We start from the raw sequence: 576,716 nt of genomic DNA, 5'->3' as shown, positions 1-576,716 counted from the left end.
TGACCACAAGGCTCTAAATGTTAGGGATTCCTCTTACCTATGGAGCTAGAGTATGGTTAATCATGGAGACCTGAAGCCAATCTTGCAGGAGAGCTTGCGCAACTGCAGGCAGCAGCCCAATTATACCACATGTATAAGTCTCCCCCTTCACAAAGTTGATAAGGTTAGAAAGATTTTGTTAGTGTTTTTTGCCCAAAAATGAGGTCAAAGCTAAGAGAAATCAATGGTATGTCTGCGAGCAATGGATAAGTAAGTAAAATATCTGGTCTCATTCCACATTATATGTCTTTTTACCAGCAATATGAACTTCCTCCTACATACCTGAACACTGTTATAGAACCTCCTGGAACTTAATTTTATTTTTCTAAAGAAACGTTACCAGTTCCTAAAGACAGGAAGATTCTTTCAGAATGCCACTCCTGCCTATTTCTGTAGAATATACATTAGGCAAATAATTTATTGATAAGTCCCTGTTCTAAATTATTCAAGTGCTATTTTAAAAATGTTAGATAAAAATTCCATTTTCAGATATTCATTTCTCCAAGGAGCTTTAGAGGAAATTACTGAATTATATCAGTACACTGTGTTTTTCTACATGTTTTTCTGCATGTTTTTCCAGCCAGTCTCTCCATTAAATCAACTTGAACAGCCAACGAAATAATTCAATGAGATAGCAGAATTTTAATACTGGCTAATGAAACTAATTTCTTGATTCATCCATTTGCTTTTCTCAAGGGCATCCAAACAAACAAGCTTTCAGAAAAATTAATATGTTGGCTTCCTATTATTTAATCAACTCTGAGAGATTAGTAAAAAGCATTGCAGAAACAAAGTTCAGTTATACCTTTTAAATCCTACTGGGCAACCAGCCTGAATCCACTGTTTCTGGAACATCAAAAGAGCAATGGCCTAATTAAGATAAATATGAAATTTGGGGGCAAGTGCCATTTTACATGTTTACCTCTTTAGCACTGATTTGCTCTCAGCGAAGGTTTACACACTTGGTCTGCTCTCTTTCTTTGAATTGGCAAGGGTTTCTATCCCGTCTGTATACCATCTTTAAAAAGTGGTGAGTGCTACCAGTGTTATTTTGAATTTCATAGAGAAGGAAGCCTCAGATTCTCTCTACTCTGCAACAATCCCTCTTGATAAATATTAATCTTTATAATTTAAATTGTTATATGTTTATTGTTTATTTTAGAATCTTATTACCATTTAGAAAAGAGCATGGAATACTTACTAATAAAAGCTTAAAAATATGTAAACTATATATCCACTGTCATAATCATCATTCTCTCTGACCCCCCACCCCTTTCTCTCTCTCCCTTGCTAATATTATATAATCTCTGTCTCTATCTCTTATCTTTGCTGAATTCTAGATTACTAAAATTGCCTCTGTGGGGACACCACTAATAGCCTACCCAGATCCCCTGGAATCCCCCACAAGCCTTACCTACCAACTTCTCACTTCTCATTGTATGAACAAAACAAACTTTTTCTTTATTAAAGCCACTAAAAAAAAATCAGATTTTCTGTTCTTAGCAAATGAACACACTCATAATTGATACACAATTATGAAGGAGATGTGTTGGTACAGAAAACAACCTGTTAATTAATTTATTACCTTAACATTTTAATCTTTAAAGCACTTATATCAGGATAAAATAGTTTCCAATATTGATGATTCTTTTATCAAATTCTGAAACAAAGATACTTATCCGCGTTAACTATTCTTTTGTTGCAAGATTATCATTAGTGAGTATAAAATCTGACTTTTCAACCATAAAGGTATATTTTATTAACAAGATTCTTATCTCAATCTTCCTTTATTTCAATTCAGAAATAACACTGTTGCTTTAGGTATTTTTCCCTCAGTAATGGTTTTTGTTTTTTGTTTTTTGGTTTTTTTCGTTTGTTTGTTTGTTTGTTTGTTTTCTGAGACAGTCTTGCTCTGTCGCCAGACTGGAGGGCAGTGGCATGATCTCAGCTCACTGCAACTTCCAACTCCCTGGTTCAAGAGATTCTCCTGCCTCAGCCTCCCGAGTAGCTGGGATTACAGTCGCGTGCCACCACATCCAGATAATTATTGTATTTTTAGTAGAGATGGGGTTTCACCATGTTGGCCAGGATGGTCTCGATCTTTTGAGCTCGTGATTCCCCCACCTCGGCCTCCCAAAGTGCTGGGATTACTGGCGTAAGCCTACGCACCCGGCCAGTAATGGTATTTGTATAGATGTATCTGGTCAACTAGCTTTTCTAAATAATTAATGAACTCTAAAAGACATATTCATAGGTATTTTCTATTTATAATTTTACCAGGAATAGTAAAGGCAAATACCTGACATCCTCCAGCATACTTTCTCCCTCTGAGCAAGACATGACCTCAAATTTGTTCTTCTGAAAAAAAAAATTAAAATCTCTCTATTTCAGACACCTACTACCATCCCATCAAATTTGGCACACAACATGAAACCTATGTACAGCCTTGGCTTAGTGGTTTAGCAATTAGTTTAATAAATAGGATAATTAGGCTTCATTTTAGCCAGTTAGCAGATGATTTAAGCATAAAACTATTATTTCCCTTACTATATGTCAAGTAAAATAAGTAAAATAGAGCCCACTACAGCTGACAATGTCACTGAGTCCGCAATCTCACAGATCCAAATAGTCACCCAAAATATAACAACCACAAACAGAAAAAGCTTTATATAACATCCTTAATTTATGAGTTAAATTAAAGAAGTCTACCACTTATGTCTTTTGCTATAACAATTTCAAATAATGAACTTAAATGCAAATAATTTCACTTGACTCCATGATTACCATATATATGTGCGTGTGTATACATACACACACATAAATATGTGATCTTCATATCCAAATGTGTGTTATACGTATGCATTTTCAAGCTTTTGAAATGACTCAGAAGAAAGGAAGATAAAAGACCAAAATGTCTTTTTATCCACATTTAGAACCTGGCAACCAAAATATAAAACTGACCAATGCAGATGGATGTCGTGGAAAAAATATCAGCTTTGCAATCAGACGAAACTGGGTTTGAATCTTAAGTCATGAGCTTTACTTTATAGAGTTACCATGAGTTTTAAATAGAATCTTATTAGCTCATAAACAAAGAGCCAGACTATGATAGGCTCTCAGTAATGTTTTACCTTTTTCCTTCTATTAGAACTAGACTGTATACGTTTGTAGGGCTGGAATTATGCCCTACTCACCACTATAACCACAGACTCTACAGTACAAAATAAATGGTCACAGTTTATGGAACCAATGATCAACCGGTCATTTTAAAAGGGTAATAATGCTGTGCTTGGTGCTCAACAGTCATAAAAGAAAGATTTCCCTTTCAGCAGGCCTTGAATGCATGGCTCTTGTACACCTCTGAACTATGCCATGCAGAAGGAGACTAAATGAAAAAATTCATTCAGCATGACAGTGGCTAGGGCAAAGTTCAATGTCACAGTGGCAGCAACTTGCAATACTGCCTGCTCCCAGAATTCAGTTGATTGTCCGTCCATATAGTGAATTTCTGCCTGGAGTTAAATGAGTAGAAGTGCCTCCTCGGAATATACATATATATATATATATATATATATACATATATATATATATATATATATACACATACATAAATTATAGGAATGATCTAGTATACTTCTTCTTCACCATTTATTAATGAAAATGCAAAAGAGCGGATGCAAACTGACAGGCAGGTGTCTATGACTCATTGTGCTGGGCATGAAATAAAAGTAGAGCTGATGCAGATGCTATTACAATAAAATGAGGACATAGGAACCCTGATTTTTCTGGCCACTGAAGCAACCTCTTGAGAGAAGATGTTGTATTATTTGATTTGGATGCTAAGCACAATCTATCACAACCTACAAAATAGTAAGAAGATTCCATTCCTTCTGCAGCCTATTTTTGAGAGAGAAGGAAAAGGCATCTTAGTAATCATTTTTCCTTTGATCTGGGTCACTCTCATCATCTGCCTTCATACTATGTGTGCACATCTGTGTGTGTATGTGTGTAGTGTGAGAGTGTGTGTGTGTGTGTGTGTGTGTAATCCTAAATGCCACGCCATTGCAGCAACCTCCTCCACAGTCCTTGAGTGAAGGTTGGGGGGTGAAGGGGAAGCAGCTTCCCCTACCCTGCCTGGTCTCCTTTCAGAAGAGCTAGTGATACCTAATCAGCTTGCTAACTCTTTTCTCAATGTGAATATGAATGGCATTATTATTTATCGCCTTTAATATTTTTAGTGACTCATATCTGAAATTAGATCAATGGCCTGATCCATTTAACTCTAATAGGTTACTGGTGGCTGAGAACTGACAGAAGGCCATAACTTTGGCATCTTACAATGGCTGATGATCACTATTATGTAAGAGTCATGAAATAAATGATAAAATATGTTAAATTTTGTCTTAGAAGGAGGGAACATTTATAGATCATGTTGTAATTATAACAACCTTACAGAGAAAGAGGTTTTTTTTATGTATCAAGGAAAAAAAATCCTGGCAACTTGGGTAAATATTCTATATGGTTTCAAATATAGGCATATCTTGGAGATACTGCAGGTTAGGTTCCAGATCATCACAATAAAGCCAATGTCACAATAAAGGGAGTCACCTGAATTTTTTGGTTTCCCAGTGCATATAAAAGTTATATTTACTATTCTTTAGTCTGTTAAGTGTGCAATAGCATTGTGTCTAAAAATAATCATGTACAAACATTAATTAAAAATTACATTATTGCTTAAAAAGGCTGACACAGAGGCACAGAATGAGCATATGTTATTGGAAAAATGACACCAACAGACTTACTCGACACAGCATTCCCACAAACCTTCAGTCTGTAAAAAATGCAATATCTGCACAGTTCAATAAAGCAAAGCACAATAAAATGAGGTATGCCTATATTAGATTTGCAGGCATTTTCATTTCTGAAAGGATATTGGTTTAAATACCCCAAGCCCCTTTTGCTAAAAGCAACTGAAATTTGGGGGAAAAAAGTTTAAAATCTTTTAAAATATATTGTGAAGATGTCAGAAAAAGAAAAAGAATCCACCGAATCAAAGAAAATAAATAGGGAAATCTGGGGTACAAGCAAGCTCCCAGGTTCACTTGTGAATTCTGCAGAATCTCAGCGACCTTGGAGCTCTGGAGTTTAATGATGATTCAGGAGACAGGCAAAAGCAGGGACCCAAAAGGGCTCATCTTAGTAAGAAATAATACTACAACACAGATGAGAGAACGAGGATGCTAGTCTGTCTCGTCTCAACCCTACTAGACAGAAAAATAACTCTATCCTGAGAATTCATAGTAAGTCAGCCAGGTGTGGATCCAGAATTCCTGGGGTCTAAAGTTTCAGCAAGTTAGGAAAGGAGGCCTCATTAACAATAAGAATACAAGATTACAAATATGAGGTTTTAGACTAAGAAAATAAATCACAATGAAATATAAATGTCTAAAAGCTGATAAATATCACAAACATCAGAAAATCCAGAATAACATAGCATGTTTTATTAAATAATTACCTAAAACATCACTTTACTAGTATTTTTGTACTCTTCTTCGCTGCGAATTCCTTGACTACCTCTTCATATGCCAAGATGTTTGTCACATCAATTCTACTAAGAAGATAGAAAGATAATTTTATCTCTTTATTCCAGCATGTTTGATCAGAAACATTTTTTGTTTGTTTGTTTGGTTTGTTTGTTTGTTTGTTTGTTTGTTTTAGACAGGATCTGCACTACATCCAGGCTGGACTGCTGTGGTGCGATCATGGCTCACTGCAGCCTTATCTTTCCAGCCTCTAGCGATCCTCCCACCTCAGCCTCCTGAGTAGCTGGGACTACAGGTGCACACCACCCTACCTGGCTAATTTTTGTATTTTTTGTAGAGAAGAGGTTTTGCCATGTTGCCCAGATGAGTTTTGCCATGTTGGTTGCTCATTTAACTCCTGAGCTCAAGTGATCATCCCGCCTCAGCCTCTCAAAGTGCTGGGATCATAAGCATGAGCCACCACACCCGGCCCCAAAACAAAATTTTAAACAATATTTAAAATAGCTTCCTTCTGCTTCACAACTTATTATTGGTAACACAGAAATGTTTAAGATTATTGTCAAGTACGGCAAAACCTATATGGTTTCATTTTTGATCTAGAGGGCTTCAGGGAATTTTGTATTTTCTTGCACAGTGACCAGTCTTAAGCACTAAGCACTCTGAATTGATGATATTCATTAAGCAGTTTGTCATCTACGTCCTCATTATACTGACCTAGTATGCATTTTATGTTTTCATCTTCAATGTTAATATTACCTGTCAAAACAGCACAGACCTTAAATCTTTTTAATGTGTTCGTATGTCTCATCTCTTTTCATCAGCTGGATTATAAAACAATCCAAGATTCTATTCACTACTTCCATTTGAAATTTATCTCATCCTCTTAATGAAATACTGCTTTTGGTATGATAGATTCAAAACAAATTTGTTGTTAAACAATTTATTCTCGATGTCAGGGTAATTTCTTTTAATTTCATTAGTCATCTTTATTGTTTTTGTTTAGAATTCCTTTTTTTAATCTGAGTTACCTCTCAATATTTTAGGAAATAAATTTAAAGATGACAAAATATGTCTTCGTTTGTGCCAATGAAACTAAATGCTGAAGACTGAGTAACTTGTAAGCAACAGAAATTTATTTCTCACAGTTCTGCAGGCTGGGAAGTCTAAGGTCAAATTACCAGCAGGTTTGGTGTCTGGTGAGGGCTCTATCTCTGCTTCAAGATGTCATGTTGCTGTATCCTCTGGAGGAGAGGAATACTGTGTTCTCACATGGCAGAAGGGATGGAAAGGCAAGAAGGCAAACCTACTCCCTCAAGCCCCTGTATAAAGGCCCTCATCCCATCCACAAAGGCTCTGCCCTCATGATTAAATCACCTCCTAAAGGCTAAACCTCAATATTATCACATTGGTAATTAAGTTTTCACATACGAATTTTGGAAACATGTTCAGACCATAGCAATGTCTAGTAGAAGCCTATAATTAATTACCTGTTTTATGAAAGCATTCCAAAGTATCCTTCAAATTTTAGTAAAATTATTACATTCCCAATTCACTTCTTACTCAGATCCCCAGAAAGTCCAAAGTTGCTCCAATACTACCTAATATGAAGGGAGGTGTGACAGAAAGACATTGGAGCAACTGCGGTGACTGTCAATACCAAATGCTGTCAAGGACGTGGAGCAACTGGAACTCTCATATACCGATACTTGGTATGTACGTTGGTAGAGCCACTTTGGAAAATGCTGGACATTATCCACTAAAGTTGAATACGTATATACTCCAGGATCCAGTGTTTTATGTTTATCTATATGTACAAAATAAATGGTTACATGTGTATAATAAAAATGATTGAATAAATAAATATTGTACTTTTACAATATTGATAAAACATATGACCCTGTAAGCATGTTGCTAAGACTCCTCTAGGCCTTGGAAGAGGCCCTTGTAAGGAAGGAATCCCACAGGAGCCTATAGCTAAAGCTTCATTATTTACCCAGGAAATCTACTTTTCAGGCTAACCCTCATAAGCATCAAAAGCTGGAATTACTGCTACATGTGTAGTACAGAAAGCATGAAGGGCAAAATTTAATTTAAGGTAATCCTCAATTGGTAGGACCAGCCCCAGGAAACCGAAGAAAAAAAAAATAAAGCATTTTGAAGTCTCCTCTGGGGGAATTAACTTTTTATTCTTATCTCAAAATCTTTCCATCATGATTGAGGGTCTGATGAAGTCAAAGACATCAGAATGAGACATGCAAAACATTGAATATTGGAATTTTGGTGTCTGTAGTAGAAAATAAGTATATACTGAATACATTCAAAATCATTAAAGATAGGCAGGCAGAAAAGCATGGATGAGAAACAAGAGTCTATTTTTAAAAGCATACTTAAAAATGAATCAAATAAAACTAAAAAATTTAACTAAAAACTCAATACATGGGTTAAACAACAAATAAGGTGTGCATGAAGAAGTTATTAGTGACCTGGAAGAGAAACCTAAACAAATTTCAAAAGTGAACCAAAAAAGACTAAGAGAAGAAAAATATTAGAGGTTGCAAAGCACAAGGGCTATATTATGAAGACATAACAAATGTCAAATGAATTTTCTAGAAGAAGATTATAAACAGAATGTTGAAGAGGCACTGTTGAAGAGATTATGCCTGAGAAGTTTTCCAGGCTTATTAATAGGCAAAAATTCTCACATTCAGAAAGCCCAACGAATCTCAAACAGGATAAATAAAAAGATACATCTACACAGACACAGCATAGTTAAACTGTACAAAAGCAAAAAAAAAAAAAAAAGAAAAAGAAAAAGAAAAAAGAAAGATAAAAGAAAATATTTTAAAAGAAACCAGAGAAAAAGAATAGATTACCTAATAAAAAACAGTATATACACTGACGGCTAAGTTCTCAACAGCAATGGAAAGCAGAAAACAATGGAATTATATCTTCAGAATCCTACGAAAAATAACTATCAATCCAGAATTAAATGCCTCGAGAAATTACTTTTCAAAAATGGTAGTAAAACAAAAACACTGTTAAACAAATCAAAACAAAAGTGAGAAAATTTATTACTTACAACCAGTAGACCCTCACTAAAGTAAAATATCTAAATGATTTTGTTCGAGCACAAATAAAATTATTATTGCAATTATGCTAAAATGCAAGAAAGAATAAAAGAAATACATATCTATAAATATATGGATAAATCTAAACAAATAAGGCTATATGAAATAATAATTAGAACAATAACTATGTCTAATTTGTGGGGTAAAAACATAACAGAAATGAAATGGTTTCACACAATAACACTTAAGTTGGAAGGAGGTGGTCTAAAATGTTCTAAGGTCCCTCCTTGTGTGCTTCAGCAGGAGGCAAAAATATTGATTAACAATAGACTTAGTTAAGGTTACACATTCAGATGTAGGATAAACACTGAAAAATGGAAATATAGAGGGTATACATTTCAAAATAATAGGAGGATAAAATTTGAATAAAAAGTAAAGCATTCAAAAATAAAAGGAGAAAATAAAACAAAAAGTGAAACAAACAGAAAGCACAAAATAATATAACAGAAATAGAACCAAACACGAGTATTCACAATCATTGCAAATTGATTAAACACTCAACTAAATGATAAAAAATCATCAGACTGGACTAAAACACCAAATCCAGATATTTATTCTTGTTGGGAGACATATATAAGCTATAAAGCCATAGAAAAATTCAACATAAAAGGATAGAATTGGCATAAGGAAAACAATGACAGGCCGGGCGTGGTGGCTCATGCCTGTAATCCCAGCACTTTGGGAGGCCGAGGCGGACGGATCACGAGGTCAGGAAATCGAGACCATCCTGGCTAACACAGTGAAACCCCGTCTCTATTAAAAATACAAAAATTAGCCAGGCGTGGTGGTGCACGCCTGTAGTCCCAGCTACTCAGGAGGCTGAGGCAGGAGAATCGCTTGAACCCGGAAGGTGGAGCTTGCAGTGAGCCAAGATTGTGCCACTGAACTCCGGCCTGGGCGACAGAGCGAGACTTGTCTCAAAAAAAAAAAAAAAAAAAAAAAAAAAAAAGACAAATGGCAATAAAATGGTTCAGGGCAAATGAAATAAGTGCAATTATTTTGTAAGATAGAAAAATATTCTAAAGTTTTATTTACTTAATATATTTTCCTCAAAAGAGTTCCTTTAATGAAAATATTAGGAGAAATCAGAAAATGCAACCACCATGCTTGAATTGTTTAGCATAACTCTCTCTGTAATTGATAGACTAAAAAAATTATTGAGGATACAGATCTGAGATATCCAATAAAAATACATTATCTAATGTAAGGGTAAAATCTTGGCCGGGCGCAGTGCCTCACGCCTGTAATCCCAACACTGGGAGGTCGAGGCGGATCATGAGGTCAGGAAATTGAGACCATCCTGGCCAACATGGTGAAACCCTGTCTCTACTAAAAATACAAAATTACAAATTACAAAAATACAAAAATCAACTGGGCATGGTGGCGGGCGCCTGTAATGCCAGCTACTTGGGAGGCTGAGGCAGGAGAATCGCTTGAACCCGGGAGGCAGAAGTTGCAGTGAGCAGACATCGTGCCACTGCACTCTAGCCTGGCGACAGAGCAAGACTCAGTCTCAAAAAAAAAAAAAAAAAGGCAAAAACTTTTATACACATAAACACAGCACTACACAACTGAGGAATACATATTCTTATAAAGCACCACATAAAACATTTATAAAAATTGACCATGAGCTAAGCCATATAGAAGACTTCAACACATTTCAGAATATTGGTATCAAACATACTACACATGTGTCATTGAATTAAAAATCAAAACAAAACTAAGAGAAATCTCATTAGTTTTAAAACAAAACACATATATTTCTAAACAAAACAAGAGCCCTGGGACAAAATAAAAACAAAAACAAACAAAAAACAGTTGTGAATAAAAATTAGAATATATTTAGAGCTGAATAATGATGAAATATTTGCAGATTAAAACTTGTGCAACATAGCCAAAGTGGTAGAGGAAAATTTATAGCCTTATATGATTACTGATAAAGAGGAAAAAAGGCAAAGATAGTGTTAAAAATGGACTAAGAAGTTAGAATAAAAACGCAAAATAAACCCAATCGAGTAGTAAATAACAAAATGAAGAAAGAGAATCTCAAGTGACATTAGCAAAATGACTGACCACAGAAGTCTGGCACTCTTCTCTCCTACAAGACAGGATCAAGGCAAAGAACAAACATAAGATTTGGCTGGAGTGTCGAAGGGAGAGCTCTAGAGGGCAGCCGGGGAGTGGAGATGCGCCTGTGGTGATTGGGAGTACAAGGGGACAGTATGGAGGCACCCAGCCTCTGCAGCCCCGTGTCCCCTACCCAGATTGCATCTTCTAGGACAAGCCTACTTTCAAACCAGCCAAATCACTGTGTATCCTTCCATAAGCAGGAGACGCCTCTGAGCCTCCAGGCTGGCAGAGTGGCTACATACCAGCATTCAGGATCTAAAAAACAGTCTCCTGCAGACATGTTCATGGTCTGCCCAATGGCCCTGCACCTGCAATAATGGCCTGAGAAACAGTCTGCCCCCAACAGACATGCTCCGGAGCTGCCAAACAGCCTTGCACCTCTGTCCCAGACCTGAGAAAGAGCCCCATGGGCCTCCCCCAGGAAATGATGCTCCCAGCCAGACCGACATGCTATGTGCCCATATCCCAGGCCCAAGAAACAGCCTCATGAGCCACCGCTAGTGGGTATGCCCCCAGGTCAACAGAGCAGGCCTGTGCTTGCACTGTAGGCTTACGAAACAGCTCTATGGGTCACCCCCTGACAGAAATACCACCAGGCCTGCCAAGCAGCAGTGCAGCCATATCACAGGCCTGAGAAGCAGTCCTGTGGGCTGCACCTGGCAGACATACCCACAGGTCAGGTGAGCAGCTGTGCACCCATGTCCTGAGCCAGAGAAACAGCCCCGTCAGACTTCAGGGAGTCACCCCCAGCAGACACACACCCATGATCACATGCCTTAGGCCCAAGAAGCATTTGTTTGTCCCTAGCAAACACACCCCCCAGCCAACTAAGCAGCTGTATAGCTGTGCCCAGACCTTAGAAACAACCCTGCAGTTCACCCCTGGTTGGCACTCCCCTAGGCCAACCAAGAGTCTTGGCTTGAGAAACATCCCTCAGGCTGCCCCTGATGGCTATGTCTCCAGGCCAGCTAAACACCTGTATGCCCATATCCTAGGCCTAAGAAACAACACTGCAAGCTGCTCCTGGCAGGCACACCCCTAGGCTGCCTGAGTAACCATATGGCTGTGCTTGCGGCCAGAGTAACAGTCCCATGACCTGAACCCAAGTGAGACAGATCCAAAGGTGGCTGAACTGCTGTGTGCATGCACATACCCCCGACCTGAGAAACAGCCCAGCAAGCCTACCCCTGGTAAAGCCACACTACTGTTACCACAAACTCTCTCAACCTAGGCCACTGAGAAACTCACAAACACCACTAGTATGACTTACAGCTAAAGAAGCTACACAGAGACCACACTATTGCATCCACTAGAACCAAGGCCAATGCACTCCACCAAACCAACACCCCAAGACTCATTAATACAAATAAGTCTTTCTCTACTAATCCTACATAAATTGGAAGAGATGACTTTTCCACCAGATTCATAGAAATCAAAATAGTGACACATTAATCATGAAAAAGCAAGCACTCGTCACTTTCAAAGGAAAACAATAATTCCACAGTAACAGATTTCAATCATAAGAAAATATATGAAATGCCTGAAAAAGAATTCAGAATAATAACCTTGGGGAAACTCAGTAAGATATAAGATAATGCAGATAGACAATTCCATGAAATCAAGAAAACAATTTCTGATGAAAAATAGTAATTGAGAAATTCAACAAAGAAATAGATATCATAAAAAGGAACTAAACAGAAATCTTTCAGCTGAAGAATTCAATGAATAAAATAAAAAATAAAATCAGGAGCTTCAACAACAGATTAGACCAAGTAGAAGAATTAATTTCTAAAGTTGAAGACAGATCTTTTGAAATAACACAAGCAGGCAAAACATGAAAAGAGAACAAACAAGAATGAAGAAAGCCTACAGGATTTATGGGACACCAGTAAGCAAACAAATTTTTATAGTATGGGTGTTCCAGAAGGAGAAGAGAAGGGAAGAGGTGAGAAAAACATATTTAATGAAATTATAGCAGAAAACTTCCTGTCTTAGGAGATAAATGGACATCCAGGTCCAGGAAGCTTTAAAAATGACAAAGGTTTAGATTTGCCCCTCTGAGGCAAATTATAGTTAAATTGTCAAAAGTCAAAGAGAAAGAAAATGTTCTAAGAGCAGCAAAAGTGTCAAGTCACGTATAAGATACTTCCTATTCAACTAACAATTATTTCTCAGCAGAAGCCTTTCAGGCCAGGAGAGAATGAGATCATATATTTGAAGAACTGAAAGAAAAAAAAAACCATTAGCCAAGAATAGTATATACCCAGAAAAGCTATCATTCCAAAATGAAGGAGAAACAAATCTTTCACAGACAAGCAAAATCTGAGAAAATTCGTCACCACTAGGCTAGGCTTACAGCAAATGCGCAAGGCTTACATCTGGAAGTGAAAGGACAATAACCCTCATGACAACTACAAAACTATAAAACTCACTAATGGAGCCAATACACAAAGGAGAAGGCTAAAAAAAATCTAATCATCTCACTACAGCAAACCACCTAATCTAAAAATACACAATAAAAGAGGAAGTAAGGAAAAAAGGATAAATTTTAAAAGCCAGAAAACAACCAATAAAATTACAGGAATAAGTCTTTATCTATCAGTAATAACCTTGAATGTATATTGGCCAGGCACTGTGGCTTGCACTTGTAATCCCAGGATTTTGGGAGGCCAAGGCAGGTGGATCACCTGAGGTCAGAAGTTTGAGATCAGTCTGGGCAACATGGTGAAACCCTGTCTCTACTAAAAATACAAAAATTGGCTGGGTGTGGTGGCACACACCTGTAATCCTAGCTACTTGGGAGGCTGAGGCATGAGAATCACTTGAACCCAGGAGGTGGAGGTTGCAGTAAGCTGAGATCGCATCACTGCACTCCAGCCTGGGCGATGGAGACTGTCTCTCAAAAATTACAAATAAAAAGATATAGCCTAGCTAAATGGATTAAGAAAATACAAGACTCTACTACTGCTGCCCACAAGAAACTCACTTCACCTGTAAAGACACATAGAGATTGAAAGTGAAGGGATGGAGCAAAATATTCCACATGAACAGAAACCAAAAGTGAGCAGGAGTAGCTATACTTATATCAGACAAAACAGACTTAAAGTTAAAAACTGTAAAAAGAGACAAGGAAGGACATTATATAATAATTAAGGAATCAATTCAGCAAGATAATATAACAATTGTAAATATATATGTATCCAACACCAAAACATCCAGATGTATAAAGCAAATATTATTAGATCTAAAGGAAGAGATAGACATTAATAAAATAATAGCTGAGGACTTCAACACCCCACTCTCAGCATTGGACAGATCATCTAGACAGAAAATTAACAAATAAACATTGGCTTATTTGTAAACTGCACCATGGACCAAATGGACCTACCAGACATTTACAGAACATTTCACCCAACAGCTTCAGAATACGCATTCTTTTCATAAGCATATGAAATACTCTCTAGGATTGATCATATGCTAGGATATAAAACAAGTCTCAGCAAATTTTTAAAAATTGAAATCATGTCAAATATCATATCTGACCACATTGAAATAAAATTAAATATCAATAAAAAGAGAAATATTCAAAAACTGTACAAATACATGGAAATTAAACAGCATACTCCTGAACAACCAATGGGTGACACAATAAATTAGGGATGAAATTTAAAAATTCATGGAAACAAATAAAAATAGAAACACAACACTAAAATCTATGAGACACAGCAAAATGAAATTAAGAGACAAATATGTAGCAATAGATGCATACGTCACGAAACTAGAAAGATGTCAAATAAACAACCTAACAATGCATCTCAAGGGACTATAAAAGTAAGAACAAACCAAACCCCAAATTAGCAGAAGAAAAGAAATAATAATGGTCAGAGCAGAAATAAACCATACTGAGACTAATAAAATAATACAAGAGATAAAAGAAGATAAACAAAGCCAACAAAGCATTACCTAGGCTGAGAAAAAAAGAGAGACAATCCAAATAAATAAAATTATAAATAAAAGACAACAAAAATGATGTCGTAATGGATGCCACAGAAATACAAAGGATTACTACAGACTACTATAAAGAATTATATGCCAATAAATTTGAAAACCTAAGAGAAATGGATACATTTCTGGATACATACAACCTATCAAGATTGAACCACTGAGAAATAGAAAACTTGAACAGACCAATAACAAGTAACAAGATTGAATCAGTAATAAAAATCTTCTAACAAAGAAAAATCCAGGACCAGATGGCTTCACCACTGAATTCTACTGCATCTTTAAAGACAAATTAATAAAAATATTTCTCAAACTGTTTTAAAAAATAGAAGCATAGGGAATTCTTCCTAATTCATTATATAAGGCCAGCGTAATCCTGATACCCAAACCAGAAAAGTACACAACAAAGAAGACAACCACAAAATATCCCTGATGAATATATATGCAAAAATTCTCAATAAAATACTATCAAACTGAATCCAACAATACATCAAAAAGATAAGACACCATGATTCAATGAGATGTACTTTAGGAATGCTAAGATGGCCCAGCATAGGCAAATCAATAAACATCACACATCACATCTATGGAATGAAGGACAAAAAACATACGATCATCTCAATTGATGCAGAAAAAGCTTTTGATAAAATTCAGCTTCCCTTCATGATAAAAAAAACACTCCTAATAAATTAGGTATGGAAGGAAATTGCAGTTTAATAATGATAATATAACAAACCCACAACTCACATCTTATTGAACAGGGAAAAGCTGAAATCTTTTCCTCTAAGAACTGGAACAAGACAAGGATGTCCACTCTTACCACTCTCATTCAACATAGCACTGGACATTCTATCGGAGAAATTTGTCAAGAGAAAGAAATAAAGGCCATGCAAATTGGAATGGAGGAAGTCAAATTTTCCGTTTGCAAATGGCATGATCTTGGGAAAGGGCAGTCTCTTCAATAAATGGTTCTGGGGAAACTGGATGTCTGTATGCAGAAGAATGAAACTAGACTCCTATCTCCTACCCTACACAAAAATAGACTCACAATGGATTAAAGCTTTAAATGTAAGACCTCAAATGATAAAACTATGAGAAGAAAACATGGGAGAAATTCTTCAGGACATTAGTCTAGGAAAAGATTTTATAATTAAGGCCTGAAAATCACAGGTGACAAAAGCAAAAACGGAAAATGGGACTTCATTAAACTAAAAAGCTTCTGCAAAGCAAGGGAAACAATGACTGAGTGAAATAACAGTCTACAGAATGGGAGAAAATATTTGCAAACTACTCATCTGACAGGTGATTAATATCCAGAGTACACAAGGAACTCAAATATTTCAACATCAAAAAAACAAACAATCTGATTTATAAAGTGGGCAAATGATATGAACAAACATTTATCAAAAGAAGACATACTACTGGCCAACAGATATACACAAAAATGCCCAACATCACTAATCATCAGGGAAATGCAAATCAGAACCACAATAAGGTGTCTTCTTACCTGTTAGGATGGTTATTAACAAAAAGACAAAAAATAACAAATGCTGGGGAGGATTTGTTATTTTTCTTCCTGGAAGAAAGGGAATGCTTAAACACTGCTGGTGGGAATGTAAACTAGTAAAGCCACTGTAGATAAGAATATGAACTACAAAAAACTACAAATAAAACTATCATATGACCCAGTAATCATACTACTGGGAATTTATCCAAAGGAAAGGAAATCATTATACCAAAGAGACTTCTGCATCCCCATATTTACTGCAGCACTATTCACAATAGCCAAGATATGGAATCAACCTAGTGTCCAACAACAGGTGAATGGACAAAGAAAATATGGTATATATTCACAATGGAATACTCTTCAGCCATAAGAAAGAATGAAATCCTGTCATTTACAGCAACATAGGTGGAACTTGAGGACATTTTGTTAAGTAAAATAAGCCAAGAACAGATAAACACTGCATGTTCTCACTCATATGTGGAAGCTAAAAACAGTTGATCTTATAAACACAAAAAGTAGAACAGAGGATAGTAGAGGTTGAGAAGAGTAAGGGGATGGAAAGAATCAGGAGAGATTTGTTAAAAGATAAAAATTACAGCTAGATAAAAGGAATAAGTTCTAGTGTTATATGCCACTGTAGGATGATTATAAATAACAATAATACATAGTTTCAAATAGCTAGACAGAGGATATTGAATATTTCCCAAACAAAGAAATGATAAATGTTTGAGGTGATGGATAGGCTAGTTACTCGGATTTGATTACTATCCATTATATGTATTGAAACATAAAAAAATACAAATAATTTCAAAAAGTGATCTCACAACCCATTAATAACATACTAGATTATTTAATCAAATTGCTATTTGCTAATTGTCTATCGCTGCAAACTCAAATGCTGGAAAACTATTTTCAAAATTATTTCAGAAGCATTAAATTCCCAAATAAAATAATAAGAAATTACCAGGCCAATCTTCAGGAAAAACTGGAAGTGTATAGACATAAACCTGACATTTGGAACCTCTTTTGCCCTTAGGATTGCTCATTTTGAAGAGCCTCTTAGAGTTGGTTGCATGAATGTTGAAGACTAGCACTTGCACAGCATAAGAATCCTCATAAATCACTGCATGATTACGTGGAGAACAAAACTGTACCTAAGAAGTAACAGTAATATGGAAGTAAAACAGCCCTCACAAAGACTGCAGCCTGAGTCACTTGAGTGGCCCAGAAAATATCAAGCCCTGGAATTGGATTAAGTTTATCTCATGGTGCTAGTGCCTATAAGTGCCTGGCAAAAGTTACAAATCCTCTTAGAGGAGGACAACATCTTTCTTAGCCTAAAATTATAAATTACTTCCATAGATAGTTAATTATAATATCCAGCTCAAAATTATCTATATGAAGGCAAACTAAGAGATGAATGAAAACCAGAAACAAAAGACAATATAGGCAGACAGATAAGGATTTCAAACATTGGAACTATTAGACCCAGATTTTAAACCAGTTATGCTTAGTAAGGCTAAGAAGATAAAAGACAAATTTGGAAATTTTGATAGAGAACTGAGGACATGCAAATGCCAGAGAAATTCTGACAAATAACTAAATAGAAGTTCTAGCATTAAACAATATTTAATAAACCCGACTCAATAAATGTGTTTTATAGAAGTTGAGATAGAACTGAAGATAAAATTATTAAAATGGAATGTAGGTCAAAGAAATTATCCTGAATGGCCAGGTGTGGTGGCTCATGCCTGTAATCCCAGCACTTTCAGAGGCCAAGGTGGGAGGATCGCTTGAGCCCAGGAGTTCAAGACCAGTCTGGGAAACATGGTGAAACCCTGTCTCTACAAAATACAAAAAAGAAAAAATAGCTAGGCGTAGTGGTGTGTGTCTGTAATTCCAGCTACTTGGGAGGCTGAGGCACAAGAATCACTTGAACCTATGAGGCAGAGGTTGCAGTGGGCTGAGATCATGCCACTGCACTCCAACCTGGGAGACAGAGTGAGATCCTGTCTCAAAAAAAAAATATTCTGAATGAAGTATAGAGAAAAAAACTGATCAGAAATATGGAGGAGATGGTGAGCAACACTGAGGTTACAATAAAAAGGTAAACATTTAATTGGAGAGAGAAGAAAGCAAGAATGAGGCAGAAGCAATACTTGACAAGATAATGACTGAGAGCTTCTCAAAACTGATAAAACACACCAATACACTGATTCAAGAATACCAAGAAATCACAAGCAGGAAAATTTGAAAGAAAAATTCATACTTAGACACATCATATCAAAATGCCAGAAAGTTCAAAGACAAAGAGAAAAACCATAAAAGTAAGGCTAAGACCGACTTTACCTTCAAAAAGATAGCAGTTAGATTAACATCAACAATAGAAACTAGAAAATAGTAGGGTAACATTTTCAATGTGCCTCCTAAAAACCTGACAACCAAGAATATTAAACCCAGAAAAAAATGTCTTTCAAGATTAGTGGTAAAAATATTAAAATTCAGGCAAACAAAAACTAAGAGAATTTACTGCTAGCAGACCAACACTAAAAAAAATAGAGGTGGAAGAAAAAGTGAAAAAATAAACTGGAAAAACTACAAAAGAAACACTAAACCTAGAAGGCAGAAGGAAAAAAATGATCACAGGTTGAAAATTGAGAAGAGAGAGAAGACTGGAGAACAGACAAAATCGTGACTATATCAGTAATACTAAATATAATTTGACTATATTAACAGTCGAATGGGGCTATATAATAAAAAACATAGAATTAAACTCCATCTCAAAAAAAAAAGAATTAAAATACCCCAAAATTATAGCACATAAGTCAGGAGAAAAATATTGAATTAAAGTATTCTAAGCTCCTTTTGCTCACTGGAGCCAAGTTCTGTACAAGGAAAAAGTAACATAAAGTATTGATTAGTGAAGGATTTTATTTTCTAGAGTAACTACTCTAAAAAGAATTAAGAAAGTATTTAACTTTCAAACAAAGAAAAAAGTGTAAAAATAAAAACATGCTGATCCTAAAGAAAAGAAAAAGGCAAAAAAAAAAGAAAAGGTGTACACTGGAAAGGAGATAATAAAACAGTAGATAAAAATCCAAATATTTCACTAATTGCATTAAGTATAAATGAAATATAGACAAAGCTTCTCAAACTAGATTTACATATACATGTATAAATACACATAAAAACACATTATTTCATAAGACATAGATCTAAAAACGTAAGGATTCATGAGGGTTAAAGTAAAATAGTGATAAAAATAAATAATTTAAACACTAAACAAAGAAAGATTGTGTAGCTTTATCAATATCAGACAAAGTAAACTTTAAGGCAAAAAATAACATTATTTAGGATCAGGATGGTCTATTTCTAATGATTATTCACCAGAAAGGGATAAAGATTCTGCATTTGTATGTACCTAAACTCAACTTCAAATGTTTATATAAGTAATATCTGAGAGAAATACAATAAGGAATTAAATAACTCCACAAAGTGGGAGATTTTTAATTTTTTTGACACTTTTTCAAACATGTACCAAAAATATTGATAATCTAATCAAATAACTAATCAATATATATAGAATATTTCACTCAACAGCTGCAGAAACACTTTCTTTTCAAACACAAACAACATTTACAAAATTAATTATTTACTTGGACACAAAGCATGTATTGAGAAATTTCAAAGGGCTAATAACATGCAGAGTTTCCTAATCACAATTCATTTAAGCAGGAAATGAAAAGCTTCAGTCAATCAAGAAAGAGGAGAAATTTTTCATATGGTTATAAATGAAAGCTTAAAGCTATAAACCACACATGATTAAAGAAGTAATCAAAATGCAAATTAGAAAGTACTCTTAACTTAGTTTTAACAAAATGCTATATTTCAAAATTTACAGACTATCCTAAATCAGGTTTTCTCAATTTCAGCACAATTGATGTTTAGGAATAAATAATTCTTTGTGGTGGCTGGCTGTCCAGTGCACTGTAGGATGTTTAGCATCCCTGGTTTCACCTGCTGAAGGCCAATAAGCATTTTCTCCTAGTGTAACCACGAAAAATGTCTAGAGATACTGCCCAATGTCCCCAGGCAGGCAAAATCACCCCAGGTTGAGAACCACTGTTCCAAAGAAAAGGGAAAGAAAAAAAAAAAAAAAAAAGACTGAACCTTATGAGTGAAGCATACATCCATTTATCCACTTAAAGAAGTTTTAAAAAATAGCTTATTAAAAGTTACAAATGAAGGGAAAATAAAGTAATAAATATAAGCAGAAAGTTAAAAAATAGAAAATGAAATAAAGGGAATCAACAAAGCCAAAATTTTCTTTTTGGAAAGATTAATAAAATTTATACACCGGAGGCAAGACTAATCAAGAATAGCAAGGAAAACACAAATAGCCAATAACAATAATGAAAAATAATTATAGGGGATCCTTTAAACATTAAAAAGATTAAATGATATTAATAACTTTTATCTGAATAAAACTTTGAAAAATTAGATAAATGAAAAAATGTCTAGAAAACTACATTCAAAAGATGAAATAGAAACCCTGAGTAATCCTAAAACCATTAAAATAAATCTATAATTTGATACCCCTCCTCCACTCACACACACAACAACAAGTATAAAACAAACAAAATACCACTCCAGGCTCTGGATGTCTACACTGGAAAATGGTACCAAACGTCGAAGGGAAAAATAACATCGATTCTCTACTAGAAAGAGAGGGAATAATGATCACCAATTCATTTTATGAAAAAGCAAAATCTTGATACTGAAAACCAACACAGAGTAAGAAAAAAAATTACAAGCCAATCTCATATGTAACCATAAACACAAAACCTCTAGACTCAATATTATCTAACAGAATCCAGCAATATACGAAAAAGATAAAATATTATGAGCAAATTGAATTTATTACAGGAAGATAAGATTAATTTAGTATCAGAAAATCAACCACATAATTTACTACATTAACAGATGAAAAAAGAAATATATGACTATTTCAACTGATGTAGAAAAAAAGCATTTGATGAAAGTTAACATTATGTCAAATGTGTTTAACAATCTAATAGTGTAATGGAAAATCTTTAATATGGGGCAGGGGTGATGGCTCTTGCCTGTAATCCTACCCAGCACTTTGGGAAGCTGAGGTGGGTGGATCACCTGAGGTCAGGAGTTCCACACCAGCCTGGCCAACATGGTGAAAGCCTGTCTCTACTAAAAACCCAAAAATTAGCTGGGCGTGGTGGCAGTCACCTGTAATCCCAGCCACTCGGGAGGCTGAGGCACGAGAATCACTTGAACCCGGGAGGCAGAGGTTGCAATGAGCTGAGAGCATGCCACTGTACTCCAGCCTGGGTGACAGACCAAGACTCTGTCTCAGAAAACAAGAAATTCTTTAATATGATAAAAGGGAACTACTACTTCCCAAAAAATCCTATAGCCACATCATACTTAAAATTAAAACATTTAAACCTTTCCCTTTGAAATGGGTAACACAGCAAAGCTGACCTGCACTGTGACCTGTAGCTGTGACGCTGCACGGAAGAGCCCAAGCAAAGTCAAGAGGCAATAAAACCAAACAAAAGATCAAGAACTTGGAAAGAAGAAATAAAACTGACATCATTCGTTGATAATATAATTGTGTACACAGAATATGCAAAAGGATCTATGGACAAGTTATTAACATTATTAAGAGAGTTTAGCAAAGCTGCTGAATACCAAATTAATTACATAAAAATCAACTATGTTTATATTCCAGCAACAAACAGAAAATGAAAAATTTTAAACAATAGTTATATTAGCATTAAGCTTTGCAGTACATTTTAGTTTTCAATCTATTTACATGTACAATTTTGACAAAAATTAAAAAGAACAAATCAACCAAACTGTCACTCAAAAAAGACGGCGAATAATTTGTTGTTCTCACTGTTGTCATAAAAGTTTTCAAACATATCTTTTCTTAAACAAAAAAGAAATCCATCCAATATGGAGTGCTTACCTTCAAAAACTCTGCTAAACAATTTGTTTCATTTACTCTTGAAACAACAAAGTGGTAGAAACATTTATCCTCATGTGTAGATTAGGAAGTGTGACAGGGTGGGAGCCATGCCTGGAACTCAAGTCTTTCTGACTTCAAAGTGCACACTATTTTCATGATATTTACCTTTTTAAAAACTAGTCTACTTAATAATAGACAAATCCCATTTATGTAAATGTTCATGTTCACCCAAAATGTCCTTTTGATAACACTTTAATATGATACTTGCAACATATCAATATCATTTCACTATACTACTTTTTAAACTAAATTAGTAACACATTTTAATTAAAGAATTTGACAAGTTTATATACTATATTCAATGTAATAGCCAGGACATAAAAATTAATTCTGGTACTTGTAGTCATCAAACGAATATTTTCCCAAGTAATTATGGTGAACCTTTGTAGTTTTGTTTCTATTATGAACTTATTGAATTAAATATTTTCCAAAATTTTTTCATAATATTCTGCATATTAGGTTTGTGGAAGGAGGTGAGGATAGTTAAAAAGCTCTGTAAGTATGAATGAGAGCAGGTCATCATTATTCTGCCCTTTCTACAGACCTTCAAGTTTATTAATTAATTTCACAAATAACCTACTGCATATCACCTGTCTGTGAGACCCTCATTCATTCATTTATGTATTAATTCAATGAGAATATATTGTGTGCCAGTCACCAAACTATGTTCTGGGGATATAGTTGTGAGCAAAAGAGACAAGGCCCCTGTCTTCATTCCAGCAGGGCCTTGTGCCCATGCAGAAAAAGTTACCAAACCCAAATGTGGTAGGATTTCCAAAGCCATAGAGAACACTCTCTACAGTGCTTTCTGGATGTGTAACCACCTCTCTCAGCTAATAACCTAACTGCTCAATGAATGATGCTACAGAGACTATAATGTTTTCCAATTTACAGTGAAAATTGATAGCCAGAAAAATGAATAATGGCTCTATCTATTGATTCTTTGATTAATGAGTTAAATGTAAAGTGACTAAAAGAGAGTATCCTTAAGTCTTATCACAATGACTATTTTAGAGGCCAGACCTCTAATCCTCATCTTACTTGGGCAGGTTGCATAAGAGAAGCAGTGGTAGACTCATAAACAAAACAGAACTCATGTTTCTATTTCAAGCATTTGGTGTTAAATAACTGGAGAGTGTTAGTAAAAAGCATGTTTGATCTGTGCTCAAATACTGAATTCCAGTTAATATGTATCTTGAAGTACTTAGAGAGAAGTACACTGATGACTGCAACTTGGTTCGAAACACCTCAAAAATATGATATATTGATGAATGGCAAGAGGCATGGATATGTGATAAGGGACACATTGAAATATTAATTGCAGAATCGAGCTGGGATGTCTGGATGTTCACTGCGCAACTCTTTCAATTTCTGTGTATGTTTGAAAATCTTTATAACAGCATGTTGAGAAAACGTGAAGTACAACAATGTTAACCAAAAGAAAATGTTCTTAAATCATATATTACTACTTTTCTGGAAATAACATTTAATTTCATTAATTTTTAATTATACAAATATGCCCAAGTACATTCTTGTAAAAAGTATTCAAACATTAAAGATATAATCTTCCTTGACCAACACCCCAAATCCTAGACCACTCTCTAGAACTAAACTTTGTTTTGAAATATATGTTTTCTCCAGATGTATCTGTATATATGTTTCTGGAGAAATATATCAGTCTTTCCCTCCCTCAAGTAGACTACTGTTCTATTAAGATGGGTAGCATTGATGTCTCTTTCAGTTCTATACATAGTATCTAGAGTTGTATCTGATGGATAGTAGGTGCTTAAGAAATATATGTTAAATGAATAATTAGGAATAATGAATAATTAAATTAGCCTGAAAACAGACTAATTAAATCAATCATAAATTCCAACAAATAACAGGATAGCAACAGTATACTATAGACAACCAGTTTTTCTATGATCTCCAAATGCCCATTTGGAGCTGGTCTCCCCAGTCCAACTGGACAAAAAGGCAACGTATTTAATTGATAAAATAAACATTTTCTAAAGTTAAGTAGTCTTAGCAAAGTATAATTTAGTAATTTACTCATTCATGCATTCATGCAGTCAACAAGCATTTATCGACATCCTTTGTACAAGGCGCTATGCTTAAGCCTTCAGGTCACAACAGAGTTTTCCACTATAGTATTATCGACATCTTCAACCAGACAATTCTTTGTTGTGGGGACTGTTCTGTGAATTGCAGAATGTTTACTGCAATTCACTGGTCTCTATTCACTACATGCCAGTAGCACCTCCTCCCAGTTGTGACAATCAAAAATGTTTCTAGATATTGCCAAGTGTCCCTGGGGGGGACAGTATTACCCCCAGTTGAGAACTGCTAGGTCACAATAAGGTTGTGGTCTCTAACTTCATAGGAAGAGGCCTTAGGCTTCTCTAACTATAAGTACCTGAAGGCTACACCACCCTCCCTAGCCCCTATCTCTTAGGTGTTTAGAAACTTATATTTTTAGAAACATAAGCAGAAAAAAATATCATTACAGTACATTTCCAGACAATAAAGCTACTATCCCTTCCTTTTTCAAATGGCCTGTACCTCCGCAGGAGGAAATGCAGATGGTGTTGAAGAGGCTGGAAGAACAAGATTAGAAATCATCCTCAATCCATCAAAGATGAGTTTTGCTCTCCTCTGATGGAGAAAATTTCTTGACCCTCTCTATAGAGCTAAATAAAACAAGCATAAATTTAATCTTTATTAGGGCATTATGCTACATACTTAGGCTCCCTAAGTCAGGAGAATTCCCTGACGGTCACCTGAAAAACTGAAATCTAACTCTTCAAATGTAATTTTGTAAGCACGGTACTTAGTATAAGGATTGGTACATAGTAGGCACTCAATAAAAACTTGTTGAACGGATAGATGAACCATGCTTTGTAATAGTAATGTATACCAAACTGCTGCTATTGTCTACAGAAATGTGCTGGCCCTGCTCTGTGATCAAAGAGCAGATATACACATTTTTTTCTTTTCATTTGCAACACTACGAAATGCATTTTGCTTTTTTTCATTGGACATTAACCTTTACGTGATGGTTAACCAACCTTCAAACCAATTTAATGAAGATACATTTTAATGAATAATTTTTTTAAAATAAAGTTTTAAAAATCTACATGCCAAAACCAAAAGGTTCATAAGGAATAATTCAGTTTAATGATATTATAAGAAATATTTCAATTCTATTTTATATTGTTCCATATTTCTGCTGGATGTTAAAAGTAAATGTGATTCATTAAAACCTCTTTCATTCATTATGAAAATAGAGTAGGAACTTATATTCATTGTAAATGAACTCATTACGGGAGTAATTTGCAAACTATATTAAGTCCTAACTTTCTAAAGGAAACTACATATTTTATTCACATTGCAAGCTAATTATCATTTTAAAAGTCCTAAACCATATTCCTTATTTTACAAATTTTGCTTTGCACAAATCCCTCCAGTTAGTTATATCTTCTACATAACAAATTATAGCCTGTATATCTGCCCAGCAGAATTATAATTTAACCACTTACATAAAGCTTGAAATAAAGGTAAAAATACTCACTTAGTGTATTCTATATTTATATGTAATTTTCTTTCCCTCTCTGATTTGTGTATTCCTGCCTTGACCCTGAGAAACTGTAAAATCATCTTCTCTTTCTTTTCTATTTTTGTAGTATGTCATTTTTTAAACTCTAAAATGCAACACAGAATTTAAGCAGCATGATAAGAGCTTTAAACACACAGTTTAACCCTCTTTGGAGACATAAAATCTATCATCCAAAGCAGGTTTGATGTACTTCCTATGTTACAAGACTCATAATACTGTTTATTACTGAGAACAGCACAGTACAATTTAGTTTCCCTAGGGAAAGAAAAAGGGCCTATTTATTACTCGTAGAGATGTCCCATACAATAAAGTCAGTCATTCTTTAGCAAGCTCTAATTGAGAAGCCAGAAGATGTTATTTTTGGAGGATAATTTGCTAACAAAAGCAATCTCACCAGATTGCTTCGGGATGGCATCAACATGGACTGTCAATAACTTTAAGTGAGTGTCAAGAAGAACCAGAGGGACAGGCTCACTTCTGCTGCTTGATCCCTTACCTGATTCTAAACGCCTCCACGGAGACAGATGACCACTAGTCAGAATTCTTAAATGGAAAACTTTGGCCTTTTAAATTTTTTACGATGTAGTTTCACAAAGCATCCCAGTTTAAACAACTATAGCTATTTAATCTTATTCAGGAACATGATAAAATAAATATTTAATGCTGGTAAGATTAAAAAAACTTGGATGTTAGTGCAGCTCAGATTCTAAATTTAAATAATAAGAGTATAATATAGGGATTGTTTATAAAGATAACTAAAACCTTAACATTTGAGTTAAAGTGTTGATGATTTAATATATAAATGAATGTCTTGATAGAGAAAGAAGAATAGATGATGTCAGATATAATTGCCTTATGAAAACTTAGTTGACTGTGTCAGTTTAAAATTTTTATTTTTCTAGAAATGGCTAAGATGAGTACCAGTGTTATTTTCCTTGGCATATACCTAGAAATTATTGGTGAACTATTCAGATCACATTTAATTATATTTCATCCTTTATTTTCTTCACAGGCCTCTTAAAATTAAACCTACTAGGTAGGAATAGAGTAATGCTGTGGTTTGAATGTATCTCCCAAAAGTTCATGTGTTGGAAATTTAATCCCCAACACAACTGTGTTCGGAGGTGTGATCTAATTAGAGGTGATTGGGTCGTGAAGGCAGAGCCCTTATGAGTGAACTAATGTCATTATCATGACAGCAGGTTGGTTATTGAGAGAGTGGGTTGTCATAAAATGCGTCTAGTCCTCGGTGAATCTCTCTTTCTCATGGGTTTCACCCATCCCTCTTCTGCCCTTTCACCACGGGATGATCCCCTCCAGATGCCAGGGCCATAATCTTGGACTTCCCAGCCTCCAGAACTGCAAGCCAAATAAACTTCTGTTCTTTATATTACCCTGTCTATAGTATTCTGTTATAGCAGCAGAAAATGAACTAAGACAAGTAGGTAGTAACAAAGTGTTCAGGAAAGCTTGCTAGATATAGAAGACGGTAATGAGTCATGAGCATCAAGCAATCTAGGACTTTTGTTTGTTTTTCTTTTATAAGAACAAATAAAAAATGTAGTCAGTCTCAAGCCACAAAACTAGGTATGCAAAAATATATCTTAATTTTAGCTTGATTTCTTTAAATCAACTTGGTAGCATATGCAACCTTACCCTCTGGAAATGATATCCAACCTTAGCTATTCTAGGGTCCTTCCCGCCTCCTCAGCTAACCTCCACCAAACCCCACAGATTAGGCCAAGGTTTGGAGGTGTGTTAGAGTGCACAGAAGCATTGAAAAGGTCTTTAGTCATCACCAAACTGTTTTACGCAGGTTTCCTCGTAGATCCAAACTGTCCTGCTTCACACAGTCTCTATTCTGTTAGTACTCTGGGGGCACAGAAATATTTGCAGACACTGAGAACTCAGGGGTAAGGTTAGCACTCCTGGATGTATCCCATGACCATTACCTGCTTAGGTCTAGCTACATAGTAGGGTGATAGCCAATAGCATTTCCTCTAATTTGTTGCAAGTAACATTCATTTTTATAGTATCTGGCTGGGACATCACCAGTGGCCCCTGAAGAAAGCGAATAAAGGTAACTAATCTCCACAGATGGGCCCCACATGAACCATGACTCCTGGTATTCAGACTCTTGAGCAGTCCCGTTCTACATTGAATGTGACTGATCCTGTGATTTGAATCAACAAATTGTGGCAGAAGTGAGCTGTATCAGATCTGGGCTTATGCCTGAAGAGCTGGCAACTTCCAACACTGCAGTTCTGGGAGCCCTGAGCCTCACTGCAAAATGTCCAGACACCATACAGATGGATACTTGGGAGAGGAAAATACAGAAAGGGTGGCCTGGCCAGGCGCGGTGGCTCACGCCTGTAATCCCAACATTTTGGGAGGCAGAGGCAGACAAATCACTTGAGGTCAGCAGTTTGAGACCAGCCTGGACAACATGGTGAAACCCCGTCTCTGCAAAAAAAAAAAAAAAAAAAAAAAAAAAAAAATAGCGGGGTGTGGTGGCTCATGCCTGTAATCCCAGCTACTTTCAAGGCTGAGGCAGGAGAATCACTTAGTGAGAGTCTGTCTCTAAAAAAAAAAAGAGAGAGAGAGAAAGAAAAAGAGGCCTGAAACTACATGTGGAATGACACCCAGTCCTGGCCACCATCTGACTGCAGTTATCTGGGAGACTCCAATTGAGACCATCAAAAATAAACAAATGTTCATCTAAGCCCCAGTCAACCCACAAAATCCTGAGAAATAACAAAATAGTCATTTTAAACTCAAACTTTTGGAGTGGTTTGTTTTGTAGTAATAGATAACCAAACAAATAGAGAAAAGGTATCTGCCATCTTGTATTAAATACTTACTGGTTAACTAAGACTGCCTTTATCCATTCCTTACCCTCTAGCTTTCTCTGTTCTATTGTTGCTTACCCAACACTACTAGAGTCCGGGAAAGTACACCATACCGGCATGATGTGCATTCCCTGCTTATTTTCCCATTCTGGCTCTACCGAAACATGGGGGAGGAGGTGAAGCTGTTTGATAGCAGAGAACGGGCTCCCCACCAACACCACCTGGGTCTCCTCCCTCTCCCCAACAGGAGCTGATATGGGCTGTAGCTCTTACTCTCCTACTCAGCCCCTATGCACCTGCTATGCACACATGGTGGAGGCTTCCGCTAGGGAAGTTGCCAGAAGACACTGTCTGGCTGGGTCGCACTGGCTGATGTGCTCTTGCCCTCCTCACTTGCCCTGCCCCCTGTGGACACACACGTCTCCCCGCCAGGTTCAGGCACCCGACCAGTGACGCGGCCGCACCCTGAGCCCTGTGCCCAGGCTGAGTTAACAGCCTTGTTCCGGACAACTGCTGAGAAAGCAGCTTCAGTTGGATGAACCCACCTGCCTCCACCCTGAGGGCTGCAAGGCAATCGTGGAGAGAAATCCAAGACTTTCAAGACCCTTATTTTTATGTCTTCTGGGCGAGGGGTGAGAGGCATGGACAATGGTGAAATTCAGGGTCGGTCCATGCCTCACCCCCAAATTCCGGGCGGGAGGAGTCACCACAGGGGGACCCTGCTGAGGGTTGGGCTCCCAGCGCAGGGTCTGCCCTTCCTTGTCTCTACTCTCTTGCTGCCTCTCGAGCGCAGCCCTGCAAATACCTTCTCCTGGGGCGCCAGGAATCTTCCAGGAGGATTTGTTACCATCAGAGCCTTTTCCTACTGCCTCCAGCTTCAGCTGAACGCATGCTTGCTTTCCACTTGTTCTCAGCTGTACACTAACATCAGGGGAGAGATGTTAAAAAATAGCCACTCCTGATCATGGGCTTTCTTTTGTTATACAGGACATTACTGAAAAAATGTAGAAAATCTCAATAAGGTTTACAGATTACATAATGGTATTGTTAACTTCCTGATACTTAATTATTGTTCTGTGGTTGTGCATGAGAATTCCTCATATTTGGGAACTATCTGGGGATAAAAGAGCATCATATCTGCAACATACTCTCAAAGAGGTTCAGAGTAATTATATACAGAGAGAGAGAAACAGGAGAGAGAGAGAGAGAGAGAGAGAGAGAGATTTGGCTGAAGGGTGAATTCTTTATTCTAATGCAACTTTTCTGCAGGTCTGAAATTATATCAAAGTTAAAAAAAAATCTTTTAAATGACTCATGCCTGGGTTCCACCAAAACTATTTAACCAGATTCTGGGAGTAGGGCCTGGGCATCAGTATTTGTAGTTTCCAGTCGATTCTGATGAGCAGCCCAAATTGAGAAACAGTACACCAGATCTGCCAATGGAAGGACCCTGTGAGGGAAACTGAAGAGCAAGGCCAGGAGATGGAAGTGAGAGCCAGCTTGTTCAAGCTCAGAGTGTACAAGTGCAGGTGGATGTAAGAGAGTTGTCAAAGCTGATTTTCTACTAGCATCTCCTGGGTTTGCTCCAGAGATATAGGTGACAAATGAAAATTACTTGACAAATAATGTATCTTTTAAACAACCATAAGCAATGATGTTGGCAGTGATGCCTTGTTATTATGGTGAGTAAGAATCTATTGCCCTCACTCCCACTCCACCAAGCACAACTCATTAAATTATCAGCTCGATTCATTTTTCACCTATTGGGATTTCACTCCCTTGAGTAAGAGTTAACCATGTCTTACAGAAATTAAATGTTTTAAAGTTTTAATGATATGGACAACTTTTAGGAATTTTTTCCTCTAGTCTGTGTTTCCAAACTATATATTTTACATATGCAGTATATTTTTGAACATGAATTGAAAGGAAGAAATCTTAAAGCAGAAATTACATAAATATCTTCGAGTTGCTGCAAGATTCAGAAGTTGGCAATGAATTTATCTGAGACCAGAATGTACATCTCCTTCACAGGAAGGTTTAGATTTTTATCATACATCATTTCTATGGCCAACATTTACTCCACTGAGAACTTCTAACTGTTTACACAAATGTTTCCATACATCATTAACAGGGGAGCTGTTTGAGATTATCCTCTTGAATTGGGATGCAGTGGCTGCAAGTAACAGAAACCCCAAAGCAAGTGGGCCTGAGAAACATGTTCTCGCTCCATATAAAGTCCTGATTTGGGGCCAGCTCTGTGATCAGATGGCTCCGCGGTCAGCAGTTGCATCTAGAATTGGATCTTTCTGTGCTCCCATGATGCCTTCCTCAGTGAGGTAGCTTTGTGCACAAGCTGCTTACTTTACGGTCCCAAGATGGCCACTGAATCGCCAGGACTCACAATGAGGCCCAACACAATGAAGAGAAGGGAGAGAACATCTCTTCATTGCTTATGTAGGAGCAGTAAGCTGTTCTCAAAATCCACCCAGTAGAATTCCCTTTGTCTCATATTGGCTGCAATTGGGTCACATTCCCATTTCTTTTTTTTTTTTTTTTTTGAGACGGAGTCTCACCCTGTCACCCAGGCTGGAGTACAATGGTGCGATCTTGGCTCACTGCAACCTCTGCCTCCTGGGTTCATACTATTCTCCTGCCTCGGCCTCCTTAGCAGCTGGGATTGCAGGCACCCACCACCATGCCCAGCTAATTTTTGTATTTTTAGTAGAGACATGGTTTCACCATGTTGGAGAGGCTCGTCTCGAACTCCTGAACTGGTGATCCGCCCGCCTCGGCCTCCCACAGTGCTGGGATTACAGGCGTGAGCCACCGTGCCCAGCCCACATTCCCATTTCTAGTGTAAACATTGACAAGGGGAATGAGATTGCCATGTTTGGTGTTGTCTACTCGGGATCCACATCTTGGAGCTGGAAAATGGGTTTGCATTCCCTAAAGTCTTACTCCTCAAAATGTGCTTCATAGAGGTGCAGAACTGGCTCTACTGGGGAGCCTGTTAGACATGCAGATTATCAGGCTCCTCCCCAGACCTACTGAGTCAGAATTTGCATTTTAGCTAGCTCCCCAGGTGACTCTCATGCACATTGAAATTTAAGAAGGCCTGCCCTAAAAACAGGGCCAAATGGTGGAAAGTGGATACCTAAACAACATATAAACAGGTAAGTTTTGTAGAAGGAAAATTGGCTGAGGGAAAACAGTCACTAGTTAGTTCTGAACCACATCTGCCATGCTATTCCTTTATAAAAGCACCACTTCTAATTGAGTCTGAATGTCTAAGGTGTATGGACTTAATAAAATCTTGAGTCTTTTAGGTCAAAAGGCATTGTTGATTTTTTTTTCCTTAATATGGATGCCTTTAGTGTTTTTAAGAAGTATATTTTTAAAAATATATTTCACCCCTCCTGTCCAGTGCTTTAAAAATAATAACTTTGGGAAAGGAGAATGGAGGTGAATTCCTTGCTTTTGATCATCCGTGTTTCTTAAGAGTGCCATTCTCTTTTATCTGCACTGAAGCGAGTTGTAGTTCCAATAAAATTGTGGACTCTTGGGGGTATCAGTGACCCCTGCTTCTTCAGTCACAGACATAACATGACTTATTTTGAGGCCATTAGAATTCTGAGCTCATGGTGCACTGGCAAATGGGATCTCTGCTCATAGGCATTCTCCTTTTCCCCATCAGGTTCAAAGATAAAATCATTAAGATTTTCAAGAAAGCAGTAGCAGAGCGTTGAACCAAGCATGAGTTCTTTCTTGGAGGCTACTTCCTTCCTAATGGTTCTATCCAGGAAGTTGGGCTCAAGGACCTTCTATTTTATTACTTCCTGTTGCCACTATCCCAGTTCTAAAGGAATTGTTTATCTAGTTTTGAAAATGAAAGCAAATCTTTCCCCTTTAGTTTTTCCTAAACCTTGTGTCTATACCCAGAATTCTCTCCATTTCCCTAAAGGCTTAAACCATTTGCTCAGACCGACCAAGAAAGCACATGGGCTTTGTGTGTCCCTATCTCTGCCCCTATTTCTTGACTCTTTTCCAGGTTGGCCACTGTGGAGGAGCTTTCTGGGATCTTCCTTGTGTTTTCTGGCGCCTTACTTCCCCTGCTGGTTTTACCTGTTTGATAGATAATTGGTAAAGAACACCTAGCCTATCCTGGCTTTTTTTTCTAGAGTCTGGTTTTGACCATTTTGTTTCCAGTTGCAAAGTCACTACCCAGATCAGATTTCTTAGGACTAGAACAGCTTGATTAAGTCTTCCAGGTGTGGAGAGGCTCTGGAAATGTGCTCAGGCAGCTTTATTCTCAAGAACTAATGCATTATGGTTAAATAGGGCTGTATAGGTCAAAATAAATTGGCTCCATGGAAGAGTTAAAGATGCAATGAAAACTATGCCATTTATTCCTAATTTTGTAATAAAATATGACTGACACCAAATAAAATATGACTGACACCAAATTTCTCCTTCAACACACATTCTTTAAAAAAAACTCGATAAAATCATTCTTATTGAGAACAGATTTTGATGTTTCTTTTAGCTCCTTAAATAAATAACCAGATTTCTTTTAAACACAAATTATACGGATATAGTTAATTATATGTAAATGAAAATGTATTTAAAATATTTGATATTGCTGTGTAAGTAATTAGTCAGAAGCAATGTGAAAACCATATTGACTGAAAGTATTTTTATTTTAAAATTGTCTGCCTTGCAAAAGGAAACTGGCATAGACTACTGAAGGAATATTTCTCTCCTAAACACTTTATTGGACTGCCTGTGTACATAGAAAAAGCAGTCTCCCTATGTGAATATATGGGTGTTAAGGTAAATGGAGGGAACTTTAGAATCACTTACAATCATTTGTTTATAGTCATGGTTCATAGATGAAGGAAAAACAAATTCTGGCAAAGTAAAAACAAGTTTAATTGCCTTTCTCACCGTTATTATCTCATTAAAGTCAAGCGCTGAAAGCCTGACACTTCCAAGTAAGAGCAAATTACTTTGCATACATATCACTACCTGTTTCTTTATCAAAATTCAAGTGGGGAGCACTTGAGAAGAAAAAGAACATACGATTTTTAGGTCACAGGAATAAGGGTACAGAGAGAAGGTTGTGTATTGATAAAGGCTATTGCATTATGTCACTCCAGAGGGCACCATTTACACTGCATTCCACATCAGGCAACACAGTGACCCTGGCATTCATTTTCCCATTGTTTCTTAATGTTTCTTCTCATTTCCAAATTTGGAACAGAGGTTAGAAACATGGTGACTGCTTAGTTTTGGATCATCCCACTTCTCCTGGAAACCAAATAGAGCAACAAGGAGAACAAAAATAAAGTGATGAAATACATTTTTGGTGAAAGTAGGAGACAGAGAAAAATCCACAAACTCCAAATTATGTGTAAGTGTGGCCAAAAGAAACTGAGATCAGCAAGTCCTGTGCAGGAAGCTGTCACAGCGTACTGGGGTAGAACAGGGAATAGAGAGGAGGCCTTTTGGTATCAAATGTCAGAAATCAACAAATATCCCATTCTAAGGAAGACATATTTTAACAAATTAAATATAAGACAGTATAATTGCTGGAGAAGGTAGAGAAAGGCATGAAAATTTGGAGTAGAACCCAGAGAAGACAAATATCAAAAAGTGACACCTTAAAAAAATAAAAAGAAGAAGAAGAAGAAGAAAAAGAAAGAATGTTTTGGAAGACAGGGGCTATGTCTCCTGGTAGTAGCAGCCAGCGAAGGACCCTAAGGAGTTCAGGAATGGTGATAGAAGCATTCCAAAGTCCAGTCAGTTTCTTAGAGCCAAAGGAAGGCTGGCTACACAGCTTTATCAGCAAGAAACAATCCATCATGGTAGCAACAAAGGAAGAAAAAGCAGAAAAACCCTGGAAACTCATCTATTCCCACCGCCCACCTTGTACTCCACAGAGAGAGGAACTTCTGCAAATAACTAGTCCAGGACAATGCAAGTCATTCAAATTTGGTAACAGGAATAAAAATAAACTGATTTTCAGTTTTAGCTTTGACAAGTGAAGAGCTCAGGAGTCGTCACACCATCCTTATAACAAGCAAAGGCTGAACAAACTAAAAATCAATAACATATCTTAGATATATTAGAGAACTGAGGTTGCAAGGCAAGTCACCACCCTGAAATCTGGAGAGACAGGTGAATCTAGGTTGCTGGAGACTGAGTGTGGACTAACTTGAGAATGAGAATATCTTGGGGGCATGCCTTTTGGTAGGCTTTGCCTCCAGGAGTCATACCAACGTCTCACAGTGAAGATCCAAGAAGCCCCTCATGACTCTAGGAAGAGAAAGCAGAAAGAGTAATTATTGTGAAATATACCCAGAGTATTCTCCATAACAAAAGCCTATTCTCCAGGGGGAAAGAAACTGTAAGAGCTTTATCCCATCCAGTGGAAGGGCCTTCTCTGACTTCATCCTCCTCTAATCTGTCTCAACTAAAGGGTGGGGGTTAGGGAAGATAAACTAAAAAACATTTGAAGAGGTCATGGTCCAGGAACACAGGCTCTGAAAAAGAATAAAAATTAATCATAAGATTATAGAATGCTTTCCCTGTCCCATACCTTACCACTACAACAACAGGACTCTAGTAGAACGGTGAATTTAAACTATAAGAGCTGCAAGGTGCCCTCAGAGGAGGAGTTCTTAGGGAAGTTTGAAGACAATAAGAAGACAAAAACAATGACATCAGAGGAATTTGAAGCCTTTGGCAACTACAGCTACAAAAAACATGAAATATAGCCCAGTTCTTCGCCAAATTAACATAAAACTTTACACTAAAAGTTGATTTACTATTAACCAATTTATTATGTCTAGCTTTCAACAAAAAATTACAAGGTATGTTGAAAGGCAGAGAAAACAGTCCAAAGAGACAAAGTAAGCATCAGAACCAGACACAGATTATAGAATTATCAGATGGAGAATTTAAAATAAATATCATTAATATGTTAAGACCTCCAATGGAAAAAGTAGACAACACGCAAGAACAGATGAATAATATGAACAGATAGAGAGATGGAGACTCTAAGGAAGAGTCAAACAGAAATGCTAGAAATCAAAAGCACTATAACCAAAATAAAGAATGCTGAACATTTTTGATGGGTTCATCAGTAGATTAAACATGGCAAAAGAAACAATTAGTGAGCTTGAAACTAGGTCAATAGAAACTTCCCAAACTAAAATACAAAGAGAAAAAAGAGTGAGAAAAAAATAGAACAGAACATCTAAGAACTGTGGGACAGTTTTACAGGATGTATCATAAGTGTAATTGAAATACCAGAAGAAGAGAGAAGTAAGCAAAAAACAAACAAAAAGTGTTGAAATGAATAATAGATGAAAATTTTTGAAAATTAATGACAATCACTAAACCATAGATACAGGAAATGCAGAGAATGCCAGTCAGGATAAATATCAAAATGTCTGCACCCACATATATGTTATTCAAAATGCAGAAAACTAAAGACAAAGAAAAAGTCTAGAAAGAAGCCAAGGAAATAAAACACCTTACGTACTGGAGGGAAAAGTTAAGAATTATAGCAGGCTACTCATCAGATGCCATGGAATCAAGAAGAGAGTGAAAATTTTGATGTGCTGAAAGAAAAAAACCCACCAACATAGAATTCTATATCCAGAAAATTATTCTTCAAGAAGAGAAGAATAAAGACTTTGTCCGACAAATAAAAACTGAGAGAATTTATTGCCAGCAGACCTGCTCGAAAAGACAGGCTAAAAGAAGTACCTCACAGAGAAGAAAAATCAGATAGTTCTAACACTTAGATGCTCACATGAAAAGAAAAATCATCATAGAAGGAATATATAAAGGTAAATTGTAATCTGTTTTCCTTATTCTTAATTGATCTAATGGATAAATGTTTGCTCAAAGTAGTAACAGTAACAATGTATTCAGTGATTTTAGCATAAGGATAAGTGAAATGAATAACAATTTTATAAAAGATAGGAGGAAGAAATTGGGAACAGTTTGTTATGAGATACTTGTCCTACCCATGGAGTGGTATAGAGTTATCTGAATGTAGACTTGCATTAGTTGTAAATATATACTACAGCATCTAGGGCAATCATTATAAAAATTTTTAAACAAGTATAGTTAATATGCCAAGAAAGAATATAACATTAAATCACTTAAAATGTGCAATTCAAACCAGATAAGACAGAAGAAGATGAGGAGGAAGAAACAAAGAACAAGTGTAGAAAATAGTTACAAACATGGTTGCTATTAATCAAATTATATCAATAATAATTTTAAATGTGAATGGTCTAAATATATTAATTAAAACAGGTTGGAAGAGGGGATTAAAAATATCCAACTATATTTTGTCTACAGGAAACTCATTTTAAATATAAAGACTCAGAAGGTTAAAAGTAAAGGAACAGAAAAGGCTATGCCATGCTACACTAATCAAAAGAAAGCTGGAATAGCTATATTAATTTCAGGCAAAGCAGACTGCAGAACAAAAGAAATAATTATCAGAGATAAAGAGAAGTATTACACAATGATAAAAGCATCAATTCTCCAAAATGACATGACAATCAACAGTTTAAAGAAGAAAATAATATTATACTAACTAATGCAGAAAAAGTGTTGACAAAAATCCAACACACATTCATTTAAAAAATTTTCATCAAGCTAAGAATAGGGAAGCTTACTTAACTTTATAAGGAACATCTACCAAAAACTTACGGCTAATATCATAATTAAACATGAGAAACTGGATGGTTTCCCTCTATAACGGGAAATAGCAAGGGTGCCCTCTTTCACAAATTCTGTCCAACATTATACTGGAAATTCTAGCTAGTACAATTAGAAAAAAGGAAATAAAGAGATATGGATTGGGAAAGAAGAAACAAATCTGTCTTTATTTATACATGACATGAATGTCCATATAGAAAATTCACCCCTCAAAAAAAAAAATCAACAAAAAACTCCTGTAACTAGTAAGTGAGCACAGCAAGGTAACAGGATATAAGGTTAAAATCACTAATAGTGGTGGTATCCCCTTCATCATTTTTTATTATCTCTGTTTGATTCTTCTCTTTTTTATTGTTTATTAGTCTGGCTAGTGGTCTATTTTGTTAACTTTTTCAAAAAAAATTCCTCCTGGATTCATTGATTTTTTTGAAGGGTTTTTTTGTGTCTATTTCCTTCAGTTCTGCTCTGATCATGTTATTTCTTGTCTTCTGCTAGCTTTTGAATTTGTTTGCTGTTGCTTCTCTAGTTATTTTAATTGTGATGTTAGGGTGTCGATTTCAGATCTTCCTAGCTTTCTGATGTGGGCATGTAGTGCTATAAATTTCCCTCCTAACACTGCTTTAGCTGTGTCCCAGAGATTCTGGTATGTTGTCTCTTTGTTCTCATTGGATTCAAAGAACTTCTTTATTTCTGCCTTAATTTCATTATTTACCCAGGAGTCATTCAGGAGCATGTTGTTCAATGTCCACGTAGTTGTGTGGTTTTCAGCGAGTTTCTTAATCCTGAGTTCTAATTTGATTGCACTGTGGTCTGAAATACAAACAACCATCAGAGAATACTATAACCACCTCTACGCAAATAAACTAGAAAATCTAGAAGAAATGGATAAATTCCTGTACACATACACCCTCCCAAGACTAAACCAGAAAGAAGCTGCATCCATGAATAGACCAACAACAAGTTCTGAAATTGAGGCAGTAATTAATAGCCTACCAACCAAAAAAAGCCCAGGACCAGGTAGATTCACAGCCAAACTCTACTAGAGGTACAAAGAGGAGCTGGTACCATTCCTTCTGAAACTATTCCAAACAACAGAAAAAGAGGGACCCCTCCCTAACATATTTTATGAGGCCAGCATCATCCTGATACCAAAACCTGGCAGAGACACAACAAAAAAAGAAAATTTCAGGCCAATATCCTTGATGAACACCAATGCGAAAATAAATACTGGCAATCTGAATCCAGCAACACATCAAAAAGTTTATCCACTATGATCAAATTGGCTTCATCCCTGGGATGCAAGGCTGGTTCAACATATGCAAATCAATAAACATAATCCATCACATAAACAGAACCAATGACAAAAACCACATGATTATCTCAATAGATGCAGAAAAGGCCTTCAATAAAACTCAACATCCCTTCATGTTAAAAACTCTCAATAAACCAGTTATTGATGAAACACATCTCAAAATAATAAGAGTTATTTATGACAAACCCACAGCCAATATCATACTGAATGGGCAAAAGCTGGAAGAATTCCCTTTGAAAACCAGCACAAGACAAGAATGCCCTCTCTCAGCATTCCTATTCAATATAGTATTGGAAATTCTGGCCAGGGCAATCAGCCAAGAGAAATAAATAAAGGTATTCAAATAGGAAGAGAGGAAGTCAAAGTATCTCTGTTTGCAGATGACATGATTGTATATTTAGAAAACCCCACCATCTCAGCCCCAAAACTCCTTAAGCTGATACGCAACTTCAGCAAAGTCTCAGGATACAAAATCATTGTGCAAAAATCACAGGCATTCATATACACCAACAATAGACAAGCAGAGAGCTAAATTATGAGTGAACTCTCATTCACAATTGCTACAAAGAGAATAAAATACCTAGGAATACAATTTACAAGGGATGTGAAGGACCTCTTCAAGGAGAACTACAAAACACTGCTCAAGGAAATGAGAGGACACAAACAAGTGGAAAAACATTCCATGCTCATGGATAGGAAGAATCAATATTGTGAAAATGGCCATACTGCCCAAAGTAATTTATAGGTTCAGTGCTATTCCCATCAAGCTGACATTGACTTTCTTCACAGAATTAGAAAAAACTATTTTAAATTTCATATGGAACCAAAAAAGAGCCCGTATAGTCAAGACAATCATAAGCAAAAAGAACAAAGCTGGAGGCATCATGCTACCTGACTTCAAACTATACTACAAGGCTACAGTAACCAAAACAGCATGGTACTGGTATCAAAACAGGTATATAGAACAATGGAACAGAAAAGACCTCATAAATAATACCACACATCTACAACCATCTCATCTTTGACAAACCTGATAAAAACAAGCAATGGGGAAAGGATTCCCTATTTAATAAATGGTGCTGGTAAAACAGTCTAGCCATATGCAGACAACAGAAACTGGACCCCATCCTTACATCTTATTCAAAAATTAACTCAAGATGGATTAAAGACATAAATGTAAAACCCAAAACCATAAAAACCGTAGAAGAAAACCTAGGCAATACCATTCAGGACATAGGTATGGACAAAGACTTAATGACTAAAACACCAAAAGCAATGGCAACCAAAGCTAAAATTTACAAATGAGATCTAGTTAAATTAACGAGCTTCTGCACAGCAAAAGAAACTTTCATCAGAATGAACAGGCAACCTACAGAATGGGAGAAAATTTTTGCAATCTATCCATCTGACAAAGGTCTAATATCCAGAATCTACAAGAAACTTAAACAAATTTACTAGAAAAAAACAACCCCATCAAAAAGTGGGCAAAGGATATGAACATACATTTCTCAAAAGAAAACATTTATGCAGCCAACAAACATATGAAAAAAGCTCATCATCACTGATCATTAGAGAAATGCAAATCAAAACCACATGAGATACCATCTCACGCCAGTTAGAATGGCGATCATTAAAAAGTCAGGAAACAACAGATGCTGGTAAGGATGTGGAGAAATAGGAACGCTTTTACACTGTTGGTGGGAGTGTAATCAGTTCAACAATTGTGGAAGACAGTGTGGCAATTCCTCAAGGATCTAGAACCAGAAATGCCATTTGACCCAGCAATCCCATTACTGGGTATATACCCAAAGTATTATAAATCATTCTACTATAAAGACACATGCACACATATGTTTACTGAAGCACTATTTACAATAGCAAAGACTTGGAACCAACCCAAATGCCCATCAATGATAGACTGGATAAAGAAAATGTGACACATATACACCATGGAATGCTATACAGCCATAAAAAGAATGAGTTCATGTCCTTTGCAGGGACATGGATGAAACTGGAAGCCATCATTCTCAGCAAACTAACACAGGAACAGAAAACCAAACACCACATGTTCTCACTCATAAGTGGGAGTTGAACAATGAGAACATATGGGCACAGGGAGGGGAACATCACACATCAGGTCCTGTTGGGAGTTGTGGGGCAAGGGGAGGGAGAACATTAGAACAAATACCTAATGCATGTGGGGCTTAAAACCTTGATGACGGGTTGATAGGTGCAACAAACCGCAATGGCACATGTATACCTAAGTAACAAACCTGCACATTCTGCACATATATCCCAGAACTTTAAGTAAAATTCAAAAAAGAAAATACTAACAATATCAAAAAGTGCATTAATGTATCAAAAATGATAATATTGAAATCAATTGCTTTTCTATATACCAGCAATGAACAATTGGAATTTGCTATATATTTTTAAAAATACTATTTAAACTGGTGCTCCAAAATTAAACAATTAGATGGAAATCTAAAAAAAATATGCACAGAATTTATATGCTAAATAGTTGCAGTGGCTCATGCCGGTAATCCCAGCACTTTGAGAGGCTGAGGTAGGCTGATCACTTGAGCCCAGGGGTTCTAGACCAGCCTGGGCAACATGCAAATCCTGTCACTACAAAAATTAGCCAGGTTCGGTGGTGCATGCCTATAGTCCCAGCTACTCATGAAGCTGAGGTGGGAGGATGGCTTGAGCCTGGGAGGTAGAGGTTGCAGTGAGCCGAGCTCGCACCACTGCACTCTAGCCTTGGCAACAGAGTGAGATCCCAATAGATATATAAATAAATAAATAAATAAATAAATAAATAAATAAATGGAGAAATAATTTATGATCATAAATGGAAGATTCAATATTGTGAAAATATTAATTATTCTCAATTGGTTCTATAGTCAATGCAATCTCAATAAATATCCCAGCAAGATATTATGTAGGTACTGACAAACTGAATATAAAGTTTATGTGGAAATGCAAAAGACCTAGAACAGTGAAGATAATATTGAAGAACAAACTTTGTGAATTCTCACTACCTGACTTCAAGACTTACTACAAAGCTCTAGTAATCAAGCCATAGTAATCAGGAAAAATGTAGACATATACATCAAAGGAACAGAATAGAGAGTCTAGAAATAGGCTTATACAAGTATAGTAAACTGATATTTGACAAAGGAGCAAAAACAATTCAATGGAGAAAGGGTAGAGTTTTCAACAAATGCTGCTGAAACAATTAGATGTCTACATACAAAATAATGAACGTATACACAGATCTTACACCTTTCACAAAAATCGACCCAAAATGAATTAGGTCTAAATGTAAAATGCAAAACTGTGAAACATCTAGAAGTAAATATAGAAGAAAATTCAGGTAACTTTGGATTTCCCAGTTAGGCTTTAGGTAAAACACCAAAACATGATTCAAGAAAAAAAAGATAAGTCGGACTTTATTCTGCTCTGTGACAGACACTGTTAAAATAATGAAAAGACAAGCCACAAACCTGGAGAAAATATTTGCAAAATAAATATCTGATAAAGGACTTGTATCCAAAATATACAAAGAACTCTAAAAATCCAGCAATATGAAAACAATCACATTTTAAAATGGGCCAAAGATCTGAACAGATACCTCACCAAAGAAGATGTACAGATGGCAAAAAAAGCATATGAAAATACGTTCAATATCATTTATCATCAGGGAATTGCAAATTCAAACAACAAGATACTACTACATAACTATGCAAATAACTAAAAAAATTTTTGACCCTGACATTACCAATTGGTGGTGAGGACATGGAGCAGTTGGAATTCTCATTTATTCCTGTTGGGAAAAGAAAATCATACAACTACTTTGGAAAAAAGTTTGGCAGTTTCTTACAAGCTAAACATAGTTACCATATGATCTAGCAATCATGTTGACTTGAAAACATATGTCCACACAAAATCTGCACATGAATGTTTGTAGCAGCTTTATTCATAATCATGAAAAACTAGAAGCAACCATAACTACAATGGATTAAAAAATAGTGGTATGTCAGGCAGGAGTACTGGCTCCTGCCTGTGCTCCCAGCTACTTGGGAAGCTTAGGTGGGAGGATTACTGGAGCCTGGGAATTCAAGGCTGCAGTGAGCCATGATTGTGCCACTGCACTCCAGGCTGAGTGATAACAGCAAGACCCTGTCTCAATAATAATAATAATAATAATAATGGTACATCCACACAATGGAATATTATTCAGCAAAAACTAAAAATGTGTGATCAAGCCGCAAGCATGGCAAATCTTAAATGCAAATTGGTAAGTAAATAGAAGCCAGCTTGAAAAAGCTACATACTATATATTTCCAATCATAAGATAATTTGCAAAAGGCAAATTATAGGAATAGTAAAAACATTAATGATTGTCACGGATTCAGAAAGAAGTTGGGGAAGGTTAAATAAGTAAAGTGTAGGGAAATTTTTAGGGAAGCAAAACTATTCTTTGTGACACTATAATTGCAGATAAATAACATTAAGCATTGTCAAAATCCAAAGAACTTTACATTACCAAGACTAAGCCTTACTGTATTAAAAAATTTAAAAACTCATTTAGGATGGAATGTAGAATGTGACAATTATCTAACTGTATTAAAAATGTATGAAACAATCTTACTTAAGGGACTAAGGAAAAAAGTTACTGACCTAAGAAACTTGGGAAATGAAGGGAGTCTATAAGACTGAAGGCATATATATATATACTTTTATATATTTTCTATATAGTGTGTATATATAGTTTATATATAGTGTATATTATAATTTATATATAAACTATATGTAGTTTATATATATAAATTATATATTTATATATAAATCTTTTCCATCTTTATAATACATGTATATATTTATATATTTGTCTTTATATATATTTATAAAATATATTAAAACAAAAAATTGTTTACACATATAAACATATTAAAATATAGATATATAAATATATATAAGTACTGTACTCTAATAAGATTGTTTATCAACAATAGAGGTGATACTTATTAACAATTTTGATATTAGTATATACTATTATACAGAAGAATTAAGTAAATGGAGTAGTGGATAGTTGGCCCAGGTTTCTCAATATTGGAGCCAGAGGTTATGCATAAGAAAGGGGAGGGTGATCCATGTGGTAATGGTTGGTGTTGGAAACATTGATATGAAATGTATTCAGTTGAATACAGATACAATGGTTACCTGTAGAAGTATTTATAGATATGTGTATATATCCAAATTAGTATTCAAGCATATTGTTTTTGTTCTGTCATCTAAGAAGACCTAGAAGCAACAACACAGTAGTGACAAGCACACACAGTGCCTAGACTAACATGATTCTCCAGTGAAAGGAACCAGGGCTCCTTGAAGAAATGGAGGATTCCAGGGCTGAGGCAGGAAATATACAAGATAACCCTGGAGCAGCTTAATGTCAGAAAGTAAGAAAGTGCAAATAAATAAATAACCTGCAATGAAAGAAATATGTCAAAGGGACACAAGAGCCAACTGAAAGAGCTACCAATGGCCAAAGGTTGAACAACTTCAGCAACAAAATAAATAAAGTACTATTGGATTATAACCCAATAAATTAAATAAATAACCATGAGTTAATATTGGTATAAATGCTTAAATAAATAAATAAGAGAGAATGCTCACAGGCAGAAAAATTCTACATAATTTATATGTATATATACTCTGTCCTGAAAGAAGTAGCCATAACTCCTTACTCCTTAAGGATAACCTAGATATAGTAACTTCCTTCCAAAGAGTACAGTAGGGAAAAGGAGGGAAAAGTACAACTTTGCAGTAGAGAAACATGACAAACACTACCCCAGTCAGGATATCAGCAATGATAAGCCATGTTGACATCATGTTTTTTTTTTCTTTTTTTGAGATAACGTCTTGCTCTGTAGCCCAGGCTGGAGTGCAGTGGCGCGATCTTGGCTCACCCAAACTCTGCCCCCTGGGTTCAAGCAATTCTCCTGCCTCAGCCTCCAAAGTAGCCGAGATTACAGGTGCGCAGCACTGCACCCAGCTAATTTTTTATATTTTTAGTAGAGACAGGGTTTCACCATGTTGGCCAGGCTGGTGTTGAACTCCCAACCTCAGGTGATCCACTGGCCTCGGCCTCCTAAAGTACTAAGATTAGAAGCGTGAGCCACAACGCCCAGCCAAAAAAAAAAAAAAAAAATTCAATAAAACTTACCATGCAATTCAACAAATTTACAAAACACAATTCAATAAATGTATACATTGAAAAAGAACACTATAATGCAGATCAATTTAACCCAGAACAGTCAATGCTAAGCTATATACTGTTAGAATTATTAAAATTTAATACAAGGAAAGAATTCTTTGGGCATCGAGATGAGATCAATTCATTTATAAAGGAAAGAGAGTTAAGCTGGCATCAGACCTTTCCATTACAACATTTAATACCAGAGCATGTGGATCAACTACAAGATACCCATGAAAAGTATACGCAAGCCACGCATTTTGCAGCCCGCCAGACTGTCCTTCAAGAGTAAAGACTAGAAGCAAAGAGTTTTGGATATGAAAATTAGAGTGGTTGGGGAAGGCTGAGGGAGAGGAAGATGAGGGTAGAAGGGGTTACACCAACCTTTTTTTTACTAATATTATACTGGCAAAGGACTAACCCTAAAATGTCTTCAGAACTTCTAGATCATAGATTTTCAAATGAGACCTTACAAGAAGAAGTGATAAAAAGTTTCAGATAGCTCTAGCTTCTGCCATCTTGAGTAATAAAATATGATTTACTGCTCTGCACCCTGCCAAGGATTACTCAAGATACATAGACTCATGTTGACTTAGGATTGCTGCTAAAAATGAATTGACAGCAGTATGATTTCTGGATTTAAAAGAGGTCATAAACAGACTTTGATAAGTGATATTTTATGTAGTTTATGACCTACTTATCTAAAAGCAAAATATGTAACATAAAAACTAAGCCATCATAACAAGAACTTTAGCTTTTTAAATAATAAAACCTAACTATCAAACTTAATCTTTCAATAACCTTGCTAAAGTACAATGATACCAGAAGTGCTCATGACAGTGTTTTGGCAATAAAAAAATTTAGTTTCAAATGCCACTGATTAAGTTAATTTCATTTGCAGGTTCAAATCTTCTGATTCATGTTATCAAAAATGGAATTTTTTTCTTGCATAGTGATTTAACGTTGAAATAATCCTTAAAAAGAGAGTGTATCATCTTTGTCTAAGTTAAAGCTCAATAATTTTCTTGGCTATGTACCCCAATCTAATCTGGAAACTTGTTAGGTAATAATATCAAAAAGTGGCAATTTATTTAGCTATTAATGTTTAAGAAGAGGTCCATGGGGACTTCCTCTGTAATTTTTTTCTTTTTGCTCTGCATATCCACTTAGATGGATTACTTCTACTCATTGTACCTGGCAGTAAAAGATGAAATACATGTGTACCCTTCATTCTTACTGCTATTAACAAAGAGCTCCATGAAGTCATTTTTCTACTAGTTTGTAATTTTGGGGAGAGCGTAGGAATCATTATGGACCCTTTTGAGAATATGATACAAGTTATAGGCCCTCTTCCTGGAAAATTTTCCGTTTTACATACTCTTTGCATATCATTTCAGGAGAGTTGAGGACCCTGAAGCCCACATATAAAGCCCCTCAGAACGTGGACCCCAAGTTAAGCATTCTTTTTTTTTAAAGCATTCTTAATCTAACCGTTCATTAAAAGACACTCAGAAATTAGGTTTTTAATAATGGATTTTTAGCTCATCTCAGTCACACATTCTGGTAAGCCATATTCTTGAAAAATAATTCCTTAAAGTAAACCTAAATTACATAAAGTCTCTTATCTGTTCTCCTCTTATTATTTTATGGTAAAGATCCTCTTTGGAAATTCCCTTCTTAATTTGAAAACTTATATTGGGCTGCAACTGAACTCCTACTTTTGAGCCTTAATTGCTATAAGCTTTCTTTGAATCTTTGTTTTTCTAAATGGTATAATATATGTGAATTAGTAAATTATGATTATAATTATTTTTAGGCACTAATAATTTCAGTAATGCATATTTTCTAAATTTGAGAAATAAAACATTCTGTGTTGTCTTTAAATTTGGACATGATAATCCCACAGTGGTTACTCCTTTCTGTTCAAACAGGATTTGTAACTTGGCCAAATTCACATTATACTAAATGTGGATGGAACATTGCATAGTTTTGTAAAAAGTACTTAAGACCAGGGTTGATTTCTATCCAAACTATAAAAACAAAAAAAACTTATTCTAATGTCCAAATCACATAGATGACATGACCATATTTTTTGTAATACCTAAGTGAAATAGTAACATATTTATTAACTTATTTTTTAACCTTAGAAACTGGCCTTATCCATGTTAATCAAAAAGAGCAAAGAAATTATCTACCTATGATAGGAGATAGAAAGAAGGGAATTTTATTATATCAGATATTTTTATTCTAGGAAAGAAATTTTGGAAAATATATTAAAATATTGTGTTGGAGGAATAATGAGGAATGCTTTCCTAGTCAATTACTTACATAGGAAGGAGGCAAATTTTGTTTTTTCCAACACCTGTGACTTTATGCGATGAGTCAATACTACAGCTGAAATTCAACTTCTTAGAGCAGACAGAGGTCCTGGCAAAGACTGAACTTGCATGTACCAATCACGTCTGTAAATTACCTCAATCCTAATTACTGCAGTAAAAGGGCACCTTCTACATGTGATGACATTAAAATGGAAAAGGTTTATGTAAATCATGTGAAAAGTTAACCAAGCACGGACAACAGGTAGTTTTGTCAGCTCCATCTTGGGGCAAAAACTGGAGAAAAGATTGAAAGAAATTTCTGCAATAGACAAAGGATGTGATTATAAGGGGTAGGGTTGACATTTTACTTACAAATGGTTAAACTGGACCCAGATGTATGAGCTCTGGATATTGTGAAGACTTTTTTCTCCAACATTTTTTGTTGTAGTCAGTGCAAATAAATGACACAGTTTCAAACATATGTTTGTCTCACCTAGTTTGTCTCATGTTATCCCTGCAAGTAAGGCATGTTGGATGAGAAGCTCAAGGTCTTATTCTTGGGTTTTTTCAAAAATTGGTTAAGGATTATACTAGCCTGTGTCTTACTGACCTCTCCCTGCTCCCTCATCATCTTCCCAGAGAGTTGAGCCCAAGAGAGTGTAGGTGTAGGCCAGAAGATGAACTATCTATATTTACCATGTGTATTAGTCTGTTTTCATGCTGCCAATAAAAACATACCCAAGACTGGGCAATTTACAAAAGAAAGAGGTTTACTGGACTTATAGTTCTGCCTGACCAGGGAGGCTTCACAATTATGGTAGAAAGTGAAAGGCACATCTCACATGGCAGCAGACAAGGGAAGAGAGAGCTTGTGCAGGAAAACTCCCCCTTTTAAAGCCATCAGATCTCTTTTTATTTATTTATTTTTTTTTTTTGAGATGGAGTTTTATTCTTGTTGCCCAGGCTGGAGTGCAATGGCGCCATCTCAGCTCACAGCAACCTCCACCTCCCAGGTTCAAGTGATTCTCCTGTCTGAGCCCCCAAGTAGCTGAGATTACAGGCATTCGCCACCAGACCTGGCTAATTTTGTATTTTAATAGAGACAAGGTTTCTCCAAGTTGGTCAAGCTGGTCTTGAACTCCTGACCTCAGGTGATCTGCCTGCCTTGGCCTCCTGAAGTGCTGGGATTACAGGCATGAGCCACTGTGCCCGGACTAAAGCCATCAGGTCTCCTGAGACTTATTCACTATCATGAGAACAGCAAGGGAAAGGCTTGCCCCCATGGTAATTGAATAATTACTTCCCACTGTGTCCCCACCACAGCACGTGGGAATTAAAAATGAGATTTGGGTGGATACACAGCCAAAGGATATGATTCTACCCCTAGCCCCTCCCAAATCTCATGTCCTCACATTTCAAAACTAATCATGCCTTCCCAACAGTCCCCTAAAGTCTTAACTCATTTTGGCATTAACTCAAAAGCCCACAAAACATTTTTTCTTCCTAGACCTCCACCTCTGACATGCCCTGGAGACATTTTTCCCATTGACTTGGGGATTAACATTTGGCTCCTCATTTCTTATGCAAATTTCTGCAGCAGGCTTGAATTTCTCCTCAGAAAATGGGATTTTCTTTTTTATCATTGTCAGCCTAGAAATTTTCCAAACTTTTATACTCTGCTTCCCTTATAAAACCAAATGCCTTTGTTTCCATGCTGTTGATAAAGACATACCCAAGACTGGGGCAATTTACAAAAGAAAGAGGTTTATTGGACTTAGTTCCTCTGGTGAGGCCTCACAATCATGGCAGAAGGCAGCAGATGAGATAAGAGAGCTTGTGCAGGGAAACTCTCCATTTTAAAAACATCAGATCTCATGACCCTCATTCAGTATCACAAGAACAGCAGAGGAAAGACCTGCCCCCGTGGTAATTGAATAATTACCTCCCACTGGGTCCTTCCTACAACACATGGGAATTCAAGATGAAGTTTGTGTGGGGACACAGCCAAACCATATCACCTTGTTGTCTCAGTACTCCCTTTTGGCAATTCTGTGTATTCTAAAAGGTAATTTTTAATGGATTAAGTGGATGTTTAAGGCAAAAAAGCTTTTATGAGAATATTTTTAAAGTCACCTTACACATTTAATGTACACTGACTACTTTAAGCCAATCAACATTCATTTACAGGAGATAACATTTACAAAGTCGTTTTCACCAGAGTTCTGCCTAAGTACTTTGCAAGGGAATTTATCTATCAGCCTTAATCCTAATGGTAGATTTGTTGAAACAAGTCCTGAAATTAGTGGACTTGTTCTCCGATTATGGGTAAGATGATTGACATGAAGAATTAATGGTATAGCCCTCCATTGGTAAACCTACTATGCGCCAGAGATTGCACCAGATGCTGGGAATACAGTGGCATCCAAAGCGCTCTCCCTCTAGCAAGATGCAGTCTTCATGATCACCAAATAGCTATTTCTAAGTAGATTTTTAAAAATAGACCATTGGAATAGATTTTGCTGTGTTTATAATCAGTACTAATTGATGTAGCCAAATCAGATTTAACACTTGATTTTGGTGATGATTTCATCACAGGATACAAAACTTAGCTACCACTATGGACAAAATGACCATTGAAGATATGGATTTAAGAGATTTGTAAATGAATAAAATATCAAAGGGTGGGGCTTTTGGATATTTGTGTACTTAGAAGCCTCTAGCTTAGAAGCTTTGTGTCCAGGATGGTGATTTATACCACATACGTAATGCCCTTGTGCACAGGGGGTGAATTTGGGAATGTGATTAATTTTTATGTTGCCTTCAAAATACAAATTCTCAGAAATAGTGTTTGATAATTGCATTAAATGAAGATCCTGGGGTTGAAAACCACATGGAAGATAAGAATGATTAGTGAATTGTAATCATTTACATTTAAAGAATTCTGAATTAGTTAATGTATTATCTGCCCTGTGTCTAACTGCTACCAAGATCCTTATTTAAAAAGTATCCTGTTTTCCTAAAAAATAGTCTTCATCTCATTTACTTGAAACAAATGAGTTTTTGTTTTAATTTAAAAATGTGTTTCTCTTGTTTCCGGATATGACAGAGTAGGTAGAATCAGACCAACCCTCCCGCTGAGAACATCTGTAAAAACTTGTGTAAAATTCAAAAAAACAAAGAACAAACAATGAAGCTATTTGAAGGCACTGGAGGCAAAGCAAGTCAGCCACAGGGTTTTTAAAAACATAAGATTTACAACCTGATGTTTACAAAAGATATATTTAAAATAGGTAACAAAAATAAAAAATAAAAGGATAAAAACGGTTTTAAAAATTAACCAAGGGAAGGCTAAAATAGAAATCCTAATATATGGCAAATTTTAATTCAAGGTAAAAGATAGTATAAGGCATTAAAAAAAAATTATGTACTGGTAAAAGACCTAATAGAACAAGAATTTTAGCCACCCAAAATGCATCCTCTCCTAACAACACAACTTCAGAACATTTACAGAATTTTAGTCAGAAATATGTTTATCAATAATTATAGTTGAGGATTTTTACATACCCTGTCTAAGAAACTTGGAGATCAAACAGATGAAAAGTCTGCAGATGTTTGGAAATAAATTGAGCAACCTAATTAATAAATTTAAGGTATTAGATACATATGAAATCCTGAAACCAAGAAAGAGAAAACACATTCTTTTTGAGCACATTTGGGATATACACAAAAATTGACTGTACCTTAGGCCACAAGAATAACTTCAATAAATTCCATAGATTCTCTGTAATATTGACTACATTCTCTTATTATAATGCAATAAAATTAGAAATTATAATAAAAAACCAGATTTTAAAAATTCCTGTATGTGTAGAAACTAAATAATGTATTGCCAAAATGCTCTTGGACTAAAAAAGGAATAATGAAATGCTTTAAACTAAATGGCAATAAAACATTCTATATCCAAATTTATTTGACACAGCTAAAACAACACGGAGATTTATAGCTTTAGTACGTTGACCAGGAAACAAGAGAGGTTAAAAAACCACACACTAAAAATTCAACTTAGGAAGTTAGAAAAATAGCATCAAAGAAAACCCCAAAAAAATGAAAGAAAAACAGAGACAGAAAACAATGGAATAGGAATTACAGTGCTTAGTAAAACTGGTAAATATATCACCTTGGAAAAATCTTTCTACAGCGTATATAACCAAATACAAATTATAAATAAAAATAAGAGACCAGTCCTGATAGGATCAAAAATTACAAAGTATCCAGAAATAACAGAGCATACACAAAAACCCTAAGGGGGAATATTTAAAAACTGATAAAAAACATAGAAAATGATATAAATAAATGGGAATATATTCCATGTTATTCAACTGAGTGAGTTCATAATACAATGATGTCAATTAAAAATGATATGAATTCAATACACTCCAAATAAAATTTTTAAATTTTTTTAGGAATTTAATAAATTAAATTGTAAGTGAAAAAATAAAGGTGACAAATAGCTAAGTTAACTTAAAAAGAGAGAGTAAGCTTGTCCTACCAGATATTAAACATAAAAAGCCAACATTACAAAAACAGTATTCTATAGTCATGAGTCACTTAAGGATAGGGACGCTTTCTGAGAAATTTGTCATTGTGTTAACATCATAAAGCATACTTACACAAACCTAGATGGTATAACCCACTGCACACTTACAGGCTGTATGGTATAGCCTACTGCTCCTAGGCTAGAAACATATACAGCATGTTACTGTACTGAATATTATAATACAAGCAATTGTAACACAATGCTAAATATTTGTGTGTCTAAACATGTATAAACATAGAAAAGTTACAGTAAAAATACAGCATTGTAATCTTTTGAAACCACAGTTGTATGTGTGGGTTGCTGTTGACCAAAATGTCATGATGTGGTACGTGACTATATTGATTCAAGAACAGAGAAATTGAGCTTTAGAAAAAATGGAATGTTCAGGGGGGAAAAAAACTTATGTGTATAAGAAAACATTATTATTAAGATGAAATCACAAACCAATGTGAAAAGAACCCATTATCAGTGCAGAGAAAACTGGCTCATCTATGAGGAAAAGTAAAACTGAATAGCTGGCTAACATCTTATCAAGATAGACTCAGGATGGATTAAAAACCTAAGTGTGAAAGTTAAAACTAAAAAGGTAAAAGAAGATAATGCAGGGGAAAATTCTTGTGTCTGAAGTGTGATTAAGGGAAAGAACTTCATAATTAAAACCCTAAAAAATATGAATTATGGCAGCAAAAAGGAGGAATTGATTATATAAAAGTGCTGTTCAATTAAGTACATTAGGAACAAAGGTAACAGCCAGCTGACAGACTAAAAGAAAAAAAATCCAGGGGTCAATATCTAGAAAGTACAAATAATTCCTGTAAATTAACAAGAAAAAGACAGGGACCCTTCCAGCTACAAAATGAGTAACAGAACATTTATAATCAAGGAAACCTAAAAAGATGATTATCTCACTGTCGTTTCTGGTGGTAAGAAGTTGAAGGCAATCATCAAGGAATGGATACAAAAATGGGGTAAATGTATTGCCTGGAATTTTAAAATTCCAAAATCTTTTAGAAATTCTAGAGGCAGCCATTGGCAGAGAAGGCCAGGGGATGTGGAAAGGAGTAAATTACAGCTTTCTTTCAAAATTCTAAGAGTGGTTATTGTGAAGAGAAGAAATACATGATGTACTATGGTATGTTCCATTTAGATCACATTTAATAAATATATAATAATATTTAAGAAATTTTTGTGGATCATCTCCAGTGTGCCCAGTACTTGTGATATAAATATCTGTTGACTATCAGATTGCTGTTTGTGAAAGTTTTACGATTATAAGAAAAAAAGGATTCATAGAATTATTTGCTATTAAAGTGATTGTTTTACCTTACAAAGCTGAAAATATATCTTTTTAATTTACCGTTTTACTATTTCCCTTCAAAGATCTTTTTCTTTAAGGTTAACACGCTGATTTCTCGTACATGTAGTGGTATTTGTGCACAACTTTTGTAAAGTAAATCAAAGCTTTATAAGAATTTTGAGTTATTTCTTAAGCTGAATGGTTTTTTAATATTCATAATAATATTAATTTTAACATTAATATTTAAAATATATATAAATATATGCATGTAAGTATATACTATACACAGAATATATTACATTTTTAAGATAAATGTTTAACATATAAAACATTTAATAACATAATTGTGAAACTTATCTATCAAAACATTCAGTCAATGCAGAAATACTCCCTGACTGCCAGCCTTATTTAAAGCAGTGTATTAAAATTTTACAATATTTATTTGTTGTAAAAGTTACATATTGCTTGAAGGAAATGGGAGGTTTTGAAAATATATATGAATAGTCCCTTATTTCCTTAGCATATAAAACTATTTAATCATATATAGGCATATATGGTATATACACGTATATACATATATACATATATACATGTATATATATATAGTGTAGTATGATTTGTGATTTAATTTCAAATGAAGACAAAATTTTCATCTAGTTATAACTACACGTTTAAATATTCAAAAAGCACTGATTCATTTATTCATTCAGCAAATATTATTTTATTCAACATCTACTACATATCTGACTGCTATTGAAAAGCCTTAAACATAAATTATTTTACTCAAAAGGAAAAAATGTATTAATATTTTAACTGTTTAATATCAAGCCAGACTTCATGAACCTCAACCAAAGTATCTTTAATCTATCTCAAAAAAGAGGAAAGGATTTCCAATTTTGTACTCTAAATGTAAGATTTATATACAAAATATCTCTTCCTGGATATCTTTTCAAGAACACATGTGCATTATTTATTCCTTCGACTTCTTTGCAAGGGTGCTACCTTTGACTTTTCAAGCTGTGTACTGCACAGGTGCCACCTCTAACAGAGTGCCATTTATATCATTATAATTTTTCTTATTTTGAAAAGTTTTGGTTGTAATCGATCAATTTTGTATCATAATTTTTAAAGCTGACTGACAGATGGGAGTAAGCTCTTTTCTTCTAGCCAAATAAGTATATAATGTGAGTTTTCTGGCTGATGGAAATAAAGTGCTTTACTCTAACATGGTTGAAATGTATTGCTCATGAAAACTTAAAAGTAGAAACAATTTTAACAATTAAAACAGCTTGTTGATCTAACAACTCCTCAAGTAACCTGTGCCACTAAAATGTAGCTGCTGTTCTTCAATGTTGCGCTCAGTGTGTTGGCTAAGTTTGATATTTGGGATTGCTACTTATATATTCTAAACTCTACAACTACTTTAATTATGTCTTTAAATATTGTGTAATAACCAAATTCATTTACCTTTAAAGATATATAAATACATATTATATAAACATAATCACACTAATATTCTAGTCATTGTGTTTTAAATGGAAATTTCATTAGTATAAAAAATAATCACTGTTAAAATTGAGCAAGCTAAATGTTACAAATTCCAGACAAAATATTTTTTCTGTTGCAAAATTGAAAATTTTGTATAGAAAGTCAGGATCAAAAAACAGAAAATGACAAGGTATTAAGGTGAAAATTAAAAATAGACTTATATTATTAAATTTGAGGGAAAATAGCTAGAATATAAGAAAAGGATTTTAGAACTAATAACTTCTGTTACAAAATTTCTAATAATTTCTGCTTTCAGAGCTAGTAACTCACAGTTACATTATTAATGGAGCAAAGTATGAACTTATTTTCTAACATCATCTCAATCATAATATACTAATTTTAAAGAAAACTGGATGAGGAAAAAAAAGTCTCCATTAAAATCAATGTTTTTTCTGGTGACAGAGCTACATGGCAGAGTAATCCAAATATTAAACAACAGCTGGTCTCATTGAATGTTATCCACTCCAAGCATGAAACTTCTATTTTCCAAAAGATGAAATAGGTAATAAGGTTTTGAAATATTAAACACAAATTCTTCCAAATGGTAAAAATAAATCTACTTCTAGGAATTCCATATGGTGAACTTTGAGGGAATTTCTTTTTAAAAGTTATCTATTTTTCCCTTTGTTGCCTATGCTTTTGTGTCATATTTAAGAAATCATTGCCAAATTTAATAGCATGAAGCTTTTCCTCTAAGTTTTTTTCTAAGATTGTAATAGTTGTAGCTCTTATATTTAGGTCTTTGATCCATTTTGAATTAATTTTTTATATTGTGAAAGTTAAGATTCCCACTTCATTCTTTTGCATGAAGGTATTTAGTTTTCTCAGCACCATTTGTTGGAAAGACTGTTCTTTCCTGCATTGAATGGTCTTGGCACACTTGTCAAAAATCATTTGACCATATATGTGGGGTTTTATTTCTGGGCTTTTTACTCTATTGCATTGGTCTATGTTGTTCTTTATACCAGTACTATATGTTTTTATGAGACATCCAAATTTGTTCTTTTTCAAGATTGTTATGGCTATCTAGCATCTCTAGAAATGCCATATAAATTTTAAGATGAATTGCCTGTTTTTTCACACTCAATTTCTAGTAAAGGATCATCTGTAATATTACAGAAGCATGACAATGTTAATTTTCTTCAGTTAGCAGAAACTGTAAAAACTTCTGATTATTTTAAGTCAGAATATCAATTCAGAATACCAACAATGAAACCAAAATATTACAGTAATTGAGAATGTAAAATATATAACAAAATACATATAATTATAGCAGTGACTGAAATCTTTTAGAATAAGGTTAAGGAATTATAAATATTTCTAAATCATTCTCAACTTATGATATAAACAGTGTAAACCAGATAGCAATTATTAATAGATTTATGGTTTCTCTAAAATATAAATATTTCTTTTTGAGAACATTTTGGAGAATTTTTTTCATTGACATGACTACACAGACACACACACAGAAACGAAGATAATTTCCAAAGCAAAATCTAGACCAAAAAAAATGTGTGGGTCCAGGGATACAACAAAACCACAAATGTATATGGAAAACATAACAGCTTATAACAAAAATGCTTTAAAAAAAACCTATAGATAACTCTTTATTTCTTTTCTGCACATTTATTAAACTTAATAAATGAAAAATAAAGCAAAAACTTCGACACCACTCAATTTTTTATAGCTTCCAACAACTATGCAAAGATCTTTGGGCTTCAATGAATTATTGGAGTATATTAAATAAAATATTGATTTGAAACACGTTTATCAAGTATACATTTGCAACTGTTATCAAATACACTGTAGGAAAGCGGAGGTCATGCTATCCTATCATTAAAACTTCAGTTAGAGGCAGTGAGCCATGCTCTTTTACAAATTATCTATATTATTTTTAAAGTATAGACTGTGTAATACAAGGTCTAGGAGGTAATATGATTCATTTAGAACAATTCATTACAAATAATGTATTTTCTAAAGGATATATCATATATAATTGTATTATATATAATTATTTTCTAAAGGACTGTATTTAGAAACTGTAATCCTTTAGAAAATAATTATTTTAAAATGCATTTGCTTCTGACTAACTTGGCATAATGACAAAATATTATAAGCAAAATGATGCAAGAATAAAAATTCAGTGTACCTATCATCTTGAATACATCAAAGAGTTAAGAAATTATTCCAAGAAAAATAAAGCTATCTTTATAAAAATATACATGTATATATTATTGATCATGTGGTGGGTTCTAAGATGTACTGCCAAGATTCCCCTTTTGCTGGGAGGACAGACAGATAACCATTCTCAGCTGTCAGTCCCTTTCCTGAATTGCCTTTGTGAAAGAGACCCGCCTTGTCCAAGGACATAACTCCTTCCTGGGGCAGCCAGCAATCTAACTTCTAATCAGCATGGGGGTATAATGGACAGTTTCCCTTACCCCATCTCTGAACAACTACAATGAGCCATCCCAGCTCCAGGTCCAGCTTTGTCCTTGTTGAGACTATATTACAGCCCAGCTTTCCCTCTACCCAATCCTGATTCCTTCCCTTTCCTCACTTCCCTTTTCCTCCCAAAGGTGTCGATCTCAAGAGAGAGTTCACCAATACATTTCTTGCATGCTAATATGTATCTCAATTTTACTTCCTAGGGAATCCTACAGCATTCACTAAGCAGTCACCCCCGACATTGACCACAATGTCTCCAATATAGAAAATACTAGTGAATAAAGGTGAAAGGAAACTGATTTCTCCTGCAAATCTGATTATCAACCTATATATGACACAACAATATCATCTTAAAGAGAAGTTTAAGATATTGAAAGAATGACATGTTCTTTTTCGTGCTCCAGATCTGTGTCAATCTTTGTTCTGACACAAGCAAGATAAAGGTCACAGAAGTAGAAATACATTATTTGTAATGAATTGTTCTAAATGAATCACACTACCTCCTAGACCTTTTAGTCATTTAGTCATCACATATTTAATCAGCCCTTTATTAGGTATTCATTGCTGCATAATAAATAACCCCAAAATGTAGCAGCATAAAACAACAAACATCTATTATCACACAGTTCTGAGGATCAGGAGGCAAGAGCATCTTAGCTAGGTGAAATGCCCCTCCCCAGAGGTTGCAGAAAAACTGTTGCCTTGTGTTGGTCTGCAGTCATCTCAAAGTTCAACTTGGGCTGGAAAGTCCACCTCTCAGCTCACTCACACAGTTGTAGACAGGGCTTAGTTCCTTTCTGCTGTTGACCAAAGGCTTCAGTTCCTTTCCTCATGAGCCTCTTTACAGTGTTTCTCACCACATGGCAGCTAGCTTCCCCAAGAAGAGAGAGCACACCCAAGATGGAAATTGCAGTACTCTATTGTCTAATCTCAGAAGTAATGTACTATCACCTCCACAGCATTACACTGGTTACAAAACAGATCAATTCTGCTACATGTAGGAGGGGACTAACTAGAATGTGAACACCAGAGGTGGAAATAAGTGGGGTCATCTTGGAGGCTGGCTTCCCCAAGCACCTTCTATTGGCTAAGCAATGCACTAGTGACTAGGGGGAAAACAGACATGATCCTTTCATGAATCTTCTATTCTAAAAGCAAAACTGACATTAAACAATTATGTCTCTATTGCTACAAAACTTGTCATGATGCTATAGGCAGGTATAATAGGGAAATCACTGAAGGCTTCTCTGAGGAGGTGTCATGTCAACTAAGCCCTATGGGATGAATAGCAGTGATTGGGTGAAGAAGCTTGAAAGGCAATTTGTGAGATTTTGTTTTGAGGGAAGATGGTGTTGAAATAAGCCTCAAAATTGACAGAATATTGAAGAAAAGCTTATATGCTCTGCTTTAGAAAAATACAGGACTAGAAATAAACTTTTCCATTAAGAATGGAAGTCAGTTTCTGAAAAGCAAATAACTTGGTAGCACAATTTGGAAGACTGAGAGTTTAAGTATCAAAGCAGCCAAATGTCTGATATGACTAAATTTCTTAAGCTCCTGACACCCAAGGACAAGGCAAAAATTTTCCTAGTGCCAATAAACCTGTTAATTTAGATTCTTTTTACACACATTAAGGCCCTTAATGTAATAGTTGTTTAAAATGCTTGTGAAACATCATTTAGTTAATTACTTGAGTCATAAAACAACAGCTATTGTGAAAATTAATGATGGGTTAACAACGATAACAGTTGTTGTAAATGATTAACAAGTAAGCTTACTAAGCTTTTCCTAAACGTGTATTATACTCAAAGGCAATAAAAATACAATTTGGAAATGTGTCATTAAAAGAGCTAGCCTATAGTTCTATTTCTACTGTAGTAGAAATGTTTTAATAAGGTAATTTCTAAAACTCCTTTTCCATAAAACTAAGACTTGTAGATGCTGGGGAAAAAAGATGTGGAAAAAGCTCTTCCCTAATTTATTGTAGCAATTTACAGATCTTAGCAATTTTATATTAAATACACTCTGTTTGTTAAAATAGATGCCCGCCTGACCTCTCAACACAGTCTGCCTAGGACTTTTCCAGTTTTAGTACTTACAGCTCCATATCCTGGGGAGCCCCTGTCTCATTTCATCACTGATATGTTTTCAGCTTTTGATAAAATATGAGTTATCTCTCTTTTTCAGGTTAAAGTTCCATTTGAAGCTGTAGCCAATCATGTTCTCACCTGGTAGGAATAAGACTTTTTCAATAACTTACTAAACCTGCAGAAACAACTACAGTCTACTCTCCATTGCTGTGAAATTTAGCCTAAGCTTAAGCTGAGATTTTTCTCATAGCCTAAATATGATAAACTAGAACTTGAAAGGGTTCTCTTGGGGATGGACAGTATTGGGAAGGCATGAATAGTTATGTATGCACAGTGGTTACCCTTCAAGAGCCATGGCAGCCCCAGGGATCTCCTGCACCAGATAATTCAGCCCTAACTATTTTCTGACCTATGTGTCTTCACCAGTGATTTAAATTCCAGGGAGAGGAAATCTGATCAGCATATTTGAAACATGTGATCACCCCTGCAGTGATAGGGGTGGAGGACTGTGGAAGAAATCACATGGTATGTTTTGGGGTTGGAGGGAGATGCAAAACTGCTTGAACCAGAGGCTGATATCAAAATCACATGGAGTGGGGTAAATTTTTTTCAAGCTTCACATACCATGCCTACTTTCCATCCTTAGATTCTCACTGTAACGAAATATGAAAGAAGAGGAAGTATACCTTATAGGGAAAACTCTCCAAGTCAATCCTGGGTCCCTGACCTTAGTTGTGAACCACCATCTTAGAGTGAGAAAAACCCTCCTCTTTATTTCCTTTCTGGACTTGCTTGTTAATTTTTGTAGGAAAAGCAAAAGAGGAAAGACTTATTTGTACATTTCAAAAAAATACATAGACCATTCTCTACAAAACGCAGATGTTGAGAAAAAGAAAAGACAATATGCAGAGAGATTTTGAGGGGAGAAGACAAAAATTGAAGATGATCACAATGAATGGCATCAGTTTCACATCACATAAGAAATGATTCTTCAGTTGAGATGGAGATGTGATGAGGTGACTGGAGAAAATTTGTGAGACATACTTTTGGGTTTTCCACTGGGAGTAGTCATTAAACCATTGTCTAAGAATTACAAAGAATTAAGCAACTGAAGTTAGAAGTATGCATTTTAATAGGCTTAATTATCTGCAGAGACCTAGTGGTTAGTTGAAATTTAGGATTTACATTTGAAGTAATTTACTTTGTTTCTGATTACAAAATTAGTATGTGTAAACTGCAAGAAATTTATAAAATACAAATAAGAACAAGAAAAACAAAAAGTCTAATGCTAACAAACAACTGTCATTACCATTTTGTCATATATCCTTTCAGGATTTGTATGCATATGTGCAAATATTATTAAGATTTTAAATACATGTTTTTCTTTCAATATAACAATTACATGTCTATTGTCAAAGTATTAAGAAAGACAAAAACACATAGAATAAAATGGCACTCATAAACACTTTAATGTATTTCTGTATATGAATATTTATTTTTCTCTAATAAAAATAGGATCTTGGTGCACATTCTAACTGTTTTTTCACTTAAAGATACCATCCCACTTAACAAGATATCATCTAGTCCCTGTTCCAGTGGTTCTCATCCAGAGGCCATCTTCCTTCAGGAAACATTTGATAATATTTGAAGACATTTTTGGTTTACACAACTAGGGGCAAATGTACTACTGGCATCTAGTGGGTAGAAGATGGGGATTCTGGTAAACATTCCACAATGCACAAGAAAGTCTCCAACAACACAAAATAAGTATCCATTCAAAAGTCAATAGTGTCAAGGCTGACAAATCCTCTTGTGTTCCATAAAGTTTCCCTATCTTTGCAGGTATAAAAACAGGTAGAAATCCTTCCAGGATCCCTAAAATCCCAACTTATCCCACAAATACTGCCAAGAATGTCACCTTCTCCCAACCTAAGAACGAGAATTTGCAGGGATACTGATGGTCGAAAGCAGCAAAGACCCCAAAATATCATATCACATGCTTACTTAGCTGATTAGTGCCTGGATTCATGGAAGGACCAAAAGGTCTGTGACTTCTGAGATGTCCTCAAATGTAAATTTTGCATAGAAAAACACAGCTGATGCTAAAGCCTCTCTTTCATTGTTTCCTTCATGATTCGGCTTAGGATCTCACCCATTCTTTACTATTTGTACCACCGTGCATTCCATCAATTTTGGAGCCCAGATCAGGTTCAAAGACCAACCTCCTTGAATGCCCAGGGCATGCTAATAAGACTTGAGGTCCTAGAACACCTGGCCTGGTCCCTGTGCTGTCCTAATAGAAATAATTTTCTTTCAAATGTGTGCCAACCGTATTCTGCTTCTAAGACCCAAACTTTGCAAAGAACTACAAGTTTACTTTTCATTGCATCTTATGGATACTAGTTAGAGGTAAATTGACCTAGCTCTTTTTTTTTTTTTTTTTTTTAATGCAAGACTGTTTACTCATTTGAAACTATTTATTTCTGGCTGACCATAAGTTTGAGTTTTCATTTCATTCTACTCCTCATCAATTTTAAAGGCAGAATAGAATTCTATTATATGAGTAAACTATCAACGATCTCTCATTAAGTTGGTGCAGAAGTAGTTGCGATATATTCTATTTTTCACTATTATAAACAACATTTTGACAGGCATCCTTGTCCTTATATTTTTTTAATCATGTTTGATTGTTTCCTTAAGCTACATTTCTAAAGTGGAATTACTGATTCAAGAGACATGACTACTTTGAAGTACAGTTATAACATTTGAACCCACTAAACTTGTGTGAAAGTTTCTGCTTCCCCACATTCTCTCCTACTCGGAGTTTTGTCAGCTTTTAAAATCTTTCTAAATATATAAAGTGAAAAAAATATTTTATTTCTAGTGTGGACTGTGCATAATTTCAATGTTTATTACCATTGTACTTTTTTGTGAAGTTATTTTTTCTGATTTGGTGTTTCTTTTTTTTAATTTAAAAAGCTTCTTTGTCTTTTCTAGGCTTATGTATTACAAATGTTTTACCTAGGTTATTTTTAAACTTTATTTTATATTATGCTTTTCTACATAGAGGTTAAGGTTTTTTTCTAGCCAGATCCACCAATTTCGTACAGTTCCTAGCTTTTGTGATTAGACTGTTCTTACATCCCACCACCCCATTTCTCCCTTTGTTATTTGGAGAGGGGTGGTGTCCAGGATGGGGAGATATGAGGACTGAAGTATAGCTTTAAGTTATTATTTTGATTTGCCCGGGTTTGGTTTAGAATAATTTATGTTTTGCCTCATTGATTTTAAATGGGCCTTCGACAATATGTCTAACACTGTGCCAGCTAACATGTTATTATATAGTAGGCAAGTCTTTCTTCATGACTGTTTTTTTTTCAATATTTTATATATTTTGTTTTTCTCAAGTATATTTTGTATTTAAAAAAAAAATCCTCATTGGTTTCTCTTGAAAATAAGGTCAAATTTGAGTGGATTTAGTAGAAATTGACACCTTTACCGTACTGTGTTATCTTAATAAAAATATGGTACACTTCTAATGAAATATTATAGATGGTTATTAAGTTATTATAACTAAATATCTATTGTTTAAGCAGAAAAAGTAAACTGTGGTAGCAAAACACCCTCACCCATGTTAGATGTGCCTTCACCCTCCCCAGGCCTCACTCTTCTCTCCTCATACTCCAGCATCTCCAAGGATGCTCCAAGACAAAGAACTAGTGCACATTCATTTGCTGCAAGTTTTGCTCTCTGAGCAACCTGGGCTAAGACAATAAAAACCCAACAGGGAAATTGATAAAAGACTTTAAAACGTACTTCAGAGACACCTCAAATTACTAAGAAACCAATTAGCTACCAATAACTTAATAAATAAAAATATATACTAAGCCTCACTAATATATATTATCAGGAAAAATGCAACTAAAAACCGCCCTTAGATACTGTTATAAAGCTACAAGATGACAAACATCAACAAGTGTGGGGGAGAAGGTGGGAATTCTCTCTGCCAAAACTGTAAATTGATACAACCATTTGAAAAATAGTATAGTATTACTCAGAAATATTTAAAATGTCCCTATCCTATAATCCTACAACCCCACTGTGAGGTTTATATGTACAAAAATACATGTATGTGTACCATAGGAGATGCACTCGAAATGTTCACGGCAACATTATTTGCAAACTTTAAGTATTAGAAACCATCCATACGTTCATCAACAGTAGAACGGATAAGTAAATAACAAGGTATTCACACAATAAAATACCTCACAACAGTGAAAATGAATGAAGTGCAACCACATGCAACAATATGAACAAATTTCACTACCACAGTGTTTTGCAAAAGGAAAAACACAAAGGGATACATATAGTATATTTATGTAAAGTTTAAAAGCAGAAAAAACTGAACAATATTTTTAGGGATGCATATGTAGATGATAAACTATAAAGGAAAGCAAAATAATAGTTATCACAAAAGTTAGGAAAATGGTTACTTCTAAAAGGGGAGGAAGGGGAAACACCACCAGAGTCAGACATGCGGCTTGTAGATGGTAATATTCTTTGGTCTCATTACAACAATGGTAATATGTGTGTTCACTTCATTATAATCCTTTAAAAGTCATATACATTTTATATACTTTTCTGTATGTGTGCTACATTTCACAATTTTTACTGAGAAAATAAAAGTATCCAGCTCACCACATTCTTCCCCAAGCATCTCATCAGATGCTGGGCATCTGTTCCATCCTCCTCCTTCTTCACACACAGAGATAGGCCTTTCAATCTTATATAGAAGAAGCAACCACATCAAACATAATTAATGCATAATTATTTGAGTAGTGCCTGCATGATTTAAAGAAAGATAATGAGAAACAGCTCAAATGTCTAAAATAATATCTCCTTGGCTCATCCATTCTCCAGATTTGGGGCACATGAGATATTTTGAGTATATTGCTCCATCTCAGAGAGAAGGTTTTGAGGGCTCTTGACCCATGTCAGTCACCTTATTGCAGGTTCCTTCAAAGGCCTGAGCAGGATCTCTGGGAGTTCAAAGATCTCCCTACCCTAGAAGAAATGTTGGCATCTTAGACCTCTTTTGTCTGGTTAAATGTATCCATGGCTTCATCCAGACAGGATAAATCAAAGTATTTTTTCATGTCCAATATGCATGAATGAAAGCCATGTGTTATGTTAGTTGAGATTCTTAATTGTAAGCAACAGAAGTTGCCTCTGGTTTGTAAAGCAGAAAAGAAGTTTACGAAAATAATATTGTCCATTTCACAGAATCATTCGGAGAATGGAAATCCACATCCAAGCTCAGCTTCCAGGAACAATGTCCAAAACTCCACAGCAGAACTGACCTGGTGAGGAGAGAAAGACCACTGCTCTTGCCATCCATCAGTGTCACTCCTGGGACAAAGCTCAGGCTCACACCTGTGGCCACCCTAGAAGCTGGAGGCCTCTGCACGCCACCCTCCCATGGAGTCTATACGGCACTTCCTTCTCAAGTTGCTCACTCCCAAATTGAGGTGTCATAGTGAATGTGTCTGACTGGAGGAACTCAGGATGCTGCGGTTACAGCTACAAGGGAAACTGAGAATGAAGTTTCGGGGTTCTACCAATACACTGGGCAGCTAGAAATCAACAATATCTACTTCAGGTGGTTCATCTGTGCTCTTTTGCATATAAAACTTTCTGTGTGGTATAAATTATGGAATAACAAAAATCCAGTTACTGCCAATTTCTAACTACATGATTGATGATATTTTTAACTCTCCAAAAACAGCATGAAATCTCACCATCTGTTTTGCTCTTTTGTCCCTTGTGGGCAATAAATTTCACAAAGTCCCCATGATTCAGAGGAGACAGAGGTGGAGCCTTTTTCTGGATCTGCACGCATATTTTATATCCATTTTCCATATCTTTTGGAAGGGATTTGGGAACCAGAAATGTCTGATTCAACAATTTGGGGGAAGCAGCTGGCATACAAGAGCCTTGAGGAGGTGAAAATCCACCTTTACAGGTGACTCTAAAACCCTGAAGTCTCTAGGTGAGGATGGGTCGAGAATGGTCACAGGCTGGACTGGATGCCAAACTGTGATGGCTAGCGGCCATGCAGCTCCCTCACAAGCTGTTGTGTTTTGAAGCTATCTTGAAAGAATTTCTGGCACACTGGAGAGAGATTTAAGAGTGTGAAAGGCAGACTCCTTGTTTTCTATTCTGCTTGGTAATTTAATACATTTGCTTTCTACACTGAGACCTTCCATCTCAAAGGGTGGCATCTCTGCACACTTAAAATTGATGTTTACATAGGAATTCAAGGTACCTGGTGAGACTGAGAGGAAAAGTGGCAAGGGGAAGAGACAAAAAGCTGCTGGGATTCTTTTTTCCTTGCTTAAAATAATTTAAAGCAATTTTTTTATCTTATTATCTTTGCTATTGTTGCTATTACTATTTTTCCTTAGAGAACAGCTCAGAAGTTATCATCAATCCAAGTTTTTAAAATGGTTTTCAAAATAGGGCTTCAGATATGTGGGGAAAATTTGCCTTTTTTTCTGTTTTAATTTTCAAAGCACTTAAGGCAAAAGCATTGAGTTTCTGATCTCCTTACATTCTGTGGTGTCTCATTTATGGGGATGGTTGGATCAGGGCTTACATAGATAGTTGTGGGATGGATGAGGCCTCAGACTCCAGGCATGGCACCTGGGACTAATGAGATTAGAGAAAAACTGGATTCAATCAGGGAGAAAGGCTAATGGGGTTGGCATTTTGAGAGAATATATGGTGCCCTGCTGCTCATTTTCCTAAGAGAATCTTTCTGTCTTCTCTTTTCAGAATATTGGGATAAGATTTCAGTATTTATTGAAGTCACAGGGAAGTAGATCACCATGTTTAAGACATTGGTGCCCCCTCCTTATGTTTGTTTAATATATGTGGAATCCTTTAGGCTTCAGATAGAAAAGAAAAAATATGTCTGCCGAGGAGTTCATCTGCAAAACAGGAGTTGGGAGCAGGTCAGCAGCTTCTGCTCTGGAAACTTTTAAGAGAAGGCAGCTGTCAAATGAACCAATAAAATGATGAGTGGGACATAAAGAGATTCCAAAAATATATTCTATAATATATGGGAAGGTAATATATGATTAAGCCACCATCCCAATTCACTGAGAAAGGATGGATGTTATAGTTAACTCAGTTGGGTCAATGGCTTATCCATCTGGAAAAAATAAAAGTAGATCCCTTTCTAACACCTTATATAAACAGAAATGGGTGGATAAAAAGAAGCTAATATTTCTAGCATAAAAATATAAGAAGAAAGTATAGGTGACTATACACATAATTTAAGGGTAGGTGAGAAGTGTCTCTTTAGGTAACACAAAAAACCCAGACAGCACAGTAAAAAAAAGTTGACTAATGTACATCAAAATGAAAAACTATAGAGCAAAGATGCCATAAACAAACTAAAAGCAAATGTTAGACTGGAAGAAATTATTTGCCACCTTGTGGTCAATATCCATGATATATTAAAAGCTGCAACAGATTGATGATTAACATTCAAAAGTGAGCAAAAGATGAGCAATACAAATAGTGACTGAACATATGAAAATATGCTCCATCTCACTCTTGTTTGGGAAATTAAAACAACAGCAAGAGGCAATTTTTTTGTAAAGAAAAAAGAGCAAATTATAGGTTTTTAAACTACATTTATAGTATAATCTTGCTTTCTTAAGAAAGAAAAAGAGAAAAAAGAGGAAGAGAGAGAAAGGCCCTAGCTATGCATATGTATGTTTTGGAGGAGACATCCCAAAATGTTAAATTAATTGCCTCAAGGTCAGGGGGAGAAACGGAGATGAAAGAGCAGAACTTTAATTTTCTCTTCATTTATCTTTATAGTGTTTTACTTGTTTTAAAGAGGATGTATTACTTCTATGATTTTTTAAAAATCCAACAATAAAGCACTGTTTTAAAATTAAATGGGTGATTGATTATTGTGATGAATTAGGACAGATAAAGAGTCAAAGTTGACCCCCAGATTCTGGTTTGGCTTATTGGCTGAGATAAAGACATTTCCATTGCAATAAACAACTGTTCTTACATATAAATTCTTGTTCATTTATACAGAGGGTAAATATCAGTCTACAAACTAAGGTTCAAGAAATATTACTTCTTTCTTTCATCAAAATAATTTTGACCATGAATTCATCCATCACATGAGGCTGTTGGGACATTTTGTCTCCGTCGTGATTGGGCCCTGCCCCCATCCAAGGTCCCACCATGCCCTGAAAAATGACAAAGCTGCCACAACCATCAAGAAGCACGGGAGAGGAGGCCCGGACTTAGAGACAGCAGATGTGAGTGGCAGCAGTCTTACACCTTCCAAATGGTCTTGGGCATGTTGCTGCTACTCTTTGAGCCTCAGTTCCCTCATCTATGAAATAGGATTGATATTATTTGTTCTGCATGCCTCAGAGAGGTGTCATGGGATCGTAGCCCTTTAACATTAACCCGAATCCCTTCATGATACTGTCGAAGTGATTTTCCCTGAAGCTTATGGTGATCTTGCGCTTGGTTGAATGACTGCCAACTGAACTGTGTGAAGAAAGGCAGGTCTTTGAGAAGATAATGTGTTTACATTGAAGAGATGTTGGAGAAGCAGGCAGAGATGGAGGAGAGGGAAGATAATGGTGATCTGAAATTTAGATCTCAGAAAACCAAGTCATCAGAAGCCTCGACTGATCTAAGACCTCTTAACATCTTGCTCAGTGCTTCCTCCAACAGAACTGTTGCATGGAATGGTAGTTTGTTCTTTATAAAATAATTATAAATGAAATAATCTTGATTTCTGTTTTTCGCTTGTCACATAGAAATTCTTGTCGAATGACTAAAGACTTCATTTAAAATTTACTAGATAGCCCTTTAGAGAGATGTTTATCATCTAGATCCTTCTCCTAAAACTCTAAGAAAACAAGGAAATGATTTATGAAATGTTCAACGAATATCTATAATATCTATGCTTGTGTTTACAGCCACAATTCAGTGCCATTTCTCTGAGTAGGAGCACCTTGCACTTGAACAATATTTGAGCAGTGCCTCCTTTATTCTGTAGAGGCTATGTCACCGAAGGGTTAGATGTTGTTTAGGAAATATGAGCCCTAGTTTTATCCTAAGTTGGTCATCCATTAAACTGTGGACATTGGACCAGTGGCTCTCCCCAGGCCTTTATTTTCCCCTCACGGTAAATAAGGCAATTATACAATCTGGGATTTAGATGATAATTTTCTGCTTTAACATGATAATAGAAGGGGCCAGCTAGTGGATTTTGCTTTTAAATTGATTGTCTAGAGTTTGTTTCACTTTGTGTTTCTGGGGCAGCTTTTAATCTCTACATACCATGATTCAACTTCAATAATGACTGAAATGTTTCGTATGCGTTAGAGAATTCTTGCTTTGAATTTGAAATGAAACCAATTATACTAATAATTGACATTTACTGTTATTTTATTAGCTATAACTAATAATGAGACTAAGACAGGTTCTGTGCTATGTAGAACCGCTCATTGACTTGCTGTAACTTCACTACAAATTCACTCAACCAATATGACCCACCAGTAGAGGAATCAGCAAACTATGCCCCCGTGGGCCAAATCCAACATGCTGCTTGTTTTTGGAAATAAAGTTGTATTGGAACACAGCCACATGCATTTCTTCATGTGCTGCCTATAGCTGCTTTCATGCTACAACAGAACACTTGAGTAATTGCAACAGAGACGGTATAGCCCACAAAGCCTAAAATATTTACTATCTGGACCTTTACCAAAAAAAAATTTGCCAACCCTTGCACTAGTATATCTCTCCCCTTAATTGGAAGGCTTTGATCTATTGGAGAAGGTCTGTACTCCCTGAAATGACATTTGGGCCTCCCTTTCTTTCTTTCTTTCTCTTTCTTCCTTCCTTTTTTTTTTTTTTCTTTTTTGATGGAGTTTCACTCTTACTGCCCAGGCTGCAGTGCAGTGGTGTGATCTCAGCTCACTGCAACCTCCGCCTCCCGGGTTCGAGTGATTCTTCTTCCTCAGCCTCCCAAGTAGCTGAGATTACAGGTGTCCACCACCACACCTGGCTAATTTTTTGTATTTTTAGTAGAGATGAGGTTTCATCATGTTGGCCAGGCTGGCCTTGAACTCCTGACCTCAGATGATCCACCCGCCTCGGCCTCCCAAAGTGCTGGGATTACAGGTGTGAGCCACTGGGCCCAGCCTAGGGCCTCACTTTCTTAGCCAAGTGACTTTCCATTTTTTTTCTTCCCTGAAGCCTCTACTTCAATCAAGCTACCCTAGTCCCTTTTCTACTTCCTTCAGATGAAATATGCTCCTACCCATTTGACATACAGCTCACATCGTGGCCCTAATTCGTATACAGTAGTTTTCTTTATCCTTGCCTCTCAAAGCGTGGTCCATGAATCCCCAACATCATCACCTAGGAGCTTGGTAGAATTACAGACTCTCAGGCCCCAACCCAGACCAAATGAATCAGAATCTGAATTTTAACAGATCCTCAGGTAATTTGAAGCACTTCTCTAGAGCAGTTCTGTTCAATAGAACTTCCTGTGATAATGAAAATGTTATTTACTTAACAAGCTCCACTATGTTAGCCATTAACCATGCATGACTACTGAGCATTTGAAATGAAGCTAGTGAAACTGAGGAACTGAATTATTTTTTAATTGAATTTTAAGTTTAAATAGCCACATTTGGCTGGTGGCTACCATATTAAATAGTGCAGTTCCAGACTGTGCCTTCAGAAAAGGATCTCAGGTAGGACACTTATAGCTCACTCTCATAAGCCTCCAAAGTCACCTGGAGCATTCCAGTATCAGCCTGAGTCCTAAAGAGGGTCTGCCTTATGGAACACCCAGCAAGGTCTGTGGGAACTGTGTGCTATGTCTCGAGTGCCAAATGTATCCCCAAGAGGTATTGCAGGGACATTGGCTGTAAGTAGAAACTCAAGGCCAAATCCTCTCAAAGCACCCATTGGTCCCAGGTAGTAGTTGAGACACAAAGAGGATCAGATCTAAGGATCATTCCAGCAGGGTGGTGGGAAGAGGCAATAGCTCTATCAAGCTGGTACATCCCATTGAGGGAGCCAGTCCGCAAGGCAGTCTTGCAGACTCAGGCCTGACTGTTCCCTTACTGTAACTACATAGGTTTATGGACAAGGAGGTCCCGAGCACAAAGACCTTTAGAGGCCATCTTGTGTAATTTTTAAAAATAAATGATTAATGTTACTGAGGTCCTCAGAGAGTGAGGAATTTGTAGAAGGATATACAGGGAGTCAGTGACAAAGTGAGCTGTAAGCCTAGTTAATCTTTTCATAATGTCATGGATGCAGCACTTCCATCTCAAGACAGGGGAGGCAAAGACCATTCTGTGTAGTCTGGCTTAGAGCCTATGTCCTCACTGAGACTGGGACCCCCAAACCCAGTGCTCAGTGCCCCACACCCTATGTTTATGGTCTGGGAGCTGCTACTAAGGAAAGCTGAGGAATGCCCTGAGGGGCCTGACTGTTACCTCCTTCATCTCAGACTCAGTTTCCTAGAAGAGCTCTGCCTGTCATAAGCCCAGTATATTAGTTTCCTAGGGCTGCCATGAGTAATTGCCACAAACTTGTTGGCTTAAAATAATAGAAATGTATTTTCTCACAGTGCTGGAGGACAGAAGTCTAAAATCCAAGTGTCAGTAGGGCCACACTCCCTCCAGAGTTTCCAGGGATGAATCCTCCCTTGCTCCTTTCAGATTCTGGGGTCTCCTGGTGTTTCTTGGCTTGTGGCAGCATAACTCCAATATCTGTTTCCATCTTCATGTGGTCTTCTTTCCTGTGTCTTTTTGTGTCTTAGGGCCCATCCTAATCCAGAATGATCTTATCTTGAGATCCTTATTTTATTTACATCTGCAAATACCTTATTTCCAAATAAGATCCTTTCACCTGATACTGGGGTTCAGGACTTGAGCATGTCTTTTTGGGGCCACTATTCAGCCCACTATACCCAGTGCCTGGGATCCTTTCCAGAAAGCCTCAGTGCCTTCTCTTCTGTGAGTATTAGCCTCTTTCTCTCCTGGTATTGTCCTGCCTGTTCCCCAAACTCATTGCAGGGATGCTATCTACAAGCCTCTCTCTAGGGCAGCGAAGGGGGAACTGGCTGTAACAAACCCTTTGAATGATGACACATCCCAGTAGCTGTGTATGCTGCAGGCATGGAAATCTCTGGGGTGCTGCCTCTTTTCTCCTGGCCCTGCCTCCCAGACTTATTCTTTCTTCCATGGCAGAATGGCATGGTGAAATGACCCTTGCTTCCATTGCCCCACCAGCTTGGTCCCAGTCCTCAAGACCTCATTGAGCATACCCCTACACCCACCAGGAGAACACCTAAAGAATGCCTCATATTCACAAATATATTTGATGCCCCTCCCCAAGTGTCCTCCACCCACATTCTCTCCATTGAAATAGAATTCTTAGCCCCCTGGAGAAGGGGTAGGTCCCAGAGCCAGGTATGTTAAGTGTGATTGAGCCAGACTTAGACACATGATCTGGGGAAATATCCATGGTCTAGGTTAAGCCAATCAGACTCCTTTCAAGAGGATATTCACTAAGAAGCCTAGAGACTGGGCAGATAGAGTGGGCATGGGCACTCCAAGCTGGCTGTAAGTGCTTGTATGCTCTGAATTAGGGGCCACATTGGGTTGACAGACATGTTAGGCTGCATGCAAGCAAAGCAAGTCTGATTGTCATGGGGCAAATGTGCAGAGGACTGTAGAGATGAGACACCATTTGGCCTGAGAGCACCAGAGCAGGAGAGAGAGAAGGGAGAGATGCCTACTAACATCCCCATGTCCTCAAGGCCTGACTATACTTCTGTACTTTATTTCTGAATGTGTCCATTATTTTTCCGTGAATCCCCTTTAACTCAAACAAGCCTGAGTGAGTTTCCACTCTTTGCAACCGATAAACAACCCAAACCACTTCTGGTTTACAATCAGCTACCCTGTGAAGGCAAACCCAGTGAAAAAAGTATCTTACAAGAAACAGGCATTCAATACTTTGTTGTTGATAGAATGAACAAACCAAAAAGAATACAACCCCAGAGAGCAAACTGATCCGGGGCCAAGATTCTTTTCTGTTGTAATTTAACAAGTTACCGTCATGATTTATAAATTGATTGCTCATAAGTTTTGTCAGTACAAATTTTTCCTCCCCCCCCCCTCAAGAACCCGATCATTTGTGGATGAGTTAATAAAGTCGTGTTTCTGAATCTGAAACTTGACATGACGGCCACAACAATCACAAGGACTTGAGTAAGAGTCTTGGCGGCCCTACGCATTCTTACTACATCTGCTGCTGGCAGCTCTGCCGAAGAGAGCAAATGAAAATGGAGAGGAGGGGGAGGCAGTTGTACTTGATTTTAGATAAAACTGACCTACCTAAAGATCAGATTTAGATTTTTACATTTGGTCAATTACTGGTGTTTTGAGGGTACAATAGGGATAAGATGCCCATGATAATATTTTGCCTATTCAACAATATTCTTCTCTTATGTCCCCATACATAAACGAGGAGCAGAGATTCAAAGGCAATACCCAACAATGATAGTAACAAAATATACACATAACAGTTCATATTGGCCATTTTTTATGAAAGAGATTACGTGTCAGAGAAATATGATGTAAAAATCTTGCTTTCTGTAACATTAAAATATATGTGGAAAAAACTCTCTGAAATGTTATCTTTTTGTGCCTCATTTTTAAAGTTTGGCCAGCAGAATCGGGAGGGATGTGATACTTCATTGCCAGCTTTTTCCAAAGTAACATCATGTAATGAGGTAAGATTCATTAAGCTCTCTGTTGCGGCAAACCCGTAAAACTTCAGTGAATATGCTACAACACTTTTGCTCAAAAGCTTAAATACATTTTCTATTTTTAGCCTAAATAATTGAATTTTCTTTTTCCTTTCTCTCTCAATAGCACAGCTTTCCATGGAAATTGCCTGGTCTCACCAGAAGTTTTAAGAAATATGAACTCATGGGGAAAATCACAGATTTAAAAATCTAAAGACATTAGTTCAAATCTTAGCTTTAAGCTGAGTGTCAGTTTCTTGATAAGCAAAATTCTAATGGTATAGCCTACTTATTAATGTTATCAAGAGGACTGAATAAAAGAGCATTTATCTGTAGTTCTCAATCTTGAGCTCTCATTATAATCATCTGGCAACTGTTTAAAAAATGGGAATGTCTAGGCCTTCTTCTAGCCCAGTTGACCCAGACTCTGTGAGAGTGGAGACTTGGCATATATATATATATATATATATATATATATATATATATATATATATATATATATGGAGAGAGAGAGAGAGAGAGTGTGAGTCTTGTTCTGTCCCCCAGGCTGGAGTGCAGTGGCGCGATCCCAGCTCACTTCAACCTCCACCTCCCAGGTTCAAGTGATTCTCCTGTCTCAGCCTCCTGAGTAGCTTGGACTACAAGTGCCCACCACCATGCCCGGCTCATTTTTGTATTTTTAGTAGAGACGGGGTTTCACCATGTTGGCCAGGCTGGTCTCGAACTCCTGACCTGAGGTGATCTGACCACCTTGGCTTCCTAAAGTGCTGGGATTACAGGCATAAGCCACTGCCCCAGCTGGCATCAATATATATTTTAAAACACTTCAAGTTTTAGAACTTTTAACCACCCAGCCCAGGACAAGAGCAATTGCCTAGTTTTAAAACCTACTGTTAACCTGAGATTTTTAGGAGGAAAGCAATAAAGCAATGCGTGTGTAGGTGTGAGTGTGTGTGTGTATTAGGTGTTATCTCTTTACCTAATCTATAATATGCTAGGGCCTAGTCACAAATGAAGCTGTGAGTAGCTAATCTCATGTATGTGTTCTACTCCCAGGATTGTATCAAGAAGTAATTTCAATTGATACTGAATATAATTAATGATGTAATTTTCAGTTTTTCCCATTTAATTTCCCTAAAATTACATCAGGACTGGGACGTTGTGACCTAGTCCTGATCGAAAAACAATAGATAGAATGAAGCCTCTATGAATACTTCCCTCCCACTGAGATCATGGGGCATATTCCTTTTCTAAATGTAGGACCTTCTTAACACACCATGATGATCAATTTAAAGTCGCAAACATCTTGAGTATGGTAAATTTCTAATTTTGTAGACTATGCTGAAAATAGTTGGAACCTCTATGTTAGACATCAAATAAAAGTGTGATGCTGTTGTCCCTTTTCCCACAAAGTCTTTGGCATTTTATGAACCAGCAGATAAACTCATCATAGACTTGAGATGGGTATCTATGGGTATCTATGGGCTTTTAGTGTAGTAACTCGCAGCAAGAGCTTCAGCCTGAGTTTATGGTTTCTCTGAACCTTGGGAACCTCCACTTCTGCAAGTGGCCCCTAGTAAATAAATTACAAAAAGGGAAACTGAACTATGAGTTTTGATAAAGATTCTCTTCTTTTAATTACAGGAAAAAATTAAAATGGAATCAGTCTGCTAGACATCTCTACTCATCTCCAGTTACTTACTGACCACGCATTTAGAAGATGACGCTTTTGGGGCTTTTGTTTGTATTTTCTCTCTCTCATTTTTATCAAGCCAATAAAGCATAGGCTTAAAGCTCACCCATGTCCTGCACACCAGATGTGGTTCACAAAATGCTATTTTTTGGAATCTTGAACAATTTAAAATGAAATGCAAAAGCAAAAGTAAAGTTATTGCTAGCAGTGTACGTCCCCTAACAGTTCATCAGTGTAAATACTTATAGAACCATTTAATTCAAATAAAGAAACACTCAGGGTCATAAATCAATTTATTCTCACTACTCAAGGGAGATAAAAATGCCAGAGTTTGAATTCCCTAAAACAAATAGTTTTATAATTTCAGTTGCTAGGTTAAGACTGTTTTTATATAGTCTTTCATTATCACAAAGCACTTTGCAAATTACTTTACAGCTTTTCTATTGAATGGATTTGATTAAAGACTCACTGTAATGACAAACACCCCGTATTATTCTCACATTTATTTACTGAAGGTGTTACCAGCAAATTACCTAATCGAAACCCTTTTTTCTCTTTTAGCATTGCCCACGCCTTGACCTTTGTCCCAGTGTTTGTAAAAAAATTCCATTCTCATGAGTAGTACATTAATTGTGAAAGAAAGAAAGGAAGGAAGGAAGGGCAAAAGAAAGGAAGAAAGAAAAAAAGCTGAATTTTCTTGCTTTCGGCCTAAACTTATTGACACATCTGTAATATTGTCTATTCAATGGATTTCTTTTCTGAAAACATCTTTCTCCCTTGCATCTTTATCCATGTAACTTCTTCCTTTTTAGCCCCTTAGTGTTTAATACTACCTTCATCTTACATCCTTGGCTTTGGTTCCTGTTTTCCTAATTTTATTCAACATCTCCCATTTCTAAGTCCTTTTAGTTCCTTTATTTAACGATCAATAAGTGACATTATTAATGGATAGTCAAACATAAAGGAAGTTGAGTTGACAATGGCCTATCAGTCTTAGTGATATGTTCCTGAGTACATGTGGCCAAATTCTTGATATTAAAATATTTAATCCCACAAGAGCTTGCAGACATTTCTAAGACATAGGCCAACATTTATCTTATAAAATTACAGGGTGAAAAGCTCAATATTTTGAACATAGCAAAATGTGCCTCTACATGTCAGGCACCATGCCAAGGGTGTGGGGAGACAATAGTGTATAAGAAAACTTCAGACGCTAACAATTCATGAAGCTAACAACTAAGCGTAAGAGATGGGCTTTAATATATAATAACAAATTATTATTTAATTTACAGTTATTGGGAATGCTATGAAAGAGACAGGGTGATGTAAAAGTGTCTGATTGTCGGGCATGGCCTACTCTGGGAATCACGGAAAGTTGCTCTAACAAAACTGACATTCAGGCTAAGTCCTCAAGAATCAATACCTGTTGGCTAGGTAAAGAGAGGGAAGAGAAGTGTTCCCACTAAGACAATAGCATGCCCCAAGGTCCTGAAGCTGGATGGAGCTTAGTAAATAAGACAGACCATAAGAAAGTCAGTGTGGCTCAAATAAAGAAATCAAGGTAAAGAAAGCTCAAGATGAGAACTGAAGAGATAGGCAGTGGTCAAATCTGGTGGGCTCTAAGTGGGCAGCCAGTGAAGGATTTTAGTCAGGGAAATTACATGATAATATTTGCATTTTAAGAGCACGCTAGTTGCACTGGGGTGAATGGACTGGAAGAGGTGGGGACAGGACTAAAAGGAAGGAGACCAATTAGGATGTTGTTGGTTCAGGAGGGAGATGATGATGAATTGGACTAGGGTAGCAGCTGTGGAAACAGATAGAAGTAGAAGGATTTGGGATATATTTAGAAAATAGAATCACTAGAAGCAAATGTTTGATTCTACTGATTTTACTTCCTAAATATATCCCAAATCTATATTATATATAAACTCTAAATCTTTCCATTCATCTGTGTGCATATATGTGTTAGATCACGGAGTCAAGCAAGTAATCATTTCACTTTGCTCCAAGCTATGGCCACCAGCTCCAATATCAGCTCAGGACTTCCATCTTTGGAAGTCTGTTAGTCACTAGAGGACTGATGGATAGATCTAGACACTGGATGGAAAATGGCACCCAAAGCCATCATTAACAGTGGAAAAAAATAACTTGCAACATGTATTCTATTGACCATGCTGTTATTACATTTGCATAGATGGGACAGCCAATATACATGAATACAAATAAATATTCTTATCTAACATGGTTGAAAGTAAAGTACTCTATTTTATCAAATATGGGTTACCAGCTTTCCAAGCATGAGTAAATGACAAATTTTAGAACATAAGTGTTCCTTGGACTCAGGAGAACACAGCACTACCTAATACCACCTATTTCATAGAGACATTTTGTTACTTAAACAATATGTTCCATTAGAAACTATATTAAAGTTTCTGCCACATAGTGGATATAAAAGAAATGATAGCTAAGACTTTTATCCTGAGAATCATCATTGTGAATATTACTTATTGTGTTACAATTTTTCAAGCTGGCTGACAGTTTCAGTTGACTATGCTGAATAACCCAGCCTTTTCTACACGTATTTTTAACCCTGACTGTGGTATTTGGAGATGACTAACTTTGGAAAATTAAAAACGTGGCTATTCAAAGCTATGTGTGTGGTACATTATCATGAGTTCTGGTACATGCCTCACACCTTCCTGATGAATCCTCAAAATTCTGATTTCCATCTTTGCATTTTCAGGCAATGTCAAAGGTTACTAGACATTATCAATTTATGAAGGTCTGTATAATGCTAAAAAAAGTTTCCAACAGGAATTATGCTACTGAATATGTTCTCTTAAAAGATATAACAGGTCTGAACAAAGATTTTTCAGAACTGATTATTATATCTACTGCAAAGATATTCATATATCACAAGGTTGCTTGTAGAGTCAGGATGACAGCTGATGAGCATTTCAACCAAAAGATTAATAGAATACTAGAATAAACTGGTTATCTCATGTATTTTGTTTATGGAAATTAAAACAATAATCAAAACTTATAATGGGTATTTATATTTTGAAGTTTAGATGTTTGATGTCAGCTTCAAGTAGAAAAGTACATTTTCAAAATAGAAAAATGCAAAAAGATTTATGGATATGCTTTAAAACAAGCCTTCATTGTATCATTTCTTCATGGATTACTGTAAAACTGCCATTACCACATATTTTATTATATACAAATATATAATAGACTAACATATGCTATAATGGAATCCAATTTTTTTTAAGGGAGGAAAAAAGTAAACCTAAAGTGATTTTAACTAGAATACATAATTTTTTCATAAAATCATTGGCTAGGTGAGGATTACTCAATACAATTCTAAACTCGTTTTAAATATACACTATTTCCCTGAAGCAATAAACCCTCCTTGTCATGTTTTGCAAACACTCCTCTATCGTGACTCACTCAATCCCTGGCTACTCAAGCCTGTTTTCTCCCCACTGATTCAGAGCTCAATTCTAATTGCTTCTGGGAATCCAAACCCCATGTCCCATTCTCCTATGATTCTGGTTTAGTTTTATAGTGAGTGGCAATGAGTTATCAATCAGGTAAATGTGTTCCTTATGATGTGTCAGGCAACTAATATGTGACCCCCTCTTAGGTGGCATAATGCATTCCTCGCCTTTGGGAGAACCCTAATAAATGAAGTGGATGGAAACTTCAGACAATATGATAGGCCAGTGGTAGAAATACTTTTAGTTCACCTAAGTAGCTATAGAGTTCCAGAGAATATGTTGCCTTCTCTTCAAATCTGGATGAACCTTCACCACCTTCAGGCCTGAACTTCAGGCCCCACAAGCTCAACCTGAATATATCCTCTCTTATTGAGACTTCATATATTATCGTTATGAAGATAATCCCCAAATCTCTCTCTCTTTAAGTTTAACCTCCAGTATATTCCAGTCTCCAGTTTGCTTACTATCTACTGAATATTTCCACACAGGGTCCTGCTGGCATGTCAAATTCGACATATCTAAAACGGAACTCCTCTCTCTGTATTCAATCTCTCTATCTTAATTTTTTTGTTTTCTATTAATGGTATCTCATTTTTTCAGGTAGTTTAGGCTTAAGAGTCTATACGTACTGACTCCTCCCTTTTTTCCTTTTTCTCTTCCTTATACACTCAACTTCTAGGAGCCCTAATAGAAGTCAAACAGATAAAAGACAGCAACATACCTCCCTGTGAACTCTGGGCTGCTCAGTCTCTATGTGGAGTATAGAGATTCTATGTGGAGTATGTCTGATTCTAGCTACCCTCATTTCATAGAGCATATTGACAAATAGAAAGGTTTCTAGAAAATAGTGAATATTCAAAATTTGTATTAAGCAGAAACAGGATGGTTGTTATAGAATAGAGCAAACATACATTGTACTTTGTGAGATACTAAAGTTAGCTGTGAGAGCAATCGCCAAGAAACAAATTTTCAAATGAAATATTGAGAACCAGTTACAGGATATATGACCCTTCATCTAGATTAGGAATTCAAAAGAGCTAGCTTTTGTATAAGGAAAGAAAAATTGTGAAGAAACCTCTTCAGAGACAGTTGTACATTCCATTTCAATCCCCTCATTCCCAAGCCCAAGCCCAGTGTGTGTTCTTCAGTGTGGTGGGAGAGATGGATGCGCATCTTCTGCACCTGAAGGACAGAGGGACTGGGGCCTGATTCATCTCTTGGAAAGTTACAGAGCTCTATGGCTGCTCAGAAAAAAATGGCTGCCTAGGAAGCAGCAGCACTCATGTCAAAATGGAGATCAAAATCAGTGAAACCCAAGGACCAGAGGTGTTATCTGTGGAAACTGAATCTGAGGTTATATTGAAAAGTATTCTGACCAAGGGGGTGGCCTGCCAGAGTGAGGGTCCCCAGCAGTAAGGGGCAATGATGTATAACACTGTGGGCTGGAGTTGAAAGACAACTCACTGAAGGAGCAGCCTTTTCTGTATTAAAAGAATTATAGTGAGTGAACCCAAAAGGAACTCTCTAAATCCTTGTTACTCAAAGCATGGACCATAAGCTAGCACCATTTGCAGCAGCTGAGAGCTTATTCTAAATGCAGAATCTCAGACATCATCCCATATGTACTGATTCAGAATTTTCATTGTGATAAGATTTCCACATGATTAATGTGCACATTAAACTTTAAGACTTAGGAACTGGTTTGAGGTGGTATTAGTCAAGCAAGAACTTTCCTGTTCCCCCTTAACTTTTCTCTCTCCCCTGCTGAGATCTCTGTGTTTGCAAGCAGCAGTTATAGAGTTGGAAGATAAGCAAGGGAGAGCATGGAGAAGGCTGCCACGCTCTCATCCTCAAAGGCTGGAGGCAGGAGTGTGGAGAACAGGAAGATGACTTACTTCCAGTGAAAATGAAAAATCAATTAATATGTTTGATTGGGACACTTTAAATAACTGTATTATTTTGGTATTTACAATTTGAAGTGACTGTAGAATATCTTTTTCCCTGAGTTTGAGCAGAAATGGCTTGGGCATGGCACTGCAGGGGGCTGAAGGCCTCTGAGCAGACTTGAAAGGAAGTGGGAGCCAAAAGAGGAGATGCTCTTTGAAGACTGTCTGTGATCCTGGAGTTTCTGATTACCATTCCACACTGGTAACTCTTGTCTCCTCATATTTGGATGATTATTATATAGAAAAGCACCAAACACTGGCCAATTGGCAGACATTACTAAACATTTCTAAGAGATTTGGGTTGGCAGACTATAAAAATCTTCTGTGATTCAGGAAGGGGAACATTACACACCGGGGCCTGTCATGGAGTGGGGAGAGGTGGGGAGGAGGGGGGAGGGAAAGCATTAGGAGATATACCTAATGTAAATGACAAGTTAATGGGTGCAGCACACCAACATGGCGCATGTATACATATGTAACAAACCTGCACGTTGTGCACATGTACCCTAGAACTTACAGTATAATAAAAAATAAAAATAAAAAAATCTTCTGTGATTGCTAATGACTTCTAATCACAAAAGAGATGTACATTGGCATATAGAGCGATGCATTCCTTACTCCACTAAGACCTAAGTAGAGACAAAAAAATAATACCCCTCTGGCCCAGGATGTCATATTGTGACTTTCTCCTTCAGGTGAGAGATATGGTTTATACTGACTCTAAAGGTCTATTATCTTTGCTATAATCAAAGTGCCCTCAAGGACTATTCGAGATGATGGATTTGTCTTTCTCTATATTAGTGACCAAAACTATTACCAAGACTTCCTGACTTTTTATATATATGGCTCTTTACATTTTTATGTTTCTTCCCTTGATGTCATCTTATCAGCTATTAGATCTCACTTGCTTCCTACTCAGTCTGAATTTGCTGTTTCTAATCATCTGTGGGTTGCAGAAACATATGGCCAAGCTTGGGAGAACTGTGTACAAACAAAGTAAACAAGCTCTGAAGGTGATGTCCCTTCTTATAAATAGAGAATTTGGACTTTGTTCCATCTACTTGGCTGCTTAGGGGTCTTCTCCACTTACAATCTAGTTCTTGGGAATGTATCAGATGGGCAAGGTTGGTAGCCAAAGAAGTCCTTGTTATTGTCACAGCAAACCATAGCGAAGTGGTAGTTTAAGATGCTGTAAGCATCCTTGCCGGGCAGATAGTTTAACATACGAAACACACATCTCAGGGTACAAATTCAGATTTTATTACTAGTAGCTGGTAATCCAAAAGTGAGACTCTTAACCTCCAAAGCCTTACTGTTTTCATTTGTAAATGAGGTAATAATACATTTTGCAGGGTTCTAGAAACTAAATGAGCCAGTGGTTGTGGTGCACTTGGCTTGTGTATAACCCGGTCATTTTTTTGTTCCCTTTCCCCACCCAATCTTACCTTCTCTTCAACTCTTGGAACTGCAATGTATAAGGAATATAAATACACTGAAATACTTGAAGGAGGATATAACATCATGTCACATGAGCAGCAATTCAAAGACCTGGAGACATTTGCTCTGAATAAACAAAGACTCAGCAAATAACGATTGTCCTCAAAGGTTTGAAGGAGTGGCTGATGGCAGAAGGGTCAACTTGGATCAACATCTGATCACAAAAGGAATTCCTCCTCTTTATTTTTGGATTCTATTCTGAGCTGTCCATCCTCCTGCCATGACTTCATGCCAGATAGTCATTATCTGTCACCTGGGCCCCTGCAGCCACCTACATACTCAGCTTCCTGACTCTAATCCAGTCCATTTTCTACACGACATCCAAAATGACCTTTCAAAACACAACTCTGGCCATACCCTTCTGTTTAGGATTCTCCAGGCCCCCTTTGACAAAAGCCACACTCGCACAATAGGCCATTTGTGTCTATTATTCAGGCTTATTTCCCACCACTTCCGTGGGTCCACTCCTACCCGCTGCTCCCCTCACCTACATATACCTCTTGTTCAGCAAAATCAAACCATGAGAATTTCCTCAGAGATGCTTATCTGCCTCACTGTCTGTAGGCCTGTCTGCTTGGAACATCCTCCAACTTGCCCATGGGGTGAAATGCTTAAAACTGAGTCATCTTCTCTGGGAACCTTCCTATTCTGTCCTCTGCCCCACCTTCCACCCACAGGATTATTCACTCCCTCTGTCCTACTTCTGTATCTCTACTGTGAAGTGTATTATATTTACATATTTACCTATGAGTCTCTCCTTATTGACTGTGAGCTTCCTCACCACACACATTCTAACCATGTCTCCAGTACAGTGCCAGGAGTTCACCATGTAAAAGCCATAGCACTTAACAATCTGCAGCCCTGGCTGAGCTGCCAGGAGGATGCTCAGTGGAAGAGTAAACCATCCAGGTTCCTCTACCTTGAAGATTCACTATCTTCAGGTTATTATGGTACATTTTTAAGATACCTTAATTTATACTGAGTTCCTTTAATTTGGAAATGCCATTATAAAGAGGAAGTATTAGGCTGACTAGAGCTTCTCAAATTTAATGTCAAGAGTCACCTAGAAAGTCTTGTTAAAATGTAGCTTCTGATTCAGCAGATCTGGGTTGGGGCTTGAGATTCTGCATTTCTAACAAGCTCCCAGATGCTGCTGGTCCATAGACCATATGTTGAGTGGCAATGGTTTATAGATTATCAAATTCAGCTGAAGTTTGGGTGTTAGGTTTACAATGACATTGAAGCAGAAAATCTAAAAGTCAACATTTAAAAAACTTAAGCCAAAACAAAACTAACAAACCAGTTCAATTATACCAGTGATGGAGAAATGAAAACTACTTTTTAAAAATGAGATTTTAACATAACATTTCAGAAATCCATCTACTGAATAAAGCATAAAACTTAAGACATGTATATAATTTGTAAACTTTTTTAAAAGTACTTTAATTAATTAGAATAATTATTTTCAAAGAGTTGGCTGACTATATGAAGAGGTCGCAGTTCAAAGAGATTAAATGCAGAAAAAAGTTAGTTACTAAATTATAATTTTTAACTGTTAAAGCTTTCTATTTGACTGGAAAATAAGTTAAGCTAATTACTTGTTTTTAAAAAGAAACAGAACTGCTTCTCCTCCAGAGGTTTCTATGGTTTCATTTAATACGTTTGCTATTAATAAATAAATTAAAATAGGTTTTTGAAACACAATGGACACTAATTATGAGGAGAGAAACAAAGATTCAAATATATAGAAACTGAAATATTGCTTTATGTTCCTTGGGTCAATGACTCATAAACAGAAAATCTGTGCAGAATATTATTCATTCATGTTGCTGGTATTGAAATGATAAAGAAGCATTTCCAGATCTTGTGACTTAGAAAATTATTGGTGAGATATAAACAGTTAGAGAGCTATATGATAGGGAATGTGTAACTTATCAGGCTAGAAAAACAGTAGAGCTTATAAAGCCATTCAGAGGGCAAGAGTCCACAATCCTTTAGTCAGTCACATTTCTATTTAAAATGGATATAGGGACACGCTGCAATATCCAAAGACCAATACAAACATTTCATGGGCAAATGTCACATGCTGCCATCTCTCATCAGTAGCAAATGTGACATCCTTTATCAAAGATGTGTATTTTGCACATTGCTCTGCAAACTGAGAGTCTTAAGAAGATATTACTATTGTTCTGTTCTTACATAGATGAAGTGATCCCACACTCATTCTCTGCTCAGAAAGAATGTATTTGTTTACTCAACAGAGTCATGTATGTTTTCTCACAATGGTTTACTGACATCCATAAACATATTCACTATGGGATTCTAAAGTAAAGCCCCCCTCCTCCTGAAGCTGAGCTATACTCTATATGCCTATAATGAATCCTGTCTCAACAATGCCAAGTGTGATTCTGATCCAAGCTTCTGTCATCTTCTTTGGAAATCCTTCCAAACCCAGGGCCAGGAAACAATGATTATTTCTAAAGAGACTGAATTTACTTAATAACATCTTGACAGATGAAAAAAAGAGAGAGAATTTACATAGACCACACGAGATTTGAACTAAAGATATCAACAAAAACACATGATCACTAATTTTAGAAAAAAATAAAAAATAAAAACAAGAACATTTTTCTCCCAATAAGAATGCAAATTAATCTCTTTGGGTTTTTTTTTTTTTTCTATCATCTCAGTTAGGAAACTAGAACTTCTTTGCTCAAAGATTAGCCCCCAGAGGAAAAGTTCATCAAAATAATGAAAACATGAGCCCTGCTCCTTCCCCCTAAAGTGTTATGCTCACATATTGCCATATTTTTTCCATTAGAAAGTATGGGTGCCTTTCACTCTTTGTAAGCAATTTTTTTCTTTGTTTTCTTTTTTCCACTTTCTAGCAGAAGAGATTGGCATGAATCTTTGTCACTCCTAGGAATAAGCATCGGTGTAAAAGTTTATTAGCTTAAGTCACTACAGCCAGCTAATGAGGTCAATGCCATGAATTCAGTCCTGGGAGAGAGAAGGAAAACTTTGTTCCAAGCTTTATATAGTCTAAACTTTCTTGTCATATTTGCACACTCAAATCTGTGGTTTTCAAATGTATCTGTATGTAAGGATCACTTTGCCTTTCCTTTAAAGCTGCATCAAGTCAATTGTGAGTGACCTGTTGAATCTGCCTCTTTAATCACTGCCCCATGTCATGCTGATTCAGGTGGCCTGGAACCTTAATTCAGGAAACTCTTTAAACTCACTGGTCTGTCCAAAAGTCTGTGAGTTGGGGAATCAAATGACAGAAAGAGAATAAATGCAAGTCGGAGAAAAGCTATGGCCCACTGAACAAAGAGGTTAAAGAATGATCATCACGGAATAAAAATAACTTATAGGGCAAATCATGGGGAAAAATATCTCTTACTAATTTAGATCACAAAGTACGTACCTGCTCAGGAATGTATAATAAACTCTTCTTACCCAGTTCTTTGCCTTAAAGACTTTCCTAATAAGAGAATGCAGAGAGAGCTGTCAGTTTTGTTCAGAATTGCTGCAGTTGGTTTAAACTTTACACATCAACAGTTCCAGGAACTGTTGGACTAGAGATATAAATAGAAAGCAATAACAGAAGTAATATATCATAAGAGCTAAAGCAATGGTACTTTCAAACTTTTAAAACAATTTATTATCTTGGAGTAGGGAAAGAGAGGGTGGTGGGCATAGAATCAGAGGCTTGCTCTGCTTGCTTTTATCTTAGCTGCAACAATCATAGGAAATGTCTGGATTTCCGGATGTTCCTCAGAAACTCCAGTTTTAATGAATTGGGAAGAGTTGCATGCAGGAAGTCGATACGTACCTATCTTTTCCATCTGTTATTTTATCCATGAAGCTTCATTTTTTAGAACAAGAATTAGCAGTGGCTACCATTGCCATGAGTGGCAGCTTACAGGTAGGAGTGTAAGAGTTGGGTTAGAGGGGAGGGAGGGACTACAGGTGAAAATGGGGGTACAGGAGGGTCTGTAATGGGTACAAGCCAGAAGAGAGAAGAAGACAGTTGAGCACTTCATTTCTGTCTTAGGCCAAAGTTCTTCTGAGACTTGTTGCTCCATAGGTGACTTGGGGTAAGAGTTCAGGGAGAAAGATGATAAAGTGGGTGAAATTGGGCCTTTGATTAATGTCTTGGCATGGGTTTCCCCAAAACATATCCTGAGACAAGGATGTGGTACAAGAGGCTATTCAGCAGGTAACACCAGCAGGTGGAGAACTTAGGACCGTTGCCTTTGGGGAACTCTGATTAACTGTGTAGAACACACTTCAGTATTGTCCCAACTAAGGTGGGAGGCAGCTGGGTTATTCTCCACCAAGAGCATTATTATCTGGGTTATTCTCCACCTTCCTCAGTCCTGGTTAAGGTTGGCTTTCAGTTGTTACCTCCTAGGCATTTCTGCTCTGCCCCATGCATGGACTAGGTGAATCCCAGGAACCAGAGAAAACTCTTGGGGGAAAAGTCACAAGAGCTCACCAGTTGGGGTGCCCAGAAATGGGGAGCTGAGGGGATATGAGGGGGGCACCAACAGTACTGCTACCGGGGAAGACACAGGATGAACTGTGAGTCAAAGACTAGAGTAACCAGACAGGGTAGCTTAGTTTCATGAGAAAAATCAAATAATTTCTTTAGTTAAAAATAAATGCTCAACTTCATTTTGTTCCTACTTCAGAAATATATCTTCCATGGGCAATCTGCCTCCATGAAAAAAACCCTGTAGCAAGCTATATAACTTAAATGCAATATAGCATCACTTCACGTCATATCATATAATTCATTAACAGCTTTCATCGTAGGAAATGGGAACAATGTTATTCTGTTTTCTGCCCAATACGCTACCACCATCATTTTCAAAATTATGTTGGTGATAGTCATAATCTTATTATTCAATAACAAGTTTTAAAATATAGCTAAGGATGTCCTCTGGGTAGTTTCCTGGTGGAGAGGTATTGATTCCTCCCATAAGGATTGCCTAGTTACCATTTTTGTATTTTATTTCTTCCATAATTAGCTTTGTAATTGCAGTCCTGGGAAATAAAAACTTCAGCTTTTTCTTTCCTTCATTTCTCCCTTTCTTTCTTTTCTTCATTTCTGCCTTTCTGTCTTCCTTCTTTCTTCCTTCCATTTTCCTTCCTCCCTTTCCTTCTTTCCTTTTCTCACTTTGCTTGTTTATATTTGCTTTAAAAATTTTTTACAATTTGCTTTAAGTTAAAGGAGTCAGGGAGTGGGAAATCACTCTTGGGTTTCTTGGGGTTTCTGGTTTCAATAGGGGTTTGGAATGAGAATTATTCCAGGCTCCCAGCCCTTCCCATGGCTCCTTGCTGACTGTACCTGAGCTGCCAGACTGCTGTGGTATTCCACGTTTGCAGCAGATGCATGTGCACCGTGAGAAGAGAAAGGTTAGCTACTCTGCCCTTCTCTCTTGGTGACTGTCCAGAATTTTGTATAGACTCTAGAAGGGCTATTCCCTTGCTGCTGCAACCCTAATCCTGTGTTACCACACTACCTGCCAAGGCAGCTTTGGGGCTGAGACGGATAGGATGGGAGATAAGTCGAAGGAGACTGCTCAAATGACGCTAAGCCACACTTGAGAGTACCCCAGAGGGTGCACTGGAGGGAAGAAATCAGATATCAGATCCCCCCAGGTGGAAATTTCCCAATGCACTCCATTTACCACTAACTGCTTGGTTCAAATGAAAATTCCCAGAGACCCACAGGAGCCTGGTAGAAGGCTGTATCAGTTGGAAGGTTGGGTTTTAGAGAAACTGTTTACCATATCACTAAAGTCAAATCTTGGTAATCCTCATAACTCCCTGCAAATCCAGAAGGTTTACAAGCTCCTATGATATGATTACTCCAAGTTCCCACTGGCACCCAGATATAAAGCAGCTTCAATTAACCACAATGGGTAGAGATTTAGTCATTCTGCTTCATTTAACTTTTCTGGTTACAAAACCATTTTGTTTGAAGTCTTATTTAAATTTTCTTAAATCTTCTTACCTCACTAAAAAGTCTAAAGAGCAGACACATTTTATTCATTATTTGAGCCATTTTCGCATTTAAAATTGATCATTCCAAACATATTATTTTTCACTGTGTACTATTTTTGTTGCAATTAGAGAAGGCAGAATATTAGATTCTCAATAGACACTAAGGTCAGCTTGTTTTCTAATGTTTCTGTTCTTTCTTTACAACTCCAGGGATAATTAGGGGCTGTGGTTAGTATGGTCATGATGAGTTGAGGTTTAGCAGTGGTAAGTTTACCCTATGTTTATTTGCCCTTGCTTATAAATTTCTTTAGATGTGATTTTGAGAGTTTTTCCGTTTTGACTTGGTTCACCAGTGCAGTTATATTGCAAAGCAACATAGGGAAGGCACTCACTTGAATTCAATACAGCAAATGTCCCCTGAATGTCTGCGTGCCAGGCACCTGACTTCAATTGTTTTTCTATTTGCCCACATTACAGTGTTTAATCTCTTAGGAATCACTCAACCCATGTGTTTGGCGGGACCATCATTGTGATGTTCATGACTTGTCACTTTCTGTGTCTTTCATTTGCAGTTCTCATGAAAATCTCCTCAAGTCCACATATCACCCACACTTTCAGTTCTTTGCTAGTGGGATTATTATTTCCTTCTTTCAAATATCGCAGCATTTTGGATGCTCAGGGATAATGGTCAGCCCCAGAAGAACCTATACACTGGACACAGCCAAGCCTGGTGACACATGCCTCAAAGCAAGGCGATGTTTTGATCCCTTTTATAGCTTCTGCTGGTGCAAAAATTGGGGGCTGTACTGCGTGATATTGAATCACACTTTCTAAGTTTTTTCAAGAAACTGAGGAAAAGGCTTCTTTTTTCCCCATTTTTAAAAATACCAATGTTAAACCTGTGAGCAAGTATAACGTCTGGACAAAGCTTACCTAGGAAATTCACAGAGCATGACAGGTTTCCTTACTTTGCTGCACTATGATATAATTAATTTGAGAAGGGACATTTGGAGCATCTTAGAAGTCTGCTTTAGGAACAGTGATCATAATATAGTAATTCCATCTCTGTTCTAGGGAAAAGAAGAATAACCACATGGGCCATGTTGTAAAGCGTCTTTGCCCAAAAAGGGCTTTTTCAAGAATTTTCACAATGGTAAATTAGTCATTTGCAACTTGAAACACATTTCCCTCTAGAAGTTATGCATAAATAGCAGTGTTTTCAGGTAGGAATTTCTTGCCAGAATTTCATGGGAAACGATTTTCCAAATCCTAGATTCCAAGAAAAATTGAAAAATCAGGAAAATAGGGAAAAGAATTATAATTCTCCTGCAAGAATTAAACCTTACCAATCAACCTAGACACCTCATTGGTTCTAAGAAATGCATAAATATCAAATCAGAAGCAAGAGAAGTAAAAACTGACACAAAAGATTGAAGGTAAAAGTCAAGGTTTTCAGGCACCATAACAGGTTTACATAGGAGAGAAACAGCCAGTCTAATCAGTCACTCTCGCTCGCAGCTGCCGTGTCGTGTGTATTCATAGCCTATACGTATGGTATCCTTCACACAAATCCTGTGAGAGGCATTCCATCGATCAAGTTTGAGAAACAAAATATATCCTTAAGTGGGGAATTTAGACACGTAGTTTAGTATTGTGTTGTTAACTTACTAGAAGATGTAAATGTAACATTATTTGAATACTACCAAACAATGTTCACTACCATTTTCCAGTATTTAAATATTCACTGTAGGCTACAGTTCTTAGTAAATATTTTTCTAAACTTAATATTTTTTATTTATTAATCAAATATTTCTAGGTAGCCACAATCATGCATTTTAAGAATATGAAGACTGTTGGACATATTTTAAGAATAACATAATTTTGGAAATTCCCAAGAATTCCAATTTCTTTTTCTGAATTCCAAATATTAAAATGTGTCAGAACTTGGAAATACTAGCAATTTTCTTTCCAGGCATAGCAAACAGACATTTATAGTATTGCCTGCCCAGCACTCCTCCCTTCTCCTGGACCCATGTCCTTCTCCCCTCCCCCCCACACAGCCATAGTAAAAGCTGTCATGCTCTTTCCCCTGGCCACACACGATTGGTCCAAAGATGATCACTAATGAGTTCTCTGAATTTTTTCACATTGGAACTAGGAAAAATAGTCTACTTCCACCTAAAGACAGAAGCTACGAAATGTAAACAGTACGGAGAGACATAGATGAGCAGCATGGAGAGACATAGATGAGGAGCATAGAGAGAAAGAGAGGAGGATGTCCAAGTACCAAGTTCCCATTGTCTATGAATCCACCTGCCCCTCTGTCTTTCCCATGGGTTGGTTGTTCAACTTTGCCCTCAACAACTATCATGGTTTCCTCCTCTTTGCTTAAGTACTTCAGGCTGGGTTCTGATTTTTACAATTAAATGAACAATTGATTAATACATGGTGTTAACTTATTTAATAATAATGTAGTTAAAATATTTGACCTCTGATCATAAAAAATTATAACTAACAATAACAATCGTAATAATAAAAAGAAAGATGACTTTTAAATGGCAATGCTACTGCAGCCGTGATGCAGCAAGTAATCATCAGATATCAATATCTTGGGGTGAGTTAAATTATCAGAACTCCAGGCTAACAGGGCAAGCTACAGGTTCCCAAAGCACCCTACCTTTCTTTTCTTTTCTTTTCTTTTTTTTTAACACATTCATCTGTTTCCCTGTTTAAGTGGTTTGTCTCACTCACAGCCTTTAAGCTGTGTTAAGTGTAGGAGTCATGACTACCTTCTTCATCGCTATATCCTCAGTACCTAGCACAGAGTCAGACACATAGCAGTTGCTCTACAAAGATTTGTAGAATGGGAACTAAGAAACACATAAAAGTAGCAGCACTCTGGGTATGTGGATGAGGAAAGACTGAGAGCTGGACATTGGACTTGACCCCGGTACCTTGACTGGTAAGAGGAAGGAAGGTTTATGCACTGAACAAAACTAAGGAAAATTCCAGACAACAGGACAATATTGGCGGCCTGACATTAAAGGGCCATGGTCATGAAAGGAGAGAGGAGAGATACCATCGATCACAGAACCGTCTGGAATAGCCCCCAAAAGGATCCCAGCCATCACGCAGCTTCAACAAGATCCACCAGTGTCAGCCTCGGGGATCTGGAGTAGTTCTTCCCCAATCCCCAACTCCAACCCACCATATGCTGAATTGGACCGGCAATAAATGGAATTATGAAGGCTCAGCAAAAAATTCACCTTGGATTTATTTGAAAGCAGAAGCCACAAGAGGGCAGAATGAATGCTGAGGTTGGGGCTTGTTGCCTGTCCTGTCTCAGCTGCCTTCAGTGATGGGGTTGTGAGGGTAGACAAAAAGTTACTGGAATTTTAAATTGGGGGGTTTTAGCTCAAGTGAACTTTTTTTCAAATGCTAAAAATGAAGGACTATCTCAGACTGGAGAGTTTACAGAGTAGATAAATACTTTAGGCTGATTGAAGATGAAGGAAAACGGGTTTTAAGGCTGAGAACTAGAGAAAGGCCAGGTCTTTAGAGCTTAGTGAATGCAATTCCAAGGAGTTTGTAACTTTATCCCCTAGACCGCTACTACTCAAAGTGTGGTCCGTGGGCAAGCAGCGTTGTCATCACTTGTTCAAAATACAGAATCTGGAGCCCAGACCTATTGAGTCAGAATCTGCACTTTAACAAAATGCCCAGATTGTTTGAGCTCACATTAAACTTGGAGAGGCATGAGTCTAGACAATGGGGAGTCATTAGAATTTCATGTGGGAAGTGTCATGATAAATTTATGTTTTAGAAAGGGGATTGTAGAAGATTGAGTAGGGGACTGGCATTGAGCCACAGACCAGTTAGAAGGATATGACAGCTGTTTAGGCATGAAACGTTACAGACTCAAACATCAAAATGAGAATTTTTTTAAAAAAAGCAGAAGCAGCATATACAATTAAGATATATTTGAAAGATAGAATCAGTAGGACTTGATGGTATATTAATTAGATATCAGGTTTAAAGAGGAGAGAGGGGAGAAGTACAGTAGGTGTATAGATTGTTTGCCAGATAGGCCAATGTGGCAAATAATGATACAACTCTTTTTAAGATCAAGAATACAGAAAGAAAAACAAGCATAGAAATAAAGAACTATGATTTTAGCTTTTGACATATTGACATCTTAGGTATGCCTAGAAAGCAGGTGGAAACACTGGTGGGAAAACCTCACAGCATGACTGTGAAAATTAAATAAGGCACTGTAGCAAAAACACGTGGCAAATCATCAAACACTACAAATACATTAAATAGCATTTTAAACAACTTAGAGGTTTTTGGCCAGGAGTGACGGCTCACGCCTGTAATTCCAGCACATTGGGAGGCTGAGGCAGGTGGATCACTTGAGGCGAGGAGTTTAAAACCAGCCTTGGCAACACAAGACTCTGTCTCTATAAAAAATACAAAAAGTAACTGGGTGTGGTGGCACACACCAGCAGTGCTACTCGGGAGACTGAGGTGGGAGGAGCGATTGAGCCTGGGAGGTTGAGGTTGCAAGTGAGCTGTGATCACGCTGCTGCACTCCAGCCTTGGTGACACAGGGAGACTCTTCTTAAAAATAAAACTAAGATAAAATAAAAACAACCTATAGGCTTCTTTGCAGTATGCTTTCTTTTATATTATCATTTTGGTTAGGTAAGGAAGGATTAAGAGGCATCATTATTATCCTTGTAAACCCTAATTTGGAGTTCTAATAGCAGACATGAAGGTGAATATCCAGCAACAAGGACAGCAAGGAAGAAACCTAAAAGAAGAGGAATAATTTGCAAACAGTTTAGTGATGATTGAAAAAAGTAATATATACACAACCAGAAGTCACCAATAGTATGTAGTATAAACCTACATTATTAAATATGGTAGTAACTAGCCACACATGCCTACTGAGCACTTCAAATGTCACAAGCCAAACTGAGATGTGATGTAAGTGAAAAATACACACAGGAGTCCAAACACTTAGAAAAAAAAAGTGAAGTATTTCATTAATTTTTATATTGATTACATGATTAAATGATGGCATTTTGAGTATATTGAGTTAACTCAGATATATTATTAATGTGGATTTCATCTGTTGATTTTCATGTATATGGCTCATCTCTGTGCCTCATATGACATTTCTATATGACGGTGCTGGAATAGAGCATGACTACAAAACTGGCTGTTATTGAGTCTCCAGGATTCTTGCATCTCACTTTGGACACGTCTTCCCTTACATCATGTGCACTGACTCTCCAAAGGTTTCCCATTCCATCCTAACTCCTTTCTTTGCCCATTACTTCCCACCAGAAAGTAAAGTATAACTAATAGAAGGAGATGGTCTATGACTTGCCACATTCTCTTGGACAGATCTTCTGCTCTCTTCTAACAGCCTGTCTCTCAAATTTATCCATCACAATAAGTGATCTTTGAAATTGGGTTGGAAGGAAATCTCAAGATAATCTAATCCCATATCCTCCTTTTATGGATGAAAAAGCTGAAGGTCCAGAAATGCCAGGAAGTACACCTAAATGATATACTTCCGCTTGTACTTTCCCAACACTTTCTCCCCAGATAGACCTGGCTGTCCTGAAGCTGAGTTTTATCTTCATAGATGAATGTTTGTGGAAATATGTGGGAGGAGATATAATGCTGATTTGAACACTGCTTGGGAGATGATGGGAGGAGAGTTGAGAGGATGCATTTATGAATCCCCCATTTCATAAAATGAGTAGGAAGGCAGGTCATCTGGAGAGAGTCAGAGTGTGAGAGAAATTTAGAAAATTAGAAATTTAGAAAAAATCTGAGAAAAATGGACAGGGAGTCAACAAGAGATGAATACAAGGTTTGCCAAGCAGCGGAGAAGGCTTTGTCTCTGTGCGTCACAGTAGGTAGGTATTCAAATAGAATATGTTATAAAAAGAAACATGTAGGAACCACTCTGTCCTATCTCCCTCCTTTAGAAATAGTTGAATACTTAGGATACACATAATGGCTAGTAGCACTTACTTTAGTCATAGACTAGGAAGATATTTGACACTTCTGTGACACACCAGTTGTTTGACATCACCATCAGGCCATATTTCCTCTGGCTGGGAGAGATTTTCAAAATATAGAGTATATGAGTTTCCTAGTACTGCTGTAACAAAATACCACCAACTAGATGGCTTAAAACCATAGAAGTGTATTGTTTTCACAATTCTGGAGGCTAGAATTCTGAAATCAAGGGTTGGTGGGGCTATGTTCTCCCTGAAACGTGTAGAGGAGAATGCTTCCTTGCCTCTTGCTATCCTCCGGTGGTTTACTGGCAACCCTTGGCATTCCTTAGCTTGCAGCTACAAAACTTCAATTTCTGCCTCCATGATCACTTGATGTCCCCCTCTCTGTGTCTGCATCTCTGTGTTCTAATATCCTCTTCTTGTGAGGACGCCAGTCATACTGGATTAAGGGCCCACCGTCCTGCAGTAGGACCTCATCTAATTCATTACAACGTCAGCAACCCTATTTCCAAATAAAGTCACATTCTGCGGTTCAAGGGATCAGGACTTGAACACATCTCTTTGGGAGCCACAATTCAACCATAGCATAGAATATTCCTTCTCTATAGATGCATTACATTTGAATAAGACGTTTACCTAAGACTTTGGGTAAAAGTCCTAGATGAGATGGCATAGGTCCATTTCTCTCTGCTCCTCTCTGCCCAGTAAAATTATGAACCCTTGGAATAGCACAAGAGACAACCAAAGAAAAACTGCAAAAAGCATGAAGAAGAAGGTAAACTCGTTCGAGATCTAGAATTGGAGGAAAAACACAGCAGCAGGGTGTCTTACATTCCCCACCAAACAGAAAAAGGTGGCTCAGACCCAACATTTTCTGACTCTAAACAAGCAACAGAAGGCAGTCTAGGTAAGGTCATTCCTCCTATGGCTCGAACAGACCCTCTGACAACACCAGGTAAGCCTCTAGTCCCATTGTAAGAGCGGTTTGGTTGGGAGCCCCACTAACAATAAACTGGCCGGAGAAGTGTTCCCCTTTTCTGCTGTGCTTAGACTCCCCTCCCCCACCAAAAGATACTGAGGGGCCCAGCAGCATCAGCAAGAGGCATCTTACCACAACAAGCCTGGCCGAAGCTTCATTGCCTCCACAGGCCTGAGACTTCCCTCCACCAACCAGAAAAACAGGAGTGCCCATTAGGGGAGATCCTGCCACAACAAGCTCCTGGCCTGAGAAATGCTTTCTGTCTCCCACAGGCAGGCATGATCCTATCACTATGAGAGCGGGGAAACCTCTTTGTCCTCATGAGCCGGAGACTCCCTTCCCCCACCAAGAGACATCTGTGCCCCAGTGTGGAGAAACCTCTCCCACCCCTTAGGCAGCACCAGTAGGGATTAATAGAAGTTCCAGTGGCACCAGATAAACCCAAGCAGACCAAAATAACACCACAAAGACTTTAAAAATTAAACTGTCATTGGAACCACAGCCCACGATAGTATGCCAGGATCTGCAGGATAAAACTAAACAGAGTGACTTGCATGTTAAACTAAAAGATTTAAATAGGACCTAGAATCTCTTCACAAAATACACAAAATGTCCAGGATACAATAAAAATTACCTGTCATACCAAGAACCAAAAAAATTACAATTTGAATGAGAAAAGACTATCGACTGATGCTAATCCTGAGATAAATTGGATGTTGGAATTATCTGAGAAGGATTTTAAACCAGCTGTCATAAAATGTTTTTACAATCAAGTACAAATTTCCTTAAAATGAATGGAAAGAAAAGAAAACCCTAGAAAAGAAAGAGAAATTATTAAAAAGTATCAAGTGGAAATTACAGAACTAAAACAACAATAACAGAAATCAAGAAATCGCTTGATGGACTTCATAGAGTGGGACATGACAGAAAGTAGAATCAGCAAATTTGAAGACAGAAAAATAAAATGTATGTAATCTGACAATAGAGAAAAAATAGAGAAAAAAATGAACAGAACCTCAGGAATCTATGGGGCAGTAAGAAAAAATCCAACATTTAGATCATCAGAGTTATAGAAGGAGGAGAAAGAGAGTAAGACAAAAAGAAATATTCAAAGAAATAACAGCTTAAATTTTTCCAAATTTGGCAAAACACATAAACCTACAGGTCCTAGAAGCTGAGTCAATCCCAGACAGGACAAACTCAAAGAAATCCATGCCCAGACATATCATAATTAAACCTCTGAAAATTAAAATGAGACAATGGAAAAAAAAATCTTAAAAGTTATTGTTGCTGACGGACCTTATCCTTAAAGACTGAATAAGGGAAGTGCTTCAAGGAGAAATAAAATGGTAAAATAAAGAAACGTGGAGTCTCAGGAAGGAAGGAAAAAACGTAAAGAAGAGAAATATAGGTACATAAAATAGACTATCATTTTTCTCACGATTTTTATGAATTACATTTGATTATTCAAAGAAATCTATATACCATCTCATATTCAACACAGTATTTAGAAGTGAGGAAGGTAAAGGAAGCTAAAAGGAAGTTAGGTTTTCATATTCCACTAAGGTGGTAAAATGTTGAAACCAATAGACTGTGATAAGTCACATGTAATACTTAGTGTAATACTCAGGCAACCACTCTGAAAACTATACAAAGAGATACACTCAAAAACAGTGTAAACAAACCAAAATGGACCTCTAGAAGTATTCAAGTTAAACCACAGGAAGTCAAGAGAAAAGAACATGGGAATGGGAACCAAAGAAAACCAAAAAAGTAAATAAATACTATGGCAGATTTAATCAGTAAAAAATTAATAATTACCTGAAAAGTAAAGAATTTAAATACACCAATTACAAGGGACCCGAATACACATTTCTTCAAAAAAGAAATGCAAATGACCATCACATATATGAAAAAATGCCCAACACTATTAATCATTAGGAAAATGCTAATTAACACCAAAATGAGATATCACCTCACATTTGTCAAAATGGCTACTATCAAAAAGGCAAAAGATGACAAGTACTGGAGAGAATGTGGAGAAAAGGGAACACGTGCGTGCTGTTAAAGGGAATGTAAATTAACACAGCCATTATGAAAAACAATGTGGAGTTTGCTAAAAGAACTAAAATAAAATTACCACATAATCCAGCAATTCCACTTCTGGATATTTACCCCCAAATCTTGAAGTCAGTATATCAAAGAGGTATCTGCACTCCCATGTTCATTGCAGCATTCTTCACAATAGCCAAGTTATTGAATCAACCTAAGTGTCCTTCAGCATATGAATGGGTAAAGAAAATGTGGTGTATACACACAGTGGAATACTAGTCAGCCTTTAAAAAGAAAGAAATGTTGTCATTTGAAACAACATAGATGGAGGCCGGGCACGGTGGATCACACCTATAATCCCAACACTTTGGGGGGCCAAGGTGGGTGGATCACCTGAGGTCAGGAGTTTGAGACCAGCCTGGCTAACATGGCGAAACCCTGTCTCTACTAAAAATACAAAAATTAGACAGGAATGGTGGTACACACCTGTAGTCCCAGCTACTCGGGAGGCTGAGGCACGAGAATTGCTTGAACCCAGGAGGTGGAAGTTGCAGTGCGCCAAGATCGTGCCATTGCACTCCTGCCTGGGCAGCAGAGTGAGACTCCATCTTAAAAAAAAAAAGAAAAAGAAAAAGAAAAAAAAAAGAAACAATATGGATGGAATAGGAGAACATTATGCTAAGCAAATAAGCCATACACAGAAACACAAATGATGCATGTTCTCACTCATATGTAAAATTTAAAACAATTGAACTCAAAGAAGCAGAGAGTAGAATGGTGCCTATCAGAGGCTGGGGATTTTGGGTCATGGGGAAATGATGGTCAAAGTGTAAAAGACCCAAATTAGACAGGAAAAATACTTTTTTTGTTACTTTGAGATACATTGCACGGTGTGGTGAATATAGTAAATAATGTACATTTCAAAAATCACTAACAGTAAATTTCAAATGTTCTCACCACAAAAATTGGGAAATATATGAGGTGATGAATATGTTAATTAGCTTGACTTAATTATTCTACATTACATTCACAATATTCACTTTTTCCCCTTTATTTGAAAAGTTATACAAGTTAGGCCCCACACAGTGACTTACGCCTGTAATCTCAGCACTTTGGGAGGCCGAGGCGGGCGGATCACGAGGTCAGGAGATTGAGACCATCCTGGCTAACACAGTGAAACCCAGTCTCTATTAAAAATACAAAAAATTAGCCGGGCGTTGTGGCAGGTGCCTATTGTCCCAGCTACTGGGAGGCTGAGGCAGGAGAATGATGTGAACCCGGGAGGCAGAGCTTGCAGTGAGCCAAGGTCGCGCCACTGTACTCCAGCCTGGGCCACAGAGCGAGACTCTGTCAAAAAAAAAAAAAGTTATACAAATTATATTTTGTTATTTAACATTTACTACCTATATGGCCCATAAAAAATTTTTTATAATTAAGCTTTTAAATAACCCCTGAAGAAAATAACAATTACATTATAAGCTAAAAATTTTTATTTGATAAATAAGTGACAGCAATGTTAAAAAAAGAGAGAAATTGAGAGAGAGATTTAATAAGGGTTTCACATATATCTAGGAGCATCTCTAATCTTGTTTTAGAGAATTTAGGTCAAAATCCTTACCTAGACTCCACATAGAGCAAGAGTTGCAGAACACATGGATTAACACCCATTGCAGTCTGTGTAATGTCACCTGGAGGGCTTTCCATGTCTTAGTCAATAAGTGATCCCAATCTCCTTTTTCTTTTCCTGGCATAATTCATGATTGAGCACCATTTTCATGGCGAATTTAAATTAATGGGATACTAGTGATAGTTTTGCTTGTGAATATTGGTACTTAATCTGTTCTAGATGGCAAATAGTTTAATCTGTAATATCACCTTATGGGTTTTCTCTCTTTAAATTATATTAGCCTATTTAAATTAGCATATTAACCTAAAGGTGTAACTAAAAATATTCTAAGAATATAAACAAAATATATTCTGAGAAAAATGTATGGTCATTATTAATGAGAGTTAGCTTTCTTAAAATATCATTTATATTTATACGCACAATGAATGATATAGGATGAACCAGGAAATATTGACTTACTAGAAAGGCAGCACTCTACGCACAGTGAGTCGGTGATTCCCAAAACTACTGATGCCCTGTACTTCCCTACAGATTCTGATAAGCCCAGAGGCTGAGCCCTAAAACTGCTCTGGAGCCACTGAATAAGAATGTCTGAAAGAAAGATGAAGAATTTGCACTTTTAATTTTTTTCCTTCAGTTAGTTCTGATGCGCATAGTCTACACAAAATTCTGGGAATCAATATGTTAAGTCAGAGTCAGAAAACTCTTTTTCTGAAAAGGTCTGGATCGTTTATTTGTTTACACTTTGTGGTCCATATGATCTCTCTTTCAACTATTCAACTCTGCTTTTTTTTTTTTTTTTTTTTTTGAGGCAGAGTCGCGCTCTGTCGCCCAGGCTGGAGTGCAGTGGCGCGATCTCGGCTCACTGCAAGCTCCGCCTCCCGGGATCACGCCATTCTCCTGCCTTAGCCTCCCGAGTAGCTGGGACTACAGGCGCCCGCCACCACACCCTCCTAATTTTTTGTATTTTTAGTAGAGACGGGGTTTCACTGTGGTCTCAATCTCCTGACCTCGTGATCTGCCCGTCTCGGCCTCCCAAAGTGCTGGAATTACAAGCGTGAGCCACCGCGCCCGGCCTCAACTCTATTTTAGAATGAAAGCAGCCATAGACAATATGTAAATAAACAGTTGTGGCTGGGTTGCAATAAAACGACTTACAGACACTGAATTTGAATTTCATATAACTTTCACATGTCATTAAATATTTCTTTATTTGGCTGGGCTCAGTGGCTCACGCCTGTAATCCCAGCACTTTTGGAGGCCGAGGTGGGCGAATCACTTGAGGTCAGGAATTCAAGACCAGTCTGGCTAACATGGTAAAACCCCGTCTCTACTGAAAATACAAAAATTAGCGGGCCGTGGTGGCACATGCCTGTAATCCCAGCTACTTGGAAGGCTGAGGCAGGAGAACTGCTTGAACCTGGGAGGTGGAGGTTTCGGTGTGAGTCGAGATCGCACCACTGCACTCCAGCCTGGGCAATAGAGCTAGACTCCATTAAAAAAAAAAAAAAGAAAAGAAAAAAATATTTTTTTATTTGACTTTTTTCAACCATTCAGAAATATAATACTGTACTTGGCTCTCTGGCTGAACACAAATGGGCAGCAAGAGAAATTAATATCACAGCCTTAATTTGGTAAGCCCTTTATTAAATCATTAATCTTACTACTATTTCCATCATGGTTCATGATTATACAATTGACCCTGAACAACTTGAGGGTTTAGGAGCGATGACCCTCCATGCAGTTGAACATCTGTGTTTAACTTTTGGCTTCCCAAAAACTTATCTGCTAATAGCGTACTATTGACCAGAAGCCTTAGTGGCAACAAAAACAGCCAATTAACGCGCATTTTGCATGTTATATGTATTATACACTGTATTCTTACAATAAAGTAAGCTAGGAAAAAAATTGTTAAGAAAATCATAAGGAAGAGAAATATATTTTTCATTAAGTGGAAGTGAATCATCATTAAGGTCGTCATTGTTGAGTAGGCTGAGGACGAGGAGGAGGAGGAAAGTAGGATTGGTCTTCCTGTCCCAGGGGAAGCAGAGGTGGAAGAAAAGCTTAGTAAAAATGGATCACGCAGTTCAAACTCATGTTATTCAAAAGCCAACTGCAATTTATTTTATATTGTTTTAAATCTACTGGAAGAGCTCAGCATCAATTATTATATTTTTTCTTTTTGGAACTAATATTGTTTTAATAGCTCAAAATCGTATGTAACTTGAAAGTGAAAGGTGGAAAAATGAAATTAATCTGTCTACATAAGCATCATGGCATATCAAGTCATTATCTAAATTTATGGGTAACAAATAAATGGTGTTTTGTGCCTAAATTGATCAATTTGGGCATCATCAGTAATAATTTTTTTTAATTCTGTCCAGTTCTACATTATATGTGTATAGTTGTAATTACTACATGATGTATGATGGTTCATTTAATGTAACTTTAAATGATGTTGGTTTAATTTGAGTAGCTTTTTAATTAAAGTAAACCAACATTTGCTGCTTCATTGCCTAACAGAATAAATTAGGAGTGAGAGTAATGCATGAATATGAAAATTGTATAATCTAAAGTTGATGACTCAGGGTCCTTCTTCCATGTATTTTTTCTCCCAGTGAAGTAGAAAGGAGGCTTTTAATTGTTCTGTAGAACCACAGATTAGGATTTCTGCTGCCTCTCTCATTATGCTACTACAGTTTAAAATAAATTAGAAAGTATTCAACCTTGAAAGAAGGAGACAAGTCCCCAGGTGCTATCTAGTGTACACAGCTGAACAGTCTAGATAAATAAAAAATACATATAGTTAGGAGACTTATGACCAGTGAGGAGTTATCAGTTTTTTTATTATTATACTTTAAGTTCTAGGGTACATGTGCACAACGTGCAGGTTTGCTACATATGTATACATGTGACGTGTTGGTTTGCTGCACCCATTAACTCTTCATTTACATTAGGTATTTCTCCTAATGCTATCCCTCCACCATCCCCCCACCCCACTATAGGCCCCAACGTGTGATGTTCCCCACCCTGTGTCCATGTGTTCTCATTGTTCAGTTCCCACCTATGAGTGAGAACATGCGATGTTTGGTTTTCTGTCCTTAGAATAGAATGTCCTGCAATAGAATGATGGTTTCCAGCTTCATCCATGTCACTACAAAGGACACGATGATCCTTTTTTATGGCTGCATAGTAGTCCTTTTTTATGGCTGCATAGTATTCCATGGTGTATATGTGCCGCATTTTCTTAATCCAGTCAATCACTGATGGACATTTGGGTTGGTTCCAAGTCTTTGCCATTGTGAATAGTGCCGCAATAAACATACGTGTGTGTGTGTCTTTATAGAAGCATGATTTATAATCATTTGGGTATATACCCACTAATGGGATGGCTGGGTCAAATGGCATTTCTAGTTCTAGATCCTTGAGGAATCGCCACACTGTCTTCCACAATGGTTGAACTAATTTACACTCCTACCAACAGTGTAAAAGTGTTCCTATCTCTACACATCCTCTCCAGCACCTGTTGTTTCCTGACTTTTTAATGATTGCCATTCTAACTGGTGTGAGATGGTATCTCATTGTGGTTCCAATTTGCATTTCTCTGATGATCAGTGATGACGAGCATTTTTTCATGTGTCTGTTGGCTGCATAAATGTCTTCTTTTGAGAAGTGTCTGTTAATATCCCTTGCCCCTTTTTGATGGGGTTGTTTGATTTTTGATTGTAAATTTGTTTAAGTTCTTTGTAGATTCTGCATATTAGCCCTTTGTCAAATGGGTGGATTGCAAAGATTTTCTCCCAATCTGTAGGTTGCCTGTTCACTCTGATGGTAGTTTCTTATGATATACAGAAGCTCTTTATTTAATTAGATCCCATTTGTCTATTTTGGCTTTTGTTGCCATTGCTTTTGGTGTTTTGGACATGAAGTCCTTGTCCATGCCTATGTCCTCAATGGTATTGCCTAGGTTTTCTTCTAGGGTTTTTATGGTTTTAGGTCTAACATTTACGTCTTTAATCCATCTTGAATTAATTTTTGTATAAGGTCTAAGGAAGGGATCCAGTTTCAGCTTTCTACATATGGCTAGCCAGTTTTCCCAGCAGCATTTATTAAATAGGGAATCCTTTCCCCATTGCTTGTTTTTGTCAGGTTTGTCAAAGATCAAATGGTTGTGGATGTGTGGTGTTATTTCTGAAGTCTCTGTTCTGTTCCATTGGTCCATATCTCTGTTTTGGTACCAGTACCATGCTGTTTTGGTTACTGTAGCCTTGTAGTATAGTTTGAAGTCAGGTAGTGTGATGCCTCCAACTTTGTTCTTTTTGCTTAGGATTGTCTTGCTTAGGATTGTCTTTTTGCTTAGGATTGTCTTCTTTTTTGGTTCCATATGAACTTTAAAGTAATTTTTTCCAGTTCTGTGAAGAAAGTCATTGGTAGCTTGATGGGGATGGCATTGAATCTATAAATTACCTTGGGCAGTATGGCCATTTTCATGATATTGATTCTTCCTATCCATGAACATGGAATGTTCTTCCACTTGTTTGTGTCTTCTTTTATTTTGTTGAGCAGTGGTTTGGAGTGCTCCTTGAAGAGGTCCTTCACATCCCTTGTAAGTTGGATTCCTAGGTATTTTTTTCTCTTTGCAGCATTTTTGAATGGGAGTTCACTCATGATTTGGCTCTCTGTTTGTCTGTTATTGGTGTATAAGAATGCTTGTAATTTTTGTACATTGATTTTGTATCCTGAGACTTTGCTGAAGTTGCTTATCAGCTTAAGGAGATTTTGGACTGAGACAACAGGGTTTTCTAAATATACAATCATGTCAACTGCAAACAGGGAGAATTTGACTTCCTCTTTTCCTAATTGAATACCCTTTATTTCTTTATCTCACCTGATTGCCCTGGCCAGAACTTCCAACACTATGTTGAATAGGAGTGGTGAGAGAGGGCATCCCTGCCTTGTGCCGGTTTTCAAAGGGAAAGCTTCCAGTTTTTGCCCATTCAGTATGATACTGGCTGTGGGTTTGTCATAAATAGCTCTTATTATTTTGAGATACATTCCATCAGTACCTAGTTTACTGAGAGTTTTTAGCATGATGGGCTGTTGAATTTTGTCGAAAGCCTTTTCTGCAGCTATTGAGATAATCATGTGGTTTTCGTCTTTGGTTCTGTTTATCTGATGGATTACATTTATTGATTTGTGTATGTTGTACCAGCCTTGCACCCCAGGGATGAAGCCGACTTGATCTTGGTGGATAAGCTTTTTGATGTGCTGCTGGATTCGGTTTACCAGTATTTTATTGAGGATTTTCACATCGATGTTCATCAGGGATATTGGTCCAAAATTCTCTTTTTTTCTTGTGTCCCTGCCAGGCTTTGGTATCAGGATGATGCTGGCCTCATAATATGAGTTAGGGAGGATTCCCTCCTTTTCTATTGATTGGAATAGTTTCAGAAGGAATGGTACCAGCTCCTCTTATACCTCTGGTAGAATTCGGCTGTGAATCCATCTGGTCCTGGACTTTTTTTCGTTGGTAGGCTATTAATTATTGCCTCAATTTCAGAGCCCGTTATTGGTCTATTCAGCAATTCAACTTCTTCCTGGTTTAGTCTTGGGAGGGTGTATGTGTCCAGGAACTTATCCATTTCTTCTAGATTTTCTAGTTTGTGTAGAGGTGTTTATAGTATTATCTGATGGTAGTTTGTATTTCTGTGGGATCAGTGGTGATATCCCTTTATCATTTTTTATCGCGTCTATTTGATGCTTCTCTCTTTTCTTCTTTAGTAGTCTTGCTAGTGGTCTGTTAATTTTGTTGATCTTTTCAAAAAACCAGCTCCTGGATTCACTGATTTTTTGAAGGGTTTTTTTGTGTCTCTATCTCCTTCAGTTCTCTGATCTTAGTTATTCCTTGCCTTCTGCTAGCTTTTGAATGTATTTGCTCTTGCTTCTCTAGTTCTTTTAATTGTGATGTTAGGGTGTCGATTTTAGATCTTTCCTGCTTTCTCTTGTGGGCATTTAGTGCTATAAATTTCCCTCTACACACTGCTTTAAATGGGTGCCAGAGATTCTGGTATGTTGTGTCTTTGTTCTCATTGGTTTCAAAGAACATCTTTATTTCTGCCTTCATATCGTTATTTACCCAGTAGTCATTCAGGAGCAGGTTGTTCAGTTTTTATGTAGTTGTGTGGTTTCTTAATCCTGAGTTCTTATTTGGTTGCACTGTGTGAGTGAGTTTCTTAATCCTGAGTTCTAGTTTGATTGCACTGTGGTTTGAGAGACAGTTTGTTGTGATTTCTGTTCTTTTACATTTGCTGAGGAGTGCTTTACTTCCAACTACGTGGTCAGTTTTGGAATAAGTGCGATGTGGTGCTGAGAAGAATGTATATTCTGTTGATTTGGGGTGGACAGTTCTGTAGATGTCTATTAGTTCCGCTTGGTGCAGAGCTGAGTTGAAGTCCTGGATATCCTTGTTAACCTTACGTCTCGTTGATCTATCTAATATTGACAGTGGGGTGTTAAAATCTCCCATTACTATAATGCGGGTGTCTAAGTCTCCTTTTCAGGTCTCTCAGGACTTGCTTTATGAATGTGGGTGCTCCTGTATGGGGTGCATATATATTTAGGACAGTTACCTCTTCTTGTTGAATTGATCCCTTTACCATTATGTAATGGCCTTCTTTGCCTCTTTTGATCTTTGTTGGTTTAAAGTCTGTTTTATCAGAGACTAGGATTGCAACCCCTGCTTTTTTTTGGTTTCCATTTGCTTGGTAGATCTTCCTCCATCCCTTTATTTTGAGCCTATGTGTGTCTCTGCACGTGAGATGGGTCTCTTGAATATAGCACACTGATGGGTCTTGACTCTATCGAATTTGCCAGTCTGTGTCTTTTAATTGGGGCATTTAGCCTGTTTACATGTAAGGTTAATATTGTTATGTGTGAATTTGATCCTGTCATTATGATGTTAGCTGGTTATTTTGCCTGTTAGTTGATGCAGTTTCTTCCTAGCATCAATGGTCTTTACAATTTGGCATGTTTTTGCAGTGGCTGGTACCGATTGTTCCTTTCCATGTTTAGGGCTTCTTTCAGGAGCTCTTGTAAGGCAGGCCTGGTGGTGACAAAATCTCTCAGCATTTGCTTGTCTGTAAAGGATTTTATTTATCCTTCACTTATGAAGCTTAGTTTGGCTGGATATGAAATTCTGGGTTGAAAATTCTCTTCTTTAAAAATGTTGAATATTGGCCCCCCCTCTCTTCTGGCTTGTAGGGTTTCTGCTGAGAGATCCGCTGTTAGTCTGGTGGGCTTCCCTTTGTGGGTAACCTGACCTTTCTCTCTGGCTGCCCTTAGCATTTTTTCCTTCATTTCAACCTTGGTGAATCTGACAATTATGTGTCTTAGGGTTGCTTTTCTCGAGGAGTATCTTTGTGGTGTTCTCTGCATTTCCTGAATTTCAATGTTGGCCTGCCTTGCTAGGTTGGGGAGGTTCTCCTGGATAATATCCTGAAGAGTGTTTTCCAGCTTGGTTCCATTCTCCCCATCACTTTCAGGTACACCAATCAAATGTAGATTTGGTCTTTCACATAGTCCCATATTTCTTGGAGGCTTTGTTCATTTCTTTTTACTCTTTTTTCTCTAACTTCTCTTCTTGCTTCATTTCATTAATTTGATCTTCAATCATTGATACCCTTTCTTCCACTTAATCAAATCAGCTACTGAAGCTTGTGCATGCATCACGTAGTTCTCGTGCCATGGTTTTCAGCTCCATCAGGTCATTTAAGGTCTTCTCTACACTTTTTATTCTAGTTAGCCCTTCGTCTAATCTTTTTCAAGGTTTTTAGCTTCTTTGCGATGGGTTTCAACATCCTCCTTCAGCTTGGAGAACTTTGTTATTACCGACTTTCTGAAGCCTACTTCTGTCAACTCGTCAAAATCATTCTCCTTCCTGCTTTGTTGCGTTGCTGGTGAGGAGCTGCGATCCTTTGGAGGAGAAGGGGCCCTCTGGTTTTTAGAATTTTCAGCTATTCTGCTCTGGTTTCTCCCCATCTTTGTGGTTTTTTCTACCTTTGGTCTTTAATGATGGTGACCTACAGATGGGGTTTTGGTGTGGATGTCCTTTTTATTGATGTTGATGCTATTCTTTTCTGTTTGTTAGTTTTCCTTCTAACATTCAGGTCCCTCAGCTGCAGGTCTGTTGGAGTTCACTGGAGGTCCACTCCAGACCCTGTTTTTCTGGGTTTCATCAGTGGAGGCTGCAGAACAGGAAATATTGCTGCCTGATGCTTCTTCTGCAAGCTTTGTCTCAGAGGGACACCTGGCTATATGAGGTGTCAGTCAGCCCCTACTGGCAGTTGTCTCCAAGTTAGGCTACACAGGGGTCAGGGACCCACTTGAGGAGGCAATCTGTCCATTCTCAGAGCTCAAACACCGTGCTGGGAAAACCACTGCTCTCTTCAGAGCTGTCAGACAGGGACGTTTAAGTCTGCAGAAGTTTCTGCTCCTTTTGTTCAGCTATGTCTTGCCCGCAGAGATGGAGTCTACAGAGGCAGGCAGGCCTTGTTGAGCTGTGGTGGGCTCCCCGCGGTTCGAGCTTCCCAGCGGCTTTGTTTACCTACTCAATCCTCAGCAATGGCGGACGCCCCTTCCCCAGCCAAGTCTGCTGCCTTGCAGTTCAATCTCGGACTAGCAGTGAGCAAAGCTCCGTGGGCGTGGGGCACACTGAGCTAGTTGCAGGATACTATCTCCTGTTGTGGCATTTGCTAAGGCCATTGGAAAAGCGCAGTGTTTAGGTTGCAGTGTCCCGATTTTCCTGGTACAGTCTGTCACGCCTTCCCTTGGCTAGGAAAGGGAAATCCCCCGACCCCTTGGGCTTCCCGGTTGAGGCGATGCCCCGCCTGCTTCAGTTCACCCTCCGTGGGCTGCACCCACTGTCTGACCATTCCCAATGAGATAAACCAGGTACCTCAGTTGGAAATGCAGAAATCACCCGATTTCTGCATCGATCACCAAGTTATCTGTTTTTTTAACAGAATTTACATTATTGGATCTAAAAACTCATTCAGCAAGCACCTACTGAAAGCCTACTATGATTTACACTAGGCTATGATACTGAATAACATACTCAGGCCTGCCCTCATAGAGCCTCCGTTCTAGTGGAAAGAGCCAGGTAAGAAACAAGCACACAATTAAATATATAGTCTGTCTTATGGTGCAAATATTAGTAAGACAACAGGAGGAAGGAAATATGGTATGGGGATGGCTACTATTTTATATAGGGTAATCAAGAAATAGACTTTGGGGAGGTGACATTTGAGCATAAAGAATTAAATGAAGTGAGAGAGCAAGCCATGTAGCTATCAGGGGAAGACATTTCCCAAGTAGAGAGAACAGCAATTGCAAAGGCCTGATAATGGGACCATGGTTAGAATTTTCTAGGAATAGCAAGAAGGCCAATGAAGATGGAGAAGAGTAAGCTAGTTGGTATTCCATAAGGGCAGGTATTTTTTTCTGCTTTGTTTACTTCTGTACCCTCAGCCAGTGTCCAATATATAGTAAACACTAAACAAATATTTCCTGAATAAATGAATGCATGAGGACAGGGAGAAAGAAGAGGATGTAGGGCCTCATAAGTCACTGTAAGAACTTTGGATTTTACTGAGTAAAAAGAGTAGCCCAGGATTGCTGGGACATGTGGTAGTTCTGTTTTTAATGTCTTTAGAAACCTCCAGACTGTTTCCCTTAATGGCCGTACCAATCTACATTCCCACCAATAGTGTACTAGAGTTCCTTTTTCTCCATACTCTTGCCAACATTTATTATCTTTTGACTTTTTGATAGTAGCTATCCTAACAGGTGTGAGGTGATACCTCATAGTAGTTTTGATTTGCATTTCCCAGATGATTAATGATATTGAGCAATATCACATATTTCATATACCCATTGTCCATTTTTATGTCTTCCTTGGAGAAATGTCTATTCAGGTATTTTGTCCATTTTTAAATTGGGTTATTTTTCCTCTATTGAATTGTATGAGTTCTTTATACATTTTGGATGTTAACCCCTAACCAAGTATATGGTTTGCAAATAATTTTTTCTTAATCCATAGGCTGTTGTGTTATTTTGTTGTTTCCTTTGTTGTGCTTTTTAGTTTTATGCAATCCCATTTATTTGTTTTTGCCTTTGTGACCTGAACTTTTGGTGTGATAGTAAAAAAAAAAAAAAAAAAAAAAAAAAAAAAAAAAAAAAAATCATTGCCAAAGCCAATGTTCAAGAGTTTTCCCCTTTGTTTTATAGTTTCTGGTTTTATATTTAGGTATTTTATCCATTTTATATGAAGTTTGGGTATGATTTAAGGATCCAATTTCATTATTTTGCATGTTGAAATACAGTTTTTCCAGCACCATTTATTGAAGGGACTATTCTTTCCTCATTGTGTCCTCTTGGTACCCTTTTCAAAAATTAGTGGACTGTATATGTTTGGATTTATTTCTGGGCTCTCTACTCTGTTCTACTGGTCTATGTGTCTGTTTTTATGCCAGTACCATGCTGTTTTGACTACTATAGCTTTGTAATATAATTTTAAATCAGAACATGTGATGCCTTCAATTTTTTTTTCTCAGAATTGTTTTGGCTATTCGGGGTCTTTCATGGGTCCATACAATTTTAGGATTGTTTATTTTTATTTCTGTGAAGAATGCCATTAGGATTTTGAGATGGATTGCATTGAGTCTGTATATTGCTTTGGGTAATGTGAACATCTAAAAAATATTAATTCTTCCAATCCATGAACTCAGGGATATGTTTTCATTTGTGTTTTTTTTCCTAATTTCTTTCATCAATGTTTTATAGTTTTCAGTGTATACATGGTCCCCAACTTATAATGGTCTGACTTACAATTTTTCAACTTTACAGTGGTGCAAAACCATCAAAATTTCAACATAGTGTATAGCATTCAATGAGTTACATGAACTATTCAACACTTTATTATAAAACAAATTTTGTTTTAAATGATTTTGCCTAACTGTAAGCTAATGTAAGTGTTCTGAGTACATTTATGGTAGTCTATACTAAGTAATTATGTTCATTAGGTTAGGTTTATTAAATGCTTTACATTTTCAAATTTTGATGGGCTTATTAGAAGGTAATTTTATCATAAGGAGCATCTATATAGATTTTTCACTTCTTTGCTTAAATTTATTCCTAGGCATTTTTGGATGATATTGTAAGTGGGATTTTCTTGATTTATTTTTCACTTAGGTCATTATTTGTGAATGAGAATGCCACAGAAAGAAATTTAAAATAGAAATACCATACGACTCAGCAATCTCTCTTCTGAGATTATATCCAAAGGAAATGAAATCACCACTTGATAAAGATACCTGCACTCCCAAGTTCATTACAGCATTATTCACAAAAGCTAAAATATGAGAACAACCTAAGTATCTATAGATAGACATATGGATAAATAAACTGTAGTACCTGTATCAGTGGAATATTAATCAGCCCTAAAAAGAACAAGATCTTGTCATTGCCACAACGTGAATGAACCTAGAGGACATTACGCTAAGTGAAATAAGCCAGACACAGAAACAAAAATATTGCACGAATAACTCACCTATATGTAGAGTCTGTTAAAAAAATCAAATATACAGAGATCGAGAACAAACAATGGTTACCAGGGATGTGGGGAGGGCAGGAAATGAGGAGATGTAGGTCAGAGAATACAAAGTGGCAAATATGTATGATTAACAGGTCAGATCTAATATACAACATGAGAATTATAGGTAATAAAATTGTACTGTATGTGAGATTCATGCTAAATGAGTAGATTTTACCTGCTCTTGCCACGAAAACAAACAGAAGGGTAACTATGTGAGATGATGATTATGTCAATTTGCTTCACCATAGTAACTTTTCTGCCATGTATATGCATCCCATAACATCATGCTATATGCCTTATTTATACACAATAAAAATTATTTTTAAAAAACACAACCATTAAAGGGATCTGAGCAGAGAAGTGCCATGATTTGTCTTAGACTTTAATGGATCACTATATTTACAATAGATTAGATTTTAGGGAGAAAGGACTGAAGTAGAGAGAATAGGAAGAAGGTTGTTTCAACAATAAACTGCATCAAACAGTGAAATCAGCAGGTCCTGCACAATAATTATGTAAGATCCGAATTACAGTGACTTACAAAGCTGAAGGGATGGTATATATTAAGCATGGGTCAGACTAAGCTATATAGTAATAAAATGAGACAAGCTAAATATTCCAATTAGATCTTCACGGTGGTTGGGGTGCAGTTGATAACCTGATCCTCAGTTTTGCAAATTTAGAGGGTCTTTTGTCAATTCACACATGACAGGCTCTTGAAATAAACTCAAGTCAACCAAAGTCCCACAAGAAACACTATAGACATATCTCACAGAACAACTAGTACAGGTCATTGGCATGGACAGAGACTGATTAAGGACTGAGCTAACCAGGCAGTTTCCAAGGTGCCAATTTATAAGGGTTATGAAAATGTCACTGGAATTATATCAAATTGAAATAATTGTTTTTAACTAGACTCCTCCCAGAGAGACTAGTCCCTGAAGATAGCTCTCCAGTGAACAATGCCGGCAGCTGAAGAAAAATGTTCACAGTATTCATACTCACATGTATTCGTCTGCTCTCTCCTTGACTCTGGGCTGTACATGTGACTCATTTCTTACCAACAGAATGAGGTGGAGGTGACCCTGCATGGCTTCAGAGGTTAGGTCAGAAGGAGCCTTATAGCTTCCACTTTTTTTCTAAGAACATTCACTCTGAGAAAGCCATCGGCTATGTAAAAAGCCTACTACACTGCTGTAGAAACCATGTGGAGGGGCTCTGAAGCTGTATGGAGAAAGAGAAGGCCCGGACGAGCCTGGCCTTGCAGTCATTCTGTAAGGCAGCAGGCATATCCTGAATGCCCCAGACCAGATGAGTTACTAGCTGAATACCTCTGAGTGGCTAGTCAAAAATCTTCCTGCCAAATTCTGCCTAAATTCTGGACAACAAAATCATGAAAAAAATAAAATGATTTTTACGTTAAGCCACTAACTTTTGAGGCAGTTCACTATGCAACAATAGCTATTATAAAAAGAACAATAGTGTATGTGTTTTGAAGGAATAATTTAATAAACCACTTAGAGATAAGACTCCTATACGGCCCCATCATAGGCATAATCACTGAGCATCATTAAGCCAACTTCTAATGAACGAGGCTAGGTGCAGTTATATAACGGTAGAGGACGCATGTTTGGAACCAGACTTTTTAATTTCTTAGGGCAGTGGAGGAGAGGAAGCATTACCACCAGTGACCTTCCTCAGTCTTTCTCCCATAGCACAGGGTGTGAGTCTAACCTGGGATGCTGGCCACTGCTTCTCTTTTCCAGGAGACTCATTCAGAAAAAAAAGAAATCGTATGTCAGTATGTTGTTCTATGAATACTGTATTAATATATAGGGAACAGATATCTTTGTTGGAATTGTGTTTGAAGTAGAAACTAGATGTTTGAGGTGAACACTAGATTTGGGGTTTTTTGAACTTTTTTTTTTTTTTTTGAGATAAAGAATCTCAATCTGTCACCCAGGTTGGTGTGCAGTGGTGTGATCATAGCTCACTGCAGCCTAAAACTCCTGGCCTCAAGCCATCCTCCTGCCTCAGTCTTAGCCTCAAGAATCACTGAGACTACAGGTATGAGCCCCAGTGGACACTAGATGTTTAAAATTCCTGGAAAGACACAATCCCAACTTCATGTTATATAAACCTATACTGTATGGTCCTAATTGTCTTAGGATGGAAAAATATTTTTCCACAGCTATTGATTGCCATATTTCTAAAAGCTATATGTACATCCATTCTCAATATAGGACAAATAACACATTGCAATTTGGTCATCATTATCTAAGACTCCAAGTGCAGGCATTATTTTATGATTTTCTAAGTCTCCTCCAAGACCATCCCCAACAAAATAAGTCAGGTTTAGCTTTTTTCACTTATGGGATTCAGTGTACACTTATGGGATTCAGTGTATAAGTAGCTTATTAGTATGTAGTATGATTTGATTAGAAAATATATATATTCTAGAAGACATACAATCAGAAGAAAACTTCATTTGGTCTTTGGTGTAATTCCTAAGGACAATAACACTTAACAATATCCAACTTTAAAGGAATATTCATTTATGGTAAACACTATGCTAGATAAGTCAATAAATTTCACACGAAACCCATAAGGTAGATATTATAATTTACATTTTATATCTAATCATATTAGAAAGCTAAGGCTTAGAAAACTTAAATATTCACTCATGGTTAAGTAACAGTACCCAGCTCCTAAGTCTATGTTCTTATTGGTGATTATAAGAAGGCAAGACCTGGCTGTAAGAATTTATAAAGATAATCATTGGCCACTAAGAAGGTAACTTTTTTGGTTTAAAACTCTCTCAGTCACTTGAACCCGGGAGGCGGAGGTTGAAGTGAGCCAAGATCACGCCACTGCACTCCAGCCTGGCGACAGCGAGACTCCATCTCAAAACAAAACAAAACAAAACAAAACAAAACAAAACAAAACCCTGTCTCAAACTTCAGAATATAAGAGGTAGAACATATTTGTGTTGTTTATTATCAACACTGGAAAACTATGAAAATATTAATTTGTATTAGATTAAGATTACCACACACTTTATTATACAAAATTACAAAGAATTGCTATAGATCAAAAACACAAAAGAGTTTATCCCCAGGAAAGCATTTCACTGAACTTTTATACTCTTGGGATAAATATGAGAAAAAGGAACAGTAAAATCTTGAAAAGCATTAGAACCCATTTCAACATCACGTGTGATTCTGGCATGCTTCTCCATTTATTTCTCCTTTAGGGTTTTCACAGTATTGATGACATGCCCATGAAAAAGAGAAAAATAGTCATGATTGAAAATATGGATCTGATTTAAATGTTCATGAAAATTCCAATTTCAACACTCAATATTTGGTGGATTTGTGTGTGTGTGGCCAAAAGACATAAATTTCTTTAATGTGAAAACTGGTAAAGTTAGGTTTTTTCATTTAAAAGCATGTTGAGTTAGCCTCTTCGCTTTCCAACTCAAATATCTTTGAAGTTCCAGAGATCTTATAACAATGCTGAAAATTAATACAACTTATCTAAGGCCAGCATTAGGAATATATTTCTAACTATAAGGCTCATGGAACTAGTTGAAGAAAAACCATATGGCCCAATGATGCTTTGTCCTTAAATAAGACAGAATCCCTTATTTAAAAGAATGGAAAAAATAGAGTAGGAGACTTCATCCTTTTTCCATTTCCCCTCACAGATCTGGGGTAGTAACCAAAATGAGTGACATTCTCCTGCACAATTCTGCTTTTCTAGGATTCCAAAGGGATGCCTAGCATCTTTACAATCGTGTTGAAACTCTATCTGCCAGAACATAGTAGGATGTGGAGTAGGGAGGTGTTCAGAAGGGAAGAAAGTTGTGCTAGCCTGAAAGTGGTACCCTTTGCCTCTAGTCCCCAGAAACAAAGAGCCATAAGAGTAAAAGCTTGGCTGCTCATTATGGAGGTGGGGGAGGGTACCTTTTGTCATGTGTCTATCACTTTAGCCCTACAGAGAACCAGGCATGGGTGGCAAGAAAATCCTTGAATCATGCTCACAGATTGTATTTTCTTCTAGAGTCATTTCTTATTTTCAGAAAAAAAAGAAACTCACAATGAGAGGATTCTTTCCTAAAATTTGAATAAGATATAAGTTAGTCTATTAAAAATGCAGCTCTCTTTTCAAAACTTTTCTGTCCAGCTAGGAAAGTTCTTCAGCACCATTTTTGGCACTTGCATTTCTTTAAGCAGCATTGAAAGGGTGAAGAGCTGTGAAAGCAACCAAAAAAATAAAATTAAAAAAGTCCTTTGTAGAACATATTGCACCAACTGCTTCCAATCACTGGTTTCCAATTACTGTCAAACAAGAATTCTGTTGGATTTCTTTAGCTATTTTCCTCTTTATCTTGATTTTGAATTTTTAAAAATGAATAATTTAGAGAGAACTGAAATTGTCCTCTATAAATTTTATCATTCCTTCTTTGAATAGTTATGGTAAATGACTTGAAGGCATTCATAATACATGTTCTCACTTTCTGAACAAATTCCTTGAAAACAGTACAAAGAGTTATATGCCAACTTTCTAGAAGATGAGATTGTGAATTAAATCATTTCTATATGTGGGAAAATTATACAAATCTACCAATACTAATGGCATGTGTCACTTTTAGAATTAAGGTTTGACTGCTATCTTGATGTAAGTCCAAGCTCATAACCTCTACTGTCAAGAGTCTTCCACCAACTTAGTCGGGCCCCTCATCCACAAAGTTTTCCCTACCTATATCACTGGCAAATAAATAAGATGCTGTTATATTGACTGCCTGTTTTTTAAAAATGGAATGTAACAGAGTTAGATTGTTTACATTCAGGTTACTTTTCATAAAAGTTTCACTGTCTCTTTTTGGTAAGAGTCCATGCCACTTGGGTTATGAAATGGACAGAAAAGATCTGAGTCTCTAGTAAGTCTCCTTATTTCCTTAAGGGAATACTCTCAAGGGCCTTTTTTAGTGAAAACAAGTAAGTTGATGATTAATTTTTATAAGAACTAATGCATCAAAAGTCAGAGCCCCTCTTTTCATCACAAGTTTCATTTTCACTGCAGAGTTTGATTTGTATAAGAATAGTTTCTAGATAGAGCTGAAATCAAAAAATAAAATAAAATCTATGAAAGAAAAATCCAACTTTGCAAGCTACTCTTTATCATTAGGACAAAGGCTTCTGTCTGGGATTTTGCTCTTTGATGCTTCATCATCTTTCCTCTAAGGAGGGAAATAAGAATTCATTCCTGAGTGCACAGTATTCTGAGCAACTCCTCCCACTGACTATGTGAGTAACAGGGGAGAGAAAGAATTTAGGGTTATTTCCCATGTTACTAAAAATTTGAGGTTTTTTTTTCATGTATTCAATTATCCTATTAAACACTGAAAACTGGGAAGGAAATGTTTAGAGCAAGGTGTCTTCGTGAAGAGTGCAGCATTTGTTGACATTTTCAAGAAGCACGATGCCCTCAGTGTGAGGAACCACGCCCACAACACAGCCTTTCAAATGTAGCCCTATCTGTACAAGCAGCCTGACTATTTTTTAATCAATTTTATTATTCCTGAAAAACACTCATGTATTTTAGAAAATTATTTTCCACAATTGGATTTTAAATGTGTCTTCAAGAATACTGGTTTCAAGAAGCGACTGTTGAGGATTTCTCAGCACAAAAAATCAGCAAGAATAATTTTTTATCCACCTTAACAAATGTTTAAATAAGTATATAGGCTGGGTGCAGTGGCTCATGTCTGCAATCCCAGCACTTCAGGAGGCTGAGGGGGGTGGATTGCCTGAGGTCAGGAGTTCGAAACCAGCCTGGCCCACAGGACAAAAACCTGTCTCTACTAAAAATACAATTAAATAAATAAATAAATAAATAAATAAATAAGCTGGGCAAGCCCAGCTACTCAGGAGGCTGAGGCAGGAGAATCACTTGTACATGGGAGGCAGAGGTTGCAGTGAGCCAAGATCATGCCAATACACTCCAACCTGGGCAACAGGGCAAGACTATCTCAAAATAATAAAAATAAATAAATAAATAAGTATTTAAGTTCAGTATCATAGGCTCCTGTTGCTAAGAATTCATTCACAAGTTAGGATGTGTTCCCATCTGTTTTCTTCACTCCCTAGGTCATTTTGAGGCACCCAGGAGAAAAAGTTGAGTCTGTTAAGGACCTTAATGATTTCTGGTGGGTAGCAATTTTTAACATTATCATGTGTTTTTCAGTGATAGGAGTGTATAGCAAGGAAATTAAGCCAGAAATAGTGACTTCCACTCTAGAAGTTTGCTAGTGTAAAAGTGGGAGATAAATGAAGAACTCAAAGAAGTAAACATAGTCATAAAAACATATTATTTAAATTTGTTGGAGAAGCAAAATTTGGGCTTGATTCAGGTTTAGAGCAGGGTTCTTCTACCATGGAACTACTGACATTTGAGCTGGATAATTCTTCGTTAGGAGGACCTTCCCCATGCAGATGTTGAACAGCATCCCTGGTCCCCAACTAACAGAGGACAGTAGCACCTCCCCATACCAGCTGTGACAACCAAAAGTATCTGTAGACATTGCCAAATATTGTCTAAGAGGTAAAGTCACCTCCAATTGAGAACTACTGGCTTACAGAAAGAAAGATTTCCTTAAAGAAATAAGTGAGTTCAAGAAATTGACCTTGGAAAAAAGGTCAATGATGGGGCAGGATTGCAAAAAAGTAGATGGGATCAAAGGCACCTATGTGGGAACTTATTTTGGAGGGGAAAAAGGGGCAATTATAGAAGGGAAAGAATGGAAGCAGAGGTGAAGAGATTTTGAGAAAGACAAGAGGCAGGTTGACAAATTGCCTTATTTTAGAAAAGTACAGAGGGGACCCAAGTGGAAATTAGGAGTTGAAATTGGAAAATGTCAATAGCCCATGCTATAAGAGGGAAGTGAACAAAGTGTCAAATGAATCGTGGCTTTATGAGAACACTGAGGCTCTATGTACAGAAGAATTCAATCAGAAAGTTCATATGGCTTCCTTCTGGAATACTCAGCCAATCAAAATTACTATGTGACTTCCTCCAGGAGAATTCAGTCTCCAGAAGTGACAGCTGAAGGAACAGATTTTGGTGTTCACCAAAAGTTGGGAATCAGCAAAGCCCACAAGCTAGAAAGTCAAAGGAGAAATTATTTCTGTGATGCTATCAAGAACATTAATTATAATGATTTACAAAAAAAGTAGCAAGGCTCTGGTAGATGCTAGAGGATTTGGGAATAAGAGAGGGAAGGGATTTTTGGTTTGTTTGCTTTCCTAGGTCAACAAATCTTTATTAAAACCTGCAGTTACTAGGAGGAGGCCATGATGCTGGATGCACTTTCTTTTGGTTTTTTTTTTTTTTTGAGAAGGAGTCTCGCTCTGTCACCAGGCTGGAGTGCACTGGCCCGATCTCGGCTCACTGCAACCTCCGCCTTCCGGGTTCAAGTGATTCTCCTGCCTCAGCCTCCCGAGTAGCTGGAATTACAGGCAAGTGCCAGCACGCCCAGCTAACTTTTGTATTTTTCAGTGGATACAGGGTTTCACCATGTTGGCCAGGATGGTCTCAATCTTTTGACCTTGTGATCCACCCGCCTCAGCCTCCCAAAGTGCTGGGATTACAGGTGTGAGCCACCGCACCCAGCCAGGATGCACTTTCAAAGTCAATCTTCTCCACAATGTTCTTGGGCTTCATGCTTTCTTCTTGGCTACAGATGAAGATCTGCCCTGACTCATCGGTGCTTCAGCCATATTTTCTCATCCATATCTTCAGCTGGCTGGCTGTCAAATCCCCGAGCATCTCAGCCAGCAGCCAGCAGTAAATATGCCGGCTGAGTGATATCCATGACATGGGAGACAAATTTTCTAACAGCCTTCAAAGCCAGTTATACTTTCCAAAAGGGTCATGTTTTCATCCAGGGCTTGCCAGAAGGCCTGGAAGTGTCAAGTCTCCAGCAGATCTCCCAGGTACAAAATCTGTTGGATCAGCTGCTTTTCTTGATGCGCTTGGATGACCATGTGCTTGCACAGGGTGAAGCTGGTGTGGCATGGGTTGGTAAAGGCCTTCAGCGGGATCTGGGTGGTGACCGTGGTCTGAAAGAAGGCTGGGTTGAACTAGTACAGCTTCAGGACAGTCAAGCTGGCTTCTAGATCACAGGCATTCTCCTTGGCCTGTATCTCCACATAGCTCCCCAGGGAGGCCAGGTTCTCAGAATTATACCTGTGGATATTGTTGAGCAACTTGCCCACATTCACTCTCAACTACTAAAACATCACTATGACTATGGTCACCTTCCACAACCAGTGCTGGAACAGGGAAGTTTTTTAATGAGAGAGAACAGGTTTTGTAAGAGTGACAATGGAGAGATGAATGGAAGTAGTGGTTCAAGAGCAGAGTTTCAAACCCAGACGTCTTCACTTACCAGGTGCAATAAAGAGCCTAGAAAGGTTGTTGGAAAGTAAGGAAGGTGACAGAATTATAGATTTAACATATTGAAAAGGTAATAAACATGTATACTAAAATAACCAAAGAAAATGTTAAGAAAAGATGTATAGAAAAATACAAATGATGTTAATAAAAATAAGGCCCTTAAACTAAAAAAAAACTTTTAAACTTTTACAGTGTTAACTATGTTGACTTTTAAAAGAAAGAACTTTATAATCCATCATCTGTATCCAAAAATACTAAATCAAAATGTTCTATAAAGTGCCCACAAAACAAACTACTCAAACTTTAAATATGCTTAACAATTTTTCTTCAAATTTGGCTTCCTTTTCATTTCTCATTAGGAGCCGAAATCCTGCCAATGTTGAAATGTATAGTTTTACCTATTTTTAGTTAAATTAAAGTTTAAATACATTTTCATGATTTTTTTCTTTATGTTCCCATGTAAAAAGATCTTGGGCCACCTATTCAAGGTTCTCCTAAACAGGTTAGAATTTTCTTCAAACAAGAAAAAGTTAACCTCACTGCCCTTCTTTGGTTAATGGAAGAATTAATTTTTTACATATTTCTGATTCCTTTTATCATCAAGATGGTACAGTGTGGGGAAAATAGCATTTAAATTACTTCTATAAACTCATTTCTTTACATTTAAGTTAAATTACTTTGTCTTTTAACTACTTCTTATGCGGCATTTTAAGGCAAATTCAGGTAAGACATAGCTATATAGTAGAGGAAAGGGCAGACCTCTAAAACTAGGCAGGTAGGAAGGAGCTGGTATGTTATTTCTGTTTTAACCATGTCTATAAATGACCACTAAATCAGGATTTCTCACCCTGATAATTTCCAATTTTTACTTTCTACAGTTTATGCTACAAAAACAAAATCTATTGAATATGCTTTTTTAAGCTACACATTCTCCTCTCCTTATTCTGATTCTTTGTTTTACCTTTCTATCAATGTCACACCTTAAGACTCACCACGTTAATGATAAAGTCTTTTGGAGTATTTTCCATTTTCTCAATTTTTATAAATACCAATCAGTCACTAATGAGTTAGAAGTCATTGTGAATTAATTCAAACTATTGATATAGCCAAAGTATAGAAACAAAAGCAAATCATCTAAACTGACTCACAGCGTTTACTAAAGCTAAACAAATGCTTATAATGCAGAGATTTCACTTAAAGGTATATATTCATGATAAATGAGTATCTATGTCCACAAAAACCCATGTTCAAAACTGTTCATATCAGCATTATTCAGCATGTCTGAAAACTGGGAAGAATCTAAATGTTCCTTAATAGGAAAAAAGATAATGGAATATTGTGCTGAAATAAAAAGAACTAATTATAAACAAATTTAATAATGTGACTGGATACAAGGTAAATGCTTTTAAAAATCAATAGTACTTTCAAATAATAGCAATGAACAATCCTAAAATGAAAACTAAGAAAACAATCCCATTTGAAATAACAGCACAAGGAGTAAAAATACCAAGGTATAAATTTAACAAAAGAAATGCAAGGTATATATAGTGAAAACTATTAAACATTATTAAAGGAAATGAAATACAACCCAAATAAGTGGAAAGACAGCCCATATTCACAGATCAGAAGACTTAACATTGTTAAGAAGTAAATACTCCCAAAATTGATCTGCAGATTCAATGCAAACCCTGTTAAAGTTCTAGCTGCCCATTTTTGAAAACATTGACAGTTTGATGTTATCATTCATATGGAAGTAAGGGACCCAGAATAGCTAAAACTATCTCAAAAAAGAACAAAGTTGAAGAACGTGCATTTCTTGATTTCAAAACCTACTACAAAGCTATAGTAATCAAGACAATGTTGTACTGGCATTAAAAAAAAGATATAAAAATCAATGGAGTAGAATTGAGAAGTCAGAGATAAACCTTCATATTTTATGGTCAATTGATTTTCAATAAGGGTGCCATGATAATTCAATGGGAAAAAATTATCTTTCCAGTAATTGTTGTCTGTAAATTTTGTTATCTACATGCAAAAGAAGATTTGGACCTCTACTTCATGCCTTACACCAAAGCTAACTCAAAACAGATCATATACATAAATGTAATACCTAAAACTATAAGACTCCTAGAAGAAAATATCAGAGTAAATCTTTGTGATCTTGGTAAAGATTTAAATGAACATTTCTTCAAAGAAGCTATACAAATTGGCAATAATAAACACATGGAAGAATGCTCAACATCATTAGTCATTAGGGAACTATAAATCAAAATCCAATGAGCTATCACTTCATACCCACTAGCATGGCTATAGCCAAATAAGATGGACAATAGCTAGTATTGGTGAGGATTCGGAGAAGTTGAAGCCCTCGTAAATTGCTACTGTGAATGTACAATGGTGAAATCACTGTAGAAAACAGTTTGGCAGTTACTAAAAATGTTAAACATAGATAATGACCCATCAGTTGCACTTCTAGGTATACAGCCTACAAAATTAGAATATATTTCCACACAAAAGTTTCTGCAAGAATGTGCATAGCAACATAATTTATAATAGCCAAAAGGGAGAAATGACTCAAATGTCCATCAACTGATGACTGCATAAATAAAACATGATATATTCATAAAATGGAATATTATTCAGCAATAAAAAAGAATGAAATACTGATGCATGCTACAAAAAGGATAAACCTTCAAAGCATTATGCTAAGTGAAAGAAGCCAGTCACAAAGGACCACATATTATGATTCAATTTATGTGAAATATCCAGAACAGGCAAGTCCATATAGATACAGAAAGTAGGTTAGTGGTTACCTGGAGCTAGGGCATATTTGAAGGTCAGGGGGCATATAGGCAGGAATGGGGAGCCACTGCTAATTTGATAATTTGAGATTTATTTGGGGGTTTAAAAACCTTTAAAAATTATATTTTGGTGATAATTGCACAACTGAATATACTAGAAATTGCTGAACTGTGTACTTTATATGTGTGAATTTTATGGTATCTGAAATAGGTGTTAATAAAGCTGCTTTAAAAAAAAAAAAGAACCAGCTACTGAAACATACAGCATCATGATGATATGATAGCTGCCTTAAAGTTGTCTCAGAAGAAAATGCATATGAAAGTATTTGATAAGTTGCAAATATTAGTATATTTATTATAACTACATGGAGAATGCAAAATTCACATATTTTTCAAGTGACTATATTTGGGATTTTCTATTTTTTTTTTTTAAGATAGGGTCTCACTCTGCCATCCAGGCTGGAGTGCAGTGGTGCATTCATGGTTCACAGCAGCCTTGAATCCTCTCACCTCAGCCTGGCAAGTAGCTAGGACCACAGGCATGTGCCACCATGCCTGGCTAAATTTTTTAATTTTTATTTTGTAGAGATGAAGACTCCCTATTTTGCCCAGGCTGGTCTTGAACTCCTGGGCTCAAGCAATCCGCCTACCTCAGCCTCCCAAAGTGCTGGGATTACAAGCGTGAGCCACTGTGCCTGGCTTCAAATTTTTCTAATTTAGATATCTGGCATAATAACTCTTACAAAATTATGCTTTGTGCTAATGTAGTTGGACTACAGGAAGGATGTGGAAGAAATAGTCAAGTGGAACTGGTGGTTGTGTTTTTTGTAACAATATTTTTTGGTACATTTCCCAACAAAGATCTCCTTATGAAGATCCACAGGAGAACTTTCTGTATTTTTATATCACTAAATCTCTGGCGATCTTTTTAATTCATGGAAACTGATTATGTTTTCATTTTTAAGATGCCTGTGAAAAACACAGAAAAATGTGTCATCTTGGCAAGGAATAGGGCTTCAGGACATGCATGTTGTACACTGTGGTCACTCAGCTTTATTCTATTTTCCTACTCATATTCTCACTCTGAATCAGTTCTCAGACTGACTTTGACTTGTTTTGACACATTATATATCTTGAAAATCTGTTTTGAATCATCTTTAGAAAGAGATGCTATAATGAACAAACAATAGCAACAACAAAGCAACATAGTTAAATCATTATCCAATTTGCCACTCCTATCTACTACGGAAGTCAAGAACAAGAACACAGACAGCAATAACATAATAAGAAATACCCATATGTATAAACAGAGGGACCCTGTTCCATGGGAATCACTGAACGTGCTTTTGTGGTGCCCTTTATGCTCACTTTAATACCAGAAGTCTACTGACTAGAATAGAATCCTCAGAGGGACAGGGATTTGGGTCTATTTTGTTTACTTCTCCAATTCCAGCAGCAGGAACAGTGCCTACCTCAAGGTAAGTACTTAATTAAGATTTGTTGAAATAATTAGCACTGCATGTAAAATGTAGCTTTTACTTCCTCGGGGCCATGGCTACAATTATACCAAAATTCTTTCAAACTACCATGAAAATGTAAGGTATACATGAGTGGTATATAACAGGCAGAATTAAGTGAAAAGTACCTCACTGATATTGACCAAACCAGTTAATATTTTGGCTTTCTTACTGGAGTTGTTTTAAATAGAGGTAACAAAATTGTCTAGTCCAAAATGGAATTTTTCCATCTAAAACACTATTACTCTCAACTCTACAAATAAGATGCTTAATTATTTTTCCTTATGTAAGTGTAATGCATTACTATAAGAAAACATGTAACTTAATTTTCTATAAAATGTCATTCCTTTAAATCAGCCAGTGATCTTGATATTTCAATTTCTCATGAAATATCCATTTGGTATTTCATGAAAAAGATGGAAAGGAAGCTTTTTAAAAAGACATACAAGGATGGGAACACAGAGGAAGAGAGAATAGCAATAAACATACTGTAAGCTAGAAAGTGGGCAGATGAGCAAATACCAATTCAGCAAGCCTAAATCCTGAGTCAGCAACAGCAAACACTGAAAACCAAACGTGTTGCATGCCACAGAACTCTCAAAGGACTCAGAGATGAGCAGCAACAGGTGCTTTTGGAAGAGGGTGAAGGAATAGGGACTTAAAAGAAAAATGATTGGGTAAAAGCACTGTAAGAAGCAGTTACTTTCTCAAAACCTCTTTACTATCCCATGCTGCTCAGCAAAAGCTCTTCCTTCACCCTAGCAAAAGACTGTAAGTTTATTTTCTGGAGAGGGCAAATGGAAGGACTTTGTACAGGGAATTACAAGCATAGTTGAGAATATAATTTTTGAACCAAAAATGGGCATGAACTGAACATATGCTTACTGGATGCTGAAATTCCCCATCTTCAGGACACTGGGCAGCCAGACCTTTACCCTGCAGGGAGACAACTGGAAAACCCTTCTCAGAGGAATCTAACGAGCCCATGAGTAAATATATAAAATACTAACATTGGTTTGTCCCAACACACAACCTAGCTGACTATCCTAAACTGAAACTAAATGTCAACTGGCCCCACTCTCATACCAAGAGTTTATGGTTAGCTTTTAGTGTATAAGCAAGCAATTGATTTTTGTATATTTACTTTATAGTCTGTGACCTTCCTAAGTTAGCTCAACAATTGTGAATAGTGTTGTTTGTAGATTTGTTAGAATACTATACATAATCAATCATGTCATCTGTGACTAGATGTTAGAATACTCTACATAATCAATCATGTCATCTGCGACTAGACTTTATTTTCTTTCTTGCCTAATTGCAAAGGCTAGGTTCTTCAAAACTACATTAAACATAAGTAGTGAGAGTCTGCATCCTTGTTTTGTTCCTGACCTTAGAGAATAAGTACTCTATCTTTCAACATTAAATATGATGTTAGCTGTGTATTTTTCATATATGGACTTTTCCAGATTAAGGAAATTCCTTTTGTTTCTAATTTGATGAAATGTTTTATCATAAATGGATATTGAATTTTTTCAAACTCTTTTTACGTCTATTGAAATGATAATTGTTTCTCCTTTGTTAATATGGTGAATTAGTTGATTGATTCTTGAATGTTAAATCAGCTTTGCATTCCTAGAACTTATTTGCTAACATTTAATTAAGAATCTTTGGGTCTATGTTCATGAGCATTGATGTGTATGCATGTATATATACATTTATATCTTTTTTTAAGTGTATATTTTTAATGCTTCTGTCTGGCCTTGGTATCAGGGTGTTATTGATTTCATGAAATGAGTTGAATAGGGCTGTCATCCTCCACTTTCTGAAAGATTTTGTGTAAAATTGGTATTATTTCTTTTTTAAATGCTAAATAGATTTCACCAATTAAGCCACGTGGGCCTGTTTCCCAATTAGCTTTTTGGTCTTCCACTCTTAAATACAGACATATAGACATCCAAGGATTGACCCAATCTGAACATTAGAATCAACTGGTAAGCCATGAAGAAATGTGTCCCAATAGCAGAGGTCTGGGTTTACTTGCCTGTTGTGGCCTACACATCAGTATTTTTTTAAAGCTCCCTAGGTGATTCTGATCATGCCTAGTGCTAAAAACCTTCCCTATAACATGGAAGCTAGAGACAAAAACAATCAGAAAAGAGTAAACTAAAAAAAAAACAGAGACTGTGCAAGGAAATGACAACTCTAAAGAAGTTATTGCTGATATCATCAGAGACATGAGAGAAGATAGTGACACCATGAAAAAAAGAACAAGATGCCATAGCAAAGACCATCCAGAGACATCAAGAACTGCATGTATTGCTTTCAAAGATGTGATACCATGTAGAGCTTAGGTTTTAGACTCAGATGTTAAGCAGAATTGATTTCAAGTACTGGATCTCCACATTTTACTGACTTTGGGACCTTGAGCTAGTTACTTAAGTTCTTTGAGACTCTGTTTCCCTAGCTACAAAACAGCAATAGTGATAGTATCCACCTCTTGGGGTTGCTGTGAGTAATAAAAGGAATAATACTTATAAAGTAGTTGGGAGAGTGGTGGCACAATGAATTAATAATATGTAGTAGTCACTCTAGTTTAAACTTCTGTTGATTGTTACTTGTTATTTTGAGTCAAGTAGGACCAATGCCTTTGGCAGCACTAAATTAAATAAGCAATCTAACTAGTGAATTACCATCCAAATTTAAAAAGCAAACAATACATTAGTCCATGGAGAAGAGTAGAATGAGGGGAAAGTGTGTAAAATAAAGTTATTTTGATGAAGTGATTATTCATTTCTAAAACGTGCCCTCATTTACCAAAATTAGCTTCGAAGCTACTTGCTCATATTTCCTTGGTATTTGGCACAAGCTCAAATGTGCCACAGAACCCTGGACACTCAACAGCATCTGTGCAGCAAATCATAGAACAGACTAAAAGAGTGGCTCTATGAGATCACTCATTAAATATTTTCTTAAGCTTTAATCTAGTTTCATTTTCAGTATTCTCTCAGTGACATTTATAGTTTAGAATAAAATAAATAACAATTAAATGTACAATTCTCTACTTCTGCTGAAGATATTGTTCAGTCTTCTCAAAGCTAGAAGGAAGATGAAAAGAATGCCTGAAAGACACATTGTTTGGTCCACATCCTTAACAGATGTTAATTGGCATTTTCATTATCATGATCATTATGTTTCAGGTTAGGACTAGCTAATGATGAACTTGAAATTTCCCACATACAATGTGAGAATGTTAGTTAGCCTGGGATACTTCTATATTCCCTAACCTCAAAACATCCACTTAGAATAGCTAATTGAGATATGACATTTATTTATTTTCATATATGTATCTATATATGTATCTATTTTTGTTGATTATAGTGTTCATTAGTACTAAAGAATGCAGTTTGTGGACAGATCATTTGGTCTATCCACATTCATTACCTACAATGTTTTGCTTTATAGGCCAGCCAAAAATACGAACATAACTATTGTTCAAGAATTATTTAGAGTAAGAAAACAGGAAGATTCTTAAGTTTGACTTAAATGACAAAATGCCCTTCCCTGGGTATTTTTATCTCTTTGATTATTGGAGATGAGAATAACATCCTCTGAGTTAGGACCAAGTCCCATCAGTAACATGATCTCACTTACAATCTTCTTTGTCAAAAGAACATATATTGCCTTTTGTCACTCCTGGAGGCTGTTAGACAAGGTGAACATCAAAAAAGTTCCATAACCCTCAGAAAGAGCCTAAAAATTATGTTTCTTACTTTCAATAAGCTTCATTTGGAATTTTCGGACAAAAAATTAATAGCACTGAGATGTGTTCCAGAATCATCTTTTCTGGAAATTGGCAATAAAATAAAATATCATAATTCCTCAGTCTGCAAAATACTCACAGGAAATGGCCTTTTTCATGCCCTGTGAGCCTGGAAGAATATGTAAAACCTAGAACTTGTCTGTTCCAAACAGTCTCTACTGACAATCAATTAAAACCACCCCTCATAAAAAGATATAAAGTTTCAGTTAGTGTCATTTGCAGAAGGTAGCACCACTTAAGCAATAATATCTTTAAAATGGGAAAAAGTAATCAGTGAGGTTACACACCAGGCATCTGGGCAACTGCAGGCAATCTTCTTTATCTTTGTATTCTTGGGAGCATCTAGCCTAGTTAGAAAAAGAAGAAAATGACACCAGAAAAATAACAATCATTTTAACATTAGGTAAAGGGACTGAAACTATTTCTTTTTAGGGCTATTCAAATGAAAAATACATTCTCACACCAAGAACCTTAGTTTCAAGATTCCATTTCTACCTAGATGTCTCTTGAATGATGCTTAGATTCCTCTTTGTATAGAGGGGGATTGTTAACCTTTAGATGAAATAATCCTATTAATGCACCTCGTCAGATCTCTGTGGGCCAAACAGTTTCAGCCAGGGCTTCCAGAATATACATATGCCCACCAAGAATTGTCCAGAGTCTAAATCACCCAAAGAACTAGTATCCTATTGAGACTTTCATCCTGGAAAAGTTCAGAGGCCACTCTTTTTACTATATATTGGAAAATTAGGCTGAATGTGTACAAAAGTATATGAATATTTTTGTCTCTTCTGCTCCTATAGTGCTTTATTTATTTTTTCTGTACTTTCATTTTCTAAGACAATCTCTGAAAGAGATTTTACTGAGATTAATCCATAAGATGGCGGAACTGATGATCACAAAACACTGCCATATAGATTCCCTCCCAAGTAGAGAAAGAAGACCAAATTTACAATTAGAACAGTACCCTTTGCCTTGATTGCTTCTCTCACTGATGGCATTTTTCCTGAAAAACTGTTAAGTAGCCGACCTGACTGTTCACAATGTGGCTCCCGAATGTCCATCTTCTTCCAGTTGCCAAGAAGAAAAATCTTAGAAAATTCAGAAAGCATTTGTTGCTTTAAATACTGGTGGTTTTGTGAAGTAGATGTAATAATTATGTAAACTCATTCTTAATAAGTGGTTCGCTTAGATAATTATTTCCTGTTTTGCTCTACAAATAAATGGCAACTGAATTTCATGTGGGTATGATCAATAATGCAGCTTCCTTATTAAGTTAAATTGCATTCTAATTCCTCCACATTTGCCATTCATTGATACCACTGTGACTCACCAAAATGACAAATCGATTTCCAAAAATGTCCTTGTAGAGAGAGGAGCAAATATTTATTTTTAGAGAAGCCAGAAGGGCCACACTCTTGCAAAAAGAGGTCAGCTGGCCTGAAAAAGCGCCAACTTCAGTTGTATAATGAAAACTGACCCAGGCTCTGAAATCTCACTTGGAGGCTTCCAACAAGATTTCATCACTACTCGGACTATGGTATTTATATGGGATGGTCTAGTTTAATAAGCTGTTTCACCAGCTTCTTAACTTTCACTGCAAGTATTTCTCCAGAAGCCAAGCCCTCCAATCTCACTCCTTTTGTGGGTTTGAAGTATTAATTATTGTTTAGATTCTACAAAAACAAGTAGAATGAGCTGTAAGCTTCTATGTCTGTTGGTTCCTAAATTGCTTGGCCATAATTCTATTTTGTTATCGTTGTTTACTTCATTGTTGTTAACTCTACAGGAAGTTCAACATTTTAGGGAGTTGAAATAACCTATAGATCTTCCACAAGCCCTAATTCTTTAAAGGGCTAGTTGTCTCATCTTATAAAATATGCTACTAGTTCAGGTTTAAAATCAATAACAAAAGAGAAAAATGTATTAAGTCACATGCATGAACAAAATGTGGTTCAAATAATAATTTAAGTCAGTTTTAAAAAGTGACTTTTATGTCAAATTATTTTTGCCACTAATTTTTCTAAAGTTTTTATATCAAATATGTATTATTTTTATTTAAAAAATAGTAACAAGAAATAGTTATCATATTTTACCAACTGGAAAAGCCAAGGTCTTACTCTAAACTTCCACTGTTATAAATATATGGTTCTTATATGATTGTAATCATTGCGCACATGCCAGGTGATTGCTATTTATTACTTAGCAAAGAGTTTTCCATGTGTCTCTAATCTACACATATTTGTCAGATTTATAGGCCGTAAAATATTTTATTGATAGAACACAATTAACTAACTCACTTGCCAACATTTAGACATTTGTCCGGACTTTTAAAATATAAACATTATGATTAGGCACTGTATTAGCTTCCTAAGGTGCCATAAAGAAGTATCACAAACTAGGATGCCTTAAAATAACATAACTATATTCTCTCTCAGTTCTTGGAGAAGTCTAAAATCAAGGTGTTGGCAGGGCCATGCTCCCTCTGAATCCTTTGAGGGAGAATCCTCCTTTGCCTCTTCCAGCATCTGTAGCCTCACACATTCCTTGGTTTTTGACAGTATCACCCCAGTCTTCATCTCATATGGCCATCATCCCCCATGTCTCTTTGCTTTTTATAAGAACACCAATCATGATGTGTTAAAGTCCCACCTGACTCTAGTATGACTCCAACTTAACTAATTACATATGTAACAACCCAATTTCCAGATAAGTTCGCATTCTGAGGTTTCAGAAAGCACAAGAAATTTAGGGGGAAACTACCTAAACTTGTACATATACCCTGAACCATCATTTATAGATATGCTAACATTCTCAGTTTTCATGGGACAAGAAAATAAAATGCTCCACATTTTCAAAATGCATATTTCCAAAAATAAATATGTATTTTATTTGTCTTAGCTCTCCAATCTGTAATTTCTGTAAGAAAATGAATTCTGTTGTTCATATGGTTTTTAAAATCCCAATTCTCCCACAGACATAAAATGCAGCTACTATCCCCTTTATATTTAAAAGAATAAAAATATTTTATAGCAATCATAAATTCAGTTTTATGTCCTCTAATCAATGTTCCTTCTTCCCAGAGACAACAAATTTCCCCACAGATTCCTATCTATGACAGGAGTTTGTGATGGAATAAATAGCTTTCTATTCCTCAAAGCCTGCAAAGGGGATTCAACATCCCCAAAATAAGGGGAGCCTACATACAGGAAAAAGTACAATTTGTATCTCATCCTTCACCATCATCAACATTTAACAAATAGTTATTGAGATTCAGAAACCCCAATGTACTCTTGACAGGCAGTGGAATACTCTAAATGTAAAAATAAGTCATATGTCTCTTCAATGTAGAAAGAGTCTGAGAAGCCACGGTGTCAAAGAGCATCAGCTTTGCAAATTTCATATGAAAGAGAGGGGTCTTACACATATGTTTCCTTCAATCCTCTTTCTAAAAAAACAGTAGACGCTGAATACCATCACCCCTTCTACTTGATTCATCTTCCATCAGCACTTCACAATATGTATTCAAGGGTCCTAAAACAACACAGGACACTGTGAAGGGTAAGGAAGAGTGTGTGAGAGGAAAGGAAGAGTGCGTGAAAGTTGTCTGAATCAAAACGGAGTCACAAATGTTAAGAAAACTCTGACAAATAGAGCCAGTGAAGGCCACAAAGAGAAGGTCCTCATGCTTGTATGCCTGATAACAAAAACTATCATAAAGACTGCAAAGACTACAATCTTGCACAAAGGCCATTGCAACCTAACACAAAAAAGACTTCTACAAGAACATCTGTCCAGTAACTGCCTGTCCAACCTCAGACTGGCATCACCCTTGATATTGATCTTTGTAGCCAAGGCTAATTATTATTTTTAAAAATATGTAATCCTCCTCATTTTTTTCCTTTAGAAACCTTTGTCTTTTTTTAACTTCCAAGAATATGCACATAGTTTACTATACCCTGCATATTCCCACTGCAATGTTGTATTCCGAAATAAATATCTTTTCTTATAGAGAGCCTCTCTCTGTTATTTAGGTTGACAAGAGACACCATATTTATTCTGAAGATTGAGATCATTGGTAAAATTATTACAATTCGTTTTTGTGGCAAACTTTCTGGAATCTTAAAAGGTAAGTGCTCAGAGAGGACAATATAATGCATGGATTGATTTGACAGGAAGTAATCATGGAGGCATCGCTATTAATAGTCAGGTATCCTGAAATGATTGTTGGAGAGGCACACTTACTATCTTCAAAGGTCTTTAGAAAAAGATAAGTGCTTTTATGTAAGATGGTAGAGCTTATAAACTTTACATATTCTATACACTTACCAATCAATAACAGAAATTATTTCCAAATCTAAAGCTGAATATCACTTTCTAGTCATGTAACAACATTTTAGAGCTAGAACAGTGGGTCTCAACTTTGGTTACAGGTTTAAAAAATCCTGAATCTCAGGCCATCCTCTAGATGAACTAAATAATAATCTCTAGGGGTAGAGCCCAAACATCAGGACTTTTTAAAACTTTCCAATTGATTTCAATATGTAGTCAAGCTTAAAAAACCACTGAATTCCGTGATACTTTCCAGGTCAATAAAGGCATGAAATTTGGAGACCCACATACTGAGTTCACCTCTGTTCTCCAACTTGCTACCTATGCGATATCAAGCAAGTCCCTTAATGTCTCTGAGCCTTGTCTATAAAAAAATGTGAAAACTCTTTATTATTCGTTCTCTTACTCTCTAGTCCACAAACTACATTTTATAGATAATCTACAATATAGAAAGGTTAAGTGGCTCTTTGATAAAAAAAGAGGTTGACACTATTCATTAAACATTACTCAACCTCAAATCTAATTTTCATCTCTAACAAGTACATCTAACATATCTGTGAGTTGGAAAGAAATGTGGAAGTATATATTCAGAAATGTTAACACTGGTTATCACTGGTATAGGAATAATGGATCATTTTCTTCCCCTTTCTCCCTCTCTCCCTCCCTTCCTACTTTCTTTACTTCCCTCTGAAAGAAGGGATACAATCTAAGGATCAGGCTGCCCTGATTGCTCTAATTTCAAGCTGATGTATGAATGTCAGCCAGAAGTAAACAAGAAAACCCAGTTTTGTCACCCCCTAAAACCCCTCCATAAATCATTAGCTTGTCAGTAATCTGCCTCCACAGGTAAGACAATGTGGCTGTATTAGCAGAGAGACAAGTCTGCTCCATCTTCAGGTTCATGAACTCGCTCTACACCTTTTACATAGCTCAACTTCTTTCCCTCTGTCCTCTACTTCTCTGTGTGGCTTGAACACCTCCAGGGTTCTCCTTCAGACCATCCTCCAAGATGGAGTTGACAAGACCACATGAGGCTTCTTTCTCCTACTCACTTAATTTGCATGTGGTTATTTCATTGTAGTATCATGATCACAGTTCCCTTGCCCTTCTTGCTGCTGGTGCTGAGGCAGCCAAGATTGACACAAGTCCAAGTCAGTCAGTCTTAGGTCCTCTGCTCTTTGGTTGCCTCATAGTAGCTTTGCAGTTTCCCTCTTTTTATCTTAATTCTATTCCTTCACAAAGTCTTGGTTTTCTAATTTATCAACAATCAATATGCATTACTTGTGTAATTTGTTTAAGTGTTTTAAAATTTCATATCTAGAAGGTGACAGGATGCTTCTGTGACATTATTCACTTAGTTTACAAATATTTATTGCATATCCTCTATGGGCTGTGCAATATATGGACACCAAAAACCATAGTCCCAGACCTAATGGGTAAAACAAATGTTCAATAAACAAACACATAAATGAAAATGCAACTACTTATTATGGTAAGTAGTTGAGAGAGAATAGTGAGGTTGGGGCAAAACTTATCATGAGCAATAGAAAAGACTTCTTAGGAAGATAAAAATACTGGAATTCAGACCTTGTATATGAATATGAGCCTTAGCAAGGAAATGTTTTAGTCAGGAGAATGAAATGATGTAATTTGTACTTTCAAAAGATCACTTTAGTTTTTACATGGATTATGTTTTACTAACTGTTCAAACTGCTCAGTGTTGCAGTAATATGAAATGGACAGATATTTAAAAATCAAATTATTTTATTCAACAATATCTTGCCATTCCGTTAAACCAGAGGTCAGCAAATTGTGGTTGGGTTTGAACTGCCTGAGTCCACTTACATGCAGATTTTTTTTCAACCACACAAGGATCAAAAATACAGTATTCGGATCTGAAACCCATATATATGGAGGGCTGACTTTTTGTATCCACAGGTTCTGCAAGGCTGATTGTGGAACTTGAGTATGCTCAGATTTTGGTATAGATAGGGGTCCTAGAACCAATCCCCTGAGAATACTGAGGGACAAATATATAAACAGCAGACCAAACCTGGCCCACTGCCTGTTCTTTATAAATAAAACTTTACTGGAAAACAGCCATGTTTATGTATTGTAATGTCTACAGCTACTGTCATTCTGCAAGGGCAGGACTGAGTAGTTGTTACAGAGATCATACGACCCACAAAGCCAAAAATATTTACTATCTGGATCTTTACAGAAAGCATTTGCAAAAGCTTTTCCAGAGGCCCCAACACCAGATTTCTGCTTACATTTTGATTACGAGCTCAGGTCATGTGGCCAGCCCCAGATGCAAAGCTGGCTGGAAAAGTAAGTGCCAGACTTCTAGCCCTTATAGAAGAGGCTCATAAAGGGCTATTGAGTATTCTATTGAACGGTATCTCTCACAGGTATGAAAAATGGTGACTCTGTTCAAACCTTAACCTCTCTGACCCCCAATTTCTCTCCTGTAGAAAAGAAGGATAATGATATTTGCTTCTCATTGTTGCAAAGAGGATTAAATGTAATGAGGATATTAAATATGTTAATTACATTAACATCAAATTCCTGGCACTTAGTATGTTCAGTAACTGCATCTCTTCCTCTGAATGCCTTACAGTTCATCACTGTGCCTCTCTGCAACTTTAACTTGTCCTTGCTCATAGTAGGCACTCGTTCAGAAATGCAGAATAAAAGAACAAATGTTCGCCTTCTTCTACAGGACCAGGCCTCAGTTGTTGATGCACACTAACAGGTTTGATTGTTTAATTCTGCTTGGCTGATAAGTACAGAAGTATCTTCAAAAACAAAACTTTTGAAAGAAAATTTTGAACATAGCCCTCCTGGAGAAGAGTGAGTTAAGAGAAATTCCAGCCTTCTTTTCATTGGTGGTAAAAACAATGGCTGAGTAGGAAGAAAAGCCCGGGGACTTATATCAGATACAGACCACTCTCAGATAGACAGGGACCACCCATATACATTGCATCACCTACTCCCTTCCCAAATAAGCAGGCCATGCTTCCAAGACTTGGGTGGCCCCATTACCTGGGAGTCAGGGCAATGCCTCCATATATAGCCATGCGTTATATACAAGATGCCCGTTGAACACCAGCAATCCAGAAACAAGTGTACCCTTCTGACCAAAAAAAAAAAAAAAAAAAAAAAAAAAAGCCACAGATTCCAATACTCTGAAGAAAAGGAGGGAAGAGGGAGGGCTCAGTGATACAAGAGCTCCTGGAATCTATCTCTCAGGCATCTTTATTACTTTTGCCACTCAAAGCATGTTTCCGACAGTAAAGTGTGACACCAGAACACATCGGTTTACAAAACTGTCTTTGTAGTAAAAATATTAGTTGAGATCTGTACATTCTTGAGCTTTCATTGAGAAGCCTGGCTTTTCTCAAAATTTTGACAAATTGCTTATTATCAATGTTTGTACCTCAAATGAAGCTTATCTATATTCTATTAATCAAATGTCTTAAAAAATATCTAAATCTTTTTAGATATTTTTAGATATTTAGACAAGGTCTTCATTTAGGTCTTAGTGATGAAAAAGTATATGGTTTTAAAATATAAAAAACTCTCACAGGGAAGCATATAAGCCTAAAACTGAGTTTACTATTCATGTTTGCAAAGGGAAGATGAGTATGAGATTGCTAAACATCATTATTGAAAATACTTAATATTTTGATACACATATAATTTTTTCAATGTTTTCCAGTGAATGTGATTCCATTATTTTGAAATAAAAGAATGTTACAAGTATCCTATATGCTTCATGTCCCCGATTTCCTAGAAATAAGATAGTAGTACAAGCATAATGTGTTCACAATAATTATACAGGGCTATAGAATAACTTTATCTTTTTGGAAAAATAGCATCTGAAACTTACAAGTTTTACCTACAAGGTCACCTACAAAACATAAGTAGTATCCTTCAGAAAATATTTGTTGGTGTTTGTGAAGTTCTGAAAATACTGTAGGGCAGGATTGGCCTTTTCCCAATTGTCAAATCAAACCAAGGACTTCCAGGCCCTAAGCAAGGTCAGTGACCAAGGCAGCACTTCCCAGAGTGACATTCATGACAACTTCCAAAGGCAGGGCACTTTCCGCATGAGAGGCCAAGATAAAGCCTACCACTTTACAAGGAACTGGCTGGTGAACCTTGGCACAGTTGCTGGAGAACTTGGCTCTCCAAGAACAAAACAGCTGTGCCTCTTTTTGTTTTCCCTTCTCAATAAGGAGAGTAAAATCTCAACTTCAGGTTATGCGGATAATGTTCCATATATTTTGGAAGAGTTAATATAACTTTTCCATTGTACTGCTTAGAAGATAGAGGGAAACAGAAATAAAGGGTGCACCAGTAAATAGACTGCTTATAATCAGAATTCTACAAAGCCCAGAAATAACTGTTTCCCTGATATTTTGGACCAGTATGGGGACCTTTTTAGATCTTGAAGAAAAAAAAATGTGTTCCTGAGTTATTCTTGTCATCTTACTGATTCAGCTGGATCCAGTGTAAAAAATGAAATAAATTACTTTCTAATTGGCATTTAGGGTCGCCAAAAAAATCCACAGCAACAGAAAGCCAGTCTACTTTAGCCAAGAACGTAGGGTCTTCCCCTTGCTCTACAATTTTCCCCCTTTATAAAAATCCCTCCCTCCACCTAATGCTGCTTAAGTTACACTTACATCTCTTTTTCCCTTCACTTATTTTGAAAACCTCTCCCCCTCTCCCACCAACTCACTTACTGACTCATGGTTTGGTTCCACACTGTTCTCTTAATACTACTCTCTCAAAAGATGCCAATGATCTGGTAACCCTAGAAGATCTCCATGCAGCATTTCACCCTAAGGACCATCTCCTCTTTCTGGAAGTCCTCTTCTTTCCTGGCTCAAGTCAGTGTCGTCTCACTTTTCTCCCAGCATCTCTGATCATTTCCCCTTGGTGTTGGGACTTGGGCTCCTAGTCACATCTTTCTTAGGTTTATTTACTCACACATACCACATGTAACTATTGAATGGGATGTATGTGCTTGGCTCTGACCTTGGGTTCTAACTTCAGCTCCACTTTCTCTCTTATCTCTACAAGTTCTCCTTGTGTTATTTCATCCAGCCTCAAGGCTTTATTTATCAACCCTGCTCACTCTCTCCTTTTTTGGCCATTCCCTTAATATATATTTTTACCTTTTTTTTTCCTGGTCTTTTATAATATTTCCCTAAATCATCTTCCTGCTGCCAGTTTTACTATTAATAACTACTATTCATCCTATAAAAACTATGCCCCACCTCCCTCATTCTCTTTCTTTCCTTGCTTTATGTCTCTCATATTTACTACAAAATGTTTGTTTCAAAAATTGCCCAAATTTAGAAAACTACGGAGAAGAGAAAAATCGCAGGTAAGCTCATATGCGAAGTCAGCCATTTTACCTTTAGTGGGCTTTCTGCCAGAATTTTTTCAGATATAGGTTTTTTAAGAAGTGAGCTTTTTTAGCCTTCAAAGATCAGATAAGTCCAGTCTATTTAAACTGTTCCAAAACATAAAAGAAACCTTTCAATTACCTTTTTTGAAGATAGAAAAATATTGATAAGAAACCTGACATAGATATCTCACCAAAAAGAAACATTAGGTCAATGTCCCTTGCAGAAATTATGCAAAAATACTAAATATAGTATGAACAAATATAATAAAAATAAAATAAAAGTGGGGAAAAAGGGTAAGAATGATTCAATATTAAGAATTTTATTTGTTTAAAATAACACATTAAGCCAGGCACAGTTGTTCATACCTATAATTCCAGCTACTCAGGAAGCTGAGGTAGAATGATCACTTGAGGCTAGTTTATGGCTGCAGTGAGCTATGATCACAACAGTGCACTATAGCCTGGGCAAGAGAGTATGATCCGGTCTCTAAATAAATAAATAAAATAGCATATTAATAAGACAACAAATTCCAATGAGTGCTTTAAGTGATGTCAAATAAGACGTTTAATAAAATTGAACTCTAAGCAAAATAGAAGTGGATGATACTTTTTTGACACACTAATAGTCATCTCAGCATCATCATGTTTGATACAGAAAAATGAGGACACTTTCCTTTGATGTCAGGAAGAAGAAAAGAAATTCCAGTTTCCTATTGCTCACAAAGTACTAAACAATGCATTCAGACAAAGTATAACTTGTAGTCATTTGCAGAGGATATACCAGTATGCATAAAAAATTAAGGATCATCAACAGAAGAAAGAAACCTAGAAACAATGAGATTTTTTTCAGTCATTTGACATAATTTTCACAAACAATACTGAACTGTGCTTTCCTTTGGAGGGCCTGTCTATGGAATAGTGTTTGCTGGCCTTGCAAATGGAATTTGGATATTGTTTCTTCTTCTTTTTCTAAAAAAACCATTCAGTCTATTTGGACTGAAATTATCTGATCTTTAAAGTTTGAGAAATTTGCATGTTAAAAAACCAACAACAACCTTGAGCTGAAAAGATCCTGGCAGGAACCCATTAGTTACAAAATAATTATACAAAAATCAACAGCTTTTTTTTAATACGAATGATAACCTGGTAGACAATATAATGATTTAAAGGTACTATCTGTAATAGCAAAAATCTGTGAATACATTTCAAAAGTTCTATGTGTAGTACATAGAACTTTAAGCTTCTTATGAGGGCAATAAAAATGATGAATAACAGAAGATATATCTTGACATTGGACAGAAAATGCCAAAAAGGCAATCTCAAAAACTGAATCTCTAAATTTAATGAAAACCCAATCAAAACACTGAAAAGTTTGCAAATGAGAGGAGAAACCTGAAAGAAGCTGGATAATTCTGAAATTCCTTTGGAAAAAATGAATATGTGAAAAATAGCTAAGAGAAACTTGAAAAAAGAGAAGTAAAGAGAAAAGACAAGCACTATCAGCATTTTAAAAAGTTTAAAGTCACAATACCTAAAATAGTATTATACTGGTAGGAGAGTGAACAGACATAATAATGGAACTGAATCCAGAAACAGATCCAAATACGTGAAAGGACTTAGCCTATAATAAAGATGGCATTTTTAGCCAATGGAGCAAAGGTGGATTATGTAACAAAAGGTATTTTAAAATAGACTAGTACCTGGAAAATTTAGCAGGATTACTACTAAGTTTCTTTTAACAAAATTAATTCCAGACCAATAGAAGATGTAAATTTGTTAAGATGAAACTTCAAAATAACTAGAAGAAAACAAGTGAAAACTCAGAAATCAAACAAGCAAAGTTTGAACTATTTGATAAAATAATAAAACTTTATCATTTTTACAGGCAAAAATATAGTAAACAAAGTCAAATAACAATGAAAAGGTAAAAGTGTGTTTGTGTGTATAAATATAATACATTTGCCAAATTACTAATTTTAAATGTACATTTTGACAAACTGCCAATTTAATAGAAAAAAAATGGAATCATCGTTTTAATTTTTAGTTCTGCAATTATGAATGAAGTTAAGTTTTTTTCCATGTGTTTTTGGCCATCTATATTTTTGGCCTATTTTTATAATCTGCCCATTTTTATATTGTATATTTTTATTTCTGTGCGGAAGCTCTTTGAATCTTAACTACATGAACCATCGGTCTGCTATATGTGTTGCACCTATTTTTCCAATTTGTTGCTTGTCTTTCCGTACCAGTTCATAACATAACAGAAATTTAAATTTTATGTAGTTATATCTCTTTCTTTATGGATTCAAAATTTCATACCTTGCAAGAAGGCATTTTCCCTGTCCAAGTTAATAATACAAGAATAATATTACAACAACACGTAATACATGCGCAATATACTTATATGTCTTATAGGTGGGGACCTACATTTATTTTCTCTCCAAAGAGCCAAATATTCTTACACAAATTATTGAATAATCTGTCCTCTCCTCACTTATTTAAGGCAAATTTTTTATATATTAGATTGATACATATTCTTTGATCTGTATAGAACTTGTTATACTGCTGCCTGAAATTACCTGCTTTCATGCTAGTATCACAAACTTTATAAATTCTTGTTTTCTTTTCTTTTTTTGAGATGGAGTCTTGCTCTGTCACCCAGGCTGGAGTGCAGTGATGTGATCTCTGCTTGCTGCAACCTCTGCCTCCCAGGTTCATGCAATTCTCCTGCCTCAGCCTTCTGAGTAGCTGGGACTACAGGCATTTGCCACCATGCCTAGCTAATTTGTATCTTTTAGCAGAGACAGGGTTTTGCTATTTTGGCCAGGCTGGTCTCGATCTTCTGACCTCGTGATCCGCCCGCCTCGGCCTCCCAAAGTGCTGGGATTACAAGCGTGAGCCACCGCGCCCGGCCCAGACTTTTTTTAAAAAAACAAAAATGTTCGAATCAATTTGACAAGATTTTCCCAAATTCCATTGCAGTTCCCATTAGAATCTCATTGAATTTAAGATATTAGCTTGGAACAGACATTGTTCCAATATGGCTTTCCTATCTAGGAGTATGGTTTGCTTGTACATTTATTCAATTTTTTTTACATCTCTCTATAATGTTTTATATATTTTTTCAAAGAGTCTCTTGTACCTTTCTAGTTAAACTTGTTCTTAGATATTTGATACTTTCGTGGTCAATGTGAATGGGATAATTTTCACTTCACTTTCTAAGTATTTGATACAGATGCAGAAGGAAACCATTGATTTTGGATATTTAGTTTATGCCTCTTTAGTGAACTGTTTACTTGTTCTAATAAAGTATCCTACCACCATCTTGTACTTAAGTGTGTTACACAATTAACACTTCTCGTTGAAATATTTGTAACATCTCTGTCTTCCACAATGTCTAATTTGTCCTTATATTTGTAAAACACAGCAATGCTAAATAAACATTTATTAAATTAATGAGTGATAATTCCTGAATCTACATTCCAATCCTGTGCATGAACTACAGGTTGAATTTCCAACTGCTTGATGGACATTTTCACATTGGTTTTCCTCTGGCATCTCAAATTCAACAACTCTCACTAGAACTTTCAAGACGATCTTTTCTTCTCTTTTTCCTTCCTATCTCATATCCAGCTATCGAGTCCTAAAAATTCTACTTCTGCAATGTTTCATCTGTCAGAGCTATCCTTTCAAAGAGCAAGTTCTCCTCCCATTCAAAAAGACTCCGTAGTCAGTTCCCTACTGCCTTGACGATAAAATCTAAACTTAGCATAGTATTTGGGACTCTCCCCAGCCTGTGTTCTACCTACCTTTCCAGTTCAATCCATCTTAGCTCCAATTGCTTGTAAGGAGAGACGGAGGTACTTGTGATTTACTGGCGGAGTAGGTGCTCTCAGGAGAAGGCAATCCAGGAAAGTAGAATAAGGCAAGAAAATGAACTAAGCAAGGATGCAGTCTTGGCTGAAGTCCAGCTTCAGCCTAATTCCACAGAGGGCACCGGAGCATGAATTGCAACGCAGAGTTAATTCCATCTTGAGGCAAAGGGAGCTGCTCATTTATAACACCACAACAGTGTGTCACGGACCATGGGCTAAGGATGGGGGGAATTTAAGCTTTCTGTTGAGATGGCTCTCATTTCAGCTGAGGGCAGCGCTCTGAAAAAAAAAAGATACAGCTGTGATCTTATTAGCAGCCAACAGTCATTGCAGCTGGGGGAGAGGCACATGACCTACTAAAGTGGATTTGACCAGGGCAGCAATATTTCCTACCATCTCCAAATATATCTCACCTTGTTGCCCCCAACTCCAGTCATTCAATTTATTAGTCTGTTTTCACACTGCTGTAAAGAACCTCCTGAGACTATGTAATTTATAAACAAAAGAGGTTTAGTTGACTCACAGTTTCACATGGCTGGGGAGGCCTCGGGAAACTTACAATTGTGGTGGAAGGTGAAGGAGAAGCAAGCACCTTCTTCACAAGGTGGCAGGAGAGAGGGAAAGGGGAAGTGGCACTTTTAAACCATCAGATCTCCAGAAAATTCACTATCACGAGAACACCAAGGGGAAAACCGCCCCCATGATCCAATCACCTCCCACCAGGTCCCTCCCTTGATACGTGGGGATTACAATTTGAAACGGGATTTGGGTGGGGACACAGAGAAAAACCATATGATTCAAGAATACATGATATTTTCCAGATATGCTCAGTCCATCCATTATTTCATGCCTTTCCTGGAATAACCTTTCTACTCTGTCCAACTATCCAATAACCACTCAACTTTTGATACAGTCCAAACCTTTGTCTTTTGTGAAAGTTCTCTCTCTCCTCAAGTCAGAATTTGTTAACCCTGGGTTTCCCATGGGAGCTTGTTTGTTTGTACCTCTCTTGTAGCATTTATTTTTGTGTGCTTTCTCGTGTAGTTAAATGTTCACATGTTTTTTTCTCCTGGCTCAAGGTGGAACCCATTCATTTTATTCTGCCATTTGTAACAAATAATTAGAAGCATCTGCTTCCCCAAGTTTATAAATGACTTTGGTGTGAAAACAGTCTTAGTCATCTTTTTTTTTCTCATTCCCTTAGTACCTAGCACGAAAGCCAATAAATGTTTGTTGAATTGAGTTGAAAAAAAATACAAAAAAAAAGAAAAAACTTTTTTTTCTATCTGGCCCATCTGGCATGGAAATAAAAAGACTGATATCTCGTTTGCTGACTTCCTTTTTATTCTCTTCCTTTTCTCTCTTTTGTGATTCTACCAAACCTTCAGTATAAACATTTTATTCACTGTTTCTAGTTTTGTATATACTCATAAATATCATAATTCAATTGACTACTCTCTATTATAATTCAATCTTTTACATCTTTTAATAGTGATAATTGAGAAATCAAAGTTTTGTGTTCTGTTTTTAGTTTCATGATCAATTTCCTTTTTATGTTGAGATCACTTTATCTTTCAGAAAATATGTAGTCCACAAGTTTGTTTGAAAAACAATATCTTTTTCTTTTCTTTGAGACAAGATCTTGCTCCACCCAGACTGGGGTGCACTGGCACAAGCTTGGCTCACTGTAGCCTGGACCCCCTGGGCTCAAGTGATCCTCCCACACCAGCCTCCCGAGCAGCTGGGACTACTGGCATGTGCCACCATGCCCAGCTAATTTTTGTATTTTTTTGTACAGACAGGGTTTTGCCATGTTGCCCAGGCTGATCTCCAATGCCTGGGCTCAACTGATCCTTCCACCTCAGCCTCCCAAAGTGCTGGGATTACAGGCGTGAGCCACCGTGCCTGACAGAAAAATAGTATCTTTTCAAGGCCTTTTATTAGGCAGTGGACATTGGCTTTTCATATGGATACAAAACTTGAACCCTCAATTTAAAAAGTAGAATCATTTCTAAAATAAACAACTGATGCCATTATGTTCGATATACTCATTCTATAGACAGAGATGTGGAAATGTAGAGATTATGATCAAGTTTCACGCTTGCATAAAACCCTTTAATGGTTTTCCATGACCCATGACAAATGCAAACCTGGCAATAGGGCTTGCAAGGCCCTTAATGACTCGGCCTCTGCTTTACAGCACAATTGTTTCATACATAGGCAACTACTTATATTTGACAATCTCACCATGTGCTCTTAATGCTTCTCATTGGATCTTTAAACATATTGTTTCCAGGGGCCAGGCATGGTGGCTCAAGACTACTTAAAAAAAAAAAAAAAAAAAAAAAAAAAAGCTGGGTGTGGTGGCGTGTGCCTGTAGTCCTAGATACTCCGGGAAGCTGAGGTGGGAGGATCATTGCAGCTCAGAAAGTCAAGGCTGCAGTGAGCAGAGATCATACTACTGCACTGTAGCCTGGGCAACTGGAGTGAGAACTTGTCTCAAAAAAATTTTTTTAAAAGTTGTTTCCAGTATCTTAGAAAACATGCCAACACTCTCACACCCTATTCCATTGCCCAATTAGCTCCTAATCCTTCAGGTCTTAGACTAGATATGACTTTCTCAGATCAATCTTCCCAGATATCCCTAGATCATTTAGGTGTCCCTTCTTCTTTCATTGATGCGCCTATAGTACCCTCTCCTTATACTTATGCTGAATTATAATACCTGTTTCCTGATATGGAATTTAAACTTGTACCTCCCTCACTCAGCATTACCCAGCCTCCTAACTGTATTCTATTGTTTTCTCAGAGCATTTATCACTTTCTAATACACTATAGAATTTACCCAGTGTTCATTCCTGGCTGTGATATCTGGTATCAAATTGACACTGGTATCAAATTACCATTACTGGTATCAAATTAATGCTACTCACATATATACCTATAAAACTGAAAAAAAATATATGAAACAAATATTTTCAGATATTGGACAACAGGTAACAGAGTTATGGTCACTGAAAGAAGGGAAATTTCTAGATAAGCCCCACAGTAGTCCTGGCTTTCTGTCTGGAGGTGCTTTCTAAACCACAGGTGGGTAGAGCCCAAGCAGAACATGGTGGTCTTGCCGAACCGAGGAAAGAGAGATTAGACTTCAGGGGTGCTGAAGTGACTGACAGAGTACCAGAGCAGAAAATGCTGCAAAAGAAGAAACTCCCCAAAAGTTCCCAGGGATTCCCATTAGTCATTAGCTGAATACTAAGGCATGCATGTGAGGACAATACTCCACAAAGTCTGGAAGAAAACAAGTGCCAGAGAACGATGAGCTGAAGAGAGATTCTAGAGAGGCTCAAGGCCAGGAGTCACTGGGGTTCTGACAAACCAGTGCCTTGTGGGAAAATAGCAAGCCGACTATTATACAGGCAGATAGGGTTTCAGAAGGAGGGGACAGAACAAAATTTTTTTGAAGAAATAGTGGCTGGAATTTTTCCAATTTTGAGGGAAAAAACACTACCAACCAAAAAGCTCAATTAACTATAAGCAGCATTTTTAAAATAAGAAAAAAAAGATTACATATAGATACTTCATAATCTAATTTTAAAACCATGGCAAAGAGAAAAATTTTAAAGAAGCTGGAAAAAAATAGACACATTACATATTAATACATACAGGGCAGCAGCGGTGAGAATTACCACTGACTTTTCACCTGAAACAGTGCAAGTCAGAATGCAATGCTATGATATCTATAATGTGCCGAAAGGAAAAAGCTGTCACCCGGGAATTATATATTTAGTAAAAATATCCTTTAAAAATGAAGGCAAACTAAAAATATTTCAAGATGAGCAGATGCCTAGAGAATTTACCACCACCATCAGATTTTTCTCTACAAGAAATGTTAAAAGAGTATCTTCAGGCTTTAAGAAAATGATATGGGTGGAAACTTAAATCTACATAAGGGAATGAAGAGCATTGGAAATGGGAAATGTGTGAATAACTGTAAAAGCAGGGTGAGGAGGGGTCCCTACAAGGGGAGGGCCTACCATATGAAATCAGAGCCTAAGACGAGTGAGGAAGACATTCACTCAAGAAAAGAGAGAAATGACTGATTCTAGGACTGGGCCAGAGAAAATAATAGACAAACCTAGAACTTTTGTTGTACCAGAGAACAAGGAAGTACGCAAAGAAAGATGAGGACATGTGAAAAAACTCAGAAGCCAGCTGGAGGGCCAGCAGAATAAATTCAAGCAACAAAATGAAGAATAATGTCATTGATTATAACCTATTGGCTAAAACTGGAAACCATGAGTCCATATTGATAAAATAAATGAATAAATTCAAGGTTAATGCAGAACTGAATATTTGCTAACTTCCAAAGCATATCCCTATAAAACACTTACTAATTGTGAAGGACAAAAAAGTAACTTTACAGTTGAGAAGCCTGACAGACACCACCTTAATCAAGTGGTCAATGTGAACATCATCAGTAATAGGTCAAATTGAACTTGTGTGCCACCTGATGTCTACAACAAGAAGGACACAACATCACCTCTGGGATATTCTTGCCAAAGATGTGTAATCTTAACCATATGAGTTCAGAAAACAAGTTAGGAAAAAATTGAACAATTCTATGAAATTACTACTTCTAATCTTCAAAAGCATCAAGGTTGTGGAAATCAAGTAAAGACTGAAGAACTGAAAGGGATACTAAGATGGGCCCTTTTCTTTATATAAAGGAGATTATTGAGACAACTGACAAAATTTGACTGAGGTTTGAAGACTGGGTAGCAGTAATAAATCAATGTTAATTTCCCGATTTCAATGGTGATATTGTGAGTATGTAGGGGAGTGTCCTGGTTTGTAAGACATGTGCACCAGAAAACACAGTGGGACTAAACACTCCAATCAAAAGGCAGAGATTGTCAGACCAGGCAAAAAAGCAAGATCCAGCTACATCCTATTTACCAGAAGCACACTTTAAACACATGTAACTACATTTATATATCTATATTTATGTAAAAATTATAAATATATATTTGAAGAATTCTTCAAATACCGTGTTCATTGTTCGTCTTCTCCTAGCAGAATGTAACTCCTAAAAAGACGAGAATGTTTTAATGTTCTTCTATCTTTCTGAAGCTCCTCAGAACCTAGAACAGATATTGACACATAGTAAATGCTTGTGTGTGTGTGTGTGTGTGTGTGTGTGTGTGTGTGTGTAGAGAGAGAGAGAGACAGACAGACAGACAGACAGACAGAGACAAAGAGAGAGAGGGAGACAGATTAACTCTTCCTCTTAAACTGTAAGCTCGTGAAGGATGTGTTTCCTGCACCGTTGTTTCTCAGTGGCTTGGCAAATAGAAGCCCTCAATAAATGCTGGGGGATGGATAAAAGCATTAAGTTACTTGGCTTGCCATTATAAATGAGGCTAAATTCACATGAAATTTCTTGCTGTTATTTTAAAAGAAATTAAAACAAATAAAAAACTAAATCAAACTTAAGCCATAATTTATTAAAAAATTGTTTAGCTGCTTAACCATTTTAACATACATTTACTAAGTCATCTATTATCTGCTCCCTCCTCTATTTTAAAAAACTATAAATGGAAACATTTTACCAGGGTTTTTATTTCCACTGGAGTAGATATCCCAGGTATTGATTACCAGATGATCACGATAATGGCCATGAAACTTCATTACCACTAAAAACGCTGGGCCTAGCAAAATCTCGCTTACAGGGGTTTTCGGTTTCTTATAAGATATACTGATATCATGAATTAAAATATCTTCTTAAGTATACCCTGCCCTGATTTCATTCTTGCCCATATTTCCATGCATGAAAAAAAGAATTCACTTTCCTATTGTAAGCCATACAGATTAAATCTATTTCACTTTTTCCATAGAAATTGAGTTATTTTTATAAACTAAAATGGGAAGAAATCTGAATTTAAAAAAAAAGTTTGACTAGCTCTTTTGTGACTACAAGACTAATATTTGGTTCAAAAATACCCAATCAATGCTCATAATTATCATCCTTTCTTTCTTAAAACATTAACATTACATTGTAGAGATGAACTTTTTTTAACTTTTTAAATTAGCTTATTACACACATATGGAAAAATATACAAATCTTAAGCTTACAGCTCAGTGAATTATCACAAATGAACACACCAGTATAACCAGGACCTAGGTTAAGAAATCGAACATTATCATCACCCTAAAAGCCCACTTATTTACTTCCCCCAACCACTCTGCCTGTCTTCCTCCCTAGAGATATTCCTTCTCCTGACCTCTAACATGCTAGATAAATAAATTTTTGCCTGCCTTTTAATTGTATGTCATATACAGTGTGTACATGTTTTGTATCTTGCTGCTTTCACTGAATGTTATGTTTTTATAGAGATTAACTTTTCATCTTAAATTTAAATCATTATTGGATTTTGTGTGATAAAATATAATCAAACATTACCCTTGAATTCATTCTCCTTATAAACAATGTAAATTCTAGCAAAATATAATTTTACCAAATGTTATAAAGTCACTAAAATAGCTAGATGTTGAGAGCAACAGTTGCTAAACCAGATTTTTATTGAACGTAATAAAAGCATTCAAACTAGTACTCAGCTAAGTGATCTGCAATACATTGAGAGAATTTATTTCCCTTTGAAAACCATTCTATCCAAAAATTACTGTAGAGATAGCAAATGATATTTCTTTTCAAGGCTCTGTATATTTCATTGCTCTTTGGTGTTAGATTTGAATTGGGTTATTTGTAGAGAGAACTATGCATCTGTGTAACACTCAAGTAACATATACACTCTATTGGTTCTTCCCTGTGATTAGGCTGTCACTGATACTATAGAGTTTTACAGATTACAGGTTTTGCCTAAAGCTACAGTCAGCTCTCTTACCCAGTAATTGGATAGACAGATTTGGCTCAGCTCAGCAAGTCTGTACTTCTGTATGCAAAAGAGCCCTGAATTGAAATACAGCAGCCTTGCCAGGTCAGGATAAACAGAACTCCGTGAGGAAGTTTAGAAAATCGCCTTCAAAGAACACTTTTCATCCTATTTCTATGCCTTTGTTAACTAACTTTCATAGCTTATGGATATACATATACATATACATATATATATGTATATGTATAATTAAGCATTAAAAATGATCATCCAAATTTTGACTTTGTTTAAAAGAATTTCTAAATTTTAAAATGTTGGCTTAATTAAAAGTGAATGTTTTCTGACTTTCTGTGTTCAGGTACATACAAACCTTGAAGCTTTTCAGACTCTAATTTTTGTTTGTTTATTTTCAGGACATAACATTGCTATAAAAATAAACAAATTACATGAGCACCATGAGCTGCTATTTACTTTCAAAAACTCCAAAATCCAAAGTTAGTTTGCTTATAACACACTATCTCCATAATAAAACTTAAATCTGGAGCATTTTAAGTAATAAATTTATGTATAGTGTGGGTGAGCTTATGATACCACGAAACCTTTACTTTTTCACTTCATAAATGTGCTGCTGTATTGGCCCACATATAAAACTCTTTCAGGCCACCTTAATTTTCAAAGGAGAGGAAAATTGCAAGTTGCAAAAATAAACTCTGTCACATAAAACTTTCCATTTCTAGCCCCCAGAGCAATTGAAGGAGTGAAAATGTGCCCTGATACCCCTTCCTTCCTTTTGCTTTAGGTGGTTCCAGCTAGAGTTACTGATACTGAAATTTAAATACAATTGCTACCTTAGCATGCCGGCCAGTCTGTTAGAAGTTGCGTTCTGTTACTCTGCTGGCCCCAAAAAGGGGCTAGTGTCTCTCACAGTCAAGCATTGTTAAATACAGAAAGCTTTTGAAAATGGAGATTTTTAAAACAGATTTAAGGTGATTTAATCACCTCCCTCCTCCAATTCTTTCAGCCTCTCTCCTCTCAGCATCTCCAAAGGGAGGTTTGGCAAAGGAGGAAGAAATAACAGTTCTTTGGTTCTTTGCAAAAGAGGGAAAGATACTTGTGAGGTATTGTCTCTGCTTCCCTGTCCAGGCCAATTCTCTAGCTTAGAAAAGAATTCTGACCCCTCAGACAAAGAGCATTTTAAGTATGAGTTCTGACTCTCCATTTGCTGTTCAGCTTTGTGCAAGTTTTTTTTAACCTTGCCAAACTTCTGTTTTACCATCTGTAAAATGGGAGTGATATTTCTTACTTTATAGGGTTGCTGTGAGGATTAAGTGGGGAAAAAATGTATGTGAAGTCTTTAGCACATAATAAGCACTAATAAATATTTGCTATTGTGACTACAGCATTTGGGACACCAAGATGATGTGGCTCAGGCTGCTGGCTGTGCACTGAGGCTCCGTTCCCTTCTCTTCCTTGTCATACAGTTAGGTTGTATACCCCAGGCTTTCTCACGGGGAGGTAAGGCCACAAGGCTGAGTTCTAGCCAAGAGAAGGTGAACAAAAATTATGTGTGCCACTTTTAGCTCAAAGCTTTCAAGCAGATGCTTCCTTGACCCTACTTTCCCTCTTCTACCTAGATGCAAAAGATTACGTCAAAGGGATAGTGGAGCCACAGATAAGAAAAGCCAGGGTCCTAGAGTAACAACATGAAGGAGAATAGCCACCACTACACCCCAACCAAGAAAAACTATCATTGACTATTCTTTGTGCCATTATTTATCTTGGGGTCTATTTGTTACACAGCTACCTTGCCTAATTGAAACAGCTGGTAAGGAGACAGAATTCACATTTAAAATACTGTTGGTCTGGTAGGGCAGCAGTTCTCACTGTAAAACAAATGAGAAATGTTCAATTGCTTGAAAGTCTAGCTTAGCCTTGCTCTTTCACATCTCCATTTAGTTTCTGTCTTGAGCTGAATTTTCTTTTACCAATACTGTTCACTCTGCACAGCTCCCACATATATGTGTAACCCTTCTGTCTCCTGGACCTAACTTTTGTTAACACAGCCAAAAGAGGGTGTGATTTGGGATCGGGGGGCGGGGAGGGTAGGAGTGCTTTATTTAAATCCCAAAGGAAAATGAAAGCAAAATAGGAGTATAGATTTCTAATTTTAAGAACCCTAATAAAAGTGCTTATGCATTTTACTGAGCATGAAAGCCCTGTAAACACAGAATTTGGATTCTTTCCTGTTTGGTTCCTGGTCGTGAGTGGCAGGTGCCATCATGTTTCATTCTGCCTGAGAGCAGTCTACCTAAATATATAGCTCTGCTCAAAGAGAAGTACTTGTAGGGAATATACTTCAATACACTTCACAGTTCAATCCTCCCGCTCCTCACTGGTCTGGGCACCCAGGACTTATCTCCACTTTGGAGGGTAAACCTAGTTTAGAGTTCATGTGTGAATCATTGGTGATTAAATGCCTTGAGCCCCAATAAAGGATGTGGCCCTTCCCAGCTTCGATAATAAGCTTTACCCACTTTCTGAGGTGTTCTATGACTCAGACCACATTCCTAAGTCAGAGATTGTTAACACTACAAATGTACAGTATCAGTAAGGTTATGTCCCATGAGTAAATACATCTAGCTAAGGGCATTGCTAAAAATAGCCCCATAATATAGGTGAGGAACAACTAATCAAGCTTTACCTAAAACATGTAGGAATCCACAAAGGGGCCCACTCTTCTTTTCCAGCTCCTTTATCCAAATTTCAGGTGTTGTTGGCCATTAAACAAAAACTGTCAATGGGGAATTGTTCAGTTTGACTACTGGTTAATTCATAACCTAGAGTATCAACAATTTAGCAACCACAGATTTTAAGTGAAGTGAAGGAACCCAAAGTGCATAGTATTTCTGCACAGTGTTACCAATGGCAATGCTAAACCGGGGTTGCTTTATCAGTATAAAACACTTTGGAACAAAAACAACAGCAAAATCTGAGTTTCATTACCCAAGGTAAATCATCCCTTACTCTTTAGTCTTTTAGAAGATAGTTAAGACTTCCCAAATATATATATGGTAGATTCAAACCACTCCTAAGCACATGATTTCAAGGTAGGAGAGGGGGCTCAGTAAGCTATGAACAGAAAGCACAGATTTGAAGGCAGTTTTTGATACATTAAGTTACTGCCCAAGACCAATCTGAAAGCAGACTTAGGCTTTAGCACATTCCTAGCAATGACAAACTAAGATTACAACTTTGCTAAAAAGGGTCGTTTTTAAATGTTCTATTAACATACAGAAATGAAAACCCTGAAATTTCATAACCAACAATATGTAGGAAGCCATTATCTGAAGTGTAAGCAACTGCATAGTGCTATTTTAATTATGCATTGCAGGGAAACTGTGATTGTGTCTTCGCCAGTATTTTATTAGAATGTCAATTCAATTGAATTACATCCCATGGGAAAGATTAGCATGGATTTTAGTATGGATGTGTGAAAGTGTTGCTGTGCCCAGGCCAACTTTTAAAAGTTGTGTGCTAATGAGAGTGAAAATGGAAAGAGAAGTGTGAGTTTCTCTGGTCCAAGAAATCCTGCAGCCATTCTTTCCTCCATTCCACTGTAATCCTCACTACATTTGCAAATGGTACAAACTGAACACAAAGCCTGCCAGACATCAACACTGCACTTTGAGCATTATGAGAGGATCAAAGGGATTTAGGATGAGGAAATGTATGTTCAGACATCTATTCCTCAGCTTAAAACAGGCAGGGCATTAAATATTGAACCATAGAGCGAATGGAAATTTATTTGAATCAAATTTTTAAATCTCACCCACCCTCCCCCCCCCACACACAAAGGAACTTCAGGATCTGCGGTCACCTATGATAACATCCACATTTTACTAAAGAAACAGAGTCAGGAAAATAGGGTCACTTGACTAGCAAATTAGTGGCAGAGCAAATTTGCTAAGGTCAGTTCACTACCCTTCTTTTTATATTGCTATTACTATAGTTTCTGGACAGTGCTTCAACACTTCCCATTTTGTCTTTTATTGACTTTTTGTAAAAAACTTATAATTAAGGGGAAATTCTGAGTATATGATACACGTGTTTCTTTGACCAAGTAAAAATAGGACCAAGTAAAGGAAATGGGTAAAAATCGAAGAGATGCAGTATTGGCGAAATCTTTATTTTCCCCCCCCCAGGGCAAGCAATGTTTATGGATTGCTAGTCTTGGAACATGACTGCGAGCTGCTGCTTCTGTGGCCCCCCACTTTCTGCAGTTTCCTTCCTTTTTAGTCCTTGGTGTTTCCAGAAGTTATCACCACCTGCCCAGATGAAAATTAAAATCACTTCAGGACACTCAAAATAGGATGTCTTCCTCTGTGAAATGATCGAGAAATTCAACGGCCATTTGGTGATGCCGTCACAATTAAATCTCACAGCAGAACCCACTATCCTTTTGGACAATCTGACCTTTGTACTATCCTCTCACTCAGACCCCAGGAAAGGGGAGGATTTACCAGCCCTGTGGGTGGGGGTGGAACCTGGGATGTGCTGCTGTTACGGACCCTGGGCTCAGCAACCTACCCTCCACTTCCCTTCCCCCCACGCCTCCGCCCAACACACACGCACACACAGTCCAGCCTCCCACCGGACACCTAACCTCAGTCCCCCCTGCAGCGCCAGGAGGAATAAGTCAGGAGGTAAGAGCCCGCCCACCGTGGAGCCTGTAAGGCTCTGGTCGCCCCCTCCAGCGCTGGGCAGTGCAAAGGTCTGGTGACTGCGGGGGTCTTGGGGACAGGAGCCGCTAGCCAGCCGGGCCGGGCACGCCACTGGTGAGGTTAGGCCTATTGAAAATATCAAATCGCCTGCGCCAGGATAGACGCCACACATGCATTCAATGTCAAGGGCATTGGAGCAAAACTTGGAGACGCAGGACTCGGAGTGTCTCTTCCCTCAGTGCCGGGTCTGAGCTCGCGGGGGAATCTCCTACTCTCTTCCCGACCAGGCGCGGGCCTCGTGGGGCCCCCACTCTGTCGACCTCGGTCTCACCCGCTCCTCGCCCGCCCGCTCAAGGTCCCCCGGGCCCGCCGCCTGCGGCCCGCCCTTCCTCCGCCGCCGGGTCACTCCGGGACAGGCGCCCTACCCCCGCTCTCCCCGCGGCGGGAGCCCAAGGCTCCAGCGGCTGCGGCGGCGGAGCCCCGTGCCAGTGCCGGGCTTTGAACTCCCGCGCGACACTGGGACCCATCCCCAACCCCCAACCCTCGCGTCCCGGCTCCGGGCTCCCGGCGACCGGCGGCCGCGACCACGGTGGACCCGGGGCTCGGTGAAGCCCCTGGCTGTGCCCCGGGTGGCCGAGTAAAGGGCGCCACGGTGAGGAGACGGACGGCCGGCGCCCACGGCTTGGAGGGGCTGCCTTAGGCTGCAGGACTGAGACTCGAGCTGCTCGCTCGGGCTTTACACCTTCGGTGTTTCTTGCTCTGAAGCTCCCTGAGCCCGGCCCTGGCTCTACGAGCCGGCTGAGAGCGCTGGGCGGCCCCTTCCGGGTCTCGGGACTCGAGTCCCCTCCGCTGCGCGTTAGGCAGCCCGGTGAGCGCTCGCTGGCCTGGCAGTGCGTCGGAAGAACAGGGCGGGTGGGGCCGCGCACATCTCTGCAAGAGTGAGCTCCTAACTCTGGGGCTCCAAGCTCCCAGCAAGTCTTATTTAATGGAAATGTTACTGAGACTGGCTACACTGTCCTGGGGAAAACCCCATGCAATTGTTGTAATGTATATTTCATTGCAGTATCAAAGGTGCCTGGTGCACAGCTAGATGCTTGTTCACGAACTTCACACACCTGTTTAACTAGCAGTCACACCAAGCAACAGAACATGACCTGCACTCTCAATGCCCCCTCAGCTCTTTCCACCAATCGGGGCAATCCCTACCCTGCCTTCCAACACCAGGACTAGTTTTGCCTGTTTTTGTACTTTATGTAAATAGAATCATAGAGAATGTGCTCTTTTGTGTCTGGTTTGTTTTCACTCAATAGCATGTTAGTGAGATTCATCCATGCTTTTGCCTATGGTTGAAGATGGTTGTTTCTCATTGCTGTACACAGTATTTCTTTGTATGAATATACTACAATTAGCTTATTCATTCTATTTTAATGAAGATATAGGTAGCTTCCAGTTTTGTGGTTGTTACAAAAAATGCTACTGTGAACATTCTGGTACATGCCTTTTGGTGGGCATTTTTGCATTTCTGTGGATAAATGACTAGGAATGGAATTGCTGAATCTTAAGAAGGCATTTGCTCAGCTTTGGTAGACATGGCCAACAGGTTTCCAAACGACTGCACCTGCTTACCACTTATCAACAATGTATTCGAATCCAGTGACTCCAAGACCAAGTATTGATTGAGGACCTACTGTGTAGCTGGGAAAGAGCAGGGAGCAGGACACACTGAGCCCCTACCCTCAGGAGTTCCAACAGGAGACAGACTATACACACCTCAGCAAACACCCAGACAAACTACTGCCTAGTGGAGGTAAATGCTGGGAAAATAGTAGAATTGGGCCATGAGATGGAGAAGGGCACTTAAAATGGGCTGGTTGGAAAAGGCTTCTGTGAAGGGACAACTGAGTCTAGACCTCAAAGACAAGAAGGAACTCTGGATAAAGACAGGGCATAGGCAGGAAGTCACCCCAATCTCTCCTGCCTTTTTTTGCCTCCGGGTTTATCAGACTCCTCAGACTTGGGCAAAACCAAGTTGCGGTTTCCAAGGTCTTCAAGTTCACTGTGCTGCTGCTACTTGGGAGGGGGTAGGGGGAGGAAAATCCCAGGAAGCCTCTGGCCAGAGCACCCACCTCTCCCAGCCTCTGAACTCCCAGACACTTCTTTCCCAATATCTCCACCTTCTGTTGTATGGTTAGTGCCCGTTATGCTTTATGCCCGCACTCCACATTTTGCCAAGTACTTTACCACTTGAACCAATACTTCTCACTTCTAGTTATTGGTGAGGTAGCCTGGTGTTAGATACACGGTGAGTCCCTACGAAGGAAACAGACAACATGAAAACATTAACATGCCCAAGGCCAAAAGGCGAGTCAGCAAAAGATCAAAGGAGGCTCCGGACAGTCCATACCACCCTCTAGGCACTGTGCTGAGGACTTTTATACAGTGTCCCTTTCATTGCCACAGCAAACCCGCAAAGTGGGCATCATTATCTCCATTTAACACCTAAGGAAACTAAGACAAGGGAGATTACCCAACAAACCTGAAGTCACATAGTTAACAGTCGGGGAAGTCCAGACGCAAACCCAGAATTGTCTCACTTTGAAACCCGGTCTCAGGTCAGGTTTCCTAGAAGCAGAACCTGTGACCAAGATTCATGCTGAGGCGATTTTCGTCAGGAGTGCTTTTAGGAGAAGAGTAAGGGGAGCAGAATTGGGCAGGCGAGAAGGTGAGCAAGACTGTCATCCCTACTGGAGACTGGCTTTAGTCTGTCCCACTAGGAACATGAACTACATCACAGAGTTAGTTTCACTTTGAAGCAAAGGGGGAGGCTTTTGTAGCTATTGTCATGCAGCCCTGGCAGTTCTCCAGAGAAGGGAACATCTTCGAGTCCTTAGCAACCAACACACCACAGAAGGCGAGGGAAGTACCAGATCAGTGAAGGGGCTCCAGCGGGAACCAACAGCACCCGCTGTGCCCAGTCTCAGCTTGTCTTTGCCCCAGGTTCCCTTGGGATACCCAGGATGCCCAGATCACTCCCTGCTCCAATCACTGCAGTCTTCCCACCTATCTGGGTTCGTGAACTTCTCCTACACCAGGGGTTCTGTAGGAAGGGTTTGTTAAAACTCAGATTGCTGGGCCCCACCCCCGGAATTTACAATTTAATAGGGCTGAGTGGGATCTGATGATTTTCATTTCCAACAACCAGGTGATACCTTGCTGCTTGTCTGGGGTGCACTCTTTGAGATCCACTGTTCTGCAGCATCATTTTAGGGCATTACACCTCTGACATCTAAGCCAGACTAATCTGTCAATGATCCCTTATTTTAACTAGGTTATCTGGACAATATGCTTCCCCAAATAGTTACTCTTCTGGTGGTAATATGAGACTCGGTGGCAGATAACTTGGATACGAAAGTCTTCATGGCACCCTCTTGGTGATGCCAGTGATTCAATCCAACCAAAAAGAAAACTGGGAACTCTAAGCGTTAAAGGAAAGGCTTGAGGCAAAATACTGAATTAGCCGAAATTTCACCATCACGTCCTGAGACTCTTATTCTACCTTATGTGTCTCCTTTTTCTAGATTCCACTCTTGGGCCCAGAACATTTTATGCTGAAACTGTCTCATACCTGTTCACAAGTGATTTGAGCCCATCTCCTCCAAATGGACATTAAAATCAGCCAAGGTGCAAATATTTACAGCATGAGAATCAGCAAATTCTAAAAAACAGGAATCTTTATTTCCAGAGAGCTAGTTACTAAACTTTTACCACGTACCACTGCATCACCAGATCCTTAAAAGCCGTTTGAAAAAAGATTAACAAACTCACACCAATGTATAGTTGACAATAAAATTTAATACTTCTGTGTGCCAAGCACATACCTATTATGTGCCAGCACTATGCTGAGTGCTTTCTCATGTTTTTCTTTTATTTTCACAATAACCTACTGAGGTGTTTTTATCCTAAGAGAAAAATGAGACTCTCAGAAGTTACCTGACTTTCCCAAGTTCACACAACCAGTTATTGAGGCTACACCAGCTTTCCAAGCCACATTGACTAATGCCAAAAATCTAGGTTCTTTCTACTGCTGCATTCCTACTTACTTGTAGTTTGAGAGACTAAGGAGACTAAGTCTTAAACCAAAGAAATGATTTTTTTTAATGCAGCAGTTCACAAATGCTTCGGTCTCAAGACCCTTTCATACTCTCAAAAAGTATTGAAGACCCCAAAGAGCTTTGATTCTGAGGATTATAAATAGGATATATAAATAGCATCAATAAATAGGATATTATAAATAGCAGCAATAGTATTAGAATGGAAAATGAGTAATGTTTAAAATATTTTTACTAATCATTTAAAAGTAGCAATGATAAATCCTTATGTGTTAATGTAAAGAACATGTTTTTTAAAAAACAACTATATTTTCCAAAATAAGAAACTATTTAGTGAACAAAAGGCATTATTTTACATTTTTGCAAAAGGTTTAAATGTCATTTCTTGCTAATAGAACATCACAGACTGGGTAACTTTAAAAGAAAATAAATTTATTTCGCTCATAGTTCTAGAGGCTGGGAAGTCCAGGATCAAGGGGCTGTATCTGTAGGGCCTTCTTGCTACATCGTAACATGACCGAAGGACAAGGAAGCACGTGAGGCAGAGAGAAAAATGGAAACCAAACTTCATCCTTTTACCAGGAGCCCACTCCTGAGATAAATATCCAACTCCTGCAATAAGGGTATTAATCTACTACTTAAAGGCCCCATGTCCCAATTAATTTATCCAATTAAATTTCAACATGATTTTTGGAGTGAGCATTCAAACCATAGCGTTTAGTTTAATAGTACAGCTGGAGTCCCGTAACTGCTTCTGCATTCAATCTGCTGTAGTATGTTGTTTGAGTTGAAGTATGTGAAGAAAATATGACCATATCCAGCTTGGAAAGGCAGGATCTCATGGACCCCCAGAAATGGTCTTGTAATCACTTTGATGACTGCTGATCTAATTATTAGATGTCAGGCTCAGGACAGTGATGGGAAGACAGTAGGCTTCAAACTTTAGTCCATCCAATCTTAGGAGTTAAGATTATTTAGAATTTGACTAAGCTAATGAGCTAAATGGCTATTTTATAAGGTAAACATAAGAGTTCTCACTCTCTCTCTCTCTCCTCCCTTTCTCTCTTTCCTCCTCTCTTTCTGTCTTTTAAAACCCAGTCACTGCCCACCGATTTTCCAAATCCCAACAATGGCATTTGCAATACCATTTATTCATTCAGCAAATGTTTATTAAGCATCTAATATGTATCAGACACCATACTAGACACTAAGGATATAAAAGTATGTAAAACATCCATAATGACTGCCTCTTTGGGGCTTACAGTTTACTGGGAGAGACAGGCTATGACACATACAGAAATGTGCAGTGCTATAAGAAGATAGTGAGAGATTTTCTGCAGGAGGAAGTCTTTCCTGAGGAAGTGCTAAGGGGAGGCCTGAGGATTCCTAGAAGTGAATTCAGAAGAGGTGGGAAGGAAATGGGGAGCTCATATGGTAAGACTAAAAATGATGAGAAATAAGACCCATAGCCTATGTCAAGGATTTGGCTCCTAAAAAAAACAAAAATCAAGTTTTTAGTGGAAAAGGATGTGATGTGATGAGACCATTTAGAAGGCTTTTGAGTAGCCTAGGCAACACAAGGTCTAGAGAAGCTTCAGCTCACATGGGTGGAGGGAGATTAAGACAAGTGCACAGATTTGAGAGATGTCAGAAGGTAAAACTGATAGACATCAATGCTGAGTTGGATATGGGGAAGGAGAAGGTATCAGGGATACCTCCCAGATTGCTTCAAACATCTATTGAACACCCACTATGTGTCAGTCACTGCACAAGGATCTGCTGTCACAGCCAAATAGGAAATGGAATTAGATTTGACTAGAAGTAATAGAAAAATAAAAACTATTCATTTCTTAAATGAAATAGGCCTTTCTTTTTTTTATCTTCTCTCATTTAAAAGTCTATAAGCCCAAGTTCCAGGATCCTCCTTCATGAAATTTAGGATCCTCTGACTTTGTTGCTCCCCAAGGCTGGACCTCCATTCCCAAGTCCCCCCAAGATGGTTTCTCCAGGTCTGGCCATTGTACAAATGTTCAGCCATCATGAAGAGGAGGGTGAAAAATAAAGGACAAAGCATAAAGGAACTTCCCAGATGCAACCACACAACACTTCTTTATATGTCCATTGCTCAGAATTTATCCGGTAGCACCAAAGATGCTGAAGGGATGCTAGGGAGCACAGACTTCATTCTGGGGAGCCATATGTCCAGCTAGAAATTTTACTGCCAAGGAAGAAGAGGAAAAATATAATGAGGGACAATATAGTTTTCACAAACACAGAATTAGACACAGGTGCTCCACTTTCGAGGGCTTACAGCAGTCTGAGGTCAATGGTTTCCATCTTGTGCATCTCAGTTTTCTTCAACTGTCAAACAAGAGTTCCTACTAGGTAACTTCTGTAATTTCTTCCCACTCTAGAGTACTGTGAATCTCTACACATCCATGAGGGATTGTATAACTGTTCATTTTTCAAAAGTGCTGATTGTATTTGATTTGTTATAAATGAATACATTTTGCTGAAGACCAATTTTCCTGCAATGATTCTTTTTGCTAAAGTTGGCTTAACTGGAATCAGTAGAAAGTGATGCTTTTGCTGACTCTTTGTGCATCTGATGCCTTTGTTTTGTGAAAAATCAAATATTAATATAATGGAAAAACGTAAACTTTTTATAGTTATTTGAATTAACCGTGTGGTCTGAACAATGTTAGAAAGAAGTATCACTTCTTTTCAGAAAACATAAAAAACAAACACTTCTTCAATAAAAAACAAATAATCCTCAATTACAACATGTTTAATGGTAAACAAAAAAATAAGGAATTATTTAACTTATTATTCCCTTCTCCCTAAATCTATCTGATTTGAAACGGTTGGAGTAAAGGACAGATCACCTGTTTTGGTTTCGTTTCTCTGTTTGTTGTGATACTGTTATTGTCAGTGTTGTTTCAGTTAACTCCAGATTTAGATTGAATTTCCCCAAGGTGCTGGAGAAAGAAGATAACCCATAACAGTATTGGTTACCCACAGGAAAAGAACTTGGATTTATAATTTGCTAGGATTAGACCACAAAGTAGATAATTTATAATTCAGTTTGTCCAATCCTGACTTTTGTCACTAGACTCTTCTTAAATCTAGCTAGCCTTACACACACAAAATGGCCACATAACATTGACTCTGATTCCAATTTTTTATTGAATTAATTTAATTAGTATTAAGGCATGGTGATAGTTCTCATTTCATTTTGTATGCAAAACTTTCCTGATTTGATTTGATGCAATTGAATACTTTAAGGGACTATAGTCATAGGATTCTGTTTTCCATAAATGAGTAATTAATTTTGTTCAAAATATCTTAAATATTACTAAGCATATTAAAAGAAGGCATTGAATATATAAACTTTATTAAAGCACTGCTTAAATCATGAAACATATTTCTTGTTAAATTAATTTAAATAACAAATTTAGTAAACAAGTTTATTTAGAGGTATTTTCTCCTCCAATATAGTGACTCAAAAACTAGCAAGAAAATATATTTTAAAATTACCTTTCCTTATTGTTTTCAAGCTAAAATTCATGCACAAAGGTTTTAGTGTGTATATATGTGTCTGTATATGTAAATAAACATCTATTTTCCTGTGTGAAGTTATTGCCCTGCAAGAAAACATGATTTATATCAATTTGGATGACTTGAAATATCTTTTATGAGATAATTAAAATATAAACTGTTCCTAAACTGTTAACCTTCCGGTAGCTTCATAAATGTAGCAGCTGATGACATACCATAAAGTACAATTTGTCAACTTTTAAGATATGAGCTAAGCTTGCTTGTTCAGATTTGGGCATAGATAAGAAACTTGACTCAGTCTAGTTTTATAGTTGCCCAGAGATTTAAATAAGAAGAGATGATTGTCTATCACAGCTCATAATAATGCACTTAAATTTAGAGCTCCAAATACCCCCACTCCCCAGTCGGCATGCTTCTCGAGGCCTTCGGACTGAAAAACTGCAGCTGTGTTTATGTGGTAATTTAGAATCCCTATTACATATGCAAGCAACTGGGTTCCATGGCTCAATCACAATTCATTCATTTTGCTTTTTTTGTACCAAAGAAATAAAATCAGAGAACTCTATAGCATTATGGCCAGCCCCGAAAAATCACAAAAATCAGGAGTTTGAAAATGATAGCCCCACAAAACCCACAAATCGTTTCCATTTGCCATTAAAGTTCACAACAGAAATTCCAGATATATGTAGTTAAGGTGTGTTATTCAGTTCAGCAAACATTTAGTAAGACAAGAAAACATGTAGCTATAGTAGAATAAATTAAAACATGAATAAGGAAATGCCTTTACTTTGAGGATATTGAAGCCTAAAAGAAGATATTTAGAATCAAGCACCACGTGTCTGTTTGTGAGCATGAGAGAGAGAGAGAGTTTGTGTGTGTGTGTGTGTGTGTGTGTGTGTGTGTGCATGCTTTATGGAGAACACCAATAAATGAACTGAGTTTGTTCCCAGATATGAATAAAATTCTTGAATACTTTTCTTTGGGAATGTTACAAATCTGTGCAGTCATATTATTTATGATTCACATAGCAAAGATTTTTAAAGTGTTTGTTTATTGTCTAGATCCACAGTGACCCTAGCAAAAGTATCTGTAGTTCATCTTGTTAACATATACTAGCCAGAGTCTGAAAAGTTATGTAGAAATTGGCTTTTGTGCAAATGGAAGACTATTTTCATGATGCTTAATAGCTAACTCAAATTCAAATTTTAAAGTCATATTCTAATTCAGGTGTTTTTTTATAGATCTGGGCTTTTCTGATATTGTTTTTACTTATTGAATGTGTGTGTCTATAGTGTGAGGGGGAAGTACCAGCATCTTATAAGGAAAATCATTTTACTCTAGAACATTCAACACTTTTTAAAGGTGCTATAGAGAAGCGGAACTTTTATAATCATTTTGGAACATAACATAGACTCCTTCTAATTTACTCGTGGGTTGCATTTCAGATGTTAAGTTGATTGGTATGCAAAAGTTGCTACTGGAAATAACCTCTTACATGTTAAGTTTTCAAGAAAGCACACAAAAGCAATTCATTAATCTAAGATATGGCTCTGTCATAACTGTTCCTAACTACGTTTTTTTCCCTCTAACTTTTGAGCACTCCTGAAGTGGGGAATCAACAGCCCTCTTGTCTTTTCAACTCAGTAGGCAAGGACTTTACAACATCAAAGTCACAATGATTGCTAAACCAGGGCTCCTGAGGTGATGGGAAAGGGGCTGGGAAGGACAGCTGAAGGGCAGGACAACTGAGCTATAAGGGATGAGATGATGGGATGGAAGGCAAGGGGCCTTTTGCTTTCTTTTCTAAGCAGTTATGGAAAAGAACTGCTATTACTGAGATTGATAAATGGAAAATAAACATCAAGCAGTATGACTTCATCTTTTTTTGTTTTTTTTTTTTTTTTTTTTTTTTTTTTAGACAGGGTGTCACTCTGTCGCCCAGGCTGGAGTGCAGTGACATGATCTGGGATCACTGCAACCTCCGTCTCCTGGGTTCAAGCGATTCTCCCCCCTCAGCCTCCCGAGTAGCTGGGACTACAGGCATGCACCACTCTGCTAATTTTTGTACTTTTTGGTAGAGATGGGGTTTCACCATGTTGGTCAGGCTGGTCTCAAACTCCTGACCTCAGGTGATCTGCCTACCTCAGCCTCCCAAAGTACTGGGATTACAGGCATGAGCCACTGCGCCTGGCCTGGCTACATCTTATAAACATTTTGCTCTCGAAACAATTAGATAGACATATGATTGATTGATTCATTGATTGAGATGCATGATAGGAGCTTTGAAAGTGATGAGAAAAGTTAAAGATACACATGCAGGCCAGTAGATACAGGCCGATTTCAAAGTCAAATTACATGAGTTCTAAACCCTGATTCACCACTTGGAAGTTGCACGACTTACAGCAAGTATTTAAATCTGTCTGGGCCTTGGTTTCCCTATCAGAAAAAAAAAGAGATAATAATAGAACTGTACTGAATTCATAGGATGTGGTAACAGAGTAAATGAGATAATCCATATAAAGTAATTAGCACAATGTCCAGAACATAGGAAGTGCTCAATAACAGCCAACAGCAGCAGCAATAACATTATTTTTATGGAACATAGTTGAAAGCTGCAGGGATATAGAAAAAAAACATATTCAGTGGGAGGGTAACTAGATTTGTGACCTTGAATGGGTCATTCAATTTCCTGGGATCTCATCTTCCTCAGGATATGTCTAGATAAGCCAGTGCTTCTCAAATGTCAATATGTGTGCGATCACCTGAGGATCTTGTTAAAATGAAGATTCTGATTCAGCAGGTCTGGGGTGGGACCTGAGATTCTGCACTGCTAACATGTACCAGAATGAGGTTGGTACTTATGGTCTGGGTACTACACATTGAGTAGTAAAGATCCAGATGGTATCCAGTGAGTGTCTCTTTCAGCTTCAATCCAGTTTATAATTAAGACACTGGCCCATTTTTGTATATAAAGAAAGAATGGGGCCGGGCGCGGTGGCTCACGCCTGTAATCCCAGCACTTTGGGAGGCCGAGGCGGGCGGATCACGAGGTCAGGAGATCGAGACCATCCCGGCTAAAACGGTGAAACCCCGTCTCTACTAAAAATACAAAAAATTAGCCGGGCGTAGTGGCGGGCGCCTGTAGTCCCAGCTACCTGGGAGGCTGAGGCAGGAGAATGGTGTGAACCCGGGAGGCGGAGCTTGCAGTGAGCCGAGATGGTGCCACTGCACTCCATCCAGCCTGGGCGACAGAGCGAGACACCGTCTCACAAAAAAAAAAAAAAAAAAAAGAAAGAAAGAATGAAAAATTCAGGTTCACTTTTGAGAAAAATTAATCTCATATTAACATGGGAATTTTGTCTCTAGAGCCCCAAGAGATTGGAAGAGAAGGTCAGGACTCATCTGAAGGGTCAGATAATTGGCTGCTGAGAAGGTGGACAATGGGGGATGATTCCTGATGAGGTCCTCAGGACAGAGGCATTTTAAGTTGGGAAAGTTTTTTTTTTTTCTTGATTCTAGAAGGCAGCATGGCATCGTAGTGAAGAATGAGGGTGTGCGTACGTGTGTGAGGGGTGGAGGGGCGTGTGTATGTAATCAACTATACCTGGACGGTTATCTCAACTCTGCAACGTAATGGCTGACCTTGGGCAAATTTCTTAATTTTTGTCAATTTCATTATCTCATCTATAAAATGGGAATAGCAGTACTTTGTTGGACTCTACTGACAAGTGATATAGGGCCTAAAGTACTTAGCACAAGGCTTACATGCACAGGTAAGTGGCCAGATAATGTTGTCTATTAAAATTATCATCATCGTCATCACCATTAACATTACATTAGGAATGCTCGAAGGCTAACCATTATAATCTTAATTCTATTTTAGCTTTGACAACAGTGGTTCTCAAACTCCAGTGTGCCCCAGAATCAACTGGATGGTTTATTAACACTGATTGCTGGGCCTCATCCTCAGAGATACTGATTCTGTAAGTAGATCTTCGGTGGGGTCTAAGAGTCTGCATTTTTAACAGGCTCTCAGGTGATATGACGCTGCTGGTCTGGGGACCACATTTTGAGAACCAACAATCTACAGAATTACTTCCTATAACTGGCATGATTATTAAGTGATGATGAATCTTTGGTAAGTAAATTTTCCACACAAGTGAAGGTTGCCTCAGATGCGACACTTTCATTTTAATTCCTTTTTGATGAAAACTTTTCTAAAATGTATCATTTTTATTCTTATATATGTGAACAAGGGGCTCTTAAATACCACTTAGCTTTTCTTTTGACTGAAGTTATCAAATAATTCCTCTTGGTTTCAGAAGGGATAAATAAGCATGGTCTTTTGACTTATGAACTTATTAACCTGAGCAGTATTTCCGGACTGTGTTCCTGAAGGGACAGTCATAGATCCTGAGAAGAGATAGTAGTGAAACTTACAAGTCAGCACGAGTTCCCTGAGAATAAGTAGGTAAAGCTAACTTTATTTCTTTTATTGTTATGACTACTAGATTGGTAAATTGGAGAAATGATATAGGCATAGATATTGGACTAGCCAGGCTTACCAGGCAATACCAAAATGTGTTGAGTTGATTAATGGATGGGTGCCAACCTGGGTAGATATTGCTTGTAGAGTGCCAGAGAGTTCTGTCTTTGGCTTTGTCTAATTCTTTCTCAGTTATTTGGATGAGCCAGAACATAACCCATTCCCATTCCTCAGGGGTATGAAAACATAGACAAGACCACTTGACAGACAATAAAGAAAGGGTGTGAAGGACAGCCAGAGGAGACTTTGAGGGCCCAAACAATCCAGAACTCTGATTCTCTGATAGTTATGATCACTTGATTACCTGTTATGATACTGTAGTGTAATAGCCAAAATAGGTATGTGACTGCCTTAGAGTTTGTGGTCTTTGCTGCCAGGATGACAGCAAATTAACCTTAATTTTCAAGAACACATCTCTTGCTGCTCAATCAAATTTTATCCTTTCTCGTATGTCTTCTTTCAACCTGCTCTTAGATTGCTCTTTCAGCTCTACAAGGGTCTGTGAAACCAGATAACTAGACTTGACAAGAAATATAAATGCAACAAGAGTAAGCAGACCAATGGAGAACATAAGGGACCACTTGTTTGGAGTTTGGCTCTAGAGTCTCAGAGAGTGTTTTCTCTTACATTTATGTTCCAAAGGAATGAAACGATTCAATCTTTGGCCTCCTGAGCTTTCATATGTTGGTATAAGAGACTCAACTATCTTCTACTCAATTATCATTCACATTTCAGAGAAAATTGTATTTATTTTATTGAATGATGACTTACCAAAAGGTTGCTACAAATTAATAGAAGATGAAATACATAATGCTGTATATTCTGCTCGAATATATTCATTGTTCAATTAAATATGGTTGCAAGCACAATATTAAGACAACTGCCTTGTATTCATGTATATACACATACCCTATAAGCCCTGCTTTCTCATTTGCTATTGCCAAGGTGATAGCTGTTAATGACAGATGGGAAAATGTTTTAAATAGAAAGGAATTTGGAGGAAACTAAAATAAATCTCACTTTACTTCATTATTCCACATCTTCTTTCCCTGAGTGGCAACATATTAATGAGGACCCTCTTAACAATACATGAGTTTTATTTGATAGGCTGTCTGATTTGCGCTTATTTCCCATAGGCAATGGGTGTGTGTAGTCAAGTCCAGGTTAGGGTCAGACAGGTTTTTCATTTATCTTTTCTAATGACCTGTAAATGTTCCACTGACTTGGGCTTTTATTTCGGAAGTAAACATTTTGCTAACTAGTCATGGGTCATGTAGGCACATTAACAACTCCCTGCTAATTTATCATCATTGCGTAGCTAACCTCCAGTAGGTAAACTAGGTCCTTTTTGCTCTCATGATTTTATGATGTTGGCAGTGGTAGTAAGTATGCATTACTTTGTCTCATCCCCAACCTGAGAAAATGAACCTTTTTACAGTCCTTTCAATCTGATCACACTATTTTAAGTGCTGATGTATTCTGAAAAGATGAATTGTTTTATGTTGCAATGTTTCCACTGAGTAATAGAGTATCATGTGGGTGAGGGAGGAAGAAGTATAGAGTTACAAATTTAAATACACTGGCTCTCTATTCAGAGACTTCCATATAAGGGAGCAAGGTGATACTATAAAATATTCAGATGTATTCTAGGGGTACTGTGTGTTTCCTAGATTATCAGTTTCCTTTGCTACATTTCTGGGGACTAACTGCCAACATAAGAATTGTAGATGATTCATAATTAGTAAATGTGCTTTTTTTTTCTTTGCAGCAATATTTGTAAAAATAACCTTATTTTTGGTACATTTATTTCTGTCTATTGGGCAATTTGTGAGAAATATATTACTTGAAATGTCATGCTTCAGAATTTTTTTCTTTTCATCTATTTTGAGGAAAACATTAAGGTTCTGATTTGAATTGTTTTAGGATAGAAATGTATTAAGTAACATATGTTATTAATAAGCTCCATGTTTTTCTCTATTCTCTATAAGGTGCTAAAACATGCCAGACAGCAGATTCTTAATCTAGAAAATTATTTAAGCAGCAGCAACAAAATTCAAATTTTCTGACAGCGGAAGGTAGAACAGAAAGTTCTCAACTGGGGATGATTCTGGCCCCTGGGGACATTTGTGGAGACATTTTTGGTTGCCTCAACCTGAGGGGGTCAGGGGAAGTGTGTTCTACTGGTATCTAGTGGGTCGAGACCAGGGGTGCTGCTCAACTTCCTGCAGTGCAAAACACAGTGCTCACAATAAGGAATTACCCAGCCCAGAATGTCAATAGTGCTAAGACTGAGAAACCTGGGCCTACAACTGTTTTCAATACAAATACAAATGAAAATGAGGGAGGCAGTCTGAACTTTACACACTGGATCAAGATCCTTTTCAAAGGTGGAAATAAAGCAACCCTAAAGGAGGAACTCCACCTAGGGTACAAGAAGAGAGGAAACGTTTTGTTCCTTTGTGTTCCGCATGTCATTAGGAAGTACACATGGGTGGACTATTACATTACAGTGAATCATGACCATGTGTTCATTCTAAACATTGTTGTATTTGTTATTCCTAACTTTAATAAACTGTAAAATCTGAATGTGGCATCACCAAACACCATGAAATGTGTTCTCCCCTTTTCCAATAGTGCATCAACTAATGGTTAAATGTGATCTTTAACTTGACAGAGTCTATGCAATCCTTCCACATTTTATTCGGCTTAGAGATCACAGCCTCTAGAACAGAATGATAATTTAAAGCAGATGTTCTTCTAAACTATGTTTCACTCAAATCCAGCAATATGATAAAGGGAAAAAATGGGGAAACATTGATGGGGCTTCAGGATAAAGGGTTTTATATTTTTCACAATGATTTGAATGTTAGTTCTCTTCTTTTTCAGGCCACATTCTGGTGTATTCTCTCATGATTTAATTACATGTTACCTGTTGCTTTAGTCTATCCTTTCTGATTTACTCCCAGTTTCTATTTCATTTATATAAGTGTGTGTATGTGTGTGTGTTTGTGTGTGTATTTATATATGTGTGTATGTATAATGTATATGTATACACATGTGTATATATACACATTATATATAATGTATATGTATACATGTGTGTATATATACACATTATATATAATGTATATGTATACACGTGTGTATATATACACATTATATATAATGTATATGTATACATGTGTGTATATATACACATTATATATAATGTATAATCATATATTAATCATTAATATATATCACATATATGGACAATATATAAATGATATATTGTTAATATATATACCAAATATATAATAATATATTCTATTCATACCTTGACTCCTAACTGAAATGTTACTTTCTCAGAGAGGCCTTCCATGACTATTTCATGTAAATTAAATACCTTCATACATTACCTTATCTATCACATTCTTTTTTCCTCCATTTATATATATATATATATATATATATATATATATATATATTATATATGTACATATGTATCTTTATATGTCTCTTGATATACTTTTTTTTTTAGACAGAGTCTCACTCTGTCGCCCAGGCTGTCTTGATATACATTTAGTTGTATTTCTATCTCATTTGACTCAAAGGCCCACAAAGGAAGAGATAATTTTGCTTTCTTTACCATGACATTTTCAGACCCTGGCATCTGACACTTTGCCCTCAATAAACGTTGTGTGGGTGAGATAAAAGCTACCCGCTCAAGGTGTATTGACTGTCAACTGTACTGAGATTATCAAAACATGTGTCCTTTCCTTTTCTGTGATAAGGTGACTACACCCTGCACAATTGTTCTATGCACATATGCACTGTATAATTTGGCCGCAGTCTATTTTTCCCTATGTTTGTGACATCAAATGAAGGTAAGCCCCAATCTGTCAGTATGTGACATCATTTTTCCAAGACCACTTCACAACTCCACATACACAGAGGCCTTTGCTCTTAGCTTTTTGTACCAATCTCTGAAGCACTATGGCTAATCTTGAGACAGAAAAATTCCTGGTATAGTGATGAATCCCTTAAGCTGAGCAAAGAACCAGCGACAGTCGAGAACCCCCTTGAAGATGTTACTCAATTCCAAGAGAGGAATAAAAGGGGCCTATGGTTGCTCTCATTTAAACTTCTCAAGCCAGATGTTTGGCTTCTGCCTCTAAACATATCCTAGCAACATGACGTTGCAGATCTTTCCCTGAAGAGGTGGAGCCTATCTTTCCTTCTCTTGAAGCTGGACATTCTACATGTGGCTTGCTTCAGCCAATAGAACTTTAGTAAATGTGACATAAGCAGAGACTTGAATAGTACATTTTCTTTAGAGCTCACTCTCTTGCTGATATTTGGGCCCTGAGGCCACTGTGTGAAGAATCCCTGACTACTCTGCTGGAAGATAAAAGACAATGAGGAAAAAAGCTGATCTATTCCAGCTGAGGGCCCCCAAGGCTGACCGGTCTGCCAACTACCAGACATGTAAGTGAGATGACCATAGATTTTCCAATCTCAAATTAATGAACTGTCTAGCTCACTTACAGATTCATGAAAAACAAGTGATTTCCATTTTAAGCTACTAATTTTTGGAGTGGTTTTGTTATGCAGCAAAAGCTAACTGGTAACAGTCACAGATAGCATATTACTGCCTGTTTTCTCAAGGAGGCAAGTCAAATGTCTATAAATTGTGTGAGTTCAGCAGTGTCTGTGGAACTCACTAGTTTCCTAAGGATGTTTAAGGTATAAAAAGGGACTTTCTGATCCAAAGCTTGGGAATCACTGCATTCTAAAGCATTTTCAACTTAGAGATTTGCAAAACAAATTAGCAAATTAAAGATAATAAGAATCCACAAAGTAAATAAACACACACACACACACACACACACACACACACACATACAAAACTGCTGAAAATATGTTAAAGCCCCATCTTTCCCAAACTACCAACTCAAGGTGTATTGACTCTCAACTGTACTGAGATTATCAAAGCATGTGTCCTTCCCTTTTCTGTGATAAGATGACTACACCCTGCACAATTGTTCTATGCACATATACACTGTATAATTTGGCCACAGTCTGTTTTTCCCTATGTTTGTGACATCAAATGAAGGTAAGCCCCAACTTGTCAGTATGTGACATCATTTTTCCATGATGTCATGACCTCTTGGCATCATGCTCTTAACATTATAGTCATTGCTGAAACCCTACTCTGAATATAATGGTAAATGGTCTGTACAAGAACTTGGAGATTTGGGTCCTGGCCCTAAGTGTAGCATTTGCAAACTGCAGGACCTTTAACAAATCTAACTTGGTAAAATTTGATAAAATGAAAAATAGAATTTCTGCCCTGAAAGCCTTCTAGGTCATCTGTTCCTGTCACCTAGATAGAAATTTAGATGCTGCATCGATACTCATGTTCTGCATTATATTTTGTTTCTGATGGGCTGTATCAATGCTGCAGTGGCAAATCATTAATTCAGCTCAAAATCCTTTTTGAGGGCCACCATTATGCCAGGTACTATTTTGAAGAGTGTTAGGGATACCTTAATGAACAAGTCTTTATCCTCTAATATAGTCTTTAATATAGTGACTCTACATACCCTCTCATAATTAAGCTCCAATACAGAGCTTGTATTCCAGCAGTAGAGCTGGACAATAAATCTGAGAAGAAACAAATAGCTAATATAATGTCAGCTGGTAATAAGGACTGTGTAGTAAAACAGAGTAAAGGGCTAAAGTAGTGGTTCTTAAACTTCAGCTTGCATCAGAATCACATGGAAGATTTGTTAAAATCCAGATTTCTAGGCCCCATCCCCCAAGGTTTCTGATTCAGTGTTCTTAAGTAGGGAATTAGAATTTTCATTTCAAACAAATTCCCAGGTGATGCTGATACTGCTAGAGGGAGGACCATGTTTGGATAACCAGTGGGCTAAAGAATGATAAGAGGTTGTTCTATTGGATAAAATGGTAAGGTAAGGCCTCTCTGATCATCAGAGACCTCACTGAAGTGAGGGAGAAGCCACGTGAGAACCTGGGAAGACAGCTACAGTAGAGAGCACAGTGTGTGCAAAGGTCCTGAGGCAGAATTGAACTTGTGCTGGAGGAATAGCAAGGACTGGTTTTCTTAATACCCATTGCTATGTTAGCGAGCCATAGTCCTTGTCACCCATTACAGCATGAATTATGAGTGACTATCTTTCATGAGTTATGGCTTATAGCACCTACTAGGGTCCAGGGTCCAGCTTTCAGCTGAATTATTTTCCTGACTCACATTTAGAAACAGTTTTTTTTTCTTTTTTCTTAAAAGGGAACTTTGAGAATTAAGGAATTTGGGTTAAGTTAGTGGCCAAAACTCATAAGAGGAAACTGCTCATCTGTCACATTTCACTTGTTGAGGTCTACTGGTTTCGATTCTGACACCAAAACTGGTGTAACTTAAATTCACAGTCTTGCTTCTGGTTTGTAGGAGGATCTGTGATTTTTCAGGTTAAGACACATTATTTCAATGTCGCTCCTTTTGTATTTGTGGGTTTTCCCAGATAAAAATGGATTATGTTTTTTAGAATGTCTACATTTGGGAGATGTTTTTCACATTCTTTACCTCATTAGATCTTCATAATATAATTTCCTCATGCAGGAAAGACAGAAACTATCTACCCATACTACAGATGAGAAAACAGACTCAGAGAAATGAACACTCAGCAAACATTTCTTTTTGTTTCTCTTCACGTGGTCTTTCTTTGGATAGGCAACCTGATTTTCCCAAGCTCTTGCAAGTATGTGGTAAATCATGGAGCAGGGGATTGGAGACAAGCTCATAATCTTCCCATCACTGCCTCTCTTGAGGAAATTTGGTCTCAGGTCTCTGCCTGTCTCTTAGGTGCACTTTATTTTTGCCATCAATCATAAAACTGCATGGCTTTACTCAGAAAGAAGTAAAGGAAAAGAAACTTTGTGAGAAGAAAAGGAAAACTAATTTTTACTGATCACCCAAGATCCAGGCAATTTGCTGAACATTTTAAAACTATGATTTTAGTTAATCTCCTTAGCAAGGGGGAATCTCTTCATTTTATAGGTTAAAAAAAAAAAAAGCTGGGGCACAAGGAAGTTAGCTAATGGATCTTACGGCAATAATGTGACTGACTCAACATCAATTCTCACTGCCTGTGTTTCCTCTAACCTCAGCAGCCACAGAGCCTTTTTTCAGATACCACATTGAGGCCTAGAGGAAGAATCCAGGAGGAGGCATACAAATGATAAGAGTGAGACACTTCCTGGCAGGGACATGTTCATGTCAATCAATCCAACAGTGTGAATCAATATCATTTCTTTTATGGTCATAGATAAAGGGGTTAAAGAAAAGTAAGCTAGAGAAAATGTCCATCATCACCTTCAGAAATCTCAAATGTCTTTATATGAAGGATCATACTTTATTATGTATGATATTTCAAATTTCATGAATGGGTATAAGAATGAGTAGGAATCATTGAAAGAAATACCAGCAAAGAACATTTTATGACCTGAATTTACAGATCCTCTGGCCATTAATTAAAGCAAAAGTGATGGTCAACCTTTTGCTTTAAATTAAATTAATTTTGATTTAAATTAATTAAAGCAAAAGTGATGGTAAATTCAAGCTGTGGTTTATCCAAACTAATGAATAAAATCATCCTGTCATTTGACTTACCTGCCTAATAAAAAATGCATTAAAATCATCAGAAAAACAAAAAAGCTGCTTTTCTGCCTTCCCAAAAGAAGCTGCCTTTAGGAATGGAACTTAAATCCATACATTCCCAAGTGTCTTCATTTAGCTAATAATGAACACAAAAATATTGTTAAGAAGGAATAGGGAGCACTCCAGAAAATAAAGATCTTTATCTGATCATTAATGGGGGTAGAATTGCACTGACTTTTAGAATGTAAGAGCTGAGACAGATTTTAGGCATTACTTGGTCCTTGCATTTATGCATGTGTACAGGAGAACCAGGGAAGAAATGACAAAGGCAAGGGCACACAATTATGAGCATGGCTCAAATCAGATTGGCTCCAAATCCAACATTTGGAAATCTCTAGATGACTCTACAATAGTTTCTCCTGTATTGGAAGAAAAAAATATTCCTGGCATTCTCGAAGCTGGATGTTAGAGAAGGGCATTCAAACTTAAGAGATTAGTAGCGGTTAGGAAATGCTACAGGGAAAATATTCACTAAAAGTTCTCTCTAAGAACTGAGTTATTTCCTCCAAAAAAACACTGTTAAGGGCTTGAACTCATGGACGGGCAAAAGAGTCTGTCTCCAGAGACATTATTTCTGCAAGTCTGAATTCAGCCATGTGTTTGGGTTTGTGCTCAATCCTTGCCAAAGATAGGAGTGCTCCTTCTCTTTCAAAGAATTTGCATCCTGTTCAATAAGTAAGCACCACAACGTGAAAGATTTTTATTTTCTCGCCCACTCTTCTCTCTCGACAGCCTAGAATTGTCTGCCCAGGTAGTAGGCAGTTGTATTGTTACAAATATTTGTAAATATTTATTGAATAATTGATTTAGGAAAAAAGTATCTTTCAAGATAAAAATTTTGCCTTTGCCATTTTTGTGTTTTCAAATACCATAAATTATATTTTTCCAAAATAATAATGATGGATCACATTAATGAGCCACCTACTGTGTGCCAGGCACCGTGTGTAGCATTATCCATCTATTACCACAGATTCCTCATACCATCCCTATCAGGTAGGTACAATGGTTTTCTTCATTTCTACAGTTGTGGAAACTGAGGCTTAGAGAAGCTAAGTAACATGCTCAAATCACATGATTAGAAAGGACGCAAACCTGGAACTCAAATTATTGTTATTCATTATCTGGCATGAACTACATTGCAGGGTTTTGTTCTAAATCTGCATAATGAAAACTCAATCCTTTCTTGTACTAGCTGTAGATTTGTTTGCCTCAAATGTATCATTTATAGAAGTTCAAAATATGTTCTACAGTTGTGTTTGTAGGAGCTATGACTAGCATTTTACGCAATACTTTGTAAACAGGATAAGGCAAGTTTATTTGTGAAAGAGAGCTATAATATATGAAAATAGGAGGTGTCACTAAGACCCATCTTGCCCTCAAATTGAGAATTTCATTTAAAATAACTGACAAAGGCAAGCAAATCTGAAGTTATGACTGTCACTTCAGATATGACTCATTCAGGGATTTTAAGGATCTGAAAATAGCCCATAATCATAGCATTTTATTATATGTGTTGTTATATCTAGATATATTAAAGTTTATTCCATGAAAATGAGTAAGATTTACCTCATTCCCTTCCTTTAAAAAAGGATATTTTCCCCAAATATTTAACAATTACATTTCCATTTTTGATGCATATAAGCATAACTCAAAAAGGAAGGACACTGAATTGGCATGTTTTGGGAAGATGTGTCTTGAACCACTAGATTTCTTTTGTGATTGACAAAGAATTTAACAATATACTGTACTTCTGTGCACTCACAGTGAACATAGGTTATTACAGTCCAATTAGCAATTACTCAGCATGTCTTAAACCTATCTTTCAAACAGCTGAAAAGTAAGATTTAATCTGGAAATGTTTTGGTATTCTTACCTTCCTTTCAGCCATTCACCTTTTTCTTGATATACTTTAATTTATCAGCATCTTCATTTTTACATAGGCTTTAATATGTAGCTTAGTTCATAAAAATGATTTGCAGCTGCAGGCAGAGCTTGTAATTGCTACATAAGGCAACGGTAGTTTTGAATATTGATCATTTTGAGCTTTAATAGAATAACTCAGATAAATATATGACCATCAATTTCACTCCTATGCATATGCCCAGGAGATATGAGTGCGTGTACCACAAAAATAATTGTTCAAGAATGTTCATAGCTGCTTCATTTGTCATAGTCCCAAATTGGAAACAACCCAAATGTCCATCAATTGGAGAATGAATAAACAAATTGTGGCATATTCATATAACGTAATGTCAAACAGAAATTTTAAGAGAACAACTTTCTAATCCACACAATAATGTGGATTCACCTCAAAAACATTGAGTGAAAGAAACCAGACACAAGAGAAAACACACTGTATGATTCCATTTATATGAAGTATTTTCTATGTTGTTCTGGGAGGTGATTATACAGGGGCATGAACATGTAAAAATTCATTGAACTGAACATTTAGGTTTTATCTATTTTACTGTACTAAATTACACATCAACTTAAAAAATTATCACTCTGAACATTTATAGCCCAACATTTTGCTTTGAGCCTATATTCATATTAATGCATTTAGGTCTACTTTATTCTTTTACCTGTATTTATTTAAGGAAAAGATTATTTATGCTGTGATAGAGTTTGGCCCGGCTGACAGGTGTGTTAAGGGAGCACCAATTACTGCAACAAATCAACACTTGCCTTTCAGTGACTTAACACAAAAGAAGTTGATTACTTTTCTCGGTAATAGTTCAACATGAGTGCTCTAGTTCTCCTCCACATGGTGGTAAAAGACTCTTCCAGATTGTGGCTTACTAGTTCCCGCCCAGGGCCTCAGAATCTTCTACCTGTAGTTGGAAAACAAGGTAAGAGAATGTGATTAGGGAGTTTTCTAGCCAATGACATAACATGTTTTCTTTAGGGCTCTTCTGATCGTCCCGGTGCACAGTAGTTCCTTAAATGAAGGGCTAGAGAGATGTCTCATGACTGCCAGAACATGCTCACCTTTTCCAGCCTCATGTGCCTATCCAATAACTCCTTGTGTTGCATGCAGGTAGCATGATGAGCTGGTTAAGAGTATACCCTCTGTCACCCAGTACCCAGGCCTGAGCTTGAGCAGATTATTTGATCTTCCTAATTTTTAACATCTGGAAAATGAAGTACATAATAATACTGTTTCACAGGGTCCTCTGGCAAACTTTAAAAGATGTATGAAATATTTAGGACAGTACGTAAAACATAATACATGTCTAATACATGTTAGCTATGTTATGTACTCCTTGCTATAACCAGCCATGCCAGCATGTCTACTGCATCTCCAACATGCCCTATGCTTCTACCACAATAAAGGATCAAGTTTTTTCCCCATGGCCAGCTTCATGGGCATGTGATCTGGACAGCTGCATACAACCCATGCTGGGAAGGGCTTGGTGCTTGAGGCCTGGCACTTCATTTAATGCTCTGTTGTCACCGTAATGAAATTCCTAATAATTTTATCTTTGAACTTTTGTTTTGTAAATGAAGGCTGATGGGACAATGGAGCATGTGCATGAACAGAGGAAATACAGATAACATGCATAGCTGCTGCCATTCTTTACTTGTTCCACTCACACATAGCATTCTTGTTGCCCCATAAGCACAGAATCCCTGTGGGCACACAATGTGTGGGAGTTCTGCAAAACTCAAATTGAGTATGAGGTAAGCATGTCACATCAATGACTAAGTGAGGACACTGACAACCCCAAAATGGGGTTTGCCACGCTTTCCATTCCAACCAAAGCCTGATTTGAATGCAAAAAGAAGGTAACAACCAAGGAAACTTTCTCTGTCTTTTCTTATGTTAATACTTCTCTGTAACCACTTAGTTTGAAAATGATGACATAGAAGGAAAGAGAAAGATAAGGCAACCTATAGTTCCTTTTCCTTTCTGGTCTCCTTTATTCAAAAGTAAGCCAAAGGCAGAGTGTTGGTAAAAACGGGCATATATCAAGATATGAAATAAAAAAGTTAGTTTTGTGCTGTGAATTAGAGTGTACTTGAATTAGATAATTTTGACCCTGTCATCTTCCCCAAGAAGCTGTCTTTCCTGAAGGGTTGGAGTTCTTACCCAGCTGCTATGGACCAGAATCACTGGAGCCCTCATAGAAAAAATAAGTTCCAAGAACTAACAATGAACAGACAGAAGCAGAATCTCCAGGGCTAGGTCAGGTGGCTGCACAGCCAGCTTGAGAAGTAGCTGAATAAGCAAAACAATACCAGGGGTTCCAGTCCCAATACTCCCTGGCAAAATGTGGTCCATCTTTGATGGATTGGTTCAAGTGCCACCATTTTCCATGAAATCTTCCCTGATTTTTCCCTCCCCTCACGCCCACGTCTCTAACTCCCTGACCCCAAATCCTTCACTATATATTAATTATCTTTGACATCTAGGACATTCTAACTTGAACTTTGCTTCTCTGAAAAGACTCTGGTAACACTGAGGGCATAGCAGGGCAGGGACTAGGTTTAGGCAAGTGAGGCACTCATCCCTGGTGTGAAATTTAAGGGGATGCCAAAAAAGAAAAAAAAAAAAGCCTCAGTAAATCAGGAGAAATATTTTAATGCACTATTTTAAAAATCAAAATTAATGCAACAATTATTCATGATGAACAATACATCAAAATTTTAAATAAAGGCAGGCTCAGACCCTGCACTTGTATCACTGGCCTCACTCACTTCTGCCCAATCCGAGCCCTATGAGGTTCTGTTTCATTCATTTTCTTACACCAGTAGTTGCTAAATAAATAAATATATGAATGAATTGCTTTCTTGAACTGAGTCATCAGCTTAAAGGTATAGATCCTGGTAATGAGGATGTCTATGGTGAAATATGGGAATGGGTCCTGGAAACAGCCTTGGTGTGCCCTCTCAAGTCAGCTGGAACACATGACCACATAATCTAAAGTTTGAATAAATGTTCTTCCTTCAATCAAGTCATCATGACATTCTCCTCCATTGTCCTACCTTGTGTAAAACCAGAAAAATAAATGACATGATCTCTTGGTAACCCTTCTTTACCATCATCATGCAGCCTGTAGGACAGCCCTCAGAGGTCCTGTTCAAAATGGAACCCTAGTAGTTCACGTTATCATTAACATTGCAGTAAAACTGCCCTCCCCCATTGTTGTAGAACATTGTTACTACCACAGTCTCATGGATTGTTTGAATAATGCCACGCCCTTTATTTATTTCATGCTTTAATTGGCTCATTTCTGAATTTTCTGGGCAAAATGAGATCAGAAAGACAAAGCCCTTGAACAAAGAGAAGCAACAGTTTTTGTTACATTTCATTTTGTCCTCTGTATGTCTCCTTCTTAAATAATTTAGCTCCAAGTTATACTCAGGAAGAGAAAAAAATTAAAAGTTCCAGTAGGCCGAGAAGCCCATGATCCACCGTGTTGAAGGAAGATTTGCTTCACCTCACCACCCCCCAACCCCCTCCCGCCCCCCCGCGGTAATACTAAGCTGTTCACACGCTGTGAAGAAGACCCGAAGACTAGGTTGTCAACTGTTGGGGCCTACCTGCGCCAGACTTCTTCCTCAGTGGCCAGCTTTCTCACCCCCCGTTAGCCACCAGGGGGCCGCCTGCTTGGAACAAGTGGTGTAGACGCCACAGCTTTTCTCCAAACCAACCAAAACATTCCGGGGCAGCTTTGGAGCAAAGCCCAGGAACTTCCCTGCAAAGGAGAACAGCTCTCCAACTACAGAAGCCTGCAAGTCCTATGGTGCAGACTTATTAAGAGTAGAGAAGAAAGCACGGACTTCTCACCGAGGACCAAAGGGAAATGGGGTCTCTGGGGCCTGCAACTTTCTTAAAAGTGCATCAGTGAAACCCTGCTTATCCAGCGGGGTGGTTGTTAATGCTGTCAGCAGGGGTGGGGGGCCTCTCACCCCTTTCCCTGGGACGCTCAGAAGAAGCGAGAATAAAACATACATGTCACTGGCTGGAAATCTAGAGAACCTTCCAATAAATAACCTATACATTGTCAGGCAGCTGAGGATCCATATCGTCATAACTCTATTATACTGCGTGTTACACGAATAGATGTGAATATTAAATTATGATGTCGGAATTATTTTAATACTGTCTATAAGAAATTAATTGTACTCTGTTGTCAAAGTAGTTTTGTTGCAACTATAGTTCCTTATTGACTACCTTTTAGCTGAGTGAGGACTCGGTATTTCCCAAGTATCCTTCTAGCTCAGAAAGCAAGTCTCTTCCTGGTCTCCAGGACTTAAGGTCGGGGGCATTTGAGAGACCTATATTTGCCCGGGAAAGATCTCTTGAAGAGTATACATTATTTTTGTCTTCCTGGTTTTATCTATACATTTCCAGGGCAAAGACAAATTAATAGGGCGGCCGTTCTGGGACCTGAGGAGTGTCTCAGCCCTGTACGCGCCTCTCCCACGATATGCATAATGGCGGTGGGGGCGGGGGTGTCCTCCTTAAGGGCAACCCAGGCACGTCCCAAACTTCCATTCGTGGGGTGGCCGTGGTGGTTAAGAGAGCTGCCAGATGGTCGGACCAGCGGAGGCCCCAAGAAGAGCCAGAGCGCCCTGTATTCCCGACACGCGCCACAAGTGGTTTAGGAGCGGAGGGAGGAGCGCTGCGGCACGGGTCGGGCCGGTCGGGCCGGGCAAAGAAGGCCGAGACGTGCTCCTGGAAGACTCGCCCTCCGGTCCCGGTGTCACTCGTTCCCCATTCTTTCCTCTTCTCCAACTAGAGTAATGACGCCCAAACCCGCACCTATGCGCGCAGGCAATCGGGTGGGTGGACGCGCGGCCACCAAACCCACAGCACCGTCACCAACCCTGGGAGGGCACGGCCGGGATTAGGAGGAGGGGGAGCGCCCACACCTGGGGAGGCAGGTGCGGAGGCGGCCGGCCCGGGGACCTCGAGTGCGTAGGACTCGGGGTCGGGGTCGGGGTCGGCAAGCCGGGCGCTGTGAGCGCGTCGGAGCGCTGGCCCGGAGCCTGGCAGGGGGCGTCTGTACCGGCTGGGCAGCCCGGGGCGGTGGCGATGGCTGGCGGCGGCGGCGGGGTGTGCGCCAGGAGGCCATTTCCTCGCTGCGCCCCTGGCGGAGCCGGGTTTGCCTGCTCTTGGCCGCCGCCGCCACCGCCGCGCAAGTCGGACAGCCGTGAGGGCTGGAGGGGAAACCAGGTCACCGGTTCGCAGACGCGGCGCGGAGCAGGCGCCCCGGGCCCGGAGTAAGACAGCGCCCGGGAAGCGGGCCGGGGCGGGCCGGGCACGCGGGGGACCCGGAGAGGCGGGGACTCTGGTGCCCCAGCCGCAGTAGCTTCCTACGCCTATAAAAGTGGAGAGACCGGGGAGGTGCGGCGCGGCCCTGGCTGCGGCCGCCTCTCTTCGCCCAAGGAGTTGACATTTTGCAGGACTCGCGCGACGCCCAGTCGCCGGCGCTCCCCGGGACCCCGCCGCCGGGAGGAGGGGGCGGAGGAGGGTGGAGACTGCGGGGCTTGGCCAAGGAAGGCGCACATCCTCGGGCGGGCGGCCGTGACGCGGCGGGGATTAACTTTGCATGAATAATGTGAGTGCGCTTGGAAAAGAGACCTCCTGCTCCGCGGGCTCGGGGCAAGAGCCCGCAGGCTACCTTCCCCGGGCAGGGGCGCTCAACCCAACCGGCTCCAGGGCACTGGTAATTTGGCTAGAGGACCGCGCGGAGGCAGCGGGGTGAGAGGAGGAGGGGGCGACAGTTCCAACTGTCCACAGGGTGGGCGGGATGGTGACGGAGCGTCGCAAGAACCCGGAGGGGTGCGGGCGGCTAAGCCGAGCGCGCGCGGGCGGGCAGGCGGGTGAGCGTGGGTGGTGGGGGTGTCATCAGCCTGATTACCTGCCTCCGCGGGGCTTCTGCGCCCCGGATCTGGGAGGAGGTGCCCTCTCGTGTTCGGGCACCGCGCGGCGGCAGGCTGGGAGCTACGGAGTGGACAGTGGTGGAACAGGGTGGCCGGGCTCTGTTCCAATCGCAGCGGCTCTGTTCCTCAAACCCCAAGCCCAGCTGTTGACATGTTCCTTGTGAAATGGAGTTTGGCATCCTCAGCGCCGAACCCAGTGGAAGTTTCCATGATGAGGAAGTTGTGTGACATGGGGGTTCGGAAAAGGTTGGCAGGCCAGGGGGGAGGGTTAAAGGGACTGTGGGTCTCCCATCCCCCCTTTTTCGCCTGCCCCGGAACTCCCGGGCTTGGAAAGGAGAATTATCCTGGATGTTGGCGTGCGCCGTGGCCGGTGCCTGGCGACTGGGCTTCTCTCCGCCTCCTGGGGGCTTGGCGGGGATTTCGCTAGCCTCCTGGGTCGCGCTCCTTCGCTTTGCTTCTCTTGGCGCAGCATCTTCCTCTGGGTCTCCTCGAGTTGGTTGTGATACCAATTGTGCCAACTGTGTGACCTCCACCCCCTCGGAGAAGGACTCATTTGGGGGAATTTTCATTCTTAGTGGATTTTGCCCTTCTTAGCGGCAGTTGTCACTTTGGGGGAGGATTTCCCAATGACCATTGTGGGATTATTATTAGTGTTAATTCTTAAGCCTTCTTATTTATTTTAAGGAGGGGGAGGGAGAAAATGAGATGAATTTTTTTTAAATGTACAAGTTTCCCCAAATGGAAAATTTTAAAAGAAGGATCTAGAAACATAACAATTCATAAAGTGAGTCAAAGAAAGGAAAGAGTTTGCATGAACAGCCAAGTTCAGATTCTCCATTCTCCTTTGTCCACATAAATTTAGAATTTTTGAAGATTCAAACACTGTGTAATCAGTAAATATATTTGAAATACCTTCTTCCTCAGCACATTATTGGTCTTGGGTACTAGTGAGATTCAGTTTTAAAGACCTGTGTGGAAGTTCAAGAAATTAAGCATTCCTTGCACAGTGTATTAATATCAAGCACAGCAGTTTATATAATGATAAATGTATTAGGTAATGTAGACCTGTTGGGCAATCTTCACATTATTTGGCTTTAGTTTAGTATGCTTATTTAAATTGTAAGAATGTATAGCATGCAATGCACTGCAAAGAAATAAAAATTGCATTTTAACGTGTTCATGATTCATTCTGAATATTCAGTGACTGACCTGCTCCCCAATTCACTTCTGCTTAATTCTTTCTAATTCCGAAATCAGTCAGAGGCTAGGAAACAATGAAAAACGTGTTTCAGTGCAAAGTATTTTAAGCAGTTGATGTTTTTAGGATGTTTTCATGCCAGGTGGCTAAGTGTTTTAATTGAGTCAAACAGAAATCCAGTACCAAGTGATTTGTTTGGAGTGTTTTATACAAAGACATTGGTGAACGATCATTTATAATTTGAGCATGTTAAAGAAATACTAACAGAATCTATTTTTACCTGATCTCAGAGGTTTATTATATATTGGAAGTGAGACCATCTGCTAGTAAATACAGTTTGGCTTTATTTTATAGCCAGTGAAAAATAAATAATACTGAGTATAGCTACAGAACTGGTTTTTTAAAGTGAAATAATTCCTGTTGGCATTACAATGCAAAGGTATACTTTTATTGACATTGGAATATTGTTACATAAAGCAACTGACATTATGTAGAGGAATGAATATTCCATGTATCTCCTTTCAGTTTCTTTGTAGTAAATTCTGCCATAATTAGAGATGAATTAAGACAACTTTTTAATCCATTATCTTTGGGAAAGGTGATTTCTTAAAATCGCCTTAAAAGCAGAGAAAGCTGTGGATTCCTTTCCTCTCCTGGGGTTTTTGCAGTTGTTTAAAGCATGAGTTGTGTGGAGCCACAAATGGTATTGCATGTTTCTTTTTTTAGTAAGCCCATCTTTTTGATGGAAATCAGAGTAAAGGTGATTGGTTTCTTCGCCCTGGTCTTCTCATTCTAGTGTAAGATTACGTGTCACCTTCTTAGAAAGCCCTTCCCTGACCACTTGAGCAAAGGCGGTCCCTCATTCCTTTTCAGACCCATCACACTGGTTTTTCTCTTTGTTTGTTTGTTTTGTTCTTCTTTTTCTTTCCTTTATTGTATTTGCAATCTGAATTGTTCATTTCAATTGATGCTTGTTGATCGCCTGTATCCTTGCCTAGAATATCGAATCCATGAGCACAGGACTCTTGACTGCCTCACTCACTCTTATTTTCCAGCATCTAGAACAATACTTGGCACACAGTAGGTGCTGGATAACTCTTTGGTGAATAAATTAATGATTGTGTCCAAATATTATGTTCTCAAAAATACCTGACTACACATCCTAAGTGGGTGCCAGTTGGGCATGCCAAGATCTATTCTGTGTGTGCATGTGTATGTGTGTGTTGCACACATTCCATGCTTATATGGTTCACTCTTTATTTTTCTCTCTCTCTCTTTCTTTTCGAAATAAAAGCTGGTCTTCCATTCTGTGTAGTGACAATGCAAAGAGCTATTTCTGCGAGTTCCTCCTAAGGGCATTTGCCTTGAATACATGGAAATCCTCAGCAGCAGAATTTTTCTGACATGTTACCTTGATCCCTGGAAGACATTGACCTTCAACTCCCTGAATTTCAGCAGAATCTTTATGAGTTCCAGAAGCATTGCCAGTGCTAAGAGTGAAATTCCAGGGACTAGACTTCACTGGGTGATGGCAGTGTCTTCTCACTCAGCAGGTCCTGGCAGTGCCTCTGGCAATGGCAGCCCTAAGTGGACCAACCAGTGCATGGTGGTACAATTTGGGCTGCAAAAGTGGTGGTTGGTGAGGGGGCAAAATGTAATGGTCAGGATCCAACACAAGATAGAAATAAATAGGTCTTGGTGATAGCTTTGAAAATAACCTGATGGTTATCATATGTTATTAGTTAAGTCAGCCAGCCTCTTTTTGCCCTCTTTTGCCGCTTCATAAAAGTATTCTGAACCAAATGATGGTGGGAAATATTGCATTATTTGAGTTTTCAAGTGACCAGAGCATAATATCAAAGGAGTCATCTTCAAATTAGTTATTCATGGAAACTCTTGCCAATTGAGAGCAAAAGGAAATTATAATTGAAGATTATGGTGATTTGTTTTTGTGTCTAGAGTATTGACTTTCATAAGTGTGCTGAGTAAATGCATAGTAAAAATTTCACAAAATCAGACTGTTAAAAATGGGAGGGGAAGAAAGATCAAAATCTTGTAGAGGAGGGAAGATAATTAAACTACAATCCTAAGTGCTTACTGCTTTAGAGTATTTAATTTGGCTCTGAGCTTCTTAGTAGTAGCCAAGTTAACAGAAAAAAAGGGGGTCTGGAGGTGGCATGCATTAAACTTGTAAGGATGACACATGTAGAGTGCCTGCCATGGTGCTTGCCAACTAGTATATACTCGTATGAAATATCAAATTATATCATGGATAATACTTGAACTTCAATTCTACATAAAGTGAAGTGAGGTTCTTTATATGATCTTGTCTTGTTACCAACTCTGGAATGGAAAAAAATTGCAGAAGACATAATAATGAAAAGTAACCCAGTATGTTTATTGTTGGGGGCCTGAGCTACTATGGCCTATCAGTGGAGATTCTGGTGATGAATCCCAATGCAGAAATAAAGCTCAGGAAACCTAGAGGAATGAGTGGTTACCACACTCTGTAAGCTAATTTTCCCAAATATCTAGTGTGTCAGCCAACTTTTGATTAGAGCAATTTGAGAGGACAGGACAACGAGGTACTTGAAAATGACCCTATGGCCATAAACACCCCTGAATATGTGGCCCCTGATGCTTTGGGCTTTAGTCTATATAGCTCTTATCACCCTGCAGGGCAGTTTGTTTCCATTTCTGTTCCCACCTCTAAGTTGTGATGAGGCACGATGTGTGGGTTTATTCATCTTTGACTCCCCATAGCCTAGCAAAGAGCTTGGTACATGGGCACAGGTGAAACACTGTTGGAAGAATGAATGGAAGGGTAGAAAAGGCAGTGCTTCTCTTTCCCTTCTGGGTTGGTATTAAGTGTCATATTTGGACTTGGATTTGTCCAGAGTGAACGTTTGCTGCCTGCATTGCATCATATGTCCAGATCACAGCTGTCTGTTTTGCTTGAAGGGCTTGTTCTAGTGTCAAAGCTGGTTGAGCAATGGATGGCAAGTTAACTCCTTGTTTTATTTAAAGTCATTCTGATTCTTTGATTTGATTCCTCATTCAGTCTACAAATATTTATGTATCTACTATGTACCTGGCTCTGCTAGCCATTTTTCAGTTCAGCATGCAGCCCAGTGACCTATGAGACAACATATTAATACAAAAGGATTCTGAAATTGTCTCCATTGTGATGAGATGAGTATACCTGTTGGAGTCTCTCATATGGCCCCTAAAAATAGTTATTTTATATCTGAGGAGGTGATTGTTTGTGATTTCTATAGCCCATGTATATTAATGTAAATTCCAGTGAGATTCACTCAAGAATCTCTTGTATCCAAGTAGTAGGGGAGTTGAATATATTTAGACCGGTGAGCTTCTGATTTAAAATGTTCATTCTCCAATTTAAGTTCCCAAACTTGTTAGTCAATTTTGGCATTTAAACAAGTGGGGGGGAGTATCCAAATCACTGAGTCACAAGTAATATATTTCCATATCTTCCTCTCAGGAACCTGGCCAACTGACAGCTAGAATAGTGATCTATGCTCAATGCTAATGTTGTTTGGTCCCTACTGTCCTAATTTCAAAGGACTTTGAAGTCTTTATATACTGTCAGCTCTTGTGCAGTGCTATTTTTATTGAGTTGAGAAACTGAGTTCTGCTGTGAACTTCAGGATCTTTTCCAAATAGCAAATCAGGGGAGTCTGGAATTAGGACCTAGGAACCTTGACTGTCCTGAGAACCATATTGTAGCTTTTCCATCATGACAGTCAGTCCTAACAATCTGATATACTCCCTGGAAAGTGTTTCTGATAGATGTAGATGTGCTTGATAACAGGGCTCATCTCCCTTGCTCAGACACATTAAATTTGCACAGAAGGCAGATCTACCTGTAGCAACCCAGAATACTTGCATTTGAGGCTTTTGCAAGAAGATAATCTGTGATAATCTTGTACTGTCTGCTGGTCAGTGCTTACCAGAAATTAAATGATATTGGTATAGTGGTTTAAATCTTTTTTTTTTCTTATTTTTTTTTTGCGACAGAGTCTTGCTCTGTTGCCAGGCTGGAGTACAGTGGTGCAACCTCGGCTCACTGCAACCTCCACCTCCTAGGTTCAAGGGATTCTTGTGCCTTAGCCGTAATTACAGGCACATGCCACCACACCCAGCTAATTTTTGTAATTTTAGTAGGGACAGGGTTTCACCATGTTGGCCAGGATGGTCTCGATCTCCTGACCTCGTGATCTGCCCACCTCAGCCTCCCAAAGTTCTGGGATTACAGGCATGAACCACCACTGAAATCATTCAGTTGATTTTATTGATTGACCAACATCCATCGATATGTTTAAAATTATTCTAAGAAGCAATATTTTTTATTTAAAAAATCTTTTATGGCAAAATAATTTAAAGGAACTTAACGAAAACCCTCTGTGATATCATCTTACCACTTTATGTGCTAAAAGCAAACAGTTGTTTGCTATTTGTCAGACAGTGCCTTCTGTCTATTAAAGCTATTTTTCCAGTTACTACTCATTCATTTAAGGCAGTGAAGGATCTTGAAGTATATTCTTTTAGCAGTTAAGATATATTGAATTGTATTGAATAGCTTATTTTATTCTAGTTATTTGAAAATTACTGAACAATGGACAATGTGCAAATCATTGACATCTGTCTCAGATCTGCTGAGACAATCGTGATTTAGAGATTAAAAAAAAAAAAAGAAGGCAAATTCATGGTCCAACTCATCACAGTGAAGAAACTTGTGGCTTACATATCTCAACTTACGTTTGTCTTGCTGATCTGCATGTTTTATCCAATTTTTATTTTTCCTAATCCTATTTTAACAAATACTATCTATAGTTTATTTCATATCATATGCACACATGCACAAACACCTCAATACATACATGTCTCTGTGTTCTAAGAGTGGACTGCAGACGAGGCATACACAATTAGGAAAGGATTGGTCTGGACTGAATTGCTCATTCAACTTCCTACTTCCCAAAGAGGGTCTTCAGGGAGTCATGGCTTCTCTTCTGTGATCAAGAATTTAGGCATTTATAAGAAAGTCATGAGTGACAAGTTTATTAAAACAAAAGTGTGGACAAAGGAATGTAGACTGAAAGCAGGCATATCTTCTTTATTAGGGAATATACTTACTTGACTCCTGGAGGCTCAGGAATGTTTGTGATGAGGAATGTTGACAAGATAGTCATGGTGTTAGTAGCATAATATATGATCCTGACATTCAGGAACCTGTTGAGTATTGTAACTCTTGTGACATGTTGTTCCTTGGTTCTCAAGATGGTTCAGATGTACTTCTTCCCTTTGCCATTTGTTTCTCTTGGGATTCTGTTTTTTCTGATTTCATCAATGTCTACACAAAGCAGGTGCTCAGAAAATAATGATTGATGATAGCAATCATAATGTTTCTTGGGCTTGGTCATCTTTTTGCACATTTCTGTCTTATAGTCATAAATGTCTTAACAACTGGCATGTCCATACTTGCAGAATCTGTCTCTGTGACAAGTGTGTGTCATGTTCTCACATACAGTGGAAAAGGCACTGCTTGTCTCTGGCTTCTGCTGTGATTCCCATGCTCAGCTTTTAAATCACAGTGAGAAATGCTACAGTCACCCTGATGTCCCAAGCCACAAACCCTGTCATTGTTTTCAGTCCCTTCTACTTGCTCCTGAATATGTTGACAGATCCTCTTCTTATATTATTACTTTTTGCTTCTTTTACTGCTGTATTTGTTTATTTTACTCTAGGCTCAATTATGTTTGGGAAATCTTGAGTTTAACAACTTGTAAAAGTTTCCAGAGCCTATTTTTATACTAGCATGCATTATAAATGTCCAAGAAAGGGGAGAGCAGGTAGCAAAATTCATTTGATCACCATTTTATTTGTGTGTGTGTGTGTGTGTGTGTGTGCTTGTGTGTCTAAAACCTTAAGTGGCAAAAGTTCAGCACAATAGGTTGTGAGGAACAGTTCACTATATCACACTTTTTAAAAATCAGGCTCATATGTTTTAACCTTTTAATACAGTTCATAAAAAGTGACAAATGACCAGTATCTAGCACCACAACAGAACCTTTTTGCTTTTTCACACACACACACACACAAACCCCTAGCAACTTGTATACAACACTGGCTAATGCTGCCTGTTGTTGAAGTGTTTTGCAAGAATGCAAAAGTCCTGCTAAATTTCTGTCCCTTTGAAAACATTATAATCATAATCTTTCCTTGACTTTCTTTCTGCTGTTTAGGTGTATTAATTTATATAAGCTGGAGAATGGTTTATTTCTGCTGTATTTCTGTTTACTTTTAAAATTTTACCTAGGCTTCACTGCAATTTCTGCTATACTTCTAACATCTGGAGATCTAGAATAAAGTACCTATATCTGAATTGTAGCTGCAACAGGGAATAGAATAAGGTTGTTTAGTCTTGTGTTATTTTTCTTTAAAAAAAAAGGAACCAAGGGAACCTTACACAGAAAATATTTTTTGAAACAAGTTAAGTTATGACCTATGTAGATGATAAACCTATACATTTGTCCTGTAATGTAGCAGTTATAAGGGATTTGAAAAGCATCTCATCTCCTTGAGGACTTGTGAGAAAAAGATCCTAGGCATCTGGCTTATTAATCTATCTCCCACTCTATGGGTTCATAAACATAAGGTATTGCTAAAGTGAAGCCATGCACTAGAATGTGGTGCACATGCATTCATGTATCATTGATTAAGAATATGTGTTTCAATTTATCTTTATTGAAGTTGCCACAAAAATCAAGCCTTATAATAAGTAATTTTTTTCTTCTGGAGTCTGTCCGTTGGTCACAAATGCATGGGACATCTGCCAAGTGCCAGACACGATGGTAAGTGCCAAGACACCATGGTAGAGCATTTAAAAATTCTTGTCGTATGGATGAGATGCTCGGAATCTTCTGGGGCAATCTACAGGAGGTGATTTAGTGTAGAGTAGTGTTTCTCAGCAGAGGTACTATTTGAGTTTTGAGCCTGGTAATTCCTCTACGCTATGGCATTTGCGGCCAGATAATCCTTTGCTGTGGAGGGCTGTCGTATATATTACAGGATGTTTAGCAGCATTGCTGGCTTCTACCCACTAGATGCCAATAGCTCCCCCAACCCTCCAGTTGTGACCATCAAAAATGTCTCCAGATATTATCAGGTGTCTACTGGGAGGCAAAACTGCTCCTATTGAGAACAGCTGGTGTAGACGTTTGGAACTGGGGCCGTGGAGTGGGAAATGTGTGGATTTGTATGCTGGTTTCACCTGGCTTCATTGCATGTGTTCAGTTTCCTCATCTATCATATGTGGAGATTAAATGAAATAATATAGTGCTTGAGTCACAGTCAAGTATTTCTAAATATTAGCTATTTATAGTAGTGGTAGCATTAATACTTTAGCAGACAATTAAAATATTTGTAAGTCCAATGACATAGTTAAGTACAATGTACATTGTGGGAACCCATAGGGGTGGGAGGGTTCTAGGCAGAAATAAATATGATATGCCTATGAAGTGAAAGTAAAAGTATGAAGCATTTGGGAAATTGTAAGGAGCCCAGCCTGACTCATGTGCAAAGGACTATAAATGAGGCCATTGGAGCAGGCAGGAGCCAGATGGCGAGGACCTTCCTGGGCACAATAAGGAAGATTGACTTTGTCTTGATAGCTTGAAGAGACTTAAGAATGTTCAGCAAATCAGATTTTTATTTTAAAAGAGTTCTTTGGGATAGGTCTTGAGTGAGAGACTGGAGGTGATGAGCCCAGTTAGAGACTCTTAGAATAGTCCACTGAGAGATGATGCCTGCTGGAGCTGAGGCAGTTATACATTGCTGTGATGTCTTTGGGAACAGATTTCACTTTCTCCGAGATGTGGCAAAATTTTTCTAATTTAATTCCAATAATGAATATTTTTAGCAAGCTAGCTCTACATTTGGGGGAATTTCAAGTTTAATTTGAAAGCAGATTACATGATAGATTCTCTTTAAAATGTTTTCAAGTGAAGCTTAATTTAAAGACCATCTCACAGCCTATTCATAGTTGAATATTACTTCAAGGGTTTCTCTGCCATTGTATGTACATGCCTATAGCTCCTCTGTCTGACAGGAACGTGTTTCTATATGATTACATTGAAATAGCATTGACATTGTCGTGTTGAGTTTCATTATTTAGTGTGAAGCATTTCAGTATTTAATGTTAAGTGATTTTCTAACTGATGGGGATTTTATTTCTTTAATGATCCAGATTAGAAATGGATGAAGATAATGAATGAATGAATGAATGCAGGAATGGGTGGCATTATGGAAATATCACCTAATTAAGAATAAAAATATTCTGGACAAGTCTCTTGGCTGATCTGAGCTTTAATTTTTAGTCATAAAATGATACTTGTAGGTATATTAGATAATTCCAAAGTTATCTTTAGCCCAGGGGTTGGCAAACATTATCTATAACAGGCTATATCATAAATATTTTAAGCTTTTCAGGACACACAGTCTCTGTTGAAACTCTCAAGTCTGCCATTGTAGTACAAAAACAGACATACACAATATGTGAACAAATGGTGTGGCTGTGTGCCAATAAAATTTTGTTTACAAAACAGGCGATGAGCTATAGTTTATTAACCCCTGGTAGCCCAACACTGTCTAATAGAAATAGAACGTGAGCCATATATGTAGTTTAAATTCTTCTAGTAGCCACATTATAGACAAGTGAAAAGCAACCAGTAAGGTTAAGTTCAATACTATATTTTATTTTACCTAATATATTTAGAATATTATTAACATGTAATCAATATAAAAATATTAAGAATATATTTTACTTTCTAAAGAGCTTTTGATATCTGGTGTGTATTTTACACTTGCAGCACATCTTAATAGCCACTTATGGCTAGTAGCTACTGTAATTTGATGACAGGACTCTAGAGTTAAAACTCTGGGATTCTATCAAATTCCATGAAAAAGTAAATTATATCATTAATTCAAGTGATTGAGACATTTTCTTTTTCTTGCCAGATATATTGGTTAGTAAAACACCATCTGCACTCAAAAATAAAATAAAAAATGCACAGTAGCTCAAACAAATGGAAGTTTATTTTTCACTCATGTGAGTTGAAAATTGCTGTTCCTGATTGATTGATGGCTCTGTTCCACAGTGATTCAGGGGTTCCTCTGGTCTTGGGCTCCTCCATCTTCAGGACATGGCTCTGAGGTCATGGGCTCATTGCATCAGACCGCTGAAAGGGGAACCAGAAAGTGAAGAGTATGCTGGCTTCTTAACCACCTTGGCTTGGAAGAAACACATAATCACTTTGCTCACATTCCCTTGGTGAGAACAAATCGCATGTCCCCTACCTAAATAAAGCGGGATGGGATGGGAAATATAGCTCCTACTGGGAAGCTGCTTTTCAGCAATGTGTCTGTACTGTGGAAAGGGGAGCAAGAATTTGGTGAGCAGTGAATTGTCTTTGCTACACTATGCTACTATTTTTTAATTCAATGAGGTAACTAAGTTCTACTTTTTGTGCCATACCACCCTCCTATCTGACCTAATTCTGTTTCCTTACTTCCTTCTCACCCTTATGGGGTCATCTTTAACCTTGCTAGACCTGGTTTTACCTTTTTGTCTTTGACCATCATTTTTATTTCCTTGATAAATCTGTGTAGTTCATAGTATGCAAAGAGTGTTGGGAACTTGCTGATGAATCCTCATATCATTATCAGCACATTATTAACATGTTTTTTTTTTTTTAAAGAGAACTAAAATTTAAAATAGAGATGTCAGAAAGCAAAGGCCAGACCTGATTCTTGGTATGTTGACAGAGGTACTGAACCCATTTTTCGTGGAATAATTTTATAACAGTTTTAGATTATTTAAATAAATGACTTTACATAATATCTTGACTTAAAAATACCAATTTTCCTAATATTTAACCTAGTAATTACTCTATAATTTCTTACTATAATGGGACACACACTTTTCTAATCCAAAAGAATATTTGCTTGTTTTCTTCCCAAATTATAAGTGTGTTTTATTAAATACTCAGCCAGGTCTATAGAAATGAAAGAAATATAAGGGACATGAATAATAAAAGTGAGGTAAGTAAAAAGAACAAAGAAAATCTTTTCTTCTAACTATGCATATTTTACCTTTTTGAAAACATTATTATTTTATTATTAAATATTTTAAGAAGTAAGACACAAAGGACAGACACATGCATTTTAGATTATTAAGAAATAAGACTAACCAATGATAAGAAGTATCATGCAGAGAACATATAAAAGAAAAATAAACAGTATGTGTCTTTCTATTTGACTGAATAAGGCTGTCTTCTACTTCACAAGCCTATTTCTGAGTTTAAATATTTTTTATAAGGGAAACTTGCAATATTAAGAAGTTAATTCTGATAATGTCGCTCAGGTACAGAATCTAGCCAACTATTAATATTCCATAATAGGTGAGAAATAATGCTGTCAATCCCCAGTGTATTTGTGGTCTGTGATTAAGGTCTCTAGGACTCAGCATATCGCACAGCAGTGGGCTCCAATTATGTCCTATTTTAATGCCCTGTCACGGAGCAGGGAAGAGAAACCCCCTTCTCTTATTGGTTGAGTGTATTGTGAGAGGGTGGAAGCTGGGGGTCCTGTGTCCTGGATTGGTTGGGAGCTAGGACATTGGAGAGAGAGAGAGAGAGAGAGAGAGAGAGAGAGAGGGAGACAGAAAGAAAGAAAGAAAGAACGAATGAATGAATGAATGAATGAATGAATCAGGAAGTGGTGTTGAAGGGAAGGGTAGGTATCTATGCTTGCATTGAAAGGCAGACTGAGTTGGATGCCTGGCTTTGCCACCTTCCAGCTATGGTCTCTGGCAAGTTTAATCTCTTTGAACTTCAATCACTCTATCTGTGCAAGGGAAAGAATGTTGGTATTTACTTCACAGCACTGTGGAAGAAATTACATGAGATAATGGCTATAAACTGCTTAGCCAGGACATAGTACCTGGTGAGTGCTCAATACATGGAAAACAATTTTATTACTATTTCATTATTACGGAAGTAGTAAAATTAATTTTGTTGAGTAAACTTGTACCTTGGATGTATGGAGCATGATTGTCCAAAAGGCAGGAAATCAAAGAGAGAGACCCAGAAGTCAGACTCCAAATTTACTCGATCATTTTGCATAAGTTATTCTTTAGTTAGTTTTAAATTGTTACTGTCTGTTTATTGATAACAATCTCTGTTTTATAGATGACCTAGTATTTTTCAGCCTCAAAGATGTGTGTTCTGTGGTCAGTTGTCCAAGTTAATGATCCCTCAGGGTTTGCAAAAGGTAATAATAATAGGCACTCACTTACCTGCTCAGGATTCCAGCCTGCTCAGGATTCCCTTGTTCTGGATTTTTTTTTTTTTTTTTTATGGTCCATATTCAAACTTTTGTCCCTTGGAGTCCAATGCATATTTTCCCCCACTTATGTTTCAGTCTGACTTCCCAATATCCTTTATTCAAGGAACTCCTGAAATCCTGCCCTGATTAATTAGAATTGAGATTAAAATCCTCTCTGGTTCTGCCCCACTGAAACATGCCACTCCAATGACACTTTCCCTCACCCCTTTGTCCACAGGTAGTATTACATGTCTAGTCACTTGCTATATATCTATATTTCTTCACTATTCAGTGTCCACACCCCTTATTTGTCAATGAGATATTTCTTTGCTAGATTTTAAGTTCTAAGAGGGCAAGGACTGTGTGTTAAACAAGTTCAGTGCAGGTTAGAAGGCAAGCCCAGCAGGTACGTGCTGAGTAATACTTTCCTGATGTTTTGACCAACCACATGCAAGCTCTTTTCATATAATTAGGATGAATCTAATTTTAAAATGAGCAACCGCGTGTCCTCAGATGAACCAGAATATACACTTACAAGGCCCTGCTGTCCTGCATTATAAATAAGGGAATAGGTTGTCCTGCAGAAAAGCTCTGCTGTTTTCTTTTTCCGTAAAAAAAAAAAAAAAAAAAAAAAAAAAACAGAAAGAAACGCATCCACACATATAAAAACTGAGATAGACGATCTTCTCAATTCCTCAACTAAGTTGGGAAGAATCATGGCCCCAAAGTGGATGTTCTCTGCAAAGATGAAACCTAGCAAAAATCCACAATCTGATGATTTGTAAGGAAACTTGCTTAAGAATGGCTTACGGCAAAAAGACCCAGAGCTTGGCAGCCTGATTCTTCAACTTGTATGGCAGCAATAACTTCCTTAGGTGACAGGTTCAAATTTCTGCAGGGATGATATTGTGAGACTGTTCAGAAAGTGTCAAGCTCCATCGCTTTTTAAATTTTCTTTTCACTGATAGGAGGAACTCACTGGACACAGAGCTCCTGTGGCAGCTTTCACAATGCCTGGCTTTCTTTGGCCTTTTATTTCTTAAGATTTTTAGCATCTCAGAATTCCATTACATGGAGGATGAGTGATTGGACATTGCCCTGAAGGGATTTTATTATACAATTCATTTCTCTTCATTGTCTGGCAGTGTTTTGAAATAACTGTTTCATTTTGGCTCTTTTGTGGTTTTAAATCCCCACCAGCAATTCATTCAAGTTTCATTTGAACCATGGCAGTTGTCACTCTTCCTCTTTGCCTCTTAGAATTATAGTAAGAGTCCCTTCTTGGAGCCAAGTGTTGTTACTCATTAGAGTTCTTGTACAAGTTTGACTTTAGGGACATTGGCCCTAATAAGGAGTATGTTTGTGCTCCAGAGTCATTTGATCCCTGCCATCCTTGAGCAAAATATGTGGTTTTGCTTCTGTCAATGGGAGAGAATGAAATGTTCCTGAAGTTGTATTTCTAATGGTCTGAAGGAAGTGGGTCCTCTGAGGATTCTGTGCCTGGGACTTTGGGGATGGAAAAATTGGCCAATCTCTAGTAATCCTGAGGCCCCTCCTAAGGGAAGGGATACTGTGGACCCAGAGAGCTCTTACATCAGAGGAACCTGAGGATCATGTGCTTTCCAGTGCAATATTCTTTCAAAAGACTGACCATCAGTTTGGGCTCCCCAGAAGCAAACTCTGAGATGAAAATTCAAGTGCAAGTGATTTTTAGGGGGGAGGTAAAGAAAGTACCAGTAGGAAATTGGGGAAGAGCCAGGAAGGGACAGCAGCCAGTAAAGTGGGCATTATCAAATCAGTTAAGCATTGTGGGCACCTGGAGCTTAGTCACACTGGGGGACTCTTATACAGCATGGAATGCTTGTCTTGTGGTTGACCCATCCTAGAGGCAAGGGAGTAGGTATTTATTCACCAAAATCTGTCAGGCATTTGTTGGGGACTGCCTTCAGAGGCAAATGATTCCCTGTCATTTCAGGACTATCACTTGGGCAGCCAAGAGTAATCCTCCAGGCAAAGGAATGCAGGTGTTGGCAGTCAGAAGACAAGGTGGTGGGCGCTGAAGTGGTGCCATGGGAGTATAGTCGAGGCACCAGCAGCATCTACCAGCAGGGCAGCCTGTAACCCCGACTTCCACCTGAGGATTGTTGGCCTCATTTGGACTTTTGCATGGTTCTCATGAGGGGCAAACTGCGTTTAGCTGGAACACTAAGCTGACCACACCAGCATTTGATTTGGGATCTACTAAAGAGGGATCCCTTGAACCAGGAGTCACAGCCAGATCTCCCACTGCCTTCCTCAGCCCCATCATCTTCCTCCCATACTGTCTTCATTCTCTAAGACCTTACTTTCCACCTGAGACAGCCTACTGGTCATGGTGAGTGCATGCTCTCTCTCCTAATAGCTTGTTCTTGTCTCTACCATGCCCCCGTGTTCCCCTGGAGCAAGGTTTCTCAGCCTCAGACTTGTTGACATTTTAGAGCACATAATTTGTTGGGGTCGGAGGGGCTGCCCTGTGCAATATAGGATATTTTAGGAATTTTTGTTTGTTTATTTGTTTGTCTGTTTTTGAGACGGAGTCTCGCTCTGTCCCCCAGACTGGAGTGCGGTGGCGCAATCTCAGCTCACTGCTAGCCCCGCCTCCCAGGTTCACGCCATTCTCCTGCCTCAGCCTCCCGAGTAGCTGGGACTACAGGCGCCCACCACCACGCCAGGCAAATTTTTTTTTTGTATTTTTAATAGAGACGGGGTTTCACCGTGTTAGCCAGGATGGTCTCGATCTCCTGACCTCGTGATCCTCCCACCTTGGCCTCCCAAAGTGCTGGGATTACAGGCGTTAACCCCCGCGCCCGGCCGCATTATAGGATATTTAGCAGCATCTCTGGCTTCTAGTTACTGGATCTCATTAGCACTGCTCCCCCTATCCCCTGCCACAGTTATGACAATCAAAAATTTCTCTAGACATTGCCTAGTATCCTCTTGGGGGCAAAATCATCCCTGTTGGAAACCACTGTTTAGACTTTAGTTCTACCTCTTAATCTCTCCCCACCCCCTAAGCTTTTCATCAGTTATAGCTGCTTTTTCATCATGATGATCTTCGCCCTCATGGGGTAGGGGGAGATGTTTCCAAATCCGGAAAATTGGAACATTTTCTCCGGTTGATTCTGACACACCTCCTGCTCCGTGGGCCAATATTCTACTCCACCCAGAAATTACGAATCATTGTCCTACACTTGTACTCTGTCTCTCACTGCCTCTTCCTATCCTTCTCCCCTCTCTTCCTCTATCTCTTTTTTCTTTTCCTTCCTTTTTTCCCCATCTGCATTGTAAACAATTGTAATTTGGAGAATTCCACTTTTCACTTCTGCCTCCTTTTTAAAGGTTTCTGCTCAGTACAATAAAGTGAATATGTTATGGCAAATTAGCTAATAAAGTATATAGTAAGATGTAACATGTTATTTTTAAAATTACGTTCATCCATTCATTCTTTTGTTATCAAATATTTATTCAGCACCAAATATGTGCCAGAGGTATGCTTGGGTACAGTAGTGAACAACATATTCCCTGCCCCTCCAGATACTTACAAAAAATGATGACATAAAAGATAGCTTCCTCAAAACTAAAAATATTTTTATTTTATCAATATATGCATACTCCAAAATCTGGAGACTGAAAGTACAAAAACCCAGTATTGTACCAGAAACAGTTACAATGACTGGCTCAACATTTCCTAGTTTGGTAATTCTAACTATATCGTTTAGAATTATGAAATGATGCTTTGAATGATAGGATTTACTTCTTCACATTAAGACATATTTTTAGGAACATAGACCATTTTGACAAGTGAATTTCACAGTTTAAGTTCCTTAAATAAAATGTTAATACATATTCCACACTCTTTGTTTGGATCCTCTTTTGCTGGTTTTCTGTAACCAGTTTCTGCTTTGCCTGATCTAGTAGCTGTCCACATATTCAGGTAATCTATTCCTAAGTAGCTTTCAAGCAGTCAGAAACAGGATTGCATTGCTTGTACTTTTTTGGGCGGGTGTAGGTTATGGAGAAAGGAAATTGGATAAAGATCACAGAGAAGAAGATTATGATGGTGCCGGTGTCACTGAGAGATCTACTGACCCGATGTTGCCTTCTTTTGCTGCCTTGTGTGTGCTGTACGTATCCTGCGTTAGGACCCTTGCTTTGGCAGCGTTAGCTACAAAGTAGTGGAATGTCCCATGCAGTTATTTCTGTATTTCTGTTAGGTCTGTTCCTCTCAATCTCCTCAGACTGACTTCCATATCCTCGTTTCTCAAGAGTGTGGTGCCCCCAGACCAGCAGTATACACATCACCAAGAGCTGATTAGAAATACAGAATCTAGAGCTCCAGCCCAGACCTGCTGAACCCGGGATCTGCATTTAAACAAGGTCCCCAGGGGATTCATTTGCATTGGAGTTTGGATTCACTCTGGAGTTTGAGAAGCACTTTTGTTCTCTTCCTACTTTTCTACTTCTAATGAAGTTTAAAAAGTGCAGAAAACAAACTATAAAAGGATTAATGTAGTAACCCTGCTGTGTATTGACTAACCCATTATACTTAGTTTATTGTTTTACAGACTTACCTGCCAACACATTAGTGGGCCTTGAATTAACATAATAAGTCACGATCAACAAAAGTTTTAAGTAAACAGACTAAAATAGAAAAGTATTAGAGTATATCAAATGTATTTGAAACATTTGTTTCATCCAAAAAATGTGAAACCACACACACACACACACACACACACACACACACCCCTTTATATGTATGTCCTGGATCATGATTGCAAAATGGAATTCTGACTGGGGTTACAGTAAAAAAAAAAAAAAAAAATCTTGAAAACCACTACCATAAATACCCAATGTCTCTTTTTATATATTGGCCAGTGTTCAAATGCAAGCATTTGATGATGTTTGTCCACATGATTGAGATAATGAGATCATTTTCTTCAGTTGAGATTCCTGAATGAGATGTCCAAATAGCAAATAGGAACGTTAAAATTGTCTCAAATGCAAGGCAATAACAATAAGAATTTTAATTTTTTTCTTAATTTTAGAAAACCATACTCTATCAGATAATTTCTCAAAATCCCAAAAACCATACCTTTAATGAAACACTCATCTTAATTCAAGAGAAAAACAACAAATGTAGGCTGCCCAAAGGACATTCATTAACTTGAAGGGAATAATACCTTTGAATCCAAAAGAAATTCGCCAGGTTATGGGAGACACAGGATGTTCCCAAATTGGTAGTGCGGTTCCGTAAATGATACAAACTTGCAACTAATTTTTTGGAATTTTAATCATTTACATTTCTTCAACACTCATTTAGCTTTGCAGATTTAAAAAGTAAATTTTTCATTTTAATTTTTTTGTTTCAGTTCCTCTGATTGAAGATGGCAACCATTGAAACAATACCTTAAAAATTTAAAAGATTATACAAAATTAACAAACCTAAATGAGTACTTAAATTTAGATAGTAAAACTTTTGTGTTAATTTGTACATTTGTAGCAGTAATCCCTCTGAAGCTATGAACACCCTGTAGAGGGAAAGAAAACCAAGTTGCTCTTCAGGTGTGATCTGGGTGAAGCCAAGCCTCAGAGAACCCTTGGAGAGTCAGATTTCACCACTGTGGGAAAGAACCAGTCCATGGGGTGAAACCAAGGTGGTTTGTGCAGCAGGGTGCTAATGCCAGGCTGAGACACAATTCCAGGGAAGTACTTTCGATCTTGCAGGCAGAATCTGTGCCAGACAATGAGTTGTCTCTGAAAGTGCCTTTTCCCCACCAAAGAGCAGCAGCTGGGTGGACCTAGCAGCTTCTTCTGAGCTTCCCAACTGTGCCCTCAGGCTCTTTCCTGATCTTCAGGGCCTCAGATTTTCCTGAAATGATTGTTTACTTGAGAGATTCCTTAGAAAGACCTGAGTGAGCTATTTAAAGCAGTATTATATTAAACATGATTTTACATATGCTTTTAAGGAACTGTAAACATGTTTTCTTTATTAGCTTTTGTAATCAGGATGTCTGTTATATAGAATCTTTACTTTATTAGACATTTTTAAACAGTTGATGGTGTTCATATTCTTTAAGGATGATGTGTTTTGGGGGAAATTTTAAAATAATTTGCTTGATAGTGAAGATGAGATACCTGGTGTTCTCGCCTAGGCATAAGTGTTACAGTGTGTGGTTTTGCTCATTTTTAAAAAACTGTCATGTTTAATTGTTCCAGAACTAGTCACTAGTAGTGTCATCTTCTTGCTAGTGCATGGCCTTTCAGATTTTATATCTATCTATATCTATCTATCTATATATATGTTGACATATATGATTTTCAAATTACACACATATATACACACATACACAAATTATACAAATATACAGAAAAACAATTCTAACATTGTATATATATTAAGTATGTGTAATTTGAAAATTAGTATAAGAAAGTATATTGAAGATATTGCAAATGGTAGCACTTGTAACAACTTCTTACATTTATTTATTTCTAAATAAGTAAATTATAGTTCTTCAATATTGTGTTTGATCATTGCAATTTTCATAAATTATTTTTATTCTACAAAATAAAATATTAACTTAAATAATATCAAATTATAGCTATTCGTATTTGTTGTAATATATTTTTAGCAATTTTTTGCTCACTTGAAAAAAATCCTTACATCATATTTCAGACTCTCACTTTTTGTTGCATGATGGTTACAGTTGTAGAAAGTAGCCCTGTTGCCTTCAAGACTAATTAGAACATGAAGAATTTTGAGGCCCAAGCCAAATAGAACATTTTGTTTTTAGAACATGAGGTATAGAATGCCACGTATTAGTGTGGTAGTTTTCCTTTGTGATTTATGATACACGTAATGTTCTTTCAATTAAAAAGTGCAGTTCATCATATTAAGTCATTATCCTACCTACAGCGTATTGGACAAATTTCATATATACTTTTCAATTAGTAAGAAAAGCAAGTATTGCAGCAGTCACCTATCTGATACAGGTCCTTACAGTTGAATCAGCTCTGCCCATCTGTAAATTATGTTTGAGGCTTGAACTTTTCCCTGTACTTCCAGTTCCATTATTACCTACGTATAGCACATATGGTCTGCAGCAGTCTTCTGAGCCATTGAAAAATTGAGGATTTGTTTTTAAATGAACTATCAAAGAATCCTTCCTGGAAGGATTGTGTATTTGAGTTGCTGTAGCTGTATTTTGTTTGATTTTGTTTTCCTTACATAGGAAACCTGAACCAGAACAGTAGCCATTGATTCTACAAATTCTGGTAGACTATCACAAAGCCTAGGATGGCAAATAGTTTTATGCCAACTCCAGTAGATTTTGGTGACTGTTAGGGCTGATGTGTTTGGAAGTATTACAAGGCCAGATCTCTGAGGTTAGCAGTAAAAAATACTGTGATTGATTAGTGATGTCTGCTATGGAGGAAGTATAAGAGTATGATGGGCCAAATGCCATGCATTTTCTTACCCTGTGCCCATACCAAAGGAAGACTAAATTTTGAGGATAGTATCCTATTGAATTGCCTTTGGCTTTATGCTTCATGCTTTTGAAGGAGTACTGTACTTGCTCTGAAGATATGTTAATGTTATTTTTAACAGTTAACCAGGAAAATTGTTTGTAAATAAAAGAGACTACAAAAGAGTGTTTGTTTCTTGATTGGCAGGTTTAGTGTAATACCACATAAAACAAAGCATACAACGAACTTTTTTTAAATTATACTTTAAGTTCTGAGATACATGTGCAGAACATGCAGGTTTGTTACATAGGTATACACGTGGCATGGTGGTTTGCTGCACCCATCAACCCGTCATCTACATTAGGTATTTCTTCTAATGCTATCCCTCCCCTAGCCCTTCATCCCCCAACACCCAACAGGCCACAGTGTATGATGTTCCCCTCCCTGTGTCCATGTGTTCTCTTTGTTCCCACTTATGAGTTCCCACTCCAACTTATGAGTGAGAACATGTGGTGTTTGGTTTTCTGTTCCTGTGATAGTTTGCTGATAATGATGGTTTCCAGCTTCATCTATGTCCCTGCAAAGGACATGAACTCATCCTTTTTTATGGCTCCATAGTATATGTGGTGTATATGTGCCACATTTTCTTTATCCAATCTATCATTAATGGGCATTTGGGTTGGTTCCAAGTCTTTGCTGTTGCGAATAGTGCTGCAATAAACATATGTGTGCATGTGTCTTTACAGTAGAATGATTTATAATCCTTTGGGTATATACCCAGTAATGGGATTGCTGGGTCAAATGGTATTTCTGGTTCTAGATCCTTGAGGAATCACCACACTGTCTTCCACAATGGTTGAACTAATTTACACTCCCACCAACAGTGTAAAAGCATTCCTATTTCTCCACATCCTCTACAGCATCTGTTGTTTCTTGACTTTTTAATGATCACCATTCTAACTGGTGTGAGATGGTATCTCATTTATGTGGCCAACAAGCATATGAAAAAAAGCTCATCATCACTGGTCATTAGAGAAATACAATGAACTTTTTAATTGTCTCTTTTGGTTTTCTGAGTCCTGAGACTACGAATAAATGCATCACTAATCGTATTTTAAAAATTGATATGCCAAAATGGTTGAAACTTTTAGAAGAACATGCTAGGTTCTCAGAATAAAATTATAAACAATATTTTCTATTACATGTTAAAATGCTGAAGTTTCTATTACATGTTTATTTGTGAAATTTATCATTTGCCTTATTGTCTACTCTGTTTCTTAATTATAATACTCATCCTCTCAGAAAGCTTTGGCCAGTCCATTTACATGAAGAACGGGAAGGAAGTAGATTGTATATAAGAGCATAGGACAGATGGTGAGTCACAGATAAGCTCATCTTGAGTCTCCTAAGATAGGAAGATAAAAGAATGTATAAATTTGTAAATATTAAGAATTTATAAAAATTTATAATTTATAAATAAAAGGGCACAAGAGTGCAAATTTGCTGCTTGAAGGTCTCCCGAGCCTGTGTTTCTTATTTCACCAAGAAGAATTGAATCTTCTGTCAGTCAATTTGATTGGACTCCCTTGAAACCTGTCTGTGAGAGAAGGTCTGAATAGTGTTCCCTTCCATTATTACTCAACTGTCTGCCAAATCTGGAAGCTCACAATTACTTACCTTACAGTAAGTGACTATCAGGTCCTCAGGAATTAGGGATGTGAAGAAAGAAACCTTTTATACAGTTGCTGTTGGCATTCTTTCCACACAGAGATGAATCACCTTCTTTAACAAGTCCAGGACTTGACTTTTCCAAGATTGGCAGAGAGAGTAGGAGGAGATAATTGGCTTTGTGTAAAAGCCCCTTGCACAGTTGACATTCCTTTTTAGGGGTCAGTAGTCTCCAGGACAAAAGGAATTGTGGCCAGATGAGTCTTCACGCCTTAGGGGATTCTTGCAGAAGTTACTGAGGGCTGGATTCCTATAGATGTTTCAAGATGTTGCCATTCAGGTAGCTGGGATATGTGTTGTTTTGTCCATCAGTAATTGAGTTTAGTACTCTCTGGAATGAAGAGTAGATTAAGAGGGTCTCAAAGATCCTCAACATTTTTATTTGTCCTGGCATGTATAGACACAGTAGTATTGATATAACATAGCAGGCAAAGTATGAACCTTGGTGGACAGACTGGACTATAAATATGGGTGTCCCTACTAGCTAGGTGATAAGATCTGAGAAAAAATTGCTTAATTTTTCTGAGATTCAATTTCTAATTCTGTAAAAATGTTTTTAAGGAAAATGTCCTACTCTGTAGGACTATGAAGACTAAAAATACCTGAAAGAGAAAAGAAACTCTTCTTAGCAGAGGTATGCCTTTGGTCTGAAGGTTTTGAGGGTCTGCCTGGCTTCCAGGCCATATTCTTCTGGTTGTGGGGACAGGAAAGAGTAGGCAAAGGGAGGAACAAAGGGAAGCCTCAGAAGAATATCCATAGCTTCCCTACTCATAAGGATTGTTTCTGGCTTTTATTTTTAGAACAAAGTAAGTCTTCCGTGGTGTAATCTTGGATAAAATGGAGATATGCAGGCTGATAGTATTTAGGAAATTTCACAAGTTGAACAACCATATGCATGAGATGTTTTTGTGGATTAGCAGCAGACTAGAGAGGGTTGATCTGCCAAAGCCCTCTGGCTCTCTGCCTCAGTCCTCTCTGTGGATGTTGTAAGGGACACCATGAAGATATGGATGACATGCTTACCAAATGTTCAAGGGCCACAAAGCTGGGAAGGAGAGCCAAAATGCTCCACTACAGAGTGTGGATTTAGAGAGATCTTGAGGGACTGGAATGGTGGGTCCAAATCAAGAAGGCCTGAAAAAGGATTTAAAACCACAACATTGCATTAGATATATGTTGGAGGCCCAAATTCTAAAAGACTATCAATTATTAATTTAGTATGCACTGATAAGCATGTAGATGCCTTAACCCCTATTGCAGATTTAAGCTCCATCAAAATAATGGTTCTCAAACTTGAGCGGCGTTATAATCACCTGGAGAGCTTGTTAACATACAGATTGCTGCATCACATCCCCAGAGTTTCTGATTCAGTCAGTCTAGGGTGGAACTGGAGAATTTACATGTCACACAATTTCCCAGACGATGCTGATGCTCCTGGAAACTTCTGCTTTCTACAAACCACTGCATTAGAAGAACAATTCTACTCAAATCTGGGAGGTAATATTTTTATTGTAATCTGCTGAAGTATTGTAGCAATGTTGGGTCCCACTCTTTCAGTCAGAACAAAATCCAGAAGGATGTAGAAAATTCAGGCAACCAGTTAATATTAAGGACCACTGAGGAAAGAGGAATATATGGAGAAGAGAAAAACTTCAGAGATGTGTGGCAGCCTTCAAACACTTGATAGATTGACATGTTGAAGTGTCTTAGTTAAAAGTCTTGGCCGGGTGTGATGGCTCATGCCTGTAATCCCAGCACTTTGGGAGGCCAAGGCAGGCTGATCACTTGAGGTCAGGAGTTCGAGACCAGCCTGGCCAACATGGTGAAACCCCCTCTCTACTAAAAATACAAAAATTAGCCGGGCATGGTGGCAAGTGCCTGTAATCCCAGCTACTGGGGAGGCTGAGGCAGGAGAATTGCTTGAACCTGAGAGGCAGGGGTTGCAGTGAGCCGAGATCGCACCATTGCACTCCAGCCTGGGAGAAGAAGTGACACTCTGTCTCAAAAAAAAGTCTCTACATTGGAGCCAGATAAACCTGGCTTTGATTCACAGTTCTGCCATCCTTTTATATATCCAACAAACATTTCTATGGGGCTTATTAAGTACCAGGCACCGTTCCAAGTACTTTACGTATGTTAACCTATTTAATCCTCGTAACAGCCTTAGAAAGTAGATTTAGAGAGGTTGAGCAACTTTCCTAAGGTCACATAGCTAGTACATGGTGGAACTGGGATTTGAATCCAGGCAGTCACGTGAAGTGTAAGTTCTTAAATACTCCATCATACTACCTGTCCACTATTGGCTCCTCTCCAGTTGTTGACTGTGAGTCCTTAATAACATCCTTAATGTTTCTGTGACTCAGTCCCTTCATCTTCAAAATAGTGACAATTTGTTTCTCATAAATTGTTCAGAATAGTCAAAGAGAGTATTCGTAATGTGCCTATCTAGCGTCTGGTGTTTAGAGTTCTGTGATATTCAAGCAAAGCTAGGAGCAGTGGGTAAAGTTAGTGTGAGTCACATGACTCAAGGGTAACAAAACCTATCAGTGATGGGATCCAGCAAGGTGCCAGGGCTTCAGCTTTGGGAGTATTTCTTGGATTCTAAATGACCCTCTAGAAGAACAGTCATGGATAGCACCTAGAGGAGGAAGCTGGACTAACTAACCTTCTGACTTTAAAATTCTACACTATGGAAGACATTGACTTCATTCATTTGAAGTGTCAGTCTTCATCAGATTGTTCCATTGTTTCCCTTTGCTCACTTGAAACTTTATGCAGATTCTAAAAGATTATGCCTGTCACAGTTAAAGCAGGTATAAAAATAAGTTACCCAAACGGTTTTCCATTCTTTACTCGTACCTCACTCTTTACCACGCGCTCATAGTTTGTTGCTCTTCAACACTTTTCTCTAAATAAGTTAATAAAATGTATTCTTCTATACAGTAGCTATTTCTTGCCTGGTTTTCTTACACCTCATTGTAGTGTAGCTTGATTTTTGCATGTATCTAACACCATTGTGTTTTAAAGCAGTAATAATCATTTTCATAGATATTTCATTATACTCTTCAGAAGTAGGTTGAATGCTTCCCCTGATTTACATATTTCAAGTAATGAGAACATCTGAGACATAGGAAGACATCTGAGGGGAAAAGCTTGTCTAGGGTTCCCTGGTTTGTTGGGGAGTTGCACAGTCAGGGATAGGGCTAATGGTGATGCTAAAGGCATCAGTGGAGTTTACCGAGGTGTTTTCCCAGCTCCTGGGTGGCTCCTGTGCATATGAGCAACTCCCTTAATGGGGCTGCCTTAAGAATTAATTAATAACTCATGAACGTATTGAGCTCATTATGTGCTAGAAATTGTGCTATGAGCCCAGAAATCCAAGACGGATCCAGCTGGTTCTGGAGTGAAATAGATGTTTTGATAGGCAATTAAAGAGGCAGGGAATACCTGTTATGATGGAGGGAACCCCTGTTTTCTATGACACATTTAAATTGGGGTGTCTACTGAGGAGATCAGGGAAAACATTCCAGCGGAGGTGATGCTTAATTTGTTTTGAAGAATTAGTAGTAGTCAGCTTGGCAAAGCCATGGGGATGTGTCTGTGTGTTTGTGCGTGTGTCACTGGAGTTTGGACCTCAGATATATAGGCATACCTCATTTTATTGAACCCTGCTTTACCCTGATTTAATAAATTAAGATCTATGTGCCTCATAGATATTAATTTATTTTTTTACAAACTGAAAGTTTGTGGCAACTATGTGACTGAAAGTTTGTGGCAACTATGCGTCAAGCAGATTTATTGGCACCATTTTTCTAATAGCATATGCTCACTTATCTGTGTCGTATTTTGGTAATTCTCACAACATTTAAAATGTTTAAATTCTTATTGTATCTGTTATGGTGATCCATGATCAGTGATCTTTGATGTTACTGTTGTCATTGTTTTGGGGCAGTACAAACGACACCCATACAAGATGGCCAACCTAATCAATAAATGTGTGTGTCTAACTGCTGCACTGACTCAGTGATCCTCCATCTGTCTCCCTCTTCTCAAACCTCCTTACTCCCTGAGAAACAGCAATGTAGAAATTAGGCCAGTTAGTAACCCTACAATAGCCTCTAAGTGTTCAAGTGAAAAGAAGAGTTACCCGTTTTTTAAGCTTTAAATCAAAAGCTGGAAATGATTACACTTAATGAGGAAGGCATGTCAAAAGCTGAAATAGGTCAAAAGCTAGGCCTCCTGTGCCAAACAGCCAAATTGTACATGCAAAGGAAAAGTTCTTGAAGAAAATTAAAACTGGTACTCTAATGAACACATGAATGATAAGAAAGTGAAACAGCCTCATTTCTAATGTGGAAAAAGTTTTAATGTTCTGGGTAGAAGATCAAACCAGCCGCAACATTCCCTTAAGCCAAAGCCTAATCTACAGCAAAGCCCTAACTTTCTTAATTCCATGAAGGCTGAGAGAGGTAAGAAAGCTGCAGAAGAAAAATGTGAAGTTTGCAGAGGTTGGTTCCTGAGGTTTTAGGAAAGATGCTGTCTCCATAACATAAAAGTACAAGATGAAGCACCAGTGCCTATGTGGAAACTGCAGCAAATTATCCAGAAGATGTAGCTAAGATAATTGATGAAAATAGCTACACCAAACAACAGATTCGCAATGTAGAAAAAACAGCCTTCTGTTGGAAGAAGAGGCCAATCTAGGACTTTCATAGCTAGAGAGGAGAAGTGAATGCCTGGTTCAAATCTTCAAAGGACAGACTGGCCCTTTTGTTAGAGGTTAATGCAGCAGATGACTATGTTGAAGTCAATGCTCATTTGCCATTATGAATACCTGAGGGCCCTTAAGAACTATGCTAAATCTACTCTGCCTAGGCTATATGAATGGAACAACAAAGCCTGGATGACAGCCTAGTTTGCTGAATATTTTAAGCTCACTGTTGAGACCTACTACTCAGAAAAAACACATTCCTTTCAAAATATGACTCCTCACTGACAATGCATCTAGTCACCTAAGAGCTGTGATGAAGATTCACAAAGAGATTAATTTTGTTTCATGTCTGCTAACACAACATTCATTCTGAAGCCTATGGATCAAAGAGTAATTTTGACTCTTTTTGTCTTATTATCTAAGAAATACATTTCTTAAGGCTATAGCTGCATAGATAGAGATTCCTCTGATTGATCTGTGTAAAGTAAATTGAAAACATTCTGGAAATGGTTTACCATTCTACATGCCAATAAGGATATTCGTGATTCCTGGGAGGAGGTCAAAATATCAACATTAACAGGAGTTTGGAAGAAGTTGATTCTGACCCTCACAAATGACTTCGAGAACTTTAGAGGAAGAAGTAACTGCAGATGCTATGGAAGTAGCAAGAGAACCAGAATTAGAAGTGGAGCCTGAATATGTGACTGAATTGCTGCAATCTCATAATAAAACTTCTATGGTTAAGGAGTTGCTTCTTATGGATGAGCAAAGAAAGAGGTGTCACTTGAAATGTAATCTACTTCTGGTGAAGATGCTGTGAATATTGTTGAAGTGACAACAAAGGATTTAGAATATTCCATAAACTTAGTTGATATAGCAGTGGCAAGGTTTTAGAGAATTGACTCCAATTCTGAAAGGAGTTCCACTGTGGGCAAAATTCTATCAAACAGCATCATACACTACAGAGAAACATTTCATGAAAGAAAGAGTTAATTGATGCAGCAAACTTCATTATTGTCTCATTTTAAGAAATTGCCACAGCAACCCCAACCTTCAGCAACCATCACCCTGATCAGTTAGCAGCCAGCAACATCAAGACAAGACGCTTCACCTGCAAAAAGATTATGACTCACTAAAGGCTCAGATAATCATTAGCATTTTTTCACAATAAAATATTTTACATTAAGGTATATACATTATTTTTAGACATAATTCTATTGCACACTTAATAGACTACACTATAGTATAAACACAAGTTTTATATGCCCTGGGAAGCAAAATTCATGTGACTCACTTTATTGCAATATCCACGACTGCAGTGGTCTAAATTCATACCTGCAGTATCTCCAAAGTGTGCCTGTAGTTGAGATTGGAGGGTACTCTAAACAAGAATTAGATAAATGTGTGCATACTGAACACGGAGCCAGCAGAACTCTTCCCCACTGGGTTTCCGGAACCCTACCATCCAAGCCTTCACTCTCCAGGTGGTAGTTTGAAAATAAGTCTTCTAAGGGAAATTTGAGTAGCCCAAGTGATAGAAACTAAGGATGATGAGTTGAGGGTACCCTCAATTCTGCCCAACCATATCAATCTACAAGTAAAAGATAAAATTGAGAAAAATCTCCCAGAAAGAATGAAAAAAATGGAGATGGTAAATAAGAGGAAAAAAAACAATAAAACCCAAGATAATCAAATGACTAGTTTTGGCAGCAGTACATCTTAATAAGAGAAATATCAGGAAGGGAGAACAGAAAAAAAAATAGAAAGAAGGAAGTCATTTACAAACTAATTCAGAAGGCTGCACATGTATGTTGGGCACAGAGGAAAACCAGCTGATTGCTTATTCTCCATACTGGGGAGTAAATAGATAATGCCTAAAACTGAAATATCACATAATACAGTCATGCTATTATGGACATGGAGGTAAAGACTCCCTTCTCATAAATAAAGAGCTTAGAGTGATTATCTCTAGGAAGGAAGAAATGGAAGGGGGAGATGGGAGAGTAGTTCTTCATAACAAATTTATAAAATTATTTGACATTTTAAGCCACGTGAAAGTATAAATTTAATAAAAATAAGGACCAAAGCCAATTTTTAAAGTCTGTTTAAAGAGCAGACTAGATATAAATGTGGGAAAAAAATCTCTTGAACTTGAAGATAGTGCTGATGAAATCAACTAGCATACAGCCAGGACTTAGAGGTTCAGATTAAAGGAAAATTCTAGGCCGGGTGCGCTGACTCAAGTATGTAATACCAGCACTTTGGGAGGCCAAGGTGTGCAGATCACTTGAGGTCAGGGGTTCAAGACCAGCCTGGCCAACATGGTGAAACCCCATCTCTACTAAACATACAAAAATTAAGCCTGTCATGGTGGTGCATGCCTGTAATTCCAGATACTTGGGAGACTGAGGAGGGAGAATCACTTGAACCCAGGAGTTGGAGGTTGCAGTGAGCCGAGATAATGCCACTGCACTCTAATCTAGGCAACGGAGGGAGACTCAGTCTCAAAAAATAATTCTAAACCCCAGGCAGATTCCCACTTCACCTCATCCTGATGAGAATAAAACCAATCAAATGTAATGGGGTTGGAGTAGAGATAACGTTACTTGCAAAGAAATCAATTAAATAGCCAGCTAACTTTTCATTAGCAACAATAGACGCTAGATACCAGCAGAATGTGTTTTTCAGAATCCTGAGCAAAATCATCGACCCAAAATCCCATACTAGCTAAAATATAATTCAAAACTAAGGATGAATTAAAAATTGATTTAGATAAAGAAGACTGAGCTAACTAACCACTCACAGACCCTTGCTGAAATAACTACTGCAGAATATATTTGAATGAGAAGAGAATTGAACCAAGAAAGAAGGTGTAGGTTGCAGGAAAAAAAAAATAGTGAGTGAAGAATTTTGTAAACATAATGGGAAATCTAAATAAGTACTGTTTGTAAAATAACAACAGTGACATTAATAGTAACTATTTTTTGTGGGTATTTGTTAAAAAAATACAGAACTTAACTACTATAACAGCATGGAGCAAGAGGGAACTGTAAGTAATAACTTCCACAGTCTCTATTATTTTATAGAATGATAAAAAAAGATTTTCTTTAGATTTTGGTTGGTTTACAAATTTAGAAATAATCTCTACAGAAATAAAATGTTTGACTCCAAACCTGTAGAGGAGAATAAATTCAATAATCAATTCAATAGAGATCAGGAAAGAAACAAATACAAAAAAAGTGTGATCAACAGAAAACAATAACAACAAATAAGACAACTGAAATGAGTCCAAATATATATTTAATCACATTAAAAGTAAATGAACTAAATTCTTCAGCTTAAAAAGAAAGACCTCCAGATTGCATAAAACCCGTAATCCAGGTATATGCTGTCTACAAGCATCAGACCTAAAAATAGTAACTCAAAAAGTTTGAAAGTAATTAGATGGAAATAGCTACATTGGAAAAATACTAATTAAAATAGAGCTAAAATGGCAATATTCATATTAGACAAAATAAAATATTAAGTCAAGATCTTAGAAAGACTGTCATCACCATTGATTATTTGGGCTAAAGTTTAATGACATAGATTTATTTTTATCTGTGCATTTGTGTTGTAATGTGCCATATTAACCAAACTAATGCAACCATTTATTTTTCTTTTTTTTTTTTCTTTTTTTTTTTGAGACGGAGTCTCACTGTCGCCCAGGTTGGAGTGCAGTGGCGCGATCTCGGCTCACTGCAGGCTCCGCCTCCCGGGTTCACGCCATTCTCCTGCCTCAGCCTTTTGAGTAGCTGGGACTACAGGTGCCTGCCACCTCGCCCGGCTAATTTTTTGTATTTTTAGTAGAGATGGGGTTTCACCGTGTTAGCCAGGATGGTTTCGATCTCCTGACCTCGTGATCCGCCCACCTCGGCCTCCCAAAGTGCTGGGATTACAGGCGTGAGCCACCGCGCCCAGCCGCAACCATTTCTTAAGAGTGTTCTTACTGCATTTTCAAAGTGTCGATAACTCTTACAAAGGGGATAGCATTTAACAGATTACTGCTTCAGTGTCATCAGTGGTGGCACTGTGATGTAAATTAATAGTTCTGCACTCATGGGTGTTCATTAATACTTACAGAATAGTTGGCAATGCTTGCTGACAGACTGCTCTCAAGTCTGCCTTTCTAATTTCTGGGAAATAGTTTGTCTACCATGAGACTCTAAGTCCAAATCAAGTATACTTTTGAAGCAATTTCTAATCACAGTGAAAATTCCCCAAGCAGCATATTTTATTTTAAACTTGCTTTATGTAGCAGCAACATATTTACCTGTGCCTTTGAAAAATATAGTATCGGGGAGTCTTTGAAAGATTATTATCAAATGTAGGCTGGACGGGGTGGCTCATGCCTGTAATCCCAGCACTTTGTGGAGGCTGAGGTGAGCCCAAGAGTTCAAGAGCTGCCTGGGCAACACAGGAAGACCCTGTCTCTACAAAATAATAGTAATAATAACAATAAAAAAAATTAGCCGCACATGTGCCTGTAGTCCCAGCTACTTGGCAGGCTGAGGTGGAAGGATGGCTTGAGCCTAGGAGGTCGAGGTTGTAGTGAGCTATGATCACACCACTGCATTCCAGCCTGGGCTACAGGATGAGACTCTGTCTCAAAATAAAAAGATTGTTATCAAATTTAGAAATGAGATGGTGTGAAGAGAAAAGCCGTTCCCCGTTCCTTTCAACACTTTTTCTAGTAACAAAGTTACATAGAAATCTTAATCCCTTAACACTCCATTAAGGTTTCAGATATTTCTTCCTTCTCCCTTAACTAGCCCTGGCTAGAGGAAACAATACTGTCTTACTAATCAGGGCAAATCAAGCTCTTTGTCAATAGCAGAGCCCAAATAGATACTGTGGAATGAGTTTCCCCTCTGTCCAGGAGGGAAGCCAAGTTGTGTGACCCTATAGCAGTGACAGGAGGGGGGTTACAGGGAGTGGGTGGAAAATTGTTCTTGCTCATGCATAGAAGCAGATCAGCCTTTGGGTACTAGTTCCTCTCAGCTGGGTGCCTTGCCCAGATGAGGGTGAGCTTGGTAGCCTGAGAAACTGGGTATTTTTCCCAGGCTTCTGGGTGACTGCTGCCATCTTTCAATGCCATTTGAAAAGCACCTCGAGGAAACTCCTCAGTGGCATCTGAAGAGCCCACTGGCTCCAAGGGGAAGAATCTGGGCAGGAACAAAGGAAGAATTTTCTCCCCTCTGTATGTTGCAAGGACAATGCAAAGTAGGGTTTTATGCATTCATTTTATACACAGAGCCAAATGGTAGCAGTTTAAAACATGTTTTGTTCTGTTTTGATTTGGAGCTCCAAGTAAATTGATTTCTTTACTATGTATTACCACAGAACAAATTTAATCACATAGATAATTTTCTAATATGTAATAGTTTAGAACAGGGCTATGACCTCGGCAATACGTTACTCCTGAAATGCCGTGAGTAATAGAACCAACTTAATTTGAAGGACTACTTGTCTGAATTTTCTTAAAAACTCATCTTCTTCTCATAGCAAGAGACATGCAATTCTAGAATGTAAGACTGGAGAGATACATAGAGATCATTTAGTCAAACCTTCTTAATTCTAAGGAATAATATCTGGCCCAAAAGAAAGGAGGTAACTTGTCCAAGCCTATCCCTTAAAGGTGCCTGTGTCTTGGGCTCAAGCCCAAGTCCTTGCCATCTGGGGCCCTTTTTGGGATAACATGCTGCTGAAAAGTTTTTTTTTTTTAGCCATTATGTTCTAATGCTTTTTATTATTTTTCTGATGACAAAAGTAATGAATGCTCATTTTAGAAACTCACCTATTGTCTTGTCACCCACCGTTGAAATGTTGGTGTATTTCCTTCTAGGCAGTTTTCTGTGCTCATCATTGTACAGAAACAGGATGAGGCTTTATATAATTTTGTGGACATCTTTTTTCACTAAATGTATCATGAACATTATTCCATGTCATTGAATATTATTCTTTAAAATTATTTTTAATAGGTGCATGGCAATCTGTGCTAAAGATGTGCCGTAATACCTAATAAGTCTCATTGATGACCATTTGGGAAGACACCAGATTTTTAACGCTAAGATGTTGTCTTGAACATAGCTGACAATAAATTTATGCTTATTTTTGCATGCTGTATGACATGCCCCCTTAGTATAGACATCATAGTCATTTTATAATTTAGGAAATTCTTAGAAGACCAGAGAATATTTAAAACCCTCAATTATTTCATTTCACTAGATTAGTTGGCTTATAGTTAATGCAAATAAAATCAGATCACTTTTAAAGAACAAATCTGTTAAGCTTTGACTTGGTCAACGATGGATTAATCATTAAGTTAATTAGCCACATCTCTATTTTATTAGCCAGCTGCAAGAAGAGTTAGAATAATCTGCCTTAACTTGGCAGATAAGTCCTCTGCCTTCACAATGTTTTTTATAATGCTAATAAAGCAAGTAATACTAACAGTACTAAGAGTAGCAGCTACTGTTTATTGAGAGTATACAGTATACCAGCTATGTACCAACATCTTGATAAACATTACGCTTAATTCTCACAACATCCCACTGAAGTAGGTGCTACTTTTATCTCCACTTTATAAAGGGAGGAAACCTACCTCAGAGAAGTTAAGTAACTTGCTTGCGGTGGCACAGTGAGTAAATGGCAAACTACAGACTTGACCCCAGGCCTGCCTCACTTCAAAACCCAAGACTGTAGCCAACCTCTCCAAAGTGATGCTGATGAATTCTTTTTTCTTAGTGACTCATATTCCATTATTAGCAGTGGTTCTTGACCTTTTAGGGATTGCAGAACCATTTAAGAGTCTGTACTGTTGCCTAGAAAATGGTGTGCATAAAACATGTATACAGTTTTGAATTAAATTTTAGAGATACATAGCCTCTAGCCTGCAAACCCCTACAATTGACCAGTGAGGCTCTTATACTTCTGGGGGGCTTTACAACTTTCCAGGCTTTTGGAATCTTCTGCTAAAATGCAAATCTTCTGCTAAAATACAAATAACCCTGTAAGAGTTAGATGAAGTTACATAACCTTATGAGAGAACACATGAAGTGCTTATCAACTAAAATTGTGACGTTTTGTCTGGAGCAGAATCTTAGTAAATAGAAACTAAGATTCCTGGAAGCACTTCTTACAAATTTTACCTTTTCCCCATCTTTTCTATGACCAGGCAGTTCTGGATGAATCCTCTAAAAGTTTTAGTACCTGACACTCAGTCATAACTACAGCATAACTCTGGAGCTACAATCTCATAGACAAATAATTCTCAAGATAGCCAATCATTACTTAGTGAATTATAAAGTTAAGCTTTATGTTCTCTTCCCTTTAATTACAGTAGATTAAAGGAATGAAAGAAAATTGTTTAAATATTAGTCTGTACAAACATGTTAAGGAAATACAAAGAAATCTGGTTCAAAAATAATAATCATGAATATTACAAACCCAACACAGTGGTTTGAATGTATCCTGTCACTTTTCCCATTGCTGATAAAGATAATTGAGGGTAAACTTTTTCAGTGCAATTTGTCTGATCATCTCTGAACTCTGTGATGTTCCTGATGATGTTTGCTTTATAATTTAAACCCATAGATTCATTTACCCAGTATGGTATGAAACAAGAAAAAAAATAATAACCTTCTCGTATTTTTAGAAAGATACATCTCGGATAGATAAGCCTGTCACTTTAACCTTTCCATTTTGGTGTTTAAAGACAGAGTTCACCAGATAATACATTCTCAAAAGCCATTTAGAAAATGTGCTAAATAAAATGTCCTTAATGAGCATAGAATAATAATCTTTTAGAGGAAGTGGAAGCAAAGAAAAGAGGACAGCAGGTAAAACATTAGGCACTGCCTAACCCATATGGTTTCAAGTGATTTCTTAAAATTGAATGGCTAAAATTTAACTGCTCTGTTTACCAAAATGTCTTGTGAATATATTAATAAGAGCGTGATATTATGCCCCCAAAATACAAACAAATACATTTTCAAATAAAAATATTTATAAGTACCTATATAAAAACTAAACCTTTGTAGATTCTGGATATTAGAACTTAAAGAAATTTACAATAAAAAAACCATCAAAAAGTAGGCAAAGGATCTGAACAGACACTTCTCAAAAGAAGACATTTATGCAGCCAACAAACATGAAAAAAAGCTCATCATCACTGGTCATCCAAGAAATGCAAATCAAAACCCCAATGAGATACCATCTCACGCCAGCTAGAATGACGATCATTAAAAAGTCAGGAAACAACAGATGCTAGAGAGGATGTGGAGAAAGAGGAACGCTTTCACACTGTTGGTGGGGGTGTAAATTAGTTCAACCATTGTGGAAGACGGTGTGGTGATTCCTCAGGGATCTAGAGCTAGAAATACCATTTGACCCAGCAATCCCATTACTGGGTATATACCCAAAGGATTATAAATCATTCTACTGTAAAGACACATGCACAGGTATGTTCATTGCAGCACTACTCGCAATAGCAAAGACTTGGAACCAACCGAAATGTCCATCAATGATAGAGTGGATAAAGAAAATGTGGCACATATACACCATGGAATACTATGCAGTCATAAAAAGGATGAGTTCATGTCCTTTGCAGGGACATGGATGAAGCTGGAAACCATCATTCTCAGCAAGCTATCACAAACTATCGTAGGAACAGAAAACCAAACACCACATGTTCTCACTTATAAATGGGAGTTGAACAAGAACACATGGACACAGGGAAGGGAACTCACACACCCGGGCCTGTTGGGGGGTGGGGGCCTAAGGAAGGGATAACATTAGGAGAAATACCTAATGTAGGTGACAGGTTGATGGGTGCAGCAAACGACCATGGCATGTGCATACCTATGTAACAAAACTGCACGTTCTGCACATGTACCGCAGAACTTAAAGTATAATAAATAAATATATAAATATTTATAAATAAATAATAAATACATAAATATCAGAAAGTAAAAGAGGAAAAAACTGAACCTTGAATTTTTTTCTTTTAGAATATTTATAATATTTAACGTATTTGAAGGTGAAGGCCATCCTACATGGACATCTGAAGCTTTAGCTAAGTATTATCTTTTCTGTAATGTGACTATTGGTTTGCAGTTCGGTTCTTCTTTTCGAATAGTATGAGATTAATTTTCTCAGTACTTAAATCACTCCTCAGTTAAGTTGGATGTTCATGGAGGAACATTCTTTCCTTCAGGTTGCTGATACATTTGCTGCACTGTAGGGGAGGGAGTGGGTATCTGAGTTAGTCAGTTTTACCATTTATAAAATGTTTGGTGGAGGAAATTGAAACTAATTGCTAAATTGTTAGTAACCAGTGCATTAACTAGGACCCTACTGAGTGGACTGAAAGAATCGAAAATGTTTAACTGGTTGAGAGGCAATGATGTTGCAAATGGGGTATTCTTCAAAGCTCCTTCTTTTTTTAAATCTTCAAAGGCAATTATTCTGAATGTAAACTACAGACCAAATTGCAGTCTTCTGTAAGCATTTCAGAGATTACCTCAAATATTTTTTGATTAAAAAACTCTTCCGTGGTCTTTTGTGCTTCAGAACTACCCAGTACAACAGGGTCTTCAGCCTGCTCAGGATCTCTAAAGAGAGCTAGCACACAGTCAGCCAACTTTGGCTGCTTCAACTCCTAGGAACAAGAAATGATGCTGAGATAATTTGTCTGGCAGGTATTATCAGCCCACAATGACTGCTGTCATTTAGCCTCAAAATGTTTATTTTTCCTTTTACAATGCTGTATTTCTTTAGAACCTTCCTATTCCGAGTGTGGACCCTAGGCCAGCCCCATAGACTTCCCCTGGGGACTTGTCAGAAATGCATAATTTTAGGCCCCACCCCAGACCTGTTGGACCAGAATCTTCATTTAACAAGATGCCCAGGTGATTCATTCATGTTTGAGAAGCTCTGCTTTAAATCACTAAAGCAGTTACTGAGTAATTACTACCATCATGACTCTGAAGAGCTCCTATAGCCTTCAAATGCGCCTAACTCTACTCTAAAGGCAAATGTCCTCACTGGGAAATCTGATCTGCTGTTTCAGAGAAGTGCAGGGCTACACAGTGTCTTACACTCCTATCTATTGATGTTTCTTGGTTTTGCCTGGTAATCTGCTGCTTAAATGGATTATTTGATGACATATTGATATTAAAACAGTCCTATTTTTAGAAAAAATAAAAATAGGAAAGATGAAAGCACTCTGAGAAAACACTTGCACAGATACCAAACGTATAATATTTTCAGCAATGTTCTTTAAACCTGTGGTTTCTGTTCGCATGTCACTAGTTTGTTGCCTTTTAAGACAATGTCAGAAAAATCCAGATTTTTGGTCAGCTGATGAAAATAGTTTAAAAAGTAGGTATGTGTGCTGTATTTTCTTATTTAGGAAGACATTAGATTCTGAGGTCAGAGTCAGACTAGAAGACATATATTTTCTCATTCATCTTTTATGCATCTATACCTGCTAATCAAATGCCAAGTGTTCATTTTAATGGCCAGAATGTTAGGAAGGATGGCCTAGATCAGAAGGGTCTCATGGACAAAATGCCTTTAGGGATCAAGAGGATAAAAGAATTTAGCCAGCCTGGCCAGGAAAAGGTGAAGGGTGAGTATAGCTTGCCTAAACAGGACAGCTACCCCTCAGTATTGTCCTGTGGTAATACAGGCTTAGTTAGGGTGACTATATTGTCTTGTTTTAAGAAGAAAAAATAGAAATCTTCATTTTTGTGTGAAATCTTAAGGTTTTTAACTATTGGCAATTAAATCAAGTTTCTGTGAATTAATAATTTCTTCCTCCCTCTCTTTTTTCTTCCCTTCTAAATATTGTGTAGTCCAATAAAGCTTAATTAGGAACACAATTAGGAGAGGTTTGCCAATTGATGACACCAAAAAGCCCCAAACCTTACAATTTACACTAGTTTTATTCTCTTTTCCCCTAAACTTTTTCTAGAATGAAAAAATCAGAAATTAGATAGAATCACAGTTCACCACCTTTGCCTCTTTACTCTCTACCTAAGTTAGATGCTAACTAATGGTACAATGAAACTCTGAAAGAGAATTATTAGTAAGTTTATCTTATATAATAAGACAGTGTATAAGATATTGTATACTATCTTATATTATCAGATAAGCATAAGATAATACTTATCATTCAGTAAGCAGTTTGTTTACTATCTTATACAAGATAATTAATACTTATCTTTATATTTTAATTTAATATTTTTAATTAAACTAATATTTTAAATTTTAATTTAATGTTTTAATTAATATTTTTAATATTTAATACAAGATAATACTTACCTTGTATAAGATAGTATACAAACTGGTTACTGAATGATAGGAAGATGGTTAAACATATTTATTACTATCATTCACTATCATGTAGAAAACTCTATTTCATAGTCCCATATAGTAGAGAGGAACCTGGTTGCCTTTTCAAGAATTTCTATCAGGTGACAACCAAAACAGATTGAATGAATGCATTTTTATAAGCTTCATAAACATTTTTAACTTTTTTTTTTTTTTTAGACAGGGTCTCACACTGTCATCCAGACTGGATTACAGTGTTGCTATCATGGCTCACTGCAGCCTCCACCTCCTGGGGTCAAGCAATCCTCCTGCCTCAGCCTCCCTAGTAGCTGGGATTACAGGTGTGTGACAGAACACCCAGTTAATTTTTAAAAAATTTTTTTTCTTAGAGATTAGGCCTCACTATGTTGCCCAGGCTGGTCTCAAACTCTTGACCTCAAGCAATACTCCTGCCTTGGCCTCCCAAAGTGCTGGGATAATAGGCATGAGCCATCATGCCTGGCCGAACTTATTTTTAAATTCTTTGGGAATCTAAAAGGACTATGTGCTTTCTTTTTTACTGGATTATGTGAGAAGATAATAGTTTGCAGAGAAATTCAGTGAAGCAGCTGATAAAATGCTTTAAAAATATATTTCAGAGAATTGAGCAATAACAGTGATGTCAAAATAGTAGCCCCACCTTCTCCAGCCCACCTAAACCAACACTGAGCATGGACACATGCATTTCTTGTCATCAGCCAGACGAAATGGAGTAGCAAAAATCCATCCTATATGTCATTGAGTCTTATAATACAGTTCTCTTTTCTCTGCCTATTAATAAAAGACCCCACTGAATGAAGCCGGAATTCTTTTAGGCAATTTAAACTTTCTGAAATAGAGGAAAGTTGGAAAGGGGCGGTAGTCAAGGAATATAGAAGTAAAAAATATTTTTGAGGTCAAATGCTTATCTGAACAGATTGTCTAGTCTGATTATTTTTAAAAGTATTATGTTGATACCAGTGTTTTAATTTGAATCAAAAGTAATGATTTAACCAAAGTTGTGCTTCCATTATTAACTCAGAAACACTAAGAAACGAAATCACTTTTTCACTTCTTATTTCCCACTGATGCTGACAAAAGAAAACCTGAGATAATCAAAGACCCACAACTAAGTAAGACCTCTCAGGATCTCAAAGCCAAGTGTTTTACAGAGAAGAGAAGATAGAAAAGGCATATTATCTAGGAGTGGAAAAGAATTTTATGCTGAAAATGTTGAAGAGAGAATTCAAAATCAAATTCAACATTCCACCTAGGAGGCTTCCATCTCTGCTTAGGAGCTGAGTAATGGAGGTGATTGGTGTAAGTGTTCAGTACCTATGAAGACCTAACTCTTGAGGGAGAGACTCCAATGTAAACTTCCTACTCAATACTGCCTTAAAAAAAAAAAAAAAAAAAAAAAAAAAAAGTAAGTCCTTATTCCCAAAGTGACTAATACAAACCAAGCACTCGGTCAAGGGCTACTGAGGGAATGACTGCAATAAAAAGCAATCTCTGTGTAGACTTCATCCTTGTCAATTGTTAGCGACTTTGGTCAAGAAGATATTTTGGAAAATACCATTCACTACTCTACATTTTCTATGGTGCTGTTGAAAAATAAAAAATAAAGCTTTGATCTGGAAAGCTCTGATTCTCATTCTCATTATCTTTGTGATCGTGGAAAGGATGTTTATTCTTTCCGAGTATGTTTTCTTTCCTCTAAAATCAGAGACTACATTATCTCTTATATCTTGTCCCATGCTAAAATTCTATACATCTTATTCTAAGATTTCAACAATATCTATAGAAAAAGACAAAAAGACTAGGAATTATGAGAAGAGAGAGAGATTATAAATTCTATATGAGGAAGTTTCATCTAAAACTTATCTTCTCCTATCAAAAGCAAGTTGTAGATACTCTTAGTTAAGCCACACCTGCCTTGTAAATGCCAAACAGGTCCATTTTAAAGTGTAGTAAAAACTACATTCCATTCTATTTTTAAACAGCTTTATTGAGAATCCACATGCTATGCAATTTACCCACTTAAAGTGCACACAATTGAGTGATTTTTAGTATATTCTCAGTTTGCAGCTATCACCACTATTAATTTTAGATCATTTTTGTCACTCCCCTCAAAAACCTCACACTCATTAACACTTGCTCCTCATTCCCTCCTCCAGCTCTGGGCAACAACTAATCTACTTTCTGTCTGTATGAATTATGAATTTTCCTATTCTGGACATCTCATGTATATGGAATAATACAATATGTTTGACTTTTTGTGACTGATTTCTTTCACTAAGCATAATGTTTTCAAAGGTTATCCATGTCATACCATGTATCGATAAAATTCATTTCTTTATATTGCTTAATAATATTCCAGATCCTTTGCCTGTTTTTAAATTATCTTGCCTTTTTACTATTGAGTTTTTTGTATATTCAAGATACAAGTTTCTTATCAGAGATATGATTTGCAAAATTTTTATTTCGTTTTATATTTCCTCCTGGAATGCATTTTTTTATTGCCATGAAAGTAGAGAGCGGGTGCTAAGATAAAATAATACAGAGGTTATTTTAGTTTGGGGAAAGGGGTCAAGAAAGTACCCTGAGACACATTGAGGATTTGATGAAGCTGTCTTGAGGGCTAGGAGAACACTGCAGGCAGAGGGAGCAGCATGTGCAAAGGCCATGAGACAGGAATGAATTTGCTGGGTTTAAAGATGAGCAGGAAGGCCAGTGGAATAGAAAGATGGTAAGGTAGAGAAGGGTAGGAGACAAAGTCTGGGAAGAGGGAAGGGGCCGGTTTACATACACCTTAGAGACCACATTAAGGAGTTTGAATTTCATTCAGAAAGTAGTTGAGTGGTTTTGTGGATTTTAGCAGCGGAAATGGCGTGATCCAATATAAACTTTAAGATGATCCTGCTAGCTGTTTCATGAAGATTGATGTGTGAAAATGAGGTAGAAACAGAACCAAGACGACCACTTGGGAGACCTTTGCTGTTGCTAGAGTGAGCAATGACTAAAATCAGTGAGCTTGAACTAAAATGAGACAGTGGAAAACGAGTAAGGTGAATGGATTGGGGATTATCTTGGATAGAGTGTCATGGCTAAAAGTGTGTGTTCTGAAGCCAGAATGACTGGGTTATAGTACTAACTTCCTCTCTTACTAGCTGTATGACCTTGGGCAAATTAATTTTCCTATGCCACCGTTAAATGAAAATAATCATAGGAGCCATGATGTGAAGTTGTTATGAAAATCGAATGAGTTAATAATGCTGTATATGCATCACAAGAGTACCTGGCACATAGTGAATGCTTTAATAACTGTTGCTGCTATTAATTGTTTTGACTACTGAAATAGACAAGAGTTGGTGATGGTTTGGATGGAGAAGAGGAGGGAAGTTTCAAAGACAACTGACAGGTATCCGGCTTGTGTACAAGACACTTGGTGGTGCCAGTGCCTGAGATGGAGGAAACTGGGGAGAATAAGGGTTTGAGAGGAAGGTCAAGAATCTTATTTTGGAGTTGTTTGTTTGGATGGATGTGAGATATCTGAGTGGAGAGATGTCGGGCTTCAAGTAGCATCCTGGGCCAGAGATAGAGCTGGTATTCAAATTCGAACTGAAATATACTGGAGAAATTTGCAAAACAGCACTTAAAAATAATTTAACCTTGTCCTGGACCAGCCAACAGGATGCCAGAACAATTTAACAAGACCAGTTTTCTTGGGAGAGGTTGCAGATATAGCAAAAAGAGTGTGGACATTGTCATCAAGCAGACCATCTTTTGAACTTTACCCCTCCATTTACTATTTGAGTGATCATAAATAGTTACAGGTGGGTTAGCAAGGAGGGGTCATGGACAGCCCCCACGTTTCTGCTTGAGCACCAGGTGGTTTATAGCGCCGGTTCCTGGGTTGGAGGAAAGTGGAAGGAAGCATGTTTCTCGGAGCCTCATCTTTCTCAGCAGAAGATTAGTAGGCCTTCCTCATAGGTGAGGACCAAAGGAATGTACATCTGGCACATACTACATGCTCAGTAATGATTTTCTTGGATGACTTGGACACTTCTCCCCTTCTCAACCCTGCTGTAAGCATCTCCACCAGCCTGCTTAAATCTACCCCCATTTTTATGTGAAAATGTTGGATGGGAACCATGAGGTGACAGACCAGGGCTAGGACTAGGGTGAGGGAAGTTAGGCACGCACCTTGGGCACCAAACGGAAGGGGGTGCCAAAAATCCAGGCAATCACAACAAATATTATTTTAATGCACTACTTTTAAAAATCAAAAGTAATGCACAAATACCCATGGTAAAATAAATATTAATGTTTAAATAAAGACAGAATCAGTATTAACTGATTTCTCCTTTCACCTCAAGATCTGTCATTTGGTGCAGTACTGGGAAAATGTGAAAGCTTACTCCCCAGCCCCCAAGACTCTTTCTCATTTCTCCCATAGTTGTTAGCTAAGGGCTAGTCCTCAGCCTCGGGCAATCTAGTCATCTCTAAATGCTAAAGACTTCAGAATGTATTCTAACACCTGTGATACTGGGCATACTTGAGGTTGGGGCTTAGGCCCCTACCAGCCCAGCCCCCAGTGCTTTTTTATCTGTTGCAACATAGAAGTTGAAGCAAGGTTCCCTAGTTCACCCCACGTCAGTAAACCAGGCCCTTTGACCCCTGGAAATGTTGAGCAAACACAAAGTAAAATAACCCAATGCTCTATTAAAGGCTGAGGTTTAAAGGTCAGCTTTGTGCTTATTGGCTGCAAGTCTGATTCACTCCCTAAATGACTATCAGGGAGATTTGTGCTTGCAACATGGACTGAGGAGATGAGCCTTTCCATTCAGAGTGGGGAGCTATTTGCTTTATAAGGAGCTGTCCTCACCAAAAGGAAAGCAGCAGGTCAGGAGCAGGTGAAAGAGAATAGAGGTCCCTGAACCAGGAATGCTTCCTTCTGATTTTGACTCTGACTTTTGAAAGCTAAAGGTACATGTAGGCCGGGCGTGGTGGCTCACGCCTGTAATCCCAGAACTTTGGGAGGCTGAGGCGGGTGGATCACGAGGTCAGGAATGTAAGACCAGCTTGGCTAACATAGTGAAACCCCATCTCTACTAAAAATACAAAAAAAATTAGCTAGGCATGGTGGCAGGCACCTGTAGTCCCAGCTACTCGGGAGGCTGAGGCAGGAGAATCGCTTGAATCTGGGAGACAGAGGTTGCAGTGAGCTGAGATCGCGCCACTGCACTCCAGCCTGGGTGACACAGCGAGACTCTGTCTCAAAAAAAAAAAAAAAAAAAAAAGTACATGTAGTGGCTTGTAGCTTTCAGCTGTTTCCCAGGAAAATCAGAAAATCTTCAACTGAAATATTTGGTAATTTAGACGTCATTAGTAAGTGGATAATAAATAATTAAGGTTAGACTTGTCATAGCTCATATGTATCACAAGGAAATATTTATGGAGTTTTGAGCCTGTGGGTCACTTTTCCTATAACAAAACCTGGGTGTGGGAAACCAAATTTTTAAAAGTTATATTATTTACATATTTTTATTTCAATTTGAAGAAAAATTTGTCTAATTTTTAGAATGTTTTCCTGCAAATATAACAGACTTCATAATGCACATTTATGAAGGATTCTGAAACAATAGCAAGGAAGGAGAAAGAGCTGCATGGATTAATCCTGAGCTGCTGCAGCACACTGACTGCATGTCAGTGGCACTTTAAGATTGCAACATTTTGTTTGGTGACCTTCACACCAGTTGACTGTATGCACCTTAATCTCTCTCTCAAAAAAAAGCTGAGCCTACTATAGATTGGCATCTTTTTCTTTTTAACCCCAGTTTTTCATTTACCTACACTGGTTTACCTACACCTGGTTTAATTTGTACAGCAGAATGAAGTTCTTTATTACAAAGCTCAGAAACTCGTCTTTGAGTTTTTAGGAACAGTAAGTACAAAGGTTGTCATGAATTGAGACTGAAAGACCTCATAGATAAATTGGGTAGTACATTTTTAAAGTAAAGAATAAATAACACTTCAGAAAAATGTAGAATACGTTCATAAATGCACAAATGGAGATAAAATGTCACTTTTTGTAATGAGGTTTCTTTCAGACTTTGACACTCGTAAGTAAATGTTCAGAGGAAATAAACGTCAGGGCATATCAGCTTTTGTGAGGGTTGCCAATGTGTAAATGTGAGGTCTACTGTAAATCGTGCTGTCCATTTACCTGCCTCTCTGCAGGAATTTCTTTTTGAGTGTGTAGTCCTTATTTCCCAAGAATAAATACAAAGACTTTTCAGACTATGAATACATATCACATGGTCTCTAAGGTACAGTTGTACATTATACCTGTGGAAGTTTTCTTTCTTAAATAATTAAACGAGATTTTTAATTGTATAAAATAAGAATCTTAAATATTAAGTTATGATGCTTTCTTTAAGAGTGTCTAGTTTCCTTCCTTCTCTCTCCCTTCTTCCCTCTGTTTACTTCCCGGCTAACTCCCCTCCTTTCTTCCTTCTCCCCTTCCTCCTTCTTCCCTCCTTTCCTTCCTTCCTCATTAATTCTTAAAATGTTCATTTGAATGCTTAGATGCTAGATTGTCTCATTTCTGCCTCTATGATTATTGCTTATAAATCAAAGCAGTAAGTCCCACTAAAAACTTAAGAGCCAAGTTAGTATCTTCTTTTTTAGCGTCCTATTATTCACTCAAACTTAATCTTCTTTTTTTCCCATTATTACAAGTTATTACTAAAACTAGCACAGAAAAGCTTTTCACTATATCGCCTCCTTTGAATTAAGATAGTCTCACATATATAGTATTTAGGGAAAAGATAAGGCTAATATTCTTTGGACCGGCTTCCCTATTTTGAAAAAATCTTCCCTCATATCCCTAAACCATACAGACAAGCATTATGCAGAAAACCATTAACATGACTTTCAGTTTTCAAGAGAGAAAGTCAAAAATTCCACAGAAAATTAGAGCTGTTGGACTAAATGTTGGTCTATTAATAAGCAGGAAGAACAATTTAGCTGTTTTCCCTGCTGAGTTAATATATAGTACTGCTGTCTTTCCTGCAGCGGTATTCTCCAGCTGGGTTACTTGGTTCTGGGAATTTCCTCTCAAAATGCCCATTTCTGTCAACCAGCCATCAGACCTGCCTGAGGATAGTTGATATGACAGTGGTGTGACATATTGAATATTAATATGAAAGTGACCTTCCCTGCTGTCAGAAATGGGTCATATATATGTGAAATCCATGAAAATAGATGAGAACAGATTTAAAATAAGGAACACTCCTTATATTGGTATACAGTGTTCACCATGCTTGTACTGAAATATGGCTGTAAGTAGCTTGCCTTCAAGAATTTTTAATAATCATTTCTGAAGAACTGATTTTCCCTTTCATACTTTGTCTTTCATTGGCCAACTTTAAATCACCCTCTAACTAGCCACATGGCTGCCCATCACTCCCTCTGTCAAATTCAGAATTCTGCCTTTGCCTTCAAACTCAAGCCATTCCTGCTTTGACTTCCTTCTGTCTTACATCTGTCCTTGACCTTATTTTGGCTGTTTTGTTTGCCATTCTCTAAATTCGCATCTTTCTGGCCTGCTTTTGCATGGGCTTCTCTGTCATTTATTTTTAACTAGTGGCATAGAGTCCTTCCCTGTCATCTGCTGGCTTGTGTTCTTACTCTCCAAAGCCAGTGGCAGGGGTTTTCTTTCTCAGAAAAGGCATTTCTCTGTTTAAATATTAGTTTTCATACCCAGAACTTGCTGACTCTTGAACATTTAATGTACATTTAGCCAAACAACCTGAATCTGTTATAAATGTGCAAAGACCAAGTTTTATATTTTTATATGTTTTGTAATAACCTCATGACAGGTACTTAATGGGTTGTGTTTATGTTCAGAGAATGAACTTTTAGGTTGTCAAGATGGGAGGTATACAAGTCTTTTTAATAAAGACCCCTAGCTAAAGGCTGCTTCTCTAGCCGATGGAACAAACCAGGACAAGGCCTGCTTATCTGTGTATTGTAGCTTTCCTAATTGATAGCAAGTGCCTCTGAAAAAATGTTTACATAGTTATCTAAAGTAATCATTAATTACCAACATTGTACATTTCATTCTGGTTAACCTCTTTTGGTATCATTACTTTTCTCAGAGTTGAGCAGTAATCATTTTTACAATGGAGACTTTTAAAAGATTTTTTAAAAATAGCATTTTGATCCCTGAATTGCGTTTCTATGTGATTATGCTGATTTTTTCATATATGCGAGTCTTTTTTAAAGTTAAGTTATACTTACATCCTTAATGATAAATCGCCAGTGAAAACCAAGAGAACTCAAGAGAGTCTGACCATTTCTGTACTTGGAATGTGTCAGGGGTCAGTGCTCTGCAAATGGCACATGTGGAAAGAAGGATTCATAATTCAGTTGTCACCCAACTGTATCATAAGAGTTTGAACTATAAAGAAATAAGTAGTTGCTTCTTGCTGACCAACAAGATCGCTACAGGTTTCAAAGAAAGAAAGAATTCGTCATCAAGGGCAGGAAGGTACTTCATAAATAATTACCAAATGAAGTGGTCGTGATGACTAGCGCTCTCTTTCCTTGAAACCTGTAGCAATCTTGGTGGTCAGCAAGAGGCAACTACTTTTCTCTTTATAGTTCAAACTCCTCCGATACCATTTGGGTGATCACTAAATTATGAAACCTTCATTCCCCATCTCCTCCCATTTGCAGAGCACTGACCCCTGACACATTTTATGGACCAAAATGGTCAGGCTTTCTCGAGTTCTCTTGGCTTTCATTGGGGATTTATTATCTAATGTCTACTCACCCCTTCCCCTCCAGGACTCAGATCATAGAGTTTTGCTATATAGTACTTTAAATTTCCATTAAGCTTGAAATCATTCATTTCAAAGAAGAGGGTCATGGTGCCCCTGATTATATACAGGATAAATAGAAATAAAGATATCCCTGTGTCATCATGAAAATGAACAGCTGGCAATTGAACTTATTAATATATTAACAGGACACGATGAAACAAAGGTATTCCCTCTGAGATCAAACCCTCCCATTACTGCAAAGAAGGGTGTAGCATGAGAAAGTTCTCTCCTAGGTTCACTGCAGGTTCACTTAGACCTGTTTGACTTGTTGAGATTATTTTAAGCTCAGGAGTTAATTTTTTTAAATGGCTAAGCCTAGTTCATCATTACAGAGTACAAAATATTCAATCATACTTAAGGGTTGTTGGGGTTTTCTCATGGTAATGCATTATAATTGATAACATTCATTAATTGCTTCGAATTTCTTCCTAATTAAATTTTAAAAATAAATGCATAACTGCTCTTTGAAATTTGATTGATTTGACTTAAAAACTAATTGGAAAGGGGAATCTGTGCCTCCTAATTTTATAATTAAAATATATGTTGCTAAATAGTTTTCATCTACTTCTATTTTTTAATTCCTTCATTTCTTATAAAAATGGAGGCTATATTTGCATAACTGTGTCCCCGGTAATGATGGGAGACTGGGAAGTTGCAAAAAATACTTTGCAAGGACAACAACTATCTTGACTCTTCTGCCTATTTCCTTGTAAAGATCTCTGTGATTATTTGGGCCCACCCAAATATTGCAGGATAAGCTCCCTGTCTCAAGATCCTTACCTCAATCACATGTGTAAGTATTGCTATAGGAAGTAACTTATTCACAAGTTTCAGGATAAAGCTATGGACATCTCTGAGGACCATGATTCAGCCGCCCACTCTCACATTATATTTCCCAGAACCATAGAGAGCACCCCACAAAGATTTGCTGAATATTGTTGAGTGATCAAATGATATGGTTTCAATAAAGCTCCATGAATTATACTTGTGAAGAACAAATAGACTTCTGATGTCACTGTCACAGTAGGCATTGCAGGAATTTTCAAAAGTATATTTCTTTCTTTCTTTTTTTTTTTTTTTTGAGAAAGATCTTTCCAATGTAGATAGTGTATGGAATGACAATTTAGCAGCAGCAGAATGCACTTTTGCAGAAACACACAAACACACATAACTCCTTTGACAATAACCCAGCATACTGACCTCTCTCCAAACCTGCTTTCTTTTTTGTTGTGGCCAGACTTTGAGTGGAAGGAAAGGAGATTGGCAGAGGTGAGCAGGAAGAGGCCAGAGCTGAAGGAGGAGAGAAGAAATTAGCCAGGTTTGATAGAGAGATGGCTTCTGGGACAATTCTTTTCAGAGGCCAAGGTGGCTGATGAGCCACTTGCTCCACTCATTTCCCTGTGAGATCATGGAGTAAAATTAGAGGAACATAAAAGGCGAAGGCTTCCTTACATCCTTAGAAGGTCATGACCAGTGTGTCCAGCTTCTGATTTCTCATGACAGTATTGTTTTTATTCTTTAATAAATTTTATTCTGATATTCAGTGTATAAAATAAAAATTGCCTACCTTAGTATTCAGAGATAGCTGCTGTAACATTTTGGCATATTTTCTTCCAGTTTTTTTCTCTGCATATATGGTTACATCACAGAATCACAATTATGGTCTGGACAAAGTTTTATATCTTACTTATGTTCACTTGACTAGGAAAATTTTCTCATGACATTAAATATTTTTCAAAACATGATTATTCAATGACTGTATAATATTGCACTTTTGGATGTACGTCTATGGTTGAATGTTTATGCTTCTGCCTAGAATGAATGATACGGCCTTGAATAGTTTTGCATTACATCTTTTTTCACCTTCTTAATTGTTTCTATTGGACAGTTCCTAGGAGAGGCAATCAAAGGGCATGGACGTTTTTATGATTCTTCATCGATGTGGCCAAAGATATTAATTTACACACCTACTCTCTGTGTCGTGACTATTTCTCCTCACATTCAACAGCATTAAGCATTAGTTTTTTAAAAAAAATTTTAAAAATTTTGAATGCTTATTGGATAATTATAAGGATTTTTGGTAACTTGTTGATCTGTGTTCTTTGCCCATTTATCCATTGAGATGTTAATATTTTGCTTATGAACTACCTTTGCGTGTTATGTCTCTGGAAATTATTTTTCCAGTTTGGTGTTTGCCTTTTGAGTATTCTGCTCTCTGATATATAAATGTGTTTCACCTTTGCTACTCCAGTCAAATCTACTATTACTCTCTGACACATTTCACTACCTTTATGTTTAGAAATTATTTTGCTAGGCTCAATAGCTGATAAATAACCACCTGTATTTTACATAATCCTTTATTATTTTATTTTAAAATTTAACATAACATTTATCTGTCTTTATTTTAACATATAGTATGAGATAGCAACATACATTTTAAATTATTCAAATAGTTAATTCAATGCCATTTATTAAATAAGTGCTCTTTTCTTCACTGACTTTTTGATTAAATCTATCTTTTAATTGGTATATACATTTCTGTATCTGGGCTCTCTATTTCTGTAACCATCTATTAATTATTGTAGCAGAACCATATTATAGTTTATATATCCCATTATAATTTGTATTATAGCCTGTTTCTGACATGGTGGCCCCTAACTCTTTCATTTTTCTGTATTTTAAATTTATTTTAGCAGTTATTGTCTCAGCATTCTTTAAGGTGAGTATTGGAATTAATTTTCAAATTTAAAAAATCTTGGACCGGGCACGGTGCCTCATGCCTGTAATCCCAGCACTTTGGGACGCTGAGGAAGGTGGATCACTTGAGGTCAGGAGTTCAAGCCGGCCTGACCAACATGGTGAAACCCCATCTCCACTAAAAATACAAAATTAGCCAGGCATGGTGGCACACGCCTGTATCCAGCTACTTGAGAGGCTCGAACCCGGAAGGCACAAGGTTGCAGTGAGCCGAGATCATGCCATTGCACTCTGGCCTGGGCAACAAGAGCGAAACTCCATCTCAAAAAACAAAACAAAACTTGTTGTACTTTGTATAGAATTATGTGCAAATTATGAATTATTTTGGAAAAGTTTGCATCTTCACAATTTTCAATAATTTCAAAATATCTCTTTTTCAAGTCTTATGTGATATGACAAAAAAATCATTTATTTGTAGAGGTCCTGCATTCTTTTTAAGGTTATTCCTAGGTATTAGATACTTTTTATTTAATTATTTTTGAGATTATTTAAGATACTGTTTTCTAATTGGTGGTTACTGTTATATGAAAGCTATTGCTTTTAGTATTTTGTCTTTTGATTCTGTTTGTTAATGATAATTATTTTTCACTTAGTTCTCCTGAGTTTTATTTATAAACAATTATATTATAATCAAAAAATGATTCTATCATCTTTCCAAATAATGTATCTCTTCTTTGTTGATTATGTCCTATAACATTAGCCAGAATTTCCACAGCAAAGTTCAAAATACTCACTGGCATTCTACTCTTATCTTGTTTCTGATTTTAACAGCTATTTATTTGATGATAGATTTTTTTCTAACCATGTTAAAGAAATTTTTTTGCATTCCTAATATGCTGAGAATTTTTAAAATTAAAAAAATGGGTTTTGGAATACTATAAAATGCCTTTTGGATGATTTTGGTAAATTATCATCCATGAGGAGAATATAATATGGAAGCCAGAGTATGGGATTTATGGCCAGACAGAGCTGGAGTCAAATTATACCTCCTCCTCTTAGAATTGTGTAACATTAAGCAATTTATTTATTCCCTTCGAATTTCAGTCTCTTACTCTGTAATATGAAGATAATCATGTAAATATCTTGTGAGGATATTATGAGTATCCAGTAAGAATTATTTATAATGTGTTTAACACCAGACTTGATATGGAGTATCATAGTTTCTTTTGAATTATTGCATAAGTTTTGCCTTTGATCTATTAAAATGGTGCACTATAATTACAGATTTCCTAATATTTAATCATCTTTTTATTCTTGGACCAAAGCCTACTTGGCCCTGATGAAATGTTTTCTTAACTTACTGCTGTATTCCATATTTGTTTGAGATTATTGTATCAATTTTCCTAATGATTTGGTCTTTAGTTGAATTTTTATGCTATCTTATTAGTTTTGATATCAAAATTATGTAAACTTTATGTAATGATTAGAAAGATTTTATCATTTTCTGTGTTCTGCACCTATGGAAATTATATTTTCATGGGCAATTTTTTTTTCTCTGAAATTCTCTGTATCGGGATTATTTTTTGAACCAGATAATACTTTTATAACTTTTAAAGATTTTTGCTGTTGTTGTTTCTATTTGTTGTTGTCAGATTGTTTTCTCTAATCAATTCATCTATTCAGTGTTTCTACTTCTATTTGTGGCAATTTTGGTAATTCATATTATACCTAAAAATTGTCCTTCTGTCAGTATCGTTTGTTTGTTTGAGATGGAATCTCACTCTGTTGCCAGGCTGGAGTGCTGGTGTGATCTCGGCTCATTGCAATCTCTGCCTCCCAGGTTCAAGCAATTCTCCTGCCTCAGCCTCCCAAATAGCTGGGGTTACAGGCACATGACACCACACCCAGCTAATTTTTGTATTTTTAGTACAGACGGAGTTTCACCATTGTTGGCCAGGATGGTCTCGATCTCCTGACCTAGTGATCCACCCGCCTCGGCCTCCCAGAATGCTGGGATTATAGACGTGAGCCACCGTGCCCAGCACCTTACTTCTGTGACATGATCTTGTAGTTATTATTCCTTAGTTTTCTGTTTTTGTTTTTGTTTTTTTTTTTTTTTTGAGACGGAGTTTCACTCTTGTTGCCCAGGCTGGAGTACAATGGCACGATCTCGGCTCACCGCAACCTCTGCCTCCCAGGTTCAAGCAATTCTCCTGCGTCAGCCTCCCGAGTAGCTGGGATTACAGGCATGCGCCACTACACCTGGCTACTTTTGTATTTTTTAGTAGAGAAGGGTTTCTCCATGTTGGTCAGGCTGGTCTCGAGCTCCCGACCTCAGGTGATCTGCCCGCCTTGGCCTCCCAAAGTGCTGGGATTACAGGCGTGAGCCACTGCGCCTGGCTAGACCTTAGTTTTAAAATATTTTTGACCCTGCCACCTCAAAAGTAGTAATTGTTAATCAGCAATCACATATTGAGTGCCTCAAGGGTCACCCTTACAAGAGTAGTAAGTGCCTATTTTTTTCCAAGACTGCGAACTGTTGCAGAATATTCTACCTGGATTCATATCCCAGCTCCACCACTAACAACCTGTGTAAACTCCAACAAGTTACTTGAATTTTCTGTGCCGTGGTTTCCTCATCCGATTGTGAGGATATGAAGCTCTGAGATCAGTGCCTTGCCTGGCATATAATAAGTAGCTTATAGATAGTATTATTATTACATTTAAAAATAAACACTGTGGTTGCTCTTGAGGATACAAGGTATAGACACAGTTGTGAATGGAAAACTCAAAGACAAATTGAACACTGAAGCACTTTTTACTTGTAATGTTTGGAGGGCTTTCCAGCCTTTAGAAGCACAGGAGTCCCTGAAAAAAGGATACTACAGGTATTTAAAGAAAAAAAAAATTTAGCCCACAAAGTTACAGTTAATCTGTTCAGAATCCTCATTGGTGAAAAAGTGGCAGTTCTCACATGCTTATCCTACCTGGGTGGATCCTCACGTATCTGCAGATATCTGTATTCCAAAGTCAGAGATAAAGATTTTTTTCTTGGGGGAGCCAGCAACTTACAGGGAAGGGGCTCAAGTCTTTTAAAAATGTTTTTGGATGGGGAGACTAGAGTGAGATAGGGTTTTCTGTTTTGGAAGGAGTCTCTAATGATGCAAAAATATTTTTGTTTCATCTGTCATTGGTATGTGAAGGGCACACTTAATCACAAGGGCAACAGGGCAAGGTGTAGTCTTGCTTTCTCACAGTGGTCGTGTAGGCAAGCGGGATGGGTAAACTATAAACAGAATCAACTGTATATATGGATTATGCTATGTTTTACATTTATTGCCTCGGTTCATTCAATAATACTCTCTCCAAGTGCCATGCTTCCTAGAATACTTTCTTAACCACTATTACTTATAACATTTTCTTGTACCTCCCCAAAGGGAGAAGCATCTGTTAATGTGCCTCCATTGCTTTCAGAATAATATTCAAACTACATAGCAGGGCACAAAAGACCTCTCCAGGTCCCTCCTCTACCACAGTTCCTCACTATGCCTCAGCCACGTTAAGTCCTTGTGACAGGTGGAATTCTGGGATGGCTCCAAAGATTCCTACCCAATCGTGTACACACTGTCTCTAATCTCCTCTCTTTGCTTGGCCTGGACCTGTGAATATGATAATCACGCCCTTGACTGCTTTACTTAGTATAGGACTCCATTTTAGCAGAATGAAGAGTGTTTCCCCTACTGGCCTTGAGGAGCAAATTGCCATACAGTGGAAAAAGCCACATGGCATAGAATGGTAGGTGGCCTTTAGGAACTGAGAACAGCCCTCAGCTTGCAGCCAGCCAGCAAAAGTAGGGATCTTTTTCCTGCAATTGCAAAGAACTGAACTCCACCAACAACCAGTGAGGTTAGGAGACCCCAAGCCATAGCTGAGTTTGCAGCTTCAGCTAACACCTTGATTTCAGCCTGGTGAGATCCTGAACAAAGGGCTGAACTAACTTGAGCCTGGACTCCTGACCCATGGAAACTGTGAAATAACTTTTGGTCTTTTAAGCTGTTAATTTGGTAGGAATTTGTCATGCAGCAATAGATAACTAATTTAGTCATTTAGTCTCTTGCATTCTCTTATCTCAGATCACCTGTTTCCCTCAGTACAATTTGTATTCCATGTGTCCCTATCCAGAGCTCAGTCATCATCCCTTTCACCCCCTCAGACTTGTCAACTTACTCTACATGGGAAAAAAATCATCTTTTTATTCTGAAATTATATTCTATATACCTAGAATATACCTAGAATGACCTCTGAGTCATTCTGACCTTTGTCTCCTTGGATTATTTTTATTTGTAAAACTGCTCCTGGTTTTATATTCTGTTTTTATATTCTAATAAATGCATGTGACTACAAATATTTTATAATTTATTTTGTATTCTTCACAACTTAGTATATCAAAATACATATCTGAAGAAATGTATTGATCATAACATTGAGGCTGCGTCTTGAAAAAGGCATGAATCAAACTGTGTGCATGCTAGAATGGCTCCTGTGTGGGGCTGGTCTCTAATGGTGGGCTATGAGGATCCACTCTTAGCCCCATCAAGGTACTGTTTTCTATCAATGATTTTGATGAGGGTATAGATAGTATATGTGTCAACATTATGATTGACATGAAACCTGGAAGCATGGCACATACTTTGAGTAACAGAATTACTACCTGGAGAGACCATTTCAAATTGGAATGATGGAACAAGGTTAAGTTTTAATTGAACAAGTATGAAAGCCTATACTTAAGTTTAAAAAAATCAATCTAGAAACTAAAGTTGGGGTGAGACAGACAGCACATGCGAATATATATAGATTTGTTATTTACGACTTAGTTTAAATCAGTGGCATAATGGATCATATAGTAGAGTTTATTTAAATCATGAAGTTAATTTTAGACTGCATTAATTGAACTGCTGTGTCCCAAACAAAAAGGATAATCCTCCTTTGATCTATGTGGGTCACATGACTCCTGGGTAGTTCTGGGCACCTCCTTAAATGGGGTCATGGACAAACTGGAATTTCTTCATTGGGTAGGGACCAGATGGGCAAACAGATTTGCAATCATGTCCTACATGGTGGAACAATCTGAACTGTGGCTCTTTCACCTGTAGAAGAGAAGGTATTTAATATCTAAAAATTAGACCTATTTTTCATCACTTTGGTGAATGGAAATGATAAGGAAATAGAGTTTTACTTTATTAAAGTTACCAACATGTAGTTAATAGCAAAATAGAGTGGGTTGCCTTTGGGAGTTATTGACCCCATTCTCCTTGAGATGTACAAATAGAAATTTGGATGGAGGAAAACAGAATTGTGAAGTCTTTTGCGTGTGTTGTCACAAGGAGGTAGTGATTGACTGAAAGGCATCAACATATATAGAGACTCTAAAGTTTCATTAAGTGTAAAGAATATAGAAACATATGGATATGGTTTTGTAAAGTAGGGGATAATACAACAGATCCCAGACAGAGGATCCCATGCCATAGTTCTCGTGAGAGGGCGTCCGGCTCTAAATTAGACCACCTACCTGGAGTTCAGCTCCTGTAGGTGTGAGAAGAAGCCTATAGTAGATGCTGTTAGTGCCCCACCCAGGCCCCCTTAACAGGGCTAGTCCCCTTGCCCTCCAGCTGCTGCAGTTGTTGGCTGTCATATCCTCTTATCTGCACCACCCTCTGGAGGATTGCCCTTGACAATGACATCTACCTCATCCAGACAATGACATCTACCTCATCTACCTCATGCGTGGGAGGTTACAGCCTCCATGCCACAGGACAGCCCTTGACCAGTTACCACCTGATGCTGAGGTACAACAGCTCAGGCCCCTTGCCTCTGTGCAGAATGACCTCTGAGTGATTTACACCCCAGAGCTCCCTGTGGGATCAGACTAGACTTCTAAAACCACATCTTTGTCTTTTCCCCTGCCCTCCCTTGCTTCCCTTACTCCCTCATGTGTTTCCATTAAGAGCCTGATTTGCCTAGGAATTGTTCTCTCAGGCTTTGCTTGTGGGGATCCTTACCTAAGACACTGCCTTTTCCTTGTTTAGGGGGACTTCTGATCTCTGTCCTTCTACTGCTGTACTTCTGTCCTTCTACCTGACAGGGGCTTCTACCTTCTCATCTACTCTCTTACCGAGGGCCAGTAACTGGATAAGAGGGTAGAGGGCCAAGATACCACTCCTTTATAACTAAGTAAAGAAGTAATTTTGCCAGGAGCATCCCCCAGCAGGCTTCAGTTTTCTGTTCTGTCTAAGGATGTCTCCAGCAACACTGGAACAGATGCCCCCTGAGGGCCCTCCCCACTCCAACATCAATGATCCCGTGGATCTCATAATGCCATTTTATTCTTTAAAGAAAGAATGCATGTGCACACACACACACACACACACACACACACACCTTTTTGTTCTCTCTGACAATGGCATTACTACATGACTCTTATGGAGATAAAAAGATAGGCGTCATCTCATATCTAGCAACAGTGTTCTAGGGGCTTTTCAGGTTAGAAAAACATGAAGATCAGTTGGTGTCCATCTCTTTTTCTCTTTTTAACTGCTCTATGTTTCTGCTTCTTTATTCTTCTCTCTAGATGTCTTTCTTGTAATGGGCACCTGGCTGACCCATATAAGGTGGCATGTGGGAATGCAGGTGGAGAAGCTTGGTGTGGAGGATGACGGCCTGGTTTGGGAGCCTAGATCAATGTGCTTCATTCTGGACTCTGGAATGAAGCCGGGTAGCCATGTAACCTTCCATTCATTTCACCTTTCTTAATCTCAATTGTATGTATAAAGTGAAATAATAATAAAATAAAAAAAAAAATTGTGCCTGCCCCACCTAACTGTCAGTCTCATGAAGACCAAATGAGATAGTGCATCTGAAGGCATATTAGGAAAGTATAAAGCCCTTGAAAAACATGAGAGATTACTCAGCTAAGATATTAAGATGCCGTCCTGCTTGTGAAGAGCTTGCAAAATAGTAGGAGAGCTGAGACATAAACACAAATAAAAATTATTTAAGGTGGGGGATGATCTGTGTCATCAGGGAGGTATAGAGTTGTATAGGAGTTCAGAGAAGGGAAAACCCATTTCCTGCTGGGTAAATTTAGTTTTTGAGCCCAAAAGTGTGTTCATTTTCTTCCCTGTATCTCCTTTCTGGCTTGTCATACATAGACAGGAGGATCCTTGAATAAATCCAGAAAAGTAACAAAGATCTGTTACCCACCTTTTTTTCCAGCAAACTTTTTTGTTAATATATAATAGTTGTGCATATTTTTGTACATGTGGTCTTTTGATACGTGTGTACAGTGTGTAATGATTAAATCAGGGTGATTAGTATATCCATTGCTACAGACATTTTTTCTTTGGGTTGGAAACATTCCAGTTCTCTTCTAGCTATTTTGAAATGTACAGTCAATTGTTAACTATAGTCTCCTTACTGTACTTTCGAGTGCTAGACTTTATTCCTTCCATCTAACTGTATTTTTGTACCCATTAACCAACTTCTCTTCATCTTCCCCCTACCCTTCTCAGCCTCTGGGAACCACCAATCTGCTGTCTTCCTCCATGAGATACACTTTTGTAACTCCCACATATGAGTGAGAACATGCAATATTTGTCTTTCTATGGGTGGGTTATTTCACTTAACGCAATGACCTCCAATTCTGTTCCATATTGCTGCAAATGAGAGGATTTCATGTTTTTGGCTGAATAATATTTCATTATATATATATATACATTTCGTTATATATATACATTTCATTATATATAATATAATAATATTTCATTATATGTATGTATATATATATACACACACACATTTTTATGATATATATATGATATATATATACACATTTTTATGATAATGGAGAAAAGTGCCAGGTCCATGCACATTTGATTGATGCAGGGACTGGATGATCTCTTTTGCGTCAACCCTCTGCAATGAGACTTAAGGGTTTCCATTTCCTAAAGTGGATTTTACTACATTGGCCAGACCTGAGAACTGGGATGTTTCTATCTGCACCTAATTCTGTCAGCATTGATTAGCTGATTCTTTGATCATCATGTGAAGAGATTCACATTATTATATATCACACAGAAGAAGAGAACCTTTCCTGGTAAATGAGAAGTGCTCAGAGCATTTCGAAGAAGCTTGGCCCAGGTGGTTAGATGTACGTGATCTTCCAGGCCACCCCACCGGGGAATAACGTGTGCTCTATGCATAGAAATGCATTCCTCAGAATCTATGTTCAAGGGCAGTGCAAGAATGTGAAATGTAGAATGTGTTCTGGTAACTTGAATTATTTTCGACGGTCAGGCTCAGAGGAAAGCTAAAAAGCACTCATTGCTCTTGTTAAACTTCCCATTTACTCAAGCAGATACACTTTTTCGAACTTGAGAAAGAGAAGTGTGTGTGCATTTGTGTGTGTGTGTGTGCATACTATCTATATATTTTAAGAAACCTGAACTTTGAGTTCTGACTCCGTCTTTCATGATCAAGTCGTGCATCGAGGCGTGTCTTGTTTACTGCTGTGCGTTTGTAAACTGGGTCATCCTTTTCTGAGACTATGAGGAATGTAGAGTGGTGTATGTAGTTCTTATGTTCCCTTACAGTGCTGGGCTTTCCTCTCTGTAACTCAGTCTCTTGCCAGTATTCCTTCTTCTGTTATTTTTTTTTTTCTTTTCCTTAGAAAGGCAGTATCTCTTTGGATCTCCCTTAGGTATTCCCTACCATGAGAAAAGCACAGCTTCCTGCACTTGCCCCCAGATATATACTATACATTGTTATACCAGTGTTATTTCTTTCCTCTCTTTTTCCTTAAACAGAAATTTTATTGTTTTCTGACTCACCCTGAGGTCTCAGTACGTAAGTGTCATTTTTAATTCTCTCCCAATCCCCACTTTCTCCCACGACTGCTCTGAAGGGCACATTTAATGATTATTGTGTGTATAAGCATTTATGTACTTTTTTGCTTTCTCTAGTCACTTAAGCGGCAATTAATTTCTACTTCAGTGAAAGAGAATGAATTATACTGAGGCCTAATCATCTATTCTTTCTAAACAGTTTGGAAGGGCCGCGGAGGGGGAGGCCAACGTTGCATCTGCATGTGTGCATATTGCTGCGTGCTTTGGTTTCATTCCTGGGCCCACATTACTCATTGTTTCCTATCTTGCCTTTTCAATACTTTGGGGACTGATTTGGTTTTAAGTTGTTGAGTGGGGGTGGCTAGAGCCAGGCTCTGCCTTCTGGCATTGTGGGAATATGGGAAAGCTTCCATTCCCTTTGGTTTCATGTAGCAAATATACCCATACTTTGTACAAGGCACGTGTCAAATGTCGTGAGAGGTATCTCATCAAGTTAGGGAGAGGGGAAGTGTTCACCTCCACATGGGGATGCTCAGGGCCCTGGGGGGTTTGGATGTGGCTCTGTGGTGCCCATTTCTGTCCTTTACCTACCGGACCATATTGCCACATTTGGCACAGCAGCTGATCTGCACCTCCATGTCCATCTTTCCGCATCTGCTTTCTCTGACATCATCCTTTTTAATCTCCTGTGTCCCTCTGCCTACGCATTTCCTGTCTGCTTCCTTGCCTTACTTTGCCCAAGTGGTTCTTTTCTCTAGGGTTCTGATTTTCTCTTTGCCTTCTATCTACCCGCTCAGTTTAGTGTCTGTGGTCCCAACCTTTGTTCTGTCTTCCTCCATCCTTGTTTTTCATGGCATGGCCAGTGATGCTGCCATACACCTAATCAGCCAAGCTGGAAGCCTCCAGGTCCTTATAGACCTTGTCTCTCCAACAACCACTTGGTTTTCAATGAAGGCAGCTCCAGTTCAACACCTCCCTCTTTTCACTCTGACAGCCCCTCTCCCAGACCTCAATTATTGCCACATACTGGATACCTCTACCAGATTTTACCTATTTTCTTAAAAAATCCAATCTGAACATGCCCCATTCCTCATGATAGTTGTCTCTTTAATTGCTGAATGCTACACAGTAAAATTCCGATGACCAGTATGGCAAGCACAGACTGATAGCAGCTGACCTTAGCATCATCTTCAATTAGTGTCTATTTCCTCCCCATGACATGCCAAACACAGTAACTTCTTCTTTTAGAGGAAGCCTCTCTGCATTTGCACTCATCATTCTTTTTCCCCAAAATGTCCTTCTTGTTTTCTCCAGCTAGTAAAGATGTCCTCTTCTTTCAAGACCCTCTTGTGAAGGAAGTTTTGAGGGTTGCTTCATATTGAAGTAGCACTTTCTCTGTATGTCAACTGAGTGCTGTCTGAGTCTCTATCACAACATCCCACCCTATGCTGAGTTCAAATCAGTAGGAATGTTTGCATTTAAAGAATAATTTATGGATGGCAAAGCCTTTTCACAGTCATTCTCTCCATGGTGAGTTGGAGAAAGTGGAGATATGAAAGAGAGCTTGTGCTCAACATTACTTTGGTGTCTGTTCTATTCTGGTCATGTTTGATTCCTATGTACTGTTATCTACACCTTTAGCAACAAGGAAAGTGTGTCAAACGTTCTGCCACTTAGGAGGATAAGAGCCTTGGCAGAACACTTAGTGAGGATGGCCAGTCAACCCTGTTCTTGAAAGCAACTGCCTTGAATTAAAAACAGAAGGCTCCAAGGCAAATCTATATGGACCCTTAAAGCGAGGATTTTTTGCCAAGAACATCATTTGTAAAACACCGAATATATTTTTTAAACATAAATTTAAGCTGAGAACTGCTAGTCCTCTCTTCATCTTCCTTTTTTTAAAGCATGGAATTAGGACTGCCTGGTTAATCAGTGCCCAAAGTAAAGATAACCTAGGAGCAGTTGGCACTAGAGAATTCAGACACTAGCTACAAGATAAACCATCAGAGAGGAACAAGAGGGTGGACTTAGAAAGCATTTATTGGACTACCTAAGTAAGCACATAATCTTTGCATTTTAGAGCTGGAACAATCAAGCCTCTAATTATAGCTGAGGGATAGAGGCCTAGAGAAGTCGAGCAGCTGTCAGGACCCTCAGCGTTATGGCTGTGAATTCCTTACTCCCATCCAGGGTCTTTTCCCCATGTCATTAATGTACATGGAGTATCAAAACACCTTATGAGGGAAATAACTGAGGGCAGTCACTGAATTGCGAGGCTGAATCTTCATTTTGAGAAAATAAGGTCGATGATAATAGTAATAGAAGCCAAGAACTTTTTACTGGTTTATTTCATTTGATCCCCACAAAACCCCTATGAGATGGTGAATTCATTTCCTGTTGCTGCTGTAACAAATTACCACTAGCTTAGTTGCTTAAAACAACACAAATGTATTATTTTACAGTTCTGGAGGTCAGACGTCAGAAATGAGTTTCACAGAGCTGAAGTCAAAGGGTCTGCAGAACTAATTCCTCATGGAGGCTCTGAGAGAAGGATCCATTTCCTTGCCTTTTTCAGCTTCTAGTGGCCACACATCTCCTTGATTTTTTGGCTTCTCCCTCCATTTTAGAAAGTGCGTCACTCTAATCTATGCTTCCATCATCACATAATCTCCTTTGCCTCTGACCCCTCCTGCATCCTTTTTATAAGGAATTTTATGACCATACTGGGCCACCAGATAATCCAGCATAATCTTCTCATCAGAAAATCCTTAACTACATTTGCAAAGTCCCTTTGCAAGATAACATATTCACAGGTTCCAGGGATTAGGACTTGAACAGATTTGGGAGGTCATTATTTAACCCACTACAGATAGGTATTGTTATTATTCCCATTTTACAGCTGAAGAAACTGTGGCTTTGAGAGATTAAGTAAATTCCACAGAGTTAGGTAGTTATTGAGAAGCAGAGTCATTCATTCTTTATCTGTGGAACTGAGTTAGTAGAAATAAAAAATAAATGATATAACTGAATTCAAGATAAACATTATATCATTAGATATTTTTAGACCAAAAATATACTAAGCCTGCGGTCTGAATTATAAAATATAAACCATTATAGGAAAAATGGAAATTCTAAACATTCTTAAAGGGTAACATTCTCTCATAGCTCTAGGAAATTGTTGGACTGTAATAGGCCACCACCCAGAATCAGTCATCCAACTAGCTGTTGTGAGCTGATATTTTAATTTTCAAACCTTAAATCAGCCTCAGTACATTTCTATCCATTGGCAGTGGGGAGCCACTCTATATGCAGTATAAAGCTAAAATTTTAAAAAAATTTCACAGCATTTCTTTTTAATTTCTGAAGTTAGCTATCACAGTTCTCCTAATCTCTTCTCTCAGTTGAATATCTCAAATTCAAGTTCACTTAGCCATTCGTGTGAAGTGGATTTTCAACACCCCAGTGTCTACATTAACTTTCCCTGGAAGCTCTTTATTTTTTCAAATACTTCTCATAAAATATATTTCCAAGAATTGAACATGCTATTGCAGATATAGCTTTAGTGCTGAATATGGTGAGAGGTTCCCCTCTCTTAACTAGAAGGTGTATGTACCTCTGTAACCTTGCCCTACTGATATAGAATTAATGGAAAATTAGACAGACTAGCCCATTTCCAGAAAGAATCCAATTTTAAGCTGTATGTTGACTCATAACCCATTTGAAATACAGAGAAAGAAGCAAAATATTTCTTTACACCTTAGGTTGCCTGCCAGTTCCTACATAGCTTTGGTGGGGTTAAGGAGGCCTGCCTTCCTTGGTCTCTCTCTTTTTCTTTTCTTTCCTTAACTTGTTTTATGTATGAATAAATGTACATCTTATAACGTATATGTAGGCTATGAAGCTTGGTAATGGAATAAATCCCCCATGAAGCCAACACTCATTTTAGGAAGTAGAATATTACCAATAATGTTGATATTAAATATGTAGTATTCCTCCCTGATCCTATCTCCTGCCTCCCTATTATCAATTTTCTGTTTATCATTTGGATGAGTTTTAGCTGTACTACATATGTGCGTATATCTTCCTAAACAATATATTCTAAAATTTGGCTTGTCTGTGGGTTTTATAAAAATGGTAGCATGTCATATATATGTTCCTACAACTTGCTTTTCTCATTCATATTTGTATTTCTAAGATGTATTCATCCAGAATATAAAGCTAGAATTTTTCCATTTTCCACTGCTGTATAATACTCTGCTAGGCAATATATCACTTTGTTCTGTGTAGTCTGTGTAGACTTTTGGGTTATTTCCTCTTTGCAGAGTTTACTGCCAGTGATTTGCTATTACAAATAAAGCTACTGTGAATTTCCTTCCATGTGTCTTTGGTTCATGTTGAGTTAAGTTTTTCTAGCAGTAGAATTGCTGGATCAGAGGGTAAATATGTTCTTTATTAGGTAACTCAAATGTATTTTTCAAAATGGTTGAACTGGTCAACACTCCCTCCAAGAAGTGGTGCATTAGGCTTCTTTTTGCTCCACATCCTTGCTAACATTTGGTAATGTCAGGCTTTTAAATTTTGTCCATCTAAAATGTACCTTACTGTGATCTGAAAAAGCATGTTTTGATTTCTAATGAGGTTCGACATCTTTTCCTATCTGTCTTTACCATTGATGCTTCCTTTTTTTGGTTAAATACTGTTCATGTCTTCACCCACTTCTCTTTTGATTCATAGTAATTATAAATGTGTGTGTGTGTGTGTGTGTGTGTGTGTGTGTGTGTGTAGAGAGAGAGAGAGAGAGACTGATCCTTTGTCATTTTTAGGTGTTGCAAAGTTCTCCCAATTTTTGGCTTACTATTTCACTTTATGGAATTTTTTTAAATGAACATATGTTATTTTCATTGGCAGTCTTATAAACTTTATTTGACAGCCAGTGGTTAGATCTCACCCACACTGACTGTAGAATTTTAAGGTGATGACTGGTACGCAGGTAACCAGTGCATGAGTTTGTTTGGTGAATCTTCATTCTGACTGCATTTTCTGGACAACTGCACATGGTTACAGTATGGAACATTCTTTATTCCTTTGGCTCAGACAGTTTTGTTGAGCCTGGCATCAATGCACACATCTGGAGTACTTTCTCCTTTATGGCAAATTTCTTTGAGTGCTCAAGGGGCACACTTCTTAAAGCCCACTCCCTGGATGCCCTTGTAAATGTTGATGATGTATTCTTGGGTCACCACCTTGTTAAAGGCAAAATAGCTCTTCTTCTCACCATTATTGTTTGTGGGAGTCATTCTTCTAGGACTTAATTTTAATGTAGTCAAATTTGTCAATTTCTTCTTTTATGGTTAGTAATTTTTCAACTTTTCTTAAGAAATTCTCTTCTTTCTAGTCTATATTTTCTTTCTTTCTTTTAGTACTTAAATGTCTTTTTTAAAGATTTCACTGAAGTAAATATATACACATATAACTCACTATCTTTAGCATTTTAGGTATAGAGTTCAGTGGTAATAAATTTATATTCTTTAAAAATGTTGTCTTTACGTTTAAGCATATATTTCATCTGGAATGGATTCTTGTGTTATATGGCATGAGGTAGGGATCTGATTCCATTTTTCTCATATGAAAAACAATTGTGCTAGCATAACTTACTGAGCAGTCTATGAGTTCCCCTTTGATCTTCAATGCAAAGCCTCTCATAAATGAAGCTTTCACATATGAAGCTGCTTTTGGTCTATGTCATGGAACACTTTGTCTATTTCTATTTCCATACCTCATGCTTGATTTACTTTCTCTCTTTTGTTTTCTATTCTTTAGACTTCCTCTAAGGATCCTGGATATTTCATTTCATACTTTGCTTATGTCCCAGGTCAGCCAGTTCCTGAGGATCATCCTGATAAACTCCACAATGGGTCACTAACAGGGCCACTTCTTGCTCATGGTAATTTCTCCTTATAGCACTTGCTAGTACATGATATAGTCCTCATCATCACCAGGATGACAGTGAATAATGGGAGTGAAGAGGACAAACATGTTCTGTTACTCTTTCTCTAAGATCCTACTGACAATTTTTTTTTCAACTTTGCCACCATACCACTCTGTCAACTTAAATTTTTTATTTTAAACTGCTGTCATCCTGTCTCCCCAAACCCTGCATCCTGTAATTTCTAACTAAGTTTTGGATATTCAGTGCAGTACTTTATAGTTTCTTCTGTAAATTTCATCTGAGTCCGGGCACAGTGGCTCATGCCTGTAATCCCAGCACAGCACTTTGGAAGGCCGAGGCAGGAGGATCACTTTGAGGCCAGGAGTTTAAGATCAGCCTGGGCAACATAGTAAGGCCCTGTCTCTACAAAAATAATTACACAAATAAATTCCATCTGATTTGTTTTTGCCCATTTGTTCAGATTCATTTTGAAACATGATTATGTCAACTATCTACAACCATTCAATTGTGATGATAATTCTCTCGTCTTCACCCAAATCAATAAATTTTTTGACAGGACAGAGCTCAATGGGAGATTTCTACATACCATTTCCTCAAGTGACATTGATTAATTAATTAACTATTGTCCAATTCATTCATTCATTCTTTGTCATTCATGCCATATTCTACAGTCTTACCCTGAGGATATCTTGTAAGACTTTGTCAAATACCTTGCTGAAATAGGGATATGATGCAACCTTGCATATATGCATATAACTTACATATAATATATGTTATATTACATATATATATCAAGGTGAATATATTTAATATATTGATATATATGTATATGTAATATAACATATAGTATATATGTCAAATACCACATATCATATATCACATATTTATGTCTCCTCCCCAACTCTGTGCTACCTCTTCTTGAATACCTCATAATTTTCTTTTAATAGTACTCATAAACCATGTATTAAAATGTAACTTATAGAATTAGGGGTTTTATGGCTATTTTATGGGATATTGTTTTCCAAACCTACGTTTCTCCCCTCACTGCCCCAGCTCCTTCTTTTGATAATCAAGAAAAAATTTAATTTTCTTATATATCAAAACAATTATTTATTGCTTGTTTGTTTTTTCCCATTATTTCTGAAGATCCAATGCATCTGAGCCTAGAGACTTAAACATATATATGTGCTTACTTTTTTTTTTTTTTGGCTTACCTTCAATCTTCTTATTTTTTCAGTTTCCTACTAAAATGAACCATTTAAGGTATCTTTTTTGCAGTTTGGAGAGTATTCTTCTTGATGAAAATTACAAAAGAAACAAGGAGAGACATTGTTTCTCTTCCTCTTTGTCTAATGCTAACATTGCACCATCTGGCTCAAGCTGTGGGTCTAGCCTTTCCTGTTCTTCTTGCCTCGAACATAACCAAAAACGCATTTTGATAAGCTCAGCATTTTCTCTGCAGCTTTAGCTCATCTTTTGCTCCTGCTTTATTGATGTTATCCTGATATCTGATCATGATGCTGACAAACAAATTGGGCTAGGAAGAGTTTTAAAAACTTGCCACCACCTGGTGAAACTGAACCTTAAACAAACAGCAACACTGCTGGTAACACTGGCAAGTTCCACTGAGCGCTTATTCCCAAAAGGCAAATGGGGGCTAAGAGACAGGCTTGATCACTTGCAATGGAAATACATATGAGCTCTGTGCACAATGTTGCTATCATACAGCAAAGAACATTCTTTAGCCAATCTCTGTAGGATGGCTCTGAAATAGCATCTGTGCCTGAGAATAGCAACACTGTCCAATGTGTCAATGTTCAGTGCTTAGCTTAATGCCAGGCACATAGTAGGTACTCAATAATATTTTGTTTATTGACAGCAGGAGGACAATGCATGTTGTAGGAGAGGAAAAAGATTAATTCCTTCCAGTCACATGAAGACTGAAGCTTAGTATATGGATTTAATTTTTCATATTATCTTTGGACTGATTTGATATATTTTACTTTAAAGACTTACCACTTTGATCCACAGGGAACCATTAGTGGTGAAAACATGGAATATGCTTCTTGGAAAATGCATTGCTTCAACAGATTAAAGGCACATAAGCTGGAGCAAGTATGCAAACCTTCCTAGTTTGAACTAAAAAGAAAAGAAACAAAGGAAGGAATTAATGGAAATTTTCAAATCTAAGTCTCTTCTGATATTTCAAGGAAAACCTCAGGAAGTGAATCAAGAAAGAATAAGACTAACCAAATCTTCTTGGTTAAAGATACTGTGATACTATGATTCAAGTTCAAACATCCAAGAAAGGAATCTACTATTTTCTTTTTAACATTAGTTATTAAAACTGTCTTAATACTCTCTATTAGCTTACAGGAAAGTTAAAATATGAGTCAATATATGATGTACTACAGGGTTTTACAGAAATAAAGTTATTTAACAACTATCTCAATATTGTGTGTAATAATCTCTAAATTTGCTCAAGTAGTTTTGGAAATAGTCATGGCATAAATGATAGGTTAATTTATCAATTTTCTGCTTATTTGTATGGATTCTATATCTCACTATTCATATTTGCTAAGCATCCATTCAAATTAAGACCCTTTTTTGGTTATAAAAAGCACACAATCATATGAGCTACGTTAACTGGTTACTAGCTGGAAGGGAGAGGTTTACCTCAGTCACAGATCCAACTTCAGTGCAGGGTTTGCTATTTTTAATCACAGAACTTAGAAGCTTAATTCAGTTAAAAAGAGAGGAAGTTGTCAAGGGAGGGTTGCTAAAAGTTCATGCTAAATTTGCTTAGAACCAGATTGTGTTCATTAATATTTATACATCTATGGTTGGGAAGGGGTGATTGTGCTTCTTTAAAAACACTGGGTATTCATTTTCCATGTATGGCACAGCCTTCTGATTAGGGAAGGTGGGTTTTCATTGTACAATCAATGGAGATACAGATGGAAACCATCTGGCGCCTCATCCCCTTTTTGTCAAAAACCTTGTCTTGTCTCTCACATGTCAATGATGAATGGAAGGATTTCAAACTCTAGCTGAACAATGCAGTTTGAATCCCTCAGCTAGCCAAGGGGTTTTTGGCAAGCATCGATGAGCTTAATATTTTAAAGAAACCAGCAATCATTTTAATTCATTAGTTGAAGCCTGTTGTTCTAGACAGTGTTTTTGATTTGTATTTTGGGCACTGGCTTTGTTTTTGATTCACAAGCGTATTCCATATGGGTATATTTTCTTTTATACAGTGTAAATCATGGGGATAAAAGTGGGAGTTTCATCTGATAAAATGACCAAAATGCTGAGAGATTCTTTTAATTATCTTTTGCATTAATTATGATTCATATTAAGTGTTAAGACCAAAAATTTTCTTGTGAGCTAGTACAGAGCATGAATCAGAGAACACAGAATTTAGTTAACCCAGCTATAGACAATTAATCTAAAAATCAATTCAGTGTTCTGCTTTGTGAGAGGAAACGACATAAACCTGTCTTAGAGCATCTCGGGTACACTATTTTTATGGCTTGTCTGCTGAAGGTGGGTTTCTAGGATGGAAGCAAAAAAATCGATTCACATGGCTAGCTTTGCAGTCATTATTCAGCTAACAAAAGCCAGATTGGTTTTCCTGCCCTTCACATTTAATAAAATGAGGTGAATCACCAAAAAAGCAAGTTGATGCTGGAGCCTTATTCAGAAACTCATTTCCAGAGTATGTCCTGGGTTTGGTAGAGATTCAACCCAATTTTATATAACTACCAATATTGTGGTGGCCCCTATAGCAGTTATAGTCCCTACCAGTGACATTTGTGAGGGACTGTGGTTAAGAAAGGACATAACATAAAGTTATTTTATTTAATTATAATGATTACTGTGCTTATTACCTGCCAGCTACTCTTCTAAATGCCAGATAGATTATCGATAGGTAGCTATATGGATGACAGGTGAACAGGTATCATGGATAGATAGACACATAGATAGATAGGTAGGTAAATAGGTTTTACTTATTTAATCCTTACAACCACCCTGATAGGTAAGTTATATTATTTTCATCATTATACAGGTAAAGAAAGTAAGGACCAGAGGGATTAAGAACTTTGCCAAGACAATAGCTATTAAATGGTAGAGTGGGAATTCAAATCCAGAAAGGCTCTGAAATCTGTGTGCTTAACTCTTACACTTATCGTTTCTCATAGTCATCATATGAGGTAGAGGTTATTTTTGTTATTTCTGTTTGAAAGATGAGGAAACCAAAGCACTGAGAGGTTAAATTACTTGCCCCAGTCTAGGTTGTCCAACTGGTAGCCTGTAGAGCCAGGACTTGGGCTTTCTGTGTCTCATTCTCTTTGCACAATGGAAAATTTAGAATAATCCCCCATAGGCACCACAAGATCTCTAATAATCAGAGAAGGACTAAATTTTGTTCAGCATAGCTCAGGCCTAGGAAAGGAAAATGGATACTGATTGTTGCCAGATTTGCAATAGTGTAATCCAACCAAATTATTTATAGTTCTTATTAATAATAAATTGAAATTAACTCATTCTGATATTACTCAATTGAGTATTTATGATATTTTTCTTACCTCCAATTGTTGGTAAAAGTAATCCTTAATATATAAGGAGCATTTACAATTCAATAGGAAAAAAAGGTGCGTACTCACATTTTTTTAAAAATGGACAAATAATGAGAATAAAGAAATACAAATAGGCATTAAACAAAAACACAATGGCAAAAAGATTTAACTTCATTAAAGAAAAACCCTATGAAGTCATCCTTGTATTAAATTGACAAAGATTAAACAAACTAGTAATATATAGCAAGAACTGTGGTACAAAAGAATTGGCATTCTCATCCCTTGCTAAGGGTGCAGTTTTTTTTAAGGACAATTTGTCAACGTGCATCACTAGCCACTGTATGCTTTGATCCAGCAATACCACATCTTGAAAACTGATCCCAAGAATGGCATCATGGATGTAAACAATTTTAAAATAATTAATAGGAACATTATTTATAAAATCAAAAATTATAATCAACTGATAAAGGATGGATTAAATAAATTATGGCATATTTATATAATGGAATATAAGTCTACACCAAAAATATGATATGTTGATATGTACAAATATTATATTAAATAGTAGCATGTAAAAGATGCAGTGTGTGAAATAGAAGATTAAGAAGTTTATTTAACAGTATGCAAAATTTGATCTTTTCTTGTAAAAACCAAATTTATATCAAATGTTAATAACATTGCAAAGTAGGAGTTTTTTATTCTTTCTGCTTTTCTAATTAAAACACAATAAAAGTGAATTAAAGAATCAGAAATAAAACAATGCATTTACTTTTTTGAAGTTTTGCTACTAGGCTTTTACAATTTTTTAAAAAACAAGATACCTTGACAAGGAGAGAGAGAAGAATTCTAGGCTGTGAAAATTTATGTAGATATTGAGGAACAGTGAAGGTACATGGAGTCAGCCCTTATAATTCTTATCATGTAGCACAGTACTTCTCAAACTGTAGCCTGTGGCAGGATCACCTGGAGGCTGGGCCCCACCCCCTACCCTAGACTTTCTGATTCAGTAGGTCTGGGTGGAACCAAAGAATTTTCATTTCCAGTAAGTTCTCCAGATATTGCCAATGCTGCTTACTAAGGAACCCCACTTTGAGAACCACTGCCATAGAAACTTACCATGGCTTTGCCATTTGCCTCGGTTATAAAACTATTGATGCTTGGAATTCAATCCTAGGGATTATTTCAAAGCCCACACTCTTTCAACAATGTTTTCGGTCTTAGCTAGGTATTAGAATCCTATGGAGTATTTTTTTAAAATCCTGTTGCCTGATGTCCGCCCCAGAACAATTAACTGAAACCTCTGGAAGGTGGGCGGAGGGTGGGTAGACGGGCGGGAATGAAAGGATTCCAAATGCTTCTAGCAGCCAATCATGGTTGAAAACTTTTGTCCACCAAAACCCTTTCAAGCTACTATTCTAATATTTATTTCAGAAATTAAAAAGCTGTACTAATTTCAGAAATTAAAAAACTGAAGTCCTCTTCTTAAGTTAACTGAACTATAAATGCTTTGATGATTCTCAGTAACCAAGCAGATAGTTTAGTAAAATGATTCTCCATTGACATGCTTAATATGTCCCTGGAAAGCACGTTTATAAAAATTTCTCTATTTAAATATCTTGTCTTCTGCTGGGTTGGAACAGAGAATTTTCCTCTGAGAACCTTTTGTGGTGAAATAAGTAAAGGTTTTCAGTAGATCATATATACCTTGGTATTCATTTTTTCTTTTAGAAAGAAACCAAATTCAATAAATAGATGGCCATAAAAAGTACTGATTAACATAATTACCCATAATCATGTTACACCAGATATAGTACACAGACAATTGTATAGTACTATTGCTGTCCTTGGAATTGCTCAGGACTAACCTGATATTCATGTCTGCTTCACATATAAGGCATTAGTCTGACACATAAATGAACAGTGGCGCTCAACATCACATGTATGTCAAGAATGAGTGTTGAAGGGCATTGAATAAGTTGCCACCTTCTGAACAAGTTGTGTTTCAAATTTGCATTGTAGATTAATTCTTGGGAATGCAGAGTTTACTTGTCTATGGAAATAATAGTTGTGCTTTCCACTTTAAAAAAAAAAAATCTCAGTGCTGGGAGACTGGGAGCCAGGAGAAACTGACAGCAGAGTAGGGTTTTCTCACCAATTCTCCCTTTCTTTACCTCAGAAGTGTTCTCTCATCCTTCCCCATCTACTTCAGTTATCTATTGTTATATAACAAACCATCCCAAAACTTAGTGGCTTCAGATAATGATGATTTATTACTTCTTACAATTCTATGGGTCAGGACTTCAGGTAGGATTGGCCAGGCAGGTTTTGCTTCATTGGTCATTGATTGGGGGTCACCGACTCAGGCTTATTCTGCTGGTGGCTGGGCTGTGATAGAAGCCCCAAGAAGGACTTACTTAGTTATATGGTGAGCTGGTGCTTCTCATGTGGCCCACTGCGTAGCTAGTTTTGGCTTTCTCACAGCTTGGTGGTTTTAGGTTAGTCAGCCCTTTACACAGAAGCTGGCTTCAAAAAGGAAACTTCCAGTCCTCTCTCAAGCCTGGGGATAAGAAGTCCCAAGATCCAGAACATCACTTCCTCCACATTCTGTTGGTCAAAGTTACATGGCTACCCTAGATTTAAAAGGGAGGAGAAATAGACCCCTCTTTTCAAGAGGGGGTGGCATGTGCATATAGGGAAGGAAAAAATTGATGGTGGCCATCTTTGGAGATTATTTTCTATGTCACCCCTTCATTGTTGGATTCTGGAGGAGGTTGATGTAAGGCCTGAACTTTCCAGAGTAGAACCACCAATATGGTCATGTCCCCACAAGTAAGTTCAGCAGAGGCCAGGGAGGTGAAGAATCTTCAGCAGCAGCTGAAAAAAGTGAATGCACATTCGCCACGCACATCTGTCTTTTAGCTCCCATTTTGCCAGAAATGGAAATCTAAGCTTTCATCTGAGGAGGAAATTGAGGAGAGTGGCTGTATCAGGATTAGACTTAGCTGGGAATATCAGAAATCCAAAATAAAGGGAAGTAAAAGGGAGTTTATTTTCCTCATGTAAAGTTCAGAGGCAGGCAGTGCAGGGCTGACATGGCTTTTTCCACTCACCTCCACCTCCAAAACAGGGTTGGAAAATGACAACTCTCCCATAATTATTGCACCAATGAAATACATGTCCCAAGTCCAGATGACCACAATTCCTTCTTAGTGGGTCTTTTACTCTGGGAGATTATCCATCCAGGATACTAAGTTTCTCAAATGACCACTTTTAATGGAAACTGTGATAACATAGCACAGGCTTTGTGAACAATTAGATAGAATCTCAAACTTTAACATTTTTCCCAAGCTCCTCAAGCCTATTTAAATGTAAAATGAGTTATTTACTACTTTGTCCAATTTCCCTTTGTTTTTGAAAACTACATGAAATTATTTGTATAGTCATTGTTGGTTGAAGTAGTAAAGCAATTATGCACAGGAATAGATGAGACAGACACATAAATGCTACTTTAACCACATTCTTGTTGATGGGGAAAAAGGAACACTAGACTAGGAATCAGATTAGCATGCGCCTTGGAGCAAATCACTAAATGTCTTGGAAACTTCATCTCTTCACCTGTAAAATGGAGATGATAACGTAATCTGCAGACAGGGTGCTTTAGAGGAAGGGATCATTAAATGAGATGATGATGCAAATATATTAGAAAACAAATTGCCACTACAAGCTACAGATATTTTACTTCCATTAATTTCATTAATAGCATCATCATCATTTTATGTTGTAATAAAGGCAATTCACTATGCTTAGTTCTGAAGTGTCCATGCATTAAAATAATCAATGATGGAGATTCTGTCCATTTTGCATGCTTTTCTCTCTGGGCATGGGTGCCTTGGCAGGGTCCTGGGTGGCACGTCCTGTGGAAACTGTCATACATACAACCTATTGGATTAGTAAAGCCTGAAGACTTGGGAGATGTATAAGGGAAAGAAAGACAAGAAAGACACTATAATGACAGCCAACACATAAGTCCTCAGTGCTAGGGCCCTGGGTTAGTACTTTTTCCTGCTTTAATCTCTTTTCACCTACACCAGAGCCCTATGAAGAAAGTGTTATTATTAGACTCCTACAAGCCTTAAAGAGGTTTTTTTTTTTTAATGTGACTTTTATTTTAGGTTCAGGGGTACATGTGCAGGTTTATTACATAGGTAAACTTCTGCCACGGGGGTTTGTTGTAAAGATTATTTCATCACCCAGGTAGTAAGCCTAGTACCCATTAGTTATTTTTCCTGATCCTCTCCATCCTCCCACCCTACACCCTCCAATAGGCCCACTGTCTATTGTTCCCCTCTATGTGTCCACATGCTCTCATCATTTAGCTCCCACTTATAAGTCAGACATCAAGTATTTGATTTTCCATTCCTGCCTTAGTTTGCTAAGGATAATAGCCTCCAGCTCCATCCATCTTCCTGCAAAAGATATGACCTCATTCTTTTTTATGGCTGCATAGTATTCCATGGTGTATATGTACCACGTTTTCTTTTTCCAGTCTATGATTGATGGGCATTTAGGTTGATTTCATGTCTTTGCTATTGTGAATAGTGCTGCAATGAACATACATGTGCATGTGTCTTTATGACAGAATGATTTATATTCCTTCTGGTATATACCTAGTGATAGAATTGCTGAGTTGAGTGGTATTTCTGTTTTTAGGTCTTTGGGAAATCACCACAATTTCTTCCACAATGGTTGTAGTAATTTACATTCCCACCGACAGTGCATGTGTTCCTTTTACTCTGCAACCTTGCCAGCATCAGTTATTTTTTGACTTTTTAATAATAGCCATTCTGACAGGTGTGAGATGGTGTCTCATTGTGGTTTCGTTTTGAATTTCTCTAATGATCAGTGATGTTGAGCTTTTTTTCATATGCTTGTTGGCCATATGTATGTCTCCTTTTGAAAAATGTCTGTTCATGTCCTTTGCTCACTTTTTAAAGAGGTTTCTGAGGTGTGGAAGTTTCATAGAAAGTAGAATAGCTGAGGTTGAATCTAACACACTTCTCACCCTGTGCTGCTACTTCAAGTGCTCACCATGAACTTCAGCACTGACTAAACAAAGCCACAGAGAAGATTAGAGAGCATTCATTCCAGAGATAATCCCACCGCCAGGGCTGGACTACGTGGACATGTGTCCTGGGTAGTTCTTCAAAAGGGCCCCATGCTGAGTTGACTGCTCTGCTGGTTCCATCTTGAAGTCCTTAATTGCTTCTGAGCAAATGGCCCCATATTTTTGTTTTTCACTGGACCTCACAAATATTGCTGGTCCTGGGAGACACTGAGGTAACATGTGTAAGAGAAAAAGAAAGAAGGAGCTAACATTTGCTAAGCACTATGACATGCCAGGCATAAATTTATGTCATTTTTATACCCATTAACTAATTTCACTTCTAGGAAAACTCTGCAAGATAAATAAGTTCATCGCTTTATAGATAAACAGGTTCTCAGAGAGGCCAAGTAACTTGCATCGGTTACACAGCTGGGAAGAGGTGGAGCCTCGATTCAGGGCCTTCAGTGCTCTTATTCTTTTAACCCCTCCAGACTGTGCCATGGTTGAGATAATAAATACCTACTCTTCCTGGGGGTATTATAATGAGGCAATTTTCTACCTCTGCAGAAATACATTAAATATTATTAAAGGCATATAGTTTACAATAATGTAGAGTTGCTGTCTGCAAAACTTATTTCTGGTTGAGACAGACCTAATGAAAGATTCTCAAAGATAGAAGATGTGATATATAAATATGACCAAGTTATTTCAGAATTACTGGACAAAGGACTATGCAATGTTATTTTTATAAGCTAATTGCAGATTGCATCAAGGTTCTTAAATCTCTGCAGAGCAATGAACTCGGAGTCCAGAGAACTGAATTCTATTTTTAACTTTAGATAACCTTGGCTAAGTCATTTGGCTTCTCTGAGTCTCAAATAGGAATCAAAAGGGGAAGATCCAAAGCCATAGTAAAAAGGTTTTTATCATAAATGAACCCTAAATAGAATTTTTTAATGCCCAGGGCAGGAAGCCTAGATTGGCTTTCCATCTGGAGAGAGGTCCTTAAGTAAGAGGAAGGATAGGAATGAGAATAGAGGAGGGATCTTTTATCTCAATACCCTGAAAGTTCTTTGCTTGGCCAATTTTCTCACCTGTCCATGGGCCTTTAGCTGTCTGCCTCCAGTAGCTAGGGTCGCTGACCTGGGATAGCATTGAGCCTGCCACCAAGCTGCAGAGATAGTACAGGGTACTCAGTGAGAAGGGAGGAAAGGAGAAAGCTCTAAATTTTGCCAATATTCCCAATATTTCTCAATTTCTTTTGCTTTCTTTTTATCTCGATGCCCTATGGGCAAAGACCCAGTGGCCATGTCCTAGCTATTGCTCTAAGATTGATTAGGAGTGGTTTCACAGTCATGGGTCTATGCTGAGCTGACAAGAATGCCCATGATTTATTAGTGATGTCTGTCATGGGCACTGCAGGTATGGGGGGTGATAGATGTGCCTCATATCTCGTCTATTAGATATTCACCATTCCTAGATTAAGGTAGTCTTTCCAGAAATATTTGTGGGATGACTGAACAGCCATTACTGTAAGTGTTAAATTTGTTGTACCTATGAGGAAAAAAATGTAGTCCCAAAAGTTAGCTAAGAAGTTTCCAGCTAATTGAGGGCATTGCCCTATGTACATGAAAAACATTTATATTTCTGTTGATTTCTTAGCATGTGGATCACAGAATATTTGTATTAGAATTACATAATAAGCTCTGTTAAACTACAGATTCCTGGGCCTCACCCTACTTATTTACAACATCTTTGGAGGGTAAGGCCTAGGAATCTGCATTTTCACAAATGTCCTTAGTGATTGGGGATGAAGGTGTGCATGTGAAGTGGGAGAACCATTGCTTTATAAGACTGGGTAAGAAAAATTATATTTTTTAAATCGGCAATATTTTCATTTACCATATCATAATCTAAACTAGGAATGAGCACCAGTTTTCAAATGGTGTTGGAATTCAGTAGGGGTTTGTAAAATACAAATAGTTTGATTAAATAAATTCTTCAGTGTTAAGTGGGGGTGGAGGTCTACATAAACAAAACTTGGGACCTAGATAAACCAAGCTTAAGGACAAAAAAAAAAAGTCTTTTAAAAGTCTTATGGTCATAGCTTATTCAACCAAGTAACACTAGGCAAGGTTACAGAAATACAGGTTTTTTTTTTTTTAATCCCTATACCCTTGACATGTGAATGTGCACATGAATGTGCAAACCATGAAAGGGGAACAGGGTTGCAGACTGCTATAACAAGAGCTGAAAGGTTGAAAGGTAGAATCGACTTTAAGCAAGGGTCATCTTCTGGGAGATAATTAAACAACACTAAGTTGATATGGGAGGAGGAGGGAAGGAAAAAAGATTATGAGAAGTATTTAGAAGGCCTTAGAAGAGGTACTCCAACTCAAACAAATAGTCACATGAGAGAAGGACAGTATTGTTGAAAGCACATAGGCTTTTGGCCTGGCAACCTGGGTTTGAATGTGACTCTGCCACTTGACTAGTCCTCTGACTGATTACAGGTAATGACTGAATTACTTAATTCCTCTAAATCCCCGTTTCCTCATTTGTGAATCTGGATAAGGATAGAACTTACTCAACCAGTGGCACAAGTGGTGATGAGAATTAAGAAGGAAAACAAATATAAAGTGCTGGCATGCGACAAGCTCTCAATGACATTTGTGGGAGAGAAGTCAAAGCTAGAATGACTTTCTCTTTTGAAGTATAGCTAATCAATATAGTTATTCCAATGTGGAATCATTTTCTTATGAGAGCGTGTGCGAAGTTCACCAAGGCTCAGTTGCTTATACCTGAGGAATGCCTTATTAACCCTAGACTTACTAATACGCTAACATTATATCAGTGATGATGAGATATCATTAGAGAAGGCACATTCCAAGGTCATCATACATCAATCGTCCTAAAAGGTCCTTGATAAAGAAATAACTAAATCCCTAGTGACATATCTTGCAAACACAGTAGTTGGAAACTGTTTCCTAAGTTTCTTATCTTCAATGATATTTTAAAATTAAGAAGTCAAAGACTTAAGTACTGTTTGTGGGAGTTCTGGAATTAGAAGCCCAGACAGGAACAGTGTATTGTGGCACTGACAGCCTGGCCTTTCTTATTTATTTTACATTATTAGCGTGTTCTCTCAAGCCTACTTGCATAAATACACAATTATATGTATTTAATGAATTCACTCTTAAACAGCTGTAGAAAATGTGCTTTACTAATAGGGGGGCATCCAGTCAGATAAAGCAGTCATAACGCGTTGCGCGTGTGTGTGTGTGTGTGTGTGTGTGTGTGTGTGTGTGTGTGTGTTGGTTTAAAATTTCATGAGTCAATGGAGGATAAATATGCATAAATGAAATATATATTTAAAAGCTGCCTTTTGAGCCTGTAAAAGCTACTTTTCTTTCTGACACAAAAGAAATATCTGCTTTCTTATATAAAGAGAATTATTGGACAAATTGAGTCCATGTTCACAAACATTAACGTCTAAAGCAAAGCAGTTAGAAATAAACTCTATCTAGTCTATTGAGTCTCAAAATTCAGCCCATTATCCAACTGGGGAGCTTTTTACAGTGCAGATTCCTGGGCTCACCTTAGGAGATTGATTCTGTGAGTCTGGAGCAGGGCCTAGAAATCTGCATTTTTAGCAGCCCAAAGTGACTCTGATCCAAGTGCTCTAAGTATCAGAATTTCAGAAACTGCATTTTATCCCTTCTAGCCTGAAAGGTTCATTCAGGGATAGAACGAGGTTAATAGGTTGCTCGATTAATACAGAATTGGAGCAGAGGAATAGACTGTTCTGAAGGGAGAATCCTATATGAAACCAAAAGCAGCACCTATTAAACAACTGGATTAGTCTTTTATAAATAGAGCGCTTTATGCATTGGACAGACTCCAAGGAAAGCAAACAGATTCTTGCCCTTGTTCCTCCTTTTTAATCCCCTTTACTGTTCATTAGTACTTCATCCTACAAGTACAGTTCCTGAAAAGCAGCTCCCAGTGAAGTTTAGGAGTCACTTGGAGCCCTTGAAGATATCTTCATCCCATCAGCGAGCCATTTACACATATTGCCCTGGAGAACGCTTCTACTGGCTACTGTATTCTATTCTGTGTGCCTTCCTGATAGCGGATACTGGCTACTCTGGATTCAAGTATCTCTTCTTCTAAACTTGTATCCCTGTGTCTTTTGTTGTATCTACTCCTTACAGGTCCTTGACTCCATATGAAAGCACTTAGGGGAAAAAAAATTAAAAGTACGTTTATATAAGGCAGTATTATTAACATACTTTTTATTTGCCTCAAGGTCATTGACGTGAAATTTCACAATTGCACTCTTGAATATACAACATAATTATATTATGTAACAACTCTTCTGAAATAGTTTGGATTTCAAATTTCCATTCCATGAGCACCATGAATACATATTCATACTTGTTGGATCATGAGTCTAGATTAGTGGTTCAGAAACTAAAGTCATTAAGCATTAACTGGGTCCGTCATACAAAATCCAATAGAGTTCACTTATTAAGTATCAACTGAGTCTGTCTGGATCTGTATCAACTCAGTAAGTTCACTAAGTTAGGATACTAGCCATTCAGTATTTCCATAGCAAAAAGGCACAAGATACTTGAATAATGTTTGAACTCTATAATTCTACTACCATTGTTCCAGACTGCTGGAATCCCTTAATTTGAAATAAATAATTATTTTTATGGTTCTTTGAGAATGGCAGTCCTTTAATACCTTATAGTTTGGATTTCTTGAAATATTTTTTTTCTCAACTACATGTGCCGTTGAATTCATTAAAAAATTGTTCAGTAACAGTCCTTAACAAAAGTAGCTTCTGTGGTGTTGACAACCATGCCTTTTCCTTTGAAATAAAAACAAGTATTTATCCAAAACTAGGCAGAAACAGTTAACTTGATTAGAGAGCACTAAATTTATTGTAGAGTCAATCCTGCAAAATCAAAAGGGGATAGATTCCTTATGGACTCTTGCCTGATAAGATTTTTACCCTGTTTGCAAGCTAACAAATTAGCTTATCTCATTTCATAAATGATGGCAGAAAGAATGATATTCTTGGATCAGATATGAAGGAGAGTTTGTTAGTCACAGCAATAGCAGTAGCTGGAGTATCAGCATTTTCCTATGCCTGTTCCCTGAGTCCCAATTCCCACAAGGTAATGCACAGAGATCCAGGGAACACCTGTACATGCAGCAAGTTGCATTACTGGAAGGGACCCTGAGCTTACCAAACCTGAATCTTTTATAATGGGATGTTTAAGTATGCCTTGCCTTTGATGCAGCAAGAGACTGTCTCTACCCTTCAAGTTTCTTCAGTATACATTTTTGGAAAGCTACTCTGGAACAAAGGCAGTCAGAACCTCTATTCACAAGATGTGCAGAAACTTGAAAGACCGGTGGAAACTTGCCCACCAAAAATGCCATGGAAAATACTGTGTTTTTGAACACATTAACTTGAGCCTTTTAGAGATGAGTTTCAGCTAATGCCGTTTCATTTTAGACATTTTATTTATTAGAAAATAGACAGATTTTCTAGGAAATCACTTTTTCTACCAGAATGGGTACCATTTGTTAAGGTTACTAATAATACAGTATTCATGCAAATATTTGTTTTTCTTTATTTTCCTCCTAATATAATGCATCTCTCTCCAGAATACAGCTGAAGAGATGTTTTATATTTTACCCCTTTAAGTGATCATTTAGTATAGGAATTACGTGGCTGTTGCAGATTTCGGTATTCTAAAAGACAAAATTCAAAACTGAATTCTCTGGGAACATTGAAGCATATCCTGAAGCGGCAATATTTTTGTTTGTATATTTTTAAAAATATCTTGTAATTTGGCTATGTCCGGATGGCTAAGGAAAATATTTTACTTAACTTTTTTTTTGGCCTGAATTATCACACAAGTGTTTAAGCATATTTTCCCTTGATTGTATTGTAGAGCTTTTAACACATAGATATGTTCTGTTTATTTAACATGCCTGGAAGGACTCAGGAAGGAGAACCAATAAATACGTTCTTACCATTAACTTTGGGCTTCTGCCGAATTGACTTTGTCAAGTAAATTTGACATGCTTAACACTGGGAGTGATTATTTACCATCTTCTGAATTAATATAAAGAATTCACAGTCAGATTTTTGTTCTTGCAAACAGACTTTTCTCTTTAAAAAGATGTGTTTTCATGGCTGCATATTATGTTTCAGTTATGCAATGTCTTTCCTGAATTCCCTCTTTGCACCAGTGCCATTGCTATTAGGGTGAAGTTGATGGAATGCACTGTTTCCATTTGCTTATACAAGTGAATTGCTACTCTCTATATATCTATTTGAAACATAACTGAAAATGCAAATATACTATGGAGGTCCAATTTTTAAAATATGGAGTCACGCTCAATTAACAGTAACAAACTTGTGTGATCTTTATCTTTCCTGTTTTGTAGAATTAATAGGTAATTGGTTTTCTGTCCTTGCGATAGTTTGCTCAGAATGATGGTTTCCAGCTTCATCCATCCTTCATACAAAGGATATGAACTCATCCTTTTTTATGGCTGCATACTATTCCATGGGGTATGTTCTCACTCATAGGTGGGAATTGAACAACGAGAACACTTGGACACAGGGTGGGGAACATCACACACTGGGGCCTGTCGTGGGGTCGGGGATGGGGGAGGGATAGCATTAGGAGGTATACCTAATGTAAATGATGAGTTAATGGGTGCAGCACACCAACATGGCACATGTATACATATGTAACAAACCTGCACGTTGTGTACACGTACCCTAGAACTTAAAGTATCATAAAAAAAATCAGAGATGAAAAAGAAAAAAAAAGTTAATAGGTCAATGTTTTTAATTTCAATTGTGAATATTAAGACTGTTATTGAGTGGCATTTGGATTTCTTTATTTTTCTAAATATATGTGGCAAATGCTGCTGCCAATACTTAAATATAAACATATTCTCCCTTTTTTTAATCCCCAAAGAATTTACCATATAGAATTCTTTGAAGAGGATTAGAATGTGGACATATTTTTGGGGAGACCACCCTTCAGCCCACTACACCTATCCTGAGCAACTTTTTAACCTCATATTGTAACACAAGAATGTTTTCATTTTATTAAAATTCTTTGCAAATATCTTTTCAAATGGTCCTTAACATTTGCTGGATGCATCACAATGATCACTTCAACTATTGTTGAACATAAGAAATTGACTATTTAAAATAATATTGCAGTAAACATTTTTGTGTATAAAGCTGTTCTTCCATATTTTGAGATTGTTTCCTCCTTAATTTTTAGAAGTGAGTTCAGTGGGCCAGAGGGTTGTACCAACTTACAATCCACCTATAATGTAAGAAAGCCTCTTTAACTGCTCCTTTGTATTTAAAGTTTTTTTTGGTAAATTGATAAGTGGAAAATGGTATATTATTTAAATTTGTATTTCCTAGAGCATTAATACAATTAGATTTTTTTCTCACATATTTTAAATGGAATATTATTCATTTTTAAAATTTTCTGTGTCCTCTGACCAATTATCTATTGGCTAATGCTTTTTAAAAATATCTTAATAATCTTGTATGAACTTTAAATTGTAAAAATAGTGACTTTTAAATTTGTGCCGTAAATGTTTTTCTGAGTTGGTGGTTTGCTCTTGAATTTGATAATTTGTGATAATTTGATAATTTGGAGTTTGGACAAATGTAAATATCCCTTTTCATTTATGTTGGGATGCTTTACTGAGGTTTTCCTTTGTATTTCTCCCACTTGACACAGTAGGAGAATATGAGAAAATCTTCCTATATTTGGAGAGCCAGTGCATTTAATTTTCTCCTAGCTTTGTTTGGTAACTCTTTAATCCATCTGTACTTTTATTTTGATACATGAAGAGAAGTGAGATAACTTTTTCCAAACTTTTCCCAAGCTCCTAAACAGTTATCTCAAAATCATTATTATTGAGTAATCCATCTCTTTACTGTTGATTTGTGATGACTTCTTTGTAATTTTTTAAAGCTTCTCATATAAACTGGGGTTTATTTGGAAGACATGTATTTTATCACATCTATCTATTTTTGGCCAATATGAGAGACTAAAATTATTGAAATTTTAAGCTATGTTTTAATATATAAGCAAATCAGGTCATGAAGTTCTCATTTGTCTCTAAATCAGATAAGACTTTTGTTTAAATAAAATGCTGTCATCCATGTTATAAAAGCAAATTAGCTAGCATATGGATTATCTTGCCAATAATTAATATCAGCCTTTATTGCTATAAATTAGCACTAATATTTTTTAATAACTCATAATGGAGTACTCTGTACATGTCATGTTTATATCTTTCCCTCTCCTGCACCTATCCTATCTCCAAATTCATTGCTAAATAATATACTGTATTTAGAAACGTCCTGAAAACTTGATTTGACACAAACTCTTTCAGGGTGCTGATTTCTTTCTCCCTCAGCCACAGTAATGACCCGATGCTACTCAGCTGATCAGATCCCTGCATTCTGATTTGGTTATTTAGATCAGGGTTTCTCAACCTTGGCACTGTTGATATATGGGGTTAAATAATTCTCTGTTGTATCCTACACATTGTAGGATGCTTAGTAACATCCCCCACTAGTTTCCAGTAGCACCATCCTCTTTCTCCATCCCCATCCCCACCCCTAGTGTGACAACCAAAAAATGTTCCCAGGTATTGCCAAATGTCTCTTGTGGGACAAAACTGTCCCCACTGAGAGTTATTGATTCAGATAAAAGTAGTCAGGCAGCATGTAGCGTAATAAATTTAACTTTTATTCATTTATTATTATTATTTATAATATTAGTAATACAATCAGGGTAGATCTCGAGCCTTCCAATTAATTGCACAATGGTCCACTATCATTGGGCTCACAAAAATTAACCCCAGGGCATTCTGCTTTGCCATGTGATTTAAATATGACCATAGTAAGAACAGTGACATTATGATTGCTCAAAGTAAAACATCTCAGAGATCTCTTTTGGCTCACCTGTCCCTACTTAACCTATGTTGATGGTAAATTTGAAAAGTTGTCGATTTGATAACCATATTGGTACATGCAAATGAATTATGCCCTGAATTTTAATCTAATATTTTTTGATATTGAGAAAATGGCCCAAATTTTAAGACCGTCATTCTATGAATCATCTTGCCTTTGACTTTAGCATATAACCATGGCTGTCTGAGCCAGTTAGCTCAGAGGGGTTTTACAAGATGATAATGAGGCCAATGTTGCAGTTTCAATTAGCTTCACAGAAGAAAAAGCCAGCTTCACAGCAGCAGACTGCACTGCTAACCCCAGCCACCACACTCAGCCAATGGTCAAAAGAAAGAGGAGAACAGAGAATGTTGCCGACTCAGCACTCCCAGGACCATTTAGCCTGGACAAGTAAAGGTCATATCTCTTTGATGATGATGAACCATCCGCATTATATTCCTACACCAATTCACTGCAGAAACACATAATGAAGAGTACTCTCTAAATCAGAGCTCCCTTTATAGCCAACATAGATCATTCAGGCAAAGACTTTTTTGTTAAAAATTTTGTTGTGAATTAACAAATAGGATAGCTGCAGTTTTAGAAGGTATTTAAATAACTTTTACTTTGCTTTTGAATTTGCAGTATTAACCATGCATTTGAAGTAAGTACATTTTGTCCACTCATGAAATTATTTCCTAATAGTTCACTTAAAGGAATGGGTCAAATGAGCATAAATTTGCCTGCCATTATGTAAATATAATGGCTCATCAGGTAATTTTCTTCATTGAAATGGGAAGACTTGTATAAGTGTTGAAATGGAGACTGAATTTTACTTGCATTTAAAATTTGTTTTTTATTGTCAAAGGGGTATTTACAGGGATCCCTGGGACAAATTTTCCTAATATTAATGTATGTGTTATACAAAATGTAGCCACCTTGGAAATACGGCTCTCTGCATCTATTTTTTATTCCAAAGATTGTACTCAATTCTGCTTTTGGAATATTTGCATTTTTGCTGCTGACCTACTGCATGGAATTCAATGGAGACCCATGAAACTAGGCCAATTTGGTTTATAGTCTCAATTTCAGAATGAAGACACATTTGCTTCTTTCTATTTACCCCTGGTCTTTGAATTTTGATCATACTCATCCAATCCCAAGCCACATTTTCCCAGTAGGGAGCTTCTGGAGGTTAATATTATTTTTCTAATGATTTTCCTTTCTCACTGCTTTCTAAATTTTTCTTCTGGCTTATCAAGAAAGGCATAGGAATTTTACCAGCAGTGTTGGTAGTATATTCTGGTAATGAATAGATATTCAGTTTCAGGCTCTTCTATTCAAAATGTATTCATCAAAATGCAATCAACTTTCATAGCCTATGGAGAAAATAGCTTTTAGAAATTGGCATTTACCTCACCTCATCAAAGGTCTGCTTAACACATTGAAATAATCTGAATGAATAGCAATAGGTAAACCAGACAGATTGAGCCTTGAATGCAGGAATGTCTACAGATATTTCCATGGACTGTTTCTTACCCAGTGAGTTCAGGAACATATGGAATCCTGGCTTTCAGGGGTATTTTTTACATTATTTTCTACAGTTGTAGCTGCATGGGTACCACATTTTCCCAACTGCTTGTTTGTTAGTATTGTGTTCAGAATCTCTTGTTTCAAAATGCATGATGTTCTCCTCTTTTTAAAAATCCTAATATTTTTCAAGTGTTTCTGTGTGTCAGGCACTGTGCTAAGCACTTTCATGGATTAGTTCATTTAATTCATTTAATTTTACAGTGGCCATATGGCATACACTAGCTACTGTAATTCTCCTTGTACAGCTAAGGAAACTGAGGGGTAGAAGTTAGTCAGAGGCCCAGGATAATACAGCTGATACTAACACATGACAGAGCCAGAATGTGACTTAGTTCTGTATGAATCCAGAGCCCATATTCTTAACTGCTATGCTATATTGCCTCCCAGAAGTCATTATCACAAAGGGTTTGCATTATTTTTTATTTCCAATAATAACATAATTTTATTTGTTCATCATACTTGATTTAAAACAAATAAAAATGATACCCAAATATCTTTCATATCAACCAAACCAAGACTCCTATAGAGTGGAGCCTGTCTGTGCAAATTTAACTTACAGTGGGGCCTTTATCTTTAGTTTTCATGCGTTTAAATCTGTAGTCAGGGATTGGTTCATGTTTTGAGTCATCGTATTTCACTCCCTATGACATTTCGGGTACCTAAAACATGTTCACTGATGTTTTGAAGAATGGAATTTCCACCACTTCCTTTAGAAGACTATAAATAAAAAATGATAGAAAGTGTCAAACTGTAATTACATTGAGGGTTTTAGTAACCTCATAAACCATAAGAATGAAATACCAAAAAAATTTTTTTCAACTGCCACCATCAAAATCTCATTTGCTGATTCCATTTTTGCAGCATTGATGGAAGTAATCCAGTTAGGCTGACATTTTTATAGAGTATAGTTTAATGTTCAAATAAGCCCTGTGTTATTTCACCATTTTTATTTTTTTATGGAAAGGATTTTTTTTCTTCTGTAATGATTTGAACTGTGTTATAAAGTAAATGAAAATGTGTCTTGTTGGTTGGATTGTGACTCCAGCAGACACATTTTAGTTGATGTAAAGGTCTTTGCCATAATCACAGTTGATGTTTACAAATACACACCTCCTTTAATTTTTAATGCTGATTGTATTTCTTAATGCATCTAATCACAGAAAATCTGTCAAAAAGGAAAGCTTTGGTCTCAAACATATGCTTGGGTTTCTGTTAGCAGGAAACAAATGTCCAAATATGATTGCATACCAGCTCACACACATGCTCATGCACGTGCTCACACTTGTACTCAAGTATGGATCCAAGTGTGAACCTGGTGACATAGTGGCACTTAGAGCCAAATACTAAACATATGTCGAAATTTGGTGTGATCACAACAGCAGAATGGTACAATATTGTTTCATTCATTCTGATGCAGGAAGAGAAGCCAAATGACAGCAAATCATGAAACAAATGTTACTCCCTTCTCAGAGCGTTATGTCTGAATAATTGAGTGAAAAATAAGACCAATTTGTTTCAGTCTGATTTTCTTGTCATTGGTAAATTGATGGATATATTTCTATTCACTTCTAAGAGAAAATAAGCTGACAAACCTTTAATGGTTGAGACATGTTAGATAAAACTGCTGGTATTTGATGGTTTCTGCCCTATAGATCAAAATATGTCTATCATTCATCAAAAAATAGTATTAGCAAATTCAGTTGTTCAATCTGACAGAATGTTTATTGTATTCATTTTCTCCTTTTAATATTTATTTCTAGCTGTACTTTTTAAAAGATGGCATACTTTTTAATCATATGAAAAGGCATAACTTTAAAGATGGACCTCATTCATACGAATAACTTGTTTATGAGTCAAATATTTTCGATATATTTTATCCATGAATTCCCTCATGAGTGCTCAAGATAGAGCAGTTGATCGTCACTAGCAAATTTCACCAAAGATGAGAATTACAATTATTTCTGTATCCTTTGGTACCTTGGCTAATAGACAAGAGTAAAGAGAAAAGTAAATGGTGGCCAAATGATAACTCCTCTAAGAAATCCTCCTATACCATGCTAGGAAGTTACAAAGAGACAAAATGGCACATCAGTTCATAGAATGAAAATGCCTTTGAGATTATCCAACGCAACAGTTCTCAATGACCCAGTAAGAGGGTCTAGATTCATATGAATAGGTTGCCATGAGCAGCAAGGTCTCTTGTATGCAATTTGTTTCTAATGTTCAAAGTACTGAAATCAGCTAATTATTTCATTCTTTTACAAATTAAAATGGATTTGAAATTATCCTTTTAAAAATGTCACACTAACTCACTAGAATTGCAAATCATAAAGAAGTGCAGTGTCAGCTGGTAGGTCTGGTATTATATACACATCCCCTGAAAATATGTTTGGGAATGAATCGCGCATGAAAATATATGGGTGATATTTCTTACCGGAAAAAAAAATGTTTGCAATCTGTGGATCTAGGCACCTCCCACAACCTTTCCCAGGATCAGCAGCAATTGCGGAATTCATAAACAGAAAGTTGACATGTACATGGAATCAGCAAAGGGTCGTATTCCTGAGGGACATTTCTCCAGGGCATGGTGGGGCCTGGAGAAATGCCTATGCCATCGCTAGAGGACACGTTTTTCATAACTGGATGCTTCTAGCTCTTGAGCTCTGTGTTTTCTTCTTGTGGACAGTGCCCAATACCCACTGCCAAAGTTTGTTTTCTCAGTTCAGTTTATCTAAAGTGGCCATGCCCCAGAAGTTGACCTTTTCTTTCTTTGGATGTGCTAATATCATGGATTAAGCTCCATAATTGGTCTTGGTCCAGTGGCTATTCCCATAGACCTAGAAGTGTTAACTTAATTAGCTCAATTGCAGGAGAACCTTATTCTTTTACATATTCACCTGTTATGTAGATGGTTGGATGGCACTTCACTGTTGCCCCACTTACCAAGAAATTAAAATCTAAATCTGATTCCAATTGTTTTGTTGCTGTTTTCAACTGCATGATTGTGATGTCTCTCTCTATTATTTAGTGGAGTACATTTATACCAAATCTCATTTTTAATCTTATTTTATGTATCTCACTTTGTTATTTATAATTTGCCTAAGTATATCATCTTAACAGCTCTAAACTATTCTAGGGATAGAAAAACATGTGACTATCTCAATTTCTTTTTTTTTTTAAGAGTACAAGCAAACCTAACAAAGATGATACCAAACCCTTATAAATCAAACTCACAAGTTAAAAAAATTCCAAGTAAAATTCTGGCAAATTTAGTCTTGCAGACATTATAAACAATAACAAACCATGACCACAAGAGCGGATTCTTAAAAATGCAAGAAATTTTTACTACTAGAGAAATCTGCTGTTACAATAGATGCTATCAATAGGTTAAATGAGAAAATTTCTATCATTTTTATAGGTGACCAAAGTACTTGATTTAATATAATTGCTGATAAAAACTCTTAATGTAACAAACATAGAAGGTTAATTAGTTTTAAAAGATTCTTTTTTAAAAGATTAAATATCCACTTAATTATAAAATTCTCTATATATTTCAAAATGAGAAATAAGAAGGAATATAAATTAATGATAATTTTTCTCAAAAGTCTAGCAAATATAATGACAAGGAAAAAAGGTCATGTGATTAGGGAAGTGAAACAAATCTCCATTTGTCTGTACTGAAAATTTAAAAGAATCAACTGAAAAAAGCTATTAAAACTGTCAAGCATTTAATATAGTATCTACTTAAAAATCAAAGTGTACTTGTTAGTCATAATCAATTAGAAAATAAACAAAAAACACATATCACATTAGCAACTCTAAAATAGAAAATAACTAGGACTAAATATAAAAAGAAATTTATAAGACCACTTTAAAATATATATAAAATAATTTGGAAGATGACATTTAATAAGAAAATATTCTATACTAATTGACAGAAAGAATCAATATTTTAGAAATATAAATCTCCCCAAAGTAATCCAACAATTTAATGCAACTGAAATAAAAATTACTGGGCGATTCGTTCAGTAATGTGACAAAATACTTTAAAAATTCATGTGGAAGAAAAAAAAGCAAAATAGTCAATGAATTATTAAAGTAATCAATGTTCCAAAAAGGTTAAGAATAATTATATCAAAAGAAAAGACTTGATCAAGTTGCTACATAATATACAAAGCTGTATACAATGAAAAAAACTGTAAACAAAATTAAATGGCTACAAATGCAATGGGAAAACATCTACAAGACATAATTTTTAAATATATAAAGTAGTATTACAAATATGTAGTAAAGACACTGGATTCCTATGAATCCAATAGACCAAAGGCCCACAAACTTTTTCTGTAAAGGGCAAATAGTTAATACTTTTGATTTTGCAGGTGCCACAGTCTATTTTGCTACTACTAAACTCTGTCCTTGTAATTCAAAAGCGGCCATAGACAGTCTGTAAACAAACAGTCATGACTGTGTTACAGTAAAACTTTATTTGTGAAAATAGGAAGTGGTCCAAATTTGGCCCACAGAATATAGCGTGCCAACGCCTGCAATAGACCTGTGACATGTTTGCTGCCTATATTCCAGATACACTTAAAAGCAAGCATGCTCAACATGAGGCTTGTTGAGAAACAGGATGCTCAACAAATATATGCTGAATGAACAAGTGAATAAATAAAAGAAAACAACCCACGAAAACAGAAACTAAAGTCACCAGTAAACATATAAAATTGTTCAAACTCACACAGTGAAAGAGGCAAATTAAAATCATGATAAAACATTTGGTTACTCTTGGATTCACAAGGTCTGCTTGTTTTTTCTTTAATGATCATTCTTAGGTTTGGTAAGGTTATAGACTAATGCATAGCCTCATATGCTGCTGGTAGGCTTTTTTACTTTTATTTTAGTTATATACATAAATAAGAAATTAATTAATTAGAAAATAATATAAGGAGATCTGTCTAGCCCTGGATTGGCAGTCCTCAAATTATTTGATCTTATTCTTAAAAATTGTTGAGAACTCCAAAGAAATTGTGTTTATTAATGTTTCTAATGTTTCTTTACCACATTAGAAATTACAAGAGAAACATTTAAAATATTTGTTAATTCATTTAAAGTAGTAATAATAAATTCTTTATATGTTGCCATAAATAACATTTTTCATGACAATAGTTAAATTTTTGCAAAGGAAAAATAACAAAAACAAAAAATGATTGAGAAGAGCAGCATTGTTTACAATTTTGCATGTCTGGCCTAATAGAAGTCAACTGAATTCTCATATCTATTCTCATTTTGCTTTCATTCTATTGTGGTATGCTTTTTTGTTGAAGTATGTGAAGAAAATTAATCCGCAAACAGTTATGGCATTGTAAAAAGGAAGAGTATTTTATTAGCCTTTTATGATAAGTGTGAAAATTCTGCTTTGATACTACACCAAAACTCAACAAGTTGTAGATTCTTCAAGGACAGTTGCAATATGGAGTTTGAAACCCTATCACTGAACTTTTTGTACCCTGTTACATTAAAATCCATTTGTTTATCTTGCACTTTCAATGGATCTTTTACTCATGCATGATTTTGTAATACCATGCATTGATTTAAAAATATTGGTTCACTGAGTTATGCAGATCTTCCAGATGTAGACACATTTCATTATATAGTACAATATTCAGGATTCTATTTATTACATCTCCACAGATCTGAGTAAAGTCTTTAACTATGGGAATCTATCAAGCCCACGATGGTATATATGAATTTTCCAAAATTCTAATTTTCATTTGAAAGCTTGAATTTTATCATTGGCGACAAATACTTTCAGTTGTTTTTGTTGAAGTGACAGACTCTTTATTCACTTTTGAGAAAAAGTGAAACACCCAAGTCTGAAAATCAAAGTTTGTTTCTCAGTGACTCTTTCAAGAAAAACTAAATTATGTTATATGAAGAAAGCAGGTAGTTCAGCTTACAGTTAATCAGTCACACAAGTGCTTTTCCTCAAGACAACCCTCAAACTTCTATCTGCAACAGCAGTGCCATATGTATACTTGCCCTTTCGTCACTTGGAAAATTTTGTGCTTAATGGTTGAGATTTAATTAAAATAATTTTTACTGTTTAATCAAGGACATTTTTAAGTGGAACTGGCTTATTTTGTTTTTCTGCAATTGTATGGTGCGAGACATATAATGACTACGTGTTCAGGTGCTGCCGCTACCTTGATTCGTGCCACAGATTTACTCCTTACTGCTTTTACCAACAGTGCAAATGTCAACACAGTGAAAAAGTAATGCCTTAGTAGTATTATGAAAATAATTTTGGCCTCACAGATATCCTACAAGAGGCTTGGAGTCCCCCAGAATTTCTCGGATACATTGAGAACTGTGTCCTAGATTTGAGAAATGTTAACGTTTTATCTTATTTGCTCCAAAATTGTTTGTTAATAAAATTAATATTATGGATCCAGCTAAAACTCCTACATCTCTTCCCTAGTCTCCTTTTGCAGAGATTAACCGTTATGTTGAAGTAAGAGTATTCTTTCTGTACATGATTTTGTACTTCCCCTATGTATGTAAAGATCCACAACAGTATATTTTTATTTTGTTTTGAAAAAATTTTACATAAATGATTCCATTCTGTATGTATGCTTTTACCAAGATTTTTTCACTCAATGTTATGACATTCTGTTTTTCAGAGATCTATGTTGTTATGTATAGATCTAGCTCATATATTTTTCTTGCTGTGTGACAAATGTATGAATTTATTGCTGTGTGACAAATATATGAATTCCTGGATTAACGAATATTTAGATTGTTTCCAAATTTTTACTATTTTAAATATTTCTTTAAATAAGGTCACTCTAGGTGATCAATTGTTCTATCTATATTGTCAAGTTGTCTCCAACATGGCTTTATCAATTTACAGCATGGTGTGGTTCTAACCTGGTACTGTCTTTCTGGAGATAATTTGGCAGTGCGTATCAAATACTTCATAAAAAGGCGGAGTTGACATTTCTGGGTCAAAAATTATAAGAGTTGACCATAATGGTCATTTGGCCATCATTATTTATAAAACTGAGAACCTGGATAACAGCTTCTAGATGTTTAATGATAGGTAATTAGTTAAATAAATGGTAGTATCTTTTAGTTGATGATAATGTAGTCATTGTATATCCTAATTGTGTTTAATTGATACATTTTATATTTTATCAAAATGAGTGATAGGAAATTTTAATTTTCTTCTTTGTGTTTTTTATTTTCTACTTTTGTTATTGAGGAAATATGTTGTTACCAAAAAAAAAAAAAAAAGGAAGAAAGAAGGGTTGGTGAATATTTTGAAACCTCATCCCAAATTAAGTGTCAAATCAGACCAAAAAAGTAGAACAGCAGTTCCCAAATTTGACAGTGCACAGATGCATTAGAGAGCTTGTGGCAACCCCTCAAGGTGTTGATTTGGTCAGATTGGGGATCAATGACACCCTGAAATGCATAAACCTCACATATTAAGAAATACTAATTTAGAAACTAATTTGATCTGATATGCCTACATTGATGAACCATAAGGAGTCTTGTAATTTTCAATATTCTGCAGGCAAAAGAATCAAACAGTGGCTGGGGAAAAGTTCTACTGGTGCCTCTCCTTGTGTCGGCCAAAGCTGAGGGCAGGAGCCTCTGTAACATCCTGATGGTGGGGTTGGGGGCAGAGCTCTGTTTTCTAAAAACCTGTCCCAGACTTTACTTTCTTCTCCTTGGCTTAATCTGCCTCAGACTTTGCTTTCTTTTCCTTGGCTTTGGCAGCCTGCCCTGTAGCAGACAAGGTAAAGCCTGCAGGTGGTAGCTCAGGTGTTCATCCTCAGTTCTCTCCCAGCCCTCTTTCTTCTCTAACACCTGGGCCACTTCCTCTATTGAGCAGAGCTTCTCAAATTTGTGCATCAGAATCTTTGGGTGAGCTTTTTTAAACACATATTTATCCCCCTACCCTAGAGCGTCTTATTCTGTAGGTCTGACAAGGAGCCAGAAATCTGCATCTAAAATAAACTCCCAAGTGTTAGGGAAACTGCTGGTCCAGGGACCACACTGAAGTAGCGCAAATCAGACTCACTGTGGAGAGCCAGCCTGGGACACAAGGGGGTTGAGTCATAAAATGTTATTCACTGCAATTTAGAAATGCAGTAAGAACACTAAACTTAAAACTATATCCTCATTAGGAGGCTAGGCAGAGTTATTGATAGACGTGGAAGCAGTAGCAGTAACAGCATTGCTAGTAGTAGTGGTAATCCTTAGAAAGCAATAATAATAAAAGACCTAGTGATAATAGTAAAATCAATAACGAAATAAAATAAATAACTAGGGAGTATTTTTCCTCCCATGTTTTGACAAAGCTCTTGAACATGAGATAATCTTTTGAATGCAAAAAAAGTCTCTTTAAATGGATATATTACATTTTCAGTGAAAGCAAGGTCTTTAAAAACATGCCAGACCTTATGATCCAGAAAAAGCTGTTTCTTTTCCTCCTGCAGGGTATTATTTATCTTTGGCTAATAGCTTTAGCCCAGCCATTTTTATAGCCTCACATGTTATCAAAAGTGTTTTTATTGCTTAATCTAACTACTCCCTTTCTCAACCTAGTGCATTAATCGTGCCTTTAGAGGCCAGGTGTAAACTGAAGTCTATATAAAAGGGATGGACTTTTTTTTTAAAAGCTCGTTTGTGTTTTCCTCTTTGTGTTAAATTATGAATGTGATAATTGGTGGTTAATGAGATGTAAGTACTGTAGTCTCAGACACTTTGGGTTATTCATGTCTCTGCACCATTTTCATCTGGCCCTCATTTTCCAAACACCAGACCTGTAATTATGCCAAAAATCTATCCAAGCCAGATAATATTTTGTTTTTTCTTATTACTACTTACAGAGCATGAAGTTGTGGAAAGTGTTGGACTTGCAAAGCTAATTTTAGTCCCCCAGTGAAAGTTCTGAGGGGCAACTCAATAAGGTAAAATTAAAGGTATATGAATCACGGATTTCAGAGTTTACAGAGACATTTAGTAAGCATCTGATCTAGCCATTTAGCTTTAGGATCAACCCCATTTTGCTGGTGAATTAGCCATGGCTTACAACAATGAAATATATATAGACCTACGATTCAACCTGGAGATCTGTCTGGCCCTACAGCTAGTAGCACTGTGCCTCGTTTGAAGGAGTTGGACGCCTGTCTTTTGCCTTCCTGCAAGGTGTTTTTTTCATTGCATCATGCTATTGCCAGTCTACCTTGAACTCTTTTTGAGTGTTTTTCATAAGCTTTTGCTGTTTCATTTATGTTTAATTTGTGTGGTATCATTCAATGACTGTGTCCTTGCAACAGATATTTTGATGTACTAAATTTGTACACATACCTGAGTTGGGAAAGGAGATGCATTTTGTTTTGCATAAAAAAAATCTAGGTCTCATGTTTACATTTAAAATATCAGGCTTTGTTTCCACTAAAGTGGTAATCTTTCTAAAAATGTCCCTCACATTGAAGGACATCCAAAAGGCAGTAACTCATTAGAACCTTGGGTTCAGATTACAAATGTGTTTGGCTAGCTCAGTATTGAAGTTCAAATTATCTTGGAATTATTTTAAATATTTGTACAGGAACACTGATTAGTTTACTAACGTGTTGCCTATCCACTAATAACCACCTTGGCCTATGGTCATTAACTCCTAGGGCTCAAGCAAACTCTCAGCAAAGAGAATTTGCTTCAGTGTTTGAAGCCGTCATTTGGTGTCTTCACCCCAGGACTTGGAAGTGTTGACTCAGAAAAGGAATTTGAAAACAGTTTTTATAACTGCATTTTATTCTTTGAGCAGAAGAGTTGAGAGAAAAAAGTTCTGGTGAGGTAACGTCCTCCCCTACCTTCTTCCCCTCCTTTTTTGGTAGTTAATATTTTCTGATTATTTACATTCAACTGGAGACCAAGAATGTGGTATAAGGAAAAGAATGTCAGTGTAGAGTCAGCACACCTGGGATATGGTTCTGGCTCTGTATTCAATGCGTGACCTTAGACAAGTCATTTAATTTCTCTGGGTGTTTGTTTCTATAAATGAGAAAGTGACATAGGTCATTCTTAAGCTGTTTTTCAGCCAGAAGAGTCTGTAAATATGTAAATTTTTCCAAGAGAAGCTAAACTAGCTAGAAGATCGTATGAGGGTTACACAGACCCGTGCCTTCCTTATTTGTTACCTTTTGACAGGGCCAGCTTCAAGGACTGCAACCTGCACAGTCACACAGGGCCTCAAGCTCAGAGGGGCTCTGTACTTGGTTTAATGCAGTGCTGTCACCATCTTACAATTCTCATTATTCCTAAACAGGGCCCTGAATTTTCATTTTGCTCTGGGCCAGATAAATCATATAGCTAGTGCTGCCTTTTGGTAATACATTTTTTCCCAGTTCATCTGTTGGTTGAAAAGAAAAAAGGAATTATAACCTCAAATTGGTCACTTTTGTCACCATTATGCCCTTCAGGTAGACTGAGGGAGGCATAATTTTGACACAATTATATATGTGGACTTTTGGGGTCATTTTCTTTTTTTTTTTTTAATTATACTTTATGTTCTAGGGTACATGTGCACAACGTGCAGGTTTGTTATATATGTATACATGTGCCATGTTGGTGTGCTGCACCCATTAACTCATCATTTACATGAGGTATATCTCCTAATGCTATCCCTCCCCACTCCCCCCACCCCACAACAGGCCCCGGTGTGTGATGTTCCCCTTCCTGTGTCCAAGTGTTCTCATTGTTCAATTCCCACCTATGAGTGAGAACATACGGTGTTTGGTTTTTTGTCCTTGCGATAGTTTGCTGAGAATGATGGTATCCAGCTTCATCCATCTCCCTACAAAGGACATGAACTCATCATTTTTTATGGCTGCATAGTATTCCATGGTGTATATGTGCCACATTTTCTTAATCCAGTCTATCATTGTTGGACATTTGGGTTGGTTCCAAGTCTTTGCTATTGTGAATAGTGCCGCAATAAACTTACGTGTGCATGTGTCTTTACAGCAGCATGATTTATAATCCTTTGGGTATATACCCAGTAATGGGATGGCTGGGTCAAATGGTATTTCTAGTTCTAGATCCCTGAGGAATCGCCACACTGACTTCCACAATGGTTGAACTAGTTTACAGTCCCACCAACAGTGTAAAAGTCTTCCTTTTTCTCCACATCCTCTCCAGCACCTGTTGTTTCCTGACTTTTTAATGATCGCCATTCTAACTGGTGTGAGATGGTATCTCATTGTGGTTTTGATTTGCATTTCTTTGATGGCCAGTGATGATGAGCATTTTTTCATGTGTCTGTTGGCTGCATAAGTGTCTTCCTTTGAAAAGTGTCTGTTCATATCCTTCGCCCACTTGTTGATGGGGTTGTTTTTTTCTTGTAAATTTGTTTGAGTTCTTTGTAGATTCTGGATATTAGCCCTTTGTCAGATGAGTAGATTGCAAAAGTTTTCTCCCATTCTGTAGGTTGCCTGTTCACTCTGATGGTACTTTCTTTTGCTGTGCAGCAGTTCTTTAGTTTAATTAGATCTTTTGGGGTCATTTTCAATGACCTAGGTTTCTGATTGCCCACATTTTCCCTCTTCTATGCTTCTTTGCCCCACCTCAATCCATTTTTTTAAAAAATGAGAGTTAATTACTGGTATTTACCAAGTATTTTCAGTCTGTCTATTCAACATCATTATGTCCATTGATACATAAGCAGTTATAGTATAAGATAGAAGATACTTTTGGCTTTGAATTATTGTTTTGTTGTATATTTTTACTTTCTTGCAGAGGCTACAATTACAATAGCTTGACAACTAGAGAGAATTCTTCGGTCTGACGCCACCAGTAGAGGGATTTCTCTCTATGTGTTATGTGGGCTGTTTCCCTCAGCAGCTGGTTTGTTCTGACCAGATGAGCTCCACTTCCCTCTTTGAGAAGGCCGAGGTGGGTGGATCACAAGGTCAGGAGTTTGAAACCAGCCTGACCAACATAGTGAAACCCCGTCTCTACTAAAAATACAAAAAAATTAGCCAGGTGTGGTGGCAGGTGCCTGTAATCTCAACTACTTGGGAGGCTGAGGCAGGAGAATCGCTTGAACCCAGGAGGCAGATAGCACCACTGCACTCCAGCCTGGGCGACAGTGTGACACTCTATCTCAGAAAAAAAAAAAAAAAAGACTTGCTAAAGGTGCTAAGATGTGCATTCATGCAGGGGCCAGCTTGATTGTCTATGTTAATGCTAATAAAAATTACTCTGTGACTGCAAGGAACATATGGCTTCTTGGCTTACACAATATTGTGTGCTAAAGGATGAAAGAGCAAAAGACGGAAAAAACGTTTTTTAGGTATGTGCTGATGGATGATGGAGTTTTATGTTATGAGTCTGGTTTCAGAAACTTGGAGCAAATCTCTAAGCAACTATATGGCCAAGTTACATATCACATCAATGGCAATAATTTGTTTTGATGGGCCCCTCTGGGGTGTCTATTTCAAACTAATCTTCAAAATTTTTCTCTTGCAAACCCAGTGTTTGTAATCTTCCAAGATGCTCTTTTTGCCCTCAGTTCATAATGTTTTATTCCACTTGTTTAAAAATTCATCAGAGCTGACTTTTTATTATATTAACAACATCTGAATGTTTTAAAATATTTTGTCTTTTTATGTCACTAAACTGAATTTAAATGATAATATCTATGCTGAGTTCTAATTGTTTCCCTGGGTCCTGACTTTTAGACTGGGGAGCATACTGTTTTCATTTCTTAAGTCACATAAACTGGTATTTGAATTTCCAATTGTGCTTAAGAATAGCAAAAAAAGAACTGGTAAATTTTTTAAAAGAATGCAGTTGGTCATTCAACATTTTTATATCTGGTATTGATAGCCAGGAAAGCACTAGACACAGCTTCCACTTTCGTTGTATCCAATGCATTGCATTTTCCCAGCATTAAATTTATAGTTGTGAAACTTTGGGATTTTAAACGAAAAGAACCAAAGTGAAACTCCTCAAGTAATTAGATAAATGCTTTGGTTCTGTGCATTTTATTTCAAAACACCTTTTTGAACACTGCTTTACAAAGATTTCAAAGAAAGAGCCATGGAAGCCTAAACACACAGGTTACTTGTGAAAACAGAGGAAATCGGAGGCCCTAGTTTAGAGCGCTCACCCAGTGGTGCATAGTTTCTTTCCAGGAAAGGAGGTGCAGTGTCTTCTCACAAGTGTTGGTCTCTACTATAGAGTGGCCCTGCAGGTGACAATTAGCATCACAGTGAAAACTGGCAAGAGTTGGAGGCAACACCTCACTTCAAAGATGTCATCTATTGAAACACTAGGCAGAAACACCCACAGAGTGAAGTGAATACTGTGGCATTTTACCCCTTGAAAGGAACTCAGTGTTTTCACCGTTGGCCAAACGTTGTAATCACCTGCACAAAGAAAAAATGTCTGGGTTCTACCCACAGAGATTCTGATATAACTGGTCTAGGGTATGGCCCAGGCATTGGGATTTGAGAAATGCCCCAGATGATTTTAAGGGGCAGCCGTAGCTGAGAACTAAGGTCTATAGTGAGGTATGTGGGTGTGTGTATATATAGAAAAAATATATATATGCCTATATATATATATATGCCTTGTGGAGATACAATTCACATACCATACTATTCACTCATTAAAAGTGTACATTCAATGGTTTTTAGTGTATTCACAGAATTGTGTCACCATCACCACAATCAATTTTACATTTTCATCACCTCAAAAAGAAATCCACTAGCAGTCAGTCCCCATTTCTCCCACTCTACCTCTAGGCAACTACTTATCTACTTTCTGTCTGTATACAGTTGCCCATTCTGGATATTCCATATAAACGGAACCATATAATTCTACATTTTGTTTACCCATTCACCAGTTGGTGGATATTTGAGTTGCTCTAACTTTTTGGCTATTATGAATAATACTGCTATAAACATTCATGTACAAGTTTTTTTGTGGGCATACATTTTCATTTATCTTGGATATATATCTAGGAGTATAATTGCTGGATCATATGGTAGCTTTATGTTTAACTATTGGAGAAACTGCCAGACTGTTTTCCAAAGTGGTTGCGCCATTTGCATTCCCTTCACCAGCATATAAGGGTTCCAATTTCTCTACATCCTTGCCAACACTTGTTTTTATCTTGTTTTGATGATAGCCATTCTAGTGGGTGTGAAATGGTATATCGCTGTAGTTTTGATTTGCGTGTACTGCAAATCAAGTTGAACGTCTTTTTATGTGCTTTTTGCCCACTTGTTTATCATCTTTGGAGAAACTTCTAATTTAGATCCTTTGCCTATTTTCCAATTGGATTATTCGTTTTATCATTATTGAGTTATAATAGTCCTTTACGTATTTTAGATACAGATTTCTTATAAGATATATGATTTTCAAATATATTCTTCTCTTCTGTGGGTTGTCTTTTCACTTTCTTGAAGGCCTTCACTGAAGCACAAAAGTTTTAATTTTGAAGAAGTCAAATTTTATATTTTCTTTGTTGCTTGTGCTTCTGGTGTCATATCTAAAAAAAGCTTTGCATAACCCAAGGTCATGAAATTTTTCTCCTGTATTTTCTTCTAGGAGTTTTATAGTTTTAGCCCTTACATTTAGGTTTATAATCCATTTTGAGTTAATTTTTCCATATGACATGAGGAAGGGTTCCAGCTTCATTCTTCTGCATGTGGATATTCTAGAGTGAGTTTTTAAAATAGCCTCCTCATCAATGTGACAAACTTCATGGGGCATGGCTCATGAGGCATCTATGCCAATAATAAATTTCCAGAGAGTTCCAGCTTCCTTCTGCTCTCTGCCAGAGTGTCTATACACTGGTATAAAGTCTAAACACACACTTGGAGCTACCAACAAACACATTTACATAGTCTCTATTTAGTAAGCTGAGGTTTCTCTGCTTGCAGGGGGACACTTAGGAATTAAGTGAAGCGTGATATCAGGCATTAAAGGTTTTCAAAGGAATTGTTCTTCCTTTATTGCACGAATCCACACAAATACATTTAAACTACAGTGTGTGACCTGTGAGTCAGGAAGTGCCTTGCTGAATGCTGTGGTGCTATTTGATGATGTTTCATTGCTTTCTGCTCCTGCCTGTTTGAGTGAGGAAAGACCCTTCCTGAAATTTTTGAGTCAGAAGTTACTTCTAGGAAGGTTATGACATTTTCTTCTCTGAAACTGCTTAAAAGCAGACGAAGCATCCCTCCAAAAAGTCCAAAGTAGAGATGTATGATCCATACCCAATGTTCTGTGCTGCTGTAGGGAGGTGGCAGGTAGGATTAGAAACAGTTCCCCAGGAAGTAGGGAAACCCTCATCAGCCAGGCCACCAGATGGAGAGCCCAAGTCAAGGAATAAGTCAAGTTCTTTCCTCTCTTTAGCTCTAAAAGTACTGGCTCTCACTCAGGTAGATTTGTCTTTCACAAATGGCCTCTGTACTTCTCTAATGTCCTTCTGCACTCCTGGCTTAAGAGGGGCACATTAATATATACTCTAAGAGACTATGTTGAAACTTCTCTCACATCCCATAAAGGCTCTGGGCAAATACTCTTTTACCTCAAGAAACAAGCAAGGAAAATAGGCACAGAATTTTATAGATCTGAGTTCAAATCCTGGCCCCACCACACAACCTCGATTATTTTCAGTGAATTGTTTAACTTCTTTGAGCCTTATCTTCCCTTTCTATGATATAGAAATAAAAATATCTATTGAAGATCATTGTGGGATTAACTGAGAAAAACAAATGTAAAATTCCTGGACCAAGTTGGGAGCTCAATATATTTTATTCCTCCCTCCCTTTCAATACCAAAGGAGATATGGTGGACCCCCAGTTTCAAACCTCATTTTTTCAGTCTTGAATTCAAAGATTTTAAAAGGCCATTAGCAAAAATGGACATTGGATTTACCACTGGACACATCAGATCCATCTCCTACATTATTCTGTTCCTTAAGTGGTTGTAAAGTCTTCATTCTTTGGCAGAGGATAGGACCTCACCTTTTGGGGTCTTCCTGCCACCTTAAGTAAAACATTGCTACTGTCCATGACTTTGCTGATACGTCAGCATTTCAGTGAAGTACCCAGCTGTTTAAAACAGCAGGTATTTATTTTCTTTACTGTGAATATGCAAGGATGAAATGTAGCTGCCTGTTTTTGGAAACGCTTTCTTGGTCTATGTCATTTGGTTAGGTTAAGCAATGGAATGTATTGTGACCTTGGTCTGTGCCCTGACCTCTCCCAGGTGCCCCTAGAACTTGTTTATGCAGATATTTATGGGCCAAGAAGCTGAACCTAAGCCCAAACTCCCCTCAGCTACTTTTCTGTGAAAGGTTAATTGTTCAGCAGGAGTATTTATGTGACTGGAAAAAGGCTTTGAGCAAGACGAGTGTGTAAAACTCTGTTCAGCAGAAGTTACTGCAAGGAGTGATGGGATCTGGCATGGTTCTTTGAGTGATAGTGGGTATTCAGTCGTCTTAAGGACTTCCATTGCCATGATATAAAAATAACTGATCTTCTCTTTCATGGGCCTCCCTGAAATGTTCTGCAGATTATGATGTAAAATAACAAGCAAGGCAGGGAAGGACTTCCTTCCAAGGACAATGTATAGATTCAATTAGTGACATCTGTGTTATTTGTATTTGTATGGAACTAAGTCCAGTTGTTTTCCACAGAAAAAAACTCAGAAGTCTGCTTGATGATGTGTCAAAAATTGGGAACAACACATTTGAAAACTACAAACAAGTAAGCATGAAAAAGGGAAATTAATTCAATAGCATTTATTTTTATTAGGTCACATTATTATATATGTCCTTTTAAAAAACTTTCTGGGTATAAATAGAGATAATAAAAAGTAGAATAAAGTACTTATTCCCCATATCAAAAGAGGAGAATAGAGGTACATATAAATTCCAAGCAGTATATGTTCTAAATCTATGAAAATCCTTTCAGGAATTTGGCCTGGTATATATAAATCTAAACATATAAGTACAAATGTTACTCATATAACTATAACTATGTAAAGACTAAAATACTTGATTTTGAAATGCAGTCAGTTATAGCCTAAGACATTTAAATACACTCCCCGTTTCTGCTGAGGTCAACACATCCCCTTGAGAAGTGTAGGACTTGGCTTTATCATGGGAGAAAAGAATCCATGAAGAGTAATTTGAGGATGACTTACAGTTGAATATAACTTTAAATTTTTTAGGTGAAGTCCATAGTTTTACTTAAGTTGGTTAAGGGGTGCAAAAATACAGTTATATAGAAGGAATAAGTCCTAGTGTTTGATAGAATAGCAGGGAAATTATAGTTAACAATAGCTTATTGTATATTTTTAAATAGGTAGAAGAGTTGTAATGTACCCATCACAAAGAAAATATAAACCTTTGAGGTGATGGATATCTCAATTACCCCAACTTGATTATTACACATTGTCTACAGGTATCAAAATATCACATATACCCCAAAAATATGTATCAACATCAATAGAAAAACAGAATTCTCGATAAAACCTAGAATTTTCATCTGGGAAAAAAATAGCCAAACCCTCAGTAAATTAAACCATAATAAAATGTTAAATATTTTCCCCAGACTTGGAAGTAATATAATGGTGGTTTCCAGTTTAAACAAAACCTTATGTGTAGTTGTAAGATTCAATAAAAAGATGCACATAAAAGTGCTTTGGAAATGGCAAAATTCTCAGCGGGGTCGCCACCATGAGGGCAGTAGAACACAGAAGAAAGTAGCGTTGCTTTGGAGCCAGATTGTGAGCATGCCAATTTCAGCATGGCTGCCCTGTGCGAATTATGTAGCCTCTCTGTGTGCCAGGATCCACATCTCTAAGATGTGAACCATAATAATTCCCATTACCGCTACGAAGAGTAAGTCAGTTAGTACATGTAGAATTCTGAGGACAGTTTCTGGCACATGGAAAGTGCTCAAGCAATAATGGTGATGATGATGACAATGATGGGGCAGTTGTATTTGGGGGAAAAGGAGAGGACAGAGGAAGTATTCGATTTTGAAAATGGAGGACGGACCAGCTGACCCAATAAGCTTAAAGAGGAGTAAACAGAATAATAGAAATTAATTAGGTTTGGAATTTAAATGGAAATGAATGCCCTGTTTATACGTATATTCTAAACTGAGATAAGTGTCTTTCTTGGTACTGGCAGAAATATTATTAGCAACATTTACCATTGTTTAAAAATAAAATATTTTGAACAATCATTACACATATACTATGGAGCCATGAAGATTCTAGTTTCAAAACTAAGTTTAACAAGGAATAACTGTCTCCAGATTTAATAGCAAGTATCATAAAGATTATGAGATGATGATGTAGGAGAGTAAACGTTTTCATTGCCACAAATGTGGGATGACAGCATGATTCAAGACTGGTAGATAAAACAAGGTGACTCTAAGGAGAAAGAGACAACTCTCCACAAGACCTTTTCTGTAGCTGAATTATAATTATTCTTTTATGCTTTTGACCATATTTTACCACCCATGTTCTAAAACAGTGGCTAAATGTTCCATACTGAGAAACCAGAACCACCTGGGTCTTACCTTCTTGTGGCCATGATGCACATCCCTGAGCAGCCATATTGCTCTCCAAAGAAGTTTCCCAAGACCAACCTGCTTCCCCTGCTCACCTGTCCCAAGGGCACCACTGCTCCTTCTGCCAGACTGCACAGTGCACCTGCACTCTGCCTGTGATGCAGGCTGGGAGAAATGGACCCTGAAAAGATTCAGCTTTGCTTTTTCACCAGCTGAGGGAAATTGTCTGCAGGGCTGCCTTAGATCTGCCAAAATCATCCCAGCAATACCTGGCAAAAGCCCAAGATGTGAGTTATTCATACTAAAAATGGAGAATTGGGGCCAATATTCTACCTATGAGTTTTTAATTCCAAGAATTTAAAAATAATATTATATATATATATATATTTTTTTTTTTTTTACAAAGTAAAGATTGGGAAGCAGCTGGGCATCAGGCTGAGAGGCTGGCTAAAAAGAAAACAGCTGTGTTGGTCTTAAGTCTGAGCTGACTACAATAACTCTTGATTTCTTTGAACCTTGAACCTGAGGATTCAAGGCCATAAAGCAAAGCTACCAAGTGTTGACTTATCTGATTCCTTGTGAGACATACAGAGTAGAGTTGGTTGTTAAGCCATCTTTAAATGGAAAGTGTTACAGAAATGCTTATAATAATAAAAGGCTAATTATAGCATTTTCCCAAGTTGTGGGATTACTATAATGGGAATGATGGCACATGCAAGACCTAACACATTTATCAAAGAGCTGGCGGGATGTCTACAAAAGTAAATATTATATATGCTGATATGTCATGTGCTGATCAACATAGTAAGTCTAGCTGGACAGCTGCTTTAGTTTAAGATAAGCAAAGCAAGCATAGGAGTGTTCGAAAACCACTTATGCTCCGGTGAATATACCTAAAGTGTGTTTCAGCTGGAGAGTGGGGATTGGGAGAGGGCTCATGCCTCTTTATATCTTCACAGTACCTTATAATTATAAAGTGCCTAGCATTCTGCCTAGCACCTAGTAGCTGATCAATGAATCATTGCCTTTTTCCCCCTTCCTCTGGCATGTTGTCATCAGTGGGAGATGGCTTATGGGTAGGGGTATGGGGAGCTTTGAGTACCAAGAGCACATGGTCTAAAGCAGTGGGTTTGCTATACAAATATAGCCTTGAGACATCTCTGGTTCCTCCTTCCTAGCAGATTGTCCCCTCTGTCACACCTACGAAGACATTTTTATACTGTCATTGGCTACCTTTTATTCAGTGAGTGCTCCACAAATACCTGTTGATTCAACTGCATCTCTTGTGGACATTTATGGCACTTCAAGACTGTGGTTGCCTTTAGTGACTGCCACTGAACAGATTCCTGCTTGTTGAGTATTGCTTATTGCTGAAGCTATTTTTATAAGCACTGCCAAAAGCCTTTAATCCTCTGTCAGTTGAGTGTATCTTTTGGGTTGTTTTTGTTGTTACAGCTAACCTTTTGGCAGAGAATGGGGCAGACAAAAAAAAAGGGGGGGAATTGAGATAGGAAGCAGTTTGTAGAAAGATCCTTGGAAAAACCCTTTCCCCCAAATTACATTTTGCATTCCATTAGAGAACAACAGATTAAAAACAAAGCACAAATCTCGCTGAGAACCTGAAAGGCAAGTTTCAGCATGAGTGAATTTTTAACAGCCTTGAAGGAGGGGGTTAAAATGAAATTCTGACAACCTTAACTACATTTCTTTCTTAAAGCGTTGCTATAATAATAAAAGGTGAAATGTCAGCAGTCACATATTATTCTGTCTAACAATAGTTTATAATTTTTACTCTGTGGGAGCACTTGCCCTTTTATAGTCTCAACTCTTGCGTTTTGACTGACTGCCCAAGGACAGCAATTACTTAAGCCATTTACCTACACACCGGCAGCACAGCCAAGACCTGCTCTGCATTGCTAAGTTCTCCAGGGATTTGCTCTTGGGGACTTCAGTCAGTAAAGGAATTCTATGATATGAGCTACTTACTACCCCTGGGGTTTCAACCACTCCAAAAATCTGTATTCATCCCTACACCTTGAAAACACACTGCTGGCTATGCTTTCTGCGAAGGAGAGATCAGCTTCTTTCTGTGCGTCAGGAAAACATCTTCAAACATCCAAATAGTCACACAGTCTCCTTCAGAATATTGCAGAAGAATAGATACTACTCAGTTATCACAAAGTAGAGATGGGAGTTTTCTATTAAAATTTTATTCACTTAGCAAGCATGATTAGAACAGCTGCTATGTCCACCAACCTAGAGCATCTGCTAGGGTAGAGCTACCAAGATTACTACTACACAGAACCAGCCCACAGAGAGTACATTTTGTGGGAAAAGTCAGATGAGAGATATAAATTGTTGAGGGAAGCAGTAGGCTAATCAAGGAAGTAGCCTGCCTTGAGGTTAGGGATGGGAATCCTGGCATCAGTCATGAACCATCAGCTCAAATGCCCTCAGGGTTGGGCAGGTAAGGAAATAAATGAAGGGTGCCAGTAGGGACTGTCACACAGTGTAGCCAGTGAGAGCCATCAAGATGGAACACTATCCCTCAACTACAGCTGTTCAGTGCCATGAGCAAATACCAGCCCATTCTTGCCAGAGCTTTGGCTTTTTGAAAATTATTTTTTAATGTTGGCAACTAGTTCACAGTGTTTTACCCCCATGAATTCCACACAAAACAGTTCTAGGGACCAACCTTTGGGTTATGATGTGTGCTGTCTTAAAATTCCATTCTATATGCTTTATCTCAGGCTGTTACAGGTTAGGCGCTCTAGAAAGCAGATTCTGAGACAGTGTAGTAAGCAGGAGGTTTACTCAGATAGCTGTCTGTGGTAGGAATGGGAAGGAAGCAGGTGTGGAGTGTGGATAGAGGGAGAAGTTGGACTGTGATGGAGTCTCAGTAAATGTCTCTGCTAACATTTAAAGAGCAGTGAAACTTGGTAGCCCTTCAGAGTTGTTCCAAGTTGGGTGACGGGGCTGGGCCTTTATACCTTGGCATGAACCAATCACTGGACGTGGGTTGCTTGGGAAGGGGAATGACTTTGGGTAAGGAGGCTCTCTTCAGCCAAAGGAATATGCATCAGAGTCAGCCACCCTCTCAGTAGCTGGGAAATCAGTTATATCTTACTGAAGGAGATCTGGGTGGTGCGTGACAATACCCATCATAGCTGTAGATAGGTTTTTCTGCATGGACTGTGTTGCCCCTGAACACAAGGATGAGGTTGCAATCAACATTGAACTGACCTGACAATCATGCCCTAGAGAAGAGAGATGATCTCACATTGTTTCTCCTGGTCCCATCCTGTCTCTGGGCCTGTCTCTTTCCCTACTTTTGCTGGCCTGTATGTCTCCCACAGAAGCTAGTGGAACAGGATTCCTAAACCCCCTGAGGAATTCCTAACCCCTTGACCCAACCTCAGAGCTATATTGGTGTGGCCTACAATCCATATTTGGAGCATTTCTAAGGATACAGTTTCAACCTAAGCAGACAGAGTTGTAATGGAATGTAATGATGCACTCATTTTTGCAACATGTGCTTTTTGATAGCCTACTGCATGCCAGGCACCAAGCTACTCACTTTGAACAAAAGAGGTTTCCTGCGTGCAAGAAGTTTGGTATTTAGTTGGTAATGCAGATGAATAAGCAGACAATTTCAGGGTGGTAGGTGTTCTCACAGGGGTGATCAGAAGTGTTGTTTTGGGAGGCTACTTTGATTAAAAATCTGTAGTTAGAAACAATTATAATACTCTTTGTGAACAACAGCTCACCAAAGTAATGCCAACTGGGCTGGAGAGGGTCAGGTTATAATGTGTTAAGGGAGTAGACTCTGAAAGGTTTAGTGAATATTGGTGTACATAAATGGGGAAGTGAGGACTTTAATCTACTGTCCAGGTTGCAGGCCTAAATGATTGTAGATTTGGAAGACATGAATGAATGATGGCATAACTGAGGGGAAAAAAATGCAAAGCACTGGGTAGACAACCATCACTGCTGATGATTAAGATGTGGTTTTGTGCCAACAACTGTTTATGGAATATATTCCTCCCTGTGAAGTAAGGCAGCCATAAATAACTATCATATGTGTCACAGTTTGACAATTATTATATGTAGAGCCATGGAGAGCATGCTGGAGAGAGGATAAGAGAAGAAAGGTATTAATTCCAATTGATGTGGCAGAAAAATCTTGAGGTGGATAATAATGATGATGACTTGAAGGTCCATAACAATAATAGCTAATATGAATGCCTAATAAGTACAAAGGGCTGTGTTAAGTGCTTTCTGTGCTTTAACTCATTTAGTTCTCTCCACAACCCTGCAATATAGAGGCTGTTATCTTCCTCTTTGTATAGATATGAAGAAACTGAGGCTTTCTGTTCAGGTTTAAGCACCTTGCTTAAGATTTGATGACAAGAAAATGGTAGCCCTTGGATTTGAACCAGGTTGCCTGAAGCCAAATTCTGGTGTCTTATCACAAAATTATACTGTTTCTCACTTGAAATCGATGTTGAAATATGCATGGGAGAGGAGAGCATTCAAACTGAAGGGAACTGTTTTTGCCAAGGTATGATGATGTTTTGAGTTTGAGGAAATATGGGAGATATGACTAAAACGTAAGGTAGAGAGGTGAAAAGCATGGTGTGAAGGTTAACTTTGGAAAGTTAGACCGTAGTTTCCTTGCAGATGGCCTTAAATACCAAGCTAAGGGGTTGGGGTTTTTATTCCTTGTGAAATGGGGAGCCATAGAAGGTTGTAAGCAAACAAGTGGTAATATCTGTATTTTGAAACAGCAACTCTGGCTGTGAAGGGTAGACAGGTAAATAGAGGGACTAGAGGTGGTTGGGCAGAGAGGAGCAGGCCCCTAAATATTGGGGAGGCACTTTGCAAGCAGGGTAAGAACAGGGCAAGTAGAAAGAAATAGAAGACAATTTGATTGTTGCCTTGGCTCGGGTTTTTGTCTGTGATATTGAGAATGCAAGATGAAGGTAAAGATGTCATGTAGAGAGAGCAGGAGCTCAGATTCAGACTGTGGAAATGGAGGCGTGGGCCTCAGGAGGCTCTGTCTAGAAGAGACTCTGGAACCTCCTCCTTGGAAGTTTAGGTGGATGCTGGATTTGGCTGGATTCGAGTTGAGGTTATTGAAGAAACACTATGTAGGCTGACAAGTATGAAAGTACACATTTAAATAGAGGATAAAGGAAGTAATTTTTAAGAAAGTCATATTGTACATCCTGTCATTTCACATGAAGTAACCTGCCACTGTGGCTATGGTCTGTGAAATGAAGTATGTGAACTTTCAGTTTAGGGTAGGAGTTGATATTTAAGATTGGGCAAAATGTTCCAGGAAAAGGGCAGGATTCATGCGTGATGATTTATCTGGAAATTTTCTAGAAGCTCTATAGGCCAGTTCCATTTGGGAACACAGACCTGCCTTCCCATTGATGGTAATGAACTCAGGTAGTTCCAGTTGTCTCAGTCATTTGTTGGCTTCTGGGTTTATGCTTTTATTTGTTAAGCCATCATCTGATATTATTTAGTTCTTAGTTGCTAGAGTGAGTGTGCATTACTACCTGTACTCTAATGATAATGTAATTGTAGGATCCATGTTTACAATATGTAGTCCAAACTCTCAAGGATTTAAAGGCAGATTATGCTGGGTGGAAAAGGAGGGAGCAATTCCCCAACACTTAGAGAGTGTGACAACACATCCAGCTGCTCCTTGCTCCTTCAGCATGCACAAATGCCGTGCGTGTGTGTGTGTGTGTGTGTGTGTGTATGTGTGTGTGAATTGCAGTGTAGTTGATTTTCTCTGGCAATGCTTTAATAATTTTGGTGCTCCTTTAAATATTAGTGGAGGTTGGAAAGAAATTTCTGTTATAAAAATTTTCAAAGTAGTTTATTCTCCCAAGTAGCAGGCTGATGGCCAGTTGTCTGTATTTGATCATTAATAAAATTGAGCATTTCAAATGACATTCTCATTCTCCTGCTGCTATTAATGGGGCCCCATCTTTAGGACATCTGCAAAACATTATTTGTAATGGAATTCTTATTATATCATAAAATTTTATTAGACCTTAGAAATGACAATCAGATTGCATTGTTTTTCTTATTAAAAATACTTTCTTCAATGCAGAGTTCCCTAACCTTCTTTCTCAGAAAACCATTATACTTTTACTTAAATTTTGTTTTAATTGAAGTAGTATATTCATGCAGTGCACAAGTCATCAATCTGTGGCTCAATGACTTTTCCCATGGGTGTGTACCTGTGGAGCCATAAGCCAGATAAAATTTAGAGCATTTCCAAAACCCAGGAGGCTACCTCCTTTATGCCTCTTCACAGTCAATATCTCTTTCCAAATGTAACCCCTATTCTGACATAGGTCAGGGGTGCATGGATTTTAAGTACAATGTTTCCATATCAATAAATTCTGAAATGTATTTATTGGAGTGTGCTACAGTACTAAGAAGTAATCTTGACTTTTTTCCAGAGGTCCCTTGTATAAGAACTCTTCCTATTCAAGTGACTAATCCTTGGACTTTTGCAATTAGAAGTGGCACATTCTAATTAAACTAATGGTAAATTATACTAAGGGTGGAAATTATACTGAGGGTGAATGATTTTATGGATGTCTGTCCTCTAAAGGTGGTCATAGATTTTCACACAATCAAATCCCTACCAAATTTTATCCTCCTTTCACCATTGCTCCACCCCCAAGTGTTCTGCTAGATGTTATCTGAATGAGATTTCTTTGCTGTGAATGATTTCTTATAACACTTCATGGCTCATCTTCGTCTCCAGAAGTTCTTAAAGTTGTAACAGTATCCTACACATAAGAATGCAGAATTTGATAAATGGTTAGATAAGATCGTCTCCCTTATATAACAATTTAGAGAACTTGAAAACAATACCAAAAGGCCTAGTTTTCCTTTTAATGTACAGGGCTCATTCTGCAGAGGTATTCTGTGGTTGTATTCTAAATCCAGACTTGCCCTGTTTAGAAACCAAAATTAGAAGTCTGAGGCCCATTTCTTCAACCAAATCTGATGAGTAAAAGGATATACAGTAGCCATGTATAAAGGTGGAAAGACCTGGTATGGCCCATATTGCTGCTGTGTTAATTCTCCAAACTAAAAAGGTAACCAAAAGATACTAGCCGGTAAGTTAAGTAGAAATCGAGACCAAGAAAGATCCCTTAAGTTATTAATTTCAAGAATTCTTTCCTAATTGCTGAGAATTTACCATCTTGAATTGTTGGTAGGAGCTAGTAGTTCCATCAAGAAAAGGTGCTTTAAGGCAAATTAGGTTAGAGCTTCCTTTGTTCATTAATCAAAATCAAGAGAATCTGTTTCCTACACATTGTTCCTTTCTGTGAAAAGACTTTGACAACGTGACTGAATTTCCTAGGGAAATTTTCTAACACCTTTAATGAGAAAAAAGATGTCTTTGCATGAGTATACAAACACGCAGAAGAATGCTTATTAGAAGATCTATTTATACTTGAAATAGAACTGAATTGAGTTGTCAAGAAAAGAGAATTGTGTTAGTATGCAGGTCCCTCAGAGACATGATTATAGTCCTAGTGACAGGATATGAAGATACTACTAATTACCTTTGTAGACTGAAGACATTTTTAAGATATACTTGATTTCGTGTCATCAACAAGAAAGTAGTAGTTTTGTTATATGAATTATTTTTTAATTATTCAGTGTACCTACTATTAATAAATGTGCAAATAAATACACATATTTAAAATAAAGAGCAAGTATCTGCCCACCCCCATTTCTTCCCTCAGCCCCAATCCCTAGATATTAATAATGGCTAATGTTTTCTTCCAGATATTTTTAATACAGCTAAAGAATGGATGGATATATGGATGGATGAATGGATGAGGGATGGACAAACAGGTAAATAGTTAGATAAATGGGGAAAGAGACATTGAAATGTTTGTTTGTTTGTTTGTTTGTTTGTCTTCTGAGCCGGGTACTTTGTTGAAGATTCAATATTAAGCAAAAACACATATTACCAACTTTCCTAGAGCTTATAGTCTGGCAAAAGGAAATAGATATTAATCGCAAACAAGTAAATGTATAATTATAAATTAAGTACAACATAAAAGAGTACGTGAGTTTCTCTGAGGAAGGGATGATTGTGCTGAAATCTGAAGGAAGAATGGAAGACTGAGTTAGACTAGAGGGGAATGTTCCGGATAGAGGCAAGAAAGTATGCAGAAGACCCTGTGCCAGCAGGACCATAGCTCATTCAAGGAACTGAGGGTGCCTGGAATGGTTAGAGTGTAGACTGGATAGAAGGGGAGAAGTGCTGTGCTGGAATTCAGGTGGGAGGCTGTTGCAGAAGTGAAAGGGGAAAAATGAAGGCAGTTTGGACTAGCGTGAAAGTAGCTTGGACTAGCATGTGTTTGGAGAAAAATGGGTGAATTTCAGTCTTTTGGAAAATGAAGCACACATTATTTAGTAATGATTGGAAAGAGATGATAAGGATATAGATGGCTTCTCTCTGTTTTTCTGTTTCTTAATCTATGTGGATTTTTTCTACACTTTTTCTGACCTTACATTTTTCCTCTTAATAGTATATTTTGAAGATTCCCTCCCCCTTTCAATAATGCCTTTTTTAATGAGCTCCTTGTGTTTCATGGTACAAATGTGCTATAATCCTTTTAACCAAATTTGAGATTGCTTGGTTTCCTATTCCATCGATAACTTTAACATAGTTGTTAATGTTTACCAGTCTTGTTCATAATCTTTATCCATTCGTTTAATGATATTTTTCCTTATTTGTAAAATATTTATTTATTAAGAATATTAATCCTTTGACTAGCAAAAGAAGAAAAAATATACAGTCACCTGCATAGATGCATTAGATACCAAAAAGGCATTTAACAAAATTTACCAACTTTATTTTATTTTTTTTCCTAATGACGCTTTGTATTTAGAATTTATCAGTTCTCCAAAAGTGGTGTTTTGGTCTTAATTTTGTATCTGAAGGTCCAAACTCACTCTTTTCTAGTCATTCTATTATCTGTTCATCTTATCTTTGGCTTTATTCTTTCATCACATTCATTCTTTGTAATGTCTTTTATGATTCAAAGTGGATATTTTTCTGTTTCTCCACTGGTTTTTTTTTCTAGAAGGTATTTTTTTATCAGTATTTGCTTGATACTTTTCTCCTTTCCTTGTATTCTTTCCTCTTTCCTATATGCTTTGAAAAATCTTTACATAGTTGCTATGTCATTTATTTTTTTCTTTCTCATATTTAATGTGGAAAGTGTTAGCTAGACCATCTATTTTTCTAAAGATTGTATCTGTAAATCATACTTGACTTTTATAGCTTCTTCCCCGAGACCTTTTTGTTTTCTCTGAGAACTGAACTTCGTGGGTTGGGTAGCACCAGGACTTTTCTTTTGCTTGAGAGTAGGGAAGAGGACTCAACTGAGATTATGGCTAGTTATAGTTGGTTAATTTGGGTTCTATTCTTTGTTCTGCAATTTTATTTAACATTTTATACCGGGATCTATGTTTTTTAAAGACAAGGTCATATTTCAGTCTTACCAGTGGAAACTCTTGGATTCAAATTATTCTATAAGTTGGAGAGAGTTTTGAAACATTTGCTTTTGATAAAGACAGTAAGTTCTATGTAACTTACTTCTCCTGGTATAGCTTCACCTTCCAAGGAGTTATTCTCACCTTAGGTGGGTCAATGTGGTGGTAGTGAGCCAGGACTTCTACTCCAAAAAGCTTATTCTCTAACTGCCTACTGACCCCTCAGAGTCCTGCCCTCTGGATTGCAGGGCATTTGGAAGATTGTCCCCAAATTTGTTCAACTCTCCTAGAAGTGCTTTTCTCTCCTGGAACTGCTTTGGAGCTAGAAGTTAGTGTTGGTCTTTGGGTCTTTGTATTGTCATATCTCCCGTTCCTTGGCCACAATCTTTCAAATATGGTTTTACCAGAGTGTATCTCTTCCTTTGTTTGAATGTTGTTGGTATATTTTGTCTAATGTTTGACATTTTTATTCATTTTACTAAATTTAGAAATGGTAATTTTTTTTTTTTTTTTTTTGAGGCAGAGTCTCACTCTGTCACCAGGCTGGAATGCAGTGACGTGATCTCGGCCCACTGCAACCTCCGCCTCCCAAGTTCAAGCAATTCTCCTGCCTCAGCCTCCACAGTAGCTGGGACTACAGGTGCATACCACCACACCCAGCTAATTTTTGTATTTTTAGTAGAAACGGGGTTTCACCATGTTGTCCAGGATGGTCTCGATCTCTTGACCTCATGATCCACCTGCCTCGGCTTTCCAAAGTGTTGGGATTACAGGCGTGAGCCACCGTGCCCAGCCAGCAAAGGAAATTTTGACCGTGTGACCTTGGCAATATCTTTTAGCCTTTTGGATTCAGTCTTCTTATCTGTAAAACTGGAAGAAGTAATTGCTACCTTCTGTTTTTCAGGATCAAGTCAGATAATGTATTAGAAAGTGCTTTGTGTACTGTACAGTTCTTTCTAGGTATAAGTGGTTCTTATTCTTATTTGTCTAGATGAGATACACAGAGACAAAAGTAAAGAATAGAATGATATATTCTGAGCACTAAAATAGTAGAATATGTGTTCATAGGGCAGTATGGTTAAGCATTTAGGGCTGTTGTGAAAAGTGAATGGACTTGAAAGGGATAGGAATTCTCTGGTGGAGAGGAGGGGGAAGGGTACAATCAAAGAAGTAGTAAATGGAGTATACCTGGTATGTTTAAGGAACGCTGAGTATCACAATTAATTGAAATGGCAGGGTCATGGAAAAGAGTCACAGAAGAAAAACTGAGAGGGTTAAGGAGGCACCAAATTATAAAGGCCTGACTGAGAAATCTGGAAGTTATTCTGAATGCAGTATAAAGCCTGGATTTGATTTTAACAAAAACCTTAGCAGGAAGCTTACACTTTATGTTTAAGGATGTGGCAGTAGTATGCAGGAAAAATGAAGAGAGGGAGAAAGAGGATGATGGGGTTGCATAAGTAGGTAAACATACATCTAGTGTGCCAGGACAATCAAGTTTAAACCTGTTGTTCCAGAACAATTATTAATAGTGGCCTATTTCCTTCTTAATGCTGCTCATAGTAAAATGATGACAATATTTATAAGAACATCATAAGAACATTGACCAGGGCCAAGGCAATGGGCATATAAAGGAAGGAACCAATGCCAGAATACCAAAAAGGAAGAATGTGTAAAGTTACTACATGAGGAGAGGAGGGAGGAATGAAGAAGGGAGAGTAAGAGGTAGGTCCCAATTTTTCTGCCAGATAGATTGCAATAGTGGTGGTAACAATGATTTTTGAAAGGGGATAAGGGGGGAACCTGGAAGTAACAGGGTTTAAAGAGAACAAGAATTAGTTTGCTGTGAACTGTTGAGTTGTAGTAGTGAGGATCTAAGTTGATTTGTCACTTGTAGAGTTGTAGATGAAGCTTAGGTGTCACGCATCACTTTTATAAAACATTCATTGACTATGCTCAGCTCTATGGGGCTGAGTAGGGATCTCAAATCTACTTGCCGAGTCACCTTTCTCAATTTTAGGGACTTGTTACAGAATCCTCATGCTGAATAGGGACTTCCCTTATAGTCCCTTCCACTCCTAAAAGGGGGAAAGTGGCTCAGACAACACGAATAATAAACAAACACCCAAACACATTCTATTATAGCTCAAAAACTTTTCTACTTTGAGCAGACTTAGGAGTTTCTCTTGGCTTGAGACATGGGTCCTTTTCCATGTCAGACAATGTTCGTCTCAAGATTTTGTACCCTTGACTCTCCCTTATGGGAGCTCAACAGCTAACAAATAGCAGTTGACCTTTCCTATCTCTCAGTCTGTGGCTTCCTGTGACCTAATTGGAAACCTTTGCTTGATATGTTGTGAGAAATATAAATTATAAATTACTATATATAGTTATAACATTTAGGGTACAGTTATACAAATTTGTGCTTATAGGAATGTAGAAATGAGCACATAAATGCATCTATGAATATGTATATGTACATAGAATTTATATATTTACATATATGCATCGAAGGCGGTTTAGTGCTTAAATGCACAGTCTTTGAAATTAGGCAGGGCTGTGCGACTCTCATCTAATAAAGTGGGAAAAATATGAATAACTTCCTCATTGAGTTGCTATAAGGGTTAAATGAGATGATGATTATAAAATGCTTTCAAATGGTGCTGGCATTTTTTTAAAAACTGGAAAAGTATGTACCTAATTGTTAAGACAGTTATATTTGAGTTGCTGGATTTTGGAATATTTTGTTTTCTTTATGCTTATATATATTTCTAGATTTCTCCCTAATATTCTTTATCAAAAGATACATGAGAATAAAATTGATAGAGTAAAATTTTTATTAATAAAGTTAGTTTCCTAGAATAGTATTTATGAATAGAAAATAATTCATACATGTTTATTAATGAGCTTTTTAGTTGGAAATTCTCAGTTCATATATTTCCTGTCTGTGGCATCTCCCATGTGTCTCCCTGAAGCCTTTCTCAACTGCTCCCCTTCTAAAGAGGAAAGGCTCAATGGCCTATATACACCCAACCTTGAGCACCGTCATGGCAGGAAACAGATAACAGTGTTTTTATAGGTCACTAGGATTTATCTTTATTCATATTTCCATTTCTCACTTCTAAGAACTAGCCTTTCCATGATCACCGTGATCACAAGGCTAAGAGATAGGTAACATAGTCTCTTTGCAAATACAGTAGGAATATCCCACTGAGCATGTTTTCATTAAGACAAATCAGTAAATACCATTAGATTTAAAGGATTAGATTTATTAGCGTTTCTGGTGATCCTAACAAGTGCAGAGATGATGAGCAAATATAATTTTACTACATTTATCCAAATACCTGCACAAACAATCTTTTCTTATTTTTATTTGTCATATCAATCTTAAATAATCATGAGTAATTTTACACATTAGAAAGTGGGAACTGGAAAAGTGTGATTTTTTTTCTAAACCTTTAAGAGACAGCTGGGCTGAGAGAAAACAATAATGCCCCTGCCTGATTCAGTTTCTGCCTCACTCACAGTGAATTTCTCAGGAGCCCAAATTACTGGAGGATAAAATTGGTCTAATTCAACCTTGCAAACAAAAGGAGAAAAATTGGTCAAAGAATCAGCAAATTGGGACATTGAGAGGCTATATGAGCTTTTTCTTTAAGCTTTGCCACTGGATTCCTGTATCTCTCATTTTACACCTTTTCTTTGTTGCCTTGAATAAGTCACTTTTGTAAATTACCATTAAACCTGTTATCTAGCTGACTGTGGAAAGTCCCTTATTTCATAGACTCATGGAATTTTGCCACTAGAAAGAGCCCTAGAAGGTCTCTCTTCTCAGTGTACAGGGAGGAGGAGGGAAGGTAAGAGATTGGCCCAAGACACAGCTTTTTAACAAGGAGCCAGGACTATCAATTTTCAGCTATCAAATGTTGACTCTCTCACTAGAAAGTTACATTGTGGGTCACAGTGTAGCATGTGTGCTAACTTGAGCATCTAAGGCTCTATCAGAACTATTGTTGTTAATAATCCAGAACTAAAACACTTCTGAATTTCACCATATCAGGTTTGCAAAATCCTTTTGACAGAGCTAAATCCAAGGGCACAAATGAAATCACCACAGCCACATCTCTATTTCCCCATCCCTAGAACAGACTCACTTCCTGTAGCACACATAATGCCATCAGCCCCTCACCCTTACATCACTTAGCTTGAATGACAACATTTTTATAGACCTATGCCAAAGAGGACAGTCACTGGCCCAACTTGGGTCATGTGCCCCTCCCTGTGTCCAAGAAATAGGACATCCTATTTCCTTTGGTCACTTGGCCACTAGTAAGAATGGGCCCTGGCTGAACCAAATGGAATGTGCTCCCTGGGGGACAGAAAGATTCTCTTGCTATGAATTTGTGTTCTTAAAAGTAGGAGACAGGGAGGCCGAGGCAGGAGGATCACTTGAGCCCAGGAGATCAAAACCAGCCTGGGCAACAAAGTAAGACCCATCTCTACAAAAATTAAAATAAAAAATAAATTAGCAAAGTGTGGTGGTGTACACCTATGGTCCCAGCTACCTGGGAGGCTGAGGGGAGAGGATTGCTTGAGTCTAGGAGGCCAAAGCTACAGTGAGCCGCCATCATGCCACTGCACTGTAGCCTAAGTGACAGAGTGAGACCCTGTCTCAAAAAGAAAAAAAAGTATGAGACAGATATTTTGGGCAGGCAGAAACAGCAGCTATTCACTTTAGATGTCAGCCAGATCACATATGTAGTAATTTTTTATTTTATGGTGGACACTGTAGTGTAACAATGTTAAAACTTTAGATGTCATTGTCTTCCTTTAAAGAGTAATGAGTTTTGTTCTGGCAGGCATTTAATTTTCTGGCAGATCAGCTGGAAATAGTGGAGGCCTGGTTTTAGATTCTCTTAGGGCAAATCTAGAGTGATCTTTATTTTAGGATTAGAGTAGTCCTTCTAAGGCATTGCCTTTTTTTGGAGTCTCAGCTGAATCTTGAGAGTGTTCAGCAACGTCTCTTTTCCTTGGCTGGTTGGAACTCCAACATCTGACCTTTTGTAGCCCTCAAACACCCTTTTCTGCTCACAGAATAGCTGTTTGGGGTAGGTCTCACATATGATTTTCTTAATATTTGTCTAAAGGCTCAAGAAACCCCCTATACATGTTTCTAGAGTTCTTTTCTTGTGCAGCTTCCTCTCTAATACTTTGCTCCACAAATTCCTACCATATCTGCCACCCAAAAATCAGGTCTCAGTTTTCTTCACCCAGCTGCTCTCTGGGTTCCACTTCCCCAGGTTGCAATTTGAAAAGTGCCCCAAGGCAAAAAGCCAAGGTAAACATAAAGCTTATCTCCTGTGTCTTCCTCCTCTCAAGGATCACAGCCGTGGACTGTTGTCTAGTGCCTAAAATTGTGGCTTCAAATATTTGTGTCCATGTTTATAGTTGTTTACGTCCCTTTCTCCATTATAGACACACTTAAAACCTTTTTTTTCAATATACTGCAACTGAAGCACACATAAATTTGATCACTCGCCAAGCTTGGCTCTATCTACAAAGCTACTTCATATTTACAGAAAGTTTTCTCAAATACTGAGGACAAGTTTTGGCCTCTAGAGGAGTTATAGGAGCTGATAACTTAATCTGGGGGTAAATCCTTTGTGAGAAATGAATAATTCAATCCTTTCCTAATTTGTCTATATTTCTGTAAATTATCTCCTTATTTTCTTTTAAATTGGGATATGGTCATCTGTTGAAACAATTTTGTAGAAGTAGGAAAAGAAAAAGACTTGGGATCAGAAGATCTGGATTCAAAAAAGAAAAGAAAAGAAAAGAAAATCAAATTCCAGCAGACCTCAATGTCCCTGGGCTTGAGGTTGCCTGTCTGTAAAGTGAGGTAAAAATAGCAACTTTTCAGGGCTGTGATGATGTTGAGAATATATTCCACTCTTGTTATTTTCTATCAGTAGTAGTCTGGGGGGGTCTAAGAAAATTTAGCTTTAAAGGACATTTTAGCATATTCCTTGAGTTAGTTTTTCTTTTATTCTGTATATCAATATAATTAGTAATATTTATTAATATTATATGTCTAACTAATATATTAATATTATATGTCTAACTATAATATATTAATATTATATGTCTAACTATAATATATTAATATTATATGTCTAACTATAATATATTAATATTATATGTCTAACTATAATATATTAATATTATATGTCTAACTATAATATATTAATATTATATGTCTAAATATAATATATTAATATTATATGTCTAAATATAATAATATATGTCTAAATATAATATATTAATATTATATTTCTAAACATTATATTAATAAAATGTTTGAACATGAAGTGTTTTGTTACAACAAAGCAGCCAAATCCAAAACTGTAATTTAAAAGATAGTGTATGCTGCTTTAAAACATGGCTCTTAGCACTTGGCTTTCTGTATAGAAGTTTGCATTCCATTTCTCTCTCTCTTTTTTTAAATCGTCAGTCATAAAACCTGAGCTTTTATAAAAGGAAAGTAACAGAATGAAAAAAAACTGTGCCAAAGAATTAGTGTATTTGAGTTTTGTGTCTCTAGTGTTTAACAGTTTTATAATCCAGGTTTATAACTTGTTGAGAACAATAGACTATTTTAAGCACATTTGCTTTGCTAAAGATTAACTTTTTACATGCCTGGTAAGTATGGTGAAATTTAAGCTTTGAGAGTAATAGAGAGGAATATTTTCCATCTCTGCCTGCATTTTTTAGTAAGGATTTTTCAGTAAGGCACTAACAGCTATTCTCAATGTGTTGCATTTATTAGCAACCAACATGATTCAAGCATTTTCTCTTAGTACACATCATCTTAAAAGACAGTGAAATGGGGAGGCCTTGATAAGCCCAAAACTAAATTTTAGCCTCACTTTATATCTTCATCAAAATCTAGAAAAATGCAAAATATTTAATAATCCTTATCCTAATAGATATTAGTTTTCCAACCTTGATTCCACAAATGCTTTAATTCATAGTCATTTTATATGGTTTGAATATTTTAAAGATATTTAATTGCATTTTAAATAATAGTATCAGCCCTGAAGTCTATTTATGTTAACAAGAAGTTATGTAACATTTTAGTCGTCTTTAAAACAACATTGTAAATACACGTACATAAGCAAACATATAGCTAAATGTTTTATACATAAATACAAACATTTAAATACTTTAAACCATAACAGTAATAGACAATATATATGTATTCTCTTCCTATGTATTTTTGCATTGTAGCTTCAGGATGAATATTTGTCTAAAAATATGTTCTTGAGTATAAGTCTGTCTTTATATGCTTATAATGTTGTCTCTGACAATATTTAGTACTTAATATTGGTTCTGAGTGGAGCCTACATTAATATAGCATAGTACAAACTAAATCTACACCACTTGGCTCAGTACATTCCCTGTACGTCTCTTTTCTACTGAAAATAATTGAATTATTTTGGCTACTTAAGACATTTTTCTTTGTTTTGATGAAAGAAAAATATCAGCTGAATTAAATTTAATGGAGTTTAATTCAGCAATGGACGATTCGTGAATTGGGCAGCCCCCAGAATCACACCAGATTCACAGAGACTCCAGCACAGCCATGTAGTGAAAGAAGATTTATAAACCAAAAAAAAAGGGAAATGATGTACAGAAATTGGAAGCGAGGTACAGAATGGCTGGATTGGTGATAGCTTAGCGTTTGCCTTATTTGAACACAGTTTGAACACTCAGCAGTGTATGAATGGTTGCAGTATGGCCACTGGTATTGGCCAAGACTTAGCGATTGTTACAGGCTCATACTCCTAAGTTAGGTTTTCAATCTGACTATTAAGCTAGGTTACAGTTCATCCACAAGGACTCAAGTATAGAAGTACGGAATCCTTCTCAGGCCATATTTAGTTGGCTTTAACAGTTTTTTCAGCCTTTCATGTGGAATGCAGTATGAAGTGGCTGCATATTTGTAGGTCTGAAAACCTGGTGCTTATTGTTATTCCCAGCCGCTTCATCTATTTTCATAGAGGGCTCATCGAGGTCTGTGTGGCCTATGATAGTGTCATGCCAGCAAGTGTGGGAAGAGTAGTTACCTTTGTGAACTTGTTCAGGCAGCCAGAAGTCATGGCTGGCCTCCAAGATGTCAGCTGAGGACCTGGAGTGTCTGCATGTTTGGGAAGTCATATGATAGAAAAATCTACATGGTACTGAAATACCCAGTGCCTTTCAGAAAGGATCAGACTGGGGTTAAAGGGCCTGCGTTGACTTCAGTTTGCATACACGTTCTTTATTTTCAGTGTGTTTGCACATACATTATCTCTCCAGATCGTGAGAAAAGAGCAGCCAGAGGCTCCTTCAGTTTATGAGAGCCAGTAACTCTCACCAAAGAGCTTTGTTTGAAAATTAACAATCTAGACTTTGGTCTTTGTTGGGGTTTTCTAACTTTTTTTTTAAGTTGTAGAACCCTCTTTCCAAATGAAATCTTAATCTGACTCCCAGTATGTAAAACAGTGGAATACAAAGGGTTTTAATTCACATTTGCTGGGGGACTCCAGAGTCTTGCCCACTTAGGCTGATCTCTTTCTATGTTGCTAGGCCCCTCGGCCCCTTGAGGCTCCATGGAGCATAGTCTAAAAACCACGACAAAAACAGGCTTTGTGGAATGTCTGTTGGCCCACAACATTCTCTCTTTTGATATTCTATATTGCTTCTCATAGGTGTTCTGAACTCTGCCACATTTTTCAGAAGTCTTTGTTTTTTATGGTGATAGACTAAGCATCCTGGTGCAGTAGGGAAGCATTCCAGTCTTGACTCCAGCTCTATGTACTGTGTGACATTGAGCATGTCATTTAATTTCCTGAGACATTGGACTCTCCTGTCTGTAAAATGGGGATGGTTAGAGAAGCATGGAAAAACCTGGAGACCTTTGGCTAGAAGATATTATGTGAATGGGATTGACTGAAATGAGCTGTTGATCTCCGACTCATCCCTATGTAAAGGAACAGCCCTGGATTACTTCAGGGCCACCTTCTCTAGTACACTTGATTGTAACCAGAGTAGGATGATCAAAACTTGAGCATGTCAATGGATGCAGAAGAAATGTCTCTGACTGATTTTCTTATAAGGGAACTCCATATTGTGCATGCTTATACACGTAAGGCATCCTCTCCAGGACATGGTGATAGATATGTGTTTAAATTAACATCATAAATACTTAATTTCATGGCATATAAAGAACACTGGGGTAGGGGTCGAAGGATAAGAGAGCCAGTTTTGTACATCTCATCCTAACTCTGCATGTGGTAACATCATGTTGGTAGCTTGAAATTAGCTGTGGTAGAATTACTATCACCTGAAAATCAGCAAATACTATAAATTGGGGTTTTGGGAGGGGGAGCACACCATTGTAGAATGATTTGAATTATACACCCAGTACTCCTACTCCTAAATATTTTAAGCCTCAGTGTTCTCATGTATTAAATATGGAAGACAATACCTGCTCCATCTGTCTCACAGATTTGTCATGGAAGTCCAAATATGTGTGAAGGTACCAAAGCAAAACAGATGCCACTGGAAGTGGCAGCATTATGATTTCCGGTGTTATTGGGGGCATAGAGAAAGAACAAGAGGAGCAAGCATGAACTGACCCTGTTTTCCCTCAAGAAACAGAATAAGTGCCACTCACGTCTTATAAACACAAAATTGTATATACTTTTGAAGAATCATAAATATCAAATGTAGGTTGAACTACCTTGAAACATATTTAGAACCATTCTTTAAAATGGAACTATAGACTAATATAAGAAAATGCCTTCAACGCCTCCAAGGGTTGGGACCACTGAATGTAGCAATACATTGAGCACCAGCTTCCAAAGTGTCCTGCTTCCAGCCCTGGAGATGCTTCTGCTAGTATTCTATGACAACACACATGAGGAGCTGAAACTGCATTTCTCCTTAGTGAAGGGGCTAGAAGCTAGACAGTCTTTGACATTATGGCCAACACTCATCCACACTAGGATGTGGGTGGAACGGTAACCATGAGTAATTCTGACACTGCCGGCATTTCTACAGAGGCTTTTAGATGAAATCTAAAGGAAACTTCCCAAATAATATGGTTTACAGGTAAATTATTATTATTAATAAGATAATACATAAAATCTCCATCAAGTATACTTCAAGGAATGTGATATTCTTTACCTGAAGACATGGTAGGAATCATGTCTGAAACATAATGTTATGTTTAATAGTTGTATTTTCAATTATAACCTTTCTCTTTTATGTGGACCTATGCTCTGGATGATGTTACCTAGGTTCTAGAATTCTTGGGTAAAAATATCTTCATAAGTATTGCAAAGGACAAACCTATACCTTTTTGGGAGGAGTGCTTTAATCTTAAGCTAAGTTTGTCAGTTTGGATGTCTGCCTAATGTAGATAGGTGTTCTAACCACTCTATTGCTCAGAAATATACTATACAGGTTAAGAGAATGGATTTAGGAATCAGAACTGTCTTGGAGATCCAGCTCTGTTGCCTGCTGGTTTCCTGACTTGGTGCAAGTTTCTTATTCTCCTCAAACCTCTGTTTCTTCATCCATAAAATGGGGTAAATAATAGTTTCCCTTTTCTACAGCTCTTTTGAAAATTACCTGCAAACAGAGCTTAATTAATGTTAGGCTATTAACCTCTTTAAAGAATGAGTCAAAGGGTGATTTGGCCTAAATTCAAATGACGACTTCAGTTGGGATCTTGACCAGCAATGCCATTGTAGTGAAGCTGGAGCCAGAGTAGCCAAAGCTAAAATCAAACAGTCTCCTAGCTTGGGGAGCCCTTGTGCCCATCTGAATTTGTCAGAAGTAAAGCCAGCATTGATAAGTGAGTAGTGATATAGTGCCCGAAGTGTGGCATTGTGCCTGGTGTGATCCCCCAGCATTCCCTATCATTATCCATTTTGGTTTAGAAGACTGTCCCCAGACTAGTGAGGGTCACTACTAGAGAATGTTCTGAAATAGTGGAGCATTGATCCTCCCAGGAAGTCACTCCATAGATGATTATCTCCTTGGAGTGCTGTATTTGATACTGAGGAACATTCTCCTCTTGCTTCTTTGTGCACACTCATGTGCACACCTCATACACACTCATGTGCACACCTCACACACGTCCTGCCATGATCATCTTGACACAATACCACAGTAAAGCCAGTGACAGAGGGGCACAAAGGGGACCCCACGGTGCTATGAAGTAAGGGAGTATGCCAGAAAGAAAAGCCATCCACGTATTTTTTTCAAAATAAAGATTTCAGGGCAGTGACATACCATGGGCAGGATGGTGAGAATGGTCTGTCCAAGGCACTGCAGACAATAAAGGGGACAAGTTATCTGAAAATAATTTTACAACAATGATAAAATGGACAAAAATGTCAGCTGACTTTTTATTATTATAATGCCCCGTTCTAAGCAGTCTCAGTCGTAAAATATCCCCCTAAAAAATGTGTTGTGTTGATTTAAGTTCTAAACAACTGCTGCAGTTACTGTTGAGTTTTAGTAACATATATTTCATCTCCAAACTAGCATCTTTTAATACTTATCTTTTAATAAACACAAATTTACATGAAAGTCAATTTGGAGGACTCCTAGTTATGTAGTCAGCTCTAAAACATGGGATTTGGCTCCACACATTAGTTTCCAGAGTTAGTTCCTAAAACTTTGGAATGATGTTCAGTACTTTTGGTACAGGTTGTGTCTTTAACCCTTGGGCTACTAGGTATTGGGCATTTAAATAGATTCAAAATAAATGATTATAGCCAATGATTGTGCAGTCAAAGAAATACATCTTCAGTTGTTTCAGTTTTGTCATACTGTGTGACAACCTAGAATATTCATTTGTGTTTTAAATTTGGAACAGTGAAACAGAGTGTGCACTGGTGGTGAAATGTTTTTGATTGTTGTTGAAAAAGTTTTGTTCAAGAGAGGAGAGGAGTGTTAAAAAATAGCCCAGCATAGGGGTAAAATACTGCTGCAGTGTGATATTTAGACCAATGGATAGACTTCTATCGTATGCCGTCTTACAATTTAAGTTGTTTATATTATTTTCTACTCATGTTTTCTTTCTATAATCATTCCCAAAATGTAGAATTCCTTGTTGTGAAGGCAATGTGTGCAATAATACATGCTTTACAGTCAATATAGACATGAGTTCAAACCTCAGCTCTGCAACTCACAAGCTGAGAGCCTGGGATGTGTTGTTAAATCTTAATTTTCTGTTTTGCAAAACGAGAGTCAAACCTCCCAGCAGAGTTGTGATAACTGAATTCAACGTAGCATGAAAAGTGTGTGCCATATGTTTCATATAGTAGATATGATGTTAGTTTCCCCCTCTGTCTCCACCTTTTTACTTCTCTTTCCAGCATTGGCATTTATTTATGTCTTCCAATGCAAACATATAAGATGTCTTTATAGAATTATGGTGAGTTCTCAGGAGGCTGAGGAGGGAGGATTGCTTGAGGCCAGGAGTTTGAGACCAGCCTGGGCAACATAGTGAGACCTCATCTCAAAAAAATTAAATAATAAATAATTTTAAAAGAATTACAGTGAGTTGAAAGTAATTTCTACATATTTACAACTCATCTGTGCAACAAGTAATATATGATCACTGTTTATAACCTGATCTCTCCCCTCCGAACCTTCATAGACTCCACTTAAATGCAAGGGTTTAATGAGAAAATTTCTGAGCTCTGGTCCTGGTCTACAATGCTGAGTAAATCTTGCCTAGATGGATGACATCATTATAACATATTCAAAGTGGGAAGAGGAAGTGCTTGGACATTGGAAGTTTTGGTGTACATAAATTTCCTATTCTTTCTGGCTATTGCCAGGGAAATAGAATCATCAAGGTAAGCATCAGCAGTGTGTTGATTCATGGCCTTCATTGGCTTCTGTGGTAAAGGACACACGTACTTAGAGGAAAGGAAATGCAACATAACTAGGCAAAAACAGACCATTTTATTCTGCGGTTATTTCAACTGATGCTAGTTGTCGCACCCAAAAGAGCATTTTCAACATTTCTTCAACCTTTCCATCTCCTCTTTCTATGAAGTTTTAGCTTCGTGTCTAGTCTTCTTTGCTTTGTATCTAACATTAATTTTCTAGTGCCTTATGTCTTATTAGTGGTAGACTAATGTCTTATTAATGGTACATTGTATTAGACAGGATAAAGAAGAATCTTCTCCTCCTGTTCATTTGTGCACACTCTTGTGCACACTGTACACACATCCTGCCATGGTCATCTTGTCACAATACCGCAGTAAAGTCAGGGGGCACAAAGAGGACCCCAGGGTGCTGTGAAGTAATAGAGTATGCCAGACAGAAAAGTCATCCGTGTATTTTTTTTCAAAATAAAGATGTCAGGGCAGTGGCATACCAAGGGCAGAATATAATTCTTTTAGTTACCTTACAGGAGTTGTATAAGGATTAAATTGGATAAGATAAGGGGAAAGAGTTTATAAATCATAAAATAATTACATATGTTAAGTAGCATTGTTATCTTGTATGTGGGATTAGTGAACTATGACCCATAGACCAACTCTGGCTCTCCAACTGTTTTTGTGCTAACCTGGGAGCTATTCTAGTCCCTTTAAGGATTTGGGCTTAAAGTAAATCTTGTGTTTATCTCTCCCTCCTTGTATTGAGCCCCAGGCTTAGGCTTCTCATCACAATGTTAGTTCAACATTTGTCCCCATGGCAATCACAGTTTATGCATTTCTCACCACTTACTCTTTGTGTTTTAGTTCAGTGTACCCTTTAGAGATGTCCTGCAAGCCCGGCAGTACTGTAAACATTTCTTGTTGTAATCTACTTGTATTGCTGTGAGAAGTGCCTTAGAGTATCCAGCCTAACTGACAAGAAAGGAAATTTTCAAAGCATGTTACAACAGTGCATGTAGCAACAAAGCATGTTACAACAGTGCATGTAACATGCTTTGAAAATTTCCATTTTTGAAAACAGGAACTCAAGCAACTTTTCTACTATCAGTTCTAGATGGCATAGAAGGACTTGAACCTGGTCAAACTGAGCCCAGAACCCAAAGGCTAGCTTACTAGACTGTGCAGTAACCCAGTATATCAAGCCTGAATGTTGGTATGTATCCATTGAGGAAATAAGCCTAAGGAATTGTTATTTCATGTCGCTGCTAATCCCAGTGTGGTTGATAAAGACCACAGGGTTTGCTACCCTGTCTGTAATTTCTAAACCAAAGAGGTTTGATACATAAAAGGGTTTTTACCATCCCTTACTCTAAATTGACTGAATGTTTAACCACCAGTCTGACTTTGAAGGCTTCCCCGATCTCTTGCCATGTACAAATGCTCAATCCCTCTTCAGTGTATTCGTTGACCTCTGTCCCTACTTCTAATTGCTGTGAAACATCTCCACGTCCTGCTTCCAGCCTATGCTGAAAGTTCTTTGAAGGTAGTAACTCTGACCATTTGTATACCAGATCAGTCCCTGCCATCCAGCTAGTGTTTAGCACACATTTGTTGAAGGAATTATGAATGTGTCATTAGTTTTTCAAATGTTGATTAGCATTATTTGAAAGTGAGAGGCTGTGGTACAGTCACAGAAAAAAAAATTGATTTGAAATCAGAAAACCTGATGAACAGCAGTACAAATAACTTGACTTCTAGGAATGGTGTGGTGGCTCACACCTGTAATCTCAGCACTTTGGGAGGCCGAAGTGGGTGGGTGGATCAAAAGGTCAGGAGATCAAGACCATCCTAGCCAACATGGTGAAACTTCATCTCTACTAAAAATACAAAAATTAACCTGGTGTGGTGGCATGTGCCTGTAATCCCAGCTTCTCGGGAGGCTGAGGCAGGAGAATTGCTTGAACCCGGGAGGCTGAGGCTGCAGTGAGCCGAGATGGTGCCACTGTACTCCAGCCTGGTGACAGAGAGAGACTCCTTCTCAAAAAAAAAAAAAAAAAAGTGAGAGGCTGTGCTATAGTCACAGAAAAAAAATGGATTTGAAATCAGAAAACCTGATGAATAGCAGTTCAGATAACTTGACTTCCGGATCCTTAAAATGATCAGAGTACACGTGCTTCCAGGAAGTAGAGAGACTGATAGGTTGATGGGCAAAGACATGAGTGAAGAGAGCAATCAGCAGCCGTTAGGCCTTGGTCCCTCACTCCCGCCATCGCTACCACCTGGTCATGACTGCCTGGAAGCATGGGGGTAACGATGAAGTAGAAGAGGACTTCTGGCTAGGATTCACCCCTTTCTAGTCTAAGATTGGCAATTCTCTCCATGTTCCCAGAAGGCAAGATGGCTACAATTAGTATAAGTAGAGAATGCTTGTTATATAGGAATAGTGTCTGATTCAACGATGGTTGATAGCTATAAGTACCATAGACATATGTGTATACTCTACTGCCAAAAACTGGAACTGGGTAGGGTAGTATTGTCAGACATAATTTGCTTTTTAATTTGGAAAAGGTAATAATGCATTTCAATATGCAAATAATATGTACCTAACCTAACTGGTTAATATTGGACATAGCCAAGTAAACAATTCTGACCTTCAAAATGCACAGGATTTTAGCCAATAAATTTAGTTGAAGTCAAAATACGCCCGATTAGAATATCTTATTTCCTCCTCTTAAGTTTTCCAAATGTGATAGAAGTTACTTGAATTTTCTTTTACATTGCTTTGACAATAGATTGAAATTATTGGTGGGAGAAATAGAAACTCTAAATGAATTAGTATTCCTCATGAGCTTCTAGAAGCCATTATAAAATAAGTAGTCAATAGGGAAGGAAATATAAGGCATAAGAATTATAAGGTATACTGTTTGATGAGACTTCCATAAAGTAATTGTACCATGCAGTTTTCAAACTTTTAAAGTTCAAACTCTTAAAAATAAAATTAAGGTTTCTAAGAAAATCAAATTAATTTTTTCCAGCTGATAAAGATTATCCATATGGCAATTGACTGCTGCTGTTTGCAGTTATCATATTTCTTTGTGATTCCCAAAGTGACAATCCAGTTTACAATAATAAGCTGGTAATGGATTTGCTCTTTACAAAGTATCTTATCTATGGCCCAAGTTTCTAAAGATTGAACTGCCCGGGGACCTTATAAAGCAGCCATGTTACTAAAGTTGTTTAAGCAGTTCCAGTCTGTTGAAAAGCTTTAGTTTATTTGTTTTTATAAAGTCCAGTGACACGAAGTTGGCTGGAGATTCTGTGGCATGAATCATTTCCTCCCTGCAGTCTGTCAGCTTGCAAACATGGGCAGAGGGAGTGCCTGTTCTGCCCTCTGCCTGTTCCTGCACACTCCCAAGCTTTTGCAAGTTGGTAGGGGGGTAAACTTGATGCAGTGACTCTTTGCTGGATTAGTGTACTCTTTCAAGTAACTGTTGGTGAATAAGGCAGGAAATTATGTTCCTGGATAAGAAATGACCAGGCTAATAATACATGTGGCAGGTAAATGATTTTTCTTATAAACACAGGGTTTAGAAATATGTTTTTGAATTAAGCAGTTTACCTGTAATATACAAGGTATACAAAATCCACTTCTGGCATATTCTGTATATATTTGGAAGTAACATATAAGTGCATAAGATTTTTGAAAATGGGCATTCTGATATGAAAAAGCTAGGTATTTACACATAGATATGTACATGTCTATGAGCTAAAATCTTATTGAAAATTATGTAATTTGATTTTTGGTATTTCTCTAAAGCAAAACTAAGTTTTCTAACATTTAAAATATCCTCATTAGGAGAAGTTTTCAAAACCTATTGTTCTCAGTTGTTTGTCCGAAAAACGTTACCTGTAGAGGCTGCTTTCTTTTATTTGTTTATTTTTATCCCTGTAATTTTTCACATGAGTACCCCCAAGAGCCCTTTCCCTAGAGAACAGTGTAAATCACACCAAATTATTATGTCTTGTTTGTACATGGATGATGAAGCAGAAAGATTTTGGGCTTTGGAATTAGAATGAAGTTTGAATTCTGATTTGTTTACTACCTACGTGACACAGAACAAGTTATTCAATCTTTTCAGATCTCAGTTTTCTCATCTGTAAAATGGGGATGACAACACCTACTTCATAGTTTTACTGTAAGAATTGGAATTCATTTGTGGAAAGTTATTTTTATATTATAGATCCTTACTATTAGCTATTATTACTAAAAATATAAAGTGCCTGACATATAGTAGACATTTAGAAAATGTGATTTTCTTCCATACTTCAACCACTGCATGACTTCACTCAGGTTGGCATAATCAAGTTATCATTCCATTAATATATCAAATGACTGAGGATACTGATAAGAACTCTTGATTATAGCTGATCTCTGTTTACATTTTGCTCATGCTCCTCTGATGCCATTTCCAAAGCTACCCCCTATCTCCTGGTTCATTTTTTACCACCATATGCTTTTCCATATTGGTTTGCCGTGTAGCCTTAAATGAATAAACATTTATATTAAGAGTGGCAAGGCCTTTATAACTGAACCCAGTATGTACTTTGTTTCATTAAGACTTAGGTAGAATTCTAATGTTTGCAGTTCAAGACAGTCATTTTGGATATGTGGATTGAACCTTGTATTACTTCTCAGACTCCATCCATCCTTAGTAATAAAGTGCATAATTTGGGACTCATATAAGAAATGGAAAATAATCACAAACTGTTTAAGTGTTTTTATGTATATTAGAGAAAGAATACTGCCACATTTTTCTAATTTCTTTGTTCCAAGCATAGAATTTTAGATTTTGCCACGAGCCGAATACACAGACATGACTTTTTTTTGGAAATTATGAAGTGTATTACTTGAAATTAATGAGCTTAAAATGTCAAGTCACTAGTATATTTCTTGTCTTTAAATTGTATGAAGGACATAAGAAACTCTTGTCTGTCAAACTCATCACAGAGTTGCCAAAAGATGTTTCCTGCTTATATATCTTTTCTTCAGACAACCTTCAAAAAGTGTTTGAAAAATTTTTTTTGATCTAGAGAAAATATTTTAATCTTCTATCCCTTGAGCTTCACGTTTTGGTTTAGCCAAACACCATACAAATGAATGTGTTGTGGACTAAGCACTTTGACCCACTGAAAGCTCCAGCTCCAGTGGATTGCTTAATATTTACCAAGTTCCCCTGAGGCTTTAGGCACAATTAGCTAGCTCAGGCACCCTGTGTTTGGCATGAGTTGAATTCTATCTGATTTATTCTTGGATGAGAGAGTATTTGAAACATTAAAAACAGAGTTAATGAGCTTTCTGCAGAAGCCTTTAAGAGTCCTGGGGACATGTTTGCAGTGGTAATTTCCTACAGTGTCTTTGGACTCTTAAATTCCTGCAGTTGGCTCTCATTGGATGAAATGTCTTAGGCGATTTAAGATCTAAATTGGCCTTTGACTTATTTACCCCCAAGGAAATACAGTTTGCTAAGCCTTGATTTATTTCCCATGATCATAATACTTCAGAAGATCCATCTCCTCTACAAATGATCATCCAAAAAATGGTATCAACTGCTCTAAAAATTAAGAATTACCCTAACCACAGGAAATAAAAATAGTCAATTTTGGAGTTTTCCCTTCATTTTCCCATCAGCTCCCAGTAATTGTCCTAGTCCCAGCTGCACCCAATATAGGTCCACTTCTAGATTCCAGTTGTCACATGTATCATTTTCTAAGTAAGGCCCGAAGTGTTAAAATAACAAGGCAGGTCACAAATGTTATTATACATGTCTTGATGTCCTTGGCTTACATCCCTCTAACAATTTCTCATTTGTGATCTTGGGCAAATATAATGTCTCTAAACTTCATACCCAATACTTGTTAAAGCAGGATAATTATAGCACCTATCTCTTATGGTTGTTGTGAGGATTAAATTCATTAATTTATTCATTCTAAAAATGTTTATCAAGTGCCAGATAAGTGCCTGGCCTTGCCTTAGGCACTGGAGACACTATAATCAACAAAACAGAATAAAATCTCTGCCTTCATGAAGCTTACAGTCCAGTGGATGAGAGTCCATTTAAAAAATCAATAAGTACAGTGTTGGATATTAGAAGGTGATAAGTGCTATGGAGAGAAAAAAGAAGAAGGGGAATGTAGGAATGGGGAAATGCAATTTTAAACAGCTTGGTATGAGAAACCCTCACTGAGAAGGTGACAGGAATGATGCTTGTGCATATCTAGGGGAAGAGCATCTCTTATGAAGGGGGCAGCTAGTGCAGAGGCTTCATGTTGGAGAAATAGAAGGTTCATTAGGCCAGATGGAATGGATTAAGAGAGGGGAAGAGGAGTAGGAGGTGGAGTCAGAGAGATAATGAGTAGGGAAGGGGGTGGATAGTTGGTAGACATACAGCTTTGCAGACTGTGAAAGGGACTTCGCCTGTGGCACTCAGTAAAATGGGAGCCACTGAAGGGTTTTGAGGAGGTGAAAGCAAGATCTGACATCTCTTTTAAAAGAATCAGTGTGGCTATTGTTTTGAGAATAAATGAGATATAATACGTAAGGTGTTTAGCACAGTGCTTGGCCCATTGTAAGCATTCGGTAATTGATAACTGCTATTATTATTGGTGGTAAAAGTAACATCATCAATATTACTAGTGGTATTTATTTTGATATTGATACTGACTCTCTTTTATTCTTGCTTTATGAAATGAAAGCAAGGATATGGGCAAGTAGTATTGGGTGTTGGGCCTGCTATCATCTGCCCATAAGTTAAATCGGCAGAAGGTGCTGATGCCAGCAAATTCAACATGTGGTATATTTCACTCAACACATCATTGGCTGCATGACGTAAGCCCCCAGTGCCTTTACCACCCAGCTTCACATCATTAGAGACCCTCACTGTTTATTAGCTCTGGCAAACAAATCCATACATAAGGAGCCACTAGTGGTGAAGAAACCAGATGGGAAAATTTCTTCTGGCCATATTTCTCTTTCATACCTTTATTTCTTGTTCTAGTTTTTCTTCTTGGGTCTCCTTTCTTTGGTTTTCCTTAATCACTGAGTGGTGCTCAGGCAGTGGGTAGAATTCATAACAATAGTACCCTGCTCTTATAGACTATCTTTCTTCCCAGAATTTCCAAATGCCTCCTGCCCCCTCTTTTTGGGACACATCCTCTTGTTCTGTTGGCATATTTAGGCATTGCATAGAACAAAATGAGGCACAGATTATTCATTCTCCAAGACTTCACAATCTCTATTTTGGGCTGTGTATTATGTATATCGACAGAAACAATATGGTGACTCTTTTTTAAGCTAGATGGTTATGCAATGATGATGGTGTGTTTTTCCAAAGCAGCAGTAGTGGTGGCATTTATAATAATTCAGACTTAGAGTTATGAATTTCCAAGTGCATAACCATAAATATATTGAGTATCCCATATCCCTTTACAAGTGTATGCTCATGCATGTGCAGGCACACATGACCAGCAGATGTGGTTTATTTTGTTCACACAGTTTTTTCAAAAACCTGAATTTGTTGTCAACAGTTATTATAAAAATCTGGGTTTTAAGGATCTTCTTCAAAAATCAGGACACTTAGCATTCCTCTGCCCAAATTTCTCCATAGCAACCATCAGCTGGAGCTGTAGGAGCCAACCCAGTGGTTTTCAACCTTGGCTGCATAATAGAATCACGTGAGGTGGTTTTTCAAAAATACTGATGTTCGAGCCCCACCACAGACCAATTAAGCACCATTTTCAACAACAGCAATAGCAGCAAATGTTTAGTGAGTGCATATTTTGTGCAAGAAACCGCCACTCTGTAAAGAGAGCTGATATATAAAATATATTCATGTTGGGGACATATGATGTGTATAAAAATGATAAACAACTATACCGGATATAGAATATGCTTAGTACCAAGTGAACTATATAAAACAATGGTTCTTAAATTTTGCTGCATGATAGAACTACCTGGGGAGCTATGAAAACTTCTGATGCCCAGGTTGCACCCCAGATCAGTTAAATTGGAATTGGGAGGAAGAAAAGGTGCTCAGGCATTAGCATTTTTAAAAAGTTGTTCATGAACAATTATGTATCGGTAAAAAGCAGTTCTCCATGGGATTCCAGTGTGCAGGAATGTTTGAGAAGCAGGATAGAGAGCAGGGCTTCAAAAACTTTAATGTTAATATGCATCGCCTGCGTATTAAATGCAGCTTTTTACAGAAGGTCTGGGAATGAACCTGAGGTTCTGCATTTCTAACAAGCTCCTAGGTGATGCTGATGCTGCTGGTCTACTGAACACATCTGGACACAAGGGTGTAGTGAATAGACTTTGCTACATTTTCGCTCTGTGAACCTTAGTAGCTAATTTCAATGGGCAGCAGTGTTCTTGGCTTAAAAATCAGCATAACAATTCCCACCCTTGGAGTGCTGTTAGGGTTAAATGCAATAATAAACATGTGTAAAGCACCTGGCACAGCAGATAATCAATAAATGTTGCTACTATCACTGGAATTTAGAAAAGAAAGGCATAATCTAGGAAGGCATGAAGGGGATTACTGGAGCACATCTTTAGGGGTCTTTGAAATAAGGCCTTGGATTAATAGAAAGAATAGCCAGCTCTGGTGTTCTTTGTAATGAGTGGTTGAGTTTCACAGTTAATCTTCAAAATATGTACTTTTAGTTTTAATTTGCTTTCTGCCTTTATGCAAAACTGCTGCCAAATAACAAGTTTTTTTAAACGGACAAATTTGAGTTCACTTTCTCTGCTCCTGCCACCCTCTGGTGGAGGCACCAGCAAGCTGTAAAGTGGCCAGAAGTGGGTAGCAGAAAGAATGGACAGATAAAGCCAAAGTCATGCTGAGGGCCATGGCTGTCCCCACGCACATGGGCAAAGAATACAACTCAACTGAAAATGTGTTTTTAAAAATAAAATACTTATAGTTTTGAATCATGGCAATGTTTCCAGTGACAGAAGTGAGGGAAGTAGAAAAAAGATTGTAGAAAAGTCTAGAGTTGTTAAACTAATGAGAAAATTGTCTAGTTTTCTACTATTAGAAGGAATGGTGGTTTTTAAACATGGTCACAAATTCTTTGGCATTCTCTCATCAAGAGATAAAGGTCTATATCCCCTCCCCTTGAATTTGGGCAGGCTTGTGACTTCACTGACTGAGAGAATACAGCAGAAGAGACACTAAGTGACTTCTGAGGCTAGACCATTAAAGGCCATGCAGCCTCCTCCCTGTTCACTGGAACACCTGCTTTTGGAGCCTCAGTCACCATCTAAAAATTCCAACTACCCTGAAGCTGCCATGCTGGAGAGGCCACATCTGGGAACTCTGGGAGATAATCCCAGCTCAGCTAAGCCTTCCTGTCATCCTTGCCCAGGTGTCATGCAAGTGGGTGAAGCCATCTTGTACTTCCATACCAGCCCAGCCACCAACTGAACTTCACTGAGTATCCTTAATTAACACCATGTGAAGGCAGAAGAACCATCCAACGAAGCCCTGCTTGAATTCTGGACCCACAAAATCATCAGACGTGATAAAAGTGGTTGCTGTTTTAAGCCACTAAATTTTGGGGTGGCATGGTGTTGCTTCACAGCAATAGATAACTGGAACAGAAGGTTTTGTTTTAGTTTTAGTATAAGAGTCACATTCATTCTTCCCATTGAGGAAAATTACATTTTATTTGTGTATATCAAGGAAGTCGTGAGAGCATAAAGAACATTCAGGACTCAAGAGAGCTAAGTTCTTTTATTGATGTCATTTATTCCTAAATTAATCTATATTATAATCTGACCTCAGTAAAATATTAAGGGAATGTTTTGACAGTGGATTGACTGGTTCAGTGGTTTCTGATGTTCTTATGGAAAAATAACCATGCGAGAATTGACAGGAAAACATCAGTGTAAAGGAGACAAAGAGGAGAGCCCAGTCTTACACAAATGTTAAAATACACTATAAATCAAGGGGAATTACAACAAATTCATACCAACACAGAAGTAGGCAGACAAATGAACAAAATATAATAGGGACTGGAAAGTATAGTGTAAATATTTATGAGAATTTGGTATATGATAAAGATGACATTCAGAATAATGAGAAAAGGATGCATTATTCTTTAATTAATGTTGGGTCAATGGGCTATTTGGGAAAAATAACAAAGCTGAATACACAGCTACTACTTATGCCAAAATAAATTCCAAATGAATCAAAGACTCCAACATAAAAACAAACCATTAAAGTACCAGACAAGTTTTTAAAAATAACTCTGGAGTGCCTAAGGCCTTTCTAAGCAAGACACAAAACCCAAAAGCTACAAAATAAAGGACAGTTATGTTATGTTTGGCTATATAACATTTATTTATGGCAAAAATATAATGCCATCAACAAAGTCAGATAAATACACTGGAAAGTATATTGGTAACACAAATGACAAGGGCTCATTTAATTACTATATACAGCACTCTTATGAATTAGTAAGAAAAACAATATCTAATAGTAAAGTGTGCAAAGCATTTATTAATTTATTCATCAAATATTTATTAAACATCTACCAGGAACCAGTCACTGTTCTCTGGGCTAAGGATATAGTAGTGAATAAAACGAAGTTCCTAATTCCATGGAGCTTCCATTCTAGTCAACAGACATAAATGACAAAAAATAAACAATCAAGTACTATTTCAGGCAGTGATAAATCTGCAAGGGAAACTAATGCAAGGCAAGGAAGTAAAGAATGATAGGGGAGTGGTTGCTAAAGACAAAGTTTTCAGAAAAACAAAATGACGGAAGTGTATGAAAAGACGCACATTGTTAAAATACATACATTCCACCAGTACAGCGTAGTTTATAATCTCAAAGAACAGCGTACAACCTAAAAGTCTGTCACTAGGGGAATGCTTTAATTATAAATGGAATAAGAACAACGGAATACTGTGTAACCCCCTCAGAAGTGGACAATAAATTTGAGTATATTGATATGAAAAGAGTTCAAATTAAGGGCCAAACAAAATGAGAAAGATAGATAACATTATAATATGAATACTCTTCTATGAAAAAAAGAATACATAGGTATATATGTATGTGTATGCCAGGAACATTTCTGGGAAGATAAATAAGGTTTTAATGAGGGTCACAAACTCTATGGAGACTCATTTTTCATGATATGCTCTTTTGAACTTTTTAAATTTTTTTAACCACATAATGTTTTATTTCTATTCAAATGGTAAGAGTTTTTTGGTGTTTTTTTGTTTGTTTGTTTTTTGTTTTTTTTTTTTTTTTTTTTTTTTTTTTGGGAGAGACAAGGATTCCAGTCCTGGCACAAGATTAAGACTGAGAAAGTCACTTTACCTTTCTGCTTGACTCCTTGCTTTTCCCAATTGTGAAAAGAGGAATTTGAATGAAATTATCTTTAGACATCCCTTGAAGCTCTGAGATTTTGAGCCTAAAATATTGGTGTTCATTTTGGGGGACAAAAAAAAACATAAAACCAACAAAACTGAGTCAAGGATACCACCTCATTTTATTTCAATCTTCAGGTCAGGTGCCTCACCATAAATAAGAGCCTTTACATTTTTAGTTAAATTATTGGCCATAGGTCACCGAGAATCATGGCTAGGTGCTGAAAATTTTTAAGTCTAAGTCTGTATATATTGCCAAAGAATAATTTATTCTAAGTCTTTACCTTCCTATAACCCATCTCCCCTGAAGAAAGTTCTCATGACTGGCAATCAGAGACCATCTTTGGTGTAAGGGAGTCTGACAGGAGGGTGGGAGAAGGAAAGCCTCGGTTCCTTTGTGTACGTTCCTTCTTTTCTGCATATTCAGGGGGCCTCTCTGATATGGCCAGGGAGGAATCCCAGTGTATAGAAAATGGTTTTCACCATCATGTCTGACTTGGCCCTACTAGTGACTTTTTTGGTACCAACAATTGAGGTGCTGCTGTAACAAATACCTGAAAGCATGGAAGTGGCTTTGGAACTGAGTAAGGGGTAGAGGCTGGAAGAGTTTTGAGGTGTATGCTAGAATTATAGACTTTAAGGGCAGTTCTAGTGGGGTCTTAGCAAAGCCAGGAATAGAATGGGATCATATTAGCAAAGACACTGCCAGTTGGAACTAAAGGAGACAGACAAAACAGGACAGAATGAAAGAAGCCTGTTGGATTTCTTAGACTTGACTGGCCTGGACCATAGAACTATTTGGCTGTGAGCATGTACTATTCTTAAGAAAAGGGGAGAAGAGCCTGCAAAGACAATTCAGAGATCATCAGGGCCACCATCTCAGTTTCAACAGGCCAGACAGCCTTCCACTAAAGTCTTGGGTCTAGGACTGTCCGGTGGAACCTTTGAGGCGGTTCAGGACCACCTGGAGTTTTGGGGGCTGGACCACCACCACACCAGTGGACCAGAAGGGCAGAGCATCAAACCAAAGAGGATTATTCTCAATCCTAAAGTCTGATTAAATTTGTCTTGCTAGATTTGGACTTGCTCAAGATCCTTCACCCTCTCCTTTTTTCCTAGTTCTGTTTGGAATGGGAATGTCTATGCTGTGTCTTTCTCACCATTGAATTTTGGAAGCACATAATTTGTCTGGTTTCACAGGTTCACAGCTGGAGAAGAATTCTGCCTCAGGATGAATCATACCTCAAGTCTCACTCATATCTGATTTAGATGATATTTAGATGAGACTCTGGACTTTAGAGTTGTTGCCAGAATGAGTTAAGACTTGGGGAACCATTGGAATAGAATGAAGGTATTTTTCATATAGCTAATTTGTAGGAGTTTCCATGATAAGCCAGACTCTGATATACAAGTGCTAAGATTATAGAAACTCCTCCAGACCCACAGATGACCCTGCCATGTGTTTTTACTAATATACGTATACCTTGTGTACACCCTTTCTGCCTTCAGGTGAATGCACTGAGCCTCACTGCCCATTTGGCGTGACCTCACTGGCATCTCTCTGGTATAGCCAGGAAGGAATTACAGTGTAGAAAAATTGTGGTTTTTTATACTACTAAGTCTCTGTCAGCCACCTTACTGTCTTTTATGCCCTCATTCCTAAGTGTTTCGTTGTGTATTTCCTAAGAACAAGCACAGCCTCTTACATAACTACAGGCTGGTTATCAAACCCAGGAAATTCAACATTGATACATACTATTATTGAATTGACATCCTCTGTTCAAATTTTGTCCATTGTCCAATCATGTCTTTGGTAACAATTCTTTTTCCCAATTAGGATCCATTCCAGGATATCATGCTGCATTTGGTCGTCATGTCTCATTAGGCTCCTTTATTATACAGAAACATTTCCTCAGCCTTTCTTTGTGTTTCCTGACCTTGGTATTTTTGGAGGATACAAGCCAATTATTTTGTAGAATGTCTCCAGTGTGTATTTCTAATATTTCCTCAAAGATATGTTCAGGTGATGTGCCTTTGGAAGGAAACACCACATTAATGATCTCATGTCCTTCTCAGTGCATCATATCAGGAAGCACATGATGCCACTTTACTCCATTATTGAGGATGTTAGTTTTAATCACTTGGTTAAGGTGCTGTCTGTTGGGTTTTCTCATTGGAAAGTTACTATTTTCTTCTTTGTAATTAATATATGTTATGTGAAATTAAATACCTTGAGACCATACAAATGTCTTTTCCTCCTTAAATTTTCACCTCTAGTTTTAATATCCATTCTGCCTTGAGGAAGAGTTTTCCCTTCTCCTCTGTTTGTTTGTTTGTTTACTCATGTGTTTATTTATCTGTATCAATGTGGATTTATGGAGAAATCCACTTTTTTATCTTGAGCCTTCTGTGAGCTCCTCATTGGAGGATGGATGGAAAGGAAAGTCTTCACAGCCTTGGGGGATTCAAAATCTTGTTTCCAAACCAAGTTCTTTTAATTAACTTAGAAGTTTGCTCTTCACTTTTACTCATGAGTTGACACAGTAATCCTTTATTTGAGAGTGGAAATCCAGACAGAGCCGAAACTCATCCCCTCCTACCCTTCCATTCGGATTTCCTTCTCCTTCCTCCAGTGTGTACTCTCAGTAGCCCAAGTGTCAGTTCCAAATTCAGTAGCCAATGTCTTAGCCTAAGATTGGCAGACACTCTAAGATGTTGAAAAAGTTTGCTTTCCCAATATAGACAAGAAAACCCAATGGTGAGATCCTAGTCACTCATTATGCTTTGTGTGTTCTTCCAAAGTAAACATATTTCTGTCCAATTTGTGATAGCATTTGAAGTTCCTTTAACTTTTTTTTAACTTTTATCTTAAGTTCAAGGGTACAAGTTCAGATTTGTTACATAGGTAAATTTGTGTGATGGGGGTTTGTTGTATAGATTATTTCATCACCCAGGTATTAAGCCTACTACTCATTAGTTATTTTTTCTGATCCTCTCCCTCCTCCTATCCTCCACCCAAAAGGCCCTAGTGTGTGTTGCTCCCCTTTATGTGTCCATGTATTTTCATCATTTAGCTCCTACTTATAAGTGAGAACACGCAGTGTTTGGCTTTCTGTTCCTGTGTTAGTTTACCAAGGATAATGGCCTCACTGTTCACAATAGCAAAGACATGGAACCAACCTAAATGTCCATCAGTGATAGACTGGATAAAGAAAATGTGGCACATATACCCCATGGAATACTATGCAACCTTTAAAATTCTTAATAGAAGCATTTAATTGAAATCAGGGCACAAGACTACCATATTGTAAATGATGTACTTAGTATCCTCCTAAGATTTTTTTAATTTTAGCAATGCTTAGCAAGAGATTGAGATGACTTGCCCTCATCTTAGTGTTTAAAATTTGCTATGCATATGTGCTTTATTAAATATTGCATTATTTAGATTAAGAGATAAAAAACAAACCTATTTTTTAAAATTAAGGGGCTTATTAATACAAAGTTTTATAGGAGTTTTCTTTCCTTTGTTTGCTTTGTTTTGTTTTTATCATATGGAATCGCCTAATATATAAAGTCAGAGAAATAAATGATAAAACAGATTAACCTGCCTTTTTCCTTCCTGCACCTGGCAATGCAACACTGAGCCTTTGGTGATATCCACACTGACCTGCACAGTTCAGGAAAGTGACAAAGTAACTAGAAACCACATGAAAAATGAAGACACTTTATTTGACTTGTATGCTTCTGTGCTTGCTAATTCACAGTGAATTGTCTATGGTCCTAGCTTGAATACACAGCCTCATTTCTTTGTGCGACCTTCATTTCCTTGTCAAATGTCTATAGAGATTTGTCTATTGCTCAGTTTTGCCTGTAGCCAGCTGGGTGACATGAGTTGCTGTAGAACTGTGAAACTCTACACCAAGCAATTCATGGCTGTGTGACATTTACACTGACTGTGTGTAGGCTATCTAAACCTTTAGCGTTACTTATGGACTACAGTTTTAAACTATTCTACACATCCCACATGAAAAAAATATACAAGACAAAGAGTGTTTCTGACAAGAGGTTTTTTTTTTGTAAGTTGGTTTTTCTTTATGCAAATATACTTGGGGGGTAAGAATCCATGTTTCACTTTTACTCTGCATGTGATTCACTCTTGTGTTCAGTCTGCCTGCTCTCCTTGTTGAATTGCAATTTAACCCCTGAAGTTGTCATTAAAGAGAAAATCGACAAAATTTTATCCAGATATTTGTCAATCAATGAATGAAAAAACTAGAGTTTATAAAGAAATATAGTATTACATTTTTAAAAATAGCTTTATTTATCAAGCAATCAAAGCAATCTATACCTAAAGTGGGAATTTGAAAAACAAGGAAAAGAATAAAAAAGAAATTGAATATTCATTCTTAATTTCACTAGCCAGTGTTTATAGCTCTTCTTAATATTTTGGAGTGTTTCTTCCAAGTCTTTTTCTATGGATATGTAGTATATGTGTATGCTTAAAATATGGTTGAATTCATATTTTGTGTGTATAGTTTTTCATCCTGCTGTTTACATTTAATATTTTGTTGTGATGAATTCTTGCATTGTGCGTTTGTAGGTTTGAGTTTGAATGGCTGCGCAAAGACCTTTTAAAACCAACCACCCCGGTTTGAAATTTGCAGGCTGCTTCTGATTTCATACTGCTAAAACAAATGTTCCTGTAGACATCTGTGAAGGCAAATCTTAGACTGCATTTTTGGCTTCTGGTCCATTAAGCCCTGTTACATTCCTTGTCATTTTTGACCCTTTCTAGCTAAAGCAATGACCAGTCACGTTCACCTCTCTTCTCTAGCTCACAGCCCTATCCTCATAGGGACAGCATTACTGAACTGGACCATGGTGCTTGGCCTAAAACATGTTTTCGTTTCTTTGGTTGTTGAAGATAAGCCAGAATGGCAGCTTGCCCAAAAGTGATCCAAGAACTTTTGTATGGAAGTTTTGTTTAATAGTACTAACAGGAATGTTTTTAAAATAAAAGTTTTATTAAGGTTAAATTTGTTCCTGTGTTAGAAAGATAAGGTTTATTCTCACATGCCTGAACTAGTTCCTTCCAACATGTTTGCTAGCTTTTCTGTTGACACAAAATGTCAATGGCCTGAGAAAGACTTTACACCCTCAAAAGAGAGATAAAGGAAACTCAAGACCATGAGCTTCTTTATCACAGTGATACACATAGATGCTCACACCATTCTTCATTGTCAGTTGCAGAACCCTTTGTTCCTCTTCCAAAAAGTGTCTTTGTGTTTCTCAGAATGAGCTGGCTCACTCTCTCCCATCTGTCGGAAATGCAAGAGAACTTCATGGAAAGCAAGAGTATATAGGGTTCCCTGTAAGGTTAGAGGTGAGCTCCAGGCACTTAGTCCCGGTCACCATCTGCTCTCATGTGTCTAGCACTACAGACATTGTTACAGAGGTGGGACAGGAAGTGTCTGTCCTACAGGTGTTAAGCTTCTCATTCCCAGCACCTTGGGTGCCTTGGGATGACCTTTTCTCTCCTGTCTCTGCTCTGACTGATTTACTGTGTGACTTTGAGAGTGTGTTTTAAGGACTTGTTCTGGAAAAGATTAAGACAATTTCTAAAGATGCATACACTATAAGAAGTTGACCTAAATAAGAACAAAAGGTGAGAAGGCAAAGGAAAACAAGGCTAACAACAAATTGGAGTTTAGGCCAAATTAACAAAATGCATACCACTGTTCATTCAATAACATTTTATTGAATGCCTAATATGTACCATTGTCTAGAAGACAATGTTTTTCAAACTTCGTTGCAACACATTAATGGCCTGGGAAACCATCTTAGTAAGTGCCCATCATTTTGAAAGGATTAGGATGTGAAGGCAAGAACAGAATATCGGAGGGCATTGCACAAAGTAAGGGTATTATATCCTTTACGTAACTTTCAGATTTATGTGTGTGTTTGTGCATTAGGTCATGATATAAAATTTCTCTCTGTGGCCATGGCAAAGAAAGTTTTAAAACTACTGATCTAAGGGTATACACAAATTTAGGGCTGAGTTTTTTAGAAGCCAATGGGAAGAGAAAAAACTGATTTCTTGCATGATTTGGGGTGCTGATCTACAACTATACACAAGAAAAAAATTTCTGCTATTCTTCACCAAGAAAAAAAAATGAATAACATACTAAGCAGCGTATTTACAGAAAATCCTGAAAACTTAATGCTGTTTCTTTTAGCCTCCTCTTTTATACCATTTCATATAGATACTACATGCAGGGTGACAGCACCATGTTATGTCTGAAATTTTCCCTGATGTAAGCTGTAGGTCCCATCACTGTTCCCTGCCACATGTTTGTATTCTTATGAATGCTAAGTAGAAAAAAAAGTATTGATATTTCTTAAAGAAATTACCTTAAATAAACCTTTTTATTAAAATGAAACATACACACAGAGATGTACACAAATCATTAGCATACAGCTTAACAAATTTTCACAAAACAAATCCACCTATATGATCACCATTTAGATCATGAAATGCAATACTGACAAGAAGCAAAAACTCTCTTCACACCGGCTTTCAGCCTGTCCCCAAAGGAGAGACTGAACTCCCTGGAGTTCTAAAACCAGAGTTTAATTTTGCTTAGTTTTGAACTGTATATAATGGCCTAATATAGAATATACTTTCTTGTGTCTGGCATATTTTGCTCAATATTATGTTTGGAAGACTCTATCATTTCTGACTTGAATTGCACTGTATTACAAGTTTTAATCTGTTCTACTATTGATGAACATTTTAATTGTTTTCAGCTTTTCATTATTATGCAAAGAGCAGCTATGGACATTTTTGTACAGGTCTTTTGGTGACCACGTGTACACATTTCTGTTAGGTTTGGGAGTGAAGTTGCTGGTTAATAATATATGTGTATTCAGCTTTAGGAGATATTATAGAACTGTCAAAATGATTATACTTCACCAACAGTGTATGAGAATTCCAGTTTCTTCACATCTTCTCCAATACTAGGTATTGGCAGTATTTTTAATTTTAGCCATTCTGGTGGACGTGTATAGATATCTCATTGTGTTTTAAATTCACACTCTCCTGATAAATAATGAGGTCGAGCACTTTTTATATGTTGGTTTGCATTTGAGTATCTTCTTGTGTGAGAATATCCAAGTCTTTTGGCCATTTTATACTGGGTTATCTTTTTCTTAATGATTTATTGGAGTTCAATATATATTCTGAATATGATTCCTTTGTAAGTCATCTGTAATGCAATTATTGTTTCCCACTTTTCACTCTCATAATGGTGTCTTTTGGTGAACAGAAGTTCCTAATTTTAATATAATCTAATTTCTTACCTTTTCCTTTATTACCTCCTTTTAACATTTATTGTTTACTTATTTCTTTTTTCCTCTATTGTTAATGCTGTTTGTGTCCTGTTTAAGAAAACTTTGTTTACCCCCAAATCATGAATATATTCCCATATGTTATCTTTCTGAGGATTTCGTGTTTCACCTTTTACATTTTTACCAGCAACCCACCTGGGATTGATTTTCCTGTATCATGTGAAGTGAGGTACAAAAATATTTTTTACAATATGGGTATCCAGTTAACCTACCACCATTTATTCAGGACAATGCCCTTTCTCACCACAATGCAGTGTCACCTTTAATGATTAATGATGGTATATGTGTTTCTGTTTTTGTACTCTCTTTGGAGCTCTTGTGATCTATTTGTCTATCCTGTGTCAATAGCATACTGTTTTAATTAATGTAGATTTATAATCCTGTAACTGGTAGTGTTAAGTCCTCTAATATTCTTCTCCTTCAATTTTGCCTTGATTATTCTTGGCTCATTGCTATTTCACATATATCTTAGAATTAGTTTACTAATTTCCACCAGAAAAAAAAACCCAAGACTTATGAGATTTTGATAGGGATTACTGTATATTGAATCTATATACTAATTTAGGGAGAATTGACATTTTACAATATTGAGGCGCCCAATCTATGATCATGTATTGATCTCTTCTGCTTTTTCTCAGTAAAGTTTTGTAGTTTCCCATTTAGAAGTCTTGGATATCTTTTAAAAATGGATTTTAAAGTATTTGATATTTTTATGCCAATATAAATGGTATAATTTACTGAATTTTATTTTCTAAATGTTTGTCGTTGGTATATAGAATTCCAATTGACTTTTATATGTTGATCTTATATCCAGTGGTGTGGCTTTATTAACTTATTAGTTTTAATAATTTATCTGGAGGATATTTTGGTTTTCCTCATACACCATTATGATTTCAAAGAATAACCACAGTTTTATCTCTTCCTTTTTCAGTCTTTTTTTTCCTCATTGCAAAGCCTGCAATTTCTAGTATAATGTTTTATAGAGGTGGTTATAGAAATTATCCTTGAATTATTCTTAGTCTTAGGGGAAACTTTCAATATTCATCATTAGCATGTTTGTTATACAGTTTCATCAAATTGAGAGCGTTTTCTTCCAATCCCAGTGTGTTGTAAATTGGAGAGTAAATCCCCCTTGTGAGGTCTTTAAGGATCACTTCAGTAAGGCCATGGAAATACTATGAGAGGCATATGCAATTAAATGATCTGTTATGCTTGCAGGTCCTAGAAAGGAAAGCACAGCACATCGTGCAGAAGGCCGCATGGGAAAAGGGCCAGGTGAGCGGGCTCACTAAGTAACTGGGGAGCGAAGAGAGTGAGGACCTACAAACTGTGCCTCTTTAGTGGGTCAGGAAGGCATATACAAGGAAAAGGCATGAGGGGATTTCATTGGTGTGTTTGAATGTCACTAGGTGACATTCAGGGGAAGGAAAGAAGGGGGACTTGTGGCAGGGACCAGCCTTATTACACTAGTACAACCTGGTCACTGGGGCAGGGCGTGTTCACAATCTATTGTAGGGCTGTTCAGGCATTTTCAAAATTTGCCATACACCTAGTTTGCTGAGTGTTTTATCATGAATAGATCAATGCATCCGTTTAAAGGACCAGATGCTTTTCATTTTTCTGTCAATAGAGTGCTTTACATTGATAGCTAATATTAAACCAACCTTATATTTTTAAAAGAAAACCCTCTTGCGTTAACGTGTTATCCTTTTAAAATTATCTCAGGATTCGGTCTGCTAACACTTTGTTTACTTTTTCTTCCAAATTCATAAAAAATACTAGTTGATAATTTTCTTTTCTTATAATACCCTTATACTGTTACGGGATCAAGACTATGCTGGCCTCATAAAATGAGTTTCATCAAATGAGATGAGACATGATCCCACTTCTTCTATAACCTGAATGAACTATGTAAAATTGGTGTGGTTTTTCCTTTAAGTATTTAGTAGAACTCACTCTCCAGCAGTTTAGGCCCAGAGAATACTGTGTGAGTAGATTTGTAGGTACAAATTCAGTTTCTTTAATGAGTATAGTACCATTCACATTTTTATTATTTTTTCCTGTTTGAGTAAGGTTTTTTTTTAAGCAATGTGTCCATTTCATTGACATTTTCAAATATTGCCATGAAGTGTTCATGTATCCCCTTATCTTTTTATTGTCTGTAGGATTTATAGTGATTTCTTTTTTTTATTCTTTAAAAAGAAATTTTTTAAAAATTTTAAAGGTTTTTTTCTTTAAAAAGAAAAAGAAAAATTCTTTATTCTTTTTTTATTATTTATTATTTTTATGTAATTTTTCCTTTCTCTTCTTTTATCTTAATAAATCTGGCTATAGGTTTATGATTTTATTAGTATTTTCAAAGAACCAGTTTTTGGCTTGATTGATTTTCTCTGTTACAGTAACTCTGTTCTCTGTATTACTAATTTCTGACCTTTGTTATTTTCTCCTTTCCACTTTTGTTGACCCTAATATGGTATTATTTTTAGGGCTTCTTGAAATGGATACTTAAATCATTGACTGTCTTATTAGATCCTTGGCTGTCATTTTTTCTGATACATGCATTTAAGTATAGAAATTTCCCTCCACTCACACCTTTAGCTGCATCTCACACACTTGAGATGGCATGTTTTCTTCTATTTCAGTTAATAATATTGTCTAATTTCCATTGTGCTTAATCTTTGACCCATGGGTTAATTAGAAGGGTACTGCTTAATTTCCAAATATTTGTGTAATTTTTAGTTATTTTATTATTGATTTCTGTTTAATTATGCTGTGGTCAGTAAACATCTTATGTTTGATTTTTGATCTTTGAAATTTATTCAGACTCATTTATTATCAACACATAAATTTTGGTAAATGTTCAATGTGTATTCTGTAATTGTTGGCTGTAATGTTATAAATCAATTAGGTCAAATGTGTTCATCACCTTATCCTTATCTACGTTCTTACTCATTTTTAATAGCCTGTTCTACCAGTTACTGAGAGAGGTGTATTAAACCCTCCCACATTAATTGTGGATTTTCTTATCTCTTTTTCTAGTTCTAGCAATGTTGGCTTTATATATTTTGAGGCTTAATAACTAGGTACATTCAGATTTAGCGCTCATATCTTTCTATTGGATTCTTTTACTATTATGAAATGTCTTTTTTATCTCTAGTAATATCCCTTGTCATTAAGTTTACAGTATCTGATATTAACATAATTTACATGTAATTTTTTCAATCCTTTTTTTCTTTGAAATTGTGTGTCCTAATATCAAAAGTGTCTCAGTTAAGCAGCATTTAACTGGGATTTAAAAAATAATATAGTATATGTAGATTTTGTGAACTGTTTTTCTGCATTTTATGCAATTACTGATATATCTGGGTTATAATCCATCATATTACTCTTTGACATTTTATTTGCCCCAGTTATTTACTGTTCCTTTTCCTCTCCTTTGTTACCATATTTTGAATTAATGAAATATTTCACCTCTACTGGCTTGTTAGTCATTTATTCTTTTACTCTTCTTTTAGTGGTTACCCTAGGAATTACAAAGTGAATCATTAATTTATTAGTATATAATATAAGTTGTGACTTTGACTACTTTCCAGAAAATGCAAGGGACTTAATTTTACTTACCACTCCTCCCTTTTGTATTATTGTCTCACATTTCAATTCTAGTTATGTTTTAAATCCCACAAGATATAACAATTATTGTTTTAAGTAGTTAATATTCATTTAGATTTACTGCGTATTTACCATTTCTGTTGTTCATCATTCCTTCCTGTGTTTCCAAGCTCCCATCTGGGATATTTCTCCTTCTACTGGAAGTATACTTCTTTAAATATTCTTTTAGTTTTGGTCTGCTTTATTAACTTTATTTAATTTTAATTAAATAAAGCAAACTTTATTAGCTTTATTAAAGTCTCATTGACATAAAATAAATTGTGTTTAAAATATACAATTTGATAAATTATGACATATGTATACGCTGTTAAAGCATCCCCACAATCAATACAATGAACCAATCCAACACTCCTCAAAAGTGTCCCAGTTTGACACTTTAAATGTGGAGCATAACTCTAGGGGCACTTAGAACCATCCCTTCTTTTCCTGGGTTTTTGTATTGAGTTCAGCATAGAACTAGACCAATATCTGCCAATTCCCTGGGCCAGCATAATAATAAAAACAACACTTACAGCATGCTTTCTTGAGCCAGGCACTCTTCTAAGCACTTTATACATTTTTAATATTGAACTTACTAATTTAATCCTCATCACGTCTCTATAAATTAAGTATTGTTATTGTCCTATTACGGAACTTGAGGCACAGAGTAGTTTGCTGCACTCTGCATGCCTAAAGTGTCTATTTGTTTTTATTATTATGTTGTTTCAGTTCTAATTGTGTCCACTCAATCAAAAGAACCATTATAAAGCTTGTTCTTGTATATAACCTTGACTGACAGCCTCAATCCCCAGATTCTGCTATTGCTCCTTCATGGATAGTGGTTTCCCTGCCATGCTTTGTTTGGCGATCCTCTAGGAATGATTCTCTGAAGTGGTGAATGCCATCCTTGTTTAAAGGGGTAGGAGGGACAATAATCTAATTCTACCTAAGAGAGAAGACAGTAAACTGATGCTGTGTTTCCATTGCTGTTGGAAAAAGGACAGTAAATGACAGCAAAATTGAATAGCTTGATAGTTGCACCGTATAAATTACCCAGCGGAAGAGATGTGTTGAGAGGGAAAGTGAGGATTTGATCTCTGCCTTTCAGTTTTCAGTCATTGTCAACCACAAACTACAAAAATTGGCTCAGCAAACCTTGGCTTCATCCAGGATACTAGGGAGCAAGCCAAGAGATTTTTTTTTTCCCCTGCTAAGTTGCTCAGGATTGGTCTTTTGTGGATATGTTTACATTGGTGAATAAAGTCAGAGTACTTTAGTCATTTTGCTTCAGTAGTGTTTTTCATACTGTGGTTGGGCTATATTAGTGGGTAATGAAATCAATTTAGCAGATTATTACTAACTTTTTAAAAAATGAAATAGTACATAAAATAGAACAAAATAGGGTAGAGTTAAATGGAATAGAAGGTATCCAAGTGTATCACAGGAGTAAGAATATTATTTTGTGGAACTTTTGTTTCGGAGATATATATATATATATCCCTACATATTTGTGTATATGTGTGTTACAGGTTAAAACATTATTTTTTATTGTGGATCATGGTCAAATAATTACTGCTGGGAATTTAGTACATTAGAGGATTTTTTTTACAATTTTGTGAGAATATTTTTCTATATAGATAGTTTTCCAAATGTTATTTGTTTCTGTTTGAACAGGTCATACGTCAGAATTTGATGTTCAGGGGAGCAGGGAAAGTCTTCATGCTGATGTAGAGAGTAGTAATTTTCTTGTTGATCAACTACAAGTAGAAAACAAATTTGGCTTATCTGAATCTGTCTTTATTGTGGTTCTATGTTGAAATTACATGTCTTTTCAAATGTCAGATAGAAAACATCCCAAGGAAATAAAATCACCATAGTGACATTCAAATGCCAACCCAAAAGTCACCATCCTTTAAAACACAGGTGGCTTTTGGCAATACTATACACCTACTTGCCAGTGATTGGAGTTCAGAATTTACCAAACAATATAGTTGCTCATAGTTGATTGTGATGACATGTGCTGTTTTTAAAACTTTACTATGATAATTGTATAATAGAGTAAGTTTTCATGTAAATACAGTTTTCCCTCCTAATTCAGCTTAGTTAAAATCTGTGTCAATTGCTTTGAATTAACATTAAATGGATTCATGAACTTGGGTAAGACCTAGTTAGTAATCCAACTGTATGTGATTAAATTTCCCACATGTGGGAAATAAATATATATATATATAAATAATATATAATATATAAATAAATAATATATAATATATAAATAAATATATATATATCAGTATGTAATACATTCTGCCAAATATACCCATTCACTGGTACTAGATCTTTACGAAACTAAAGAACAGTCAATACAATAAATATTAATAAAAATACTAGCTCTAGAAAATGCCTTACAGCAGAGATGGCATGTAAGTTTCTTCTTAAACTGGTTGGCAATGCCTGTCTGGGTGCTATTTGAGAAGGATTTGGAGATTGTGGTTGGATTCAGTAGTAAAGAAAGATTGCAATTGATTAGTCATCTCTGTGGTGAACATGGGAGATGGGCAGTGATGATATATATGCTTTATGTTTATCTTAGAACTTTCTAGTTTAGTAAATTGTTATGGTATCTTGGAAACAGGAGTTGCTTTGTCTATTTTATAGAAGGAAGAAAAAGAATAACAGATGGATGTTGCCCATAGTTAAGCCTTTCAGTACTCTTGCGCTTGTTTCGTTTCTGTTCAGGTTCAGCTAGATTATTTGTTTAGTCCATGCCTCATAAATGTTTCCATTTTCTCCTTTTTTATTTCCATTGCCACTGTTATGTTTTTGACCCTCATTAAAGAAATTATGATAGAAGCTTTCTAGATGACTTCCTTGCTTCTGGTGCTTAAACAGTTTTGATGGGGTCAGAGGTCATAGACTCCACTGAAATCCATGCAACAGCTATGCACCATCTCTCAGGAAATTGAATGCTCGAACAAACTTCTACAAATTACTTAAGGAGGGTTGTGAATTCCCTGAGGTCTACACTTAAATTAATAACCCCTAGTCTGGTTTGCCATTCTCTAATTGATCCTTCACATTTCTATCAGGCTAATATTCCTAATGCACAACAGGTATTATATTATCCTTTGCTCAGAGCCATTAAATTTCCCATTGCCTTTAGAACAAAAGTCCAATCTGCTTGGATTAGAACCAAGTCTTTCAAGCTGTAGCACTGTTTCTGCCTTTGCAGCCTCATCACCCATTCTCTACCTCTGTTTCCCTCTCCCAAACACACAACCTTCTAAGCCAAACCAGAATACTTGCTATTCCCTCGGTATTTCCTGCACTTCGCTCCTATAGTTGCTGCAGCCTGGGCATTCTTTCCCTCATTTCCACCTAGTTGGGCCCTTTCTAACCTTCAGGCCCTGTATCTTTTCTGATTCTCTTATTTTTAAGGATGTCACAAAAGCACTGAGCAACACCTTGTATGGTACCTTGCACAGCATGACTGTGTATTCACCTGCTTGCCCACAGATCCTCTCCATGCCCTGCCTCTGTATTACTGAGGGGCTGCCTCCTGAGGTATGTGCCTCCTCTGGGTTCAGCCATTGGAAGGCCTTGGAGGAAGATCGGAGGACTGAAGGAAGGGAGAAGCCAGGGTATTTCTTCTCCACTCTCTCTGCCTCAGACAGTATCTCTGACAACAGTTGTGTCTCCTCTGTGGCTTCAGTTCCTGCTGGAGTGGCCAGTTAAAGCTTTCAGTTTCTGCTGAATGACCCCCACCCCAGGGCTCCAATATCAACACCTCCATTCTCATCTCGATAGCTTAGGGGTTTCCTGCTGGATGCCTCATTCTCCCCTGTTCGACTTCACATCTTTTCCTTCACTTACGTAATCAATCCCCTGCATTATTCTCTTTCTGTTTAAATACTTAAACCAGTTTATGTTTTCCTGGATAACCCTGATTGATACAGCTGGTGTTTGATGGATATTTGCTGAATTTTTTAAACCATTTTCTATGTAGGCATCTCTCTCTTTTTTTTTTTTTTTTTGAGCGCAACAGGGATAAGCCCTCTATCAGTTATCTAGTGCATAATGACATTATTTGGAATTACCAGGGATAGTAACAAATTACCACAAAACATAGTTTGAAATGATTAGCATTCAGTAGCTCATGAGTATGAGAGTTGGCTGGGTGATTCTGCCAGTCTTGGGTGGGCTCACTCATGCATTTGTGGTCAGCTGTATGTCAGCTAGGTGACTCTGCTCATCTTCCTTGGGCTGTCTTATATGGATGGGACTTGGCTGGTCTAGGCTGACCTGGGGTGGCCTTGGTGGAGACAACTGATGTGAGTCAACTCTGCTATGTGTTTCTCATCCATAACAAGCTGTCTAAGGCATATTCTCATGGCAATCACAGGAGAGCAAGAGAAAATACTTAAATGTAGCAAGAACTTTTTCAGACTTCTATATGCAGCATATCTGATAACATTCCATTGACCAAAGCAAGTCACATGGCCAAAAACACAATCAAAAAGCACAGGAGAATAGACTTAACCTCTTCAGTGAGAGGAACTACAAAGTTACATGATAAAAGGGTAGATGCAGGGAGGGGTAAAGTATTGTGCCTATTGTTAACAATACTGTATTTTGTACTTAAAAATTTGTTATAATCTGGGCATGGTGGCTCATGCTTATAATCCCAGCACTCTGGGAGGCTGAGGCAGGCAGATCGCTTGAGCTCAGGAGTTCGAGACCAGCCTGGGCAACATGCATGGCAAAACCCCATCTCTACAAAAATATAAAAATTAGCTGAGTGTGGTGGTACACGCCTGTCATCCCACCTACTCAGGATGCTGAGGCAGGAGAATCGCTTGAGCCAGGAAGTGGAAGTGTCAGTGAGCCAAGATTGTACCACTGCACTCCAGCCTGTGTGACAAAGTGAGACCCTGTCTCAAAAAAAAAAAAAAAAAAGGTAATCTCATGTTAATTGTTTTACCACAGAAAGGAAAGGAAACGAAAGGAAAGGAAAGGAATAAGGAAGGGAGGGAGGGAAGGAGGGAAAAATTAGAAAAAAAAAAATAGATATTGACAAAACTCCCAAAAGCAAAGCCAAAAGAAAAAGAATTTGTTTCTCTAGAAGATATAATGTGATGGCTTGTCAATAAAAAAATGTCCACCAACGTAGCAGAAAACCATGGGCAAATCATTGAAAGGAACGCAGGAAGGAAGGAAAAAAAGAAGGAAGGAAACAGGGAGGAAAATTCACACAATAAGAAATACAAATAATGTTTAAACGTATCAGAAGATTTACAGCTTTACCTACCCAAGATATATGTGAATTCTAACTAGGATTCCATTTATCTGCTATCAAATAGATAAATATAATGTTTAATAACATATTAGCAAAGATATGGAGAAACAGGACTTTCAGACGTAGACATAAATTGAAACAACCTCTATAGAATCTAATTTGGAAATACAATCACAATGTAAAATGTGCATTCCCATTGAATGGCCAATTCTATTGAGATTTGTTCCATATTTTAACTTGTATGTGTGAGAACTGGCACTTACACAGTGTTATGCTTTGTAGTCCTATTTGGATAGCAGAAGAAAAGACTTCACTGGCCTTCAATAAGTGTGATATTATGGGATACTATTTAACTGTCAAAATAAAACTTTAAAAGAATGAATAAGCACTTTACAAAAAAAAAAAGGCCACTAATACAATGCAATCAATCTAGCTCAGGCTTCATATGATTTAGTGAAAAACCAGAGATGAGAGAGAGAGAGAGAGAGAGAAAAGAAGGTGGAAGAGGAGGAGGAAGAGGAGGAGGAGCAAGAGGAGGAGGAAGAGGCGGAGAAGGAGGAGAAGGAGAAGGAGGAGGAATTAATTTTGCTCTAATATTAACCCCTTTAAAATTGAATTCACTTAAATTTAACCCTTTAAATGCTTTGCAACAAAATATGCATTATGTATTTGCTAGTTTGTTCTGTGCAATTTCATTCATACAAAGTTACTGTCAAAAAACAGGCCAGTAAAGAGCCATTTATAAATAACATATTAGTAAACCAAGTTAAAGGGACTTTATTTATCCTTTAACCTTCAATTTGCATTAATTGGGAGCAGTCATGGGAAATAGTGCCAACCTCACCTCAGGTCAGATGGCTTAACAAAATGAACTGTTTCATGCCCAGAAATAACTATATTCCAAATATAAATATGAATCAGTTACAAAACAGATTCCTTTGAAACTACAAAATAACCACACTGTTAATATATTTGTGCTCCAATTAAAAATGTGCAAAGAACACACATTCTGAGCTAAAGCTGTCCCAGGGAGTGATTCTCATTTTTGCTTTGAGTCTTGTGTAAACAAAACTAGGCAGTCTCCTTTGAGCCATGAAGAAATTCACAGCCCCTGTTTCCTAAAGAGAAGAACTGAAAATGGGTATGTTTAAGTTGGAAGGGTTTGGGGCTTGAACTTGTTGCTTTAAATTTCCTTCATCACTGGGAAATCACTTTCAATTTGTCTACTTGAAGAACTCTAATTTGGTTTGTTCTCGGTTGGAGGCACAGCATGAAAAAGATGCCGCATGTTTGTATTATAGCAAAAGTTGGAAACCACCTCAGTGACAGTGTTTCATTTTCTTCTTTGCAGTTTTATCTTTAAAACCTAAATCTGTTCTCAATCATTTAGAACAAGGCCCATGACATCAGACTGCCTGGGTGCGATTCTTGGCTGGCCTCTTCTGCACTGTTTGACTTTGGGCAAAATGCTTAACTCTTCTCCTCTCCTTTCTTCATCTGGAAAACGGGGTCATTTATAATACTTACCTCATACGGTCATTGTGAGGATTACCTTATGTGAAATTAGACAAAATAATTAGAACAACCCAGTCCATAATGTGTGTTTAATAAATGCTGTGTATACAAACTTATTAATTATATGAGAATTTTTAGGTTTTTCACAGAGTCAAGTTCAGATATATTGCTCAAAGCCTAAATCAAAATTACACTCTCAAAAAAAAATATTGAGGTCCAATTTTTGCATCCAAAATATCTATATATATATAGTTTTGTATTTATATATTAATGTCAGGGGTAATGGTGTATATGTATACATAATTGCCATAAAGTCATAACAACTGCTACAAACACAAGCCTTCCTGGCTTTGTTAATGTAGTCTTTGAGAATCCTCTTTGAATAAGCTTCTTAATTGCCTTGGTCTTCAGCCGCACATTATCAGAGTTTCTGACTGTCAGCCAAATGGTGAGGTGAAGTTAAAGGTTTTGGACTTGAAGGTTTATGAAATGGGCGGTGCAGAGAGATATTGAAGAAAATAAATAAATACAACTCCAAAGTCTACCTTAATGTTGTTTTAAAAGGAAAGAAAATTAGTAATAAGCAAGTCAATTTTAATAAATACATTTTTCCTTTTAACATACTGAGTGTCCACTGCATGGAGTCATAGGGTGGAAGAACCACTGCAGAAACAAGACAGGGCAGCTTCTTCAGAAGCCCAGAGTCAAGAGCAGAGAAAATGTGCTTATGCTCACATACATATGCACACCCACACATAACCAACAATCGCTTTAATGATATAACAAGGGCTTTTATGTAGCCATAAACGTTGGATATTGGGTGAAAAGCCAACAACTGAGTATGTATTTACTCAATGTGGCAGTTAAAGGGAATGAGCTGGTATAGATTAGCGTGGTTCAAGCCCACATCCATCATATTGAGTCAAAAGTGTAGAACAAAAGATACACAAACAGAGATTCATATCATATAGGTAAATTAAAAATACACAAACATTGTTCATTGCCTTCGATATGCATTTATGTATGTGAATGTTAAAAAGGAAAAATAGTGGTCTTGAAAGATACAAACCAACTCACATTCTGGGCTTGGTGTGGGGTTGTCAAGGAGATTATACCTATGCTCCAATTTTTCTAATTTAAAAAAAGGCATTCTTCATGTTATTTTAAAATATACCCTTTTTTAAATTAAAAAAAATTAGAGCACAGGTGACAAAATGTTTATATTTGGGGTAGTGGGAACCCAGATGTTTTCCCTGCTAACCTCTGTTTTTCTAAAATTTCTACGTTATTTACAACAACAACAAAAATTGTAGGACTGCAGTTAGTTGAAAAGCGGCTTGTCACTTGCCATGCAGGCAGCCACTCGGCGACATCCTCTGCGGCATGGCAGGTGTCGTGGTCTGTTTGGCTGCCTTTCTCATCTTGTTTGTACCTGGGAGAAGTGTTCACCATATGATTGCATTTAGCACAATCTAGACAGCTCCATGGCTTCATGCTTACATTCATACCCTGATGAGGAACCCATCGCTTCCCCACAGGTTCATATGGCAGTGCCCCACCCGACAGCTCAATTGCAGCTCTTATATGTTGAGACCTATTCCAGGAACCATCCACTGAGATAAAGCAGGATTCCCTTTAACGCACAGTGGCTAAACAGTTTGAGGTTCACATTTGCCTTTTATTCATCTTCCCAGACTGCCAATCCAAAGCTCTTGGGTCTTGTTCCTAAAACTCCACAGAAATGTACATCTCTGAGATTCACAAAAGTTGTCCCATGCCTGTAATGTGTTCTTACAGTCCTTGTGTTAGAGTCCCTTTCCCTGAAACCATCTCCCCTTTAGAATAAGATTTTATCTAAGTCTATTTGCATCTATTCAAAATCAGAGATAGCTCTGAAACCAGACCCTATTTAAACATAGAAATAAGAACAGTTGTAGATTAATCGAATGTTGGGAAACTTTAAAACAACAAATTATATTTATCTTCTGTGTTTCCTTTTTTCCAGATCTGCGATTTCCTTCTGGTTGGCTGTCCTGCGTGGGTGCCAAGTTCCACACATGATTTAATGAATAAGAAGGTCAGATGTCAGCTTGACTATTTGCAGACTTGTGATCTTTGCTATTAATTGTCCCTTTTTAGCATTATTGGAATTATCTCCTAATGTGTAGTGTTGCTGCTGTTGTTATTTAATGTAGTTTTGAACTCTATAGGTATTCCGAAAAAATATAAAGCATTAAATGAACTAAAAACATAACAGAAAAGCAATGATACTGATTCACTCGAGAAAAGAAGAGTAACAGGGCAGTGAGAGAAAAGAGCCCATTTTCACTTGTTATGCCAGAAAATTGTGCTCAGTGAAGATCCAACAATCCTTTCCCATGTGTCTTTTCCTTGAGTGCTAAAAAGGCAGGCGGATCATGAGGTCAGGAGATCGAGACCATCCTGGCTAACATGGTGAAACCCTGTCTCTACTAAAAAATACAAAAAATTAGCCAGGCGTGGTGGTGGGCGCCTGTAGTCCCAGCTACTCAGGAGGCTGAGGCAGGAGAATGGTGTGAACCCAGGAGGCGGAGCTTGCAGTGAGCAGAGATCACGCCACTGCACTCCAGCCTGGGCGACAGAGTGAGACTCCATCTCAAAAAAAAAAAAAAAAAGCATGAGAATTAGATAACCCATTGGTTCCAGCGAGTCAGATAGGGTACAAGCACCTGTGCAGTAAAGATCCACTTGACTAGCAAGTCTTCTGAATTTGCCTTTCAGTCCTGAGGTATGTGGTCATATCAAGCAACCATTCAGATCACTGGGTTATAATTTAGGATCCAGTTTGTTTTCATTATTATAACAACACAGTTTCAGTTTATCTCTGCATATAAGGTTGTGTCAGAACTTTCCTTTCTGTGTTTATTATTTTTAGCAGTTTAAAAACTATGGAAAAATGGCTTTTTGGTAATAAGGTGACATTCAGGCTTGGTCAGGATCTGGCAGAGTCTATAGAAATGCTCACTGGCTGCGGGAGCCAGGCCTTTTGAATGCTGTCTTTGTGCCTCCTCTTGCCCATGGCCTCTGGCCTATTGTCGAGGCGCCTGGGTTGGGGTGGTGCTATCTGATTGTAACCAGTGCTAGTATTACAGCACTCAGTGCCCAGGCCCTCCCTTGGGGCCCCCTGTCTGGCTGCCTCTGTCTCCCAGCCCTCCCTAGAGAGGACCAGCCATAGTTCTCATATCAAAAAACACTATTTGTAATTTATAGAATGTTCAAGAAAAAGAGATCACTAAGAATCTTCAAGACCTATGGTTCTCTAAGTGTTTTTCATCTTTACAAATAGCCCTCTCCTTTTCCCATTGGAAATCTTCCAGTGGCCCCCAATTTGTAAAGCATGGAAAAGGACAGCTGTTCTGTTTAAAGATGAGAAGGCTCCTGCAACCCCAGTCCCCAGCCTCTTCTTCATCCCACCTCAATCAAGGTGACCTCAGAGGTCTTCCATTCCCACCAGGAAACTGGGGGCACCTCCCAATACTTGCACACTCTTTTTACAAGGCATTCTCCTCAATTTACAGATAAGGAAACTAAGAAGAGATTTCTATAAATGCTGAAAACCTGAGGCATTAGACACAAAAGAATGAACACTGTATTAATTCATTTTATGTAGTTCTAGAAAAGGAATAACTAATCTGTGGTGGTAAGAATCAAAATAGTGATTACCTTGGGGAGAAGAGAGGATTGGCTGGCAAGGGGCATGAGGGAATTTTCTAGAGTGATGGAAATGTTTATAGAACCGTGGGCTACCTGGCATCTGTTAAAACTCACCTGTGCATTTTACTTTATATAAATTGTACTTCCATTAAAAATAAAAACAAAGAGGAAAATAAAGAAAACATAAATTCGGCATTTAGTGAATGAAAATACTGTAGCCAAATATTTGAGTTTGATCAATGTCCTTAAAGCTATGTGGGCTGTTTATTGGATCCAGTCTAAAGTCATTACGCAGAGTTTCTGAAGATTGAAAATCATGCTGTTCTAATATTTTTTGTTCAATAATCACCAAATCCAGAAGGAAAAAACTCTCAAGGAATTCCAAGCAATGAAACCTGTAACGTGGCTAAGATGTGAGACCTGGGAGTTCTGGGAGTAGAGATTCAGAGGACAATATTTGATTCCGCTGACCACAGAGGCCAAGAATCATTGCCCTCCCAGTGTGTAGCTCCCAGGAGGTTTAGAGAGGCACCATATTCCAGATGGGGTCCTCTGAGCTTTTAGGGCTCTGAGAAGCCCCTTAAAAGTCTGTGCTGGGAGGAGTGCTGGTGGGGAGAGACCATCTGGGTCACCACCCAACATGCAGCTGGACTTTTATCTGTTTAGGTATTGGGCTTCTCTATCCATTTCCATGTATATAAAGAATTCCGTAAGTGAGAAACACGTGACAAACGTTACACATGTTGTATACCCATTCTGGTGTATATTATTTCCTTAATAAGCCAGGTGACATGGAATTCTACGCTTTTAACTATGCTGGACTTTGCCTCCTAAGATTGTACAGAAAGACATGGTCCAGGTCTGGCACATTCAGGATGGTTCTGCAGGGTCACACTGATCTGAACTCACCCTAAGAGTTATGGATAGTCTTAGCTTCAGCCACTCCCCCAAAAGAAATGTCCCTCCTGAGCCCCTTTCCAGAATTTCGATGCAATCAGGAATACTGTGAAAGAGAGGAAAGATGAAAATAAGCTTGGGGCCCTCTGGAGGCGCTGAGCATGTAATTGGTTGTTGTTGGCTCTCCATCCAAGACCATATTGCTCATTGCCTGGGGAAATGAGATGCCATAGTGAGGCCCCATCCTGCGGGGATCCCAAAGATGCCTTTCTTTAATTTGGGATTTTATGTTGTTCAGTAATCTCTACTTCACTGATATAAACCTCATTTTTGTCATGCATTACTTTAACATGTGCTTTTAAAAATATTCATCAAATTCAAATTCTTCATAATTTTTTTTAATCCTTTGCTCCTACTCATCTGACTGCTTTTTAAATGCCCTATAAAATGCAGACTTCTCATATATCTTAGCAGAGTGGAACTTCTGGTGACTGAGGTTGAAAGGCCTTCAGTGGTACCTGTCAAACAGGCTACTTGTGAATTCAGTCTTTTTGCTTTCAACGGGCAAGAACTATGAAATAATGGGCCCTGTACCTGTGTTATTGCAGTAGGGCATTTTGACCGTCTAAAAAGCACTTTCCTTGCCCTGAAATTCTTTGAAACAACTTCATTTGAATTTTGTTATTGTATATTTTAAAAGTCAGGTAGTAAAGTGGAAGGTAATTATTGCGGCAGAAATACAGCTAAGGACATAGGCCAGGACAGATGGGACCCAGGGGCCAATTCTGCGTTTTAGAGCCTGATGAGCGAAATGGGACTGGGATGAGCAAGGAAAAGGTTTTTGAAAAAGGAAATGATGACGGCGTTAGGAAACGGCAAGAAGAGTCATGTGGAGCTGGAGAAGGAAGGATTTAAAGATGCTCAAATGTTCCAGCCTTTGAGGCTGTATTATTTTTCTTCAGAAAGGACAAAATGTCTACTATTTGAGTGATTTCCCAACAAAGGACCAAAGCCTATTTCACTCACAACACAGATCCACATTAACACAAATTTAGTTCACTATTGAAGCTATGGTAAAACTGAATCATACGTGAAAAAGAACACTTTAAATAAGCAGGACATTTTTTTAACCCACACATACTGTGCTTTGCCTGCACATGCACACAAATTTCCTGATCAAACCAAATTTAATTTAGCAAGAGATTTTTCTCCAACCAGTTTAGTTTAATGTGCATGAGAGCAGACATGAAATTACACAATGTAAGAGTTTGAGCAGAATTTACTTTTTTGCAATTCCATTTGAAAGGACCTATTTCAAGTCATTAAGAGTCAATTTAACCAAATGGAAAATAACAAGATATAAATCATATGTTTCTCCATTCCGGGGACTTTGGGCAACTGATCCTGCTAGCGCCAAAGTTCTTGAAATTTATTTCTTTCTTTTCTCTCTCTTGCTTTTCTTCTTCCTTGGTCAAGTGGCTAATGTAACATGTGTGTAGTCAGATTCCAGTTATTCATGAGAATGGGAGGGTAAAATGTCAATTGTTAAAGCCCAATTTATTGACATTTTTCCACTTTTTTTTAAACAGTATGCATTTTCATCCACCAAACTGCTTGTAAGAGCTGTTCACAAGTTAGAAAATATATCCGGGTTTCAGGTTTTTTTGTTTCTTTGTTTGTTTGTTTGTTTTTGTTTTTGTTTTGAGATGGAATCTCGCTCTGTCACCCAGGCTGGAGTGCAGTGCCATGATCTCCGCTCACTGCAAACTCCGCCTCCCGGTTCACGCCATTCTCCTGCCTCAGCCTCCTGAGTAACTGGGACTATAGGCACCCGCCACCACGCCCGGCTAATTTTTTGTATTTTTAGTAGAGATGGCTAATTTTTTGTATTTTTAGTAGAGATGGGGTTTCACCATGTTAGCCAGGATGGTCTCGATCTCCTGACCTCGTGATCCGCCCGCCTCGGCCTCCCAAAGTGCTGAGATTACAGGCGTGAGCCACTGCGCCCAGCCCGTGTTTGAGTTTTATCTCCTTTTCCTTTCCCCAAATGTTTCCCTATTGGTGCTGTTGAGCTATTAACGATTTAAAAGCAGGTTGAAAGAAAAATAACAAACACCCCAATGTGTATATTATTTTTATTCTCTGTTTGTAGACAAAGAAACTTAGGGTAAAATGGTTAGGAGCAGTGCCTAAAGAATTCACTGTCACAGTGGCAGGGCTGGGCTTTAACTCAGATGGGTCTATCTGCAAGCCCCTGTTCTTTGGAAGAGAAGCAATAGATCAAAGTATACCAACATAATACATTGGCCAAATTGGAGAAATAGCTAAATTTGTGAAGAGATCAAAGTATTATTTTGGGGCTGCCCATAGTGAAAACCATTAAAAACAGTGACTTAAACAGACAAAGGTTTATTTTTTTCTCCAAAGCAGGGGTCGTGGTTCTATCGTCAGCAGGGACTCAGATACCTTCTATGACTCTGCATTGCTATTCTTAGCATATGGCTTTATCCTCAAGATTTCCTCTTGGTTCAAGGTAACTGCTGGGGTGCTAGCCTTCATGTATAAATTCTAGACAACAGCAACAATGGGGGAGGGGTAGAAAAAGGCACCCATTACTAGCTGTGTTTTTCCTCTTTAGGGGGTCTTACCAGAATGCCCATCAAGCAACTTCTATCTACAATCTCATCTACCGACTCGTAGTTGCAAAGGAAGTGGGAAAATGTGGCTGGGTACCTTGCCACCCGGAATGAAAGTGGGATTTCGTTGTGAGGGAACATTGCGGAGACACCTAGCAGACTTGGTCACAATTAGGCAGCTACTGGAGGCCCTTCAAGTACGGAGAGGAATGGTCAAGGTGGGGCTTTCAAGGGACTGATCTTGTAGCCAAGTGTATGATGGATAAAAAGGGGAACGATGAAAGGGGGTTTTGAGTACTGTAGTTTGTGGTTATAAGCTCGGTATTAGTGACATGGTATCAGGGATAGGAGAAAATAGATGCATGTGATCAAATTTGTAGAGTAAATTGACCAAGGAGAATGTGTTTATTCATTAGCTGCCATCCAAAACTGTGAACTATGTTTAAACATACACACACACACACACACACCATACACGGAGGTGTGTGTATGTATATAAACACACTATATATGTGTATGTATATTCATACACACATGCATACATAAAACAAAAACAACAATGTAAAACTTTTCTAGGGCTCCATACCACCAATAGCAATGATTTCACACTTTGGTATCCCTAAGAATCACCTGGAAAAAGAGGCTAAATTACAGGCTTTGAAAGAGAATGTGAGAAGGAGAAATTGTAAAGATGACTAGGAAGTCATCATAAGAAGCCAGTTGTAAAGATGAGTAGGAAGTCATCATAAGAAGCCAAGCTGGAGAAAGTAGGAAAGTCAGGACGGGGAGAAAATAGTTGTTAAGTTTTGTTCTCCCTTTTTCCCTTTCTTATTCCCTCCTTCCCTGCTCTCTCCCCTTCTTTTTTTCTTTCTTTTTGTCTTTAATTTTTTAATTTTAGGAGGAGTAGACTTATGAGTTTGGTAATCATATTTTCATAAACGTATAGGCTCCCAAATAAGAAAGAAATTAACGCTCAAGTCATCATCACTCCCTTTTTTTAAGCCATAAGACAGCAGGTAATGCCATTTTTCAGAAGACAAAATCAAGACTCATCTATGGTGTTGACAGTTGGAGCCAGCTCTTTCGGAACTCCTTATATCCAAAAAAAGATCATAGCTCTTTTGGAACTCTTTATATCCATGGTGCACGATACACTGGCAGGTGCACACATCCCTTGTGTGTGTAATCTACACAAAAATGACAAAGTTTGTCAGTACAACTTTCTTGGTACTATGTGTTTGACACCCTTAGCTTCAAGGCAAAACCTACTTTTTATTTTAGCTTTTACAGTCAGCAACAGTTAAATAAGTATAACTTGGTTTTCTTATTTTAACCCCCTCTGATTGCATTTTGTAAAGCTCATGTGAGCTCTATTTTTTCCCACCAAATGCTGGAGAGGGGCAGGTTTGGTTGGCACTGGCTGCTGGCTACTCCAGGTGTCTTCCCATGCAGCTTGCTGGGGCAAGTGTTGTGATTTCTGTTCTGACATCCTGGACAAAGTCTCTCATTAATAAGTAGATGCCTACACACTTACGTAGTAAAAGTATAAAAGCATGCATGGGAAAAACACACACCAACTGTAAAACAGTGGTTAGCTTGGTGAGAGATGAGAGAGAGAGATGGGTTGGTAGTGTTTTGCTGTTTTATTTCTTTTAGGGTGATGGATCAAATACCCGCAGATCTGAATGGTGGGTACATGGGTGTCTGTAATATTGTTTTATATACCTTGAATGTCTGAACTGCCTTATAACTTAAACTTTTTAAAAAATTAAGTAAATGACTTCCTTACAGGCAAAGTGATTTGAACCCTTGAAATGAAATCTTTTTTTTTTTATTTGAGACGGAGTCTCGCTCTGTCGCCCAGGCCGGACTGCGGACTGCAGTGGCGCAATCTCGGCTCACTGCAAGCTCCGCTTCCCGGGTTCACGCCATTCTCCTGCCTCAGCCTCCCGAGTAGCTGGGACTACAGGCGCCCGCCACCGCGCCCGGCTAATTTTTTTTGTATTTTTAGTAGAGACGGGGTTTCACCTTGTTAGCCAGGATGGTCTCGATCTCCTGACCTCATGATCCACCCGCCTCGGCCTCCCAAAGTGCTGGGATTACAGGCGTGAGCCACCGCGCCTGGCCGAAATGAAATCTTTACTTTTAGTTTTGAGCAGTCTAAGACGGTGTTTCTCAAAGTAAAGCATGCATTAGAATCATCTAGATGGTTTGTTAAAACAGTGTCTTAGGTTCCATTGCCAGAGTCTCTGATTCAGTAGGTCTGGAGTGGGGCCTGAGAATCTGCACTTTAACAAGTTCCCCAGTGATGCATGTTGCTTATTCAGAGACTACACTTTGAGAATCACTGGTCTGAAGGAATTTTTCATCAAGACAACTAGAGTTTTGTTGATTGCTCACTTTTTCTTTCATTAAACAAATGTCTGTTATATAAATGTGTCTATTCTAGCACTTGAACTGGGCCAATTATTGTGCATGGATGTATAAAGATGATCTGTCTGTGGTGGAAAGGATACATGACTGTTCAATACAGTTGTGCAGTTTGGTCACTGTGTAAATGGTGCCCACTGGAGTACTACAGCTTAGCCAGATGTGGCAGTCAAAAGAATTACCAAAGAAACAAAGCAATGTGTGCACAACAGTGTAATACATGTTATGATATAAATATGCATGATGTTCTTTGAGAGATCAATAGAACAATGAAACCCAAAAATGAATTGGGGGCATGGAGTCAGGCAAGGCTTCCTGGAAGATAGGATACCTCAGATGAGTCTACACAGGTGAAGAGAAGTTGTCTGGCCAACAGTAAATGTATAGGAGGACAGGCAGGGGAAGTAGAATATGCAAAGACATGAAATGTAATTTGTAAGAAGATGGTAATAGATGGAGTTTAAGAATTCAGGCTGGACCAGGTGCAGTGGCTTATGCCTGTAGTCTCAGAACTTTGGGAGGCCAAGGTGGGAGGATCTTTTGGGGCCAGGAGTTTGAGACCACCCTAGGCAACATAGCAAGACCCCATCTCTACAAAATCAAAAAATTAGAGGGGCATGGTGGTGCATGCCTGTAGTCCCAGCTACATGGGAGGCTGAGGTGGAAGGATACCTTGAGCCCAAGAGTTGGAGGCTGCAGTGAGCCATGATCATGGCACTGCACTCCAGCCTGGGTGACAGAGGGAGACCCTGTCTCAAAAAGAAAAAAAAAAGAAGAAACATTCATGCTGGCAGGACAGGAAAGTTGACCATCAAGAGTCAGATCATGAAAGTCTAAGGCGTTTGGATATTAATCTGATAGCAGTAGGGAACCATTTTAAAATTGTAAACAAAGTAATTGTTTGATCCAGTTTTATATTTTAGAAAGAGTTCTATAGGGCAAGGAAGACAGGTAGGTTGGAGGTAAGATTGGCCACAGTGGACCAGGCCAAGTAAGCAGCTATTCATTAGCCTAAGTATAAAATGGTGAGGGCTGCGCTAGGGCAGTTCCAGTGTGAATAGAGAAGATGGATGTATTCAAGAAACATTACAGTAGAATTGACGAAACATGGGGATTGATAGAATGTGGGAAGCAAGAGAGAAGCCATCAAGGATGAGTCCTGGGTTTGTGTCTTAAGCAGTGGGTGTAAGTAGGTGACATTCACTGAACTAGGGAAGACAAGGGGAAGAGATCTAAGGGCCGGAATAGGGACTGGAGAAGGTGAGTTTGGGTTTGGACATTTGGAGTTTGAGGTATTTATGGAACATTTATGTGGAGGCGTCAAATGCTCATGGATATTTCCTGGGCTGCAGACTTCAGTTTGGATAATATCTAGATATTAATCACTTGTATTTATATATTATTATAAATATTGCTGCAGTAAATATACTTATATATACATTTTGTCTTAACTTCTGATTATTTCCGTAAGAAGTGTTTCTAAAATAAAGGCTATTGATAAATATAGGAAAATTATTTTACAAGACGTTGTGTCATTTTATGCTTCCATTAGCATTGTAGAAGAATGTCTGCCTCCCTATGGCCTCGCCAACATTATTTAATCTTAACAAACTAGAAACCCCAATAGTGAGGCTGCTTTAATGTGTACTTTACTGATTATTTGTAAGGTTGGACATTTTTCACTTTTTGTTGAACTTCATTAAAGGATTATTTGTTGATGTCATGCACCCATTTCCTATAGGGTATTGATTTTTTTTAATGATTTTTAAGAACTCTTTTTTTCTTTATTAAGGATATTATCTCTTTGTCCATCTCATGCATTGCCAATGTGTTGTTCTACTTTCTTGTTTACCTTTGTTCTAGCAGTAGAATACTCTCAGATGTCCCACCAATATGCCTGTTGGGCTCACTCCCTCGCCTATTGCAAAGTCTTAATTTGAATTTTATCCTCTCATTGAGGTCCATTCTATTTGCTACTTCAAATCCCCAACAAGGACAGCTCTTGACAGTTCTGATCCCATAGCATCTTTCACCTTTTCACATAAAATATAGTTTATTTATTTTGTTGTTAGTTTCCATCCACTAAAATGTAAGCTCCTTGAGAATAAGGACACAGGAACCTTTGTCTGTTTTATTTACAGATATATCCCAAGTACCTAGAATTGTGCCTGGCACATAGTAGGTGCTTAGTATCTATTGGTTAAGTGAATATTAATTGCTTTTATATGGTCATTTATTGTCCTAGGGTTTCAACTTTTAATCCATATAAATGTATCCTTTAGGATCTGATTGGAATATCTGATTTATTCCATTGTCTACTGATGAATGATTTAAACACTTACCATTAGGATTTCCCAATACTCTTACAGCAACTCTTTGATTGAATTAGAAACAAAATTCAAATTTCTTAATTCCTAAATACATCAATTAGAAGTGAGAGAATGAGGGTGGCGGTGGGGGGGGTCCCTGAGCATTTACTTGGATGAACAAAATAGTTCATCAAAAAATGTTCATCTCTCTCACAAAATCGTCTAATTACCGATTTTATTCTAAACACAAGTTTTTGTAATTGTTCATTCCTATGTTATGCTGACTTATTTTATGAACACTCTCAATGGCAACCATATAAGAAGTCCACACTAAAGAATGGACAGCTTTGACAGGGAGCAGTGGCTCACGCCTGTAATCCCATCACTTTGGGAAGCTGAGGCGGGCGGATCATGAGGTCAGGAGTTTGAGACTAGCCTGGCCAATATGGTGAAACCCTGACTCTACTACAAATACAAAAATTAGCTGGGCATGGTGGCACGCACCTGTAGTCCCAGCTACACAGGAGGCTGAGGCAGAAGAATCACTTGAACCCAGGAGGTAGAGGTTGAAGTGGCCCAAGATTGCGCCACTGCACTCTAGCCTGGGTGACAGAGCAAAACTCCATCTCAAAAAAAAAAAAAAAAAAAAAAAAAAGACAAGACTGGACAGCTTCTAGTGAAGAAACCATACCAAGGCCAAACAATTTCTGGTTTGGGAGTTTGCTTAATAACAGAGGGAACAACTATTTACTAGCTCCCTTTGGGAAAACACGTTGTCAAATAAATATTTACTAAGCTTTTCTCTATGCAAAACACCATGCTATGCCAGTGGGAGGTATAAAAAGTACAGCCAATTCCCTTAAGAAAGTTGTAACTGGCCGGGAACGGTGACTCATGCCTGTAATCCCAGCACTTTGGGAGGCCGAGGCAGGTGGATCACCTGAGGTCAGGAGTTCAAGACCAGCCTGGCCAACATAGTGAAACCCCATCTCTACTACAAATATGAAAATTAGCCAGGCATGGTGGTGGGCACCTGTAATCCCAGCTACTTGGGAGGCTGAGGCAAGAGAATTGCTTGAACCTGGGAGGCGGAGGTTGCAGTGAGCCGAGACTGTGCCATTGCACTTCAGCCTGGGCAACAGAATGGGACTTCATCTCGAAAAATAAAATAAAAAGAAAGTTGTAACTAACCGTGGTGGTGGAGGTGGGGAGAAATCAGGATACATATTCACAAAAAGGTGAACAATCATTCTAGTTATTTATTATTTATATTTTGGCAACTACAGATGAATGGGGCAGATATCACATATTCAAGATATTAAGAAGAGCAAAAGATGATGGTGGATTGCAGTGATCTATGAATCCTTGACTGAGGGCATTAGAATTTGTATCAAGCCTAGAAGAATAAGTGGAATTTGACTTTAATTAAAGAGGAGAAAGGGAGAGGGAGGGAAGGAGGGCTATCAGTCCTAAAACCTATTTTCAACACTTAGCAGGTTTTGTTCTCTTGTTGTTGTTTTCATTATTGAAGGCAATTTGGTATCATTTCTGGACTGTTGCTATATTATGATTTATTACATGTTGGAAAATTTTTTCTACCTCAAACATTTGGCACACTAACATACCTTTGAAATTGAAGTTAATCAATGAAGAAAAACAGGCAGGGATTGTTATATTTAGACTGATCATCAAAGACAACAGCAAGTGTTCTCCTTGCTTTTTTTAGACAGAGTCTCTCACTCTGTCGCCCAGGCTGGAGTGCAGTGGCATAATCTCAATTCACTGCAACCTCTGCCTCCTGGGTTCAAGTGATTCTCCTGCCTCAGTCTCCTGAGTAGCTGAGATTACAGGCAGGCACCACCACACCCAGCTAATTTTTGTATTTTTAATAGGGATGGGGTTTTGCCCTGTTGGCCAGGCTGATCTCGAACTCCTGACCTTAGGTGATCCATCCGCCTCAGCCTCCCAAAGTGCTGGGACTACAGGCATAAACCACTGCACCCGGCCTCTCCTTGCTCTTTTAAAACCATTTGCAATTAATTGAGAGTGAACCAATTACTTTCTTTCAGTGCTGTTTTTCTTCCTTTGAGAGGAAGCATTTAATATGACAGGCATCATGCCAGCCATTAGTTATCAATGTTAACAGGGTCTGAGGCAGCAATGATGAACTACCTACCAATCTAGGGACCACCATGTAGTAATAAGCTTAACCTTTCTCCCCCAGCAAATCTTTCATGAGAATGATTAATAAATAATAATTTCATCTGATAGACTATGTGTTTGACTTCTTTCTCTTCTGCTGCTTCTTCTTATTGTCTGTAAAATTATAAAAGACAGACAGCCAAAAGCAAGAAGCAAGAATTTAATACACAGTCTGAAGAGATAGACCCTGACTACATAAGAGCCTGCTGAAATTATCGATTTTATTCATTTTATTTTGATGTTCCCATTTAATCCAAAATCCTATCATACATATTTTATAATTCTCATGTAATCTTAAATAGTATAATACATATTTTTCAGCAAGTAGATACAGCATTGAATCTGCTCATTGTAAGAGCATTTACCTACTTGATTTTCTGGAAATCAGGAATAAGAAACAAAGATTTGAGCATATCCCATTTAGCAACCAACAGATTACATGGACCTTTAGTGTTCTCATTTAAGCTTGGCCTTGGTTCATTTACATCTTGGATCTGTGGACTACAATTATAGCCATGTTACTAAATGATTTATGTTTTTATTTAATATGTTGTTAATGAAAAGTAACTGATTTCTCCATTAAAATTCAAAGAGAGTAGAAGTTGAAGGTAAAAAGTTGATATGTATGCAGTTTTCTGTATGTATATTATATTTCACAATAAAAAAGAGGTTAGAGCAAAAAAAGTAACTGGATGTAACAGGATGGGCAAATGACATCTAGTAACAACTAGCAACACAATTTCTCAAGGAAAGGAGCTGTTTATTTGGAAAAAAATGCCTTGGTCAGTGTGCTTGGAAGTAAAAAGATAAATTTCCAAAGGATCTGGGTGACAGTGGAACTGTTCTGCTGTAGACAAGGGGAGGTTTTGGCCATTACTCTAAAGAAGAGAAGGAGAAAGATAGAATGAATGGATGGATGGAAATGAATGAATGAGCAAACTGGACAAAGCACCACAGAGAAGACAGGAGGCTATAAAGTTAACAAAGTGACTTCTTTCTATGACCTCTCAGGTCCTCAATAAAGAAACTGAGATGTGCGGTGTGTGATCCTAGTAGATCTGCTGTAGAAATGACCTACCTGTGACTCAGTTGAAACTGAGATGAAGCGTGGGGTGAGACTGAGGCAGGTCAAGTGCCCACAGGGGTGGTATCCAAGGTGGCTGGGGAGATTGTAGAAAACTTTCATATTGGGTGTTCAGACCAAGGTGGAAGCTGGAAGAGGAGGTCTTTTATTAACAGATGTAGCACATTATGGTGGTTTATAACAGTACTGCTTATGGTTTAATCCTTGACTACACATAATCATTTCAAACATTTGAAATTCAAAGAGAAACCTAACATTTCAAACATTTGAAAGAACTATTAGATAGTAAGTTTGGTCCACTGATTGCTTTATTTCAAGATACTGAAATGATTTGGGGATTGACTCCCATACTTAATTTCTAAATCCTCCTATTTAGATAAATTTCTACAACTGGTATTATGACTTCTGGAGTATTCTAGTGGAGGTCCTGGGGAGAATCTTCATCTGCTTATGCCAACTATTGGTGTTTCTGATCTCACAGGATTATAGAACAATGAACATGGAAAGTTTCTTAGAGATGATCCTTTGCTGCTCAAAGCATGGTTTGTGGCTAGAAGCATTGGCCCCACCAGGGAGCTGGTTAGGAATGCAGAATCTCAGGACTCACTCCAGATCTAATGAATCAGAATCTGTACTTTAACAAGATCCCAGGTGATTTTTATGCACAGTAAAATTGGAGAAGGCTGAGTCAACAAGTCAACATGCAAGTGGAGCTCTTGCACTCCACATAGCTAGATGTATTGTATGATGGTTGTTCCTCCCTAAGAATGCTATTTGAAAACAAACAGAGCCATTAACAGCTCCTGTCTTGCTTGGCTTGGGGAGCAGTTGCCATTTTAAAGGGCAGAAATGCTGCTCCCAGAAAGTAAAGAGACAACAGGATCCAAAAAAAAAAAAACCAAAAACCGTGCGTAGGAATGGTGGTTGCCTGGGGCCTGACTTAGTTAGAACAAGTCATCTCATTGAAGAAAACATGATGGTAACATTATCTGTGGGCCACTTAAAGCTCAACGGAATGACATCACTTTATGGAAACCCTAAACACCAATAGGCCTTCTGCTATAGATTTTTGAGGAACAGAATGGGAGTGAATGGGAAACAAGTGGGCATGAATGTAATGCTCATAAGAAAAATGCTCTTATGGCCAAATTCACTCATGAGCTCTGTATCTGTACCGATCTGGGACTGATACATTTATTAGCACCCAAATCGTGTTTGTGTTACAAAAGGTGGCAGGATATTAGGTAGGAGAGATGGAGCTAATCTTTTCTGTGAAAGATTAGATGATTAGATGCAGGACCATGCAATAAAATGAACATGGGACTATTCTCATATATTGATCAGCCATAGAAAATACAAGCTTCTGTAACAAGAAATGACTTCCAGTAGAAGGATCTAGATGAACCATTGCCTTGATAATAACAATGGAAAAGAAAACAATTCACAGTAATATTCCTTTGCACCTGAGCAACTATACATTGAAGGAATCAGCTTTCAGTTCAGAAAGGAAATGCTGAAGAGAGATTGTGATGCCCCAAGATGTGCAGACCCAGAGATGAAAGCTTCTGTCCAGGCAAAGAAAGGAGTTTCAGGAGTTCCTCTAAAAGACTTAGACATTTTAATTATCCTAGTGAGGGGCCATCAGACAGAGATGGGAGGTGGGCCTGGCCCAAAGCAAATACAATAAACTCTTTGTTATTTGGTGGATATAGATTATATTAACCAAAGAAAATGATACTTAAATCATTTACCTACTTTTCCCAGGAACTTTAAAACCGTTACTGTTTTCTACCTTCATTTGAATCTATGGAAACTGTAGTTTTAATTTGAAAGAATAGAACAGTTTAAGCTTCTACTACTGGTTTATTTTCCTGGCTAAGTGATTAAGGGGACAAAGTGAAGTGTATACCTGTATAATTGTTTCTCTCCAAATCAATATTTTGTAAAAATTCATTTTTTTCTCAAAATTTATCTTGTTTCTTACATTATAAATATGCCTTAAAATATATTCATAATTCTAATTTCTCTTGGACTTCAGAGATTATCTTATTTTTCTTGGCCTTATACTATAACCCAGTACTGTCCACTAAATATATAAAGTAAGCCACAAATCCAACTCACATCTGTAATTTTAAATTTCCTAGTAACCACATTAAAAAAAAAGGTGAAATTTATTTTAATACTGCATTTTCTAACTCAATATGTAAAATAGTATTCCAACAAGTAACCAGCAGAAAAATATTAATGAGATATTCTACATTCTATTTTTCATGGTGTCTTCAAAATCTAGTGTGTATCTTATACTTATAGCACATCTCATTTGAACTAGGCAAGTATGAAGTGCCTAGCAGCTATGTGTGGTTAGTGACTAGTGGCTACAGTGTTGAACATCACAGCATAGATTCTAGGACAATCATTCCTAACATTTTGGATTCACGGTTCTTTAGGGGAACCTTATGAAAACTGTGGACCTTCCTCCCAGAAAAAAAAAAATTATATTAGCATACAATCCCCCATAAATTTTCAAGGAATTTATGAAACCTTAGAAGCCCGTCTTAGACCCTCCTGAGGTAAAAATCATCCCAAACTGCCATAATTTCATCCCCAGTCTCACATTTTTTTATAGTTGACCTTTTGGATTTACATAAATTATTTTAAAAGGAATCTATGTTATTTCTATAAATGAAAAATGTATCATTTATTAAAAGCAAAAGATAACTGTAAAAAAAATTAGTACTATTCTTTCAAAAATTCATAAACCTACCCCCTAAACTTATCTTTCATATCACTCTTCGGGATACACTGCCTAGGGATGTGGAAACCAGATGAAGAGACCCTGCTTTTGGGCCTCCTCTGAATGGATGCAGGAATGAAGTGGAGTCTGCAGGGATGTGCTATTAGGTCATTATAGTAACACAACTGGTTATGTTATTTAAGCCTACACATTGAGATGGAGACTGGGGGTGTAAAACTGGGCAAAGTCACTCACTTTGATAAGGTTCATGGACTTTAGAATAAATAATTCTAAAGAAATACTTTTCTTCTGCTGATTTTTCTTCCCTGGCTCTGTTTGCCAGAAGATACACCTGAAACTCTGTCCTCTTGGGGGAAAGGGTTGGTAAGAGAAAGAGACCTGGGTAGTGGCTTAGATGAGCTCTGCTCCAGGCCTTAAAGAGATGGCTCTTTCTGTCATCTTCTTTGCTAGCTTCCTCCTTTCACAGTCTAATTGGTGAGACCCAATGGACAGAGGAGAAAGGAAATAAGTGCCTGGCTGCTTGACCTTCCTGCCACATAGGCCTCAAGTCCAAGATTGCAAATGCAAATGCCAGCAAGGGTTGGGTGGGTAAGTTCAATGAGTCACTTCTTGAGGGACTGGAAATTTGGACCTTTGAGCAAAGTCCTCCCCCTTTTTTTGTCAAATGTTGACTAATTTGTTATTAATATTATGTTTAACATTAGATATTTACACTTGATATTTAATACTAGAAACACCAACCAGAAGACTGACTGTAGATTCTAATTCAGGGTGGATTAGGCCATCAGGATGCCAATTAAATCTTCTGCCAAAACATCAGTGCTGGTTCTCAACTCAGAAACATGTTCATACATTTTGTTGGTGTCACAGTGATGGGAGGGCTGGGATGCTACTGGCCTTTAGGACATTCAGAACAAGGACAGTCCTGCACCCAAACATTTGTCCTGCCCTGAATGCCATAATGTCCTTGTTGAGAAACACTGAAAGAGTAAAAGAAATTCTGCAGCTCCTCACGTGATAATCCGGTTCAACTCTTATTAGGAGCCAAAACCCTGTTTGGTAAAGAGCAGACAATACATTTTTCTGGAGCATCTCTTTCCTTTCGATTGGACAGGCATAGCAGACACAGCAGGCTTCAAGTATTTGAGATTTCTGATCATCTTAGGGTAATCTCACATTTCTGCAAAGTTTTTCTTTATTTTCTCTCTTCTGGTTTTAGTATGCTTACACTCTTCGGAGGGTTTTAGCATTATTCTTTTATGAAGTGACTTTCAAAAAGTGGCACCCGAAGCAATGACTTGACTGAAAGTATATGACTGAGAAGGGCCTCTGTTGCTAGACTCCCATAATAGAGAGCGTAGCTGGGATGTCCACTCATCCCCAAAAGGGAGTCATGCTACAGGTGTGACCTCCAGAGCAGTGGATGTCTTTGCCCTCGGTTGTTTGAATACACTGAGTTTGCCATAATGCTGTGTTCCGCAACCATGCCAGTTCCACTGGAACATGTGTCAGCTTTTATTCGGTGCTGATCTTTTTCCCTGAACAAGCAAGGGTGTATATGACCCATTCTCTGAATTTTATATGAGTGATGGGGTGTTTTGTCCCTTCTACTCGTCTAGGGGATCTGTCCATTGAGTTTATGAAGAAAAACTTTTTAGTGTGCTATAACATGCACATGCTAAAGCATATAAAGCTCCATTTTTTTATGTAGTTGTATACCCATGTAACTACCACTTGGAAGAACATACAAAACATTTCCAGCAACACTGAAGTTTGCCCATGCCCCTCTCTGTCACTGCCTGCCCCATACCAGGATTACCACTTTTCTGAATTTCATCACCGTTGATAAATGTTTTTATCTGTTCTTGAACTTCTTTTACATATTACATAATACATATTCTTTTGTATTTGACATTTTTTGCTCAACATAACATTTGTAAGATTCATACCTGTTGTTACATATGTCAGTATTTTATTCTTTTTTATTGCAGAGTAGTATTGAGTACATGGATATACCACAGTATGTTTATTCATTTTCTTGTGTAACAGAAAACTGGATTGTTTCCAGTTTGGGACTGTCTTTTGGTGGACATATCCATTTCTCTTGGATATAAACCTAGGGGAAGATTTGCTAGGCTATAGGGTAGATATATGTTTAACTTTATTAAAAACTTTCAAACAGCTTTGCAAAGTGGTTATAGAAATTTACAGTGCCCCCAACAGTGTAAGAGAGTTCAGTTGCTCCATATCTTCTACAATACTTGATAATGTTAGTCTTTTTAAATTTTAGTCATTATAATGGGTATGTAATAGTCTCTCATTGTGGCTTTAATATGCCTACTCCTTTGCATTTTCACCTAAAATGGGTGAGTCATAAACGTTGAATGTCATGTAGAAGTTTTTAAATTCTTGGTTCAGGCTACTGCATGTGCAATGGTTTTTGAGGAATTCCTAACCCTTTTAAGGAATCCTAACTATTTCTCTTTCTAGAGAGAAGTGATGTGTAATTGTACAATCATCTCAGCCTAGTCAGATGTGAAAATTCCTCACCCACATCCCTAGTGTGGTATCCCCATGGCATGGCCTTGATAAACAATGCACAGGGGAGGACCCAACATTGCTACCATAGGCATTTGGCAATGAATTTGCCTCTCCATACACAGGGAATCCTGTCTGTTCAATAATATCCAGTGAGCATTTATTGGGCACATACTTTGTTCCAGGCACTGTGCTGGGCATTGAGAAAGCAACAGGGAAATAGACACAGTCCCCCTCTTTTTTGAAAGACTCACTGTCTAGTGAGGGAGTGAGAAAGTGAACATACTAATTGTCATGCAATGTGATAAATGCTTTGCAAAATGTGTATGTATTTTCAGGGGGCTTGGAGGCTCATAGCAAAGGTCCTTGAAGAGAGCAAGAAAAAGTCTTCCCAGGAAAAGTGGACACCTGAGTGAGTGTTACAACGAGAAGGGGGGCATCCCAGGCAAGGCAGCTACCAAGCACAGGTGTGAAGGTGAGCTTCTGCGCAGGTTTCTCGAAGGTTGTTGGCACAGCTGGAGCATAAGGCACATGCAGGAGGCACTTGCAAAAGATACAGCCAGGATGTGTACAGGGCTGATCATGAAGGATGTACTTAAGTGAAATATATTTTGCAGAATTTCAACCCAGAGACTCTCCCTTTTGATTTACCTGCAAACAAAAAGAATCATACTTCCCTTTGACTGTCTCTGAACTCTGAATTTTCGCTTCTACTCACTTTTTGAAGCCAAATTGCATGAAATTAGGCCCCTTCCTTCCTTCCTTCCTTTCTTTTCATTCGTTCATTCTTTTTTGAGACAAGGTAGAGTACAGTGGTGCCATCATAGCTCACTGCAGACCCGACTTCCTGAGGGTCAGGTGATCCTCCCGACTCAGTCTCCCAGGTAGCTGGGACTCCAGTCACACACCACCATACCTGGCTAATTTTTTGCATTTTTAGTAGAGATGAGGTTTTGCCATGTTTCCCAGGCTATTCTTGAACTCCTGGGCTTAAGCAATCTGCCCACCTTGGACTCTCAAAATGCTGGGATTACAGGCATGAGCCACTGAACCTGGCTGAAGTTAGACTTCTTTCCATCTCTTTTTGTGAATATAGACATATTTTCTATTTAACAGTTTAGAACCAATGTGAATTTTCCCATATATGGTAGTCTAAGAATTGAATTGTAGTTTCTTAACTAGGTTTTTGTTTTGTTTTGTTGTGTTGTGTTGTGTTTTGTATGCCTTCCAGACCCAACACCCTAGCCAGTGCAATGGCTCTGAGTGTGGCATAAGCCCACTTTTAGTTTTCTTATGGGATTGAGTAATGTTCTTGGTGTTAGCATCTCTCTTTTTATTGGAGGAGTAAGGCAGACACTTACATTTCTAATAAAAGATCTGCTCGTTGAAATCAAGCGAGTCCTGATGGTGTTGGGAACCTTCTGCCGTGAGCACAACAGAGGCAGCCATGGGGTATCAGAATTACCTCCATTATATTTAACAAACACTCAGGTAGCATGCACCTCTTTCGATTTTCCATGCAGTATTCCATCTATGTAGCAACTTGTTTACTTCTCACAAGCACCCTAGAGTTGGAAAGTTTCCACATATGGGGAAACTGAGGCACCAAGATATTAAATAACCTGCTCAAGTCACAGGTGGAATTTGAACCCACAAACTCATACTTACAGACCCCATACTATGCGGCTTCTTTTTACTTATAAAATATACAGGATAAACTCAAAGGAACAAAGTTCATTCAGCAAACCTTTGTTGAGCAACTGCCTGGTGGGTGAGTCAGTGACACCTTTGCCCCAGAAACTCTTAACCGATTTGGGGAGACAGATAGTAATAAATGTTTGTAATGCAATGTTAACCTGAGGAGGAAAGTCACTAACTTTGCCTGAGGAAGTTAGGGAAGGGCTTCTGCCTGAAATACGGGCTCAGCCTTTCACGAAAAGGAGTGAACAGACAGGGCAGTTCTGAGTTGTGATAAGGCATAGCTTGTTTGGGAGGTGTCAAGTGTTCTGGGGGGTGGAGGATGTTTTAAGGTGTGCTGTGGAGACTGAAGTTAGGAATAGGACTGGTGGAAGGTGGTACTTGGGGCTGGGAGCGGGGGTCTTGTATGTGAAGCTGAGAAGTAGGACTTTAGCTTGTACCTGGTGGGAAGTAATTGAGGGTTGTTAAGTAGAGGAGAGACTTGATAAACCACCCTCTGGAGAGATCTGGTTTGGATAACATTGCAATAATTCAAGAGAGGATGAAAATTTGCAGTGTAGGTTGTGTAGACTCTAGGGGCATCAGGTGAGTTGACAATTAAATGTAGAGTCTGAACTGTAGCATGTGGTGGGGGAGGAGGAACAAGGGTGAGAGCAAGAGGGCGAGAAGGAAGAAAAAAGGGGGAGAGGGTGAGCACAATGTCTTCTGAAAGGAAAAAAGGAAGGAAGGAACCGAGGGAGAAGGGAAAAGAGAAAAAAGGAAGGAAAGGATGGAAAGAGGAGAGAAAAGAATATACCAGTATATTTAAAAAATATATTATGATGAAATGTTACTGGCATGATAGTCCTATGATTCAGGCTTTTAGAAGTATGTGCTCAGCCAAATTTTGTTTTGGTGGTTGACCAGCAGTTATTTTCATGACTCTGTAGTAGCCCATTGAGATTGCTTCTATCTAAAGACACTTTGTCAGGTTTATGTAAGACTTCATTTAGGGGGCATTGCCTTGGCATGCAGACAGCTTCCAGGCCTTACACACCAGCAGAAACATGTTCTCTAAAGAGTGCAATAAAGCATTTTCAATTCATAGCTGGGCACCTCAGGAGCAAACAAGAGCTGTCACATGGAGCACTTTCAAAATAATGCTTTTCTAACAAAAAAGAAAAAAAACAGAAACATACGGAGATATTTGAAATTCATCCTCACAATTGTCAAGCCTGAATCATAATGGCTTTGAACCCAAGGAAACTTTAAACATATGAGGATCATAAAACCTTACTTTAAGCCAAATTATCGCTGCTCTCTGTGCCAGTTATAAGCAGCATAATTAGTGGAGTGAACTACTTCTCCCTGCAATTATTATTATCAGGCTGGTGTAAGTATATGGGAGTTGAGAGGAGAGTAAAGTTCTAATCGTAACAGGGTATGTAGATGTGGATAAGGTAGCATGTCAGGTGTTAGCTGTCCAGGCAGCCTCCCAGTGCCATAGGAGTCTCATTTCACTAGGGGTTTAGGTTACCACAAGCTTTGCTCATCTTCCTGCTGCAATACTGGCTCCTATAGAAGGCCGGGAGGCACAGTGCAGAATCCTGAGCCAGAGAGAGCAGCCTGGAGTAGTGAGCTGTTTGCCTGGGTGCGTTATGTGGCAAAATCCACACAGCCATGACGCCAGCCAAGCGTCAGTCACCACAGGCATCTAAGGTGCATTTCAAGAACATATAATTGGGATAGCTTAGCCACGTAAGTGCAGGACGTGGCTTTGGGTCCCAGGTGGTTTATTTGTTTAGAATGCCTTCATTCTATCTGACTTGGAAGTAGAGAATGAGAAGCTCATGCTGAGGATGTAGCGATGTCGGCAGGTCCTAAAAGCCCAGAGGACAGCAGGGTAAGTGTCAAACCACCCCCGTGATGCTCTGTGTGTGAACACTGAAGGAGATTGTGTTGCAATTAATGTGTGGGTCAAGACGTGTCCATCAGGGCATGGGCTTCCAATGGACAACTTCTCTTAAAATTCTAATGTATCCTTCCTAAGGGTGGGATTACAGAAACGTACTTGTCCAGTAATTCTCATGTGTCCTGAATTGGAATTAAAAGACAAAGAAAATATAATTCCTAAATTTCAAGCTTTTCCGTCGGGGGCAGGGAGAGGAAGGAGGGTAATACATCGATATAGATTATAATCCTGTGTTTTTTAAACTTCAAAAATGTTAAGGAGAATTGTAAAAGGAAATTAAATTACCTTCCTATTCTGAAATAAGACCCTGCAGGAATATATGAATAAAAAATGTGTAATCCATTCCTAGTGCCATCCTTTGAGAGACATTTAGTTTCCTCGAGTACCATACTTGAGGGGACACCTGGAATATGTTCCAAAGAATGGCTCTGTAGAGGCTGAAGGTTTGGGGTGTTCCATGTTACAAAGAAAGGCTGAAAGAATTGGGAATGTGCGATCTGGAGAAGAAAAGACTGCAGGAGTGATTACAGCTATTTTTAAGCATGAGAAGGACTGAAGCACAGAGCAAGGAAGACACTTGTCCTGTATTTCCCTCAGGAAAAGAGTTTTATCCTTTGGGAAAGAGGGATAACAGATCCCTTTGGCAGTTTGATGTTATTTAAAAAAAAGACCTCTCCTCAGAAAATACATTTATTATAAATGCAAAATTGCCACATAATAGCAGGGATCTCACAGGACCCTGTAAAATACATTTAAAGATCTCTTGTTTTAGATGGTAGGACCAACAGTGAATAAAAATTTCAGGATTTGGCTTGATTTAAGGAAGAATTTACAAATAGTTTGGTTATTGCTGCAATGGAACTAGGCTTTTCCTAAGGTGATTCCCTTCCTCATCCCTACAGTCTGAATGAATAATTGTGTAGAAAAAATACCTTGAGCTTTAGATTCACCAGGACCTGGATTTGGATGCAGACCTGCTTCTTCTAGCTGTGTGTCTTCAGACAAATCATTAAACCCTGCCAAATATCTGTGAAATGGAGATAAAAATCTATCATTAGGTGATTGGGCTAGTTAAATGACAGCAGGTGTATAAAACGCCTATCTCAGTACTACAGTAGATTATGAACAAAAATATACTTTTCTTAGTACTTCTCAAAGGTCATGAATCGAAAAGAAGAACAAGAAAAAGCCTAATTCCTGCCTCTGCATAAGTTCTTCATGATTATGTTCCCTTTTTACTGTTAAGAATATTATAGACAGCATTCTAGCTTTGTGTGGGAAGCTACAATAAATGTCTAATTCCAAATTTGCATCAGATTTATATTTCTGAAAAACTTTAAAAATGAACTGAAAGGTGATATTATGGTATCTTAAAGTTGTTTTTTTTTTTAAAAAAAGCCTTTGAACCAAACTGTGAATGAACAGTGTAGAAAAGGAAATGTACTTGAAATATTTCAAAGTGTTTTCAGTGAGGAGAAACTTATCCTCAATTTCTATTTAGTACAAGAGGAAATGAGGTTGCATTTTAAGGTAATACTTAATAATGGGGAAGAAAAGTAACTATATATCAAGTGAAAAGGGATAACACTAAATAACAATAGAGCATATAATAGACATTAAATGCCTTTCTTTAAGAAGTAGAGAGAAACATATTTTTCAATGGCTTTTGGTAATGGGCTTTTTAAAATGTTCAATTGAGATATGAACTGGAGGATGTGAACATTTAGTCCCGTGGGTGGCAGGATATTCTTAGCAGCTTCAAGGATGTTTGCTGCATGGGAATTGTCTTTAATTCCCCAAGCAGCAAATTTGATGGAGCACTACATCCAAGGCATTTCTGGATGTGAAAGGGGTCCCTCACCTTCAAGGAATGTGCGCCAGGTTGAGGAGTTCAGCACATACTCCTGAAAAGATGAGTGGTGCAGACAATGATTTCCCGAGTGGTTGAGAGGAAAGAGAGAAGGTTGGAGACTGGACCTGATGACAGCTTTCATGGAGGAAGTGAGGACTGAGCTGAGCCTTGAAAATTGGGAGTTGCTGTCTTCCCATCTCAGTAAATGGCGGCACCATTCACCCAGGTATTTAATCCCAAAACCTAGAAATCATACTTGCTTCCTCTTTCCCTCACCCCCAAATCCAAACTCTCAGCAACTCCTACCTATTCTGCCTCCAAAATAGATCCTGAGTCTGCACACTCCCACCATCTCCATTTCTGTCCTGCTGGGTCAAGCCACCATCCTCCCTTTGAAATGTTTCAATGATCTATTAACTGGTCTTTCTCTTTGGTCTTTTGGATCATCCTCCAACCCATTTTCCACAAAGAAGCCAGAGTGATGAAGTCACCACTGTGATTTAAACTCTTTAAAGGTTTTCCATTAGACTAAAAATAAAATATTCGCTCTTCCACATGGCCTACCAGGCCCTGTGTGATGTGGCCCAGACTCACAGATCTCACCCCCTCTTCTTCTCCCCCTCACTCACCATGGCTGAGCCACGCTGGCTTCCTATGATTCTTTGATCTAGGTAGATGTACAATAGAGAAAAAAAGAATGTGAAAATTATTGAAGGATATAGAAGGAGATCAGTTCTCAAAATTAGCAGGAGAGCTCGGTTTTATGTAATGATTCTGCCACACAAATGTGGGCGTATACGTAGGAAGCATGGTTTGATTTCAAGGACCTCTGGGAAGGAACCTTTTGTATCTCAAAACTTAGCTCTTTCACCAGCTTCATTAAATTATTTTCCAGGACAATATACTTCATAAATTCCCACCTATGAGGAAGTACAGTTAGTATTTACTCTGTGCCAGGTACAGTGCTAGGTACAAGAGCTATGATGATGAAAAAAATAAAAAGAAAATAGACATGAGGACTTTACTTTCTTGCTGCTTTTCAGACTACTGGGGACCCAGACAATTACCACAGAAGATAATTACAATGAGGAGTTTTACAAGGTGCCGTGAGAACACCCCCCACATGGGTGGGGCACCTAACTCTGACTTGAGAGGTCAGGAAAACTTCCCAAAGGAAGGACATTTAACTGAGAATTGAAATAGTGGGAAGTAGGGCAGAAGGCAAGGGCAAGCATTCAAGTTTTCTTGGCAGGGGAAACAGCACATGCAAAAACACAGTGTTAAGGAAAAACATGACACTTTCATGGAACCCAGAAAAGTTCAGGATGGTTGCAACACAGTGGCAAGATGGAGGAAGTGGAGAGAAGAGGAGCAAGGTATGAGAAGTAATTGGTGGCCTGTGCGTACAAAGCCTTATAAGCCATTGCAAGGTCTTTGGACCTACTACTAGTAAATGAGAGGTTTTAAGCAGTGAGATTACATACGTGTTGTAGACAGCTCAGTCTGGATAGAGTATGAAGAGGGGCTAAAATTGGCAGGCCATTTGCAAGGCTGTTCTATAATCCAGGTGAGAAATAATGTTGGTATGAACCAACATTGAAAGAGCAAGGATGAAGAGTCCAGAAGAGAGATTTAAAAGGGGGAATTCACAACATTTGGAGATTAACTGGATGACATAGGGGTGGAAATGAAAAGAACAATAAGAATGATTCCTAAGTTTCCACCTCCCAGGGGACCATTTGCTAAGATACGGACTCAGGTGTAAAAAAGGGGCTTAGGGAAAGATAGGGAGATGTCACATCTGCTAGTGAAATGCCTTTCTTTTTTCTAATCTAAGATCAGGTTTTCTTTGTAGCATGGGCTCTGGAAATTCTGAAAATAGATGGTTGGAAGAGTCTATGAAAGATGGAGAGGAGAGACGAGAGGGCATCATAGAGAACCATTGAAGCCCTCCTAATTTTGCTTAAGCCCTGGCCAAGATGTCAAGCAAGTTCTTCTTTCATTAATACACAGTATTTAAAAGAAATATTGCATCTTCTAGTTAACTGCAAAGCCTTTCCAACTCCATTTTTCTGTCCTGCTTGGGATTTACATTTTCCTCAGTCAGAATTCTATCTACTTTGGACAAAGTAATTGTGGCCCCTTGAGGAATAAAAGTGTTTCCTCATTCCAGCTGGCTTCCCATCCCTCTTCAGCCATACACAGATCCTCATTTACATTTTGGGTGAGTAAGTGTCTAGGCTGTGTGGTGTTTTATAAGCTTAATGGACTTGTGAATGTGGGAGAGACAGACACAGAGAAAGATGACCATAGATATCTGCTTGAGACACCACCCAATTAATGTCTGTGACATCATCCCACTTTAGTTGAAGGCTTCTGAAATAAGTAGCTCTTGTTTTACCTATTACTTAAACTCTTGTTAAACAATGTCCTGCCATGAGAAAGAGAGTTCCTTTTCGGGCAGGATTTTTGAACAGCAGCACTATTGACATTTTGGACCAGATAATTATTTGTGGTGGGGAATGTCCTGTGCATTGTAGGGTATTTAACAGCATCTCTGGCCTCTACCCACTAGATGCCAATAGAGAAACCCCATACCCAATGGTGACAATCACCATGTTTGCAGACATTGCCAAATGTCTACTGAGAGATGAAATTTCCCCTAGTTGAGAATCGTTGCTTTAGAGCAGTGAGTCCCAAAATGTGGTGCTCAAATCAGGAGCATCAGCATCACCTAAAAACTTGTTAGAACTGCAAATTCTATGACCCCAACCCGGACCTACTGAGAAAGAAGCTCTAGGGATGGGGCCCAGCAATCTATGTTTAAGGAACCCTCTAGATTATTCTGATGCACACTGAAGTTTGAGAATCACTGCTGTAGAGCAAATGAGTGGTCACTGAAGTTCTGGAAGAAGTAGTTGTTTATGTAAAGAAAGATTTTGAATTAAAGGGAAGTCTTCTCTCTTCTGTTTTCCTTTCCTTTTTAAGAAATGAAATCAAAGTACATCATTTTATTTTTAAAAAGCAAAGGTTATTGGTAAATCGTTTCCTATCATGGGAAATTCTTATAGATAGAAAACAATATATAAGTCACATGAAAAGTTCATTATTCTGAACAGAATTCCTTTTTCCCAAGTTCACAAAGATTAAACAGTAAGTAGTAGCATGATTGAATATCACATTGACAAAGAGAGATTTTAAATAAGCACACAGAGAAACATTTTGCAAGTAGAATTGAATTGTGACATGGAGCTTCCAATGTGATATATGGCTCCCATTTAGGGTAGCAAGCCCACTCGCCTGCCCCCGTACTCAGTAGCTTTGGGGAAGCAAAGCCAGATGTCTGCGCAAAACAATCCTTTTCTCTATGTTCTTCCTTAACTTTCTTTTCCACTTGTTTGTTCACTTACCCCTTTTCTACCCAACACAGCACTGAATAGGGGAATGGAGTTTTTTAATTTATTTAATCAGTGGTATACATCCTACGTATTTTACAAGTTTATATCAAAGTTCTATTTTTCAAGTGTATTTTCAAATTCTGTGCATTGCTGAACAATTTAGTAATGTCAGTGTCTTCCTTGAAATGCTTAATGGATCCCTGAACATTAAATTAGATTCCAAAAATACTTTTATCAAAAAAGGAAATGATGCTCCAACTTAAATAATTATTTTTAGTTAAAAGCATAACAAAATAAGGAAGATGAACTTAGTAAGACATTATTAATTATTCATTTTTATGTATTGATTTGTTCAAAAGATATTTACTGAATATCAACTGTGTACCAGAAATAAGACAAATACAGTAGAATTTTATTACCTCATGGAGCTTACATTTTTTCTGTAGGCTGAAGGGAAGGAGTGGGGAGAACAGACAGAAAACAACTCAATAGTTCAAATTTTGGATTGCACCCTGTTAGTGGGTTATGAGATCAAGTTAATGGGATACAAACAGCTTTTGTGATTGTTCCTTTAATTAGCAAACTCAAAGAGAGTAAAGAAACAAAACTTTATTCCGCTAACACTTCTTAAGCGTGTTGTTTTGTCAAACTATTGTTGCAGTTATGTGTGTGTGTGTGCATGAATCAATGTAAAACATTTCTGATTATCAACTTATAAAGTTTGAAAAATATTGGAATTTTAAATCATAATACATATACAAAAAGGCCAAGGAGGTAAGGTAGAAAATAACAAAAATGTGAAGTACAAGGAGGTAGAACCCACTTTCGCTGTGTGGTCAGAGATGGCCTCTCTGATGAAGCAGTATTCCAGCTAGACCTGGCCAAAAAACGGGAGCCAGAGGAAAGGGTAGGGAAGAGCTTTCCAGACAAAGGGAGCACCAAGGGCAGAGGTTCTGTTTGGGGCCTGAGTAGCATGGGTATGGCAGTTTAAATGGCAAAGAAAATAAACAGTTTACTTCTTTCCTTCCCAGGAAGAAAGATTCTAGAACTTTTGGTTGATAGAGGCACAAAAACAAAAGGGGAACATGCACCTATTCCATAAATGAAGAAGAGTTTCACTTCAAAGACCTAGAAAATTTCCAATTCAAATAATTATAGAAAGAAAACATATTCAATTAAAATTGAGCAAATATTCATTGAGTTTATACCATGGGCAAAGTGTTAACTATGGTGTATTTAAAGAAGAACACAAATTTGAAAATGTAAGTATAGAGTTCTAAGTACACATCTACACAAAAGACCAAAGATTGCAATCTACCTCTTAATAAAACAATTTTCCATTCTCCCGTTTAACAAGGCAGTTTTTCACATGCCTCAAATTTACTTTTCTCTATTTGTTTTTATAACAAAGATTTCATTCATTCCAGAATGATTTCTGCCTATTTAGCTACCTACTCTACTTTATATTTCAAAACAGAGGGATGTTCTGTATCCACCAGTGATTTTACATAGTAGGACCTCAAACAAGGCTTGGCAAAGACACTTAAAACCTTCGTAACACCCTAACCTTGTATTGTTAAGCCTCCCTAATTCTTTCATAGAATTCCAAATTTTAAAGCCTGCACTTTGGTAGTAGTTATGCCTGTTTCTAACCATTATTGTTATTGATAATATCATTATTTTAATACACTCTATCTCCCTTAGTAAGTTCAACTGCCTAGAGCTTCTTTTGTTTTAATTTTTATTTTTTTCTTTTCCTCCAACTTTTATTTTAAGTTCCAGGCTACATGTACAGGATGTGCAGGTTTGTACATAGGTAAACATGTGCCATGGTGGTTCTTATTTTATAGTCCTACCTAATATCCCTTCCCCAACCTTTCTGACAACTTACAGCCTGCCCTTCTTCAAAACTCAACCTCTCACTTTCTTTGCCGGATGGGCAAAATTCACAGAGGCTGCAGCGATGGCAACAAAAGCTATTTCAGTGGTTGCCCATATAGACTCATAGTCTTAACTTGACCACAGTGAACTATGGAAACAGGCCATTAGCTAATGGCCTGAAACTCCTGGAGGCAACCTTTTATACTTCAGCTCAAGGCAACTGGAACCTGGCAGAAATCTTTGAGTATGGACAGAGCAAAGTCACAGGGAAATTCTTGAAGGACCCTTTAAGCAAATGGTTTGGAACAGCAATTTGCAGTCATATCAATAGTATACTAACTATTCATATTCTTTCCAGCAGTAATTTTGGGATCTTCTGGAACACTTCTGAAAATATTTCCTAAAAAAAACCATCCAGAATTCAGAAATAAATTTTGGCACAGAAAGTTATTTGTGGCATTATTTGTATTTGGAAATCAGCCAAATATCTTTCAATAGGAGAATGTTAAATATTTAATGTTATATCTACATGGTGAACTATATAAAGTCATTGAAAGTGCTGTTTATGAAGAGGTTATAGCGTGGGAAAATGGTTCGGTTATGATGTTAGGTGGAAAAAAATAAGAAGGGAATTTATTTAGAATTTCAACTATATAAAAAACAGATGCATAAAAAACTAAAGGAAATAAGAATTGAGAGATCTGAATAGTTGCATTACTAGTGATTTTTTAATACTTTTCTGTAGTTTAAATTTTTTCTCCAAAGAGCATGTGTTCCTTTTATGTTCTAAACAAATAAACTTTAGCTCAGACTTTACCATGTTATTTCTCTTCAGTAAATTTAAAACTAATTCATGGTTTCAGATAGTGTTCAGCATACACATGGCACTGTGTAGGATATCAAAATTTGCTTGCCAACATCAGTGAGTATATACTTGTTTAGTTTAATTAAAAATTATTGCCAAGTAAGAAAGTAACATTAATATTTTATTATAATTTATTATTATATTTATAAAAACAGCCAAGAACTCTCATATGATTCATTTTTTTATTTTGAGAAAAAAAGAATGATCTGTAATTGTGGTTTGCTTTTAAAATATGACTTTTTTTAGAACCAGATATGATAGACTAATTAATTGGCTCCTAATAAATAGTGTGCCTACCTAAGTGATTATTAAACTCTATCAGTTAATTGTAGGAAAGTAAAGAGACAACTGTTTACATCCAGATAGATTTTAGCTCTCTTGAGAAGTTTCATCAAACTCCAACCGTACGTGGTTACAGGGTTGTGTATCACATTCTGCAAGGTACAGTAATGTGCCAATTCAAAGACTTTGAGCAATGGGCTGGAGGCAGAGGGTGTAAGCCTAACACTTTGTTTCTTGACCCAGTAGCCAAAGTATGCTATGCCTTAGAAAAAAAAAACCTGAGATCAGCTGTTCTGATCACCTTGCAAATTTTGTGATGCAGCCACCACCATTCCTAGAGTCGATTTTAGCCAGATACATGCAGGAAAATACAAAGAATATTTATGCTATTTTTCTTTGGGATAATTTTTCCCTTGTTCCCCAGCCCATTTATAATTCCTGCTTTCAGGGAATCTATATTTATGACAACCCAATCATCTTGGCCTGTGCACTGCATCTCACTGTGAGGAACCAGAGCCCTCTGTGGAAGGCAGCTTTATAGAGGAGACCACACTGTTGACAGATTCCTGCCTCCTCCCTGTGGGTGGTCTGAAGCAAGGAAATCTGAGCTTTCCAGCGCAGGCCTGGCATGTGCCAGGAAATTTAGATTCGGGGGAGCTGCTATCTATTACAGTTATGAACCTTCTGAAAACCAGAATTGCAGGTAACCAGTATTCCTTCTGCATGCCAAAGCAAACCCCGGGCCCTTAATCTTCAAATGACTGGACTATTAATATTAAAATGGTTTCTATTATATAGCCTGGGTAAAGATTTGTTAGTTTCTGAGGTAAAGCAACAACAACAACAACAAAAATTGAAGGACTTTTACTTTGAAACATGTCTAAATTAGCAAGAGGAGGAAGTATGTTTGTTATCTATTGGAAGAAACACTTTTAGAAGCCCATTGGGGGAGGAGATAGACTCAGATTTCTTGGGAGTCAGCCCAGTCTTGGAAAAAAAGTTCTAAGAAGTTTAGTAGGAGATGCCAAGGCACGATTAGAGGAAGGTAAACCTGATTTTGAATGCTGCATAGAACTAGGTATTCTTGGTAAAGTTCCTGAAATTTTCTGAACCTTTCTGTCCTCATCTAAAAAACTGAGCTAATAATAATACTTTTTGTGGTAGATACAGAGGGAAATGAGATAAGAATGGATGTGAAATGCCTGAAATTTGTGGTGTGAAGCTCACATAACTCTTTACCTCATTATTAAAATATATTAAAATGCTTCCAACCCATTATAACCAGTTTGCTTTTACAATGAAAATATAATTTTTCTCATTTGGTAATGAGAATGCAGTATGCAAATGGCCATGTCTAAATTAGTTTTGGATCAATTACCACTTATGATTTCTACCACTATATAAGCAGCTGCTAACATTAATACTGTAATTGTAATCCCCCTTGACCTTACCCTACACATGCAACTTCTATTGCTAGAGGAAGTCCCAACCCTAGGGTGTTGGTGCTACATCCACCACCCCTACCCAACCTGTAGCCTTTTGTATATAAAATGTAGGCCAGCTACCTCTACAGCAATGGTTTTCACACTTTAGCATGCACTTGAATCATCTTAGAGTCCTGGATGCCCAACCCCAGAGTTTCTGATTCAGTAGGTCTCAGGGGAGGACAGATAATCTGCCTTTCTAACAAGGTCCCATATGATGCTGATGCTGATGTTGCTGATCCAGGAAACATACTGTGAGAACCACTGATCTATATAATTCATAAAATAAACTCAGGAGGTTTTCGTCTTTTTCAATGGGCTAGACTAGTTTAAATAGCATTGGAATTATCTGTTCTTTAAGAGTTAAATGGAACCCAGCTGTGAAATTATGTAATCCTGATACTTCTTCCCCCCATTTAAATGATAGACTTTTAATCACCATTTCTGTCTCTTCTTATTACATTTTAGTGCTTCCTCTTGGGTCAGTTAATTTCTGTTTTGCTAAGAAATCATCCATTTTTTCTAGGTTTCACATCTATTACAATGGGGCTAGTTCTAGTACTTTCTTAATAATCATTTTCATTTTTGTGTGCATGTTTTTCTCTATTTGCTCAATCCTAGTATTTCCCCCTCTTCTTCCTTTAATCATATTAATAAGATGGTTATATATTTTATAAAAGAACCAGCTTTTGAATGTATTTGTTCTTTCTACTATTTTTGTTTTCCACTATATTTCAGCATCTATCTTTATTAATTCCTTCTTCATACTTTATTTAGGTTTACATTTTTGTTCTTCATGAAACTTACTAAGGTTAGTACTATGTTAACGTCTTAGTTCTTCAGTAATGAAGCTATTATAGCTATAAGCCACACATTTTTCCTCTGAGTATAGCTTTAGCTGTGTTTCATAACTTTGGATGGAACATATTCTCTTTTTTATTAATACTAGATAGCTTATGATTTTAATTTTGCTTTTCTCATGAATCTTACAGCTATTATAAAGGATGTTTCTTATTTTTCAAGTAGATAAGATTTACTAGCTATTGCTTTATTTAAAATCAATTTTATTTGCTTACGATCTAAGATTATATCCTATCAAAATATCTACTTTTAAAAAAAGGTGTTCATTTTAACCTTGTGATTTATATTTTATTAATATTCCATGGACAATCAGAAATCTATTTTATTAACTCATATGATGTGAGTTCTGTGTACAAATCTATTAGATTGAGTGTGTAGAATATGTCGTTCAAATATTTATGTCCTTTCTTGTATTTGGGCTCCTTGATCACTTCCAAAAGTTTCAAAATCATTTCCCAAAGCTAATATAATCTTTATTCTAAAATCTGACCAAGAAAATACAGACTAAAAAAAAATATGAGCTAATTTCACATATACACATAAGGGCAAACTTTGGAATAAAATATTACCAAGTACATTCCAAAGCCATCTCAAAAGAAAGAATACTCTATGATCAAGAAAAATTTATTCCTGGAATTAAACATCGTTAAAAATTAGGAAATCTATCGAAATATTTGTCCAATCAATAAATTAAAGGAGGAAAAAGATTATAAAAGTACATGTAGGAAATGCATCTGTAAAATTCAGCAGCCATTTTTAAAAAACTTAGTCGGTGTATCCTTCTGTTTCACTTAAACATGATAAAGACTATCCACCAAAAACTAACAAGTAACAGAATTCTAATGGCAAAACTCTCAGGCTCCTTGTAGTAAAATTAGACGTAAGAGAATGTATCAATTATCTCTTGTCCCAGTAATGTTGCATAACTATCAAACTTCAGTGACAAGTGATAATTAACATGTGTAGCTCACAGTGGGAATCAGGGGATCTCAGCTGGGCCTGCTTGCACGTCTGTGGTCAGCTATAGATCATCTCAGCAGCTCTGCGATGATAATCGGGCATGCTCACGTGTCTGGTGTCTGGGGCTGGCTAGCTGTGGGCTGATTGAGGATGGCCTCTACTAGAACATTGGAAAAACTCCACAACATATTCTCTTCCTGCAGCAGGCTAGCCCAGGTAGCGGCCGAGAAGCAAGAGCAAGTCTAGTGTGAGAAGCACTTTTCAGGCATCATGTTTGCTGACCACCCTTTGGCCCAAACACTCACCTCACTAAGCCTAGACTCAAAATATGAGGGCACTGCAAAGATTCACAGCAAAGATTCATGGCACAGGGCCTAGACACAGGGAGGAGTCTCTGTATTTGTTTTTTCTTTGTATTTGTTTTATCAAGTGAAAAACAAATAAGGATCTCTGCTTCCATCAACATTATTCATCTTTGTTTCAGGGGTCCCTGTGATTTTAGTTGGCCAAGATGTAACTGGCATAATGAATACAACCAAATGAGAAATATTACCTTTTTTGTTGATGATGTGATTGTATACCTGTAAGAGTGGAAGGACTCCAGTAAAAAACTGGAGTGCAACAATCAGTAAGAATATTTGACAAGGCTGTTGGACTAAAAAATAAATGTAGAAAAATCAGTAAGTCTTCTTTATAGCCATTCGTTCAACAAATATTTATTAAACACTCACTGAATAATAAGCATTCATCTGGTCCCTAGTACAGTCGTGAACAAAAGAAAAAAATCATTTTCTGCATAGGGCTTATATATTAGTTGGGGGTAATGGAAAATAAATGAGTAGGTAAGCCAGATGGTGGCAAGTGCTATGGGGAAAAATACAAAGCCAGAGAAGAAGTATAGTAAATGCTTAGCCGATGGACTGGATGGCAGGCAGTGGTGTGTTGTTTTCTATGAGGTGATTAGGGAGGGCTTCACTTACAATAAGTTGGCATTTGAGCAGAAACTTGAGGTTTGTGACAAATTCTGCTGTGCAGACAACTGTGACAAGCACATTCCAGTTCAGGAAGAGTGAACAGCAAGTTCAAAGGCCTTGAGACACGGTTGTATGTGGTATACTTTATTTACAAGAATTATCAATTACAAATGGAGATGGAATTTTCACCATAACAACATAAATTTTAAAAGACTTAATAAGATACAACAAGAAATGATTATTTAGAGGACATAAAACAAAATCTATAAAAACCCAGGGAAACTATTTAAAAAACAAAACAAGAACAGAGGCTAACTTGTCTTTTACCAGGTACTTGAATGTGTAGAAGTGACTATATCAAAACAACTGGATATTGGCAAAGGAGTAAACAAATTGATCAGTACAACAGAATGGAGGGTACATCTAGAACGGTTGTTGCCCTACTTGCTAATACATTCAAAAGTAAATGATAGGTGGATAATGGTACACATTAATTTAAATTAAGCAGCAAACATGTATTGATTTGCTATTGCTGCCATAACAAATTATCACCAACCTAGCGGCTTAGCCAACACCAAGTTAGGGCCTTGCAGTCTGTAGGGAAGAAGTCTGATACAGGCTTCACAAGGGCTTAGGTTTCAGCCTGGAGCCTCTGAGGGAGAATCAACTTTCTTGCCATTCTCAGAGGTCAGCCATACTCCTTGGCTTCCTTCCTCCATCTTCAAAGTCAACAATGTTGCATCTCTCCAACCCTTCTTCCATAGTGACATCTGCCGCTCAAGGATTCAGGTGACTAGATTGGGCCTACCTGGATAATCCAGAATAATATCCCCATCTCAAAATCTGTACCCTTAATCACATCTGCAAAGTCCCTTTTGCCATGTAAGATAGCATTTTTACAGGATTCGGCAATAAAGTCATGGACTTTTTGGGGAACCATCTTTGTGCCTACCACAAACATTTTAGAGAAAATTTGGGAGAATAATTTTATACCCCAAGTGTCAGGGAAATGTTTATAATCAATACAGAGCTAATTAATAAGGGATAGATAAAAAGATAAGCATACTGTACCATGTAATTTTTTAATTGCATGACCAAACATATCATAAACAAACTAAAAAATACAGGCTAGATAGGTGTCTTACAACATGTGGCAAAGTGTTAATGTCTGCTTTGCCACAGCATTCATAAGAATCAGTAGGGAAAATGGGGAAAAGATATAAGTAGTTAACTCACAGAAAAGCACATTCAAATGATCATTAAAACCACATGAAAATACGCTCAACCTCAGAAGTTTTCAGACAAACACAAAAGTTTATGGTAACAATGAGTATATTTAGTTTCCTAGGGCTGCAGTAACAAATTACATGAGCTTGGTGGTTTAAAACAACAGGAATATATGCTCACAGTTCTGGGGAGAAGAAGTTTGAAATCAAGGTGTTGACAGGGCCACACTCCCTCTGAAGGCTCTAGGAGTGAATCCCTCCCTATCTCTTCCAGAGTCTGGTGGCTCCTGGTGTTCCTTGATTTATGAATGTGTAATTCCAGTCTCTGCCTCCATCTTTACCTGGCCCTCACCGCTTCTCCCTGTGTCTCCCCTCTGTGTGTCTCTTATAAGGACACTTGTCATTCAATTTAGGGCCAGCCAGATAAGCCAGGATAATTTCATGTAGAGATCCTTAATTATATCTGCAAAGACTCCCTTTCCAAATTAGGTCATATTCATAGTTTTGGGGGATTACCACATGGACATATGTTTTGGGGGTCCACCATTCAGTCACTACAATGAGATACCCCTCCCATCAAATTAGTAAAATTTTAACTTTTTTCATTGACATATACAAGCTTGTAATATATTCCAAATACAAATCTACCAAATATATGTATTACAGATTTAAAAAATAATTAGCAAATATTTCAAAGGAGCGATAATATCCACCACTGCAGTTAGATGAAGAGATGGGGGGAGTCTAATACATTCCTGTGGTCTTTGAACTTTTGAAAAGCAATCTGGCAAACTCTATTAATAAAAAACACAGGGAGATATCATATATGACCCAGCTTTTGGAAGCTAGCCCATAAAAATAAAAGCATTGATATGCAAGATTCTGTGTACAGGAATTTTATTGCATCATTGTTGTAGGGAGGGAAAGAAGAATCTGGAAACCAAGCGAATGCCCAGAAATTGGGGAATAGTTGGGAAATAAATGTGGTGCACGTGTATCATGGATATTATATACTGTATGCATAGAGATTCGAGAACTACATGGATGGATGAGTATTAGGTTTTATCATGGCCAGAGTGGTTGGTAGATCATGCAAGAATCCATGTTTGAGGGTTTAAGTGAAAAAAATTCCTTTCTTTTGAGTCGCAACACCTGGAATAGTGTATCAACTTTGTCCTTAATTCCTGGTGTAACTGAGCAAAGTCACGTGTAACCAGCCACCCTGGGTCTCTGGTTGCTCAGCCTCAGGTGAGGAGGTGGCACTGCCTGTGAGTATATGCTAAATTCCAGGAGTAGCAAAGTGTTCTGCCCTCCCTCAGGCATAGGGAAAATATTGTTTTGTGTTGGCTGGACAGATCTAGAGATGTAATCGGTGGCTTTTGAAGAGTCATTGCTGAGTAAGTGAGAAAAATTTTATGCCATTTAGTCTAGGAATTGAGAGTCAGTGTTGGGATGTGCAACTCAAAGCTGTCCTGCTCCTCTTTCCTGTAATTCCCCTGGAGTATTTTCAGCAATAGGAACACACTGAAAAAGTACACTGCTTCCTCCTCCAGAGAAAACCACATGCATTTAAAGGTATAAACTCTGGTATGTTTGCTAAAAAAAAAAAAATAAATAAATAAATAAATAAAAAAGCATACTTCCCCAGAAGCCTCAAGGCTTCCTGGAATTTCTGTTAAGAATTCAGATGTACTGATGATAAATTTCTAAATACCACAATTTCAGCCAATTCTGTTAACAAATAGGAAAAAAAAAGAAAGTTTTTATGACCACAGAAACTGTTTTAAAAAATTGTGGGGGAAATGCAGTTACACTTGGTAATCTGTGAAAAACAGAGATCAGATAGAGTTCTTGATCTTTTCAAATTTTTTGCATATTGTATAGGATACAGCATCGGGTCTGTACCAACTACAGGACACTTACAAATAAGTTATTCACATTAAATTTCTTGAAAAGCATCCAAAGATCAAGTTACTCATTCTCCTTCCCCCAGGCAAGGCTGGAGAACTACACAGCCCAGGCTCTTTAAGGTCTTTCTTATTTTTAAAGAACTCTTAGTTATAATGCATGATTCTTAGTTTCCTCTACATTTTTATTTTATTCTACAGTGAACCTGAATTACTTTTCTTTTTTTTTTTTTTTTTTTTTTTTATGAGACTGAGTCTCACTCGGTCGCCCAGGCTGGAGTGCAGTGGCACTATCTCGGCTCACTGCAAGATCAGCCTCCCGGGTTCACGCCATTCTCCTGCCTCAGCCTCCCGAGTAGCTGGGACTACAGGCGCCCGCCACCACGCCCAGCTAATTTTTTTGTATTTTTAGTAGAGACGGGGTTTCACTGTGTTAGCCAGGATGGTCTCGATCTCCTGACCTCGTGATCCGCCCGCCTGGGCCTCCCAAAGTGCTGGGATTACAGGCATGAGCCACCGCGCCCGGCCTGAATTACTTTTCTAAGCAGAAAAAAAAATATTAACTTAAAAAACTTATCTATGTGATTTGAGAACTATAGTTCATAAAGTATTTTGGAATGAATTTTTAAAAAACAATCAAATGAGTCACAATCCATAATCATGTCTAGAGACCCTTTTTCATGCTGATTTCTTACAGGAGGTTACAAAGGTGAGAGACGGTGTGCATGCAGCAATGGAGGGAAAGGCCTTCCATGTAAGAGGAACATGAGGCCAAATCTTGGCAATTCACTTCCTCCCTAAGGCTCTATTTTTCCATCTGTTAAGTAGAGATGACGATAATTCTTATCTGTACAGAGTTGTTACAAGGCTTAGGGTAAAAAGTATTTGAAAATTGTACCCAGTAACTAACAATCTATGAAAATCAGAGACGGTATTTCTTCCTGGCCTCGTTTTCTTCTTCCTTGTTTAAAATAATCATAAACAAATGCAATACAAGATGTGTTAGGCCATTTGTCCTCAAAATACTATTGGCCTCTTAATTATATCTGAATAATTATTTGCATGAAATTAAGTCAACTTTACTGCAATTGTACCGAATTGGAACAAATAAAACTTCAGGTGGGAGAAATGTTAGAATCAGGTTTGTGGTTCCCATGGGGCGTGGATAGTACCTAGAAGGGAGGGATTGTAGGGGACTGGTAAGCTTCAGATTTTTGATCTGGGTGCCAGTGACACAATTTGTGATCCTTTCTCAAGGCACTCACTTTCAATCTCTGCATGTGTCTATTTTTAAGTATGTGACACTTTAATAAAAAGTTGAAACCAAAATAAATAAATAAATATCCTCTATGTAGTCTTTAACGGACCTATTTTCATTTTCTCACATTTCATATGCACAACATTAAAGAAGAAATAGAAATTCGATGCTTTAGAACAAGGTTTTCAACTAAGGGCTGGAATCAAACTGACCTAAGAGTTTATTAGAAAGTAACATGAAAATCTGCCCCCCAGAGATGGTGATTGAGTAGATCTGGGGTGGGGCCTAGAAATATGTATTTTTTAAATTCAAAAGTTAGGAGCCACTGCTCTGAAGTCTAAAGCACGGGCCCTTACACGTGCTACAAGTTGGAATCACCTGAGGCATTTAAAATGCATTATGGGCTGGGTCCAAACCCACAGCTTCTGATTTAATTGGTCTGGGATGTGTGACCCGAGCATCCAGGTTTTTTAAAGCTCCCAGGTGATTATAATGTGCAGCATCAAGTGTGGAACAGCTCTCTAAAACAGAGGGAAGGAGTTTGGAAGTCTGTTGTAGCTACTTAACAGCAGGCGAGAACAGTGAGGGAACCTCACATCATTTAACTGCCTCAAGACGAAGCCGCCAGCATCCCACCATTTCCCTGGCCTGTGGATGCCACGTAAGGCAAGTGCTTACTATATGTTTCTGTAATGAGTATGCATTTGTTTATAGGGCCTTCATAACTCGTCTGGGTCATCACCATCTTTTTAGCCTGTAAATTTCTAAATGGCAGGGGCAAGGACAGGAGAACTGCTTTGTAAAAGCAACTAAGTGCTACAATGAAATAGATGATCACAATAATGCAGAAATTCCTTTCTGCAGCTCGCCAGAGAGGCAAACTCCAGCATTTTATATTTCATCTGCCCCCAGTGACTTCACTGTAGGAAGAGGAAATGCAGAAAAACAAACGTCTTGAAGACTGAAAGCCTGTTATTCAAAGAGGTTAGCAGTAGACTGTTGGAAGTAAGGTATGTATTCCAAGATTCAGTCTGTGTGGTGATAAGAAATGGTTGTTTTGATGGAAAAATTTATGCTTCCTATTACTCACTCATCACTTACACTTCTTATTAATTCATTGTCTCCTTTCTAACCCATGGATACTACCTGGCATTCAGTGCCTTCAAAAGATGTCTTCCCTCAGATATGCCTTGTGATTTCTCATACTATACGGGTAGAGTTAAATGGGGTTAGAAGTACTAGGGCCACTCATTGTTTATGAAGGAAGTGAAAGTTGCTCCTTGAAATCAACAAAGATTCAGAACCCAAAGTTTGAATCATTTTACCTATTTGAGAAATCACCTTGCTAAAGGGCTCTTCGGCAGGAAGTCACAAAATCAGTACTCAGTTCTTGCTGAGTTCCCTGAAACTCAAACCTAAAGTGTGTGGATAGCCCTATTTAACTGACATCCCTTAAGGAGCCATGCTCCTCTGCCAGGAACATCCTCCCCCTCCTTGGTGCTGGAGTTAACTCCTGATCACCCTCCACAGGATACCTCCTTTATGCTCTCCCGGCTCACCAGAAAGGAGGACAGGGCTTGCTCTGTTCTCTGTACTCTTACAGCACTTTTGTTCCTGTACTGGTCATAGGATGTGTCACAGTGTGTTATAAATATTTATCTTCTGGTCAGGCTCTTCTGTTAGACCTAGGCTTTTATTACTGGAGGGAAACTTACTCATATTCTCAGCCTCTGAACTCAGTCCTGTGCCTTGGCACATAGTAGGGGTCACACCACGTAATTGCAGTAGACGGTGTTTGCAAAAGAATTGCCCGTCCTAACAATGTGGCCATATTTATTAGCAGGAGCTTTGGGAAGTCAAGCTTCTAACCGAAGCCGACATTATCCTAAAATAGGAAGCCACATCAACGCTGCCTTTTGACTCAATAAATGTCAGATCTTATTCCATCCAAATAACTCTTGACTCTCCAACTGAGCTCTAATGGAAGATCAAAGAGCCTCTGAGAGCTGGTCCTTTTCTCCATTTCAAGAAGTGGGTTAATGCTTATAGTTAATTCTAAGCTCTTGACTCTAGGCTGGAATGGCAATAAAGGCATATCTGACCTTTAATTCTAAGTAAAATAAAAAGACTGGAGAGTTGTTACAGAGGCAAATGTAGGAAAGAGAAAACTAAGTGGAAATTTGGGGTAGGAGGAGCAAATAATCTTTAGATCAGAAGGACCTAGATCACCTATCTGTGCTGTCCATTACTGCAGCCACTAGCCAAAGGTGGTTAAATGTAAATTAATAAAATTAAATAAAATTAAATGGTTGGTAGCCACACAGGGCTAATGGCTCCCATATTGGAAAGTGCAGATGTAGAGCATTGACATTATCACAGAAAGTTCTATTGGACAGTGCTTGATAAATTCCATCGCTTTACAGATAGGGAACCTGACAGCTGGAGAAGTTCAGTGACTGACCCAAGGATTCATACATAGTTGGCCTAGACCTGAGACCCAAGCCTCAGGAACCCCAAGCTGGCCTCATTAACACTCTGTGATACGGGGTTTTCCTAAGCCAAAGAAAATGAAGAGGGCTAACAAGTTTCAATTGAATTCAAAAGTGCAGAGTAGCCATTAAGTAGTGTTATACAGGCAAACTTACTGAAATAAAATTTGCAAGCAAAAAACTCCTGGCACAATAATTGTCTTAAGTGGAAAACTTAACTTCTGAACAAAAACTTGTCTTTGTACTTAAGTCAAAACACTAAGTTATGTCACAGTAAAAAGTACCATTCAATCACTCAATTTAATGTCAGGTGAAGCAGTTGCATACTAATCAATAACCTCAGATGCACACATTTGTGCCTATTTAAATGCCTGCCCTAGTAATCCTATACTGTATTATTGTGTAGTAAAATAGTCCCCAAAGAAAAATGTACCTTCTTGCATCTTCGAAGTATACATGCATGTGGTTAGGGCTATCACTTACCATCTTTAGATATTAATTACTTGGCTTTTCCAAATGTTGTGAAATGTTTTTTCATATTTCTATCTTGAGCTAGTTTCGATAATACAATGCTGTGCCTATGTTTGACCTCCTATAAAGAATATCAGCCCCCGTTATATATTTAAATCTGGTTTCCAGGTGGTGAGTTTTCAGACCTAGGACAGCATTTAAAATATAATTGTGTGAGGAATTTGAGTTGGTATCATAGTTACAGGGACATTTTTGGACATAGTATTTCAGAAAGCTAACATGGATTTTATTGAATTCACAGGTGATTTCTTACATTTCAGTGAAGACATCTCTATCCTGTTTGTTTTAGCACCTTGGATGATTGTGCTGAGAGCCAGTGTATTATTAGAAAGCAGCATGCTGCTAGCATTAAGGGAAAGTTTCCTTGCTAGTCCCTAGAGTCAAACAAATAAGATTTGTGTCATTTGACTTGAAATACAGAATTCTAGACCCAAAATGACTTAATGGAGTTCCTTCACAAAGCAGGAACTCCAAGGTAGTGGGTTTAATTTAGTTAATTGGGTGGCATGACAGGTCATCAAGGTGCCCTCCATCTTGTTGCCCTACTATTGTCTCCGTGTTGCCTTTTGTTCCCAGGCTGTCCGCTCAGAGTCACCTCTCTAGGCAGCATATGTTCACACAGCCACATCCAAAGACCAAAAGAGAAGCAGTGTCTTGTCACATGTGTCTTCATTACAGGAAGGAAAATATCTCTTCCAGAAACCCTCCTCATACTACCTCTAGCAAACTGCCTCTTACATCTAATTGCCCAGAATTGGGTCATGGGCTCATACCTTAGCATTAAGGGAGGTTGGGTGAGTCAGTTACTCAATAATGTGTAACAAATCACTCTAAAACTTAGTGGCTTTAAACAACTATTTTTTACCTCTCATGATTCTTCAGTCTGGGCTGGGCTCAGCAATGTGGTATTTCTGCTTCACATGGCATCTGCTGGAGCTACAACATCCAGGATGTCCTGGGGGTTGGCCAGGCATCTAACTTTCTTCACGTGGTCTCTCCGTTTAGCTAGCTTGGGCTTCCTCACAGCATGGCTGCCTCAGGATGGTCTGACTGTTTACATGGTAGCTGGTTTCCAAAAGAGTATAAAAGTGGAAACTACAAAACCTCTTAAAACATAGTCTCAAGCCACACAGTGTCACTTATGCACTCTGTTGATCAAAGCAAGCCGCAGGGTCAGCTCAATTGAGAAGGAGTCCACTTCTCTTGATGAAAGGAATGGCAAAGTCACATTGCCAGAGACATGCAGGGTGGCAGTGATTATTGCAGCCATTTGTGGAAACAATCTACCACACTGGAAATCCAAGTACCAGGCATTTTCAGACTCTGAAGGAAAACAAGATGGTTGGTAAGAAAGAGTCTGAGTAGGGTGGGTAATTAACAGTGAGTCTAAACTAAACTTGATGCTGCAGCCGCCACAATGGCATCTGCTTTGCCGCACTGATCACAACCTGGACACAGCCTATTTTAGTTAAGCCTCCCTACCCTAGATGGCCTTTGGGAATGTAATCAGGCCATGCTCAGGAAATTATACCCTATACCCAAATTCCATTTGAATGAACTGAATTCATCTGGCCTCATTTTATTGAAAGTTTTAGTTGGTAAAAGAATAGATTACTGTACCTTTGTAACAGAATAAAAATGTTCATGGGACAGATAAACACTACATTCAGCATTATGGCAAAATGATACAATTTGATTAATTGAGGTAGCATGTCCTTGGATTTTGCAATATTGTCTTCTTTTCTTTTTTGCATGTTTGACATAGTATATAATTTTAAATAAAATGACAGATTACCATAATGAGCTAGAGTTTTCTTAGTAAGAAGGGGAAAGGCATTTCTAGTTGATTTTCATTCCTTTCTCTATGATTTTCATTTCTTTCTCTTGCTAGGGGCACAGCCTAGGAAGGGAGAACTCTGCAGTATGATTGAATGATACTGGGATGGGTGACTCCACATTCTAGGGAAAGCTCAATAGCTTAATGATCAACACGTCTCAACATTCTCAAATTCATTCAGGTATCAGAGCTTGTAGAAGTCGTGATACCCTTTCAGACCACCCCAAAATGATGATGGCCAGGAACTTTTAAAAGTAACATGCCTAATTTTGGGTAAAACCAGCTTATATTTTATACTTGATTCTGGGACAGACCAGTGAGTGGTAGCAGGTGCAAAAAATTATGAGCAACAAACAAAAACTTTGCAGCTGAGAAATTCTATCAAATGCTATTTTTAGAAAATTGATAAAATTGACTAAATTTTAAATAAATTAAACTTTTTTAACTTTAGCCAAAGTTCTGTTTTTTTTCATTGAAATGCCTCAGTGTAGTTTATGGGACCCCAATGTTTTGTATAGTCCAAGATTCCCTTGCCATAGATCAGTGAGAGGGCCCAGGAGCCGAGGGATCTGGTCCAAACATGCAGCTAAAATCCCTTGGTTATAGCATTCTATTATTGTTATTGATTTTCTTAACTCTAACATTTAATTATCCTGTTAGAACTGTAGTTGAAATGAGACCACTGACTTCTTTACTCGACAAGATTTATTGAGAGTCCACTATTTGCCAGGCACAGTGCTGAGAACCAGGAAGTCATTAATGAGGACAAGATGGTTCCTGACCCCCAGCAGGAAGCTTAACGTCGAGCCAGGGAGAAGGGCTTGAAACAAGGTGATGCACACAGTGGAGAGGACAGGGAGCTTAGAGGACGGCACCAGCACAGCACACTTTGGGGTCAGCACCTACATCTCAGTTCAGAGCCTTGCCACCATCTAAAAATATAAATATTAGAATTGGATGTGTCCCTGATGCTTCTGGGGACTGAAAGACTTAATTTTTACAGCTACTATGGCCCTGGAGCACTTAAAAAAGCATTTTAGTAAAAGCAATCCATGTTTATGGTAAAAATAGTAATAACATTGAGCAGTTCAGAAGGATATAAAATGAAATGTAGAAGGCCCCCTCCCTATCTTCCAGCCCTACTCCCTGTAGGTGACCACTAGTTGCATTTTTTCATTTTCTTGTATACCTTACCAGAAATATTGCAGACATAGTACAAACATGTGCACACACATTGTATGTAACACAGATTAAATTTTTTCCTTAAATAATAAAATTTGGCACCTTTTCATACCTCTCTATATAACTTTCACTTTATGTTACTCTTTTTTCTCAACAGCCACATATTAGTCCATTGAATGATTAGATGTACCAAAATTTATTTACTGAGTCTTCTGTTAATGGACATTTAAGTTATTTCCAGAATGTTGCAATTTCATAAAACCTACAATGAACATATATATATACATATATATTTACATAAATGACTATGTCTGCAGGATAAATTCCAAGATGTAGAATCACAGTGTCAAAAGGCATGTACATTTGGAATTTTGTCAGATATTGCCAAAATGTTGGACTAATTTGCAGTCTTGTTGACAATGTGCAAAAGAGCCCCAGTTATATTTTGCAAGAAATGTAGAGTCAGCCCTCCATATCCATGGATTCTGCATCCATGGATTCAACCAACTATGGATTGAAAATATTTGGAAAAAAAATGCATCCATACTAAACATGTATAAACCTTTTTTCTTATTGTTATTTGCTAAACAATACAGTATAACAACTCTTTACATAGCATTTACATTGCATTATGTATCATAAGTAATCTAGAGATTATTTAAAGCATATGGGAGAATGTCTGTAGGTTTTATGCAAATATTACACCCTTTTGTATAAGGGACTTGAGCATCTCTGGTGTCCAAGGGAGGTCCTAGAACCAGTCCTCCACAGATGCCAAGGGACAATGGACAATAACTCATGTGCGCACAGAAACACTGATGAAGCTTTGAAAGCAAAGAGGAGTTTGCACTTTATATTTAAATATGTCTAGGCAGAGCCCTGTGTCATTTGCTAATAAAAGGAAGTGGCAGGACTCAATATTCAAAAGGCCTCCCATTTTCTGTGTCTTTCTTCTAAAGTCTTTAAACTGCTGCATCATAGGAATTTAGTTTACTAAATCCAAATTACAAATTTCAAGTACAACTTGGCTTCTAATCTCCTATTGTGAGAGGAAGGCTGTAACAGGAACCTATTTTGTGGATCTCTCTTTTGGGTAACGCTCTCAGGTGGTAAGGTGTGGAAAGGTACATTAAGGAAAATGGGAGGGCAGTTGGAGGGGATCAATTAGTGTTTTTTGCTTAATTAAGCACAGTCCTCTGTAGTCCCAAAGCCTGGGCTCTGTTGATCTGCCTGAACCACTTCTCTTTGGTACGGAAATTCATGAGAACAGGACATCTTACTTGAGTAACAGATGCCACCTCCCTATAGTCAAGTTAGTCAAGAAAATTCCAAGAATTATTTTAAGGTATTTTATTTCATGCCTGGCAGAGCATAGAAAAATATTAGCTTCTAGGGCTAGACGACTGCTTTGGGGTTTCCAAGAAAAAGGTTTCAAGGTTAGTCATTACTATGCAATTCTGCTGCTGTGACTGATTTTAATGCCATCCCAGGATCAACAATTGCTAGAAAAATCAGGCTTCTTGTCAGAAAAATACATTTCTTCCCCTAATATCTAATTAATTAAGGTATTTTAACCACTTGATTGTGCATCGTGTCTCTTGGAGGAGAAACTGAATTGAGTTGTCAGAGAATCAAAACTTTAATGACCAAAGTCCTTTGAATATAACTAGGGAGGAACTTTGATTCATAATCATTTTGTTTCAAAATGCTGAGTATAGTTTTTGAAGTTTACAGTGAACATGCCCAGGATATGATGCTCACTGGAGAGAACATTTTGTTTATAAGATGTCTCCCGTGTTAATTCAGACATTTCAGATAGGCCCAAAGAGGGTCTCGGCCTGGTGCCTCTCCGTTGTTTGCAGAACATGGCAGGCAGACACTCCAAATGTATGGCCCAAGAGAGAGACAGGCCTTGCATTTAATTAAAGTAACCCAGTAAACTTCCTGAAAGATTTATCCCCCCAACCCCACCCCTTCATATCTCAAAAGAAACGTAACTAAGCACCAAATATTTTTCTTTCTGCTAGTGTTTTGAGGTTTTTCTTGGCTCATTTTTTGCAGCTCAGACACTATGGAAAACTTTATTGCCTTGCAAACATGTCTCTGGGTGGCTGAGGAAACAGGGAAAGCACAACCTAATTCATTTCTTTTCTATAGGAAATAATGCCCAGAAGAGTAAATGTTGTCTGCCACAGTTAAAAATCAGAAGAGAGGAGCTAGGCATTGACTTTAAAAGTAAGGAGGTTTTTCATGAAAGACACTGGAGGCCTTTGCTGGGGATGGGGGAATCTATAAGTAAAGGTGAAGAGATTTTAGGTTTGTCACCATGATAGGGAACATCCCAATACTCTGAGGTATACATATAGATATAATGAATTTTTAGTCATGTCAGTAAGTAGGGAGATTGACTTCAGCCTCAAGGTATTTAAAAATATGTTAGAGAGATTTCATGAAAGAAAAAATGTGACAGCCTTTTCGATATTTTAGCCTAGGCTGCAATTAATATCCACTAACCAAGAAACAGACTCCTCGAAATAATTAGGTTTTCTTTGAGTAGCTGCTATAATAAAAAGCCAAGTGGTATTTTAATTTTCACGTCATTTCTGAAAGGCAACTTGTATTTTAGTTCTTGGTCCCTCCCTCCTCAACTCCAAAAAAAGAAAAGACTGATAGAGGGATAGATAGGTAGATGGGTAAGTGGATGAGTAGACACTGATGAACTTGCTATTTACCTGAAGAAAAAAAAATGGAATGCAATCTCTTTGAAGGGAAAACTATATAAAATTGCCATTTTTGTAGGTTAAAATGACTGAATGTTGGCAATTTTTTATGTTTTAACCTAAAAGAATATGCATCCAAGCACATTTGAACTTGTGTTTGTCTTTACTAAACATTTAGAAATTTGTGATACAGTTTATGAAACATCTTTCTCATAGTGAAGTTGTCTACCTAAAGATCTTGTTGGTGCTTTAAATCCTACGTGTTTCATTTCTTTAAAAATTCCTTAGTATTCATGCAGCTAATAGGCAGCAGTAATGAAGCCCTCGTCTGTCCACTTGCCAGCCTTCCCATTTGGCCAGCAAGCTCTGGCTTGAAACCCCACACTGGGCTCTTGTCCATTTTTCATGAGGCTCCTCATCCCCTCCCTCTTCTTAGCCAGCACTCTGGACAACAGTCAGAAATCAGAAGGGCTTTATTTCCTTAAGCAAGTCACTTCTTTCAGTGTTTCTGGCATTGCTTTGGTGCAGTGGCTTTCCAATTGATGACCACAGCCCACAGTAAGAAATACATTTTACATAACGACCAAGCATACAAATGGTGTGTGTTTGTAAATCAAACAAAAGTTTCACAAAACAATCCTAACTCTTAAGAAACGCAGTGAACTGACGCTTTCCAGTCTACTTCATTTCATTTTTTAAAAGGCACTGCTTGCTACCCACTAAATTGATTTCACAACCCACTTATGTGTTGGGACCCATAGTTTGAAAAACACTGCTTTAGTGTACTTGATTCAACCCGGGAATTTTAAGTCTTGGCAGTCAATCACAGGCTTGCTTATATCGGCAGAAAAAGACAGGACTATTCATTGCTGGGAACACGGTAAAAACATCCTTTGGCAGCCTTCAGAAAAATTTTTTAATAGCAGTGGAAATAAACAGGTATTAAATCTATTAATGGAGGACAGCCTCAGCCAAAAAATAACAAGGGGTTAAAAAAAAAGAGCAGTCACATACTCACAGAAAGTAGACAGAATCCTGCAGAACCTAGTTCTAGAATTTTGTGTCCAAGCACAACTCTCAGCTGAGAACAACAGGTTAGCCTATTTTCTAGGTAGTATGGAATGTGTAAATAGTTCAGATGTAGACGGTGGAAAACTCACAATGTTGGTTTAGAAATCCTGGCTCTGCAGCTGCCAATCATACTTCATTTCTTGTTAAGGCCAGGAACTGAGACTTCTCTGGGCTTCCAGCCACTGGCTGTCTTCATCCACATCTTGGCCTTCACCCAGCCTTCCTTTTACTACCTTGGGTCACAATTTGTCCTGCTCCGGCCACTTGGTAGAAAACTTGCCTTCTATATTTGGGACAGAATAAAAGATGCTCTTAAAACCTAGAGGAAGTCACGTATCAGGTGCTACTGGTATCATGATGTGTTAATGTACCAAATCAGAATCCTATTCAGTGCAACTTTGGAACCACAGCTTTTGTGAAGCTATAATGTGGAGAAAATCCAAGACAAGTGCACAGTAAATTCTGTGCTTGGCAGTGTTCACTATTTATATGAGTAAATGTTGTTCCTTTCTCTTCTTGGCCTTTGGCTACTGGTGTTTCCTTTTAAAGTTCATGCCAAAGTAGGGTGGGAATTTATCATTTGACAATAGAAAGTGAACTGGATCTAATCAGTCCAGGAGCCTACATTTGAATTGTGTTCCTACAATGCAACATCAGGTTCTGCCTTCAAACTTTCCTGCTCCCCACATCATCCCAAAAACATTTTAAAGGCCATCAAAAGAATGCTGTCATAATAAAGATTCTCAAACATTCTCTAGAATTGCAGAAAGCTGGGACAACGCTCCTGTTGAAAGTTAGTTTTCTTCTCTCCCTTTCAAGTTGACCAGGAAGAGCTGGAAGAGCATTTTTCAGGATATCAGAATCCCAGAACAACTCTCATCTCACTTACAAACTAAAGGACAGTGGCCTCATACAAGTTATGCTTCACTAGAACTGATTTTCTTCTTCTCTAGGCTGGGAAAGCCACTCTTGGCCTACATTGCTCATAAAATGAATGAAAGTTTAAATAAAATAATGCACATAAAAATACTGTGACAAACATACAGTCCAACTGCAGGTTCTTTTTCTGTTTTTGATCAATCAAGACCTAAATTGAAGTCTTTTAAGTCCTTGTAGCCCTAGGAATCTGATTTTTAAGGTAAATGTGCAGGTCTCAGATCTGCTTAAAGGAGAGTGGGTAAAGCTGAAGGCGCTGGGTAGGGGACGAACAGAGTTATTCAGTGGCAAAGGAAAGAATATGAAAAGGAAATGTGTGTAAGATATCTATGTAGAACCCACTGCATTGGGTCTGCAAGTGGTGGTAGATATTCTGAAACTCTGCAAAAGCCTGGATTTCCACAAGCTTTGGGGCCTTCAAAAGGTTGCTTGAGTACCTATCTGTGAATGTTAAATTTTATTCCTTGGAATTTACCCAACTTCAACTTCTGTCTAACTTGATCTTCAACTTCTTACTTTACACAAGCACATCTCACTTAAAAGTGAGAAGGGTCATTTTAAGCCCCACTCTCGTGTTCCTCTTGGAACCCCATGCCGCCCAGGCTAACGGTGAGAAAATGTAGCACATGCCCTTCTCATTGCCACATGCTTGCTCCTCAGAGAAATAAAGGTAAAGAAAGGTATTAAAAAAATAGTGTTTTCATAGAAGGAGATGTTGCAATGAGAAAACTTTGACATAAAATTTCTATTTTATCTAGTCATACTATGGTTACTGGGCTTTGAAACTGAGTTTCAACATGAATAAACAAAGCTGCTAGTGAAATGCGTCGAGCTTGAATTGAGTGTCCTCAGCCTAAGAGTGGATCAACATTCTTCAGCTATATCTACAAGCCATCTAGCTGTTTGTCCAAATGCAGATTTTTGAGATGTTTGGAGAAGAACCTAACAGTTGAGGCTGAAATCTTAAACCATATGCATTAAGTCTCTTATGTACAAAATTCCTCTCTTGCCTCTTAGCCAATGATGGTGACAGGGTTGAACGGTGAAGAAATGGAGCATGTCTGGGATTTCTTTCTTTCCTCCCAACTATGAATATCTTCTTGAACCAAGCTAAAAAGAGTACAAAAAATATAATGCTTTCCTTAGAAAGTTATTGTTTTATGAAAGCATGTTGGTATTGTTGAAGCTGTTTTGCCAATACAGGCTTCTAAATGGGAAGAGGTATGTCATAGTTCAGGCTGCTGTAACAAAATATCATAGATTAGGTTGCTTATACACCAAACATTTGTTTCTCACAGTTCTTGAGGCTTGGGTGTCCAAGGTCAAGGTATCAGCAGATTCACTGTCTGGTAAGGGCCCACTTCCTGGTTTGCATATGGTTGTCTTCTCTTTATGCCTTCACATGGTCTTTCCTTGGTGCATATGTATGAAGAGCAAAATCTCTCCATCTTCATCTTCACATAAGGGCACTAATCCCATCATGAAGGTCCCACCCTCAGACCTAATCTAACCCAACTACCGCCCAGAGGCCCTACCTCCAAATACCATCACATTGGGGGTTAGTGCTTCAACATGTGGATTTGGGCAGAGGAAGACACAAACATTTAGCCTATAACAAGGCATAACCCTCCAAGTGAACATTATAAAGCACTAAAAAGACTCTAACCTTAGGAATCAATGTAATGCAAAATCACTTTTACTCTAGGTTAAGAATAGGTATAATTTAGCAATTGTTTATATGATAGCAGAAGCACTGTTTTCTTGGGCATTTTAGTTAAATTTGAGACATAGGAAGTTACCAGGTAGTTAGGGTTAAATGGCCAGTATTCTTGGGAGAAAATAAGATTAATATGGCATCAGAAATTGGTTCTATGGCTTTTTTTTTTAATTATACTTTAAGTTTTAGGGTACATGTGCACAATGTGCAGGTTAGTTACATATGTATACATGTGCCATGCTGGTGTGCTGCACCCACTAACTCGTCCTCTAGCATTAGGTATATCTCCCAATGCTATCCCTCCCCCCTCCCCCCACCCCACAACAGTCCCCAGAGTGTGATGTTCCCCTTCCTGTGTCCATGTGTTCTCATAGTTCAATTCCCACCTATGAGTGAGAATATGCGGTGTTTGGTTTTTTGTTCTTGTGATAGTTTACTGAGAATTATGGTTTCCAATTTCATCCATGTCCCTACAAAGGACATGAACTCATCCTTTTTTAAGGCTGCATAGTATTCCATGGTGTATATGTGCCACATTTTCTTAATCCAGTCTATCATTGTTGGACATTTGGGTTGGTTCCAAGTCTTTGCTATTGTGAATAATGCCGCAATAAACATATGTGTGCATGTGTCTTTATAGCAGCATGATTTATAGTCCTTTGGGTATATACCCAGTAATGGGATGGCTGGGTCAAATGGTATGTCTAGTTCTAGATCCCTGAGGAATCACCACACTGACTTCCACAATGGTTGAACTAGTTTACAGTCCCACTAACAGTGTAAAAGTGTTCCTATTTCTCCACATCCTCTCCAGCACCTGTTGTTTCCTGACTTTTTAATGATTGCCATTCTAACTGGTGTGAAATGGTATCTCTTTGTGGTTTTAATTTGCATTTCTCTGATGGCCAGTGATGGTGAGCATTTTTTCATGTGTTTTTTGGCTGCATAAATGTCTTCTTTTGAGAAGTGTCTGTTCATGTCCTCTGCCCACTTTTTGATGGGGTTGTTTGTTTTTTTCTTGTAAATCTGTTTGAGTTCATTGTAGATTCTGGATATTAGCCCTTTGTCAGATGAGTAGGTTGCAAAAATTTTCTCCCATTCTGTAGGTTGCCTGTTCACTCTGATGGTAGTTTCTTTTGCTGTGCAGAAGCTCTTTAGTTTAATTAGATCCCATTTGTCAATTTTGGCTTTTGTTGACATTGCTTTTGGTGTTTTAGACATGAAGTCTTTCCCCATGCCTATGTCCTGAATGGCAATGCCTAGGTTTTCTTCTAGGGTTTTTATGGTTTTAGGTCTAACGTTTAAATCTTTAATCCATCTTGAATTGATTTTTGTATAAGGTGTAAGGAAGGGATCCAGTTTCAGCTTTCTACATATGGCTAGCCAGTTTTCCCAGCACCATTGATTAAATAGGGAATCCTTTCCCCATTGCTTGTTTTTCTCAGGTTTGTCAAAGATCAGATAGTTGTAGATATGTGGCGTTATTTCTGAGGGCTCTGTTCTGTTCCGTTGATCTATATCTCTGTTTTGGTACCAGTACCATGCTGTTTTGGTTACTGTAGCCTTGTAGTATAGTTTGAAGTCAGGTAGTGTGATGCCTCCAGCTTTGTTCTTTTGGCTCAGGATTGACTTGGCGATGCGGGCTCTTTTTTGGTTCCATATGAACTTTAAAGTAGTTTTTTCCAATTCTGTGAAGAAAGTCATTGGTAGCTTGGTGGGGATGGCATTGAATCTGTAAATTACCTTGGGCAGTATGGCCATTTTCATGATATTGATTCTTCCTACCCATGAGCATGGAATGTTCTTCCATTTGTTTGTATCCTCTTTTATTTCCTTGAGCAGTGGTTTGTAGTTCTCCTTGAAGAGGTCCTTCACATCCCTTGTAAGTTGGATTCCTAGGTATTTTATTCTCTTTGTAGCAATTGTGAATGGGAGTTCACTCATGATTTGGCTCTCTGTCTGTTACTGGTGTATAAGAATGCTTGTGATTTTTGTACATTGATTTTGTATCCTGAGACTTTGCTGAAGTTGCTTATCAGCTTAAGGAGATTTTGGGCTGAGACAATGGGGTTTTCTAGATATACAATCATGTCATCTGCAAACAGGGACAATTTGACTTCCTCTTTTCCTAATTGAATACCCTTTATTTCCTTCTCCTGCCTAATTGCCCTGGCCAGAACTTCCAACACTATGTCGAATAGGAGTGGTGAGAGAGGGCATCCCTGTCTTGTGCCAGTTTTCAAAGGGAATGCTTCCAGTTTTTGCCCATTCAGTATGATATTGGCTGTGGGTTTGTCATAAATAGCTCTTATTATTTTGAGATACGTCCCATCAATACCTAATTTATTGAGAGTTTTTAGCATGAAGTGTTGTTGAATTTTGTCAAAGGCCTTTTCTGCATCTATTGAGATAATCACGTGGTTTTTGTCTTTGGTTCTGTTTATATGCTGGATTATGTTTATTGATTTGCATATATTGAACCAGCCTTGCATCCCAGGGATGAAGCCCACTTGATCATGGTGGATAAGCTTTTTGATGTGCTGCTGGATTTGGTTTGCCAGTATTTTACTGAGGATTTTTGCATCAATGTTCATCAAGGATATTGGTCTAAAATTCTCTTTTTTGGTTGTGTCTCTGCCCGGCTTTGGTATCAGGATGATGCTGGCCTCATAAAATGAGTTAGGGAGGATTCCCTCTTTTTCTATTGATTGGAATAGTTTCAGAAGGAATGGTACCAGTTCCTCCTTGTACCTCTGGTAGAATTCGGCTGTGAATCCATCTGGTCCTGGACTCTTTCGTTGGTAAGGTATTGATTATTGCCACAATTTCAGATCCTGTTATTGGTCTATTCAGAGATTCAACTTCTTCCTGGTTTAGTCTTGGGAGGGTGTATGTGTCAAGGAATTTATCCATTTCTTCTAGATTTTCTAGTTTATTTGCGTAGAGGTGTTTGTAGTATTCTCTGATGGTAGTTTGTATTTCTGTGGGATCGGTGGTGATATCCTCTTTATCATTTTTTATTGCGTCTATTTGATTGTTCTCTCTTTTTTTCTTTATTAGTCTTGCTAGCGGTCTATCAATTTTGTTGATCCTTTCAAAAAACCAGCTCCTGGATTCGTTAACTTTCTGAAGGGTTTTTGTGTCTCTATTTCCTTCAGTTCTGCTCTGATTTTAGTTATTTCTTGCCTTCTGCTAGCTTTTGAATGTGTTTGCTCTTGCTTCTCTAGTTCTTTTAATTGTGATGTTAGGGTGTCAATTTTGGATCTTTCCTGCTTTCTCTTGTGGGCATTTAGTGCTATAAATTTCCCTCTACACACTGCTTTGAATGCGTCCCAGAGATTCTGGTATGTTGTGTCTTTGTTCTCGTTGGTTTCAAAGAACATCTTCATTTCTGCCTTCATTTCGTTATGTACCCAGTAGTCATTCAGGAGCAGGTTTTTCAGTTTCCATGTAGTTGAGCGGTTTTGAGTGAGATTCTTAATCCTGAGTTCTAGTTTGACTGCACTGTGGTCTGAGAGATAGTTTTTTATAATTTCTGTTCTTTTACATTTGCTGAGGAGAGCTTTACTTCCAAGTATGTGGTCAATTTTGGAATAGGTGTGGTGTGGTGCTGAAAAAAATGTATATTCTGTTGATTTGGGGTGGAGAGTTCTGTAGATGTCTATTAGGTCTGCTTGGTGCAAAGCTGAGTTCAATTCCTGGGTATCCTTGTTGACTTTCTGTCTCGTTGATCTGTCTAATGTTGATGGTGGGGTGTTAAAGTCTCCCATTATTAATGTGTGGGAGTCTAACTCTCTTTGTAGGTCACTCAGGACTTGCTTTATGAATCTGGGTGCTCCTGTATTGGGTGCATATATATTTAGGATAGGTAGCTCTTCTTGTTGAATTGATCCCTTTACCATTAAATAATGGCCTTCTTTGTCTCTTTTGATCTTTGTTGGTTTAAAGTCTGTTTTATCAGAGACTAGGATTGCAACCCCTGCCTTTTTTTGTTTTCCATTTGCTTGGTAGATCTTCCTCCATCCTTTTATTTTGAGCCTATGTGTGTCTCTGCACGTGAGATGGGTTTCCTGAATACAGCACACTGATGGGTCTTGACTCTTTATCCATTTCGCCAGTCTGTGTCTTTTAATTGGAGCATTTAGTCCATTTACATTTAAAGTTAATATTGTTATGTGTGAATTTGATCCTGTCATTATGATGTTAGCTGGTGATTTTGCTCGTTAGTTGATGCGGTTTCCTCCTAGTCTCGATGGTCTTTACATTTTGGCATGATTTTGCAGCGGCTGGTACCAGTTCCTTTCCATGTTTAGCACTTCCTTCAGGAGCTCTTCTAGGGCAGGCCTGGTGGTGACAAAATCTCTCAGCATTTGCTTGTCTGTAAAGTATTTTATTTCTCCTTCACTTATGAAGCTTAGTTTGGCTGGATATGAAATTCTGGGTTGAAAATTCTTTTCTTTAAGAATGTTGAATATTGGCCCCCACTCTCTTCTGGCTTGTAGAGTTTCTGCCGAGAGATCTGCTGTTAGTCTGATGGGCTTCCCTTTGAGGGTAACCCGACCTTTGTCTCTGGCTGCCCTTAACATTTTTTCCTTCATTTCAGCTTTGGTGAATCTGACAATTATGTGTCTTGGTGTTGCTCTTCTCGAGGAGTATCTTTGTGGCGTTCTCTGTATTTCCTGAATCTGAACGTTGGCCTGCCTTGCTAGATTGGGGAAGTTCTCCTGGATGATATCCTGCAGAGTGTTTTCCAACTTGGTTCCATTCTCCCCATCACTTTCAGGTACACCAATCAGACGTAGATTTGGTCTTTTCACATAGTCCCATATTTCTTGGAGGCTTTGTTCATTTCTTTTTATTCCTTTTTCTCTAAACTTCCCTTCTCGCTTCATTTCATTCATTTCATCTTCCATCACTGATACCCTTTCTTCCAGTTGATCGCATGGGCTCCTGAGGCTTCTGCATTCTTCACGTAGTTCTCGAGCCTTGGTTTTCAGCTCCATCAGCTCCTTTAAGCACTTCTCTGTATTGGTTATTCTAGTTATACATTCTTCTAAGTTTTTTTCAAAGTTTTCAACTTATTTGCCTTTGGTTTGAATGTCCTCCCATAGCTTGGAGTAATTTGATCGTCTGAAGCCTTCTTCTCTCAGCTTGTCAAAGTCATTCTCCGTCCAGCTTTGTTCTGTTGCTGGTGAGGAACTGCATTCCTTTGGAGGAGGAGAGGCGCTCTGCTTTTTAGAGTTTCCAGTTTTTCTGCTCTGTTTTTTCCCCATCTTTGTGGTTTTACCTACTTTTGGTCTTTGATGATGGTGATGTACAGATGGGTTTTTGGTGTGGATGTCCTTTCTGTTTGTTAGTTTTCCTTCTAACAGAGAGGACCCTCAGCTGCAGGTCTGTTGGAGTACCTGGCCATGTGAGGTGTCAGTCTGTCCCTGCTGGGGTGTGCCTCCCAGTTAGGCTGCTCGGGGGTCAGGAGTCAGGGACCCACTTGAGGAAGCAGTCTGCCCATTCTCAGATCTCCAGCTGCGTGCTGGGAGAACCACTGCTCTCTTCAAATTTCAGATGGAAATGCAGAAATCACCCATCTTCTGCGTCGCTCAGGCTGGGAGCTGTAGACCAGAGCTGTTCCTATTTGGCCATCTTGGCTCCTCCCCCGGTTCTATAGCTTATGAAGGAAAGATAATAAATAATTATCTTTGAGCTAAGGCAGCCAAGTGTTTGTAACCATTTTTGTGCGCTGGACCCTATTAACTATCTGGTGAAGTCTATGGACCCCTTCACAGAATAATTCTTTTAAATGTGTAAGATAAAATACGTAACAAAGGAAACTAATTCTACTGAAGCAGAGCTTTATCCCTAGACCTTTGGGGACCATGGTCCATGGATCACAGATTAAGAACTCCTCGTACTTGAAGCCTACCAGGAGATAAGTAAGGGAGAGTAATAAGGTTTAAAAAGGAATTTTTCAGTGTTATAATTACTGTCTTACAAGGCAATGTGAGGATGAAATACAGAGTTTTGAAGTGATCTAAAAGTAGAACAAGAACTCATTGCATTTGGCCGGGCACGGTGGCTCACGCCTGTAATCCCAGCACTTTGGGAGGCCGAGTCAGGTGGATCACGAGGTCAGGAGATAGAGACCATCCTGGCTAACACAGTGAAACCCCGTCTCTACTAAAAAAAAAAAAAAATACAAAAAAATTAGCCAGCCGTGGTGGCGGGCGCCTGTAGTCCCAGCTACTCGGGAGGCTGAGGCAGGAGAATGGCGTGAACCCGGGAGGTGGAGCTTGCAGTGAGCTGAGATTGCACCACTGCACCTCCAGCCTGGGCGACAGAATGAGGCTCCGTCTCAAAAAAAAGAAAAAAGAACTCATTGCAATGCTTGAGGAGAGAGTGCCCGAGAATGACTGCAGAAACCATAGCTTCTTTCACTGATTCACTTCTCTCTCATGAACTTTCCAGGTGTTTTTCAATATTAGATGTTTTTATTTTTCTCTCAGGCAAGCGAACATGTTCAAGTTTTCTATTGTAAATAGTTCCAGTTCTCCATTTATGGAATCGAAGTACCAATCAAATTATGTTCTTTGAAAGTTGAAAATTAAAATGTAAGCCAGTCATAGAGGTTCATACCTGTAATTCCAGCACTTTGGGAGGCCAAAACAAGAGGATTACTTGAAGCCGGGAGTTCAAGACCAGCCTAGGCAATATAGTGAGGCCCCATCTCTATGAAACATTTAAAAACTAGCTGGACGTGGTAGTATGCACCGGTAGTCCTAACTACTTGGGAGGCTGAGGGGGAAGGATCACTTGATCCCAGGAGTTCAAGGCTGCAGTGAGCTAACATAGCACCACTGCACTCCAGCCTGGACCCAGAGTGAGACCCTGTATCTAAAAATAAATAATAAATAAATAAATGTAATATAAATGTAAGGAATGAATGGTGCATATTCATCAGTGAGCAGTTCTGAGCAGCTGCCACGTTGGGTGCTGTGCTGGTTACTGGAATTATAGGCATTTTGAGACAAGGTTCTTGCCCACAAGAAGTTAAAAATCTGGAAACAGTTACAGAGAAGTAGAAAGATAATTTCAATACCATGTGATGAGTAATTTTTTTAATCTTGTTGTCTCAAATGTTGCAATTTAAATAGAGGGTTGTGATATGGCTTTCTTTTCTATAATCCTAGGTTCTTTGTAAGTGAAAAATCTGTCATCATTTTGTATAAATGATAATATTATGCTTTCTATTCAGAAGCAAAAATAGGTTTTTCCTGGAGATGCTGAGCAGAGCTCTAGAGGTCAAATATTCTATACCCCTGCTTTTGGGCCAGGCATTTGCAGACCACACAAATAGAATAAAATCTGCCTGATTTTTAATATATTACATAACTTCTCAGCAAGTCTTACCAATTTTAACACTGTTCAAATTATTTCTCATTTCTTTTCCAGTTTCTTTATAGCATACTTTATGCCTGCTTCTGCCAGTCCTGAAAATGGAAATTAGCCAGACATCATTATGGCTTTTATATACTTCATATATTTTATCAAATAAATAATAATTAGTGAGAGAGTGAACAAATGTACTTGCAAGGCATTACAAATCTTTCTGTTGTGTAATCTGTAATTCAGTTCCCTTTAATTTTTCTGCATATCTTCTGTTCTCTAACATTATTATGGATTTCTTTAACCCACCTTAAATCCCCAAGCCCTTCATCAGATTAGAAGAACAGAACTAGACTTCTGCCTATTTGGAGGAAAAACCCAGCATAATGAAACTGTCCATGCATGGGGCAAATATCATACCATAATTATTGGCAGGTGAATGCATTATTAATGTTGTCACCCCTTAATTGAGAACATCAATTATTTGATAAATGTCAAAGGGCTGATTTATTGTAACAAGCTTGAATCTTAGAGACTGCCAGTAATTCTTTATACCTCATATTTATATGTAACATTAGTTTTGGCCAGGAAAGCTCTTGAGGGAAGGCATCCAGAAGGCAGCAGCTGAAATTTGGGGTAACTTTATAACTAGCTTAATTCTACATATTTCTAGAACTCACTGAATAACCTTTGTTGGTAAATGACATAAATATAACTTTGGTAACTTTTCACCCAAAATCTTGTATAGATGAAAAAACTCACATAAATCATAGATTTTAGATTTGAGAGGGAATATATAGTTATATAGACCAGTCATTCTCAAAATGGGATCCCAACCAGCAGCATCAGCATCACCGGGGAACTTGTTAGAGATGCAAATTCTTGGGTTTGCTCCAGACTCACTGAATCAAAAATTCTGGGGGTGGGACTCAGAGACGTGGGTTTCTACAAGCTCTCCAAGTGATTCTGATGTACACTGTATTTTGAATATTACTGATTTAGATTGGCATTACTGACATTTTGAACCAGATGATTCTCTGCTGTGAGAGAGTGTCCTGTGTATTGTAGGATGTTGAGCAGCATCCCTAGCCTCTACCCACTAGATGCCCGTGGCACCCGCTCCTCAGTCATGACAATAAAAAATATCTCCAGACATTGCCAGATGAACCCTGGGGTGGGATGGAAGGTGCAAAATTGCTCCCTTCCCAAAATTGCAAAATTGATAACCACTGTTCCAGACCAACTTCCAACCCTGACACAGGAATCTCTTCTATGGCAACGTTGACAGCTACGATTGTTACCAGTGTAAGATATTTGCTTTCCCTTCTGCCTTTGAAAGCCATGGAATTGAGAACTTATACCCCTCCTCCTAAATCATTACTGGAAACTTAAATATTTTAAGTAGTTTTTTATTTTGAAGTTTGCATATAACTTTTATAAATGGTATACATTTAATCATATAAAAGACAAGAGTAAATATGTTTTATAAAATGTAGTTGATTACGAATCTTTCTTCAACACTTTGCTCCAACATCGTATCATTCAGGCTTCCCTGAGCACATACGACTTTCCCTCCCCTACCCACTCCCAGCAGACACTGGGTCCACCAGGTGTTTTCTGCACACTTACTCCACGTCTGTTATAGCATTGGTGTTGCCTCCTCCCTTCTACAGTCTTAAGTCATGTAATCGTATCCATCACTGCATCCTCAGGACCTAGTCCCCTGCCTTGCACATTGTGGTAATAATAATGGCTAACATGTCTGTACAGTCACTATGTCCTAGGCACTGGGCTAAGAGTTTTCAAATTCATTTCCTCATACCTTCACCAATGAGGCAGGCTGTATCATTATTCCTTTTGCAGATAACAAAATGTAGATTTGTAAAATTAGGTACTCTTTTCAAGGTAAAAATGTTGAGAAATGATGCAACCTGGGTTTGAACCCTGGAATTTTGATCCCTGAGCTCAGGCTGCTAATAATCACTGCACTATTGAAAAGTGCTTAATAAATGTTTGGTGAATGCATTCACGATTAAGTTAATAAATGAATGACTGAATAATTGACTATTAAGAGCTAATGGTGAATGCTTTCAGATGAGTTACCTAAAAGTTCATACGTCAACCAATTGTACAATGTGAATACCAATTATTATACACTAACTGGCAATATTTTGGGGAAATGATTTAGCAACTGCTAAAAACAATACTACTTAGCATAGCCATACACAATAGATGTTTAAACTTGTCCTTGAGTCTCCAAGTATGATAATGGTTTAACTCAGAAGGCTGTCTACAAGAGCATGGAAAGGAGGTTATTAAAAAAAAAAAAAAGTAGAAGACTGCAGGGAGATTTCCCACACTTCTTTCTTCTCTTGCAGTCCCTGGACATTTCAGTTTCTGGGAAATGAGTAAAGCCTGTGGTGTGTGAAAATCCAGTAGTTATTCAGCCTCTGGAGTATATCAGAATTACCTGGAGGGGGCATATTTGAAATGTAGAGGGTTATGGGGAGGTGAAACTGAACTGTAGAATCAGAATCTCAAAGGGCATAGCCCAGTCTTTCATGTAGCGTTTTAAGGTCCTCAATTGATTCAACTGTACACCAAGAACTGAGAGCCAATGCATTTCACTGTCTCCTGTCAGTCAGTTCATAAAGTCCAAAGAAGGGGACAGAAAAGAAGCCGGCAAAAACCAGAGTTGGATGGCTCTCAAAAACCCAAACAAAAATACACATTTTCATCTCGCTCATGTTGGAATCTAACAAGAAACAGAAGTATGGCCCCCCAAAACAGTGACATGATGATGGTGGCAAAACATGGCTCTCCAAACCATTGCCTCAAATGTCAGCTTTTTCCCCCTGACCTCTTCCCCTTAGAAGAAAACTGTCAAAGTTTTCAAACAGCAGATACATTAGCCACAAAGGTGCCTAACTGTAGGCTGGCCCCTCAAAGCAGAGAATTTTTAAGAAAGTTCAGAGTGTCCTGAGAGAGTATTCGTTTCAACTTCATTTAATAGATGAAGAAGGTGGGACCCATTTGTGTGGCCAATTTTAATGTTGCATAAACTTAGAAGTGGTTATTAATGCCTTGGGAAAATGCACAGAGCATTTTTTTAAAACTTTTATTTAATTTTTAGTTTTTCAAGACTATAAATCTTTTTTGCACGAAGAAAATAAGACATTTTATTTATCCTTGTGTGAATTTAAAAATGACTGCTATATATTGTTTTCTATATTTTTTCCAAACAAATATTTATGTTTTTCTTAAAACCCAAGATACAAAGTTCCTGTTTCAACAAGCTGCCGTGTAAATCAAGAACTAAGCTTACTTGCTTCTTTGCTCTTTCTCATTTTTCTCTTCAATCGATGAGTAGATGGATAGATAAGGAAAAATAGATGAATGCACAAATTCTCATACATACACATAATTTAGAGTTCAGATATTGTACATTTTATAAGTACACAAAGCTCATAAAACACAACATAAAAAAAACTGTCTCTCTCATAGAAAATAAATAGAAAGGCAAATAATATATGTGATATGTAAGTGAAACCTTTGCTGGAAGTAAAATTTTCTATTAGGCTCAGTGTTTCTTAAAATTTAATTAACCAACAACCACCAATTGGGGAAGCAACAATGCCACATTGAGGTAGTGAACCAAATAAGATGAATCTTCCCTTCACTTTTTCTAGGCAGACACCTGTGAAATTGAGCTGCTTTGTATGTCATATATAAGGTATAATTGCTTTTGATTATGATAATTTAAAAAAAGAAATAGACAAGAAAGAGAGAAGGGAAAGAAGGAAAGGAAAATGGAAAGGAGTGAAAGTCACCAAAATTGTTCATTACAAAGGCTATAAAAAGTGTTTAGACACATACTCATTCCTGGCTTCTTGAGATAATTTTTTAATATTTGGTAATACTGTGCATGCATATAACCCACAAAGAAAGAGAACACAAATGAATCTATAGGCTCTTCAAAATAGCACTATTTTGCTTCCCTAGGTAACCCTAATTGCTTATTTTTTGTTTTCTGTTCTGAACGTTCTATAATTTAAGTCCATATAAACAGTATTTCAATATAGTATATACCATTATTAGGCCTGTGTAAGTGCCATCAGATGCTATTCATGGCAAGTGATACAGGCTTTCCATTTATGGTAGTGATATAATAGTTCAGTTTTTTAAGTGGATCATTGTAAAGAAGTATAATAAATAATAGGGCAGATGTCTAGAATATGAATGTCTAGGCAACAAGTTTGTTAGATCAGGTCAGTATCGCCTGAGTTTCACATTTCACAGGTGAGCATAATGTTAAGAAAAAAAATAGAGGATTGACAATCTTTCTATTTTGCTAAATAAAGTTATCTGAAAACAGAACAAACCAATATTTATGCTATCACAACATAAAGAAATAATATTTTCCTACCCCCAAAGCAAGAAAAATAAAGGATAGGCCTTTCTGAGAAAATATGGTTGGTAGATTCAAAAAGATACATACATACAGGCCCATAGTTCCTTATCCAAAATCCTTGCCAGAAATAATTCAGTTTTGTTTGCTTGGGTTTTTGAGGGGTGGGGGGGTTCGGGAAGATAGTATTGTGCTCTACCGCAATGGGTAGAACTCTACCCCAGTGACATCTGGGGGAATGCCCCATTGCAAACACATGAATATTTCTGCAGTGAAGCATACAAATATTTACACTAAGTTGGATCAATAAAGACTATGAAACACTCATATGAAATCAGGTCAGCTTCTGCCACCAACTAAGTTATGAAAAAACTTTCTGTCTTCACAAGCTTTAGGATTTTGAGATTAAAGCTAAGGAATTATGTGCATATATATCATTGCCCTTTTTCTTCTCATTTTGTTGTGGAGCAGGGACCACTCTTTCTGACAGGCACAATTTATTCTAATTATTCAGTTATAACCATAACCCTGTGGTAGATGATAAGAGATATTAATTAATGTCATATTCCACTTTAATCTTATTGGAGAGATTTCCAAATGGACACCTGTTAGAATGTAAGCTCTATGAAGCAGGGAAATCTATATTGTCCACTGAATTACCCCAAGCACTTAAAGGTGTGCCAGAGTGCCTGACACATTGTAGCTACTCAGTATTTCTTAAATAAATGAAAGATTTGCAAGTTAACAGCCTCCTGCAAATACTAAAATTATTGTTGGCAGGTCCTGGATAGAAAGAGTGGAGTTGTGGTGTGTGTGGGTGTGTGTGTGTGTGTGTTTAATTCATAGCAACCTGTTACATTCTTTCTATTAGAAAAAGCACGTGTACATTTGAATGCTTCACACGGATTCTTCCATTGTAAACAGAATTTGGGTAAGGGAGCTCCAGGTGATGATGTCATATACTGAGGTATCTGAAACTCTGAGTCAAAACCAACAAGTACTTAGTATTGATATTTGTTTTTTAAAAAACTGAATATTTAATTTTCTTTGCTATTTTGGATCCAGAGGGTCTAAAAATAGGTGAAGGGTCAATGAACTTTAATAGGAGGAAAGACCATAGGAAGAGTAAAATAATCCTGCGAATGAATATTTGAAGTTTGAAAAGGAAATTGCTTAGTGCTAAGGATCTGAAATGATTTATATGGTCACAACAAAAGTGACTACAGCTAGGTGAAATATGATGTCAAAAAAGAAACTAGTGTAATTGTGACCTAATCCTACCAGAAATGAATTAGTTCTGTCCTCTTGTCTTGACTTACATGCTATGGTTTTGAGAAAAGTGTGAGTCAATGAGCAAAAATTCCTTGCCAGGGAAAAGATGTACCCCCAAATAAGGGTAAGGTAGTATCAGTATCCTTTAAGTGAGGGGAACATGTGAGTGCATTACAAATTGTTGGCAATGTTTTTCAGAACTAAGACAAAATCCTGCAGGCACTTAACAAACATGGTATATAGGGAAATTTTATTTGGTTTTCTGGGGGGCTTTGAGAGGGTTTTTGGTTGGTTTTTTTGTTTGTTTGTTTGTTTTTGTTTGTTGTTGTTGTTGTTGTTGTTGTTTTGAGAGAGAGTCTTACTCTGTCACCCAGACTAGAGTGCAGTGGTGCGATCACTACTCACTGTTGCCTCAACCTCCTGGGCTCTAGTGATACTCCCACCTCAGCCTTGAGAGCAGCTGAGACCACAAGTGCGGGCCACCACATCTGGCTAATTTTTAAAATTATTATTTGTAGAGAAGAGATCTCGCTGTGTTGCCCAGGCTGGTCTTGAACTCCCGGGCTCAAGCGATCCTCCTGCTATGGCATCCCAAAGTGTTGGAATTATAGGCATAAGCCCTATGCCCAGACTATAGGAAAATTTTAAATTGTCCGCAATCCTATCCATCCAAAGATTATGGAGCTAAATTATTAATGAGTAGCCACTATCTTCTAAACATAATAACCCAAGACCATCATAATCATAATAGCTAATAATCAAATATTAACTTAGGACCTGTATCCTTTTCTCTACATCATTTACCATGTGATAAATATTTTCCCTTCTACCTTTACTATTGGGAAACAAAGTTCCCTAGAGCTTACATACCTGTACTCTGACTATTAAATTAATTATTAAATTAAATTAAATTTTCTCAAGGAAAAAAATACTATTGTAATAGTACATGTAGTATATACTGAGACATACAGTATATACTTGATTAAGAAATTAGGCTATGAGGAATAGCCAGGACAAGCTTTTAAGCTAAAAAGTTATTACATTCTAATTCTGGTAAGAATAGGAGCTTCTTGGAATTCAAAGAGGGCCCAGGGGGGTGTATTTTCTTCTAATGAGAACCTCTAACAGGAAAAAAAATAATAATAGAAATACTCTGTTCATCCCTGATCAAGTTCAGTGTGCTTCGTTTTAAAGGATATCAGAGAAGCCCTCTCTTTGCCCTGCAAAAGCCCTGTAGTAACCTCACACCACAGCATTGGTTCCCACAGCCATTTGCTTTACAAGTTTAGCCACACTCAGGAACGGACATTCTAGAAAGGTCCAAGTCTTATCTTCATTACTCTCTTTCCCCTGTTTTTTTGAGCTGCTGATCCTGAGAGATAGAACAGAGAAAAAAGAGCAAGTTCTGATTGTTTAGTATTTTCATAAGCCGCATGCATACAGTTTCAGGAATAAAATGCTCTGGTTTAAAAACAAATGGTTGTTTGATTTTGTAAGAATAAAAAAAGAAGGAATGACACTTTGGTTCCAGCACTAAATATCCTCTTGGTATATAGAACTTTTTTACTGCCTTTCTATCCTCAACGAAAATATCCAGTAAAAAATTTTGTCTGAGAAAATAGTGACAAGTTATCCTCACATGCCTAGGGAGGGCTATGGTTTGGATGTTATCTCTAAAGGAAAAATTTGTTAGACCAGAGCATCCAAGGGAGAAGGTATTTTGGAAAGGGGGGGAGCCTTTCACACCCTTGCATCATTGTAATGAACCTTGTCAGGGGTCACTAAATAGGTAGAATCCTAAACATTTCTGTGTGAGATTAGATGAAAACTCAATTCTTTTTAATTAACAAGAAATGTTACAGAAGGTAAGAGCTTCAGAAATAAACTAGTCAAGCCACTCCACTTTACAAAAAGATCCAGAGGGCAAAAGGATTTTCCCAAGAGCCCCTGGCTGATTGGGAACAGAAGTTAGGCTAGAATTCACTCTGCCCACTCCCAGGCCTGTAAATTTCCAGGACACTGTCTGATTTAAATCTCCATGACCTGATGAACTGACCCCCGTTAGCTGTCTTTTCAAGACCCTTGCAAGAATTGCATGGATGCCAACAATGCTTCTCTTAAGCTCCAGCTGGAAGGGCTGGGACGTATCTAATTTCTAGCCAGTCTGAGTAATGGCATTATAGATAGGTGCTCATAATGTTAGCACCTAAGCCTGCAGGCTCACTTGATTAAATGGCAACATGGATCTCTTTTCATTCTTGTTATTTTGATAATTAAATGGGATTTCCAGCTCATCTCTGACCTGACACATGTTTTTCATTTTTAAAGTGAGTCAGGGAGTGAGCAATTCATGGTAGTTTAGTAGTACAAACTATACCCATAGCTCATTAAAATGTGTTTAAAGATTAATAAAATTGCACCCTGTCCAGTAGTAAACCTGGTTAAGTGTCTAACACATCAGGCATGCCTTTAATGGCCTGTTTGCTTTTCAAAGATGTGAAGCAAGACCAATTATTAAAAAGAAAGATGCAATACTGCCTTAGAGTTGCAGTTTTTAAAATTTATTTTGCATAGAACCATCTTTTAGCTTTTATGTTTTCAAAATATAAAATTCTGATCAGTGTGACCACATTAAAAAAAGTTTATTTCCCAATCTGAGTAAACACTATTTGTAAAACCTTAAATAGCATAGTTTAATTTTTGATGCTCAAATACATTAGATGGTGCAAAAAAAAAGCTAAGAGTTTTGTGAGAAAACAATTCAGAAAAAGCCAAAGAAGGAAGGACCAAAATTATTTTTGCAGAAATTATAAAGGTACATGTCAAAATTTAAAAATTACACTTAATTTCTTACTGATAAAGTGGGCATCTCCTTGCTCAAAATACTTGTCAAGGTGAATAAAATAGTGATGGAACACAGAAGCTGATGCCATTACCCTTAATCAGAAATAACTTAAGGCTGGGTACTGTGGCTTATGCCTGTAATCCCAGCACTTTGGGAGGCTGAGGTGGGAGGATTGCTTGAGTCCAGGAGTCTGAGACCAACTGAGGCAACATGGTGAGATTCTGTCTCTACAAAAAAAAAAAAAAAAATTAAAAATTATCCAGGTGTAGTGGCACACACCTGTAGTCCCAGCTACTTGGGAGGCTGAAGCAGGAGCATCACTTGAGCCCAGGAGGTTGAGGCCATAGTGAGATATGATGGGTGTCATTGCACTCCAGCCTGGACAACACAGCGAAGATAACTTAAGTGTGTGTGTGTGTGTGTGTGTGTGTGTGTGTGTGTGTGCGCGCGCGCGCGCGCGTGTGAGCTATGATGAGCTATGATGGTGTCGCTGCACTCCAGCCTGGACAACAGAGCAAAGATAACGTGTGTGTGTGTGTGTGTGTGTGTGTGTGTGTGTGTGTGTGTGTGGTGTATCCATTTTAATAAGCCTATGGGAATGTCTGCCCTTATTTCCTGAGATAACATTAGTAAATCATTAAAACCTTAATCCTTCTCCCATTTGTATTATGTTTCTGTGACTTTAATCAAATTGACATTTCTTAGAAAGAAGGCAACATTTTATAATTGTGGGAAAATGACTGAAGCAATATGTTGGTCATGAAGCAATATGTTGATATTGCCATAATTCCATGTCCATCTGTGGGACTAGGTCACTGTGACAAACTATATAATACCCTGAGGACATGGGCCATGTTGCCTGTATGGCTAATGGTGCCTACCCAGAAGGGGAATTTACATTAATAATGCCAGTGCTAAAAGTATGTAAGAAATTTTCTATTTTCTTTTTATTTTTAAGATGTCACTTTTATAAAATATAATAATGTATATTGCTTAATTATTTATATAATAGAATGTAGCACTTCCTGTTAAAATTTAAATATAACATAAAATGTAAGAAATAAAGCAGAAAATAACTCAAAGCTTTAACACCCAGAGATAACAGGCACAAACATTTGAAGAACATTCTTTCTAGATTATTTATCCATTCATAGGTATAAAATAGGAGAAAACAAGGAGAAAGGAAGGATGGGTAAATAGAAATAGTTTTATAAATATAGGATCACATTATAAATGCCATTTTAAAATGTGTTTAATTTTACTTGAATTTGTCAGGAGAAAAACTAAAAGGAAATTGAAGAAATTGCTGAATTTCAGTTAAATGTTCTTCACCCAAGGGATGTTAAGTTTCAAAAGATCCCCATAAAATTAAAAGATTTTTCTAAATGAGGTCTTTTTTAATCTACTGTTTCAACTTGAAACAATATTAATTAACTACAGCAATTTTTTAAAGGATCTCATTTCTTCCCACCTCGCTGCACTATCTTCCAGCTTTTGTTATATTGCATTATTTTTATTTGTCAGGGTTTACAACATTTGCATTCTAATTTCACCAATTGTTTAGTCATATTCTATAGGTAAATAGGTGATGCTCACTACTGGATTTCACTCTCCAGTTTTTTTGTTTGTTTGGCTGTTTTTTCAAGAATCACTGAGGGGTGCCTTAATTTCCTAAGTTCCTCCATTTTTGAGAATGCATGTCTTTTATAATCTCGATGATGTTGGCTGTGTCCATTCACTTTATTTCAGAATTTTGTAGATATTTGTCTCATTGTCTTTGGGGTTGAATGTCATGAAAACATCATAGGCTGAACAAAAGTATTGCCTTTATAGAGAACTTTCTTTGTGTGCCTAATTGACTAAAGAATTATTTTCTTGACCCTGAAATTCATAATTTATCTAGGATAGGGCTAATGGTGTTGAAGAAATGTTACTCAATGATGTTTGTTAATTCATGATAAGGAAGGCTTTCTTCAGGACCATTGGGATGGGTACCGGGACCACAGCATGGGGTGTTGCAGTCAGGGAGAGAGATTGGGCTCAACCCCAAAAGCAGCGTGGGCAAGTGGGAATTTATAGTCAAGGGGCAGAGTGTGGTCAGTGGATGAAAATTACTAAGAGGCAACATCAAGTGTACAGGAGATTCTGGCTAAACCAACCTACCGGGATTATTCTGAAGACAGGCTAGAGTGTTAGACATGACCTGAGGGTTGGTGGAGGATGATGAACCTGATCAAATATCAATGGTGATCAGATATTAAGGATAAGGGGTTTTGGTTAAACTGACTTAGCAGGGTTCTTTGCTAAAACTGGATTTTACAAGGAAGTGCATAGATGAGCCCAGGAGAGGCTTCAGGAGGCTGACTAAATTTTGGTCTAGCAGAGAATTTTTGTCAGTGGTCAGTCATTGTTTATCACTCTTTATCCTGGAACACTGTAGTTTTTTTGATCTGCAGATTCAAGTCTTTTTTTTTTTTCAGGAAAAGTTTCTAACATTATACCTTTACATACATTTTCTATTATATTTCTCATCTCTAGAAACACTAATCCTTATGTTCTATTGTCTTGGTTCTCCACCTCTACCCACTTATGTAACTGCTACAAATTCTGTCATTTTCCTCTTCACTGACTATTTTATGAAATTTTCTTCTTGTCATTATGTTAGCTTTATATTCCTCACTGTTTCAATAGTTTTATTTCTGTAACTATGGCATTTTGGTTCTCAGTTTGTTTCTCTCGTTCTGTCCCCCCTTTTCATCCCTTTTCATCTTATTCTGTTCTTTTATAATCTTCTTTTAATCTTATTTTATTTAATTAAGTATTCAGGGGAAACTTTCTTATTTTTCTTGGGTTATGTTTTCTTTATAGATGGAGCTATTCTATTTCTTCTCTCTTTTTCTCTCTCTCTCCTCCACCTCTCTCCTCCCTCTCTTCCTTCCTCGTCCTGTCCTCCTTTTCTGTCTTCCTCTCTTTCCTCCATCCATAGGTTCATGTTATATCTTTTCATCTTATTTATGTTTAATATGGAAGGTCTGTCCAGATTTTTTCACTCTACTAGAGTATGGGTGAATTTTTATTGGCATTTTCTCCATGTCATCTCAAAATCCTTCATCTTCCTCACTGAGTACATTTTGTGGACTGGGTATTAGCTTCCAACATCAGTGTGTTGCCTTTGCTGGGGACCTGGGCTTGGCTGGCTCCCTCTTTAAATCCCATTCGATGTGCTAAACCCGAGTCCCTTCCATCAGCTGCAGTGGATCCTGTGGCTGTGGGCTTCAGCTCTTTCACTAATTTGGGTCAGAGCCCTGCCTCTGCCAAGGTTTCATGACTGTACACAAGAGCTCCTGTTTTCTAAGGTGTTTTTCTTGACTTTTTCCAAGCCTGCCTCTTCACTACCCTCAGATCATTTCTTCCCAAGTCTAAAGTCATCATTAGAGATTCTTTGGATTCGGCCCACTCCCTTTCTTTCCTCAGTATTGTCTCAGAGGTGGAGGAGCTGGAGCCACACCGCCACAGCCCAGCTATTCCTACTCTTTAGCCAAAACATTTTAAGATGAGGATATGGCGTTACACTCCTTTCTTGGTTTTGTGGCTCCTGGCAACACTTTGTTTTGACTTGTTTTATTTTAATATATGTTTTTGTTCATTCATTAAGTGTTAAAAGAGGGCAGAGACTCTATGATCTAACTTCACTCTACAAAATTATCTTTTCTCCCTGTCATCTCAAAAACCCTATCAATTTCTATACAAAATGCAGTACTAAACAGATTTTGAAAGTTTAGGGAAGATTAAAATTTCAATGCCAGATATTTAATTTCATTATTATGACTGTGAAATAGATGCATTCTTTGCAGAAATTTTAATACAAAAAAGTATTATAAAGAAAATACAGACATTCATTCTCATATTATTTTTGATATTCTTATACTAATTTGCTTATCTGTGCATAGTTCTTAAAAATTGGGTTCAAACTTCATATATCATTTTTATTTTGTTGCTTGTCTTTCCTCTAACAGTACCCTATGAGTATGTAACGTAGCCTTACATATTCCTTGAAATGATATTTTAATAATTTTGAAGCAAATTAATACACTCAAATAATCTACGATTGGACATTTATGCTATTTATAATTTTTGTTAACATTAATGCTGGGATGAACATCCTTCTATATAAATCTTAGGATGTATTTCCTTTAAAATATGTTAGTAATACTTTTTAATGAAGACATTTCTAAGATAAGTATTCTTTGCCTTAGCAAAATAATTTAATGGACATTATTATAAACCTTGATTATTATACAGTACCATATAAGTAGATAAAGAGAAATCCTGCACCTGATTAGACTTAGAACATAAAATTTTGAATAAATTTAAATATATGTCCCTCACTAATTTTTCCTCATAATTTCAAGGTCTAAAATCATGTGATTTCTGATCAATTCTTTACTGAGAAGCACTGAGACATTTCCTAAATTATTTTCATTATTTCCAAAAAATACCACTTTTAATGTCTTGATCAGTGCCCTTTGGCTTTTTCTTCAGAGTTCAAAGTAGCATAGTGATTCAGTGAACAAACTCCAGGATCAGAAAGGCCTGGGAGCTGCTCATTACTTGCATGATCTAATGTTCCCTCCTCACCTCTTTCTTCACTTTCTTTCACTGCCCTTCTTTCTGTCCCCCAAGTAGACCAAGACCATGTCCAATTTGGTCCCTCCTATTTTTTCCAGTGTAATACTCTTCCCCCCAGTCTACTGATGGCTAACCCTTTTTTATCCAAAGGTCAGTTCTCCACTCAGTTAATGTTCCCATTAACTTTCCCCTCGAGGCATTCTCTGTCTAATTACTCTGCTTTATTTTCTTCATAGTATGCGTTATCACTCAAAAGTATCTTAATAATGGCTCCCATTGATGGTATTATTAGCTTACCTCATCACCCACAATTCCCTTCCACCCACCTACGGTTCTGGGGCCCTCTGCTGTAAGGAGGACTGCCCTCTTGTGGACTTTTAGGATATTGCTACTAAAAGCACAAAGTCCAGTTTTTTTTTTTTTGCAACAAGATTGCTGTTTTAGGGGGTTCTCTAAGTGTCAAATATTTGAAACATTGATTTTCAGGTTTATTCTTTTTTTGATTAATTGAAGTTTTTAATCTACCTGGAACAAGAATAACTTAAAATGTGAAATGACCTTGGTAATAACGATAGTTCTGTTTAATGAATGTTTTGTCAGTAGCAACCACTGTCGTAAACTAAATGAGATAATATATGAAAAATCACTTAGGACAGTCTAAGTGATTTTTCATATATTATCTCATTTAGTTTACGCATTGTCAGCTGGGAAAACAAGGAGATAATTTAAGACATATAAAGAAAGCTTTTCCAAGTGTCAGGGTAAAGCTGATTCCCTATGTCCAAACTTTGTCTGCAACTTTTCAGGAAAAACAAACAAACAAACAAAAAATTTAAGAGGTACAATAAACACAGTTATTTTTTTAAGCACCAAGGGGGCCTGGGTTCTCTACTCAACTCTGACCCTAATTATTGTGTGTCATTTAGAAATTTGTCTTTTCAAGGCCCTAGTTTCTTCAAACGTAAAATGAAGCTTTGCAGAGAGCTCATGTTCAAAGGTCCTGAGGCAGAAGAAACAGTGATATATTTGAGGAAAAGAAGGAGGTCTGTGAGACTAGAATGGAGTGAGTGAGGAAAAACAGCCAGAGATGCAATCAGGGGGAATGGGGAACTTGGTTTTTACCCTGAGTGTGACAGGAAAGCATTGCAGGGTTTGGTGCCCAGGGATTAAATGAACTGACATGTAATTTGGCCAATAGACATTAATGTCAGTAAGACATAAATATGTTCTGCCAATGCCAAGCAGGAGCAAAAACATCATTTTTTCATCTTTCCTCAGTTCAGTGCCTCCAAAACTCTAAGAACTGAGACATCACTTTGGATGATGACATAGGACTTGTGTACTTATTACATGTAGTATCAACTGTCCATTAATACTTTTAAAACCCATGCTTTCCAACAAAGTTACTTCTTTAAAGCTTCCAGAGGTCATCTTTAATTTATGAATGAAAGATATGTTCTAAAAATAAGCTATGTACTAGTATAATTATCTATGTCTATATTTAAGTCAGCAAGTATCTATTCTATAAATGTTTATTGAGTGCCCACTCTGTCTAGGCCATGGTGCTGGTATGGAAGGAATGCCAGCAAAAAAAAAAAAAGGCCTGTAACCCCAATCCACATGAAGTTTACTATCTAGTGTGTCATTAAGTCATTTCCAGTATAATCTCCAAAAATAATTGAGGGTGAAAAGCCAAAATTTAAATACTAGGAAACTGGACATATAAGATATATTATGCATATTGGTGACATCATAATATAATTTTAAAAGCGTGGACTTTAGGATCTGACACATTCTGCTTCAACTTCTTGTTAACTATGTGATCTTGAGCAAGCCACTTTACCTCTCTGTGCAACTGTCTCCTCATTTGGTAAACAGAGATAATGCTCCCTAATTCACAGTGGTTTTGTAAGGATTAAATAAGATAATGTGTATAAAGAGTCTGGCATACACATTCGGTACATGGCAGCTGTTGGGTGAAAAAGAACAGGAAAGGAGAGAGAAGAAAATTGGAAGCAGTCCAGCAGGCAAGGTGGGATTGGAAGAATGCCAAAAGTAGCAAAATATTTTAATGTTGCACATAAATGACTGAAAGGCATAAAAAAGCTCAAGAATAATGTCCCCTTCTATTATGTTTAAAGCCAAAAATGGAATGGTTTACCCCTGTATGTCACACTAATATTTATTGTCTTTCAATGCTGGGCCCAGATACTCTAGAAGACATGTTCAGTTTTCGCCAGCCACCTAAACTGGATGAAAGAATATTTGCAAGAATCAAATTCTACACATAAATGTATTGAGTATCTGCTGTGTGCCCAGCACCATTGTAGTTTCTAGAGATAGAGTAATTAACAAAATAGAAAAAAAAATAAAAAAATCCCTTCCTCATGGTGTTTACCGTCTAGTAGGGGGTAGGGGAAAATAGGCAGTATATTAGAAGTATATTCAAAGGTGAAAAGCTCTCTGGAGAGAAAGTGGAAAAGTGATTAGGAAGAGAGGTGTAATTTAAATGGGTGATTAGGCAAAATCTTATTGAAAGGTAACATTTGGGCAAAGACTTAAAGAAGGTGTTGGTATAAGATCTCTGACAGTATCTGGGAGAGAAGCTTTGCAGAGAGCTCACATTCAAAAGTCCTGAGGTGAGAGCAACCCTTGATATGTTTGAGGAACAGAAGGAGTTCAGCAAGACTGGAATGGAGTGAGTGAGGAACAACAGCTGAAGACACAATCAGAGGGAGTGGGGAACTTGGTTTTTACCCCAAGTGTGATAGGAAAACCATTGCAGGGTTTGGCACCCAGGGATCAAATGAACTGACATATAATTTGCCCTGTGGAGTCATGGGACATAATTTATGTTTTAAAAAGACTACCTCTGGCTGCTATGTTGAGAATAAAATGTTGGGGGACAAAGATGAAAGCAGAAAGACCAGGTTATTATAAAAATCCAGGTGAGAGATGATAACAGTAATGATGGAGGTAGAAAGAATGTTTTGATTCTGAATTATTTAGAATCATCATTTATAGTGATTAAGGAAGACAGAGGATGGAACAAGTTTGTTTGTTTGACTTTTAAGGGAGGCCTGGGGAAGCTCTGTAATCTAGTTTGGACATATCAAGTTTATTAAAGTAGACAATTAGATATACAAGTCTAGAGTTCAAGGAGAGGTCTGGGGTCTATAGAGACACATATTTGGGAAATGTAACCTTATGAATAATATTTAAAGCCATTGAGACAGAATGAGATCACCAAGGGAGTAAGTACAGATAGAGAACTGAAGAATAAAAGGTATCCCAGGCGTAAGTCTTGTAGCTTGTAAAGGCTGGATGGAAAAGAACCAGAAAAGTCTGAAAAGGATTGTTCAGTGAGAAAAATCAGCAAAGTGTCTCATCCTGGAGGGTAAATGGAGGAAGATTTGAAGAGGTAGTGAGAAGCTAGCTGTATCAAGTGTTGCTGATAGGTCTAATAAAATGAGTTCCAAGAATTGCATAGGATTTGGCAATATGAGCCTCATGGGTTGGCTTAACTCAGACAGTTTTGAAGAGTGGGGAGAGAACTAAGTCTGATTGGAGAAACTTTCAGAGAAAAAGGCAGGAAAGAAATTGGAATCAGGGAGTAAGGACAACTCCTTTGCTCTAAAGGGGAGCAGGGAAATGGAGTGGAAGCTGAAGAGTATAGTGGGATCTAGAGAGTTTTTTTTGGTTTTTTTTTTTTTTTTTTTTTGAGACAGAATCGCGCTCTGTTGTCAGGCTGGAGTGCAGTGGCACGATCTCCGCTCACTGCAACCTCCATCTCCTGGGTTCAAGTGATTCTCCTGCCTCAGCCTCTTGAGTAGCTGGGATTACAGGTGCGTGCCACCACGCCCAGCTAATTTTTGTATTTTTAGTAGACGGGGTTTCACCATGTTGGCCAGAATGGTCTCGATCTCTTGCCCTCGTGATCTGCCCGCCTCGGCCTCCCAAAGTACTGAGATTACAGGCGTGAGCCACTGCGCCTGGCCGAGAGATGTATTTTTGAAGATTCAGGAAATAACATGTTTGCTAGTTGACAGGATGGCCAAGTAAAGAAGGGCCAAGTAATGAGGCAAGAGGTAAAGGAGAGAATTTCTGCAACATGTCTCTAAGTGGGAGGGCTTGGGGTCGCATTCCCAAGAAGAGAGATTGAGCTTAGATAGGACCAGGTGTGGGCCCAGACCAGCAGCATCGGCATCACTTGGGAATTATTAGAAATGCTAATTTTCAGGCCCTTCCCAGGCCTACTGATTCAGAAACTCTGGGGTTGGGGCCAGCAACCTGTTTTAACAAACCGTCTGGGTGATTTTGATGTAAAGTCTGATCTGTGGTAATAGAATACGTAGGTATAGATCCTGGTCCGAGAGTAGATGTGGTCCTAAGAATTGTAGGGAATTATCTTCCAGTTGCTTCTGTGTTCTCAGTTAAATAGGAAGACAGGACATAGCTGAGAGTGAAGACTGGAGGGAAGTTGTTGGAGATCTGGGGAGACAGGAGAAGTTTGATACAGTTGTCTAGGAGAATGGAAGAGTCAGTGACCTGGGGAAGAACTGTGAGTGCCTGAGAGCATTTAGTGCGCACCTGAGTTCATGGCCATGTGTCTACCCAGAGCCCATCAGTATGATTGTGTCTTTTTCTCCAGTGATGAGCAGCTGGAATTGACATGATGATAAAGAGAAAGCCAGAGAAAGAATAAGTGAATAAAATGACTACTGTCTCATAAACAGGAGCTTTACAGGCAAACATTGCTTTCCAGCATGGAAATTGTACCATTTCCTGAAGACCACCTTACCTTTTATTCTTGCAGTCCAAAATCCACCCTGCAACCCCAGCCTACTTGCCTCCTGGTGAGAGTCATGTCTACAGTCTTGGGGCTGCCACACAGCTCATGAGTCCAGAGTGCTGGATACGGCAAGGGCTGCCTGGCTAGTAAGACACAAACTGGTCAGCTAGAGATAAAGTGTGACTCACCGAGTGCCCAGAAAAAAACATTTCTTCATTTTCTCTCCTGACAACTGTATTTTCCTAAATTATTATATAGATAAGAGCTTGTCAGACACAAAAGACCACAATATTATATAATTCCATTTACATGAAATAGGCAAATCTATAGAAACAGAAAGTAGATTAGTGGTTGCTTAGGGTTGAGGTGATAAGGGAGTGACAGCTGAAAGGTATGGGGTTTCTTTTTAAGATGATGAGACTGTTCTAAAATTGACCATGGTGATGACCACACAACTCTGTGAATGTACCATGAACCATTAAACTGTATACTTTCTGTGGGTAAATTGTATGATATGGGAATCATATCTCAATAAAGCTGCTTTTTAAAACTTACATACACACACACACATTTAATTAATCTATTTGTATAGATGAAAACAAGGACTTGTTAATGGAAATAAACCAAATCACTTAAATCTATAACTGAATTTCTTTGTACCTATCTTTAAACAAATAGAACTTCCTTTAAATGCTGAGGGCTTTCCAATATATTAAAAACAAACAAACAAACTTCTAGTCTCTGATATGGGAAATAACTTTTAGGAGTTAAGCTTTTTTCCTTAAAAAAAAAAAAAAAAAAAAAAAGGTAAGCAGAGCTAATTCCCACTTTGTAGTGCTTTGTTGTGAAAAACTTGGACCAAAGTGGCTGTTAATTCTACTTTTCAAAGCTGAATTCTTTCTGACCCTTCAAAACGTATGCTCCCAGGAGTCTTAAGGCGGTGTGTTCCTCTCTCGTCAAAGCAGCATACACATACACTGTTAAGAACATGTTCATTTCTGCTTCTGTCAGCTTTGTGTCTGAGCACTAATAGTGTCCATGGTTTCACTTTTGCATGAACGTTTTTGCTCTAAGCTTAGGGAAGGACACTCTTTTCCATGCCGTAGTTGAAATGTGTAACTTGTCCCTGTTTAGAAAAATGCCGCCACCTACTTGCTTCATGTATCTGGTGATTTAAAGCAACTCCTGAATCATTCAACTTGGCCAGCTTGTCTTTGTGTAGGAACAATCCCAAGCCCATGTAGAGTCTTGCCTTGCAGCACCTGAAAATAAATTCTGTCGAGACTGATGCTCCATCCTCGAATTTTTGATAAATCTTTATGGAAGAGTTATTGGATGCTCATGGAGCAGGCGTGGGTCTGCAGTGGGGGCACGAAGGAAGCATCAGGAGGCCAAGTTAGCTTCTCAGCTAGTGGCTCTGTGACCTTGGGCAAGCCATTTAATTTTCCATTTCCACATCTAAAAATAAGGACTGAATCAAGCGATCTCTGGAGTTCCTTCCAACTCTACACTCTAGAAAAGGCAGTGTACTTCTGAGAGGTTAAGAGCTGGGGCCTCCAGTCAGAGTGACCTGGTTTGAATTCTGGTTTTGCTACTTGCTGGTAACCTCGTTCTAGTTCTTTGGCCTCTGTATGTATCAATGACTTCCTGTTGAAAAAGGAAATAATAATCATACCTGCTGCCCAGGTAGAGCTGTAAGTTACTGATCACAGGACTCATGCTAGAGTAAAAGCTGTTGGTATTCAAAGTAATGATGTGCCCGCACAGATCCACACTGAGCCTGCACTACAGCGTATGCAGTAATGTATACATCTGTACTCAACACAAAAGCAGATGAGATGGCCCCACCTGCATGCTTTTAGTCTAGCTGGGGAACAAAGCTATCATAGGTGAGATGATTACCCGTATGGTACTAAGTACAGAGCAGCAGTCCTTCAGGGGAAGGTTCAATGCCACATGAGAACTGGAGTTGCAGGCAGCTTGGCGCAGGACTGGACTGTGGGTTGGGAGAAAACATAAGCTGAAGCTCCACTTGTTTGTTTGTTTCTTTCCTTCCTCCCCTCTGGCTCTCCTAAGTTTATTTTGGTTTTGAAATCAGGCCTGCCCAGGGGAGTGAATCAAGCAGCAGACCCTTCGGCCTTTTCCTGTCTCTGTGCCTCAGACGGACAGGGCCTCCCACCCTGTTGGTTCTTAGGCGTCGCTTGCATTGCTGGGTGCCCTTTTTAACTTTTCCATCTTCCCCCAAATGAGTCCGAGGCCCCAGCCTCTGTGCCTAATCCTGCCTCTTGGCATGCTTCCTTTCACCTCATTCTCCTCCCTCTCTTCTCTGTTCAAAGTCACTCATCTCCAGCCCTGCGGTGAATAAATTCATACAAAGAGAGTGTTTTGATTTATGTCACCAATTTGATCTCAGAAAACTACAGACCCTGATTCTCCATGCAGTCCATTTATTGTTCATGCACTCACTATTTTGGAAGTGTTGCTCCAAGTGTGAGGTGCCAAGCCACATAACTGAGCTTCTAATTGCAGAGTTCTCCAAGCTGAAGCTGAATGAATGGCTGTGGAATATTAGCCTCTGCTAGAATGCTCAAGGCCTCACAGTGACTGCAGGAGGCTGTCCCACTTGTGTCTAACAGTGTGCATTCACTTGTTTTGTTTGTGTGTTGAATGCATTATATAATTCACTGTGGAATAAACTGTGGAAAGTGCCCACTGCCTGTTTTTGTAAATAAAGTTTTATTGGGCTGTGCTCATTCACTTAACATTGTCTGTGGCTGCTTTCACACTGCATGGCATGGTTGAGTAATTGCAAAAAATACTATTTGGCCCAAAAATCCTAAAATATTTATTATCTAGCTCTGTTCAGATAAAATTTGCCAACACTTGATTTAGATGTGGACATCAGATATTATAGGTCTATAGAGAATAGCCATATAAATTATCTAAATTTCTTTTTTTACTATGAAGCATGTATTTTCCTATAGATCTTAAAAAGATCTATTTCATATTCTATAACCTAAAATTAAGATATTTAGTTTCTTCTCAGAGTTTTGCTTTTGTTTTGTTTTGCTACTTGGATAATATCATAAACATCTGGACTTGTTGGTTCCCAGAGTAGAATTATTTAATGAAAAGGTATCAAAAAATACCTTTTGATATACCAAAAAATATATCAAAAAATTTATTTCATTTTAAAATAAAAACTAAAGGCATCAATAGAAAAACCTTAATAAGCTTAAAGGGCCTCTCCATGAATATTGAGGACATCGTGAATGTTTAGAGCTGGAACAAGACTTCAGGTATCATCTAAACTGATCTCACCATTTGGAAAATTGAAGAAACTGAGAACCAGAGAAGGATGTGCTTAAGGTCACATGACAAGTTACAGCTATCACAACCGAGAACCCAGAACTCCTATCTTTCTGCAAAGGGCTTTTGCCAGTCCTGCAAAAACAAAAAAGGTCACAGAACAGAGCTAATTTGTGCTACTATGAATTCAGATGGCCACCTTCAAATGGGCCATCAACATTTCCCTGAATCCTACTAAATATCTCTGTTCAACATACTCTTCCACTTTCTGTAATGCTGTTTCAGACTTCATCTTCCATAACCCTCTAACATCTCTTTGTCCTCCCTTGCTCTCATCAAATAACCTCACCTTCTCCTTCAGAGAAAATGAAACCTATCTCTCTGTAACTCTAATTGTCCTGACACCAGACACATGAGCCTACCTACATCTGTGTCCATCCTCCCTTCCTCCCAAGTACAGTAGAGGTGTCCACCCTTCTTGTACATACTTGAGACACGTATCTCTCTCCTTCCAGATGGGACTCCCTCCCAGGATCTTTCAGTATGAGTTATCTTTTTCCCTCTCTCAAAAACAAATTACTATCATTATTATTATTAATATATCTTCCTTCTAAACATGTCCACATCTTCCATTAAATTTTTTTAAAGCATATCACCATTTATTCCCTGCAACGAACTCACAATTATTTATTCTCCTCTTTCCAGCCAAACTTCTGAAAGTTTGGCTTCCCAGTCTTTGGCTGGGAAGAGGAGAATAAATGAGCACCATTTCTGTGTCCTTATCTCCCATTTACTCTTCAACTCCATCTGTCTGGCTTCAGGCCCTCTTCCACTAACCAAGTAATACTCATTAAGGCCTCTGATGACCCTCATATTGCTAAATCCAGTGACCATTTTCTAGACCTCATCTCCCTTGACCTCTCAGCAGTATTCAGTACCACTGATTACTCTGTCCTTCTTGTCTCTTCCCTTAGTTCCATGACACAAAACTCTCTGGGATTTCTTTGTACCTCACAGACTCTTGCCAGCTCACTTGATCCTCAGACTCTCTCACTAGCTCGCTGTTTCTTCCTGACTTTTCAATATTAGAGTTCTTTAAATAGTGGGTGCTCCTCTTCTTGCTCTAGCTGCAGTTCTAAAGCAATAGCATCCATGTTGACACCTTCAGTTACCATTTATCTATATGACAATGAAGGCTTCCCCTCACCCCCTCAACACAGTGGATACAGTGGTTTTTGAAATGTAAATCTAATCATTGCTACTTCCTTCACTTAAGACCCTTCAACCTTTTCTGACTTAGGATAAATATAAAATCTTGTCTATGGCCTAAAAGGCCCTGCCCGGCCAGTCTCCTGTCTGTCTCTCCAGACTCATCTCTCTCCAGCTCCCTGTCCTCACCCTTCTGCCTACACCAGCCATCTATCACCCTGTACATAAGTACGGGTCCCTCCCTTCTCCATGAAACCCACACATGGGATTGCCCTTCCCTCTCCTTCCACCTGGGCAACTCCTACTCATCCTTTGACTTCATTCTAGTTGGCACTTCTGGGAGTCTCATCCCACTCATCACTTTGTCTAGAAAGCCTTATCTAAGTGAGAGCCCACATTTTGGCCATAAAGGAAAATGACACATAGCTTTAATTTTACATTGGCTTGCATAATTAACTTCATTAATATATATTCTCTCCAAAAGACAGCAAGCTCCCTAAAGGCAGATATTATTATTGTATATGTGTTGTATTGTATATGTATATATTGTATTATATATGTGATATACATGTTATTTTTGTTTTACACTGCATGCCTAGCACTTAGCACAGGGGTTAATCAGTAAAAGGCACTCAAAGAATATTTCACAAAAGGATGCATAGAGGGAGGGAAGAGTAGATACATGGATAGACAAACAGTTATGGCATATTTGATCTAAGATCTGTGCTTTAACAAAAATACTGGACCGATGGGATGAATGTTTACAGACTTTCCAGTAACCAAGAGCAAAGGAGGCATAAGCATCAGACAACAATGGAATTGATAAAGCCTATATCTTGGTGGATGTCTCAGTGCCATTTTTCCATTCTTCCCAAGGACACTCTATTTCTATGGGAATACAATAAGTGCAGTATGTTTCCTAACTACCACAAATATTTCTGAAATGCAAACTAGTGGCTTCTGATTCATACATGTTATTAGAGAGGAAAACTGAAGCTGTCAGGGGCTCATAGAAAGCTTTGCATTCTTCCTCAATGTGATTCTACATGGCTAATGTCACTAACTGACCACAGAAACTAAGTCATTGGTCATAGGAAAATAAAAATGGTGTACGTGCTGGTTATGTTTGGCACAAGGCCTTTGTTTGGGTATATGCATTCCAAGGATCCCTAGAATGAACTGCCTTATAGCACTCAATCAGGTCCAAAGAACTGAGCCCTTTAGAAGCAGAAGAAGAAGAGGAAAAACCCTGATAGCAATCAACAGAATCCAAAGTATTGAGTGTTTTATTAAATGCCTGTAAGGCTGGGAGACTTGTGTTGACTCCTACACATTTAAGTGCAATCTTCTTCAATGATTACCTTGGAAGATGCATATTTATTTTAGTGACACTGTTCTTACTCTAAATATTTGCAGCCACTCTTTTGGGACTACCTTTAAGGCCAATAGTATATGTATTATTAAACACATCCTGAGCCTTTGGAAGGTAAATTTGGTTTTCTTTTCTTTTTTTTTTTTTAAGATGGAGTCTCCCTCTGTTGCCCAGCCTGGAGTGCCACAATCTGGGCTCACTGCAAGCTTTGCCTCCCGGGTTCACACCATTCTCCTGCCTCACCCTCCTGAGTAGCTGGGACTACAGACATCCGCCACCATGCCCAGCTAATTTTTTTTTTTTTTTTTTTTTTTTTTTTTTTTTTTTTTTTTTTTTTAGTAGAGACAGGGTTTCACTGTGTTAGCCAGGATGGTCTCGATCTCCTGACCTCGTGATCCACCTGTCTCGGCCTCCCAAAGTGCTGGGATTACAGGCGTGAGCCACCACGCCCGGCCGGTAAATCTGATTTTTAGAAAAACCCAAATGTTATGAATAATCAAATCTAGTGAATAGACTCAGGGTCCAAACAAGATTTCAGTTCAAAATGATAACAGCTTTCCTTGTGTGGTAAGAAAAAAAAAAAATGGTTCTGAGGGACAACTGGTTCTCTCTCGGTGAGGAGTTCCAGAAACGTTTGAAGACATGGAAAACATGCATAGCTTCATAAGATGACAGGGCTTACAAGTTCTGCTGTGTTTGTTTTCAAACCCAATCTCATTTCTTTAGAGATCTGAACTGATCATCTACCTGGCCAGCCTTGGCTAGCAAGATGTGTTTTATTTGGCCACCGTAGTGGTTTTCTTTAAAAATTGAGTCAGGATTGAAAAACCAGGAGATTTCCAGTACAAATCTGAATTTCTTATCTCCTTGGAAAATCTGAAGATCTGGCAAAACTCTTTCCACAGCCCCATGTGACAATTCCGTCCTGGAGCAGAGTATCTGCTGCCTCCTGTATGAAAGAGACAGTTAGGCCAGCAGCTCTCAACTGCTATCATTGTCTGTCCTGACCTCACTATTTAAATACTGTACTCCCAGTGCACTTTGCTGCTGCTTATTCCATGTGACATTTATTTGTTTAATTGCCTGTGTCATCTCCCTCTAGATCAAAAGCTCAGTGAGGGCAGAGATTTTTTTTCCTGTGTTTGTTCAATGCTGTATCTCCATTGTCTGGGGCATGGCTGGCACTTGATGCCTATCTGTTGAATGAATTAATGTCTAGCCCCTGTAAGCAGTAAAGTTTGCAACCTTTGCTCTAGAGTTGCACTTTGTAGAAAAGAAGACTAAATGGTTACCTTTCTATAGATATACAACAATCTATACCATATATACTTTCCATTTTCCTTTTTATATTATTTATTTTATGCCTCTATTATGTTATTGCATTTCATCTCCACAGCAATTTTGTAAAACGTACATTATCTCTGAGTGTTACCTCAAATTTTTCTACCTTTCTTTCTTTCCCCCACCTTTATTTGTATTCACTGTATTGTATTGTATTGTATTGTATTCATTTATTCTTTTTGAATAGATACCAAATCCTATACATGATCCAGAATCTAAAATGTATGGAAAGGTCTGCAATAAACCTCATCCCTTAACCATCCAGGTCCCCTCCTCATAGGCAGTGTTGTTAGTTTCTTTGTGTCCATCCACAGATACTCTTTGGATACCCTTTTATATTCTTCTTTCTCTTTGTATATATGGATGTCACATACCGTGTACACTGCTATGCACTTTGCTTTTCTCACTTAACCATATTTCTTAAAGATTATTTCATATTATTCTATAAATGTTCTCTTATTCTTTTTTTACATTTATACAGCATTCCAGTTGGTGATTTATTCCCAGATGGTTTATTTAACTAGTTCCTGTTGATGGACATTTGCGTTTTACATATCTCCTTTTATAGGCATTCGAGATATGGTTGTTACAGGTGTTTAAGAAGTGAGATTGTGGGTGGTTTCTAGATTTGTGCCATAGTTAGTAAGTCTTCACCATTTTAAAGCTGTGGAAAGATTTTCTTGTGGTTTCTTCTAGGGCTTTTATTTGTTACATTTTAATTTTTTCATATACTTGGTATTTAACCAGGCATAAGGTATGAGTTATAGATTCAACTGTGATTTTTTTTCTAGATGTTTACTGTTTATCTCATCTTTAGGAGTTAAATAAGCCAGTTTTTATTATATTGTAAATTTCCATATATATTGAGGTCTGTTTCTGAACTTCTGTCCTGCTCCATTGATCTGCTAACTTTTCATGCACCAATACTGCACTGTTTTAATTACTAAGGCATTATACTATGCTTTCATATCTGATGGGCTTAATTCTCCCTGTTACTTTTTGTTCAAAGTGTTTCGTATATTTAATATTCTTACAGGATAACATTCATATAGTCTTACTTCCCTGTGGGTTTTTAAGTCATCAAGAACAAGCAGTGACTATTATCACATACCATTTTAGCGTCTTTCAAGGAGATCAAATACTTTTTTATTCAGTGGACTTATTACTCTGATTAGCAGTTTCAGCATTCCTAATGTTGACTTATCCTTGCTTTCCTAGAAATATTCCATTTTTTCTGGTGTATTGTTCTTCTAATTTTTCCAAGAGTCATTTGCTGATATTTTATTTAAGATTTTTTGTCTCAATTAAAATAAGTCATCTGGGCAAATTTCTTTTTTATGCTGTCTTTTCCAAATTTTTGGTATCAGAATTATGCTGATTTACAAAAGTAATTGAGGAAGTTTATTTTTTCCCTGTGCTTTCAAACAGTTTAAATAATTTTTTTTATCTATGAAATAATCACACACAAAACCATCTGGATTTGGCATTTTCAGGGAAGGGAGAGGAGGGGGGTTCCTTGACAGTGTTTAAGTTTTTCCCATGATTTTCAGTCTATGCAAATTTGTCTTTTCTCCTACTTTATGTTTTTTAAGAAAATCAAACAATTCATCAAGATTTTGAATGTATTTTCACAGTTACTGAAAGTCATCTCTTATAATTATTCTAATCCTCAGTATACATAAATAATTCCCTTTCTTTTTCCTAATTTTGTGAATTTGTTATTTCTCCCTTTTTTTCTCCACTAGGTTAACTGCTAGTTCATCTATTTGTTGTTTTGTTCTTGGTTTTTCCAAAGAATCAGCTTTGGGATATCTTTACACATGAGACCTGTTAAAATGTTTTCTAGTCCTATAAGCTTTCTGACTTTTATTAATTTCTCTTTCAGCTTTCTTTTATCTGTGGTTCTTTTTCTACAAATGCTTAACTCATTTATTTTTAAGTCATAAAAATGTATAAAACTATGACATTTAAGATATTTCCTTTAGTAAGTACAGCATTGAGGGTCTCACATAGGTTTTAACATTTGTTATTTAGATCATAATTATTCTTTACATATCTAGCAATAAGGCTTCTATTTACTCTTTGACAAAGAGTTGTTTAGGAGATAATTTTCTTGGCTTCCAGGTAATTGCAGTTTTTCTTTTTTTATGTGTCTGATTTTCTTTCTTTTTTTTCTATTTAGTTTCTAAGTTAAGTATATTTTAGGGAGATTGTTTTGTCACATTTCTACCTATTTCTACTCTTGGAAAGTTTCTTTATTGCCTTTGGTCACATGCTATAATTATTCTATTTTTGCAGTATTCTGTTTTTCAGATATGGGTATCTGATCCTAGATTAACATTAGTGATGTTATTCTGGTATTCTTTCTTATTTTATATCTACTTAATCTTTGAAGGAATGTAAGGTAGGTTAAACAACCACTATTGTGTTTCCATGTATTTTTCCTTGAATTTTCTACAGGGTTTGACTTCATCTATTTCTCTTTTTCTTTTTAAGAGACAGGATCTCACTCTGTTGCCCAGGCTGGAGTACAGTGGTGCAACCATAGCTCACTGCAGCCTCAAACGCCAAGGCTCAAGGGATCCTCTCACCTTAGTCTCTCCTGTAGCTGAGACTATAGGTGTACACCACTGTGCCCAGCTAATTTGATTTTAAAATTTTTGTAGAGATGAGGTCTCATTATATTGTCCAGGCTACTCTTGAACTCTTGGCCTCAAGCAATCCTCCTGCCTCAGCCTCCCAAAGTGCTGGGATTACAGGCATGAGTTACCATGCCCGGCACTTCATACATTTCAGTACTATGTTACTTGGAGCATAATGTATGGTTATATCTATTTTCTACCTGATAAATAATTTTAAGGCAGATGGAGACTGAAACATTGCACCAACAGGCAGTCAATACTACCTGCGAGCTATGAGAAGATCTCAAAGTTGGAGACTTCTCAAGGGGTACAGGGAATTGGTGACAGGTATACCTGAGGGTTAGGCAAGAACAAATGCATCTAATACTAAGATGTTTTATTAGTTAAGAAAAGTGACATGAGGATATATGTGCTTGATCTTTTAATTTCTTCTTTCTGGATTTTGTTTCTTATAACTATGAATTTTGTGTAAAAAGACCAACAGTCATGTCTTATTTCTGTGCCCAGCAACTAACACAGTGCTTTGCCCTCACCTTTGGTAGATACTCTGGTACTAGGTTGGTGCAAAAGTAACTGCAGTTTCTGCCATTAAAAGTAATGGTGAAGACTATATCACTCTAAGAGTTTAATTCTTCATGGTGCCATGTGGAAATACTAGCAAAAACAGCAATTACTTTTGCCCCGGCCTAATAGTTGTTGTGAATAAATGAATGAGTGAAGTAGCAAAATATGAAATAGGTGTTGCAGACCAGGGTAATTAGCACTGACATTTGCCCCACCTCTCTGTCCAAACATGCCACTCCTTATAGAGCAGACTGTTGAGTTCTATATTCTTTCAAAATTTTTCATAGACTCACTCCTGGAGCCAGCTCATAATGTATTAAGTATTCCTCCTGAATGTGTACAGATTTCTTGTTTACTTTATGAATCCAACTGAGAAGGTATAACAGATATACCAGAGATGGGAGTCTGTGGCCCTAGCCATTGATTGTTTAAGTTCTGGGTTAGAGGTAAGCAGCCCTTGCCAGAGTGATCCAGTCCCAAAGTAGAAGGAACAAGTTTTCTTGTGATGTGGCAAGGTTATATCGCTCTAAGAGTTTAATTCTTCATACTGCCATGTGAAAATACTAGAGAACAAGGGTTGGTTTAAAATAATTATCACCTTAAAGTATTAGAAGTATAAGGGGGAAAAGATCAGAAAGAATATGCCAAACTATCCACTGATAGTTTGTTAGTGGTTAACTCTATGGTGGGTTTTAATTGTTTCTCCTTTATACTTTCTGTTTTCAAACATTTCCAGGGTGATCAGGAATCATTTTTATGCAAAAAAAAATAAGAATTTTTAAAAGTTTGATCCTTTGAAGACTTCTACTCTACTATCCTTTGGATTGGGCCTTATCATTTCTCACACATGCTGGCTCTTTGCTGGAAATAATAATTTCTCACACTTAGCAGAAACAGATTTGCATTAAGTCAACGGTGTTGTTTCTGCTACTGCACTTTCACAAGTGTAGCACTGACATGCAGCAGTCAGGATCCAGAGAGGAAACAAAATCACACTAGGTAATTCAAACAGAAGGATTTAGTTCAGGGAATTGGTTGTTACATCGGAATTGGAGCACTAAAGCACTAAAAGAGCAAAAAGGAACACTGAGGGAACCCAATTGCAAGAAGTAGCTGTCACCCTCAGAGTTGGGAAACAAAAAGAGGAGATGAAATTAGTAGGACCTAAGAACTCAAGGAAGTAGTCCTGTGGAGCTGGTGCTTGGACCACTAAGAAAGGAAGCCAACCAGCTGCTGCTAGAACCTCTGAGGGACGCAAAGGGACTGGTTTTGGAAATGTAGAAAGAGGCCCATACTCCAGACAGCAGTGACTACTGGAGGATGCTCCTGGGGCATGAAAAAGGAGAAAGGAAGTTCCTTCTCCTCACCTTCCAGTCTTCTTCCAGTGAATAGAAAGCCCTCTGGCAAGGGACTCTGGGAAATAGCCACATCCCAGCCCCAGCATCACAGAATAGAGCAAAGAAGGGTGGATCTGGAGCTGAGGGGCAACAGGTAACAAACTAGCACCCAGCTTTTGGGTCAAAAACTCAGTAGTTTTATAAATGGCAGCTAACCAGCTTTATTCATTGTACTATTCCAAACCTTTCCTTTAAACAACTACTGATGTCCTAAATTTCCAAATATCTCTTGGCTTTTCGAGAAAAGAGTATTTTCTTTATTAGAGGAGTATTCATTTGTAGTCCCTTTAGAAATGTCTCCAGCAGCATCAATATGGGGTTGAGCCTGATAGCTCAATGCGTGGGGTTAGGGTTCAAGGGCAGTTCATTTGTATATACTCCTACCCAGTTCGTATACTGTTAGGGTCCATTCTTATGAATTTGACCTCAAAGTAATAGGAATAATATCCTAATCAAATGGAGCACTGATTATTAATAGAAGTTCTAATTTTCTGAGAAACCATGTAACCTTTACTGAACTCAGAAATGTCTCATATCCAAAAAGAAAGGTTTTCCTGCCACTTAAGTAATGTGTCTCACTGATACAGGGTTGGCCATGTGAAAAATTCCAGACTCATCAAGAGTAAACTTTTCAAATAATTGGTTTCAGCCTAGCCAAATCCTGTGCTTTATATATTAAAAATTTGGTTGCTTGATATTCTGAGCTATAAACTTTATTTTTGAAGTATATATATCCCATAGATGTGATTTTTGCTCATAGAAAAATTGTAGAAAATTCTTAGGACCTTTCATTCAGAAAAGATTGAAGCTCTAATTCTTCACAAAGAAGCTTGGATTTGGGGTCAGGAGGCATATTTTTGGGTCCTGACTTCCCCATGTACCAGTATTTATCTTTAGACATTTAACATCTGAGCCTCAGCTTCCTCATCTGTAAAAGAGATGATAAAATGAGGTTGTAAGCATCAAATGAAAAAATACAGTGTAAAAAGGCAATATAAATGCATGTAATCATTATTATTCTTGCAAGATGCAGTCAAGTTTAGTGATTTAGAGCATAAAGGATTTGCTCCCTGTCTCTCCCACTTTAAAATTCTTGCAGTTTTGGGCAAGGGAGTCACATCTCTTAACTTTAGTTCCCCCAACTGTAAAATGTGGATGGTACCACCTACGTCATAGGTTGAGAATACAAGTAATAAGAGTAATAAAGGAGGCAGCAGAATCCTTAGCAGGTTCCCTAGAACTTATCAGAACCCTTTAGAACATAGCAAGCACTCAACAAATGTTAGCTGCTATTGCTATTATCGCCTTTATTGTTATCATCATTACTATTCTTACTTTTTAGGAAACCGTGCACACATGTGTAAGATGTATGGTGATTAAGATATTTATTCATCATAAAGAAGTATTGTTATTTTCTTTTTTCTGTACTCAATTTCATTGAACACAACAAATAGAAACTCTTTACATTTGTTGTAGATTTCTACTCAAAGCCAAGAGCCACGTTTTGTCTAGTTGGCCTTTGCCATGGAGCTAAGAAGTGACTCCAGAAACACATTCAAGCATATCATATGGGATCCGCAATATTTCTTTGGCATTTTAGAAAGAGATTAATTCCTCTTTCTCTGGTAATCTTTGTTTTCAAATTACATGAATTTTTTTCTGAAAAGTGAAATAGTTCATGTTTGTTTATAGTAGGTAAAATCAACAATACAAATTGATGACCAAGATCCACTGTCTTTCCTTTTCATGTACAAAAATTAGTCATTAAGTGGGCCTTGTTTATGATAAACTTTTTCTTGACTCTAGAGATGGTACAACTGAGGCATTCCAAATTACACCTATAAAAACTATCATTTTGGGATCAAAACTATATTTTTTGAGGGAAAGTAAAGTTGTGAAAATATTCTTCTAAATATTCTCTCACTGGGAAAGCGTTAGTTGAAGTCCCAACAGAGACATCAAATGGTTCCTATTAATTGTTGCAGAATTGCTGAAAAGAGTCAGTTATGCAAATGCTGCTGCCCCCAAAGAACTGGGTTATCCCGTCATTAAATCTCTTCTACTCAGTATCATGCTAGAGAATAGAAATCCCACTCTTTCCTAATGTTACCAACTATTATATAAGAAATCATTTCACACTGAGAAATATCAATACCATGCCCTTTTCAAAAACTGCAACCGTACAACCAGTGCATGAAGTAAATCAAGTTCTCAGTAGGCAGCAGTGGCACTTAGTGAGTGTTCCACTGCCTTCTTTCTTGAAACCCCATGAAAGGAACACACTTCACATGCCAGCTCTTCTCTTGGTGTGTAACAAAATGACCAGGACCCTACGGAATTAGGTCTCTGGTACCCAATACTCAGTTATCCAGAACCTAGGCTTAACTATGCATAACAATAACAACTCACATTTATTGAGCACTTACTATGTGCAAGGTACTATCCTAAGCCCTTTTCTTGCATGAACTCATTTAATTCCTACAACATCTCCGTAAGGGACATGCTATCTTCTTTGGGGACACATGTACAAATGATATTAAAACAAGCTGATGTAGCTATTCTGTCCAAGCATCCAGATTGCATGGTCAGAATGATACCAACCCAATAAACTACACTTTACGTAACCCACATTATGAAAGACCCTCTGTTTGTTTTGTTTTGTTTTGCTTTGTATTGTTTTGTGACAGAGTCTCGCTCTGTTGCCCAGGCTAGAGTGCAATGCCACTATCTCAGCTCACTGCAACCTCTGCCTCCCAGGTTCAAGTGATTCTCCTGCCTCAGCCTCCCAAGTAGCTGGGATTACAGGCACGTGCCACCACACCCGGCTAATTTTTGTATTTTTAGTAGAGATGGGGTTTCACCATATTGGCCAGGCTGGTCTCAAACTCCTGACCTCAAGTGATCTGCCCGCCTCGGTCTCCCAAAGTGCTGGGATTACAGGTGTGAGCCACTGCACCTGACCAGGCCCTCAGTTTATAGCTGGATCTTGACAGAGAAAATTGGCGTGGTCCCTGTGCGGGGAGGCATGGTAATCTGTGGAGTGTCCATGTTTTGTAAAGTTGGGTTTTTTTGTTATTCTTTCCCTTTCACACACACTAATGGCCCTCTGCACTTCTGACAGAGTATTAAATACAGCCTCCCCTAATTAGAATTGTTTGTGCACATCCCGTCTTCTCTACCAGTCAATATCTGTCAGAAGGAAAGGGGTGGGGCTTAGTCATCTCTGCACCCATCATGGCACCCAGCTGAGTGATGTGCACCTTGCAGGTGGGATGCAGAATGGCTTAGCAGTTAAAAGCATTTGTTGTGGTTGGCAGTCTAACTCTTCCCCTTGCCAGCTGGGTCACAAAGGGCAAGTTTCTCAGTCCTCTGGCCCTCTGTTTCATCAATGAGCAGAAAACTTACCATTCATTCAAACATTCTAATTATTAATGGCATAGTGACTGTGTCCTCCTCAGGAGTTCTCCAGACACATAGCAGCAGTCCCCAAGAGTCTTCTCATATCATCACGTTGCTCACATCTTAGGGATTCCCAAAAGAGAAGGTTGAAGCCAGGACTCTGGATAGCCCCCTGACCTTTGTTCAAACAGACCCTTTGTGCACTGATGGGCATATGTCAAGATTTTGAGCAGAGAAACAGGCAGAAGAGCAGAAAGAAAGTTTCCCCCTTCACAGCTTAACAAGGTATGCTGTTAAGCTCCCAGAAGAGGGAGAATGGTCTTCATTGAGTTGTAACCATGCAGCATTTTCATTGCAATGTGCTGTTATTGTTCCATATATGTTATTAGATTACCATAACATCAGTGAGTTCTCGGGAGGAAGATTCACAGGGCTGCTAGCTAAGCAACATCTCAGTTCACTGCCACAGACACTTTGAGCTCTGTTTGTGTGGAGCAATTGCCCATCAGCAGATGGTACTGATGTCAACATGCCTGGAGTTTTCCTTGGCATTATAAGTTCAAAAGTGTCAAAGTTCAGTTTCATACAAAGTAGCTGCTTGTTTTCCAAAACTGACCTGGAGGCCTAGAAAAGACTGCAGAATTTTGATAGATGTGGAAGTTATTAAGGAAAGCCATTTAATCCAAATAAATTGCTCTTGAGGTAGGCCTTGATCAAGAAGTTTCAATTACATTTCTTTACCAATAAATAGATGTCTCTGGCAGCAAATGAGAGATAAGGAAGGTTCTCTCTCACTCCCAATTCAAAACTCAAGCCAGAGAAAATCCACATGCCTGACAAGAAATAATAATAGCCTATTTCTTTTTCAGCTCTGTCTTTAACACCCTGTATGATGCTTCAGTTAGGTGTGTATTTTCAACAGTTTTATTGAGATGTAATTTATATAACAAAGTTTACCCATTGAAAATATATAGTTCACTGGATTTTGGTGTATTTACAGCCATTTATATACTGCCGTCACCACAGTCTCCTTTCAGGATACCTTCATCCACCCCAAAAGGATCCCTTGTATCCATGAGCAGTCACTCCCCATCCTTAAACCAATCCCTCACCCCCACCACCCAGCCCTAGCTGACCACTCGTCCACTTCCTGTCTCTATAGTGTGCATTTTTTTTAACCTAGACATTGCCTGGCAACTCCTCATAATTAGAATTTAATAAGTGTTTCCTCAAAATCTGTCATTTTTGAGAAAATTTATTTCCTTTTGTGTCACTGGGCCTCCCTTCCTCCATTCAGCACCTGTCCCTAGCACCCCCAACAAGGGTGTTCTCCATTTAACGAGTATTTACTAAGGGCCTGCTATGAACTACACACTGTGTTAGCACTTGGGGTCATCAGTGAACAGAATGAAAAAGATCCCTGTCCCCGTAAAGCTGACTTCCTAGCAGAGGGAGAAAAAACAGTCAACAACAGCAGCAGCAAAGCACAGAAGTAAAATGTACAGCATGTTAAAAGACACTAAGTACTATGGCAAAGAGAGACAGGAGAGGAAGATAAGGGGTATTGGGAAGCGCCGTGCCCAGGGAAGGGGCAGGTGACAGCACTGGGATGTTCAAATAGGCATCCCGAGAACTTCAGGTGTTCAACCCTTAATGGAGGTGAGGGAGGGACCCAAGCAGGTGTTGGAGGCATGAGCATTTCAGGCAAGGAAAAATCCTGACGCAAAAGGCCCTCTTGTAGGGGGCACATATGACACGTTCGAGGAAGAGGAAGGAGTTGGTGAAGCTGAAACTGGGAGAGGAGAGACAGAGAGGCAGATGGGGCAGATCCTTGTGGGAGCCACAGTGGGATTTTGAGCAGAGGGGTGACAGGAGCGGAATCGTATCCTACCTGTTGGAATGCCATTTTAAACAGAGATGAGAAGGGGCAAGGGCAGATGCAGGAGACCCCTGGATACTACTTCAGAGGCTACTTTAGGGCCTCTAAACCTAAGTGGCTCTCAATCTTGGCTGGGCATCAGAATCACCCACGCTGCTTTACAAACTGAGGCCTGAGCTACAGACACTAATTGGCCTGGAGTGCACCTGGGCACTGGGATTTTTTTTTTTTTTTTTTTTTTTTTTTCAAAGGTGCGCAGGTGATTTTGATGTGAAAGCCAGGTTGACCATGAGAGCTTTCAGAGCACTAAGTAGTCCCCCTGATTTGACTTTGCAGCTAGGAAACAAAACCCCACAGATGACCCCTCTTGCTCATTGGCAAAGCTGTGCTGAGAGGCAGCCAAAAATCTTGCTGCTATAGCAGTGGCAGGACTGGTGCTGCAGACAGTGTGCAAACTGGGATGGGGCTGGCTGGAGCCCACCTGGATCATCAGACCTTGAGGTCAATCTCATTCTTTGGCTGGATGCAAACACGAGCCTCTGAATGTGAGAGCAAGGCTTTCTCTCTGCACCTAAGAAAGGGCTTATTGTAATATATTAGGGCAGAAGAGAAGGATAAGGCTAGAACCTCAAGAAGAAGGTATGTGATTCACTCAACAAACAGTGTTTAAGAATAATAGTGACAGTGTGCCAGGCATTGTGCAAGGAGCAGCTGAGAAAAAAATAAGGTTTAACTGTCCTTGCCCAAGCCAAATGGCTCAAAGTGAGCACCGTCTAATATTTCAAAATGTGTTATTTGTGGGAAGGCTTTAAATAAGCCAGAGGGGAGGGGGGATTCTTCAGTTGCATATCTGAGCTGCTGGCATTTCTAATTCAGAGGGATGAATAGAACATTATTGTGTTGCATCGGTACAAGTACAGCAGGAAAAAAAAAATGCTTGGAGCCGTGAGCCGAACATGAATCAGCAATCTGGTTCTATTGTTCGGAAAATAATCACCATGCTGGGAGCATGGAATTTAAGAATCATGCAGAAATGCCCTTCCCCCTCCCAGCAGGAAACAGACATTGGCTAAAACATGCCATCTTGTTTTTGGCTTCCTGAGCTGAAAAGAATGTAAAAAACTTGGAGAGGATTTAGGGAAAGCTGATTTGTAAATATGGAAAATACAACCCATAAGAAATGGGAGATAATTTAGACCCAGTGTTGGCAACCTCTCAGAGGTGGCACGCCAAGGGAGTGTTTATTCACTCTTGTGAGCAGGCAGTACAGCTGCCCTAGCTTCAAGAAATAACTCATGTTTTTTGAGTTCCTACTATGCACTGATCAGTGTGCTAACTTGTGGGGGGAGGAAGGAGAGTGGTCCCTACCTTTTGAAGACCTTCTAATTTGTGGCGATGGGCAGGGGAGTGCACCAATACTATAAAGCAGTAGTTCTCACACTCAAGTGTGCATCAGAAACATAGGACCCGAACCCCACCTTCAGAGTTTATAACTCATTAGGTCTGGGATAGAGGCGGTGCATCTGCATTGCCATCTTGTTCCCAAGTGATCTGATTCTGCTGCCTGCATACTTTGAGAACCCCGCTCTAAGAAAATAAGTACAAGGGGCAGGCAAGGAGGGTTCAATACAGAAGTCCACTAGAAAGGTGCACTTGGTTTGTTGGTGCAATAGCAGGTACCCCTTTTTGGATCTGTTCTCTAGCACCTAGCTAATGAGTGTTAATTGGCAACGTGCTTTGGATAGATCACACTGGCCATGACTGCCACCATCCAAGGAAGGGTGACAAGAGGCACAAGAATAGATTTCTCTGTAGGCCTGAGGAAGTTGAGCAGGACATAATACAGTAAGACATACACATGTGGCCTCGCAGTGGCAGAGCAAATGGCTGTAGGGTTAAGAGGACAGTAGGGTGACCTGTCTCCACGCTCAAACTCAAGCACTTCTCCCATGAGCAGAAGGTCTCAGTGGAATCACCTGAGTGGCTTTTCTAAGTACGCATTATTGGGCCCAGGCCTGGAGACGGTGAGCAAAGCTCCTCAGATGATTCTGCCGTGAAAACCCCTCCTTGAGAACTGAGAATGCTTTTTCTGCATCCTGTGTGGTTGTGCCCCATACTTACAAGTAAGCAGAGTGCAAAGCCAATCTTTTGGAAAATACAAAATCAAAGTGCCCAATGGGTACACTCCCCTTCCCATTGTGTCTCATTGCCGTTTTGTTGCCACAGGAGTTGAGCGTCCCAAATTCAGGTGTGCCCATTTAAAATGCAAGTGGCCCTCAGTGGGCACAGTCCACCAACACAGCTGGACGTGTTGGCCAGAGTAAGCTGCCGTTCACTGGAAATATTCTAGAGAAGGCTGACCGTGTGCTGGTCAGGATGGAAAGGTGGGGGTGCCTGCCATGTGTTGAGTGAGTACAGCCTACCAGGATGGCACCTTAGTTCCTCCAACATGTTCTTAAATGGATCAGGCTGGTGGTTCTCAACATGTGGGCCCTGGAAAGTATATCCAGATCACCTAGGAACTTGTTAGAAATGCAGACTCTCAGGCACCCCAAACTAACTGAATCAGAAACTCTGGGAATGGAGCCCAGCAATTGGTTTTAACAAACCCTTCACATGCTCACCAAAGTTTGAAAGACACTAGTTTAGCTTATGCTATAGGTAGCTCCTTGCTACCTGTAAGTCAGAAGCAGCACAGAATTGGAATGCAGGCAACCGGTCATTTATTCATCTACTGAGGTATTCGTACAACTCTTCCAACATGGTGAACATCTTGTGCTCATTTGTCTGATTTTCACCTAAGAATGTGAAGTGTTCAGTATCTAGCCAGCTTCTCAGCTATGGTTGGCATCCGTGTAATTTCCAGTGATAATCTGACTTACTGCATCCTCTTCTCAGATTATATAAGGGCTGTGTTCTTTTACTTTTTAGATTCTTCGTCACAGCCTCCCCATTTGACGCGGGCTCAGTAAACTACTGAATAATAACCAAGCCTGATTTATTCCCAGGACTGCCTTAAATCCTGCTAAGACTTCACTCTGTGTCTCTTTCTCATATCCTCCACACCAAGTGGTAAGCCAGGCCGACTCACTTGGCTGTATGAAACTTTTTAATGGCACCTTTAGGTCAAATGTTGTGGCCATGGTCTCACAAAGAGTGAGGGGTGAAAGGAGATACTGCAAATCACACTTCTAGACTTTTCACTGATTTTCAAAGCTGTTATAGCCATGGTTCCCAAAATCTGTACCAGAGCACCTTGGGTACCACAGCAACCCCACAGAAATACAGTGGGATGTTTTTAATTTTTGAGGGAAACCCAGAAACAACTGTCAGACACCATGCAAATCCACCTGTCAAGCTGTTTGGACCTCATAACTTCATAAACAGGGCATTTAAGTATTTCTTTTGACCTAGGGTCACCGTAAAAAATATTACTGAAACACTAAGAGTGACATACACTGAGAAAGTTGGGAATCTCTGTTACAGCATGACTGTCCCCAGGTATAGTTTAACTGTACACATTCTGGCAGGATCATGCATTCAAGCCATCACATTGCAGGAAATACACATTCTAAATTTAAATATTAGCAGGGGAGAAGCTGAAAGAAAATTAGAACTATATGCATCTTTGAGGGACTTCTTTCCTTTATAACCTTCCTACCCAGACCTACCCATCCTAGCTCCCTGAGACAACCCTTAACCAAGGCTCCTGTGATTTTTCAAAATAATAAATAATAATGATAGAGGCCAAGACAGGAGAATTGCTTAAGACCAGTAGTCCGAGACCAGCCTGGGCAACATAGCAAGACTCCATCAAATAATAATAATGATGATGTAAATTCTCATTTAGTGTCCCAAATATGATGGATTAATTCTTGCAAATTGGAACTAATGATTGCTCTAATTGCTCTGGTGCATTCCTGAAAATCACCTTTGATACACACTGTTGAAAGACAAATTCAGGCTGTGTGTGCTATACCATGCACCTGACACCTCACAGAAAGCCACTGGAATTTCTGATAAAGAGCCAACAGAACCTTTACCAAGCAGAATTAAACAAGAACCTAATGTGCGACTGAATGCAGTGGCTCACGCCTGTAATCCCAGCACTTTCAGATGCCGAGGTGGGCAGATCACTTGAGGCCAAGAGTTCAAGACCAGACTGGCCAACATGGTGAAACCCTGGGTCTACTTAAAATACAAAACTTAGCCAGGCATGGTGGCTTGTGCCTGTAATTCCAACTACTCAGGAGGCAGAGATAGGAGAATTGCTTGAACCCAGGAGAAAGAGATTGCTGTGAGCTGAGATCATGCCACTGCACTCCAGCCTGGGTGACAGAGCAAGACTCTGTCTCAAAAAAAAAAAAAAAGAACCTAATGCGTGAGAATGGAGACAAAGTTTCCGAAGTCAATTTCTGCAAGAGCTTTGCAATGTAGCCCCATGTCCCCTGCCCCCCATTTGACACTGAAGAAGTAGTAAACAGTTATATTTATTAGGATAATTTTATTTTCATCTTCAAGGGAATTTCAGGAGCACAGCAGTCTTCATAACACTCCATTTAGGAAGATTATTCTTTTTATCCCAGGGTTAAAAATCTGAAGGAGCTCACTGCAGATTCCAGAGGCAGCAGAGCACTGGCTCAGACTGAGAGACACTGTCTCCCTGGGACAAGATTGAATTTTCTTTTAAATTTCAGATGATACTATCAAGGGGTCAAGTACTAGAGTCTTTTCTTATGACACCATCCAGGGTTGCAGAAGGGAGTGGATTGTTTGTTATTGTCTTACTCATTATCAAACTCTTTTTAAAAATCAATAATAAATCATTTGCTGCAGTCTTAATGTTTTATTTTCACATTCTTGTTTGTTGTTTTTCATGCATGTGTCTCAGTGAGTCACCTAACCACAATTATATATTCTGGCATCTGGTGGTTCTGCATGGTACCCTCATTCCTTAGGAATTAATTTCCCTGACATGATGAATGTGTTTCCAATCCGTTCATCACACACACACCCCACACACCCCCCCCCCCCCCACACACACACACACATACACACACACCCTCTTTAGCAGGGAGAAGTTACCCTACTCTCCACCAGGTGTCAGTAGAGTCAGTTTTAACAGCATGCTTTGGCCAAAGGGGCATCTGCTGAAGTTGTTTTTCCTGCTGTCAGACGTTTCCTCAAACTACCTCTGGGCTGTCCTCTTAAGAGACTATCTTCCATTTCTTAGGAGTGTTCGGAGATGATAGTCCACCTGTAGAGAAAGACAGCCATAAGGAAACCGCACTATAAACAGCAGGTGGCCAAGCTGGTCCTTTCAGGTTGGTCTCATAAAATTTTTACTGGCTGTTTTCTTCTTTACTTTTCTATCACTACCTTATTTGGCTTAAAAGTGCTCCATGTTTCACTCAATGTGACAATAAATTAGATGTGGTTGATGCTTTTAGATTTGCAGGGGGCTTTGTTTGTTTGTTTTAAGGCCCATTCCACCTCTGCCACTGCTGACCTAGTCCTCAACACAGGAATCGGATTTTACTCTGCTTGTAGCCCCAGAACCCAGCATTGAAGGGTATAGAATACTACCATGGATTAAGTGTGCACGTCCCACTTAACCCAATGTCACCTTTGAGAGCTACGGCCTTATTCCCATTTTAGGAATGGTTACTCCTGACTCAGTATCCCATATTTAAGTGGCAAGGCCAATGCTCTTTGTAACATGCCATGGTGACTTTGTCTGGGAGAGAGGTGGAAAAGGAGAGGGGAAGAGGAAGGGGAAGAGAGAGAAGAGGACAATGATTTGGCCTGGATATTGACTAACATAAAGAGTAGGGGGAACTCTAGAATGAGATTGTTGAACTGGAGTTGAGAGAGTGGGTGGAGTGGAAGTAAAAGTGAATTATTTTACTAAGAATAAAAAGAAATATCAGCAACAGCAAATTAAGCTCAGTTTCAACCATAGACCCTGGTTGAATTATTTCCCTTCCTGACGGCAAAACACTTACAGAGACTGCCTGAAAATCTGAAATGAAAAGTATAGCTTTGCCATTCAACAGTCATTTGCTAAAGTCTGTTATGTGGGGCATGAGTCTCCTGCCATACCCAGTGGAGAAATTCTGACTGCCTTCCCCTCCAAGAGGTGACCCACTCAGATTAATACCTGGGATACGGTACAGACAGAGCTTTCACTAGTTTTCCACATTTTTACTAACTCAGAGTTTTATGTTCCTCTTTAGGCTCATGCCCAGTCTAACTACGCTAGCTTTTCATATTTTTTCTCTTACTGATTTTTTGATACTACATTCCCAAATAGGGTTAGTTTTACTGAATACAAAAGGTGGATCACAGCGTGGTATGATTTGAAAACACCTTGCCTCTGTTCTCCTATTTGAGTTCTTAACTGATTCCTATCATGAGAAATTCAACCATTATTTATTCACTTCATTGGGTCCTAGATTTAATATTAAAATGCAAAGGGCTCGGGGAAGGATAACTGGGGCTGCACTCAGGATGCTATAGACTTGGGAACAAATTTATTTCTGTGTCCAAACTTTCTTACTCCCCACAGCAAGGTTAAATGAACATGCAAAGTAACCTTGAAAGGGAAAAATTTTTTTTCACAAAAATTCAGCCTTGCAAGAGGAAAATGGCAGGGCAGGTGAAGGAGAAGCAATTTCACCTCCTTTTAATCTTTGTAATGACAGCATCTGGGGAGGTGGGCTCTGTATTGTTCTTGAGTCTTTAAATGACCTCAGGTAAGCTTAAAGTTAGACCAGGCAAGAGTTTCAGTTCCCCCATGCCTTTGGGATGATTGAGGCTGGCCAGGAGTTGAGATCATCTATAATAATGATGATGCCTATAATAATAAAGAAGTCTCCCAATACCTTACATTTGTGTCCTCCTTTTAAATTTACAGGCATTTTCCAATTGCTTTGGTCCTCAGCATAATCCTGAGAGGGCAGGAATTGTGATTTATCTTTACAAATGAGGCTTGAAGAGTTAAAGGAACTTGTCCATGATCCCCAAACTACTAAACTGAGACCCAAAGCCATCTGGAATGACGCCCAGTCCAGGAGCCTTTCCTCCATACCTGGGATTGGACTTGTTCTTTAAAATATTCCCCAAATACCAGAGTCAAAGGTTTGATGTATAGCTCTCCCTCTCCTCCTATGAGGGGGATAAGGAAAAGAAGGGGAAACTCCACTTTTACCCCCAAGAGATCCACAGCCTCACTGCCCTCCTAGCATGGGTGCAGCCCACCTAGGGGGACAGCCATTTGCATTTATTCAGCTGTGCTTCCAGATGCCACAGACAGAGCTGTGGGAAGGCTCAAGTGGGGACAGGGTGGGGTGAGGGGTTCAGCCCCATCCCATGAACTCCAGTCATACCCAGCACCCCACAATACCAAATAAACTTCATAAAAATAGTTGCTTGCTACCTAAACACAACTTCAAGACACATCCCTAAGCTATGCCCCCCTCTTACACGGCAACTTCCTAGGAAATCTAGCATGTCCACTGATTCTGCATCTAGTCACGTTTGCTCAATGCTAGGTGAGAAGATGGATATGTCCTTCTCTGAAGGCCTTCCCAGTTTTAATGGTCTTGGGCTAGGGTATGTAATAACGTCACACTCATGGGTCTGACCTTTTAAAATGAACCAAGAGAATTGCTAATGAAGGTTCCCCAACCCACAGCCCCCAACCCAGTCAGTCATGGCTTTTCTGGGCTGCCCATGAAGCACCTGCTGAAGTATTAATAGATGAGCCCTGTTAAATCTTATCATCTGATACATCAGGCTGCATGACACTCTGCTACCCTTCCTCCTGAGAGAGCCAAGGAGAAGAAAAACTAAGGAAGACAGTTTGAAAAGGCCACAAAAGGTTGATGATGAGCTGTGAGGGGAAGCATGTTTTGATTCAGTGCACAGGTTGGATAAACAATGACTCACCAGGTCTACGTGGAAAGATTTTTCATGAGGTAATTTTTACAGATGCCCCTTCAGTGCTGTAGTTTCGATACAGAGAAAGGAAACACAAGGGGACAAAGGTGTGTGGTCAGGGCAAGCGTGCTGGAGTTCTACAAGAAGGAGTGGAGGTGTTCTCTCTGGCACTGGTCTAGCCTTGTGACCTTGAATACTGAGACAGGCAAGTATTAGGTTGGTGCAAAAACAAAAGCAATTAGAAGTAATGGCAAAAACTGCAATTGCTTTTGCATCAACCTAATAGCAATGATCCCACTCAAAGAGGTGCCACCAAAGGGTGAGCCTCCCAAGCAGGCCTCCTCCACACTGCAGCAGGGCTGCCTTTCTCACACTGGATCACTGCTTAAAGACCTTCCGTGGCTCCCCATTTTTCACAGGATAAAGCCCAAGTTCCACAGCAACTCTTTCAAGACTCTTCACCATCTGGCCTGAAACTACATTTGCAGTGTCATTCATGGTCACTTCCTGCCCCGCTCCTGCAGTCACATACCCTGGGCTTTTTTGGTACTTCTAAGCCATGCTTTTCATCCCTGGCGTGGAAAAAAATCCCAGCTCATTTTTCCAAAGCCAAACTCACATATCACCATTGGGTTCCCTCATACAGGTGTAATTAATTACAGTCTCTTCAGTGCCTTCAAACACATCTTGTATCCCTCTTGTTCAGCTCTTCTGCCCCTGAGTTACAGGTTGGTTCTTCACCTAAGCCTTGCAGGAGTGGGCTCCATGAGTAATTCATCTTGAATGATCTAAAGCCTGAGTTGGTGTCTGATGGGATTAATGGGGCAGCCCTAGACAGATCCTTGGGTTGATGGATTCCTCTTCAGCCTCCAGGCTTGTTTTTTAGAAACTCATCTTCCACCCACAAAGGAATTTACTGCTGGTAGGTTCTCTTCTCTTTGCTCCCAACCAAAAATAGCTCTTGTGTCTCCTTTTCATTCTATTCACTAGATCACATTTACATCAACTTATATCTTTTCCATTAGCTATCTGCATTTTAAGAATGATCAAAGTCCATAGCCAAAGCTTAATATGGCAGCTGTGAGTAGATTTTGCATGTGTAAAGTATCTGTGAACCCTCTGAAAATATATACCAAATGGCTTACCCATTTTTCAAGGGGAGGGGCAAGTGATATAATTAAATGGAAATGTAATTTTTCATTACATTTCTTGAGGAGAGCACACTCCCTAATAGTTGAGATCACTCAGCTAAAGAATGAAGCTTTAAAGGAGAATTTGAAGGAGTGAGGGACATGCAGCAGGATTTTAGCTTGTCCCTGAAGCCATTTCATACACACAGCGCCTGCTTTATTGCAGCTTAAAGACCCAGGTCATCTCAAGAGAGGCTTAACATGCCCTGAGAGCAAAAAGCAGTGCAAGGTAAGGAGACTGTGTTCTTCTGTGTGGCCATCCCAGCCTATGAGACATGCATCTTCTTAGACGTCAGGCAGGGCAGGGAAAGGCCCCTCAGCAGTCTCCAACAGCATCTCTCCACCCGTTCTCTGTCCACTGAACATGCCTGCACTCTGTTCCACGTGACAGCTTTTCAGATATTTGAAGACCACTCTCTACCCCTCATGTGACTCTTCCCTTTTCTAGGTTTCCTTCAATGTTTCCTTAAGATACGTTTTCCATCGTCCAGGATATTGTACATGAGACATCCTTCTTAAAATGTAGCAGCCCACATGTGGTCTGACCAATGTCCTACAGGCTCTTTCTCTTTCTTTCTTTCTTTCTTTCTTTCTTTCTTTCTTTCTTTCTTTCTTTCTTTCTTCCTTTTTCTTTCTTTCTCTTTCTTTCTTTTCCTTCCTTCCTTCCCTCCTTCTTTCTTTCTTCCTTTCTTTTTTTCTTTTCTTATTTCTTTCTTTCCTTTTTTTTGAGACAGGGTCTCACTATGTTGACCAGGCTGGTCTCAAACTCCTGGGCTCAAGCAGTCTTCCCACCTTGGCCTCCCAAGTAGCTAAGAGTATCAAGTGCATGCCACTGTGCCCAGCTACAGGCTATATTTCTGTCCATGCAGCCCAAGATGCTGTTAGAGTAATTAGCAGCAGCCACAGTTCACAGTGTGGCATGGAACCCAAGGCCTTCCAAAGTTCCTGGACCTATTTACTAAGTGTTGATAATAATTCCATTTACTTTTCAGTTTCAGAGGATTCAATAATAACTTTACCATCATTTGGATTTTTAAAATACAAACACACTTTGTGTGTTTGAGAGGTGAATGCCTGCTTTTCTACTCTTCCAATGAGTGGAATGAGCTTTATTTAAGGGACACAGCACTGGGCTGAGAACAGGTAGAACTGGCAGAGGAAGGCTCCACCTGCATGATTCTCAGCACCACCCCTTGGCACATGGCATCTGTGACTTTTATTTTTAGCTGTTCCTTCCCAACCAGCTTATAAAATGGATTGTAAATTCCTTGAGGGCAGAGAGCCTCCAATCTTAACCTATCTGCATCCGCAGTGTTTATCCCAGTGTTAAATGCTCATATCACATTCTTCACAAGTCTTGTTTCTACCTCTTAAATGTCACTTAAACACCTAGCCCTCTCACCATCTCCACCACCTCCACTCAAGTTCCAGCACCTTTTTCTCTATTCTGGACCTGCCGTGGCCTGACCAGTCTGCTTTCCACCCACGAGCTGCTGTAAAGCTTTAAAAACCCACATTGGGTCTTATCACACCCCTGCTTAAAACCTGCGTAATGTAAAGGCACCACCCAGTTTTTCTGTATGAAGCTCATTCCTTGCAGAGTAGTCCATGGGCCTTAGGAGCACAAGGATGAGAACAAAGGGTTAAATCATAACCTGGGGATAGGTCTATTTGAAAGAAGGGCCTAAAGGTCTGGGGTCACCTCCACTCAAAATCCTCCCCAAATAAGCCCAAGTAGAAATGACCTTTCCTTCTCTCATGGCCCCAGTCTACTCTGAAGAGACAGGTAAGGTGAAACCTGTATATATTTTTGCATTTATCTGGTGCAATTCTCTCCCTATGTTAGTTTAGAAGCTGCTTGTGGACAGGCCACAGTGTTGTCTTTAAACAAAACCTAGGGCATTGCCTAAACAGAGTAGCCTCAACCAAGGCCTCGCGATAACCAAACAAATGAATGACCCATGTCAAAGGGATATTCTCTACTTGGGTAGCAGTTGCCTAGAAGACTAAATGGAATGGCATTTCCCTTCCCCTAGTGCTGAACTGTTGAAGCAGTTAAAGGACCATCGACTTTGAAGGGCCGTGGTACACAGACCCTCACTGGATCTAACTGAAAACCCTTCCCTGACCAGAGAGAAACAGGGCATGTTTTAATGAATGACACACAGATGCTAGGTGTCAATCCTTCATTAGCGTAGCCACCCCTTTCTAACTCAACAACTCCTTGACCCTTCCTCCTCACTGACCTACAAAGCCCTTCGCTGTTTTTGTTTCCTTCCTGGCAAATAAAGAAACTCAGCTTGCTTTACTTTTAAGTTCTTTTGGACTTTCTTTTCTCCTTTGATCCCATGATTTGCTGGTGAGCTCCAGGCCTCTGCCAAGGCTGTGGAAAGGACCATCTTGGGATTCCCCTCCTCAGTACAGAGCATTTTACCAACACCCACCATGTAGGACAGGAGACCAGGAAAGGAGGCCCCGGGACACCTGCCTTCCCTGGGGGATTGTTAGAAGCTTTACTGGAATTACATTGAAAACTCTAGAGCTCACTGAAGGAAAATTGTACTAAATACTACTAAATACTAAATAATACCAAAATACTACAGTAAAAGTAACACTAGTATACTATTAATAGTATTAGTAATACTATATCTGTTATATAGTAACAGTAACACTAAAATACTGAAGTACTAAATTGTACTATAGTTGAAGGAAAATAGTACTAAACAGAAAAATTGGTACCAAATTTTGTGGTGATAACACTATTTTTAAAGTCTTATATAGAATTAAGATTTTTTCCATTCCTAGATACTTTCCGCCCCACACACAATAATTTCCTATAGTTCATATGCCTATTCAATTGGAATTTTGAAAATGAAGATATTTTTAACTGATAATATCATAAGGACATAACTGGGATTTTATAGCTTCGCCTTCAAGACAATAAAAAGCATACAAAACTATGCTGACACATTTGTATTAATGTTGTATTTTAATATTATCAGTCAGGATTCTTTTGGTTGCAAGTGACAGAAACCTAAGTCAAACCAGCTTATTGTAAAAAGGGTAATATTTTACTGAGGGCATCCAAGGAAGGGCTGAATAGCCAAATCCCTGGAGGAGCAGAAGAGGATACAGCTGGGCCTCAGGAAGAGCCGAGAGACACCACAGCTTTCTCCTTCCACTTCAGGCTGTCTGTGAATGTCAGATGGATCCTCTCTCTCACCTTCAAATGGACTTTTTCCAGGTGGCTGAGAGATATGGTCTCAGTGTTAGAGTTTTAACTTCTAATAAATTCTGTCCCTAGAGAGGAACTAGATAATATCTCTTTCTCTCTCCCTCAATCCCTCCCTTTCTTTCACCCTGAAAAATCATCTTACTAGTCCAGCTCAAGTCTTAAGCCAGTTTTGCCAGAGGTGGGGCACAGTCCAAGCCAAGTTCCTCCACCTCTTTAGAATATTCAGGAGTGGTAGCATGTGAAAACATGGCAGCTTCCATGGGTTCAGAGGGGGTGGTTAATGGCAGCACAGTTTCTAAGAGGAGCAACAGAGTCAGGACCCGCAATACTGTAGGTACGACCTGTGCTCTCACCTACAGCAGCTCAGAACTTGGTGCCTCTCACTCAAAATGCTGCTGGACAGGTGAACAAAGATGGGACAAAGGGCTTGTGGTAGAGACCCTTGACGAGCTAATCAGAGGCAAGAATGCATTTTCCTAGCAGTGAATACTCATCCTCTCCATCAGGTGCCAATTTGGCAGCTTACACTATGCTATATCAACTTCATTCATCTTATTTTATTTAGTTGTTCAACATATATTGTTGAGTACCTGTTATGTATCTGACATTCCGCTCAGTGTAGAAGATATAAACATGAGAAAGGCAGTCTCTGCCATAAAGAGATTACAGTGTGGTGGGAAAGGCAGCCGTGTAAACATGTAATTTCCACAGAATGGGACAAGAAGTATGATCAAGGTTTGAAGTCATTGCTGCAGCATTAGATGTGGAGACAGAGCATGAATGGCTATGTATAAATCTGTGTTGTAAACATAATCCACACACTTCCTCTGCCTCGTTCTTTTTCTTCTCCAACCAGTTATTTAACAAGATTGTTCCTCCCTTTCATGGGCACAGTACGTTATAGATTACCCAGCACTTCCACTCACAGCATCTTCAAACCTCAGAAATACCAGCCTTGTGAAATAAGTGGGACAAGTATTAGTTTCCTCATCTTACACTGAAGAAATCGTGTTTCCAGTGCTTTGAAATTACTTCCTCTGATCCCACAGCTAGTAGTATATTACAACGTTGGACCTCAAGCCCATGCCTCAGGCTTCAGTGCTATTCCTAAGCCAAAATGCTACCACCATCTACCACTGGCCACAGAACACACTCCAGAAAAAGAAAGCTAATCCTAATCTGTCTCCGGCAATATGCTGAAGGACTGTGACCCAGGTTCATCACCCACCAGTGTCCATCTGTGTCATCCTGGGTGCACCCTTCCTTGGCATTCTTCCCTGGGTCAGTGCACCTCTGGCCACTGATGCATACCAGGCCTCCATCCCCAGCCTGAGGGCCAAGTCTGACTGTTGCTCTTGGATCTCATTAAGGTAGTGGTGAGGTGGGGAGTTCAGCTCTGACTAGGACAAGTCATAAATGGGCAGATGAGAATATGGATTCAGTTCTCTAGGGCAGTGTGTCTATGACTTGAAAGTGCACATGAATCACCTGGGGGTCTTGTCCAAATGCAGATTCTGACTGAGGGGATGCCCAAATTTTCTATTTCTCACAAGCTCTCAGGCAATGTCGAGACTGCTGGCCCACAGACCACACCTTGAGAAGCAAGATCTAGATTAGAGATGCTAATACATCTTAGCCACTCTTGGGATAAACAGCAAATCTGTGAGCTGGTAGCTTTCTTAAAAATCTGAGATGGAAAAATGTGCGCTTGATAAAAAATTTATTTTTAAAACATGTTTATAGAAGGAACCCTGAGATGAAAATTAAGAGGTCTTACAAATTTACACATATCACATAGCCCACCTATGCTTCGGTGTCCCCAGTTCTGAGTTGAGAGTAACAAATATTGCTTCAAGGTAATTAATGCATATGATATTGTTTGGAACAAAACCATTATGGAAAATGCAGATTATAATCTGTGATTTTTTTTGTATTTTTTCCTTGTAGGAGATGTCAGTGAAAAAAGGGATCCAGAATGATTACTAACCTATGACTCCCAACAGTATGACAGGTATCTTTTTTTTTTTACATTTTCTTTGTGTGCCTCCATTTTTGTTCCACCTAGAGTGAAATTATAGATTCTTAAAGATTAACTTGCGAGTTTTAGCAACCGTTATTTCCAAACCAATAAGTGTTATTAAATCCTGTGAATACCTCCCTAGAAATGTACTTCCATCTTCTTCTGATATAAGATGCATCCTCACCAGAAAGGTGATGGAGAGGAAATGACTATTCATTTTTAGCCATCCTTTAGCCATTGCACACTAAGTTTACTATTTTCTTTTCTTTTTTTTCCTTTTTTTTTTTTTTTTCTTTGAGACATGGTCTTGCTCTGTCACCCAGGCTGGAGTGCAGTGGTGCACTCACGGTTTACTGCAGCCCCAACCTCCCAGGGCTCAAGTGATTCTCCCACCTCAGCCTCCCAAAGTGCTTGGATTTACAGTAGGCCACTGCACCCGGTGTATGTTTACTTCTTACAGTCATTCCAATTAATATAATAAATGGCTCTACATACTTTGTGACCACAGAAAGTGTATATTTTCAGAAGTTGGCTGTTTATTCCATTCAGCAGTAGAGTCAGAATGGAATATGATTAGGTCATGTAAGGTATAAGTCAGTTATAAAACTCTTAGCAAGGGTCAAAGGAGAGGCAGAATGACCTTGGAGGAATACAAGGTTGCAATAGCACAAATTCTTTGTGCAATTTATAGAGCGATGGTTGTACACTCAGTGGTGCCAGGGAATAGGCTGATAACACCAGTGATGACAAAGGTTAGGTAAAAGGAAAAACAAGTAAACAAAGCTGGAGAACTCTGGTTCTCTCTAAAAGGAAGCCATCTCCCACTCTAAGCAATCACTGACAAGAAGGAATGAAGCCCCATGTGTCCAGAGATTTCAAATTTGCAAGAGAAGTTGGAAATTCGGATTTTAAATGAAATATCCCAAATTTTAGATGTTAGCAAATAACTTATAAAAATTTTATAGACTTATGGCTCAGTCGAAATATGTCTGCTAACTAGAATCAACCCATGAGCTGTGAGTTTATGACCTCAGCTATATACCTTCCAGCCTAGCAGCAAGTCCACCACTGTCCTTTTTGTTACCATGGCAACAGGGCAGGTCCTCATAGACCTCTGTGTGTCGAGGATGCAGCCTGACCTTTGATTATCTATTCATGTCACCTCCCCACCCTATGATAAGCTAAACATGTAGGACAAATTGCTCCAAGAACTTATTCTCCAGTAGACCTGAGAAACTGAAGCAACTGAAAGTTGCCACTCAGCCTTCTAAAAGTTTTGAAGCCTCCCAATGACCATAAACTTTAACTCTCCCAGCATCTTTGCCCAGCCTCTCTACCCACCCGTACTGGAGCTCCTGATATAGCAAAAAGATGGGGTGCCTGGGCAAATCACAATGATTCACACCTGTAGGAGCTGAGGGCATCGGAATCACATATCTTCTTATTTCACATCAACAGGCACCAAAACGCACCCACTCCCACATCTATTCCACTGCCAACTAGGTCAAATTCTCCGCCACTAAAATCGCACTCCTTCTACGTCATAAACCAACACATTCAACCTTAGCTACAGCCTCAATGTTTCTGTTGGGATGAATGGCAATCTCAGTCAGGAGGAGTGATGGCCTAAGTCTTTGCAGGCACACGCAGGTGTGAGCACACAGATACCAGACAGCAGGTAGCCACGCTGCAAAATGGAGGGACAGTATTCCTTTCTGATAAAGGAGGACAGTGTGAGAGCAGGTGCTATAAGGATGGCTCTCTACTCCATGATAATTTGCCCACCTGAAAAAGTGTCCAAAGATCTGGACTCAAAGAACATACCCCAAGACATATGAAATGGCAAAACATGGTGTAAAAGTAGGTAATAAAATGGTCTTCGCTTGCTGTGGGGATTAGTTCTAGGTACAGTGCAGTTCATCTAGGGAGAGTGACCATTCATTCCAGCTCCTCTGGATCAGGGGCTGGCAATTTTTATTGTTGTTGTAAAGGGCCAGTGAATAAATATTTCTGGCTTTGCAGCCCATACAGTGTCTGTCATAATTACTCAATTCTGCCATTGTAGCATGAAAAGCCATAGACTATATGTAAATAAATAGACTTGGCTGTGGTTTACTACAAATTTATAAAACAGGCAGCAGGTCAGCTTTGGCCCATACTTTGTGGACCCTTGTTCTAGAGCCCAGGGTGGTCCAGGCAGTTCTCTTCTAGCTACAAACCATCTCATTACTGAGCAGAGCCCCCAGGTCTGAGTCAGCTTGAGAGCTGAGCTAGGAATCTAGGCCCACTCCTAGACAGCTCTAGGGTAAGCCAGCTTTTCAGCCCATCTTGTGGAAGCTGGGATGCTTTCCTCGCAGACTGAGCCAGAACCCCAGCTGCCTCCTAGTGAAGGAGGGAGTTTTCACTTCCAGCATTTGCTTCATAGTGGAGAAACTAATTGTAGTTCTATTTTCAAAAGAAACCTACTCCAGACACATACATGTACAGTATACGTTAGTGGGCTCATATGAGAAAATCATTACTTTAGATGCCCTTGTTTGTGTATGAGATAAAACAATGTTCTTTTCCCTCCTTCGATTGCAGTGGGCTCAGGGGTACATGTTTTAAGAAACCCAAAGGAAGACCATAATGAAGTTATAAGCTGTCAGAACTAAGTGCTTGCTCTAGGAGCATACTTCAAAGGCCAAATGTGCATATTTTTCCTTTGAAAAGCATAATAGATAATATTACTGCTATTCAACACAGGAAATCAATTAAACCCTTATGAAAAGAAAATCATTTTTTAGATGATCAGTAGTTAATATGGAATCTATTTTCCTCAAACAGAACAGGTCAGCATTTTCAGATAAATGAGGCATGTTTTTTGTAGGCTCTTTCAACCGCAATGCTTATTAAATTTATGTACTTTGCACTAACTCGAATGAATAATTGTTTATTTTTTGAGGTTACTTAATATAAGCTACAGTAGAGTCAGGTCTTGCCAAAATTTTCTCACTGCTTTACGCCACCTAATTTGAAATTAGGACTATATGAAATCATTCATTGAAAAATGCGATTCCTTCCAACCTCAGCAGAAACAAGAAAAAAAATACAATTCTTAAAGAAGGAAGTAAAAAAGTACCTTGATACAATATTTTATCTGTCTGGAATTAAGCATCACTTCCTAGATAATCTGAGGGAAATTCTGCTGACATTGATGACAATATAATGAGCTCTATTTTTAATAAAACCGTGATCCTCAGCATAGGGAAATTTGTTCCAAGATATGAGTAGCTAAAATGTTAAATACCAAAGTTAGAGGCTTTTGGCCTTGACTGAACAGGAAACCAAGAATTCAAACTGTGCTGGAAGAGGCAAAAACAAAGACCCATTATGTTTGCGCTGAACCTGGCTGTATGATATTAGGATATGGCATAAAGCTGGCAAAGTACTTGACGTTTTCATTGAAACTGGGCCTCCAGTAATTTAAAGTCACTCTATTATGATGCCTTTAATGTGAATAATGTATTCCCCATTCAGTTATTAACTTGGACTTCTTTGTGACTTGCTTGTTTGTTTAGCTTCCCTACTGTGGGAAGGTATTTTCTTTATCAAGGCATTATTCTTGAGTATCCCTCTGTAGCAGGGAAGGGATGCGTGCCAAGATAGATAGGAGCTTTCAGATGTTACCCCAAAATTTCCCACCATGTGATCTTTGTACTGTTTCCTGTGAGCTTGCTTTGGGAGGGCTCATGTGTTAAGCAAAACTGAGAACAACCCAGGTTTTTAAAAATTTCCCTTATGACAACTGAGGTTGAGCATTTTTTACATGTTTATTCACCACTCGCATTTCTGCATCTGTAACTTGCTTGTTCATAGTGATTGTCCATTTGCCCACTGTAGTTTTTGTCTTTTTCTCATTAATTGTAGAACCTGTTTATGTGTTATGGATATATGAGCTCTATTTTGGATAAAACCATGATCAACAGCATAGGGCAATTTAGGCTGAGATGCGAATATGCTAAATGTTGAATATCAAAGCTAGAGTCTCCTTTTGCTAAGTTAACTAAGCAAGTCACGTCATCTCCCTAGATCTTGAATTCCTTATCTAATAATGAGAAAGTGAAAGCAGTTCATCCCTAGTTCCCCTTCCACTTCTCAAATTTGAATATTTATAAATCACATGTTCATAAAGTAAGGCATACATACATTGATGGTTGAGTATAAAGAAAAAGTGAACACTGAGGCAGTGCATTTTGTGTTTTGAGACTGTCCTACTGAACAAGCTTTTCAGAGTCAGACAAAACATTTAAGTTGGGAAAACTCGGCATTTTATTGTGAAGCCCATGCCATTTTTCAAAGGTGGACCTTCAGGTGTCCCTTAGGTTTTTCAGCTGCTTCTTAATGGCCATTTCTTCCTTCAGAAATAGATTCACGGTGGTGCATATGTCCTACAACCTACGTAGAATGGCTTTCCATGGTTTCAAAAGGTTACTGATGGCAAAATAATGACACCATTCAAAAATAACTAATGTTAACACTGTACATATTGTTAACATTTCCTGCTGTCAATAAACACGCTTCCTCAAAGGGATTTGTTCATGGCTACTTAGTAATTCATCATATGGTGATATAGTCCCTGATTATTAGGCTATTAACATAATATTGTTATAAATAATATACGATGAATACATATTTATTACATATTGACATGATGAATATATAATGAACTGCCTTGTACATAATTTTGCATCTTTCCGATAATTTCCCTCTGGATAAACTCTACTATGTTAAAGGAAATGATGGGTCAAAGGGACTGAACAGCTTTAAAAACTTTTTCTGTTTTCACATTTTAGCCAGATTATTGGACCAATTGAGACATCCAACAGCAGTTCAGCCTCCATTTAAGTATATACCCTCCAAATGTAGAAATTTTTGGTATAGTTAGCCTATTTCTTTGTTTTTGAGGAGGTAATTTATTAGGCAAAATTGTATCAAGCCTTTCAAAACTTTATATTTTTCTTATTGATTATAAATTTGACTATATACCCCCCCCACACACACATTGATTGGTGACTCAAACTTCACCTTTTATAACTTAACCTGTTTGTTTAACTTTTCTATTGTGGTATTTGTCTTTTTCTTAATGATTTAGATATTAGGGAATTAATTCATTTTCTATCTTAAACAGTATATATATTTTTCTCAATTTAGTACATATCTCTTCTTTTTGTTTATGGCAATATTTAACCTTAATTTTTCTTCCTTTGAAATAATTTTATACTTACAGGAAAGTTGTAAAATTAATACAAAGAATTTCAAGCCATCCTTTACCCTAAGTCTTAAAATGTTAATTTTATCACATTTGCTTTAATCTTCTTTCTCTCTCTTTCCATCTCTATCTAATTTTTATTTCAAACCATTTACAAATAAATTGTAAATATGGTTCCATAGCATTTTTGGTCATACAAAAGCTTTTAATTTATATAGAATGAGTTCTATTGAGGTGTCATTTATGATTTATTTCTTTGTTGTCAAGCTTAGTAATATCTTCTGATGAGTACTGAGGGACAGACCTCAATGGGCTCTTTGGAATGTGTTAGCACTTTTATTTCAACATGTAGTTCTTTTTAATTAGACGCAGGAATGACTTGCTTAAGGTTGAGGATTTTTCTCTCTCATACTTACCTTTAACACTTGCATTGTTACCTTTGTGCACCAAACACTCACACAAAGTGGTGAGCCTCTGAGGCAAGGGAGGGGCAAACCTGATTGGTGGAGGTCCTTCTGTCCCTTCTCCCAAACTCAGGACAGTCAATCCCCAGGCCTTAGGACTGATTACAGGTGTAGATGAAGTAATAACAGAAGCCAAAGGAGAGCAACGATGCAGAATGCCAACACGACCCTCGGCTCCGCTTCCCACAGTGCCATAGAGCTGGGAGGCTTTAGATAGATGGACACGCTCCTGGCATAGCCATTCTGAAGGGAAATCTGGAGGTTTATTGCAATTTCTCCTGAATTCCTGTCTCCCCAGATGTGACCAAAAATAAAACTTGGCCTTGGATTCCATACAGCCATCTATACACATTACGAATGCTGCCATGAATAGTTTGGCAGAAAGAAAAATAGCCCAAATAGCTAGCTCTACTGTTGGCTAAGCTTTGATTTTATTTCTTCAGTATTTAACCACACAATGTGATGGGGGCCTTTTTGCTCCTCCCTCTGCATGCTGTCACTTCTAAAAGAAATAAAAATCTCACTGCAAGTAGGCTAGAAAGGAAGCATCTGTCTTCCCCCAAATTCCTTGAGGGCAGAAGGGAGGCTATTACACACATCACACAGAAAGTCTTTAAATTCATGCTCAGACATCTCTCCCACAGATCCATGCCTCACAGGAACTGCTGAAACCTCACATCCTCTTCTCCCTCTCTCCCCAGAGGCTAAAACCCTGATGAGTCGGCTGTACACACTGCCTCCCCTCCCCGCTGCAGTCAGGAATCTGGACCCTTCGCTCCCCTCCCTCTTCTCCCCACTACTACCTCCACCTTCAAGACTGTGAGCCTCTTCTCTCCACTTCCTCGATATGTATTTCCTTTTAAAACCCCACTCAGCAAAATAAACAGATCTTCCTTGGGACCTCACTTACCTTGGAAAGCAAAGGAAGGGAAAACCATAAATATTTGTCATCTTACTTTTTTTTCCTGTCACACACAAATTGGTAGAAGAGGATGAAAATCACTCCATGGCTTCCATCCAGACTAGGGAAGAGAGGAGACCAGCACCTCAGTTCACGAGTTTCTCTAGTTTCTGCCATAATAAGGGGCAAATCAAGAGACCACCAGGAAGAATTTCTGTGCAGCTAATACATCACCTTTTTCTTTAAAACAAGAGCAAATGCTCCTTTTTTCCTCATGAAACAAAGAACGGTAACTCTTCATGTGGTATGACTGGGTAAAAGATGCCCTATAGGCTACATGAAGAAGGACTGGTCCTCTTGTGCTCTGACTGTCTCTGTCCTCCTTTCATCCCTCCTGTTTAACTTCCTGAGCTTCTCTTGGAAGAGAAACTTACTACAGAAAAGTAGGGAGCTTTCTGAAAGAGACCAGATTAACAAAATCTCACCAAATCCAGACAGACTAGCGAAAACCTTCCCTCAAATCTCCCAGCAACTCTTAGACAATTACTTCTAGAACAACTTCAGTTTCCAAATTTGAGCAGCTAGGTAATCAGGAAGTTGAAATGTCAAAAGGACAAGACTTTATAGAGAGTAGAAGGTGGGAGCAGAAGAGTGAAAAAAAAATTCTTTCTCAGCAACCCCTGTATTCTTCCTAGAAGTCACCCTTTACAGAAGGCACCCTTTACAAAGCTGGCTTCTTCTCATACCCCAACCACAATCATCATCACACCAACCTCCACTATGATCATTGCCTCCCACATCATCATCCCCATTATCCCCACCATCACCACTCTGCTAAACTCATCTCAGTCTCCTGCAAGCCCTGCTGTAACCAAGAGCTGTCCAGCACATCTCTACCTAACTTTTTTCCTAACAGTCACAAATAACAGCTATAACTTAACAAGGTTCTGTTATGTGGGGATGTATCTTCCTCTCTAGTCTCCTAAATGCCACTAAAGTCCACAGCAGTTGCACATATATAGGTGCAAATCCCTTCAAAAGAAAACAATTTTCCCAACCAGAATTTGGTTTCTAATGACTATATGGTGTTATTTTGTTTGCAATGAGCCAAGAGTTATTTTTATACGGCACCACCACCTGCCACCATTGCCATCTGAAAAGTCCCAGGCGCTTGTTTTATCCATCTTTGCTTTTCTTTCAAGTCTTGGCTATGATGACATTCTCGCTCTGGAATCTGGCTGTGTTGTAAAAAGGAAACTAGTGTGGAATGCCAGTTCCCCAAGCCTGCAGAGTGCAGATGCTTTCTTGTCTTGGTTCTGTAACTGAACTGAGTCATTTTCTCTAAGCCATGGTTCACACATTAGCAGGCTGAAGCCAATGTGGTGAAGTGTCTTGCCCAGGGCCGCCACAGCAGACTGTTCAGTATTTGGACCATCAGTTCCCAAAGACTGGGAAACTGTGGGTTAAATGGCTTCAAATGGTGATTATGTTTCTTTCTTTTTTTTTTTTTCTTTTGTTTAACCTTGACTGAAGTTCTTTGTCTTTTTCATGCTGCATTTCCAAGGAAGATGTATTAAGCATTCTTTCTTCTCCTTTTTAGTAAGCTGAGACCAAATTAATAAAATCTCAGCAAATTTAGTCAGATTAGCAAAAACCTCCCTCAAAACTCCTAGAGATTCGGACAATTGCTTCTAGAACAACTTCAGTTTCCAAAATGACAGCCAGGTGACCAGAAATTTGATCCCTCTCTTTGAAAGAGGACCTAAGTTTGTCCTGCTCAAACTTGGCTGCATATTAGAATCCCTCTGGGAGCTTTCTTTTTGAGACAGGGTCTCACTCTGTGGCCCAGGCTGGAGTGCGGTGGAATGATCTCAGCTCACTGCAACCTCCACCTTCCAGGCTCGTGTGATTCCCCCATCTCAGCCTCCCGAGTAGCTGGGACTACAGGAACTCACCACCACACCTAGCTAATTTTTGTATTTTTTGTAGAGATGGGGTCTTGCCATGTTGCCCAGGCTGGTCTCAAACTCCTGGGATCAGCTGATCCATCCCCCTTAGCCTCCCAAAGTGCTGGGATTACAGGCATGAGCCACCACACCTGGCCACTCTAGGAGCTTTTTAAAGTCCTGATGTCCATGCCATCCTAGACCAGTTTAATAGTAATCTCCAGGTGGGGGCCCAAGACTCAGCATTCTTTTAAAACTGTCCAGGTAATTCTAAAGTACAACCCAGTGGGACACAGTGGTTCTCAACCCTGCTGCCTATTACACATCAGCTGGAGATCTGTTAAAAAATACCAGTGTCTGGGCCCCACCCCTAGAGATTCCAATTAATTGGTGTAAGGTGAAACCTCTGGTAGCTTTGTTTTTTTAACTCCTCAAGTGATTCCGCTACGCATCTGGTGTTAAGGAAAGAGCTGTTGTTCTCAAACTTGGTGGTGGGATCAGAATCACTGGGAAATTTAGCTTAAAAAGAAAAAAGTTCTATCCAACCATCTTACCTAATGACAAGTGCCTTGGCTTTTCTTGTGCCTAATTAGCTCTCCAGGTGATTCTGATGCACACAGAAGTTTGAGAATCACTGATGTAGAGGGTTTTGTTTTTTCCACAGAAAATGTTAGTTTGGCCATCTGAGTACCTACAAAAAAATCTAAAATATTACCCTTTAATCTAGGCCTAACCTGACCTAGGGTGGGCAAATTGAAATGTAATTAGTGATGCTCTACTCCTGAGGACTGTGTAGGTGTCTGTTGTTACTTTTGCCCACAAATGACAAACTCATGGTTCCTGAAACCATGCATTTGACCAGTGAACATCAGCATCTTCACTTACCCAAATGGCTCATCAGAACAGCAAACTCTCCAGCTCAAATGATCACAAAGTCCTTCAGGCCTGCACTCCAAGGCCAGCATTTTTCATTGAAGTAATGGAACAGTCATGAGGAAACTTGTTTCTCTGTCCCACAAATGATTTGATAGGCATCGAGTTTAAAATCCTATTTTTTTGTTTTTGTTTTTTGAGACAGGGTCTCACACTCTGTCACCCAGGCAGTGGTGTGATCACAGCTTACTGCCATGGAGACAGTGACCTCCTCCTCCCAAGGAGACCTCCCAGACTCAGTTAATCCTCCCATCTTAGCCTTGTGAGTAGCTGGAACCACTGGCACACACCACCACACTCAGCTAAATGTTTTTATTATTATTATTTTTTGCAGAGACAGGGTCTCACCATGTTGACCAGGCTGGTCTTAAACTCCTGGGCTCAAGCAATCCGCCCACCTCGGCTTCTCAAAGTGCTGGAATTACAGGCATGAGCCACCACGCCCGAGCTTAGAATGCTATTCTATGCTGCTTTAATGTATTGTCTTTAGATGTGTGGTACTTTTGGTTATGGGAAGAGGTATTTATATACTTATTATTTTTAATTTTTTTAAATAAATGAGAGGACTTCCATTTTGGGGTCTGAAGAGAATATAGCACTCTGGTGAGCAGTCCCCATAGGGTTATTGTTCTCAGCCTGATCTACATGTTTAACTCACTTGGGGAAATCTTAAAAATCCCAATGCTGAAAATGCTGAACTTTTCTCAAAGGATTGTGGTGAGGATGTAAGATTTATATAAATCACTTAACATAGAGTCTGGAGCACTGGGGCACAACATACAACAGCCATTATGAGGGAGTACCTGGCACATAGTAGATACTCACTAACTTAATTTACTGTGGAGAAAACAGCCAACAGAATTACGATCCTACAATGGAAAAAAAAAACAAATGTAAATGAGTGTTTGTACTTTTTTAAGAAGTTTGTTTTGCAGCTAACCTTAAATGTCTATAGCTTTGCTTAGCCCATTCCCATAATTCATGTCTTCTCACTAGTGTCACATACAAATTTAGCACCCTAGCTAGAATTTTCTAAAAGAATTTTCCGTACAGCTAAGGACTTTTCTTTTTAAAAAAAAAAAAAAAAAAAAGAGAGAGAGAGAGAGAGACAAAAAATTTATTTGTTATTCTTTATGGAAATTTTTTTTTGTTTTTTGTTTTTTTTTGAGACAGAGTCTTACTCTGTCGCCCAGGCTGGAGTGCAGTGGCGCAATCTCGGCTCACTGCAAGCTCCGTCTCCTGGGTTCAAGCCATTCTCCTGCCTCAACCTCCCGAGTAGCTGGGATTACAGGTGCCTGCCACCATGCCCAGCTAGTTTTTTTGTATTTTTTAGTAGAGACGAGGTTTCACGGTATTAGCCAGGATGGTCTCGATCTCCTGACCTCGTGATCCACCTGCCTCAGCCTCCCAAAGTGCTGGGACTACAGGCGTGAGCCACAGCACCCGGCCAGGAAAGATATTTTTAATGAAGCAGTAATCTAAACATAAGATTTGAAGCAAACAATTCGGGCAAAAGGAAGTAGATAGTTTTTCATACAATCTCTTCCTTTCTGCAATCCCTGATAAAATAAGCATCTTTAAACATTTGTTGCTATGATTATTATTGTTGCTTAATTTTTTAACAGGCATCAGTTCCTAGGCCAGACAAGGCAAGGGACCACACCACACAGTATTTTCCTGAATGCCTAGCGTCCTGCAGGATGGAGGACTTAGCATGATACAATCACATCATGTAGGAAGTCATAGCAGAAAATGGGAGGGGAAACATACCTTCCCACTACTGCCAATAAAATGTGTTTAAAAGCACTGGCTTCCCTTAATTCAATTTCATTTTACTTGCTTGGTGTCAAATTGTGATTTTCAACATTTTTTTTTTTTGCCAAGATCCTCTTATTTTCTCCCAACACACACGTCCCTTGAACCCCGTGCTTTCAAACATCTTACCTGCCAAGCCACTTTTATGAAGTAATAGCATTCATTGACTGGTTTTTAATCATCAAAGACATATTTGGTTACTAATCTGATGTTTTCAATGAGCAGGATGAAATGATCAATGTTCCCACGCTATACAGATGTATAGAAAAATTTCTATATCTTTTTCAAAAATCTGAAGGCATTTTTCATGGAAGTGTCACAGACTGCCTCATATTATTGTACAACTTCCCTTGGGCCTTTTCAAACTTTTTAAATGGCTCATAGTTTCCTCTGACGCTGCTTTTATAGACCTCAGGTTAGAAACATTTGAAAAAGAAAATTCTGAATATTCTTGTACCCCAATTTTCTCAACTCTAAGTAGGATTACATTCTTATATTAATTAAATATTATATTAATATCTTATAATTCTTATAATATTTATTATTTTAATATTATAAGAGTGTAATTCCTACTTAGGGTTGAGAAAACTGGGGTACAAGGACTATGGAACCATAAATGAAGCCATCAGAATACCAATTACTGCTGGCATTACCTTTCATCAAAAAAGTCTTTCAGTATTATTATAAAATCATTCTTCAAAGATTTCTATGTAAATGAATATAAAATAGCCCATCGAACTCAGCAATGCATAATGAAAATATTCATGAGAAGTTTAATCATTTAACACCATGCTCTAAATTAGATTAAGAAATTATTGGGATAAATCAGAACATTCGTAAATTCTTTAAGTTTCTCAACAGAAAATTCTAATACAATTTAACATTTTTGAGCATCTCAGATATTACATACTAAACATATAAACATGACTGAGCAAGAGTTCTTGCCTTTGAGAAGCTCATAGTCAAGAGATCACAGTTTCTAAACACAGCAATTCATATATTTTTTTTTTTGAGGCGGAGTCTCGCTCTGTCACCAAGGCTGGAGTACAGTGGCACAATCTCGGCTCACTGCAAGCTCCGCCTCCCAGGTTCAGGCCATTCTCCTGCCTCAGCCTCCCCAGTAGCTGGGACTACAGGTGCCCTCCACCACGCCCGGCTAATTTTTTGTATTTTTTTGAGTAGAGACAGGGTTTCACCATGTTAGCCAGGATGGTCTCGATCTCCTGACCTCGTGATCTGGCTGCCTTGGCCTCCCAAAGTGCTGGGATTACTGGCCACTGCGCCCAGCCAGCAATTCATATTTTTAACATCTGACTCATGGAAGTTCAGCATTGGAAGGAATCTTAGAGACCATCTAGTTCAATGCCATGAAATTACAGGTGGAGAAACAAAGCCCATTAACTTGAAGTAATAAATGTGTGGCCCTGCAGCAGTGCATCACCCAGACGATTCAGTTGTTTGCCTTCACACTTCTCACACCTTAAGCATCCATTGACTCTGACTGGATTTTTAAAATATTGAATGATATAAAAGATAGCCAAGCTATTTGGAATTGTAAAGCGTCTATTAGCAAAATAATGCTCTCCACTGCAATAAATGAACCCCAAAATCTCAGTGACTTAGTACAACAGAATTTTATTTCTAACTCATGCTAAGTCTAGTACCACATGTTCTTGGTTGGCAGGTGACACTTGTCAAGGTCATTTATGGACCCAGGTTCTTTCCTTCTTACATCCCCATCTACCTCTAGGACTTCAGAATTTTCTCCACTAAACAGAGGCAAGAGAAAGACAATGAAACAAAACACATAAGAGGTGTTTCACAGGCCAGACCTGGAAATAGTGCCCAATGCTTTCATTCATTCTATTGGCTAGACCTCAGTCACATGGCCGTGTCTCACTGCAAGGTTGCTGGGAAATGCAGTCTAGCTGTGTGCCCAGGAAGTTAGGAGTATGCAGATTTTGATAATGAGTCTGTGTCATAAAGGGCTATACAAATGCCTAATAACGTTATGGAGATCAGTTCAGGAAGGGCTTGATCTTTACAGTGAAGTCATCTTTTTGTTTAAAAAGTGTCTGTTTCAGTCCTCTGACCCTATTCCAGGTTTTACCAACATCTCTAGACAGGGGTAGGATGGTCTGTTTTACCCACCTTTCCTGGTTGCTGTTGGAGTTGGCATGGAGTAATGGAAAGAAAACAGACTTTGGCGTCATGTGTCCTTGGGTTCAAATCCCCAGTTTTCCACTAAGTAACCTTGTGACTTGGAGCAAGTTGCGTAAGCCTCAATTTTCTCCTTGTAAAATGGGGGCAGATAGCATCCTAGAGTTGTGGTGTGAATTAATTAAATCATTTAGTAAACACTTACTGAGAGCCTACTACATGTCAAGTCCTATGGTACACTCTGGGGAAATGGCAGAGATTTTTTTTAAAGGCACAGAGCCTAGATTAATAAATGATATATATACAGTTATTGTCATGAGAAAGCACTCAGTAAATGTTAGTGCTCTTGCTTTTTTGCCCTCTATAGCTAAGCTGTGAAGATATGTTCATCCCTAGAAATTCTAGATAGAATAAACTAGTGAATGATGGATCTGTAAGATGGATAGGTCAAGTGGAAAACGTTTCAAATGTTTCCATTGTTCCTGTTGTTTGAAATTGATTTGATGGGGTGATAATATTTATGTCTATGAAGGATGTTTAATTTGCAAGGGCATAAAACATAATGATTTGAGCTGCAAACAAATACTTGTTCAGTCCCAACAAGAGTAAACAGAAACATCAAATTGGAGAGCCCTCTTCAAGACTGGTGGCCTTTCCATTGCTAAGCCTCCTTTACAAATGAGATGAGGAGGGTCTTCAGAGATGGTGAGGACCATCTCTGGTTGCAGGCCAGGTTGCAGGCTTCCTGAGGACCAGAAGGGCAGTAAATTTGCAGCAGCCCCTCCTACTCACTGACAGATCAGAAGGGGCAAGCAAGGTCCCCAAGAGAAGGAGGATAACACCATGTCGGCATCTCAGCCACTGATGCAGCCTTGGTCTTTGGGATTCAGAGACTGGTGAGGGTTTTTGCCTGAGGAAACCGGCACCTTCGGTGCTCTTTGACTCCTTCTTGTCTCTCAGCTTTTATTGTTTCCTATGATTTCCAAATAGAGCAGAGGACCTTTATATTTGTTTTGTTTGATAGCCTGCCTATTTTTTCCTCTCTTGCTTCATGCTTTCCAGGAAGCTGTTTTATTTCTCTTTACTTCTCTTTTATCTTTTTACCTTAAATGCAGAATAGTCTGGGGGAGAAAAGGGGCACATAATGAGGATGATGGGTCTTCAGACCAAAGTACATACCATCTTGACTCCAGCTAGCCCTGCACCAGCCATTTTATATGCCCTAAACCACAGCTGCATTGCTGACCCCTAATGCCACAGAAGAGCTAAAGGCACAGGCTTTGTCACATCCACCTCAAGTCCATTGTGGCTTTACCTCTTCAGCTGTGACCTTGGGCAAGTCGCTTTCCCTTTCTTAATACTCAGTTTCTTTACCTGTGAAACGGAGATGATCATTACTTATGTCAGTATTCATGTGAGGGTCAAAAGAAATAACAGAATGTGCATAGCATCATGTCTAGAAGGTAGGTAGTGAGCCTCTAATAATAAATGACAGGTGCCATCATCATGATCCCCCACAGTGACCATATCTGCAGGCCAAATGCACCAACCTTGCCAGAAAAGCTGTGATGGGAACAAATGCAGCTGTCTTGTTATCTTGCTTCAAACTTAGAGGACACATTTCACATTCCCCATTAACCAAATGCCATCCAGTTTTCCTGAACAACCCATTCCACAGCTAAACACTAAAGAGTCACAGGTTTGGCTCAGAAATGAGTCTTCTAGTCGCACTTTCCAGGCCTGATCCTTGAGAATTACCCATTAATTTTTTAAATCCCTTTAGAATGTTTGTGCAGAAGACACCACTGAAAGTCTATGACTAAAGCTCCTGGATCCTTTGCTAGGGCCTCCCTCCACAATACATCTGATTGTATTGTCGTCTCCTTTCCAGATAAGGATTTTTCTGAAGATCCTTCTATATGTGGTTCTTCTCTACCCTCTTGTCTTAGGAGAACTGGAAATATTGACCAGGGCTGGGATTAGCCTTCTCTCTGTTTCAGGCAGGGACAGTTCTATCCATGATAAGTTTCCTCTCCTTCCAAAGTACACAGTCCATGGCATGTTTAATTAATAGAGTCCTGGGTAAGATTCCAACTTTCCAAGATTAAGAATGTGCTTTGCTTCCTGACCCTGTCAAGCCCCATCCCTTCTCAAGAATTTTCCATGTGCCACAAATCAACTAAATAAAGGCTTTTGAACACCACATGCACTGGCCAAGAGGACAAAACCTAAACTGGCTACAGTATGAGGCTCCTGGACCTGGGACAGCTTGGCCCAGTCCAGTGATAATTTCACCAAACACACTTCCTAATCAGTTTTCTCTGTTCTTCTCTTCTCTCTCTCAGAAACTCTTGCCATTTAAGGGTCTGGTCTACTTGGCACCCTTACAGTTTTTTGCTGCTGTTCTCCACTCCCATTGTTCATGTCATACCGTATCGCCAGAGTTGCTCACTCCGCTTAAAGAATGGCATTGTTTGCCACTCCCCAGGGGCACACTGGTTTAGAACGTCTGCCAGTTATCTTGGCAGAAGGAATCATCTGAATGTTTTGGCTCAATATTATTTAATCCTAAATAGTCAGCTGCTGCCTTAATCTTGAGGACAAATTAGATACAGAAGACAGAGGAATCCAGTAACTGAAATGAGGAGGTCGCTTCATCTAGATGAGGGCTATTTACCTTCACCCAGCTTTCTCCCAGGCTGTCTCAGCACTCCCTGTACTATCTGGAAAGCAGCTGATGGACGGTTGTGTTCTGTGTCAGCATAATAGCGGGGGATCAAGGCTTGGTTTTGCCTGTAACTCTCCAAGTGGCCTGGATCAAACCATATCACCTTCATGGGTCTCAATTCTCTTTTCTTTCTTTTTTTTTTTTTTTTTTTTTGAGACGGAGTCGTTCTTTGTCACCCAGGCTGGAGTGCAATGGTGCGATCTCAGCTCACTGCAACCTCCACCTCCCAAGTTCAAGTGATTTTCCTCAGCCTCCGGAGTAGCTGGGATTACAGGTGCCCGCCACCATGCCTGGCTAATTTTCGTTTCGTTTTTTGTTTTATTTTGTTGTTTTGAGACGGAGTCTAGCTCTGTCACCCAGGCTGGAGTGCAAGGGAGCGATCTCGGCTCCCTACAACCTCCGCCTCCCAGGTTCAAGCGATTCTTCTGCCTCAGCCTCCCAAGTAGCTAGGATTGCAGGCACCTGCCACCAAGCCTAGCTAATTTTTTGTATTTTTAGTAGAGATGGGGTTTCATTATGTTGACCAGGCTGGTCTCGAACTCCTGACTTCGTGATCCACCCACCTCGGCCTCCCAAAGTGCTGGGATTACAGGCATAAGCCACCATGCCTGGCCAATTTTTGTATTTTCAGTAGAGACAGGGTTTCACCATGTTGGCCAGGCTGGTCTCTAACTCCTGACCTCAGGTGATCCGCCTGCCTCAGCCTCCCAAAGTGCTGGGATTACAGGCGTGAACCACCGTGCCCAGCCTCAATTTCCTTTTCTATAAATAAAGTTGAACTGGTGTGGTAATAAGGTCCTTTTTAGCCTGCAAATATTGTCTGCATTTTATTACTCAGAGCCCATTGAACTAGGACCAATTGATCTGGTTAATTTGCCTCTGAAACTGGGCATGAAATATTGCTGCACATCATCTTAGCATACATGTCCCTAGATGAGGGTCGGAAAAACAAAGAGTCTGAAGAACAAGATAAAGACTTCATGAAGTCACTCCAGTGTGGCTTAGCCAAGGTAGGATCACTTTGGTTTGGCACCATCATAAGCTGGCAAAAAGAATACAATCTTCAGTTTCTAAGCCTTCTCATTTTAGAAGACATCTCTGCAGTGCATCCCCACTGCTCATTATTTTTTCAAGCTGTGTCTGCTTCACTTGCTTAAGATAAAAGCCTACACAGTGTGCCATCCAAATATAGGTCCACGGCAGTCCAGAGAGAAGACAGCCTGAGGTTTACGGTGACAGGACATTTTGAATACCTAACAAATCGGCTGTATCATATCAAAGCCCACCAGTCAATATTAGCAATGAAGGGAAATGAAAGTAAGGTTTGTTGAGGGAACAGGAAGTTTCCTGTACTGTTTCTCCCCTTGCTGGAAAGCAATTGTGATCAATACCAGGTGCAAATCATTGCTTGTAAGAAAAAAGCATTCATGATTATATATCACAAGCACCACATCACAAATATACTTATGTGTATTATGACTTTTAAAAGGGAATAGTGCTTTATAAATCCCACCATCTTTTTTTTTTTTTTTTGAGATGGAGTCTTGCTGTTGCCCAGGCTGGAGTGCAGTGGCGCGATCTTAGCTTACTGCACCCTCTGCCTCCCAGGTTCAAGTGATTCTCCGGCCTCAGCCTCCCAAGTAGCCAGGACTACAGGCAACCTACCGCCACACCTGGCTAATTTTTGTATTTTTAGTAGAGACAGGGTTTCACTATATTGGCCAGGCTGGTCTCGAACTCCTGACCTCAGGTATTCCACCCGCTTCAGCCTCCCAAAGTGCTAGCATTACAGGCATGAGCCACCGCACTTGGCCCCACCATCTTTTATATCTTCCAAAAACAAATGTCCACATTACTATGGAACCCTCCCAAAAACTCCATTGATTGAAGCTGACTTTCCACTCAATTAGTGACCATTTAAAATAGGTTTCTGCTAGCACTACACCTGTCAGTCATTCATACCTTACTTACTGTCAACCAGACATTCCCTCCGGGAATCAGTCATGCTGACTGGTAGAAAGGAGATAACAGGTGTAAATTAGGAACTCCAGTGCCAGGTAGCCCAGCGTCAGAGGATGAACGCTTTGAATCAGAAGCATTGGAAACTCACTAACCTCACAGTTTCTCAGTCTCAGCACTGTTGACATTTGGGGACAGATAATTCTTTGTTGTGGGGGCTGTCGTGTGCAGTCTAAGATGTTGAGCAACATCCCTGGCGTGTACCCACTAGATGCCAGTAACACACACACTCCAAGTTGTGACCACCAAAAAATGTCTCCAGATATTGCCAGCTATGCCCCACAGAAGCAAAAAAAAAAAACAAACAAATAAACCAACCTGGGTGAGATCCACCAGCCGGGGATCTCCCCAGCCAGGGATCCAATTATTTGGATCGAACAAATAATCTTCACATGAAGGGAACATGCAGGTATGGAATTTTTCTTCCAGAGCAGTTTCCTCACTTTGGCAGTTTCCTCCCACCCTCCCCATCTTTTCAACTTTCTAGGTAAATGTGTCCTGAGAATTGAGGCAGTTGTAGATAGGGCCTCCCAGGAAGCAAATTGCCAATTCTCCTTGGTGTAGTAAGCATGGACCATTTTGCAGCACCGTCCCCTGAACTTGCCACATTGTCCTAAGTGAATATAACAATGAAAATATACAAGAGAAACATGCCACATTTAGGTTGGAGAGCATTTTGACATCACCGTTTTGTTAATTCTGTTCTCTCCACAGAAGCTGTCATCTGTAGACACGTATCAGAACAAACAGAATAATTGTTAACAGCACAATATTTTTTCTTATTTTGGTTACTATTTGGTCAGAAAATATCTCAGGCCAGACTTTCATTACTAGAAATGTTTGTATCTTAAGCTGTGATTTTTTTTCCAAAAATTATGTCATTTTTTTTTAATATTTTAAGTTCTAGGGTACATGTGCACAATGTGCAGTTTGTTAATTTTGTATACATGTGCCATCTTGGTGTGCTGCACCCATTAACACGTCATTTACATTAGGTATATCTCCTAATGCTATCCCTCCCCGCTCCGCCCACCCTATGACAGGCCCTGGTGTGTGATGTTCCTCTTCCTGTGTCCGAGTGTACTCATTGTTCAATTCCCACCTTTGAGTGAGAACATGGGGTGTTTGGTTTTTTGTCTTTGTGATAGTTTGCTGAGAATATGGTTTCCAGCTTCATCCATGTCCCTACAAAGGACATGAACTTATCCTTTTTTATGGCTGCATAGTGTACCATGGTGTATATGTGCCACATTTTCTTAATCCAGTCTATCATTGATGGACATTTGGGTTGGTTCCAAGTCTTTGCTATTGTGAATAGTGCCACAATGAACATACGTGTGCATGTGTCTTTATAGCAGCATGATTTATAATCCTTTGGGTATATACCCAGTAATGGGATGGCTGGGTCAAATAGTTCTAGATCCTTGAGGAATCGCCACACTGTCTTCCACAATGGTTGAACTAGTTTACAGTCCCACCAACACTGTAAAAGTGTTCCTATTTCTCCACATCCTCTCTAGCATCTGTTGTTTCCTGACCTTTTAATGATCGCCATTCTAACTGGTGTGAGATGGCATCTCATTGTGGTTTTGATTTGCATTTCTCTGATGGCCAGTGATTATGAGCATTTTTTCATGTGCCTGTTGGCTGCAAAAATGTCTTCTTTTGAGAAGAGTCTGTTCATATCCTTCAACCACTTTTTGATGGGGTTGTTTTTTTCTTGTAAGTTTGAGTTCTTTGTAGATTCTGGATATTAGCCCTTTGTCAGATGCGTAGATTGCAAAAATTTTCTACCATTCCATAGGTTGCCTGTTCACTCTGATGGTAGTTTCTTTGCTGTGCAGAAGCTCTTTAGTTTAATTAGAACCCATTTGTCAATTTTGGCTTTTGTTGCTTTTGGTGTTTTAGACATGAAGTCCTTGCCCATGCCTATGTCCCGAATGGCATTGCCTAGGTTTTCTTCTAGGGTTTTTATGGTTTTAGGTCTAACATTTACGTCTTTAATCCATCTTGAATTAATTTTTGTATAAGGTGTAAGGAAGGGATCCAGTTTCAGCTTTCTACATATGGCTACCCAGTTTTCCCAGCACCATTTATTAAATAGGGAATCCTTTCCCCATTGCTTGTTTTTGTCAGGTTTGTCAAAGATCGGATGGTTGTAGATGTGTGGTATTATTTCTGAGGGCTCTGTTCTGTTCCATTGGTCTATATCTCTGTTTTGGTACCAGTACCATGCTGTTTTGGTTACTGTAGCCTTGTAGTATAGTTTGAAGCCAGGTAGCGTGATGCCTCCAGCTTTGTTCTTTTGGCTTAGGATTGTCTTGGCAATGCGGGCTCTTTTTTCGTTCCATATGAACTTTAAAGTAGTTTTTTCCAATTCTGTGAAGAAAGTCATTGGTAGCTTGATGGGGATGGCATTGAATCTATAAATTACCTTGGGCAGTATGGCCATTTTCACAATATTGATTCTTCCTACCCATGAGCATGGAATGTTCTTCCATTTGTTTGTGTCCTCTTTTTTTTTTTGTTGAGCAATGGTTTGTAGTTCTCCCTGAAGAGGTCCTTCACATCCCTTGTAAGTTGGATTCCTAGGTATTTTATTTTCATTGAAGCAATTGTGAATTAAGGTTCACTCATGATTTGGCTCTCTGTTTGTCTGTTATTGGTGTATAGGAATGCTTGTGATTTTTGCACATTGATTTTGTGTCCTGAGGCTTTGCTGAAGTTGCTTATCAGCTTAAGGAGATTTTGGGCTGAGACGATGGGGTTTTCTAAATATACAATCATGTCATCTGCAAACAGGGACAATTTGACTTCCTCTTTTCCTAATTGAATACCATATATTTCTTTCTCCTGCCTGATTGCCCTGGCCAGAACTTCCAACACTATGTTGAATAGGAGTGGTGAGAGAGGGCATCGCTGTCTTGTGCCAGTTTTCAAAGGGAATGCTTCCAGTTTTTGCCCATTCAGTATGATATTCGCTGTGGGTTTGTCATAGATAGCTGGCAGAGTGCAGCTGTTTCTGACAGTAAGAGTAGGCTCTTTTGCTGGCTTTGGGGTTTCTGCACTATATGATTGAGGTATAGGAAGGAAAAATGGGGAGGAATGGGGCTGTGCAGCTGGGTAATGTGATGGGTTTCTTGGAGCTCAGTCTGAAGGAGACAAGATGATGATGTCTCTCGCCCCCACCTGGATGTCTGAGCTCTTATTATTTTGAGATATGTCCCATCAGTACCTAATTTATTGAGAGTTTTTAGCATGAAGGGCTGTTGAATTTTGTCAAAGGCCTTTTCTGCATCTATTGAGATAATCATGTGGTTTTTGTCATTGGTTCTGTTTATATGCTGGATTATGTTTATTGATTTGCGTAAGTTGAACCAGCCTTGCATCCCAGGGATGAAGCCCACTTGATCATGGTGGGTAAGCTTTTTGATGCGCTGCTGGATTCAGTTTGCCCGTATTTTATTGAGGATTTTTGCATCAATGTTCATCAGGGATATTGGTCTAAAATTCTCTTTTTTTGTTGTGTCTCGGCCAGGCTTTGGTATCAGGATGATGCTGGCTTCATAAAATAAGTTAGGGAGGATTCCCTCTTTTTCTATTGATTGGAATAGTTTCAGAAGGAATGGTACCAGCTCTTCCTTGCACCTCTGGTAGAATTCGGCTGTGAATCCGTCTGGTCCTGGACTTTTTTTGGTTGGTAGGCTATTAATTATTGCCTCAATTTCAGAGCCTGTTATTGGTCTATTCAGGGATTCAACTTCCTGGTTTAGTCTTGGGAGGGTGTATGTGTCCAGGAATTTATCCATTTCTTCTAGATTTTCTAGTTTATTTGTGTAGAGGTTTTTATAGTATTCTCTGATGGTAGTTTGTATTTCTGTGGGATGGGTGGTGATATCCCCTTTATCATTTTTTACTGCATCTATTTGATTCTTCTCTCTTTTCTTATTAGTCTTGCTAGAAGTCTATCAATTTTGTTGATCTTTTCAAAAAACCAGCTCCTGGATTCATTGATTTTTTGAAGGGTTTTTGTATCTCTATCTCCTTCAGTTCTGCTCTGATCTTAGTTATTTCTTGCCTTCTGCTAGCTTTTCAATGTGTCTGCTCTTGCTTCTCCTAGTTCTTTTAATTGTGATGTTAGGGTGTCGATTTTAGATCTTTCCTGCTTTCTCTTGTGGGCATTTAGTGCTGTAAATTTCCCTCTACACACTGCTTTAAATGTGTCCCAGAGATTCTGGTATGTTGTGTCTTTGTTCTCGTTGGTTTCAAAGAACATCTTTATTACTGCCTTCATTTTGTTATGTACCCAGTAGTCATTCAGGAGCAGGTTGTTCAGTTTCCATGTAGTTGAGCGGTTTTGAGTGAGTTTCTTAATCCTGAGTTCTAATTTGATTGCACTGTGGTCTGAGAGACAGTTTGTTGTGATTTCTGTTCTTTTACATTTGCTGAGGAGTGCTTTACTTCCAACTATGTGGTCAATTTTAGAATAAGTGTGATGTGGTGCTGAGAAGAATGTATATTCTGTTGATTTGGGGTGGACAGTTCTGTAGATGTCTATTAGGTCCGCTTGGTGCAGAGGTGAGTTCAATTCCTGGATATCCTTGTTAACTTTCTGTCTCGTTGATCTGTCTAATGTTGACGGTGGGGTGTTAAAGTCTCCCATTATTATTGTGTGGGAGTCTAAGTCTCTTTGTAGGTCACTAAGGACTTGCTTTGTGAATCTGGGTGCTCCTGTATTAGGTGCATATATATTTAGGATAGTTAGCTCTTCTTGTTGAATTGATCCCTTTACCATTATGTAATGGCCTTCTTTGTCTCTTTTGATCTTTGTTGGTTTAAAGTCTGTTTTATTGGAGACTAGGATTGCAACCTCTGCCTTTTTTTGTTTTCCATTTGCTTGGTAGATCTTCCTCCATCCCTTTACTTTGAGCCTATGTGTGTCTCTGCACATGAGATGGGTTTCCTGAATACAGCACACTGATGGGTCTTGACTCTTTATCCAATTTGCCAGTCTGTGTCTTTTAATTGGAGCAATGAGCCCATTTACATTTAAGGTTAATATTGTTATGTGTGAATTTGATCCTGTCATTATGATGTTAGCTGGTTATTTTGCTCGTTAGTTGATGCAGTTTCTTTCTAGCATCGATGGTCTTTACAATTTGGCATGTTTTTGCAGTGGCTGCTACTGGTTGTTCCTTTCCATGTTTAGTGCTTCCTTCAGGAGCTCTTGTAGGGCAGGCCTGGTGGTGACAAAATCTCTCAGCATTTGCTTCTCTGTAAAGGATTTTATTTCTCCTTCACTTATGAAGCTTAGTTTGGCTGGATATGAAATTCTGGGTTGAAAAGTCTTGTCTTTAAGAATGTTGAATGGCCCCCACTCTCTTCTGGCTTGTAGAGTTTCTGCCGAGAGATCTGCTATTAGTCTGATGGGCTTCCCTTTGTGGGTAACCTGACCTTTCTCTCTGGCTGCCCTTAACATTTTTTCCTTCATTTCAACTTTGGTGAATCTGACAATTATGTGTCTTGGAGTTGCTCTTCTCAAGGAGTATCTTTGTGGTGTTGTCTGTCTTTCCTGAATCTGAATGTTGGCCTGCCTTGCTAGGTTGGGGAAGTTCTCCTGGATAATATGCTGCAGAGTGTTTTCCAGCTTGGTTCCATTCTCCCCATCACTTTCAGGTACACCAATCAGATGTAGATTTGGTCTTTTCATATAGTCCCATATTTCCTGGAGGCTTTGTTCGTTTCTTTTTACTCTTTTTTCTCTAAACTTCTCTTCTTGCTTCATTTCATTCATTTGATCTTCAATCACTGATACCCTTTCTTCCAGTTGATCGAATCGGCTACTGAAGCTTGTGAATTCGTCACGTAGTTCTTGCGCCATGGTTTTCCGCTCCATCGGGTCATTTAAGGACTTCTCTACACTGGTAATTGTAGTTAGCCATTCGTCTAATCTTTTTTCAAGGTTTTTAGCTTCTTTGTGATGGGTTCAAATTTCCTCCTTTAGCTCAGAGAAGTTTGATTGTCTGAAGCCTTCTTCTCTCAACTTGTCAGAGTCATTCTCCAACCAGCTTTGTTCCATTGCTGGTGAGGAGCTGTGTTCCTTTGGAGGGGGAGAGGAGCTCTGATATTTAGAATTTTCAGCTTTTCTGCTCTGTTTTTTCCCCATCTTTGTGGTTTTATCTACCTTTGGTCTTTGATGATGGTGACGTACAGATGGGCTTTTGGTGTGGATGTCCTTTCTGTTTGTTAGTTTTCCTTCTACCAGTCAGGACCCTCAGCTGAAGGTCTGTTGGAGTTTGCTAGAGGTCCACTCTAGACCCTGTTTGCCTGGGTATCAGCAGTGAAGGCTGCAGAACAGCAAATATTGCTGAACAGCAAATGTTGCTGCCTGATCATTCCTCTGGAAGCTTTGTCTTAGAGGGTTACCCAGCCATGTGAGGTGTCAGTCTGCCCCTACTGGGGGGTGCCTCGCAGTAAGGCTACTCAGGGGTCGGGGACCCACTTGAGGAGGCAGTCTGTCTGTTTTCAGATATCAAACTCCATGCTTGGAGAACCACTACTCTCTTCAAAGCTGTCAGGGACATTTAAGTCTGCAGAGGTTTCTGCTGCCTTTTGTTCAGCTATGCCCTGCCCCCAGAGGTAGAGTCTACAGAGGCAGGCAGGCCTCCTTGAGCTTGTGGTGGGCTCCGCCCAGTTCGAGCTTCCCGGCTGCTTTGTTTACCTACTCAAGCCTCAGCAATGGCGGGTGCCCCTCCCCCAGCCTTGCTGCCACCTTGCAGTTTGATCTCAGACTGCTGTGCTAGCAATGAGCAAGGCTCCGTGGGCGTGGGACCCTCCAAGCCAGGCGTGGGATATAATCTCCTGGTGTGCCGTTTGCTAAGGCCATTGGAAAAGTGCAGTATTAGGGTGGGAGTGATCTGATTTTCCAGGTGCCGTCTGTCACAGCTTCCCTTGGCTAAGAAACGGAATTCCCTGACCCCCTGTGCTTCCCGGGTGAGGTGATGCCTTGCCCTGCTTCGGCTCACACTCAGTGGGCTGCACCCACTCTCCTGCACCCACTGTCCGAAAAGCCCCAGTGAGATGAACCTGGTACCTCAGTTGGAAATGCAGAAATCACCCATCTTCTGCGTCGCTCATGCTGGGAGCTGTAGACTGGAGCTGTTCCTATTCAGCCATCTGAGAACCGCCCCAAAACTTATGTCTCTCAACTTCCCAAACATCAGTGTTCAGACACTATTGCTCCATGGGTGAAATGAGACAACCCTATTCATTTAGACATAATGTCCTTTATATGCTTTTTTAAAATTTTGAGACAAGGTCCCACTGTGTCACCCAAGCTGGAGTGCAGTGACTCACTGCAACCTCCACCTCCCAGGCTCAAGCAATCCTCCCACCTCAGCCTCCTAAGTGGCTGGGACCACAGGTGTGTGCCACCACACCCAGCTAATTTTTTGTATTTTTGGTAGAGATGGGGTTTTGCCATGTTGCCCAGGTTGGTTTTGGACTCCTGAGCTCAAGAGAGCCACCCACTGCAGCCTCCCAAAGTGCTGGGATTCCAGGCATGAGCCACTGCGCCCGGCTGGGCTTCTAAAGAAAAATGCCCTTTCCTCCATTCATTTTCCAGGAGAGATTTTGCTTCTTGAAGTGGTTTTTGCTAAGGAAATAGATGAACCTCTCTCAAAGCAATAGTCCTGCCGAAATGGCCCATAGTAATTACAAGAGTTCCCATTTGCCATCAGGCCAGTTGACCCATCCTGAGGAAGATTCCAAGTGCAGCACTTCCCCTTAAATTACTTTTGTGACTGTGACAAATGCTTTATCTCTGTGGGCTCCAATTGCCTCACCTGTAGAAGATAGCAAAGGTGTTATGAAAGTAGCTACCTATTTACTATCTGTAAGTTTGGGTAACATCTTTTGCTCTCTCAGCCAAGGTTTTCTCATCTGTAAAATGGGGCTAATCACAGCATCTCCTCCACAATGTTGTTGTAGTGAGTAAATGAAACAGTAAATGAAATGGCACATAGTAGGCCCTCTATAGGCATTGACGCTCAGTATCATAAACTCAAAATTATCCTTTTGTCAGTTCTAAATGATTTGGCAGCTTTTTAACCTTCTAGATGGCAGCTAAGAAACAAATTGATTCTTCATGACCTTGGTTGCTTTGTTTTTGCCATCTTTTTAAGTTTGGCCGTTTGGAGGCAGAGCCGGTCATAAATACTAACCTTTTTAAAAATCATCATCAGCAACCAGTATGGGAAACAGAATGCTTCCTTGCACAGCTGTCTCTTGTTTGGTTAATTTACTAGATGAAAAAAAGGAGTCTTAATTACAAAAACAGCTCTTAGTATTTGAGGTGTAGGGTTCAAATATCAGAATTTGAAACAGCATTGAGATTGAGCAATGAATTTTTGTTGTATACCAAAAACGTATGTTTTCAATTAAAAGATTATGGGATGAAGAATCACAAGACTCATCCCAGCTCTTCCTCCATCTCAGTCACTTTGAGCAAGAATGTGACCTCTCTGAGCCATATTTCAGCCCATGGAATTTAGTTTTTGTTTTTGTTTGCCTGAGATGATCATCTAAGCCCTCCAGTGTTGACTTCCCATAAAGGGTGTCGCATGCTCAGCTAATCCTACTTGGGCCTGGATTCTGATTTTGTCATTTATCCACTGTGTGATCTTGGGCAAGTTGTTTAACCTCTCTGTGCTCCAGGTTCCTCATACAAAAAATGAGAATAACAGTCTACTTCATAGAGTTATCATGAAAATTAAATGAAAACTGATCAAAATGAGTGCCTAACATATAGTAAGCATAAATAAAATGTTAGCTATTGCTTTTATTATTTTGTTGGCTGTCTTTAGAGGAGAAACCGACAAAAAAAAATGGAAGTATAATCTGAAATCTTGGTGTTTGGATTTTTCCATTTTATGAACCAAATTTACCAAACTAACCACTTAGGAAATAAAGACATCAAATACACTGTCTTTTAATTTCTGCATGTATAATTTCCCTAACCTACAATTCATCAACTACTACTTTCCCCTCTGATTTCTGAATAGGAAAATCATGGCTCTTATCACTATGTGGTATATGTTAAATCCCACCAACATTTCACTTGGGTAACCACATGTTTAACAAATTCTGTCTACTTTATATGGAGACTGTGCCCCTAGAACAGAATGTCTCAAACATTAATGTGCATGTGAGTCACATGGGGATCTTGTTAAAATGCAGATTGTGATTCACCTGTTCTGGAGGCAGAAATCCCACATTTCTAACAAATTCCCAGGAGATGCTGATGCTGCAGGTCCTTAGACTGCACTTTGAGTAACAGGGCCGTAGATATTCACAAGCCATTTGAGCATGGAGGAGGCAGGGGGCACACCTGACCCAAGTAGAGATCAAGCAGTAGAGATCAAGCAGGCCTACAGGAACTCACTGCCAGACCCCCTCTCCAGCCCCAACCTCGCCAACTCTAATTTAAGAAATTGAAATGTTTCAGGGGAAAAATAACAGGAAGATATGGAAAAGACAGTCAAAACCCTACCTGCTTCTCTTCATTTTCCTAAACTTAAAAAAAAAAAATCATAGAATAGATTACACCAAGCAATTTGACCCATCTGCAGTTCTAAATTATCTTCCACAAGACAGGCACGTAGAAGACAATTTAATTCTCCCCTCTTTACTGTTGGGACTGTATCAGTGAGATACAGGTGCTAAAATAGACCCTCCTAGGGGAGCATTACATACCCTGCAGGTACTTAAGTCATACCACTAAGGCCCATTTCATAAAATATGTTTTTGGTGTATTTAAAAGTATTCTGTGGACCTGAAAATATCCCAAAAGCGCCTGCTCTCAAGGAGATCTCACCAGTGTAAAAACCTCACCTGCTATTATAACCAAGAAGATAGCTGTGCATGCTGTGGCAGTGCTTCTATTCCTGAACCAAAGAAAAAACCAAACTTTTCCAGATTGAAATGTCTCTTCCCTAAAAACTATCTGCCATGATCTTGATCCTATTTATTTTTTTACACATAAAAATTGAAAATTAGTCTCACCTGGGTACCAAACAAAGTGGGAAATTGTAGTGAGATTCTATGAAAACCCAGAGGAGGACCTATATGTTACTCTGCTAACACTAGCATATATTTGTGTGGATTTTGTTAATCCCTGAGAGTAATCTGTTGAAAGAATATGGGTGTTTTGCTGCCAAGTACTGAGATTTTTACAGGGTGATGTATACCATTGATCTAATTACCCAAGTCATATTTTGTCTTTTATTTGAGAAATTATAAATCTTAAGTTTTGATTTTTGTCCACAAATCATACCCTAGTCCTAGTTTCCAAAGTCAGAAAAGATTCACGTGTATTTTCTACCCTGAAAAGGGGTATTTCATGTTTGGGAGCATAAAATGGGGCGAGTCTCATAAAGATATCTTGGGTTTTTTTGAAAAATGTGGGTTCAGACTGGCATCAAGAATAAACATTATGCTCTGAACTTTTGCACAGGATAAACCTAATCCTAGCAGTAAACATCTGTTCCCTTTTATGTGCATTTGTGGCTCGTTAATATGAATGTTTCTGCAACCACTGTAGCTTTTCTAATATCCTAAATGGAATCTCTGTGGCCTTTAGAGTAATTACCTCAAAGTTTGAGTCATCCAACCTAAGGACTCTCTGATTAAATCCGGTATGAATTATGGAAAATCAAATGACCATTCCTGGGGGAGGATTCCATTGTGTCCTCCGGAAAGTATTTTCCCAGTGCTCAGGGCCTCTGGTCAGTGTTCAGCAGTCAGCTTGTTCCTATGTGGTTAAATAATTGTAAGATGTTGCCTATGAACCTGGTCACCGCCATGTTTTCATGCAGCCAAATGACATTTACACCATGGTCTTTGAACACACGTTGTTTTGTTTTGCTTTTTAGTTTTGTTTCAGGCTGCACTTCAGATTAATAAGCATCCTCTATAAATGTTATAAACACAAACTTTAAAATTGTTTTAATGGTTTTCATTTATCAAAAGATTATCAATCATTGTACTTTTTAGTTTCAGAGTAATTATTTCAGGTTTCTGCAGTCATGATGATTGTTTTTCATTAGGATAGTGATTGCCTAATGGAATATACAGGAAAACCAGAGAAGTGGGAGCAGCCAGATAAGGAAAAGATTTGTTTATCTCCTAACAGCTCCCAAATCTCACCCACTTAATGGACTGATAATCCCCACCAATGAAATAGGAGAAGCACTCTGTGATAGCAAACTTAAATTCACTTGCACACGGGGACAGAAAAGCCCAGTCTCAACAAGAGAGAAAATTAATAGGCAGGTGCTCAGTAAAAGAAAGACAAAACCATTTAGCAATGAAAGGCAGCGTACTTGAACAAAGAGGCTAATTTTGCAAGACTTTGCCTAAAAGAAGATATTCTGAAGGCATAGTTTATGTAACCGGACAAAAGTTGAACATGGGCCTCAGCAGACCGTATTGATCAAGTCTCAGGAGTGAAGCAGCAGAGTTCTTCTTGAGATGAGTGCACCCTGATTAGGGATATCAAAACACATTATCTGAGTTAGATAAAATAATGTATGAAAAGTACTTTCGGATGCTATCTGGCATGTAGTAGGTGTTCAGTTGGTAGTAATTTTAATTTATGGAGCCTAGTCTATGTAGCCTGACTTAAATAAATGCTCCATAAATCTGAGCTATCACTAACATTATTATGATTATGCCCTTCAGCTACCTTGTACAAAATAATGAATATGGTTCCCTCCCTTTCTCATCCACTCTATCCTCAATTCCCTTAGGAGCCAGTGGCCAGGAAGACACACCCTCCCCAGCTATGACCCATGCCTCCATGAGTCTAACAATGACCAGAATATTTCACTCCATTTTGCAGGCTTAAATTGTTGAGAATACCAAAGTAGGATCTGTTCACAGTCTCAAGAGCTATCTAAGTCTTCATTTTGGGAACACTAACATACACCAACAAGAGCTCAGAAATGATCATGATTGCATGAGCTTAGAATAAATAAGAAATGTATTTTAAAGGAAAAAGAACTCACCACAGACTGGAATAGTAAGGGAAAGCTGTGTGGATAGGACTGAAACTGAGCTGGGAGAGTCCAGAATGTTCGTGTAAATTGAGAGAAAGGGGAAGCATGAGAATAGATCCTACAGGCTCCTTCCCACCAGTTGAGAATTGTGGATTTGGTCTCTGTAATTACTAGTAGTTAAAAAAAAAAGGGGGGGGGGGGGGCGGGGGGAGACACTTTGAACACTTACTGTATTTCTGCACAAGGCTAGACCTTGTCCATGTGTTGGCTCATGTATTCTTCACATCAACATTGTGAAGTACTTTCACACCAACACTGTGAGGTCCTATAACCTATAACGCTTCCATAGCAATTCTTGAATGTAGTAATAGCAGATTTCCTTTAGAAACAGCCAACAATTTAACTTTTCACTATTTTGGAGATGTCTCTCCTCCCTTGTCCGAATATTCCAAATTTACAAGTCTCATGGCATCAGCTGGGGCAGAGTTCCTGCAGAGACCTACATAAATGGAAGCGAGCAGGCACTGCAGCTTCAGGCTACTGTTAAAAGTTCCCAGGCCAGGCAAAGCCACCTGGGTAGATTCAAAGGCACTGGGAAACACAAGCCAGGAGCCTGCCCTCTGGTGACCAGCTCACCCCATCCCAGATGTTAGTGGACTAACCGATTAAGTCAGTGTTTCAGAGGTCTTAGAAAGATGGCCTTGAGATACCAGCTCCGGCATCCGATACAAATGCCAAAGTAAAAACACGGTTGGTTTACACAGCCTGAGGACAAGGAAGAATAAAGCCATCTAGCTGCCCTTTCTGTCTTCCCTGCTCACAGAGCTTGTCTAAGGCTATGCTACAGTATCTGTTGATGGCTGAGCTGCCTTTTGTTGCAGAACTTTGATGCTAACCAGTTATGGCTGACTCTGCCTTGCATAGAGCACATTATTGCTCAGTAAATAGAAATTCCTAAATGAATAAAAACCTGTATGTGCTCTGTTCAGTTTCGGGGTATTTTGATCTGTTCTTATTATGTTCAATTATTTCCAAATAATATTTATTGAGGTCCCATCATGTTATAGCATTGTGCTTAGACCTGTGGAGATTAAGAGATGGATACATTGATTAGAGTCCAATAAGAGGGAAAAGGGCGCATGTACCATTTACATGATACAAGGAGGACATGGTAAGTTCTTGCCTTATAGAAGAGACATAGACAAATATTATGGATAATTCAGGAGAGAGATTCAAAGAGGTAGAGCAATTTGCCCCAAACCACAGCTAATATATGGCAGAGTCAGAATTTGAACCTTGGCAAGCAGAGCCCATATTCTTACCCACTATCTTTTCCTGCCTCTGAAAAGCAAAATAGGTTTCATTTTCACCAGCACTTCTGGGAGAACAATCCTATTGGTAGTCCATATTGAATTGCTTGTAATGATGAGTCCTCCTAGCAGACCAGTGGCTTTTGGATAAGAAACTGGGCATGAATTATGTCCCTAGGAAATAGTTTTGTGTTTGCAAAGTTACTGGATTATGTGCCTAGGAAATAGTTTTCTCTTTGCAAAGTTATGAGAGGACAATAAATATTACTTCAGATGTTGTGCTAGCCACTATGAGTGTTAAGAAAATTATATACATGTATGTAAATGGATATATCACAAGGTAGAAGGTAGCACATGGAGGAGAGAGATACATGGAAAGTGGGATGGAAGTTTGGAGGGTGGATGGATTGCTTCAAGAAAGCTTAAATGATGAACTAGACCTTGAAGGTTGAGTAAGGATCAAATGTGTGTCTTCATTGTTATGTTATTTGAGCTACCAAGCTAATCAAGCCAGATAAAATGATGGTCAGGCAAACCTAACAGGAAATGCTCACTTCACCAAAATTCTTCTCCCATTTGCCTTGCACAGAATCTAGGAATCCAATTTTAGAGATACATTCCTTGGGCCATGGCCCAATGCTTTCCAGGCATCCTCTTTAAAACACAACTTCTGCTGTGAGGTGACTCATCCCAGGTTCTTAGCCATTAATATAGTGGTATGGAGTCATTTATGAAATTCTTTTTTTTGGGGTGGGGGGAATGCTCTTTAAAAATCATGTTTAGAGGAGAAGAGTTTGGAGAGTAAGGCAAGGGAAGAGAGGTCATGTGGATGCATAAGTGAAGAACTTACAATTAGTGCATGCTTACAATGTGCAGGACACTGTTCTAAGACCTTTTTATATATAAACCTATTTGGTCATCAAAACAATAGTATATTCCCATTTTACAGAAAACCCACATCTCTAAAGTTCCAGAAGCAACTTTTTTTATTTTTATTTTTATTTTTTTGGCCTCTCTAATGACCACCTCTCACGAGGCTACCAAGAAATATAAGGGATGAGCCATTCCTTCAAATGGCTTCTGGACTAGGTCAAAGTTTACAGTCCTTGGCAACCAGAAGCAACTTTAACTGAACTATAGAAGGTCAGGTCAGGTTTTAGAGTCAGAAGACCTGGGTTTGAGTCCAGTTCCATCATGTACATCCACATCACTTTCTAAATTCAGTTTCCACACATGTAAAACAGGGATGATAATTCTGTCCACATTCCCCACCCCCATACAAATTTTGCCAAGCACCTGTTATTCATAAGGCTCTTTTGCAAGTGCTAGAGACACAGTAATGACCACAACAGTGCTCATCCCTATTTCTGTCATGCTTACATTTCCAGTGAGGACAGACAAAACAGTTCCCATTGGTGACAAGTATGATGAAGAACCTAAAGTAAGATGATAGAGAGAAAATGGTTGGAGAGCTGGTCAGGAAAGGCCTCCCTCAAACCTCAATGACAGGGAGCTGGTGATATAAGGATTTGGACAGGGGCACTGCAGCATAGGAAAGAGCTTCTGCAAGATGCTGCTGTGGGAATGGGCTTCCTATGTTAGAGGCAGCCCATGTGGCTGGAGGATAGAGAGAAGGGGGCAGAGCCATGGGTGAGGAGCTCAGCCAGAGGGAGGCTCAGTGGGGCCTTGAGGCCACTGTAAGGCCTGAAGATTTTATTCTAATATTGGTGGGAAGTCATCAGATTATTTTAAGAACCAGAGAAATACACTCTTATTTATACTTTTAAATGCTCACTCTGGCTGCTCTGTGGAAAATAGATTATAAGTGGCTGAGAGCAAAAGCAAGGAGACTTGTTATGAATATAAATGAGTAACAGGAAAATTAAATGAGGTAGTAAGTACAATTTCTAAAGAACTTTCAAAGCACAAATAAAACAATAGCTATTAATAGGTCAATTACTACTCATCAAACTAAGGGCGATAAGGAGAACATATCGGTTAATAGCACAAAAGGCAAAGAGGAGCAGGTGAAGTGCTTCTCTTAATTTTAGGTTCCTTGTCAGTTAAGCAGTATATATTCCCTGGATGTTTGTGAAGATAAAGTGTCTAGCTCAGTTCCTGGCTCATAGTAAATGCTCAACCAAACATTATTCTCCTGTCCTGCACGATTCTAAAAAAAAATCAGTTGAGGCGTACATAGTCTGAGAATTCAGCAAGGCTAAACCTTATGGGTTGAAGTAAAAAAATTAAAATGGAAATTTGAGGCTTCATACCTAATAGTCTGATGCTACACAATGATAATTCTACACACTCTCTGGGTTTACAAAGCACGTTTTATACACACACCCCTAATGCAGAATATGGTTTGCAGTCAGTCTCAGTACCTAATATTAATGGCCTTTTAATGCAAGCTAAACTCTTGCAATGAGTGCCATGAAATCCCAGCCTACGCAGCTTACCCCTTCTGACCACTTTGTCATAATCCTATTTCCTTTGCTTTAGCTCTTTTCTAAGGTATCAGCTCGCTCTTGTGTCCTGAAATACTTGAATATTTTAATCTAATTCTCCCTTCTTTGATGGACAGATTTATTTTCTATCATCTTTAATGAAATATCCAGAGATAGGATGTAAGTAGTTATGTTAATGCGATTTATGTTTGTTTCTCTTTTGCAAAAGAACACTTTGGATCAGTGTTGTGTCAATCAAAGCCATCAGAATGATGGTCATCGAATGCAAACCTAATCATTCAAGCCTAAACTCCCTTGAGACACACAAGCCAATGCAGTTCACATGTCCCTATCTAGTTATTATTTTATTTTGTTCTACTTATTTTTAATTCACCATAACTAATTAAATTGATTAATTGTGTTGATGTCTAGAATGTGAAGTATTGAAAGCCAGATGTTAGCTGGGATTCATTAAAGAGTAAACGGTTCATAATTTATATGAATAACAAGATATGATCGTTTCTAGAATGCTCGTTTTTTAAAAAAAAATATTACTTCTACTACTGTGTGCATTGTGTCCCAGATAATGCTCAGAACAACAGGCTTTTATTTTTAATTTTTTATTTATTTCAATAGGTTTTTGGGGAACATGTGGTGTTTGGTTTCATGAATAAGTTCTTCAGTGGTGATTTCTGAGATTTTGGTGCACCCACCACCTGAGCAGTGTACACTGTACCCAATGTGTAGTCTTTTATCCCTCATCACCCTGACCCTTTCTGAAGTCCCCAAAGTCCAATGTATCATTCTTATGCCTTTGCATCCTCATAGCCCAGCTCCCACACATGAGTGAAAACGTATGATGTTTGGTTTTCCATTCCTGAGTTACTTCACTTAGAATAATAGTCTCCACTTGCATCCAGGTTGCTATGAATGTCATTATTTCATTCTTTTTTATGTCTGAGTAGTATTCCATGGTGTATACATATATATCACATTTTCTTTATCCATGAGTTGATTGATGGGCATTTGGGCTGGTTCCATATTTTTGCAATTGCAATTTGTGCTGTTATAAACATGTGTGTGCAAATGTCTTTTTCATATAATGACTTCTTTTCCTCTGGGTAGATACCTAGTAGTAGGATTGGTGGATCAAACGGTAGACCCACTTTTAGTTCTTTAAGGAATCTCCACACTGTTTTCCAAGTGACAACAGGCTTTTTGAGTAAATACTTATTTACATCCATACCTGCAATCTGAGTAAATACTTATTTACATCCATACCTGCAATCTACAAGATAATATCTAATTAACACCTGACTTTTAAGGCGTCACTCAGTAGACCTCAAAACAATGGATGACTTTTTGAATGATAATGAAAATTTACTCTGAGGTTGTGTAAAATATTGGAGTCTGAAGAAACTACACGCTTATTCAAAATCTGTCACTAATTTATTTTCTTACCTTAAATTTATCTTAACCCTGTGGATCTCAAACTCTGTTGGGTATCAGAATCACCTGGAGAACTTGATAGATCTATGCATGCCCACACCCTATCCAAATTTCAAAAAGCCTGGTCTTCAGTGTTGTTTAATAGTGCCTCAGGTGATACTGATACACATCAAACTTTGAGAATCACTGACTTAACCTTTTGGGATGTTAATCTCCCTAAAAAGAAATATCCCATTTGTGTGAGCTTTGAAGGAACAAAAGGATATGGGCATTAGACATAGGAAATTACTGAAGACCATTATTGCCAACCACAGGTATGTGGAGGTAACTTGCAGTTCTCACCAACAACAGTATATCCAGTAGGTAGAATTCAAGGACCCCAGTGTCATGGGAGTCTCATCCTTCCTTGGGAATGGCATAGGAATTGCATGTTGCCCCTCTGTTCTTGCGAGGATCAGAATCAAGAATCCTCCTTAAATAAATTCCTGTTGAGTTTTCTCATGACCCAACCGGGACTTCTCAGTCTCCAGGTTTCCCAGCAGTGCCCCAACCAATAAACCTGCCAGTTAAGCAACTGAATATCATTATTACGAATGTAATTACAGACAGTAATTATGAGCTTGTAATTGCCTCCCATGAATGAAGCCCTTTTCCCAAACCATCTCAGCTGCTTTTCTTTGGAAAATGAAAGCAATCCTATCCCTTACCTCACCCCAAGTGTAGCCTTCCTTGCTTAGAAAAAAACCCCTTCTTGCTGGCCCAAGGGACATGGTAAGCAAGCTTTAATAGGCTGCACTTTAAGGGGCAATGTCCTCTTGGAGTGGAGCCCCTGTTAGCATCTCTCAGCCAAGCATTGTTTCCCTAGGGAGTAATGACTACCCAGTTTGGCTGTTTTTCTTAATTTCTGTGGGGTCAAGGGAATTAATACCAAATTTTAGGAATTTTCTGCAGAAAAATCACATCTTAAAGGCTTTTCAAAATAGTTTGAGAACTTTAACCTTATTTAAATTAAGCTTTGCGAGATGCAATTTGCTGAGGATTTAGAGTATCTGAAAATAAAGCAGACACCATAAAAACATGTGTGCTGAGAAGAATTTTCATGTCTGTAGAAATAAAATCAATCTCATTAGGCCCAGAATTAACCCCTGCCCCCAGTAACTTTATATTTAGCTCATGAAAAACCTCAAGCCCTTATGGATAAAGGTACTTGAATGAGTTACACATGGATATGTTTAGCTCGAAATGCAATACGATCTTTCAAGATCTCAATCTGTTGTTGCCTTTTAATGGCTACTGAGAATAAGTGCCTGTAATTGCACCAGTAGCTAGCACAGTCGAAAGTGGTAGAAGTCCACACCTTTTTGATTTACCATGCAATGAATAATGCCATATAAACTCTGAAAAGGAAGAATCTATGTTTATATAATGTGCCTAATACAATGCTTAGCACAGCCCTTTGCATACAGTGAATTTTCAGAGCTCTTCTCTGAATAAGATCAAATGTTACACCCAAAAGCTAGCACAGTGTACAATTTTTAAAAGGAGACTTATTGCTTACTGGCCAAAGTAAGCTATTTCAAGCCACAGCATTTCCATTTACTATGACAAAGGAATCGTGTGTTGATTGTTACTTTGTTACTATTGTTCATGGTTTTCTCCTGGAGTAGAAATACAATGTGCATGGGCATTGGCATTTTCTCATAGTAATATGAAAACCCGGAAGGGTAAATGCAACTTTCAAAAGTGACTGAGTAATTTACACTTTTAGAGAAACCATCCTAACCAACATTAGCTGAAGACATCTGGTAGCTTTCGAGAGGGTGCTTATGAAAACCTAAAGCATTTTTAACCCTCATGTTAAATAATTTAAAATTCACTTTAAATGTTTGAAAGTCAGCTTAAAATTCAGTGTGCTGTGCACAGGTCAGGATAGACATGTCTCTCTAAGCCCCAGGGATATGGGTATCCATGGTCTTCTCGTAATTTCACTGTTAAAAAAAATTCACATATAAATTTGTGAATTATGATCACTTTAAAAAGACCATATAAACTCTGAAAAGGAGGACTCACATATTTATATTATATTTTTTCTAATTTTGACAAACAGTAGCTTAAGAATTTCTGAAAATATGGATGACCAGATGGATTGTTTTTTTAATGTGTACAACATGCATACAAATATGTATATATATATATATTAGCTTGCTCATTTTTGCTCTCTATATCCATGTGCAGTAAAGATATTTAAGGAAGTAAAATTTGCCACCAGGGAAGGTTAGTGTCAGAAATTTTTCATCATATTATTACATTTTTTCCCATTTTCTGTAGGCCAGACCCTCAAGTCCCTATAAATTGAATAGAAAAAATATATATAATATACATAAATAATTAACCAGCTGTACTCCAAAGAATTTAAGTTCATCATTCTATCATTAGGGCTCTTAATTTGTCCCACACCTAAAGCACTATCTGCTTTCCTTCATCGGTTCTTATTGCCAACTTGGGACTCTACTGAAGCCCTTTACAAAACTTCTATTTGTAAGATTCCCTTCTTTTTTTTTTTTTCTTTTTGTAGGCCATCAGAGGTAGAAGGTGGTAAAAACAGAGTTGCCACTCTCGGTGTGGCCACGTGAGCACGTCCCACTTAAGTAACAGGGTGTCCCTCAGGTCAGCTTGTGATAAAACCCAAGTCAAACAAGGCTGAATCCTGGGTGTTTTATGTCCTAAGGATCTGAAAAGTGTTCACGGCCAGCCCTGACCCTCAAGACCTCAAATGGTCATCTAAGCAGTAACGTAAATTGGTGTGTAAACTTGCTCCTGGGCCATTGCTGTGGAAGTGGGACTGGCGAAAGTACAGCCTTGCCATGCAGGAACTAATGTCTTTCTAGGCATTTAAAATAAGGGGGAATGTGTTGATTACTCCGACAGGCAACCCAACTGCAGTGGCTAAATGCCCAAGGCTGACAAATTCTGCATCTTATCACTCCCGTCAAGTGGCATGTGAATACTGTCAGCCCAAAAGAATTGAGAAACAACTTGCCTTCCAAAACTCTGCATCTCAGCAAAATCTTGACAATGCCAACAGCTCGTCATCTCGTGTTTTTCAACCCTTTAGAAAATGGCCTTACAGCCTGGGACAAACCGAAGCACTGTCCAGACCGAGAACACGACTGGAAGCTAGTAGGAATGTCTGAAGCCTGCCTACATAGGAAGAGCCATTCAGAGAGGCGCAGCACGTTGAAAAATGAACAGTCGTCGCCACATCTCATCCAGACCACTTGGACTAGCTCAATATTCCATCTGGACCATGATGATGTGAACGACCAGAGTGTCTCAAGTGCCCAGACCTTCCAAACGGAGGAGAAGAAATGTAAAGGTAACCAGATTTTTATTAGCCCATTATCATGTGTTTCAACAAGAAAAAAAATATCCCTGTTGTAGCTGTGTACTTCATCTACATTTCTCTTCCAATGTATGGTGTCCCATGTTTTCTCCAACTGTTCTTTTACTAGGCGTCCTTTTCTTCAAATATTCTTTTAAACATAAATAAATAAGTGGAATCCAAAGAAAGGCAGCTTGTTTCGGTTTCACGTTGTGCTGGGACACTTGGGGTGAAGACATTTTTACTTCTCTAATTAGTAGAGGGGTTGTAAGTTTTGGCTTTAATTCCATTTTTGGGTCTGAGTAGAAACAGGCATCGCTGTATTTTTATGAAGTCTTGCTTTAAAGTGTGTCTGTGCATGTGTACATTTCTTTTCCCAAGTGTGCCAGTAGCTAATGGGATCTCAATGCCTACCTTTAACCTAGACAATTCATGCTCAAATGAGAGGTTTTAAGTTGTTGTCTTCTACTCATTAAATCCTTGTGTCATCATCCTGAAAGGAGAGATTATGGTGTTAGGAGGTTGTCAGCTCATAAGGCAAAAAAAACATTAAACTGGCCTAAGTTCCTGATTGCATTAGATTTAACTGTTCTTTACCTCAGGTCGCCTCCACCCTGACAGATGTCTTTGTGCTGATCGCTTTATTGTCTTAGGGCTCCCCAAAATCTTTGCTTCTTAAATCAATTTGTGTCTTTCAATGTCCAAGAGATCAATTTGCATCTTTAAATGTCTAAGTTCATTTAATTTCCCATTCTTTTTCAGTTTAGTGGTTTTTCTTTTTTAAAAGAAAAGGGGGGGTCTATTTAGTTTTTCTTTGAGGATTGTGACTCATGGTAAAGTTTTAAATTGTGTTTTGAAAATCTCACAATCATATACCAAAACATAATAAAGTTTGCAAAGACTCCCATTTACAAGGCATGAAGGACTTACACAGCTGCTCTACTTTGAACATATACACATGATTATATTTATCCTTCATATAAAAGAACTGGTCTTTTAGGTTTTCTGAAAATGCTTTGAAAGCTCCTGGGAATTACCAGTTTACCTGGGAAATTGAGTGTTTCAGTTGGAAATAGAGTTATTCAAAAGTAATAGTGAAATAGTGTTCTGAGCTCTGATTTGAGTGCAGTCAAAACTATACATGTCCCTTTGGAAAGGTTTGTATTTGGACTCTCTTTCTCTCATATATATATATATATATATATATATTTGAGGAGATCTGAGAAATTGAAAGGGCTATATAGAAAAAAAAGCAAAATAAAGTTTTTCAAAGGAGTCAGGATGTAGGACGTATGTGTGTGTGTGTGTGCACGTGTGTGCGTGCGCAAAATACATTTGTTTGCAATACAATTGAGATTTACTCTTAGCGTATGTGGCCAGATTGTATCTCAACATTGTATGGGCTGGCACTAAAACCATGTCAGTTTACGGTGAAACGCCAACAGAAAACTCTAGCATCCTTGTGATCTAATAATGTCATAAACCCAATTTGATTCACTCACAATTGATACCAATATTCATTCATTTATTCATTCATAGAGTCCATCTATGTCTCTATCAATCATTTAAAATAAATCTATGCATCTTAAAAGCAAAAGGAAACAGTCTCTGTTTGAATACAAGATGCTTAGTAGAGTGGTTAAGACCACAAATATTTGAGACTGATCTATTTGAGCTAGAATCCTAGCCTTTCTACTTTCTGTCCTTGAGCAAACTTATAAGATTGTTAATACAATTAAATAAGATGATGTATTTAAGCATTTAGCAAAGTACCTGACTTATAGTGCTCTCTGAATAGCAACTGTCATTATTATTGTGATCCTTATTATTAGGTATGCATTATTAAGTCATATAAATACTTTGAACTATGCTGTGAGCCTGGTAAGAAATGAAGCAAGAGGAGAATTTCAGATAGATGTGGGGTAGGACATGAGGCTTCAGGGACGTTAGAGTTGATAATTTATTTTGCATTCATTCAACTCTTTTTCACTGAAAGTCAGAGATGTAATGAGAAAATATAATTAAATTATTAAAGTCCTTCCTCAAGATCCTAATATTAACAGGAAAACAGCTAAAATAACTCTCCCATGTTTTCCAGAGTAACCACCAGGGTCCACCTTGACATAGGCATGAGGCAATGCCTTGGTTCAGCATAAAAATGCCACCAGGAAACCTGTGTCATCTTGGTCCAAGAAACTTATAAATACCATTCATTCAAAATGGGCACATGTGTTGAGTGAGGCAGCAGTGAGTCCAGGACAGCAACAAGATTATACAGTCTTTCCTTATAGAGTTGGTTCTCCATCTGCTCTGCTTGTCAGCTCTATATAGTTACTATGAAGAGAGTTATATTTTGATGTTCATCCATGTTGGGCATTTATTTCCTAGATGGCTGTGTATCCCACAAGAATGCTTGACATCTCAGTCTTGGGCTAGTAATCTATGCATTCACTCATCGGTGTTTATTGAGTGCCTACTGTATACAGGATATTGCCCTTGATGTCCAAGCATAAGAAAATGGCAGCAGGGCCAAAAGGACATCCAACTAGCCCTATTCCAAGGACCCCATGTAGAAATGATACGAACAAAATAGTCCTGAGGATACAAAAGTTAATTCTGCACAACAGGATCCAAAGAACAAATTGACTTCCTTGAAGCTGTGCAGTGAGCCCATCTGCCAGATCAGTCATCTAGCCAGGCTAGACCAGTGCACTTCTAAGCGTGGTTTGGGGACTGGCACTCTTCTGCAAAGTGGTTATTACCATTTCTATTGATGCAAATACAGAAACTGAGAGTAAGCTTTAGGAACTTTTATAGCAGTTTGACATTGCCACTGGCATCCAAATGCATGATCAGTGAATTCATTTCACTGAACAGGATATAGACAGTTAGTTGGGGATTGTCAAACTTGCCTGGTCAGTCACATGTGGTTTGAACTATGTAAAAGTCCTGTGCAGTAGAACCATGTATTGCTCCATAATGGACCAGATTTTTAAAATAGTCTTTCACTTCAAATAGTTGATAGTACTCTAAATATTGTTTCTTTAGGGTTTTGGGTAGCTATCTAAGGTTTTGTTTTTCATTTTGTTCTGAATACTGCTTTTTTTTTTTTTTTTTTTTTTTGAAATGGAGTCTTGCTCTGTTGCCCAGGATGGAGTGCAGTGGCGCAATCTCGGCTCACTGCAACCTCTACCTCCCAGGTTCAAGCAATTCTCCTGCCTCAGCCTCCTGAGTAGCTGGGATTACAAGCATGCACCACATGCCCAGCTAATTTTTGTATTTTTAGTAGAGACAGGATTTCGCCATGTTGGCCAGGCAGGTCTCAAACTCCTGAGCTCAGGTGATCCACCCACCTCAGCCTCCCAAAGTGGTGAGATTACAGGCATGAGCCACTGCACCCGGCCTTACTGCTTTTATTTTAACCTGCATATACCTATGCTTCTGTCTGCTGTAAGCATCCTAAGTGAATTAATTGGTAACACATTTAATTAGAATGAGAGCTATGGAAGAGCCCTTACATTCTGTTGCAGATCTCACAACAGATCTCTGTTGAATCTGCTGGAGTATCAGAGGCTATTTTAACCAGGAGCAAGTGACCCATTCCCTTCTGCAACTCACCCCACCCACCCACACCCGCTCTTTCCATGCCACACTTCCTTGGCACTTTAATCACAATTTGAACCAATTGCTCAGCCATAAGGACCACATCCTACTCCTTGTCCTCCTCCTCCCTTCCCAGTCTGAGACGATATATCCAGTGCTACTGAAAGTGTGGTAGTACCAATCAGTGGCACTAGGAGAACCTGGAGCTTGGTAGAAATAAGATTCTCAGGCCCCACCCAGACTAGTGAATCTCTAGAGAGGGGCCCAGCCTTCTATGTTCTTGCCAGCCCAGTGCAGATTCTTAATACCTGGGTATCATGACGAGCTTGAAAATACTCTTCAACTCGTTGCACAGGAAAGGGTCTGCCACCTGGTGGGCACTTAGGAAATGTGCATTTTTCTTCCCTTCCCTGACTGCACGTGGGGAGCCACTTGAGTCCCTCCATTCTTGGTTGGGCCTGTCTTTGGGCCTAGCTTATCTCAATTGCCAGCTGGAAGGTCTGCTTAGTCACTGCCTAATAACAGATCACCCTGGGACTTGAGCCCTTCTGAGAACCCCACACTGTTTGACTGGGGCCCTGATCCTCCCCTGAAGTCTTACAAGGCTTCACCCCTCTACCCTCTCATGCCCTACTGTACTTCTCTCTGGGAACCACAGGGTCTCCCCAGTCCCACAAGGATGGGCTCTAGACGGATGCATGGATCCCTGGAGCTGGACCTAACCAGCCCTGCTGAACCCAGGCAGTCAGGCCTTTACACTTTTATGTCAATCAGGGACCTCCCTGAAACAGTGAAACCCAAGGGGAGAAACAAGGCAGGGACTCACCCACCTCCCTGGTGGACTCAGAAAAAGGAGAGCAGCCATCAGTGATCTCACAGAAATGTCTCTGTGCTTAATATTTTTAAAACTGATTCTCAGATACCCAGGAAGGCAAGAGGGAATCAGTTAAAATAATTTTAAGAACAAGTTACTTCCTCTCATTATAAAAGCCTATATATGTTCATGGTAGAAAAAAAATTTCTACAAATTTTTAAAATTGCAAATAATGTTTTAAAATCAGTTGAAGTTCTATTCCCCAAGGGTAAGCACTGCACATTCTTATTACATTTCAGTCTTTTCTCTGTGCATGTGTATTTTTTATAAACCTGGGATCATACTAGGCATACCATTTTAACCAGCTTTTAATGCCTAGCAATATATCATGAACATTTTCCCATGTCATTAAATATTCTGAGTCCTGACTTTCATTGGCTATAGATTATTCTTCTTTATAGATGTATCATACTTTATTAAACCAGTCCTCAAGATTTAGACAAGTTAAAGTAATTTTTTAAACAATATCTTATGTCAGCAAAGGGGAAAACTATTAATTCATGCTCTTCATAAAGACAAAAAAAATGAATCAAATCAGTGATGACAATTTCAAATGATGTGCCATTCTCATTTACCAAAATAACAAAGTGTCTTAAAAGTTGGAGACATAAATGCAAGTCATTGTGTGCATTATAATCCTTCATGTTAGACATTCACATTTTCAGCAGATGATTGCTATCTTTGTCCTTAAGTAAAATACAAGGGCATCTCCAGGTGAATGAGTATTTTAAAAGGTGGAGGATTAAAAAGCTTGTGCCCTTCCGCCAGTACTACCATCTGCTCCATCCATCTCTGCTCTCTACTCTGCCCCACTCATCATACATCAGGATCTGCAGTCCCAACTGAGAGTGCCAGTGATTCTTATACCTCAAGGGCACTCTGGGAACCTTAGCAATCAACATGAGAACGATGGCTCTCTCCCCACTGTGGGCATATGTCAGATAGCTGTGTGATTTGATACTTCAAAGGCAGGGACGAGTACCCCATACGTATACTGGGGCAGACAGAAATAGAAAGCCAAGGGGGAGAAAAGCTACTCACGAGATTGGAGGGAAGAAAAAACAAAAAACTGGAAACAGCAATGTCAAAGGGAGGTAGATATCAGAAATTCAAGGCCCTGGTTCATCTAACTTCAGTTTTCGTTGAGATGCACACAGAGCAGAGGATGGACCACCCCACGCTTTCCAAGGCCAACTGAACAGTGTCTGTCACGCCAAAGGATGCAGACGTACCCAACCATACCTCTCATCATACTCTGTCCCAGGGAAATACTTACACAGGGCACAAGTCTGTTCAAACATGTTCTTTGCATCTTTGTTTTTTGTTACTGATAAACTGGAAGCGATCTAAATGTCTGTCCACTGGGGAATGTTCCAATAAATTGTGGTACATCCAAAGCATTCACCAGAAAAATTAAAAACAGGCTTTTTTAAAAGAAGTGATTTTAGGAATACTTATTGAAAGTAAGCATGCATTAAGAATAGTGTAATCCCATTTATAACGTTAAAAGTCTATATAATTGTGTGTTTACAAATGTGCACAGAAAAAAGTTCCCAGATATACATCAAACTTGTTTCAGTAGATACCTTAGAAAAGGGCGGAATAAGAAGGATTAACTCCATATGCAACCACATTCAAAAATCTTTACAAGAACGTATTAATAAATATTAATGAATGTATTAATGAATAATGATGTGCATAAATTTGTTTAATGTTATTATCATATGCTTTACAGTTAGGCTTCAGTTTATTTCTTGCTCTTTAAATCATCAGCTCAGGGAAAATTTTTTAACCTCTGTAACCCTCAGTCCATTTAGTTTTAAACAGAGGAATAATATCTAGCTTTCAGATTTGTTGTAAAGATGAAAGATATTTCAATGAAGGATTTAATTTAAAAAAAAAAAAAAAAAAGATGAAAGGCCAGGCGCCGTCGCTCACACCTGTAATCCCAACACTTTGGGAGGCCGAGGCAGGTGGATCACTTGAGGTCAGGAGTTTCAAGACCAGCCTGGCCAACATGATGAAACCCTGTCTCTACAAAAAATACAAAAAAAAATTAGCTGGGGATGGTGGCGTGTGCCTGTAATCCCAGCTACTCAGGAGGCCGAGGCAGGAGAAGCGCTTGGAACCCAGGAGGCAGAGGTTGCAGTGAGCCAAGATAGCGCCATTGCACTCCAGCCTGGGCGACAGAGTGAGACTCTGTCTCAAAAAAAAAAAAAAAAGAAAAGAAAAAAGAAAAAGAAGAAAAGAAAAAAGATGAAAGATAATATGTATAAAGCCCCCAACATAGTGCCTGACACTTAGGAGAGACTAAACAATGATAACTGTTCTTAGAATATAAACACACCTCTTAGCCTTGTGCCCACCTCCTCCAGTTTTTGCCACCCTTTCTGACCTTGAAATACATTGAACTATATAAAAATAAATGAAGGGACGCCAAACAAAACATCATGTGCACAGCTCTAGTAGAGGCATAAACAGTTGAAAAAAAAGTCCATAGCAACAACCAAAGTATTTTTTTTCTCAGACTCTTTTAAAATTTAAAACTTTAAATAAGAAATCAAGGGGAAAATGAAGTAGCTGAACTGGAATTCTAACTCAGGCAATCTGGCCCCAGGGTCAGAGCTCTCTACAGTTATAATCCCCTATGACTTTAAAGGGTAAGAACATTCCAGACCCAAAGGAAAGAATTTGAAACTGCAGAGGAAATACTGCTCTACTGTCAGGTAAAGATGCAGGGTGGTCAGACTTGCTGTGATGGGAGCAGTAGAGGTCAGCACGTATCTACTTATACAGTCCGAGGTCATATTCTGGTGCTGCCATTTACCAGCCATTGAAACTTGGGCAAGTCACTTTGTTTGAGCCTCAGTTTTCTCGTCTGTAAAATGTGGACCCTCTTTCACAGAATTGTGGAAAGAAACAAGCTCTTAAATGATCTCATGGGACACAGTGAGTGCTCAATAGATGGGAGTTATTTTTCTTACAATGAGCCAGAAAGACTATGAGAACCACATTGGACATTAGGAATGCAGAATGCCCACGTCAGAATAATCACTATATTGTGGCTGGCAGGATTGAAGTTTCTAAAGCCAGGAATATTACGGACGCAGGCAGAACAGATGTAATAGCCAAATCCCTTGACTCTTCCATCAGGTAGTTTTCAGACAAAATCAGATACAAGTGGATTGCTAATGTACCTAGCACTGAAGTTGGAAAGGTATTATTGGGAGGGTCAGCCTTACAAAGACATCGTAGGTGATCACTGGAATTCAGTCTTTCCCTTCCCCAGGACATCTCCTACAAGTTGCCCTGAATGCTTATAATTCTATCATTGCCCTTCCATTGTGGTCTTTCTTTTTTTTGTTTGTTTTTTTGTTTTGTTTTGTTTTTGAAACGGAGTCTCACTCTGTCGCCCAGGCTGGAGTGCAGTGGCGCAATCTCGGCTCACTGCAAGCTCCACCTCCCGGGTTCACGCCATTCTCCTGCCTCAGCCTCCCGAGTATCTGGGACTACAGGCGCCCGCCACCACGCCCGGCTAACTTTTTGTATTTTTAGTAGAGATGGGGTTTCACTGTGTTAGCCAGGATGGTCTCGATCTCCTGAACTCGTGATCCGCCCACCTTGGCCTCCCAAAGTGCTGGGATTACAGGCACGAGCCACCGCACCTGGCCCCACTGTGGTCTTTCAAAACGCAAACTTACTGGCTGAATATCTTATCAAGTCATTAGCTTCTCCAAATGGATGAATTGGATAAGATTCCTTTTACTCTTGGCAGGGTCCAATAAAGACAATGGAAAGAATGGGACTAGAAGGAGGCCATGAACAGGGTAAGGATAGCAAGGGATAAGAGAGAAGGAAAAGAATAATAATAAGGAGCAGGACTGCCAAGTAACAAGTAATACTGTGCAGCTTGTCAGGTTGTGAGCAGCACTCACTTCATTGTCAAGGCTCTAAAGACAAATGTCACCTATCTCACTGTTTGTCAAGGGCTGACCCTGAGCGTAGGTTTAAACTACAAAGAGTTTCCAGCCAAATCTAGACAAATGTGTGAATGACGTAATGATCATAGGCTATCAAGATATCCCCAAAGGCCTCACCTTACACAGCTGGCCTGCTGCATCGTATCTTAGGGATTTTGCCCAGCACTTAGTAAACACATAGGAGAATGTTTAGAACAGATGACCATTGGTTCTTGGCTTTGACGCTTACCAGCTATTTAACCTTGGCTAAATCAATAATTCTCTCCAACAAAGAATGTAGTCAGAGATTAACTGACCACAAAGAAATCAAATAGATGAATCTACACTCCATTTTTAAAGTGGCCCTCCAATATGATAATCATATTTTCCCTTGTGGGGAAGACAAGGAAAAATATATTAAATCATTACCAGCCCCCTAAAACAAGCTATGATCATCATGAAAACATAAGACCAGTTCCAGGATAAGTTGGGAAATCAGTTGCCTTAAACCATCTCTTTCAGTGTCCTTACTTCCCTTGAGGATATCTTTTTCCCAGGAAAATAGGAGTCTTCAGGCTATCCAAACCCATTTTCAGTCTCTACGAAGTCTAGGCTTCTTCCCTCTTCACATTCTGAAAACATTCTCATTTTCCATAAAAAAAACTTATTCCCCTGAAGGTGTTGGTGACCAGTACTGACTTACATCCTTACCTCTCCAGGGCAGGGAGGCTTTGAGTTTTGAGTACTCCTGGAGATGCAGCGACCTCATGCCAAAGGTAGCCTCTGATAGTGGCATTGCAGTCTAGGAAGCACATACATGGGGGAACCGTATCACCTGTGCTTACAACCTGCCCTGGCATAGGGCTGGTTTATCTCTCCAGTTATTCTATTCTGTGGCTAATTCTGTGAGTTGTATTTACAGATTGGTCTTTCAGGTCTTGGCCAGTTCAGCCTTCTTGATTGAACTGGAATAAATATGAGCCTCTATCCACACTGCCCGGGTCCCAGAAATTCAGAAACAGCTGAGCTTTTCAAGTAAGATTAGAGTCAGAAATTCTCCAAGGTCCAGAGCTATTCTCCATGGCACTGACCTGACATAGGATTATTATATATTGTGAACCTCTGTCCCCATGACATTTGTCAGTATGGGCTTATATAAGGGACTTGACTTTATTCAACTTTACTGCCTTTTAAAATACAGAGCTGTGCTGCATATGTGACTGTTTAACTCAATTGTCTATATGATAAAGACACTTGGCATTTGAGTCAGAATATCATGTGTGGGTTGATGGTTTATTAGTCTAGACTGCAATATTCTATGACTTGCAGATTGTACCCCAACCACCCATAGTTGCCTCAGACATCTAGTACAGCTATAAAGGCCATACTATTTTAGTTAAGCCTCAGGACTAATGAAAAGATATGTATTCAGCTCTTTGTTTGCCTAGTTCTGGAAATAACTTCTTATAATAAGACTAAGATATAAAACTAAAGGTCAAAACTAAAGGTCAAAACTGTGTAAGTAAAAGAAGCTACTGCCCTTTAAGGGAAAAATAATACATGTTAATTTTTGCAGCAATTTCAATTGAATGGGTTTCCAGGGAAACAGGTATCTGCAATGGGTTCATCCCACTTAATATTTAAGACAAAACATAGGGAATTTCTTTCTTGTTACCTTTTCCTTGTTATCTTACACACGACATGCTCATTCTTAAATTTCCTTTGAAGCGATCATTCTATGCTTGAGTCTTATTTGTTCTCCCAAAAAAAGAAATGAATGCCCGTTCTATGATTTTTTTAAGACTTTTTGATATCAGGAATATAAGCCTGGTGATCACTACTAAAAAATAAAATTATGCAAATCAATCTGACCCCCTTTTTTAATGAATCAAAAGCTATTTGTTATTACTTGTTTTATTGAAAATCTGCTTACTTTCTGAGTTGGATTCTGTTTCTAAGAGTTGAAGTGGAAAAATAAAATTGGTGGCAAAGGACCACTAAGTCTTCAAGGTTGAGTAAATTGTACGTTTTCTTGGAAGAGCTCCTCAGGCAGACCTATAAATTCCTTTTTATATTTTGTTCTAAATTAATCTCAGGTTTACCAAAAAGTTGTAATAGTGCAAATAATTCCCATACCCCTCACCTGGATTCACCAATTGTTAACATTTTACCATATTTCTTTTCTCATTCTCTGTATGTGTTTGTTTGCATATATACATATTATTATTATGTCATTTGCAAACCATATGAGAGTAAGTTATAAACATCATGCCCTTTTAACTCTAAATACCTGCTAAAACTAAGGAAATTATCTTAGGACACCATAGCACAATTATCAGAATTGGGAAGTTTAACGTTGATGCCTACTATTTTCTAATCTACAGACTTTATTTACATTTTACAAATTATCCTTCCTGCCACCCCCTTGGAGGGGGAGTTGAGGTGAGGACCAGAGCTGGAGAGAGGACTTGTCTCTAAGGGGTTTTCACAGGCTTCATTCCTCTAGATAGGGCTGGGAGAGGCCACCACCAATTGTCCTCTATACCAATCTTATTTTCCGGTCTGGGATCCAGGCCAGGATCATTCATTTTATTTATTTATTTTTTATCTCTTTAGTCTGCTTCTTCCTCCCACCACCTGTGCAGCTTTATTAGAGTATAATGGACAAATAAAAATTGTATGTATTTATCATGTACATGTTATGTTTTGCCACATTATACAGCTTTAAATTATTAAATCAAGCTAATTAACATATCTATCACCTATATCCTTATCATTTTTTGTGGTGAGAACATTTTAGCAATATCTAACTGAAATTATGTACCCTTTGACGAACATCTATCTGTTCTACCTACCCTCCCCGCTGCAGACCTTAGTTATCACCATTCTACTCTAGTCTGCTTCGATTTCAGCTTTTTCCATTCCACATATAGTGGAGATCATGGAGTGTTTTTCTTTCTGTGCCTGGCCTATTTCACTTAGCATAATGTCCTCCAGGTTCATGTTAGTCTGGAACCGTTTCACAGTTTTTCTTTGTCGTTCACACCATTGAAGAAATATTTCTTGACAAAATACAGGCTGATTATTATTTTGGAATGTCCCTTAATTTAAGTTTGATGGATGTTTCCTCATGATTTTTTTTAGACAAGGTCTCACTTTGTTGCCCAAGCTGGAGTGCAGTGGTGAGCTAATAGCTCACTGCAGCCCTGAACTCCTGGCCTAAAGTGATTTACCCACCTTGGCCTCCTTTGCTCTGGGTTACAGGCATGAGCCACCGCACCCAGCCTTTCCTCATGATTAGAATCAGATTATACATTTTGGACAGAGATACTAAAAAATTGTATGATACGGTGTTTGTTCCTATAAAATTTTGAATTTAATTATATGATGCAGAAATAGTTTTCAATCTTCCAAACCACTTATATCTTAGTGTGAGCAGGCCTAGATCTTTACTGGTGAGCTGGCTCATTATCTTACTGGGTTAGAAGAAAGTATATTTTCTAAAGTCCTCTAATAAGCAGCTATTCAATGCTCTAAAGGTGAATGTCAGAAGAAAAAGTTACTTGTTTCTCTGTCCCCTGTGACATTTTTAAGGTTGGACCCATAGGATGATACTTACCTAGGGAACACCTTTCTCCATAATAGGGGCAAAGAGCACATTGTCCACGGTCTGAAGACTTTTCTGAAGATTAAAAAAAAGACACAGCCACTTTATTCTCGTCTCATATTTTAACTAAACATTCTTTTCTTTCCACAATCCAATCATATTACATTACAAAACAACTAAGATCAGAGTATGTCTTGATAACCTTGATATTTATTGTGTAACTTTCTAGAACATTTTGACATTTGAAATAAAATGAAGAATTTCAATTTGCCATTTCTGGATTTGGATCTCAAGGGCACCAACATGAAGTAGATCCTATTTTTGCAAACTTTTACAAATCCTTTTTCTCTACTCATCCTTCAAGGCCCAATTCAGACATCGCTTCCTCTGTGCGCCCCCATGCCCCATCAGAATGAATTTGGATTTTTGTTTTTAATGCTGTGATGAAATTTTGTACAAGTATTCATTGTGTTCTGCCTTATTTAATTGTGGCTTCTGAACATGCCTGTTTGATTCACTGCAGATGGTGAATTCGTCATAATTTATACTGACAATGTTTTAAATTGAGTGTGTTCTGTGTGTCCAATACTGTACTATATGCTGAGAATAAAAAGTTAAATGCACACCCCTTTTTTCGTAGGATTTTTCAAACAGAAAATGTTGGCAGAGCTTCGAGTCTAGGCTTGCAATGAGCAGTAACTCTGTTGACAACCAAGCGATGATGAAAATTCTATTGGCTGGCTGGCATTTGTCTTAGGAAAGAATAATGAAGAATGTAACCTACGTTGTTTCAAAAATAATGATTCCATTTTACTCCATGTTCACTTAACACTTGAAGTATTCAGTGTGTGGGATACTGTTTTCTGCTTGCTGATAGGTATTTTTAGTTTGATTGCAAATTTCAGAGTCAGGGCCAGGTCTTCCTTCTATAGTGTATCTCCATTAGATCTGGGAGAATAACATACATGGTATTGATACATAAATGATGTAAACTTTATTTTATTTTGAGAATCAGTCTTAATTAACTCAAGCTGTTTGTAGCCCTGCATCTATTTTTGTAAAGCTTCACTGAGATATAATTTACATGCCATCAAATTCCCCTGTTTTAAGTGTATAGTTCAATGATTGTTAGTATATTTACAGAGGCATGCAACCATCATCAGGATCTTATTTTAGAACATTTCCATCATCCCAAAAGAAACTTTGAGTCGTTTACAGTTACTCCCCATTCCTGTGCCCAGCCTCTGGCAACCATTTTTCTTTCAGTCCCTGTAGATTTGCCTTTTCTGAAGCTTAACAAAAGTGGAATGCTACAATACGTGGTCTTGTATGACTGGCATCTTTCTCTTAGTATACTGTTTTTGAGATTCACCCACAATGTAGCATGTATCAGTACTTTGAACTTTTTACCTTTTATTATTTTTATAACATTTTCAAGTATAATGTAGGACTGGAGCCTTTACTGACAAAGAATAAATCTTTTGAAACTACATCAGCTGTGGCATAGTCTAAATTTTGCACTAGTTGTTCTTAAGGGTGAAAAAGCAAAGTAAATGCAGGTGATTCAATTGTTCATTCATTATTCCTATTATTAGGGAAATTTGTTTTAAAATTAATCTCTGACATGCTATTCTGGGATAAAGAAAGTATACTGTAGCTGTTAAATGTCAAAATTATTCCACTTAAACAACCACTCAACTTTTCACATCAAGTCGATCATTGTGAATTACAGTGAAATAATTATCTTAACACATTAAGGGGAAACATATCTACTTTATCTAATGATTAAATTAAAAAATACATTAAATGAGTTGCTATGTGAAATTCAAGCAAAACATAAATGATATTTATAAAAACAAAATATCGAAGAGCATTTTTTTCTAGAGATATAAGGAAACATATTGACTATAATAAATATACAATGTGACATTAAATTAAGCACATCTTTGGAAAAACAGATAAATCATTGAAGTGATCTTAGAATTTGTGTTGAAACACATTATTAGTCACCCAGAAATTCAAAAACAATAAAATAATTTTCCACTTAGAAAAGCATAGCGTGGAAGTGGGAAAAGTGATTTCTAGAATAGTAACTTGAGGGCCTAAATTTCAATACTAACCTTTTCCCTTTGTAATTATGTACAGTAAGAAAAGCACCCCTCAGTTTTCCACTGTGCAAAATGAATGGAAATACCTTCCCAAGCAATCTTATTGTTTATAAAGACACCATGCAATAGACCTCATCATTATTATGTAGCCAATTGTCTAATTAAAGGTACACCAAAACTGAAATATTTTTGCATTTTTTTATGCCATGATATTCAAGCCACATCAGACTATATTAGATTCATTAAGGTTGGTTTTGAATCAAATGTTCATTTATAAAAAAGAGCAGACATTCCACTGTTGGCTTAGCAAATAGAAGACTTCAATGATGATAACAGTGGTCTGAAGTATATTTCAAATTTTTCACTTTTCTTTCAATCTCCAGCCTTACGAATACTATTCTGTTCACTTTTGTATATGTGCATTTTTCTTTTGGTGTGGATCCTGAGCTCTTTTTGAATAGTATCTCATTCTCTCAAAGCACAAGAAGACTTTATGATTTGCCTTTGGTCTTCTTGGGAAATATCAGTCAGAATAAAACCCTTGATCGTTATCCCAGAGTTCTTATGTGAAAGACACTATGCTAGGACTCCAGTCTTTAATCAGCACTGTTCCATCCACTGGAAATACTATGCAAGAAAGGGCTTGGAATAGTAAAAACGTGTCTGGGAATTTTGGACCCTACAACCCATTACTTGAAAACTTAAATGGAACAAATCTTGAATTTAGGCTGAAATCAGACTATATATTGTTTCTCAATATGCAGAAGAGGATTTCATGGACTAAACATCCAGCAAAGATTGTTTAGTAATTTTCTGAGTGTATAAATTCCCTTGTCTGACATGATTAAGTTTCTGGACTCATCAAAGAGGACAGATGACAAACCACGAAGAATCACTGCATGTCAGTCACTATAGCCCTACAGTTTCCCAGACTCCAGCGTAAGCTGCTAAATGGCATAAGGGCAGCAAAACAGAGACATACCATTTTGGACATAAATATGGTATTTGCATGCATTGAGAATACCACTTATCAGTCTTATGACTGTGGGCAAGTTATGGAACCTCCCTGAGTCTCAGTTTCCTTATCTCTAAAACAGGAACAGTCATGTCTACAAGCAGGATTGCTGTGAGGCTTAAATGATATAATCTATAGGAAAGTGGTTAGCACAGTGCATGGGCCACTGTACGCAGGAAACTGTGTGTGACCAAGCCAGAGAGATGCTGTTCAACAAAACTGCAAATGGCCAGCATTCAGGTCATATGAGAAAGTGGCAAGAGATAAGAGTAGAAAGTAGTCAGGAGCTACATTGCAAAAGACTTCTAAGTCTTTAAGCTTTATCTTAAAAACTAAAGATTATTGCAAGCTAGGATTGGGGTTGTGGGAGGGGTAACAGGTGACATGCTTTAGATTCTCCTTTAAAATCAATTCCCCTAGCTGCAACGTGGTGGATGAATGGAAAGATCAGAGTAAGATGAGAGGTATAGAAACCTCTTGGGTTAGCCAAGTTTTCTCTTAAAAATGAAATGATTAGTTTAATTAAAATAGTAACAGCATAGAATAGTTGGCCCTTTGTGACTAGAGGCTGTGGCAAAGCTACAGAGAGATAAGCAAGCTGTAACGAAAAGTCCAAGTATGTAATTTCTACTTGAACAGATCTGGATTTGAATCCTCACTCTTCAAATTACCATTGTGCCACTTCAGACAAATAGATTTTTTTTCATCTATTAAAAAAATGTGGCTACATTAGGACAAATACCTAATGCATGCCCGGCTTAACACGTAGATGACAGGTTGACAGGTGCAGCAAACCACCATGGCACACGTATACCTATGTAACAAACCTGCACGTCCTGCACATGTATCCCAGAACTTGAAGTAAAATAAAAATTTTTTTTAAAATGTGGCCAGTCATAGCTGCTGTAGGACTATTGTGATGTTTAAATAAGATGATGCATATAAACACCCAACACAGAATCTGACACACTGAGTTTAGAATTGGTATGTGAGGTACCTTGGCATCCACAGAAAGGGGTTTGGTAGGTGGCTGGAATGCAGGTCTGGAAGGCACAAGAGAGATTAAGCACCATCTGCACACGGGCAATAGCTGAAGCTGTAGACACTGATGGCTTCACCTGGAAGAATATGTATGGTTAGAAGAGGGCTGAGAATAGAACCAAAGTTATGGCCAATTGTAAAAGACAGATGAGGAGATCATCCCTTGAAGATGACTGAAAAGAACTGTCCAGGGATAGAGGAGACATGTGGGAAAAGGCTGTATGACATGGAGGTTTCTGGTATACCATCAATAGGTTTGGCTGTGGAGTTGGGTGGAAGCAGAGAGCTTGTGCTGTTGTGATAGTATTATGTCCAAAGACCCAAAAATGTCAGATATCACTGCTCCTGTTGACAGTCTGGAGTGACAGTGATAAAGTTTGTTGTGTATTATGGTACTGGTAGTGCATGGTCACCAAAACTCAAAGTAGAGGCCAGGAAAATTGAGCTGCATTGGCCACATGGAGCACGCCGTTCTTCCTAGCCTAATTAGGCCTAAAACATTTTAGATCAAGGACAAAGTCAATACACCTGCCAGGACCAGGAGAAAACCAACAGAAGAAGACAGAAGTTTTGAGAATCCAGGGCTCAAGGTAACAGCCAGTGATGCTAGAAAAGTTGACACAGACTAGCTAGAGCAACTTCAGCCTTTACTAAGACAGTGGTTCTCAAACTTCGGCTAGTATCAGAATCCCCTGGAGGGCTTGCTGTCCCCACCCCCCAGAGTTTACGATCCAGTTGGTCTGGGGTGGGCTGCAGAATTTGCATTTCTAAGAAGTTCCAGGATATGCTAATGCTGCTGGTTCAGAAACCACCATTTGAGAATCACTGACCTAAGAATTTTGGACTCTTTTATAATCTTTGTGGAACCACAAAAGGCTGTTCTTTTTAACTTGCTCATCCTAGAAATTGACATATTTCATCTAGTAAAAGGCTGCTGTAGCTAAGTTTGTGGTATCTTTTGCATTAATGTGCTGAGGCAATTATTCCACCTTTGTGAAATAAAACATGCAACTCCAAAATTTAGACCCACAAAGAGGGTGTCCAGGTTGAGGAAGCCACCAGGACTGCCTTGATGAGAGTCTCTTGCCCTTTGGAAATCTCTCAGTTCAATTACTGGGCCTGCTTCCATCAGCTTGGTCCCTGAGACTGTCTTGTTCCTGCTTCAATGTTCTAATCAGAGCCAATTTTTTTCCACTGCACCAGATCAGAATCCATTCCCTTTTCACTAGTAAAACACTGTCACTTTTTCAAGCACATTTTTGTAAAAGCATATTCTGCTTGGTGATCGATTGTGAACAAAAGTCTCCCCTTAGTGCCCTTTTGTAGAGCTGTAATGGGCTAGAACTATCAAAAGCTTTTATGAAATGCCAAGGGAAAAAATTAGAAACAAATTCAGTTAACAATATGTTTTAAAAGAGAAGAGCTTTGAGTTTCTATTCCTACTGAAACAGACTTAATTCAAGAGCCCAAGAGGCCCTGGTCTTGTCCTGTGCCCACCTGGGGATTTGCATTTCCATGTGTCCAGCCTGCCTCTTCTGGCCGGCAGCTTTCCTCGTTGGTAAAGACCCTAAAAAGGACACTCCCCTTCAGCAGATTTCTTCTCTCTGTTCTTGGTGTGTAATCTGAGAAATGCACTGTTATGTATCCGTGCCTTAAGCTCCAGCATATATATCCAACAGAGCAGATGACTAGGTTTTTCAAAGTATGTTTCATGGAACACTTGTAACAAATGTTACAAGATACACACAGGGTTCTATGATCAGAAATGTTTAGGAAATGCTGTTATACAAAGTCATTCAAAGTTGTGTGTGTGTGAATCTCCAAGAGAGGAGCATTAATGTGTCATTTCCCAAACTCATTTGATTATAAAGTTTATTTTTATTGTTTTCTCTTTAGATCATCTCTTGGGACTGTATTATGGGACCACTTAGGGAACACCATCTGAATATTAACCCAGTAGCCATGGTGTTCATTTATTAAGAATTACACCATTACAGTAGTGGTAGGGGAGGAGGAGCCATGCTAATTAACACTCCCAGGACTGAGGAAGTAAAAGTTTCTAAAATGGTTAGAGTTTTGCATGATCTAGTGACTCAAGGCTTTATATTATTTGGCAGAAATGCTGAGGAGGGACAGTCAATCCCCAGGCCTAAGACAAGTTCCTTTACTCCCTTTCCTCCACAGCACCTTTTTAACCCTAGAACACTAGGCCCAGGTGGGAAAATAAAGGCCCCACCTACAATAGGAGAAATGATACAGTCAAAGCAGGAGTGGGTCACGGCCTCAACGGCTACCACCTACCATGTGACAAGTCACTTCATCCCCTTGGGATTCAGTTTTCTCATAATCAGATAAAATACATGTGGAATGCATAGCTCAGAAGTTCCTGCTGTAATATCCTAGGATCCTAAGAAAACATAAAACAGGTCTCAGCCTCCATAAGTGTTCCATATGTGTTAGCGTCTGGAGGGAGGGCTGCTTTAAAGTTGGGTGCTCCGGAAGTCCCAGGAGCTTGCCCTGCTCACATCTCTGGAGTTGAACTGATTTGAAGTCCTTTTCAAAAGCAATGAGTCCGAAGATTCCAGACCTCAACAATCCAAGAAAGCATGGTCAAAAAGTTTTTGTGCACCTCTTTGGTTTCCGCCAAAATGTATTAGATGTGCTTTCAGCACTTCAGTGGTAAGATCGAGACTCATGCTTCTTTACATTTTTAAAGGAAACTTTCCTCAATTTGAGTAGTTACTTCAAAGGGCAGCAAATGTCTCAATCCTTTTTATCATCTCTTTTGGGGCAGAGATGATTGGCACTGATGATGGTTACTTGTAATTCCATAACCTCAACTGAGGTAAGTTTAATAAACAGCTCTATCTCTGTTCTCTTGTGACGAAGATATAAAAGAACAAACTGGATCGATTTTAGACAGACAGATATCTCCCAGAAACTTTCAAGCCTAAGATAATCCACTTATTGCAATATGTAACATTTTATCTTTTTTTTTTTTAAATGCACATGGATTTTGGTGCAGAGAGTCCTCCATCTTTTTTCTGAGAGAGCAAGTGTTGTTATGTATATGAAGAGTGTCAGGGCTTTCAGGCCTCTGATGGTATCAAGAGGTTCCTGACACACAAAATGTCACTTAGGCTCCATCCAAACAAATGAGAAGGGCTCTGTCCTGTGAAGAGCTAAAGGGAGGAATATATCAGACAGACAGAAGAACATGTGCAGCGTCCTTGAATTGAGGCAGGCAAAAACTTGGAGTGCTCAAGGAATAATAAGGATGCTATTTTGGTTTATGTCAAGGAAGCAGGAGGGTTGATAAGTAGTGGGGAAGGACCACCTTTTGGTAGAGGTTTGGATTTTGTTCTAAATACAGTACAAAGCCACTGAAGGTTTTAAACAAGGAAGAAACATTATCTGATTTGCAGCCTGTAAAACATCACTCTTTGGTGGCTGTGTCAAGAAAATATTAAAGTGGGCCAAAGCTAATGAGAAAGCCAGAAGGGAGTCCAGTTAGGAGATGATGATGGATTGGACTGCGAGATGGCAGCGGAGAGAAGGAAGTAGTTGGATTAAACATATATTTTGGAGGAAGAACCAATGAACTTGCTAATGAATTGGATTTAGGTAGTGAAGGGAAGAAAAGAGTTGTCTTGAAGGTTATTTGCTTAAGCTCCCAGGTGGATGGTGGTGCCAAGATGGGACTACTGTGAGAGGAACAGGTTTTAGAAAGAATTAAGTTGGAGATGCCCTGGTTGGGCAAATGGAGATGTCAAGTTGATGGTTGGATATAGGATCCTGGTTTCAGAGGTGACATCTGCGATGGAGATATCCACATGGATGTTGCATATAATTAGTATTTAAAGCTGTGAGACAGGATGAGATCAGCTAGAGCAGGGCTTGGCAAACTTTTTCTCCAAAATACCAGGTGGTAAATATTTTCAGCAGGCTATAAGGTCTCTCTTGCAACTACTCAACTCTGCCATGGTAGCACAAAAGCAGCCACAGGCAATATGTAACAAATAAAAGCTGTATTCCAGTAAACTTTATTTACGAAACAGGTGGTGGGTCATGTTTGGCCCACAGGCTGAAGATTGCTGACCTGTGACCTAGAGTATAGACTGAGAAGTAGCCCAAGACAAGACCTAAGAGATATATATTATAATATATATATATAATATATATTATTATAATTATTATGTATATATAATTATGTCACTTACTAGGCCAGTCATCATTCTAAGTGCTTTACTTATATAAACTCACTTAATCTTCACAATAACCAATGAAGTGACTACCGTTATCTGTTTTACAAATAAGAAAACTGTGACCTAAATAAGTTTATTTCTGTCTCGAGAAAAAAAGAAGTCCAGAAGTTGGCAGTCCAGTGCTAGTATGGCAATTCTGTGTATTTCAGCAACCTAGAATTTTCCAGATCATTCTTCCGTAATCCCTAGAGTATAGTCCTCACTCTCATGGACCAAAATGATGGCTGGGGCTCCAGTCATTGCAGGGAGCAGAAAGTCAAAACAAAGTAGAGGCAAATGGAATGCACCAGTTGTCTTTTAATGTGTCTTTTAAGTTTCCTAGAAATTGCCTTGCAACACTTCTTCTATTACATCTCGTTGGCCAGAAGTTAGTCACACAGACACATATTGACAAAGGGGAAACTGGGACGTATAGTTTTTTTCTCAGGGGCCATGAGCCCAACTAAAATTTAGCGGTTCAATTACTAAAACAGAAAGTGAGAACAATCATTAGAGTGGAAGTTAAAAGGCTCTGACCAGTTGCTTTAAAGCTTATCAATTATCTTTCTTTATGTGTATTTTTGCAAGTACAGTTAGTTGATAGCACCCTTCCTAAGACATTTCTGCTCAGCCATTTCATATCTTAGGCCTCCACTGATGATGTCCTACATACTCTTCCAGCTCACTGGTCACCTCTTCTGTGAAGCCATCCCTGGCACTCTAGGCAGATTACTCCTGTGTCCCCATGCCAAGTTTATTACACTTCTCCTTGTATTTCGTTCTTTCCTAGCGTGCCTCCTTTTGTGCTGCCTCCTCTGCTTGACTGGTTAACTCAAAGGCAGGTGAAGCCTGGTTGAAGTGTGGAGGGTAAATTGCTAAGAACTAAGGGAAATATGTAGTGAAGCTGCAAATGAAGAAAAAGGAGTTAGTACACAGGATTTCCTGCTCCTTGGTGAAGGGACTGGGGTCAGACACCTAGTAGAACAAGTGGTTCTCAAATGTTGCTACTTATGTAAATAACCTCAGGAACTTCTTTTAAAAATCTTGATGCTAAAGTTTCACCCATAATTATTAAAGCGGACTTTCTATAAGTCACACCTAGGCGCATATATATATATATATATATTATTGATTGAAACACTTCTAATCGGAATTATTAAAGTCCTCCTGAGTTTATTTAAGGCAGTTGGATGCACTATAAGTGAAATAACTCTTAAGCTGCTCTTTAAATAATTAGAGCAGGCAATCAAGAAAATAAGACAACAACCTCACTGAAGCTTACCCCATTTGTGACACATAATATGTTTAGATTGCTTTACTGACTTTACAAAGAAGCATGCAAGACTGAATCACAGGTGACAGATGTGATTGCTTCTATCAGGATGTGAGGGGCCATATTTCAAATTCAATGTAAGTGTTGAGCTCCATTTTCAACTAATAGTAATGAAAGTTTTGTGCATTCGTTACAAGTAAAGAGTATTCCCACTTGGTATGAGGAGTGTTTCAGAATGTTTTGTTCTCTTTTCTCCAAACAATAAACATTCGTGAGGAAGTGAGCTCTCTTAAATATGTTTTGAAACTTTTTTTAATTTAAAGATTTCTGAGGGAATTCAGGATTTTTTAAATTCAATAAAAATACTGTTGACCTTTCTGACGTTTAGTAAAAAGAGAGAGAAAGTTTTTCAGCAGCTATTCTTTCCTTTTTCACTGCAGTATTTATATCCAGTTCCAGGGGAGAATAACTCTCCAATTTTTCAAGCATATTTAGAGATTTCTGAAAATTATTTTTAAGTATTCCTTTGGAATAAAAGTTGAGTCTCTGATTTTCGTTGATATTGTTACTGATGAAAAGCAAGAAATTGCTTGGATTTCTGCCTTTAATGAGAAAGAGAGGGAGCCAGGAAATGCACTGGGCAAAACTGCAAAATCGAATGGATTCAACACGCAGCTCTTAACCAGAAAAAGAGACTTTGGAACATGTGCATTTGCCAAAAAAGAAAACTGCTTTATTGAAAGGTTAATTTTCAGATTAGGCTTGGGAAATTTGAGATAAATAAATGACATCAGACAAAAAAACATAAGGCCTGGATCCTTTTTCCTGGGGTTTTCAGAAAATAGTTATTGCTTCCAATGAAATGTTTTGACATTTCCAGTAGGGAGAAAATGTTAATTGTAATATTGTGTATGTGTTCTTAGTAACACTGAATAAATCTTTCATTTGTTTTAATGGTAATCAGAAAGTAAAAACACGATTAAAATGTTAGCTGTGTTCTTTATTCCTTATGGTAACTTTTCATGCTTTCTAGGATATTGTGATTCATTTTCCAGGTTCAAATATATACCAACTGACGAACATGCTTTTGCTTGTTTTATATCAGTTGCAGTTTTTAAAGGAGTCTTATTACTATCCTCCACATAGGTCTGCCTGGGTCTCTTTTCTAATTTTGTCACATCTTTAGCTCATTCTACAATTCCCCACCTTTTCCCTTGAGTCTATGGCTCCTTTACTACATTTATAAAAAGTCAGCAATTAAAGACAGCACAATGGTGGTCCACTTGACTGTATATTTAATATACATGCTATTAAGCTACTTATTGACAGAGACGGTGATTTTTTTTTTCTGAACAGCCATCTCTGTAGCCACCAACTCCTTGCTTTGTACTTAACAGACACCCCATAATTTGTTGAATGACTGTAATACCCTCCTTACTTCTGCCATATGTCCCTGTCCCAGAATTCCACGTTGCAATTGATGACTGGAGCTACATGTCCAAAGCAAAGGTCTCACTGTTGAAAATTACAGTATTACATTGTTGATGGTCCTTTAGAGACAAATACCAACAAGGTCACATGCTCATGGACCAGCAGGAAGCCAAATGTAAACGTAACCACCTGAGGCCGAGCCCTGAAAACAAGCTGCCTAAGAAACGGAAGGAATCCCTAGTGTAGAAGAGCAGCATCCGCCCTTCCTGATGTCATGATCTACAACTATGCATATATGTGACATGCACACACTGGCCACCATCCACAGGGAGAAAATACCATTAGTAATCATCCTAGCAAGCATTCACAATCTAATTTGGTATTTGTTAACTCCTTAGTTAAAAGATATGATGATTCTTACAGAAAATGCTGTTCCCTTTTTGATCACTATCTTTAAGTAAGTACATGAATACCACTTAAATCACATTAAATCTTGAAAATAATCTCAAAAGCAGATTTGAATGGGAATAAAGTGGTAAGTGTTTACAGTTTTCCACGCACTACTGATCAGAGTACTGTTAAGCACCAACAGAAAAGGAAAGCTGCTATATAATAGGGGTATTCCTCATATAGGGGCATTGGCATACAGTCTCTCATGCCTTTATAAAGAAAACATAAATTACAGAATTGAACAGTTAATGTAAGCTTTAGGTCTCATGTAGATTAGTGCTTATGAAGTAGAAAATAATCATGCGCAAGGAACAGAATAAAACTCACTTGCAGACATCAGCAGCATTTTCAACCGTGTACTTCCTTGGCATGTTTTAAAAACCAGCGGGACCTATGTGTCATGGGAAGATGGTTGGATCCTAGTATGAAAACCCAGTCAGTAACATTCAACAACAGATTCAACCACCAATATTTGCACAGCTAGATTAATGTTTTGGAGTCAGTCAGTCATCAGGCTCATTACTACTGGATTTTCTCTGGTTCATGCTAATAAACTAGATTATTGATTTTAGGATTTTCTTTGTATCCAAGGATATTCTCTAAGATGTCTTTATAATGTTTCATGCTTAAGCTGTCAACCAAAATGACATAACAATGAGTAATCGTTTTATAATCATGTTGAAAGGGGTTAAAAACAGCATATAAAATGCATCTTAGCAGCTTCAGAGTAACATTCTCGCTGTCACTTCCCTATCTGGGTGGAGGTCATTCCTACCTGCCTGCCATCTTCCCCAGGAATTAACTAGCTGCATGCACAGCTTAAGACCTTTGATAGTCATAAATCTGCTTTCCAATATGTTTGGATGGCAGAAGAGCTCAAAAGACACCTCGGTCTAAATAGGATTTTAGCACATCAGGTGCTATTACAAAGTAAAGCAGGCTGGGTTGCTGTGTTGGTGGTGGTGTTTATTCATCTTCCCTTCGCGTTTCATGTGTATGTATGTATGCTTCTCTGCGTATATGCCCAGCTCTCAGGGTGTATGGGGCTGGAGAATGCATGCGTAGACTGTGTGTATATGTAAACTAGAAACTGAACCAGGGAAACAAAATGAACTACTGTATGCAAGAAATATATGAAGTGCACCCAGCTGCCGGCAGCAATTGCTACATGCAGTCCACTGATTATTACGCGTATTTTGAAGATAGTCCGGGTTACAGCGGTTGCGATGCTCAGGCTGTGCCCAGTAACAACATATATATGGAACAGGCCTGGGCAGTGAATCAGCCTTATACCTGTAGTTACCCTGGAAACATGTTTAAAAGCAAGGACTCTGACTTGGACATGGCCCTGAATCAATACAGCCAACCTGAATATTTCACTGAAGAAAAGCCTACTTTTTCTCAAGTGCAGTCGCCATCGTATTCTCAAAAAAAAGGTAGGGACCATTTTGCTTAAATTTGTTCAAAGTTTCACTGTTTGTTTTCGTTTCATTTTAAAGTTACAGTTTACATCAGCTTCGTCAAATCTTTGAATTTGAACGCTAAATATTTGAAATTAAAAACGGCAGTAAGAGGGGTTGCTAGGTGATTGAAGGACTCTGTGAACATCAAGATTTCCAAGCACTTTTTTTCTTCATCTTTGAAAGCTGGAGTGAGTTGCCTTTCTGTATTTTGCATGTGTGTGTATATATTGCCCAAAGTGACTATTGTTGGCTTCTTTGCGAAAGAAAATATGTGAAAGGTTTCCTTCTGGCGGGTAGGTGTTGTGGTGTTTGAAGTGAGATAATTCTCTCTAGTTCAGGTTCAGATTAAAAACTCATTTGACTTTTCCTTGGCACTTCATTTTGAAAGTTTATTTTAGTTGACTAGTTAACTAGTAAAATATTTAGTGATTTAGTGATTTCTTTAACAGTACTATACTAATGTTGATTTGCTAGGATCTGTAAATGTTCATTTTAATGTATTTATTTATCCATGTAAACAGTAAAGAATCTATTTGTAACCATGTCAAACTGTAAGATGTAAAACTCAAAAACTGAGAAACTTTACTTTGCTATTTTGTCCCTAAAGTTGAACATGTCTGTAATCATATCAAGTGAATTCTCTTTATGAAAGCAAGTGAAACACACTTCAAAATAGCCAATATTAAAACCAGTACGATATCCATTTATCTTAATAGACACTGTGGCTTTATAATGCTATTTAAATTTCTGTCAATAGAACATTTCTTGTATTACTGAAAAATAAGATACTGAAAAATAAAATAAGGGAGGCAAACAGGTAGAACATTAAGTAGCAACTGCCAGATAGGAATGCTTTTGAAGATAGTGTAAATGCTAGTGCAGATATGCCAGAATCTCATGCTTTTGTATATAATCTATAGGATATTGCATAGAGAACCAAATTTACGAGTTTCTATAATTTACAAAAACATGATGCCCTTTGATCCTCAAAGGTAAATTTCTCTGTTAAATTAATCTTAAAACATAATGTGGTTTATTTAGTTGTGGTTTCTATAAAATTTATCATTTGCTTTTCTTAATGTGACTTTATAATTGAAAGTAGTCTGTTATGAAAACAAATGAACAAAATTTTATAAAAACAAAAACTAGAATCTGTAATTTTTACTATATATAATGTTATTCTATAACTTCCAATCATGAAATATTAAGGGGATTACAGCATGAAATATATTTAGAGTTTCTCATCTTGATTTTTATTTATAAATATAGAGTTTTGCATCCTTTTGAAGGTCATCAGAATCTCATTTATTACAAGGGATACACAGGGTAAGTCCCCTAATGGAAACATTTGAGGTACATTGAACATGTGCTATTTCATTTAATAGTATAAGTAATTTAACTTTGAAAAGAAGAAATTAACATTGCCTCATTAAACATACTTGGATATGCCTTTTGTAGTGTTGTAAGAAAATATTGGTACCTGTCAATCTATGTGCTCATTCTGCTGTTCTTAAAAATTCCTGCAGAACGTTTCAGGCTCTTTTCTCTTTTATCTTTTCACTGTATTTTCTTCAACCAACACTGGGGAATATTTGCTTATAAAATGTTAAACCAGGGGTTCTTTATTAATTAATTTGATGCATGAACTAAAGGAAAAGACACATTGTATGCATATATTGATGTAATTTCAAAGCCATATGTCATTGAAAGGCCACCGCCACCTGCCAAACTCACTAAATCAAAACAGGCAAATATTCTTAAATGCACCATTATTTACTTTTACAAGTCTTCGAGTAAATCCCAGTAAAACTAAACCCAGCTGTTAACTGTCTCTTAGGACAAAAGGTTGTACCCAACATGTTTATCCATATTGATCCACTATTGATTTTTGTTGTGTTGAATGACATCAGTAGTGTCTCGTTAAGGCAAAATTAAGACCATAAACAGGTGTTCAGTGGGGTAGGCCTCATTTTCCAATTGGATTTTTATCTATTCACAATAGATAAAAGTTCATAATTGCTTCATCTGTGTTCATGGCTGTCATTACAGCTTTATAAACTCCAATACTGCAGCTGTGTTAACTTTTTCTTTATTTTTTTAAGGATGGCTTATTTCCTAGCCTTTATTTTCTAATATACAGAGAATCTTGTAAAAAAAAATTACAATCTTATAAAAAAATTATAGGTACAAACTGGTGAAATAAAGGAAGGCTACACTACCCAATGTTAAGAATGGTTATCTTAATTGGTAGACTTTAGAATAACTTTTAGTTTCCCTTGGATTGTTTTTCTACAAAGTTTTTTTTTTTTTTTTGCATTCATAGCCGACAGAATAAGTTATCAAGTTCTGGAAGCATTAAGAACACGAACTAAGGAAGAGTCAGATGTCAGTTCATTGAATCACATTTAAAATAAAGCTTCAAGAATTGAGGAGGGGAAAACCGATGTAATTTTCACATTGAGGAGGCCTAAAATGCAGAATGTAATGTCTGTCTTATTTTTCATATGGATTATGAAAAAACAAATTTTTAATTTTCAAAAGTTAGGGACAAATGAAAAGAACCCTATCATTCACTCAGAAGATATGATATTTACTGTAATTCTAGTGACATAGCTGTGAAATGCTATGCTAAGTCCTCACGGGGCCAGTGCTGGCTGCACACTTCTGGCCCCTGCAAATTCAGGAGAAGAAGGCAGTAAGTTTGGAATCAGATGGAGGAGAATTGGCAGACAGGTTATTTGTTGTGCTTTCTGCTCTGTGGCTGAGGTTGCAGCAAAGTAAAAAGTTGACTTTTTTTTCTCTTTTCTTTCTTTAAAAAAAAAAAAAAATCCTTTTGTGGGTGGAAGTGCTAGCTGTTTCCATCACAAATACTAATCACATTCCGAAGTTCCCGAACAGCCTGCATCTGCATCTGGCTGCTCTGAAGGCAGCTTTGCAGGTCAACCTCTCGATTTAGTCTGGACCAGCCGGGTCTGTTGAAACAGAAACCTTCCTAGGAGTCTGCCCTGGGCGACTCTCCTCCACGGGATTCTTTGCTTGACCTTCTACATGCCATCTTACTTGATAGGAATTGCATGTTTGAAAAGTTGTCAGAGATGCTTATCATGTCCAAGAGAATAAGAATTTCCTGTTTTTAAGCCAGGATCGAGGAGATGGGGGTGGGGGTGGGGGTGGGGGAGGGTTGTCCTATTCAGTTTTGGTTCTGATTGTATATGTTGTTGCTCTACAACCACATTTTTAATTGTGCAGGAATAAAAATTAATAACTGAAGCAGAAACTCCACACAGGACTGTGCTTTCTGAATCTGCTTTCATTGTTCCTCTGACTTGGAGATAGAATTCTGTCTGTGTGTGTGTGTGTGTGTGTGTGTGTGTGTGTGTGTTCTGTAGCTCTGTTGACTCCAGGTGAACAATTACATAGGCATTTGAAATGAAAATTAAGTAGCAAATTGGGGAATGTTTCTTTCTCAAGCTTTCCTTTCCTTTCCTTCTTCCTCTCCCTCTGTCTCTCTCTCCTACTTTCCCTCCATCTCTTTCTTCCTCTATCTTCTCTTTCTCTCCCTCTCTCTCCCATCCTTATTCTTCCCCTATACTTGAATTTTTTAATTTAAACACAGATGTGATCAGTCCACCCAGTGAACTGTTGAGTACTAAATAAATAATCTCTTTTAAATGTAATAGTTAAGTGGTTAATGCAATCATAGATTTTTCAACAATGCGTATGTAACTTAAGGACGCTGATGGAAAGTTAGGATTTTAAATTAGGTACTGCCACACACATGCTGTTCAGAGAAAACACCACTCCAGAAAACAATACCACAACTTTTAAAAATACAGAACATATTCACTGTACAAAAGGTTAAATGAAAGTGCCTCTTGGCACCCAGAAATGAAAGCAAAGTAAGGAGCAATAATCGTTTCCAAACCAAGTCCAAGTGCAGACAAAAGCGTGAGCTCTTTCCTTTTCTTTCCTGAGAATTAACTGTCTCGTCAAAGACATGTCCTTCAGAGATTTCACTGAATGCCCTAACCTCATCCAGAGCATGCATTGCCCTTACTCACAATGAAAGCTAACAGTAGGAGTCCAAAGCATTATGAGCAAATGGATTCAGACGCCTGGCAGGCTTACAGAGGAATGGTGAGACTGCTGACTTTCTGCATATGGAGTTCATATCCACCACCTCACATGCCTCCATGGATACTTTTTCATAGTCAAGCACAACACTTTTTTCTCAGCACTCAAGTGCATTCAGCCTGAAGTCAAGCCGCTTCCCGCCCTACCACCCACTCTGCTCCAGCTTTTATGATCCCATCATCTTATGGGTCCTTGGCTTCACCGGTGCCCACTTGGTTATCTGTATTCTTCCTGTTTCCAGAGCATTGGGAATGCTGACCTTCCCGTGCGCTGTCCTTGGTACTTCCCTCTCATCAGCTCCCTCGGTACCAGCTGTTGTAGAGAATTTCCTCAGCTCTCTTGGAGACTCCCAGAATGTGCTTTTGAGCAGTCACCCCACACACCTGCTTTCCTTATCCGCAGATACCTCCCGCCATGTTTTCCTGCCTTTCTTCCCTCCAGGTTCACCCTCTCTTGCTTAAAGCCTTCTGCTTCCAGCCACTCAGGGGCAGTTCTTCCCCATCCTCTGCACCACCACAGGGCTCCGTCTCAAGGTTTGGGGCCCTTTTCCATTACCACAAATTCCACCAACTCTTCCCTGCCCTCAAGAGTTCAATTTTGATTCTGGCTTTGTGCTTTTACCCACACCCTCTGTTCCAGAAACCTTGGCCAGTCTCCCCATGGGTTCCTCTCTCTGTCACCCTAGTCTCCATCCCTGAACCAGTATGCTTTCTTCCAGCTGTCACCCACTGCCAGCCACACCCTGGTGGGCCACCTTGCCACTGTCAGCCTGCATCACTTTATGTCACCAACTCAGCTCACAGCCCACCAGCCTCTTCTATTACCCAGCAACACATTCTCTCATCACCCCCGCTCCCAACCAGCCCTGCCTTCAAAGGCAGATATCCTTTGTTTTATACAATAGCTCTGAATCATTTGTGTAAACCACCTTTGAAAAGTAATATATTATATATAAAGTATATTAGACTAGGGTTTCTTAACCTTGGCACTATTGACATTGGGGCCATATAATTCTTTGTTGTGATGGTTGTCCTGTGCATTGTAGGACGTTTAGCATCATTCCTGGTCCCTCTTCCCACTGGACACCAGTAGCAAACACACACACACACACACACACACACACACACACACACACACAGCAGTTGTGGCAACCAAAAATGTCTCCAGACTTCGCCAAATGTCCCCTGGGAGGCAAAATCATCCCCACTCGAGGACCACTGCATTAATGGTGAAGAACTTACTACTTGGAGAATATCTGAAGTAAAGGATCTTTCATAAAGGATTTCTTATAATGTTAAAATCCCTCCTCCATTTCCAAATATCATATTTAAGTGTTCATATATTGACGTCTGTCAAAATGGAGTACACCTGAACCTACATAACCATATATACGTGCAACATAACACATACATATGTGTCATAGCTCATTTCCATTGTTGGGATTTGGGTTCCCCTCATCATGTTTGCTTATTTATATCAAATCTATCTAGATCATAAGCACTACGAAAGCATCAATCTCTTTTATTTTGCACTCCCTAAAGCGCACATCCATGTGACTGCAGGATACACCTGCAGGGAGAGCAGTATAGCTCATAACGACAGTGACGGTGTTCTGATGACAAATGCAACAGCTCCTTCCCTTTTATGTATGTTTATGTAACATAAGGCTGAAGGGCTGCTAGCCCACATTTTTAGAGCTATAACCTTGAATCCCATTCTGAATGGATTTTCAGGTAAAGAAATGACACTTGTTTTTCTCAAGGATTCAGGATATGACATAACTGTGGGTGCCTCTGCATGAGCCCAAAGCTATAAATTGCTTCTCACAGCAAAATCAGAGGCAACTATCACCCTTCTCTAGTGACTGTTTCTGCTCCCTCCCCTAATCTTCTGATGACTTTGCCTTCCTGCTTTCTAATTCATGCCGTCTTTTAAAACAGGAAATGATCTCATCAATACCAGGGTTCTACAACTCCAATGCCCCCAAGTATGCGAGAGAGAGAGAGAGAGAGAGAGAGAGAGAGGAAGAGCTGTCTTACAATGGCTGCTTAATTTAAATTTTTCAACAAAGACACATAATGCTTACATAATATATGATAAGAATACTTCTCACTTCCATGAAGAAATATGTTCTCAGGCCGGGAGCAGTGGCTCACGCCTATAATCCCAGCACCTTGGGAGGCCGAGGCAGGTAGACTACCTGAGATCAGGATTTCGAGACCAGCCTGGCCAACATGACAAAACCCCGTCTCTACTAAAAATAACAAATAATAGCTGGGCGTGGTGGCAGGCACCTGTAATCCCAGTGACTCAGGAGGCTGAGGCAGGAGAATCACTTGAACCCAGGAGGTGGAAGCTGCAGCGAGCCGAGATCGTGCCATTGCACTCCAGCCTGGTCAACAAGAGTGAAACTCGTCCCCCACCCTCCCCCCAAAAAAAAAAAAAGTTATCATTTTTCTCAAACTACTTTTGTTTTTCCACTCTTGATAAAGATAAAGAATTATGTGAAATATTTCTTTATTTATGAAAAGGCATAATGCAAGAACAAAAATAAATAGCAACTGATGCACACAATCAGGAGAGGTTCTGACTGTGGAGCCTAAAAAGGATGTCCGTTTCTTGGGAGGTAGGGCTACCTTTCTAGTTCAGTTGATCGTTACACTGTGAGAATTTGGGTTCAGTATTGCCAGTTCCTCCTGTTTTTCACATGAAGCAAGAATTCTGTATGTTTTATGAAATTTCCTAGTTTTAAAAATTTGCTACGATTTTTAAAAACACTCTGCAAGCCAAATGTTGTAGACTGCCAGAATGTGTGCCCTTTTGATTAACATTCCAACTCAAACGCATTATATCAACGTATTCCCTTTCTTAGTGGTTTGCATCTTCAAGTGTTTTCCCTCTAATTGTAGATTGAAAGGTTATGTCAGCTATTAAGGATCTGAATGTACAGGGACGGCAAAAGGAACATTTCACTAGGTACTTCTTATACATTAAACTATACTATGCCCAAACCTGGCCCTAAAAATTAAAAAATAGGCTGAGCACTGTGGCTCATGCCTGTAGTCCCAACACTCTGGGAGGCCAAGACGGGAGGCTGGTTTGAACCAGGAGCTCAAGACCAGCCTGGGAAACATAGCAAGACCCCATCTCTACGAAACAACTTCAAAATTAGCCAGGTGTGGTGACCATGCACCTGTAGTCCCAGCTACTCAGGAAGCTGAGCTGGGAGGACTGCTTGGGCCCAGGAGTTCAAGGCTCCAGTGAGCCATGGTCATGCCACTGCACTCCAGTCCGGGTGACAGAAGTGAGTCCCTGTCTCAAAAAATAAAAGTTAAAAAAAATTGTAATTTAAAAATATGTCTTAGTTTCAGGAATTCTTGAATCAGAAGAAATGATCCAAAACTCATGTTGTCCCTTTTTCTGCACTAAAGCCTCCGATGAGAATCCAGGGTCCTTTGGCCTCATATCCTCATCCCCTTTTCTAGATTGACACCTCTACTTGGTCCTCCTGCTCGCCCCTCCTCCGCCCACCAGTGCTTCAGTGTTCAAAGCCTGGCGAGCCATTGTCTGCTGTCCCCCAACACCAGGGCCCAGCCAGCCAGAGGGCAAAGTGTAAAGAAAGAGACTCCAAGACTCCAAGCAGGGGTAGGCAGGGTGGGAAAACAGTGGATGTTCTGAGGAAAGATTGTGAATTGTGTGAAGTGGGAGCCCCTGGGGCAGCTCTGCTAATAATTTGCAGAGGGCAATGGATGAAGGCCTCCAAAGTTAATGCTGTTTCAAGTTTGTACCAAGTGTCTTCCACACAGTACACCCATACATGCTGTTAAATAAACAAATGGATGAATGCATGGTTTAATTTAATATAGTGTCTATCACAGGGTTAAAGATTAACATGATATAAAGCTTGGTACCTAATGCCAAGAATTAAATATAAAAGGAATCAGGATTCGTATGTTGGGGAAAGGCTAAAGGATAACCCTTTCAAGGTTTTTAAGTTTGTCAAGAAATGACATAGGGAAGGTGCTGGTGGGGAAAACAAGCTTAAATCATCAGGTCTGAGCTGCAGGATGAACTGAGGAGGTTCAGTATAAAATCAGAAGAGTGACTAAGCATGCTAGTGACTTAGCTTCCTGAAGGGTGACAAAATACAGTCTCATCCTCTATCCCGTCCCAAGATCAGATACCTACTGGCTCTGAGTTGATAGCTCTACAAGATGAATCAGCAACATGGAACTTCTTCACTTCTCTGAGCTACCCAAAGTATTTCCCACTACCGCAAACCACAGCCCCTCCCTTAAGATGCCAGGACTGGTTCTGCTAGGCAAGTGGTCTTATACAGATGATAAGATTTGCCAGTTTGGAAAAGATCTCTGAACTCAGCTCTTCTCACATGCTGCTACTTCTGCTCTCCTAGGCAGCACCTTATATTTTAGATCTACTTTCAAGATTAATCTGCTTTATATTCTATTCCCTAAGGGCCATGTATCTGCCAAGGTGACAAGAGGAACCAGTGTTTCTCCTCCTAGGACCTGAGATGCTGTTATAATTCACTCAAAAGAATTAAACTAGCCAGCCTTCTGATCTTGCCCATAGGGAAGAAAGCATTGAATCTGTTTTCAACCAAGAAGGCAAGCTTACTACCTGTTGCATCCTTTGTAGTGCAAATGTACAAAACTTTCCCCTTCTACATGACAAGTCGCTCAGAGAATATTTTTTAAATAGCATTAACTGTAAGATATTCAAGATAATACTTAGCAATTAACCAGACATTGCCAAATGTCAACTGAAAAAATCTCAAGTCCTTTGTTGAACAGATGGAGTTTGCTTTTATAAAAATATGCTTGATAAAGTGGCAGCATAATGTATTAATCTGAAAAATAATACATCTGAGCAGACAAGAGCTGAGGGAAATATATCATTTTTGAACTATCATATATTGTCATGGACCTTAATTTTTTCTGGAGGGTTATTGACCAGGCTTCTTTAGCAGTCACCTGGGACAACTAGCAGATGCAGTTCCTGACATGAACAGTCGTAGCTTCCAGGATTGTGTCTGTAGTATTTGTTTCTAGGCAGAATCCAACGCTGACATTATGACACTCATCAGTGTCCACTCTTGGCAACAAAACTAATGATACATGTGCATTTTCCTTAGTTTGGCATACTGACCATTGTGTAACTCATTTGGTGAGTATGACAAAGGAAAATGATGGAGACACTAAAATACAACAGGAAATACAACAGCAAGAAATGGTTAAGTTCTCTAGGAGAATTGGTTAGTATGTAATGTTGTCAATCATGTTCAGTAACCTTAAGAGAATCCTCACCTACCTAGTCACTATGTGTGGGACATTATTCCCTGATGGAAGTTATTTAATGAAGAATAATGGACTTAGGCATAATGATTGATGTATCATTGCCTGTGGTGACTGTTTTGGATAAATAAGATGGTTCAGAGTTAATATGTTACAGAAAAGAAAGCAAGGGGTGGGGTGCACTAGTATGATCATGTAAGTAGCTGCCACCAACTTAAGTAGATGTTTCTGTAGAAGTTTTGATGATTTAACTAAAGTCATTTAATCACCTCCACCCATGAAGAAGATAGTCTAGGAGAAATAAGAGAGTAAAGCACACCACCTCTCAGCCTAGCAGTCAGTAAATGAAAGGAGTCCATTCCAGTCACTGATTGAATTATTGTTGGATTCCACAAGAACCTTAAACACCATCTACATAAATTGTTGAACTACAGGTAGGAATAAATCTTCAGTGTCTGGCTGCCAATGCCAAAAGATAAAGCCAGCAGGTCTCATGAGACAGGCTGGGGTAGTATGAGGTGAGAGGGAACTACCTGCATCTTCCCAACTCTGGTTAATGTTCTTGGACACCTTGTTTTGACCCCTCCCAAGTCATGTCCCACAAGTACAGCAGTGTTCAAGTGTATCACAATTGGTTCTCATACCTGAGATTAGACAGAAATGACTTGTACCTCTTTTTCCCTTATCTCTGCATTCCATACTTGATACTAAGAACTTGAAAGTCTTCATTCTGTTGGATTAATTGTGTATAACCTCGAGGTATAAGAGGTTCAGATGTAGCTTTTTTGACAGTATGGGTCTGTATATTCCATCTGCCTTTACCAGGAAGGTGCCTGTTTTCCTAATTGAGTTACTTTGTGGTTTAAAAGTTACTTTGTGTTTTATAAGTAGGTCTTTATATGCACACAAAAGCACATGAGCACACCTCCTTACCAACACTTGTGACTGTGTCATTTTTGTTAAAACCATACTAGTGAGTGTAAAGTGGTATCTCATTGTGGTTTTGATTTGCATTTCCCTGCAATGATGTTGAGCATCTTTTCATGTTCTTCCCTTCATTTTCACCTCTCTTTTTCTCATTGAAGAATGACCAAGGCTACAGAAACAGAACTCAGCTTATGAGTTTACAAAGGAAGAAACCATGTCTTACTCATTTTTGTATTTTCAGCACCTAGAACAATGCTAAGCACATGTAGATGCTAAATAAATGTTTTCTGAATTCATAGATAAATGACTGAATGAACGCGCAAAGCATTCTAGTTCCCTTTTTTCTCTGCCCAGATCCTTCCCAGAATTCCCTTTTTAAAAATGACTGACAAGAGTTTTGAAACCCTTGCAGTGAACTCAACAGATGAATCATGGTTTGCATGATGCAAAAGTAAACTAAGAAAAGCTGTGATATTTAAAAATATAATCCTGTACATTACTAAACCTCACTTTCAAGTCAATTATCTGCCTCCCAAGAAGGAACATTTTTCTAAATTAAAGTTGGAGCAACATAATTTCTAAGAAATTATGAAAAGGATTTATTTCATTCTGTTTCCTTAATGGCTTTTTTTCTGAAAAGCAAGACTTCAGTGACCTAGTTTAATAAAAGGTCTATGAAATGTCACGGTAAGATACACAGTAAGGCATCAGTCATTTCAACCTAGCTAATCTTTATTGGAACAAAGAAGACTTTGCTGAACTGAGTCAAAAAACTTCATAAGGACCATGATAGGGAGAAAGGATTGTTTCTCAGCCTCTTCCTTCTTCACATCCCAACCAATCCTGCCTCATTTTGATTGTTTGGTCTTATGTGAAGCTGTGTGATTCTATATATCACATAATTTATCAATGGTAAACCATTGATAGAGGGGAGAATGAACCTGCCCTCCTGAATCAGCATCTTGTGTCTGGGCATCCTCTCCACAGGAAGCTGAAGGAGCAAAGACAGGAGGGAAACAGGAGGCTTCTGCTTTTGTGCTTTTTAGCTTCCTGAGTCAAGGAATTTAAACTAATAAACTCATTGTCCACTAAAAAAGAGAGTTATCATAGTTGGATTTTCCTTTTTTCTTAATAAACAAAACCTCTGTCATTTCACACTATCCAGTGTTGTTGGATTGCATATCATAATATCACAAGTTTACCTAACTTTTTTAGGTGGCAAAATTCATTCTACTTAAAGTCAACTCTCCATTTTTAGAAAAAGACCAGCATATTACACTGGAGGGCTAGAAATTAAGAGACTGGGGTTTTAGTCCTGCCTGTAATTTCCAGTGAGACCCTGAGGAAGGCCAAACCTCTGCAGGCCTGTTTCTTCACCTTACAAGGACTTCGTCATCTCCCGGGACCTTTCCAGCTATAAAGTTTTCTGAATTCATTGCATGGTACTGTGATTCCAAAGTGGATCAAATCTTGTGAAAACAGGTTTTGAAATAAGCCTTGTTAAATAGATTGTGTTATCTAGAACTCACAGTGCTCAAATCCTGGCCTCTCTGCTTGAGTCACTGGCTCTACAGCCTTCCTGCCATTCCCACCTGCACAGCAAGTGATCACAGCTATCTTTCTTTCTTTCTTTCTTTCTTTCTTTCTTTCTTTTTTTTTTTTTGGCAGAATTTCGCTCTTGTCGCCCAGGCTGGAGTGCAGTGGCACAATCTCAGCTCACTGCAACCTCTGCCTCCTGGGTTCAAGTGATTATCTTGCCTCAGCCTCCTGAGTAGCTGGGATTACAGGTGCCTGTCACCATGCCCGGCTAATTATTTGTATTTTTAGTAGAGAGAGGGTTTTGCCATGTTGGCCAGGCTGGTCTTGAACTCCTGACCCCAGGTGATCCACCTGCCTGGGCCTCCCAAAGTGCTGGGATTATAGGTGTGAGCTATTTCTAAGGCATTCTGAAATCCTGGGCCTATGTTAACTCTATGAGTATAAAATTCTTACCGTTTGGTTTCACTAAGTCTTTACTGTTGTTACCTCTTCCTGGCAAGCCAATTTTGTCTCTGGCCTAGCAACCTTAGCTATAGTGTCTCTTTGACGTTAACATATTATTTTTTAATATTCCTTCTTTTATTTCCTTCACAGGGTACATCCCCAGTTACTTAGACAAGGACGAGCTCTGTGTAGTGTGTGGTGACAAAGCCACCGGGTATCACTACCGCTGTATCACGTGTGAAGGCTGCAAGGTAATTGCCCTGGGTCCACAAGCACAGAGCTTAGCCCAGCTCCAGTCCCCTCCCAGTCCTCTTCCAGAATGCAATGTTAAGTTTAAATTCAAATTAAAATCAAATTCTAACATCCATGGTCTGTGATCATCCAGGTGTCTGGTTGTGCTCTTCATTTTTGACATGTTCAAGAACTGAATTTTTTTCCCAAATCATAAATAACTAAATGAGTGTAATGTCTGGTTTCTTTACTTCTGCAAGTGTTTTTAAAACAGGAAGAGAATCAATAAAATAAAAAGAAATTAATAAAACTCTTACTTTGGGTTTAAAAAGCATAGGTCCTTTTTAACATGTTGTCATCCCGAGAAATGACTGTTTCTCTTCTTGTTTTATCTACAGTGTTGGAGGAGACAGAGTTTACTCTACCACAGGCTGTTTTCTGCTGTTAGTCTGAGTGAATATGCTCATTTTCAAGGGTTCCAATAGGGAATATCTTTGAGGCTACTTAGATTCAGTTATGTTCTGAAATTATCCAAGTTGGCTTTTCGCACAGCCTGCAGTGACTAAGTAGATTCTGGTCATCCATCGGCTAATTTTGTGCTGTACAGTCCTATCTGCAGGAAATACTTGACAAGAATATACCAGTGATCAGTCCATTCACTTCCTGAAACTGAACCTAAATTGGCCTACTTACAAGACTTCATCAACAAAATTCAGATAAGGTTTCTGGAAAATATCTTTTGGTCCAACAATCTAGCCTTGAAAATGAAATCTACCATAAAGGAAAAAGCTTGACCCAGTGCTGTATTTCGTGTCTGTTCAGCTAATGTTTCATAAATAAAGAAGTATTTAAAGTCAGGGAAGGACTTTTAAAATTGTTTACTTGTTAAATACCTTGTCTTTTTTACCTCTTATATTTAAAACTAAATTATCAAGATGTAAACCCTAAAGCAAAAATTGTATTAAATGTATAAAACATTTCACCTTCCCTCCTCTCTCATCCACCTTACCTCTTTTTCTCTTCTTCCGCTTCTCCAACTGCCCCGCTTTGTTCATACCCTTGCTCGTAAAGCCCCCAAATCAACATGTTAGCTCAGTTTCAAATTAAGGTGTTTTCCTTTTCCCTAGTGGAAGATTTTCCATGCAAATTCCCTATGTTTTTGTACGTGACATTAGGAAACATTTAGGAGAAGGCTGCTAAAAATGTTGAGATAATACATCCATTGGAAAGGGGTAATTTCTAAGGTTGCAAGACTTGCTTTTTGGAATGTGGTGTAACATGTTCTTATTTATCCAGACCCCTTTGATCTGGAATTCGTAGTCCTTTAACAAAGACTGGGCTAAAGGTTGCCATTACATCTATGAAAATAATGTCTTAGGGAATTTAATGAATCTAATTACAAGTAAGTTCTGGCTATTTATTAATTAGAGACTTGCAGACAGTCTCTTGAAAGTAGTTTTATTGGCTTGATTTGAAAGTAATAAAACTACATAACTTTAGGTACCTACTCTCATTCCAAAAGTTCGATAATTCAAACTAGACTTTTCTCTAAATTAGTCCCAATTCATAAGGCTTTCCCTACCTTAGTTGCAGCACTGAGATTCTTCTAAATCGGCGCATAATGGGAAATTTCGAATTCTGGGAGAGAGATCCTGATTCCATTTAATATGGAATTCAATTTAATACTTAATTCCCCAAAATGACTCTAAAGAGTGAATGTGCCTTACAGAGGACAATACGTTATTAGTGACTGACTTAAACAAAGAGAGAATTGAGCCTATTAACCTATATCCCTGCCTCACATATGTCTTCAGGATGATCAAGAAATCAACTAGCCTGTTTTCCCTAGATCACAGGATGTTTGGAGCCTGGATCAGCTGAGGTTTTCTTAAAAGAAGAAATCGTGTAGCAAAATCTAGATTTTTTTTCAGATTCTGTGACTTTGTCTCAGGTCAGAATCCTGTTTCTAGGGTTGCCTTCATTGTAAAATCAGAGAAGAGCCTTCCCAGGGTACTTGTGCGGATCACTTAATATAATGACAAAGCATCTTGGAAAAAGACAAACGAGTTTTTCAAGTGAAACACGGTTTTTAAGAGTGGTGAAAGATGAAAGGGTTAATTGTTTCCTATATCGTTTATTCAAACCTGTAATTTAAAAATATTTCTACCCCATACTTGCAATGTGTATGGAGAGAATCCTTTTTGCCAGTTTTCACCCTGAGAAGAGTGAAATCTTTTGGAGATGTCATGTCTGTTGTGATATCCAAGTTTTTACACATCTTTTGTAGAAAGGATATTGATACTGTCCCACAGCAAACTATTTTTAGAGAAAGAATCAAAGCTTTTCAACAGCTGCCTGAATAGTGAACTAGAAGAGTGAGTTATCTCCTTTTCACATTGATCAGTGAATCATCTCAAAGTACTAAAAAATGGATACAGTTCTTCTCAGAATACAAAGAAACATGTCTGATATTGATTTATAAAAGCAAGACCTCTTCTTACCAACAAATCATCAATGAAATATATGTCCTTATTTATTGCCCAGGGCATCTCTTTTGTCAGCTCATCTCTAAAAGGATTTTTTTAAAATAAGTAGACTGTTTTAAATGTCTTCAAGTCCACTTCCAAGAGTTAATTTCTGTTACTTTTTAAAATGAAGTGGTTCCTTATCATACATCAAAATATGCTTTAATTATAGCTTAAGAAAGGCCAACATTTTAAGAAGAAAATCAAGAAAAAACAAAAAAAAGAAAGGCCAACATCTTTAAAAGGATTTGGTCCATGAAGTGCCCAAGACAAGTCATCAGAGATAGGCCACAGAAAAGATGGCATAGTGTATAGTAGAGCTAGCTATCTCAACTCTTTTGTGGAAATAAGCAAAGTATAAATTATTTCATTCATCCCAATAAAAAGTGAACAGAGTGACTTTTTGGAGTGTCTGGTGTGTCACACCTCATTCTCTGCTTAGCGTGGTCTTACTGGTCAATGTACTCCTTGCCCTAAACCCACCCCTGAACATGAGTCAGCATCAGAGTATGAGGGAGACAAGGGTCTCCCCAACTTCAGATAGACTAACAATCTTCCTATCCTAGTAAGCCGTCAGCATTCTTACTGGATGTCTTGGACTTTGGTATTTCTACCTCTAGGAAATTATTGTTTCCTCCAGAAGGAGGCGTGCTACCCTACCCCTCCCCTCCCTGTCTGTGACATACATCTTCTTGCCAGGAATCTCTGGGTTTCTTTAGTTCTCCTTTGCCCTCCTTGGTCAGAGGGTAGCAGAGAGAAAAGCTAGGTTTGCAGGGAAACTTGTTTTTCACTCTCATGGCATGCTCTGACATTCATGCTTTGGCAAGATTTGCCCACCCTGCACACCCAGGAAATCATTGCCAACATCTCCAACAACTGCCCTGCGTGTGAATGAGTGAATCTTGTAACAGTGTATGAACATCACTGAAATTAATGGACTCAAGTGCTTAGGAACACAGAACCCAAATATAATATTGACAGTTTTCTGTTAGAACTTGAACAATGGAAATGATAAGGGATTTGCATATACGCCCCAAAATCAAGTCTGTTAGTCTCAGTTATTCCTGATGTTTTTCTATTTTATTCTGCTTTGCCCAATATAAAATCCTACCTCGGGCATTTTCATAATAAGAAAGAGCTTTTGTGTCTGAAGGAGGAATATGCAATAGGGTATACGTATATAATCAAAGCCAAAGAACATTAACCGGGATCATAAAAATTTGGGCTGAATCTAGATCAACTGATATTTCCCACCATTTATCTAGCAAAGTTAGAGGACCCCTTTAGGCCTTAGCAGAAGACATCCATCAAAACTTGTTTTGCCACCAGGAACAGTGGCTCATGCCTGTAATCCCAGCACTTTGGGAGGCGGAGGCAGACGGATCACTTGAGGCCAGGTGTTGGAGACCAGCCTGGCCAATATGGCAAAAACGCATCTCTACTAAAAATACAAAAATTAGCCAGGCGTGGTGGCTCACGCCTATAATCCCAGCACTTTGGGAGGCCAAGGAGGACGGATCACTGAAGGCCAGGAGTTCGAGACCAGCCTGGCCAACATGGCAAAACCCCGTCTCTACTAAAAATACAAAAATTAGCCAGGTGTGGTAGCACACGCCTGTAATCCCAGCTACTCTGGATGCTAAGATATGAGAATCACTTGCACCCTGGAGGTGGAGGTTGTAGTGAGCCAAGATCGCACCACTGCACCCCAGCCTAGGTGACAGAGCGAGACTCTGTCTCAAAAAAAATTTTTTTTAATTTCTTACATTTTAAAACACTCATTTTGCCTTGTTATCCTACCAACAGTTAAAATGAACTTTTTAAGTGGCTGGGGCAGGACTGTTTATAATCTGTTGATCTAAAACATTCAAGTAATACAGTAAAATTTACTTCATTATACATCATATAAGCAGTTAAGCAAGTAAGATGTGGAGTGCCGCTCCTGGGTTGCAAGGGAGGTGGGGGTCATTGCTGGGTGGTTTCCATCCTACCTGAAGTTCCCACATGTACTTACCATGTGATTTGGGCAAGCGATTTAACCTGTCTGAGGTTTACTTTTTTAATCCCTACCATGGAAATATTTAGAGCACCTCCTTTACATGATTGTAGGGAAGATAGAAGGATATTGAATGTTTCTACAGCACTTAGCAATGTGCCCTCACAATAAGTGCTCACTGCTGTTATTAACTTCTACAATACAGATGACAGTTGCCTCAACTTGAGGATCACGTCCAGAAAAATTCTAGTATTGCACATTCTTGAGAATATTACCTAAGTCACCCAAACCTAGAACTAAACAGTGTCCCCAGATGCTACAGAGGTGCTCTCTCATGCCTTAAGAAAGGAAGAATCATTGAACCTGTAGGTGTATGTCTACAGATACCAAAGAAAGAGTGTTATAAAAGGAAAACCTCAATGCAATGAGCTATGGGGAAAAACTTGGTAGAAAACCTGGAGCGTTCTACTCCCTGAGTCCTATTGTTTGAAAGGCTAAGTGAGCTGATCATGGCTGTCTCAAGATTCAAAAACAAGTATTAAACTAAATCCAGGAAGCCAGCTAGTACATCTGTTTAATTACTAAATTATTAGATTTTTAATTAATAAAGTATTGCAAGTATCCATGTCTTTTCATTTTTTTCACTTTCTTCTTGGTCTTGGAGCTCTCTTATTACTCAGTATAAAGTAGCAAAACTCCTCATAGCTTAATTTAGCAACACAATTATGTCAGTATATGAAATAGAACAGTATAATTTACTTATATATTCAATATTTAGAAAAAATAAAAACAAGCGCTAGATGTTCCTACTAGCCTCTTTTCCTTGAATAAAGACCAAAAAAAAAGGTGTTGACTCTGTAGTCCTATGGCATCATCAGCTCAGATTTAGAACTCTCTAGATCCTTCTGGGCCAACTGTCTTATATTTGAATATGTGGAGCTAGAGGCCTAGAAACAGGTTAAGGTCCAAAACGATTCATCTCATAGTTATATGGACACAAAATTCCAGAATCACTGATTTCAAGAAAATATGAAACTGTTGTCTTGGGTCTTTGTTTTTCATATAGGGTTTCTTTAGAAGAACCATTCAGAAAAATCTCCATCCATCCTATTCCTGTAAATATGAAGGAAAATGTGTCATAGACAAAGTCACGCGAAATCAGTGCCAGGAATGTCGCTTTAAGAAATGCATCTATGTTGGCATGGCAACAGATTGTAAGTAGATCTTCACTTGCTTCATATTCAAGGAATGTTGATTAGGAAACAGTTTGGTTCAAGGAGATCGACTGGGCAGAAAAGAAGGCAGGAACCCAAGAAGACAGAGAAGGGAATACCTTACTTTCGCATACACCCCTCACTCCCCACATCCAGGCTTGCCCTGAAAGGGAGGTGGGAGCCATTGCTGGGTGGGTTCCATCCTACCCTGTCATACCACCTCCTAACTGTCAAAGTATGGATGATGGAGGAGGAAATGCAGTTAAATTATCCCTATCACATTTGCAGGCCTAGTTGTTAGCAACACTCTGTTTGAGACAGAGATTACAAATGAGAGGTCTGGTCCATTTACCTTGATAAGGTATCATTCTATACACAGTGTTCACATGGGGTAGAGCCTCAGGGACTAGTCCTAATATTTTTTCAAGAGCAAAGACAGGAATTTATTTTATGGACATTTTTGGAGATGGGGCGCTGGCAGAAAACATCGTGTTCAGAAATTTCTGAAGAATGCAAAGTTGAGTGCTATTGCATGAGTCATCCTGCAGTTGGTTGTTTGTTATATTTTTAGCAATAAAGACATTCCGAGCTGAAGTCGTCCTACCCAGTTTTCAAAGTGCTACAGCATATGGTGGCGAGATTAGCCCTTGGGGTCTCTTCTCCCCACACTGTGCGAGGGATTTACACCAGTCACTTTAATTAATCTAATCATAAAAATAAGAATCATGTCATTCAGAATGTGTGGCCTCCCTTTTGCCAGGCATCAGTATTAATGATTCTACTGGCATAAATTTTTTGCACATCAGTGAGAGATTCCAACTATTAGTTAAAAATTAAAAAGAAAAAGAAAGATAAAAAATGAAGAAAGAAAAAAGAAAATACAGTGAGGATTTTTCCTGATGAAAGAAGTAATCATGACTCACATTTTATGTGAGAAATAGAGTTCTTTCACTGAGAAAAAAAAATCTGTGAAATGTTCTGGTTTGCCCATTAAAGAAGAAGGAATGGAGAATCTTTAAAAAGGAAGAGGGTTATGTTAGAGTGTTAGGCTGGAAATCCTGGGTTAATCCCCACCTCTGGCTGAGTATTTTCTTTATCTTTATCTCTTAAAGGCCTTTAGCCCTTGCCAACAATATGCCTGATAGGGATATGTGAATATGATTGACTTACAGCCAAATACTTAGATATGCCACTATGACAAACTTATTATTGATTATCTATTTCAGTGTTCTATTGAGAAGTTTAAGATACTAGTGTCTATGAGGTTTAAAAACTCAGTGTTAATCTAGACTGTATGGAAATAAATTTTGAGTGCCCTTTACTTGCTTGTGAGGGATTCTAAGAGCTCAGGCTTTCTAATCAGAAAAACTTCTGTTCGAGTCCCAGATCTGTCACTTACTAGCTGTGTGACCTTTGGAATTAAGCTGAGATTTTCCTTCTGTGAAATCATTGCCTACCTTGTAGAGTTGTTTTCAAGATTAAATTAGATAATGTTCATCAAATACAACAGTCCCTGGCACACCGGAAGCATTTGGGAAGGGGTTGAGGGTATTATTACCATTCCTCCTTTCCCTTTAGTAACTGAACCAAAATGACTTAACAGGGCTCATTCATATTTTCCTCATTTGTAAGCGCTCACATGACTTTGACAATCCAATCAAATCTAAATGGTCTGGAATTTAATATTCTCTTTAAATTAGAATATTTAAATGGGAGACTAGCTAGGCACCTTGGTTCTCCTTCTCTTGCTATGTCTGCTTTTTTTCTTTTCCTACCAGGTCACACCTTCATCAAGAAATGGCCCTAGGACAGTGATGTCGTAGAACTGGAGTCAGGAGTCCTGGGTCTTGCCTTGGCTCTGCCATTAACTTGCTCTGTGACTTTAGGCAAGTCACGACCTCTCTGGATCAATTTCTTCTTCTTTCTGTGAAAAGACAGAGTAGGACTAGATGACGTCTAAGTTCCCTTCCAGTTCTAAAATACTATGACTCTGCAATGTAAAACCTGAGCCTTTCCATTCCATTGATAGTTACCAAGTCTAGTGAAACGGTTTTGGTTTTGGAAATTGACCACAGAAATATAGGTTTCTTGTTACCTGCCCTTCTGATTTTCCTTTCACCCAAATGATAGAAGTCAGGACTGCATTTACTGAGCACTTATAATGCATTATCACATTGAATACTCTGTGAAGTGGGTATTATTGAGCCCATTTTGTATAGGAAGAAATGAAAGCTCAGAGAACCTAAGGAACTTGCCAGAGGTCACACAGCTAGAATGTAATAATATCAGAATTCAAACCCAAGTCTTTCTAGATTCCAAAGCCTGGACTCTTTAACCACCCTTGAGGGTGGACCAGGTAGAGAATAATGTACAGTGAGTACCTTGAGGCCCAGGTGAGGCCCAGCCACATTCCAATTAGCCCTTAAGGGAGCCATGAAGAGTTGGGGTCCTTTTTCCTCTTAAAAAAAGGGATCACGAGCCTCCCACTTACTGCTCCATAACGTTTCTTTTTTTAATTCCATAACGTTTCTTTAACCTGAAGTTCTCTTTACTAAGAGCCGTTTTAGGGGAAGCGGGGAGGACAGAAACCCAGAGAGTGAATTCGGATGACTGGCTGGACAGATTTCTCTGTGATCTTGTGGGTAGTATGGATTTTACCTCTCTGCTTCACTCTGTTTTAGAACCACCTTCTGTGGAGTTGGAGTGCGCAGTGTCTAGGTTCTCTGGGGACTTTGTTTTGAAAAGCTGGCCGGTCATGGGGAGTTTGGCTCTAGAGACCATGTTGGACAAGACTAGTCAATGGCAGTTTGCTGGTGAGGAGAGAAACTGTCCCAGTGTGACCCACCCCGAAGGACCCAGTAAGCCATCTGTGCATCAGTGGTCCCACTCCTGAGGCTCCAGGAAGTGCAGCTTGCTGTGTATCTTGGGAGCATCTGTGTGCCTTGTCTCATCTTTCTCCCCCTCCCAGTGGTGCTGGATGACAGCAAGAGGCTGGCCAAGAGGAAGCTGATAGAGGAGAACCGGGAGAAAAGACGGCGGGAAGAGCTGCAGAAGTCCATCGGGCACAAGCCAGAGCCCACAGACGAGGAATGGGAGCTCATCAAAACTGTCACCGAAGCCCATGTGGCGACCAACGCCCAAGGCAGCCACTGGAAGCAAAAACGGAAATTCCTGGTAAGGCTTCCTTGCACAGATCAGTTTCACTTATATGCCAGTGTTTTCTACCTCAATTTATTCAGTCCTCATCACCTTGGGATACTGGTGTTATTGCCTCATTTTACTGATAGGGAAACCGTAGCTCTGAGAGGCTGAGTAACTTGCAAAGCTAGGATTTGAGTCTAGGTCTGTGTGAGAATAAAGGCCACTCCTACCATCTACTTTGTGATTTGCTGAATTCTAAAACAGTTTCTTAGGCCACATTATATCAGTTTGCTTTTACTGTTAGAAAGACCACTCCCAGACCAACTAATTAGTAAAATGTTTTGTCTGCCATCTTTTACTTTCTATACCCATTTCTTTCCTTAGATGCCCAGTATATACATATTTAGTCCCTGAACTCAATCCCAAATATTCCCTTTATAATAGCCTCTAGGCCTCAAGTATATTTTTATGTCAACAGAAGTCAAAATTTTTTAGCTTAAATTAAATGAGCTTGACTCAAGAAGGGCAATGGGAATGAGGGAGTAGGGATAGGGTTGGTGGGCACGAGTGTGTAGAGAAAAAAGACCTTCCAGACCCTTGCAATATTGATGTTTAATATTCTTATAAAAATTACCAGTTGTGAAAATTCTTCCCATTCATTTTTTATTCAGACTTCATAGTGTTTTGAGGTAAGCTGGAATTACTATCCCCATTTTACAGACATGCAAACCAAGCCCAAGGCCTTAAGCCGCTTGCCCAGGATCGCACTGCTAAAAGCCAGGCACCAAAACCAACTCGGTCTTCTGGTTCCAAGTCCAGGCTCTCCACCCACCTCATTAGAAAGACTACGTGCCCTACTAGTGCTGGACCATCTCAGAGACTGACTCTGCTCTTAGTTTATGATATAAAACCCTTTTCAAGTACCTACCTGACAACAGATATTCTGTGGTTTCATTTGTATCCCTAGGACACATTAGAGTACTTCCCCATCTGAACAAGAAGATATAGTGGTATAATTATCCTTGTACCTCAACATTAACATTACAATGAGATAGTGGATCTTTTTCTTAAAACAACATAACAACAACCTTAAAGGAAGTTTTGGAAAGAAAAGGCTTATACATAATTCACCTGTACTGACACAATTACTTTCGTTGTAATGAAACAATAGTGCCAGCACTTTGTTGATGGCTTTCACTAACAGCAATGTCAGCAAATACCTAGATGGCCTTTACCATATGCCAGGTACTATTCTAAGTGCTTTTCATTCATTAACTTCCTATACCAATCCTGTAGGTAGATGTGGTTAATATCTCCATTTTACAGAAGAGAGAAGTAAGACACAGAAGTTGAGGAAACTTGCCTGAGCTCCCACAACTGGTAAACAGTGGTGATGGATGCAGCCAGCTCCGGGATTTATGTCTCTATCCACTACCCTATGCAATCTTGGCACCTGCACAAACCCAAAAAGCCTCTGAAAGATCCCAGCTCTTTGGAGGAGCAGCCTCTCAGTGCCTTGATCTTGCATCTTCACCCCACCCTGGTATATCTGCCAGAAAATTCAAAAGCACTAATTCTGGATTGATAGACAAATTCTAACACAGTACACTTGGGGCATAGCAAGACAGAGTCCTACCTAATTGCAAACTTAAATCCATCCTTTCCCCAAATGTGTCACCCATAAATGGACATTGTAGAAACCACTTCCAGGCCTGGCACTGTCTCCTGATTTCAAGTCGTGACCAAGCTGAATTCCAAGTAAGGTAGAAGATTTGAAGTTCATCCTGGACTTCTCCCGGGAATTTTATACTTTTATTGTCTTTACTCCCCATAGAGAAGGGATACTAGTCCAACTAAACTTGTTTAAGTAGTCATAAGGTGCTTCTTTCCAGACTTTAAAGATTTGTTCCTTTATTTAAGAAACATTTATTGAGTGGATACTATGTGCCAGAAAGTAAATAAGTCAGGCACATTCCTCTAGTGGGAGGCAGATAATAAGAGATAAACAAACAAAATAAATGCAGGTAGTGGTAAGTGCAATGAAGGCAATAAACAGTGTGATGGGATGAAGAGTTTGTGAACTGGAAGTGGGGAGAGACTTCATTTCTGTGAACATGGTGGTCAGAAGAAGCATCTCTGAGGAGATGACGTTGTGCTATGTCTGGAAGCAGAGAAACCACCTCTATAAAGCAAAATATAATCAAATATCTTCGTGCTGTGTGGTCACAATATCTAGTCATTAGAACCAGTCTTGAGGTCTGCACTGTTCACTTAAAGGCTCCTAACAGTTCACCAGCCTGACCATCTATGGAAAGAATCTATGGCACAGAATGATTTGCCATTAGGCTTCTGTCAGAACCATGAGATTACCCATGCACAAGAGAGTTTTATTCTCCTTGTAGGGCTGACATGAAATGTATCTTTTGTAGATCTTTAATCTGCTCAAGAAATTGTCCATCTTGATTCAAATGTAAATAACTGCTTCTCCGAGCCATTTTTCCCTAGAGGGTTATTGGGAAGGATCAGGACTCTTCCACTGTCCTGTCTGTCTCTACAATGAACTTCATTTCTGTCAGCCAATCCCCTTCTGTGCCTGGGATAACCCCTGCATCTCTTCACAGGAGAACAATGTTCCATTCAGCCTCCACACTTGAGTATCTATGCTATGTGTGATGGAAACTTGTGGCAGCTTTTCTCCAAGATGGCTGCCATCAAATTATTTCTCATCTCTGTATACACAGCCCGTTCTCTCTCTGGGAGAGGTAGAGTCTGTTCCCCTCTCCCCTTGAATCTAGGCTGGTATCTGATGCCTTTAAACAGTGCATTTTGGCAGAAGTGATATTTAAGTTACTTCTAAGGTTGGGTCATAAGAAGCCTTGCAGCTTCCACTTGGGTACCTTGGGGGAGGGAAGCCACCTGGTCTCTCATAGCAGTTGACTATATATTAAAAAATAAGAATAATAAAAAATAATAATAAAGGTCCAACTACTCTGAGACCACCAGGCAGTGAGGAATCCCAAGCTAGCCATGTAAAAAGGCCACACAGAAAGAGAGATTCCCAAGCAGCCCAGGGACCAGAAATATGAGTAAAAAAGCCTTTACATGACACCAGCCTCTACTGCCATTTGATGGCAGCTGTATGAGGGCCCCCTAGCTGTGCCAATCAATCCCCAGAACTCAGAAAGAAAATTAAAAATTGTTGTTTTAAACCACAAAGTTTGGGGTTAGTTTGTTATACAGCAATAAATAACCAGAACAGAACTCGATAAATATTTGTTGAACTGAACATACAGTTCCACTCACCCATCCTTGGAGATAGTACAGTTAAGCCCTGTGTCTTAGCCAGTTTACATATTTACATATACTCCTTGCAGAAACGTGACTCCAACTGAGTATTTATGCTCAGGATGAAAATTTCACTCTTTTGAGTAGTGAATTAGTCCTGCAAGGACATTAAGAATCTTTACTTAAAGACAGCTTTGCTAAGTGGTATTCATGTACTGAAAGGTATCATGTACCAAACAGGCTTTTTTGCACATTAGAATTTGCCTCTCCTGTGTGCTAACACCCCTTTTCCTGTGCTTGCAACACTGCCACGTGTTATTTATTTTTTATGTGTTGATGTCCCATTTTGTTCCAAAAAAGAATTTGAGGAGGCCTATCATGTTAACAATAGTATAAAAATATGTCATATGGGATTACATGTTGTCATTAAAGCTGAAAGTATTCATTTATCTGGAATGGGTAAGTGCATTATTCCCTAAAAGGAGCTACTGACATAGTTTTCAGTCTAAGACCAGGACCCATTTTCACTTTAAGACCAGCACTCAAGTCAGAAATAGAGACAGGGCTGGCCACAGTGGCTCATGCCTGCAGTTTCAGCACTTTGGGAGGCCAAGGTGGGTGGATTGCTTGAGCCCAGAAGTGTGAGACCAGCCTGGTAAACATAGCGAGACTCCATCTCTACAAAAAATAAACAAATTTAGCCAGGCTTGGTGATACTCACCTGTGGTTCCCCACTACTCAGGAGGCTGAGGTAGATGGATCACTTAAGCCCAGGAGGTCAAGGCTACAGTGAGCTGTGATTATGCCACTCCACTCCAGACTGGACAACAGAGTAAAACCATGTCTCAAAAAAAAAAAAGAAAGAAAAGAAAAAGAAAGAAAGAAAGAAAAAGAAACAGAGACAGTGATTTGATCTGGATTTTAAATCTATATTTGGGTCTGAGAAAATTAGAGTCTTTGGCAAATGAGGAACTTTTGCAAAAGCCATTAAGATTTTCATAATAAATCTAAAGCCACTCTTTAAAGCTTCTCCCAAAAGCATTTAAATCATATAATTTTCTAGTTTTCTCCAATCTACTCAAATCTCTGAGGCTACAGAAATGCCTAATTTCACCACCAACAATTCATGTGTGATGACAGTAAGGATGAAAAGCAGAAGCAGGCTGAGAAGAGAACAAGCAGCATCTGATGCCAAACAAGGGAAAGCAGGTCACTCCACCAAGGGTAGCTCGCTTCTAGACCTCCAGTAGCAGCCCCTGACAGCAACAATCTTGTCTATTGACATCATTTATTATTGTCTGCTGACATTGTGTCATTATTCTGCTCCCTTAATTTTCATGCAAAGTTGTAGCTTTGGGTGAATGTCTACCCAAGTATAAAATGTGACCTTTAGGATCAGAGGAGACCTTTCCTACTTTTTCCCTGGCAGAGATACTGTCTGATTTCACACACTCAATTGGGGCAGCTTCAGACAAGGGGCATAAGCAGAAGGGTCAGACAGGGTGAGTGATGAGGCCATATTTGGTCTGTGTGCATAGCTCATAGTACAAGTGCAATCACGTCAGGAAGGCATCTATCACCCCAAGTTATTAGAATAACATCAGAAGAAGGCAGGATAATCTAGTAGTTACATGAATGGAGATTGGAACCAGACAGCCAAGGTTCCATGCTTGCCTTTGTTGCTTTTTTAAGTGTGACTTCTTTGGGCAAGTTATTTCAGGCTCAGTTGCCTTATGCCCTTGCTGAATGGCATAAAGCAATAGATACAAGTGGGTTAACACTGCCTGGCATATTGTTAGCAACCACGTAAGTGGTTACTACATGCACTATCCTTACCACCCCCACACCCCGCACTGCCACCATCTTATTCCTGCTCATCCCAGGAAAAGGGTGAGGCTGTAGTCATATCCCATGGCCCAAGGACCTTGAATTATTATCTGCCCAGGTCTTCCTGTCTAGCCTGGCAAAGGTACAAGAAGACATCCTATGAACAAGTGAAGAAGTGAGAGTCCCATCTGGCCCCACTCCATTCTGCATGTGTCAGAGAGTTACCTTTTCAAGCCAAGAAGTCCTTGGCTCTGAGCCAAGGACTCAGCAGAGGTCAGCTGGCAGCGTTTCCTACTCACCTTGAACAATACTAATGAAATAGTCAAAGCAGAAAGCCAGTTGGCCACGATTTGCATAAGACCAGCCTCACCCGTGCTGAGCAGGGGCTGAGGTCACCCCTGAACACACACCTGAATCTCTCCTTTTGCACCCTCCACCCCCACTACCCCAAGAAGTCATTCTGGATTCCTTACCCCACAGCCAGTCCATTTTTGGCCCTTGTTTTCAGCTGCCAATATACAACTGTAATTCTCTAGGCCTCTCCATCTCTACTGCCATCCCCATAGTGCACTTCAGCCTGCCCAAACCACAGCTGTTTCCTGCCTGTTTTTTCCTTTGACTCCCCGCATATCTTCTCCATGCAGTAACCATCGTGTCATGTCTATGCCCTGTTTACAGCCCTTCAGTAGATGCCCCATTGCATTTAGAATAAGCCCATCTCCTTTCTATGGTCTACAATGCCTAGCATCACGGATCCCCCTGCCTACCTCTGCTTCCTCATTTCATGCCATCACTGGGCTCTAACCACACGGGCCTCCTTTCTGGCTTTGGGACTTTGCACTGGCTTTCCTCTCTGCCTTGAGTGTTCTTCCTCTGGCCCTAAGGAAAGCTACTTCCTTGACATTCCTCAAGTCAAAGTCCACACATTGCTTCTCAAAGGGGCCTTGGCTGACCTTCCTTTCTCCTGCCTCCCCATGTATTATCATGTCACCTCCAGACTTATCACAAATTCTTCCACGAATACATGTTTCTTATTTATTGTCTATCTCCCCTCACTACAATGCAAGGTCCTTGAGGATACACTGTTCATTGCTGTAACCTCAGCATCTAAAACTAGGCCTGGCCCACAGTACCTGCTCAATAAATATTGGTATAAGTATACATTCATTCACTCACTCAACCAATAAGCATTCTGTCCTCCACAACTTGGCCCAATGCCTTGTACACAGTAGGCAAAGACAAGTAAGACTTATTCTCTACCCCCTTAAGTTCATATCTTTGGTGTGTACTTACATAACTATAATAAAAAGTGATAGTAATAAATGCCTAAATACCATATGACTCATAGTCATGGGCCACCATGTGTGTTTGAATGAGGTAAATGTCATTTCAAACTGAGGTCACCTGGGAAAACATCTAGGAGAAGATAGAACTTGAGTTGGGTCTTGAAGAGAAAATAGGATTTGGAAAAGACAGAGATGAGAGACAGAAGTGGGGGCTTTGGAGAAAGCAAAAGTCTGGAGAGAAGGCAGCAGTGAAATGGGAAAATGTAAGGCAAGCTGTAGGGGAGACATAGAGCAGACAGCTGGGCTAGCTCAGGAAGTCCATTTAGGGCAAAGAGAGGATATCAGAATGAGAGTTGAAAATACCACCATGAGCTAGCTCAGGCAGTTGGATCCACAGAGGCAAAAAGCAGGCTTTCCCCACAGGTCTACAGTGGTGAATCTACAAGCAAGCTAGAGACTTATCATCAGTATTGGAGCTTGATCTTGGGCACATAAATACATATGTGTATATGAGCAAATGTATTTCATATAGTAGTTTACGAGGCTATTAGCTATAATAAGATATCTAATGGGTTCAACTAATGTGAAATATTTATACTCTATTTTTAACATCTTCCAAATATTTTAGAAAATTATGTATTTTTGTTATAGGTGAAAAATCTTCAGGGAAGTAACAAACAGGGTTTCACTGCTCAACCTTGATTAACCTGATAATAACTCGGGTCAATTCATGGATATAGACAAACAGATAGATAGATTCTTTTTTGTTGTTCTGGTATCTAAGATCCATTATGGAAAAAAATCTTAATGATAAAATCAAAGGGTTTTACTTTGTTCATAGTTTTACTTCTAGCAATTTTGTAGTCCATTAAATAGCCAGAGGCTTAAAAGTGAATTTTTTATTCTACCTTGATATATATTTCCATCAGAAAACTTGTGAGCTTGTTACATTTGGGGGTTTAGTTTTACTTAAAATTGCCATATTTCCTTGCATACTTTCTCTCCTTTTTTCAAATCTTTACACATGTCACAAGTGGAATTCAAATAATCTACACACCCACAAATTGAATGAAAAAATTAACATCAGTATTAACCCACCAACATTTCAAAGGACACTCAGTGCCATTTAAATATATCAGATCAGCTCTATCAGTATTCATTGAGAGATGTTTAGATTCAGCCAGGCCAAAACAATGTTATTACACTTCTTAATTTTATTTTTATTTTAAAAAGTTCATCCTACATATATATAATTATATAGATATGTAATTAATATATATTTATGTATTATATATATATATATATATATATATATGACTCTCTGCCTTTTTGAATGTGTGCCCACATTCCTTTTATCAGTTGATCTTCATAAAAGACTTGTCAAGTAGACAAGGTCAGTGAGATGAGCCTCAGTTTCAGGAATGAGAAGAAATTATAAAGAAGAGCAGGGATATCTGAAGGCTGCAGGGAGCAGCATTACCAAAGGAGGAACACAGGTACCTTTTACTTTAGCACAATCTAGGTGAGAAAGAGGGAAGTAGAAGGAGGCTGTACATGTGATTATTTCATCAATTCTGCCTGCTCCCAGAGAGCCAGCCGAACAGTGGCCTTCCCTGGGCTTGCTATGCCAACAGTTGCCCCAAAACATTCTCAATCATTGTGAAACACGACAGAAACCAGGTTTCATCCACTCACTGCCAGCAACACACACAAAAAAATAAAGTAAAAAATAAACAGAAGACAATGCTGGATGGTCAAAAAAAGTTAAATGCTGCCAGCATTTGTTATGTATTAATAATATGTTTTTAAAACCTTCCCCTGAGGCTGTAAGCATGACTCCTGGGCTGCTCCTGTTGACCCTGGTGCTCTGGCACCAAGAAGAGTAAAAGAATCATCTTTTGCTTTTTCTTCTGCTAAAAATGTGATGTGAGCAGTAACAGGAGATATGCGGGAGGAGGCAAGGGAACTGGATTACTCTAAGCTGGACTTGGTTACTGCTAACTCAGTGGTTCTCAAAGAGTGGGCCCAGAGCAGCTTCATCAGCACACCCTGGGAACTTGTTAGAAATGCAGATTCCCAAGCTCCATCCCTGACCTGCTGAATCAAATACACTGGGGATGGGGCCCAGAAATCAAGTGATACTGACGCACAGTGAAGTTTGGGGGCCACTATGTTAGGCTAGTCTCACCACTGGCAGTGTCCTCACTGCTCTGCAAGTGAGGAATTCTATTTTGCTCATCTCACTCACAGTGTCAGTTCCTCATTCCCATCCCCCTTTCCTACCCCCATCTCCAAGCCCCTGGGTGCGGAAAAGAGAACTGGTCTTGTTCTTGTCTATTCACTGTGGCTCTAGGCAAAGGTGGCCACCACTGGGTAGGGCTTGAGTCTGTGATCTCCTTGGTCACATTCACATCTTTCTGGGAGACAGCTGGAGAGGCTGGCTAGGAGGGTGTTCAGAGGAGTAGAGATACTGTTCATTAGTGTCAAAAGGTCCACAGGGAGTAAAAGCCTTGAAGTAGGGGTGAGGAGGTGTGGAGCTCCGGGGAGACTGCTGTGTGGAGTCAGGGCCACCCAGATCGCAGGCCTGGCCTCAGCAGCTTGCTCTTAACCTTTCTGATCCCTAGTTTGCTCACCTGCGAATCAGGATTTGAATGAGGACTACTTGAGACAGGGTAGTGTGCAAAGTGGCTGGCTCACTTGTAGGCCACAAATAAATGGTGGTTATGATCATCACAAAGACAAGGAGGAGAAGTGGAGCAGACTCTTCCTGAAGGAAGCACTGGGTGACAGCAGGAGACACATGGACACAGATCACATCAGGGAGGTCACTGAATGAGAAACTCAGGAGTCAGATGGCTACTGTGGACGTTGGGAAGCATATAAGTCACCTGGAGGTCTTGCTAAAATGCTGATTCTGTACCACCTGGTCTGGAGAGGGGCCTGAGAAGAAGTCCCCTGGTGACACCCAGGCTGCTGCACTACGCTTTGAGCAACAAGGCCATGGATTGTTCTTGAGCAAGTAAACAGCAGAGAACTGCCCTAGGGACATTAAATACTAGTAAATTCACCACTCTGCCCTAAAGTTTGCCAAGTTTCCTGTAGACAGCCTAGCAATCTTCCCCCTCAACCCTCAGCTGAGACCACCTCAAACTGGAGTCTGTAGGGCAGAGGGGAGCTTCAAGCCCCAGCTGGGTCAGAAGCAAGAATCCACAGGGCGCTGTTTGCTAGGGCCCACCCATCGCTCTGCTCTATCACTGCCCACGGTGTGCCCACCTCCCACACACAGACACACACCAGCATGTGCAGTGCTCTGAAAATGCCATCCCAGAGCCCCTGGAATTTATGTCACCTTACCTAAGTATACACCCTTTGTGCATTCAGAAGCAGGACCCAAATTCCTGTCCTTTCTCTGATCTCTCTCTCTCTCTCTCTCTCTCTCTTTCTGCAGCAACAGTCCTGTAAACATTGTCACTGAGGGCCTATTAAAGCAATGGCCAAAACATATATCTTTACTCAAAGATGTGTAAACTGTACAGTTTGTTAACAAATGATGTGAAAACTGGAAACTGTACAGGATATCAGTTCAGAAGAGATTTTCTGCCACATAAGAACTATGATAAATAAAGCTCCCTTCAACTTCTTCATTTAAATCTTTCTTTTTTCTCCTCCTTAGCCAGAAGACATTGGACAAGCACCAATAGTCAATGCCCCAGAAGGTGGAAAGGTTGACTTGGAAGCCTTCAGCCATTTTACAAAAATCATCACACCAGCAATTACCAGAGTGGTGGATTTTGCCAAAAAGTTGCCTATGTTTTGTGAGGTGAGGATGTTGTTTTTCCTTCTGCATTATTCTTAATTATAGTTTCATCAGTTTCCAGGAATACTGGGTATTATTTACAATTTAATGTTAATTAGTAGGGACTTAATCATATGAAAGCAACGTCAGTACAAAACGAAAATGCATTCTATTTCATTTGGATTTCCCACTTTCTGTATTTAGTCATCATTCATTAGCTTGTCCGTGTAAGGCCCATCAAGATCCTATTCATCCCCCTGATTCCAGGCATTGAGAAATAATGATAGCAATAGATTCCATTTATTCTGCACCTATGCTGTCCTAGTTACCACACTCAGGTGCTCAGGTTTGCCCACATTCAATCTAATCCTTCTAACCGATTTGCAGGGTTGCTTGTATTAACCCCATTTTCAGACGGGGACAATCAAGATCAAAGAGATTAAGTTATCCAAATGTGACATCATGGTTAGAGCCTAGGTCTGTATTCTTCTCAGTGCATATCCCAGTGAGATGACTGTGTGGTCGTTTCTTAATCCTCAAGAATAAGTTAAATGCCCCTCATAGAACCAGGCTCTTAATATCCCCACAAATCTTTCGTCTTTTCCTATAAGCTCACTCTTGCTTGTCCCATCTTCAGGGCACCCTGTAGAGCTGTCCCACCGGAGTTCTTCGACTTTCCCTTTGGGACACTTGAACTTTATCAGGCCTGCCCTGTGGTGGCTGATGCCACAGTCTCTACAGTCAGCTACATGGGCAAGAATCCTAAACAAGTTACCCAATGTCTTCAAACTTCACTTATCTCATCTTTAAAATGGGGATTACAATAATGTCTACCTCTTAGAGCTGTTGAAAGGTTTTTTAAGTGGGATAATATATTTGTAAAGTGATTAGACAGTGCCTGGGTTATAATAAGTATTCCATAGTTTAACTGCTAATACTGCTTTTATTTTATCTGTTACATTTCCATCCTGCCTCTAACCTTCTTCTTTTTTAATCAAATGGGGTTATGTTTTCTGGAAAACTTTAAAAAAATTTCGTAAGATTCTTGTCTCTTGCTCTGTATACCTTCAAGAGGACCCAGAAAGATACCAAATAGAGAGGGTCACGGACAGCTGTGAGCCTCTTAGGTAAGCAGGCTGAGTGATAAGTGATCCTGGTCTCACCTAAAAAGAAGCTAAGTTTCCTCACCTGGAATGACTCCTGCTGCCTTGGCTTCCAGCTCTCTTCTGTCTTTGAGTTTGCAATAATGGGAGCCTAGCTGGAATCAGAGGGACACAGAGACCTCAGACATTATGGGGACACTTCTCATTGCCAATTTCTGAGCCTCCACAGAAGCCATACCCAGAAGGACAGGAAAGTGGGCTTCGGGAAACAGATATCTTGCCCCTAGACCTACCTGAGAGAGCACGTTTGCCTCCCTCTTAGCCCCAGCTTCACTGTGGTGGGGGCCAGGTGTCTTAGTTCAGGCCACTGCAACAGAATACCATAGACTGAGTGGCTTAAAAACAATAGAAGTTTATGTCTTACAGTTCTGGAGGCTGGGACGTTCACGATCAAGTTACCAGCAGATTCACTGTCTGGTGAGGGCCTGCTTCCTGATTCATAGACAGCTGTCTTCTCATTGTGTCCCTTCATGATGGACAGGACAAGGGAGATCTTTGGGATGTCTTTTACAAGGGCACAAATCCCATTCATTAGGGCCCCACTCTCATGACCTCATCACCTCCCAAAGGCCCCGCCTTCAATACCATCACACTGGGGATTAGGTTGCAACATATGGATTTTGAAGGGATACAGACATTCAGTCTATAGCACCAGGGTACCTGATATGCTAGTACCCACAGCCTTGCAGTAGCAATGACTCATACCCCACCCCTAAAGAAGTCAGTAGATACTGAGGAAGGGACTTTGACTTATATCTCTGTGTTGGCCATGGAGCTTCCCATGCCTTTGACGCCTTTTTTAGAAGTAGACATCTATTAACATTTTAGAGGATATTACAAAAATTATACGTATTCATTGAAGGTTTATTTATACAACATAATAAAGGTAATGATTTATGGTAACACTACCACAAGATTTTGGCACCTATTTTAGTCTTTTTTCAAATATTTGTGTGTGTGCACACACACATATACACATACATACATATATATGAAGTATAAAACATATTTAATATAATGCATACCACAATGTACTGTGTATGAAATTATTTTTAACTTTTTATTAAAGAATGTGGATATGTCATAAGAGTGCAGCTCAATAAATTTTTACAAACTGAACCCACCCACATGATCGGCACCAAAAGAAGCAGATCGTTACCAGCACCTGTCACTGTACCAACTTTTTACCTTCAATGGGAGGACATAGCGTTTACATATTTTTTCACAAAATGATTTCCAATGACCACATAGTATTCCAAAGAATACATCTACCATAAATTCTGTTATCTGTTTTTACTGGATCTATAGTTCATTTCCAATTTTTCACTAATAAAAATATGCTCCTGTGAATGTTCTGGCAACTATATCCTGCCCGCATCACTGACTATGTCTGAAGGGTAAAGCCTGGACATGGAATTTAAGGACCGAGATATACAGGCTTTTGATATGTGTTGCCAGAGTGCCCTCGAGAAAGTATGTGCACTCTCACATCTGCACCGAAGGGCTTGTTTCCCCTCACTCTTGCCAGTTCTGGCTGTCATCGTTCTCTTTTGTCTGAGGGGATGGTTTTGTTTTCCTGGACCTCTCTTGGTCCTCTCTCTGGCTGTGTCCCTTTGCCCCCAGTTCTTGGGTCTGAGGAGGAACTCTACTGAGTCTGTCACCCCTACAACTCTAGCCAGCCTGCCAGTCATATGGTACCCTTTGAATGCCACCGCCCCCCCAGCCCCTGAGATGGTTTTTTTCCAGTGTAAAACTCATGTAAACCACTGAAGAGATATTTCAGTTGAAGGAAGAAAACAGAAGCAGCAGCCATCTCCGCCACCAGGAGCAAACACACTGCGCACTTTCATCCACGGCAAGGGCGAGGGGTCAACGTGGAACTTTTCAAGCATGGGTTGTGGCAAGCTTATCTATCCAAGTTTCCCTAAAAGTCCAAGCTGTTTCATTTTTGATTCCATCTCTCCTTCTACCCTGATATCGTGTGGTCTGCCAATTACAAAAGACAATGGTGGCGGGATGGTGGGAGCACCTTTACAGCAAAGCACCTTTGCATGTACTTTCTGTCTTTGAGGCCTCCTGATGACCTTTAGCCTTTTATATTCTCTCTCAAACCCAAAAGAGGTGAATTAACTGTATAGGTTCGTGAGCTACCCATGGAGTGGGCTGGAGATCTCAGGTGGTCTTGAGAGCCAGGGGTCTCTTGCCAGAGGCAGTTTATCACATCTGCTATTCAAACTGTGTTCATGATAATTGTTCTAAGATCCACGCCAACCCACCAAACAAGACTGGCATGACACCAGGGGCTTCACAAGATCTAAAATCATCGCCGGCAGAGCTGCCAAAACAACATGCAAAACCACTCCTAGAGTGCAGGGCCCTGTCGTCTTTGCCAGTCAACCTGAGTGATGCTCTCCTAAGGAAGCAGGAAGAACCTGTGGGAGTATCCCTGCATCTCTGCCTGTCAGGCCCTTGTTGAGTGTTCTCACAATGAAAGCATTTTGGCAGGTGTCTAAGAGATTATTTGCCCACGTGTTGAAACAAATCTCACCAGGATCCTACAAATCCCTCTTAAAGGAAAAGGCATCTGGCCTAGTTTTTAAACCATTGGTGATCCTTTGCAAATACTTATTCAGCTTTTATTTAAATTTGAACTAATCTTCAACAGTTGGTATTTAAACTAGAAATTTGGAAAAGAAAATTTCTACTTCATCTATAATCAGAATTGGTTTCAAAAGTGGGGCCTGCCCCAGTTTGCATACTTTGTGACACATTTTAAAAATAAATGGTTTGATCTGATTAGTAACTTCTTGTTGCTGTTCTATGCTAGTGGTTCTCAAGAGTGGGATCTGTGAACCAGCAACATAAGCATTACCTGGGAACTTGGGGGAAATGCAGAAACTCAGAGGTTGGGGTCAGCAATCTGTGTTTAACAATCAGAACCTAGACAAAAGCAAATCACAGTGCTTTTTAAAAAATGAGCGGAAGGAGAGAATTCATATGTATGGATTCCAGAATCAAATATGCAATGACTTTTATTCTGAAGAAAAAGCCAAGCAGTTTGAAATTAAATGGTAAAGTGACTAGGCTGAGCTAGTAAAAAACATAAAATGCCCAGTATTTTAGATGTAATTCAGTTGTATTACTTTTATATAATAACCTAAATTGGACTGGTTGAGTATTGCCAAGAGCGTTTCCCAAAAGGAATTTGTAACTGCTCTAATGAAGAGACAGATATTAGGTGTAACTCACATATTTGTTGTTTATGGAAACTTAGTCATATCCATGGTAAAAAAAAAAAAAAAAAAAAAAAAAAGAGTTATGTTTCCTTCTTCTCTTGGCATTGGATTCTGACAGATCCAGTTTCAAATCCTAGCCTCACCCATGAAACATTCATTTGACCACCCCCGCCCCCACCCAGCTTGTTACCCTCTCAGTGCCTGGATTTCCACATCTGTAAGTAATATGGAATTAGAATATTTACTTCATTGTACTGCTGTGAAGATTAAATGAGGTGATGCATGGAAATCTGGGCATGATGCCCAATTCATCAAACACACCCATTTACTAATAGCTTTCCAAACTCCTTTGATAATGGCATTTAATTAAATAGTCTCCCCTTCCAGAAAATAAAATTCTTATTTTGCCTATAAGCAAAGGTATTTTTTATTATTAACGTTGCCACATTCTCACAAATCTTAACTAACAGGGTAACCAAATGAGCTTAAAAGGAGATTGCAACACTGGCAGAAAGACCCAGTGTGTTGAGTAATCCTGTGTCTAAGGTGCTGAGAAGAACACAACCTTGGGAGTCAGGAGGTCTGAATTCTGCTCTCCCCTCTGCCTTCAAGTCCCTGGGTGACTTTAGATGAAGCTTATATCTCTGGGCCTCATGGGCAACATGTATCTCTGCCAACAACCCTCTAGCTTTGTGCCAAGAGGCTACAAGAGCAAACGTGCTTCAAAAACCAAAAGGAAGCCCAGTTGCCAGCTAAACAGTAGGGTAAGCTGTTACCTATTCAAGCTACAAGACAAAAAACCAAACAAACAAAAATGGAGAGTTTAACATAAACCCTGCTCTCAAGCAGTTATCAGTTGAAGTTATAATACAAACCCCCAAACTGAGGGGTTATTAGCACAGTTTCACACACGACTGTAATAGCAGTTGGAGAACTGTGTCTGTCATAAAAGCAATGCAAACTCCTGAGGTTAAAGTTGGTGAAGATTACAGTCAACTTTGAGTATGAAAAATGGTTGTCGAAAGTCTGCAGCCAAGTAGGGAAGGGAAAACCATGGGCTCAAAGAATGCAGGACAAATGTTAATCACAGAAGGTTATTCCTATTGCTTTTAAGATACTGTATGTTGTTCCTGACTGGCATTTTTGCATTTGTTCTTTGCTGACATGAACTGGTTCTTTTCAGCTGCCATGTGAAGACCAGATCATCCTCCTCAAAGGCTGCTGCATGGAGATCATGTCCCTTCGCGCTGCTGTGCGCTATGACCCAGAAAGTGAGACTTTAACCTTGAATGGGGAAATGGCAGTGACACGGGGCCAGCTGAAAAATGGGGGTCTTGGGGTGGTGTCAGACGCCATCTTTGACCTGGGCATGTCTCTGTCTTCTTTCAACCTGGATGACACTGAAGTAGCCCTCCTTCAGGCCGTCCTGCTGATGTCTTCAGGTGAGTACGCCTAGACTCGTTAGTGGGCATCCAAAGAGCTTTTGCTTGTCTAGCGCTAATTCCAATCACTTGAGTTTTCAGTCCCCCTTTAGCTTCAGAAACATAGCTCACTCTTCTTCAGTAAGAAATTGCAGGTTTGCCAGTGGACTGGGAACTTAAAGGGGGGGCGTCAGATGTCTGATGCTTTTTGCAGTGTCCCAGGATAGAAAGAAGCCAAAGGAGCCATCTTAAAGACTCTACGAAGTGATCCGCCTTTGGTGGATACTGTGCAGCCCTCTTCGTAGTCTTTGGCCAAACCTGCCTCCTTCTGGTTTGGGGTATGCCAGATATGGATGTGAGTGACCACACGATTGTGTGTTAAGTTCTGTGTGTGGAAACCGCGGATGCAGGCTAGAATTTGTTCATGGCTTAGCTACAACTGAAGTTTTAGTTATCTGTTGCTAAATAGCACACCGACCCAAAACTTAGTGGCTTAAACATCCAAGATGGCTGGAGTTCAGCTGGGACATCAAACACTGGTTCAGGCCTCCCTCTATGCGGCCTTTCCTCCGGCAGGGTAGACTTCTTACTTGGCTGTTGATTTCCAAGAGAAAGAGTCCCAAGCACACGAAAACAGAAGTTGCAGATCCCATGAGGCCCAGTCTCAAATCACACAGGATCCCTTCATCCACACTGGATTGGCCCAAACAAGTCTGAGTGCCAGCCAGGACTCAACGGTCCCCCTGTAGATGGGAGGATAGCACAGAATGGGCAGCCGTCTGTAAGCCACTACACATCAAACCCTTTCAGGGAAGATAATTTTAAATAGAAGTGGTTTCAGAGTCCTCTGCATTTTCAGGGCACCCAAGTGTAGATGTGCTTTGGCACTTGTCACTCTGCACTGTAACTACCTGCTTCACTTGTCCACGTAAGTCCCTGTGGACTTCTTTTTTTTGAGGACATAGATGTGTCTAACTGTACATCCAGCACCTAGGCCAGTGTGCAATAGAATTCAAGAAATGCTTATTGGATAAATGGCTGAATATGTGGATAAAATATCGGTCACAAGTACATCGAGAATTCTTTGTAGAGTTGCTGCTTCCTGGTTAACTCAGTAGGAAATTTTTTTTTTTTAACCTGAGACACGGTCTTGCTCTGTTGCCCAGGCTGGAGTGCAGTGGTGTAAAGACAGCTCATCGCAGGCTTGACCTGCTGGGCTTAGGAGATTCTCCTGCCTCAGCCTCTCCAAGCACACGCCACCACCCCTGGCTAATTTTTTATTGTTTTGTAGAGAGAAACAGGTCTCACTATGTTGCCCAGTCTGGTCTTGAACTCCTGGGCTCAAGTGATCTTCTCACCTCAGCCTCCTAAAGTGCTGGGATTATAGGCATGAGCCACCACGCCTGGCCTAGAATTCTTTTTTTAAAGCTAATCTAGAAATGTATTTACTATAGGAAATTTAGATATGGCAGACTTTTAAAAAAAGAAAGAAATAATTCTTTTTATTATGGAAAATTTCAAGGGTAAGCAGATAGAATAGCATAATGAACTCCCATGTACACTGTGGCACCCAGACTCCAGACCGGCCTCCTACACTCCCCACCACCTCCTAATGTTCACACCTTGGATAATCTCCTGTCCTTCAGTGTGTGCAGGACCTGTACCTTGCTTCTAGCCAAGAGAATATGGCAAATTTGATGTCACCCCTTGTGATTACATTACATAATCTAAGATTCCCTCTTGCTGGCAGACTTGCTCTAGGGACTCTCCGTGCCAGCTTCATGAAGTAAACCGCCATGTGGGGAAAGTTCCCATGACAGGAGCTATAGATGACCTCTAGGGCTGAGGGTGGTCTCCAGTGACAGCCAGCAAGAAATGGGGCCCACAGTCGTTCAGGAGAATTAGTCTCAAAGAAATAAAATTTATAGCTTATCCAAGGACTCCTTGTGTGACTTTGGGTGACCCCTAGCTTCTCTGGACTTCAGTGACCTTTAAAATGAAGAAATTAAGCTACATACACGGGAATTATATTTCTGGAGGGACTCATGGTAATTTTTTTAGCTGAGATTTTAGAGGTACAAAGACAGTTTTAAATAATGTTGAATCACACCACGAGAAAGCTGTTTCTCTGACGGTTTTCTTCCTGGTTATATCTCCTTCCAAATAAGGCAAGGAGAGAGATTCGGTGTGGTGCTAGTCTGCCTTTAACACCTCTCTTGACACTTACCTTCTTTTTTAACAAAGAGAGAGTGGATCTCAGGAGCAATGTTCAGCCAGAACCTTCAGCTCCAAAGTAACAAAGGCTTTTGCCATGCATCTATTTTTGTGGTTATCTTCTGATTTATGTCAAATGGATTTTTATTACTGAATAATAAGATGTTTCCTCTGTAGTGGGTCAGTTTAACAGATTATTAAGCAAATAATCTAAGTAAGGTAGATAAAAGGAAAAGTAGGTGGAGATGACAAAAACTGTGAATGTGATGCCAAACACTATCAAACACCAAACTGAATGATTCTTCCCAGTTCTCTCATGTTGTGAGGCTGACACTGCCTGACAGCTACAGGACAACTTAATAACTTTTCACAATCCACCCTCCCCAGTGATGTGGACCCTCTTCATTAATACTGCCAGGACCAGAAAAATATTACAAGACATTGTGCATTTGGCAAATGATAGCTGCGTGTCAGGGCCCCAAGTCTCCAGTTCTATCATGGGGCCTGATGTTCTAAGCCCCATGTTTTGTGTGCCATTTCGGTTACACAATATCTTAGACTTTTTCTTCAAAGACTTTTCCAAGAGCCACTACTTCTAAGTTCCTTGGTCCCACAGTGCAAAGAGAAAAAATGAAAATGATCTGAAAGACATTTCTTTAAGAACTTTTGTCTTAAGGAGTTAAAATGGTCTTCAGTCTTTAAAATGTTTCTCTCTTCATAAACCTGTTCAGTGTGATTCAAGCATCATCAAAATGTCAATTTGTACTCGCTATGTCATTTACGTGGCCATCTCGTCTTTATCTCTTTGATGCCACAAAACCCACATTATATTTTTCCCTTTGAAAGAACACATCCAAAGCAATAATATGTTGATCTTCTATTTGGGTCAAAAATTAAAGGATCCTGTGGAAAATTCTTGCACACTCAAAGAAAGAGAGAAGATAGGGGAAAGGGAGAGAGGGAGAACCAGCAAATCTGCAGAGCAGCTTCATCAAATATGAAGGAAAACACAAGATAAAAATGCACGAATTGCCATTTGTGCTAAATAGGGGATTCCAAAAGCCCATATGGTTTGTTAGTTTGTTTAGACTCAGAAGGGTGAATTGAGACATTAGCCCTGATCCTTCCTTTCCAATGAAGCAGAACCCTGTTTCGATTCCTATTGATACAGACACCTCAATAATTGGACCTTTGAAGTGTGAATTCATTTGATCAGAGCCACAAAGAACAAACTGAAGAGAACTTAGCAGGGGCACGTTGGGCCTCCTGGAGCTATTTGAGGAATTCATCCGGGTTTATAGATTATTTTTGTCAGCCAAGTGTCTGCAGCCCAACTATTCCCCAGTTGCCCAGCCTCCTTGTGTCACCCCTTTGTTTGCCACTTTTGGAAACTGACTTGAGCCTCTCCCACATACTATGGGAAGCCCAGTAGTCTGCACAGGACTTGGGAAGATTTGCTGGGCTTTCCAGGGTCCCGGTGTCTTCTCACTCCAGCTCCCACTATAGCTGTTCTCTTCTCTGCATGGGGTGACTCTGGCACAGCTCCCCTCCCCTTTTCATTTCAATTCCAAAATCATGACTAATACAAGGCTGCTACTGGTAGCAATTTTACTAAAGGCATAAGGGAAGGGAAAGGCCAGTTCATTGCAGCCTGGAAGACAACACAAAATTAAACATGGTGTTTCTTGGTCCTCAAGGAAATGTCTTACTATTCCGCGTTCCTCCTTTGGCCTCAGGCCTGCTGCAATGTCCCCAGTCCCTTCATATATCTCCCCCTTCTATGCATGTCCACGCTCATCCTCTCCTCTCTGCCAGGCAGCCAGTGAAAATTCAAAATTGTTCCCCTCATCTTGCAGAATATTTCAGCTATGTCAGGCTTCTCCTTCTGTACCCTAGGAGGGAGGCATCACCTTTCACACTCAAGAAGGTAATTCACACTCAAGCTAAACTGTCTAAACAGAGATATTTATCTGAACAAAGTACTGCCTCTCTTCATATAAATGATGCCACTCCCCTGGTACCTGGTCCCTGGAGCACCAGAGTTCACGCTGCATCCATGCTCATGGCTAAGAGGGAAGACCCTAGATCTGCCCGCCCCCCAATAAAGGCCTGGAATTGGACAAAGCAAGCCTTCCCCCTTCCATCTCTGAATCAATGTCCATCTTCTCTCTTCCCCGCAGATCGCCCGGGGCTTGCCTGTGTTGAGAGAATAGAAAAGTACCAAGATAGTTTCCTGCTGGCCTTTGAACACTATATCAATTACCGAAAACACCACGTGACACACTTTTGGCCAAAACTCCTGATGAAGGTGACAGATCTGCGGATGATAGGAGCCTGCCATGCCAGCCGCTTCCTGCACATGAAGGTGGAATGCCCCACAGAACTCTTCCCCCCTTTGTTCTTGGAAGTGTTCGAGGATTAGACTGACTGGATTCATTCTCATAATTCCTACAGCACTACTGGGTGTCATTTCATTCCATTGCCTAGCTCTTTTTTGTTTGTTTCTTTGTGTTGGGAGGGATTATTTGGGAGGGAAAAGGGAAGTAGTCCTTGGCATAGACATGGATGAAATTGCCCCTTGAATGCGGGTACTTGAAACTATTGCATTTCGTTCTCCGGTCCTGTGATGTGAATGCTCTGAAGGTTTTATGGTTGTGGAGGTGGGGTGGGGGACAATCATTAACTCACCAGCACCAAGCATCACCAGCTCCCACCCGTCCCTGGTCCAAGACTTGAGTCAGCAAAATGGCGCCACAGGACACTAAAGAAGCCTTAAAACCAAGATAATACGACCACCTCCACCCAATCCTGATGTTCGCAGGGCTGAAGTTAACAGAGCACAGACCACCTTTAGTTAGATGTGGCTTTCAGCCTTTTAGGGAAAGACTCGAACAAATTTTCATCTATTCAAGAGCATGCTGTTTGCAGCACTCTTTATGGTCTCCTAGGAGCATAACTTGGAATGTACAGGAATATTTGTGTCCTAAAAAAATCAGCTGCCCTTCCAATATCATTTTTATAACGTTATGGTTTAATTCAAGTTATACAAAGGTGTGACTCAAGGATGTGCAGGTATTGACTGATGGAGGCCAACAAGGAAAATATTTTTTTTCAGTGAGCCCAGAGAAATTAGAAATCTTCACCAATGTCAGTGACTGCATGGTTTCCAAAAATTCACATAGTATTACCTCACAGTAGGAAGGCTTCTTTCCCATTTAGGCTCAGAGAACACTTTTACAGAAATCAAACCTATTTACAGGGTGGCACCCCTTTTCTGTGGCATCTGATCTGTCATCTCCCAAGCTCCTGAAGTTCTTTATCCAGGTTGTATCTTTGCTGAGCTGACAACAGATTTCTCTATGGATCAAATATTCTAATCAAGGAAAGATACGGTGAAACTTCAGTCTTCTTCTGGAGAAATGCTGAGGCGAGATTAGTGCAGCTACATTCTGAGTTGAAGGAAATGCAGTGTTCTGAGGGCCCCTTTGTGTCCTGATGGCTGGAGGACGCTTCCTCCTGGTTAGATCCTCAAGCTCCTTGCCTCATTGACAAATGTCTCCTAGTCCCCTTTTTCCCTCTGACTCTGAGGAACTAAATAGCTTGACTATCTCTAAACAGAGACTGGCCCTGCCACTGACCCTCCTGTCCCTCTCATAGCATACCCTGACAGATACTCAATAGAAAACACCTGCAGACCATGTGCACACTTAACTTTCCTGCCCAACCTGCCTCCCCAACGGCCCATGCTAGAATAGCTTGTGCCCAGAAAACAAACAGTGACACTTCATCTCTTCAGCGTCAGAAAATGGGCATAGAATGTACCCATGCAATTGAATGTATCTCATTCTCCACTGGCATAGTAGATATAAACTATTCCTTTGCCTACCTTTTACTGCCTTATCCTGGAAATATTGGGGAAAATAAGCCATATCAGTGAGATTTACCTAAAAACAAAGGAAGGAAAGTCACTATGGAAACCAAGTAGATGCTTTTTGTAAGTTTGGTGGAGCATAACTGGCCCAGAAGTCTGGGTGCCTGAGTTCTAGTTCGTGCTCTGTCAACTGGTAGATTTGTAATTCTAGGTCTTGGTTTTCTTACCTGGTGAATAAGTCATGATCTCTAAAACCCTTCCTGCCCTTAATATTGTCTGAATTTCAAGGGGAAAAAAAAAATCTGGTTCCTTTAATTATTTTTTTTTAACACTTAAATTCCTAACTTTATTAGACAAGAAGTATGGCCCACTTAACAGTTAAGGAACGTAAATTTGTTATTGGCTCGAAATAATAATTTGACACAATACTAGTCAACCATTTAGAGGCCTTGGAAAAAGAAGAGGAACAGCACTGAAAATTCCAAGTATGATTGGAAATTATCTGGGAGCGGGGAATTAAATATTCAATGCATGAAAGCAATTGTACTGGCTTCTGGGAAAAAGGAAACAAGAACATTGCTATGGAACTTGTTACCCAGAGAAAGGAAGTGAAAAGATTTACAATTATAAGCACGAAATTCATTGGCAGATTACCTGCTTTATCTACAGACAGATTGTTTTGGGGTTTGGTTTTGTCTAGGCAGCCTCTGGCCAGGCTCCTTAATTGCTTGCTCTGCTAATATTTCAGCTTCCTCTCTTGACTCCTTGAGGAACCAACCGCTCTTTGGAAGACAAACACTTAGCCACCTCTGTGCTCCAGGGTAACCCTGAGAAGCTCTGCTGTCTGGGGCAAGCTTTCTTTCCAAAGGGAATGAGAGGAAGGCAAGCAGGCAGGGTCCTGCAGCGTCAGGCCTTCTGGGGAAAGTTTCCTCATTTTGTTTGACAGGGTCCTCAGTACATCAGACACCCAGATTTGAATATAAGTTCAGAGCCTGATCTCAAGCTAAATCAGAATGCTTTGGGGACTAACCATGATCGAGAATTGGCCAAATAGTATGGCATATAAACAGCCATCCAGCCAGCCGCAAGTAAAGGAACGTTTGATCCTTGGCACCTTAAATGATTGATTGCCTTCAATAGGCAAACTGCTGGTCTGGAAATCTCGTTGAAGGCTGAATACTTCATGCGGAGTAGGACAAGCCTTAGCCCACCTTCAGGTTGAAAGGAAAGGCCATAGGACTCAAAAGATAATGACTCTGAAACTAAACTCCTTCCTTCTGAAGCTGACAGAGGTACTTAGTGCATCTCAAGACTCCATCTCATAAAACTCATTTGTGAGGGATTTGCTCTAGATTTTTCTAAACATTTTTTCATCTATTGTCCAGACTTGCAAATCCAGTGTGGACCTGATGGAGATACCCTTCACACCTGCGCTCCCACCCCCTCGGCAGGGAGACGTCTCAGTAGAGGAGAACACACCCATTATGCTGGGATTTGTATTTATAAATCACTTCCCTTTTAGGGATGAGCGGTGTGGGGCGTGTGTGCGTGTGAGTGTATGCGCGTGCGTGTGTGACCCTCAAGTGTACTTTGCTCAATTTAGACGTGCAGTATTTCCAGAAACAATGAAAAAAGTAAGATGTTTTCTTCTTTATGATTCTGCTCAAAACACCACGTGCCGCCTCAGAGCTTTTTCTAGAGCCTCGGTCCTCAATGACGCGCTTGACCTGTTGATGCCTCAGCCCAGCGAAGCCCCTCACCTGTGCCCCGGGCGACAGCTCTTCAGTGTGCAGTGCAGGCCTGGGGTGGACTGCCAGGCCTTCGCTCTGTGCCAGCAACGCCGTTCTTGTTGCTCCTCCATGAACAGGGGTACAAGCCCTGGCCCCTCCTCGACACTAAGCCCCCCACAGACTCAGCCTCCAAGGAACCGCTGAGCACCCTTGAAGCATGTCATTGTCAGTGATACCTTTTTATTCTATGGAACTCTAACCTATTCGTGTCATATTGACCTTTTGCTGCATGAGTCATAAATTATGAAATCAGTCTTACAGTTTTTGAAATGTAGCCAGCATTTGTAAGGCTAAACCTTTTTCATGAACTGAATTTAAGTGAATAACCAAGCCACAGTTCCTCCTCAAATGGAGAGTGATGATCGACATTTGAATCTCTTTGCCCTTTCCAACGGCTATGGCATCAGGTTCTAAAATAAGCTCGTAATTTTTCCTGTTATTTTAATAATATGGAAATATTAGCATAGTGTTTCTTTTGATAGTGATAGACTATAATCCATATTTAAATTTTATAGAGAAGAAATTTTATTGTACTGTGATGTAGATATTTATTATCCAGGTAAGGATTTGCCCGGTGTGTATTTTTTACAATTGAGACATTTTACTTTAATCTTTAAAAAAAATGCATTAAAAACACACTCAAAAAAAAAAAAAAAAAAAAAAAAAAAAAACCAGACTGGGGGAAAAAAGGTTTGGCCTTATCACAGAATTTTTACTGTGCTGTATAAATGTTTGCAAATGCGAAAAGTGTGCATTTATAGTGTGTTTCCACATTAATTAATGCCGCCTTCAAGAGCAATATTGTGCAGGTAAAACGCTGTTTGTGGCTTTCTGTTGCACAGTTAAAGCTGACCCACCCTATGCACAAGACAATCAAATATAAATCTGTCCTCCTCAGGATGCAGATAATACTCATGTAAATTATGGAGCACAATGTAAGACAAAAGGAGACACTTTACATATGTATTGTTGATACAGAAATTATCAGGGCATGAATGAGCTGATGTGACATTATGCCACTTCTTTCTTTTGGTTCTCCCTTATTAACTTGGCATTTTTAATTTGACCATAGAGCCAAATTAGTTCTCCATGCTTTCTTCGTAGAAAATCCTTTTTTTTCCCATAATGTTTTCATGCCCTGAGAATCAGAAAAATACTACAGAATAGAAAAAGATTTACAGTCATTGGAAGATTTGTGTTTTGCAAACAGTGTTAAGTGATATTGCTAGATGGTGATATTTTTTTCAGCCTAAAACTCTGTTGAAATCTGTGATCAAAATGTTTTAAACTATCCAAAAAAAATTTGTATATTTGGGAAAAATGGATTTTTACATAGCTTTTGTATGCAGATATAAAACTGTAATTATGAATATAGTGGGCGTAGATAAACTCATAAGCTTAAATTCTAAAAAAGAAAAAGCTTATAACAGATATATTTTCCTGTCTCTTTCTTTAAATATTATTATTTTCTACATAGGCAAAGAGTTGCCTGCTCTTCTCACTTCAGCTGCTGCCAAAAGACGGAACCACGGATGTAAGGACATTTATTTCATAAATAAACATCTACTAGAATAAGCAAATTTACTTGAGAAGAAACTATGGAGGGAGAGAAGAAACTAAGTAAAATGCTGATGGGGGGTTACCTCTTTGGAAGGGGCCACAAAGATGAAGGGAGGAGAGAGGTGAAGTTTTGCAGCTCAAGGACAACATTCATCTTCTCATCTCAAATTATTCAGGAATATTACTAATGGAATTATGTTAACATCAGCTGCCAACATATATCTCAATCTCTGTTGCCCTGAACACATGTTAATTGAGATTCTTTCTATGACAAGTAACAAAAAGCTAACTCAAACTGGCTTAAGCAGAAAGCTAATTATTGACTTTAATATCTGGGATCTAGGGTATTGCATACCAAAGCTTCAGGCATGGCTGGATCTGGGTGCACTTACTCAGTATTCTCAGGAAGCTCCTTTTTTTGTCATTCATGTAGACTTAACATTCACATGGCCTTTCACCTTACGGTGGCCTCCAATAGCTCCAGGATGAGCTTTACAGCTCCAAATATAGTGAAAGGAGAATTTCTTTTCTCCAACAATTCTAATGAAAATTCTGGCCTAATTCTCACTGGCCCAAGTTCAGTCATGTGCCCATTCCTGAGCCAATCACTGTGGTGAGGAAAACAGATGCATAACCAACCTTATCCTCAGGAATCCTGGAACTGGGTGAGGGGAAAGAGGGACAGTCAGCTTCATCTAAACTATGGACTGAGAGTTGAGGCAAGATGATTCCTGAAAGAAAATTCTAAGTCTTGCTGCTATAAGTGGAAGAGAATGGTGGGCAAGCAAAAGCAACCAGTGCCCACACCAAAGGTAAATCTAAAACAACATCCCATTTCAGTACAGCAAGCGGTTCTCCTTCACACAGAGGAAGCTCATCTCCAAGTTTTTATTTGGCCAGGACATGAACCAAATAAACACCTTCCAAAGAAAGTGTTTGATCGCATTCTTCCTGGTTCGTGAAAACACCAGTTCAGGTAAGATGGGGCAAGCATCATTATTTCCCTAGGCTAGATCAGTTCAGAGTACTATTTTCTGAGTTTTTCCACTCTATATTCAAATGACTAAGATTAACCTTTATATATTTATCTCTTGTCTACATTATGTACCTCCCAACTTCCTCCTAATGAACATATTTCCCTCCTCCAAGAAATTACTGGATTCATTTATTGTGGAGAGCTGGAACATATATATTCCAGCTAGGTACAATTCTTAACCCCTTTACACAGGCAAAGCCAGAAGCTGTTGTCATGTCACAAACCTGGAAAAGTCTAATAATCTATGAAGAGAAGCCAGAGGACAAAGTTGGTTTGCTTCTCCACCCTCAAGATGACAGCTCACTCTGGTTTTTATGTTTAGACACTCAGGGCACCATAGCTTTGTAAATAAGGGGAATTGTCATCAGGTTTATGTACACAAATTCTGACACATTAAATGGTGTCTAAACCAAAGCAAAACTTAGTAGAACTACTGAAATGCAGAATGTTACAGATACCATTTGAGCATGTATCTCAAGAGAATTCACTGACTACTTGATGAAAAGTGCCATGTTATACTCTTTAAAGACAATCTACCTACACCATACACTGATGAAATCATAAATGAAGTCTGTATCTATACAGTGATATTGCCTGGAGGCTATATTAAAATGAGAAGAGAATTGCCTTAGCCTAGGTTCCCCAGAAAGCAAAGTTCATGCTGCAATTTTATTAGGCATTATAGCACCCAAGGAAGGAGTGGAGGCAAAAGTGAATGAGGCATAGAAGAAAAGAGAATAAATATAAAGTGCTTTGCTAAGTTGGCCACACTTAGTACCAAACAAACACAACTGAGTACTCAATTGTGTAAGACCATCTTCTAAGGGGCCATATGAACTAAAGTGATCTGGTGCAGTGGCTCACGCTTGTAACCCCAGCACTTTGGGAGGCCAAGGCGGGTGGATCACAAGGTCAAGAGTTCGAGACCAGCCTGACCAATATGGTGAAACCCTGTCTCTACTAAAAATACAAGAAAAAATTAGCCAGGCATGGTGGTGCGCACCTGTAATCCCAGCCACACGGGAGGCTGAGGCAGGAGAATAGCTTGAACCCAGGAGGTGGAGGTTGCAGTGAGCCGAGATCATGCCACTGCACTCCAGCCTGGGCGACAGAGCAAGACTCCATCTCCAAAAAAAAAAAATAAAGAAAGAAAGAAAGAATTTATCTACTGGCTCTCACATTATCAAAAATAGGGCTAACTTCCCTCCATGTCTAGGTTATATGTACCTGGCCAAAGAGCAGGTCCCGTGGTGCTTCACACTTCAGGAGCTAAAGCAATCCCGCACATGGGGAAACTTGGTCTCTACTTCCACAGATGGGCATACCCCACCTTTACTGGTTGGCAGATCAGGTGGCAAGTGGGGTGAAACAAGTGGCCCTGGGCCCTGAGGAGATAAGTAGAACTTAGAGGCTCTGCAATTTTCTGATACAAGGGCTCCTTCAGCCAACAAGTTCTTCCAATTATCTGTACATGGGCCGTCAGGTTCCAAAGAGAATCATGAAGCTCAATAGACAATCAAACTTAAATTTCACTGTACCATGGACCTGCCTGTATAGGGGCTTTTAATGTAATATAAACTGGTTATGTAAATTAATTGTCCTCTTAATTGCATTTTCTTGCAGTAAAAAATTAAATACATGTAAACTAATCTTTTAATTACACTACCTTAGTTTTTCTTGTAGCTGTTTCATTACAAGGGCAATTTTTTCTATATGAATATCTATCTGAAAGTTTTATAGAAGCCAATAAAATTTTTTTATTTTTCCATATAAAACTTCACTTGGCATAGACATTTTTGGAAACAATGCGTATAAAGAGTAAAGTCAGAAGAAGCTGAAATAAACACTCCTTTTCTTTCAGGACAGACTGATAATGTCCTGTATATTTTGTTTTAACTTTCTTGTACATAACACCAATAGCAATGAGGAAGATGCATATAGAGTATAACATCTTCAAGTTACAAATCAGAAAATTCTTATGCCCACAAATCCCAATGGATACAGAGATATGAAAAACACTCCTCAGTTTGACCCTAAGTCCTAGAAAGAGGCTGTAGCCTTATCTGTTGCAGATATTCAGGTGGGTTTGCATTCCAAGGATTTTATGATTTCTCCAATGGGAGTTTTTAGCTCTAAAGAGATCTTTTAGGATATCTTTCCACTACATAAAGTCAAGGCCAAGTAGATTCTGTGTAATAAGTTACATCAAAAGATGAATAACCTGCCAGGTGCAATGGCTCATGTAACCCCAACACTTTGGGAAGCTGAGATGGGAACGTCGCTTGAGACCAGGAATTTGAGACCAGCCTGGACAACATACCAAGACCCCTGTCTCTACAAAACGTTCTAAGAAAAAAATTCACCGGGCATGGTAGCATGCATCCGTAGTTAGCTACTTAGAAGGCTGAGTCAAGAGAATCCTTTGTGCCCAGTTCGGGGCTTTAGGGACCTGGGATCATACCACTGCACTCCAGCCTGTGTGACAGAATGAGACTCTGTCTCTTAATAAATAAAAAATAAATAATAAAATAAGATGAAGAATTTGAGATCACCAAAGATTTTTCATTGGTAAGTGAACTACTTTGTGAGAATCCAGTTGAACATTTCAGAAAATTCACCTCTGTTTCCCCCAGCACTTTGACAAAAGTTCCATTCATTGTTACTTTCCACTCAAGAGTCCCAGCAACCACCCCAAAGGATGCGCTAGGTGTTTGTGCTGCCTCCCAGAGTTCTTCACTATCTTGTTGGAGTATGTAACAATTGCCCAGCATGTAATGAACACCTAACACCTACTCTATGCCAGAAATCATACTAGACCCTTTATATTACCTCTAATCCTCCAAACAAATATGGAAGTAGGTGTTAGTATTCTCATTTGGCAACAGGGACATGGGACTCAGTGTGAATAGGCAACTTATCTAAGATGACACTTTTGCCAATTGTCAGAGATCTTGGGGTTCTAAGACCCATGTTCTTTTTACAACCTGCACTGAGACCAGGGTAAAGCCTTAGCCCCTTACAAAAACAAAAAAGCAAGTCTGCTCTGGAAATATTTGTCATTTCCCTTCCTAAAAGGTTCACCTACTCTAATGCAAAAAAAAAAAAAAAAAAAAAAAAAAAAAAAAAAAAAAAAAAAAGTACATTATAAAGGAAGGTTACCTGACCTCTCATTAGATTGTGTCCATGCAAAACCACTCATTGGTGTTGCAACATAAAATGTAATTTCTCTTTGTAGGACCTATGTATAACCCAGCTGGCTACTAGATATGTCAGTCTGACAAGAGGACATTTAGTTTGCTAAGCATTTGAGGGTCTGATCAAGTTTTGGGAGAGCCAAATTGCTCTGCATAATTGAAAAAGAATTTACAGTAATGGAGGCTGGAAGTGGGGAGGGAAAGCAAACAAGATGACAGGAACACTTATGTTTCAAGATGTGACACCATACTGTAGCTCTCTCAACTTTAGATAATCATCTTATTAGCAAATGCATGATGCAGATGAATTTCTTGTGGAAACGAACGAAAAGAGACATTCAGGTATCATGTTTATATAGAACTGGTGAGCGCCAAAACAAAGGGGATCTTAATAATGTAATTATCCCAGAATGCATAGGATTCTGGGGGTTATTTTGTCTAATTTAAAGAATTGAGAGAAGAGTTTTTCAAAGCAGTTTCATGTAGCTCTAGCTACATGAAGAGAGGGCTCTAGCTGACATCTGGTAGATACGTTTACTTAAGACTGTACTTAGACGTGGGAATAAATTAGTAAATTGAAGGTTCTTGTGGAATTTTCCACAGGAAAGCAATAATAAAAGCCCAACTTTCACTCACACCTGCAATTAAAGGAAAACAACAAGTCTTAAACAAAACATAGCAAAACAAATTCAGATCCATTAAAAAGAGAATTTTTTATGATAAGATATTTGCAATATCTGAAATGTCACAGAATTAACGTCAGGAATATGCAGGTAGATTTTGCAAATCAACAAGAAAAATACATAAAATGCCATAGTAAAATAGAATATTCATAGAAGGAGAGGCCCAAATGGCTAACAAGTATATCAAGAGATCCCCCACCTCACGAGTAATCAGAAATATGAAAACTGACATCGCTCTATACCCGCAGATTAGGTAGACAGAAAATACCAAGCATTAACAGGAATATAAAAAGATAAGGACCCCATCTCCCGCTAGTGAGAGAGGGTTCAGCCCATTTTTCCTAGAGCCAGGATTCCCATTCTGGGAAAATACCTCAAGCTCTTACAGAGACCTATAGGCATAGGAATCCTAGCATCACATACTTTGCAATATTAAGGAGCTGAGTTCAGAGAAGGCAAGAGGAGATAAATACTGGGTGGAGGGATACCTACCATGGAAATCACTGCAGCATAGAAAGCATTGAAATAGACCTGCATATTGAAACTTGTAAAAACAACAACAACAAAACAAAAAGATCTATAACACAATACTATTTATGTAAACTGCAAACACAAAGGAGTACCATACATTTTGCATGGAATCATATATAACCAAGGACATACATCAAGCACTTTACACTGGGTGCCTGTATAGAAGAGATGAAGGGAAAAAAATGAAATAAATTGTAGCCATCATAAAATACAGAGTATGATTATCTCAAGTCCCTGCGCCTAAGGCCATTCCCCCACAAAACTGCCAGGTTTTAACCATCTCTTTACTATCTCTTCCCTGAGTCACCCATGTTGTAGCAGTTACTGCAAGAAAATGGACATTAAATGATTGGATAACAGAATCCTGGGTGAGAAGCACAATCTATGGCCTTGGAGCCAGGAAGATGACATTAAAAATGGCCTGAAGATGACATGGGAAGAAAAGAGAGAAAAAAAAGAGAAAGCAGTAGACAGTCCTGGTTGATAGATGGTCTTCCAGCCGCAGAATCTATTTTTCTAATTGACAATATTGAATGTGAAACTCCAAAACGTAAAAGAGAAAAGGCCATTCAGCCACCCCAAAGTCCCCAAAGTAAATCTGTCTCTAGGGATCCCTAAATCTCCAGTAGAGTTCTGGAAACCTCTGATCTAGAAATTCTTATATGTTTAAGCCAAGTCTAGGTGCTGAGTGTGTGAGTCAACTTTATTTAAAGGGCCAGAGTAGAGCCACTAAGTCTCCTTTGCATCATCACCAGTCTACAGAGACACTGGACCTAAGGCTATGCTGCCTGGGACAAGGATGAGGAAACCTGAGAGACAGTCTTTGCTGCCACTACTCCTACTTTATCCTCTAAAATCCAATTGACAATGTCTTTCATTTTTATGGGCCTGGTATTGAATGTTCAATTTGTTTGTGTCATGAATGTGGGTTAAGCAAGTTTAAACTATCTGTCTCTTCCTAGTTTCCCCCAGTCCAGAGGCTTATGAACCAGTACCCAACCCATTTCATATGGGGAATGACCCAAGGAATTGGGAACAGTTAGCCTGTAGAAGACTTGAGATGGCATTCTAGTTCACACCCAAGCTAGCTGCCAGGTGGAACAGAAAATCAATTTGTTCTGTGCTGCTTCCAAAGAGTATAGCCAGGATTAATGAATGGATAAATGGATACTACTCAGAAGTCAATATCAGCTCAAAAGAAGGGAGAATTATATCGCAATTAACTGCCTACAAATGCAAATAATGAGTTCCCCCATCACTCAAGGTGTTCAAGCAAAGACTGAAATATCATGACAACGAGGTTGTAAGAAGGCTGGAACCTCAAATAAATGACCTCTCAGATCTGCTTCAGCCCCAGGTTGTATCACGACCATGACCATGTCCTCAGGGATCAGCTTTTAGGCTGTCTCTGCTGCTGTATTTTATGTTCTCTACAAGGAAACATGGGAGATCAACCTCAGTTAGATTTCACTTCTGGTGCCACTTACTTTGAATGTATAATCATTCCCTGCAAAAGCAGATGAGCCAGTAAAATAGCCTACCATCTGCCTCTCCATGTTTTTTTTAATAACCATTCCACTAGCTCCTGAGAAAACCTTCTCTGTGCAGCCATGAATCAGACAAGCTGATTTGAAACCATTATCAGAGAGAATGATGTGCCAGAATCAAAGAGCAACTCTAAAGTGAGAAGAAATATAGAAAATAAATTCTAGGATAGTCTGATACACTGGGGACATTTCTTTGCCGTTGGTTCATTAGAATGATGTCAAAAACCACAGTAGTTATTGAGTCTCCATCATAAAAGGAATCTCGATTTAATTGCCTTTGGTTGAGATTCTGCACATGGGTTGTTTGCTCAGGCACGAATTTATTTTGACCAAAATTAGTCTTAATCAGCTTGGCTGACTAATGATATAGCCCAAAATCACAGCCAGTGGGCAGTTTGAGAGGCTTCTCTGACAATTCATGTAGCAGAGACAAATAGAACTTTTAAAACATGTTCCTCAAGGAGTTAATTCTTCTTCCACGTTTCAGAACACTTTCATTCAATGCCATGGTGATTCCATGCAAAGGTATCTGGGAAATGGGAAGTGCACTTTGACAGAGGGGTGCCTTAAAATAGACAGGGTAAGGGGGTTGTATTTTCTGTTCTTCTTATAAGATCTCAGCTACTCCTGCATGGGCGCCTCATGAAGCTTTAGAGCTAAGAAACTGGCTTATTTTGAATGTCTATCAGAAATGGGCATAATTAGATTCTGACCACTTTAAATTACTGTGGATTATAAGCAAAACTAAAAATGTGCTGGTGCAACTTCTTCCTCCAAAATAGTGATTACGAGTCACATATTTACAAGGATTGATGACATCCAGCTTGTCATAAAAACATTGCAAATGCAATCAGTTTCATCATCTCCAGGAATCCTTTCATTCCACATCCAAGTGCAGCTTCTTTCTCTCCAAAAATAAGACCATATATCTCCCTGAAAAAACAAAATGCACAAATACATCTGATACAGACAGGGATACTGGGGCAAGAGTGGCAAGGAGAAAGAAGTGCCATAATTCCAAAAGGCATGGTGTCCATGGCATACAAAAATAAAACCACTGACTCCAGAGATTCAAAACCAGTATATCCTTAACTTAAACCAAGTATCCCTGGGTTTCTGAGAACTTATTCTCAGATGTTAACAAAATGTTTATTAAAAATTTTTTTAATCTCCATTTTCATTCCAAAGTAATTTTTAAAACTTACATATATTTTTGCTATTGTGAACAGTACTGCAATAAACATACTTGTGCATCTGTCTTTATAGTAGAATGATTTATAATCCTTTGGATCTATACCCAGTAATGGGATTTCTGGGTCAAATGGTATTTCTGGTTCTAGATCCTTCAGGAATAGCCACACTGTCTTCTACAAGGATTGAACTGATTTACACTCCCACCAATAGGGTAAAAGCGTTGCTATTTCACATCGTCTCCAGCATCTGTTGTTTTCTGACTTTTTAATGATCACCATTCTAACTGGCGTGAAATGGTATCTCATTGTGGTTTTGATTTGCATTTCTCTAATGACCAGTGATGATGAGACATGGATGAAGCTGGAAACCATCATTCTCAGCAAACTAAGACAGAAACAGAAAACCAAACACTGCAAGTTCTCACTCATAAGTTGGAGCTGAACAGTGAGAACACATGGACACAGGGAGGGTAACATCACACACTGGGGCCTGTCAGGGGATGGGAAGCTAGGGGAGGGATAGCATTAGGCGGGTTGATGAGTGCAGCAAACTACCATGGCATGTGTATACCTATGTAACAAACCTGCACGTTCTGTACATGTATCCCGGAACTTAAAGTATAATTTAAAAAAAACTTACATATATTTTTTATCATCTAGATCAACTCAAAACCAAATAAAATTTCAATCATTCATTTGTATTCATGTTGACAGTGCCTAAAATGATAATTACCTGCCTTTAATTTTTGCAAGCTAGTGAGGACAAAAGAAAAGCAGACAATATATAAATGATACAGTTCACACCCAAACCCACAGAATCTGACTCACTGGGTCCATGAAAGGTTAGTAATCAATAAGAGAAAAGATGTGGGCAGCTTCAGTCCTGAGGATATTGTTCAGGACTTCCCAAATTTGAGGCATCTAAGAACCACCTGAGAGGCATTTGGCACATATACAGGCACATTTTTAAAACGAGATGTATTATGCTTACAATAATGTTTTTCAATTAATAAATTAAAACAGCACAATTGTTTCATCAATGAGAGAAGCTATTGTTTGAGATCTTTCCCCAGGTGTCTTTATCTACCTTGATGATGGATAGCTTGTGCTGTAGGTGAGATTCTTCTAGAACAAGGCAAATTTTCTTGCCTGAGACTAGAAAACATTCTCTTGACTATTGAAGGGAGAAGGAGAACATTCTCTTGACTATTGAGGGGAGAAGGAAAACATTCTCTTGACTATTGAGGGGAGAAGGAAAACATTCTCTTGACTATTGAGGGGAGAAGGAAAGTGAAAGAAACTTCAGTTAAATATGGGGCAATTTGAGAGTGAAGAAGACTTGGACTCCCATTCTTGGGCTGAGGCTATGAAGACAGCAAGACCCCATAAAAGAAATGGACATGTGATGTATGAGTTCTCCAAGCCTCAGAGTAACAAGGAAATGGCAGGATAATTTCACGATGTTGAGAGAGACCCAAAGTAGCCTGAGTTTAGATAACAACCACAAAATTTCCCAAAGCTCAATTTGATAGAGAAATAATAGAATCATCATATGAACAGGGCCATAAGAATGGCCCAAAAATTAGCTGAGAGAAAGAGAAAACTTGACATGAAAGAGCTTGCAGTCAGGCATGAGGAGCAAAGCTGGACCCTGCGTGGATCAACAGGGGAAGACAACGTCTCAGCTGATGCCATTGTGGACTGTGGACTGACGACATTACAGACTAGCTGTCGTCACCCACGACTTGACACCATAAGAAAATTTTCCCAGATTTTAATGTGCATCAAAATTATCTAGAAAGCTTGTTATCACAGATTCCTGAGCCCAGCCACACAGTTCCTGATTCAGCAGGCCTGGGGTGGAGAGTGAGAATCTGCATTTCTAACAAGTTCTCAGGTGATGCTGATGTTGCAGCTCTGGGAACCACACTTGGAGAATCGCTGTTCTGTTGCATCCTAACCCCCTGACTTACATGAAACTCAGATAGAAGAAGGAACCCCCAGAATAATGGAGCTCATGCTGGGAGTATATTGATGGGAAGATAAAGATTTACATTTCTCATACACCTGTGCATAAAGACTAAGGCTTGTGTCCGTCATGGAGATATGAGCAAATGGCTTTGTAAATCTCTATTTGATTATTTTCTCTTCTGGAAAGCATCACGTCCCTATTTCACTACAATATTGAATGTAATTATTAAATATACCCAGTAACATAGTGATGTACTTCTTCAACACTTAATGAAAAAAGGTCATTAAGTGTTAAAACCCACTGTCCAGTATAAAATATTTTAAATAAATTAAAGACAAGATAACAATGTTTCTTCTAAAACACATTCTAGCAAGTCACTTCTCAGCTCAATATTCCCCTGTTGCTTCCTGCTTACCCAACTAAGATCTTCAGGCCCTCACACTGTGGCCTGCAAGGCTGTACAGGGCCTGGGGCACAGTTAACCCCCTGTCCTCTTTCCCTATACTCTCAGCTCTCTCACTCTGCCCTGGCTACACTGAACTATCTTCTGTTCCTTGAAAAGCCCAAGGACATTCACACTTCAGTACTCTGTGTACTGTTCCCTCTGCCTGAAATAGCAGCCCCTGAGCCCCTTCCATCCTTTCCATCAGGCCTCCACTCAAATAGCACCTTATCAGGAAGGATTTTCCTCTTCACCTGAAAAAATCGCTCCCTTTACCTTTATCTTCCTTCACTCTCCATCTGCTCTACCCTGGTCTGCTATTCTTCCCATCCCTTGTCATGGCCTGATATACTTCATATTTTAGATGTTTTTATCTTTTAATTGTCTACTAGAATGTAAACTCCATGAAAGAGGGAATTTGCTTTGTTTACTGCTATATCCCCTGGAAGTATCTGGCACATACCCTCACTCAGTAAGTAATTGTGAAATGAACGAAGAGAAAGAAAGGTCCAGCTGGCCCAAGGTACCAACAACCCTATGCCTACCAACACCCAAAGAGGCCTGGGGGAAAACAGCCTGACCAGCATGGCAGCCCCAATTGTTTCTGCATGCCCACCTTCCCCTTTCTCTTTCACCACCAAACACCCACCCACTTGCACTAAGGAAGAACTATACATGTGCTATTTGCAAGAAAGAAAGGAGGCAACAACCCAGGGTGAAGTGAACTGCATATTGGAAAGCCAGGGACAAGGAGAGAATTCTTGCTCCACCTGAAGTAACCCACCCTCCGGTGAGAATGCAAAAGAACCTCCTGTGAGTCCATGGCCCCAGGATAGCCACAGTGACATGTGAGTGGAGAGACATCCTTCCAGACATTTTTATGTGACTAATACACAGGCATATTAATCACTGTTTCAACCTTCAAAGTAGACCTGGTTCCAGACAAAGATCTCTAGGAGTTCATCCATAAGGAATATAAAATCTCAAAATTAGACCAATAGAAGAGACAGGAATGGGGCGAGTGAAAGGGGTTACACTTCAATGATATTTTCCATAGGCTTTCTGGAAGCTGAGAATTTCCCTGCTCCAAAGCCCACAACCATAATTGTTTTTGATAAGTAATGTATTTAAATAAGTAATGTCAAAGGGGTCACATTTTTTTTTTCATTCTCAGCTTTTATCAGAAACACGGAAGTGCCACAATTTAGCCCTCCATTATCACCATCTTCCTTGGAGACGCTGGAGAACTTAATGAGTTGATCCTTTTGTATGAGCAGAGAGTTCAAATTGAAAGAATTTTTCCAATGAATCACATTAAAATTTATTCCAAATGTCTTTTTACATGTGGACTTTTAAAAAAGAGATTGAGTTTTCCAGAATCAAAATGTATCTTCTTCCTTAATACAGTGATAAATTCCCACTGAAGCTGCCTAGATTATACTTCAATGAAACCAAAAGTCCAGAGAAGCTGCAGAAAAGAGATTGAAGTGACTTTCAATTTAAAGTAATTAGGAGTTCAGAAAAGGCAACCTTTCCGAATGTCAAAGTTCTACAGACTCTTAAGTTTTGAATTTGGAAATTTAAAACACTGTTGTGTTAAGTGGCACTGAGACATTTCACAAATGAACAAATTCTTAATTTTTCTACTCCTTTCTCTCCATCCATTCCTACCACAGGGGCAGATACATAGATGGTTTTTAGAAATATATGTAAATGAGTGGATGAATACATACATATCTTTGCATACCCATCAGAAATCTCAGCACCTTCTGGACATTTTTTAATATTAAGTTTGCATTTGTTATCTTGTGAATCATAATAAAAGACCAATGTGGTATAATTATTTTTCCAAGAGCCCTCCCAGTAGACAGCAACATATGGTAAAAAGATCATGGGCTTCAGAATATAGATACAGATTTGAATCCTGGTCTCACTACCCCTTGTTTCCTTACATTAGATGTTTAACTTTCTTTTACCTCAACTTTCCTGTTTGTGAAATAGGAATAATAATACCTATTTTGTGTTGGGAGAGACAGTTCTCTCCATGGATCTCTCAAACCCATATGCAGCGCGTAGGGTATGCCAAGAATCCAAGGCCCTGTGTACTCTTTACCCAGGCTATTTGTCAGGGTTGTGCTTGCAGTGAGCAACTTGAGGGACAAAGTAATGTCTCCCACCCTGGAACAAAGAACACAACTACTTACTACTTGCTATAAAAGTAGTAGATTCTTCAAGCTCAATGTTCCTTGGCTATGACACAAACCCACTGTGCGTATAGTATACCTCTGGATCTGTGTCAGCTTGCCCTTTGAATCTTAGTAGCAAAGGGAGCTGATGCTGATGCTCTTTGCTGTGATGGTGAGTAATAAAGTTCTTTGTCTCTGACCTAGGAGTCTCAGGTCTTTGGCTAGCATCAGAAATAAGAGACTAATACTCGCTGGAAAATACATTTTAAACATTAATAGGTTAATTTATTAGCTTGTAAGTAGTGTAAAAGAAAACCCCTCACCTGACATTTTACAGAACTGTTGAAAGGCTAGATGCAGTAGCCTAAATAAAACACCTGGCACTGAATAGGCACTAAATAAACACACACACACAATTTTCCTTCAGCATCTCATTTAACTTTCCTTGACTATCTTAGATAAATAGTTCTTGACAAAATCATGATGGTGGCCAGGCATGGTGGTTCACGCCTGTAATCCCAGTACTTTGGGAGTCCGAGGTGGGTGGATCACCTGAGGTCAGGAGTTTGAGACCAGCCTGACCAATATGGTGAAAACCCGTCTCTACTAAAAATACAAAAGTTAGCCTGGCATGGCAGCGTGCACCTGTAGTCCCGGCTACTCGGCAGGCTGAAGCAGGAGAATCGATTGAACCCGGAAGGCGGAGGTTGCAGTGAGCCAAGATTGCGCCACTGCACTCCAGCCTGGGTGACAGAGCAAGACTCTGTCTCAAAAAAAAAAAAAAATTCATGATGGCAGGAAGGTTGCTCCTTCCTTTGCCTTTCCCATATAATATCTCATATCCATCCCACAGGGAGTGGTAAAGTAACCAAATTCTCCTACAAGGGCTTATAGCAGTTACCTCTCTGGAGGTATAAGTGCCTGTAATAGAGGAAAACTGAAGAAGATGCAAGCCATGGGTCTCTAATAATGAAATTTCAAACATTGGGTGAGAGTAGATATTTGGGGGCACATCTATACTCTTCAAACTCAAACACAACTTGCCACATTCATTACCCTTCCATCCCGACACCGGATCCTCTGAAGTTTACTTCACATCAAGGGAGGGGAAGGATGGAAATTTTAGAAACAGAGTTTATGCCAAAATACAAAATCATTTTCTGATAACTGAGACGATCTATGTGATGCAAAAGAATGTAACAAAACAGACTTGTCACTGGATGCTTGTAACCTGGTCTTTACCTCCAAACATACCTAGAAACAAAAAGGTGCCTTGCTCTCTGCATTAGTTTTCTATTTCTGCTATAACAAATCACCACAAACTTGGTGGCTCAAACAACACAAATTTGTTGTCTGACAGTTCTGTAGATCAAAAGTCCAACGCAGGTGTCATTAGGCTAAAATCAAAGTGTCAGCAGGGCTGGTGCCTCTGTGGAAGCCCTAGGACAGAATCTGTCTCCTTGCCTTTTCTAGCTTCTAGAGACTATGCTCATTTCTTAGCTCCTGGTCCCTTTTCCCCATTCCTGGCAGGTCAAGCTCTTCTGACACTGCCATCTCTCTGGTTTGCCATAGCCAGAAAAGATTCTCAGCTTTTAAGAACTCCTTTGATGACATTGGGCCCACTGGGATAATCTAGGATAAGCTCCCAATCTCAAGGTCCTTAACCTTAATCACATCTGCAAAGACCCTTTTGCCAGATAAGGTAATATTCACATGTTGGGAAGCGGGGGATGATTAAGATGTAGAATAATTAGGACTAATTGGGACTTGGAGGGGCATTCTTCTGCTGACCACACTTGGCTTCTAGAAGCCTCCTGAGATTGACTCATTCCCAAAGATGTTCAACTTGACCATTTCTCAAGAGCATTAAAATGGCTCTAAAGGTAAAACATTTCTACCGTGGTGAGGCAAATGAACAGTGCCCAGTGATAGGGCATCTTTAATTTTTGTTTTAATTTCTATACATTACCAGAAAAAAATAATTACAGGAATGTTTCTGAGATTCTAAGGGAAGCCACTCAGTGCCAGTAACCATGGTGATGGAAATTCTGAGAAGAATGTTAACTTCCATTATGTGAGAGCAGATGAAACCAAAGCCTTGGGCCCACACAGCAAACCTTTGGGTAGCAACGAGTTCTAGAAAAATGGAGCCTAAGGAGTCCAGATTGTTTTTCCTTGAAATACCAAGCAAGTCTAAAATGATTACTACCCATGAGATATATTTTTAATGATGTTAGGTTTGGGGGTGTGTTAGATTGTTTTGCATTGCTATAAATGAATACCTGAGGCTGAGTAATTTGTAAAGAAAAGAGGTTTATTTGGCTCACATTTCTGCCTGGCAGTGGCTATAGTTGGCTTCTAGTGAGGCTTCAGGAAGCTTTTACTCATGGTAGAAGGCAAGGGGGGGGCAGGCATGTCACATAGCAAGAGGAGGAGTGAGAGAGAGAAGGAGGTGCCAGGCTCCTTTAAATTGTAAACTAACAGCAAGAACTCACTCATTCCCATGAGGAAGGGACCAGGCCATTCATGAGGGATCCTCCCTCATGACCCAAACACCCCCGACTAGGCCCTACCTCCAATTCTGAGGATCACATTCCAACATAAGATTCAGAGAGTGAAAACATTCAAAGTCTACCAGGAGGTGATTAAAGTGATATGACAATGTGAGGTATATGTTACCTGGAAGGTAGTAGGAGCAGATGGTGGGAAGAAGAAAAGTGTGTAAGTACCTTGGAGATAACACTCACAGGAAAATCTATTCATTCAAAAATATTTATTGAGCACCTCTGTATGAAAAAAGGCACTGTGTTAGGTGCTGTAGGCTTGAGGATAAATTAATCAAGAAGCCTATCCTGAGGGAATTTGCACTGTAATATTGGAGATAAGAAACAAATCATTCTTTGAGCATAGGAGATGAAGAGAGCTCTCTAGAGCAGTGCTTCTCAAACTTTGTTGCCCACGTGTCTTGTTAAAATGCAGATTCAGTAGGTCCAGGGTAAGGCCTGAGATTCTACGTCTTTAACAAGCTCCCAAACAATGATAGTGCCAGTGCTGCCAGTCGCAGGACCATGCTTTCAGTGGCAAAAATCTAGAGCAGCATTTCTTATACCTCACTGTGCTTGAGAATCACCTGGGGAAACTTCACAAACAAAAGATGCCCAAGGCTCCTCCCACATATTTCAGTTATAATGAGCTACAGTGAGACTCTGGCAACAGTATGTTGTGAAAGCTCCCATTATGATTTTAATATGCAGCTAAAGACTGAGTACTGTTAACACAAAGCATTACAGCTGTTGAAAAATCTTGGGTGTTTGTTCTTAAAATGTGGGCCCCAGACCCACAACATGAGTAATTGCAGGGAAACTGGTCAGAAATGTAAATTCCTGGGCCCTGCCCCAGGCCTACTGAATCAGAAACTGGGGTGGGGCAAAAAAAAAAAAAAAGTGTTTGAACACTTTCCAGATGATTCCAATGTGCAATCAAGTTTGAGACCCACCAATCTAGGGCAGCTGTTCCACACAGAGATGCACATTCGAATCAGCTGGAGTGTTTCAAACACACAGCTGTCCTCGCCTCACTCTAGTTCCTGAAGCAATTGGTCTGCAGTGGAGTCCTGACTTGGATATTATTGAAAACATCCACAGATAGCTCAGATGTGGCCCCAGACCAAGAACCACTGATGGAGGGTGTTGCCCAGCAAAATTATCCCCTTCTCTTCTCATTCATTTATTCATTTGTTCCACACATTTCACAGAGCAACTACCCAGTCCTCTGCATGAAAGAGCCCTCCCTCAAGAGCTTGGAAGCAACACAAAATGGGGAGTAGACCAGGTCTACTATCAGCACAGAGATAAGAGACTCTGAACAGAGAAGACGGATCCAAGGGGGACAGCCTGGAGTCGGGGGACCCAGCTGGAGGCCAGCACAGTTGCCTGGGCGAGAGGTGAGCCCTCCCTCCTGGAGAGGTGAGCCCTTCAGAGGAAGAGATGAGAAACGGAAACCCCTGACTCATTACCATCGGCCTTGGCTTGCTGTTCCATTGGCAGCCCTTTCTACCTGTGATCAACACATGCCTATCTAGCAGCATACTAACTCTGTCTCTCATTCTAGAGCACGCATCCGCCCAGAGTTAATAAGTTTTAGAATGTCGGCGTCCTGTCATTGCATCATCCACAGATTCAGTGACCAGAGAGGAAGAAACACAGGGAAGCTTTATATTAATAAAGGTCTTGCGTTGAATATTCCTAAGCAACTGTCAAAAGTAAGCAGTTCGTATGCTTCTTTTCTGGTGACAATAATAGACTGGGCCCCATCCCTTCCCAGAGCTCCCGATAAGCAACTGGATCCAGTCTCCACTCCAGAACCTGAATGGACTTTTTGCTCAATACAGCTACTGCTGGCCAGTCAGCTTCATGGGACATGTGCCAAGAGGTCTTCCATTCCATCTTGAGTAAACAAATTAGAGTCCTAGCAAAAACTCTTCCCATGAGCCCTTTAACTGACCTAAATTCAACATATGTCATAATCTAGGAGGAAGCACCAAAATGGAAAACTACTTTAATTCACAGAAGCTAAAGGAGCAATTGTAATGTAAGTGGTTTCTACAAAGTATATATGCAGGATCAGCAAGCATGGGAAACGCACACCAGCCCCTGCAGGGATTCTGGGCTACGAGTGCATGAAGGCAGAGTCGAGACTGTGGATTCTGGAAGAAGAATCCCCTTGAGAGAGCATCTGATTCAAAATTCATCCATATATGACTTAAAAGCCACCCAGGTTGTCATATCATCTGTAATGATTATTCACTAGAGCCAAGAGTGTTTATATTCTGAAGATCAGAACAAGATTCCCAACAAAACAGTAAGGGAGCATTTCAGGGAGCAGTGGGAATATGTGTGGGATGAAGCCAAATTATAAAGTCATTATTAGGGTGGGTATGGTGGCTCACACCTGTAATCCCAACACTTTGGAAGGCCAAGGCAAGAAGAGCACATGAGCCCAGGAGTTCAAGTTCAGCCAGAGCAACCCTCAGGCTGAGGCAGGAGGGTCACTTGACCCAGGGAGGTCGATGCTGCAGTGAGCTATGGTAGCACCACTGCACTTCAGCCTGGACAACAGAGTGAGACCCTGTCTCAAAAAAAAAAAAAAAAAAGTCATTACTTTAAAGGGCTTCCAAAGTCTATATAGAATGAACTGCCAGCAGCCCAAGGAACTATAAATGGAGCTCCATGTATTTATGCAAATGTTGAGGGCATATATTCATTTCAAAGAGTGTTTGGTTCCTGCTGTATTATCAATGCCTGTCAGTAAAACATAATGTTTAACACTATCTGGGTTTGAGTCCTGATTGCTACTAATTGACATGAGACCCTATGCAAGGTCCTCACTTTTCTCATCTATAAAATGCGAATAATAATAACAGTAACATCTACATCCTAAAGATTTTTGAGGCCGGGCATGGTGGCTCACTCCTGTAATCCCAGCACTTTGGGAGGCTGAGGCAGGTACATCACCTGAGGTCAGGAGTTCAAGATCAGCCTGGCCAACATGGCAAAACCCCATCTCTACTAAAAATACCAAAGTCAGCTGGGCGTGGGGGTGGGCACCTGTAGTCCCAGCTACAGGCTGAGGCAGGAGAATCGCTTGAACCTAGGAGGCGTAGGTTGCAGTGAGCCGAGACCGCACCACTGCACTCCAGCCTGGGTGACAGAGCGAGACTCAGTATTAAAAAAAAAAGATTATTGAGACAATGTATTAATATATAAGGTTATTAATACTGTATTGGGCATATTATAAGTACTCAATAAACTATGTCTAATACTATGATCCTTTCCAGGAAACTAAGGTTCTCAGCATGTCCATGGAGGCGGATTACATGGATCAGGGTAATAATATAATCCCAGCTACTTGGGAGGCTGAGGCAGGAGGTTTGCTTGAGCCCAGGAGCTGGAGGCTGCAGTGAGCTATGATTGTGCCACTGCACTCCAGCCTGGGCAACAGGAAGAGACACTGTCTGGAAAAAAAAAAAAGAAAAGGAAGGAAGGAAGGAGAAGGGAAGGGAAGGAAGGGAGAAAGAAGCATTGAGAGATGAAATCATCATTAAATAAGCATAGTAAACAGTAAATTAAAGAACAAAAATTCAACAATTCTGAATTATATGCCCCAAACAACAGATGAACATAACACATGCAGTTAAATGAATATCTGAAATTCAAGAAAAACAGGAAGAAATAGATTGAAATTACAGAGCTAACTATTCCAATATAAAAATAGCCAAATGTATCAGTTTTTGAGATTTTTCCATCTGCCTGGTACCGCTCTGAGCACTTTACATACATCGTCTCATTTAATCCTCACAACTCCATGTGGTAGGTATTGTTATTATCGTTCTCCCCATTTCACAGATAGGAAAATAAGACCTTAAAAAGTTAAGTGACTTTGCCAAGGAAACTCAGCTAGTAATAGGTGAAGCTACGACTGAGACTCAAGTCTGTCTAACTCCACAGCCCATTCTCATAACCACAGTAGTGTGTTGCCTCTCAGTATGAAATAATCAGAAAGTTAATAATCAATAAATAATAAAATAATAGAAGACATTGCAGAGTTGATCAAGAGAATCAATCAGTTAGACAATGGAGAGAGGCAAAAGGTAGAATAGAATATACTTTTTTTTAAGAATATAAGGATGTATACACATTTATCATATTATGGATGAAGGCAGACAAAAAGAAGTCAGAAAGTCTAATATTTCACAATATTAAAACAATAAAATTAAAAATTAAAGTTCAATCAGATTTATGTCAGCTTTATTTATAATAGCCAAAAACTGAAAACAACCCAAATGTTCACTAACTGAATGGATAGGCAAACTGTGGTGTGTCCACATGATGGCATACTATGCAACAATTAAAAAAAAAAAGAGCATTGTGTTGATACATGCAACACACTGACGGATCTAAAAAATCTGATTTTGAGCAAAAGAAGCCAGACACAAATGACTACATGCTGTACGATTGCACTTATACGACATTCCATAAATGGTAAAAACTACAGGGACAGAAATCAGACCAGTGATGCCAGGAACCAGGAATAGGAGAGGAAGTTGACTGCCAAGGGACATGGGGAACTTCATGGAGAGATGTAAGCGTTCTGTATCTTGATGGTGGTGGTTGCCACACAATTTTTTTTTTTTTTTTTTTTGAAACGGAGTCCCACTCTGTCGCCCAGGCTACAGTGCAGTGGCATGTCTTAGCTCACTGCAGCCTCCACTTCCTGGGTTCAAACAATTCTCCTGCTTCAGCCTCCTGAGTAGCTGGGACTACAGGTAAGCACTGCCACACCCGGCTAATTTTTGTCTTCTTTTTTTCTTTGAGACGGAGTCTCGCTCTGTCGCCCAGGCTGGAGTACAGTGGCATGATCTCAGCTCACTATAACCTCTGCCTTCCGGATTCAAGCGATTCTCCTGCCTCAGCCTCCTGAGTACCTGGGATTACAGGGGCGCAC

General features: G+C 38.4%; 1 protein-coding gene, 4 long non-coding RNA genes and 2 pseudogenes across 57 annotated transcripts, besides 11 other annotated features; 3 read left to right on the top strand and 4 right to left on the bottom strand.

Annotated features, from left to right (window-relative positions):
* Positions 118,051 to 118,718, bottom strand: EIF3KP2 (eukaryotic translation initiation factor 3 subunit K pseudogene 2; annotated as a pseudogene).
* On the top strand, positions 152,120 to 167,017 carry LOC107986011 (uncharacterized). The gene is made up of 2 exons (XR_001740424.2): positions 152,120 to 152,200; positions 163,769 to 167,017. It is a non-coding gene; the product is annotated as an uncharacterized LOC107986011 (long non-coding RNA).
* Positions 154,727 to 155,339: an enhancer, noted in NCBI's record as "OCT4-NANOG hESC enhancer chr3:24560666-24561278 (GRCh37/hg19 assembly coordinates)". NCBI's record gives its function as "activates a minimal SCP1, AML or CMV promoter by ChIP-STARR-seq in naive and primed H9 embryonic stem cells {active_cell/tissue: H9 hESC(naive and primed)}" and the evidence as "EXISTENCE:reporter gene assay evidence [ECO:0000049][PMID:30033119]".
* Positions 167,018 to 174,502: 7,485 nt separating the features above from the next.
* THRB-AS1 (THRB antisense RNA 1) lies at positions 174,503 to 180,427 on the bottom strand. The gene is made up of 2 exons (NR_046244.1): positions 180,023 to 180,427; positions 174,503 to 174,982 (listed from the first exon to the last, which is right to left on the bottom strand). It is a non-coding gene; the product is annotated as a THRB antisense RNA 1 (long non-coding RNA).
* Positions 177,681 to 177,886: a silencer, noted in NCBI's record as "fragment chr3:24538119-24538324 (GRCh37/hg19 assembly coordinates)". NCBI's record gives its function as "represses an EF-1alpha promoter that drives an FKBP-Casp9 reporter gene in an ReSE screen in HepG2 liver carcinoma cells {active_cell/tissue: HepG2}" and the evidence as "EXISTENCE:reporter gene assay evidence [ECO:0000049][PMID:32094911]".
* On the top strand, positions 178,806 to 557,361 carry THRB (thyroid hormone receptor beta). Of its 53 annotated transcripts, XM_047448808.1 has the most exons (14): positions 179,664 to 179,827; positions 281,442 to 281,511; positions 337,143 to 337,214; positions 356,020 to 356,156; positions 377,191 to 377,288; positions 436,433 to 436,523; positions 445,513 to 445,576; positions 484,180 to 484,440; positions 522,024 to 522,124; positions 527,692 to 527,839; positions 530,808 to 531,013; positions 541,052 to 541,198; positions 546,757 to 547,015; positions 551,389 to 557,361. In XM_047448808.1, exons 7-14 carry the CDS (start codon positions 445,555 to 445,557, stop codon positions 551,628 to 551,630), a joined length of 1,386 nt encoding a protein of 461 aa, XP_047304764.1. In that variant the 5' UTR covers positions 179,664 to 179,827; positions 281,442 to 281,511; positions 337,143 to 337,214; positions 356,020 to 356,156; positions 377,191 to 377,288; positions 436,433 to 436,523; positions 445,513 to 445,554; the 3' UTR covers positions 551,631 to 557,361. The 53 variants fall into 53 exon arrangements, with proteins under 53 accessions (NP_001361753.1, XP_047304750.1, XP_047304766.1 ...); XM_047448791.1 differs by lacking the exon at positions 436,433 to 436,523 and having other exon boundaries at positions 179,664 to 179,719; positions 377,143 to 377,288; XM_047448793.1 differs by lacking the exons at positions 281,442 to 281,511; positions 436,433 to 436,523 and adding an exon at positions 325,900 to 325,956 and having other exon boundaries at positions 377,143 to 377,288.
* Positions 222,651 to 222,795: an enhancer, noted in NCBI's record as "145 bp enhancer 120 fragment used in the MPRA reporter construct; PK_construct_1857". NCBI's record gives its function as "activates an SV40 promoter by MPRA in HepG2 cells {active_cell/tissue: HepG2}" and the evidence as "EXISTENCE:reporter gene assay evidence [ECO:0000049][PMID:23512712]".
* Positions 222,717 to 222,730: a transcriptional cis regulatory region, noted in NCBI's record as "HNF4 motif; enhancer activity is reduced when this motif is scrambled". NCBI's record gives its function as "necessary for full MPRA enhancer 120 activity {active_cell/tissue: HepG2}" and the evidence as "EXISTENCE:site-directed mutagenesis evidence [ECO:0005528][PMID:23512712]".
* On the bottom strand, positions 243,406 to 243,748 carry RPL31P20 (ribosomal protein L31 pseudogene 20; annotated as a pseudogene).
* Positions 254,022 to 254,316: a silencer, noted in NCBI's record as "tiled region #12793; K562 Repressive DNase matched - State 8:EnhW". NCBI's record gives its function as "represses a minimal TATA promoter and a strong SV40 promoter by Sharpr-MPRA in K562 cells {active_cell/tissue: K562}" and the evidence as "EXISTENCE:reporter gene assay evidence [ECO:0000049][PMID:27701403]".
* Positions 277,740 to 278,305: an enhancer, noted in NCBI's record as "OCT4-NANOG hESC enhancer chr3:24437700-24438265 (GRCh37/hg19 assembly coordinates)". NCBI's record gives its function as "activates a minimal SCP1, AML or CMV promoter by ChIP-STARR-seq in naive H9 embryonic stem cells {active_cell/tissue: H9 hESC(naive)}" and the evidence as "EXISTENCE:reporter gene assay evidence [ECO:0000049][PMID:30033119]".
* Positions 313,981 to 314,613: an enhancer, noted in NCBI's record as "OCT4-NANOG hESC enhancer chr3:24401392-24402024 (GRCh37/hg19 assembly coordinates)". NCBI's record gives its function as "activates a minimal SCP1, AML or CMV promoter by ChIP-STARR-seq in primed H9 embryonic stem cells {active_cell/tissue: H9 hESC(primed)}" and the evidence as "EXISTENCE:reporter gene assay evidence [ECO:0000049][PMID:30033119]".
* Positions 322,254 to 322,398: an enhancer, noted in NCBI's record as "145 bp enhancer 252 fragment used in the MPRA reporter construct; PK_construct_4097". NCBI's record gives its function as "activates an SV40 promoter by MPRA in HepG2 cells {active_cell/tissue: HepG2}" and the evidence as "EXISTENCE:reporter gene assay evidence [ECO:0000049][PMID:23512712]".
* Positions 322,318 to 322,335: a transcriptional cis regulatory region, noted in NCBI's record as "GATA motif; enhancer activity is reduced when this motif is scrambled, but it is unclear which activator is functional in HepG2 cells". NCBI's record gives its function as "necessary for full MPRA enhancer 252 activity {active_cell/tissue: HepG2}" and the evidence as "EXISTENCE:site-directed mutagenesis evidence [ECO:0005528][PMID:23512712]".
* On the bottom strand, positions 484,558 to 523,190 carry THRB-AS2 (THRB antisense RNA 2). Its single transcript, NR_121667.1, has 4 exons — positions 523,114 to 523,190; positions 500,610 to 500,730; positions 496,502 to 496,564; positions 484,558 to 484,939 (listed from the first exon to the last, which is right to left on the bottom strand). It is a non-coding gene; the product is annotated as a THRB antisense RNA 2 (long non-coding RNA).
* Positions 521,300 to 521,500: a silencer, noted in NCBI's record as "peak4578 fragment used in MPRA reporter construct". NCBI's record gives its function as "represses an SCP1 promoter by STARR-seq MPRAs in K562 erythroleukemia cells {active_cell/tissue: K562}" and the evidence as "EXISTENCE:reporter gene assay evidence [ECO:0000049][PMID:32103011]".
* Positions 530,369 to 531,568: an enhancer, noted in NCBI's record as "CDK7 strongly-dependent group 2 enhancer chr3:24184437-24185636 (GRCh37/hg19 assembly coordinates)". NCBI's record gives its function as "activates an origin of replication core promoter dependent on BRD2, BRD4, P300/CBP, MED14 and CDK7 cofactors, with strong dependence on CDK7, by STARR-seq in HCT116 cells {active_cell/tissue: HCT116}" and the evidence as "EXISTENCE:reporter gene assay evidence [ECO:0000049][PMID:35650434]".
* LINC00691 (long intergenic non-protein coding RNA 691) lies at positions 571,267 to 574,540 on the top strand. The gene is made up of 2 exons (NR_026834.1): positions 571,267 to 571,934; positions 572,968 to 574,540. It is a non-coding gene; the product is annotated as a long intergenic non-protein coding RNA 691 (long non-coding RNA).
* The last annotated feature ends 2,176 nt before the right edge of the window (positions 574,541 to 576,716 follow it).

This window comes from Homo sapiens, chromosome 3, assembly GCF_000001405.40.
Source record: "Homo sapiens chromosome 3, GRCh38.p14 Primary Assembly".
Lineage (NCBI taxonomy): Eukaryota > Metazoa > Chordata > Mammalia > Primates > Hominidae > Homo > Homo sapiens.
The sequence above is the reverse complement of the archived record's forward strand: the minus strand, read 5'-3'. Positions and strand labels throughout refer to the sequence as shown.

Excerpts from the sequence above, each read along its gene's own strand:
- THRB (NM_001374822.1), top strand. The coding sequence starts at position 445,555 with ATGACTCCCAACAGTATGACAG. Across the intron at positions 484,441-522,023 it reads GGAGGAGAAGAAATGTAAAG|GGTACATCCCCAGTTACTTA; the intron begins GTAACCAGATTT and ends TTTCCTTCACAG. Across the intron at positions 547,016-551,388 it reads CGTCCTGCTGATGTCTTCAG|ATCGCCCGGGGCTTGCCTGT; the intron begins GTGAGTACGCCT and ends TCTTCCCCGCAG.